At 39.9% G+C, this 576,716-nt stretch overlaps 6 protein-coding genes, 1 long non-coding RNA gene and 1 other non-coding gene across 17 annotated transcripts; 4 read left to right on the plus strand and 4 right to left on the minus strand.

Annotated features, from left to right (window-relative positions):
- Nucleotides 1–34,953: 34,953 nt before the first annotated feature.
- On the minus strand, nucleotides 34,954–35,030 carry LOC115932306 (small nucleolar RNA SNORD81). The gene has a single exon (XR_004068597.1). It is a non-coding gene; the product is annotated as a small nucleolar RNA SNORD81 (small nucleolar RNA).
- Nucleotides 35,031–43,586: 8,556 nt separating this feature from the next.
- CCN1 (cellular communication network factor 1) lies at nucleotides 43,587–47,043 on the minus strand. Its single transcript, XM_004026066.5, has 5 exons — nucleotides 46,245–47,043; nucleotides 45,714–45,927; nucleotides 45,008–45,364; nucleotides 44,668–44,876; nucleotides 43,587–44,552 (listed from the first exon to the last, which is right to left on the minus strand). The coding sequence occupies exons 1-5, from the start codon at nucleotides 46,305–46,307 to the stop codon at nucleotides 44,250–44,252; spliced, it is 1,146 nt and encodes a 381-aa protein (XP_004026115.1). The 5' UTR covers nucleotides 46,308–47,043; the 3' UTR covers nucleotides 43,587–44,249.
- A 1,756-nt stretch (nucleotides 47,044–48,799) lies between these two features.
- DDAH1 (dimethylarginine dimethylaminohydrolase 1) lies at nucleotides 48,800–310,682 on the plus strand. Of its 6 annotated transcripts, XM_063702573.1 has the most exons (7): nucleotides 50,158–50,638; nucleotides 51,384–51,456; nucleotides 270,296–270,395; nucleotides 277,554–277,627; nucleotides 278,600–278,719; nucleotides 304,273–304,416; nucleotides 307,601–310,682. In XM_063702573.1, the coding sequence occupies exons 2-7, from the start codon at nucleotides 51,397–51,399 to the stop codon at nucleotides 307,715–307,717; spliced, it is 615 nt and encodes a 204-aa protein (XP_063558643.1). In that variant the 5' UTR covers nucleotides 50,158–50,638; nucleotides 51,384–51,396; the 3' UTR covers nucleotides 307,718–310,682. The 6 variants fall into 6 exon arrangements, with proteins under 6 accessions (XP_055207576.1, XP_063558643.1, XP_030866095.1 ...); XM_055351601.2 differs by lacking the exons at nucleotides 50,158–50,638; nucleotides 51,384–51,456 and adding an exon at nucleotides 48,800–49,304; XM_031010235.3 differs by lacking the exons at nucleotides 50,158–50,638; nucleotides 51,384–51,456 and adding an exon at nucleotides 162,480–163,255.
- On the minus strand, nucleotides 305,505–352,172 carry LOC129524745 (uncharacterized). The gene is made up of 3 exons (XR_008668644.2): nucleotides 352,032–352,172; nucleotides 351,067–351,164; nucleotides 305,505–305,864 (listed from the first exon to the last, which is right to left on the minus strand). It is a non-coding gene; the product is annotated as an uncharacterized lncRNA (long non-coding RNA).
- On the plus strand, nucleotides 351,890–362,624 carry BCL10 (BCL10 immune signaling adaptor). The gene is made up of 3 exons (XM_004026065.5): nucleotides 351,890–352,533; nucleotides 357,960–358,248; nucleotides 360,889–362,624. The coding sequence occupies exons 1-3, from the start codon at nucleotides 352,477–352,479 to the stop codon at nucleotides 361,242–361,244; spliced, it is 702 nt and encodes a 233-aa protein (XP_004026114.1). The 5' UTR covers nucleotides 351,890–352,476; the 3' UTR covers nucleotides 361,245–362,624.
- A 6,546-nt stretch (nucleotides 362,625–369,170) lies between these two features.
- C1H1orf52 (chromosome 1 C1orf52 homolog) lies at nucleotides 369,171–378,934 on the plus strand. The gene is made up of 3 exons (XM_004026063.5): nucleotides 369,171–369,509; nucleotides 370,145–370,343; nucleotides 376,192–378,934. Exons 1-3 carry the CDS (start codon nucleotides 369,234–369,236, stop codon nucleotides 376,263–376,265), a joined length of 549 nt encoding a protein of 182 aa, XP_004026112.1. The 5' UTR covers nucleotides 369,171–369,233; the 3' UTR covers nucleotides 376,266–378,934.
- Nucleotides 378,935–427,140: 48,206 nt separating this feature from the next.
- SYDE2 (synapse defective Rho GTPase homolog 2) lies at nucleotides 427,141–473,726 on the plus strand. 3 transcript variants are annotated; one of them, XM_063697343.1, is made up of 8 exons: nucleotides 427,141–428,624; nucleotides 438,118–438,813; nucleotides 445,679–446,781; nucleotides 450,604–450,730; nucleotides 459,609–459,790; nucleotides 464,079–464,310; nucleotides 469,354–469,397; nucleotides 469,971–470,042. In XM_063697343.1, the coding sequence occupies exons 1-7, from the start codon at nucleotides 427,289–427,291 to the stop codon at nucleotides 469,362–469,364; spliced, it is 3,687 nt and encodes a 1,228-aa protein (XP_063553413.1). In that variant the 5' UTR covers nucleotides 427,141–427,288; the 3' UTR covers nucleotides 469,365–469,397; nucleotides 469,971–470,042. The 3 variants fall into 3 exon arrangements, with proteins under 3 accessions (XP_063553413.1, XP_063553407.1, XP_004026111.5); XM_063697337.1 differs by lacking the exon at nucleotides 469,354–469,397 and having other exon boundaries at nucleotides 469,976–470,170; XM_004026062.5 differs by lacking the exon at nucleotides 469,354–469,397 and having other exon boundaries at nucleotides 427,142–428,624; nucleotides 469,971–473,726.
- Nucleotides 473,727–496,641: 22,915 nt separating this feature from the next.
- DNAI3 (dynein axonemal intermediate chain 3) lies at nucleotides 496,642–569,679 on the minus strand. Of its 3 annotated transcripts, none has more exons than XM_031004327.3 (23): nucleotides 569,497–569,679; nucleotides 559,997–560,074; nucleotides 558,908–558,946; nucleotides 550,560–550,741; nucleotides 549,571–549,675; nucleotides 547,298–547,447; nucleotides 545,950–546,149; nucleotides 541,759–541,875; nucleotides 538,327–538,517; nucleotides 537,435–537,559; nucleotides 535,972–536,061; nucleotides 534,362–534,448; nucleotides 533,360–533,488; nucleotides 527,439–527,512; nucleotides 523,872–524,016; nucleotides 521,966–522,053; nucleotides 514,238–514,368; nucleotides 510,282–510,345; nucleotides 505,501–505,631; nucleotides 503,044–503,248; nucleotides 500,962–501,053; nucleotides 499,649–499,771; nucleotides 496,642–496,924 (listed from the first exon to the last, which is right to left on the minus strand). In XM_031004327.3, the coding sequence occupies exons 2-23, from the start codon at nucleotides 560,058–560,060 to the stop codon at nucleotides 496,781–496,783; spliced, it is 2,676 nt and encodes an 891-aa protein (XP_030860187.3). In that variant the 5' UTR covers nucleotides 560,061–560,074; nucleotides 569,497–569,679; the 3' UTR covers nucleotides 496,642–496,780. The 3 variants fall into 3 exon arrangements, 2 of the variants coding, with proteins under 2 accessions (XP_030860187.3, XP_055207540.2); XR_008668629.2 differs by lacking the exon at nucleotides 496,642–496,924 and adding an exon at nucleotides 501,157–501,374 and having other exon boundaries at nucleotides 499,678–499,771; nucleotides 569,497–569,654; XM_055351565.2 differs by lacking the exon at nucleotides 558,908–558,946 and having other exon boundaries at nucleotides 569,497–569,654.
- Nucleotides 569,680–576,716: the final 7,037 nt, after the last annotated feature.

Here is a 576,716-nt window from a genome sequence, read left to right on the forward strand (position 1 = left end):
TAATTCATCCTTTACTCTGCTTGCCCTCTAGCCAAGGCCTCTTGGGTTACCCGTTGTAGTCACCATTTACTTGGTCACTCATGCCAGAAAAATCAGTTATCTTTGACTCTTTTCTTTCCTATACTACCACCACTCCCCCTACCCCACCCCATTCATTTTACCTCAGAAATATCTCTTCATTCTGTCCACATCTCTTTATCTCTTTGGCCACCAAACTAGTCCAGGCTACCATCTTTTTTTTCATCTAGCTACTACACTGGTCCTCTGACTGGCCTCTTGGCCTGGTTCATTTCTCCTTGCAGTCCATTCTCTATATACCAGTTTGCATAATGTGTCTAAAATATGATCTGATCATGTTTCTTGCCTGCCCAAAAGCTTTGAGTGGCTTCCTATTGCATTTCAGATAAGATCTAAAGTCCAGCTCCAGCCTTGCTTGCTCCTTCCAGCCTCACCAGGGCAGATATGTCTTTCCACTTCACTGCTGTTTCTTCAGCACCTAGAACAATGTCTAGCACAGGGTTGCCCTCCATAAATAGTGGTTGCATAGAAGAATGAAGGAACACATGAAACACAGGATTTCTATGCATTTGAGGAGAATTAAGGAGAATGGAGAATGAGTGAAAGTCAATATGAAAACCTCTCAGTTCTTGTTCTAAGACTAAAATGTTTTGATTCCAGGACTGGCAGAGTTCAATATACTTGAGCAAGCATTACACAAACTGTAAGGAATGGGATGGTCTCCATTATTCTGCCCCATGGGCTCCTATTCTAGGTGTGGGCAGCATGTTGCCGGTGAGGTTGTCTACAGTGACTGGGCACTGACAGGTTTACGAGGTAAAGAGAAGAAAAGGCAATTGGTAAGTTTAGTGTAGGGATAATTTGGTTTGGTTTGTTTTGTTTTTTCTGACCAGCATCCATTTCACGTCCTAACAATACCCCAATTTCCTTTTGAAGGAAGATCTCTTTCCCGTTGGATTTAGTCTTTGGGGGCTGTCATTAAAAGCCTTCCTTCCCTTGAGGCCCACATTAGGCCAATCAAATGCTTTCCCCCTAGAATTAAAGTCTTGAGCACAGAGACCAAGAAACTTAAAACATTTGCTGTGTTGAGGTGACCTACCAGCCATACCATGCCTGCTATGAGACTGCGGTAGTGGTTCCTGGTGACCAGTCACCCATTAATTAGCACAACAATGGACTCCAAATAGTCTCCTAATAAATTTCTTTTTCCATAGTTTGGTCACAGTTCTTTCTGTTACTTGCAACTCCTAGTGTGATAAATTTGGTACAAAATCAACAGAATATAGTTCTGGCCAACACATACCAGGGCCTGTATGGGGGTGGGGAGTCAGGGGAGGGAACTTAGAGGACGGGTCAATAGGTGTGGCAAACCACCATGGCACACATATACCTATGTAACAAACCTACCTGTTCTGCGCATGTATCCTAAGTTTGTTTTTTGGTTTTTTTAGAAGAAATAAAGGAAACAAAAGTAAAAAAAGAATATAGTTCTGGCATCTTTCAATACTTTTGGCCAAAAACTATTATATGAATCCCAGAATAAGCATCAGATGTAATTTGACTTTGGGAGTTCAATTATGACTGATTTTCCTAATATGGAGATATGTAACATTCCAATGTGAATCTTCTTAGAAATTAGTAGTTCAAAATATCACTATTTGGATTGGTCATTTATATCTAAAAGAAATAAATCAAAAACCACACTTTCAGCTCTTTTATTGTAGCCATAGTAAAAGGAGAGACTGAAAATGAGCTCAGTCTTACTACTGATCAAGTAACTATAAATCAAAATAAGTAGCATGCTCTTGCCAATCAGTTCTGTCAAAATTAAAAACACAGTGTCCACTGTTGGTGAGAATGTGAACAAAGGACAATCTTTGTTGGTAGAACGGTAATTGGTCAATCTTTCTGGAAGGCAGTGTGGCAGTGCCTATCAAAATTCAACATGTATACTCTTTAACTCAGCTGTTCTACTGTTAGAAATAAGAGCCAAAGGACACAGGCATAAGAATCTGATGCAGTATTAATTTATTCTATCAAAATATTAGAAACAATGTAAATGCTACTTACTAGGCTGAATACATTAATGTATATTTTTACTATGATTTCATGATTCACTCTACAGCCATTAAAAAGTGTGGTTGGTCTGTATATAAGTAGAATCTACAATATATTAGTTACAAAAGCCAGTTACAGAATAATGTGAGTAGAAAAATTCTTTTTTAAAAAACAAAGCTATACACAGACTTTTTATGGTATGTGTATGTGTAAATACGTCTAAATGTGCATAGGAAAGATCCAGAAGGATTCATACTGAACAACTGCCAGTGGTTACTCGTGAGGAATGGGAGAGGAGCAATGGAATGGGAGAATAGAGGGAAAGAAAGGGAAGCTTGATTTTATATTTTATGTATTTTGATATTATTTGAATTGCTATTGCCTTTATATTACTGCTGTAGTTTTATTTTTTACTTTTGTAATTGTAAAAAAAAATAAATAAATAATGAAGACTACGAAATGTAAATAAATGATCAGAAAGTAGGCAAAGTAACCTTTCCAGAGATCAGAGGTGGTTTTTAACCCACTCATCTAGACAAGAGTTTGGCTATTCTCCATGGGTAAAAGCTGACAGACCAGCCATGCCCAAGATACAGCTGAGTTTCTATAAGAGGTAACCACCCAGGCAGGCCAAAGGAGGTTGTCCTGGAAGGCTTCCCTGGCCCACATGGAAATCAACCCATACAGGAGTTAGAATTACGCATTTGATTGTTTTTGTTGGTTCTGCACATCTTACCTTGAATGCCTCCTCCTTTTGTCCATGTATATTTAATTTGCTGTCCTGTCACAGCTGAATCCAGATTCCTCTCTGTCTAATGAACTTAATAATTGTGCCGTGGGTGTCTACAGACAGTAATCAGAGCCTCTTTGGTTCATTGAAACGTCATACCACCACCAAGTTCCTGCTTTTCATGCTGTCTTGTTTGGACAGAAAGTCGACTTATTTATTTATTTGTATTCTACTTTGTTTCAAAACACATGATATGTCCAATACACTATTTTTTAAGAAAAGAAAATGGGGATAAGAGAAAAATAGGGTATAGAAATAAGATTAAGCCAGTAGTGAGGTTGACACACAAGATATATGCTACCTAAAGTTTTATGTACTTAGTACATTAAGGGTAGTCCATAAATTTGGTTCTGAGTTTCCTAGTGACCAATGCAAAGTGCATTATTAGGTACAAGTGTAAAGTAACATTCTTAGTTTTTTGGGTTTTGTGTTTTGTTTTTGAGACAGACTCTCACTTCGTCACCCAGGCTGGAGTACAGTGGCGTGATCTTGGCTCACTGCAACCTCCACCTCCCAGGTTCAAGCGATTCTTGTGCCTCAGCCTCCCAGGTAGCGGGAACTACTACTATTGCTACTAATTTTTTGTATTTTTAGTAGAGACAGGGTTTCGCCATGTTGGCCAGGCTGGTCTCGAACTCCTGGACTCAAGTGATCCACCCACAGCCTCCTAAAGTAGGAATTACAGTCATGAACAACCATGCCTGGCCACATTCTTGGTTTTCTTGAGGAATGAAAGGAGAGAAATTGCAGTGGGTCTGAATATATATATTCAGCTGAGAAAACAACAACAACAACAACTATCCTACTGTAAACTAATGGACTTGAGAGCTGAATCCTGACTAATATCAGGTGTCAGACAACTTTCCAATACATTCCAAAGACAGTAGTTTCCTTCATTCACATGAACTCCCTTGAGCCACTTGGTCCCCTATGGACTGTTGTTCTTCTCTCCAGAGGGGTGCTTGTCCCTTCTCAAAGCCATAAGCCCAGGGAAGAATGCTACTTTGTTCAAGTTATTTTTGATTCTTTTGGAACTTCCTAAAACTCCTGTCATGTGGTTCCAAGTTTAACCATAGTCATTTTGGACATGATTTTGTTTCCACAATGATGTATGTCAGCAACCACAGAGTGAGCTTCTTGTATTTTTACATCAATCTGATACCCTTTGTTTATTTGTTCCTCAGGTTTCACTTTCACTTATGTAATGGGTTATGGCATTTTTTGGTCATTACCTCATCTGGGATCTCCTTTTTCTTTGTACCTCCTGATGCGTCATCTTCTTGACTCTACTCCCTTGGATCTCTTGGATACAATGCCCTCAGCTGGTGGGTGGGAATGGGTGGGAGCCAGATTGCATGAGGACTCCTCCACCCTTCCCCACAGAAGAGCTGCCTGGGTTTGTCACCGAGTCATTTTCCGTACTCATTCTTTTGGCATCCCTCAGAAAGCACATTGGCTTAAAACTACATCAGCTACCAAAAGCATCACGATTAGGCAGGCCTGGAAGAACCTAAGCTCCACTTCTAAGTTGGACAGGGGTACAGGCAGCGTTTCTTGAACTCAAGAGCTACACTGGCCCTTTTCCCAGAGAATCTGTAGCTGGAAGTGCTCAGTCCCCTACACATACCCCTGTTCAAGCCTATGACACAGGTAGATCTTGAAGGAAACACATGTCTCAAAATATGAGCATTCCTTGGTTTAGGGCTCATTTTCCTGAGGTCATCCATATTGTCATATACAGCTGTCTACTTGAACATCTAATGGGCATCTTGAGCTTAACATGTCCAGAACAGGACTCCTATTTCATGTTCCCATCCCACCCCTACCCAAGCGTTACTCTTCTATTCTTCATCTTGGAAAATGGCACCACTGTTTGCCCAGCCGCTCAATCCAGAAAACAGGAATGATACTTGATCCCTCCTTCCCTTTCCTTCATCTTTTCTGTTGTCTGCATCAAATACAATGTTCCTATTTTCAAAACATATCTAAATCCATACACTTCTCTCCATACTCATGGCTATCACCCTAGCCCAAGCTGCTGTTGTCTCTTGCATGGACAACTGAAGTTACTAACTGGACTCCCTGCTTCCATTCTTGCCCCCACTACATTCTATTTCCAGAGTAGCCAGGGTGACAGAGCACATCACTCCTGTGCCTGAAACTCTCCAATGACTTCCTGTTGCTCTCAAATTTATTTAAAAATAAAAATAAAAATCCCATTGTTCTTTCCTACCTCTCAAACCACATCTTATACCACTCTCCAACCACATCTTATACCACTCTCCATGTCACTCACTCAGCCCAGACCCATTGACTTCTTTTTCTCAAAAACACCAAGTGATTTCTCACTCAGGGCCTTGGTATGTGCTGTATCTTCACTTGGAATACTTTCACTTCACTTCTTACTGAGGTCTCACTTCTTCAGTGAAATCCTATTCCCAATGTTGCTATTAAGTAGCCCTTTTGTTTCCTTCATAGCACTTCTTATAATTCAAAAGTATCTCATTTTAATTTGTAAATTTGTTTATTATTTGTCATTTTTGTCCAGAACACAAACTCAAAGAAGAACTTTGTTTTGTTCACCTCTGTATTTCTACTGAATATTTTTTAAAACAAATAAATATATGAAGTAAAGGACAAGCAAATGCTAGAGGACTTGTGTCAATCCAACTCAAAGAACATTTATTAGGTATCTAACAGGCACTTGCCAGGTGCTGTAGTTTCAAAGATCAAACTAATCAGCTTCTTATCCTTAATTCTGGAAACATTATCTCTAAATATTGCCTTTTTCACATTGGGTTTTTTCTTCCTGTCCCCTTAACATCTCATGTTTCTCATTTATTTGTGCCTCTGCCCTTTTGCTGGGTAATTTCTTCACATTTATCTTCCATTTCCTTAATTCTCTCTTTACCTGTGTCTTCTCTACTTACACTCATTCGCTGTGTTTCTAACTTTGATGATTGTATATTTTGATTTCTGTAAGTAGTATTTGGTTCTTTCTTCATTCTCCTTGGTCTTTTTGTATGTTATTTATTCCTTTTCCATATTCGTATTTCTCTTATATTTCTTTTAAATTTAAAACAATTTATACAGAATAACTGTTATGTAAAGTCTAATTCTGTTCATTATGGTTTCTGCTGGCTCTCACTCATAGTAGCTTGTTTCCTAGTATGGTTTGTAATTTCAAATTGTGATCTCGTATTCAGTGGGGCTTTGTTTGTTACACTCCTATGAGGCCTGGGTGGCTGTCCCTCCGATAAGATCTGCTTCTGCCAGGTACCCTGCGGTGGTATCAACCTGAGGCCAATTTAAACTAATTTTTTCAACTGAGACTTCCAAGATCATGTAGGTAGTATAAATTCAAACCCCAAACCTGTGGTTAGGGAGGTGTATCTGTGATTTTAACATCTTATGAGCCCAGGGCGAGGCCAACATATTTCCCTGCTTTTCTTTATTGCAGATAAGCAGGTTTCCTTTTTTCTTTTTTTTTTTTTCCTAGTCTACCCTTTCACTGAGTACATATTTCTTTGTGAGTCTCACTTTTATGCAGGGGTCTCAGTTCCAACTCTCCATTTTTTGAAGGTACTAAGCCTTGGCTCCTGTTCTCCATAATGCCCTTTAAACTGAGCCTCAAAGTTAATAAGATAGACTTTCCAGAGCAGCAGTAGCTTTAGTGCCTGTTTACCGTGCTGGATTCCAATCCCTCGTGTGTGTGTGTGTGTGTGTGTGTGTGTGTGTGTGTGTGTGTGTGTCCCCTTGGGGGTTTCTCCAATTTACATGAGAGTTGACTAGGCATTTGAAAGTATATTTTATCTATAATATCCAGGCATTTTGTCTGCCTTATAGCTAGAAACACAATACTTCCTTCCTTCTATGAGCATGTGATATCATTCTGGGAGACATTCATCTAATCACCTGCATTTATTATTTTTTCTGTGCTAAGCAGTAATAATCAGGTACACATATGAACATGATGAGAAGCATGCCTATAGTAATGTGAAGATACAGAGGTAAAAGAGACTAATTTCGATAGGAGATCTGGGAAGACTGCAGATAAAAAGGAGTTGGAGCTGGATAGTAATAATAATATCTTAACTTTTATCTAGTGCTTACTCTGGACCAGCCACTGTGGCAAATACGTCAACATATATGGTCACCTTATCCTTACAACAAAGCATACAATTGGTACTATTCTTATCTTCCCGATTTTATAACTGAGGTGCAGAAAATTTGAGCAATTTCCTCAGAGTATACAGAAAGTAATTGGCAGTGCCTGGATACAAATTCAGTTTGAGCCCTGATCCAAGGCTTTTTGGCTATTACGCCATGTTGTGCTCGAACAGAGAGGCATTGGGGGAGGGCATTCTATCGAAACATTCTATCCAAACATTGAAGAAAATAATGACTACCTCCTAGAATGTTGTGAGGATTATTGTGAGATAATATAAGGAAAAGCAGATAGCACTGTGCATACTGCATGATAGGCACTCAATAAATGCCTACTTTCTTTCTTCTTTAACTTTTTACCACCAACTCATCCATAAATTCCTTTAGGGATGGGGCCATGCTGTATATGAAGACATGCCTCATCTCCCACAGAACCTAGTATTGATTTGTGATTGATATTTTGACTGATTCATTAATTAAATTAATATGTTAATTAGATTGTGGTTTTGGGACTTAGGTTTGTGTTGCAGTGTACTTCTTAAAGTACTTTTACATTGATTAGCTCAATTTATCAGCACATCAATCCTTAGAGGGAGGTAGGGCAGATGCCTGGCTTTAGTGATAAATGTGAATTCTACTGAGGTAGGAATAGATCAGTGCTAGGAAAAGAGTGAGTATGAACTACGTGCAACTGGATAGAAAGAACAAGAGGAGAAGCCCCCAAACGTGGGAGTCTGGGAAGTCTCAAGGAGGTAGTGGCAGAAGACCAGGCTTTTGTTCTGACTGATCTCTTCAGTTCCAACCCTGTCATCAGCCAACTGAGAGAACTTGGAAAAAGTCTTCAGTTTCTCTGAGTCTTAGCTGCCTCGTCATTCAGGCATCACTTCATGCTTGGATGTGGGTCTCCATGTCCATCACACTTTATCATCAGTTTTCCACATTAGACTATGACCTCCCTGAGAGCAAACGTTCCGTATTTACTTGTTGTAACTCCAGCGTTTAGCACATGCTTGAGTTATAGAAGGAGCACAATATCTATTGCATAAATGATGAATGAATAATTTGGATAAAAAGAGAAAAGAGCCGGGCGTGGTGGCTCACGCCTGTAATCCCAGCGCTTTGGGAGGCTAAGGCAGGTAGATCACGAGGTCAGGAGATCGAGACCATACTGGCTAACATGGTGAAACCCTGTCTCTACTAAAAATACAAAAAAAAATTAGCCGGGTGTGGTGGCAGGCACCTGTAGTCCCAGCTACTCGGGAGGCTGAGGCAGGAGAATGGTGTGAACCTGGGAGGTGGATCTTGCAGTGAGCTGAGATAGCGCCACTGCACTCCAGCCTGGGTGACTGAGCAAGACTCTGTCTCAAAAAAAAAAAAAAAAAAAAAAAAAAAGAGAGAAAAGAGGAGAGGAGAAACAAGGTCAATGTCATAGATGCAGACCTAAGGTACCACGAGAGGAAGCAAATAGGAAACAAGCTGAGCCAGAGAGATGGTCCTGCCCATAATGGGGCATTTAATGAGCTGGATACTATCATGTCTGATTATGAACTTAAAGAGTCACGGGCTTCCCCAGTGACTTTAATAGCAGCCTGTCCTTTCTATTTGTTTACCCCAACTTCATTTTTGGAGATAGCACAAAAGTGAATTTTAGCCCTGGCTTTACCCAAAAGGCCACATATTCCAGAGAGTTGAGAAGGCTGAATTAGTGGGGTATGTATTAGTGAGATTTTACACTGTTGAGGTGTTGCAGGGTACTTTGTGAACATGGCCATAATCAGTATTCATCTGCACAATAAGCCTCCATTCCTTTGGGATCCCTTTTTTCTCACTCTTCAAGGTCCTTGTTCAAAGGCCAGCTTCTATACTTGCTTGTAAAATTCTGGGCTCATGTCTAGGGGCAGCTTACGCTTCCTCCCCTCTATAACTTCCCTTTTTTTTTCCTTGCCCAGGGTCCATTTCAGCAGAACTTCATGGACCAAGAAGCCACAAGCAACTGGGAAACAGTCCTTTCTTTTGTTTGGAGCTTAACAATATGGGGTTAGGCCCAAGGAACAATTGATCAGCAAATCAACCCAAAACTTACAAGATGTCTCTTACCTACCATTACAAGGGGATGCTGTAGTTCTTTCCACTCATTAGATGACTTAGATTAAAATTTTCAGGTCCTGGGTACAGGTGGTCTTTGGGACCAACAAGAAAGGGATCTAAGTACACATCCCAGGAGAGAGCCAGCTAGCAGCTGTAGCTCATCTCACTTCTGAAGTGTGTCCTCACCCAACTGTGAAAATGACCTAATTGTGTACAGACAACAGCAATTGTACAGGGAAAATAATACAGTAATGCAAATATCCAAACCAAATTGGAAAAGCAAAGCAAGAAGAAGCCAGAAAATATTAGGTCATTCGAATTGCAACCTGGCCAAGACAGCATCTGGGCGTGCATCCTCTGTCCTGCTTTTGTTCACATACCATCTCTAATGCCTCTCTGCATTTCTAGAATAAACCCTCTGGGTGACTGTACTCTAAGGAATAAGGTTTCTTTCAGTGTTCCTTCAGAAGCGGCAGGGACTTCCCCACTAGAATATTTCAGTAGAATACTTCCCCAGTAGAATACTTCAGTAGGCTTCCAGGGCAAAAAGGGCCTTTCTCACTTTGAAGGGGTGGGTGGAAGAGTGGTGTACCTTTAGCAGCATATGTATTTTAATTGTGTGACCAAGGCAGATCATGCTTATCCTGTGCTTATTTTCCTTCCTCACTGGGTCATTTCCACTTTAGTTCTGAAAACAGAAAACAATTGACTAAATGAAGAGCCTTCCTGACTGAGCCTTGGATCTCGCTGTGGGTTTGGACAAAGAGATAGGGGTGTTTCCACTCTTCTCCCTCTACCTATCGTAAAGCTGTGCAAATCGGCCTTTGAGTCTGAGGAATAATGCGATCTCTCCTGGCACAATCTTATTTCTGTTTCTCTGCTGAGCAGCCCCCTTTCCCTTCTATGGGGAAATCACTCCTGGACAGGCTCTAGAGTCGGAAGTGGGATCTAGACAGGATAGGTGACCTCTTCAAGCTTTGGATCCCTCACGTGGTAAGCAAGAATAAATTTATTATTAATAGTATCATATTCATATTAATATTATGACTATATAATAATATAATAATCCTGCCTTTGGGGTTTGTGAGGAGGCAGTGTCATAGAGAGCTGCTCAGAGCACCTGGCACCGAGTGAGTACTACCGAAATGGTAGGTTTTCTTATCACCACTTGGCTGTCCAACCTCCTATCCACTACCTCAGTGGGCCATCAGATACCTCAGCACAATTTCAGCGAGGAAGCAGCCAAGGAGCATTTCTGGTGATAATAAGTTTCACTGGGAAACAAAGAATGACATTTCCCCAATGAAATTCCTCCTCACCTTCAGCTAGTGAGGGCTGGACCTTTTACTATAGGATCAGGGGCAAGCCCCTGCACAATCCCAGTTGCCTAGTTGCTTGAGAATTTCTTCATGTCAGTGGATCTCCATTTGTCAGGAATATGAAGCCTTTAAAAGCTGGGGCTCTGGGAAGAGGGAGAATCAGAGGGGAGAACCAGGGACCACAGACAGACAAACCCACCTTCCTGCATCAGCCAGGGGAGGGAATGCCTCCCAAGGTAGCCCGTCCGGAAGCTGCACCCAGGGACTGCCCGGGAAGGAAGCATAACACCGGCTTCAGATAAGTGATCCTGGGCAGAGATAGTTCCACAGTGCCCTTGGGGCGAGGAGCCACGGGAAGTAGAGTGAAACAAAATCTTTAAAAAGTGCTGGATTCTAATCCCTGCACTCTCCTTTCCCAGCCTGTGGGCGTGGGCCAGGTGCTGGCCTTCGTTAGGCTGGAGGGTTGCATTTGTAAAATGTGTCTGACAGCAATACCGCCTCGGAGGGTCGCCGGGAGGGTAACCTGGGGCAGGCACGCCCCGCGGCCGGGCGTGCCCAGGAGGCCCGCGGCGATGGCAGGGGTGGGACTTACCAGCGTCCCCTCGCTGGAGCGACCGGGCCGAGAGGGGCACCCCATGCCCCCGCAGCCACACGCCGTCGGTCCTGAGGGACGGGTCGCGCCTGTCCTCCCGCGGGGACCGACCTGACCCGAGCCGCCCTCAGGTTCCACAAAGCTGGGGCACGGCCCCCGGGTCTCCGCGTGCGTCAAGTGCCAGCGGCGTGACTCCCGGGCTGGGGCTGGCGCTCTCGCGCGTCAGGTCGTGGCCATTGTCTTGCAGGAGGCCCGCGCCAGGCTGGCGGCGCAGCGGTCACCGAATTGGGGCCCTGCTTAATCGCAAATGGTGCAACCCAGTTTTTGATGTTCTAAACTATTACCATACAAGAGAAAAGAATAAAAAGATTTAGAGAAAGGAAAGGAAAGGAAAAGAACCCAAGTTTATACCTGTTATTTGTTGCCATGGGATCTAGGTCAGCTGTATACATATGCAGCTCCTTTTTATTTAAAACAAAACAACAAAACAAAACAAAAAAACCTTTCAAGCTATGTACTGCAGTGGACAAAGATTACACCGTGTTTGTGTTGCAATGTTGCTATGGAAATGCATATGGTGGAAATTTGCAGAGAAGTCGAAGGAAGTCATATGTATGCATGACAAACATGAAGTTCGAGAGTGCCTGAGTGCCTCTCAGCCTGGCTGGGTGTGCCTGCGCCCTAAGGAGGGAGGCAAGGGTGTTAGAGTCAAAAAGTGGAGGGTTTAATTCAGTTCTGCCACCCAGTAGCTGTGTGGCCTTGGGCAAGTTACTGGACCACGGCTGACCTTTACTCTTCTCTGAAACAGGGAATGACAACCCCTACTGTGCATCATTGTTGTCAAGATGGAAACAAGATGGCAGGTCTTGAGCACTGTACACAGTAAGTGCTTAATAAATGTTTCTGGCGTGATGGCAGCAGTCCCAATTATGCGCCAAGAATTTAGGGTCATTCATCGAATGGTCTAAAAATGTTCAGAAAGGTCCTTCAGAAAGGTGCTCTGGCCTGACCAGAGGACAACACTGCCAAGATTTGGCTGCAGTTTGGGCTTTGAGACTTGGAGCACTGTGGGGAAGCTGAGTGTGTTCAGTGCTGGCCAGACTTGGTTGTGTAGACAGTTGTCATCACACTGGACGATACAGAAAAATACAGACTCTCAGTTGTCAAGGGAACTGCAGGTGATCCACTCCAAAAAATGGGAATGCGGAGTCAATGAGATGAAGTTGCATGGCAAGTTGGTAATATATGTCAGGTGCAGTGCTGTGGCCTCTCAGCTTCAGGCTCCGTGATCCTCCCACTCCATGTGGCTGGCAGCGGGCTAGCCTTCCCATGCTCCAGCACCTTTAGGAGAACAGAAGATCATGTTTAAAGTGCTTACACTCCAGATGAATACTTTTGGAAGACTGGATAATTATTATAATTGTAACAATTTAATTTTCAAGTTAATTTATGAAACCAACCAGGGAGGTACTCTGCACACACCTTTGTGCATTTTGGCTTGCATTTTGAAAGATCTACAGACCTGTTGGAGTGCTGTCTGTGCACCCCACCCCCCAGCCCCAATATACCCACTAGAGGTTGGCAAAACACACTCTGAGAGCTTGTGGCCACCTTAATCAAGTTGCTAGATGTATCTGCACCCCATTTTTTGATCTGGAAAATGAAGATGTCAGACTAGGTGACTTATGAGGTCCTTCTAGCTCTAACTGGCTGTGACTGTACTGTCATTCATCTATCTTGAATAGAATACAAAAGATCTTTTTCAGTGTTCTAGACCATCAGTGTTCTAACCTACATTAGGAAACAATGAGGGAAAAAGTCTGCATCCTCCCTCAACAGGACATTCTAGTTTCTCTTAGTTCCTTGATGGGCCTTCAGAAATAAGCATAGAAACTATCCCAGCTCACCCGTGCTTTTCCTGGGCATGCCTTCCCTCCTTGCCCCAGCCTGGAGACTTCACAATTGGGCCAACTGTTCCTCACCTGCAAGGGCATATGTAGTCCTGATTGAATGGGCTTCTGTCTTTGCTTCTGCTTTTTCTCCACCTTCACTGTGACTCAAGCCACTCTTTAAAAACTAATAGAGAGTGAAAAGGCAAGGTGGAGGGACCCAAGCAATTTTGTTTTTAAACTGTCTTTTTTTTTTTTTTTGAGACTGTGTTTTGCTCTTGTTGCCCAAGCTGGAGTGCAGTGGTGCGATCTCAGCTCACTGCAACCTCTGCCTTCTGGGTTCAAGTGATTCTCCTGCCTCAGTCTCCCGAGTAGCTGGGATTACAGGCGTGTGCCACCACGCCCAGCTGATTTTGTATTTTTAGTAGAGACAGGGTTTCTCCATGTTGGTCAAGCTGGTCTCAAACTCCCAACCTCAGGTGATCCACCCACCTTGGCCTCCCAAAGTGCTGGGATTACAGGCCTGAGCCACCGCACACAGCCTAAACTTTCTTTTTAAACTATAAGCCACGTAACTTTGTCATCATTCTTTGTATACCTCAATGGAAGTTGTTTGGTTATTTTCCTGGCAAAATGGTCAAGGTGTGTGTTTAGATGGGAAATATATATGTAAATCAACTCTATCTTTCTCTCTCCATATATATATGTGTATGCTAAAGTCTTAAATTTGAAAAAATATATCTGCCATAAATGGCCATGGTACCAGTCACCTCATTAGTGCAATAGACATTGCCTCTCACATTTAAGACATTAGTATGTTTACTTGTCAAATGATATTAATTATGTGTCTAATGATAGGATTACTAATGACTTTCAAAGACCATAACTTTTCCCCTTTCTTCTGCCCCCCAATTATTTCGATTTGGGTTACACATTGGTAGAGATGTAGGAATACAACTTAGCTCAATGTGGCTCTACTCCCAGCTCCGTCATTAACCAGCTATGTGACCTTAGACAGCCCTTTCTGGACCTTTTCCTCATTTGAAAAGCAAAGGACGGCCTTGGGCCATCTCTCAGATGCCTTCTGCACTAGCCATCTTGGGTTCTGCCACCCTTCAGCCTGAAGAGGTTGTCTGCTGCCAGCTACTGTTGACTCTTGGAACTTCTGTTCACAAGAGGCTTGTCCTCGGGCTCTAACAAACTCTCAAAATCTTTTGCATTCAAAATCTTTTGCACTCTAAACTTCATCTCAGGAATGAAGACTGAGGCTTTTGCTCAGTCTTGGTTTCAAAACCCGAGTCAGGAAGAACCTTCCATTTAAAGGCTAATTCAAGAGCTCTAGCCATTCCCAGGGTAGGCAGGTCATATTTCCGGGGTGTTTGCTCTGTCAGCTGATGTTTTCTTATCTCCTGTTCACTCATTCGAGGTTAACATTCCATTGCTTTGCCTTCTTCAGATTCCTGCCAGTTCAGCTTGTGTGCCCCAGTGAAAGCTTTCTCTATGAGTGTTTCTCATCTCTGCTCTCTTTTTGGAGAAGTTTCCAGGAAGGAATGTGATATAATTGCATGCAATACAGCTGAACAGTGTGTAGTTATCCAGGAGTAGCCTCCACAGGTTCCTGGGCCAGAGAAACAGCAGCCCCTGGTGACAGGGGCTTTCTATCCCTGCCTTGCTAGGAGAGTATGTGATCTCCCCTGCACCCTCTCCTCTTGGCTGCAGTGGGTATAAAACACCTTTCAATAGATGCCAGATTGAAAAGTCACTAAAAAGTAACATGTCTTATTCAGCATTCTACTACTCATCAGAGAAAATTGTTATAAAGCATTTAAATGGAAAATTCTTTCTGGACTTGGTAAGGTTTGTTTTCAATTTGCCCCATAAGCTCTTACTTTTCTTTTCCTATGCTTATTCTTCCTACCTTTTCTTGCCTGCCACAAGAAAGGTGAAAGCCAGGGGATGATTTTCTTTTTTTAATATTATCTTGGGTTTTCTGTAACTTTTTTGCTGCTAGAATAACCGAATGAGATCATGACCAATTTGAAGGGATATCTGGCAGCCACTATAATTATCTGTTACAGGTTGGCAGGTAAATAGAGAAGTGGTCTTTTAGGGTCCACGTGAGGAAAAGGCCCATGTGGGGAGAACGGATGCAGTGGGCCAAAGAACAGTATTATTCTGTTAAAACAGAGCCTGTGGTGCCATGAGACACATCATTTGCCTCCCCCCTCCTGCTGGACCCAGCACAGGCAGCATGTGGTGTTGGGAAAGGCCCTTCTGGAAGGGTGAACCACAGGAATGCAGCCCTGCATGTTGGCTAATGAGCCAATCAGAGCACTGACGATTGGCCCCACATGGATGTACAGATTGGTTCTGCTATGTAACAGCTCATATCTGGAAATAGATATTCCTGTCTGTGCCAGGCTAGGGATGGGGTGAGGCTGGGGACTCATGTGAAGGCCTGGGATTTCAAATTCATAAGCAGGCCACCAGGTTGGACAGCGTGTGCAACTTCGCTCTGTTGGTATTTTGTTCCTGCCCCATGTGTTATGACTTCTTTCCCAAACTGATATTTTCTCCTGAGTCTTAGGGCACAAGAAAGCAAACAAACAGACGGAATACATTAGCCACATCTTTTTTCTTAGACCCTTTGCTGATATTGGTTAAAGCTGCTTTGCTCTTTACTTGGAAGTAGTTTTGACTCTACTTTTAAAGTAACATTTGCCAAGAGAATGCAAACCAGTGCTTTGTCATGATTCCTCATGTTTGGGGAATTTGAGATTTGAGTTCTGGGCTGAGTGGATGAGGCCTCAAAAAGCTAGTCTTATTGAGCTGTGGCCGCAGAGACACTGATCAGAATGGGAAGGCTGTGCTCCTTCCCCCCCCCTCACTCTGATGTAACTTCCTACACAAACCTCAGCTCGGGGCTGCTGGTTTTCATCATTAGATACATCTGGAGATGAATTTTGGATACATGTGGACCTTTAAGGCATTTACAAAGCACTTTATAGAAATTCAAAGGTTGTGAGGGCAAGACTGAGAGAAGGTGGGTATGACATGTAAGACCTCATGCCAGCTGGGCTCTTCGACAGCTGCAAGGGCCTTCACCTATCCAAAGATGTTGTTAAGGATCAACTGAAGGTCAGTGACGTGGGTGAATCTCATAGGCGTAAGGATGAGTGAAACGTGCCAGACATAAGAGTGTATACAGCAGGATTATTTTCATAAAAACTACATGAACAGGGCTTGGTGCAGTGTCTCACACCTTTAATGCCAGCAGTTTGGGAGGCCGAGGCAGAAGGATCACTTAAGCCCAGGAGTCCCAGGAGTTGGAGGTTATAGTGAGCTATGATTGTGCCACTACAGCCTGGGCAACAGAGCAAGATCCTGTCTCTAAAAAACAAACAAACAGACAAACAAACCACCACAACAACAAAACTACAGGAATATGCAAAACTAATCTATTCTGTTAAGTCAGGAGAGTAGTTACCATTGGTGATGGTGAGTAACGTCTGGAATAAAAAATGAGAGACTTGGGAAACTAGTAATGCTGGTAATGTTTCATCTTCAGGGTACTGTTTATAGGAGTATGTTCAGTTTGTGAAAATGTATCCAGCTGTTCACTTTCTGTATGTATATTTCAAGAAAAACAAAATTTATGTTTCGAACTGTAAATTATGTTTCTGTTGAAACATACATACAAAGTGAATATACTATAAGTGTACAGCTGGATACATTATGTAAATTATGTTTACTGAAGGGCAGTTCCATGTACACTGACATGTAACTATCTCCAAGGTATAGAGTTAAATGGGAAATGCAAGAAACAAAACAGTATGTATAGTATGCTATACATATATTATACATATATGACTCATACAAATAATGTAATTGTACATGCATAGAACATCTTTGGAAGGACACTAGGAAGAGTGGTTGCCCCTGGGGTACCTAGAGACAGAGGTAGGAGGAGAACTTGCTTTTTTATTCTATGCCTTTTGAATTTTGTATCATGTGCTCAAATATTTTACTCAATAAAATTATTCATTAGCTATTAATTAATTAATAAGGAAGACATGCTAAGTGCAACAAACCCATCACCAATCCCAAAAGCACAAATACTATATTATTCTATTTCTATGAGGGACCTACAGTGCTCAAATTTATAGAGACAGGAAATAACATAGTGATTGCCAGGGGCTGGAGGGCGGGGAGCATGGAGAGTTAATGTTTAATGGGTACTGAGTTTCAGTTTGGGATGATGAGAAAGTTCTGGAGATGGATGGTGGTGATGGTTGCACAACAATGTGAATATACTTGATGCCACTAAGCTGTACACTTAAAAATTATTAAAAAGATAAATTTTATGTTGAGTATATTTTGCCACAAAATATTTTAATATGTGAATTAAGGCTAAACAGCCATTTTACAATTAGTGTAAATTTATGTATTGGCTCTACCACTTGCAAGCTGTGTTTTAACCTCCCCATGTATCCATTTATTTGTTTCCTTATCTGGCAAGTCGGGTAGTATTAGTACCACCTTAAGGGGCTGTTGTAAGAATTAAATGAAAGAATACATGTAAAATGCTTAGAATAGTCCTTGGAACATAAGTGCTTAAGAAATATTATCATTATTGTTTTTTATTATATGTTGTGAAGTAGAAAAGCAAATTACAGAATTATCTCTGTAATACCATCCCCTTTATACTTTGTGGGGAGAATACATGCATATGTGTGCATGCGCACCTACCTAATGTACTCACGCATCCGTCATGTATTGATCAAATACTGTGTGCTGGACATTGTGCTAAGGGTTGGGCAGGCACTGGTGGTGTCAGGGTGGACAATGGTGATGGTGGTGGGGTTGTTTAAATAGAGAAGTCACAGGAGACCTCTCTGAGTAGTTGACAATTCCGAGAAGGTTGTAGCAGCCATGAGGGAGCCATGCAAAGAGGAGAAGAGCTTCCCAGACAGAGGCGGTATCATGATGTGAGATGACAAGTTGGAAGGCCTCTTGTGGGTGAGTAAAAAAGAGGATTGTCAGAGGAGGTTGGAATATACATAGGCAATTCTAGGAAGATGGAGAAGAAACTGTTAATAGTGGTTTCCACAGGGAAGTGGTATTCAGGGAGGTGTGGGAAGGAGGGTGTGGAGTGGAGAAAAGGAATTTTACTTTTTACCTTATTCCCTTCTTTACAGTTTGAATTATGTACCATAAGGATGTATTTTGTCATTAGAAAAAAAGGCTGGTTAATAAAAAATTGAGGGACCTTAATCATTAATAGTAAGGAATCTAATAGCCTTTCCTTCTTTCAAGAATCACCTCATCTCAACTCTCCAGTTACTTTTCATGAAGTGAGAGTGTAATGTCATTTATATCTACTCATTGGTCTGAAAGTAGGGCAGAGGTTACCTTCTCCTATCTATTCAGTAATCTTTTTCTTTGAGTCAGTAATGGCTTCTTCTAATTCCCTTCTGTGAAACTCCTGAACCATCTTTTCCACTAGGACTATTTTTACTCTTTTTTTAAGGGCTTTCAAATTCATTTAAGATTCTTACTTTGGGTCACTGCAATAACAGACATATGCAGGAGCAGCTACTCAGCCTTTCCAGTTGGACTAGAATGGGGACAAGGAATGACCAAGAGAGACTGAGGTCAAAGGAAGAACTAAAGCACTGTCCCTCAAAATGCATTCTGGAAGCTCCATTGGGCTGGGTGCTTTAGTTCTCTGGATCTCCCCTGGGGTCCCCAGAGCCTTACTAAAGTTAGGGTTTCTCTGTAGAGTGTTCTGAGAAGCAGAGAAAGCTTTTCCTTGTCCAAATGGAATCCCAGCAGTGGTTAAGATTGCTTAGACTCATACCCATGAATCAAGGCAATGGATGATGTCTTCTAGGACAGATGTCAAAACCAGCTCTGAGGCAAGGTGCGGTGTGAGCGGGGAGAGGGTAGGTTAGATGTCTCCTAGCATTTTCAATCCTCTAAACTGAGCTGCAGTCAGAAAGGAGGAAAACAGAGCATCTGATCTGTCTGTGGCCTGCCTCACTGAGAATTTCATTGCCTACACGGCAGCAGGAGAAATAAGGTGAATAACACCAATTTGAAACCCCATGCTGGGCTATGTATATGCCCATCCCATACTCCAAATATCTCTCCTGCATCCCCTTTGTTAATTCCCTGGACATTTTTATAACTGTTTCCAACCGGAAGAAGTGCATGAATTGAAACTTTGACATCAGGCCAGATGTGCCACTGGGGTTTCTTCTCTCCCAAGCTGCCCCTCCTGCTGTGTGTGTGTGATGTCTAAAGGCCTCCCCATCTGGACACTCACCCACGGCACTGGACATTTTCCTTTCAGGTTTATCCCACGCAGTCCTATTCCAGGAAGGCCTCCTCTTCCCCACACCACTTAGTGTGTAGACAACTCACTCTGCCAACAATAAGCAATAGTATGAACAATAAACTAGTATTTATTGAGCACTTATTATGTGCCAGGCTGTATTCTAACTACTTTATGTGGATTAACTCACTCCCCATCCAGTTCTCTGAAGAAGGTGTGGTTATTGTCTCTGTTTACAGTTGAGGAAACTGAGGCACAGAGTGGATGCTTTCATGGCATTTCTCTTCTGCCAGTGATCTCCGCTCTGTGAGCGAGCCAGCCAGTCTCTGTGTTTAGCCAGCCCCTGCCACAGGGGTCTGGCTCTTAGTGAATGATTGCTCCTGGATCTCCCAAACTCTTCATATACTTTCACATCCTGAGCAAAAAAATGCTTCCGAAGATTCCTCCTGCCAGCTCCATCTGTGAAACTTGTGGGCCGGTGTTTGAATAAGAATGACTAAAGGGGGAAGAGGTTTTATGAACTTCAGACTGTGAACTCAAGGAAGAGAGTGAGTCAGGCCTCCACATTCCTGAAATACTTTCAGGAGGCTCAGTGACCTCAGACAATAAGAACCTGAGGCAGAATGTCCTTGGGAGGCCCCCCACCAGGAAGAACGTGAGGGCAGATGCTCTGCTGTGCTGCTTTCTGTGGGTTCCATGCGCAGCGTGTGGGTTGAAGGAAACCACTAGCCAGAGGCCCAGGCCTACCAAGAGCACTGCCTTGGTTTTGCCCAGGCTGACTCCTCTCCCTGGAATGCTTGACCCCAAATGCTTGTGAGCTTGTCATCCCAGACTCAGCTCATGTGTCACCTCCTCTGTGTGCTACAGGTAGAAGAGGCTTTGTGATTGGGACACCACAGGGAATTGCGCTTGCTTCTCTTGCTCCTAAACGCCCTAGAAAAACATTGCTTTCAACATGTGTGCCCAATACATTCTTCATACCTACTGAGGTTGGCAACAGCTCCAAGGTTGAGAAGTGAGCCCTGTGCCGGGGGTGGCAGATGTGGGTGCTAGTTCCATCTCAGGCCTGGGCCTTGTAACCTCCCACACCTCAAGTCTTCCTGATTAAAATGATATGTTTTGATCTACCTCTCCTGCAGATGGTGACGTTCTGAGGTACAGAGACTTTTAACCCAGGCACTATTTTCAGAGCAGAGCAGGCATATAGCTATTCAATAAGTTTAAATAATTACAAATCTTTCTCCCCAGCTTCTATCTCTGTCCACCTCTTTCCTCACCAAGCTTAAACCCATGATTGGTATGAGGTGCAACCATCCACAAAGGGAAAGTATCATCCGTTAATTTTTTTTAAAGGTGCTTTCTTGTGTTTCTCATGTGTGCGTGTGTATGTGCATACATGCATGACTGTGTGTGTGTGTGTGTGTGTGTGTGAACAGAGCAAACGAGAGGCTGCACTAGGCTGAGCTCACCACAGGGGTGAATTGTAAAGAATGAGTCTCACCCAAGATGAACATGTTACCTCAGGAATTCTTCCATGATCTTTGAGCAGGGAAGGAGTGAAAGGGTGTAGTTGGGGCCCATTCTATGGATTGAAAAGCTGAGGGAGCACATTCAGTCAAGCAAATCCTCTAATAGCTGCACCACTTTCCAACAGAAACAAGGGAAGGGTGGCTGAAGAAGTAGAACTAACTAGGCTGTGGGTTACTGCCCTAAAGGCCAAGATGTAAAGCCATAGAGAAAAGTGCTTTCAATTGTAGGCTCGTGAAAGCTACTGAGATTGGTGACTGCACCAGTGCCAAGGAAAAAGCCCTGCCTGGGGGTGGCAGGTGTGGGTTCTAGTGCCATCTAGTGCCATCTCTGGTGCTAAGGAAGTTGGTGGGCTTGGCCGTGTCATGTAACCTCCCATGTCACTTCATGTGGATAGTGAAGATGTTGGGTTGACAACGGGTTTAACTGAGGTTTTGTCACTCCTGCTCACCTCCCCTGCTCTCCTGTGTCATCCACACAAGTGTTGTTTCTGCATTGGCCAATCTGGGACTCGTCCTTGCCTCCACTTTCACCCTCCAAGAGAGGAAGGAGGGAATGTGGGTAAATGCAGGTGCACACGGCACACATTCCATCAGGCAAATGGGAGTTGAATGACATAAAGAGTTGGAAGTCCACTTTCAGGCTGGACAGGGAGGTCCTCTTCCTCCATCCTGTCTTTACCTCTATTCTTGCCCACCAGCCCAATCCCTGCAGCCCTGCCCAGGGGTGGTCTTTCCCTCATTCTGGCTGAGCAGTGGAAGTTGCCTGAGGAATCTCAGTCCTGCCATCCCAACCAGAGCTGCCCTGGTTCACTTTGCTGCACCTGCCAGACCTCCCAGGTAGTTAATGATCTCCCCCTGGGCAGAAGAGCCCTTTAATAATTTACCAGAGTAGATAAAGAAAAAAGCATAGTTCTCTACTTGGAGGCCAATTACACTGGCAATCCAGACAGTATAGATGGAGTTAAGACTAACTTCAAGTTCAAACTCAATTTTTTTTGTATGGGAACCCTGCCTTATAGCTATTTATATGAAGTCTTATCAGAACCTTCATCCAGATATTTAAACATCCCAGCCCTACTGTATGATCAGCACTTTCGGGCTCCTTCACTAGTCAGGAGAACTCACTATATAAAGCAAAAGAAACCAAAATGCCCTAGAACAAAATGAAATTTAAACACTTAAAGAACTCCAGAGAAAGAAAAGTGATTTTGCATTGTCTAACTATTTGAGTTCCTTATTAGAATTTGAAAAACACTCTTCTGCAGGGAATTATATGTTTCCTTGGGTCAAAAGTAGACTCAGAGCCAGTATGATACAGTGGAAAAAAACACCTCCTTTGGAATTAAAGAGACCTAGGTTGAAATCTTGCCTTCAGCTAAGATTGAGACTAAGAAACTTATTGAGGCTCTGTGAATCTCATTTTTCTTATCTCTTCAGTGGGAGCAATAATTCTGTCCTTGGGATTTTTATATAAATTTTAAACATGCAAAGAACAACCTAGGATACTGTAGACAGTAAATGATGTATCCTTGTCATCACCGTCATCATGGAGCCCATATCCTGAAAAATTTGAATTTTTATAAAGATGTGAGCAAAAAACTTCCCTCTCAAAAGTATAACAATGACATCTAATAAGGATAAATGTGGTAGACTGTGACATTGGCAGTCCCCAGTGAACTACCTCCCAGTGTCTATGGCTTTATATAGTTCCCTTCCACCTTGATGCTGGGCTTGATCATGTGACTTGTTTTGACCAACAAGGTGTTAGTAAGTTTGGAGCAATCAGAGGCTTAATAGGTTCTTGTACATCGAGGCTTGTCTTCTTGTGACACTCCCTCTTAGAAGCCAGCCCCTTGGCTGTAAAGAAACTCAGGGTAGAATACTGAGGGATGAAAAGCCACAGGAAGAGAGACCCCAGAGGATGAGGAGTCATTTGGAACATTCCAGCCCCAGCCAAGCTCCCACCTGCATGAGTGACCGCATGAGTAACTTCCCAGCTGAACTTCATCAACCAACAAAATTGTGACAATTATAAATTGTTGTTGTTTTAAGCCACCCAATTTTGGAAGGGTTTGTTACATAAATGTCAGGTCCTAAATTTACATTAAGGAAAGTCAACACTACAAGTAGAACTGACAGATTCTTCTTATAGAAGGTCACATGAAATAGACCATGAGATTGCAGTTAACCATAAACATTGACATACTGCAAAGAAACTACATGCAAGCTTACCGTACTTACATTAAACAAATGTACTGGTTGATTGACCATACAGTTATTGAGTGCCTGCTGGCTCCTAGGTTTTGTGCTTGGAGCTAGTAATACCAAGAAAGTTAAAACAATTCTCCTATACTGTGTTGTCTCTTGGATTCTGAAATCTACATCTGCCCTTTAATTCAGCTTGGGGATTGGGGGTTGGGGGTGTGAGGACCAAGAGACCAAGAAAGTAAGTGCTCATGGTTCGGTAGGGAGGGTGGATTTGTAAACAGAAGTCCACTTCAGGATCCTATAGGAACTAATAGACTTGCTGCAGTTGGCACTCAGGGAAGACCTGGAGGGTTCTGTTACCCTATCAATATCTCATTTTTAGAGCGACCTTAACAGACTGAGGTGTATTTGAAAGCAAGCAACCAGGGAAATGAAAGTCCTGAAGACAGATCACGTGAGGAATAATTGTAGCTGCTGTGTTTATCCTAGAAAGAAATAAAAGGTTGAGAGTGCACGTGGGGAAGAAGCACATAATTTAGAGGTCTTAAATATGGCAATATGAAAGAGGATTAAATTCATTCTGAGGAATGCTGGAAGGAAAAACCTAAACAGTTACTGAAAGCTATAAGGAGATGGATGTCAAGCTAATAGTCAGAAGAGTGGCTAACACTTCTGGAGTATGAGTTGTGGAAAGAGGCAGAGCAGGCACCAACTCCATCAGTGACAGAGGCCTGGACCACCTCTGGCCAAGGAGGTGGGAAAGGGGTCTGGCAGTCGGTGGAGCCAGGGACCTCCAAGTCACTTCCAAGTGTAAGGTCTCACAGTTCACCCCATGAATTATAGCATCCTTATCCCGATGCTATAATTAGTGTTAAGAATAGTGTGTTAAGTATAGTGTTAAGAAGTAAAACAGGTAGCCCCACCTGCCTATCGTGAGTGGGAGAATTGTCCACAGATGATGACTGGACTCAGCTCTAGCCCTAAGGAGTTAGCCCAGGAGATTACGGATTAAGGAGTTAGCCCTGATATCTGAACCCAGGAGACTGAGCTCAGAGATTAGGGATAAGATGACTGAAGCCTCAAAGAGACACATGGGCACTGCCTCTAATGTCTCTCACCACTTTGAAGGGGTCATGACAGCTTGTGTATTCCAGGGATTATCATACCCTGGGGGCAGATGCAGAGAAACAGGCCAGGCACATATGGACATCCAGGTTTCTCAAGCATATGACAATTTAGGAAGGACCAGGAAAGGGGACTAAGCAAGTATCAGGACATCATTGGTCATTTCTAAGTGGGTATCACAGCCCTGTGCTGGGACCATGCTCAGTGCTCCTAACTGGCCGTCTCCTGCTTCTCTCGCCTTCTAGCCTGCAAAACTACAGGAGCAAAGATCTTTTCAGGGGCCCCATTTCCTGTCAGTGGGTGCTGCAATGCCAGCAGCACCAGGACAAAAGAGAGGAGTGCAGGCTCAGAGGTTTGTGGGAAACAGGAGATCTGGGAGATCAAGTTTAGGTTTCTCTGGAGACTTGCAATTATGAGCCCAGGCAAGGGAAGGTTTCAGCCTCCCCGTAAGGGTAGGAGTAAAGAGGGAGGCTGCAGAGCGCCCTCTGACCGTTCCCTGGTCCCCGTGGTCTCACACACCTGTGCCTTTGCACATGTTGCCTCACTACCTGGTGACTCTTTGCCCTTTCCTTTTCTCCCAACACCCAACTTTCAGATTCTACCCCAGGTAAAACCTTCCCCAACTCTCTCAGGAAGGAGCAGCCTCTGACCTGCATGGTATCATGCAGCAGAGCTTACTATAACTAGACTGAGTTTCTCAAGGCCAGAGGCTGAGTCTTGGGTATCTCTGCAGTCCCCAAAAGAGTTGGTACAGAACCTGGGATGCCTCAGTTGCTCAGTACACAGGGGTTGAATGTGTGAAGCATGTGTGAAGCACACTCCTTGCCCCTGCACACATGTGGCATGCCCACTGATGCCCTGTTGTGTGCAGCGTGCATCTCTCTGTGGTCCATCTCTCAAAAGTTGGAATGAAACTGGTCAGAAGTAACTTTATTCTAAAATAAAGTGAAATAAAGCAACACGTGGTTTCCATTTACTACTTTCACAGCAGGGAAGCCCTGGCACCTGGGGAAGAGGTTTAGTCTAACTGGGGCCTGAGCAGAACAGGAACCCTCAAGGGAGAGAGGCAAAAACCCTTCAAGCCACTTACCCAGCACAAATACTCTACTGTGGTGAAACCCAATATAAGGGTGTGCCTTGTTCTAAGGGAACAGGATACACAAAAATCCAAAGTTATAAAATAGATAAATCAGGGAGTGGTTATTGACGTTACCAGAGAATTCACCAGAAGGTTCCCCGAAATAGCCAGCTCCCACAGTCCACTTAAACTGTGATTTTATTTTCAGAAGTTTGATATTACATACTGGTTTTCAGGAGAAACATAAATAGGTTCCCAGGGAGCCCGGCATTGCAGTGTGTCTGGCCAGCAGCTGGTTGACCAGGCCTTAAGGTGAGCGGCCTCGAGCTGCTCCAAGTGCTGGAGAAGCTGTGGTTCGGAAGCTCCCTCCCCGCCTGCTCCAGGGCACATCAGACTCAGCGAGTCTGGCTGTTTCCAATGTTAGGCCCAGTAGGAAGAACAAGGCCCAATCGGGACCTTCCTGCCTCTACTTGAGTGGGCTGGTTGATTACTCAGTGCACTTTTCTGTTGAGAGAACATAGGATTTATATTAACTATTCACTTTTCTTTCATTCATTAGAGTGTTTTACAGTGTATTTTCTATGTGTATGACACTGTGCTAGGCACAGCAAAGTACAGAAAATTATAAGTATGTTCCCTGCCCTCTAGGAACTCAAAGTCTAGTTGGAGAGGAAAGCCTTTGGATTTTGTTGATTCTAGAAAGTGCTTTTCAAAAAATCCTTTAACAGTTCTGAAATCAGAATCCATCTTACTGCAGATGGCATGCCATAGTCTAGTTGGCTGGTTTTTCTTAGTGGTATGTAAAATGATAGCATATCTTGGAATCGTCAGGGTCTTATGCAGATGAAACAGGGTGTATGAAAATGCTAAATACACTTGTCCCTTGGTATCTGTGGGGAATTGGTTCCAGGACCTCCATGGATACCAAAACCCATAGAGGAAATGCTCAAATAACTTATATAAAATGGCATACTATTTGCATATAACCTATGCACATCCTCCTTTATACTTTAAATCACCTCTAGATTACTTATATATACCTAATACAATCTACATGCTATGTAAATAGTTGTTATACTGTATTGTTTAGGGAAAAATGACCAAAAAAGGTCTGAACATGTTCAGCACAGATACTACCATCAACTTTTTTTTTCTGGATATTTTTTATTCATGGGTGGTTGAATCCATGGATGCAGAACCTAGGGATATGGAGGGCTGACTGTAATGGTTTAATGACACAAGACTCCAAGTGGGATTTGATGTTCTCTTTGTGAATACACCTCATGGGTTTGCCTTTCAGAGAATATGTGTCATAAGCTTAAATTAAGTTATCCAGGGAAGCTGGGATGGAGAGGCCTCACCCATCCTCCAATCTGGGAGCACAAAATGATGGTAGCCCAACCCTGGTTCCCTTCCATACAGGCCATGGGAAAACCAGAGCGAAGCAGCAGGAACAGGTCTAGGTGGCAGCTCTTCAGCTATGACATGACAAGATTTGTGCTGATTCTCTGACTCCTAGATGGCAAGTCCTCATTCATCTGTGCCTCCCAGTGCTTAACCTGTAACAGAAATATAAAAGACATTTCTGTGTGTATATGAGCATAGATATAGACATACAGATATATAAATATGGATATAGATATAGATAGATATTATATTAGTCTGTTCTCACACTGCTATACAGAGCTACCTGAGACTGGGTAATTTATGAAAAAAGAGGTTTAGTTGACTCATAGCTCCACAGGCTATACAGGAAGCATGGCTGGGGAGGCCTCAGGAAACTTACAATCATGGCAGAAGGGCAAAGGGGAAGCAAGCACATCTTCACATGGTGGCAGGAGAGAGAGAGCAAAGGAAGAATTGCTACACACTTTCAAACAACCAGATCTCAGGATAACTCACAAGAACAGCAAGGGAGAAATCCACCCCCCATGACCCAATTGCCTCCCACCAGGTCCCTTCGCCAACAGTGGGGATTACAATTCGACATGAGATTTGGGTGTGGACACAGAGCCAAACCATATCCGATATATAGATGTATGTCAAATGAATGAATTTCTGTGACTGAGGCCAAAAGTTTATTATAAAAAGGGTGCAAAATGACTTCTAATCTTAGCTTCTTGGCCAAAATTCAGAAAAATTCCTTACAATCTGTATAATGTTACAGGGGATTTCTTCCTTTTCTTTTTTTGGCTTCACCATTCCTCACCCAAAAAAGCAGTGGCTCCTGTTGCTGGTGCTGAACCGTGGCCATGTTCTATTTATTTAAATGGCTGTGTTTACATAGCATGCCAAGGGACCTGGCTTCAAACTTATGAGAGCAGAAGGAGAATGTACAGCTTCTAGCAGACACTGAGAGCAACCACAGGAATTAAATACGTTCTTAGGATATGCAAACACCTGAAATGGTTTAGACCAAGTGTATTGACATAATAATATAATCCAAATTCTTTAATTCAGTTATCATTATTAATATGGCACATAGAGACTATGAACTGCTTTATCATTCTTGCCCATACAGAATGTTAAGACACTTGCTGTTTATACCTTTTTTGACATGCACTTCATTTGCAAGTGTAGCAATAATAGTTCTTTTGCACCTGGGGAATAGGTGAGGTTTAAGGAGCCAGAATGGAGCTGCTTCTGTGGCACTTTGTTTACCTATCACATTGCTGCAGGCTTTAAAATCCTGGACGAGAGAGCTGTGCACAGCTAGTGGTAAGTAGGAACACTACTCCAGGAGGAACCGGAAGCTGTTAAAGAGCTGGCCTCCTGTGGGAATCTGACCTGTGGCACAGACGCAAGAGCATCAGGTGGCAGTAACCAAGTCATCCAGGCTTCCTCTCTCTGGTTGTTTTGCCTTTGCTGTTGGGTCCAAGGAGTCAACTGGGGCTGTCCTGGGTGACTCACCAGTGGGTCAGGCCCAGGCTGGGTCCTGTTGGCCTGAGACCAACCTGTCATAGCAGTCTGCTCTCTTGTCCCAGATGATGTGGTGTCCTGTCTGCACTCAGCTGTGTCCAGCTTGTATCTGATGGTGCCAGTGCTAATTCACCCTCTGCCGGCTGGCAGCTCTTATTACCGTGGAGATGGGGGATTTCCAAAGATACCTCCCACGGAAGGGACGGGCCTGTCCCCATCACCGGGGCACATCTCCCATCTCCTATAGGTCCCTGTTTTTGCTTTTTCTCTTATTAGCCATAAAAACAAGATGCAAAATGGCTGTTACTACTCAGATCTTGCATGAGGCTATAAATTTGCTGACTTTGAGAGTACCCCAAGGCTTCCAATATGGTGGTGTTTTCCACTTCGGGAGTTAACCCCAAATAGTAAACTCTTATTCATCCTTCCAGACCCACTCCAAATGTTTTGTCTTCTGTGAAGCTTTCTCTGACTACCCTCTATGCTCTCATATTACTAGGTTCTCTCGCACTGTTACAGTGTACCAGGATTATTTTTATACATGGACATTTCTGCTAGGTGTGACATCCTTGAGGCTCTGACAATGTCTTATTATTTCTTTGTTTGGCCACCTTGTCTGGCTGGCCTGTGGCCTGTCATGCACTATACACTCAGCAAATGATAGGTAAATGAATGAAAGAATTATACTCCTGCCAAATATTTGTTTGTTTGTTCATTCATTCACATCTCAGAAAGTACTTTCTTCTCCTTTGGAAGTAGCCATTGTTGTATTATTTATGAAGTCAATAGGCAAAAAAAGACCCAAGTATATCAGTTAGGATAGTTTTGGCTGCAAGTAACAGCTTAACAAAAAAAGTTTAAACAGTGGGGAGATTATTATCCACCAAACAAGAGGTCTGCATGGCAGCTGGGTCCATGGCCAGGTAATCCAGCAGCTCAAGGATCTCTTTAGGGACCCGGAGGCTTTTCCCTTGCTGCTCCACTATCTCCAGTGTGTCAGTCACGTCTCCTTCCTGGCTCAGGAAAGGTGATGTTCAGCAAAGAAGAAGGAATTTCTTCTACTGATCTCTTTTTATTATCAAGGATTTCCTTTCTCAGAAGTTTCTCTCCCCACAGAAGATTTCTCCTTCAGTATCATTGATCAATAATGAGTTACAACCCGTCATTGAAAACGAAAGGAGATCATCATGCAAGTCCTGATATTATCCTTTGGTTGATGGTGGAGACAGGGGATTGCCTTCCCAGAACTTATGGGAGGAAGAACACCCAGACAGATCTGAGGCTTTGCTGACGAGGAGTCAAGGAGATGGGGTATGGCCTTTCGGTGGGCACACCAGGTACAGCATTTAAATAACTATGGGACTTCAATAATGGAATGAAAGTCTATGAAACCATTACAAAGACTGAGGGAAAACTACATGGATCAACATTAAATGCTTTCAAGGTATAATAAATGCAAAGCTATATGTGTATTCTAATGTTATTTATTTATTAATTAATTATTAGTTAATGGCAAGTGGACACACCCCACAAATCTGTAAGAATATACACTATATGCTTAAAAGTGGCTCTCCGTGCTGTGTGTGTATGTGTGTGTGTGTGTGTTTGTGTGTGTGAGAGAGAGAGAGAGAGACGGGGGGCTTACTAGGAAGCTTCATGTTTGACATTCTGTATTTCTTGTAATACTGAATCTGTATAAGTATGCCTGCTTTTAAAGGGAAACCAACAACAACAGAACTGAAACATTAAAGAGAACATCTTAAATGGCCAAGTCTCATCTTAAATGAAAGAGGTCAACTCAAGACATGGGCTCTTTTCCAAGAACAAACTAATTTGGAGGATAAGGGAGACCTGTCTGAAAGTTTCCCTTAGGAGCCCAGAATGTAAACTCCCACTGTGGATGAGCTCCTTTATTTTAACCAGCAAATGCTCTTAACAGAAGAGCTGAGTTTTTACCACTCGGATCAATCTCCGTTTGCTAGAGAAAGGTGTTACCTCTGTTATGGGAAGTTGGTGGTGCTGATTCACCTCTAGGAAATCCATGGGCGGAAATCTTCCCAGGAGCCCCGTTGACACCAAGAACCTGTCTCCTAGACAGACCTCCCTGTGACCCAAGTGCCTTCCTGTGCCCCAAATGCCTTTGTCAGGGAGACAGTCAGAGAATAAATCCTCTGGGGTCTACCTTTTACTTCATAAGTGGCTAACTAACTATAACTACTTGGACAAGTCTTCTATCTCTCGGAGTTCATTGAATGCTTCTGCAAATATAAGTATTCTTTATTTGATAGCACTGGAAATAAGGACTTTGAGTCATTAAAAAAATTTTAGAGCCAACCCCCTGGCTATCTGCAGCAATGCCCCTGGGAAGTCTCTTTGGTTACCATAAAAATAGATGGTTAAATTCAGCAGACGTTCAGGATGCAGTGTATATCTTTGATTAACTTATCCGGTGTCGGTTGGAAAATATGACATGGTATTATAAATGGAATAGGTACACTTCCCCACAAAAATACACAGACTGGAATTGTAGAAGGAAGCGGGGCTGGGCGGTGGGGCATGTTTACAGCAGCATGGTGATTTGAGATGGTCTCTATTCTTTCCTGAATTTATAACAGCATTTCCATGCCTAAAATTATTTTTCTAAGTACTTCCACAGTAAAAGGGGTGGTCCAGGTTGTGCTTTCTTTAGAAAGAATCTGAATTTTTAAAGACCATCTCTTCCTGCCCTTTAAATCCCCTGACCATGTGTGTGCATGTGCACGCGTGGGCACACACACACACACCTGTTCTCCATCAATCTCTCTCTCTCTCTGACAGAGTCTTGCTCTGTCACCTGGACTGGAGTGCAGTGGTGCGATCTCTGCTCACTGCAACCTTCGCCTCTCAAATTCAAGGGATTCTCCTGCCTCAGCCTCCCGAGTAGCTGAGATTACAGGTGCCCGCCACCACCCCCAGTTAATTTTTTTGTATTTTTAGTAGACGGGGTTTCACCATGTTGCCCAGGCTGTTTTTGAACTCCTGACCTCAAGTGACCCACCCCCCTCAGCCTCCCAAAGTGCTGGGATTGCAGGCATGAGCCACCACGCCCAGCCTGTTCTCCATCAGTCTCTATGCTGGTGAACTGCAGAGCACCCACTCTCAGGAGAGAGCTGCAACTCAGCTCCCACCATGTAGAAATTGCTCATATGTATAAATTTTTCAAAGGAAGCTATAAATTTTACTTTAAAAAAAAAACCTCCCAGTTTTCAAACATTGGCGGCAAGCCAGTTTGTGTGTGTGTGTGTGTGTCTGTGTGTCTGTGTGTCTGTGTGTGTCAGAGTCTCACTCTGTCACCCAGGCTGGAGTATACTAGTATGAATCTGTTTCACTACAGCCTTCACCTTCTGGGCTCAAGTCATTCTCCTGCCTCAGCCTCCCATGTAGCTGGGACCACAGGCATCCACCACAATGCCTGGCTATTTTTTTAAATTTTTTATAGAGACAGAGTCTCACTTTGTTGCCCAGGCTGCTCTTGAACTCCTGGGCTCAAGAGATCCTCCTGCCTTGGCCTCCTAAAGTGCTAGGATTACAGGCATGAGCCACTGTGCCCAGCCCAATCCAGTTTTATAAATGCCATGTATGCTGAACAAAACATGTCTATTTGTCAGATTCTAGTGGGACCACGAGCCTTGGACCTCTGCCCTGGGGCAATGTAGAACCAACTTGCTCTCTCTTCTCCAAAGGAGATCTGGAGGTGCTGTAAGATAGCTCTCAAATTCCTTTCAATCTATTCTTACTTGGTACTCACTCATTGACAAAACTTCAGGGAGTTTAAAATCTGGTGGGGAAACAGTTAAACAGACAATCACAGTGGGGTGATATCATTGCTACAATGGAGATTTGTACGAAAGGACAGAGAAAGGTTCACTAATTGTGCAAGTGCTGGGCTGTGGCCTGCCATGTCCATGCAGATTTGGAGAGGGCCCTTCTCTAGAGCTCTTAGGAGGCTCTCCCTACAGTCTTCCGCCCCATAGCCATCCTGACTGAGAGGTGGCTAGATCTTGCTGTTCTGCATGAAGCTTGAGGTCAGTGGCCCAGGAGCCTTTTTGAGTATCCCCTGAATCTAGTTAATGCAAAATATATGCTGGAGCCCTTCCCCACACTTCTGTGGGCACAATGACAAGGCTGGGGAACACTAGGTATAATTCAGCAAAACTTCTGCTTTTCTGACTCTGCTTAAATTCATTCTAGTTTAGAGAATGGGCAAGAATTTCTGCCTCTGAAAATGTTCCACTAGATGGGTACTTTGATGGTTAATTTTATATGTCAACTTGACTAGGCTATGGTGCCCATTTGTTTGGCCAAACACCAGTCTAGATATTGTTGTGATAGTATTTTTCACATGTAATTAACATTTGAATCAGTAGACTTTGAATAAAGCAAAGCATCCTGCCATAGTAGGGTGGCCATCATGTATTCAATTGAAGGCATTAAAAGCAAAGACTGAGGTTTTCCAAAGAAGAAGGAATCTGACTTCAAGATTACACCATAGAAACCATGCCTGAGTTTCCAGTCCACCTGGCCTGATCTGCAGATTTAACTCCAACCTGAATTCCAGCCTGCTGGCTTACCCCAAGGATTTTGGACTTGCCAGCCCCCACAACTGCATAAGCCAATTCCTTAAAATCTCTCTCTTCTGTTTCTCCAGAGAACCCTAATACAGGTACACTTTTCATGATATTTCTAAACCCAAAGCAAAAACACAAACTATTTCAAATACAAATGGCCTTTCAGACTCCAAACCCAGGTGGCACAGCTGTCTTTGATTTCTCTTTATGGCTGAAATGGGGAAAGTATCACTGGTTATTTCAGAAATTTTCAACCTGTTAACCAAAGCTTTTGAATAGTTTCCAATCTATTTATCTTTAAAAAGCAGCTGAAGTGACAACTCCTCCAGGAAGCTCTCTTTGATCCCAGAACCAGGCAGTTGGTAACTCTCCTCCAGCCTCCTCTGTGCTCATTAGATTTGTTACAGCATATTTTTGGCTATGTAGTATAGACTGCTAGGTGTCCCCCAATACCTGTTCTCCCTTCTGTAGTAGCAGGATCTCTAATTTTCACCTAAGTACATAGCAACCTAGAGTAAAAACTACATTTCCTACCCTTCCCTGCAGCTAAGTGAGGCCATGTGCCATGCGGCAAACTAGGAAACAGAGGCCGTGCATGGTGAAGCAACAAAATAGCAGAGGCTATTTTGACCTCAAACAATCCTCCTGCCTCAGCCTCCCAAATTGTTGGGATTACAGTCATAAGCCACCATGCCCACCTCTTAAGCCATTATGATTTGGATTTTCTGTTACTTATAGCTGAACCTAATCTTAACTCAATTTTGCTTACACATATGCCTCCCTTACCACGAAGTAAAGGAACTGTGCTTCTTTAACTACTGCATAGCACTATGCCTGGAATATAGAGGTACCAGATAAGTGTCTAGTGACTGGATGTATGAAAGCAAGAAAAAAATGAAAGAATGGTTAGCAGTTGGCTAGAAAAAAGTCCAAGGTGAAGTAGAAGGAAGACATTGTGCCCGTGAGTGGGTGCCTTCTAATTTAGCTTCAGCATAAGACAACATATGTTCTATAAATTAGTGAGCATCTACTTTATGCTAGTGAGCATCTACTTTATGCTGGGCACAGTGTAAAGCAATTTTTCTTTTCTTTTCTTTTTTCTTTTTTTTTTTTGAGGCAGAGTCTTGCTCTGTCACCAGGCTGGAGTGCAGTGGTGCGATCTTGGCTCACTGCAACCTCCACCTGCTGGGTTCAAGCAATTCTCGTACCTCAGCCTCCCAAGTAGCTGGGATTACAGGAACGTGCCACCATACTCAGCTAATTTTTGTATTTTTAGTAGGGACGGGGTTTCACCATGTTGTCCAGGGAAACTTCTGCTCCCATTCTTGAAGGGAGAGATGTAATAAATAAACAAGAAAATATCAGATAGTGCTAAATGCTACGAGGAACATAAAACTTTTTAAATTTATTTTCAATTTTTGTGGGTACATGGAAGGTATATATATTTATGGATTACATGAGATATTTTGATACAGGCATGCAATGCATAATAGTCATATCAGGGTAAATTAAGTATTCATTACCTCAAGCATTTATCCTTTGTGTTACAAATAATCCAATTATACTCTTAGTTATTTTTAAATGTATAATTAAATTATTTTTTACTATAGTCACCGTGTTGTGCTAGCAAATACTAGGTCTTATTTGTTCTATTTTTTCGTACCTGTTAACCATCCCCACTTCCTCCTCGACCCTCCAATACCCTTTCCAAACTCTGGTAACCATCCTTCTACTCTCTATCTCCATGAGCTCAATTGCTTTAAATTTTAGCTTCCAGAAATAAGCAAGAACATGCAAAGTTTGACTTCCTGTGCCTGGCTTATTTTGCTTAACATAATAACCTTCAGTTCCATCCATGTTGTTGCAAATGACAGAATCTCATTCTTTCTTATGACTGAATAGAACTTCATTGTGTATATGTACCACTTTTTTCCTTGATACATTCATCTGTTGATGGACACTTAGGTTGCTTCCAAATCTTGGCTATTGTGAACAGTGCTGTAATAAACATGGAAATGAATATATGATTTCCTTTCTTTGGGGTATAAATATTTATTAGGTCCATTTGGTCTGTAGTGGAGAAAGTCCAATGTTTCTTTGTTGATTTTGTCTCTGGGAGATCTGTTCAATGCTGAAAGTGGAGTGTTGAAGTCTCTAAAATTTATTGTATTAAGATCTATTTCATTCTTTTTTTTGTTTGTTTTGTTTTTGTTTTTTGTTTGTTTTTTGCAGAATATCAGATATTTTATTGTTATCAAGTAATCAGTGAGAGAGTTCCAGTTGGAGTGAGATCATCATGTATTTTCATTCTTTAGCCCTAATAATATTGGCTTTATATATCTGGGTGGTCCAGTGTTGGGTGCATATATGTTGACAATTGTTATAATATATTCTCTTGCTGAATTCACCCCTTTATTATTATTGAATGACCTTCTTTGTCTCTTCTTATAGTTTTTGTCTTGAAATCTATTTTGTCTGATATAAGTATAGGTATTCTTTTTTGGTTTCCATTGGCATTAAATAACTTTTTCCATTCCTTTATTTTCAGTCTACTTGTGTCTTTATAGGTGAAGTGTGTTTCTTGTAGGCAACAGCTCCTTGGGTCTTGGTTTTTTTATTCATTTAGTCACTTTATGTCTTTTTATTGAATAATTTAGTCCATTTATATTCACTGTTATTATTGATAAGTAAGCCCTTACTCTTGCTATTTTGTAATTTGTTTTTTGGTTGTTTTGTCATCTTCTATTCCTTCTTTCCTTTTAGTGAAGATAATTTTGTCTGATGGTATGATTTAATTTCTTGCTTCTTATTTTATGTGTATCTGTTACATGTTTTTTGACCTCCGATTACCATGAGGTCTGCAAATACTATCCTATAACCCATTATTTTAAGCTGATAACAACTTAGCACTGCTTATATAAACAAACAAGCAAAAATAAAACTAATAAAAACGCTACACTTCAAGGCTTTTTGTTGTTTCCATTTATATTTTATTGTACTGTGTCTTGAAAAGTTGTTGTAGTTATTATTTATTTATTTATTTATTTATTTATTTATTTGAGATGGAATCTCGCTCTGTTACCCAGGCTGCAGTGCACTGGTGTGATCTTGGCTCACTGCAACCTTCACCTCCCAGATTCAAGCAATTCTCCTGTCTCAGCCTCTCGAGTACCTGGGGCTACAGGCATGAGCAATCCCGCCTGGCTAATTTTTGTATTTTTAGTAGAGACAGGGTGTCACCATGTTGATCAGGCTGGTCTTGAACTCCTGACGTCAGGTGATCCACCTGCCTCAGCCTCCCAAAGTGCTGGGATTACAGGCATGAGCCATCATGCGTGGCCTAGTTATTATTTTTGATTGGCTCATCTTTTATTCTTTCTACTTAACATAAGAGTAGTTTACACACCACAGTTAAACCGTTATAATAGTCTGTGTTTTTCCATGTACTTACTATTCTCAGTGAGTTTTGTACCTTCAGATGATGTCTTATTACTCATTAACATCCTTTTTTTTCTGATTGAAGTACTCCCTTTAACGTTTCTTGTAGGATAGGTCTGTTGTGATGAAATCCCTCAGCTTTTAATTGTCTGGGAAAGTATTTTTACTTCATGTTTGAAGAATATTTTCACCAGATATACTATTCTAGGGTAAAAGTTTTTTCTCTTCAGCACTTGAAATATGTCATGCCAGTCTCTCCTGACCTGTAAGGTTTGCACTGAAAAGTCTGTTGCCCAGCATATTGGAACTCCATTTTATGTTATTTATTTCTTTTCTCTTGCTACCTTTAGGATTCTTTCTTTATCCTTGACGTTTGGGAGTTTGATTCTTAAATGCCTTGAGGTAATCTTTGGGTTAAATCTGCTTGTCATTCTATAACCTTCTTGTACTTGGATATTGATATCTTTCTCTAGGATTAGGAAGTTCTCTGTTATTATCCCTTTGAATAAACTTTCTAGCCTATCTCTTTCCATACTTCCTCTTTAAGGCTGATAACTCTTAGGTTTGCCCTTTTGGTGCTATTTTCTAGATCTTGTAGGCATGCTCCATTCTTTTTTATTCTTTTTTCTTTGTCTTCTCTGACGGTGTATTTTCAAATAGCATATTGTATTAGCCTGTTTTCATGCTGCTGATAAAGACATACCCGAGACTGGGCAATTTGCAAAAGAAAGAGGTTTAATGGACTTACAGTTCCACATGGCTGGGGAGGCCTCAATCATGGTGGAAGGTGAAAGTCATGTCTCACATGGTGGCAGACAAGAGAAGAGAGTTTGTGCAGGGAAACTCCCATTTTTAAAACCATTAGATCTCATGAAACTTACTATCACAAGAACAGCATGGGAAAGACCCACCCCCCTGATTCAGTTAACTCCCACCAAGTCCCTCCCACAACACATGGGAATTATGGGAGCTACAAGATGAGATTTAGGTGGGGACACAGACCCAAACCATATCACATATCTTCAAACTCACTAATTCTTTCTTCTGCTTGATCAATTCTGCTATTAAGAGACTCTGACACATTCTTTAGTAAACCAATTGCATTTTTCAACTCCAGAATTTCTGCTTGATTCTTTTTAATTATTTCAATCTCTTTGCTAAATTTACCTAATAGAATTCTGAATTTCTTTTTTGTGTTATTTTGAATTTCCTCAAAACAGCTATTTTGAATTTTCTGTCTGAAAGGTCACATATCTCTGTTTCTCCAGCATTGGTCCCTGGTGACTTATTTAGTTTGTTTGGTGAGGTCATATTTTCCTGGATGGTCTTGATGCTTGTGGATGTTCAGCTTTGTCTGAGCATTGAAGAGTTGGGTATTTGTTGTACTCTTCACAGTCTGTGCTTGTTTGCACCTATCCTTCTTGGGAAGGCTTTCCGGGTATTCAAAAGGACTTGGGTGTTGTGATCTAAGCCATATCTGTATTAGGGGGCACCCCAAACCCAAGAATGCTGTGGTTCTTGCAGGCTCATAGAGGTATCACCTTGTTGGTCTTGGATAAGATCCAGATAATTCTCTGGGTTACTAAGCAGAGACTTTTGTTATCTTCCCTTACTTTCTCCCAAACAAATGGAGTCTCTCTCTGTGTGTGCTGAGCCACCTGGGGCTTGGGGGGATAGGGCGACACAAACACCCCTGCAGCCACCACCTCTGGAGCTGTGCCAGGTCAGACTTGAAGACAGCACAGCACTGGGTTTCACCCAAGGCCCCCTGTAACCACTACCTAGTACCATCTGTGTTGACTCAAAGCCCTAGGGCTCTACGATCAGCAGGTGGTAAAGCAGCCAGGTTTGTGTCCTTCCCTTCAGGGCAGAAAGTTCCCCCAGGCCCTGGGAAGGTCCAGAGATGCCATCCAGGATCTAGGGACTCGAGTCAACAACCTTAGAAGTCTATCTGGTGCTTTACACTACTGTGCCTAAGCTAGCACTCAAACCATGAGACACAGTCCTTCCCACTCTTCCATCCCCTTTTCAGAGGAAGAGGAGCCTCACCCTGTAGCCACCACCACAGACCCAAGAGGAGTACTGCCAGGCTACCACTGATATTCTTCTCAGGCCTAAGGGCTCTTCAGTCAGCTAGCGGCGAATGGTGCCAGGCCTGGGATTCACCTTTCAGGCCAGTGGGCTCTTCTCTGGCCCAGGGCAGGTCCAGAAGTGCCATTCAAGACCCAAGGCCTGGAATTGGGGCCCCAAGACCCCTCTTGGTATTATACTCCACTGTGGCTGAGCTGGTACCTGTGATGCAATACAAGGTCCCCTTTGCTTTTTCGTCTGCTTTTCTCAAGCAGAAGGAGTCTCTCATCATAGTCACAATAGCTGGAAATGTGCTGAGTCTCACCTGAAGTCATCACATCTCAAAGTCTCACCCAAGGCCCACAGCATACTATCTGGGTATCACTGCTGGTTATTCAGGGCCCGGGGGCTCTTTAGTCAGCACGTAACAGGTCTTGCCAGCTCCGAGTCCTTATCTTGAAGGTAGCAGGTTCCCTTCTGGCCCAACATGTGTCTAGAAATGTGGTTGGCAAGCTAGGACTTGGAATGGGGGCCTCACAACTGTGACCTGTGCCCTATCCCACTGTGGCTGAGCTGGTATCCAAGATGCAAGACAAAGTCCTCCTTATTCTTCCCTCTCTTCTCCTCAAGTGGGAGATAGGGGTCTCTTTTGGAGCCGTAAGCTGTGCTGCCTGGGTTTGGGGGAAGGGTGATGCAAGCTCTCCCTTAGCTGCCCCAACTGGTATCTCAGTAAGTCACATGCCCTTAAAATCCACCTGCTCTGAGCCCAGCTCAGTGCCAGGACTTGCAGTCCTTACAGCCGAGACTGCCTTTTAAGTTTATTTACGTCCCCAAGGCACTTCAGCCCGTGGTGGTAAGGCTTCCCAGAACTCCAGCTCTTACCACTGGGATGAGTGATTCTCCTCTGGCTAGGACAGGTCTGAATGCTACCTCCATGGGTGGGCATCTCTGCTGTGACAGGGCAGCACTGCATTCCAGGCAGTCTCCCAGTTGCTGTACTCTCCCTCTCCCAAGAGCACAGATTCTCTGCACCATGTGGCTGCTGCCAGAGAATGGGGGAGGGGCGGTGGCAGTGACTCAAGACTGTCTTTCCTACACTCTTCAGTGCCTCTTTCAATGATATGAAGTTAGAAACTGGTACTGAGTGCTCATCTGAATTCTGGTTCTTGTAAAGGTTCTTTTTTGTGTAGGTAGTTGTTAAATTTGGTGTTCCTGCAGAGGGGATGATTGTTGGGGATTTTTATTCCACCTTTTTGCTCTGCCCCTTAAAAAACTTCTTGGTGTAAGGAACTATTAATAATTTAGACTGGGTGGTGAAGAAAGGTTGCTAAGAAGGTAGCATTTGTGCTGAGACCTACATGCCAAGAAGAAGCCTAGGTCAGGGGAAGGGGCATTTGAGGCAGAGGAACGCTAGTGCAAAGGACCTGCAGGGGAACTTGCTTGGCTTTTTCAAAGAAGAAGAAAAGGCAAGTGGAAGTATAGTGAATGAGGGTGAATGGTAAGAAGTAGGCAGGGTCCAGGACCTGGGTGCCAAGTAAGAAGCTAAATCTCTACTTTGACAGCAGTGGGACACCATTGGAGCCTTTAACCCAAGGGTCCATATAGTCCGATTTACATTTTTAAAGAGTCAGTTTAAAAATGTAAAAGGAGAAGAATGGAAACCAATGATATTTTGGTTATCTATTGCTATGTAACAAACAAACCCAAAACTTATTTCTTTATAATTACCATATTGGTTTGCCCACTATTTCGTGGGTCAGGAACTATGGGAAGGACTCAGCTGGGCAGCTCATCTCTGATTCACAAGACATCAGCTGGGGTGGCTGAGGCTGGAGGATTCACTTCCAAGATGGTTTCTTCATGGACAGGTGTAATGCCCAAGTGCTCCTGGTCCTTTGTCTTTCTCCACATGGCAACTCATTCTCTAAGGCCTATCCATGTGGCTTCAGCTTCTCACAGTCTGCTGGTCTCAGAGTAGTTGTACTTCTTACATGGAAACTCATTTCTAAGAGAAAGGATGGAGGAACTCCTAGCCAGTACTGCATGTGGAACTTGTACCACATTGCATTGCTTCCTCCACATTCACAGGTCAAGAGCTCACCCAGATCCAAGAGGGTGGAGAAATAGATCCCCCCTATTAATGGGGGAGCAACAGAGGCACATTGCAGAAGGGCACATGGAGTGGGAGATATTGTTGCAGCCACCTTTGGAAAATACAGTATGCTATAAATGAGGAGGCCATTCTGGTAATTCAGACAAGGGATGATGGTGGTCTCATCTAGAGGTTTGCTCTGGAGATGAGAAAGGGGTAGATTCAGAATATATGAACAGAATATATGGAAACAGCAAAGCAGTAACAAATGCATCTGAGTATTTATTAATTGTAGTTTATAAGATTACATGGATGAATATTGCCCACCACCAATGGAGTAAGTCACAGCTATATCTAGTCTATTTGTAGGACAAATGGATCATTGTCATGTTTCAGAATATGCTTTGTTTTAAAGAATCAGTTGTGTAGGGCAGGGAGTTAATGAGGCCTAGATAGGGCTATACAGTGAGGTTAAAGTATGGACCTGTAGACTCTGAGATCCAGGAATTGCTGTGTCCTCTAACCAAGGGTGATTTAGAAAATAAAGGGGGGGAAGGGGTCTAGCCACAATACATTTTCAAACGCTTCATGGAAACAAGTGCATTTGATGACAGAAAGCCTTGAGCAGTTTTCAGTTCACACATGTGGTTACTTGAGGAGATAAAAGTTTTAAGGTATGAGAGCCAATGTACCGAAGTGGGTGTATGAGAAAGGGTTTTTGGGGTGACAAAAATGCCGAAAGCTATTTTCCTACTTTAACATGAGGGAGTGAAACAGAAACTTGCCCAGAGTCACCTAGTGAATTCATGGCAGAGCTGGTGCTAAAAGACATGATTCTATGGGATTCTTTCCACTGTATCACCTGCCGTTCTGCCCAGAGCATAGCTTTGCTCTGTACTGTGGTCATACTGAACCACTGCTATTGCTCAACTGACTTTCAAGTAGTGCCAGAAGGCTGCAAGAAGAGGTTGTGAACAAACCAAGTCTGTTCCCTCTGTTGGAAAACATAACTCTAAAATATGCTTTGCTAATTTTGACTCAGTTGCATCTCTTTGTGGAGCAGACAACACATATGTTCATATGAAAAAATAGTCATAGTGAGACTACTTGCTGTGCTGCTCAATGTCCCATAGAGTATTTCTTAAAATTCGTGGAATGCCTAAGATTCTGAGATCACTCTCTCAGTTCTAAAATCTCTACCAAAAAATAGCTCAAGACCACCAGGATCTTTTGGATTGAAAAGCAAGAACAACCCAAGGTCTTTACTGTGCATGGGAAGGTACATATATATTATAATGAATATTTCTATATGTAACTTCTATTTCATATATGCAGATGCATAATTTTTGGTTTGTTTTCTCAGTATTTAAAGTGGGCAGAGCTCCATTCTGGATGTAGGTAAAACTTACATGTTCTAAATATCATAATTTTATTCTCCACTACTTTTAATTTCTTCAGTTTTTTCTATAGCTAAACAAAAGACATAATTTGCTTGTATTCATCTTCTTTATTAATTGAACACACTTATTGTAAATGGAATTGGCACTTTCAATCACCCTCATTGTATTTACTAGGATGAAATTAATAACCCAAAGATTCAGTGTTTTCCCATACTAGGTTCTGTTTCACATTTGAGCTTATTTGGACAAATACTACTTCCCTGCACACTGAAAGGATCTATAAAATATTGCTCCTTGATCTCTGCATAAGAAGCAATTTGTTGGACTCCAGTGTTGGAGGGCAATACTTCAGGGTTGATGCTTGGGAATGTGTAAATCTTGCCTATGGATTTAGATGTCTGTTCAACAAGATTGCACCACAGAAGCCTCACACCTTTATTATGTTTCACATGTTACATTGCACTGACAAGTTTAACTGCATCCATGACTGGGCCAGGTGATGTTTAAATTCTCAAATACCTTAACATTTGAATGTCTCAGGCAAGAAATCTGACTATTCAGAAGGCACAAGCTTCTGACTTGTAATATTTCAGGCAAGTCAAAATCAGAAGTGAAGGCTTTTGGCCATAGATTTTACTAGTGCATTTATATTAACCTTTATGCATTTCCATAAGGCTTTAAAACCATTTCTTAGGCAGTATTTTTCTGTGGGTCTTCATTAAAGTATGGATATTATTTAATCTACTTGGAAAAATCCCTTCAGGATCCCAGGAGCTGTCCTCCTCCATTCCTTTTAAAAGCACTTTCTCTTCTGCCTAAAAACTCAAGTACTCTCTTAACTAAGTGCGGACTGAAATATTTCACTATGGATTTGAACAGGAGCCAACAGTGATGATGAAAGGAAAACTTCTCCCTATAAAAGGTTTATTGTCAGCGCTTTCTAAAGATGAAGATGCTTCTGAAACAGGCTACCGACATTTTCACAAACATTGACACCGCCTTCTCAACCTCTCCTAGACCTATGATTTGGGTCCCTTTCTTTTAGGAATGCTCTGGACCTTTGACCTTCTGAATAGCCAACTCTATATAACTGCTCCCTCCCCCATCAATATAACGTATATTATAAAAAGGAAAGGGGGATGGGGTAGCTTGGCCCTCACGCTATTGGAAAAGTACTTGAAATTCCTTGCATTCCTTTGCATTTAACAGCATGTTTACCTAATCACCGGCTTATTAGGATTAACACAAGTCATGCTTCAAGCTCATTTAGTGAAAACAAACTGACTCCTATAGACTCAGATTTTTCCTGATAACAGCCAAGGGTAAATTTCTAAGTAGTTCTCCTAATTTTTAGGAATGGTATTGGGAAAATATAAAGTTATAAACAAGCAAGTCTTTAGAATACATTAATTATATTCAATCTTGCCCATGGATCTGGATGTGGGCAGCCTGAGTTATGGACTACCCCTTTTCATTAAAGGGTTTCTCTACTCTACTAAAGTGACATGCCCACTAACCTGGTGATTAAAATAATAAATTATTATAGCCATCTCACAGAGTGACGGAGACCCTTAGGCTTTACATTCTGATGAACATGAAGCGCTGTTTTCTTAAATCACAAATTTAGCTTCAGAATCTTTCTTGTGCTTCATACAATGTCGTGTTCAATACATGTTTTTTAAACATTACTTTATATGCAAAGACTTTTCTCTACTGAAGTTATAAAAGCAATCATTATTTTAATAGCTTAATTCACTGCTGTATCCCAATAAGTCCTGTTTGAATAATTGAGTACGTGAGCTAGGTTGTTCCTAATGACTTTGGAGCACCTCTAAAAATACCGAATGGCATACACTCAGATATTAGGTAAATATTTCTTTATTAAATGGTTAATTCCATAAATAAAATCTTTTCACTGAATATAAAATTAAAATCATTTACAAATTATTCCAGTATTACATTTCCCCTCCCTCCCCAAAAGCTACATTTTGATAAATAAAACATTCAGTCTTAAAACACCTGATTTCTGTTTGCAGTTTAGAGTGCAGATAGCTGCCTCTCACAGACACTCATGGAGTGTCCCCCTTCAGGAAGGGATGGAATGCCCTCCCATTTACTTTTGTCAAAGGACGAATAAAAGCTTTAAACTGTCCAACTAATCTTATTATCTCTTTTACGACTGTAGAACCCCAAAAGGAAAAAAGCCTAGAGAAAATATGCTTAGCAAATAATTTACAAACAGAAAACAGAAAGTCATCAACACCACAAGCTCCAAAATGAAGCAGTAACATGTGCTCCAATACTATGAAGCAAAGTATTCTCCAATCGTGGCTGCATTAGTGTCCATCTGCACCAGCACCCTTGGCAGTTTCGAAATACCTTAATGCTCCTCAAGAATGAGCAAGGCTTCCTTTCTACAATGAGTCCCATCACCCACACCACCCCCGCCCATTTTCTCCATGATTCTGACTCTGACACTCTTCTCCCTTGTTTGTCTAGGTGTGCCCTGGAAACCCAGGTAGCATTTAGTCCCTAAATTTGTGAATGTCATTGAACAGCCTGTAGAAGGGAAACGCTGCTTCATTGGCATGCGGGCAGTTGTAGTTGCATTTGCAGGACTGGATCATCATGACGTTCTTGGAAAATGTCTCCCCATCTTCGCAGCGGAACCGCATCTTCACAGTCCTGGTCAGCTGGGGCGTGCAGCATCGGCCGTCCACGCAGGAACCGCAGTACTTGGGCCGGTATTTCTTCACACTCAAACATCCAGCGTAAGTAAACCTGACTGGTTCGGGGGATTTCTTGGTCTTGCTGCATTTCTTGCCCTTCTGTAAGAGAAAGGAGAGAAGGAAAGTTAGGGGTGATATTTCTCTTTCTTCAAAAAGATGTTCACATCCCACCCACCTGCCAGGCAACAGTCTACACGTCCCTGAAGGAACTTACTTTCAGGCTGCTGTACACTGGCTGTCCACAAGGCCGCACCTCACAAATCCGGGTTTCTTTCACAAGGCGGCACTCAGGGTTGTCATTGGTAACTCGTGTGGAGATACCAGTTCCACAGGTCTTTGAGCACTGGGACCATGAAGTTGTTTGAACAATACATTTCTGGCCTTGTAAAGGGTTGTATAGGATGCGAGGCTCCATTCCAAAAACTAGAGACAAATAAGAGGGAAGACTTCTCAGAGGCATACCGACACAAACAGGCTCAAGTACTCATTTCTACAAAGATTTAGACCAGAAATGCATCTCAGTACAGTGTCTGAAGTGCTCAGTCTCCACTTACCAGGGAGCCGCTTCAGTGAGCTGCCTTTTCCAACTGCAATCAATTCATTGTTTCTCGTCAACTCCACCTCGGAGGCATCGAATCCCAGCTCCTTGCCAAGGAGGCCGTCCTGGTCCTCCATGGGGTCCTTGATACTATCCTCGTCACAGATCCACTCCTCGCAGCACTGCCCGGTAACTTTGACCAGCCGAGGGTTGGGACAGCCCAAGTTGGGGAGAGATAGTTCTTGGGGACACAGAGGAATGCAGCCCACGGCGCCATCAATACATGTGCACTGATGTTTACAGTTGGGCTGGAAACTTTCACCGTTTTGGTAGATTCTGGAGTTATATTCACAGGGTCTGCCCTCTGACTGAGCTGCAAAGATCACCAAAAGAGAAAGGTAGAGGGGATAAAGTTAAGATTCCAAACCACCGCCTGAAACTCATACATATTTTCTGCTGTTAAATTCAATTTATGGTGAAGTTCCCTACAATTCCCCGGAGACTCCAGACCAGAACAATAAGTTAGTCAGGAATCACTTTTCCGTATGCGCTTTCGTTGGGCCCAGACACACTGAATTGCATTCCAGACTGCTGAAATCATGTGCCTTTCTGCCAAGCTACCAACAACAAAGCATCACCATACATGGTCTCAAAATTACTAAACTTCTGGACTATGGGGACTAGTATTTTTTTTTAAAGGGGCCAAACCACAAGCATCTTACCTCTGCAGATCCCCTTCAGAGCGGTGGAGCTGGCGCCGAAGTTGCATTCCAGCCCCTTGGTGTGGTCGCAGGGCTGCGTTTTGCTGCAGTCCTCGTTGAGCTGCTTGGCGCAGACCTTACAGCAGCCGCAGCCGTCCCGGACCAGCCCGACTCCCGGCGCGCACTTGGGCGCCTCCAGGGGGCAGTGGCAGGCAGCGGGGCAGGTGGAGAGCGCCTGGAAGGGGGAGAAGATACGCGTGAGACTCGGCGCGGTGCGCAGGAGGGGCGCCGCGGCTGCAGCAGGGAGGGACGGGGGTCTCCGACCCTGTCGACGGGGAGCCTCTGATCTCGTCCAGCCCGGCCACCTCGGAAGGCTGCTCCCACCAAGAGGTCCCGACACGTCTTCGGGGGGAGGGGGAGAGTGCTTAAAGAAACGGCTACCCGCAAACGATCGCGAACTTTTTAACTTTTCCTGCCGTGGGCAATCTGGGACCAGGGGAAGGGGCTGGAGAGCGGACGGGGAATAGGTGGCAAAAGGAGAGTCCAACTCACCAGCCTGGTCAAGTGGAGAAGGGTGACGACTAAGGCGAGCGCCCTGGCGATGCGGGAGCTCATTGTGGCGCGCAGGAGTAGCCCGGGGCGAGCGCGGCGACGAAGACGCCAACAAGCTGGTGTGCAGCGGACAGGCCGTGCGCAGCGGGGTCGGGGTGGCGGGGCGGTGGGCCCGGTGGGCAGGGAGGCGAGGGCTGGGCGGCGGGCGGGCGTCTTTCACTCGAGGTCTCGGCGGAGAAGGCGCGGAGGGCGCGGGCGCTGCTCGGGGGCGCTCTCGCTCGCGGTCTGCCCAGGCGCCCCGGAGCCCGCCTTTTATACGGGCCGGCGGAGGCGCCGCGTGTTGCAGTGACGTCGGCTCTGTCTGCGCGTTCCAGAATTCTCAAACATCTCAGGAATGCTGGTTGGCGCGGGCTGCTGCCAAGCGCCTCCCCTGGCTCCATTGCACCTTTGTGTGTGTGTGTGTGTGTGTGTGTGTGTGTGTGTGTGTGTGTGTGTGTGTGTCTCCCAGACCCGTCAAGAAAACAGTTCGTTGTGTGTGTGTGTGTGTGTGTGTGTGTGTGTGTGTGTGTCCCAGACCCGTCAAGAAAACAGTTCGTTTTTTCCACCTTAAATTACGACTTATGTTGGGAAGGGTTCTTTGGGGCGTGATGGTGGTGATGGTAGTTGGAGGGTCGTGAGGGGCGAGGGGGGCCAGTTCAGAACTTTGCCTGGACTGGATGGGTGGGAGGACCTGAGAAGGAGGAACAAAAGTCGTTTTGTTTGGTGATGCGAGTTGACCGGGCAGCCACTGAAGCCCTCACCCGGGAAGGCAGTGAGCTGTTTGCTTGTTTACAGCGAAGGTGAGAGGCAAGTTATCTGTTGAAAGAGTAGAACGGGGAAGAGGAGTGTGTCTCTGAGCCAGGAATATTTGTGGACTTCAAAGAGGCGTGTTCGGAACAAGTCCCAAAGCTTTGGCATGATGTTTATTAGCAAAGTTCAGTGAATTGCAAATTAATACCCACAGTGGCATTTATGAATGAAAAGGCGGGGGGGGGGGGTGCGGGGGGAAACTTCCCCATCGTCTGGCAAATTCCCAGGCAGAGGTCTCCCCCACTCCTCCAGCCCTTCCCTCTTTTGGGCATGTTGTACTTGTTTGTTTTTGGAGGTTCCCACTTTAGTTCCAGCCCACTGCCTGGGTTGGAAGTCCGAGAGGAAACGAACGCGGGGAGTTCTCCGGGAGGCTGACTTATACTTCCTCACGGATGCAGGAGACGGGGTAAGCCCTTCCCGCCTCCCTCCGCGGGCAGGAGGCTATGCTAACCAAGCAGCCAGCCAGAAGTGCAGGGGACCACCGTGGAGTGGCCTGAAATCATCACCTGCAAAGACCGCAAGACCAAACCAGATTCCAGGACCATTGTGCCCTATGAATCTCTGGGAAAAGCAGACTCCTTCAAGCTGGACGTTTTGTGGGGTTTTTAACTCCTTTCCTAGGGACCACTGGAAGCCTCCCATTTTAAATGAATTGCAATGCCCTTCTCTCCAAGTACAGCAAAGAGATTTAGGATGTAATATTTTGCAGTAAAAATGTCAGCAGATTTTAAGATCCTGTTCTACCTGCAACACACTCAGTAAAAGACTCCACCACAAGACAATTTACTTGAACATCACCAATACCATTAGTGTGATTGATAAACTTTCCCTGCAAGTTTCAAAAACTTTTTGCATAATTTTAATAAAAATTATCATGTGAGACTCATATGCTCTAGGATAACTACTTATCCTTTTTAATGTTTAAGGCTGTTCAGACTTCATAATTTAGCAGTCTTGCTTGAAAAGGCCCTTAGTGCTAATGCTGACTTTCCTGGTAAGCACAATGAGAATCTGTCAGGATGAAAACACACTCCAGTGAAGAGAACTCTTGCAGGAAGGAGTTCAGTTTCATTCATTCCAAAGTGCCCTTTCATAAATGGAAGCAGCATTTGCTAGAGGGAGTGGGATCTCTAAAGCTCTCTTGGAGGGTTAGAGGTGGGAGACTTTTCAAGACAATGGATTGTCAGGTGTTATGCAAATACAGTGAGGAAAGTGTGGGCCCAACACGTACACAGGTTAATACATCAATTATTATTTACAAAACACTGTTTTTCCTGCCTTATCATTTCATTATTGTTTCCTTCTTAATGAAGTGACTGGGGGGCGGGAGGGGGGAGGAGGGGTGTAGGGACAGAACTGGGTGAACAGAGGGAAATGGTAGAGAGAGAATGGAGAGGAGGGTTCCTGGCTTCTGTTGTGGCGTCTTTTCTATTTGACTTCATGGTTGTAAGTATTTCCAGATGGTGAATCAGACACCAGACGTAACAATATTTCCATATTTGGGTATAGCAGTAGCCTGCGTTTTTAACATTTTTCTGCCTCTGTTATCCAACCACAAAGCATTCTTGACAGCTTCAAATGTTGTTAAATATAGATTTAACTTCTCTTCCCAGAGCAGGAAATTCTTTGGAATTCCTTGTTTTTCACGCAATCTGTCCATCATGATTTAAAATAAAAGCACAGTGGATCATCCAACTGGCCGTATATACCTTAATTGGAGGTTGGGGATGGGGGACGGCAGAGATCCAGTCTGCCGCACTGCGTTCAAACACACGCCATTCCAGAGATTCCTTTAAAATCACATTAAAGTTTTTTTAACAAGGGTGTGTGGGTTTGTTTCTGGACTTCAAGTGGGGAATCTTGAGGATGAGTTTGCCCCAAAGGAGAAATTTAGAGAACCTTACCGTCAGCTGCCCATTTAAAGCAGGGGGTGTGTTGTGGGATGGGGGTGGGAAGCTGGAGCAACAGGGCCAGGAGGTGTGGGAGCGGGAGACACTAGAGTAACCTATGTGCACAGCCTCTCCATATACCATGTGCTGTTGCGCCTGCTAGTAATCGACGACATTAGGCAAGAGAAACAGCGGCTCCTCAAGTCCTGCCCAAAGACGGTCCAGAAACCCCAGCCTCCGGTCGCCTTCTCGCCGCCTCCGCTGGGAGCTGCAGATCAGTCCAAGTTGACGGACAGGAGGCGAAATGTGCAAATGTTTATGGGTAAGTGTTGCTTCGGGTGCTAATTCTGTATGGCTCTTTTGCTAGTTTCTCCTTCACCCTCCCCATACGGGTGCCCCAGGAGGAAATAACGGACTGCCTTGTTTCCTTGGGCTGCCTTGGATTGCAATCCATGGAGAAGGAGCTACTTGTCTTCTGCAGCTCCTGACTTCGGGCTGAGAGATGGGGACGTCTCTCAACCGCTGCTGCCAGGGAATTTTAGGTTACCTAATGAAGGGCTCACTGTCTGGCGGCAACCGAGAATAATAACGGTAAATCTGGCGACTCCAGTTTCCTAGCCCTAGGAAGGCTCTCAGACTAGCGTGCATCCGAGTCGCCTGGAGGGCTAGTTAATGAATGGTTCTCTGGGTTCCCACCCCAGAGTTTCTGATTAGTTACATTTCTAACAAGTCCCTAGGTGATGGTGATGCTGCTGGTCCGGAGATCACACCCTGAGAACCACTGCCCTGGACGACTGGAGTGCCTGTAGTAGGGGTGTGTGTGTGTGTGTCTTCATAGATCCTCGCCTGCACACCCAATCTCACAACTCCACTCTTCAAAGCCACCTTAATGAACAGAACTTAATGGTGTCTGCAAAAGACCGGCTTTAAGGTGGCGCCCCCGTACCATCCCATTTCTCTCCTCTACCATTTCCCCGCCCCCATCCCCTTGGCTTGACAGCCAGGAGAGCCCCAGGAAGCCAGGATCCTGGTGGCTGTGGCAGGAGCTGGGTGGCCGACGCGCGGAGAGGGCGGTCGGCTCCGGGACCCCTGCGGAGGGAGCGGAGAGGGTCCGCACCGCCGGAGGGTGCGGGACGCGAGGCATCCGGACGCGCCTGCCCGGCTGCTACCGCCGCCCCCTGCCGGCCACCCCGCCCGCGCGCCCACAGTCACCGCGGTTGCCAAGACTCGAGGTTTCCGGCGGCGCGCGGCGCAGGACGTTTCCAGCCCCGGCCCATATTTGGTGAAAGTCTTTCAAGACTCCGTCATCTAGCTTCGGGGGGCGGTGGCGGGGGCGGTGGCGGTGGCGGCGGCGGCGGCTGTCCTGCGACCGGGCCTGGCAGCCTTGCGGCCGCCGCGTTCCTGAAAAGTGCGCCGCGGCCGCCCGCGCCCAGGCCTCCCTCCGCGCGGGACCCCGGAGCGTTGCGGGCGGCAGCGTAGACCCGGGCAGTTCGGCCCCAGTCCTCACCCCTCTGAGGGCCGAAGTCCGCCCTGCGCTGCGTGGGAGGCTGGCGCGGAGGGCGCCGCGGCCCAGTTGTGTCACTTTTCCCGTCCGCCCCCCGTTGACTAGTCCTCCCAGCGGGGCAGCGAGTTGCCGTGCTGTGCCAGACGTAAAGGGTGCGTCCGGCGCAAGGGTGTGGGGCTGTGTGTGTATGTGTGTGTGTGGGCGGGGGGGATGTTCGGAGGATGGCGTTTGCGTGGTCACCAAGCGCACCCGAGAGCGGGACGTGGAGCCAACTCTGGGGAAAAGACCCGAAGGGCCTGGATTCCATTATCCCCAGAAGGGACACATGGTAAAGCTGGCTCTCGGTTTCTCCTGGCCTCCCACGACCCCTTCCCCTCTTCCTCCTCGAGAAGTTCCGCGTGTGGGGAGCCCTGGATAGGAAGTCCTGGCTCTGCCATCAGTAGCCTGTGGCCTTGGGGACGCTGCTCATCCTCTCGGGACCTTGCCTGCTTCTCAGTAAATTGGGAAAGGAGGCAGCAAGTAGTAAAGCCAGAGCAGCTCGTTGCAGGGCCAAATCTCATGTCATCCCCTCTAATAATGTCAGAAATTAACACATTATATAGGGTTCACATAGGTTGGGCATCACTTTAAATGCCTTCTATATATTGATTTGTTTAATTCTCAGATGCCCCATTGAAGCAGGTCATCTTGGTAACACCATTTTCTTTTTTTTTTCTTTTTTTTAATTTTATTTATTTTTTTATTATACTTTAAGTTTTAGGGTACATGTGCACAACGTGCAGGTTTGTTACATATGTATACATGTGCCATGTTAGTGTGCTGCACCCATTAACTCATCATTTAACATTAGGTATATCTCCTAATGCTATCCCTCCCCTCTCCCTGACCCCACAACAGGCCCCAGTGTGTGATGTTCCCCTTCCTGAGTAACACCATTTTCTATCTAAATGAAGAAATGGAGGCATGGAAGGTAAGTGACTAGCCAAGGTCACTCACCTAGCCAGCAGCGAAACTGGATTTGGGCCCAGATCATAAGGTCTCACACTTAACTACTGTGCTATACTGCCTACTCTCCATCTCTTACCTCAGACATTCAAGGCCCATCCTCTTCTCCTGGAAATTTACCTTTATTTAACTCTATCACAGCTTACCCAAATAGTCTAGGTGAAATGCATCAGATATAAAAAATAGTTGATAAATTACCTGAAGCTGTGCTAACCCCTGAGAATTGCCTAATGTACTGGCTCTTAGGAAGGAGGGAGAAAAGGAGTGTTGTATTTTAACAGAAAAGGTCTTAATGCAGATACATTTATAGAGTGGTCTTTAAGCACCTTGGCAGGCAGGTGGGGAAGATATTTAGGACCTCTGGGGTTCTTTTGACACCTCATAAGCCACATTGTTCAGGCAATCCCTACTTCTGGAATAAGGCTTGGCCTGGTAGGAATTGAATTTGTCATCGAGATGAAGGTTTCAGCATCACTTACTTGATGGTTCATCAGTCTGGGTGTTCACGGTGGGCCCAGTCTGTTTTTGTTGTTGGTTTTTTTTTTTGTTTTGTTTTTTGTTTTTTGTAACATGGTCTGGTTCTGTCACCCAGGCTACAGTGTAGTGGCATGATCTAGGCTCACCATAGCCTTGACCTCCTGGGCTCAAGCCATCCACCCATCTTAGCCTCCTGAGTAGCTGGGACTACAGGCTCATGCCACCACACCCAGCTAATTTTTGTAGAGCTGGGGTCTCCCCATGTTGCTCAGGCTGGTTTTAAACTCCTGGGCTCAAGCGATCTGCCCATCTCGGCCTCCCCAAGTGCTGAGATTGCAGGTGTGAGCCACTGCACCAGGCTCCCCGTCTGTTTTTAACCCGTTTTCTCCCCAACTATGTTATAATTAATTACATATATAGAGAGAGAGAGAGAGATGGTTTTTCACCATGTTGGCCAGGCTGGTCTCGAATTTCTGGCCTCAAGTGATCCACCTGCCTCGGCCTCCCAAAGTGCTGGGATTACAGGCATGAGCCATAGCTCCTGGACTAATTACCCATATATTTGAGGACAATGTATTTACCCTTCCCTGAATCCCAGATTTATTCAGAGCTTGTGATGTGTCATGGCATAGTGCTAGGTACTGGTGACATGAGAAAGAGGATTTTAATATTGAACGTCCCCCGCAGGACTGTAAGGCGTATTGCAGAAGTGGGTACATAAATGCTGTGTCGATACTTCACTGCCTGAGAGGAGTTAGGGGGAACAACTAATCTGGGGCTGAAAGGATGAACAGGAGTTTGATAGCAGGGCAGGACATTTGAGAGGAAGGGAACAAGGCCTTGACTGGGCATAACAATCAGTCTGATGCACTGGACCATAGGATTCCATCTGAAAACTGGCAAGAGATGTCAGTTGGGACCATCTGCGAATGGCCTTGCTGTCATGGCGTTGGAACTTTGCAGAGTGAGCCATGTGAGTTTTTGCCTAGGTTTCCTTGTCTATAAGATAACAGGGTTCTCCTAGCTCAGAGGACACACACTCAAGTGCCTGCAGGATTCAGCCAGGTAACACCATGCCATGACTCAGGATTAGTGCTGGCTGATATTTGGCCTCGGCCTTGGGAACCATGGGGACACTGGGACCATCTATGAGAGGCTGAATGGTTACTAGGTGAAAATGTAGGTTCACTGTTTGCATATTTTCTCATTTTAAAAAGAGATACTAGAGATCTGAATTTTTATGTGAAGTCTTCAAAATTTTAAAATGTTGGCAATTAATTACAATGTTAAAATGCCATCTAGACTAATCCTTGGAAAACCCAAGAAGACAATGTCTGTGGGTGCCAGTTGTGATCTCTGGACTGAATATCTCTAAGAATCTGTCTTGCTCCAGCATTCTGTAACTCCCAGCCACCTGTGAAATTGTAGGGAACAGCACCCTGGGCTCCATTTAATTGTCAAGTTGACTAGACTTTATTTTGTTTAAGAATCAGGGCTGCTACTTACCTCTTGGTTGTAGGAATTTATAACCTATTAACAAAATTGGAATTGGCTTTTTACAAATTTTCTACTTCATCCACTCTCCAGCCACTACTCTGTCTCCCTCCTTCCTGTCCCCCTGAATTGATGTTGTAAGCAGCTGGCATCGCCTTGGCAATATGATAGGAAACACTTTTTTAGGGCATCCGTATCCCGTGGGAACTCTTATCTGTTTATTTTCTCCACTTGGCATCTATCCACAGGAAGCCAGCATTCCTAACTCCCTTACCTTACAGAACTTCTTGTTTTGTGATAACACAGAAACATTTTATTGGAAAGGACTGGAAGGCACCTCTCCCACCACACCCTGCAATCCGTCTTCTAGAGATGATTGAGCAATATGAAATATAATAATTGTAAGTCATTATCAAATGGCTTGGCTCCAGATTGAGAGAATCAGCAATTAACCTCTGCCTTTCGTGTTTTATTTCTGGAGATACCTGTCTCTTAACCGACAACTAACATCACACGTAGCACATCCAGAATTTAGAAAGGATTTGCTCTGGGCACAGTAGATGAGCACACAGATTCTACAGAGAGATTGAAGTGATTTATTTGTGACAAATTTTTGCAAGTCTTGGGGATTGAGTGTAAGGGAGTATTCAAGCAGTTGGACTTACTATGTGAAAGAAGACATAAGACATATTTACTGCTCAGCCTGATGCCTGGCACATAGTAAGTGCTTAATTACAATTATTCCTACTGCCAAGCACCACCATTATCTTTACTTTCACTGCAATTAACATAGAATGAGCTAGTCTTATTCTCTAGAGAATACTTTCTATTCTTTAGAACTCTAGTTATAAAATCAATAAAATTCTTTGGTATATGGTATATAGATGATATGATTAAAAGGATCCATCCAGCCAGGTATTCTGGCTGCATGAGACACCAGTGACTATCTAAAAAACCACTCAAATGGGCTTACCTCTCATGGCACTGGGACTTTGCCTACAGGCAGTGGTGAGCCATGTGAGGTTTTACTTTGGTTTCCTCATCTATGAGATGATAGGATTGCACCAGCTCAGGAGTGGTACACTCAAGTGCCCCAGGAATCAGAGAGGTAAAAAATGCCATGCCTGAGCGTTAGTGCCAGCTGACACTTGGCCTTAGCACTTGGGAGACATAGGAATAGTTGGAAGCATCTATGGGGCCTGGGCTTTGCCTCCCATTGGCTAAATGGTTAGTATACACAATCTCATCTGATCTTTATAAACAACTCTGTAGGATGAATATTTTATTTCCATTAAAAAGATGAGAAAATTGAAGCTTTGCTAGATGTCAGTAATTGGTGCAAGGGGGCAGGGTTGTTAAGGTAGAGCAGAATACCTGTTTCAAAGACCATTCCTTTCAGGGAGAGCATGGTATTTGTCCTTCATGAAATCTGCCTTAAAGTTCAGGAAGTTGCCTGCAACTTCTTGACTTCCCCTCAACAACTGACTGTGAGTCTGTCACTTAAATATTGTTCTAAATGTGTCTTTAGCTTGTGTTTTCAGTAATTGTGGCCCACAGTGTCTTAATGAGAGTCTGGTAATAAACAAGTTAAACAATGAAAAAGGGTTCTCTCCTTAGGGCCCTTGCCTGAGCTTGTTTCTATTTCCTCTGGGAGGAAAAAAGAAAGAGATGTGTCAGAACAGAGGTGGAACTTCTCAGAGATTGAGAGATCCGTCTACTGTAACTTAGTCATCACCATCAATTTTGCTACCTGAGGCAGGCAGAGCTGCTACCTCCCACAGCCTGTGGTTATCCTCACAACAGAGTTACTAAGCACGGAGCCCTCCAGGCCCCTGCCAAGCACACCCTGCATGTGCCTTACGCAAGGTGTCCCTGAGCATTGAATGTTGGGTGGGGTGGGGGTTGCCCAAGGTTATGGCAATAAAGAAAAAACATAGTGCCAGGTGCTTCTCTGAAATCATTTACCCCTTCTTTTGTAGTTAGGTTTTGGCTTTCAAAAGACAAAAAAAAAAAAAAAGCTTATAAACAGTTCATTCTAAAAGGACAAAGGCAATATGTATTGTATGCTTAAAATTTCCAAGGCTCTGGAAAATGTCTTTGGGAGAATTAGAAAGTGTAGACTATATGCTAAAGCATTGCAGACCCAGAAGATAGATGATTCAGTTCATTCTAATAAACATGACATGTATGGCATGCTGCATGCTAGGCAGCAATGCAAAGAGGAATAATATATGGACTTTGCTTCATGGTTCTAGCTGCCTAGGGGAGATGCAGATGCTTAAACAGATAATACAATACTGTGGATTAAAGCTCTAGAAGCCGTGCAGCTTTGGGAGTACAGACAAGGGATGTCCAACTCTGAGTCTCACCCTTTAAAGATGTGTGGTCTTGTTAGTGTGTATATTTTTATGGATGAGAGGGATTGGGCACAGTTATTCCCTAACATACACACTCCCTTTGAAGCTGGGGACTGCAAGGAATGTGCACGTTCCTGAGAGATTAGAAAACATCTAAAAGTGAGAACTTTCAGGTGAGCCTCTTAAAATGCATTGATTACAGATGGGACCAACCGTTTGGGTGCCATTGAAAATTCTTATCATTATGGATCCTTCTTTCAGAAGGGGAAAGAGAAGGGAAGTGACATTTACAGGGCACCGCCATGGGCCAAACGCCTTACAGGTTCATGTTCAGGAGAGCCCTCTGAGATGAGCTTTTTGACATCTTTCTAAGCTTAGGGAATGAAGGCTCAGAGAAGTTAAGCAACTTGTCCAGGATCAGACAGTTAGAATGTGACCAAACAAGGATTCTAATCCAGGCCTGTCTGACTCCAAGTTCCGTCCTCTTTCTACATTTCTGCTACACAGTCCTAATTCCTTGAGTTTTCACTCCCTGTATGAGTGTTTGCCATTTTTCTCTTTTTTTTTTTTATTGTTACCACCACTTCGCCTTTATAGAGCCAGCCCTTTACACTTTCCTTAGCACTTTCAGGTGCACTGATTTGAAGTCTTTGAGCCACTGATGACTCTAGCTTTTAAAAGGAGGTACAGATTAAAGTGAATGGGATCATTGCCATCACGTGAACATTCCTGTCACCATCAGTTTGATCAGAGAAAAGGCATGGTGATAGCCTGCACTTATCTTTGCTTCTTTGCTAGGCACTGGGTAGAATGATTTAGACATATGGAATCTCTGTTTTCCAGAGACAGATGACAGATTCCAGAGGAAATGGTGCAGTATAATTAAAAATAACGAAGTATGATTTTCTTATTTTGTGTTTGAAAAATGGATGGGAGTTGCCACGGGCAGTCTGAGGCTGCACTAGAGTACTCTGCTGTAACCTGGAAGACTGCTTTGAGAAAGAAGTTAGATGACTATATGAAGAAGGTGTTAGATAAGTGCACTGAGATGTGTGTGTGTATGTGTGTGTGTAACAGTGTGTGTGCTGGAGAGGGGAGGTTAAGGATCAAAGGTATGGAATAAGCAAGGGAGAGAAGGCTCAGAAACAAAAATAGAAAATATCAGGCATCAGGAGAAGAAAGGCTGAACTCTTTGTAGAGGCTTTGAGGCCACGTGGTAGCAAGAAAGAATGCAGGGGTCAGAGGGTACACTTGCTATGGTGCGACTCAGGTTAACCACCTAATCTCACGGGGCCTCAGTCTCGTCGGTGGTAAAACAGAAATAATAATATCTCAAGAATTATTGGGAGGATTGAATGAAGTCTTGTTTCAGCTCTCCAGAAACTGAGATGTGCCCTACAAACGTTTGTGATCAGCGTCAGCTTGGTTTAAATCTGAAGCTCATGGAGAGCCTTTGGGAGGGGAGGGTCACATTCTGTGGTGAATAGGGAAAGTCAGCAGTCACTGTGAGCATGGGGTATAGCAAGTGATAAGGAAGAACTGACTTAGCAAGACTAGGTTGTGGAAACAAGAGAAGCTGAAGAGCAACCGTGAATTAGGACATTCTCGTGGATTCATTTCTTGTTATCACCACTGATCCAGACTCCCTCCACCTTTCTTTCCTCTGGGCTTCCTGCACTTTCATTGCTCTGCTATTTTGAATAGAGGAGAAGTCCTTGAGTCCCATTTCAGGAGAAGCAACTAGAAAGGGCCAGCGTGCATAGCTGGGCCATCCTGCAAATGCTTTTTCCAAGAGCTGCAACCCTGAAAGCTGGGGCCAGAGAAGGAGGTGGAGGACGAAGATGGGGTTGGAAACAAACTCAGGGAAAACTTCTGAAGTGACAGAAAGTGAGAATTGAGACAATTTCTGCCTGAAATCACCTCTCCAGCTATTAGTCATTAACCCACCTGGAACCAAATGCAGTTAATTTAGCACCATGTTGGAAAGCTTAGAACATGAACCACATCCTAGGGCCAGGTTTTGATCCTTTGTAAAGGCTTCTCTTTTGGAACACAATTTGGTGTCAGTACATAGGAACTAACAAGTGTGCTGAGTTGTGAGTCATCAGCAGTCTGCTTTCCTCCAGAACATCATGGGAAAAGAATGGGCAGACTGCTTCAGATAAAACCTGGACCCACTCAAACTCTTACTGTAGACTGGAAACAAAACAAATCGACTTTAAAAAGAATGTTTTAAAAATCTAATTGAGCTCAGAAAGGAGACATAAGCCTCTGTTCTTTGGTTTCAATGTGGATCTGAAGTCTTGTTTTGTTTACTGTTCAGTCTTCAGGCAATCGCATCACGTGTTATTTACAACTCAGTAGATTCTTGGGGAGTTCACACAGGCCTTTTAAAGCACATTTGTGAAATGATTGTACCACACTAGGGTCTGGGGATACAAAGATGACAGATGTGGTCCCTGACTTTGAGGACGACACAGTCTAGAGGAGAGCTTGCATAAATAGTGTGTATATAATGAGTGACTTCATAAAGATACGGTATACATGAGCTGCTTTAGGAGCTCTGCCTGAACACTGCCCCACACTGGGGTGAAGTCTTCTTGTCACACTGGATGATGCTGCTCTTGAGACTTCCAGAGCTTCCTCCATAAAGCTTGGAAGAGCAAGCTGTGTTTTTCTCTGCTTGGATATAATTTATTATGCTTTGGACATAGTATCAGCAAAGACTTGAAGATCCTTTAATAAGGATCCTTTAATTATGAACTCTCATTCATAAGGAATTGCATATTTTTATTTTAAATGTCTTTGCACTTCCCTTTGGTAAGCAATCTAGGGTTCCTAATGTGCGTAGCCTTTTGGGTAAACGTGTGTCTTCTGGTGTTCTAATGATAGCTAGTGAATGTGTGAATTATATTCTAGGCCTTACTTGAAATGATGCGAGGTTTCTGTTGTATAGTGTTAAAGGTGAGCCTGATTATTTGAAGCCTTTCCCTAGGCAGTGGGCACAGTGGATAAGAAGGGAGAGCATATTGGGTAAAATGACAGTGCTCCAGGATTCCATTACATTTAGTGGCATTTTGGGATATTGTTTTATTTCATTCCACTGTTGTTCATGATATGCCATCTGTCTTTATTTCCTTTCCTTTGTTTGCTTTGGGTTTAATTTTCTCTTATTTGTCTAGTTTCTTAATATGGAAGCTGAGGTCACTGGTTGAAAAGACTTTCTCTCTATTATAAGCACTTAATGCTATAAATTTCCCTCTACTCCTGCTTCAGCTGCATCCCACATATTTTGACATGTTTTTATTTTTAATCTGTTTAAAAGACTTTCTAATTTCCTTTTTGATTTTTTTTTGACTCAGGTTATTTAGAAGTGTGTTATTTAGGATATTTGGATATTTTCCAGGTATGATTCTGTTATTTATTTCTAGCTTCATTTTATTGTGGTCAGAAAATAAACTGTATTTAACTTGAATTCTTTTATACTTCTTGAGACTGGTTTTATGACCCAGAATATAGTCCATCTTGAAAGAATGTCTAGTCTGCTATTGTGGGTGGAGTGATCCATACATGTCAGTTAGGCAAAATTGTTTGATAGTGTTGATTTTTTTGTCTACCTATTCTTTGGATAATTGAGAGAGGAATATTGAAATTTCCAACTACAATTATGAATATGTCTATTTTTCTTTTTAGTTCTGTTAGGTTTTGCTTGATGTATTTTGAACTTCTGTTGTTAGATGGATAAACATTTAGAATTGCTATATCCTCTGGATAAATTGACTCATCTGTGATTATGAAATGACTCTTTCATTTCATAATTAGTCTCTTTTCACGCTGCTGATAAAGACATACCTGAGACTGGGCAATTTAAAAAAGAAAGAAGTTTATTGGACTTACAGTCCCACATGGCTAAAGAGGCCTCACAATCACAGTGGAAGGCAAAAAGGAGCAAGTCACATCTTACATGGATGGCACCAAGCAAAAAGAGAGCTTGTGCAGAGAAACTCTCATTTTTAAAACCATTGGATCTTGTGAGACCCATCACTATCACGAGAATAGCACGGGAAATACCCACCCCCATGATTCAATCATCTCTTACCAGGTCCCTCCCACAACACTTGGGAATTATGGAAGCTACAAGATGAGATTTGGGTGGGGACACAGAGCCACACCATATCATTGATGGTTAATTTTATGTGTTAAATTTGACAGGGCTACAGGGTCCCAGATGTTTGGTTGAACATTCTGAGTGTGTCTGTGTGGGTGTTTTTGGATGAGGTTAACATTTGAATCAGTAGACTGAGTAAAGCAGATGGTGCTCTCTGATGTGGGTGGGCCTCATCCAATCAGCTGAAGGCCTGAATAGAACAATAAGACTGACTCTTCTGTATGAGGTAATTCTTCCTGCCTGATTACCTTTGAGCTGAGATGTGAGGTTTCTTCTGCCTTCAGTCTCAATCTGACACATTGATTCTTCGTAGGTTTCAAGCCTGCTGGCCTTCAGGCTGGAACTACACCATCAGCTCTCCTAGGTCTCCAGCATGCCAACTACAGATCCTGGGGCTTGTCAGCCTCCATACTCACATAAGCCAATTCCTTATAATAAATCTCTCTCTACTTCTACACATACACACACATACACACATGTACACACACACACACATATATACATACATACATTTTTCTGGTTCTGTTTCTTTTGGAGAACCATAACTAATCTAATACAATTTCTTTATCCCTAGTAATATTCTTTGTTCTGAAATCTAATCCCTATTCTAGTTTTCTTTTGATTAGTATTTATATGCTATTTGAAAAATCCTTTTGCTTTTAACCTACTTGTGTCTTTATATTTAAATTAGGTTTCTTATAGTTTGGGTTTTGCCTTCTTATTCAATGTGACATTCTCTACTACTTTATTTTTCTTTCTTTTTTTTTTGAGATGGGGTCTCGCTCTGTCACCCAGGCTGGAGTGCAGTGGTGCGATCTTGGCTCACTGCAACTGTCACCTCCCAGGCTCAAGCCATCCTCCCACATCAGTCTCCTGAGTAGCTGGGACTACAGGTGTGCACCACCACACCCAGATAATTTTTTGTAGAAATGAGCTCTCACTATATTGCCCAGGCTGAACTCCTGGGCTGGAGCAATCCACCCATCTTGACCTCCCAAAGTGCTAGGATTACAGGCATGTGCCACCTCACATGGCCCATTCTCTACTTTTTAATACTGTCTACCTTTTCTTCCTTTTGGGGATTGAATTGTTTTATTCTGTTGTATTTCCTTTTTTATTGGCTGATGAACTATAACTCTTTGTTGTTGGTTTTTTGTTTTTTGGTTTTTTTTTTTTTTTGAGACAGAGTTTTGCTCTTGTTGCCCAGGCTGGAGTGCAATGGTGTGATCTTGGCTCACTGCAACCTCCGCCTACTGGGTTCAAGTGATTCTCCTGTCTCAGCCTCCCGAGTAGCTGGGATAACAGGCGCGTGCCACCACACCCAGCTAATTTTTGTATTTTTAGTAGTCACAGGGTTTTGCCATGTTGGCCAGCCTGGTCTCGAACTCTTGACCTCAGGTGATCCACCCACCTTGGCCTCCCAAAGTGCTGGGATTACAGGCATGAGCCACCTCACCCAGCCAATATTTTGGCCTTAAACATCCAATTTTAGAAAGATATACAAAATGAGACAAAAGTCTTTTATATTTACCATTTCTGGTGCTCCTTATTCCTTTGTTTAGGTATTATTTTTGCTTCTGCCTGAAGCACTTCTTTTAATGTTTCTTGAGCAGGTGTGCTGGCAATGGATTCTTTTAGCTTTTGAATATCTGAAAAACTTTTTTTTATTTTCTTTTTTTCAACTTTTTATTTTGAAATAATATAGGCTCATAGGAAGTCGCAAAAATAGTTCATAGAGTCAATCTAATGAGCCCTTCACCGAGCTTCCTCCAAGAGTGGCATCTTATCACTAGTACAATATCAAACCAGGAAATTGACATGAGAGCAATACTAATAACTAGACTACAGACCTTAATAAGGTTTTAACCAGTTGTTTTATGTACTCATTTGTATATTCACCTTAATTTTTGGAAGATATTTTTACTGGATATTGGACTTCTAGGTTGGCAGTATTTTCTTTCATTGCATTATAGCCCTGCTGCTTCTGGCTTATGTTGTTTCTGATGAGAAATCAGCTGACATTCAAAAATTTGTTCTTCTTTATGCATTTTTTTTTTTAACGGAGTCTCGTTCCATTGCCTAGGCTGGAGTACAGTGGCACAATCTCGGCTCACTGCGAACTCTGCCTCCTGGGTACAAGTGATTCTCCTGTCTCAGCCTCCTGAGTAGCTGGGACTATAAGTGTGTGCCACCACACTCAACTAATCTTTTTTTTTTGTATTTTCAGTAGAAATGGGGTTTCACCATGTTGGCCAGGCTGGTCTCAAACTACTGACCTCGTGATCCGCCTGCCTTGGCCTCCCAAAGTGCTGGAATTACAGGCGTGAGCCACTGCGCCTGGCCACAATGTATCTTTTCTTTGGCTGCTTTTAAGAATTTCCCCTTTTTTTTTTTTTTTTTTTCGACATAGTCTTGCTCTGTTACCCAGGGTGGAGTGCAGTGGCACAATCTCGGCTCACTGCAACCTCTGCCTCCTGGGTGATTCTCATGCCTCAGCGTCCTGAGTAGCTGGGATTACAGGCACCCGCCACCATGCCTGGCTCATTTGTTTGTATTTTTAGTAGAGATGGGGTTTCACCATGTTGACCAGGCTGGTTTCGAACTCCTAACGTCAAGTGATCTGCCTTCTTGGGCCTCCCAAAGTGCTAGGATTACAGGCATGAACCACTGCACCTGGCTTTATTACCATTTTTAAGCAATTTGTGATGTGCCTTGGGTGTAGTTTTCTTCATGTTTCTTGCACTTGGTGTTCTTGGATCTGTGAGTTTAAATTTTTCACGAAATTTAAACAAAAATTTCAGCTATTATTTTTTCAAATGTGTTTTGGCCTCACCACTGCCCCTCTCTGCACTTCAAAGACTCCAATTACATATGTATTAGGTCATTCAAAGTTTTCAGCAACTCACTGGAACTCTCTTTGTTTTTTACTTTTAGTCTTTTTCCCTGTTTTCACTATGGAAAATTTCTAATGCTATATCTCAAGTTCATTAATCTTTTATGGGAGGTATATAATCTGCTGTTAATCACATTTATTATATATATTTTTTTATCTCAGACATTGTAGTTTTGTTTTGTTTTGTTTTGTTTTTTGAGATGGAGTCTTGCTCTGTTGCCAGGCTGGAGCTCAATGGTGCAATCTCAGCTCACTGCAACTTCCGCCTCCCAGGTTCAAGCGGTTCCCCTGCCTCAGCCTCCCGAGTAGCTGGGACCACAGGTGCATACCACCATGCCCAGCTAATTTTTGGTATTTTAGTAGAGACGGGGTTTCACCATGTTGACCAGGATGGTTTCGATCTCCTGACCTTTTGATCTGCCCAACTTGGCCTCCCAAAGTGCTGGGATTACAGGCGTGAGCCATCACGCCCAGCTCTAGACATTGTAGTTTTAACTCTAGAAGCTTGACTTGGGTCTTTTAAAACATTTTCCATGTTGCTACTTAGCATGCTTAATCTTTCCTTGACCTTTTTCAATATATGGAATATAGTTAAAATAATAACTCTTAATCTCTTTATCTACTAATTCTATCATGTGTGTCATTTCTGAGTCTGTTTACATTGATTAATTTTTCTCCTAATTTTAGATCATATTTTTCTGCTTATTTGCATGCTAGTAAGTTTTGAGTGGATGTCATACATTGTGAATTCTACCTTGTCGGGTGCTAGATATTATATTCCTTAAAATATTCTTGAATTTTGTTCTGGAACACAGTTACTTGGAAACTGTTTAATGCTTTCAAGTCTTACTTTTAAGTTTTGTAGAGACCAAAGTGGCATTTAATTTAGGGCTGATTTGTCCCCAGGACTGAGGCAAAACCTTTCTGAATATCCCACTTGCTGCCCCATAATTTGTGAAGTTTTCCACTCTGGCTGCTGAGAACACAAAATATTCCCGGCTCTTTGTATGTCGCAAGAACTGTTTCTTCTGCTCCTTTTAGGCAGTTCTTTCCCCAGCCTGGGATAATTTCTTCATCTGAATGTACTGAACAGAACTTACTTGAAGACATAAGGGGTGCCCTTTTCAGATCTCTGGAGCTCTCTTTGTGTAGCTCTTTCCTGTCCAGCACTCTGCCCATTATCTCTAGGCATACTTGCTTCACCAAAAAACTAGCTCTCATCAACCCAGGGAGACTGCTAGACTGCCTGGGTTCCCCCTGCCTGTGCTACAGCTTAGATCTTCTTTTCAAGCAGTAAGCTGGGATAATTGTAGGTCTTGTCTTATTTCCCCACTCTAAGCAATCACTATGCTGTGCAGTTTGATGTCCTGTGCATGAAAAATGTTGTTTTATATAATTTGTCCAGTTTTATTATTTGTTTCAGGCAGGAAAATCATTGTTCCTCCATTTTGGCTTGAAAGTAGAGGTCCTGCCATTGGAATTTTGCTGGAGAAACTGTATTAATCCCTGAGGGCTGCCGTACCAAAGTACTGTAAACTGGGTGGCTTAAAACAACAGAAATTTATTCTTTCACAGTTCTGGAGGCTGAGAGTCTGAAATCAAGGTGTTAGCAGGGCCATGCTACCTTCAATGGTTATAGAAAATAATTATTTCTTCTAGCTTCTGGTGGCTTCCAGCAGTTCTCAGTGTTCCTTTGTTTGTGTATGCGTCGCTCCAATATCTGCTTCCATCTTTCCATGGCCTTCTCTTCCATGTGCCTGTGTCTCTGTGATCAAATTTCCTCTTTTTATGGAAGGGCACCGGTCATTGGATTAGGTCCATCCCAATTCAGTATGACCTCATCTTAACTTTGTTACATCTGTAAACAGCCTATTTCCAAACAAGGCCACATTCCCAGGTACTAGGCCTTAGGATTTCAACCTATCTTTTTGGGGGACACAACTCAACCCGTAACAGAAACTTTTATTCTTCTTTTTGATTAAATCATATTTTAAAGGGAACAAACATGACTGGTCTTTGTGGTAAACTATTAAAAATGCCCTGCATTATTAGTTTATCTTTAAATATCCTCAAGTATTTATGATAGTCATAATAATTTCTAAATCAACTTCATATCTATCTTTTCTTAAATATGATTTGTTAATACAGTGAGATTGTTGCATTAAAATTTCTCGTATTTTCTGTTTTTTTTTTAAATAAAGCCATTGTATATTTTTTGGCCTTTTGTTCTACCTTGGATTATTAGGGATTAGAAGGGGTTCAAACTTAAAATTGTAGTAATTAGCTGCTATATGCTATCTTAAAAGTAGCTTCTTACCTAAGAATAAAAATGTGTAGTCAATTCTGGCTTCATTATTTGGAGGGATTAGAAGCAACTCTGTCAAACAGGGTGACCCTTGATGCCATTTGCAAATTCTTCTTAGAAAGAAGCTGCAAAAGGAATCCTTCACCTACTAATCCAACATCCAGTAAAGTTTAGTTCCATGAGCTAGTATCATCAATGGCAGAAGCACGGTCAAAATTAGAACAGTAGCCATAGAAGTATACGTCCTAAGTTGACCTTCCTTTGGATGACAAGAGTTTAGTAATGCCCATGGATTCACTGGCTTTCTGTAGTGGCAGGCAGTTCTCTGGTCTCCATCATTACACCTAACATGTTGTACCATTTTAATTGTGACTTTAATTTTAATTTTAAACATGACTTTAATTTTAAATGTGACTTTCTCCCCAGTAAGAACCTTGAGAGACTATCTTGGTACTTAACACAATATAATACACTAGATTCTTAATATTATGTAAGAGATCACAGTAGGATATGAGGGAGAAGAGAACACATGAGTAAATGAGGCCCAGAGACATTTAGCATCATGTCTGTGGCCACACAGCTAGTTAGTGATAGGGTGGAACTAAAGTAGCTCTTCTGTTAGGTTGGTGCAATTACTTTTGCACCAACCTAATAGTTCTTAAGTAGTTTTTTCTTTTTACAACATCTGTATTTTTTATCTCTTTGGATCTCAGTTCTCTAGCCATAGTATAGTAATTTTTATAAATTATAGTTAACACTCTTATAGTACTTGCTATTTTCCTGGTATGTTTTTAAATGCTTTCAATATATTAATTCATTTGATCCTCCTAATAACTCTTTGAGGTAGGCACTATTTTCCCTACATTACAGGAAACTACAATACAAAGGTATTAAGTAACATGCTCACAGTCATATGTCTGGTAAATAGTCAAGCTAAGGTTGGAACCCAGATAGTCAGATACTAAAGTCTATATGTAAACCACTAGGATACACTCCCTGAAATGGAATGACATTATCTTTTTGTTAAAATCGTATGAGGAAAAGTAAACAAATATTTAATGATGTAGAATAACATAATATAGATTTTATTACACAAAGAACATACATTTTTAAAAATTTCAGTTAATTTTGTGTTAAAGATGCTCATTAATTTGTTTACTTTCCATCGAAAAATGTAGAATCAATAGGAAAAAAACCTTAATGTTTATATATTAATATTAATTAGAGACACATTAAAGATTCTCATTAGATAACATAGACTTTTTCAAAATAGGTTGCCAGTTTCTTATAAGCAATAATCAGTTCAGTCAGAATTGATACTTAGTTTCTCCAAAGGATTTAAGCCTTATTCTTTTTATTATTTTCTATATACTTCCAATGTAAAAATCATTCTAATGCTACTGATTTTTTTAATTGATTGCTCTGGGGTTTGCAATATGCATTGTTAAACTTACTGTTCTCTCTTCAAATAGTATTAGACTACTTCATATATAATGTAAGAACCTTACAATAATATATTTTCATTTTCCCCCAAGAGTCTTTGTGCTATTGCATCATACATCGTACTTCTATATATGTTACAAACTCCATACTTCATTGTAAATATTTTTGCTTCAATTATCTTTTAAAGAAAGTATTTCATATTTTCTCACGTTTATCATTTCTGACATTCATTATTCCTTTGTATAGATCCAAATTTCTCTCATATGATTTTTCTTTTACTAGAGGAACTTCTTTAAACATTTCTTATAGTTCAGGTCTGCCAACAATAAGTTGTTTGCTTTTATTTTTCTAAAACAGTTTTTATTTTGCCTTCATTTAGGCAGAATATTTTTTCTGGGTTCGGAATTGTAGATTGACAGGCTTTCCCTTCCCCTGCCTCTTTTAGCATGTTAAAGATGTTGTTCCATTGTATTTTTGCTTACATGTTTCTGACAAAAAGTCTGCTGTTTATTTCATCTTGATTACTCGTAGGTAATTAGTCTTTTTTTCTCTGGCTGCTTTTGGTATTTTCTCCTTATCACTGGTTTTCAATGATTTGTCTTGGTGTCATTCATTTTTATCCTGCATGGGATTTAATTCGATTCCTGGATCTGTGGGTTTATTCTTTTTATCAAATTGGGAAATTTTCTCACCATAATTTATACTCGTTCTGTCCTCCTACTTCTCTCCATGTGGACAAGTTTGCATGTGTTAGACTGCTTGCTATTATTCCACAAGACGAAAAGCTCTGTTCATTTTTTTTTTTTCAGTCTTTTTCTGTGTGCTTCATTTTGGGTATATTCTAATTTGCTATGCCCTCATGTTCACTGGTCTTTTCTTCTGCAGAGTCATATCTGCTTCTACACTCATCCAGTGAAATCTTTATTTTAGATGTTATACTCTTCATCCCTAGAAGTTCTATTTGATTCTTTAAAAAAAGATTTTCACTTCTCATCACATTATGTTTTACTTTAAATACTAGTACATAGCTATAATAGTTGTTTTAATGGTATTACCTTCTAATTTCATTATCTCCATCATTTCTAAGTTTGCTTCTATTGATCGATTTTTTTCCTCTTTTGGATCACATTTTCTTGCTTCTTGGTATGTCCAGTAATTTTTAACTGAAAGCTGAGTATTATGGCTATTATGTTGTTCAGTTGGGGATTTGTTGTCATTCTTTAAATAGTATTGAGCTTTGTCTTGGGGAATAAATTACATGTAGATCAGTTTGACCCATTCGAGGCCTATTTTAATATATTTCTAGGGCAGGTCTAGAATAACTTTCACTCAAGAGATAGTTCAGTCCTACTACTAAGATGTGACTCTGCTGGTGTCTCTACTGAATGACCTAGGATGACACTGAGGGCTCTCTACTAGTCAAAGTGAAAAGTCAGGTGTGCAATTTCAAATGCAATGGTCAGAGATGACTTCACTGAGAAAGTGATGGCTTGCACATTAATACCTTTCTTATACCTTTCATTACTGAGTCAGGGGTATGAATTCTTTTAATAATGATATATAATGTCAAACTGCTTTCCAGTTTATACTTCCACTACCAGTTTAGAAAAGTGCCTGCTTCATAATAACCTTGTTAGTATTGAATTTAATAAATTATAGTATGTCCTTTGGGAGGAATTATGCAGCCATTAAGAAGCATGATTTTTGAAGACTATTTAATGACTTGAGAAAAGGCTCTCAAACCAATGTTAATTAAACAAAAGCAGAGCAAAAAATTCTATGTACATCAAGATCCCATTTTTACATAAAGATAATATGTATTCTTTGGTAATAGCATTTATCTCCAGATGATGAGATTATGAATGATTTTCATATTCTTATTTTATTTTAGTATAACTTATATACTACTTTTAGCATTATTACTTTTCAAACTTTTATTTTAAAAACATGAGGCACCTGATAAGTGAGTATATAGAAAAGAAAGAGGCTTTACTCAGAACATGAAAATACCTGAGGGCAATAAAATCAAAAAACATAGAGACCCATCACAAACTAGAACTGGAGTCACTTTTTTGTTTCCGTATTCATTTTATGACAATGGAGTTGTCTGGGCCATCAAAAAGAATGTCCTGATAGGCATCCCACCTAATGGAACTTGCAAAAGTTGTGTAACTGGTCAATTTATATCCATGGAACAGAAACAACTATATGTCTTAAATTGACTTTGGTTTTTGTTTGTTTGTTTTGTGACAGAGTCTTGCTCCGTCGCCCAGGCTGGAGTGCAGTCGTGCGATCTTGGCTCACTGCAACCTCTGCCTCCTGGGTTCACCCGGTTCTCCTGTCTCAGCCTCCCAAGTAGCTGGGACTACAGGTGCCCGCCATCAGGCCCAGCTAATTTTTGTATTTTAAGTAGAGACGAGGTTTCATCATGTTGGCCAGTCTTGAACTCCTGAACTCAAGTGACCCACCTGCCTTGGCCTCTTAAAGTGCTGGGATTACAGGCATGAGCCACTGCACCCAACCAGATTGACGTTTTTTTTTACTGGTTTGGACCAAGTGCATTTTCTTTGGCTCCTGTTTTACATCTTAACACTGAATGTATTCATTTGCTAGGGCCGCCATAACAGAGTCTCACAGATTGGGTGGCTTAAACAACATAAACTAGTTTTCTCATGATTCTGGAGGCTAGAAGTCTGAGATCAAGGTACCAGCAGAGTTGGTTTCTTCTGAGGCCTCTCTTCTTGGCTTGCAGATGACCACCTTCTGTTTGTGTCTTCAGATACTCTTTCCACTATTCATGTCTGTGTCCAAATTTACTCATCCTGTAAGAATGCCAGTCATATTGGAATAGGGCCCCCTGAATGATCTCACTTAACCTAATTACCTCTTTAAAGACCCTGTCTCCAAATACAATCACATTCTGAGATACTGGGGGTTAGGACTCTAATATATGAATTTGGGGCCGGGGAGACACAATTTAGCCCATTACACCAAGTTCAGTTCTTCTCTTTAAATGTTTCATGCATGTTACAGTGAAAAAAAGCTAATTTCTTTACTTTCCAAGTGTAGGTTTTGAATCCAAAAGTGTCTGTTGTTGAATTTTGGCTCTCTCACTTAAGAGCTGTCCAACTTTGAACAAGGTATCTGGCCTTTCTACACTTCAGTATTCTCATCTCTCAAATGAGGATGGCACAAGCACATATCTTATAACATTGTTGTAAGCATTCGATTATTTAATTGATGCAGAACTCACAGAATAGTGCAAGTCACACAGCCATACACTAAGTGCTCAATAAAGATTAGCTGTTACTGTTATATCAAATTATCTCATCTGTGTAGCTATTTAACACTGTACTTAACACGGGAGATATAGTGGTAAATGCAAAAGACAGTTCCTGTCTTCACTGAAGAGAGATATTCCCCTGAATCTAGACGTTGCTCTTATTTCTGGTGAGGAAGCTTTTATTCTTTTCTTTTCTTTTTTATTTCTTTTGAGACAGAGTCTCTCTCTGTCACCCAGGCTGGAGTACAGTGGTATGATCTCAGCTCACTGCAGCCTCTGCCTCCTGGGTTCAAGTGATTCTCCTGTCTCAGCCTCCTGATTAGCTGGTATTACGGGTGCCCACCACTACGCCTGGCTAATTTTTGTGTTTTCAGTAGAGACGGGATTTCACCATGTTGGCCAGCCTGTTCTAGAACTCCTGACCTCAGGTAATCAGCCCGCCTCAGCCTCCCAAAGTGCTTGGATTATAGGCGTGAGCCACTATGCCCAGCCACTTTTATTCTACTTTAAAAAATTCTGTATAGAAATACTTTTCTAAGGGATACTGAACAGTCAAAGCATGTTTGATCTCTCTGACTTTCCCTCATTGAAAGCATTGATTCTTGTTATACGTGGTTTGTAGATTTAGGGAGATGTAAACTCTGAAAGAAACTTGAAAGTAATAAATCCTATATCTCCTTTATGATTATGTCTCCTTTTTTTCTACCCCTTAAACAACACACACACGCACCCCTTTAGCTGTGCTGGACACATTATCTAATTCCACGTGCCCAAATTCTGCATCTAGATAATGTTGTCTTGTGACAGTGTGGTATCTACCTCATTAAGCAGTCCTTCTAGAATGCTTTGATGACTAAAAATACAGATGACGTGTCCTTCGTACAGCCGCTTTCTCACCCGCATGTAGGAACATGTGCTTTGGGTACATTTTCAAGCAAGGACTTGTGGTGATCTACCTCATACATTAATCCTAGCTGTAGTAATACTTTGGGAAAGGAATATGATCCCAAAATAACCACCAGGAGAAGAGAAGCATGTCATGAAAGGTCATGGCAATGGGGCAGAGGATGTTGGACAGGAGTGTTCTAAAAATAGAGAGTAAGAGATCAAAGAACCAGCAGTAATGAGGAACATTTTTTGGCTTTGGTTCCCAGGAGAAGGAGGAGAAGGAGGAAGGGGAAAGGAGAAGGAGGGTGAGGAGTAGGAGGAGAAGGAGGAGGAGGAGGAGGAGAAGGAGGCGGCGGCGGTGGTGGCGGCGGTGGCCGCACTCCCCAGCCTGTTCATGCCTTCTGTTCTACCCGCCACTCATACCTGTGTTGCGGAAATGTAGGGTAGGGAGGATGGTTAGCACATTTTCCTGTCCTGGGTGCTGACTGTCTTTAAATTATTTTGATAGAAAGTGTATTTATATAATGCTTAAAAACATGTCAAAATAAGAAGCATGGAGAATCTTACCTTACTGCCATATTGCTACTATTGCAAGGAAGACCTAAACATTTTGGATCAAGAATCCTTAATTTCAGCTTTTTTCTGGACCAGACCTTTAGGTTTTACCAGTTCAAATTGACTTTTTGTCATCTTCCTAAACTATACCTGATGATTAATTGTGAGTGTTTGCACAGCCAAGCACTGAGTTTTTGTGCATTCATGAGAAGTTGGGTCGATCAGCCACTCTGAATATTCTGTAGGCATGGGTGTGGGCATATCTGGCTGCAAGTGAAGAAATTTATATCTTAGATATGCTGTTCAATCCCTCCCCTGCAAATATAGCTTTGACAATAATGAAGTGAGTAGATGAGGAACTGTTAAAAGCACAGGCCTCTTGAAGGAATTTTTGGCAGATGATTGTGTGTATGTGTTTGTGTTCTTGTATGCACACAATATAGTAATTCCATACAGTAGGGAATTAAAAAATCTGGGATGAATCCCATAACCTTCCTAAAGTCAATTTACTCAATAGTGAACTAAACTTATTGACACTTGGCTGACAGACAATAAATGTATGGAAGTGCTTGCCAACTATACAATGCTGTAAAATGTTCCTTAAATCCTGTGGTTGTCAGAGAACCAGTCTATATGTTCAAGCCAAATCCACTGTCTCCTATGCAAGGAGGTTTCATTCTTTTTGTTCATTCCAAAACTATTTACTGTGCCACTCCAGTGTGCAAGGCACTATGCCAGGCACCAAGAAGCATTTAAAGATGAATCATACCCAGATCCTGCCCTCAAAGAACTTAGGATATAAGGAGGCAGATAAACTACTGAAAAATGCTCTGCTTGGTTTCTCTAGTTTAGCTTCAAATGATGTCGTAACTGAGCATAATATGACATTTAAAAAGGGACTTAGCACTCCCTCTTAAATATTTAAATAATAATGTACATGTTAATTAGTATGCATTTGCCTGTTAATAGACTTATTAACATGTATGCTGGTAGTCAAGAATACTGAGAAATGCCTGTGCAGGCAAAGGTGTCTTGATTCAGGACAGGCAATGTGAGGTACTGTAGTGATTAGCAATGATTGACAGTGCACTAATCACAGCCCTTGTTGAGCAATCAGTCTTCATTAGGCTCCCCGAACCAAAACTGACCCAAAAACAATTGATTCTTTCTGGCTTTAAAGCCAATTTCTCCATTTGTTTTGATTTGAGGCTTTTTAACGCTGAATCTGTGTGTGAAAGGCCCTTCTGTTTAATATTTTAGTTGCAGTGCAGTTAATAAATCCTTGACTTTATTCTAAAAGTAGAGACAAAGTTAAGACTTCTCCAGGAGACTAAGGAATCTTAATATTTACATGAGGGAAATATACACAGTTATAATCCTGAAAATTATGCAATTTCCAGTCATTTAAAAATCACCACAAAATCTTATTCTTGTAAAAATCTAGCTTAAAGCACATTCTTAGTCAGAATTCTGGCTTTAAAAATATTCATTGAATAAGAATACTAGAGGTCTTTGGAAAGTACAGGACATGATACTGATCTCTTCTCCCAGTAAAAGAAAGCTGCTTTAGAGATTAAAAAAAAAAAAAAAAAAAAAAAAAAAAAAAAAAAAAACTCTTACAATTTCCTTTTTAGGAAAACTACGAGGGCCTGTACATTGGTCTTGAGCTGGCCTCTCTTTCAGGCGTGAATAGATCTAAATCACTATGAGAGATCTTAAAGATGGGCCTTAGGAAAAAGAAGCTATTGTGAACTCAGAAAAGAGGAATGTTCCATTTAGTGCTCAAAAGAATGGTTGAAAACTAGTGGAGGACATGTTGGTGCTAACATTTAACAAATGAGTTCCATGGAATGCTGCGAAGTGAGATGTAACATTGTGTGAGCAGCAAGTGTAATCTTCAAGCCAAGATGTCCAGGGCAGGCACAGAGGCCTGGGCTTCCTTATGAACCAAGACAGACAACCCCCAGCCAGAATCCCCAGAAAGTCCCTCCATGGAGAGTCTGGCAGACTAGCTCCAACTCTGCAGCCTTTGAGCTCTCTCACTACAATGTTTCAGAAGGAAGGAGAGTCCAGATCACATATCCAGTTATTTTGCACCTGTGACCCCTTAGTGGCCCATTGCCTCACAGTAAACACTACCACCAATATTGCTGACAGTCCCCAGATGCAGTGGATTCATACAACAAATATCAGACCTCTAGACTGTACTGTCTATCAGAAATGAAGAATCTGTTCATGCCTCTGACCTCCAATTTGTGCTTCTGCAAAGTGCAGTGAGCATCTGCAGGCCTGTGTCTGTCTGCCTGCTGTCTACGGTTAGGTCAGCAATAGTGCCCTTTGCTGGTAACCAACCTCTGGGCCTCCAGTTTCTTCTGGCCTCATCTTCATAGTTAGGACCCAAGTCACTCCCTGTTTCTCACCAAGCAACTACATGATTTCTAGAGATCCCAAAAGTTTTAATCTTGAACAGTGATTTTGACTCTTTCAGAAGACTGGTTAGCTTTAGGAATAAAAAGCAGAGTAAAAAATTCACTCTCTGGCTTTTCCAGTATTTACTGCTGTGTAATAAACTACCCCCAAACTTAGTAACTTAAAACATGGATTTTGTGGGCCAGCAGTTTGGCAAGCCTCCTCTGAGTGATTCTACTGTTCCTCCTGGAGATGACTAAGGTCACTTATTGGTACCCAGCTGCTAGCTTGGCTGGCTGAGCGGTTCTAAGGTGACTTTACTCACACATCTGGTACCTTGGTAGGGGTGGCTGGAAGTGTGAGCTCACCTGGGACTATCTATTGGAATACATAATGTGGTCTCTCCAGCACCTTAGTCTCAGGGTGGTTGGATATCTTACATGGCAGCTGCCTCCCCTCAGAGCAAGAATTTCAAGAGAACAAGGAGGAAGCCCTCTTTTTTTCTCATCTAGCCTCAAAAGTCCTGCTGCATTCTGTTGGTTTCAAGCAGTCATAAGGCCATCCCGGATTCAACAGGAGGGAAGTTAGGCTCCATTTCTTGACGCGAGGCTACCTATAGAAGAGCTTAGGAAATTTTGTTGAGGTCATCTTTGGAAAATATAATCTACTTTGGCCTTCAACCTTGTTTTACTTACTTACTGTTCAACTGACTCTGAATACCTGATTCTTGTCCAAGAGTCAGTTATTTTGTCTACTCAAAAGCAAGCTTCTTCCTCCCTTCTGGTCTCCCTTCTTTCCTTTCCACCTAATTAAGAGGCCTGCGTCTAAGAAGCTTCCCACAGATCATCTAAAAGACAAGGCAGAGTTCATGGGTCTTAGCTGGAACCAGCAAGATGATATGGGTCAGAGGAAGATATAATCATGATGAGAAGAATTAAGGGAGCTTCCTTGAGGAAGTGGCCATTATGCTAGACTTCGATGGGCAAGTAGAATATGATACATTGAGAACAGGGGAGAAAGGCATGTCATTCCTACATGAGCAAAGGCACAGCAATGTAGAAATGAAAGGTATATTGTACGAGGAAAAGCTAAGAGAAATAAAGAATTGGGGATTCAGATTCTATAGCCGTTGAGAAACCAGGTTTTTAAGTTGTGTTTTAAGATGAAACTCTGATAGCAGTGTGGAAGATGCACTGGAGAAGTGAGATTGTAGAGAAAAAAAGATGACCAGAGTATGTAGAGGGCTAGTGTATCCAGGTGAATGGAAAGGAGAGGGCTTTCTTTCTTTTCTGGTCTATAAGAGAAACAGTAGCCATGACTTTTTCCAGAGATAATGGCTGAAACCAGTACTATTCATCACTAGATTTGGGCCTTCTTTCAGCAAAGATTTGTCCAGTTGTATTTGGATTGGATATTGGGTAGGACCAGTTATCCCCTTGGGATTTCATCCCACCTCTCGCACCCCTTTCCCAGTGAATCTATGCCTCAGCCTCCCTGGAAACCTTCAATTTCCCAAGTCCACTTCAAACTCTTGCCCTAGCTAAGAGGGCCCAGACCCTCAGCTGTTTCTTCCCCAATCCTCTAAACTCTCTTTTTTGCCACCCCATAGCCACTCCCTGAGCATGCCATGCTCTATCTCACTGCCACATGTTTGCATATGATCATCTCTCTACCTTCCTAGCCATCAGTTAACACCCAACTGAAATGTCACCTCTGTGAAGCACGATGCATAGGCTACTGCCTTCTGATCTCCCAAGATGTTCTCTCTTCTATCGTAACATCTGTCCCATTTTAGCATCATGTGTATTTCATGTTTATTTTTGTGGATTAGACTGAGCCCCTTGAAGGAGCAGAACGCTCCTTATCATCTTTTATCACTAATGTCTCTCATAGGCCCTAGCACGGAGTAGGTGATCAGTAAATGTTACAAGAAGGAGTGAAAGTTGAAACTTCACTTAACTCATATTGGTCTGTGTTTCTGATCTAGAAATCCTAACACTCTGAATGAGCAAGGGGTTGGTTCCATTCTGTGCAAACAGTGGTGGTTAAGTATGCTCAGAAGAAGCTGGGTTTCTGTTGACATACAGTTACCGAAGTAATCTGGGAAATTAGCCAGTGAAAACCAGCAGATCCCAGAGTAGTAGAGCTCTGTTCACAAACCTTGTTTATTTCTAACAAACCATTTCCCAGAGGTATCATGAGCAGCCCAATTGCCATGTCTCTCACACCCCAGCAACTATTAAAACCAGCAATTCCCTGCCTGGTTTCAGAGTGCAGAGCAGCCCCGTGTAGTACCCTGGATTGTCAGTAACATTCTCTTTTCTGAAAGCCTGACATTCATGAGTAGTTTAGGTCATTGTCAACTTCTGTGGTCACCTTTTAAAGGCTAAGGTCATACATTCATAAAATCCTTCCTGACATTTTGTGGATAATAGCAGGTAACTCAGCTTATACATAGACTAAGCCCTGAAGAATGCTCCGTGGGCAGAGCTCAGCTTACTTGAGAGAACTTTGTTTGCACAAGGTTTCAGAGCTTGGGTAGAGAAGATGTTTTCCTTTTTACCAAGAACTCTGCCATGAACAGCTTTATGTAATCAAGTCAGTGCTAGCAAGTTGTTGCTGCTTTCAAATGGCTAGAGCAGATAGATGACACGTCTGCCTTCTGAAGCCTCAAGTTAATACATATGTGCTCAGGGAGAGCCTCTAAATTGTGTGTGTGTGTGTGTGTGTGTGTGTGGTTTTTATTATTATTACTTACTTGGGTTATTCACTGGGCTTATTAAACAATGATCTGTAAAGATGTAACATTTTGCATCTTCCTGACTAAAATGTTTGACTTAATTTTACCCCCTAACACCCATGCTGCCTCTCTCACTTAATTTCAGTTTCAGATGTTTTCACCTCTAAGGAGACACATTTATGAAAATGACAATTTTTAAAACATACCGATTATGGGCAATTCATCACAACACCAAATAATTCTCCCCTTTAAGGGGAGCTCTTAATTATCCTTTAAGGACGGAGCTCCCTATTTTAAGAATCACCAAGAACTTGGAGCAGAGTAGTTCATGAGGTGGGGTGAAGGGAGAGGGGCCTTTGGAGTGGGCACACTTGGCAGCCTCATGCTACCGCTGCTCCATTGACCAGAACCTCTGGGCCTCAGCTTTTCTTTGGATGAAACCCTCATCACAGATTTGGTATAGATTGAATAATGTAACCCTTAGAAGAGTCTCAGCAAAGATTAATTTCTGTCCTTGTTTCCTAGACAGGTCAGTAGGTCTTGGGAGGGGTGAAAGGAGCAGAAACTTTAAACTAAAGAGTTAGGAAACAGTGGTAGTTGGGCATATCTAAAATTGGAATATGTAAATATGTAAATAGAATCCAACTGACGGTAATTTGACTTGCAATTTCCCGGGAACACATCTACTATACCAGACATGCTGAGGATTTTATGACTCTGTAGCTACATTTAGTCACCATTTTAGAGAGGCCCTTGGCAGTATAGATTCTCTAGCATCATAGAATATTCTATTATAGAAATTAAAGGTCTGGAAGAGCTCTGGGTTCCAGTGAATGGATCCCCAGTTGAAGTGTCAATGATATAAAACTTGTCCACTTATATTTACAAATGATTACTTAATCACTCTTCCAAGGTGGGAAGAATAAACTCATTCTACTGAAATTTAATTTATATGATTGAATGAGAAATAAGAGATTAACTCACATAAATTAATGCTGAATATTTTTGGAATATCTTCTTCTCTTAAAGCTCAAAGACACTCTTTTTTCTCTTAACTCCTTTCTTCATCACTGATGGAAGTTTTTAAAATGTTTGTAATTTAAAAATGCAAAGCACAAAGACCATAAATATTTGGCAGGATATCCAAGATTCAGGCTTAACAGAAAGCAAGAGAAAAGATAACAGCCCTTGATGATGGAAGCAGAGATGAACCAGGTGCCTTCCGTGTCCACTTCATGGTCTGCATCTAACACAAGAGGTCTACATCTAACACAAGAGTGGTATGGTCCCTGAGCAGCAGCATTAGCATTCCCTGGGAACTGTGAATAATGTAAAATCCCAGGCCTCTTTCCAGATCTATTGAATGAGAAACTGTGGGAGAGGGGTTCAGCAACTCTTGTTTAAACAAGCACTCCAGGTGGTTCTGAGAATGCTAAAATTTGAGAACCTTTAGTCTAGAAGGAATTTTGAAGAATAGAAGGACATAACATTTAGAGTGGTGTAGTGTAATAAAAATTTTATTCCATGCTGAAAGAGAGACAAAAATACTTAGCAGTCTGTACAGTGCTTAGATAATATGGCTTTTGACTAAAAACCTTTATGAAAACCCATACTTTCATACAGAGTGACAGTTTTAGGAAAAATCTCAAAAGTTCACTTTTCGTAGCTTGCCACATAATACAAAAATGTTTCAACTGCCCAATTTGAGTTCTAGCCTAAGTCTTTTCTGTGGAACCAGTTCCATGAAATATTTAAAATATTTATGTAGAACAGGAGTTCAATGCCCAGATATTTTCAGGGTACCCCAGGCTATGCAAAATGAAAAAGGTTTTCTTGCTAAGTCTTATAATAAGGAGACCCGTTTCATTTTGTGTGATCCAGTGCTCTGGAGGACTTCTCAGAGCTTACACTATGTGAATGTAATTATGAATCTCCAAAAGAGGATATTCACTTTTGTGTACGGTGGCTCTTTTAGTTTATGGTGTTCCTCAAACTTCTGTGAAGCATCTCTTAAGACCAGAATTCTGCAGAATCCATTTTGGGAAATGCAAATCTAAATTATAGAATGATAGAATTTCTGGCTTGGAGCTATTCCTAGGGATCAACCAGTTGAATCCCTTACTTCTGAGCACCTGGCTTGCTGAAAGTCAAAGTGAATTATTCTGAAGCTACTCTTTATCTATAGTTTGTGTTGTTATTAACCCTTGCAGATATGAGAATCTTCTTTAAACATAAAATTTTATGGATAAACATCCACCCCTTACACATGTGTACATGGATGAAAATAGGTAAAATGTTTTACACTGGTTAATTAAAAAGTGACCTAATGCTGGGTAATTATAGTACAAACTTTGGAGTCAGATGCCAGCTCCATTATTTATACCAGTAAAACTAAAGGGTGAGTTAGTTAAACTCTTCAAATATCAGTTTCTTATCTCTGAAATGTGGATGACAATTATACCTACCTCCTGGGTGCTAATGAGAGTTAAACAAAATGATCTCTGTAAATGTTCAATAATGTTAGCCACTGTTTTTATTGCTTGATTAAAATATACATAATGAACAAAAGTTACAACAAAATTCATAATGCTTTTAAAGAATTTGTATTTTATTAAGTCAAATTAAATATATTTTGCCACATGGATTTGAAAAAAGGTATTGCATATAAGTGTAAGACATTATTCATTCTACAGTGTTTGGTATGCAAATCAATTTGCAGATCCTTAGCAATAACAGCTATATTTGGGGTTTACAGACTATAGGTTAAGAACGAATGGCCTGTGTCAACTTATTTTGTCTACAAATAGACTGTCTATTTTTAAAACATTCACTTCAGGAGAGAGCCCTCAGCTTTCTTTGTTCTGTTATTCCTGTGTTTAAACTCCTTTGCAGTTAATTTTTTATAGGTCTCTCGGGGCACGTTCAAAATCCATTTCCTCTGGTCTTGTCTTCTGCAGACCTGGATGGCCAGTCAGCATCTTCCTCACAGGAATATTTTATTCAGAGTAAAAGCTCTTCCTAAAGAAACCTCTCTATCAATCAATTGCTATCAATCACTCTTGTGCCCAGTATTTGAGTAGACATCTTTAGATAGACAGAAGTGTTAAACCACTTTTGTCACTTCGAGGAACTTATAATGTAGTTGATGGAATGCAGTCATAGAGAGTATTCAAATGCTATCCTGATGGTACTGGTTGAAAATGTGCTTGATGTTCGGCAAAGGACAAAATCAATGTGGGAGAGTATTTGTGAAGCCCTGTGAAGGCAAAAGCATGTTTAGTGCAAAAACACTGAATGAGGAATCAGGACTAAGGTTCTAATTTACATTTCCAGACTTTGAAACAAACTCACTGTGTGACCCTGGGATGGTCTCAACTTCTCTAGATCTTAGTTTTCTTATCTGTAAAATGGATGATTGAATTAGGTTCTGCCTGGTGCCAACCTCTGGTAGAAAACCTTTATCTACAATGTGCATTCTCATGTTGAATGCTTACACAGCCCTCTGACGTAGGTACTATTACTAGCCCCGTTTTCGAAATGAGGACATTGAGGCTCAGTGAAGTTGCTAACCTGCTAACACATAGCCAGTGAGTGGTGGTTCCAGTACTCCTACCAGGGTGTTCTCCACTCCAGCCTCTTTCGCTCTTAACCACAAGGCCAAATTTCTCCTCTGAGAGGATGGGAAAAAGGTTTGAGCTGGACTTTTTGAGATGGATGAGGGCAGAGATTGAGTTACACTGTGGGTCTAACTCAATCCCCAGAGTACAGGGTAATTTATAGTGCAGCTCCCTCCCTGAATCCCAGAAAGCCTATAATATGAAGTTATTTCTGTCCCCAAACACCAGTATCATTTTGGAGATCAGCTGAACATGAGGTTAGTTTATTGCTTATTCATTAACATTTTCTTCTTTGTTTATTTATTTCTTCTTTTTTTAATCCTTCAGTAGTTTTTTTAGTTGCTTTTTTCTAAGTTCTCCTTAATTTCTCAAATAAAGCTCTGCCTATTGTCATGTATACAGAAAGGCCATTTTCTCCCCACCTCTTACAAATCATAAGCCTATAAGTAATTACCAGTTTAATATCATATTTAGATTTTTAATAAATGAGTAACTGTATTTACTTCCATTTGCTTCTGGTCTAGTAAGGATTTAGAGCTCTTCTGTATGTGACTTTTATCTCTAGTTAGTGTTGTTTGCCTTCTGTTCTTGCATGATCTGCCTTGAATCTGACAGTTTAGAGATGGAGGAGCCAACAATAATGTCTTAGTTCATTCTGTGCTGCTGTAACAATACCACAAGCTGGGGAATTTATAATGAACAGAAATTTACTAGCTCACAGTTCTGAAGGCCGAGAATTTCAATATCAATACTGAAGTCACATCTGGCCAGTGACTTTTTGCTGTATCATCCCATGGTAGAAGGTGAGAGGGCTAGAGAGACAAAAGGAGGCCATGCTTGTCCTTTTATAAGGAACCCACTCCCAAGATAACTCCTGAGAAAACGGCATTAATCCATTCATGAGGGCAGAGCTGCCATGGCCTAATCACCTCTTAAAGGTCCCACTTCTTAATACTTCTGCAACGGCAATTAAGTTTCCAACACACGTTTTTTTTTTGGAGACACATTCAAATCATAGCAAATAGTAGTCATAAACTTGTACTCAGCATTTACTTTGTTTTAGATATTATTCAAGGTGTGTTATGTTCAATCTTCACAACCACCGCAGAAGTTGGGGACTATTGTTGCTCCCATTTTACGAGCAGGAACATTGATACAAATAAGAAAGTTGAGATGCCAGTGCTTTATCCAAAGTCACATAGTCATTTGGCAGAATCCAAGTCAAACTCAGGGAGTTTGGCACCAAAACCTACACACTTGAGGTTAGACTTTTGCCTCCTCAGAAGGAAAGAAGTAGGCAATACATGGGAAGATCAGTTTCTTCTTCTCCCTCCTCCTCCCTCTGCATCTCCTCCTCCCACCTTCTCCACCATTTCTGCCTCTTCTTCTCCTTTAGAACGAACTAATTTAAATGGAATTTATTTGACTAACACAAGAAGATTAATTATTTAGGCCAGGAGAAAATTAGGAGGAGGGGAAGGAAATTAAGAAAGGGAACATTTTGGATATATATTTGCCTCTCATATACACCTCTTTCCAAATGGAGAGCTGTTTCCTGTACAGTTTTCCTAGTGAAAGAGGTCATTCACAGCGAGAGAAAGCAGACCCCACTGCTGCCAGGATGGGCCTGCCACTGCAATTGCAAAATTAATAGCTTATTGCCATTTCTATCATGTTTTAATAGTTGAAAGAATAAGAATTGATCCTTATCTTTAAAAAAGCAAGAAGGGCTTCAGGAAATTACTCCCTTCATCTTATCACCTCTGCTGTGCCTTATTGTCATGATACAATCATGTGTCTGATATTTTCTTTTCCTCTGCTAGTAGCAGAGCTTTAAATTATTAAAGGAGAAGAATGTTGACCCTCTGCTTTGCTGCTTCTCCCTCTCTGCTTTGAGAGTTGGTTGACTCTTTCAGCTTCTTTCCCTCTGCCTTAGAAAGGCTCATTCTCTGTTGGGAGTCACGTCCTGGCTCTGCTTCATGCCTGTGAGTATGGAGGGCAGAGTTTGGGTTGCTGAATGAAGCTGAGGAATGTCTGAGAGGCAGGGCAAGGGGGTTGTTGACTTTACTCAAAATATTTCTTGAAAATATCTCATATAATGTTAGATTTTGCAGCTCCCCTAGCTCTTCTCCAACCCCCCACTTTTAAATAAACATGTTGAGTTATAATTGTGTACAGAAGGAGTTAGAAAATGAACCCCACTGTTGCTATCTTCACAGGCATCTGTGCGGGTGTGACAGGGTGAATAGGCCCTTTGGGAATTTTAAGGGGACTCCTCTAGATCCAAATTCCTCAACCAGGGCAAACTTCCATCAGCTGTGTAAATAGTGTGGCAATGTGTGGAGGCCACGAGCAGTTTCCTGATAGTCAGCTACTGTGCCCAGATAGTTAAAAGGAGTCGTGTTCCATCCTGAGGCTTGCAGGATGTGAGTTGGGTCTTATAGTCTCTGATGAGTGGGTGGGTAGAAATTTCCTCTCCACTTTATTTAGTACTGGGGAAGGCAGTCTGATTAAGATAGGTAGGGCTGGCTGGATGAAACCACACCTAAGAGAAGCCTTCTGGGTGTCTGAGTGAAGAGAAAAACTGTGACTGTAAACTGAGGACAGAGTTAGGCATTCACTGGCAGGCATTCTTCCCAGCTCAAGAAATTCCTGGGGATGGGAATAGACATTGTGCTCTGGGAGTTTTTATTTAGCTGTTCTTTAAAATATAGAGTTAAATGCAATTCAATTCATGTATCTAGTGCCTTTAACTATTCCCCACAACATCTGAAAGAATTTGGAAACCCTGGAAAAGCTTCCTGTCTGTCAAGCAGTGCCACGTGCATGCGCCTAGTTTTTTGCAGCTGCATTAACCTCAGCTCTTCCCTGTACAGAGATCTGGACGCTTGCCCCAGCTCCTGAACCTAAAGTTGTTTTGTTTTTCATTTGCTTATTCTACAGTGTTCATCACTCTGACATCCAATTTGTTTGTTTAGCTTAAATGAGTAAGGATAGAGACAAAACAACTAGGTACAGGCAGTTTTCTATGTACATCAGTGCATAATGCATTCTTGAAAATATGAACAAACCTGCAAGAACAAAATAATTGTAAATGGAGTTCTAGTACCAATGAACCAAAAATACTATAAAATCCCTAAATACATCATGTTTTAGAGGTAGTCTTTAATCGTGTATTTCCAGCATCGTGTTTGTTCCTTAATGCTTTCCTTTCACCACTAGACCCATGAAATACTGGCTGACATCCAACCATCATCCAATTGAGGTAAAAGTTTATCTGCTTTTGGCTTGCCCGCTGTTTTCCATGTTCATCTTAATTGTGTTAAGTTTATGAAACTAACCCTTCTCATCAACAGTATCAGAATTTATTTTCAGCCCTGCTTTTATAGATATATATGGATAAAACCCATCAAATTATTCTAATAATTACTTAAACAAGTATTCTAGTACAAAGATGGTGCCATGCTGCCCAGACAGAATAGCTATGCCTGCCATTGTCCAGTTTTATCATGACCAATTTAAGTGCTTGTGTTTCTCCTTTCTTTAAGTGTTCTCCTTTCTTTAACCTGTCTAAACCATTGCGGAAATTACCAGATATCAAAATTGCATGCTGCTGTGGAAATGTTTCCTTGAAGTGATCAACTTTTGTCATTGGTCCAGAGCCACAGGAATTGATGGAAAACAGGGTTGGAGGCAGTTGCTTGTTTCCTGTGTGCACTGTGAGCAAGTCTGCCTCTTACCAGTCTAGGTGAAGCCTACGTGGATCCCAGCATTCCCCGTGCATATTGTATAGCAGTTGTTGTTCTCTTCAAAACAACAAAATGTTTGAAATTTTAAAAATTTCAATGTGTTGAACATGTATATAGATAGTTGTGACTGAGAATTTAACTAACAGTAATTCTTGTGGTGAGAGAGGAAATAGAAACCAATGGAAGGGTTGAATGATTTTTGTCTTTTGTTATATCTCCTGGATCCTTGTGAACATAACCTGGGGATACATAATATTGGACTTCATCTGCATGTTAATATCATATAAAATAAGATCTGAGAAGCAGTATAGTAGAATCATTAAAAGCATTGACTTTGAAGGAAAACAGACTTTGGATTCCACTTTCTGGCTATGTGATCTTGGGTGAGTTACTTCACCTTACTGAACCTCAGTCTCCTCATTCATGAAACTGAGATAATGATGTCCATCTCTGCAGGTCATTATAAAAAGGAAACATAATATTGTACAAATTTTTGTGAAATCGCCCAGTGTTAGCCAACCAACATAGGTTTGTTTCAAAGATTTCCTTGATGTGGTTTAAAAACCTGTGTTTCTCCTTTTCATCTTTGACATTATGGGCCAATAGCAATACTAACCATAGTGGAAAGAGAATGGAAAATGGCAGGAGGTCATATGTATGAAAGTGTATTTGGGTTGGACAAGGTGGATCTGAATATTGGTGCCATCACTTTCTCCCTGTTTGTGGGTAGCTTTTTATAAACCAATACATAGGTTAAGGGTCTGAATAGACAGAAGGCTCTTTCCTTAAAAAGACTGGAAAACCTTCCAAGTAGCTCTTGAACCCTCACATTTTATCACCATTTATGGTGTTGGGAAATTTTTAGAAATTGAGATATGAGGTGATACAAACCTCGTTTTCTTGTGACAGAAATTCCTAGCCAGATATCTGGAAATACGAGAAGTTGGAGAAGAGGTTTGAGGGGCTAGAGAATACTGATTTCCTTAGAATCTAATCAGTAACAGGCTGAGGAAACATTTTAAAATCACATAGATTCTATGCATGTCTGAGCTGCCGCCTTTCAGGAATATTCACTCTTGGTGTCTTTTCAAAGATCATGACACAACAGCAGTTTGTCAGACTCTTCTACGAATGGCCCCATACTTGAAAACACCAGCTTCTTATAGGCATTCCCGTGTTGTATTATAGACAGTGTTCAGGCCCTGAAGTAAGAAAATCTGGATTAAAATCCAACCTCTGCCATTTATTAGCTATATGACCTTAGGTGAAAGGATTTTTCAATAATTCTCAGCCTCAGTTTATTCATTTGCAAAGTTTACGTATTAATATCCACATCAAGAAGTTGTTTTGAGGACTAAATGAGAAAACATATGTTTTAGTCCATTCAGGCTGCTATAACAAAAATATCATAGACTGGGTGCTATTAACAACATACATTTACTTCTCACAGTCCTGAAAGCTGGGAAGTCCAAGATCAAGATGCCAGAAGATTCAATATGTGGTGATGCCCTGCTTCCTGGTTCATAGATGGCCATCTTCTCACTTTGTCCTTGCGTGGCTGAAGGAGCAAAGGAGCTCTCTGAGGTCTCTTTTACCAGGACTCTAATCTGATTTATGAGGGCTCCAACTTCATGATCTAATCACCTCCCAAAGGTCCCACCTCCATATACCATCCCATTGGGAATTAGGTTTCTACAAATGAATTCTACGGGGACACAATATTCAGTCTGTAGCAAAGTGTTTAAAAATTTCTGTGAACTCTACCACCCAAATGAAGGGTTTTAGTGATAGATCACCACAGGATTTTGCTATAACCCATAAAACATAAACACATGAACAAGCAAAAACCCAACACAGCATCATTTACTAATGTCTGAAGTTGCAATACCTGATAAATACTTTCTTAAAAAAATAACAGTTTCCTATGAAATACTAGGGCCAGGGCCAAGACATATTTAGGGTTCCAGCAACTCCTTCTCTTCCAGGCAGTAGCAAGAACAAAATGACAAAACAATTTCCATTTTAGCACACGGGACATTGCTTCCATTTGTTGTTTTGAAGGATTTTATATTTTTTAAAGCAAGGTGTGCTTAGCCTAAGTGCTTACAGAGAATCCTTCAAAAAAGTTTTGGTTCTAAAGAAATATAAAGGCTATCACTTAGAAAAGTGCTACTATGCAGGCCCATCAGTTGTGACTGGATCATGGCAGGAGAATGAACATCTCTTGAAACACGACATCTCAATTCTTGGCTGAGTAGTGGTAACATGCTTGGTGACGTGACAATAGCCGGTATTCATTTGGTCACAATGAATAATAGAGAAAAACCATTCAATGTGTTCTGATTAGTCATCCAAATGATAGATATAGATACAGATATAGATATAGATATACATTTTTTTTTTTTTTTTAGATACGGAGTCTCGCTCTTTCACCCAGGCTGGAGTGCAGTAGCACGATCTTGGCTCACTGCAACCTCTGCCTCCCAGGCTTAAGCAATTCTCCCGCCTCAGCCTCCCAAGTAGCTGGGATTACAGGCATGCACCACCACGCCCAGCTAATTTTTGTATTTTTTTAGTAGAGACGGGGCTTCACCATGTTGGCCAGGCTAGTCTTGAACTCCTGACCTCAAGTGATCCACCCACCTCAGCCTCCCAAAGTGCTGGGATTACAGGCGTGAGCCACTGCACCTGGCCAAATGATAAATATTTTTAAAGAGCCTGTTACATGCAAGAAGTTGCTGGGCTTTATGGTGGGGATAGGAGGAAAGCATTGGAGGTAGTTGTACAAAGATGTGTGAATTATAGTCTAGGTCTTGAAGAAGCATACTCTAATGGAGAGAAAGCGTATACATAACCCTAGCACAAGATACAAAGAGTAGTTTCATACAAGAGTGCAAAATGTATGGTAGTTCAGAGGAATAAGAGGTCATTTTAATTTGGGGAATCAGGAAAGAGTTAACAAAGGAGTGGGTGTTGTGCTGGGCTTTGAAACCTGGTTGTCTTTGGGCATGTAGAGTAAGGAGGAATTCATAGTCCAGGCACAGCAGAAATCAACGCCAAGGCCCAGGGCTGGGTAAATGTAAGGAAGATAAAGAGGAAGATAGGGAAATAAGACTAAAAGGTGTAACCCCAGGTCAAAGGAAAAGGGAATATAGTATATTGGAAAGATCGTTGACTTAGTTTAAAATGGGGATGATACTCTATTTACTAGTTTCTAAGATTCACATTTTTTTTTCTCATTTTAGTGTTTTTTAAATCAAGAAAAATCTTAGTATGTATATTTAATGTAATAATTTTTTATTAAAAAGAGATTATTGAATCAATGGAATATTCATGATTGATAGAAATATTTTAATATTTCATAGTTATAAAATTGATTTCATTTTCAAGGATATGGTATAATACCTACTTTATAAGTTTTTGGAGAAATAAGTAAAATTATATATGTAAAGCACTGGTCACATAGTGGGCTCAATAAAGTTATTATTTTTATAGAAAGAGAGTTGAATTAAGTTTGACAGGCAATGGAGAACTATTGAAGGATTTCAAAAAGAAGAAAGGCAAATCAAACTGGGTCATTAAAATCACCTGCCAGTAATATAAAGAATTCATCGAGGGATGGAACCTCTCTGGGACACTATTACAATAGTCTGGAAAAGAGTTAATGAGGGGTAATTGAGGGGGAGAACTTATGAAAGTGAATGGCCCAGCTTTCCCTTAGGGGTGCTTTGACAGGGCCTGCCAGCTGATACGGTACAGAAAAGGGAGAAGTGGATATGGTTGAGAGAACTGTGCTATTAACAGAAGTCGAAGGTACGGGAGAAGAAACAAATGTGGAAGGAAATGGATATGTTTGATCTGGGAAACACTGAATCCAACTCCAGATGGAGATTATCCAGGAGGCATTTAGAAATCTGTAACTTTGGCAAGGCGCGGTGGCTCCCGCCTGTAATCCACTTTGGGAGGCCGAGACAGGCGGATCACCAGAGCTCAGGAGTTTGAGGCCAGCCTGGCCAACATGGTGAGACCCCATCTCTACTAAAAATACAGAAATTAGCTGAGCATGGTGGCGGGAGCCTGTCATCCCAGCTACATGGGAGGCTGAGGCAGGAGAATCGTTTGAACCCTGGAGGTGGAGGGTGCAGTGAGCCAAGACTGTGCCGTTGCACTGCAGCCTGGGTGACAAGAGCAAAACTCTGTTTCAAAAAAAAAAAGAAAAGAAAAGAAAAGAAAAGAAATGAAAGAAAAAGAAATCTGTAACTTCATTCTAAGAAAGAGATGGAACTAAACATGTAATATTAGAGTCATTTTCATTTAGATGGTAATTGAAGCCTTGGCTGCAGATAAGATTTTTAAAGGAAGGGAATAGTGGGGGAAAAGACAAGAGGTTGAAGAATGGAAACTCTAGAGGAAAACAACATGCTGTAGATAACTCATTGAAAAGAAGTAGGGGGACCAGAAAAAGAAGGATTTGAACGTTTGGAACGTTTCTCCAAAGAGAAAAGAAAAGCTGGCCAACAGTGCAGAGTATAATTGATCCCGCAGGCACACATTTGTGAGCATAAACACAAATTGGTAGGAACAGAAACCTCTTTCTTTACACACCTGAGTTGCCCTTGAATCTCTCTTGGCATTTGACTGCCATCTTTTTGCTGCTTTCACTTGTTTCCTTTCTCAGCAATTTCAGAGCCTTTTCATTTTGACCTGCATTTCTGTGGTTGCTTTAGCAGCTTTGAGTTGTTCTTTTTTTTTTTTTTTCCCTCTCTTGCCTGTGAACTTGTGGGAAAATGCACAGCACAGGCGATCTGAGGAAGCCCCTTAGGGTAATCCAGCACTGATGCTTAAGAATGTCAGAGAAAGAAATGAAACTGAGCCCACCTGGGCAAATCATTGAGGTAGGCCCCCAGGTGTTCCCCTTTTAGGGCAATCCAACACTAATAATAATGATACCATATGGTTTAGGATCTGAGTACAGACTTAGCCTGATTCACCTTGAAGTTTCTTGGAAAAGGTGCTGCCACCTCTCACATAGAACTTTCCCACTTCTCAGCTTTTGGTACTATCCTGATGTTTCTCTTTTCATGTTATTTCATGCAGTAATTATTTCTTTCCATACCATACCATTCAGGGTCCTTGAATGAGCTCATGTCCACTAAAACCAGCTTAAATTTTGAGAAAGTTCCTGCATAACTTATGTTGAATGCATTATATACTTGCAGACAGTGGTAGTCTTGTATTTGTCGTAATCACATTTTCATGTGATAATGTATTATACATCAATAGCCTGTTGGCAGTGCATTTAGTTCTAGTGTGGGAAACTTGTAGGAACAGATCAGGTATGGTTTTTATTTTCCTGCTGATGGGGATTGTGATGTCTACATTCAGTACACCCTGAATGCCTGACTGTTAATGTGTCAGTTTTAAGTGTAAAAGCAGAATTGGCTTTACCAAGGACAAAGAGAACACTTATCTGCTTAGTGGGTTTTTTTGTTTTTTGGTTTTTTGTTTCTGTTTTTATAATGATTTTAATAACTTTTAAAGTGCACTTATTAACCAAATAGAATTAATACTTGTAAATGAGAACAATTAAAATATGCCAGGGTCCTAAAGATTATAATTTACTGAGTCTGGGTCAAAACTTGGGCATCTTATTTTTAAGAACCTTCCCTAATTCTCTGATGTACTTTAAAGTTTAATGATTACTGTTTGTTTGAAATTAGTTAGAAAACTTAGTATAAGTAGGGAACTTATTGCTATTACTAGTAACTATTGCACATAGTTATTCCTACCCTGCAATAGAACACCAGAACTTATTCTTCCTGTCTAATTGTAATTTTGTGACTGTTGACCCATCTCCCCTCCCCAGTGTCTGATAACCACTGTTCTACTCTCTGCTTCTGTGATAGCAACCTTTTTTTTTTTTCAGATTCCACATGTGAGTGAGATCACACAGTATTTGTTTTTCTGTGTCTGGCTTATTTCACTTAATTTGATGTCCTTCAGGTTCATTCATGTTGTTGCATATTACAGGATTATTTTATTATTATTATTATTATTATTATTATTATTTTTGAGACAGGTCCTCACTCTGTCACCTAGGCTGGAGTGCAGTGGTGCAATCTCAGCTCACTGCAACCTCCACCTCACAGGCTCAAGTGATCCTCCAACCTCAACCTCCTGAGTAACCGGGACTACACGTGCATGTCACCATGCCCAGCTAATTTTTTGTATTTTTTTGTAGAGATGAGGTTTTGCCAGGTTGGTCACGAACTCCTGAGCTCAAGCAATATGCCCACCTCAGCCTCCCAAAGTGTTGAGATTACAGGCATGAGCCACTGCACTCGGCTATTCTTGCTTATGACTGAATAGTATTCCACTGTGTATATATATACATACACATTGTGTGTGTATATATACATATATATATATATACCACATTTTCTTTATCCATTCATCTGTTGTTTGACATAGGTTGATTTCATAACTTGACTATTGTAAATAGTGTTGCCATAAACACGGGAGTACAGATATCTCTTCATCATAACTGATTTCATTTCCTTTGAATAATACCCAGTAGTGGGATTTCTGGATCATATGGTAATTGTATTTTTAATTTTCAGAGGAACTTCCATATTGTTTTCCTATAATGACTGTACTAGTTTAGGATCCCACCAAGTGTGTAAATGTTCCCTTTTCTCCACATCCTCACCAACACTGTTTTCTTTTGTCTTTCTGGTAATAGCCATTTTAACTGGAATGAGTAGTATCTCATTGTGTGTGTGATTTTTTGTTCATTTGTTTGTTTGTTTTGCTTTGTTTGTTTGTTTTGAGAAGGAGTCTCGCTCTGTTGCCAGGCTGGAGTGCAGTGGCGTGATCTCGGCTCACTGCAACCTTCACCCCCCGGGTTCAAGCGATTCGCCTGCCTCAGCCTCCCAAGTAGCTGGGATTACAGGCATATGCCCCCACACCCAGCTAATTTTTGTATTTTTAGTAGAGACGGGGTTTCACCATGTTGGCCAGGATGGTCTCGATCTCCTGACTTTGTGATCCACCCACCTCCGCCTCCAAAAGTGCTGGGATTACAGGTGTGAGCCACCGCACCCAGCAGGCTTTTTAATTTTTATTTTTTTTTATTTTTATTTGAGACAGAGTTTTACTTTGTCGCCCAGTCTGAAGTACAGTGATGCAATCTCCATTCGCTGCAACCTCTGCCTCCTGGGTTCAAGCAATTCTCATCCCTCAGCCTTCCAAGTAGCTGGGATTACAGGCACGTGCCACCATGCCTAGCTAAGGTTTCGCCATGTTGCCCAGACTGGTCCCAAACTCCTGAGCTCAGGTGATCCGCCCAACTTAGCCTCCCAAAGTGATGGGATTACAAGCACAAGCCACCACACGCGGCCTCGTGGTTTTGATTTGGACTTCCCTGATGATTACTGATGCTGAGCATTTCTTCATTCACCTGTTGTCCGTTTGTATGTCTTCTTTCGCGAAATGTTTATTAATGCCTTTTGCCCATCTTAAAAATTGGGTTATTTGGACTTTTTTGCTGTTGAGCTAAGTTCTTACATATCTGAATATTAACATCTTGCCAGATGTGGAGTTTGCAAACGTTTTCTTCCCTTCTATAGGTAGTGTCTTTACTTTGTTAATAATTTCCTTTGCTGTGCTTTGCTTTTTAGTTTGATGTAATCCCATTTTCTACTTTTGCTTTTGTTGCCTGGAGAAATGCTTTAAAAGATGGGCAGATTTCTCTGAAAATTTGCAGAAGAATGGAGAACTTTCAGAAAACTGAAAAAGAGCCAATATCATATCTATATATTTTTGAAGGAATAGAAGAGATCCAGGCAACTGTGGGCTATGTGTTTAATTTCCATTGCTGAAACATATATACAGCACTGGGGATAGTCTCATAACGTTGGTTTGGTAAGTGAGCAACTGTTCTCCAATCATACTTAGGCAGAGCAAAGGGAAATGGGCTGAAACTAGAACGTGTGGGATTTAGGTTAGAATGTAAGAGTTTTATGACTGGGAGGAATATTGGAACAACTTCCTAAGAAGCATTGTGCAACTTCTTTCTCTAGAGATCTTTAAAAATATGATAGATTTTCATGTCTGGTTTAAATCTGGTGCTGCCCAAAGGTGAAAGAAAGCCAAAGTGTTTTATTTTATGCCCCACATATATTTTGAAGAACTTTTAACATCGATTTTCTCATTTCAAATGTTGTAAACCAAGGATTTGAATTATGTAATGGTATCACTAATTTTTAAAATATCCTTTCACCTTAAGTGAATTTTGCTTTACAAAGCAGTGTATATTCGTTTGCCTTAAGACTTTCATCTCATTTCCACGGGAAAAAAAAAAGAATTGCTAAGCACATCCACTCCCACGCCACCTCCTTTTCTTCTTTTTCTTTGGTACACTGTGTTTTTGGTCACATGTATACACAACAAAGTTCAAATAAGTAGTCACAGGAACCTTTACTGGGAGGCTTTGGCAAATCAAATATATGCTATGTAATATATAATAATTATACGTGGAGAAAAGAGGCAGAGGGCCCAGAAGCTCTTGGCAGCTGTGCTGTCTGGTTAGAAAAGGAAGCAAGTTACAGAGTTTGGACATTCAGTTCTGAGATGTTATTCCTGAGTCAACAGGATTTTAATTATGTATGTGGCCTAGAAGAGACATTTATGCAAGAGGAACATATTGTTGTTGAACGTGTTTGTGATTTTACTCATGATTCAGAATTGGAAAGAAGCTGAAAGTAATTTCTGAAGGTACATAACTGAATTGAAGGAACATAGAATAATGATACCTCTCCTAGTGGCAGAAAAATAACTAATATCTTGGCTTCTCATTTCAACTTCCTCACTCAACACACTCTCTTTTCTTTTATAGTTATATTTTTCAAAAACGTATGTGTGTGTATATATATGTACATTTTTTTCACACAACACTCAGACATTTCAAATCACACTATTTAGGCAGAAATAAGGGATGTGTGAAATATTACTTCATCTTTAAACATCTTTTTCTCCTATCCTCATGTTGAGGTCACTTCAAGTTAAAGTTCTTGTTTATAAGTTCATGGTGTCTTTGTGTATATTTTAGGGTAGTTTTTGCAAGAAGTTACAAATTTACTGCACTGATGTGAGATGCTACATGAGACATGGAGAGGCTATTCTGAATTGTGGCAGATAACTTCTGTCTTATGGATAGATTAGGGGAGATTATGGAGCCTGTAGAATGCGAAGAATTGAGCTTTTCTAAGAGTAAGTTTTTCTTCCTGTGACTCCTTTCATTGATTCATTCACTGATTGATTGATTGACTGATTCATTCACTCATTCAATATTTACTAAGCACCTACAAGGTGTCAGTTCTAGTATTAATGCCTCAGCAGACCTATCATTGCCCACATTTTGTTTTAACTTACCTTTGTTTAATTTACCTTCTCCACCGCCATCCAAATATGCAGCCATAATGACATTTTCTGCTTTTAATAGCTAACAGTTATTGAACACTTACCAGACATTGTCCTAAGGGCTTTTTGCACATTGTCTTATTTAATTTTCACAGCAAGCAACCTTATGAGGTAGGTCTTATTAGCAAGCTCATTTAAATAGGAAGGAGCCAAGTAGGGCAGAATAGGTATCTTGCACTAGGTCACATATCTAATTAGTGAGCCCATGCTGTGGGACTCTAAGGCTTTGTTCTTGTACAGCCTCCCAGGATTATTTATTCTGTTTTTTTTTAAGCTTTTCTTTAGGTGCAAATTCTCAAGTTCACCTCTTTGCCTCATTAAATTATCATTTTTACCTTCTGTTTTCATCTCTTTTACCTCCTTGAAAATCCATCTGTACTTGTATTTCTAAGAAAACAGTAAACTAATTGAAGCTCCAGTTACTTTAGATTTTACAATACTTTCTTGGCTGGGTGTGGTGGCTCATGCTTGTAATCACACTTTAGGAGGCCAGGGTGGGAGGATAGTTTGAGGCCACCCTGGACAATATAGTGAGACCCCATCTCAATTGAAAAAAGAAAAGAAGAGAAAAAAAAATACTTTCTTAATGCAATTTTGATTTTCTCTTAAAGCCTTTTAATATAACCAAATCAATGTAGCAATTTGTAAAGGTTAATGTAAAATAAATTATTCTAGAATATAAAGAGCTTTTCCCTCTAATGTCTACATGGTGAAAATTAATACTTGGTGTCTTGAGTAACTTAAAAATATTTAAGACCCTATGAGGTTCTTTGGTGAAGGGACAAAAAGTGCAGAATGTACCTAAGTGAGTTTTCTCCAGTTTAGTAAAAGATTATAAAACCAAGTCTTCAGCAAACCTAGAAATGACAACTATGATTTTGTAAGTATGAGAACAAGAATCATGTTTCTTTAATGCTAGTTATACCTTCCAAAAAAAACTTCCTTTTAAGATGAGCCAGATCTGCCAAACCAGCGTATCATCTTGGAGCAATTAAAGGTTTTAGGGTTTCCCCTCTAGAATCTTATTTCCAGTTGACAGATTTTGAAGCTTCCCCAAGGATGCCCATTTGGTAGATGTCATACACTTTCTAATGAAGGGTTGCAAAAAGCAAATGATCACTTTGTTAAAACCTGGGGGCTCATTTTGGCTTTGCTCTGTGAACCCCAGAGTTAGCATCTAAAGTGGCAGAAGACACTTAAAAGAGGGATTCTCCCCTTCATATGCTGCTCCACCATTTGCTAGATAGCTGTGTGGTCTTGGGCAAGTTACTTAAAATCCTAGTGCCTTCTATAAGATGGGAGTAATAACAGCATCCAACTCATAAGTTGTTGTGAAATAAGATAATCTAGGTAAAGCACATGGCAGAGTGCCTGGTCCATAATAAACATGCAATAAATATTAGATTTTATTCATCCCAAACGTGGTGAAACTGAAGGTGACTTGTGTTGAACGCAATTCTTTTAGAAAACCTTCATAGAATTTGATACTCACATTGTAATTCATAGCTTTATAATACTAGAGACTTCTAGGTTTTTTAGTTACTGAAAGCACAAAAGATTGTTTTTCTTTATAGGGATGTTAGAGGAAAAATTCACTTTATATTCTGAAATAATTTACATTAACCTTTACAAATGTGTTATGTTGATTTGGTCACATTATAAGGCACTTAGAGAGAATCAAGAGTGCAGATGGACAGGTCTTGACACGTAGCCTCTGCAACCAGGAGACAGGCAGAAAACAGACTATGGGGTCTCTAAGACAGCAGGTAGAATGAAAAGGCATGAACTCTGGATTGGGAGCTGGAGGTGCCTGGATCAACGGGAGGAAGTTGGTTTGGTGATTGCCAAACTGCATTCTCCAAAATTGTTAGCTGTGGTAATAGGCATGCCCTACAAATAATGATTACCTAGTCAAATAGGCTTGGAAAGTCCTGGTTTAAACATGGTTAACTGCCTTAATTTATTGTAGAACGACTCACTATTCAGTAGTAGTCTAAATTCCAGCCCTGCCTTTTTCTAGCTGTGTGTGACTTTAAGCAGATTGGTTAACTTCTTCAGCCTCTGTTTCCCCAGTTGAAAATGGGAATACTAATAGTACCTACATTGTTTTATTATGAGCCAAATGAGTTAGAATTTGGTGCCTGGTTCACAGTAAGCATTATACACGTATCGGCCTTTATTAATGTGGTGGAAGAAGCATAGGAACTGGTATCATTTAATCCCTCTATGGACTTTGGGTCACAGACTTGACATCTTAGGGGCACTAATAATTGTCTGTACAATAGGGAAAAAAATACCCACTTCCCAGGCTCATTGTGAGGAATGTAATACACATGAGAGATATTCAAAATGTTAAGACACAGTGCAGTGTGAAAAGCATATGGTAAATGTATAATAAACGGTAGGTCTTGTTATTCCCCAAATTATCCCCGCTATTATTCACTAAAATACAGGAACACTGGGCTGATAGCAGTGTGAGATATGCACAAACTGAATACTGTATCTATAGAATGCAACCTGTGTATTGACACGTGGAGTAGCCTGAGATTCTACCCTTTTTACATTATGAGGAAACAGCAAGAAAGAGTAGAAATGGACCTCTGTCAAGGGCCTCTATGTCTCAGATGGGGTTAAATGTGTAGTATGTTTAGGCCTAAGAAGTCAGGATTGAGAGGGGTAGAGGCACTTGGATCATGGGGCAGAAGTAGGTCCTGGTAGTCCCAAACTGTTAACTGTGAGAGTAGGCATTATCTTCAAATAAGGTTTCACTAGTCAAATAAATTTAGAATGCCCTGGATTAAATATCATTAAATGACTTTCTTTATTGTATATACACTCAGATTCTTTGATACGCTAATGTATACTTCAATTTCAATTCACTTTTTTTTTTTTTTTTTTTTTTGAGACAGAGTCTCACTCTATCACCCAGGCTGGAGTGCAAAGGCACGATCTCGGCTCACTGCAATCTCCGCCTCCCAGGTTCAAGTGATTCTCCTGGCTCAGCCTCCCAAGTAGCTGGGATTACAGACATGTGCCACCATGCCCAGCTAATTTTTTGTTTCTTTTTTTAGTAGAGACAGAGTTTCACCATGTTGGCCAGGCTGGCTTTGAACTCCTGACCTCAGGTGATCCGACCACCTCAGCCTCCCAATGTGCTGGGATTACAGGTGTGAGCCACCATGCCCAGCCTTTAATTCACATTTTGAAACTCTAGGAAAAAGATGTGGTTTACAGCATTTCCCAAATGAGTCCTTTTCTTTTTTCCTCATCAAATGGCTTGGAATGCACTTTACGAAGAACTGACCGAGGGCAATTGTGTATCCTTCATGTTTGCTTTGGTCCTTTGTTCTCCCAAAAGGCTGCTAATGGCCTGCTTTACGATTCGGACTTTTTATTATCAGCAGGATTCAGCCTTGACTTGTTTCTAGTGATGAGGCAGCACATTTCAACCTGTAACATTTTGAACTGTATGAAATTGCTGATATTTGAACATTTTTGACCTACTAAAATGACAATTTCATGTGGTTCAAACTAATACTTAGGACAGTGACTGCAAGTGCCATTTGCATCCACCTGGTTCAGGTACTCCTTCCAAATACCTGAAGGAGGATGATTAGTATGTGGGGACTGGATTCTCCCAGTTTGTATCTCCACTGAGCAAATATTTATGGAACGCTTACTATATACTTTGGACCATGCTGTCCATAGCAATTTACCTGTAAAATATTACCTCCCTCCCTCACATTTTATCAGTGAAATACTTGTTGCAAAAGGTTTGGAGGAAGACAAGCCAAAAAATGACATCTGAATATTTTTTTCAGACCCTGGGTACCACCAGCTCTGCTATTTCTGGGTTTTCCAAATGCGTGGGTCAGCAGTTTCCAACCCCTCCGAGATGCCCAGGGTCCTTCCCACGGAGCTGTAACTGTCATCAGACACTGGCGGGAGGGCCCGGGAAGTAAGCTCCCTGAAGAGTACTTGGCACCTGCTTCACACTGGGCGAGGTGTAAGGAGAAAGCTGACTCTGGGATGGGTCTACTAGTTAAAGTGGTGATTAATTTAACATTCATTTACTTATCTATTCCTTCCCTCAACACATTGTTATGGAGTGACCAGAAAATGTGCCCAGTAACTGTGCTAGGGCAGGGACGCAACATCGAACAGGATAGCACCCTGCCTGGCCTCTGCCACCCACGATCTACCACAGGAGGCAGAAGTCAGCAGGCACTTACAACTGAGTATGGTGGGCAATTCAGGCGAGGCAATATGAGGAAAGCCAGGTGGGAATGGGGGTGAAACGGCATATTGAGAATCGTGTACTCAGAATTCCCTGCTCTTGGTTGGGGAGAAGTTTGTGCAGTGTTTCTACCCCACCTGCCACTGAGGAAGGGGCCAGTCCAAAAAGGAGATTCTCAAAGGGTCGTTCTTATTAGAACAGTCTGTTTTGCTGTCCAGGGAATCTATATTGTCATGTGTGGAGTCTGAAATATATATTTCTCAGTCTCAATTTGTAAACTCTGCAGGCAGCATCAAGAAAAGGTATGGATAGGCCCCTATTTTAATCCAGCTCAGTATGCAAAAATTTATACTTATAAACCATACGTGTTAAGTTGGAATACATGGGATCTACTGGGTTCTGACCAGTCCGTCAGTTTTAATTAATGAGTGAAGGACCTCTGAATTAGAGTCAGGATTCACATTACAGAATGATTCTTCATTTTCACAGATGTAATCACCACAAAGTTTCTTTAAATAATTACCTTTTTTTTGGTAATTAATATCCGACCCTATCTTAAATGTTAAATTTACACATCCATTGTAAGGAACCATCAAGTGTCCAGAGCCTGAATCTGCATTCATCCTCCTGCTGCATATGGCCTTCTTAGAATAGTCTCAAGTGAGCTTGTTCTAAAACCAGACTTTTAATTCTGTGCTCTGTTGCCCAGGCCGGAGTCCAGTGGTGCAATCTCGGCTCACTGCAACCTCCCTCTCCGGGGTTCAAGCGATTCTCCTGCCTTGGCCTCTTGAGTAGCTGGAATTACAGGCGTGTGCCACCATGCCCAGCTAATTTTTGTATTTTTAGTAGAGACGGGGTTTCACCATATTGGTCAGGCTAGTCTCAAACTCCTGACCTTGTGATCCGCCCGTCTCAGCCTCCAAAAGTGCTGAGATTACAGGCATGAGCCTCATTATCTTTTCTTTAAAAAAAATTGGATGGGGTATAGGAAGCTTAAAGGAAGGAAGTAGCTTAATTTTTAAGTTTGAAAAGTTGCAAAAAATGTTCTTTAAAAAGCAAAGAAGGGATTGCATGTCTGTCTTCCTCTTTAAAAAGTTAATATTCTTCAGAATATGATAATATAACAACAGTTATCATAACTAATGTAAGTAAAATATAGAGTCCTTTTATTAGCACCCTTTTATTTCCTTGAATCATTTAAAATCATACCCATATTATTGCCCTATAATATTTTATTTACTTTAATACAATTATGAAATTTTGCAAAGGGCTTGGTAAAGCAGTATTTTCCAAACTCCAGGTCATGACCCATTGGTGAGTCTGGAAATTAATATAAATTTTATACAAATGAGGTAATAGAATGGAATAGAAATACCAGAATGCATCACACTTGGTAAGGGTAGATTTTGTTTTGTGAAATTTTGTTTTATATACATTTACACACATATACATGCATATACACATATATATTCACACATATTTATATGTGTATACAAATAACATATAAACATATACATGTGAGTGTACTAACTCACTGTGGAATGCAGACAAAAAATTTAAGAAATCCTAAAATGAAGAGTTCAAAATAAAGGTAAAATGTAAATAACCATATTACACAATAAATATGATTTTAAACACTAAATAGCATTTGTTAAAACAATGCCTTCAGCTTTAACAAATTTACAAATTTGTTTAATAAACAAAACAGGCATGGAGGCAAAATGTACTCCCATATGTGTATACGTACATGCATACAGACATCTACCCATAAATAGAATTTTTAAAACCTTCAAATATATTTAAAACCTTTAAAATGTAATTCAAAATAGAACTTCTGATTCCATGAATAGCATTTGTTAATAATATAAAGTAAAAGATGCAATTATGCTGATATTTTCAGTGTTCATTCATTCATCTACTCTAAGCTAAAGACCAATATGAAAAAAAAATTGCAGGGAGTTGCTTTTTTATTTTAAAGTTTATAACCTACTTATATAGTACCTACCCTCTCATTAGCCTGGGATGAGAGTAGACAGTCTGTGTGATGCACAGAATCCAGAAGGAAATTCTGAAACTGCATCTAATTGTTGCAAAGAGACAATCCTATCCTTCATTTTAATGATTTCTTCCTCCATCTCTCTCTGGTCCGAACCAGTCTTGCCTAACATTATAATACTGCTTTTCCCATTCTTCATCATGAACCATAAAGGCTTCTTGCAAACTCTCAAGGCTAAACACATTCCAGACATTCCTTTACACAACGTTCCTGAAAAGGTTGGTTTCTTAGGATCCTGCAGCAACACTGCCTGCATGGTTCACAGAGACCAGACCGCGGCACAAGCCTTTCACTGGCAGACAGCCAATGGTGCTGCCTCTCCTCTCCTCTGAAAGACTTGCTTTACTCACCCAGAGTCCATCAAACTCGCTTTTCAAGGGGTAGATGAGGACAGCAGGATCCTCAGTAAAGAAGAATCACCTAGTGAGGCAGAGTTTCCAGCAGCACAGTGAAGCTACACATAGGTTGTATATCTTGGTATGATGTGTATTTGCTTTGGAAAGAGGCATTTAAACAAAATTCTCCTTAGCAAAGTCTTGCCTCCACCGCCACCAATCCAGGAGTCTCAAAATTATTTTTAATGAATTCAAGAAACAGAAATTCTACCCTGGAACACTTATTAGCTGCCTTTCTTATATAAGTAATTACAGGACACACCATTTTCTTCCTTTTTCCTATTAACATTTCCGATTCTGCCTCTCTTTTCTCCCTCCCTCCTTCTCTTCTCACTTTGTGTCACATACACTTCATTTGAAATTCTCTAATTCTCTTTTTAGACCAGGGAAAATCGATATCAAACATTCCAGGGCCAGAGGTTTCCAAGAAAGACAAGACAAAAACCACAGAACTTCTTTCACATATGACTGAATCCCTTCACACTCTTTCTGGCCTATGGGATACTCGTTGCTGAGAGGTTTAATTTGCCTAGAATTCTCTTTACCCCCTTCTTCCCAACTCAGCCCTTTCTCTTGGTATCCACATTCCTTGATAAATACAGCCAAACCCAGCATCTTTCTCAGAATCACAAAACCCTAGTGCAAGGTCTCACAATTCTCACTCCATGAAATATGAGTTCCTGGTCAAGTGTTAAAGGCTGTGATCACACACCTAGATCCGGGCGCTCTGACCAGTGGAGTTTGTCATAAGGCCCTATTCTTTCTCAGTGATCCATGAGACACTGAACAAATTAGAGGTGCTCTATATTCAGCATGTGACTGACTGCCAATGAAATGAAACTCAGAACCCGGGGGTACATCACAGAATGAGGAGATGATTCAGAAGCTGAGGGATCATTTGTCACTGCAAACGTATAGTATTAGAGAGAGAAGGAAAGCTATTAGCTTCAGGAATAAGCGTTTTTCTCGCCTCATCTCTCTTTCCATGAGCTGGGGCTCACTGAAAGTGTTGCTGAAATGAGGGAAAGATGGGCAGCACTTTTTCCTGTAGCACATACAGGACACTTATATTTCCATGTCCTTTGTCACCATATCTGTTAGTAATTTTTCTGGATCCATTTAACCAGACAGCCTTCTGACTTCAAAGTCTGTGGCAGAATTTTCACATGGCCATTCTGAAACAGAGGAGCTCACCTAAACAAATCCTGTAAGACACAGTCACCTAAAAATAACCCTAGCAAATTATTGGGAGTAGGAAATGAAGCAGAGATAGCAAGTTCCCACTGACTTTTTAAAGAATCACTATGAAGTGTTTACAAGGATACCACAGAGGACTAAAATTAGTTTATTCTGCACAGCATTATCCACTGCTGACTCAAGATGGTGATACAAGCTGTGTTAAGCTGTGAGCTCACCCAGAAGCTCATTCTCTAAAATTACTCTCTTGCAGGGATAGACCCCTAGTTCACATTGGTGAATGGAAGATGGGGTATAAATAGCAACTTGTTACGCCATCACTCAGAAGCTATGTGTCCTGCTAGTCTCCAGTTTTGTTTCTTGCAGATGTAAGAGCCTCCTGATCAGTCTATTGTCTCTCAAGTGTTCAAGGGTATGGAGTGTGTGTGTGTGTGTGTGTGTGTGTGTGTGTGTGTGTGAATATCATTCTTTCAGTTGTACAATACAATAATTAGAAAACTTAGAAGTTAAGTGATGTGGTAAAGATCATACAGCAATTCCCTGACACTTAAAACTGAGTTTTTGTTCCCATAATCTTCAAAGACTTAAATATACTGAACCTTTGCTGTTTCTCCTATGAGCCAGAGGACATGTCCTATCAACTGAGTTAAGTGTCAACAGTCAACTTGCTAGAAACATGTTCAGATATGTGTAGGGAGAGAAGAATATGTAGATACATATGCTGTACAAGTGGATTCTTATGAAAGAAAGGTTTTCTTTATATTTAAGGGCAAGTTTATTAGAACTAAGCTGCATCCACACTCTACTCCAAGTTATTATTTTGGTTGCTTCACTCAAATAGTCAATTCAATAAAGAAAACAAAGTCAGCATCTCCAGCATTTCTACATCAGCCCATAGCCTGTGATGTTCTCTCTTGGTGGCCGATTTTGCATTTGTTTTCATACCTACTATATTTTCTATATTTCATACCTACTATATTTTCTATAGCATTCATTTCAAGACACAAACAGATATTCTTTAATGTGTGCCAGTCAGTCATTTTGGTTCTAAATAATTCTGTTTCTCCATAGGTGCCCATTCTTTGCTGCTGACAACTTTCCCCCATCTGCTTAATCCATTTTCTGGCTTATTAAGTACTGGGATGATTTCTTCAGTGACAGAAGAAACTATGCATCACTGATTTCCTATTTTTGAAGCCGTGGCATTTTTCTTGTTGGGACACTGCGTGCTTCATTTCTAATTAGGCTTTTCTTCTTACTCATATTTGGCTTTGCTTTATCAATACATTACGCAACCAGTAACTGGAAACAGGATCCCAGAGAGTGCCACAAGCAAGCTTCCCAGTGACCTAGGGGAAAGAAGGAGTATTAAGGGGTGAGATGGAATTGGAGTTGCAGGCAAGATGATTATCAGGCTTGATGATGTAATGGGAAGTTGTTAATTTTAAAGCAACAGCTGGATTCTTTCTCAGGTTGATAGTAGTTCTGTTTTGTAGCCAGATGAGTCTTCAGTAGAAACAATCCCATTTTATCAGATACAGTATTTCCTTTAAGATAGGCTTATACCAAACATCTTTAGAGAAAGCCATTGGGCCTATTCTGTTGTACAACCAGGGTTAAGCAAAATGCTCCAGAAGTAGTGTTTTTTTTAAGGTCCTATTCAAACGCCTCCACTTCCATGAAGTTTTTCCAGATCACCCCAGCTGAGAGCCATCTCTCCATCCTCTCAACTCCCACAGCACCCTGGGATAATCCAAGTAAGGCACTTGGCATGGAGCCTGTGTAAAGAAGTGTTCATTATTATTGTCCCTACCTCTTTGTAGTACGTATCATCTTCCTCCTTGTGTCTCCATTGTGTACACACCACTTATCTCCCCCATTAACCTGTAAGCTACTGAAGGGTCTGATGCATCATTTTTTTTTTCCCAGCAGTGACTTGCTGGGGAAAAAAAAGTACTTGGTAAATGTGTGTCGAATGATAATAGATGGTTGGCCTTCTCAGGTATCTTTGCATCCTCATGCCTGACATCAGTAGATACTCAATAAGTGCGAGGATAATGAATGTTCAATGAATGAATATAGGCAAAAAATTCGATTGCTAACTCTTTTGAAAGGCTGCCAAAGTTCAGCCTTTGTGTTCATAGAGTTAACTTTCCTAATATCCTTAATGTTAATGCCAAAGACAACCAACAATAGCAGCTTTACTCCTGAACCCAGTTCCTATAAATGACATGCTTGTTATTTAAATAACTAGGCAACTAGTTTCACCGACACTTCCCACATGAGGAGTAAAATTATTATGGCTGATACTTTTTGGGCATTTGCTTTATGCCAGTCTCTGTTCTGTGCTCTTTCACACACTCACTCACTTAATTCTTGCTGCAATCTATTTTAAAGATGAGGCTCTGAAGTATAAGAAGGTTAAATCCCTTGCTCCAGGCCAGGCTCTTGCTGAATACCATACTGTAGCCCGAGCTGGGCTGGAGTTGCAGACAAGTTATGGTTTGATGGCACCATTTCTCCATGTTTCATACAAAATGCTAAAATAAGCAAATACCAGAATTGGTCCAGCCAAGATGCTAATGCATAGAGACTTTAATGTCTGTCTCAAATATACTTGAGCTCTCAACTGTTCTCTGTATTGTAGGTGCCCCAGGTAGAGAAGGGGAGGAGGGCTGCAGTAGCTGTTACTTGGTTGTGAGCACAGAAAACAGTCACCTAGAGACTCAGACTTACTTCTATTTGTAAATATCTGCTCTGCTGCATCAGTAGGCGTCACCTTGCCTCATCTACTTCCACTTTCCGTTTCATACTCTGATCTCTTCCAGGTATTCCCTCAGCTTTGAATTTTCCACTTTCCTACCCTCCTTCAACTGCCTGAGCCCTACAGGCCATTCAAGAAGCAACTTAAATGGCCTCTGACCATCTCAGACAGGTGTTGGTATCCCTGCAACTCCTCATGCATCCCACCCCCAACAGCTGTTAGTGTTTTATTTTGTAATTGTTGGTTTAATTGTCTCTACTGCTAGATTACAGTCTCATCAAGGATAGGGACCCTCTCTTATTCATGGGTATCCTGAGAGCCCAGCACAATTCTGGGCACATAGAAAATGTCTCATAATGTTTGCTGAATGAATAAATGACAGTGTTGTTTGCATGTCCACACCACTCTGAAAGTATTACATAAACCAACTTCAGGAACTGTGCACCTCCACATTTAGATGCCCAAGATTTGGCAGGAAGGACACAGCCAAGAATAACTGATTAGAGATGTTGTTTCTCTGTCCCTATATAACAGAGAGAAAATATCCCACTGTTATCCAATATAAGACCATAAAAATGAATAATCTTTGATGAGGAAAAAAAAGTAAGCCTGAAAAATGTGTGGCTGGAAAAAAAATGTTTCAAACAGCATTTTATTTTTCCCCTCTGTGGACTTGTATAAATTATGTGTAAGGCAAATATGTGATAGAGAGATGCAATGGTAATTACTTGTTCTCAAATGTTTGGTTAACTATGCCTCTTAATCCCACATACAGTAGCTTAGCACAGAATTAAATTCTGCCCCTTAGGCAGAATTAGCATTTGGAATTTCTTATTTCTGTAGTTTAAATGTTTTTATCCCAATATTTGTACTTTTCCATTTAGAATAAATAAATGTACTGAGTGTGTGTGGAGAAATATAAATAGCATGGAATTTTTATGATTCAACTCATTGTTCTTATTGGTTTGTGGTCAATTTTTATGGGTACCAATTTTTTAAAAATTACTCACCCATAATTAGTTACAGGAACATAGAAAGAATCGCTAGACCACTCTTTCTTCCAATGAATGTAGTATCATCTTATTGCCAATAATTAAAGTCTTTAATTCTATGAGGGAAAAAATAACTGCCTTCAGGCTTTGCTCTCAAAATGCAGATATTTCATGATACAGTGTTACATGAAATAATTAGGAAGAAAGGTTTTCTTTGCTGCCACATATAGTAGGAATGGGAAAAAATTGTTGCTCTGATTAACTGGGGAGTCTACTCCACGTGAGTGGTAGTACTAATTTACTAATTCATCCATTAACATCTGCTGTATGCCTAAAATGTGCCACAAACTGCTATTTACTGGAGATGTAAGAAGAGCTAAGACTTGGCCTCTGTCCTTAAGGAGCTTACAAAGAAATGGGAGACGTTTGTATAAACAATTGCAATGAAACAAGACAATTCTTAAATGGAAGTCTATGCAAAGCACAGCAAGCCTGTAGGAGAAGGGCGTGAGCCGGATGGGGTAGGAGTGGGCACTGAAGATTATGGATTCACAGAGAGAGCATCTGAGCCGAGACCTGCGGGAGGAGAAGGAATTTGCCAGGCAGCACAGCTGGTGACTCAGCGACGGGGGAAGGCATCTAGATACAGGAGTGAGTCTATGGAGTCTTTGGGGTTTTATTATTAGTAGCAAATGGCCTGTGACCCACCTCACAACTCACAGAAACACATCAGTGAGGCAGTCCGTGGTAAGGCTCTCTTACGAAGGTTTTCAGCATAGCAGGGATCTTTCAGATTGGCCATTAAAGACAGCATGAGTTCACTCTGGCGGCTGTATGGTGGAGACAGCATCTAGAAGCTGCCACAGTGTTGGGGCAAAATGGGATGAGCCCAGATCTGAAACAACACTGGTAAGAATCAGGGTGTGGAGGGCAATAATGAGGCCAAAGCAGTGGGACCCGGTGATGAACCAGGCAGGTCACAGGTGCCTTGGGCTGTAAGCCACGAGATCTGGACGGACTCAAGTTTCCAATCAGTGGTTGTGGCTGTCTGCATCACCCAAAATAGAACATAGGTTGAGTCTTGCACTCAACCTAACTTGAAGGCAGAATGATGAATAGCCGGACATTAAAGTACTGTGATGACATGAAGTGGGATATTTTCAAAATAGATGATCCTTTCTGGGGGAGGATATTTGTCTGTGTCGATCTATTAAATAACTGTATCTGGCCCTGGAGAGGTAACTTAACACTTTCAGCAGGGAAGGAGCTGAGGCTGACTCACAGCTCTCCATCGGCATTTCCCATTTTTCTTTCAAAGCAGTTCATAAATACCTTCTTTATGCTTTACATTTTTACTGTGGAGCCAGCGAATGTATAAGGAAGAAGTTGATTAGCGTGGTTAATCTACCTCTTCTATTTAATTGCATATTGACATATTCCTGTGTTTATGCCCATAAAATTCCTGTATCTGCTTTCACAGCTCTTCAGAATTTCAGAAGGAAATCTGTTCCAATCACACTGAACTCCTATTGTCCCCTGCGTTCAGTAATGAGGTCCCTTCTTTGTGCCTCGGCACAGTCCATTTTCCTATCTGAATTGTTCCCTCTTAGAAATCCATGAACTTCTTCATATTCTGGCTCAAAATTAAACTTCTCTGAGACACTTAGTCACTATTCCAATTGCTGCTTTGTTTTTTGACATTTCTGAACTGTATTAACTTTGCATATAAGTGTCTACTTAAGTCTTCTTAAACATTTCATGTACATATTTTGGGCATTTTCAAACAGTATCATCCTTAACCTAGTGCAACTGTTCGATAGATGACAACCTTAACCAATTGACAAGTAGTAGAAATACATTTCCCTGTCTGCCCTAGTTCCATGTCTACCTTTAAAAGTTTAGAACTTTTTCTAGAACCCAAAATATATGTGCCATTAGGTCAGCATCTCTATTTCTGACTTCTAAGTACAGTTCTTTGAACAAATATTCAAAATATTTTATATGCACAGAAAAGTACAGGATGTAACACAGCAGAATTTAAAAAGGTAAATATCTTGTACCATGTTTCAGATATTTTATTTTTATGAAAAAGATTAGGAGCTAAGCTATGAGGATGCAAAGGCATAAGAATGATACAGTGGACTTTGGGGATTCAGGGGAAAGTGTGGGAGGGGAGTGAAGGATATAAGACTACACATTGGGTACTGCTTGGGTGATGGGTGCACCAAAACTTCCAAAATCACCACTAAAGAACTTATTCATGTCCAATAAATAAATAAATAAATAAATGGAAAAAAAAGAATGAAACATTACAAATATAGTTGATATCCTTTTTGTAGTCTTCCCCCATGCCGTTTACCTCCTTTTATTCCTAGAGGCAACCACAAGCCTGAAATTGATGCATTTATTTCCTTTCTCTGTTCCTTTAATTTTACTAAATATGTATCTTTCTGTGATCAATATATTAATTAATGTTTGTGTTTTAAAATTTTACCCAAGTAATATCTTTACACATATGGATTTTGTTATTTTCTCCAACTTCAGAATCTCTGTATTTCGATAAGCAGATGTGATCTTTTATATTTATTGTGATTATTGATAAGTTTGTTTTTAGCATTTTTCTTAGAATTTTTTATTTATTGAAATTTTTCATGCTTTTCTTCTTCTTTTTTGTCCGTGTAAGTAATCATTTTAAAATTCCTTTTTGTTTCCACACTGGTTTGGAAAATAAACATTCTATTTGTCTTTTTAGTGGGGCTGCCACTTTAAATATGAAAATAAAACTTATGCATTATTTTTAAAACTCCAAGCCTGTATTTATCTTCTCAGTCTCAATCTGTTGATATTCATCCGTTTTTTCCCTAAGCCAATGCAATGATCCTTGGCCGGGCACGGTGGCTCACGCCACGGCGGGCGGATCACGAGGTCAGGAGTTCGAGACCATCCTGGCTAACACGGTGAAACCCTGTCTCTACTAAAAATACAAAAAAAAAATTACCCCGGCCTGGTGGCGGGCGCCTGTAGTCCCAGCTACTGGGGAGGCTGAGGCAGGAGAATGGCATGAACCCTGGAGGTGGAGCTTGCAGTGAGCCAAGATCATGCCACTGCACTCCAGCCTGGGTGACAGAGCAAGACTCCGTCTCAAAAAAAAAAAAAAAAGATCCATCTTTCCTCGTTTCTTCTTGTTTTATAGAAAAATGGTTATACTCTATGCAGTCTTCCATAGCTTACTTTGCAGTTATAACTTTTGAATATCCTTCTATGTCAGTAACACAGTTCTATCTCATTCTTTCTAATGGCTACATAGCAATGATGATGATAGCTAACATTTTCTGAGTAATTGCTATGTGCTAAGAAGTTTGTCTCATCTAAAAGTCACAACAATTATATGTCAAAAGAAGCCCCATTTTAGAGATGAGGGGCCTGAGGCTTAGAGAGGAGTGGCAGATAGAATAATGGTCCCCCAAGATGTCTGTGTCCAAATCCCTGGAACCTGTGAGTATGTTATCTTACATGGCAAAAGGGACTTTGCAGATGTGATTAATAGTAAGAACCTAAAAATGGAGAGATCATGCTGGACTATCTAGGTGGACCCAATCTAATCACTTGAGTCCTTAAAGGTGGAGCCTTTTCCAGCTGGGTTAGGGAGAGATGTGATGGTAGAAGCAGGGTGAGAGAGACAGCAGCCTGAGAAGGATTCACCACCCTGTCGCTGTTTTTGAGAGGTCGACATTTATGTGCAGGGACAAGCAAGAGGCCTCTAGGAGCTAAGGGCAGCCCTCAGCTAATAGTCAGCAAGGAAAGAGAGATCTCAGTCTTTCAACCACATGGAACTGAATTCTGCCAACATCTGAACGAGCAGGGAAAGGGATTTTCTCTTAGACTGTACAGGAAGGAGTGCAACCCTGCCCACCCACTGATTTTAGTTCATACCAGACTTCTGACCTGCTGAACTGTAAAATAATAAGTCTGTGTTGTTTAATGCCCAAAAAATTGTGGTGATTTGTTAAGGCAGCAATGGAAATGAATACAAGCAGCCACAACTAATAAGTTGTAGTGAAATGGGAGCTCAGGTAGTCTGATTCCAAGGTGCATATATATAGCTAAATCAGAGTTTATTTAGCCAGTCCATTACTGGTGGGCATTAGGTGGCTTTCAATTTATAGTATTTCAGACAATGGGACAGATTTCCTCATAGCTCTCTCTTTATACACTTTAGAATTTAGAATTTCTATGGGGAAATTCCTAAAAATGAAATTATTAGGTCAAAGGATATGCACTTTAAGCATTTTTTAAATAAATACTGTCAAATCGCCTTACAAAGGGTTCCCAATGCAGTTCATAGACAAGAACTGAAATCAGTAGAAATAAAATTAACAAAGAGTATTAATGGCTCTGACTCATTGGTGACCATTTCAGAAAAGCAAAGAACTGAAATGACCACAAAACTGAAAGTCCCTTTCTCCTTCAATTTAGATGGAAAGCCTACAGATGTCTGTTCTGAAAGAATCCCTCTGGCTCTGTCTTCTTTATGTGCTGTGTAAATTCATTACTTTGTGCTTTTACTTCTGGGTCTTGCTCTTTGGCCCTTGAAGCAATAAAGACTAACAAAATTAATAGTTCTTAAGTATCACTTGTGCCACACATCTGTTCTAAAAATGCTATATTTCTTCAACGGAGGCTAGAGTTTCCCATGTGCACAATTAGATACTTTATGAATAGCATCTCATTAATTTTGAACGGTAGGCTGTCCAACAGGGCCCTGGAACCCAACTGTTGAAAGAAATCACTGATTTTTAAAAATTAATGTAGCAGCCAGCTCAAACATGAGGGCCCAGTGAGTAGCCAGCATTTTATGGGAGTCACTGATGAAGGGTCTCATCAGGATGTAATGGCAAATTCCTCATGTGACCCTACATCGGAAGAAACCTCTTCACGTTAGCAAAGCCCAGGCTCTGAAAGACAAGTAGTGTTTCTTGTTGGAAATAATTTTATTTTCTTTGGGCATCTTACCTTCATTTTTTAGATATAGAAATTGGTTTCTTTCTTTTCTTTTTTTTTTTTTGTGGTGATAAAAATGTGTATTTAGAATTAGCCAGCTAGGCTCAGTTTAGATGATCTCAATTTTATTGGCAACATCCAAAGCATCATAGTTTGGAACCTGTTGAGCATATGTTGCCTTCCCTCCATCAGGCCTGCTCAGAGTGTTGACATTGGTCATGTCAACATCAAAGCTTCTTCATAGCCTGTTTGACCTGGTGCTTGTTGGCTTTGCCATCCACAGTGAACACAATGGGTTGTTGTTGTCCATCTTCATGGCCGACTCAGTAGTCTGGAGAACTTGATTGTGGCATACAGCTCAAGCTTGTTTCTCCGAGGGCGCTATTCTGTCTTTGTTTCTCCTGGGGGCTTGGGCTGCCTTTGGGAGCCTTAGTGTCTTGGGACTCTAGAAGGTGGGTGATGTGTAGATATTTATTTGTGATGCTGTGATGCCTTTCAGCACTGTCTACTTGGCCTTCAAAACCTTTGCTTTAGCTTCTGCTTTGGAAGGGGAAAGGACTTCCTTTGCTTTAGGGACTATCTTGAGGAAAAAGCTAGAAAGTGGCTTTTTTTACCCCTGGCTTGCACCAATATTTTGGTGAGCTTGCAGATCTGGTAGCATCCTTTCTTTTTTCCCATGCTCTTTCCTTTGTTTCAGAACTTCCTTTTATTCTACTGCCTTGGAAATTTTTGTTTTCTCCTTCAGCTGTGATGTTAAATAATTAGAGTTGTGAAACCCTTTGACTCAATTATTAGGCTTGTTTTTTGTCCTTGCGCTCAACTGCTTGATCCTAGCACATTGCAGTAAACATCCTCTTGGTTGTGAATTGGAAAGATGTCAAGTTAAAGAGGTTTGTCTGTTGTTACTTTATTTTTGCTTCATTTTACCTAAGAAACAAGAATGGAAATTTGAATTCTGATAAATTTTGGAGTGTTATGATGAATAATAGCACCTCCTATTTATTGAACACTTACTATGTACCTAACACTATTAATTTTTCAGAATGCTTTCACTTATTTAAGTCCTCAGGGCTGTTCTGTGGTAGGTGCTCTGTTATCCCAATTTCACTGTTGAGGAATATGAAGTTTTAAGAAATTAGACAACCTGCTCAAGGCTATATAGTAGTAGAATGATAAAGCTGAGATGCAAACACAGGCTTGTTTGGCCAGTCTGCACTCTTAACCACTGTACTATAATGTTCCTTGGCATTTCAAGTTATTTGTAAGCAATACTTCCAGGAACATTTTTTAACCAGAAAAAACTAAACACAGAACTACTTAGTTGTGTAGAAGCAGAAAGAACACTGGGATAAGAGTCAGGAGATGGAGCCCTAGCTGTGTGCCTAACTAGCCAAGCAAGTCCCTGAACCAATCACTTCACTAGCCCCAGCCCTGTGCTTTTCTCATCTGTAAAAGTGCCAAACTTCTAGCATCCTGAACAAAACTTGATTTCCTCTTCTTTAGTTTTTCCTGTACTAAGGTAGATGAAACCCACCATTCCCATATCATTTATGACAACTAAGGCTGGTATCAGATGAGGCCATTGGCACAGGGCTACTTGTCCAGAAAAAAGAGGGAAAATGCAATGATTAAATGCCACCCACCCCGGGCAGAAAGCAAACTAAGCGTAATGACTCAAATCCAAAGCCTAGAAAATCTTGGTGGAAACAGAGTGGATATATTCTTCTATCTTCAATTTTCTCTGTGTGTATTTATTGTTGACCATAGAAATGTGGATAAACATGTGGCTCACCATTAACCATCATCTCCAACTTGCTAAAGCTATTGTGGATTAATAATGCCACCAGACTTTGTCCAGCTAGAAATGAGACCCAACCATAGAGAAGACTTCCTGAGTTTCTCAAGCATGTATCTGTTCTACCACATAGCTTTTTTCTATCCCATGTGTTATGGGCTGAACTGTATTCTCCCTAGCAAATTCATATGTTGAAATTCTAACCCCCAGTACCTCAGAATGTGACTGTTTGGGTATAGGGCATTTAAGGAGGTAGTTAAGGTAGAATGAGGCCATACAGGTGGTCCCTAATTCACTATGACTGTTGTGCTTAGAAGAAAAGTGGATTAGGACACAAACAACACAGAAACAAAAGGGCGACCATATGAGGACACAGCACTAAGGCAGATATCCATAAGTCAAGAAGAAAGATCTCAGAAGAAAACCATCCTGTCGACATCAACTTGATCTTAGCCTTCTATTCTCTAGAACTGTGAGAAAACACATTTCTGTTGTTTAAACTACCCAGCCTGTGGTATTTTGTAATGGCAGCCCTAGCAAACTCATCCACTATGTTTTAAATCCAGGTTTTTTTTTTTAAGTTTCTCTTTTTTTTCAGAAGTTTCTAACCTTAATTTTAAATTTGTTTTTCTTTCCTCCTTTGCTTGAGCTAGATTTCTACACCCTAAGAAGTCATACTCAGGTTTCTAACTTCATCCACATACTGGAGTACAAAGATTCCACAAATTTTAACAGTATTCGAAGAGTGCTCAGTCTTTGAGATGAGTCTTGACTGGATATAACTTGACTTTGGATATAACTTACATTTTATACCTCTGTAAATTCCTTTTCTTATTGCTCACCTGTGTCAGTTCTCAAATAGATTATTTAATTTTATAACAAAGCAACAAATAAAACAAAGCACTGAACTATGTATAACTGACTTCTCATCCCCTACCCCTGCCCTATGAATTTTTCTCTTTTTCTTACTCCTTACCTTGGGTAAAATGGCAGCAGCAACACCATGAACCCAAGTTCAGGTTCTCAAACTGGGAACTTAGGGACTCATTCTTCATTCTTTCTTTGTCCTTGCCTCTTACATTTAACTCATTATTCAAAGTCTGTTCATGCTTCTTTTAAAATGTCTAATAAAAACACTTGTAATTTTTTTTTTTTTTTAAGAGACAAGGTTTCACCATGTTGGCCAGGCTGGTCTTGAAGTCCTGACCTCAAGTAATCTGCCCGCCTTGGCCTCCCAAAGTGCTGGGATTACAGGTGTGAGCCACCGTGCCCAGCCAGCACTTATAATTTTAAACTATATTAAATTTGAATTGGCAATATCAATATGGACTCATGAATTAAAAACATATATATGTGTGTGTGTGTATTCTAGCTCTGTACACTGAAAGAACATAGAAGCAATGATATTCCTCTAGCAATGAGCAATACCTAGAACCCAGATCTTGGTTTCTACTAATCTTTGTTTACTGAAACACAGTAAACAATGTTCCTGTTTACAGGAGAAATAGCTGATTCTAGGTGTTGAGCATGGAAACTACAAGGTAAGTTTAGGACATTTTGATATACCAAGGAAGTGCTCAGCGATTTATGGGGGCATGATACAAGGACACAGAGGCTATTGTGAAAGGGCTCCCACTAGCCAAAGTTTGGACAGTTTGAATATGGCTATATTGATTGCAAAACATTGAATACATAAAAATTCATTAGTCCATAGTAATACGCAAAAAAGTGAAAGAAAAGGAAAAAAAACTAATTTGCCATCATTGGAAGTGATCATTCAATAAATCCTTACTCTGACATTGATAGTAAAGGGGAAAGAACTAAACATTTACCTTGCCTTTTTTTTTTTTAATGCTTTAAATTCTAGGGTACATGTGCACAATGTGCAGGTTTGATACATAGGTATACATGTGCCATGTTGGTGTGCTGCACCCATCAATTCATCATTTACATTAGGTATTTCTCCTAATGCTATCCCCCAGCCCCCAAGCCCCTGACAGGCCCCAGTATGTGACGTTCCCCGCCCTGTGTCCAAGTGATCTCATTGTTCAAGTCCCACCTATGAGAGAGAACATGCAGTGTCTGGTTTTCTGTCCTTGTGATAGTTTGCTCAGAATGATGGTTTCCAGTTTCATCCATGTCCCTGCAAAGGACATGAACCCATCCTTTTTTATGGCTGCATAGTATTCCATGGTGTATGTGTGCCACATTTTCTTAATCCATGGTGTATATGTGCCACATATTCTTAATCCAGTCTGTTACTGATGGACATTTGGGTTGGTTCCAAGTCTTTGCTATTGTGAATAGTGCCACGATAAACATACGTGTGCATGTGTCTTTATAGTAGCATGCTTTATAATCCTTTGGGTATATACCCAGCAATGGGATTGCTGGGTCAAATAGTAATTCTAATTCTAGATCCTTGAGGAATCGCCACACTGTCTTCCACAATGGTTGGACTACTTTACACTCCCACCAACACTGTAAAAGCATTCCTATTTCTCCACATCCTCTCCAGCATCTGTTGTTTCCTGACTTTTTAATGATTGCCATTCTAACTGGCGTGAGATGGTATCTTATTGTGGTTTTGATTTGCATTTTTCTGATGACCAGTGATGATGAGCATTTTTTCATGTGTCTGTTGGCTGCATAAATGTCTTCTTTTGAGAAGTGTCTGTTCATATCCTTTGCCCACTTTTTGATGGGGTTGTTTGTTTTTTTTCTTGTAAATTTGTTTGAGTTCATCGTAGATTCTGGATATTAGCCCTTTGTCAGATGAGTAGATTGCAAACTTTTTCTCCCACTCTGTAGGTTGCCTGTTCACTCTGATGGTAGTTTCTTTTGTCGTGCAGAAGCTCTTTAGTTTAATTAGATCCCATTTGTCAATTTTGGCTTTTGTTGCCATTGCTTTTGGTGTTTTAGTCATGAAGTCTTTGCCCATGCCTATGTCCTGAATGGTATTGCCTAGGTTTTCTTCTAGGGTTTTTATGGTTTTAGGTCTAACATTTAAGTCTTTAATCCATCTTGAGTTAATTTTTGTATAAGGTATAAGGAAGGGATCCAGTTTCAGTTTTCTACATATGGCTAGCCAGTTTCCCCAGCACCATTTATTAAATAGGGAATCCTTTCCCCATTTCTTCTTTTTGTCAGGTTTGTCAAATATCAGATGGTTGTGGATGTGTGGTGTTATTTCTGAGGCCTCTGTTCTGTTCCATTGGTCTATATATCTGTTTTGGTACCAGTATCATGCTGTTTTGGTTACTGTAGCCTTGTAGTATAGTTTGAAGTCAGGTAGCATGATGCCTCCAGCTTTGTTCTTTCTGCTTAGGATTGTCTTGGCAGTGCAGGCTCTTTGTTGGTTCCATATGAACTTTAAATTAGATTTTTCCAATTCTGTGAAGAAAGTCATTGGTAGCTTGATGGGGTGGCATTGAATCTGTAAATTACCTTGGGCTGTATGGCCATTTTCACAATATTGATTCTTCCTATCCATGATCATGGAATACTCTTCCATTTGTTTGTGTCCTCTTTTATTTCATTGAGCAGTGGTTTGTAGTTCTTCTTGAAGAGGTCCTTCACATCCCTTGTAAGTTGGATCCCTAGGTATTTTATTCTCTTTGTAGCAGTTGTGAATGGGAGTTCACTCATGGTTTGGCTCTCTGTTTGTCTGCTAATGGTGTATAGGAATGCTAGTGATTTTTGCACATTGATTTTGTATCCTGAGAGTTTGCTGAAGTTGCTTATCAGCTTAAGGAGATTTTGGGCTGAGACGATGGGGTTTTCTAAATATACAATCATGTCCTCTGCAAACAGGGACAATATGACTTCCTCTTTTCCTAATTGAATACCCTTTATTTCTTTCTCTTGACTGATTGCCCTGGCCAGAACTTCCAACACTATGTTGAATAGGAGTGGTGAGAGAGGGCATCCCTGTCTTGTGCCAGTTTTCAAAGGGAATGCTTCCAGTTTTTGCCCATTCAGTATGATATTGGTTGTGGGTTTGTCATAGATAGCTCTTATTATTTTGAGATACATTCCATGAATGCCTAGTTTATTGAGAGTTATTAGCATGAAGGGCTGTTGAATTTTGTCAAAGGCCTTTCCTGCATCTATTGAGATAATCATGTGGTTTTCGTCTTTTGTTCTGTTTATGTGATGGATTATGTTTATTGATTTGCATATGTTGAACCAGCCTTGCATCCCAGGGATGAAGCTGACTTGATCGTGATGGATAAGCTTTTTGATGTGCTGCTGGATTCGGTTTGCCAGTGTTTTATTGAGGATTTTCGCATCGATGTTTATCAGAGATATTGGTCTAAAGTTCTCTTTTTTTTTGTTGTGTCTCTGCCAGGCTTTGGTATCAGGATGATGCTGGCCTCGTAAAATGAGTTAGGGAGGATTCCCTCTTTTTCTATTGATTGGAATAGTTTCAGAAGGAATGGTGCTAGCTCCTCTTTGTACCTCTGGTAGAATTCGGCTGTGAATCCATCTGGTCCTGGACTTTTTTTGGTTGATAGGCTATTGATTATTGCCTCAATTTCAGAACCTGTTATTGGTCTATTCAGGGATTCAACTTCTTCCTGGTTTAGTCTTGGGAGAGTGTATGTGTCCAGGAATTTATCTATTTCTTTTAGATTTTCTAGTTTATTTGCATAGAGGTGTTTATAGTGTTTTCTGATGGTAGTTTGTATTTCTGTGGGATCGGTGGTGATATCCCCTTTATCATTTTTTATTGCATCTATTGATTCTTCTCTCTTTTCTTCTTTATTAGTCTTGCTAGTGGTCTATCAATTTTGTTGATCTTTTCAAAAAACCAGCTCCTGGATTCATTGATTTTTTGAAGGGTTTTTTGTGTCTCTATCTCTTTCATTTCTACTCTGATCTTAGTTATTTCTTGCCTTTGCTAGCTTTTGAATGTGCTTGCTTTTCTTTCTCTAGTTCTTTTAATTGTGATGTTATGGTGTCGATTTTAGATCTTTCTTGCTTTCTCTAGTGGACATTTAGTGCTGTAAATTTCCCTCTGCACACTGCTTTAAATGTGTCCCAGAGATTCTGGTACATTGTGTCTTTGTTCTCATTGGTTTCAAAGAACATCTTTATTTCTGCCTGAATTTCGTTATTTACCCAGTAGTCATTCAGAAGCAGGTTGTTCAGTTTCCAGGTAGTTGTGAAGTTTTGAGTGAGTTTCTTAATCCTGAGGTCTAATTTGATTGCAGTGTGGTCTGAGAGACAGTTTGTTGTGATTTCTGTCCTTTCATATTTGCTGAGGAGCGCTTTACTTCCAACTATGTGCTCAATTTTAGAGTAAGTGTGATATGGTGCTGAGAAGAATGTATATTCTGTTGATTTGGGGTGGAGAGCTCTGTAGATGTCTGTTGGATCTGCTTGTTGCAGAGCTGAGTTCAATTCCTGGATATCCTTGTTAACCTTCTGTCTCTTTGATCTGTCTAATATTGACAGTGGGGTGTTAAAGTCTCCCATTATTGTTGTGTGGGAATCTGAGCCTCTTTTTAGGTCTCTAAGGACTTGCCTTATGAATCTGGGTCCTCCTGCATTGGGTGCATATATATTTAGGATAGTTAGCTCTTCTTGTGGAATTGATCCCTTTACCATTATGTAATGGCCTTCTTTGTCTCTTTTGATCTTTGTTGGTTTAAAGTCTGTTTTATCAGTGACTAGGATTGCAACCCCTGCTTTTTTTTGCTTTCCATTTGCTTGGTAGATCTTCCTCCATCCCTTTATTTCGAGCCTATGTGCATCTTTGCAGGTGAGATGGGTCTCCTGAATACAGCACCCTGATGGGTCTTGACTCTTTATCCAGTTTGCTGGTCTGTGTCTTTTAATTGGGGCATTTAGTCCATTTACATTTAAGGTTAATATGGTTATGTGTGAATTTGATCCTGTCATTATGATGTTTGCTGGTTATTTTGCCCATTAATTGATGCAATTTCTTCATAGCATCGATGGTCTTTACAAATTGGCATGTTTTTGCAGCAGCTGGTTCCGGCTCTTTCTTTCCATGTTTAGTGCTTCCTTCAGGAGCTCTTGTAAGGCAGGCCTGGTTGTGACAAATTCTCTCAGCATTTGCTTGTCTGTAAAGGATTTTATTTCTCCTTCACTTATGAAGCTTAGTTTGACTGGATATGAAATTCTGGGTTGAAAATTCTTTTCTTTAAGAATGTTGAATATTGGCCCCCACTTTCTTCTGGCTTGTGGGGTTTCTGCTGAGTGATCTGCTATTAGTCTGATGGGCTTCCCTTTGTGGGTAACTTGACCTTTCTCTTCGGCTGCCCTTAACACTTTTTCCTTCATTTCAACCTTGGTAAATCTGACAATTATGTGTCTTGGGGTTGTCGAGAAAGATACTTCTCGAGGAGTATCTTTGTGGTGTTTTCTCTATTTCCTGAATTTGAATGTTGGCCTGCCTTGCTAGGTTGGGGAAGTTCTCCTGGTTAATATCCTGAAGAGTGTTTTCCAACTTGGTTCCATTCTCCCCATCACTTGCAGGTACACCAATCAAACATAGATTTGGTCTTTTCACATAGTCACATATTTCTTGGAGGCTTTATTTGTTTCTTTTTACTCTTTTTTCTCTAACCTTGTCGTCTCACTTTATTTCATTAATTTGATTTGCAATCACTGATACCCTTTCTTCCACTTGATTGAATTGGCTGTTGAAGGTTGTGCATATGTGACAAAGTTCTCGTGCCATGGTTTTCAGCTCCATCAGGTCATTTAAGGTCTTCTCTACATTGTTTATTCTAGTTAGCCATTCGTCTCATCTTTTTTCAAGGTTTTTAGCTTCCTTGTGATGGGTTTGAACATCCTCCTTTAGCTCAGAGAAGTTTGTTATTACTGGCCTTCTGAAGCCTACTTCTGTCAACTCATCAAAGTCATTCTCCGTCCAGCTTTGTTCCACTGCTGGCAAGGAGCTGCAGTCCTTTGGAGGAGAATAGGTACTCTGATTTTTAGAATTTTCTGTTCTGGTTTTTCCCCATCTTTGTGGTTTTATCTACCTTTGGTGTTTGATGTTGGTGACCTACAGATGGGGTTTTCGTGTAGATGACCTTTTTGTTGATGTTGATGCTATTCCTTTCTGTTTGTTAGTTTCCCATCTAAGAGTCAGGTCCCTCAGCTGCAGGTCTGTTGGAGTTTGCTGGAGTTCCACTCCAGACCCTCTTTGCCTGGGTATCACCAGCATAGGCTGCAGAACAGCAAATATTGCAGAACAGCAAATATTGCTGCCTGATACTTCCTCTGGAAGCTTCATCCCAGAGGGGCACCTGCCTATATGAGGTGTCTGTCAGCCCCTACTGGGAGATGTCTCCCAGTTAGGCTACACGGGGGTCAGGGACCCACTTGAGGAGTCAGTCTGTCTGTTCTCAGAGCTCAAACGCCTGGCTGGGAGAACCACTGCTCTCTTCAGAGCTGTCAGACAGGGATGTTTAAGTCTGCAGAAGTTGTCTGCTGCCTTTTGTTCAGCTATGCCCTGCCGGCAGAGGTGGAGTCCAGAGGCAGTAGGCCTTGTTGAGCTGCAGTGGGCTCCACCCAGTTTGAGCTTCTTGGCCACTTTGTTTACCTACTCAAGCCTCAGCAATGGTGGACACCCCTCCACCAGCCAGGCTGCCACCTCACAGATTGATCTCAGAGTGCAGCCCTAGCAGTGAGCAAGGATCCATGGGTGTGGGACCTGCGGAGCCAGGCACAGGAGAGAATCATGTTGTCTGCCGGTTGCTAAGACCTTGGGGAAAGCCCAGTATTTGGGCAGAAGTGTCCTGTTTTTTCAGGTACAGTCTATCAGGGCTTCCCTTGGCTAGGAAATGGAAATATCCCAGGCCCTTGCACTTCTCAGGTGAGGCAACACCCCGCCCTGCTTCAGCTTGCCCTCCATGGGCTGCACCCACTGTCCAACCCAGTCCCAATGAGATGAACCAGGTACTGCAGTTGGAAATGCGGAAATCACCTGTCTTCAGCGTCAATCACACTGGAAGCTGCAGACCAGGGCTGTTCCTATTTGGCCATCTTGGCCTATCTTACCTTGCCTTTTTAAAAGGAATTTTATATCATCTACTTGATGAGGGAAAATTTATCTTTAGAGAAGAATGCCAATGAAGGAGTGATAATATTTGAAATTTACTAATTTGCAACTCCCAATGAAATAATTGATTCAGGCAAGGATCTTTAATAGTAAAAGATTATTGCAGAACAGGTTATTCACACAGTTACAAAGCATCACAGAACATGTCACTTCCTAAATGTAAAAAGTACAAAGGAGAAGATCTGGCAGTCACCACTTTAACCAAGTGATCGACCTTAGAACCACTAATACGGGACAGATTTGTATTATGTTCCTCCTGATGGGGTACAGATGAAATTCATGAAATCATTTATTAAGTATTCTTGCCAAAAGGGCTTAATCTGAATCGAAGTAAGCTTTTAGGCAGGCCTAACCTCAAATAAATAGGAGTTACAGGGAATCAAAGAAAAATCAAATTACAGAGAATCCTGCAGAAGAATCTGAATTTGAGATATTCTACAAAACAACTATTTTTTTTTTTATTCCTCCAAAAGTCATTTTTATGTGGGGAGAAGGACTGGGGGAGCTGTCCCAGGTTAAAAGAGACTAAAAGGCCATAACAACCCAATACGAGAACTTCAAAGGACTCTTAGCTTGATAAAAACAGATAAAACTTTTAGAAACATTTAGGGAAAACCTGAATATGAGCATATATTAAATAACATGGGTATTATATGATATTAAGGAGCTAATATTAATTTTGTTAGAAATGATAATGACATTGCGGTTATGTATAAGAAAATTCTTATTTTTAGGAGATGCTGTTTATTTATTTATTTATTTATTGTGAAGCAGGGTCTCACTTTTTCACCCAGGCTGGAGTACAGTGGCACAAACATGGCTCACTCCAGCCTCAACCTCCTGGACTCAAGCAGTCCTTCTACCTCAGCCTCCCAAGTAGCTGGGATTACAGGTGCATGTCAGCACACCTGGCTAATTTTTGTATTTTCTGTAGAGACAGGGTTTCACCATGTTGCCTAGACTGGTCTCAAGCTCCTGGGCTGAAGCAATCTGCTTATCGGCCTTCCAAGGTGCTGGGATTACAGGCATGAGCCACTGCGTCCGTCCTATAGAAGATGTATATTTAGGTGTTCATGTTTAGGTGTGAGGTGTAATGATTTCAACAACTTTCAAAATATATATACACACACATACATATATATATATATTTGTGTGTGTATGGAAAGATAAAGCAAATATGGCAAAATAGTAACAATTGTTGCATCTACATTGAAGAGATTGTAGAGATATTTATTTTACTGTTCTTTCCAATTTTCTAGATGTTTCATGTTAAACAATTTAGAAAAGAATTTATGCCTCTACCCCCTCTTCTTTTGTGTCTCTGGCACTCCTTTCTATCCCCATGGTCACTCTCTGACTACTGCTCTTCGTCTCCTCTTACCTGAACCTTTGTGGTGGCCTCCTATGTTTCTGTCTTCAGTCTAAATGCCTCCAAGCCATCTATCCGAGGCAGCTTCCTAAAAATCAGCTGTCACCATTTCTCTACCTTGCTTCACTTTATCAGTAGTCATTCCCTTCCTCATCACCCACATGGTAAAGTCTGAATAAGCTTAGCAAGCAAGGCCATTCACACTTTTGCTTCAAGCTACGCTGACATCACATCCTTGTTCAAGGTGTTCTCCTACCGCCTCATAGCCTAAGCTCTACCTAGGTCACAAACTCAAATGCCCGCATAGAGGGCTGGGAATAAAAGAGTTTACGTTGTGGGTCTAGGGTGGACTGGGGATCAGGAGCCCTGTCTGAAGGCGGCAGCTATTACTTGGGACCAGGTGAGTGTTGCTGTGAGAGGATGTGGGCCAAGTGTTGTGAAATCTTTGTTTCCATTAAGTCAGAAATAAAGATTTGTATACTAATACTGCCCTATTTTAAATGCTAATGGTAATTTATTTTTTTAAAAAACTGCTGCAGAATGAAAAAATTGTGACTGCAGAGTATGATTCTGTGATAACCCATGGGACTTAATGCTCACTCTTTCACACTGACCTCTTTGTCATTCTTCCTTCTCTCTCCATGGTGGGAAGACTTTCTGCATCCTTTTCCTGGTGAAATCTGGTGAATACTTCAAAACCCAGCAGGCAAGACCATTCATGTTGCCCTGTCAGGCCCGGGCAGACTGAGGGGCTCTCTCTTTAGTGCACCCCAGCCATTCATTTGTACAACCTTCCTTCTAGAACTTGTCACGGAATTACATATCTGGTTGTTTGTCTTCTCCCACTGGATTCTGAATCCTCATGATTAATAGCCACATTTTATACATCTTTGTCTCCCCTGAGCTGCTCACAGTGTCTGGTGTAAAGTCAGCATTCAATGAACATCTGTTGGTTAAGTTGCAGGCTGTTAAAGGTAATGCTATAGAAGAATTTAGGACATGGCTTCTATGACATCCAGTTTAAAATGTATTAAAAAATGTCTATAAATCAATTAAAGAAAATTTTCTATAATTATAATATTCCAAGTAAGTTTCTCTTTTGAGATCATTTGTCTATTGTAGGAAGTCAGGTAAATAAGTTTAGTTTTAAAAAACAAAGATTTCTCAAATCAGGATTCTTTCTGACCCTTTAATCTCACATAATGATAATACAGTATTATTGCAAGGATTCCCCTTCTAGCACAATCTTGGTCAAGATCAGGCCAAGAATATAGACAGGTTCAGTAAACCACAAGTGCTCTAAACCTGCTTGAACCTATGTAAGAACTGAGCAGTGGGGTGTGCACTGAATCAAATCACCTTCTTTCCTTGGGACACCAATTCCTATCAGTACTGTATGCACCTGATTCTCTTATTCTTGTCTCTTTCATGCCTTTCTTTAATGAAATACTTTTTCCCTCTTAGCAGGCCTTCCAAAATTCAGCTCAAAACTTACTTCTTCCTAGAAGTGTCTGCTATCACCTGCCTTGATTGTTCCTCTGTATTATATTCTCCATTTATCTGTGTTTCTTTTTTGTTAGGTGTGGCCTACTCTGGTGTAAGACATACAATAAGAATAATTATGATATTAAGAAAAAGATAATATGGTTATCATAATATTTGGCTTTGGGAGGCCAAGGCAGGTAGATCACCTGAGGTCAGGAGACCAGCCTGACCAACATGGTGCAACTCTGTCTCTACTAAAAATAAAAAAAATCAGCTGGGCATGGTGGTGTGTGCCTATAATCTCAGCTACTCAGGAGGCTGAGGGAGGAGAATCGCTTTAATCCAGGAAACAGAGGTTGCAGTGAGCCGAGATCACACCATTGCACCCCAGCCTGGGCAACAAGAGTGCAACTCCGTCTCAAAAAAAAAAAAAAAAAAAAAGAATCATTGAGGGCCATTGTTAAAAGAAATAGCTTACCAGACCCCTCCCTGGAAATTCTGATTCAGTGGGTCTGGCATGGGGTAGGGAATGAGGATAAGTATTTGTATTTTTAACAAGTGCCACAGATAGTTCTTATTATCAGGCAACCCTGGGAAACACTGCCATCATCCTTATAAGCTTGGGTTTGGGAGCAGACTAGTCTGAGTTTGAGGATGGGTTCTCATGCTTTTTAGCGTATGTAACAGTGGGCAAGTCACCATGTCCTAAGCTGTGATTTTTTTCATCTAGAAGAGGGGGATGATAATCACTGTCTCAGTGTTGTTCTGGGGACTAAATGACTCATTTAGAGCATGAGCACTTAGAAAGTTCCAGACATTCTAAGTGCTCAGCAAATATGTGACAATCATATTCATATTTTGCTTGTAGTTTGCTTGGTTATGTTACTGTGATTCAAAATCTGAATGATGGTTTTCTTGGTTCTTCTATAGCACTATGGTGATTCAGAAGAGTGACCCAGGACATTTTATCACAGCCAAAGACTATTGTTGAGAGCCTGATCATCTCTGCCAACTTTTTATTGACTCAATAAGTTATCACCCTTTGTTCTCTTTAATTTTACCTGTCATCTCCATTGAATTACAGAAAGGTCTTTGAGGCCAATGACCCTGTCATCTAGTTTTGTTATACAGTAGATCCAGTATCCTGTACAGTGGGCTATCAACAGAGGGCATGATCTAATAAAACACACATTTATTTCGTGGAGTTATAGAGCCATCATCTCTTACTTAGGTTATGACAGCTCCTAATGGGTCTTGGAGTCTTGAGGTCTTATGCTCTTGCTTCCCTACAATGCAGCCTACACTGCAGCCAAAGCGATCTTTGAGCAATATCATCACAGCATGCCAGTCTGTTTGAAATCTTCCAATCCTTTCCCTGTATTTATAATAAAATCCAAACTCTTTACTGTGGACTTGTAAGCCCTACCAGATCTGGGCTAGTCTGTCTGTCTGACCGCATCCCCTGTGATTCACCTCCTGGATCGTTACATTGCAGCAATACTGAAGTTCTCCCTCCCTAGACTGCCCTTTCCCCCCCATCATCACCTGCCACTTAGCCCAGAGGTCACCTCAGAGATCTTCCCTCATCTCCCTATCTCATGTTTTCCTGCCACTATTTCCTATCCCATCTTCCTGCTTTATTTTCTTCTCATCACTTACCACTGTCCAATATTGTACTTATCAGTAGGTGATGTTAGTTTGTGTGTTTATTGGAAGCTCCATGATAGCAGGCATCTTGTCTATCTTGTATTCCAAGTACTAGGAACAGAACCTGGTACTTTCATGGGCTTAGTAGATAGATAGATAGATAGATAGATAGATAGATAGATAGATAGATAGATAGATGAACTTTAAAGAACATCAGCCGGGTGCAGTGGCTTATGCCTGTATTCTCAGCACTTTGGGAGGCCCGAGGTGGGTGGATCACCTGAGGTCAGGAGTTCGAGACCAGCCTGGCTAACATGGTGAAAACCCGTTTCTACTAAAAATACAAAAAATTAGGCTGGTGGCGCATACCTGTAATCTCAGCAACTCAGGAAGCTGAGGCAGGAACATCGCTTGAACCCAGGAGGCGGAGGTTGCAGTGAGCTGAGACCACACCATTGCACTCCAGCTTGGGCAACAAGAGTGAAACTCCATTTCAAACAAATGAACAAACAAAAAGATAAAGAACATCTATATAGTCTAATGTATTTCAACTTTTTTAAAGCAAGGAACTCTTATCAAACAAAATGTTTGTTTTTAAATTATTAATTTGGTTGTTGGTTTTTTTTTAACTTATTTCTTGACAATTAATAGGATTCCATACACATAAAAAGTTCTTAGCAAACACTTAACAATTTACTGAGTCCTTGTTCAATGAGATCCACCACCAGGGGGACATCAATCCACTGACTGGTAGCTATGGATAGTGAGAAAATCTGGCTGAAGGAGAAGCAGATCTGACTCCAGGAGACAAAGGCAGGCAGAGGCACCTGAGTGTTCTGGTAGTGTGACTCCTCCAGGGCTTCCCCATGGCTCTGCAGACAGAGGTGGTAGGAGGCAGGAGAGGCAGGGCTATTTCTGGAGAACCCAGAAGAGAAGCAGCAAAAGAGGACTCTTTAATGCAGGCCAGGCTTCAGTGAGAAACTGCCTGGCCTGGAGCAGCCCTGTACCAGTGGCTGCAGCACTGCAGAAACAATGGCAGTGGTGGTGGCGGCGGGGATAGGTGGAAGCAGCAGTGGTGGTGATGCCACAAGAAAAACTTCTTAGGGAGGTACTAACATGGGAAGCAGCCTCTTACCAGGCTGAAGCCAGAGGGACCTGAGAAGGGGGCAATGATGGCAGTGACAAGCAAGGGGAAGCAAGGAGGTCCTCAAAAGTGTCACATTTTCCCAGGAGAAAGGAAGAGATTCAAAGAACTGAAATTCCAGCAGTTGAGCATGTGTGATCTCAGTCAGAGCCACTGGCTTTGTTGTCATTTGGTTGTGTTTACTTTTCAGTATCATTCTCAAGAATTAAGCAAGATAACATATGCAAAGCATCTAGCAGAGTGTGTGGGGTGTAGTCAGCAAATGTTGTTTCCTCTCGTTGTTGGGCAACCACCAGTAGCACCATATCAGAATTAAAGGTGAAGAGAGGAATACTGTGTTAAGCTCTGAGGAAGAAACAATGATAAATTAGACATTGTCCATGTCTTCAAAGAGTTTACAATATGGAAGTGACATGATCGTTCAAAAGGCAGAAAGTGCAAAGTGCTGTCTGAAGCAGTGCCAATAAAGTGTTAAGTATGTTCATATATACTTATACCTGGCATAAATTCCAGTGTAGGGGACTGGATAAGCTTTATGGAGAAACTTTGGGTTTTAAAGAATGAATATAATTTAGGCATGGGAAGCATGGTTAAAGGATAAAGAGGAGGAGAAGGTAGTGAAGGAATAATAAGAAATTTAGGAGGAAAATCAAGATTAGAGTACTAAAAACCAGGGAGAATTTCAAACAGGAGATGATGAGCAAAAGTATCCAGTGTGAAGGACTTCTGCTTCTGGCTTTGATGAAGTTACTAGTACCAGCCCTCTTGCCATAAATAGCTGTAAAACTGGACAAAATATATGGAGCAACTGTTTTCAGACATTGGAATTCACCCAGTGTTGAACTTTGATCCCTGGGAAAAGGGAAACACATGAGATGAAACCCTTGGTCACCTTGTCTTTTTTCCTGGAGGCGCAGCAAAATGGAGCCCAAGTTGATAATGGTTGCTTTACTGTTCTGAGGAGGCAGAGATCACAGTTCAGGGCTGTTGAGGTGGTTGGAATTTGTAGGTCAGGCTAATGAAGAGAAAGCTGCACAGAGAAACAGGTCCAGAAATCTGCATATGGGTACTATAAAGTCTTTGGACAAATGCTAAGCTTCTCACTTTCTGGGTGAGACTCTACAAAGTCTGGTGGCAAATAGCTACTGGGGAGCTGTAAACTGGGTGGAGATTCCAGAAGGTGCACAAAACTGGAGATGTAGATGTTCTGAGTGGAGATGTTCTCAGTGATTCCCTGGGGTTTTCAGTGAAGAACCCAGAAAGGCCAGGCAGTAGGAGGAGGGCTACTCTAGCCCTGGACTCAAGGCTATACTAAGTTCATCCAAATAAAGTTTAAAAACAGCTTTGTAAAAATTAAGCTTCTCCACTAGTAAATTAACGTAACAAAACTTAACACTCTTTAAATCCAGACCTGATAATGTAGCGTTTAATGTCTAGCATACAATTCAAAAATTACTAGATACGTGAAGAGGCATGACCACAACAGATTTTTTTAAGTCAATAGAAACATACTCAGAGATAGCAGATACGTTAAAATTAGCAAGCAAAGGCTTTAAAACAACTCTTATAAATATGTTTAAAATTTTAAAGAAAATATGGACTCCAGTAAATAGAAATTCTCACTAGAAAAATGGAAAGTATAAAACAAAACCAGCTAGAAATTCTAGAACTGAAAAATGTAATACCTAAAATGAAAAAAAAAATCCCTAAATGAGCTTAACAGCAAAATAGATTCCATAGAAGAAAAAAAAATAGTGACATTGAAGACAGGGCAATATAAACGATCTCAGCTGAAGCACATAGAGAAAAAAGCACTGAAAAAAATGAACAGAGCCTCACTGACTTGTGGAATAGTATGAGGTGGCCTAACATCTGTGAAACTGGAGTTCCAGAAAAAGATGAAAGAGAAATTGGGGCAGAAAATATATTTGAAGAAGTGATAGCTGAAAAAATTCCCAATTTGATGAAAAATATTAACCCATAAACTAAGAATCTCAATAAACTCCATGCAGGATAAAAAACAAAGAAAACCACTCCTGGGTACATTATAACCAAGTTTATGAAAGCCAAGGATCAAAGAAAAAAGTCTTCATAGCAGTATGAGGAAAAGACTCATTCTGCGCAAGACCCAGGGGAAAAATAATGCTGATTTATCAATAAGCCAAAAGAGAATTGAATAACACCTTTAAGGTGCTAAAAGAAATAAAACCTGTCAACCTGGAATGAGAAACCTAGTGAAAGATAAAGATCCCTTAAAAAATGAAAGAAAGAAAAGAAGAGAAAATGGGAAGGGAAGGGAAGAAGGGAGAGAGACAGGAAAAAAGGAAGGAAAGAAGGAAGGAAGGAAAGAAGGAAGGAAGGAAAAAAGAAAGGAAGGAAGGAAAGATGAAGGAAGGAAGAAAGAAAGAGAGAAAGAAAGAAAAGAAAAGAAAGAAAGAGGAAGGAGGGAAGGAAGGAAGGAAAGAAAAGAAAAGAAAAGAGAGAGAAAGAAAGGGGAAGGGGAAGAAGAAAAACACTGCCAAGCAAAAACCAAATGTATCAATGGTACACATAAACTGTAAGAAATATTAAAGGAAGTTCTTCAGGCTAAAGGAAATGATACCAGATAGAAACTCAGATCAACATAAAAAAATGACTAGTGCTAGAAGTGGTAAATATGTGGGTAAATAGAAATTACTTTTTTCCTTGCCTATTATTGAATGAGTAAAACTTAATTATAAAGCTGAGTTTTTGGTAGACATTGCAATAGTCTGGGAATCAGGAAATCTGGGATCTGGTCCACTTCTGTAACCTTAGGTAAGTGGCTTAATCAGTACTTGATATTCCTCTCTAAATGGTAACAATTCAAGAAGTTTCTTTTTTTTTTTTTTTTTGAGATGGAGTCTCACTGTTGCTGGAGTGCAGTGGTGCGATCTTGGCTCACTGCAACCTCCGCCTCCCGGGTTCAAGCAATTCTCCTGCCTCAGCCTCCCAAGTAGTTGGGATTACAGGCATGTGCCACCACGCCCAGCTAATTTTTTTGTATTTTTAGTAGAGATGGAGTTTCAACATATTGGCCAGGCTGGTCTCGAACTCCTGATCTTGTGAGCCACCCACCTTGGCCTCCCAAAGTGCTGGGATTACAGGCGTGAGCCACTGCACCCAGCCTCAAGAAGTTTCTTTTTATCATTGCTAAATACCTCAAAAGGGCTATCTACTTATTATTTCTTAAATTTAATGTATATATGAATTACCTAGGGATCTTGTTAAATTCAAGATACATTAATAAAGTTATTGTGGTATAGTAAAAAGACAGACAAGTAGATCAATTAAATTAAAAATATATATATTCTTTTTTATCCCTTTTACTTCTAACTTGTTTATACTTATGCTTTATACATAAAGCATCTCTTTTATAAACTCTATAGCATTAGTTCTTGTTTTTTTATTCAGTTTGATAATCTCTGCCTGTTAATTGGAGTGTTTTGTTCGATGTTGAGGTTACAGCTACTATTTTGCTATTTATTTTCTCCCATCTATTTGTTTTGTTTTGTCTCCTGTTGTTGTTCCTTTGTTTCTCCTTTTCTTCCTTCTTTTAAATTTGTTGAGAATTTTTTTTATTATTTTTATTTTTTTGAGACAGGGTCTCACTTTGTCGCCCAGGCTGGAAGGCAGTGGCGTGATCTCTGTTCACTGCAACCTCCACCTCCTGGGTTCAAGCGGTTCTCCTACCTCAGCTTCCCAAGTAACTGGGACTACAGGCGTATGCCACTACCTCCGGCTAATTTTTGTATTTTTTTGGTAGAGACAGGGTTTCACCACATTGTCCAGGCTAGTCTCAAACTCCTGACCTCAAGTGATCTGCCCACCTCATCCTCTCAAAGTGCTGGGATTATAGGCATGAGCCACCACACAGGGCTCGAAAATGTTTTAATATTTCATTTTATTTCCTCTATTGGCTTGAAAACTATATGTTGCTGTTTTATTTTGGGCGATCTAGGGACTGAAATGTGCATCCTTAGCTTAGCAGAATCTACTATGATTTCACATCACTACATGTGTAGTATAAAAAACCTACAAAAGCAAATTTTCTGTTTTCCAATATGTTCTTTGCACTATTGTCATACTTCTACATAAGTTAACAGCTCCACGATAAGTTTTATTATTTTTGCTTTAAATAATCAATTGTCTTTAAAAGAAACGAAATAAAGGTTGATATTAGAGCAATTCTGGAAAACTTCCTTGGTTTACTCTGATTACTGTATTTTCCAAGTGTCGTATGTGAAGTCCTTTACAGGCCCTACCTGCTGGGTTGGATGCAGCAATCCTTGAGGGAAGTCACCGCTATAGTCCTGTTGGCTATCCCTCAGAATCTCTTCAAAATTCACCCTGGAGAAGGAGAAGAGAAGGATGCTTAGAGAGGAAGGGAAATACTGGCAAGGAGATGGGGAGAATGAAACCACTTTAAGACTGTGTTTTAAAGGCTCGTTAAGCTTCACTATTAATGAAGTATAATTTGAAGAGATATATTTCCTTCTGGAAGGCAAGTTTTAAGACACTAGGGGGTTAGTTCACCCAGAGAGATGCTGGTAATTATATTTGAATTGTCAGTAATTCTAGTTCCATCACCAGAAAGCAAAATGCAAGTAGTAAGGGATGACTCTACTTGAAATCTCAGGGGGAAGAAAGAACTTTGCTTCTCTCAAGGTCATCTGGTGTTTAAAGAAAATGTGTCATTGATGATTTAATAATATATAACATGAGAAATTGCATTAGTATAATTGTGTTACATTTTATAATCTTATTTTTTATGTAGAGAACAGATTGCCTTAAATCTGCAAGTATCGTATTTGAGTTAAAATTGCATTCAACATACCATAAATATGTACTTCCTAATCATTTAAATGTTTGCAATCATTGTGTATCTCAGTTAAAATATATGTTCACATTATACTTTAAATTTCTATTTCCTTTGGACATTATTGTATTTTGCAAGATCAGAAAGATTATCTAAAAATTTTCTGTAATGATAATGGAAACCATGTTAACATCTGAATCATGTTCAATGTGAAAAAGATAGTTGGGGCCAATTTAACAGTTAGTACTCTTTCTTGGCAGAGAATGACAGAACACTGCTGTAAAAAGGACTGCTGTCTTTTCTTTTTAAATCTGCAAAGTGTTGCTAAGTACTGTAGTCCCTAGCCTTTGGAAATACCATGGCTTTTTGGGTCACCAGCTGTGTGTTATATACCAATAGAGAGTACAACTCACAGCCATTTTTTGCATTCTTAGTGCTATTTGTGGCTGTTTCTTTACCTCATGAGCTGTATGACACCTTTTATTTAAATAAATCCTTATGTTTGTGATCACTGTGCATCAGGTTATTGGGCCTGTGGCTGGCCTTCCAGTTGTTCATCAGTCTGAGCTCACAAGAAGCAGACACAATTGTCAGTCATTGTGCTGTTCTTTTAGGTTAAGTCATCCTGGTGGTATCCAAAACATTTCTGGTATAAGAATTATTTTTTTCTGTTTTGAATTAATGAAGCAGAAACACAAACTGTGAGCATTGTCTGTAAATAGCCTTTGTTCTTTTTGCAGAATGTCCTCAGTGTTAAGGCCTGCAAGAAGATAGTACATATTAGTTTTATAGTATTAGTGTTCATGCTGAATGATGGCAGGAAAACCAGCTAGGTTTTATTTCTTACTGGTTATTATTGGTTGATGAATTCCTCTGAAGGTTTATGATATTAGGTTAAATTATATGAAATTGCTATTTGTGTAGACAGTTTCATATGACTCAACCAAACAGGAAACAAAGCAGCTTCAGTTCTAGGATACAAGATATAATTCAATTAATTTGCTGTACATCATTGTGAGTCTGCTACAAATATCTTAAAAATACATATAACTTAAAAATTGGAACTGGAAAGGAAAGATTTGTTTTCCTCTTATTCCTACTTTGTTTTTACTCTGTGTCATTGCTCTCTTGCTTTCAAGGAAAATACCGACTCTATATACAGAACATCTCCTGACATTTGCCATTCTGTAGGTCTTGAGGGGTAAACAAGTAAGAACACAAATATTACTTACTCAGTTGTGAGTTAAAGTCATCTTTCTATTATTCTAACAATAACAAACTTGCAGCTCTTCCTTAGTGAATTTTCATGAATTCTCTTCTCTCTAGAGAAGACTATTTCATCACAGAAATATATTAGAGGTATTAAAATGCCTTTCGCCTCTCTCTGCTTCCATATTTCTCCATTTGCAGTTTCATCTGTGTGGAAAAGGAGCTCTGGTAACTTTGGCCAAGACTTTTCAGTAGGAAATGCTTCAAAATACAAAGCAAGAGCTATTTTCAAGAAAGACCCTCTAAATTTATATTAGGTAAGTTAAAGTTTAGATGTCCTCCTTTACAGCTAAAAGTAAACACATTTGATTTAATTATATTAATCAAAATGTACTTGCATTCAAGTGTTCTTATATGTCAATACTCCTGGATAGATTTAAATTACATTGACAGAAAACATCCATTTCCTCACATTTTCAAATACCAAGCAAGTAGCAGAACCCGGTCTTTAGCGTGGTTGTATTTTAAAAAAATGTAATCCAGCCAAGGCTGATCTTGTTTTTCCTTTATTCTTTAAGCCAGAAGCAATTACTTTTCATTTCAGGATTAAGCGTCTATAACGTTGCCACTCGTCACTGAGGCTCCTGGTTTCAGCATGTCTCCTTGGTTCCCAGCCAGCTCTGGGTGTTCAGGTAGCAGCTGTGGCTGGGAGTGTCTCTCCAGTCCACATTCCTTGGCCATGAATTTTGCAGCCGTGTTTATCTGATGAAGACCTCCCAGTAGTGAATTGCTCATGACATTGTCACACAGCCCTTAATGAATGATATGGAAAGATACTGAATATTTTTCCTCCCGGAATGCCAACCAATCTTCAGTGTCCCAGCCCCTTCACTCCAGCTGATCATGGCAAAGGCTTGGTACTGAGATCCAGTGAGACCTTTGTCCTACAAAAACCACATTCTCGCTGGATGCCTACAAGTCCTTTCTATGGGACTGTTACCCAAGCCTGTTTACAGAATTTTCAACAATTACATCTGCCCATTTGCTGAGTCTCACTTCTCTGCATTAATTGTTGGCTTCAATTTATATTTTTAATGTACAAATGCTATCACCAACTTCAGTGCACGAAGACCTCTCTTCCTTCTCTTCAAACGCATGACTTTGCTTGGAATAACAGGAATGGCTTTATGGCATGGCTTTCTCATTATTTCATGTGTCTTCATTTTGCTTTCCCAAGCCAGATTGTAAATTCCTTGAGAGAGGAGACCCTGAAAACTAGAAATACCTATACAGACAGATAGACAGTTAAAAAAAAAATTGGACAGAAAGACATCTGTTGTTCTAAGTAATCCAGAAAATTTGCCTTAACACGTTCAGAAGACATATTTGGCTATAATATCCAACTCCTCTCCTTTCCCCCGCCTGCCCTCTGCTGGAACTGCTAATGAGCAGTAAGATGGCAAAAGCAAGACATTGTATGGGAAATGTGGGAAAACAGGGGCTAGTCTGACTAGAAGGTGAGTTGAGTAACTGTGATTTGTGAGTCCACAATGGGAATCTTTGAAGTCTTTCATGATGTGCCTTTGTATGACTAGCAACCTCCTCACAAGACTCTATGGTTCACTGTGCACAAAGATATGATTCTGCCTGCCTGCCTGAGATAGACCAAGTGACCTTGTGTGTTCTCTTCCTCCTCTGTGCTTGTTTCATCTGCAGAACCATATGATGGATGGCAGACAGCTGAACCAGGTACTGCCCCTTCCCAAACTCAAATGCCCTCCCCATTCACCATTCCCGAGAGCGTTCACTTCCTTCATCTATGAAAGGCAATTACTAGGGTCTAGCAAGACTGCCAATTTGGTAATGCAAAGCAGGAGATAAGTGTGAAACTCTAGACTGGTTTTCTGTTTCAAAGGGCAGCAGGATGTGACAGCTGCTGAGGCAGCCCTTTGCCCTTGGAGAGGAGAAGCAGGAGTGTGATCACTAGATGACCTCTCCCTCCTGCTGTCTCCTGGGTGGTAGGGACAGTCTCTCTCCGAACCCTACTCTTGGTCAGGTGGCTACATATTATGAAAAAGAGGAGGAAAAACATGTTTTTGCTTTTAAAATTATTATTAAGAGAGAGTACTCTTTGGGGAAGCAGAATCCATTAGCTGAATTCATTTCAGTATCTATGTTTAATTAAGTTAGGCAGCCTTAATGCAATTTTATTATGTAGCCTTTAAGAGCTGTTCTGGTAAGTGCCCATCCTATAAATACTAGCACTACTTTATATGTGTGATATCCTTTTTGGAAGGGCAGATCTGAATTATTATCCAGATATTAATCTGCACACAACCCTATCCAGACAATGCAAAGATGCTTCCTCATATTCTGGACATTGTTCAGTACATTCAGAAGGGGGAAAAAGCTGCTCAGATATGACCTTCTACATTTTAAGTCAGTGGATAAGCCAGCCTGGTTGCATCCCAAAACATACTTTTGAACATCAATTTCACCTTACTACTGACCAAGTAATTGATTTCTGCATTTCATTATGTAAATTAAACACTAGACTTTGAATTACTAGAAATACACAGTTAGCCAATAAACCTTTCTTATAAAATGACAGTATTTTAATTTATTAGATGCGTTAGCATGTATTCATGCCTAAGATTTCATCAATCAATTTTCCATTTTAAAAAGCTGTCTCTGGAAGCAACAGTGGAGAGATGCTGAGTTCCAAAAGCAATGTTGTGAAAGGCAGTAGGTCTAGCATTCCAGGCACATGCTTAACTAAATTCTAGTCAATAACCATGTGGCTCCAAGTATAAGCCCACATTTTTAAAAGTATCTACCTTCTGAACTGACTCTTTTGGAATGTCAGAATTTTAAAAAGAAAATATTTAAATTTCTCTATTTAAGAGGTGTGCAATGTTTGTTCAATATTGGAGCAACCTCTGATATTATTTTAAAATATTTATTTTGCCACTTTGACAGACTTCTACACTGCCCTTGGGTTTTAATTTTGTTTACAGTACTAAACTTCAATAGTTGGCTTCAGATTAAATGATTATTAGTATGTTGTGGTGATTTTATTAATTATTTGCTTTTGAAAAAATTTTTAAGCTGAAAGTCACTCCAAAATAGAAGCTCTAAGAATCACTACCACCAACTTAACTTTAAGTCATTTATTCATTTCATTCAGTCAACAAAAATATATTTAACACATAGGATTTGACTGACTTATCCCTAAGCAAGGTAGGCATAGCACCTGGGGCCCACAATACTTCTAGAGGCCTATAAAAACAGTCTTTTAAAATCAGAAGAAAACATTTTTTTTATTTTAAAATCAGAAGAAAAAGATAAAATTTTAGGTCAAAGAAAGTATATATAATATTAATATATTCATTTTCATACCAGGATGATCATAAAATATAATTTTAAATATTTTTTAATGAAGGAAGGGGCCCATGAAGGCAAAAGTTTCCAGGACCCATAAAGTGATAATGCAACCCTTCGTGACATATGCCAAGTTTTATCTATGCTAGATTCTAGGGGTAAGAAGATATGTAGGGCACAGTTTCTGTACCCAAAGCACTCATAGTCTAATGAAGAAAATGGACATAAAACAGGCAGTTCATAATGTGGTTGGTTCCCTTGACATTGTTTGAGAGTAATTACAAGCTGAAAAACATAAGAGTTTTACTACAAAATGTCATTTAACACATAGACTTGGCCTTACGTTTCTTTCCGTTAAACTTATACAAAAATTAGGTTTATATATATCTTAATGCTACATAGACAGTGTAAGTATATATGTTTGTTCATTTTAAACATTACTGATATTGCCATTCAGATCTGTAAATCAGAATGTTCATCATTTTATAAATGCTGTCCATCAACAGGACCACAAAGGAAATTCCACGTGCTGATATCAACGGTCCAATGAGGAAAATGAGAAGTGAGATCTAGTTCTCCCTAGCTTAGCAATGCTTATCTATGTCCTTTCAAGTTTTACTGAGATTTCAGAAATGGAACAGAATCTTGGCTGCACTTTCCCTCTTCATAAAATTTCACATTTATATGAGATTCTGCATTTATTTTTTTCTATTACTGTTTCTAATGCCACAATTTGGGTAGTCACAATGTTCCCCTTAACCTAAGTCTTCCTTGTTAATATTTGAGTCCATTTTTGCATTTTTTTATTGTTAATTAGAGAATGATTTCTAAACATTTTCTATTTTTAGAGCCATTTTACCTGCATTATCTTATTACACACACAAAAGCTTTTTGAATAAGTAGGACATCATAGGACATTCAAAAGAACACAGACTCAGACAAGCCTGGGTATGAATCTGAATTCTGCCAGTCAAGCTGTATTACTTTGGTCACTTCATTTAACCTCATTTGCATCTCAGCTTCCTCATCCATAAAATGAGGATCATTATACATGTCTCATAAAGTTGCCATAAGAATTAGGATAATGTATGTTAAGTGTTAGACCAGCACCTGAAATTTAGTAGATACTAAATAAGTAGCTGCTATTATTATTTGCCATATTTTATAAATCAGGAAACTGAAACACAGACATATTCCTCATGCCAGTATAGGGGGTTAGGGCACCTAGTTATTACAGGCAAACTGCAGACTTTGTTTTGAACAAGCCTTATTGAGAATGAGGGTATAGAGTACAAAGTACACAAGCAAAAGATACAGAAAAAACACTAACATCAAACCAACCAGATAACCAATGTATGTTTATTGGGCACCTTGTAAGTATAAGACATTCTATGTACAAGTTGGGCTACTTTGCAAATGATGGAATTCCAACTTGATCACACAAAAAAGAGAATTTGCTGGCTGATGTCACCCAAACACAGAATGTGGACAGCTGGTCCTATGGATGTCTGGACTCAGTGGCAAGTACACTTTTAGGGCTTATACTCTCTATTTCTGATGTATGTTTCCAGTTCTCTTTGCAGATGAGCTTTCTCCATGCCATGGGGAACATGAATCCTAGCAACTATGATCTCTCATCTCATCCTAACAGCAGTTCTACCAGCAAAGAAAGAGGATTCCTTTGTCTTTGTCTGCAGTTTGAAAACAATCCTAAGAATCACTTGCATTGAATCAGTTTAGGTCATATACTCTTCCCTGAGCGAATCACCAAGCCAGGAAGATGGAGTAATATAATTGGCCCAATTAAGAGCACACGACATGTTAGGAGCTCGAGACCAGCCTGGCTAACTTAGTGAAACCTCATCTCTACAGAAATACAAAAAAAGCTAGCTGGGCATGATGGCACACACTTGTAGTCCCAGCTACTTGGGAGGCTGAGGTGGGAGGCTCATTTGAGCCTGGGAGGCAGAAGTTGCAGTGAGTGGAGATTACACCACTGCACTCCAGCCTAGGCAACAGAGCAAGACTGTCTCAAAAAAAAAAAAAAGAGTACATGTTACTGTTGTCATTAGAATAGAGGGAAGTGTATTGGGCAAGCAAAAATCATAACCTTTACCTTCAATGAGTTATAATAGAGAAATTAATATTTTAATGGTAGAGTTGGCTCAAGGAGCCAAGAGGCCAGAATCTCAGAATGTCTGGCTGAGATGCCATGAGCCCTGAGCAGACATGTCACATGGACTGCTCAGCCAGGAAGGGAGGCCTATCATAATTTTGTCCCCCACTTGTGCTATCTCATAGACTACAGACTTAAATTTATTTCTTAATATGCACACTATTTAAAGAAGGAAGTTATAAACATTTGGGCATTATCTTAGAGAAAGCAGAACTTTCTAAAGAGAGTGTCTAGAGGCTGGACCACAGACTAACATCCCTGTTGGTTGAAAAATTGCAGGCTGTCTTGTCCCATTGGAAAGCATTATTTTAACAGATTGCTTAATGCTTTTCCTTCCTGTAGCATGGGCTTGGGGGAGTGGTACTCAAAGCAGACTTATAAATTGGATTGTATAGTGAATGAACTTTGCTTAATGGCTTTGCTGGGTTTATTTAAGACATTGAACTGTTTGCCCTTGTCTCCAGTGGTTCAATGACCACTCATCATTACATTAGTGGGAGAACTATTATACTGTGTTAGAGATACGGAGAGCTTGTGACTGGGTGAAGAGTCAGTGTTTTGACTTTTTATGCCAACATCATTATTTTCCCACTCATTTCACATTTCTCCTGTCAGTTCAGCCCTCAATTCAAGGTTACCTTGATTACTTTCTGGTCTTTTAGTCATGAATCTTTCTAAACTATTTTTACCTCAAATTGTTCCTATATTTTCATGAACTCACTTTTTCTTCTTTTCTGTCTCAAAATTAGAGGTGTTCCTAGTCTTTTCCAGCACTAAATTCTTCCCTCATCTACCTCCTTAGAAAACTAACTTCATTCATTCCTTCATCTTCTATTTGCATTTTCAACTATCTCTCTTCATTGCATCTTTCTCCACTTATCCACCACAAGCCTACCTCTTGAAACAGTATCAAATGAGATCATATTTGGGAAAGTGCTCTGTTACTCTGAAGTAGAATATAAATATGGAATAATAACATAATCCTGTCTTTCTTCTTCCCTCCATGATCATTTCAAAAAACCATCAATATAAAATATTTTTTAATTTTACTATATCACTGTTCAACTCATTACCTAATGTCTTAAAATCTGATTCTGTCTCCTAAAATACTATGTTAGGGGTTCATAACTTTATCTTCCAGTATTTGACACAGTTAACTACATCCTCCTTCCTTGGTTTTTGTAACCTCATTACCTTGGTTTGCCTCCTCTCGCTTTAACCATTCCTCTTTCCTTCAATGTCCATCTTTTCCCTTCTATCTCTAAATGTGAGTGGTCTCTATCATTCTGTCCTTCCTTCTCTCCCTCTCTCTCTGATTCTCATAAATACTCCTTGAAACCACCAACAAATTCTTTTCTTCAACCTCTGTTAATTGCCTGCTGATAATTTTAACCTAGATGTCCCACTAGCCCCCAAAGAAAATGTATAGTAAAATAAACTCTTACCCCACTCCAAATATCTTCCACCTTATCTCAGCCAACAGTGTTACTCTTTTACTGAGTCACCTAGGCTTGAAACCCTAATTCCATGATTGATTTTTCCCTCCTTATCCCTGAATCTAATTTCAGCCATATTTTACAGACATTTACTCTGTCTCTGCCTTCTCTTCCTTCAGGTAGTGATAGTTCAGGCTGCTGGAATAGCACACACCCTATTATTTTTGCTTTCAGTAGGGTTGTCCAAACGTATTTTGTGGTCATACTGTTTTTCCCTTCTTTGTTCCTTAGTTCTTTCCCTTTTCTGGTCTGAATAACCATTTTAACTTTATTCACAAAGACCACTAAATCTTCTGTGCTAACATTTTCTCAGAACTTCCACTAAACATGTTTAGAATGGCTAGAATGGCCTGTATAACATGCCTGGTAAGTAACAGCTGGGTGCAAGTTGACTATTGTTTATAAGTAGTGACATGACAAAAATACATTTCATAGTGTATGTCTATTAATTTGCATTTTCAAATGCAGTCACCATCTTCATATTAGCAAATTCAACCATATTTGATTCAGAATGCTGAAATTTTGAGGATCTAAAGACATGCTAATGAATATACACTGAACATGTTGCCTGACTTTTAATACTTTTTCACCAGTCATCAGAATATAATTCCAGTTTATGTCTAACCTCATCAGAAACATCACTTTTCAGTCTCTAGGACTCTAGCTCTCTAACTTTGTTTCTGCAGATCCTATTAGCAAAAAAATGATTAAGGACAGCTTCAGTTTTCCCAGTTTTGACATTAAGGGTATTTGATGCCACAGTAGTATACTGTGCAACTGTAAAAAAGAATAGGGAAGCTCTTTATGTGTCTATATGGAAAGATCTCTATTAAGAAATGAATGTTCATGTCTCCCTCAAAACTCATGTGTTTAAGTCCTAACCCTCAATATGATGATGATATTTGGAGATGAGGCCTTTGGGATGTAACTGGGGTTAGATGAGGTTATGAGGGTGGGACTCTCATGATGTGATTAGTGCCTTTATAAGATTGGATGCCAGAAAGCTTGCTGGTTCTCTATCTGCATGTTAGGACATAGTGAGAAGAAAGCCATCTGAAAACCAGGAAGAGAGTCCTCACCAGAATCTGACCATGCTGGTGCCCTGATCTTGGACGTTCAGCCTCCAGAACTGTAAGAAAATTGATTTCCATTGTTTAAGCCACCCAATCTATAGTATTTTGTTATGGCAGTCTGAGTTGACTAATACAATCTCCAATATTTATTATTATTATTATTTTGAGACAGAGTCTTGTTCTGTCACCCAGGCTGGAGTCCAGTGGTGCGATCTCAGCTCACTGCAACCTCTGCCTCTGGGTTCAAGTGATTTGCCTGCCTCAGCCTCCTGAGTAGCTGGGATTACAGGTGTGCACCACCACACCTGGCTAATTTTTTGTATTTTTAGTAGAGACGGGGTTTCACCATGTTGGTCAGGCTGGTCTCGAACTCCTGACCTCCAGTGATCTGCTTGCCTCAGCTTCCCAAAGTGCTGGGATCATAGGTGTAAACCACCGCATCTAGCCTCCAAGATTTATTTTTAAGTAGGGGAGAAAAGAGTGCCAATGTGTACTGCAAAGTGCCAATGTGTACTGCAATGGGAGTAAAAAAAAGAAGAGAAAATATACTTGGACTGGCTTGCATATATGTTTTTTAAATCTTGGAAAGTGTAAATGAGAAACTGATAATGTTGGTTACCTGTTTTGTGGAGATAGGCAGATAGAGAATAAGGGAGGAAAGGAGACATTGCTGTATATCTTTTTATACTTTTTGATGCTTGAACTATGTGAATGTGCTACCAGTTCAAGGAATTAAATAAATAAAATTTACTTTTTTAAAGTAATAAAACAAAAACATTTAATAACAAAAACATTTCATTTGGAAAAATAAGATTATATTCAAAGAAGAAAAATACTGATTATGTTGAAAGAAGATGGCTGACTAGCAGAATAACTAAAGCAGAAGTTTACATTTGATGCAGGCACAATTTGAACAAGGTGAAAGAATAAGAGCAGATGTATTAAATAACTTTCCCAGTCAGCTCTTTAATAACTCCCATGACAGTGTAGGCAATTCTTATTGTTACTGCCCTTTTCTTGGATCTGCGTTGGCTACTGCCAGCAGAGCTGGAAGTGCCCCCATGACATGTATTCAATTGAAAGGTGATAACCACAAGTTCTCAAGTACTCTCAATAATGCTCAGATGGTGCCTGAGAGTAACACCTTCTCCTTCAACTTCCCTTGGTTGGAGGTCCTAAGTACAAGGAGAGCAACTACTGAGAAAAGGATCCAGTCATCCATTTGAAGAAGGTTAATTTCTCTTCCAAGAACACAAATGTAACTTTTCTCACAACCTGCTTTGGCGAATTAAACATCCAATTGTTTTACGGACACTATATCATACTGCCCCAGAGCATTGTCCTTCTGTAGTTCTGATCATTTTATTTCTATTTAATATCTATCAAAGAATTCTTCTCTATTAGTTTCAGGGTAAAATCCAAAATTCAAAATATGATATTCAAAGACTCTGATCATCAGGCTTCAGCCTATCTCTCTACCCACATCTGCTCATTTTGAGCTGTTTTGCCATGACCCCAAAGTGCTTTCCTTTCTCTACCTCCATGCCTTTTTAAATGCCATTTTCATTGCCTGGACTACCCTTCTATTTCTTCCTTTTGATGATGCTTTTCCAAATTAAAGTGAGTGTTCTTTTTCTAATATCACCCTGTATTTATTGCACACCATTGAGATTCTCTATGTGCTTGTCCTTTCTATCAGACTCGAGAAGTTCAGGGGCCATAGCATATTCATTTTGCATCTCCAATGCTGGCATCCAGTAAGCGTTTGATGGCTGAATGACTGAATAAATATGTAGTCTAGCTGAAGTTTTAAAGACAGAACATTGTAGTACCCTAGAATAAAATCCTACCCAAGGCTTAGGAAAAGTGCCTTGCAGGAGGATTCTAACTCTGCATTTTAAGAGTATAATTCAGCCTCAGATTGACTTGTAAGAGCTGAATTCTGTCAGAACAATTCTCCCTGAGCCTTTTGATTTTTTGGAAGGCTTTCACTTTTGCAGATTTGTGTGTGTGTGGTTTGAAAACTCTGGTGAGCATTCCCATACTAAGGTAGCTCTTTGACGATCTCCTCTGTTTAACAGCATTTTACTTCTCATATTCTAAAGCATAGATGACAGCTTGCAATCCAGTGGATTTTCATCCTTATCTCCTGAAAACCACATTTCTTAGGCATTGTGATAGTAAGTTCCATATCTATGAAAATCACCCCACAGAAGTGAGTCTTCAGCTCAAACCTCAGATACACATTTGCTTGCAAGAGAGCAAGAGTGACAGCAGGGCAAACTCAACCACTTTGTAGTTAGATGTCTTTCTCATGTGTCTTTCTCAAAGATTTTCTTTTAAAGTGTGAAATTTCCAGAAAAATCGAACAGTTTCTAGCCAAAATAGTTCACTTCCCAAGCTAAAGGGGTTGATTTTGGTGGGCTTCAGTTGCGTCAATAGGCCACTAGTGAGGCAGACTTCAGAGATAAGCCCATATTTTGTTAATTCAGTTCACTCTGAACAAAACAGACAAAATAAATGCTTGAACCCCACCTGTTTAGACATGCTTGCATAAACATGGCTTCATAATAGTTTGCTTTCAGGGTCCATTGACTTTAATTGTCCTACGGATGCTGTTTAAATGCGTCCATTGATATAATGTGTTAGTGCTCATTTTCTATAGTAATGAGCATAGTCACAAGCCTGAGTTCAGTATACATTTGAGCAAAATCCTGGCACTAATCACAATATAAATAGCACATCTGATCTTACTGACATGTGGCTGAAGGCAAAACGTAAATCCAACAAAATTTGCAGGACTTTAGTTCTGATGCCATTTCTTGTAAAGTTTGGGGATAAAAATGATAGGAGTCCTGGAATATTTTTCCCATGCTAGGATTTTAGTTATTCTGCAGTTACCAAATCTGCAAAATTTCTGGATTTGTCCTCCTCCAGGAAACACTGTCTTAATTAAATAATTAATTAAGCTCATTTAAAAGCCAGTGATTCTCCTGTGGTTTGCTTCTATAATTGCCTCTTTACTCATTTAAAAAAAACTACCTAAGCTAACTCTTTTATTTGTTCTTAATATGATGCTTTACCTAGTTCATGCAATTGTTTATCATATGACTTATGTGTCTCTCTGTGTTGTCATTGTCGTTATCTGTAGAAAATTGTTAGGTCCCAAAAGGCAGGACCTGAGTATTCTTATTTTCTGTGGCACCCACACAGCATTATATGATATTAAACAGGTAATAATTATTTTAGTGTGATGAAGATGGGAATCTATAGCATGCTGATGTAATGTGAGTTTAACATCAAAAAATAAAGTTACTGAAGCTCAGGTATGCTATCCATAGCACACAGTAACCTGTATTAGTTACTAAGAAGGGTTTAGTATTATGTGAAAGCAGTTGATGAAATGTTCAAAATAGCCAACTTCCAATGACTCAGAGTACATGTGTCCCTTAAATTGCTCACCTGCTTTTGCTCTAGAGCTATGTTTCAGCCTTTATGTTTCCAGAAAGAGGCTGAAAAGGCATACAGGAGGTCAAATCAGCCAACTTCTACATTTTGGTGGTTCTGGTGATAGGGTTACTGAGTGAGATGGTGATAATGATTGTTAAACCATTATTTTTAGGGATTAATGTGGAATTTACATTTACAGTTTACATCATTAAATCGACATGCATTATCAATTGCACTGTTTGTAGAACTGTGGAGAAATTCCTTTTTCTATCAAAAGCTCTACATGGTTAGTCTGACTAGATCTTGTATCCACATGCTAGTCTTGATGGACTAGCAGAGCTCAGAGGACCAAGCCTTAAACACAGAGCACAGTTTCCTAGAAGTAAAGAATTTAACCTTTGTTCTAGTCCTTCCATCAGCCTCATCAGCAGGAAAACTGTCAAGGTTGATTTCAAATGAATCATCCTTGGCAGCATTTTTCCCCCTAAAACCGCTTATCTGTCACTTTATGGAAATTGCTACTTGCCCTCAGTGGTATGCAATATGAGCTCAGACATTACACATAATTCATTATACCACAAAGTTGAAAAAAATATATAATACATATAAATATATTATATATTAAACATAAATAAATAGGTAGATAGATAAAATTTATCCTGAACCAGCTATCTATCAATAAACTCAGCAGTTTTACAGTTAAGTTCTGAAACCACAGCCTTTTGGTCACTTGCCGCCAGTATTCTTCCAAGAGAGATTAAGAAATGTTTGGCCTAGAGGCAACCTTTAAAATGTACTGAGAAGTGCATTTTTGCCAGCTCTATTGATATTACTTCTACCTAGATGACCCACATACTTCTTGATATTCTTTAAATCTTTGCAAACTGGGTTTATAACATTTCCTCCTCCTTCAAAACAACCCCAGCCCCTTAGGCACCATGTCTTTAAGACATAGCATTAGAGAACTTTCACTCCTGGAGTGTGTATCTGCGATCAAATATGATCATATGCTCTATTCTGAATTGAAATTAGCTTTATGACTTCTACAATCAGAGCGAGTGTTGGGCTTAATGAGTTGAGACTAGATAACAGAAGATGCGTCTTTCACAGGCTGTAGCACTGAGTCCCCACTTTTCTCATACAGGTCCGCGATCCATGGTCTGCAATTCAGAAATCCAAAGGGCTCTGAAAAGCAAAAGTTTTAGTAACAAAATTTGGTGGCCAAAATTGATGTGAAGCTTTATAGTCCCCCATTCATCTCACTTAATGGAAATATTAGTACATTTGATTATGGGTTGCTGCCCAGGACCCACTGGGGGTGTTACATAAACAGATATACTCACCACATTATCTTCCTAAAATCCAAAAAATGTCACATCTAGCATCAAATATTTTGGGTAAGAAATTGTTAACTGTACCTTTCCTTAAAATACTAAAGATTTTTTACTGGGGAGAGCGAGCCAATCAGGTTTTGAAGTTCACGAAAGGCAAATCTGTAGATGAGGGTCTTGATGAGGGCAGAAGTTTAGGGTAGGTCCTAAGACTTTACAACGTAACATCCTCTCTGGTTCTTTTCTGTGTTCCTAGTTTTGTACAGATTTATTTTTGAGTGTTGGTCAAAATAAGGGGACAAAATAAGGGGAATGTTATTTTTTAAGAGAATTCTTTTTTTTTTTTTTTTTTTTTTTTTTGAGATAGTCTCGCTCTATTGCCCAGGCTGGAATGCAGTGGCACGATCTTGGCTCACTGTAATCTCTCCCTCCCAGGTTCAAGTGGTTTTCCTGCCTAAGCCTTCCGAGTAGCTGGGACTATAGGCATGTGCCACCACGCACAGTTTTTTTAGTAGAGATGGGGTTTGACCATGTTGGCCAGGCTGGCCTCGAACTCCTGACCTCAGGTGATCTGCCTGCCTCAGCCTCCCAAAGTGTTGGGATTACAGGCGTGAGCCACCATGCCCGGCCAAAAATTCATTTTTATTGTTGTCCCCTTCTTCCTTTTCTGTGAAAGTCCTCATCCTAAGAAATTTATATATTTTATATTAATTAAATCATTTCCTATTGATTTTTGTTGTGATTTTCAAAGGTGGATTCCCACAGGTAAAATCTTAGCTATTGCCCAAGACATAGTAAAGGGTCACATGTATGAATTTTTATAATTGGAAGAAAATTCTGCCTTTGTGAGTGCACATGTCCATCCACATTTCATCCCTCCATCCCTCAAAACCCTAGTGAGGGGCATTAAAGAATGGTTGATGTATACGCAATGTCTGTTAAGCATGCACTATGTATTTCATCCTCTTTTATTGGGTCTGGGATGGAAGTTTCTAGGCAGCATGAACCTAACCTACTTTTTGAGACAAAATTCACTGTTTCGTTACAGGCAAAATTCTGGTGTGGTGTGAATGCTGTGGCTCAGTCCGAATATGTTTTTTTCTGTAATTTTATAATTATTACACGATTGCAATACCAGTTTTGTTTTTTAATTGGAAAGCAACGTTTTCTACTGTTGAAAGACGTTTTTTGACAAATTGACCCTTCCTAGTATTGAGTACTAAGTTGAGGACTGCATCTTCTTGTTTTTTACATTATAGAGAATAAAATACTATTGATTTGAAAAATACATATCACTTGGTATCTCTGTCTTGGTTGCAGTGGTGATACAGAATTGGTTTCATTAACTCCTACATGGTTGGTAATCACTGATCAAGAAAGTGGGAAAACAAAACCTTAAAACCTCAATCCTCAGTAGGAAGTAGGTTACATTAGGTCAATTTATAGGTAATCTATGCACATGCTAACAGGGTTGGAAAGAACCTTACGAAGCATATTACCTGATAAACTTGAGTGGGTTTGGGAGAACAAACTAACAGGATTATTGTGTCTCCTAGTTGGTACATGGGAGCAACTGACGTACCCCCTTCAGAACCTTAACTGTTAGTAACAGTGGCAGTAACAACACAAACCAGTGAGCAGAGATACAGCTCTTAGGCCAAGCTGGCCAGACTGTATGGCTACAGGAAGTGACTGACCAGTGACAGTGCTCAGCCAGACCAAGATGAGGAGAGAAGAGTCAATAAGCTTTCTGGAGGCTAAGGTGTTCCCGTGGTGGGAGTGTGCCCCCAGCCTTCATGGATGAGTTATAGGTCTTAAAGTTAGTCTCCTCTTGTTGGGATTTCACACTCATTAAATAACCTGATAATAACCTGGTTTTCCATGTAACTGCCTCTAGGAAGAAAAGTACTGTTCATGAAGACATAGGTATTTCAGTCTGCATGGTAAAAGATCTATATCTTACTACAAAATAATAAACTAGCTGGTTTATAATGTGTAAAAAAGATTTTTGAGAAATCATTGGTGGTGGTATAATATTAAGTGATATCATCCATATGGGTAGTTATTCTCATAACATCTTGTATGTAACTATAACACTTATAATGTATTAATAATTTGTTTTCAATCTTTTAATTTGGACTAGACATAACTCTTACAGAGAGAAATTGTCTTTAGGCTGGGTAGGTGACTCACATCTGTAGTCCCAACACTGTGGGAGGCTGAGGCAGGCGGATCACCTGAGGCCAGGAGTTCGAGACCAGCCTGGTCAACATGGTGAAACCCTGTCTGTACTAAAAATACAAAAAGTAGCTGGGTGTGGTGGCACACACCTGTCATCTCAGCTACTTGGGAGGCTGGGGCAGCAGAATCACTTCAACCTGGGAGGCGGAGGCTGCAGTGAGCTGAGATTGCACCACTACACTCCAGCTTGGGCAACAAAGCAAGACTCCATCTCAAAAAAAAAAAAAAAAAAAAAACCAAAAACCCAAAGAAATGATTTTTATTATTTTATAAAGTATATGCTTCTTAAAGAAAAATTGGAAAACACATAAAATTTTAAAGAAAATAAAAATCACCTATAATTCCACTTCTTAAAGATAGCAAAAGTTACTATTATATTTTATTAAGCATTTTCTCCTATATATGTCATTAAAGTAAAACTGTGATCATACTAAAACATTATTTTCAAAAGCATTATTTTTAATGACTACAGCATATCCCACAGGTATGGATATACCTTGATTTATTTAACTACTCTTTTATTATAGGGCTTTCCAATTGTTTCTGATTTTAAATTTTAATTTAATTAATTAATTAATTAATTTATTTATTTATTTATTTTTGAGACAGAGTCTTGCTCTATCGCCCAGGTTGGAGTGCTGTGGCACGATCTTGGGTCATTCAACTTCCATCTCCCCAATTCAAGTGATTCTCATCCCTTAGTCCCCTGAGTAGCTGGGATTACAAGTGCTTGCCATCACACCCAGCTACTTTTTGTATTTTTAGTAGAGATGGGGTTTCACCATGTTGGTCAGGCTGATCTCAAACTCCTGTCCTCAGGTGATCCGCCAGCTTCGGCCTCCCAAAGTGCTGGGATTATAGATGTGAGCCACCGCACCTGCCTGTTCCTGATTTTTAAAATGATGAATAGAGAAACCATTTCTTAATCAGATCGTTAGCCACAGTATCTAGCACACTTAGTCACTTAATATAAAAGTATTGAATTGAAAAGTTATTTTCATCTGAGATCCTATCCTGAATAGGTTTATTAGGTTTTATTAGAAGCTTAGGAGGAATCTGACGAAATGAACTCCAGAGCACATATATTTTGGTGTGGAAGGGAGCAGTTTAAGCCTGTGCTCAGAGAGGCAACCCAGGGATAGGGAACTGCTAACAGTGTGTGGGGTGGAGCAGGGGCACATAGAAGAATTTCTAAGGTGAATGTTGACTCTGTCACAGTTTTACCTACTGTGTTGAACCATCCACAGTGGGTTACTTCTCCCGCTCTTCTGAAGAAGGAGCTGTTTTGTCACTTGTTCTGTTTCTCTTTTAATTGCTCATAGTTGTTCCTATGAGAGCAGACATGTGCTCTTTGAATTTAATTGAAAGTCTGCTTCAGAAAAACGTGACAAGGAAATATTATCTTCTTAGATTTCAGTATGTGTAAGATGGGTATAGTCGTTTACAAAAATTCCCAAATCAGAATTTTGTGACCTCTTCTAGAACATGTGATTAGCCTGGCCCAGCATGACTCTTTCCCAAGCAGGGCCAAACAGATGGAAGCTGGAAGCACCATTTTCACCCTAAAGGGATCAAGACAAGGCCAAGCAAACTGAACTAGCAATATCTAATTGTCTGGTGTTCTGGTGACGCTCACATTGACCCCACCTCCAGAGTGCCTGTTACCATAACATCTGGAACTATTATAACACTGCCTGTTTTGATATGTGGCCAAAATCACTCTACTTTCAGACTGTGTGAACACTGTTGTAATACTCAATAAGCAATTAGTGGTGCAAACCCCGATTGTGGTAATATTAGTGCCTGATTTGTTTAATTTAATTAAGCATTTAATTTCCTTCTGGTGTCTTTATAAAAGAAAAACAGAAGGGAGGAAAAATAATCTCAGATTATTAACTACTTTAAGCTTTTCACCTACTACCTCTTGGGCTATAGCAAATCATTAATCTTGTAAAAGCAAAATGCAAAATAAAGTAAAATAAAAATTAAATGTAAACTTTCAAAAGGCAATAAAAATATAATTTCTTTTAAAGCATGTATTAGTTTCACCATATTTCTAGAATATTGTAAAGTAATATACAATTATATAGAATACAGCATTAGACAGTAATGTAATATGCTTTAGACTATCCCCCATAATATTAACAACCCATTCTTTATCAATTGATATTCATTAGTCTTGTCTGACAACGCCAAACCTATTCCCTGATCTCCAACTTGCCCGTCAATGACCACTTCTGATGAGGATCTGAACACTATTGCAATAAGGCAGACAATATTATAAAATTCAAGAAACATTAAGTCACAATAGGAAGGATACAACTGAAAGGATAATGATATGGTTTGGTTGTGTCCCCACCCGAATATCATCTTGAATTGTAGTTCCCATAATCCCCACATGTTGTGAGAAGAACCCAATGGGAAGTTATTGAATCATGGGGGTGGGTTTTCCTATTCTGTTAGTGAATAAGTCTCATGAGATCTGGTGGTTTCATAAATGGGAGTTCCCCTGCACAAGCTCTCTTGCCTGCCATCATGTAAGATATAACTTTGCTCCTCCTTCACCTTCCGCCATGATTGTGAGGCCTCCTCAGCCATGTGGAACTGTGAGTCTATCAAACTTCTTTCCTGTATAAACTACCCTGTCTTAGGTATATCTTCATTAGCAATGTGAGAGCAGACTAATACAGATAATTCCTAAAATTAATTAAAATGTCAGAAAGTGTTCTTGGCAAAAAGCAAGTTAGAGTGGAAACTTCTCTTTTCTTTTTAAAGATGTATCCTATGATATGGTCTTTAGTGGAAACCCATGTTTTCTATAAAAATGAAACTGATTTTTCTATATAATATTCTTGCCCATTTCTCTCCAAAATGGTTTATCTGTCAGCATTCTCACAGAAGAAAAATTTGCTTTCCAAGGCAATTTCCTTTCCCTTTTTTCCCTATATTTTTGAAAAATACTTTCTTTAAAGGCTTTTCTAATTTTTTTTTAGAAGGAAAGTTGGAGAAACTGAGATTAGGAGATTTCGAGTTGGCAGATGGCATAGATCATTAATTTTTTGCAATTATGTTTAATATATTAAAATAACAAAAACTGAATAGAGAATAGAAGCCCATATACTAGGGAATAAAAGCATAAAATTTCCTGTACAATAAATTATAGACAATTTGTACAGCATTTTTTTTATTGATGCATATGCTAGTTTGATGGTTGAGATGTTTAAATAAATTCCCTGAAAAATTTAGTAAGTAGCTACATATGTGACCTGTATGAACACAAATTACCATTTTCTTCTAGCTTTCACATCAAAATTTCACATCATAATATACTATATATATTTCTATATATAGTAGAGATAGTATATGCATATACACATACATATACTATCTCTGCTATATATAGTATAGCAGAGACAGTAGTGTGAGTCATATATCATCTCTAAAGAGCAGGATAATCTTGGTGTGAGTTAATCTTGATTTACATTTTAACTCCACTCTATAATAACCACCAGGATGTGTTATATTTTTGGTAGATAATGTTTTCTTCGGGTGGTTTTCAATGCTGACTTCTCTGAATCTGCATGGTTCTCACGTAAGATGCCATGAGGTTGTAGGGGACACTCTTCTAGTTGTAAAGGCTGTAGAAAAGGCCTGAGGGCGGATGCATATTATTGACAGGCCCCCCGTCATTGGGGAGGCACGTATTTATGGAGCCCTTACCTGTGTCAGGGCTCTCAGCCAGGAGCTGACCCTCAGCTTTAAAACAAGGTTAACAATATCACTGACATTCCAGCTGTAGCACATAGATTTTTCTCTTCCTTCCTCCAACATGCTAAATTCCCTCCCACCTTGTGTCTTTGCTCATATGGTCAGCTCAGTTTGGTAATTTCTCTCCACTCCTAATTAATACCTACTCATCTTTCAATTCTCAGGTCAGAAGTCACCTCTCCAGGGAAGTCTTCCTTTATTCCCCCAGACATATGGGATTTACGTTATTATACATGCTCATGGTACCCAGTCCTTTTCCTTTACAGCACTTAGTTTGTGAGTATTTAGTGATGGTTTGATTCATAGCTGTCTCTCTGCTAGACAGTATTAGCACCTACTACTAGTCAGTGACTAGTGCTAGTTGTGTAAATAAATCTGTATTATGGACACTGTTTTTAATTCAGAAAAAAGTTAGCAAAACTTCAGAAAATGAAAGAAATTTTTCTGAAAATATTATTGAAATACTATCTTGGAAGAATAACAGAACTTGATACTAAGAGTGTGACTGGTTAATGATACACTCTCCTTCCATCAAGAGAAAGTGTCTGTTCCCCTCCCTTTGATGGGCAGGCCTGTGACTGCTTTGACCAGTACAGGATAGTAGAAATCATGCCATGCTAGCTATGTGCATAGCCCCTAAAGAGCATGGCAGCTTCCACTTCTCACCTGTAGGAAGCCAACCACCAAGAAATGAGACTATTCTGGGACCACTATTCTGTGAGAATCCTGAGCCACATGAAGAAGCTCTGGAAGAAGGGACCTGTGTGGAGGGGGTGAGCTGGGGGTCAGGCTGAACAACACTGAGGCACTAGAGATGTGAGTGAGAAAGTCAGCTGGAAAGTGGTTCCCAGCTTCAGCTGCCCCAATGGACTCCATGTGGATCAGAGACACAAGCCTTTCCCCAATTCCTAATCCACAAATCATGGTCCAAACAAAATGACTGTTTTATAAAGCCACTAGGTTTCAGGGTAGTTTTTTGTGCATCAACAATAACTGAAACAAAGAGTAAGAAAAGTAAATGCATGAGAAGAAGGAGCTGAGGAAAGATAATTCAGAGGAGAAAGTAGGTGAAGGGCAAAATAAAGAAGCGTGTAACAACTATCTTGAGGCTGGACATGGTGGCTCACGCCTGTAATCCCAGCACTTTGGGAGGTTGAGGCAGACAGATCATTTGAGTTCACGAGTTTGAGACCAGCCTGGGCAATAAGGCCAAAACTTGTCTGTATAAAAACACAAAAACAAAACCAAAAATTACCCGGGTGTGGTGGCGTGCGCCTCTAGTCCCAGCTACTCAGGAGACTAAGGTGGGAGAATCACTTGAGCCTGGGAGGTAGAGGTTGCAGTGAGCCGAGATTGTGCCATTGCACTCCAGCCTGGGTTACAGAGTGATACCATGTCTCGAAAAAACCAAAACCAAAAACAAACAAACAAACAAAACCCAACCACCTCAGAGGTAAGAGTTCAGGTAATAGGGACCGTGAGGCTTTCTCCATAAAACCACTAGAAGTTTGGAACCTCTACTCCCACTCCACCCCAACCATTTTTGCATGATGCAGGCCCCGATATATGGAACCCCTCTATAATTTTATAATGGTGCTGGCAAGAAAAAGAAAGTGTGGGGAAATAATCTGACAGTGTTTACATGATCTATTTTTCTAAGAGTTATGCCTATACATTGTCAAACATATTGAATTAAGTAACCGAATTATTTAAAATGTAGGAAATTCTTACCAAAATTTAATATAAGAAGGTTCCCATTCAGCAGGGGAAGTTGGGCAATAATTTTATTGTAATGGGATTTGACCCTAGAATGGGTAAATGAAGCTTTCCCCAACCAATAATGGAATAGGAAAGAGGAAAGGGAGTAACCTTTGTTGAAAGTCAACTATTGCTATGCTTTGCATATCTTCTTCTTTTTCCCTCCTCCTCCCCCTTCTCCTCCTCCATCATCATGGAAGTGGCTAACGTTTGTTGAGCACTTGCTATATCTACATGCTGCAAAGCTTTACATGGATCATCTCATTAATCTTCATTACATCATAATATATGTGTAATCTTTGTTTTACAAATGGAAAAATACTGAAGCTCTGTATGTGAAGTTAATTGACCAGGATTGTACAGATAGTAAGTAGTGGAGCCAGCATTTGAGCAAAGGGCTCCTTTGAACAAAGGGCTCCCTCAGCAGAAGGGAGAGGAAGAACATATTTCATATGTTGTCTAAGTTAATTTAATTTAGTCCTCATAATAACTATGTAAGATTGATATTACTACCCTCATTTTTCAAATGAGGGTCTTATGCTCAGAAAGGTCAAGCAAGTTGTACAAGATCACACAGCTGTGACAAAGCCAGGGTTCAAACCCTGACCATGAACTCTCCACTCTCCCATAGCAATTTATAAGCATTGGGAGCAACAGAATCATAGATTCTTAATGCTGGAAGGGGCCTAGTATAATTTTCTTATTTTATAGGAACTGAAACCCATTCTTATGAAAGTGGGCTGATGAGAGTGGGGAGAAAGGAATGCCATCTATTGCTTTAATTCAGCCATTCTCTACACACCTGAATTGAGGATCCAGTAATAACAAGATGTGCCTGTTTGCCAAGAGCTCCTTGGATTAGCAAGTAAAACAGTGCTTTGTCACAGGAGTCAAAACAGAGATACAGATGCATTTTATCCCACCTGGGGACCCAGGGAAGTCTTCTTGAATGGAGTGATGACTTCAATGAGTCTAAAGAAGATTAGGAATTACCCAAGCAGGGATGGGGCCACACACATTCCAGGAAATAGGAAACCATGCACAGAAGCCCAAGTAAGAGAGAATAGGGATGAGATCAGAATGAGGATGGCAAGTAGGCAGAGGCCACATCATGGGGGTGGGGTGTTGGGTGGGCCATGGTAAAACATGTGGACTTCATTCTGAGGATACTGGGAAGCTACTGGAGGATTTAGACAAGACAATGACAGTTAGATTTGCAGTTCAGAAAGACTGCCTTGGATAAGATGGCTGTTGCAGTAATCTAGGAAACCAATAATTATTTTCTGGACTAAGTGGTAGCAGAGTGGATGAAGAGACATGGGTGGATTTGAATCATTTTAAGGGGATTGATTGGTCAAAACATGGTGATTGATTAAATGTGGAGGTAAAGGAGAACGTGAGCCAAAGGATAACACTCAGATTACTGGCTTAAGCCACTACCAGTATGAATGGAATAGGGATTGGAAGGAGCAATCCTGGGCAGGATATGATGAGCTGTGCTTTGGGATGTCAACTTTGGAGTGCCTTTGGAGCAGCCAAATAGGGATGTCTTTTAGGCAGTTCTGAAGCTGGGCAGGAAAAGACCAGAAATGAAAGTTTGAGCCATGTTGGCACTGGGGTGTATTTGAAGTCATGGGCCTAGATTCGCTCATCCAAAGCAGGAAGCATGTAAAGTTGGAAGAAAAGAGATGGAGGCTAGAGAACTCTGGGAAATACCAACATTTAAAGAACGAGGAAAAGCAATGGAGTAGAAGCAGAGGGAGAGAGACAGACTGGCAGAAGAAAAGAAGTCATGAGAGAGAAGCATCACTGAAGCAAAGGATTCTTTGGACATGTGTATACTAATGCTATGTTAAAACCATTGTGCGTTAATACCACAAAAGCGAATACAGTGATTCCCTGACATTGCGAAACTGGCATTTCTCTGTGCTTCATAAGAAAATGAAGCAACTTCATTTCACAAGGAAATGAAGGGGGTTATCAGAGCCCTGTGCGCGTGCATGTGTATGTGTACACATACATATACATATATAACAATTTTAAATGTAATGTTTTTCTTTTCTTCTACATTTAGATTTCCTAGAATTTGAAAGATCTTTCCCCTCAAACTATTTCTTCCCCATAAATATATATTGAATATCAAATGGTCATAAACATACTTCTGGAAAAATAATGTTGCAAAAAGCTCTGAAAAACTGAAAAAATAGCTAATATAAAAGTTTGGGGAACTACCATTTGACCCAGCAATCCCCTTCTACCCAAAGGAAAAGAAATAGTTCTACCAAACAGACACTGTCACTCATATATTTATCATAGCACTACTCACAAGAGCAAAGTAATGGAATCAACCTAGGTGTCCATCAGTGATGTATTGGATAAAGAAAATGTGGTACATACACACTATGGAATATTACACAGCCATAAAAATAATGCAGTCATTTCCTTTGCAACAACATGGATGCAGCTGGAGGTCATTATCCTAAGTGAATTAAAGCAGAAACAGAAAATCAAATACTGCAATACTGTTCTCACTTAAAAGTGGGAGCTAAACAATGAATACACCTGGACATAAAGACGAAAACAACAGAAACTGCGGACTCCAAAAAGAGGCAGGAGGGGAGGTGGGAAGGGCTGAAAAACTTGCTATTGGGTACTATGTTCACTACTTGGATGATGGGTTCAATAGAAGCCCAAATCTCAGCATTATGCAACATATCCATGTCACAAACCTGCATATGTACCCGCTGAATCTAAAAAAAGGTTTGGAGCAACACTCACCTCTGCTTATTACCATAATACATCACAAACTTGTTAAAACTCAACATATTTATATAGTACTTTGAACTTTACAGGATATTTTGGTTATCTCATTAGCCCCTAATGTGGTTGTAATGAGGCAGATGACTCTGGCATCCGTGGGTTATTACACTGTGCTAGGAGAAAGTAATAAGCAGCATAAGAGTGGTGTGGGGACCAAGGGCCCTTTGAAGTTTCACTGAAAAATCAACTCTCAAAAGGAAGATTAATAAGAGAAAAGGCATATAAATTTATTTAGCATGTACACATGGGAGCCTTCAGAATGAAGACCCAAAGACACAGGAGAAATTGACCTATTTTATGCTTGGGTTTAACAAAGTATGGACAGCCATGTAGAAATATGATTGCACCAGAAAGGTATGATCTGCTGCTAATAAACTGAGCAAGGAAGCCCAGGCAGGTCTGTCTGCCTAGATTCTCCTTCGCCTCTCTGAGCAGCATTCCTTCTAGGGATGGGACAGGACCTTCTCTGGAATGGGGGTCTTATGATCTACAAACAAGGTATGTCAGATAATTTCTTTATGGCCTGTTTTCACAGAAATAGGACAGAAGGAAAGTTGGAGTAATATTTTTAGGTTTTATGTCTGGCTTTGGAGAAAAAGGCATTTTGGTTTCTATGACCCGCCCTGGGGAAGAGGGATTCTAGTTTCTGAGGCTAGCCTCAGTGGGGCATGGGACTGAGGGACAGGAGGGCAGGAGAAGGTCAGAGAACAAATTTACACCTCTGAGGCTGCTTCTGAGGCCTTCATTTTGGGGCATTGTTTTCTGAGCCCCAACAGAGGAACACAGAAAGAGCTACAGAAATTCAGAAAAGGGATGTGTTGCTTGCACAGGAGGAGGTGGGGACCAGAGAAGGTTGAGCTTTGAAGTGCAGAAAGCACTGAGTGCTTGCAGTGTCCCTATCACTGTCGTGGGCACTTTATGTTATCTCATTTGAAGAACTTGGGTATTTTAAGTAGTGAAAATAGGCACTTTATACATAGGCAGATGGATACTCCATAATGAATATAATGCCTGGCACAAGAGCACAATAACTGTTAATATTAGTGGCTGTCACAATTGAGTATTTACTGTGTCCTAGAAGCAATGCTCAGATCCTTTGTATATGCTGTCACATTTCAGCCTCAAAACTCTGAAAACAAGGTATTATAACTCCCACTTTACACATCAATTCAAGACAATGTGTGTGCACACATATACACATATATGTATGTAACAATGAGTTATAAGTGAGGGCCCTGGTAAAAAACAAATGGCATACTTAAAGAATTCTGAAGAGCATGTTTAATAAAAGGAATGTTTTTAGAGGTGTGGGCAGGTAAAGAGAACCAACGAGGAACCAAGGGACTAGCAAAAACGAGAAGCCAATACTACCCCTAGATGGAATAATGGAAGGCAACAGCATTATCAGAACCCAGCCGAGAGCTGGAACCATGGAATAGGGGCCGCCAGCAGAAGCTATGATTGTAGAAGGATGGAGCTGTTGCTACAACCATGAAAAAGCAGGAAGGGAGCCAGAGAAATAAATACCCCAGTCTCTCTCCCCTCTTGTCCTCCAGCCTCCTGTAAGTATATCCCATTCACCAAAACCAACAAAAATGGGATCGCAGGTGATGAAGTCCATGAAGATCAGTCCTCCACAGCTTCAAGCAAGACAGAAAATGGTGAAACACGGGTCTTGGGTACACTAAGGTGATACAGCCAGAATGTAGGAGGGCCAGGAATCAAATTCAGGCTTGTCTGAATCTAAAACCCATGCCTTATCCACTGCTTTTATGTATTCCTCTACCATGCATACTGTAGATGCTTAGTAAATGTTTCTTCAATGAACGAAACCCCAGATGAAAGTTGGAGAAACTGAGATTAGGAGGCTATGTGTCTTGACTTTAGGAACCAGAGTCCTGGTTACCGTGGAACCATCTCTGGGTCTGTAACTCACTGCCTGCCCATTCAACCAAACACCACTCACTCCTTGTATATAACAGGCAATCTGCAGCAATGGGTTTCTTTCATGGTAAACATTTATGTAATAATTATGTTAAAACACTCAGGACTTAGTGTCAAATTGCAGATTTATGGTACTTACTTTATCCAATATTTCTAGCACTTAGGTTGGAAAAGGACATCCTTGAGCCCTCCTTCTCTTTGAGAATTCCCACCCTGATATGGTTTGGTTCTGTCCCCACCCAAATCTCATCTTGAATTGTAGCTCCCATAATTCCCACATGTTGTGGGAGGGACCCAGTGGGAGATAATTGAATCATGTGGGGCAGTTTCCCTCATATTGTTCTCGTGGTACTGAATAAGTCTTACAAGGTCTGAGGGTTTTATAAGGGGAAACCCCTTTCACTTGATTCTCATTTTCTCTCTTGCCTTGTGGCCATGTAAGACGTGCATTTTTGCCTTCCACCATGATTGTAAGGCCTCCCCAGTCACATGGAACTGTGAGTCCATAAAATCTCTTTTTCTTTATAAATTACCCAGTCTCGGGTATGTCTTTATCAGCAGTGTGAAAACAGACTAATACACACCCCCATCTCAAAACACCTGTCTCCTATGAAAGTAAATCGTGTATCTGCTAAAATGGAGTAAGAAAAGAGTAAGACAGGAATGCCTGTTTTAATCTTCAGATACTTGCTATCTAAAATTGACTTCAAATAAGGCAAGATACCAGCAATATTATCAACGGAAAAGAAAACTTGCCCCTGTGTTAATCAACATCCAATCAGAACAGAAATAGCTTTAGGTATGTCAAACAGAGGGAATTTAAAGGAAATTGCTTATAAAGGTCTTGAAATGTCCAGAAGAGGAAAAGGAACAATTTGACCATAAGTCATAATTATCATTCATAATTACATCCCCATTTCCTAGCACAATACCTGGCATATAGCAAGGGTTCAATAAATATTTATTGAATCTATGATTACACTTGTGGGTGAGATTTGGTCTGTCAACCTAGGAAGGCCACAGGTTCTGCTGGAAAGCATACCTTCAAGCAGCTATATGACTCTGGTAATTCAGTGAATGTGTACGTGTGTTTTGGCGTTCGGTAGGAAATCATGTGCAAAGCCTTCTGTTCAAAACCTCTTAATGGATAATATTTACTGAGCATCTATTAGGCTCTAGTTACTTTCTATGCACTTTTTTTTTTTTTTTTTTTTTGAGACGGAGTCTCGCTCTGTCACCCAGGCTGGACTGCAGTGGCGCAATCTCGGCTCACTGCAAGCTCCGCCTCCCGGGTTCACGCCATTCTCCTGCCTCAGCCTCCCGAGTAGCTGGGACTACAGGCGCCCGCCACTATGCCCGGCTAACTTTTTGTATTTTTAGTAGAGACGGGGTTTCACCTTGGTCTCGATCTCCTGACCTCGTGATCCGCCCGCCTCGGCCTCCCAAAGTGCTGGGATTACAGGCGTGAGCCACCGCGCCCGGCCTTCTATGCACTTTTTAAAGCACTTTGCAATATTAACATTTATAATAACTCTGTGATAACGTGTTCATTGCTCCTCATTTATAGATGACGATGAAACTGAGGAAAAGAGTTTTTAAGTAACATGTCTAAAATCATAAAACAAGGAAATAGTGGAGCCAAGCTTTCATTACACAGTCTGGCTCTAGAAGCTATGCTCTTAATTTCCACACCATATGCCTCCCCACAGCTGATGTGATGAAGGCTTAGCCCACTTTTCCACCTTTGTTTTCCATTTTCCCCACTGTTCTCTGGAGGCAGACACCAGCTAGCTGTTTCCCCAACCTCGTGTTTTCTTTTCTTTCTGGGCCCACAGCAGAATGTATTTTCCAGCCCTTGCTCATGGTTATTGTAGCTGGGTGGCAGAATTTTAGCCAGAAGAATGGGAGCAGAGGTGATATGCATCCCTTCTAGGCCTGACCCATTAAGCCTTTCACATGTGGTGGCTGTATGTTCTTTCTTGTTCTTTCAGTTTGAGGAAGGTGAGTGATATGGTTTGACTGTGTCCCCACCCAAATCTCATCTTGAACTGTAGCTCCGATAATTCCCATGTATTGTAGGAGGGACCAGGTGGGAGGTAATTGAATCATGGTAACGAGTCTTTCCTGTACTGTTCTCATGGTAGTGAATAAGTATCATGAGATCTGATGGTTTAATAAAGGAGAGTTCCCGGCTAGGCGCGGTTGCTCACGCCTGTAATCCCAGCACTTTGGGAGGCCGAGGCGGGTGGATCACAAGGTCAGGAGATCGAGACTTTCCTGGCTAACACAGTGAAACCCCGTCTCTACTAAAAATACAAAAATTAGCCGGGTGTGGTGGCGGGTGCCTGTAGTCCCAGCTACTCGGGAGGCTGAGGCAGGAGAATGGCGTGAACGCGGGAGGCAGAGCTTGCAGTGAGCCGAGATTGCACCACTGCACTCCAGCCTGGGCAACAGAGCGAGACTCCGTCTCAAAAAAAAAAAAAAAAGGAGAGTTCCCCTACACAAGCTGTCTTGCCTGCCGCCATGTAAGACATCCCTTTGCTCTTCTTTCGTCTTCTGCCATAATTATGAGGCCTCCCCAGCTATGTGGAATTGTAAGTCCATTAAACCTCTTTCCTTTATAAATTACCCAGGCTTGGGTGTGTCTTTATTAACAGCATGAGAACTGACTAATACAGTGAGCATGGAAAACTTGGATGCCACATGTAGAAGAGTTGGAGCCACAAAATAGAAGAAGGCTGGATCCCTGAATATTGCTTGGAAAAAAGAGTTGAGAACCAATCAGGAACATCTGTGCTAGACTTTAAGTGAACAAGAGATAAGCTTCTGTCAACTTTGTGCCATTATATGTGTTGGAGTTGTTTTGTTACAGCAGCTGTAGATATGTAAATAGATCTACCTACTGTCCTTTGAAAATGCCTTTCCCTTAGAATTCTCATTCTCTCCTTCAGTTACTCACATCCAAAAATTATTCAAGGCCTAAACCAAGTCCAATCACCTTCAAGCAGCTTTCTTCCACTCCCACCCACCATAGAGATCTCTCTTTCCCTTACCTTCCTGTAGCACTTTGTTATCCATACCTCTCATGTGCACTTACCCCAGCTCCAATTCTGGATGTCTTGTTTTCCTAGTGAGATTGTGAGCTCTTCAAGGTAAGGATCATGTCTTTGTGCTTCCTTCTTTTGTGACTCTGAAGTGCATAACATGGTGATGTGCCTTGGGAATTTTCAATAAATATTCATGGGAAAAATGAACATATCAATGTATTAAGCTCAATAAAGTCCATTTTCCTAAAAACAGTCCTTCATTGCTGAAGTGTGAAAGCATGTAAACTATAATCTACTGGATTTGGTATTTTTATTATTCTTTTTTACTAATATATACATTCTAACACTTTTTGACCACTGCTTAGAGAAAATAGAAGGCATGCTTATCAAATTTCAGATGGCACAAATTAGAAGTAATAAGTAATGCACGAGATAACGGAATCAAAACTAGACAAATTAGAAATAAGTAAATAACATTTAACAGGGATAACTACAAAATTAGATTTTAAAAGAACAGCTACCCAATTTCAGTATGGAAGGACATGGCTAACATCAGGTTTTAATTGGCTGCTAGATTGACATGAGCCCAGAGTGGTACACAGAGCCCTGTTCATAGTTAGACTCAGGGCACTGAGTGGTAGGTGAAATATTCAGGCTCCAACAAGGCACAGGCATGAATGAAGATTGCTAGATGGTGGCCAGCTAGAGACAGATGGAGCCTCAATGTCTGGTAAAGTCTGCAGTAAAGAGCAGAATGAAGTCCTATACTTTATTTAACCCGGGAGCTAAACAAATAAACAATATATAATAAGAATAAATAGGCTGGGTGCAGTGGCTCACGCCTGTAATCCCAGCACTTTGGGAGGCCGAGGCGGGCGGATCACCTGAGTTGAGGAGTTCGAGACTAGCCTGACCAACATGGAGAAACTCCGTCTCTACTAAAAATACAAAATTAGGCAGGCGTGGTGGCACATGCCTGTAATCCCAGCTACTTGGGAGGCCGAGGCAGGAGAATCACTTGAACCCCGGTTGCAGAGGTTGCAGTGAGCTGAGATCGTGCCATTGCACTCCAGCCTGGGAAACAAGAGCGAAACTCCATCTCAAAAAAAAAAAAAAAAAAAGAATAAATAATGAACTAATTTAAAAATAAATAAATTTTATATTTAACCAGGGCAAGCTTAAGGTGAAAGATCAACTTTCACCTGTAACTTTGATGGGAATCCTCCATCTGAGGACACCATTAAGTGATTTCTGACGCTAAACTGGGGCTAATGGGGCTGGCTGGATCCCCTAAGAATTTTGCTTTAGAAGTACTACCTAGTAGGTCTTAAAGGTTTGTTATTTTACTTTTGGTCCCACTTCCCAATGTCAGTGTCAGAGCTGTCCTTGAGACTCCTCAAATTTGGGCAGGGCGTGGTAGCTCACGCCTGTAATCCCAGCACTTTGGGAGGTGGAGGCGGGTGGATCACCTGAGGTCAGGAGTTCGAGACCAGCCTAGCCAACATGGTGAAACCCTGTCTCTGCTAAAAATACAAATTAGCCGCGAGTGGTGGCGTGCACCTGTAGTCCCAGCTACTCAGGAGGCTGAGGCAGGAGAATTGCTTGAACTGGGGAGGCAGCAGTTGAAGTGAGCCGAGATCGTGCCACTGCACTCCAGCCTGGGCAACAAGAGTGAAACTCCGTCAAAACAAAACAACAACAAAAAACAAAAAAACTCCTCAAATGTGAAGCTGAGAATTTTGAAGCTCATTTATAAATTCACACCACCCTTGTGGGAGCGGAGAGAAGGCAGATCACATCTCTGGGCTCAATTGGGGCAACCATTCTAGGATGCTCAGAGAGACCTGCTCCTAGAAATCCAGAGTTTCCTAAAAGCTGGGATCAGAGTTCCGGCAAGAAGGCTGTAGCCTGGGCCTTGGCCCTAGACCACCAAAAAAGTGAATACAGGCTTAGGCAGTGTTCATAGAGGCCCAGCATCTGGAACAAGGGTGCTGCTGTAGTCTGTGCTGGTCAGACCACACAGGAAGAATTGTTTATTTTCCGGATACTATGATTTTAAAAGGATACAAGCAAATTGGTGTGTATCAAAAGGAAGCTTACCAGAATGTTGAAGGGACTTGGAAACCAAATCACTAGTTACTTTTCAGTGGTTTGGGCTCCAGGACTGGAGGGGGTTTAGGGTGGGGGGTAGAGGATGGTGTTAGGCAGCATAGATAATTAGAACTGTTTTCAGATATGCAAATGCTGTTTTGTGAAAACACACACACAAAACAAGAAAAACTTGTACTTTAGGTAAGGCCAGAAAACAGACTGGGACCCGTGGGATTTAAGCTCAACATGAAGAATCTGTAAACCATTATAGCTCTTCAAAAGTGGGCTAGACTTTGTAAGCACGCAAGGTTTAAACTGTTCAGGTAAAGACCAGGAAGCCCTCCAGCTGCTCTGTCAAGACCGAGGCCGGCTCTCCAAGTCCGCGCTGGGGACGATGGGAGGTGTGCACCTGCGACAGAACACAGGTACCGCCAGGTCCAGGTAGGGGTGGCTTTTCGCCGAGGTCCCCCGCCTCCGCATACTTCTTGCCCTCGCTGCTTCCCCGGCCGCCTCTCCCGGCCCCACTCCTCGCCCGGCGCTCGCCGCTACAACTCCCGCCTGGGCTGGCGCGAGACCCGCGAGCGCCGGAGTGGGCGCGCGGGATGCGCGCGGGCCGGAGCCCGGAGCTCTGGGCATGCTCAGTCGCGCGGGCAGGGCTCCGGGCGCGAGCTGGGCTCCTTCTGCACCACATTCAGCGGCTGCCAAGAGGAGCCGCCGGGCGCTCGCAGGCTCAGCGCGCGCTGCCCGCGGCAGGACCCGGCCGCCTCCGCCGCCGCCGCCGCCCCTAAGCCTCCCGAAGCCATGGCCGGGCTCGGCCACCCCGCCGCCTTCGGCCGGGCCACCCACGCCGTGGTGCGGGCGCTACCCGAGTCGCTCGGCCAGCACGCGCTGAGAAGCGCCAAGGGCGAGGAGGTGGACGTCCCCCGCGCGGAACGGCAGCACCAGCTCTACGTGGGCGTGCTGGGCAGCAAGCTGGGGCTGCAGGTGGTGGAGCTGCCGGCCGACGAGAGCCTTCCGGACTGCGTCTTCGTGGAGGACGTGGCCGTGGTGTGCGAGGAGACGGCCCTCATCACCCGACCCGGGGCGCCGAGCCGGAGGAAGGAGGTAACTGCCGACTCGAGGGGCGCGGCCGGGGCGCGCGCCAGGCCCTCCCCCGCCGCCGGCCGCCGTGTTGCCTGGGGAGTCGCGCCACTGGCCCCCGGGCTAGTTGACAACTTCCCGTCGGGGGGCGAGTGTGTGTGTGTCTGTGTGTGTGTGTGTGTGTGTGTGTGTGTGTGTGTGTGTGTGTCAGAGAGTCAGAGAGAAGTTCATTATTCACACCTCCCGGCTGCCGGCAGCCTTCTGGAGGATCCGATTCAGTGTGGTTGTACGGTCTCGGGCAGGTGGGTGGGCGGGGGAGTCCGTCTCACGGGCATTTTTATTTGTGAAAATTAAACGGCAGCGACGACAATGCAACTCTTGAGTGTTTCCCAGGGAGCGAGGGCCGCGAGGGGTGCCGCTCCGGTAGGGCGGGTGGAGGCTGGGCGTCCCTCCAGGGGGGCAGCGCCAGTCGTGACACCGAAGCCCCCAAGTCCTGCCTGGCGCTCGGAGCAGGACAAGCTGGATGAATTAACGGGGTGTCGGTGCCCACAGACCTGGGGCTTCTCAAGTTAGTTTTCAGTGGTGGCGAGTGAGTCCCAAAGAACGGGACTAGTAAGTGAATGATTGGAAGGGAAAGTGTTGTGTTGGTGAGCTGTGCTAAATGTGTGCATGAATGGGCTAGGTTTGAAAAGCTGTACTCTGTGCGGTGTTGGGTATGTGTGCTAGCGAGCGTGTTTAATTAGAGATGGTTCTTTCACAAATTCCATAATTTTTATTCTCTATATTTTTAAGCTCACAGCAATTAAGAGAGCTTTTCTGTTCTCAAGGGTTGTAACTACTTTGAAATACTGCAGCTTGTGAAATGGCTGATTGCTTTAAGTGCAATGTAGGTTAGTGGGGAGAGACAAATAGAGTGAGATTGGATTTTAAAATGCCATCTGGCCTGGGATTCTTCTCATTGCCAGTTAAGAGCCCAGGCTCAAGACTCCGTTGCTATTGGCATCCAGTGGCATTGCAAGAAGCTAGTGGTTTCTTTCATTTCTGGAGATTTAAGAATTTTTTTTCTATTTTGTCTGTATTCACTTCACATTGGAAATGCCTTATAGAGCTTATGATAAAATATGCTTATTCCTCACCTGCTCCACTACTTGGTTGATGGAATGCCACATGGTCTGAGAAAATAAGCATATTCTACTAATTTCTCATCGAGATAATCAGCTTTTATTTCACCCTCCATTAACAGAAAACCAAAAGAGTAACAGATCTTTGCTAGCCCTTTGATGTCTTTGCCACACCTCTCCATCTTTGAGTCTGTGAGATGTCCCACTCTTTTAAACTGATAAGGAATGTAATCCCATTTGAATACTTCCTAATGTGTTCTAGGCCAAATGGCAGAGCTATGGTTTGAACTTAAAAGAGCAAAATCGATTTCAAAACCCTTTCAAAATGGTACTCTTTTGATGAGAGTAGTCCAATTTCTTCTCAAGAGACTGTCACCATATTTATTCACCCATTTCATTTTATTCCTATAATAAAAGCTTCCAAGCTTTGGCCTCCCTGATACCTAAGTGAGCAGTGATCTTTTTCCCCTGCCTAGATTTTGAAGCATACATTTTAAATTGGTTTAATTCTGATATCAGCCTGGTGGCCCACTGCCAGAAGTCACATGGTGTAGTGGATAAAAACATTAGACTGAATCTCAGCTCTACCACTTTCTAATTCTGTGATCTTTAGGGAGTGTCTCTTGCCTCAGTTTTCGCATCTATACGGTGGACATAATAATACCTATTTCACAAAGTTGTTGTAATAAATGTATTAATCTACCTGAAATTCATAGGACAGGACATTTGATGAATGTTGACTGTTATTATTCACTTAACAATGGGTCATGGAAGATTTACTCCTTTAATAAGAAGTCAGCTATACACTGATGTAGTTAGTAACATCTCTCTACTATGTGATACTGCCTCTGGGTTTGGGTCTCCTGCTGGTGCCTGCCTTTTCATTGCACATGATCTGGGTCACCAGGGTAACAGGCCTCCCAGGCAGGGAGAGGAATATGGGCAGTGTTGGATGGGATGCTTCTGGAGGGCAGAGTCATGTAGGGCAATGCTTGTAGAAATCTCTCACAGCACCAGCTCACTGCCTTGGTAGGTGTTAATGCTTGTTGAGTGAGTGGATGAATGAATGAATGAATGAATGAATGAATGAAATGCTAATACAAGAAGATAGTTACTTCAAGACCGTCTATGGATTGCTGTATATTTTTTTCATGTGATGTCTGCATTCCCAACTGTGAAAATCCACAGTAGCCAAGGAATTATTTTAAAATTATTGTCACTGATCTCTGCCTCTAGTCTTGTCAATTTTCCATTCCATTCCCACACTGTAGCCAAGCTGTTCTTTTAAAAACTCAGATCTGATCCTGTCCCTTCTCTGACTAAAATTCTCAAGGGGCCCCCACTGAGCTTAGATAAACCCATTGAGCTGGGCTGTGCTTGCCTTTCCAGCTTCAGCTTCACCTCTGATCCCACCCCAAGCATCCCCTGATCCATGGATCGAGCGAGGTTCTTTCACTGAAGCTCACCAGACTGTTGCTTTTATTTTGTCCGGGTACTCTTCCTCTTTCCTCTCCTCCCTTTTATCTGTCTTAAGTTCTCAGCTTACTGTTATCACTAATATTAGTAGCTAATATTTATTGGGTACTTGCCACTTGCCATACACCATACCAGATTTATGATGTGCATTTCATTAATACTCACATCAACTCTTTGAACTCAATACTATCATAATTCCTATTTTAAAGTTGGTGAAACTGAGGCCTGGAGAGGTTAAATAAATTGGCCAGGGTTATAGAGTGTAACCTGTAAAACCAGGATTTGAACTCGGGTTTAGAGAACTCCAAAGCTCTAGTCCCACTTAGACATCACTTTTCCAAGCATGGAATTGGTTCTCCTTTTATGAGCTCGTAAAACTCTATAAACTTCCTTTTATATATATCATACCACATGATAATTGCCTGTTTACCGTTCTGTATCTCCCACTATTATGTAACCTGTGAGGGCTAGGATCATGTCTGTATTGGTCAACATTTTGTCACCAAGGCCTTGCATGCAGTAGGCATGTAGCAAATATTTTGTTGAACAAGTGTTCTCATTATTTTAGATTAACCTTAATTCTCCCTCCTTATGACATATTTGGTGTTTCACAAGCATTCCCAATCAGTAAGGTCCCAAAAGTTCTATTATGAACGTAGGTGGTTTATAGCTGTTTCTTCTTCTCCCTTTCCCTGTCCCTGCCTCTTTCTATTGTTATTGTTGTTTTGTTTGCTTTTATAAAAATCTTGAGAAATTCCTTCTTAATCAAAACATCGTGTTTCATTTAATGACTTTTCTTCCTTGGAATTCAAGAAAGTATTCCTGTGAAAGCCCAGTGTTTGCCTGAATGGGGCCTCAAAGATTAATAAAACACAGGCCCTGTGTGCAGGAAGCCTAAGTTTTAGTGAAGGAAACTGTATTTACAGAAAGTCAGTAAATAATGTTAATTGTCTAATAATGTTGTATCTTTAGATTTTGAGTATTTTTTATGTTTAATACTTTAAAGAAAAATCAGCTGTTAGAGGCCTATCAAATTTTACATGACTCCAACTTACTTTTTAGGGAAAAAATGCAACTTCTCTGTTTGTTTGTTTTTAGAGACAGGGTCTCACTCTGCCACCTAGGCTGAAGTGCAGTGGCATGATCATAGCTCACTGCAGCCTTGAACTTCTGGGCTCAACAATCCTGCTTCAGCCTCCCAAAGGGCTGGGATTACAGGCATGAGCCACTGTGCCCGGCCAAAAGTCAATGTTTAAATGTCAAATAATGTAAACAAATAATCTAAAAGATGATGTAGGAGAAATAACAGGGTGTGAGGATTGAATTTTTTAAATTAAAACTTTTGTGTAGATAATTAATGCCTACAGTGCCAAAATCAAAAGGTACAAAAGGATATGCAGTGAAAGTGGGTGTTGCCCTTCTACTCCCACTCTTGCACCTGCCTAACCAGTTCTCCTTAGAGGCAACTACTAATGCCAGTTTCTTGAGTTTCTGTCCAAAGGTTCTTAGTACCTAATGAATGATTAACTGACAAAACTTAACTTAAGCAAAATTGCAAAATATATCCTGTGCCCTTTTGCCCCTTTACTTTTTTTTAAATTTATTTGTCATGTACCCTGTTGACTAGGATTGCTCCTTTTTAACAGCTATTTTATCCTTTCCCAGGTACCAAGTGTTAGTATGTGGGGTAATTTTGTCTTGGAGAAAACCACACAAATGCATTCTTACAAAGTGATAATAGCTTTAATTATTGTTTCCTTGAGCTTTTGCATTTGTAGGGGCCTCTTCAGGAAGAAGTCAATGCTTAGCACCAGGTAATAAATCCCAAAAGTGGAATTAGGCATCAAATGGGGGAATGGGGACATAAATGGAAGGGATGGGGAATATAATTTGGATAGATGTTCCCCTTTTATTAGGGTACTTAGTAGGACCTATATATTTTGGTTCTGGGTTTATTCTCTGGTTAGGAAAAAGCCTAAATATGTTCATCCTGGAGGCAAGTGAACATCAAGATAATGTCTAATAGCCATAGCTAACAAATGCCAAGTTTTTGAATGTGCGTGAATCCTAAAAGGTGGTATTATTAACCCTATTCAAAAGATAAGGAAACTGAGGCTCAGGTAACTGAGGTTAAGTGACTTGTCCAAAGTCATACACAGTAATAAGTTGCAGAAATTAGGTTTTTATGAAAATCTGAAGGTCATTTTTTGCATGAAGTGCTTGTTGCCAGTTGCAGTTAATCCTAACATAACATTAAATCTATGTAGAATAACTACTTAAATCCCATTTTACACATTAGTGATATGCAATCTAACTCGAACACTAAGTGAATCATTTTACTTCCCTTCTCTCGTAAATGAGAATATGTTGTTTTCACTTTAGTTTAAAAATAACAATTCAGTCATTTATATAACCCCCTAAATGGCCTAGGCACAGTTTGTGCGTAATTGTATCTTATTTACCAGCATAGTGGATGATTGCATTTTTAAATGCATAAATTTCCTCAAACTTCTGTTTAGTTTCAAGTGAGAAAACTGCCCCAAACCATAACTAGAAATTATTCTGACACCAAGATGGAAAGTGAATGTGCTGGAGGCTCTTCACATGGCAGCAGATTAACAGTTCTTGATAAATCATCACCGCCAACTAGTTAGAACAACTGCTCCTTTTCAGGATTTTTTTTTTATTGTTTTGACTCTTCTACATGGCCTTGGCAGTAACGTTTGGAAATTGATGTGTCCCAGAGACTGGGATGCATCCAATAATGTAGTCTCTTCCTGTACAGCTGATCTTGAAAGCCTTGAAAATAAGGAACAAAATGAGTAGGGAGTGACTTCTATTAGATACTATTAGCTGAAAATGAGCTTTCCGCAGAGATTCTTAGACTCATTAGAGAACCATTATAAGACTAAGAAGGCAGGGCTAGATCCCTTGTAATTCAGATATGCTGGAAAATTGCCTTTGCATGTATTTGAATTCTTATTAAGCTCAGATTTCTTCAAAATTAGTTTTTATTATAATAATGGTAGGTATCCATCCATTAATATAAACCACAAACACAGAAAAATCTACTTACGACTTTTCAACAAACAGATTTACCTTCCACTGCCTTTGTGTCATAAGTAAATTGTTCGTGGCATCTTATGATTCTCAATATAAATTTGGAGGTGCATGTTTTAAAAATGAGTGCTAGTTATTAATTTTATGGGCTTTTGCTATTAAAATCTGTAACCATTTCAGAAAGCCTCATTTTTTGACTAGAGATCTGGATATGTGTAGTGTTCCTTCCTTCTTATCAAGGGAGTACCATAATTAAAGAGAAAATGACTAAAACCTTAATAAGAGAGAAAAAAGTTTCATTTATATCTTATACAGAACATAGTGCAGTATTTATTTCAGGTTGTCCATAAATATTTACTTACATAACTGAATCCTCTGAAGTTCCATCAAAATATTCCCCTGACCTTTGAAGTTAGCTTCCATCACTTCCCCTAAACTGATATTAGATATTAAATCTGTCAGACATCTCAGGCTCATTTCATAAGCAGGGACTTTTCATCTGAATGGACAAGCAGGCATAATCTCAAGCAACAAATCCCATTTTAAAATGTGTGTATGGTGCCTGTTGTCCCAGCTACTCAGGAGGCTGAGGCAGGAGAATCACTTGAACCCAGGAGGTGGAGGTTGCAGTGAGATGAGATAGCGCCACTGCACTCCAGCCTGGCAACAGAGCAAGACTCTGTCTAAAAAAAAAAAAAAAAAAAGTGTGTGTGTAATGTCATCCTAGTTCACTTTGTCATTATCAAGTAATTTAATAATGTACATCATTTTCCTGAAGCTGATGCTGCTGAAGGAGCAGTAGCATCACATAGAAAGGAATAAATCACCAGACTTTAGACTTTTGTTGCTAAATGTTTAGATTATCCAAGCAACTATGACAAGAGGAATCAGCATGAAAAAGTACAAAGAAAAGTACAAACTAATACAGGGTTGGTTTAATTTTGTCCAACAAATCAGTGTGGACAAGAACCCAACTTAGTTTAGGTTAGCAAATTAAAAGGACTGTATCATTTAAGCTGCTTTTGCAGCTGGATGGGCTTATAGGGGTAAGTTACCATTCCAGTGAAGATACATACATCAGCATTTTCCTCTGTTTGAATATGTGTAAGTAAACCTTTGCCTTTATTAAAAGACGTTTTGGGCTGGGTGTGGTGGCTCACGCCTGTAATCCCAGCACTTTGGGAGGCCAAGGTGGGCGGATCATGAGGTCAGGAGTTCAAAACCAGCCTGGCCAACATGGTGAAACCCCATCTCTACTAAAAATACAAAAATTAGCTGGGCGTGCTGGCAGGCGCCTGTAGTCCCAGCTGCTTGGGAGGCTGAGGCAGGACACTCACTTGAAACGAGAAGGCAGAGGTTGCAGTGAGCCGAGATCACGCCACAGCACTCCAGCCTGGGCAACAAGAGCGAAACTCCGTCTCCATCCTTTTGCCTTGATTCTGTCATCATTATTTTGCTTAAGAAATATTAAAGTTTTCCAGTTTTTGTGTGGCATTAATTATGAGTGCCATGATTGCATGAAAAATGACTGCTTTTGATAGTAAAGGGATAATAGTTGTGTTACTCATATCTGTTAGTACATTCAATAACTGTCTATTATGTCCAGGCCGAATGTTTGGTGCTGGGGAGATACAGATGAATTAGACACTTCCACTGCCCCTGAGGATGTCACAGTCCAGAGAGGGAGGCAGATCAGTGACAGACACTTGCAGAACACGGGGGCAGATTTTATGACAGACCTCAGCCCAGTGCCATGGAAGCTCAAGAAGATGTGTCTCACCCACACCAAGGCTTCCCAGAAGGAGCGATTATTGAGTGAGAATTAACCAGGGGAAGGCAGAGAAGAGCAACCTTCCAGATACAGAGAACAGGATGAGATAAGATGGGGGGTAATAGTCCAGTGAAGATTAATTTTATTAATGTTGAAAAGATGTAGAATTGAGAAAAACCCACCCGTGCCCTCTCAGATCTTTTGAAATTTCAGATCCAATTCCAAGTTCACCAAAAGAAACAGGTACAGAACTGTATTTCTTTGTTTTGGGTCTAGAGGGATTTGGCCACTTTGCACACCTCATTTCTAAGTGTACTTCCCTCTTACTCTTATCCACGTGCTCCATAATGGTCTGGAACCCCTTCTAGGATTCCTAACTAGCACAGTTTGGGAACAATGTAGCCCACTCTGGAGTTGACTAAAGTCTACTTTAAGTCTGAAACTTAAACATTTCCTGAGTTTGCCATTTAGATTCTGGTAAGGCACTTTTTTGGTGGTGGAGGGTGGGGGGGTCCTGTAAGTTATCAGTATATTCTTTGCTGGGGGTTTTCCCCCTTGACCCATAATTTGTTACATGAGGGTGTATCAGGAAAACCTGTCATCTTGTAGTATGTAGTTATATACAGATGCTCCTCAACTTATAATGGAATTACATCTGGATAAACGTATCTTAAGTTGGCAATATCATAAATTGAAAATACACTTAATACTTGTAACCTACCGCACGTTGTAGCTCACGCTACACTACCTTAAACATGCTCAGAACATTTACATTAGCCTATAATTAGACAAAATCATCTAACACAAAGCCTACTTTAAAATAAAGTATTGAATATCTCATGTAATTTATTGAATACTGTACTGAAAGTGAAAAACAGAATGGTTGTATGAGTACTCAAAGTATGGTTTCTACTGGATTCATATCACTTTTGCACCATTGTAAAGTCAAAAAATTGAAAGTTGAACCATCATAAATCAGGGACCATCTGTACATTACCCATGTCAATGACAAATAAGACAAAACTAATTTCTATTTGCTGTTGAAATGTATTTTTATTCACAAATCTCTCCATCTTGACATTAGTCACCGTTGAATCTCAAGTGCAGCGTAAACTGAGAATGCATCTATAATTATGGGTTGAATTTTGCATGAGCTACAGGAGGCAGCCAGGTGGGGATACCCACTGTCCTGGGGGCAGGAGACACTGGTTTTGATTTTTGCAGTGATGTTAAGATCAAATAGCTGAGGGATTTTTTTTTTTCTTTTTGGAGCCCAGGTTGTAGGGGAGAGAAAGTGTAGGGTGGGAAAGAGATAAGAAGATGGGTGAAAGTGGATGGGGAGCTGATGATAACTTACATTTGTGAAATGGAATTGGAGTTTGATAAATAAAAAATACTGGATTTTACTCAACTGAAGACATTATACTTGTTCTGCTTAATTAACTAATCATATGAACTCATGCCTTGTTAATGATAATCCATTATGAGATGCAGTTGAATTTGCTAAATCTATTTCAAAAACTCTGCTTACTCAACCATTTATAGCACATTTGACAAGTAATTTTTTCTACAGAAGACTTTAAATAAAAACCATTGAAATAGTGTAAGATCCTAGACCCACATACTGTCTGCCATCACACATCACTTTCCTCAGTGTCTGTCAGTTGATGTTTTTGTGTGGTGAATGTGAACCAGTGGCCTGAAGAAATGGAGAGTAAATGGTGATGAGGTATTGCTGTAAGTTGTGTTTTCTGTTATAACTAAGTCTTGACTTACCCATGGTAATTCTTTCTTATAAACCTTCCATATATGTGTGCTGGTTTCTATTCCTGATGCTGAACTGTTAGTTTTCTAATATTTAACTTTTGGCTTCCAAAACTACATGAAATTATTTTTCTAAAGAAAGACAAAAAAAAAGATACCTACTTAAAAGTAGCCTTCCTATAATTAGCTGTGTACACATGTTAGCCAAATAAGGTATAGATGTAGTCATTTTTAGCCTGAAATGATTGAAAAAGGTGAAATTAATGAATTAATCTTGGTGCAGTTTCAAAATAGTAATAGAAGAAAAACATAGCCATTTTATTCCTTTAATTATTTTTTCAGTCATAAGGGAACCATCATTTCAGGAAGAAAGATTATTATTACTACAGTTTGGCTTTAGGTCATATTTTAGGCCATTTATGATGTAATCATATTTTCCAGCTCAAGAGTTTTGTGTGAAGAGATTTAGATCTAGTACTTTATTTTGAAATACCCAAACCATTTTTTAAATCTTGTTTTTGGAATTTTCTAACTTTCTGCATGCCATCCTAGTTCTCTATCAGGGACCCTGGTTTTCCAGCTCCCTTTTCTCTGAAAAATACACAGTTGGGATGTTGAAGGGCCCTAGTCAAAAGGTTATTGATTTCTTCATTTTCGTCTTTTGTTACTCTCAAACTAAACATCATTAAGGCTTCGGCCTCCCTAATCTCTGAGCCTTCCCAAGTCACCCCAAATGTAGAAACAGTCCAATTATGACTAGAGCACAGCTTCAAGACAAGGTTTTTGTACCATTTTTCCCCCAATTGCTGCTCTCTACCCACTAGTGGGTCATGAAATCAATTTAGTGGGTCATGACCAGATCTTTCATTTTTATTGTAATAGAATCAGTAGAAAATGTCAGAGTGTACCGCAACATAGCATCATAAGGGTAAGTATTGTTTCATAAAACTTGTTTCATTTTTACACACTATGTTTGTGTATACTGATTAGGTAAATAAATTTCTTACACTAGGTCATGGTAAAAAATAAATGTGAAAAATCGACCGCATCCCCTTTCAACTGGATTGCACCATTCAGCCTCTTTATAGAAATTCTGCAGGGCCATTCCTGTTGGCCAGTTGGGTCCTGGGAATCATGGCCAAAATCTCAGCATTACTTTCTATCAAGTCATGTTTTATTTCCTGTCACTTGTGTTGACTCCTTACAGTGATGGTTTCCTGACTGTTTGGACCCCTGCCCATTCAGCAAACTAGTGTTGAGTCCTTAGTTCTGTGTGGCCTGGTAGGTGTGATCGGGGAACATGAAGAGGGGGAGATTGTCAACTTCACCATTTGCTAGAAGCTGATTCTACCTTTCCTTCTTTGGTGACAAATTTTAACCTGGTTAAGGGAAGGTTATGTTAAGACAGGAAAGCATAGTTTTCCTTCTGAACTTGCATCTTTTGCATTTTTCAGAGGCGGGGAGGGGGAAATTTGGTGGCAGCAGCATTCCCTGAATCCCTTGCCCGGGGTTGTACCTGGTAGGAAGCAGTAGCATCCAGGTGGGGGCTGAGACCTACACAGACACTGGGAGGCATCAGGATCCAACATCAGGATTTGACCACAGACACTCTTGGGGTAGGGACCGAAACTCAGCACACTTACTTTAACCCCAGCATGTGTTCAAATGCAGAATGTGCTAAAATGTGATTATAATGTGCATGTCATTCTCAGATCACTGGCTAAAGGCCTAAAAGAGATCTTGGAAATAACTAGTTTCACTCTCTTTCTTTCACACTTATGCAACACTAGATAGGTGGAAATCCTGCCTTATGTAAGAATCCAAAGAAAATTTAGTTTTCTCTGCCAAGTAATCCATTTCAGCAATATTTGTTGGTAATGGTGCCTATTAAGTATGAGACATCTGGACTGGCATATAAATTGGGGTTCATTCTCACAAAGTATATATGGATGTTTAGTAATGGGTCAATCTGGGATTGCAGGGAAATGAAGCACCCAGTTTTCAGTGGTGATCCCTTTCTCCTAGCTGAGCAGCCTAGTACTAAGAGTGGAATGTATTCCCTTATACATGCTCTTCTATGCCCCAAAAATGAGTGCTTTGAAGATTCTGATGAGAGACATTAATGATAGAGGCAAACAGTGTGTGGCTGTGACTGGAAAAATTGTGTGTTTGTAGGAAAAGGGCTTGGAATTGTGAGACTTGGAGCTGTAATTACATGAGAAAAAATGGGGAGTGCAGTTGTCATGTCCATGTCTGCATTTTTCTTTGTGAGCACTGAGCTGGATAACTGAAGCCTCTGAGTGGTTTGCAGGAAAGCAGGATTAATACTGCTTCTAAACTGTCCAGTCCTCAGAAGGAAGTTTCTTGGTGAGTGGATGGGATAATAGGGATTTAAGTTAGAACATTTTCTTGAAAGTAAATGCCAAAAAACACACAAGATATAGCTTGTTGGCCTCAATACAGCTGAGGGCTCAATTATGATTTAGAACACGCACCCTGAAACACTCGCCTGCCCTGAGGTCAACCTAATGACTGGAAATTCTGCAAATGTAACAGCTACTATCACTTGGTCTGTTTTTATAACATACACACACACACACATACACAGGTTTGGATAAAATCAGTTTTCTAACAGTGCTCTGCTTGTGAATGCTTGGTGGTATTGTGGATTATCAAAAATGTTTACAGGGATTCTTGAGTTACATTATTTCAGTGGTCGTTTAGCCAGGAGAAAGTTTTTGTTGTTGTTGGTTTGCTTTAATGAATTGTGCCTTTTTTACTGGGCTCTTTCAGCCTGTGATCACCTCCATGCAGGTCGTCTTGATTTCACCATTGGGATGGGCTTTTATGGTGCTATCTGTGGAGGGGAAAGCATATATGCAGTTCCTAGAACTTCCCTACCCTTCTTTACCTTCCTTTTTTAGGGGAGCTCCTATAACACTATGAGTTTGTTCTTACACTCTAGGTCTAGATGGTGATTTTCAAATTTTAAGTTCAACTCGTAAGTGGATCGTAAAGTTACTCTAGTAGGTCACTCCAGTTTTTTTTTGCTGTTTGTAAAGGAACTGAAATAGAATAGAAAATATCAGAGTGTATTCGCAACCCATAATATAGCTAGGTAATGTTTCATGTAACCTTTGTTTCATTTATACACATACACGCATCTACGTGTTCCCTCTTATGCTGTAGGTTGCAACATAAAGTGTACTTCTTAGTGTAGGTCATTGTCAAGAGGCTTTATTTATTTATTTATTTATTTATTTATTTATGTCATTGTTGTTGTTAACAGGTTTTAAATCTACTTATCTAGGAGACCAAAAAGTACCTTAAATAAATGCTGTCATTTTAGCTTTTGTTGCCATTCTTTGTTGTTTGCAGCAACAGAATTTTGGCATGTGTCAAAGGCACTTGACTTCCATTGAGCAAATGGGCTGTTTGATCTCAGGGCACTGGGTTTTTCATTACCTAGTAGGAAGGTAAAGCCATTCATCCAAAGGCAGCAAAATGCAGGGGATGGAGAGGAAGAGAAGGAAAACAAACAGTGTAGGTGGAAAGTCTCAGGCTCTTCCCAGTAAACAGGCATTTTCAAATATCAAAGACTCCCCTCCATTAATGCTACAGAGTATTTCTGTGCACTTTGAAGTGATACACTCATTTGTAAACCAAATTATAATGTGATATTATAGCCCAGGATGGCAGGTGTTCAGAAAGCATACCACTTATTAAAATGGCCATATGAAAGCCTAGTACATTTTCTGTTCTATTGATTCCAGTCTCATTTCTACTGCTTCTACTTCCCTCTGCTCCTCACTGAACTGCCCACCTGCTCCCAGACCCACAATCACTCGAGATATCAAATCAGCACAAGATTCAGTCTTCATCACCCCTCTAGCATGCATACCTCTTCACTCAACCCAGGTATCTAGAGACACATTGCTTCTAAGCTGACTCAGGAGGCAGACTTGCTTGACTCCTGGGGCACTTTTGAGAGGGGGCATTCTCTTCCTTTCCATTTGCCCTGAGGACTGGCAGGGGACAGCTATAAATTCAAATTGTGGCTCCAGTGCTTATTAGCTGTGTGGCCTTGAGCAAGTACAGCATCACTTTCATCATCTGTAGTGTTGAGGTGGTTTTGACTACCCTATAGCGTTGTTATGGTGAATACATGCAATAATACAGGTAAGGTAATGAGCAGTACCATGCACAGAGTAGCTCTTCCATCAGTGATCAGTCCCTCTTCTTTCTGCCTTTATATGCTTTTTGTCTTTCTAAAGGGCTGCTATTCAAGCCCCTAAGGATTGAGGCTGTGCCCTTCTCTTGCTATCTTCTCTTCCTGGAAACTGGAGACCTCCATCCATTGGGCTGTGGCCAGACCACCTGTGGCCTGCCCAGACTGAGATTCTGTCCAGCAGTTGGCATTCATTGCTCTTGTATGTTGGACCCCTATGCTGACTCCACCTGAAACATGCCAGGAGGATGGTAAGACCATTAGAGGTATGCACTTGATCCTCAGCTGGCAGCCGGGCCAGTCACCCAGCGCCTGTGCCACTCTACAGGCAGGTCTCTTGTGGGCACTGGCCTCCTCTCCAGCTCATGGTTTTAGGAGTAGGTCATCAGACTCAACTGAGTCAAAAGGTACTACTCTTTTTATAATTTCTCTTCATCCTCTGATCTTCTAAGTGAATGAATACTTAGAGATATTTCTGCCGTTAAGCTTATCATCTGATCTTGAACTAGTCATATATTAGCATTTGAATTCACATTTTAAGTATCTTTACACATTCGATATATTTTCCATTTTAAGTACTTAAGAAAATTCCTCTTACATTGCAGGTGAAATTCCACCTGGAATTGAGTCTCAGTTCCACTTCTCAGTTACATCATCTCGGGCAACTCAAAAGTTTCAGTTTCCTATAAAATATCTTTATGCCTTCTTCCCAAGGATGCTGAAGATCAAAGTTTTCTGAATGCTGTGATGCTTTATACAACAGTGATTACAGTGGCAATGTTATGATGAGTGATGGATTGTACGTATGGTAATAGTAACATTATTATTTATGGACTGGTGATAACTAGCCTATTCTTGATGATATATCGGATTGACTAGATTTGACCAATATCCTTTGAACAATAACTGTGACACCAAGCTGTGACAACCTTAGAGAGAGGTCCTGATAGAAAGAGACTACTCTTAGAAAGCTTCAGTCACCTGTAAAGACCCAGACCTACCACTTACTAGCAAGGTGAACTTGGCCAAAAAAACTTTTGATACAGGTTTGTCACCTGTAAGAAGGGGTGACACTACTTTTATTTATTCAACAGGCAATTGTTGTTTAGTGCCTACTACATGCAAAACATAAAGTAAACAAATATGATGCCTGCCCTCATGGAGCCTGTAGTTTAATTGGAGAGATAAGCATGAAATAAATAATCGCAAATATATGTGTAATTAAAAATACCAGTAAGTGTCCTAAAGGAAAAGCACAACTTGTCTCATAAAGTTGTAAAATGTCAATAAGAGACCTTACTTGCAAAAGACCTGAGTATCGGCTTTTAGATGAGACCGGTGTTACCTGTGTTGCAGAGGAATTAGTGGATTACCCATGCTATTGCTCCTGTTTGTACACCTGTGATTTTATTCTTAGTAATATTCCCTCTCTCTGCTGGAAGGGACAAGAATCCTGCCCCTGTACTCCAGCACCATGGGCACCTGCTTCTGGCCAGCTCTGACTTCTTGACCCTGTGGTCTACCTCTCTCTCCAGTACAAACACACCTCTTCTCCACCTCCCAACTTCATCTGCCACCTGTTCCTGCTGCCATGCTTTCCAGAGATCCAGCCCCACCTGCTTGGACTTTCACCCACCACACAAGCATCTCCGTTGTGCTTCATGTAGTTTTCAGGTTCAGAGACCCCTTCCAGTGTTATACACCTTCTCCCAGCTAATCCTTTCACCCGCAATAAACAACAGCAGTATCGTTTATCATGTATTTACCGGGTGCCAGCACTTTAAATCCATCATTCTCTCTAGCTGTCTTGGCCCCCTTCCAAGCCCTGGAAGCCATCTGGCTATTAGAAGAAATAAAGTGTCCCTTGTTCAATAGGTCTGTTGGTCAGCCTCATCATTCTGCTGATGGCCCTACCCCACCATGACCCTTATTCATTTAATATGCTCAGGTAGTGCCTTGGTTCCATTAACTGGGTTTACATCTTGACCCCTTTTGTTGGTTTCCTGCCTAGATTCCCTGCAAAAGACCCCAAGGCTGACCTCTAGTCCTCATATGAGAGAATCTCTCAAATGTACTGCTATGTCCTCTTGGTGCCATGTTCTGCCAACCTTCTCATATGTCTGCATTGGGCCAGACACCAACCTGCCTTATGCTGGGCTGTGCCCTCAGCCTAGCCCCTTCTGTGGGGGCCCCTGATGCCAGCTGCCATTCTGAGTCTTCTTTCTTTTGCCCAGAGTCGGAACCATCCCTGGTCACTGGCCTTGTGCTAGTGGGCCATTTTACTGACGGGACTCAGAACCAATGTGTGCTTTTATATTTTAAAGTATTTACTAGATTTAGCCTCTTAGGAAGTTTGAGGTACGATAACTTGACTGAGGCACACCCTTAACTTTCTGTCTCTTTCCCCTTCTCCTGTAGTAACTAGCTATATAGCTTATCAATTAAATGCTACTTTTCTGTCTCAGTTTAACAAACTTGTTCTTGGAATGCTCACTAAACTGAATCTAGTCCAATTTTGTAAAATTTGTAAAATTCTTTGCTGGCAGAAAAGAAATTTCACTGTGTTTAATTAAACAGTGATTTTCTCAATTGAAATAAATGAGAAAATAAAATGTGATTTTCTCAATTATCAAAACTGTTTTTGATAGATTTCCTGTGTTTCTTGGGGTTTTTTTTATAAAAGAAAAATTATTCACATTATTGTAATTCCATATTGTGCAGAACAGGAACAAAGGAAGTGATGCAGATCCTTTGGCAGAAAGGTCATTTGAGTCACTGGAGTGTCCTGAACCATAGGGGAATTAGAGCTCCTATTGATGGGATGCAGAGCACATTTCTTCAGATTAAGACACCGCTCATTTATGTGGATGTTTTTCATCTGAATATTTGTGCCAAAGGAGAGCAACAGAGGGATACTCACTTGTAAACAAAGGGGGGTGGTGCAAGGAGGAAATGAATACTTCGTAGAACTCTAAAATAAACCAACCAGATTTTCAGAACCTCTCACTCTTAATAATTCCTGCCATTCTTTATCTCTTAGAGCAGAGATGATTGAGAGAATTAAAGAGTAGGCCTAGTAATGGTGAAAACACAAATTCTGATTGGTAATCCAGGATAACAACTTCAAAGTAATAGACTTTGGTGTTCTAACATAGGGGTGTCCGATCTTTCGGCTTCCCTGGGCCACATTGGAAGAAGAATTGTCTTGGGCCACACATAAAATACTCTAACACAATAGCTGATGAGCTTTAAAAAATCACAAAAAAATCTCCTAATGTTTTAAGAAACTTTACAAATTTGTGTTGGGCCGCATTCAAAGCCGTCCTAGGCCACATGTGGCCCGTGGGCCATGGGTTGGACAAGCTTGTTCTAACAAGAAAGGATGATGACGATGCTGGCTCCTGACTACAATGGGTGGATATTTACTGCTGAACACACAGCACTGTATAAGGTCTCCAAGGCCTCCATGTCATCCTTGGGTTAATTAAAATAAGGGGTGAATTTAGGGATGCAGCCGGGTCCTCTTTCTGATGATTCAGCGTGAAGGAAGAGGGTAGTTTTGCAGAGAAGAAATCCTTCCAGTGTTTCTGTCAAGGATTAGCCTGTTGATGAGGAAATTCAGACATCAAAGGTCAGTGTAGCTTTTGGTTAACATTTTGCATAATTCAGACTGACTAAACTTACAATTCCTGGTAACTCCACTTGAATCTTTGGCAAGCCTTGGAAGTAAACTGGAGCTACCTCCAGGCTCAGACTAGCAATCATATTACTAGGTCAATGATTTTACATTCTAGTCAGATTCCTTTAGGTTGCAAATAACTGAAACATATTCCTGCAAGAAGGAGGAGGAAGACTGTAAGGATAGACTCAAATCGAAACCACAGAATCATTAGGGACATGAAGTCTCTCTTTCTACTCATGCCATCTCTTCTCACTGTCCACTTGCTTCATTCGATTCTCTGGTTTATCTTAAGCTTCCTTGTGGCCCACCAGAGTTTACTTCATATTCCTGTAACTTAGCTGCTGTGGCTTTCTGACTCAGATTTCCAGTTTCTCAACTTAAAATGTTTAAATGGAGAGCCTCATGGGCCCATGCTAATTTTTTGATGCAGGCAACCAAGTGATAGATAGCTGGCCAGCCTATAAATAGACTGAATTCAGTTCAGGTGCCCAGCTCTGGTTCAACCAGATGTAGCTTCAGAGGCCAAGATCAGAGTGGGTTTGCTTAGAGCAGCAGGCATATTTTTGCATATAAATAGGCAGGCAGTGATTGGGTGTCTCTTGTGTAGCTGACCTCCTCATGCTAATAAATGAATCCAAACACTGACCTGTCATGAAAGAAAGAGTGCTTTGTGTGGGGAAGCCACATTCTGATCTTTTATTCCATTGAGTTTTAAAATTCAATGATGACCACCTTTCTTTCTTCCTGTTGAAAGGTGGCCTGTCCTATATCCTTTCAGTGAGACACACGTCTCTCCTATCCTAGGTTAAATTTAAGTGTAATGTAAAATGCTATTGCTGCAGGAAGAGTGGACATCAGGAAGAAAAGGGGCAAATAGGAAGAGAGAAGGAGAAGAAGAAAGGAGGAAGAACTAACTGGAAATGAAATCCTCAGTTTCTACCCAGAAACTTGGTACATCTCCATGACACTAAGCCATATGCTAGAGGATTGGGGGAGGGGTGGCAGGAGAATTGAGGGAGAGGGAGAGGAAGGGAGGTGGGATTGAAACAAGGGGGCAAATAACAGGAAGGAAAGGATTTTGGATATTAGGCCTCAGAAGGTAGAAATTCCACCTTGATGTCTTTGGCGTGATGTTGCCAAAGGATAGGACTTGGAATGGACATGATCAAGTGGGCCAGGTGGGTTTTCCATTTTCCTTTTTCCTGAAAGCCCACCAGTAGATAATTGATATGGTTAGGCCTTATGTCCCTACCAAAATCTCATCTTAAATTGTAATCCTCATAATCCCCACATGGCAAGGGAGAGACCAGGTAGAGGTAATTGAATCACGGGGGTGGTTTTCCCCATGCTGTTCTCATGATAGTCAGTGAGTTCTCATGAGATCTGATGGTTTATAAGGGGCTCTTCCCCCTTTGCTCGGCACTTTTCCTGCCTTCTTGTGAAGAAGTTGCCTGGCTTCCCTTTCACCTTCTGCCATGATCGTAAGTTTCCTGAGGCCTCCCTAGCCATGTTGAACAGTGAGTCAATTAAACCTCTTACTTTTATAAATTACCCAATCTCAGGCAATTCATAGCAGTATGAAAGCAGACTAATACAACAAGTCCATGAGCAATTGCTGGGGCAGTACAGCTCACAGCATGAATGTCTCAACTTCTGACATGCCACAGTCAGACATGCACGAGAAAATAAGTGTCTGGCTGTTCCTGATGTCCTTACTGGACTGTAATATTTTGAATTTGCCATTCTAACAAGTGGTCAGAATTGCAGATGGCATTTAACTATTGGGATCACTTCATTTGGCTTTAAAATGTAACATGAAGTCAGGTGTGATGGCTTATGTCTATAATCCCAGTATTTTGGGAGGCCAAGGAGGGAGAATAGCTTGAGGCCAGGGGATTGAGACCAGCCTAGGCAACATGAAGAGACCCTGTCTCTTAAAAAAAAATTATCTGGGAATTGTGGTACACACTTTTGGTCCCAGCTATTCAGGAGGCTGAGGCAGGATGATTGGGCTCAGGAGATCAAGGCTTCAATGAGCCATGTTTGCACCACTGCACTCCAGCCTGGGCAACAGAGCAAGACCCTGTCTCAAAAATAAATAAGTAGGTAGGTAAATTAATCCAATGTAACGTGATATTTTCATTGAGCATATACCCTTTAGGAAGGACAGAAGGACCTCATTATTCTTTCACATATCTTCACTTGCTTTTTACATTAACCGTCTGTCCTAAATTGATGCCATATAGTCTGGCGTGCAGATTCACATTTGTCAAGATTTCTAAATATTTGATCTTAAGGCACTGTCTAGTATTGCACAAATCACTAATCTTTTATGCTTTTTTCTTGATAATTAAAAAAGAGTATGCTTAAAACTCCTGAATTCATCCTCGTAACCTAGTTCAGATGCCCCTCCTCCTTGAAGCACCCCACACTCCTAGAGCTGTCATGTCTTCCTGTGATGCTTAATACTGAGTGTCAACTTGCTTGGATTGAAGGATACAAAGTATTGATCCTGGGTGTTTCTATGAGGGTGTTGTCAAAGGAGATTAACATTTAAGTCAGTGGGCTGGGGAAGACAGATTCACCCTTAATCTGGGTGGGCACAGTCTAATCAGCTGCCAGCATGGCTAGAATATAAACAGGCTGAAAAATGTGAAAAGAGAGACTGGCCTAGCCTCCCAGCCTACATCTTTCTCCTGTGCGCGATGCTTCCTGCCCTAGAACATTGGACTCCAAGTTCTTCAGTTTTGGAACTTGGACAGGATCTCCTTGCTCCTCAGCCTACCAATGGCCTATTGTGGGACCCGGTGATTGTGTGAGTTAATACTTAATAAACTCCTTTTTATTTATATATCTATTCCATTGGTTCTGTTCCTCTAGAGAACCCTGACTAATCCCCCTACTTTGGTCAGCACATAGCGCTCCATATTGTCCTTACTTATTTGCATGGTTACTCACACATCTATGAACTCCTTTCCCACAGCACCTGTGACCTTTTCACTTCTGAGCCTCCAGCACAGAACACAGTGAGGAGCACACAGCAGGTGCTCAGTGAATGTCTTGAATTGAGTAGACTATATTCAATACAGTTTAGCACTCACAATATTCTCAGGACCTACCCTGTGGGGCCACATTGTAGGTGGAACTTTGACACAGGACTTGAGGTCAGGATGCCTGTGGTTAAGCCTAGCCTTGTTCTTAAGAGTATGTGGCTTTGCTTGGGAGAGACACAACAAAAAAAGAGAATTTTAGACCAATATCCCGGATGAACATCAATGCAAAAATCCTCAATAAAATGCTGGCAAACCAAATCCAGCAGCACATCAAAAAAGCTTATCCACCATGACCAAGTGGGCTTCATCACTGGGATGTAAGGCTGGTTCTACAAATGCAAATCAATAAACGTAATCCATCCTGTAAACAGAACCAAAGACAAAAGCCACATGATTATCTCAATAGATGCAGAAAAGACCTTCGACAAAATTCAACAGCCCTTCATGCTAAAAACTCTCAATAAATTAGGTATTGATGGGATGTATCTCAAAATAATAAGAGGTATTTATGACAAAACCACAGCCAATATCATACCGAATGGGCAAAAACTGGAAGCATTCCCTTTGAAAACTGGCACAAGGCAGGGATGCTCTCTCTCACTACTCCTATTCAACATAGTGTTGGAAGTTCTGGCCAGGACAATCAGGCAGGAGAAAGAAATAAAGGGTATTCAATTAGGAAAAGAGGAAGTCAAATTGTGCCTGTTTGCAGATGACATGATTCTGTATTTAGAAAACCCCGTTGTCTCAGCCCAAAATCTCCTTAAGCTGATAGGCAACTTCAGCAAAGTCTCAGGATACAAAATCAATGTGCAAAAATCACAAGCATTCTTATACACCAATAACAGACAAACAGAGAGTCAAATAATGAGTGAACTCCCCTTCACAACTGCTTCAAAGAGAATAAAATACCTAGGAATCCAACTTACAAGGGATGTGAAGGACCTCTTCAAGGAGAACTACAAATCACTGCTCAATGAATAAAAGAGGACACAAACAAATGGAAGAACATTCCATGCTCATGGATAGGAAGAATCAGTATTGTGAAAATGACTATACTGCCCAAGGTAATTTATAGATTCAATGCCATCCCCATCAAGCTACCAATGACTTTCTTCAGAGAATTGGAAAAAACTACTTTAAAGTTCATATGGAACCAACAAAGAGCCCCCATTGCCAAGACAGTCCTAAGCCAAAAGAACAAAGCTGGAGGCATCATGCTACCTGACTTCAAACTATACTACAAGGCTACAGTAACCAAAACAGCATGGTACTGGTACCAAAACAGAGATATAGACCAATGGAACAGAACAGAGCCCTCAGAAATAATACCACACATCTACAACCATCTGATCTTTGACAAACCTAACAAACATAAGAAATGGGGAAAGGATTCCCTATTTAATAAATGGTGCTGGGGAAACTGGCTAGCCATATGTAGAAAGCTGAAACTGGATCCCTTCCTTACACCTCATACAAAAATTAATTCAAGATGGATTAAAGACTTAAATGTTAGACCTAAAACCATAAAAATCCTAGAGAAAAACCCAGACAATGCCATTCAGGACATAGGCATGGGCAAGGACTTCATGTCTAAAACACCAAAAGCAATGGCAACAAAAGAAAAAATTGACAAATGGGATCTAATTAAACTAAAGAGCTTCTGCACAGCAAAAGAAACTACCATCACAGTGAACAGGCAACCTACAGAATGGGAGAAAATTTTTGCAATCTACCCATCTGACAAAGGGCTAATATCCAGAATCTACAAAGAACTTAAACAAATTTACAAGAAAAAAATCAACCCCATCAAAAAGTGGGCAAAGGATATGAACAGATTCTTCTCAAAAGAAGACATTTATGCAGCCAACAGACACATGAAAAAATGCTCATCATCACTGGCCATCAGAGAAATGCAAATCAAAACCACAATGAGATACCATCTCACACCAGTTAGAATGGCAATCATTAAAAAGTCAGGAAACAACAGGTGCTGGAGAGGATATGGAGAAATAGGAACACTTTTACACTGTTGGTGGGACTATAAACTAATTCAATCATTGTGGAAGACAGTGTGGTGATTCCTCAAGGATCTAGAACTAGAAATACCATTTGACCCAGTCATCCCTTTACTGGGTGTATACCCATAGGATTATAAATCATGCTGCTATAAAGACATTTGCACACTTATGTTTATTGCAGCACTATTCACAATAGCAAAGACTTGGAACCAACCCAGATGTCCATCAATGATAGACTGGATTAAGAAAATGTGGCACATATATGCCATGGAATACTATGCAGCCATAAAAAAGGATGAGTTCATGTCCTTTGTAGGGACATGGGTGAAGCTGGAAACCATCATTCTCAGCAAACTATCACAAGGACAGAAAACCAAACACTGCATGTTCTCACTCATAGGTGGGAATTGAACAGTGAGAACACTTGGACACAGGATGGAGAACATCACACACTGGGGCCTGTCGTGGGGTGGCGGGAGGAGGGAGGGATAGTATTAGGAGATATACCTAATGTAAATGATGAGTTAATGGGTGCAGCACACCAACATGGCACATGTATACATATGTAACAAACCTGCACGTTGTGCACATGTACCCTAGAACTTAAAGCATTAAAAAAAAAAAAAAAAGTATATGGCTTTGGTCACCATCTTTCTGGGCCTAGTTTTCTCATAGATGAAATATGGGTAATGATTCCTACCACTCAAGACTTTCACGGCGATGAAATGAAAAAATATATATGAAAAGTCTTTATAAAGTGCAGTTTATAAGGAAGATATCGTCAAAACTATTCGGAATTTCTGAAACTAATCTTCTTTAGATGTGATATAAGACAGATCTTTCTTCTGCTGAATCCTGCTGTATGGCAAACATAAAGTTGAAAGGTATACTGTTGTGAGAATAATAAATATGAAACATTGTGGTGTAGTGCCTAGCACATAGTAGTCACTCGCTGATAGCTGTCATTACTATTATTACTACTGCTATTATTAGGATAAAGTAGTGTTTATTCAGCTGGCTTGGAGTAAAGCAATTGGGTGATCTGAGAGGGGTAACAAATTTTCAATCCTTGTGTAGTCTGCCACTTTCTATCCCTGAACAAGCAACTGATTTCTTTTTTCTTTTTCTTTTTTTTTTTTTTTTTTGAGATGGGGTCTTACTCTGTCGCCAGGCTGGAGTGCAGTGGCATGATCTCGGCTCACTGCAACCTCCACCTCCTGGGTTCAGGTGATTCTCCTACCTCAGCCTCCCGAGTAGCTGAGACTACAGGCGCATGCCACCATGCCCAGCTAAGTTTTTGTATTTTAGTAGAGACGGGGTTTCACCATGTTAGCCAGGATGGTCTCGACCTCCTGACCTCGTGACCTGCCTGCCTCGGCCTCCGGAAGTGCTGGGATTACAGGCGTGAGCCACCGCACCCAGCCAGCAACTGATTTCTTACCTCCTTTCTCAATACTGTATGTAATCTTTCCTTCCTTGTGTGCTGTGAGGATGACTTTGAGCTCAGAGAAGTGCTGTAAAAATCCAGGCGAGTGTTGCTATCCTATTGAGCGTGTGCTTTAATTCTGTTATTATCTGCATCTGACAGACATGGAGCCTTCACCGAGGATAGTGAGGCTCTAAAAATTTCAGCATTTATCTGCAGGGCTGACATGCCACTTTATTTAGAAGTTGGAGTGGAGATGGAAACTTTCCAAGTACTTGATGCCATTGAGCCTTGTTAATTTGTGAGTTTTGTACTTGCCCTCTTTCTTTCTTTTTAACCATTCTTAATTTTCCAATCCTGCTTTTTGTTGGCTTCACATGTGCTCACCAGAATCCTGCCAGCTTTAGTTGGAAGAAATATATTTCCGAGCTTAGTTGGACATCAGTTTTTTTTGGGCACTGCCCAGATTTTTGACAGAGAAGGTAGTGTTAAGGGGGTTGATGGTGTCTAGACAGTAAAATCAGAAACTTTGTAATTTATGTTGTATTACAGACGTCCACTTCCCGGATTGGAAAAAGGAAACTGACTTTTATCTAAGGAAGTTACATTAAAAACCAAAGCCCCTGGGTATTTCTGACCCATGAAAAGTTAAAGCTTGAGTAATTTTACATAACATTCTCCAGCCCCTTCAAAGACTGGAATTATTGAGAGTAGTCCTGTATAGGGTCAGGGATAAAAAATAAACTTCCAAGTCTCAGAAGATAATTCATAGACCCATGTAGCAGTCTTTCCCGGCTACTCACCTCTGGTTAGACCCCTGTGAGCTCACAATGCAAGTGGGTCTTGCACATCAGTTTCAGAGGGATTTTGGAAAGTTGTAGAGGAGAGAGGCTAATAGCAAAAGAGCATGGAGGTGTTTGGAATTCCAAAGAATATTGAAGATCTGACTCAGGGCTCACCCCGCTAAAAAAATCAGACTTTTCCTTAAGGGAAAAAGCATGTTGTTGATTTGGAAAAAGTATAGCAAAAATTAAAAGTACCTTAATTATGCAATGATATTTTGTGTTTCTTTTTATGCTGTTTAATGCTCATAAATATCAGATACATCCTCAATATTCATTATTGTGGAAAATAATAGAAAAAATCTTAATAAGCTAGGCAAAATTTATGTAAAACTAAAGGCTTTTAAAGCCCATGTCAGCTTTTGTTTTGTTTTGACCTGGATCATCATCCAGGTTCCCAAGTAGAATTCTGAGTTCCTTTCAGAAAAGTATGAACTTCTTTATGTAGAACTATGACACATCATATCAAAGGCTACTATCTGAACTGTTTTAGAACACATGTATTTAAAATGCTGTAGTCTTATTAGCATTATGAATTAATTATTTGCTTTTCTATCAGTCTGAAAAAATTTAAATGTCTTAAAGTAGGAAAATTAGTAAAAACTCCGTTCATTACAGAAAAATTGTCTTGTTATTCTTACAAGATGCTAGGTCACTCTCCCTGAGTTAAATTTCACTTTGACAGCTTCCAGCTGATTGTGCCTGGGTTCTAATAGACACACAATAAGTGTTAGCTGAACTGTATGTTGAATTCTTTCTAAATTTTACATCAAAAGCACTTTTCAATGTGTAGTAACTAGATGATTAAAATTTGTCTTGAAGAGCAGATGGTTTAAGAAAACAGATATAAGAAACAAGAGATACTTAACCTTTTTCTGGCTCAGTTTTTTCATTTGTAAAGTGGGGATGATAATAGTATTGGGCTCAGGGGATTATTGTGAGGATTAAATGAATTACTATATACTATATATGTAATAACACTTAGAATAGTGTTTGAAGTGTGATATGTAGTAATTGAAAATCAGCTTTAAAATATTATCAAGGGAAGTTGTGCCCAGGTAGACTATAGAAATTGAAGGAGTTTCTTAGGGTCATTGCAATCTCTATCCAAAAGTGGCCTCTGTGGATGAATGGTGCTTCCTAGCATTAGGTTACTCAGAAACACTATAAGTCCCATCAGGCCTATCCCCAGAGTCTACCCAGTGCTGTAGAAATCTGTGTTCAGAGACTGCACATCAATATCCAGGAGTTGGGGTAGTACCATTTTATCAAAGAGCTTGCTTGGGTCAAACCAGAGAATGTCAACCAACACTCCTTCATGAGTAGCAGGGGGAATCATTGGAGGGTCTTTATGAACTTGGTCTGCATAAAGGAAAAGCAAACTCTCTTTCTCTATATTCAATATTACCCTCAATACTTCACTTCTGACACCAGATGTGGTGGTGTGGGTCTGGTTTCCCACCCTGACCAATTCTCTGACACCAGTTGGGTGTCCTACAATTTAATTCAATTCTCATACTATCCACCTGGAGTTAGTGTCAGATCCCAGAAGTTAAGAGCTCAGTCCCACAAGACTGCCCCCACTTCAGATGTTGATATAGTTTGGATATTTGTCCCCACCCACATCTCATACAGAATTTTAATCCCTAATGCTGGAGGTGGGGCCTGGTGGGAGGTGACACTCTTGTTTCTTTTTTTTTTTTTTTAATAAGAAAAGGGATTTAATTGGCTCATGGTTCTACAGTCTGCATAGGCTGGCATCTGCTCCTGAGGAGGCCTCAGGAAGCTTTTATGGATGGTGAAAAGGGAAGCAGGAGCAGGCACATCACATGGTGAAAGCAGGAGCCAAAAAAAGTTGGGGAGAAGGGGAAGTGTCACAAACTTTTAAATGAATAGATCTTGCAAGAACTCACTATCACAAAGAGCAAGTCATGAGGGATTCACCCCCATGATCCCCCTGGCAGAGAGCTGAGAGATCAGAACTGTGTCAGACACTTGGGAAGCTGCAGTGCTACGACATTTACTCACATGTTACTCAGTTGAGGATGTTTAAGTTGTTGGCTTCCCAGGGTGATATTTGATGTTTTTCTTTAGCTTCCACAGTTCTAGCAGAATGCAGAAAAGGTAAAGGGTACAGTGGGAAATTCCTGATTAATTGGCGAATTGTCTGTACAGAAGGATGCTTGGTAATCAGCCTAAGCTGGAACATTCGTATTCCACCCCTGCTAATTATGGCAGAATGCAAAGATAGTAAAACTGCAGAAATAACAATGACTGATTATAATAGTCACCATTAATTAAGCATTTTTATCAGCTCACTTAATTTTTACAACTCTATGAATTTGATATTATCACAGTTTTCAAATGAGCTAGTTGGAGTTCAAAGAAGTTAAATACCATGACTAAGATCACAGACTTAGTGAAGACGAGTTATTTCAAATCAGATTTGGTCTGTTTTGAGTTCAATACCCATCCTTTTAATTGCCATCCTGTTATAAAGCTTTTTATTCACCTTCACTACTAATTTCTCATAAGAAGTTATATTTTGGCTTACCCTAGTCTGCTCAACAAAAGTATCTAGGTATCAGTATATCATACCTAAAAATCTAAGAGCCCTTTAAAAATAGATCTTCCTCCAGGATCATCTTGATCCCTGTTCTGGTTATTTAATGCTGCACAACAAATTATTCCAAAACGTAGTGGGTTAAAGCAATGGCAGCATTTAATTCGCTCATGAATTTGCAATTTAAGCAGGACTTGGTGGTATAACATGTCTCTGCTTTGCTTGTGTCAGCTGGGGTTGCTCAAAGAGGACTAGAATACAGTTGACCCTTGAACAGCACAGGGGTCAGTGCATCAACTTTCACACAGTCAGAAGTCTGCAGTCGTTTCCTGTCATTAGGCTCATCTTCCAAAAAGTGGAAGAACTACAGAATGTTCTCAGATGGCAAATAGATTTTAAACCTCTACTACATTCTTGAGCAAATTTCACCCTTAAATAGAAATTCAGCCAATTATTTTAATCTCATAAAGAGCCATTTTAAGGAGCCCTAAAATTTTTTTCTTCTAGTTTTTATTTTAGGTTCAGGGGGTCCATGTTCAGGTTGGTTACATGGGTAAATTGCATGTTGCTGTGGTTTGGTGTACAAATGAGTTCATCATCCAGGTACTGAGCATAAAGTTAGTTGTTTGATCCTCATCCTTCTCCCCCAACCCTCCACCCTCTAGTAAGCCCCAGTGTCTGTTGTTGCCCTTTTTGCATCCCTGTGCACACAATGTTTAGCTCCCACATATAAGTGAGAAGATGCTGGTATTTGGTTTTCTGTTTCTACATTAATTCACTTAGGATAATGGCCTCCAGCTGCATCCATGTTGCTGCGAAGGACATGATTTCATTCTTTTTTATGGCTGCATAGTAGTACATAGTGTATATGTACCACATTTTCTTTATCCAGTCCACCGTTGATGGGCATTTGGGTTGATTCCATGTCTTTGCTATTGTGAGAAGTTCCAAATTGCCGTCTGTTAGATTTGTTGTGAGACATAAGGAGTTAATGAGAACAAATTACATGAAACAAATAGAAGTCCTAACATTAACGGTTAATCTGTATTTAGTGGTAAACTATGCTTATGTGTTTATTAAAATTTTATAACTTTACATTGAACATTTAAGAGATTAAATACATTGGCATAAAAAAACTGCATATAACTTTTGACTCCCCCAAAACTTAACTACAAATAGCCTACTGTTGCCTGGAAGCCTTACCAATAACATAAAGTGCATTAACACATATTTTGTATTGTATGTCTTATCTATTTTAATCTTATAATAAAGTAAGTTAGAGAAAGAAAATGTTATTAAGCAAATCATAAGGAAAATATATTTACTGTTCATTAAGTGGAAGTGGATTATCATAAAGATCTTATCCATGTCTTCAGATTGGGTAGGCTGAGGAGGAGAAGGAAGAGGAGGGGTCGATCTTGCTGTCTCAGGGGTGGCAGAGGCAGAAGAAGATCTGCATATAAATGGACCCCCCTCAGTTCAAACCCATGTTGTTCAAGTGTCAACTATAATTATTTAAATATCCGGCAGTTGATACTGGGAAGACTCTGATAACTAACTAGAGGCTGGCACAGTGAGGCTCCACAGGCCTCTCTCTTCATCACTGTGTGGACATGCCATGTGGTCTCTCCAGTACGGCGGAATCAGAGTTGCCAGGCTTCCTCCATGTCCATGTTGGCTCAGGTTGCCCAGTGTGTGTGGAGGGGCTGGTGGCAGGCAGCGAGAGAGGGAGAACCAGGTGGAAGCTGCATTGTCTTTTTCAAGCTAGCCTCGAAGTCACTCAGCATCACTTCCATCACAGGTTTTTTTTTGGTTAGAAGTGAGCCACTAAAACTGGCCCATATTCAAGGGAAAGGAAGTTAGTCTTTATCTTTTGTGGGAAGAATGTCTAAGAATTTGTGAACTTGTTTTAAAACCATGGAGGCACCTGTGAACCTTGCTTGAGTAGTGTCTCCCATGACACCTGTTTCAACTTAAAGTGATAGGGTTGGCCCTGGACAGAAACGTGCAAGAACTGAGAGTTGTCAAAAATGTCTACCGCTTCACAACTGTGATCCTCACCTCCCTTCAGGGCCTCCCTTCCCACCAGTAATGGCCTGTGTGGCCATAAAGCTGCTCTCTTCTCCCACTTCACACCTCTTCTCACCCCCACCATAATACTCATCTGATTGATTAGTTAGCCCAGGATACTGAAGCCCAGAGATAAGCTGAGCACCGTTACCAGCATAGCCAGCAGAGCTCCTGCAGCATCAGCAACACTTTGTGCCTGAGCCAGCTCTGACTGAGGTTCATAGTGTCCCAGATTGCTATAGCATATATGTTTTCACATCAGCAGTACATGCTTTCTCATCTCTTCTAACACATTCGTATTAATGATATGCAACAGCTTTCCCTGGGGTTTTGGTCAAAAGCTTTATTGTCCATTTTAGTATATTTTATGCCCATGTTCTCTTTGTCTTGTTAATGTGAATTCACATATAGCTTTAAATATGATAAATATTAATCAATGATCAATACAAAAGCATGAAAGTATTTCTATTAAAAATCATCACAAGTTTCTTCCAGAGGTTAAAAATAAAGTTAAAATAAAAGGAAAAAAAATTTTTTTTAAATTATCACAAGAATATTAGCCACCATGCCTGGCCTAATATTCTGTTAAGGAGACCTTTTTTCACCTTTATTTTTAGTATTGTTCTTGAATTTATGGCCAATGCAATAAAATATAAAACAGATATAAGTGGCTGGGCGCGGTGGCTCGAGCCTGCAATTCCTGTACTTTGGGAGGCCGATGTGGGCAGATCACTTGAGGTCAGGAGTTCGAGACCAGTCTGGACAACATAGTGAAACTCCATCTCTACACACACACACACAAAAAAGAAAATTAGCCGGGCATTGTGGCACACGCCAGTAGTCCCAGCTACTCAGGAGGCTGAGGCACGAGAATTGCTTGAACCCAGGAGGCAGAGGTTGCAGTGAGATGAGATTGTGCCACTGTATTCCAGCCTGGGCAACAGAGAGAGAGAAAGAGAGACTGTCTCAAAAAAATAAAAATAAAAAAGATATAAGTGGTCCAGCACAATCATATGTCCCTTTTATTTCACTTACTCTTCTGTTCTAGGCTCACTCCCATTTAGCCACTTGGCTCTCTCACTTCCTTCAAGCCTTTGTTTAGGGAGGCCTATGCAGACCACTTTATTATTTAAAATTGCACAACTCTCCACCTCCTGCATTTCTGTTCCCCTTACTCTTCACTACTTTTCCATAGGACTTACTACCTTCTCACATACTACATTTACTTGTTGTACTTATTTATTTTTTATCCCCCACTAGCATGTAAGCTCCACTAGGATGGGGATTTTGTATGTATTGCTCACCCATTTATTTTCATTATTTAGTAGTATGCCCAACATATAGTAGATGCTCAATGAATATTTAGTGAATGAAAGAATAACTGTTGGAAAAGAAGAGAACAAAATCATGTTATTTGCCTTATTAAATCATTTAATTAGAAATCTCAAGGCAATCAAATAGAATAATATTGAAACTAATGGGCAGGCTAGTCCAAAGGTACTGAGTTTTCTCAGTTGATCACAGTCAGTTACAGGTCGAACTCTTTGTTCTACCCTTCCCCTGCCTTCTCACTATTGCACTTGACTAGTCTTTAATAATACAACAACTAATGGGCAAATTAAGTGGAAAAATCCATTTTTATTTTATATAGCAGCAATACTCTGTTAGCAAATATATTTTTTAAATCTTATGCAAATATAAAATGCCTTGGAAAAATTTTTATTAAAACACTTATAGGAACAACACAAGGAAAATAGTGAAACTTAGAGACATAAAACAAGATAAAAGGGTATGTAATCTGGGTAATCATTACTTATCATTATATACTGTCAAGATTTCTATTTTTTCTAAATTTATATATTTAATACTCTTTAATATTATATACTAATTATTAATTTCAATATCCTGTATTTAATATTGTTCCAATCAAATTCTAAAAGGATTTTTTGCTTAGGAAGTAAGTTAAAGTTTGCCTAGATTCAAGAATATGTAGATGAAAATAGCCAAGAACACTTTGAAAAAGAAGGGATAGTGTTTGGTCAGAGAATGTCACTTATTGTAACATTAAAACAGAATATTAGGCCAGGCATGGTGGCTAATTCCTATAATCCCACCACTTTGGGAGGCTGAGGCAGGAGGATTACTTGAGGTCAGGAGTTCAAGACCAGCCTGGGCAGCATAGCAAAACCCTGACTCTACTAAAAATATAAAACTTAGCTGGGCATGGTGGCACATGCCTGTAGTCCCAGCTACCCTGGACCTGGGAGGCAGAGGTTGCAGTGAGCCAAGATCATGCCACTGCACTCCAGCCTAGGTGACAGAGAGAGACACCCCATCTCAAAAAAAAAAACAACACACACACACAATATGATACTTTAATAATTAAAGTGGTACTAGTGTAAGAATAGACATAAAAATTAAAGAAATATCATAGTCTTGGAACAGACTCAAGTATACATAAAAATCTGGTAAGAAGGCATCACAAGTCAATGGGGCTAGGCAACTGATTAATCATTTTTAAAAATTGGGGCATCATATGACACATCAAAATTCAAGATGGATCAAAATGTTAAATGTAATAACTAAAATATAATAACTATAAAGTAATAAACAATAAAACAATGAGAAACAGGTGATTTTAAGATGTGCTGTTAGGATGGGGGTGAGGGAAACAGTGTAAGTAGAACAAGGAAATCACAATAGGAAAAATCAATCACTTTGATTACATTTTACATCCTGATATGGTATCTTAAATGTATTTTAATTTTTAATTAATAAATACTGTACAAAAAAGTTAAATTATTTTTTTGAATCCTACATTTGATCTAAGTAACATAAATAATTACCTGAAGATTTAAATGTGTTTCTTTTCTACAAAATCAAATATCAAGAACATTTAACATACGTAGATTTTGAATGAGCTAAATCAGAAATAATACAATATTTTATTTGTATCTTAAGTTTAAAGTTTCCTTAGTATTACTCTTCATAGTTAACATAGCTTAGGCTACAAATAACATAACTAGATTATGTTGCATGGCTGTTAGCTTGTCATTGACATTGTTGTTTTTATGAAAGAACATGAATATTTTAATGATGTTCTTATGAAGGAATAGAAGAATACAGAAGCTTGAGATTTTGAAAAAGTTGCTCAATTTTTTTCCAGCTTAAGAATTTAGTACAAGTTTTATGCGTGTTGTTTGCCTAGTTGTTGGATTGACAGTAATACCTGTAAAATTCCTTACAATTTAGTGTATTAATTAGCCTTCCTCAGAAAATCCTGAGGATGTTCCCAGACTGCGTGCTGCTTGTACATTATTGCAGTTGTCATTGTTGTTTTGCATTAAGGACAGGAATCTCTACAGATGGCAACCAAATACTTGATGCATTTTCCAGAAATCACTGAAGAGAGGTAGATTTCATGTGTGAAGGTGGAGAAGAAAGCCCTGTCTCCTCGCCCCTGCCAAGCTCAAACCCCTGCTGCTCCTCTGCTGCCCTCTTCCTAGGTCTGCCAGCCTGAGTCCCTTGCCAGGTCCTGGGTGTTTTACCTCCTAATTACAACTCTGCTTGGCACCTCAGCCTTTCTTTCCATGAAAAATCACTAGTGGTACATAGAGGACCTTAAAAACAAAAACAACAAAAAAAGATTAAATTATATGTGTATGTATGTATATGTATGCATGTACGTATACATATATATGTATAGTCTGGCCAAAAACCAGTTTTGTTACATGGATTGGTATCACACAGTGTAAATATCATGGTCATAGAGTAGATTCCACCATCTGTAGTTACCTTCTCTGAACTAATATATTTAAGCCAAAACTAAAATGGAGAATTATAAGGTCTAGAGTATTGTTTTGTTTATTTTGTTTTGTGGGAGTTAGTCCAGGTCTTGATCAGTTCATGCCCCTAATTTGCTTTCACCATGCTATGCCTTCAAGATGCTGAAATACCAGAATTAAAAGTAGAAAGTTCCTGTTGATTTTTAGATGCCTTAAATATTAAACATTTAAATTAACTAATGGAAGGTGAAGTAGATAAACCAAATCATCAAGTAAACTGAGATTCATTTCTGTTTCGTTCTGCAGTAAGTCATGTGGTATTTTCCTGGGAAAATTCATATTCTTAATTATCTTTGGTTTGCAATAATATTAAAATAACTGCATTTCCTGAGTACAATTCAATTGTGCCATTAAGGGATGTGGTGTTCTTTCATCATTCCAGGCACGATGGAATCTACTGAAAAAAGCTGACCATTCCAGGAAAGGTGGAATCTACTGGAAATTGGTCAGAAACAATACACACAAAAATAAAATAGATTTGATGATATTTAGAAGCATGCATAATGACAGAAGTTGCATTATCTCTGTTCTAGTGTTGCTTAGACATCTCAGAATCATAGCTTTGGGAGGGATGGGTGGAAGTTGTCTCACTGATTTATCACTAGCTAGCTGAGGGCCTGCTTAACCATGTACCTGTTAGCCTGTGGAAAAAGAAAAATGGGAGATGAAGAGGCCACACTTTCAAGGAGTTCCGGTGTGGTGATGTTCAATCTTGCTATCTTGAGCCTTTATTCATTTCTTCATGCTCTAGGACTGCCAAACAGGAGGTCACAGTCTAGGGAGAGGCACAGAAGGACATGGGCCTAAAGAGGGAGTACATTCTACATAGCCCTTTCACAACTTTCTAACTCTGCAAAGTTACCACGTGTTTCCTGAGGTTCTTTTAGAAATCCCTTTTATTGTATTTAGGAGTTAACAAAATATTTAACTGTAAAGCTCATCATGTTTGTGTTAACACAGACTGTACTCATTTGGGATGTTAGCATAGATCAGGTGCCTGAGGTTGTGGGAAATTATCATGCTCTGAGATCCTGCCTCTTGTATTAATTTCAAAGCAACTTCATGTGTGAGAAATGGTGGGACACTTTAAGATCATTCACCTCACCTAGCTTGACCCTTCCGCCTATTTTATGAAGCTGTAAATAAATATATGTAAGGAATATTGCTTATATCTCCAAGCATTAGCATTGTCAGGATGGAGGTGCTGATTACTGAGTAACAGATCAAGAGGCTCCTAATAGGGTCAAATGCATTACTGCACAAGGGAAGGCATGTGGAAGTGTTTCTAACACTATCGTAGAGCTTTCTGAGAGGAAGGAAAGAAGGGAGGGAAGGAGAGAGGGAGAGAGGAGGGGGTAGAGCTGAGGAAGGAGGGAAGAAGGAAAGAAGGAGAGAGGGACGATGGGTTTTCTGGTTATTAGACAAAGGAGGAGGATTCTAGCTTAAGGAACAGCCTAGTCCCCTTCAGTCCCTGAAACTTTTGTTTTCTCACTGTCAGACAAAGAAGGTGAAGCATTTGTCAGGTGCCCTGCACAACGTCCTAGCTATCCTTAGCAGGACTAAAATGCCTCCTATTAATTTCAGGCCAATACCCCTGATGAACATCAATGCGAAAATCCTCAATAAAATACTGGCAAACCGAATCCAGCAGCACATCAAAAAGCTTATCCACCACAATCAAGTCGGCTTCATCCCTGGGATGCAAGGCTGGTTCAACATACACAAATCAGTAAACATAATCCATCACATAAACAGAACCAATGACAAAAACCACATGATTATCTCAATACATGCAGAAAAGGCCTTGGATAAAATTCAACACCCCTTCATGCTAAAAACTCTCGATAAACTAGGTATTGATGGAACATACCTCAAAATAATAAGAACTATTTATGACAGATCCACAGTCAATATCACACTGAATGGGTAAAAGCTGGAAGCATTCCCTTTGAAAATCGGCAGAGGACAAGGATGCCCTCTGTCACCACTCCTATTCAACATAGTATTGGTAGTTCTGGCCAGGGAAATCAGGCAAGAGAAAGAAATAAAGGGTATTCAAATAGGAAGAGAGGAAGTCAAATTGTCTCTGTTTGCAGATGACATGATTGTATATTTAGAAAACCCCATCATCTCAGCCCAAAATCTCCCTAAGCTGATAAGCAACTTCAGCAAAGTCTCAGGATACAAAATCAACATGCAAAAATCACAAGCACTCCTGTACACCAATAATAGCCAAATCATGAGTGAATTCCCATTCACAATTGCTACAAAGAGAATAAAATACGTAGGAATCCAACTTATAAGGGATGTGAAGAACCTCTTCAAGGAGAACTACAAACCACTGCTCAAGGAAATAAGAGAGGACACAAACAAATGGAAAAACATTCCATGATCATGAATAGGAAGAATCGATATCGTCAAAATGGCCATACTGCCCATAGTAATTTATAGATTCAATGCTATCCGCATCTAGCTACCAATGACTTTCTTCACAGAATTAGAAAAAACTACTTAAAATTTCATGTGGAACCAAAACAGAGCCCATATAGCCAAGACAATTCTAAGCAAAAAGAACAAAGCTGGAGGCATCACACTACCTGACTTCAAACTATACCATAAGGCTACAGTAACCAAAACAGCATGGTACTGGTACCAAAACAGAGAGATAGACCAATGGAACAGAACAGAGGCCTCAGAAATGACACCACACATCTACAACCATCTGATCTTTGACAAACCTGACAAAAACAAGCAATGAGGAAAGGATTCCCTATTTAATAAATGGTGTTGGGAAAACTGGCTAGCCATATGCAGAAAACTGAAACTGGGTCCCTTCCTTACACCTTATACAAAAATTAACTCAAGATAGATTAAAGACTTAAACGTGACAAATTTGCCAAAATTGACAAATGAGATATATTTAACTAAAGAGCTCTGCACAGCAAAAGAAACTACCATCAAAGTGAACAGGCAACCTACAGGATGGGAGAAAATTTTTGCAATCTATCCATCTGACAAAGGGCTAATATCCAGAATCTACAAGGAACTTAAACAGATTTACAGGAAAAAAACAAACCCATCAAAAAGTGGGTAAAAGATATGAACAGACAGTTCTCAAAATAAGACATTTATGTGACCAACACACATGAAAAATTCATCACTGGTCATTAGAGAAATGCAAATCAAAACCACAGTGAGATACCATCTCACACCAGTTAGAATGGCAATCACTAAAAAGTCAAGAAACAACAGTGCTGGAGAGGATGTGGAGAAACACGAACACTTTTACACTGTTGGTGTGACTGTAAACTAGTTCAACCATTGTGGAAGTCAGTGTGGCGATTCCTCAAGGATCTAGAACCAGAAATACCATTTGACCCAGCAATCCCATTACTGGGTATATACCCAAAGGATTATAAATCATTCTACTATAAAGACACATGCACACATATGTTTATTGCAGCACTATTCACAATAGCAAAGACTTGGAACCAACCCAAATGCCCATGAATGATAGACTGGATAAAGAAAATATGGCACATATACACCACGGAATACTATGCAACCATAAGAAAGGATGAATTCATGTCCTTTGCAGGGACATGGATAAAGCTGGAAACCCTCATTCTCAGCAAACTAACACAGGAACAGAAAACCAGACACTGCATGTTCTCATTCATAAGTGGGAGTTGAACAATGAGCACACATGGACACAGGGAGGGGAACATCACACACAGGGGCCTGTTGGGGGGTGGGAGGCTAGGGGAGGGATAGCATTAGGAGAAATACCTAATGTAGATGACGGGTTGATGGGTGCAGCAAACCACCATGGCATGTGTATACCGATGTAACAAACCTGCACATTCTAAACATGTATCCCAGAACTTAAAGTATATAATAAAAAAATAAAAAATAAATAAAAGCCTCCTATCCCCACAGCTATCCCCAGTTTCCTAGCCTTCCGGTCTATAGCTCTAGACTTCCAACAGTTGCCACCTTGGCTTGTTTCACTTCCTCATGTTGCTCCCTCTGGCCATGTGGCCACAGATTCTTATCTTTTATCATACGTATTCAATAGAAGAAGGCTGCACCAGAAAATTTTAATCCAGCAGCGTTCTGATCCTCTAGCTAAAATGCTTGATCTTCCTGAATAAAGCACAGCATTCTTTGTCTTCCAAGCAAGCAGGAGTAAACAGGCATGCTGCTGGCTATTTATGTTGTCTGGAGTTACTTCTCTTGAGTCTTTGCTGCATGAAGTTGATGAGGAACAAAACCATTTCCACTGCCTTCTCAGATATCAGTTCTCTGACCTTGGCAACAACCTTACCCTTGTTAAGTAGTGTTTGTCTCTGATATGGTTTGGCTGTGTCCCCACCCAAATCTCATCTTGAATTTGTAGCTCCCATAATTCCCACGTGCCATGGGAGGGACCAGGTGGGAGGTAAGTGAATCATGGGGGCGAATCTTTCCCATGCTGTTCTCATGATAATGAATAAGTCTTATGAGTTCTGATGGTTTTATAAAAGGCAGTTCCCCTACACACACACTCTTGCCTGCCACCATGTGAGACATGACTTTGCTTTTTCTTTGCCTTCTGCCATGATTGTGAGGCCTCCCCAGCCATGTGGAACTGTGAGTCCATTAAACCTCTTTCCTTTGTAAATTACCCAGTCTCAAGTATGTCTTTATTAGCAGCATGAGAGAAGACTAATGCCATCTCCAATCAAACCTCTACACATACAATAATATCCTTCTCCTGAGTCTTGGTTCTGAGAAGTCTGAAAAGGCAGATGGATAACTGGAAGGATCTTGGGTCACACAAACTACTTGGGTTCTTACTTAGGTAGACCACTTCATGGCAGTTAGCTGTGACTCGGCTGGTTAACACCACAGCTTCCTCTTGCCTTCTATAACCAATAAGACTGGGATGTGGGTGCCATGAATGTAAGGGTTGGGTCTCCCTATCTTGGATTATACTTCTCTCACCTGTGTTCAGCCACACTATTAGAGGAGACATTTGACACCTGACAGACTGGAGCCTTTCCTATCCCCTCCCTCACCTGTGATATTTGCAGAGCTAGTTCATTAGGAAACACATACATGTTTATGAGGTGGGAGGGGTACAAAAAGAAAAAAAAATGTATGCTCAAATATCAGGGGCTCCTAATGCAAGTTTTTCTATCCCTCTATCTTTCTCTCTTTCTTTGTTACATCCTTAGAGAGAAACAAAATATTTACACTGTGTTTGTTTGTTTTCCCAGAGCAATTGACAACAGACAGTCATGTAAACATACCCAGTTTAATGATCATGTAAGAAGATGATGACTATTTCAGTCTGTCCCTTTGAGCTGGCTCTGCATGGACTGGCAAGACACAAGCGTTTTGTACTTGCTATTTCAAGATAAATATCTCACTGCTGTAAAAGTCTTGCTTGAATCCAAGTTACCATATGAACCAGTTGGAATAAAAATCCTAAACAAAGTTCCTTAACTAGCTGCTTCCTTCTGAGTAGGCTTTTTGACAGTTAGAGATCTGATGCTTTGCATTAAAAAATTTCAGAAAATGAACAGATTTTCAGACATGCTGTAGTACAGAATGTCCTCTTCTCCAGTTTGTTTTCCATTGTCTCTTCCACGTTTTTTTTTTTTTTTAGCTCACTTGGAAAAAAACAAAAACAAAAACAGAGCCACAAGCATGATGAGTTCTTAACACATTGTGGAACTTAGTAGCGTTTAAATGAGAATCAGAGACCTGTATTCTCTTTTATATGCACCTAATGTGTGCTTGTCTTGGTTTAAAGGTGAAATGGAAATTGGCACTAACTATGATCCTGTGGAAGTCACTTAACTTTTCTGAGACTTATTTGCCTTCGTATAAAATAAGGAAATTGAACTAACATCATCCTTAAGATAATGAGGTTTAGAAGTTTTAGCCCAAGTGGGTAGTCAAGGAAAATGTAATTTTTTTTCTTTTTCCTTTTTTTTTTTTTTTTTGTTTTTTTTAAGAATCAGAGTCTCACTCTGTTGCCCAGGCTGGAATGCAGTGGCACATTATGGCTCACTGCAGCCTCAAACTCCTGGGGTTAAGCAATGCTCCTGCCTCAGCCTCCCAAGTAGCTAGGACTACAGGTGCACACCACCATGCCTAGCTAAGTTTTTTAAAACTTTCTGTAGAGATGGGGTCTCACTATGTTGCCCAGGCTGGTCTCGAACTCTTGGACTCAAGCCATCCTCCCCCCTCGACCTCCCAAACTGTTCGGATTACAGGCATGAGCCTCCACACTGGGCTTGTTTTTCAACTCCTTTGAGATGTCAGGTAATTTATTGATAGGCAATATTAAATTAGCAGAAGTTGTTTTGAGTAGCTTGTTACCTACTTATAATAGGTTAGTGTCTTGGGTCTCAAGTATTTCAGAACTGCTCAAATAGTAGCTATGCAATTGCTTAGGCCATAAATTAATTCAATTAACGTGTATTGAAGGACTTCTGAGTGCAAGGACTTAAGCCAAGGCACTTGCTACATAATGACATATTTAGTCTGTGGAGCACTTGATAGTTTACAAAGCACTTTCATTTAAATTGTTTCATTTTATTTTTATACCAACACTGTAGAGGGGGATATCACCATTTTATAGGTAAGGAAATTGAGGCCTAGTGATGCTACATTAACACTATTATTTTATAACTTAAATCTATTATTTCTAAGTTCCAAGGAAACAAGGAATGGGAAAACATAAAGGAAAACTTTTTATGAAAATTAAATATTTGATTATGGTGATGATGGCTTTTACTGAGCTCTCATTGTGTGACACTGTTATAAGTGTTACGTATGTATTCATCAGTTTAATTCTTGCAACAATCCTATGAGAGAGGCACTGAAATTATCCCTATTAGTAATGAACGTAATGTGAGGTCCACCAGGACAGGATATTTTAAAATCTGTTTTGTAAATGTATATCCCCGGTAGCTAGACTAGTGCTTATCACAAAATGAATACTTCATAAATATTATTTTAGTGAATGAATCTGTTTTTCAAAGAGAGAAACTGAGGCCCAGGATAATTAAGTAACTGTCCTTAACCAAAGTCACTCAGCTAATACAAGGTGGGTACAAGATTTGAACTCAGACAGCTTATTCAAGAATTATTTTAAGACCACAAGCTATCCTTGTTTTAAAAATGAAACAAAATAACCTACCAGCCAAAACTAAATATGTGTGTTTTGGAGGGAAATTTTAAACTACCTTGGGAAAACGTAATAACTTCTCTTATCCTCGGATTTAAGTTCTTGCAAAGAAACATTTACTTGATGTAAAACTTCAGACTGGAGATATAATCGTTATGTATTGATGGTGATCAGACTTGGAAAACATTTGTTAAGTATTCTGGTGTTTCTGCTTAAGAATGCATTCTCTAAGTGTGTTTGATATTTTGTGTTTGTATTGGCAAAAGTATTCCTTATAGATGAGGAAAGTCTAGCTCTGATTTATCCATCAAAGAAATATAAATGTCTGAGAGATGGCATGGCTAGCTCTAGAAGCAGGGAGTGGGAGTTGTGGGGAAAGGAATACAAATTCGGATCAATAAAAAAAAATTTGAAGAAAACTGAGTAAAATTACTAGCTTGCAGAGATGGACAAGTGAAAATCTAGAAAGAAAAATAAAAAAAGAAGTGATGGATTATCTTTGAAAAGTGCAAGTCTAAAACTACAGTCCTGAAGTGAGATTTTGGTTTCAACATGAAAGAACTGCAGTGTGAAATGTAATGCCTAACTTCATCTGGTAGTTAATGTGACATGACAGCTCACATGAAAATGAACTGCAAATAAATGCTTGATTTTAAAAGATACTGTATGATCTCAATAATTGAAATATTGAAGGCTTCTTAACAGAGCATAAGTAAATGTTTCAATAAAAAAAAAGGGATACTCTTTTCTACAGACAGCCAACGACAATAGACTGGATGACTGTGATCATTCTCATTATTGTTTATATAACTAATTCTTATCTCTTCCTATGTGTTTATATTTGCTTCCTTTTTTTACACTGATACATTAGACAGGAAAGCCAAAGGTCATTTTCTCTTTATTGTATAACATTTTTATGATTATAGAACTAATAAATACATACTCATTGGAGAGAATTTGGAAAATTTTAAAAAATTAAATTTAATAACACAGCACTTAGAAATTTCATTAAGGTGGTATATATGCCTATGATAAATCCTTAGGGAACTCAGGAAAATTGACTGGTGGTTTTCTAATTATATAGCCCTGTGAACTAAAGAGGAAGGAGATAATGGTATCTATTTTTACATTTGAGAAAATGGAGATACTGGTTAAGGGGGAAAAATAGTTTTTTCAAAAGCATGCTCACCAGACTATCTCTGTATCTACAAAGATCTTCTTTTCTGTACTTATATAGTGTGTGGACAGATATCACCTTAGTTCATATTTGTGCTGAAAAATATAGGTATTTGAAGATAATCAGGTTGTATAATTCATTCTGTATGTTAGTCTCACATTCCCTATACTGTCTTGATCTCAGTGCAATTAATAACTTAAAAAGAGAAGAATACCAGGCTCAAGTTTACCTTATTGCTAAATTATACCAAAGACTTAAGAAATAACACCAATTCTCCTTAATCTCTTCCAGAAAACAGAAGCAGAGAGAGCACTTCCTAACTCATTTTGTGTGGCCAGTATTATCTTAACACCAAAGCCAGATAAAGATATTACAAGAAAGGCCTATAGGCCAATAGTTCTCATGGACATAGATACAAAATCTTCAATGAAATATTAGGAAATTGAATCTAATAATATATAAAAAAATTATACACAATGAACAAGTGACATTTATGCCAGGTATGCAAGGCGGATTCGGCATTTGAAAACCAGTGTAATCCACCACATCAACAGGCTAAAGAAGAAAAGATATATGATGATATTAATGTATAGAGAAAAAACATTTGACAGAATCTAACACCCATTCATGATAAAAATCGCAACACATACTTAAGGGTGACAAACTCAACGCTTGCCCTGTAATATTGGGAACAAAGCAATATCTCTGACCACTGCTGTTCAAAACTACAGAAAGTCCTAGCTAGTGTAATAAGAAAAGAAAAGTAAATAAAAGGAGCACAGGCTGAGAAGAAAGAAATTAAGCTATTTTTTGCATGATTGTCTCCATAAGAAAATCCCAAAGAATTGACAAAAAAGAAAACACAACTTCTAGAACTAATAAGGAAGTATAGCAAGATTTCAGGGCACAATGTTAATATACAAAAGTTGATTGCTTTCTTACATACCAGCAATGAACAATTGGAATTTAAAATTTAAAAACAATACATTTACAGTAGCACCAAAAAAGCAAGAAGGGAGGGAGGGAGGAAGCAAGGGGGGAAAAGGAAGGGAAGGAGGAAAAATGCCTACATATAAATCTGACAAAATAAGTACAAGATCTATGTGGAAAACCATAAAACTTGGATGAAAGAAATCCAGTTCCTTGTTCATGAATTGGAAGACTCAAATTGTTAAGATGTTAATTATTCTCTTCTTCACCTATAGATTTGATTTATTCCCAATTAAAATTCTAGCAAGCCATCCTGTAGATAATGGCAAACTGATTCTAAAGCATATATGAAAAGGTGAGAAACCTAGAATAGCTAACATAATACTGAAGAAGAATGAGTGGAAGACTCATGCTACCTGATCTCAAGATTTCCTATAAAGTCACAGTAAGCAGTACAATGTATATTGGTGATAGAATAGGCACATAGATCAATGAAACAGAATAGAGAGCCCAGAAATAGACCCACACAAGTATAGGCAATTTATCTTTGACAAGGATTAAAAGCCATTTCTCCTAATCTGCTCAGCCTGCCATAACAAAATGCCATAGATTGGGTGGCTTAAACAACAGAAATTTTTATTTTCTCATAGGTCTGGAGGCTGGACGTCTTGAGATTAGGGTGGCAGCATGATTGGATTCTCTCTTCCTAGCTTTCAGACAGCTGCCTTCTTGCTGCGTGCTCATATGGCCTTTCCTTGCTTTGTGCACATAGACAGGGAGAACAAGCAAGCCGTTTGGAGTCTCTTCACTAATCTCATCATGAGGGCCCCACCTTCGTTACCTCATCTAACCTTAATTATCTCCCAAAGACGCCATTTCTAAATATCACCACACTGGGGTTAGGGCATCAACATTTTAGGGGGACTCAATTCAGTCCATAGCACCACTCAGTGGCAAAAGGATCTTTTCAACAATTGTTGCTGGAACAATAGGATGTCCATAAGAAAAAAGTGAATCTAGGCACAGACCTTATACCTTTTCATAAGTATTAATGCAAAATGGATCATACACCAAAACGTAAAATGCAAAACTAAAATTTCTTGAAGAAAACAGGATAAAATATAGGTGGCCTTGGGTTTGGCAATAAATTTTTATATACAACACCAAAAGTATGATTTATGACAGAAAAATTTTATAATCTACACTTTATTAAAATTAAAAACTTCTGCTCTATGAAAGAAACTGTTAAATTAATAAAAGACAAGCCACAGGCTGGGAGAAAATACTTGCAAAACACATATCTGATAGAGGAGTTGTATCCAAAATACACAAAGAACTCTTAAAACTCAGCAATAAGAAAACAAGCTAATTAAAAAGTAGGAAAAAGGCCTGAACAGACTCTTCACCAAAGAAGATATGCAGAAGGAAAAAAATTTGAAAAGATGCTTAACATAATTTGTTGTTAAGGAGTTGCAAATTAAAATGAGATATCACTACCCACCTATTCAAATGGCTAAAATTTAAAAAAACTGACAATATCAATCGCTTGGCAAGGATACAGAACAATAGGTACTCTTTTTATTGCTAGTAAGAACAGCCATTTTGGTAGTTTCTTTCAAAGCTAAACATGATCTTACCATACAATCCAGCAATCATGCTCGTAAGTATTTACCCAAATGCATTGAAAAAGCATGTCCACACAAAAACCTGCATGTGAATGTTTATAGCAGCTTTATTCATAATCACCAAAAATTGAAAGTAACCAAGATGTCCTTCTATATGTGAATGGATAAACAAACTATGGTACATGCATATAAAGGAATATTTTTCATCATAAGAAATAAGTAATCTTTAAAAGACACAGATGAATCTTAAATGCATATTGCTAAATGAAAGCAGCCAATCCAAAAAGGCTACATACTGTATGATTCCAATTATATGACATCTAGAAAAGACAAAACTTCAGCAATAGTGAAAAGATCAGGGGCTCAGGGAGAGAGAAGGAGGGTTAAACAGGTAAAGCACAGGGGATTTTGTGGGCAGCAAAACTATTCTGTATGATACTATAATTACAGATATGTAATTTGTCAAAACCCATTAACTTCACAGCACAAAGAATAAACCTCAATGTATGCAAACTTAAAAAAAAAAATCATTCAGGAGGTTGGGAGTCCCAGAATGGAAAGCAGAATGTGATAAAACCAATCTAACTGTGTTACAATGTGTGAAGCAACCTCACTGAAGCGGGTGGAGGAGAAAGCTGCTGACCTCAGTAACTTTGGAAATGAGTGGAATTTGTAAGATTAAAAACAAAAGATACAACACAAAAAGAATGTACAGTATTCTCATTGATAAAGTTATTTCTTTTGTGATATGGTTTGGATCTGTGTCCCCATTCAAGTCTCATGTTGAATTATAATCCCCAGTGTTGGAGGTGGGGCCTGATGGGAGGTGATTGGATCATGGGGTCAATTTTCCCATGAATGGTTTAGCACCATCTCCTTGGTGCTGTCCTCACAATAGTGAGTTCGTTCTCACAAGATATGGTTGTTTAAAAATGTGTAGCACCTCCCCCTCCCTCTCTTTTAGCTCCCTCTCTCTTGTGAAGCGCGAGTTCCCACTTCACCTTCCGCCATGGTTGGAAGCTTCCCAAGGCCTCCCTAGAAGCAGATGCTACTGTGCTTTCTGTACAGCCTGCAGAACCCTGAGCCAATTAAACCTCTTTTCTTTAAAAATTACCCAGTCTCAGATATTTCTTTATAGCAATGTGGGAATGGCCTAACACAGAAAATCAGTACTGAGGAGTGGGACATTGCTATAAAGACACCTGAAAATGTGGAATTAGGTAACAGGCAGAGATTGGAAGAGTGTGGAAGGCTGAGAAGAAGACAGGAAGATAAGGGAAAGTTTGGAACTTCTTAGAGACTGGTTAAATGACTGTGACCAAAATGCTGACAGTGATGTGCACAGTGAAGTCCAGGCTACCAAGGTCTCAGATGGAAATGAGCTTATTGGGAACTGGAGTAAAGGTCACTTTTGTTATACCTTAGCAAAGACCTTGGCTGCATTGTGTCCATGCCCTAGGGATCTATGGAAGTTTGAACTTTAGAGTGATGACCTAGGGTATCTATCTGGCAGAAGAAATTTCTAAGCAGCAAAGTGCTCCAGATGTGCCCTGGTTGCTTCTAACAGCCTATGCTCATATGCAGGAGCAAATAAATGACTTAAAGCTGGAACTTATATTTAAAAGGGAAGCAGAGTGTAAGAGTTTGGAAAATTTGCAACCTGGCCATGTGGCTGCTGAGCAACCACTTGCTAGAGAAATTTGCATAACTAAAAATAAGGCAAGTGCTGGTAGCCAAGACAGTGGGGAAAAGTCCTCAAAGGCATTTCAGAGACCTTCATGGCAGCCCCTCCCATCACAGGCCCTGAGGCCTAGGAGGGAAGAATGGTTTCCTGGGACAGACCCAGGGAGTGTGCTGCCCTGCACAGCCTCGGGACACTGCTCCCTGCATCCCAGTCGAACCCCATCTAGCCATAGCTCAGAGTAGCCCAGGTCGAACCCCAGCTCAGACCACAGCTCCAGAGGGTTGATAGTTTGCAACCTTGATAAAATGTGATGAAAATGGCACTTTACCCCGTGATTCTCTCCAAAAAATGATAAGCCCAGACTAATTGTTATTTTAAAAACATCAAGGAAATGCAACTTGAGGGACATTCTACAAAAATAAAATAAAATAAAATCAGCTCTCCTGAAAACTCTCAAGGTCTTAAAAAATAAGTCTGAAAAATTGTTATAGCCAAGAGAAGCCTAGGGAGGCATGAGGATTCAAATGCAATGTTGTATCCTAGATGGGATCCCAATATAGGAAAAGGACATTAGGTGAACCAATATATGGTAACAAATGCATCATACTAACGTAAGAAGGCAATAATAGGGGAATGCATTTGCAGGTCCATATAGGAACTTTTTGTACTAGTTTCACAATTTTTCTTTAAATCTAAAACTGTCCCAAAGAGAAAGTTTATTTTTAAAATATGTTACCCAGACTTTCTTTCTTTTTTTTTTTTTTTTTTTAAGATGGAGTTTCACTCTTGTCGTCCAGGCTGGAATGCAATGGTGCGATCTTGGCTCACTGCAACCTCTGTCTCCCGGTTTCAAGTGATTCTCCTGTCTCAGCCTCCCGAATAGCTGGGGTTACAGGCACATGCCGCCATGCCTGGCTAATTTTTTGTGTTTTTAGTAGAGACAGGGCTTCATCATATTGGTCAGGGTGGTCTCAAACTCCTGACCTCAGGTGATCTGTCCACCTCGGCCTCCCAAAGTGCTGCGATTACAGACGTGAGCCACACTTCTGGCCACATTACCCGAACTTTCTTATTGCTACTGTTTGAAGGAGCACTTCATCGCACAATTCCAGGAGACACCATTTATATAATGGTGTCTCCTGGAGTTGTTCAAGGCTTTAACACTTTTACAATTTTAATGGCTTTTTCCTAGGAAAAGCAATCACATCTGTCATGCATCAACTTGTTTTTCCTGCAAAACTTAGCATATGTTGATTACAGATCCTACTTAACTGATTTGTCCAGCTAGGAAAAGTTGGGCAGAACCAGTCTTCTATAGGCAAAGGCATGGAAGGCTCTTTCCCTCTTGTAATGCAGACATCAACCCAACTACGATATGAGCAGAGGGCATAGAGGGAGCCAAGTTGGAGAGATGACTGGCTTCTCCTGTCCTGACCTATAATCTGTACTCCACTCCTTTATCCACCACTAACATTGGTTATGGGATAGGACGCATAGCATGGCAAGATAGCGTTCCTGTTGCACCAGGAACCAATTCAAATGGATGGGAAAGCAGGGATATGGGTACTGTGTTAAAAGGAGAAGTGACAGCATTCCTGAACACTGAAAAGGACATTTCCAACATCCGAAGAGATGCTACATTTTCCAGCTTGCTAGAGAGAAAGGCTGAAAGATAAAAACTTTTGTTGACTTCCTCTGCAAACGAGCATTTAACTGAAAAATGTAAATGAAATTTTAAATACCGATGAAATGTGATGCCTTCTCCTGGTATTTGGTCCATAAATTATGTTGCACCAGAGTTTAGATCACAGTTCGCCCATTTCAGACCAAATTAATGGTCTTTTACTTTCTGTTCCTATAAATTATAAACCCCAGATGTGTCAAATTGTGTAATAAACAAATAAAAAGAAATTTGTTTTTTAAGGAATTTCATAAATTTCTTGTTTTACCGAGTTTTATTGGTCTCATTTTAGTGGGACAAAAAACAAATTAACCTTTCATGTTTTCACTTGTTACACTGTAGAGAGACCCTGAATTGTTGGGACGAAAAAGGGAAATGCTTTTCTTGGACCAATTTTTTGATTGGTCCACTTGCTGAGATAAGCCTCCTGCTGAATCAAATGTATGTTTTTGTGTTTGGTCTTGGATCTTATCTGCCTGCAGCAGCAGCAAGCTTAATAGCAAATGAGGTTCAAAAAGATGAAGCAGCTATTTCACCCTCTTATCCTAATGTTTTCAAAGAGCTCTGTAGATTTGGTCATTATGCCCATCCTAATCAAACTGTCTGAAAGCTTATCTTCTGCCACCATTTCCTACAGACTTTCCGCAAAGCAACTATGATTTGTAATCGTTAGTAGAATGGTATGTGGTATGTAAATATATGTAATAATTATATTTCTAAAACAGTCTTTGTGACCATCTTTTAAAGGATCTCAGCTTGACAATGAATTGCCTATTTTCAGTTTTCAAATCAGGGTATTTTTCAATTATCTTGCAGTTGATTTTCTAAATTCACTCTTCAATTCATGAGAGAAATGGCTTTTATAGGGCAAATAAATACATACTATTTGGGCATTAGAGAGGACAGAGATTATTTTATTCTTTTTGTATTGAATAATTTTGCAGGAAGCTGCTGCTGATTACAAGGAGAGTTATATGTATTAAGACTGATAAAGAGAAATATTTTTAAGGCTTTTAGATTTCCCTATAAGGAGATAGGATTTACATTCCAACTTTGATTTTCTTCAAAGGGATCCTGTTTGCTTAAATTCTCAGAAAATATGATTGGACTTCTCAGTCAACTGAGCTGTAAGAGTGGTGAAGAACCTGCCCTCAGGAAGGGACCTGTCAACATTTAGAGGGTGTGGGGGTGGTGATATTGGGGATGGAGACTGGCATGATGGAAGGGATGAGGCCTAGAACACAAGCATATCGAACCCACTTGCCTCTCTGTGAATGGGGCTCTTGCACACAGCCAGGCCTGACTTCCCTCCCCGCTGTTCCCACTCGCCCAGCACAGTAGACTGATCCAGCCCTGCCAGGAGGTGGCTGTCCTTCGCCAGCACCAACTCCTGGCTGCACGCTGTGCTCCACAGAGCCTTCCAGCCCAGCCAGCTTGGCTGTTGGGGTCTCAGATTTCAACTCAAGGTGCCAGCAGAGTCCCTTCACTAAAATCATATTTTTTCACCTGATAATTTGATCATTTTACAGTTGGTGGGTTTCATCCACAAAAAATGGTCTTCTAAAAAGTAAAATCTAGTGTTGTCTTCGTGATGTTATATGTAGGACCACTACCCGGTAAAAGCCACTGAGAGAACCTTGGTTAGAAAAAACACTAGTTCATCCAGGTGCTATAGTGGCTCATGCTTGTAATCCCACCTATTTGGGAGGCCAATGCAGACAGATTGCTTGAGCCTGGGAGTTCGAGACCAGCCTGGGCAACATGACGAAACCCCGTCTCTACAAAAAAAACAAAAATTAGCTGGATGTAGTGGTGTGCACCTGTGGTCACAGCTACTCAAAAGACTGAGATGAGAGGATTGCTTGAGCCCACAGGGCAAAGGTTACAGTGAGCCATGATCATGCAGCTACACTCCAGCCTGGGCAACAGAGCAAGACCCTGTTTCAAGAAAAGAAAAAAAGAAAAGAAGGCACCAGTTCAGTTGTCTGATCCACTCCAGGTCTGACCACACTATTCTAAATTCTTTCTTTTCCAGAAACTAGAGACAACTGTTTTTAAAATAACTATCTTTGGGAATATTATGAACTTTATGAACATTTCCCTGCAGATAATCAAACTAGTCAAATACTGTTTTTAGGATGGGCATGGTGGCTCATGCCTGTAATCCCAACACTTTGGGAGGCCAAGGTGGCTGGATCATCTGAGGTCAGAAGTTTGAGACCAGCCTGGCCAACATGTTGAAACCCTGTCTCTACTAAAAATACAAAATTTAGCCGGAGTCATGGTGGATGCCTGTAGTCCCAGCTACTCAGGAGGCTGAGCCAGGAGAATCGCTTGAACCCGGGAGTGAGACTCCGTCTCAAAAAAAAACCCAAAAAAACAAAAACCAAATACTATATATAGAAGGAAACCAAAATCACAGTCACACAAAGACTGTCATAAGACTTTGTTAGAGTGCAAGATTCAAAAAATTTATATTCTTTTTTTATACCTCGAAGTAAATTATATGCAAATATGTCCTAACATAAGCAAACTCAAAACGAAAAGTATGAACATCAGTATTAATAAATTAAGGGGTTATTTTATTTGCTTTTCCTTCTTTAATATTATTTGCTTTTCTAAAGCTTTCATGATATAATTTATATAAGTAGATAATTCCTATGGTAGGATTCAGGAAGAATTTGATTCATTTTAAAATGTAGCTGATATATAATTTTTTAATTATTGAAAAGTATACATTCAGAACAGTGTTTTAAAACAACTGAAAAGTTTAAAGAAAATAAAATGAATACCTGTATACTTAATACACAGATTTAAAAAATCAAAATTTAGAAGGCATCTGTGAACCTCTCCTCAATCACAATCCTCCCCACAGAGGTAACTACTTGTCTGAGTTTTATGTCAACCTATTCCCTTGTTTTTCTTCATAATTTCATTACTTGTCTATTTCCCCCCAAATAATGTAGTGTTTCATTTTTTTCTGTTTTTGAACTTTGCATAAATAGAATCATACTTTATATGTTTTTGTGTGACTTCTTTTACTTAACATTACTGTATGATGTATTCCAGTGTATGAATATATTCAGTTTTTTCTGCTGATTTATATTTGGATTGTTTCTTGCTATTAATACTATGAGCAACCCTGCAATTAATAAACTGAAATGTATCTCCTAGGTTACACGTGCTAGAAATTCTCTCAGATTTCTAGAAGTAGAGCTGGCTTGTAAAGTGTACAAGATTTTAAGCTATAGTAAGTACTGCTGAAATAGCTTTCAAGCATTTATGTTCTCACAAGCAATGGGTAAAAGTGCCGCTTGGCCGCGTGCGGTGGTTCACGCCTGTAATCCCAACACTTTGGGAGGCTGAGGTGGGTGGATCACGAGGTCAGGAGTTTGAGACCATTCTGGCCAACATAGTGAAACCCTGTCTCTACTAAAATTACAAAAAATTAGCCGGGCGTGGTGTCAGGCACCTGTAATCCCAGCTACTCAGGAGGCTGAGGCAGGAGAATCACGTGAACTTGGGAGGCGGAGGTTGCAGTGAGCCGAGATAGCGCCATTGCACTCCAGCCTGGGTGACAGTGCGAGACTCCATCTCAAAAAAAAAAAAAAAAGCAACACTTGAAATATTTGATTTTCGTTAAAGTCACAGGGGCCTTCCAAATTTTGATTTTAAAATCTTCCTTCTATTTTTTTAAAAAAAAACCATTGTGGTTTTCATTTTTCTTTCCCTGATTACCAATGAGCTTGGGTATCTTTTCATATGTTTATGGGCCATTTGTGTTTTTGTTCATTCATCAAATGTTGTTTGAGTACATCCCATGTGCCAGGCAGTCTGTGAGTCTCTCCTCCACTTTCAAAGAACAATAAAATAGAAGGAATAACCCAGAAACAACTCCACACATATATACAGGGCCATAACTCAGACAAAGAGAGCATTGTAGGTTAGTGGGTAAAGGAGAATCTCTCTCCTCCATTTCTTAGAAAGTGGAGGAGAAACACTGTACCTATCGATCAATTGTCCATTTTTCTATTGAGTTGTTTCTCTTTTTCAGAGGAATTCTTTATATGTTCTGGAAACATCCTTTGTTGATTGTGTGTGTTGCAAAGATTGTCTCCAAGTTTGTGGCTTGCCTTTTTACTCTGTGGTACTTTTTGATGATGAACCAGAGCTCTTAATTTTAATGTGGTCAGATCCTTTCCTTATATTGTCTTCTAAAAGCTTTAGCATTTTGCCTTTCATGTTTAAGACCTTACTTCCATTTGGAATGTATTCTTATATATTGTGTGAGGATGGGATCCAATTTCCTTCTTTTTCTTGTTACCCACACCGTGTATGGAGAACTAACTCTCCTGGCACCATTATTGAATGGTCTGTCCTTTTCCTGCTGATCTACAGTGCTCTCTTTGTTGTGAGCTATAGCCCTATATATATGTGGATCTGTTTCTGGGTTCTAATCCTTCTATTTTACTGTTCTATTTGTCTCTCTCTATGCCAGTTCTACCATACCACTGTATTAATTACTCGTCACAAGAAGAAAAGGATAACAATTATTTTGAAAGTTAAATGTACAGTGCCTGACCTGATACATGTTAAGCATACAATAAATGTCACCTGTTATTATTTTAGTAGGAAACACATTTTCATATGTTGTTTTAAACAATATCTAAAATCTGTAGAGAATTAGTCAACATTCAATAGATATAACCACTTCTGTTTTTGCATTTGATATGAGTTACTGTAGCTACCCAAAGACTTAAGAAATTCATACATTCAGTTACTGTTTTTGTCTTCTTCTGAAGTATGTTGGAAAAGATGAAAGATGAACTCTATAATTTCTTTACTCATCCTCACTCTGCAGTCTCTTAGAAAGGTTAAATGAAGAAGTCTTGACTTCGATTGTTTTTCGGATTTGAATTTTGGAAAAGAAAATGATGCTGGAAGAATAAAGCAGCATATTTAGGAAAGACTTTCAGTGATAAATATCTGGAGTATCCTGTTTTCTATACCTTGCTTCTATGCCATATTTTACTTATTATAAACTACCTCAGGATCTTTGTTAAATAAACCCATTTATTTGATGAAGGAGAAGGAAGTACCACATTTTAACTGTTACTGAAAGAAATGTTCTTTGCCCTGTTGGTCTTGGACTTCCACAAAATACTTGATTCCAGATGTTAAATTGTTTTTTCAGAAGCCTTGTTAAAGGGCCAGAGCATTAGATTTTTGAAGGCATTTCCAAACCCCAGCTGATTATCACAACACACAGGAATCCAAACTTTCAAAGCTTAGCTTTGGCTCTTAAGTGTATCAGCAGCTGCAAAAAATATGTGCTAAGGCACAGGTTCATAGGACTGGGATCCAGTGTCCTTAAATGGTAAAACTTTAAGTAAATTTCCTTTACTTTCCACTTATCATAGATGCAGTTCAGTTGTTTAAAGTGCACTAAATTTCCTTGATTCCACCAAAAGTAGTGAGAACTTGATAATGGTAATAGTCATGTAGCAGCCTGGTGTGTAGGTATTCATGGTAATGAATTTATTTTACGTTTTTCTCTGGCTATATATTTCTAGAATATATTAACAAAGTAATCCTTCCTCAAAAAAATTTATTTTTTGAGAGAGGGTCTTGCTCTGTCACCCAGGCTGGAGTACAGTGGCACGATCACAGCTCACTGATACCTTGACCTGCTAGGCTCAATCAATCCTCCCACCTCAGTCTCCCAAGTAGATGGGTCTAAAGGTGTGTACCACCATGCCCAGCTAATTTTTTAGTTTTCTGCAGAGACAAGGTCTTGCCATGTTACTCAGGCTGGTCTCGAACTCCTGGGCTCAAGCAATGTGCCTGTCTTGGCCTCTGTAAGTGCTGGGATTACAGGTGCAAGCCACCATGCCTGGCCCTCAAAATATTTTATACATGCCATTTGCACTGTTCTTTAGACCAGTTCTCATCATTCTCTAGGTACCTACCTTGATGCTTTTCCAAGGATGAGGGGTACAAATGTCCTCTCAACAGATGCCTTCAACATGATGAAGCCAAAAAGAGGTGGGATTAAGGGGAAATAAAGGGGAAGTTTTGGGCCGTACTACACCGATTGGTAGTAAAGAAGAGGGGAAGATGTTCTCAGTGAAGGAAATAACCGAGCAAAGGCTTAGAGCCAGTAATGACCAAGAGACTTCAGTCACAGGAAGATCGTCTTGTGTTGAGTGAAGGGGTCATTGTGGTTTGCCATGAGGGACTAGCTAGAAGAGGCAGATAAACAATTGTTAGAAGACCCTGAAAGATGAAATTCAGTGTGTTCCAACAGTAGACTGATTATTTCTGTGTTCATTTGTGTCACTTAACAAATAGTGTTAGAGCATCTAGCATGACGTAGTAGACTCCGACTCAAGAAATTCCTGTAGTCACATGGAGTTGAATTATAAAGACAGTTTATAGTAAACAAGAGACTATTGCAGGCCTTAAAACCTTTCACATGTTTTAAGTTAATTTTTTAAAAAAATATTCTTTTCTCTGCCATTGGCACTATGCCTGGAATTTGGTACATGTAGGAATTTTAAAAATCAGTCCAATGCCTCTCTTAAATTCCACAAGTACATTCTGTATCAGTGGGATAATTTAGACAGAAGTTCTAATGATATCAGTGGAGAAAATTCCTGCAGGCCTTGGTAGATTGGAGGTTCTGCTTTTATTCCTTTCTATACCCTCTTCCAGCTATTGATTGACCTCCACAGTGCTGAGGCTGAGGTGTCGGCTGACCTTTCTCTGGTTTGTCAAGATTCCTCCCTTTCAGAGCAGAAGCCAGCATGATCAGAATACTTCTAAGGAGTCTGCAGCAGCAGCAGTCCCCATGGGGAGCCTCAGAATCATAGTGAAACACAGCGTTTACCTTCAAATGGCTCAGCAGTTGCCATCATGGCAGCTATCAGGAACTGCAGATGTCTCTTTCACAGTCTTTATATTTAGGACCCAATAGAATTAATTGTCTGTTGTCCTGATCTATATCTAGACAGATGTATACAGGACAGCCATTTTGCTAAGAGCTAGGGTGTCTAGAAATGAAAGACACAGTCCCTGCCCCCAGATGAGCTCATGCAGTTTGGTGTAGAAGACAGAAGGACAGCACAGCGTGGTAGTGAACACAGCATCAGTCCCCTCATCAGGGTCAAAATTTACTTTGTCAAGCAAATGAGCATCCTAATTAAGGCAGGCCTGTTACCTTTCTAATTGTTTCTCTAGTTATGTGAATTCCTCTGTTTGACCTACTTGACCTTAACACCTGTCGTTTGTTTTTCAAATATTACTCTAAGCTACTTACTGCAATTGTTCCAAATGTTTAATTTATTAATTCCAGGCAATTCATAACAATTTATTGCTATTTCTTAGATTCCTGCCTCACTGTCAACTGTTATTGGTCTGTTTCATGGATGACAGTGGTTAAATGTTTTCATATGCACTGCAGTGTTTTTTGTGATGCTGTGATAACTTGTGGGCTAGACTAAGATGGCTGGTCAGGATCCCTGCCAAGACACTCAGTCAGTGGACCTATGAAGAATATGCTTGGGTAGAGTTGGGTCTCAAGACATCATCTCAGCTCCATGGATGAACAGTGCTATCTACAACAGCCTACGACTTCTTTGATGGTTGACTCTACCCTTTTATACTGTCTCCCTCCCTCTTTCCCACACCTGTCATCAGAATGCCTGCTTCTTATAGGTTCATATTCCACCAGAAGCAAGGGGATATTTCTCATTGGCTTGTATACTTTGGCATTCTAGCAGGGAAGCAAAGAATTATTTATGAGACAAACTTAAGTAAAATTGAGAATCAAAATATTCTTAGGACTAGGTCAAGCCAACTACTACAAAGTCATCTTTAAAAATTTATTCAAATTATGTGTTTTAAACTCAATTATACTCAGTACCTGAACCCCAGAATATTCAATGTTAACCTCATTTCCATTTTTTTTTTTTTTTTTTTTTTTTTTTTTTTGAGGCAGAGCTTCGCTCTTATTGCAGGCTGGAGTGCAATGGTGCCATCTCGGCTCACCACAACCTCCACCTCCCAGGTTCAAGTGATTCTCCTGCCTCAGCCTCCCGAATAGCTGGGATTACAGGCATGTGCCACCATGCCCAGATAATTTTGTATTTTTAGTAGAGATGGGGTTTCTTCATGTTGGTCAGGCTGGTCTCAAACTCCCAAACTCAAGTGATCCACCTGCCTCAGCCTCCCAAAGTGCTGGGATTACAGGCATGGGCCACCATGCCCGGCCTCATTTCCTTTTTCTCAAAAAGAGATAAACATTATTACATTTTAAGGAAATTTCTGTAGATCTATTTTTTTTCCCTTGAGAAAGGGTCTCACTCTGTTGCTGAGGCTGGAGTATAGGGGCATGATCACAGCTCACTGCAGTCTCCACCTCCCGGGCTCAGGCGATTATCCCACCTCGGCCTCCCGTGTAGCTGGGACTACAGGTGTTTGCCAGTGTGCCTGGCTAATTTTTGTATTTTTTGTAGAGATGGGGTTGTGCCATGTTGCCCAGGCTGGTCTTGAACTCCTGGGCTCAAGTGATCCTCCCGCCTCAGCCTCCCAAGGTGCTGGGATTACAGGCCTGAGCCACTGTGCTCAGCTAATCTATAATTTCATAATCTCTGTTGATATGTACATAAGGAGAATTGTTATGATTACAATTGGCTTTGGATCTTCCCAATTAACTTGCAGTCCAACAACTCAAGTAGGGCTGAGGACTAGTATGGCAATGAGTTATGACTGATAACTTAAGATTTGACAAAAACTTTAGCATAGGTAGGTGCTTCACAATTGATTTTTAACTAATATGTACAATTTCTTATAAATAAAGTTGAAAACTTATATATGCATTACAAATAATGCTGAAACAGCATGAAATGCTATTATAGAGGTGAATGCAACCTGCTTTGGGAGCACAGAAGAAGTAAATCCCTGCTGTGGAAGTCAGGTAGCCCTTTACCAAAGAGGCAATGTTGAAGCCGGTGTAGAGCAACAAGCAGGAGATCCAGGTGGAAAAGGTAAAGGACGTTTTAGGCAGTATGTGAAAAAGCATAGAAGTGTGACATAGAATCTCCACAGACCAGTAGGAAGTTTGATGTGACTAGAACTTAAAGTAACAGGAGAAAAATTGGGAAGTTAGACTGTGAATGTCAGGTTGAGATGATTACACTTTGTCCTGTATTGTCATTTAAGGGAAAATAATGAAGGTGTTTCATTTGGGCAGTGACATGATCAGATCTTTCTCTTTGGGAATATCTCTGCTGTGGATTAGCAGTTCAAGACACTAGACTCAAGAAAACCACGTAGGGGTTCCTGCAATAGTTCACACCAGAAATGTGGAAAGTCTAGACCAGGGGTGTCCAATCTTTTGGCTTCCCTGGGGCACATTGGAAGAAGAAAAATTGTCTTGGGCCACACATGTAATGTACCAAGACTAACAATAGCTGGTGAGCTAAAAAAAAAATCATCAAAAAAAATCTCATAATGTTTTAAGAAAGTTTGTGAATTTGTGTTCAGCTGCATTCAAAGCCATCCTGGGCTGCATGTGGCATGCAGGTTGTGGGTTGGACAAGTTTGGTCTAGACTATCAGTTACTGTGGGAATGGAAAGGAGGGGTGAAGTTGGAAGGTCTTTAAGAGTTAGACTGTTACCCCCATGAGGGCAGGAACCGTGTGTGTTCTATTCAGCTTTGACCCATAAAGCTCTACTCCTCTGCTCCAAGTGACAAGGCCCCTTTCTGGCAAGATCCCCATCATATTCGTCTTACTACTTGGATTTTAGCATCCAGTGTAACAAGCCCATTCACTGCCTCTGGTGCTATTGGATACATATAATTGTCAAGAGTGAAGTAAGTTAAAAAAAATAGGCTAAATTTCTTCACTCATTTGTACTTTTCCATATGCTGTTTTGTTCTATATGACCATCTGGGTTATTCTGGAAGAACAGCTGTATTTTTAGTGGATGTGTATAACTTGCCCCATTTCAGAAAGTAAGCTAACACTGTGACATACTTTTTAGCAATTTTAAAAATGAAATGGATTCAAATGTACAGGTATGAAAAGATTTCCAAGAAGTACTTTTTTTGTAAAGTAAGTTATAGAACAATATGTGATAATATATTAAACAGGGAAAACATGTAAATCAAAATGATAGACTTTTATGTGTTCATTTAATCATGGAAATGCTCCACAAAACAATATGAAAAGGAGTACTTCAAATTGATAAACATGGTTACCTCTGGGGTGGAGCAGAGAATTATTCAGTTAATCCTGAATATTTTACCACAAAAAGATAAAAAAAAAAAAAAAGGAAGAAGGAGAAAAAGGTAAGGGGAAAGATGAGGAAGAAGAAGTAAAGCAGACAAAAGCACAGCTCTTTCAAGGCAGAACGTTCCATGCTCTATGCTTACATTTGTGAAGGGCAAAAGAAACTAGGAAGTATATCTTTGTTCACCACTGGGAAACAAGGATTTGGTTTCATGGATTATTTTTATTATAGCTGCTGAAGTTGTGAGTGATAAAGTAGTGCAATGCGTCTAATACTCAATTTTAAACTAGAATATCCATTTGTAAACCCGGGCCTGCACTTGATTTGAATACCTATGAATGCAAGCCAACAATTTAAAATTCCACATGCGTGGTCTTCCAGTTCTAAAGCAGGAGAAATAATACTTGCCCCTAAAAAGGATGTTGAGGAGACAAATGATAGATGTAACCAAAAGAGCCGAGCTCTTTTGAATTTTATATAAACATAAGCTAGGATTTCCTGGTATATATAATCTTTACATATATGCATAAACTTAGAGACATGGGGTATCTGTTACATAATGTTTACCAATTTTAAGTGCACAAATTATTGTTTAGGGTAATGTTTCATAACCCTTGGGTCAATATTACCAAAAGCCAACAATCAGTTCTTTCAGTTTGGGATTTCAAAAAGCCTCCTTTCAGATTTAAATTGAATAGGAAACCATTATTTTTAGTGCTTAAAAGCACGGTGGTGTCCCCTTAGAAACCTCCAATTAGTAGCAGCCATTGTCTAATTAGGTGAAAATAATAATCTATCGATTGTTATAAAAGCAAGATATTATAATTCAAGTGTGTTTCCAGATGCCAGTGAATTGCTGGAAAGCTGCAAGTTTAACTTTCCGCTCTGATAGAGTTTTAAAAGAGGTCAGGGTACATTTTACCATAGTGTCTAGCAATGTGAGTTTATTCAGACCTTTTGGCAGACATTCCTGCACACTCAAGCTAAATCAATGAATCATCCATTGTTGGCCAGCTCCGCTCTCAGTTGCTAAGAGATTTTTTCAAGCATACTGAGGCTTTATTCTACATGGTCTGTAAAAAGGGCAAACTGTATTAAATTTTAAAATGTCTCATCTTTCCTAAATTAGTAATTAAAATTTTACCCAGAACTTTAATACTGGGGCAATGGGAAAGTCTGTGTGCAGCTGGAGGCCTTTCTACTTGGGAAAATACGTGAGAAAACTTCCTGCTCATAACTCTTCAGAAATATGTGTGTGGAGGAAATGGAAACATTTAAAAAGTGGACACATGAAAAACAAAAACTCAAGGAGGAAGGTCTAAACTCTCTTAAAGAAATATAATGTGTTTTTGTTCTTATATATTTCAAATAAACGAGGTTTCCTTTAAATTTTATTAAATATACTCTAATTTTCCTTGTTTCTTTTTGAGTCATAAAGACCCTTGTAATATAGCATTTTATTTTAAAGCTTTAATATAATAGTTTTTTAATATAAAAATTTAAAACTACCATGAAATAAAGGAATGTAATTTTTTCAGCTTGCCCTTTATGAATGTTTATAGTATATTCTGTTCTCTATATGTAATAACAGTGCTTTGTATACTCAAAAACTAAAGGAGTATATTTTTACGTGTTCTCACCACAAATAAATGATCAGTATATGAGATAAGCCATATGCCTGATTCAGCCATTCCACAATGTATACATATTTCAAAGCGTAATGCTGTATGCCATAAACATACACAATTTTTGTTAATTAAAAAATTAATTTTTTAAAAACGTATATTCTATATGTATCCTTCTTGAATATTTCAAGTTTTAAAACATAATAGTTGTTTCATTTCTTTTCTCTTTGGACTTAATGATGATTTCACATTATAGAGAATCTCATAATTTATCATAGAGGTTACTATTTCATTTTGCTGAGAGGATGGGGATAATTTGGACTACAAATTTAAAAAGAGAAAGAAACCAAATGTAATGTATCTTAAAAAAATATTTTTAAGTTTATTGGATCCAGATGTAGTGATGAGGAAAGCTTCTCTTCTGTGTTTCTTAGTTTCTCAAGATAAAATTCTATTTCATAAATCTCTATGAGGACTGTATCAAATATTCTAAAAGAAGCTTTTGAGATAGAACGTGGCTTTTGGAATTGGACAGGCCTGGTTGCTCCATGTTCTAGACAGTGTGGCCTTGAACAAATTACTCCTCATCTTTGGGCTCCAACTTTCACATTTATAAAGTAAACATAATAATGCACACCACCATGGGTGGTTATGGAATTCAAATGAGGAAACATGGTAGGTAGCCCTGGCACATAGTGGGTCCTGGATAAATGTCAGTTCTTAGCTTCTTTAAAACTGTTGGAGGCTAATATCCGTGTGCTCTTAAATACAATCAAACCTCTTTAAGTTGGCAACATAAGTGTTTGGTTTTACTTCTAATTTCAAAAGAAATGTATTCGAGTGAGTGGCTGAGAGCATTCATTACATGAGGGCAGCTTGGAATAAGAGAACAAGGGATAGTCTTGCACCTTGGCCTTCTTTCTTGCAGAGAAACAAAACATTTGTGATTCTTGGGTTCTTGTCTCCCCTCTCTGAGGCTCTCTCTTTTTCATAGAGGACTCCACCTTCTCTCAAGACTTGTATTCCAACATGCTATCTCCAGTTTACTATTCACTGCTATAAAGTAGGGCTTTTTTTTTTTAGGGCACTTTTTAGATCCAGCCAAGGACCAAGTCTTTCCCAGCCAAATGCAAAGCAGGGAATGGACCATGCCTTGATACCGCCCCTGCTCCTGTTGATCCAGACCACGACTTTTTAAGACTTTAAGCTTACAGAGAAAATAAGGTGTGACCTCCATTTACATGCTTAAGCGTCCTGACACCTGTGTTTATTTAAAGGAACCAACTCCGTGTCTATACTCACAGCCTGATGATGCATGCCGTCTATAGAACCACATACAGTGTTTTTTACAGTAAGTTTTTTAATAGCAGGGAAAAACAAGATCTTTTCCTCAGATGCTTGACTATTTCCCTCTGTAATCTTAGGTATAGTTTCAACCCTATTTCTTTTAGGTAATATTTGTTACATTAGATGTTGGAGGCCAATATCAGCTAATAAATAGACCCATGTGGCCTATTTATTGAATTAAACTGAAGAGAATTGCTAGCATGTCTGCTGTTAGGATACAGTAGTATGAAGTGGCAGCTACATAAAACTGATTACTCTAGTGGCCCCTGCATAAAGGGAGAAGGCCTCATACAACTCAACAGTGGTATCAGCAAAATAACATGTCTATCCTTGTCAAGAGAGAAAACAGGGTTGAAAATGACAGAATGAAGATGTAATACTCAGGCTTTCTAGGGCGGATTGTAGAGTCTGGCAAAAATGAAGCAAAACAAAACCCAAAGGAAAGAAGTTTAGATTTAATGCCTAAAGAAATGGCGTTCCCTCAAAGAAAGTCCACATGAACTGACTTAAGTTGCAGTGATGGGTCAGTGAGAACAGTACATATAGCAACTCCTGTGGCCTTCTGTTAGAGCTTCACCTTGCAATTGTAATTTTTATATAACTCAACTTGAGAGAGAGAGAGAAAGACAGAGAATTTCCCTCACTTTCTGAATCATGGCTCAGAAGTGTGTTATAAAACACCAAGAACGGAAAAGCTATTACGTGGAATATAAAGAAATACTTGAGTCTACAGTATCATTGAACTCTTGGATTCGGTTTCAGCAGACATGCTCTGTATTCCCACAAGAGTCTGGAAAATGAACTCCTATTTTTTTTTCTGTCTGGAGCTGCAGTTAGTGTTATTATTTGCTCCATGGCTCAATCCGGGTCAGACTGTTCTTCAGTAACACAGGTGGATGTTAAAACAGGGAATCTGTTGAAAAGATTGCGGAGGAACTGCTTCCCAAAAGCAGTTCTGGATGGCAATTTGATGGCAGTCAGCTATGGTAAGGACAAATGAAGCTTAGCAGTACCTTCTAGAATGTGGTCTTTCAGGCTTTGTCAACTGCAATCCTACAGGCAGAAGTTTCTTGTATAATGGGTCAATATGAACTGGTGGCATCTTCTAAGAAGTGGATTCTAGAAATGGAGGTCATTAAATGCTCAATACTTGCGAATTGTAATGTTGATCTGCATTTTTCTGTTTAGCTTTATTTGTGAAATATAATATGTAGTTCTTAAAGAAAAATTCCCTAAGCCTTTTTTTTCTTTCATATGGGTTTAAAAATATTTTAGAAACTTGTTAAAAACTAGTTATAGAAATATTCATTATCCTACTAAAAGTGGCAGGAGGAATATAGTTGTGATTTAAGATATAGAAATTGTTTTGTACTAATGTGTTTTATTGTCAGCAATTACATTGTTAAAATGTAACAAGTAAATTTTGCCAAGAGTACAACATCTATCCATTTGTAAGTAAGCACACAGGGAAAACAATATTTTAAATGTTCTACCCATCGAATTATTTTTCTAGTAAACAACTTGACATAAAATAGACTGAAACATCCATTTATTTTAACAACTATGTTAAATTACAGATTAATGGTCCAAAATAAAATTTGAACTGATTTAATACATAATTCAGTTTTGGGGGAAAATAGATCTTTCTCCAACTGAGAATAGACTATATATTTTTTCTTTTGTGAATAACTTATTTTACCCTTAATAAGTTTAGGACTTGCCTGAACCACAGCCAGCCTTAAGAATCCTTTGTTCAGAAATGTTCAGCATTATATTGACTAAGGAGCAACTTGGGGGTTGAAAAATAGATCACTATTTCAGTTTCTGACTTTAGACTATTTTTAAAGTAAAGTGCTGAGAGTTCCAATTGAAAAATTGCAAATGCTCCAGGACACTGTGCCTGGAAATAAGATTCCTGAAGAGTAGAGCCTAGGGATGTTTAGGCAACCCTTACAGAAACAAGCCTTCAAGTACATTTTAAGTACAATGTGTCTCGCACGTTTTGAATGATTCTTTTCAGATTTTTTTTTCTTTGGATATAACTATTCTGTTTTACTTTACATACATATATATACATACACATATATGTATATGTATATATGTGTACATGCATGCGTGTGTGCATATATATACACATATATTCACATACATATTCATATATATTCATATTATATATATATATGTATATGTATATGTATATGTATATGTATATATGTGGTAAATCTAGGAGTTTACATATCCAAGGGAAAATTTCCCTCAAACTTGTGATTGTTACTCACCAGATCAAACATTAGCGGTCCCTAAGGGACAGTCCCAGTCCACAGCCAGCACACACAGATCCCTTCTTATCACTTGGAACAGACACTCCTCCATGGGTACATACCCAGCATTCTTAAGAAAACAGGTATCTGTTGAGGTTAAACTAATATTTTTGGAGCAAAAAATGAGAATTGTCAGAAGATTTTTTTTTTTTTTTTGAGATGGAGTCTCACTCTGTCACCCAGGCTGGAGTGCAGTGGCACTATCTCGGCTCACTGCAAGCTCTGCCTCCCGGGTTCACGCCATTCTCCTGTCTCAGCCTCCCGAGTAGCTGGGACTACAGGTGCCCACCACCGTGTCTGGCTAATTTTTTGTATTTTTAGTGGAGACGGGGTTTCACCATGTTGGCCAGGATCATCTCGATCTCCTGACCTCGTGATCCACCGCCTCGGCCTCCCAAAGTGCTGGGATTACAGGCGTGAACCACTGCGTCCGGCCAGAAGATTTTTATTAATTGTGTTTTCTAGAAATGTAATCTTAGTTCAGCTATATTTACCAGAAAAATATGCAAAGCATTTTTATATCTTAGTATTTGTAACTGAAATTGTACATTTCTGAAGAAAATATCAAATCCGAGATAAAAACAGCATGGTAAGTTAATTTGTACTGAAAATATTTTTGAAAATATTTTGTCTATAAAAATAGTTTGACAAGTAGCCTTATTTGCTATAGTTGAAAGACTCTGCTTGAAGAAAAGCATTCACACTTAGACCCTGGCTAGAAGAAAGAAATTGGAGGCAGATTTTTTAAAAGACTGTACTTTCAGGCCTGGGCACAGTGGCTCACACCTGTAATCCCAGCACTTTCAGAGGCCAAGGCAGGAGGATCACTGAGGCTAAAAGTTCAAGATAAGCCTGGGCTACGTAGTGAGACCCTGTCTGTACCAAAAAAAAAATAATAATAAATAAAAAATAAAAAAATAGAAGTATTAGCTGGGAGTGGTGTACCTGTAGTCTTAGCCATTTGAGGGGCTGAGGGGCTGAGGCAGGAGGATTGCTTGAGCCCAAGAGTTTGAGGCTGTAGTGAGCTGTGATTGCAGCACTGCACTCTAGCCTGGGTGACATAGCAAGACCCTGTCTCTAAAAAAATTAATTAAAGTAAAATAAAATACATTGCCTTCAGAACACATTAAAAAGGAACAAGATGCAAAATAGTTTTGAAAATGTTTTCTTTTAAGTAAGATAGTAATTGTGCTTCTTTTTAAAACAAAATTACATATAACTGAAAATCTAATTCTACAGTTCAATAATAGGAATTTTAAAAGAGCCCAAAAGCTGCTTCTTAGTCAGGTGCAGTGGCTCATGCCTATAATCCCAGCACTTTGGGAGGCCGAGGTGGGTGGATCACTTGAGTGCAGGAGTTTGAGACCAGCCTGGACAACGTGGTGAAACCCCATCTCTACAAAAAAATTGTTAAAAATTAGCTGGGCATGGTAGTGTGCGCCTATAGTCCCAGCTACTTGGGAGGCTGAGATGGCAGGATTGCTTGGGCCCAGGAGATCAAGGTGACAGTGAACCTTGGTCATGCGACTGTACTCCAGCATGGGCAATAGAGTGAAACCCTCCTCAAAAAAAAAAAAAAAAAAGAAAAAGAAAAGAAAAAAGAAAAGCTGCGTCTCTTAAAATCCAAGGTAAAATTATATTTCATCCTCATTACAACTCTTTTTCCTAAAAGTAAATATAAACCATGCTCTTCTTTATGTGCTATTTAGACTATCTTTATCTGATGTATTTAGTCATTCTCTACTGCTCAAAGGAAGTGAATAAATCCAGGTAAAAAGAAGATACCAATAATGAAAGATTTCACTTTTCATGAATGTTTTCATAGTAGGCCCTCTTCATTTTAGAACTGTAACCTGTTGGAAAAAAGGATCGATTCCTGTAATTTTATTGCTAGACTGTGTCAAGGCAGTGTATTATGAAAGCTACATTTGAGCAGCACCAATATCGCCTTTTAATGATGAGAGATAGTGTTAGCCTGCTGTACTCAAAAGTGTTCACTCTTTAGCCCAATGTTCTGGCATTATATAAAGCTTTAGAAACCCTGGACATTTGCCTACAATGTCTTTGAAGAAAGCAATCACATTGTGGGCATGGATCATATCTCTCTGCTTACATTTTTATGGTTTTCATTTATGTACCATTGTACTGCAGAAGGGATAGAAGGCAGCTTGGAAGGATATATATAATAAAGGTAGAACCAATCAAAAGATGGATATAGGAATAAGATAAAATGATTACCATTAGTTGGCCAGGAACACAATATGTGGTCTACACACTGTTATAGATGGGTCACAAATTCCACTGAAAGCTTTCTAACCACCAGCATAAAGAAGTGAACCTGGTGGGTATTTTAGTCTATGAGGGCCTAAAGATACAGGCAGGTCAGATTCTGAGAAGTGAAAATGTGATTATTACTAAGCTCAGAGAAAAATTTCTTCCTGGGGATCCCATGTGGACAGTGCGTAATGATATAAATAGCATCATCTACCACATTTTTACCAGTAGGTACAGTTCAGTTAATTCAATATTATAGAAAGTAAACTGTCTAATTAGATGTACATTTTAGAATTTCTGCAAGAGTAGGCCAGGCACAGTGGCTCACGTCGTAATCCCAGCACTTTGGGAAGCCCAGGTAGGCAGATCACCCGAGATCAGGAAGTCAAGACCAGCTTGGCCACCATGGCAAAACCCTCTCTCTACTAAAAATACAAAAAACAACAACAAAAAAGCTGGACATAGTGGCACACACCTGTAATCCCAGCTACTCTGGAGATTGAGGCAGGAGAATTGCTTGAACTCAGGAGGTGGAGGTTGCAGTGAGTCGAGATTGCACCACTGTACTTCCAGCCTGGGCAACAGATTGAGACTCCGTCTCAAAAAAAAAAAAAAAGAAAAGAAAAGAAAGGAATTCCTGCAAGAGTAGTCTATGTGTCCTTCAGGCAGTCCTCGCTGATTGTTTTTGATAAATAATGCCAGTGAGCTCAAGGTTTTTTTGCTAAACAGTTGGCTGGGATGCAGCAAAACAAGGCCAAGATTCTCCAAAGAAAAAAATATTTGAGTCCACTTGGGAATTTCAAGAACAAAATTACAATAGATTTAGTTTTAAAGATCACGGTTGGCTTTATTGCAATTCTAGAATCAGGCAACATTTTATGCCATAAAATACAATAAATTTGCCAGTGAGTTGAACAGAAGGGGTTGGTTTTATAGACAGAAAGGGCTAAGGAAAGCAAAAATGAAGAACAAAAAACAGATTGATTATTTCAAAGTTACTTTCCTTGAAAGGCAGGGACAGGGAGGCAGAAAAATAGAAAGATTGGTTAGCAGCAGGTTACTTTTAAGGATTAAAACAGAGGAAACTATTATGCTACTGATTGAAGATTGAAATTGGCCTATTTGGGAAATTGGCTGCTATCTCTCTCTCCTGCTTTCTTGGAATGTTATATAACAACTTAGTTTCAGTTTGGTGATGTGGAACTTCAGCGTGGATAACTCCATTTTGATTTTTAGTCAAATCTGTTGGGGCCTAATGCAGGAGCTGTGAGGCCTAGTGCAGAAGCTTAGTCCAAAACAATGGCCTCCTATATTTTTTATTTAACAATTTTCCCCTTTCAGTCATGCTTTCACCTGGGTGAGTGCATGACCAAAACTAAGGGCATTAATGCTACTCTTATTATCATGTTTGGTTTCTGGTCTCTACAAGTCATTCATAGGTTATGGTGTACTCATCATCATGCATTTCTTTGAGTTTTTGTCATACCAGCAGAAAAGAGACTCTTTGGTGTTTGATGAATGGCGTGTGCAACCTTTAAAACTTTTCGAGAGGATATAGTGTACCAGAGAAACTACTATTATGACTATCAAAAGGATAATGCCAGGAGTTTGGAGTATGCTCCTTTATCTAGGATCCCCATAAACTAAACCAACTGAAATTAAATAGATCAAAGAATGAGCCAGGCCGGATACTCATTATATCTATGGGTAACAAGAAGTATTAGCAATTGCACAGATTTCTCCCTATTCATTTAGTTGGTAGCAATTCTATCATATAGCATTCCAGGAATGGGTTAAATTAAAGCAGACAGTACTAACTCTCTAAAAGAGATCACTAGTACAATTTGAATAAACAGTTGCATTAGGGATATTAGGGATGTTGCTGAAGTTACCCACTAGGTGGACTAAAGGATCTCAGGTTTTTTAAAGATTCAGATTTGACATAACAGATTCAACATGCTGTCAGATTACTCACAAAAACTAAGGATTGTGAAACTTTAACCATAGCCTTATTCTGCCAAGTGAAAGAAGTAGGCATAAGCAAGGAAAAATTAAGAGGGGTAAGAATATCATAAGAAGTCTTCGTCTGATGGCCTTGGGAAAAGCTGTCCACGGCATGCAGTTAGCAAATTCTCATCCTGGTTTGCAGTTTGAATGTCCCTGGTTGTGGCGTTAGATATTCTGGTGAACTCTCTGTATGGCACACACATCACACACGAGACTTGTCCCTTGAAATTTATATCAAGTTGTCCAGCTTAGCACTTTTGCTCTTAGTTGAAGAGTTGAAGCTAGATACTGGAGGTAGTGCACTAAAAGAATTCAGGATCCAGTCCAGTCTAGGGAAAAAGTGAACAAGGCTACAATCTACTAAAAGGTGTACTATAGTTTTTCTTTTGCAACATAATTTTTCTGTCTATAATCACCCCCATTTCTACCAAAGATAATCAGAGTAAGACTAATTTGTTTGCAAAATAAGTTTCGTCTCATTAAGCTTCACCTGATTATTTGTATATAAGTACAGCAAGAATAACCACACAGTTCTTTTTAAATTTGATTTGCTGGAAATTTTGACAAAGAATCTCAGATTAGACTTCTAAAAACCTCTCATCACTAGGAAGCCAAACCAAGGCCGACATCAGACTTTGTCTATGGTTATCTAGTGTCTTGAGGTTCCTAGGCCTGCCAGGAAGTGACAACTTTTTATTCACTCACTGTAATGCTGTGTGTAAGTCCACTTTGTGTTGCTATAAAGGAATATGTGAGACTGGGTAATTTATGAAAAAAAAAAAGAGATTTATTTGGCTTACAGCTCTGCAGGCTATATAAGAAGCATGGCACCAGCATCTCCTCAACTTCCGGTGAGGGGCTTAGAAAGCTTTTACTTATGGTAGGAGGCTAGGGGAGTCAGTAGAGTCACATAGCGAGAGAGGCCTCCCACCAAGGCCCTACCTTCAACACTGGGGATCAGATTTCAGCATGAGATTTAGAGGGGATAAACATCCAAACTGTATCACACTGGGAATCCTTGAAGCGAGGCATTCTATTAATTCTCAAATATTACATTTCAGTCAAAGCCTTGGTAATTAAACCAGTGTTTCCAATTATATTGTGTAATACAGAGAGCAAATTCTTATTGAGCTTATGAAAATAATCATATTAAGGAGAAAGATGGAATGTTTCAATTTTTGTTTATAAAAGTATACTCTACCAAACCGTTGTGAGCTAGAGATAGCTTTAAAAAATCGTTTTCTTAAATCTAGAAAATAGAACATTAAGAGAACCAGCAATGTTTTAAATAAAAAAGCAATAAAAACCCATACTTTTTCCTTATCAGTTTTTCAGTCTAATGTAATTAATTCTTGCTCTGTTTGATCTTAGTTGATAGTTTCACTAATCTACCAGTTTCTTAGAGTTCTACAAATTCTTACCCAATCCAGTGCTATCTCAAAGTTGTCACAAACCTGTACTTGTCAGAATTTTTTCCATTCTTTCCATGAACTTCTTTGAAGATTATGGTTCTTGCAAAAAGCTTTCAGAACAGCATCAGAATAAAGCAATTAACTGAGGGACAGTAAGACTTAAAATAGCCATCATTGAAAACCTGATGAGAGCCCATAATGATGCAGCTGACAAATTGTGTTATTTCTGTGGCATACAACATTTTAACATAATAACCAAAATTATGATTGATTTCTAGAAATTTAATGCAATTTTGAAAAACCTTTTTTTTTTTTTTAAGACAGGGTCTCACACTGTCACCCAGCCTGGAGTGCAGTGGTGTGATCATGGCTCACTGCAGCCTCTGCCTCCTGGGCTCAGGCGATCCTCCCACCTCTCAGCCTCCCGAGTAGCTAGGACTACACCTGTGTGCCACCATGCCTGGTTATTCTTTGTATTTCTTATAGCAATAGGGTTTTACCATGTTGCCCAGGGTGGTCTTGAACTCCCGGACTCAAGCAATCTGCCCACTTCAGCCTCCCAAAGTGCAGGAATTGCAGGTGTGAGCCACCACACCTGGCCTGAATAAATATTTTAATATCATATCTATACAAATGTAAGGAAAAGACGGTTAAACGTTATCTCTTATTGACAATATTTCCTATATAATTTAACATATCAGATAAACCTAATTGGTTTAATATCTCTCTTTTGGACTTCCAGGTGGCTGTGGTTTGGATGTTTGTCCCCCAAATCTCATGTTGAAATTTGATCCCCAATGCTGGAGGTGGGGCTTAATGGGAGGTGTTTGGGTCATGGGGATGGATCCCTCATGAATGGCTTGGTGTCTTCTTTGCGATGAGTGAGTTTCCATTCTATTAGTTCCTGTGAGAGCTGGTTGTTTAAAAGAGCCTGTCACCTCCCCACTCCTCTCTTGCTCCCTCTGTGGCCATGTGATCTCTGTACTGTGACTCCCTTTTGCTTTCTGCCATAAGTGGAAGCTTCCTGAGGCTTTTGTCAGATGCCCAGTCTTCCAGCCAGCAAAACTGTGAGTCAAGTAAACCTCTTTTCTTCATAAATTATCCAGCCTTAGGTATTCCTTTATAGCAACTCTAAAGGGACTAAGACAAGGAGACTTAGAATTTCATTTTGGGAAGTTTGTCAAAAAGATTCAAACACTTGATCAAAAATAGGATCACATTTTTGATCAAGTGTTTGAATATAATACTCATTTAGCCACAATGATAATTAAAATACTTCAAAAGAAGTTACATAGCTGTAGAAAATCTTAACTCTTATAATAAAGAGGAGACTCAGTTTTCCTAAGTAATTAATGACCTAAGAAAGAAAACATGAAGCACGGAAATTATTTTGACAAAATACAGAATCTTTCTTTTCTAGGCCACATACCTAAAAAGTCTCACAATTTTTTAATAAGAAAAGATCAGTACACGTCAAGAAAACCTTGTTTTAAAATTTTAAAAATAAAGCTTAATTTTTAGAAAAACCTAAAAACAATTCTTTTTTAATTTTAGCCAACTTGATCACACTCAAAATTCCTTTCATAAGATTCATCTTCCATAAATCTTCTAAAACTTGCAAAGACCTCGTGCAGCTTGCTCAAACCTTCACTTCTTTTTCTTTTTTCTTTTTTTTTTTTTTTTTTTTTTTTTTGAGATGGAGTCTCACTCTTGTTGCCTAGGCTGGAGTGCAATGGTGCGATCTCAGCTCACCGCAATCTCTGCCTCCCAGATTCAAGCGATTCTCCTCCTTCAGCCTTCCGAGTAGCTGAGATTACAGGCATGCACCACCACGCCCAGCTGATTTTGTATTTTTAGTAGAGACAGGGTTTCTCCATGTTGGTCAGGCTGGTCTTGAACTCCCTCCCTCAGATGATCCACCCACCTTGGCCTCCCAAAGTGCTGGGACTACAGGCATGAGCCACTGCGCCCAATCTCCTCGTTTTCATATTGAAACAACCAGTCATTCTACCTTAGGGCAAAAATTTACTTTTCTTTTTCCCTCATCTTTCTGACCACACAGAATTGTCATTCAAAAAAATTAGTCTGTTTTCAACTTTCTTTACCAAAAATATATTCTCAGACTTACAACTTTTTTGTATCTCTTTTTCCTACTTAATAGTTCCTTCCTGCCTTGTTTCCATTTTCTTCATAAATCTATATTGTGAAAAGCCTTTAACCTTTGAATTAGCTGAAATAACTCTTTTCTACAAAAATATATTCTCATGACTTTTTATAAATTTTTTCACCCAAAACACATTTTACTTTCTCTTGGTATACTTTGCATATAGAATTACATATATTAATTACAATTTTTAACTTTTAGTAACCTTAATTTCTAGTGAAACCTAGGAAGTAAGCAATTTTGAACTATCATATGCCAACATTTTATAACAACACAAGATGACAAAGTATCTATACTTTAATCATTTTTAGCAATTAATGGGTCAGTATTCTAACTTGGAAATGGCTGACATTTCAGGAATGTTACTTAATCATATGACTTTAAGATTATGTTACTTTAAGATTTTTGAAACTATGAAGAGTTTATTTAAAACCTTTAACTCATTTACTTTCACCTAATTTACTTGTTCTTAAAAATTATGCTTCAATTGGTCGTTAAAACAAAGCTAGCCACTATCTCAAGTTATTTCCTTGTTAACCATTTTTACAGTATGCCAATGTTAGTTGCCACCTAAACAAGAGCCCTAAAGTTAAATATGAGGTTATTTTGTTGGTCAGAAGACACAGTGTTTTATTGAACTAGCCTTATTTACCAAAGATTTACCTGTCACGTGAACTGAAAGGTATTTGAGTTAGTCTCTTAGCCTGTTTTCTTTTGCTATAACAAAATACCAAAGACTTGGTAATTTGTAAAGAAAAGTGGTTTATTTAGCTTATTATTCTAGAGGCTGGAAAGTCCAAGACGGGGCAGCCCATCTGGTCAGCTTCTGGTGAGTGTCTCATGTTGCATCATAACATGGTGGAGAAACAGAAGGGAAAGCAGGCATGGAAAGGGGATAAAACACAGGCGTGACCTCACCTTATAACAACCTGTTTTCCTTTGAGAACTAATCCAGTCTTGTGGAATTAACCCAGTCTCATGAGAAAGACATTAATCTATGTGATTGACCTAATCATCTCTTAAAGGCTTTACCTCCCCACGTTGTTATATTGGCAGTTAAATTTCAACACGAATTTTGGTGCAGACACACAGCAAACCATAGCATTTAGTGCAGTTTTTCTGATGAAATATTATATTTTGTCACTTACTTTTTCTTTAAGCCAATTAATTAAAGCTTTTTCATATATTTTGGTAGCAAAATATCACGTACATATAACACATGTAGACATACAGACACACAGCCAGAAGCAGGTCTTAGAGCTTTTATAAGATTCTCTATTTGCCAGTTTTTCAATAGTTTCTCTTTCTTCTTTAGATTATCAATCTCCTGATTTACCTGTTCTGCTGTTTTAAATTATTGTTAGCTAGGCAACCCTAAATTTGTCATTCCAAAGGCATGACTCTTAGGTGAGACAATGTAGAAAATTTACATCTCAAAGCACACAACTGAGATCTAAACACCATTATTTGCTGAGACAAGGGCAAAGATTAAGACCCCATAAGACAAGATGGGCAGGAAAAGTACTATAAACACAGTTAAGGTTTGTTATGTGAATTTTAAGCCAATGTCTTTCTCACTGTAAAAATTTCTAATGGTTTTAGGTGCAAAGAAAGAGCAGCCCTTAGAAATGGAGATTTTCTTTATAGATGTAAATTTCTTTTACAAGGGGTTTTTAAATAGCCAGCTAAATGTTAGAAAGTTGTATTTTAGAGACCAATTTAGTACAATAGGTGGTCATTTTAGATTGTTTATTAATTGGATCACTGTCTTCAGGGTAGAGCCCTCTAATGGATAGGACAAAGAAGGCATTTTCTTTGCCTGGACTCATGGATAGAACTGGATTTGATATTCCTCACAACTGACATTTTGTTTTTTATTTTGAGGGAGAGACTGTCCCCACAAGTGGAGTTTAAACTGTGTGACTTATGCCTCAGTCTCCTGATCTGTACACTAGAGGTAATAATATCTCCTTCAGAGGGGTATTTTAAGAAGTAAAGATGATACATAGTGTATAGAACAATGCTATAAGTATTAGTTGTTGATGTTGTTATTGCTATTAAGGAGTGTCTTGTGCAAAATAAATATTTCGTTTGAGGGAATAAAACAATTAAAAGAATGGGCAAGTGAATTATTGTTATAGAGCAAAATGACCTAGGAGAGACCAAATACTAGGAATCAGCCATGTATGTCAGATGCTTAGAGTGTCCATGTCAAAGACCTTTGGAAACTGCAGGACTTTTATTCTTACATCAGTCCCCATGAAGTCAGGATCTGTGAAGGGTCTGAGATTTTACTCCCTTTCCTTGTAGTTGCATCGTAGTTGACCCACCTCAAAATGGGGAATGTCAGGCCTGAGAGTCATCAGGGGTTCATTTTCTTTCTTTTTTCTTTTTTTTTAGACAGAGTCTTGCTCTGTTGCCAGGCTGGAGTGCAGTGGCGCGATCTCGGCTCAGTGCAACCTCTGACTCCCTGGTTCAAGCCGTTCTCCTGCCTCAGCCTCCCGAGTAGCTGGGATTACAGGCACATGCCACCACGCCCAGCTAATTTTTGTATTTTTAGTACAGACAGGGTTTCACTATGTTGGCCAGACTGGTCTCGAACTCCTGACCTCATGATCTGCCCGCCTCAACCTCCCAAAGCACTGGGATTACAGGTGTGAGCCATCACACCCAGCCCACGGGTTCATTTTCTAACAAGAGCTCAGCAGCACTTATGTAATGAGTTGAATTGATATCCTCTCAGAATTCGTATGTTGAAGTCCTAACCCCTAGTACCTCAGAATGTGATCTTATCTAGAGATAGAGTCTTACAGTGATAATCAAATTAAAATGAGGTAATTAGAGTAGGCCCTAATTCAGTATAACTGTGGCTTTATAAGAAGAGGAAATTTGGACATATAGACATGCATACCAAGATAATACAATGTGAATATGAAGACAGCTATCTATAAGCCAAGGAACAAGGCTTAGAACAGATGCTTTCCTCATAGCCTTAGCAAGGAACCAACCCTGCAGATACCTTGATTTCAAGTTGCTAGGCTCCAGAACTGAGACAATACATTTTTGTTACTTAAGCCAAAAACAAAAACAAAAATGGGGTTTAATGTAGAATCTCAGAAATCACCACTAAAGAACTTATTCATGTAACCAAACACCACCTGTTCCCCAAAACCTATTGAAAAAAAAAATTAAAAAAATAAATAGATAAAGTAGAAATCACAGTTCTGGTGTCTACCTACAGGATAACAACTGGAGCTTCCCCCAAAGGCCTGTCAATCCTGGTGGTCAATGTGGAGATTATCAGAGGGTACACAGCCTGTTTATAATGTTTTCCCTGGAAATATTTGGGGCAGTCTCTTTTCCAATGTCCTACTTGTTTGCACCAATACCAACAGTTTTTTGGAAACTGTTTTTTCAGTCATTTATTAAAGAAATGCCCCAGAGCAGGCCAAAAGGCCAGCCTAGGTTGTTGGTTGCCATCCAACTGAAACACTTTACTTTGGTAATGGCTTTCAAAAAGTTATTTGCAGTTTTTCCCTGCTTTCCATAATGGACCAGGCAGGGCTTGTCAGGTAATACCATTCTGCATCTTTCACCCATTTTGGGGCTTCTCTGATTCTCACCAATATGTGTATTAGTTGGTTGAGCTCAGATATCCTGGGGATATGTTTCAGTGAAGACCCTAAATTTTTCCTACATTTTTCTATATTTATTTATTTATTTATTTATTTATTTAGAGATGGGGTCTCACTCTGTCGCCCAGGCTGGAGTGCAGTGACATAATCGTAACTCACTGCAGCCTCAAACTCGTGGGCTGAAGTGATCCTCCCACCTCAGCCTGCCAAGTAGCTGGGGTTATAGGCATGTGCCACTACACCTGGCTTCTCTTCAGAAAATATTTGGAGGTCTTCTGTAGGTTTAGGAACTTTTTAAACTATGGCCCTTGGCTCTGTTTTTTTCCGAAGAGTATAAGTCACTCAGGGATTGCTTCCTGAATTTGGGGTGGTTTTTCTTATAAAGAAAGCATTTAATTGTGTTTTCAGAAAAGGGAGGCATTTAAGACAGAGTTAGTAGACTGACTATTCAGGCAAAGACAGAGGGGAGCAGAATAAGTCAGGTTAATGTTACTGTCCTTGGTATGGATGATATCTCACATTTGTTAACTTTTTATTAGCTCTTTGCAATGAATTTTTTTAAAAAGCAATTTTAGAATCCTGTTGTCTGCTTGAGGCTTCTGAATGCCAATTAGAATAACAATCCCATTCTCTCTGCCTAATTATAGAAACTTGGGATTCAAGTACACTTATATGAATGGTCTTGTTCATCTGGAACATTCTGCATAGTAGCCATTGTAATTCTATATTATCTGTAGTAAGATTTGATATTTGCAGCTTCCTGAGCCATAATTCTGTACGTGAAAAAGGCAGGCATACTGGAAGGCAGAGTTGTCAGATGTTTAGAAATTAGGGATCCCATTTTTATGTTGGATTTTGGGTCTCTCAGAGCTAGGATGGCGTTGGCTTTAAGATCTCAGTGCTCAAGAAGAGAACAAATAAAGAGGCCCCTGCAGTAATAACCACTTACTGTGACTACCGTCTAAGAAGCTGGCACTGTGGTATGGGGGTGGGTGTGGCACCCCCATGCCCTCTTTGGGTACATTACATCCCAGCACATCCATGTGTTCACCAACCCCAAAGCTTATCAAATCTTGTTATTCAGAAGTTTTTATGGAGTCTAATCTCCAGTCCTTCCCCCTTCCCTTTCCTGGAGGTCAGTAGGTGACATGGTTTGGCTGTGTCCCTACCCAAATCTCATCTTGTAGTTCCTATAATCCCCACATACGCTGTAGAATGTCTTGGGACAGGTGTGTGGAGTAGAGGGTGGTGCAGTTGGGTTTTAAATCAAATTCACTCTAATTGCAGATCAGGCTGTGTTCAGTTCTAACTAGAAGGTAGGAGATCTTGCCAGTTCTCCAATTTGGCCATTACCAAGGGACCCCGGATAAAGCTGATATATGATCCCTATTTGTCATTTGTCTCTTCCTAATTAGCCATAAGATAGAGAAGAGGTGGGAGGTGGTGATTGACACCCCTAACCACCAGCAAATAGGGTGAGGACACTGAGGCAGGACTGGGCTTTACTTAACATAGAAAGATATGCAACCACATATTTCTTTCTATCTTTTGACTTCACATATAAAAACGACTAGAATTTATTTTCCTATGATAAGTAGTAAAAAAGATGCTTCTGTTTTTCGTTAGAAGTTAAGAGGTCTTCTAGAATCATCAGCTTTGATTACACATTCTTTTGCTCTTATCACTGAATTATATTAGCATAACTGTAACAGAAATTGTTGATATTTTACTAATGGTCAGCCCACTAGCATGGTGGGCTCTAAAATTCCCTCCCTGACACTTTTTGCTTCCATTGTCTTTTAGGGAGCTAATTCCAACTCCAGCTAGAACATGAGTTCCCCCAGGTCAAGGAGTTAATCTTCCTTGTGTCATATTCATTCATCCTTTGCTCATTTATTCATTCCATAAAACTTGTTAGCATCTCCTGTTTGGTAGGCACTGTGCCAGGCCCCGTACATTACATGGTTATATAGCCATCAACATCAGAGTAGAGACTTTAGCCTCACAGAGCTCACAATCTCTTACAAAGCCCATCATGATGAGAGGATTTCAACTAAGTGAGTAAAGCATTGAGCACAGGGTCTGAGACAGCATCAGCCACTCAACACACATCTGTTCAGTGAATGGATAACTCAGCAGTGCTGGAAGTAGCACATAGTTGGTATTCTGAGACTTCTGTATGGGATTGTCTAGACTCCCAGACTAAAATTTAATAGTTAGTAAATAATATTTATTGAACATTTACTGAGTAGGTCACCACGCTAAGAGCTTTATAAACATCATTTTATTCATCACAACGCTTTGAGATAAAAACAACTTTTATTTTTATTTTTTCCAGTTTGTTTTTGTTTGTTTGTTTGTTTGTTTTGAGACAGGATCTCACTCTGTTTCCCAGGCTGGAGTGCATTTAATTTTCATTTTTAGTAGAGACAGGGTCTCACTTTATTGTCCAGGCTGGTCTCGAACTCCTGGGCTCAAGGTATCCTCCTGCCTCAGCCTCCCAAAGTGCTGAGATTACAGTTGTGAGCCACCACACCTGGCCTAAAAACAACTGTTAATGATCATTTTATGGGTGAGGAAACTGAGGCTCAGAGTGTAGTGTCTTTCCCAATCAACTGGCAACTATCAGAAAAAGGATTTGAACCAAGTTGTTTAATTTCAAAACCTGTGAATGTAATCATTTTGCTACATAGCCTCTTAGGGGTCGTCTATTTGAATTCCTTTAAGTGAATCCTGGGCCAGTGAACTTTAAACAGACTGTCAGTCAGGATGCCAAATACTCCACACTGAAAGTAGATAGAAATAGCTTCATCAGGATCACAGTGAAGGTGACATTTTTCAGAGAGCCATTGGTGGTCCTAGAGTATTACTATCTACTAGGATTTACTGGGTGCTACATCCAGATAAGCCAAAGAGGAGATGGCTCTGGGTTGTTATAATGACATTTTCATGATTTTTTCATGTAACATGTCATTTTACACTTTATTAAGTATTCTAATGATTCTGGACAACAGATTTTGAAATGGTACTCAGAAAAATGAGGCAAATTTAGTGTGTTGTTTCCTTTTATGATTCCAATTGCATTTTTTCATGGGTCACTGTGAACAAGGCTTACAATTATTTTTATATAATGACTTTTTCATTCACATTATTTCTGTCATCTCATAGTTTAATGACAATTACTGTCTATTTATATGACTTGTATTTATAAGACTGGTGTTCAAGAGAAAGTTTATTTTTTCTTAACAATAGTAGTAATGGTACATAACTAAGATTGAGGGATCACTTTGTGTCAGGCTTTTCATTAAGGCTGTTTATATGTATTATTTCATTTAATCATCGTATCAACCCTATGAGATAGTCACGATTGTGATCTCCAATTTACAGACAAGGAACCAAAAGTTGTAGAAGTTGAGTGATATAGTTTGGATGTTTGTCTCTCCAGATCTCATGTTGAAATTTGACCCCCAGTGTTGGAGGTGAAGCCTAGTGGGAGGTGTTTGGGTCATGGGGGCAGATCTTTCATGAAAGGCTTGGTGCCATCCTCAGAGTAATGAGTGAGTGCTCACTCTATTAGTTCCCCTGGAACTGATTGTTAAAAAGAACTTGGCACCTCCCCAAGTTCCATTTCTCCCTCTCTCTCACCATGTGATGTCTGCACACAATGACTCCTCTTTCCCTTCTGCCATGAGTGGAAGCAGCCTGAGGCCCTTGTCAGAAGTAGATGCTGGTGCAACGCTTCTTGTACAGCCTGCAGAACTGTGAGCCAAATAAACCTTTTTTCTTTATAAATTACCCAGCCTCCAGTATCCTTTATAGCATCATAGACAGAAAATTGGTACTGAGGAGTGGAGCATTGCAATAAAAATACCTGAAAATGGGGAAGCAGCCTTAGAACTGGATAATGGACAGAGTTTGGAAGAGTTTGGAGGGCTCAAAAGACAAAAAGACAAGGGAAAGTTTGGAACTTCTTAGAGACTGGCTAATTGGTTGTGACCAGACTCCTGATAGAAATATGGATAGTGAAGCCCAGCTGACAAGGTCTCAAATGGAAGTGAGGAACTTAGTGGGAACTGGAGCAAAGGTCACTTTTGTTATGCCTTAACAAATATCTTGGCAGCATTGTGTCCATGTCCTAGGGATTTGTGGAAGGCTGAATTTAATAGTGATGATGATGAAGGTTATCTGGTGGAAGAAATTTCTAAGCAGCAAAGCACTCAAGAAGTGGTGTAGCTGCTTCTAACAGCCTATAATCAGATATGGGAGCAAAGGAATGAGCTTAAGTTGGAATTTATATTTAAAAGGGAAACAGAGCAGAAAATTTTGGAAAGTTCTCAGCCTGCCTATGTAGTAGGAAGGAAAGAGCACTTTTAGATGAAATCCAAGGATGTGGCTGATCTATTGCTTGCTAGAGAGATTAACATGGATAAAAGGGAGCCAGGTGCTAATAGTCAAGACAATGGGAAAAAGGTCCTGAAGGTGTTTCAGAAACCTTCAAGACCACCTTTCCCATCACAGACCCAGAGACCTAGGAGGTCAGAGTGGTTTCGGGGGAATGGCCCAGGGCACCACTGCCCTATACCACCTCAGGACACTACCCCCCAGTCCCTGCTGCTTTTAGCTCCGGCCAGTTATTTCTCCAATTGTCTGTCTGGAGGGTATAAGCCTTAATAAGCCTTAGTAATTTCCATATGGGTTAAGTCTTCAGGCATGCAGAATGCAAGGGTGATGGAGGCTTGGCAGCTTCCACCTAGATTTCAGAGGATATATCAGAAAGCTTCAGTGCCCAGGCAGAAGCTTGCTGCAGGGTGGAGCCCCCACAGAGAACCTCTACTAGGGCAGTGTGGCAGGGAAATGTAGGGTAAAAGCCCCCTACACAGAGTCCCCACTGGGGTATTGCTTAATGAGGCTGTGGGAATGGGGCTGCCATCCTCAAGATCCCAGAATTGTAGACCCACCAGCAGCATGTACCCTCAGCTTGGAAAAGCTGCAGGCATTGGACTCCAACTCACGAGATCAACCATGTGTGCTGCCCAGCAAAGCTGTGAGGACAGCACTGCCTAAGGCCTTAGGAGCCCACCCCTTGCACCGGTGTGCTCTGGATGTGGGACATAGAGTCAAGGATTGTTTTGGAGCTTTAAGGTTTAACATCTGCCCTACTGAGTTTTGGACTTGCATGGGGCTTGTTACCCCATTCTTTTGTCCAATTCCTCCCTTTTGGAATCGGACTGTTAACCCAGTGCCTGTACAAACATTGTATCTTGGAAATAAATAATTTGTCTTTGATGGTACAGGCTCCCAGCTGTAAGTAACTTCCCTTGAGTATAAGATGAGACTTTGGCCTTCTGAGTTGATGCTGGAACAAGCTAAAATTTTAGGTGACTGTTGGGATAGAATGATTACATTTTGCAATATGAAAAGGACATGAGATTTGGGGAACCAGGGAAAGGATTACATACTTTGGATATCATGTTGAAATTTTATTCCCAATGTTAAGAGGTGGGCCTAGTGGGAAGTGTTTGTGTCATGGGGGTAGATCCCTCATGCTTGGTGCCATCCTCCTGGTAATGAGTGAGTTCTCACTCTATTAGTTCCTGCAAGAGCTGCTTGTTAAAAAGAGCCTGGCATCTTCCTTCCCTCTCTCTCCTCCTTCATCTCTCTCACCATGTGATCTCTGCTCATACCTGCTCCCATTGGCTTCCACCATGAGTAGAAGTGATTTGAAGCCCTTCCCAGATGCATATGCTGGCACCATTCTTCTTGTGCAACCTGTAGAACCTTGAGCCAAATACACATCTTTTCTTTATAAATTACCCAGCCTCAGGTATTCCTTTATAACAATGCAAATGCACTAAGGCATGGAGTAATAGCCCAAGGTCACACAACTAGTAAGTAAGTGGTAGATCCTATATTCAAAATGAGGCCTCATTTGTTCCAATATCCATGAGCTCAACTGCTCTCCTATACCATCTTCCTGCCAGGCCACTCTAACTGCAGAGTAAACTTGCATCAGATAAGAGGTTATGCCTTGATTAAGGCCTTGTAGTCCAAACTTATGGGTTTTCCAGTGGGCAAAATTATTTGAGGAAAAGATTTCACATTTTCCAACTTTTCTTCTTTTGAAATATGTGTTAAAATGAGGTTGCTTTCTTAAAAGCAAACTGTTAAAGAATACAGTCAGTAAGCTATAATTAGTATGTATTTTACTAATGCTTTATTTATTTCTAAGATGATCCTGGTCTTCTTCACCAGCCTTCAGTGGATTGTTTCTCTCCAAGCCATTCTGAATTTGTTTTTGATTCAAGTTAGAAAAGCTCCCTGGCTATAGCTATGGTTCTGTGTTTCCAACTGCTTTGCTCTGTGCCAGTGGCTTTGAGTTCTTCAGCAAAGGTACTCTGGCAAACCACGTCTGTCTTACTCAGAAGCTTAAATAGATATTGCAGAGGAGAAGAGGAAAAGAATCAGCAGTGATTATTACTTGTACTTCTGAGACTCTGTTAATTGTAATGTCATGGTTAAATTTGCTTATTAACCACTTTGATTCAGACTCATCTTCCAAATACAGTCCAGAGACAGACTGCTATACAGTTATAAAAGGTCTCCTTAATTAGCTTCCAAGTTCCATTAGAGTTAAGGTTGTATCAGAGCTTAGCATTTTAAGTAACATGTAAATAAATCCTAAAGAAGTTTTATCACACTCACTGTCTGCTCCCTTTCATGCCAATGTCACCAAGATCATCAAGAATCACTAAATTTGTTCTTAGAGAAGCAATTTCTAGACCTCCCTTCTGTTAATTTGTTAAGGGGAGAAATGTTGTTCCTCATTGTTTAAATGAGAAAAAAATTGTCATTTGAGTTATGGGACATTATATAATGTTGTCACAGAGGTGGTCAGGAAAGAAAAGTAACAACGTTTAGGTGTATAGTCTTGAAGCTTTGACTTCCATCATGAAAGATTAACTGCTACAGGAATTTTTCTTTTGCTGTAAGTAATTAGAAAACTGGACCAACTATGTGAAACAGCTTTTCAGACAGTGCACGCAGGAAGTGTAGGACTGATCCCTGAGGGAAGGGAAACAAATGAATTGAGATTACAATTTTCCCAGCTTATTGTCTGGAGGCAGTTTTCAGGCCACAGAGGTGGAGGAGGGGATGCAGAACAGAACCTACTGGTCTTATCAAATTGAGGGGACAAAAAATCAGAGTTTGGGAGAACTAAAATGGTAGAATTTGCAGGGCAGAGTACTGGAGATGAGGGGCTGCTCAAATACAGCATTCCAGAGATATGCAGGATTGTTACTTGAGTCTTTGGGTAGGTATGTATTTGTCTGTGCATGCATAAGAGGAACTACCCAAAGCTAGAGAAAGAACCAGCAGAAAATAAGCCAGACAATTCCCAGAACTCATGCAGAAATGAGATTATATTCCTAAAAGCCAGAAAGGAGAGACCTCACAATACACAGGGCTTTGAGTAGAGCCTCAGAAGAGCCTTGCCTTAGCAGTGAGGGGAAATCACTACTTAATACCAGAAACTTTACACATCATGATCAAATACAGGAATACCTCAGAGATAGTACAGGTTCCATTCAGATTATTACAATAAAAGCAAATACCACAATAAAGGGAGTCACAATTTTTTTTGCTTCCCAGTCCATATAAAAGTTATGTTTCCATTTTAATGTAGTCTATTAATTGCGGAATGGCATCATGTCTTAAAAATATATATGTATCTCAGTTAAAGAATATTTTATGGCTAAAAAATGCTGACAATCATCTGAGCCTTTAGCAAGTCATAATCTTTTTCTTGGGGAGGGTCTCGTCTCAATGTCGATGGCTGCCGACCTATCAGGGTTGTGGTTGTTGAAGGTTGAGGTGACTGTGGCAATTTTAAAAAATAAGACAACAGTGAAGTTTGCTGTGTTGATTGACTCTTCCTTTCATGAAACATTTCTCTGTAAGAAGCAATGCTGTTTGATAGCATTTTACTCACAGTAGATCTTCTTTCAAGATTGTAGTCCTCTCAAACTACCATTGCTCTGTCAATCAACCAAGTTTTTGGACTATTCTAAATATTTTATTATCATTTCAACAATGTTTCACAGCATCTTCACCAGGAGCAGTTTCCATCTTGAGAAACCACTTTCTTTGCCCATCCATAAGAAGCAACTCCTCATCCATTCAAGTTTTATCATGAGATTGCAGCAATTCAGTCATATCTTCAGGCTGCACTTCTAATTCTAGTTCTCTTGCTATTTCTACCACATCTGCAGTTACTTTCTCTACTGAAGTCTTAAACCATTCAAAGTTGGAATCAACTTCTTCCAAACTTCTGTTAATGTTGATACTTTGACCTCCTCCCATGAATCACAAATGTTCTTAATGACATCTAGAATGATGAATCCTTTCCAAAAGGTTTCCAACTTATTTTGCCCAGATTCATCAGAGGAATCACTGTTTTGGCAGCAATAGCCCTGTGAAATGTATTTCTTCAATAATAAGACTTGAAAGTTGAAATTACTCCTTGATTTATGGGTGGCAGAATGAATCTTGTGTCAGCAGGTGTAAAAACAGCATTAATCCCCTTGAACATTTCTATCAGAACTCTTGGGTGACCAGGTGCATTGTCAATGAGCAGTAATATTTTGAAAGCAATCTTTTTTTTCTGAGCAGTAGGTCTCAACAGTGGGCTTAAAATATTCAGCAAACCATGCTGTAAACAGATGTGCTGTTAAGCAAGTTTTGTTGTTCCATGTGTAGAGCACAGTCAGAGTCAATTTAGCATTATTCTTAAGAGCCCAAGGATTTTCAGAATGGTAAATGAGCATTGGCTTTAATTTAAGGTAACCAGCTCCATTAACCTCTAACAAGAGAGTCAGCCTGTGTTTTGAAGCTTTGAAGCCAGAATTAACTCCTCCTTAACAGCTAGAGAAGTCCTAGATGACATTTTCTTCCAATATAAGGCTATTGGATTTAATTTGAAAACTTTTGTTTAGTATAACCATCTTCATCAACCATATTCATAACATACAATGCTGTGTGTTAGCTGTAATAGATCTTCTGAATAACTTGTTGCAGCTTCTACATCAGCACTTGCTGCTTCACCTTGTACTTTTATGTTATAAAGATGGCTTCTTTCCTCATAAGCCAGCCTCTGCTACCTTTAAACTTCCAGCCTCTGCTACCTTTAAACTTCTGCAGCTTCCTCACCTCACCTCTTCTCAGATCTCATAGAATTTAAGAGAGTTGGGGCCTTCCTCTGGATTAGGCTTTGGCTTAAGAGAATATTGGGGCTGGTTTGATCTTCCATCCAGACCACTAAAACTTTCTCCATATCATCAATAAGGCTGTTTTACTTTCTTATTAGTCGTGTGTTCACTAGAGTGGCACTTTTAATTTCCTTCAACAACTTCCTTTACAATCACAACTTGGCTAACTGGCATGAGAGGCCTAGCTTTTGGCCTGTCTCAGCTTTTAACATACCTTCCTCACTAAGCTTCATAATTTCTAGCTTCTGATTTAAAGTGAGAAATGTACAATTCCTCCTTTCACTTGAACACTTGGAGGCCATGGTAGGATATTAATTGGCCTAATTTCAATATTGCTATGTCTCCAGGAATAGGTAGACCCCCAGGAGAGGGAGTGACAGGGAAACAAACCAGTCAATGGAGTAGTCAGAACACACACACATTTATTGATTAAGTTTGCTGTCTTATGTGGACATAGTAAGTTTGAAATACTGCAGGAATTAACAAAAATGTGACACAGAGATACAAGCAAGCACATGCTGTTGAAAGAATGGCATCAATAGACTTGCTTGATGCAGGTTTGCCACAAACCTTCAATTTGTAAAAAAAACAGTGTCTGCAAATCACAATAAAGCAAAGTGCAATAAAACAAGGTATGCTTGTAACTGAAAACCAGTAGTGAAGAGATAATCTGAAAAGCAGTCAGAGGAAAAATACTCATTGTGTATAAAGGAACAAAGACTAGGATGACAGCGGAATTCCCATTAGAAACAATGCAGGCGTAAAGGCATAAGAATGATATAATGGACTTGGGGACTCTGGGGGAAGGGTGGGAGGGGGGTGAAGGATAAAAGACTACACATTGGGTAACGTGTATACTTCTCGGTGACAGGTGCACCAAAATCTCAGAAATAACCACTGAAGAACTTATCCATATAACCAAAAATCACCTGTTCCCCCAAAACTATTGAAATAAAGAAAAGAAACAATGCAGGCTGAAAACATTGTAATGACAATCTTTGTAAGTGCAAAAAAACGAAAAACAAAAAACACTTGCCAACCTAGAATTCTGTATCCAAAGAATATATCTTTTTTTTTTTTTTTTTTTTTTTTTTTTAGATGGAGTTTTGCTCTTGTCACACAGGCTGGAGTGCAGTGATCTCGGCTCACTGCAGCCTCCACCTCCCAGGTTCAAGCAGTTCTCCTGTCTCACCCGAGTAGCTGGGATTACAGGCGCCCACCACCACGCCCAGCTAATTTTTGTATTTTTTAGTAGAGATGAGGTTTCACCATATTGGCCAGGCTGGTCCTGAACTCCTGACCTCAGGTAATCCACCTGTCTTGGCCTCCCAAAGTGCTGGGATTACAGGTGTGAGCCACCACGCCCGGCTAGAATATATCTTTCAGATCTATAGTTTCTTCTCTGAAACCCAGAGCGCCAGATGTGTTTTAAAATTTATAATTTTTCATATTTTGAAAGTAAACGGAGTATGTCAACCATATTTCATAACACACACACAAGTCTAAGATAGCACCCTTTAATCAACCACATTAATATATGTGCAGCAAAACCTAGGAATGTTCATTCTAGATGAGATAAAGTCTAAAACTTTCATATCAAATCAGGTTTTACTGCCAAATTAGTTCAGGCACTAAATTAAAAAAGAATACCCTTGGTTTTCAGAACTTTGGGCTTTCAGAATTGTAAATAAGAGACCTTGTGCTAGTCAGTTTTCTACGTTATGCCTGCCTTACCTCTGATCCTTACCAATCCTTACCTTGTTTGTTATCACAAATAATATGTGACTACAGAAGGCAGCATGGATCATGTAACCAGAGGCCAGTGGGAATATGACCATTTCAGCTCTGCCAGTGCCAGGGACCAAGAATCTGAGACTATGTTGGGATGATTGTACATCCTGGAAGATGCCAGCACAAAATGCTGGGTAAATGCTCATTGTGAATGTCACCCAGGAAGAAAGCAGTGGAGAGGAGGGGATGGACCTGAATTTAACTGAGTTGGAATTTAAAATAATTGAGAAATTACTGGACTTGACTGTGTTTACCCGGATTATCTACTTATAAGAAAATGAAGTTACATTTTTACATAACAGAATTTATAAGTTTTTAAATTATCTACTAAACATTACTTAATGTCATACGGCCTGGTTCATCATCTGTTAAATAGGAAGAATAATACCAACTTCACAAAATTGTATAAGGCTTCAAGGAGAAGATTGAGAAAGAAAAAGAAAACTTCATACACTTAAAAGAAAAATGTAACAGAGAATGTTAGGTAAGCTTGGGTTTTTAAACCAATGAGCTCTCTGTTGTTTTGGCAGAATTACTCTGGCTCCAGTGTGTGAGATGAATTTGAGAAGGGACAGCTGTTAGAAGGAGACCAGTTAGGAGGCTTTGCAATCATTCAGGCAACAGGGAATGAGGCCTTTTGTTAGGAAATTGCAGTGCACATGGGTTCAAGATCCTTTCCAGTGGTAGAAACATAGAAAAGAGTGAGGAACTCAGAAGGAGTCAGAGATGACCTAAGATTCCAAGGTTGGTGATTAAAGAGGACAGTGATGACATTAACTGAGTTGGAAAGTAAGGATGCCAGCAGGTTTGGGAAATAGATAAGTTCAGTTTAGAGTACAGTGAATATAAGGTCAGCAAATGCCTTGGAAAAGAAGAGAACAGTGAACAGTAGTATAATGGTGAAGAGTGGTGTGTGGTGTGGCTCTGCAGGCTGACTCTTTCACAAGTTATGTAAGTGTTCCGTGCCTCAGTTTCCTTTCTGTAGAAATGGTAAAGGTAAAAAGCTTTTTGAAATTTGCCTTTGGAAATATTTTTAATTTAGAATTTTAGCTGTGCCTCATTATCTCTACCTGTCACTATAAATTTTCTGTAGACTAGTGGTTCAAATATTACGTAATTCATGGACTTGTTATGAAGCTTAAATATTAGGTCATCCAGGAAGAGAGCATAGTAGGGCACCATTATTGACTATAGCTATTGCAACCATTTAGTGGGAGGCCGATGCTGTGAATGTGATGGAAAGAGCACTGCTCCCTGCCCTGGGAGACAGAAGACACAGCTCTGAAATATAACTAGCTGGTGGCTTTTAACAAGAGGTTCAGCTGGGCCTCAGTTTGTTCATCTGTGAAAACAAGGGACTGGATAATTCTCTATAAGGCCACTTACATCCCTTAATATTATACGGTTCCCTTGAGGTTAAAAACAAAATTTGCTACAGATAAACCATAATGGAAATAATGTATTCACTTGTAATGGAGCAATAGATTAAGTGCTATTTTAGTATCTGTGTGCCTGGCCTAAGACATATTTTTGCATTTAAAGCACATTAGGAAATTTAGAAATGGTAAAGGTAAAAAGCTTTTTGAAATTTGCCTTTGGAAATATTTTTAATTTAGAATTTTAGCTGTGCCTCATTATCTCTACCTGTCACTATAAGTTTTCTGTAGAGTTTCAGATAAATGTACGGTGTCTTCTCTGCCTTTTCCTGTTATACTTGCTTAGTGATGTCACAAAACAGCTGTCTGGATGCTTACTTCATTTGCAAGAATAGAATAGGGCATTTCATTTGCTAGGATTTCCACTTGTTATAAAGAATCCCAGAGGGCCAGCCATGGTGGCTCATCCCTATAATCCCAGCACATTGGGAGGCCAAGGTGGGTAGACCACTTGAGCTCAGGAATTCTAGACCAGCCTGGGCAACATGGTGAAAACCTGTCTCTACAAAAAATACAAAAATTAGCTGGATGTGGTGGCACATGCTTATGGTCCCAGCTACTAGGGAGGCTGAGGTGGGAAGATCTCTTGAATCCCAGAGGTCAAGGCTGCAGTGTGCTGTGATTGTGCCATTGCACTCCAGCCTGGGTGGCAAAGCAAGACCCTGTCTCAAAAAAACAATAAAAATAAAAATTAAAAATCCCAGTTTCCATAGAGAGGGTACTCCTTTACTATTACTTTTTCTGCCTTCTATAGCAGAGCACAATCCTCTTTCCATTACATTACCAGAAATTTTTATTAATGAAGACATGCTAAGCACATAACCAAAGCTAAGATTTTCATTTTGGCATATTTAGGGAGAAACTATGAGGAGGAGGAGATACAAAATGGCCTCCTCATAATAGCTTACACCTGCTCTATCACTTTACCTTTAATAGGGGTGATTCCATTCACCCTCATTAACTTCTTTTAGCCCTTTTTGGTTTTCCAAATTTGATACCATTTGTATTGAACAGAATAGTCTTTTACTTATGTCCTTCATAAAATGGCAGTATGCAAAATATGATTGAAATAAGGAATGAAGTCCAATAAGTCACTTATAAAAATTAGTCTAATTACGTTATTACCTCATATTCATGCTGAAAACTTTATTCATATGACATGTTTTATGCTCACGTTATATATACATTTGCCAAGTGTTCAGCTGTCAGAAATTAGAGATCAAATACAAAAATTTTGTTACAGTTTGTACTATATATTTTCCAATTCTTTAGGTGGGCAGCCTTCAAATATTAATGAAGAAGAAGAGAGGTTATCAATTTAGTTAGGAAGCCAAATCTTCAGTCATCAAATGGATTACTCAAAAATTTTACTGAATGTGTGTGTGTGTCTACTTGTATGGGGGTGGGGGGATGAGGGGGAGAAGGGAAGAGAAAGATGTTTTGCTTCCTAAAAGAATCTGTGAAGGAAAATCTGGCAGACATTGTAAATCACTTTGATTTTTACATTTTCCTTATCAATACCAATTGAAAAACACCTAGACCATTAACTTTGAATTGTATGGAAACCTCTAAAAATGTACCTGCCTGCCTAATATCACAGAGTACCGTGGTCCTCACTCCTGTTTTTCAGTGCTAGGCCACATTTATTCTGTGGCCTTTGGGTTTGGTTAGATGGCAGATGGCTCCTCATTTGATGCCATGAAATGATGAAATCCCAGCCAATATGAAAACTTTAAATGAAATCTGTTAATTTATGCTTGGAGTCTAGAAGACAATTTAAATATATATGTATATATAATTAATAATGTATTAATGATTCTAAAACTTTAAAAGTAGAAACAGCTTTCTATTCATAGTCTTAACATTGGCTTTTCATATCAAAACCATTTTTAGTTTATCAGGAATCTTGTTAAACCGTAAACAAGGGGACTTGGGTTCTAATCCTGCTTCTGCCTCTGTGGCAGGGGAGAGTCATGCCAACCTAGTGGGAGTTGGTCACCTGAGCTGTATGACCACAGATGGCTCTTGTGAGTTTTACATTTCATGATTCTGTGAACTAAATATCCTGTGCTAGTTTCTTTTCATTTAATTCTCCAGTCCAGAAATTTACCACACATATATCTGCATGTAGCTTTGACATACATTAGGTGATCACTTAATATTTGGTAAAGTAACAATGTGTTTTGCTACTTCAGATGGATTGTAAAATTACTGTAATTTTGCAGCTTTTTATATTGGGGCTATTACTTATTTGTGTTGAATCACATTATTGTTGCTTTAACATTTACTTACTCTCGGTGGCTTTGTGCATCATTTAGAGTTGGTTTTTATGCATTCTCACTAAGGTATTTCAGCAGGGAAGCTGCAGGGAAAAAAAAAACTTTATTTTGCCTAATCTTGGGAACTCTAAAAAAATAGACACAAATATTTTCATAATCATAAGGTAATCCAGGGAGTGAATTTCACTTTTCTCCAGCTTGATTTTGCTAAAAAAAAAAAAAAAAAAAAAAAGACCATTCTGGATACACAGGCAGCTTATTCCAAACAAGTTACCCTGTGAAAAGAAAAGCTTCTCCAACTCTGCTCACTGGAAAACTGCCTGGATGGAGGCAAGCATTTAGTACCCTGAATTTGGAGAGACCTAGACTTTCTTCTAAAGCTCTAAGATGGATATAGAATTTAAAAATTATAAGAAAATAACTTTGCTGTTTGATGAAAGAATTTTAAAGTTAAGACATCTGTTTCCTTTATTTGTTTTCCATTACATATTTTCAGTTAATATCTAAATGGGGGATAAACTACTCATCAGGCAGGTAGTGTAAATAGTGCACTAGTTATTTTTAAATGCCTAATTCCATATGGTATCTATTCAGCTTTACATATTTTCAGTAGTTAACACCCTAATAGGAGTGGCTTAATAAGCCATTTACAATAGAGGCAGTTAATTAGTTATGCTATTAAAAAGCAAACTTTAAAGCATTTAATCCATTGTACATTATTGTTTGCTTTGAGAGGCAAACTTAAGATTTATAAGGTTCCAATTTGAACCCCAGAATAAATGAAGGTAAGGGAAGCCAAAACTTCCCTGGTGTTGAGGAAAAACCTTTGCTTTTTCACTTCGTATGAATAGCAGTATTGTCCACCACCATTAGTACAGGGGCACCAGGGCCTTGCCATTCCATGCTTGGGCTTGTTTTTATTTTTAAGGAATGTTGGAAAATTGTGGAAATGAATGTTTTTTCTTCCCTTTTTTCCTTAATACCTCATGGATCGTGACCTTTTTCTTTAAACTGGTTTAATACGTGTTTCCCTTAAGGTTGGTCATTGACCCAAAAATAAGTTTGAGTTTCTTTTTCCATGATCTCCTCTAAAGAATTCTGTTAATAGCATACTAAACTGGATTACAAACTTACTGAATAAGTGCTTTGAATTCTGGGCAACCTTGGAATAAAGGGCACAGAAAGAGTAATACTGCATAGAATAAAACTGGGCAAGTTGGTATAAAGGAAAGGAATGCAACTGTATGGCTGATGTGATCAACATCATCTAGTAGGTTTATTAGCAATTTAATGGAATATGGCTATTCAAGCACAATAATGGCTTCAGTTGAAATGTCTGTTCTGCTCTTTTTCCCATACACTTTGGAATGAGTAGAATGTGACAGTTGAGCTTTCAACAAGCTTCATGAATTTAAAATCCTTTTTAGTTATAAAATGGGGTACATGGCATGTAGTCAGTGTGGACAAGGAGCTGGCAGCCTCATCTAGTCTTATGGAATATCAGGTGTCTTCAAGATAATGAGGGCTCGAGTTGACCAGGTGCATTCTGGGTTTGCTCTGTATATCCACAGAGAACAGAGGGACCTCTCTCTGTGCAACATCCAATGATTATTTTGCAGTTGTAAAGTTACTTTCTCAACATTTGCTGCAAGACCTAAAAACTTGATATCATCACAGAAGAAAACCTGTACTGATGTCTCAGAACAACTTCTTTTTGGCAGCTAAATATTTTTATTTTGTTCTATCTCTGGTTGATTCATGCATATTTAGAGAAGAAACACTCTGTGAATTGTGATGGAGCTTTTTATCCTCAAATTTTAACACCTATCCTAATTGATCCTTGAGTATTTCTTTAAATATTTAAATGTTTTATAAAGTTCTCAAATTCTATTACCACCATAAAAGTCTGTATCTCTGCTTTGGGTTAGGTCTTGAAGTACTCTAAAATTCAATACAAGGAGCTTTACTTATTTTATTTGCAGTTACCTAACAACAAAAGACTGTTTTCAGAAGATAATTTTTTTCAGAAAATCTAATTTAAAGCAATCTCAATTTAAATAGTATGAATTTATTTTTAAATTGGTTTATAATAGTACCCTGTGTTTTATTTAACTATGTTTGTGCTTATAGTATAATTTTATAACAGTATGAGCAAAAAAAAAATTATCATAAAAATACTTAATAGGAATGTGTTGAAGTTTGTGTGATAGATTATTAACAGTAAGTGTTATCTATGCATGGATGTTGGGATTACAAAGATTTTTAATGGTTCTATTTGACTTATCTATACTTTCTAATTTCTCTACATTAAATTTGTGGGATGGGATATGTTACCTTTTCCACTTCAAGTCCAGAGAGAGTGGGCTTTAAATAAACCTCTCAGAGAGATTAAATATATTTTTGCAGTTTGGAAACACCAAGGATAGGTGTCTGGGAGATACAGAGGATTAGCAGCTGGTGACTAACAGGTTAGGTAGGAAGCCAAGAAAGTGCTACTGTGTTGGTCATAGCTGCACTGCCAGAGTTTGTAAACAAAGGATGTGCAAGTGTTTGCATGGACTAGAAATGGGTCATGTAGGAGAAAAAGTTGGTCTGGGGCTGTTTTGAGTTCAGTCTAAAATAATAGCCCAGGGAAGTATGGGGACTCCAACAGTGAGAGCCTGGATGGAGTAGACCACAGGTGAACCAGGGGTGGATAACCCAAGCAAAAAAGACTCTGGTAATACAGCTTCCAGTGGTCCAGTCTCCCGTATCTAGAGTCACGTTAGTATTTGGATGTTTAGAGTAATGGAAAGTATGCACTGACAAGCTGTGCCCCCTGCCTTGTGAACCAGAATGAGCAATGGTTACTGGAATTGTAGGCAGTAGATGAAATTTTAAATATTCAGGCTTTGGGGTCCCAAGTATCTCTTAACTTCTTCCACCAGTGTCACATCAACCATTTTCCGCCAACCAACCACAGCTCTTTGCATTTTTGCATATTTCCTTTAAGTCTTAAGAGGTATACTTAACAGGCATACTTAAAAAAAAAATTGTTGCAATCTTAGTTTTTTGTGTCTTTTAACTGCTAAATTTATCCACATTCTTTTTGTTCTTAGAGCTGTCTCTTAGTTTCTCCCTGGGTATTTATAAGGATACCGTATTAGTTTATTTTCACACTGCTATAAAGATACTACCCAAGACTGGGTAATTTATACAGGAAAGAGATTTATTTGACTCACAGTTCCGCATGACTGGGGAGGTCTCAGGCAATTTAAAATCATGGCAGAAGGCTAAGGAGAAGCAAGTATCTTCTTCACAAGGTAACAGGAAAGAGAGAGAGCGTGTGAAGGAGGAACTGTTAAACACTTATAAAACCATCAGATCTCGTGAGAACTCACTCATTGTCACGAGAAAAGCATGGGGGAAACCACCCCCATGATCCAGTCATCTCCCTCCCTCAATGCTTGGAGATAACAGGTCCCTCCTTTGATACGTGGGACATGGAGATGACAATTTGAGATGAGATTTGGTTGGAAACACAGAGCCAAACCATATCAGATACTCTTTAGTTCACTGCACAGATTCTAAATGACATTGAGCACTAAAGTATGTTACATTGTGCCCTGAAGACCTGAAAGAGTTAATCTACTTTTCAAAGCTCCTGTGGTACTATCCAGGAGGAAGCGAAGCAACAAGAAAAATCTAGCTAACTATATAACGTCAATAAGAAATACTTCACTTATATATTTGCATAATACTGAAATGCATTTAGTTTTGACAGCATAAACAGAACTGTGTTCACTAGGGACTTATTTCAAGATTTGAATATCAACTTATGTAATATTAAATTTAGTTAAGATACATCAGAAAAATTTTACAAACTATACCCACTATTAAACTAAGTGGTTTTTTGCCGACAGATTGTGTGCTTTGTTCAACTGTAAGCTTTGTACATTTCATAACAAGCACATTCCTGTTCTGAAATGGAATGCACCCGATCTATAATAAATCTGCTTGAGAGACAATGGATCCTAGCCAGCTCTGCCTTGGTTCAAGGAAAAAGACAATAAATAGGGGGCAATGACATTTATGAGAATCTAATTTCATTATACTCTGCCTCATAGGAAGAGAATCTAGGTGGTGTTGAGGTTATTGTACTTCGAGTATTACTCAAAACCAGATATGAAGTACCTTCTGTGTTATATTCCTAATGGTTATTCCTCCAATGAGTGTTTTACTTAAAAATTACTTAATATTTATTGATAAATTAGAAGTAAAAAATAACTTTTTTAAAAGGAGAAAAAAACTATAATGGCAAGAAAAATATGGCTTACCATATTTTTCAAAGTAATTTAGGAAAGGCAAAACTCATTAGCTAGATGATAATTAGTTTTCCTTGGTAGAATATTGACCGGAATGTTTCTATTAGGAAAATACTATTGAACTATTCCAGTCTTTTCCAGCTAAGGATGCCCAGATTTGATAATAGTGAAGAAAAATTCTTCACTATTTTTTAACACAATGTTAGAACACGGACAGTTATCGAAACCAAGGACAATTTCTTGAAACTAGCCATTTTGTACAACGATGGTTGGAAATGAGCCTTTACTTAATATTTATAAGCATCCAAATACTCAGCTGGTGTTTTTTCACTAACATATTTTAAACAAGTTCCCAGAGAAGCAAATGTATGAACATATGACAAAGGATGAATATTTACAAAATCATTTTCCATGCTTCAGCCTGGAATCAGAAGGCAGCTTCTCAGAATTAATTACTATGCACTCTGCTTATCCTGACTAGGGCCTTTCACAACCATCTCTAATGAAGGCTTTAATAACACACAAAAAAGCTAAGGACTAGGAAGGAAAAAAAAAGCAGCAAAATTCCCCCCAGAAATCATCCCAGTGTTCCAAAAACCATCTTGCATATCATGCTCAAACCCAGGGCAATGTAGAACAGTCAAAAAAGCACCAACTTGTACCAGTTGTTGAGAAAGCTCCACAATTGGTGAAAAATTAGCAAATACAATATTTTTAAAAGAAATGCAGCCTTACTTATGCAGCAATCATTGAGGATATACTAATGAAGTGTGTCTCAGTTCAGATATTTAGGGGACCTACTTGAATAAGTGAGTATGAATGTGTTTTAATTAGCACAGCAAACTTTCATTTAGTCCTATGGTGCTATATAGTGTGAATGTATTTTGGACTGACTGAAATGTGTTTGAAAGTTGTTCTTGCTATATAGCCTTGCCTACACTATTGATTTGCTTAATGCACTTCACCTTGTCTCCAATTCAAGTGATCATAATTTCAAAATTGATTTCTGAAATAATAAAATCTTATGCTACTGGTATGGTTGTTTTTTGTTGTTGTTTGAGACAGAATATTACTGTGTTGCCCAGGCTGGAGTGCAGTGGCTATTCACAGGTGTGAACATAGTGCACTGCAGCCTCAAACTCCTGGCCTCAAAGGCTCTCCCTACCTCAGCCTCCGAAGTAGTGAGGCTTCAGACATGTGCCGCTGTGCCCAGCTTTACTGCTATGTTTTATAGCATCTACAAAACTGAATTTAACAAGAAAATGTACAAGCAAGTGGCAAGAAGTAGCACTTGATGACTTCACTACCTGTTACCTCTGGAAAGTTCATTACAATCCATTTATTTGTTTCCAGACCTTTTATCTAGATGGCATTGGTGCAATCATAATGAATGTACATTAAGTAGCTCTTCCTGCCAAAGGGGGATTTTTGCATCCATTGCTGCAAACAGCTACCAGACTTCACAACAGTAATGAATGAGCAATGTCTCCTGGAGTCTTTTTGTTAGAATAGTATTGTTAATATTAATGGACAAGGCAAGTTTCCTCACATCACTTCCTGCGGATCATGGTTTGAGTTAGTTCTTCTGATATCTCTTAGATTTAAGTACCTTTTTGGTACCTTAAGTACCTTTTTGGGAGTCAATAAAAATTGACTCCCAATTTTTATTTCTGGTTCTGACTACTCCCCTTGATCTCTCCATCTGAATATCTAGAAGTCATTTCAAACTCAGCATGGCCACACAGTTCTTCAATTTTTTTCTCTCCAGCCTTGCTCCTCTCCCTGGAATTTTTCATATTAGAAATCAGTACACCTATCCACTCAATTGCTCACGACAAAAATCTAAAAGTCACCCTGGGCCCTTCCTTTCCTTCACCCCCACATCCAATCCACCAACTTCCGTCAACCCTCCAAAACACATTCCAAATTCAGCACTTTCTTTGTCTCCACTATCACCACACTTGTGCTCACCACCATTTTCTTTCACCTGGACTACTGCAGTTGCTTTTTAACTAAGTTCCCTGTTTCCATTTGTGCCTTCCAATCCATTTTCCACAAAGCAGCTATCCAGAATTTGTAAATTAAATTATATCACTCCCTTCCTGCAGACTCTCCAGTGACTTCCAATAATACTTAAAATTCCAATTCTTTATGTGAGTTTACCAAGTTCAGCTAACCCGATCTGGCAACCCCAGCTTTATCTGGTAACATGCCATATTAGTTTGCTAGTACCACTGACTGGACATCTTAAATAACAGAGATATATTTTCTCACAATGCTGGAGGCTAGCAGTCTGATATCAAGGTATTGGAAGGGTTGGTTTCTTCTGAGGCCTCTGCCTGGCTTGCAGATGGCCATCTGTGTCTTCACATGGCCTTTCATCTATGTCTCTTTATCCTAGTCTGCTCTTTTTATAAGGACACCAGTCATAATGGATTAGGGCCCATCCTAATGACCTCATTTTAACCTGATTATCTCTCTAAAGACCCTATCTCTAAAGGCAGTCACATTCTTAAGCCCTGGGAGTTTTCAACATATGAATCTTGAGGAGACACATAGCCCATAACACTTGCCCTCTTCATTTTAGCACTGTGCTAGCTGTCTTCCTGTTCCTTGAACAAGTTAAGCTTGTTCCCACCTTAGGGCCTTTGCACTGGCTCTTGTTGGAACATTCTTCCTATGGGCAACAGAGTTGGTCCTTTTGGTCACTCAGATATCAGCACAAATGTCACACTTTCAGAAAGGCTGTTCCTGACCTTCCAAACTACAGTAACTACCCTAGCCATTTTATATCACATCTCCTGAATTAAATAACTGCATAGCACTTACCACTAATGTTTTTAATGTTTATTATTTATTGCCTATCTCTCCATATCCTCACCAGAATATACACAGGGCTCTTCTCTCTTCGCTGATGTATTCTCGGAACCTAGAATAGTGCCAAGTATATTGAAAATGCTGAATAAATGTTTGTTGAATGACTAAGCAAATGAACAGAATTACTGGAGATGAGTGGCGGTTAGTGATTATTGGGACAAATAGGCCAACGGTAGTTTTCTCACCTGCGGGTTTTTAGAAATAAAGATGAATCTTCCCACCCTTGAAATGTCGTTAAGAGTTGTTTAAAAGAGGTCACAGAGGTTGTATGGCTCTTGCCGTGGCTATGCCTTGTCTAAACAAGGTGGATATTTTTGCCGTATACTTGTTTATAACATTTCCAGAAATTCTGTCTGACTTACAAAGTTGTTCAGCTGTTCATTCAGTAAACATATACAGAGAGTCAACTAGGGGCCAGAACTTGTTAATAGAATGCCCCGAGCCTGGGCAGCATAAGGAGACCCCATCTCTACAAAAAAAAAAAAAAAAAAAAAAATTGGCCATTGGGCACACACCTGTAGTCCCAGCTACTCAGGAGGCTGAGGTGGGAGGATTGCTTGAGCCAGGGAGGTTGAGGCTGCAGTGAGCCATGATGGCACCACTGCACTCCAGCCTGGAGGACAGAGTGAGACCCTGTCTCAAAAAAAAAAAAAAAAAAAGAATCCCCTGGGAGCCATGGGAGCACACAGAAGGAATCTCTGACCCAGCCAGGACCTACATTTGGGCTGGGAGCAGGGATATGCTGGAAGGCTTTTAGGGCAGCTTAATGCCTACAATGTATAAATTGTATACTGAACATACAAAATATTTCCCATACATTAATCTGTTTGTGTCTGGCAGCATGCGATTCCTCTGAATTCACAGAAAATTATGAACACTTCGAGTACTATTTCTGGTGCTTATTTTGGATCATGTGCACAGCAAATTTTTATGCTTCTCAACATTCAGGAAAATTAGTTAGAATTTTATAAACTTGTCAGTTCCCTGGTTTTTAGCCTACTAAATTTTGCAGGTCTTTTGGCAGCTGACACTTATTTTAATTTGGTATTTGGTGATAAATCATATTTTTATTTGCCCCCTGCAGACAGAACGTCAGTGGCTTTTAAGTACTCAATACATGTATTGTATCATTATTGTCAACAAGGAATTGAACCGCTTGAATTAGTACATTATATATCAAGAGAGCTGACAAGACCAGCAGAGCTCCTGCCTTGTTTTTCATTTAGAAAGCTAAATGTCACTTCCAGCCTTCTTCCGGGAAACTGTCTTGTAGTGACATCGTTATGGAGGGACCTTTGAACCTCTGGAACTTTCTCAATGTATTCTTCAGATAATGAAAAGGGTCTTTCCCAGTTTTGTCCAGAGTGCTTTTTATTTCTCCTGGCTCTGTGGGTTTGCCTTCCACATTTCTGTTTAATCTTCCTAGATGCTATATGCCCTTTGGATCTGAGCACTGGTTCGGAGATGAAGAGTGTTGAAATATTAATTCAGCTCTGATATACAGAGCTGCAACAATTGCGCTTTATAAACTAACATAATCCTGGGATGCTTTTAGTTTGACAATCTACTGTCTTCTATAGGCAGGATGGTCTTAGTGTTGTAAGTGGTTATAAATAGCATGGTGCATTCCTATAAACAGAAAAAAATCCTCCATTAATAGTTGTTTCTGTATCAGAATTTAATCAGTTTGATAAAGTGGCCTGTTATTACTGACTCTTTGGATACTACTTGTCAATTTTGTTGTATACCTAAATGAGTTACTTTTAGCTGCAGCTAACAGAAAACTCAAATTGGTTAATAAAATGAAAAATCTCATATATTAAGAACTCCAGGGCTCTAGGGTTGGATTTGGCAGCTCAAAATGTCAGCAAAGGCTCAAATTGCTTCCCTCTGTCTGCCCTGCCATATTTGATGATGGATGTGTTCTCACCAGTTCCAGGTACAACATCTATACAGAACAATGTCCAAGGGAAGGAGAGGAATTATGTTTCTTTGTATGGCTCCAGGAACCTCTCAACAGACACCCCCTCAGTGGCCAATATTGGGTCACTTGCACCAGACCCTGGCATAAGAGACAGAACTGCCATGCCTGATTTAGACTGGGAGGTACCTTAAGGAATATGGTGATAATTAAATGACATAATCCATGCAAAATCACTTAGCACAATGCTTGGCACTTAGAAAGAGCTTAATAAATTGTATTTATTATTAATGATAGTGTTATGAGTGGTTAAGAGGTTCCTCAAACCTTGTTGATACTGTGTGTTGAGGAGATAAAGATAACAGGGATCACCTGGGGAAGCCCATCTACTCAAATCCTCAGAGCGCATAGCAGGACCCTACTCATAGGAAGGGAATGGGATAGGTAACTAGAACAGGACTTCAGGGAAAAGAACCAAAGCAGCACCCAGGTATATGGTCAGGGGTAGGACAAAGCAGAAAGAATGACTTGACCCGGTGTCTCAGAGCATCGGCCTGGAGCTTGTTAGATCCTTCTTTTTCAGGTTAAGATCGATCATGGGAATAAATGAGTTATTTTTAGGTGCATCTAACAGAGAACTCAACTCAGATTGGTTAGGGAAATGAAAAATCTCATATATCAAGAACTCCAGGGCTCTAGGGTTGGATTTAACAGCTCAGTCCAACTTAGGGAATGAACCCAAAGTTGATGAAATCTACTATACTGCATGTGAATATAAATAAGAAAACACACAAAGGTTGGCAAATAAGCAGAGCCTGACATCTCTCTTATAGGAAAAGCATTGTAGATTCTCTGTGTCATATACTTATCTCACTACTGGCAAGTAATTAGCATCCTTGGAGAAACTGTGTGATGGGTTCTTCCAAAAAAATAAAATATAAGTATCATAAGTTAGTGTTGAGTTGACACTCACACTCTTTGTTTCCCACTGCATTGGAATCTTCTGTTTGCCTCTGAGGACTCCCATCTTTCTGGAGTTTTTTTAATCCACTTTTAGGTTTGTCCTATCTTGTCTGCATTCATATATCCAGCCTCTTGCCTCTGATTGGATTTGGTTAAACACCAGAATACTTTACTCATGAGTAACCATCTGGGGTATTTTCAGTAAATTCTATGGGAGGAAAATAGGATTACAGTTAGAGTCACATTTATGAATGCCAAAATTTTTTCTGAGACTGCAACTTTTAGAAGCCTAGAGCTGGAAATGACCTCATTTTTAAGCTTTGTGCCCTCCGTTTACTAATATGGAAACCAAAATGCTAAATATCTTGGTTAATTTTTAGCAGTTTCCACTAGAAATAAACCCATATGTTTGGAAATCCAAGAAATCAATGGGAAAAAATGAAATGGGTATGTAACAGTCTGTGGGAAATGTTTCAAGAGATCTTATTCATGTAAAAGTTAAAAGTTCAATAAGAGGGAAAATGAGCTAAGTGGTTATAAAACTTTAACACGTGTTGACCATTTGATAAAATCATGAGTTCTCTGAATAATCACAGGGTTAATATTTATTTGACTTTGATAACTTTTAAAGATTTTCGTGATTAAATAATTTCCAGTTCTGTTGACCATTTTTGTAGGACTAAGGCTCCCATTTGATTTGTTGGTTGTTTTTTTTTTTTTTTTACCAGCTATCAGCCGAGAATTGCTCTCAGTTCCCAGAGGCCACCCTGTAGGCTCTCTTCAGGCAGTTCACAACATGGATGTTTACATTCTTCAAAACGGAAGATCAGAACATCTCTCTGACTTCTTTTTCTCTAACCTTTAAACCCACTTTTAAGGGTTCTCCTTAGGTCAAGCCCACCCAGGGTAATCTCCCTTTGATTAACTCAAGTCATCTAAGTAGATACTTTACACCTGCAAAATTTCTTTACTTGTGCTATGTAAAGTAACCAATCACAGATACGATATCTTCATCATATTTACAGGTCCTACTCACACTCAAAGGGGGAGAGATTTATACAGGACATGTACATCAAGGGGGCAGCAATCATGGGCACCATTTTAGAATTCCACCATTTTATACTTCGTAGTGTGGTAGAAACCCTTCTCATCTCTCTAAATTCATCACTTTTGTTTGGAGTGTATATAATGTCTTGGTTTGGAGTGTGTCTGCATATCCATATGCTTTGGTAACCTCACTATTTAAAATACACTGTTGACTACCTAAAGATTTTTACACAAATAACTCCTCCTCATACTCTGATGAGAAAGTAGTGGCTCCCAAAATTTATTAGCCTTAGTTTCTGTATGCTTAGAAAGGCAAAATTTAGACTGTTTAGAAACCAAATGCAAGTTCAGACTGCTGCAATTTGTAGCCTCTATCCTTCCATTTCTCCAGAATGTCTGAGTCCACATTTTTGTTCAATAAATAAATAATAGTGAACATAATCTGTTTTGGAGAGTACTGTAGCTCCTCACAGTCACTCGATTTCATTGTAGATACCTAAATTTGTTTGTTAGTAACAATATTGTGTAGGAAAGAATAACAGAAACTTCAGAGCAAAGCTAAGTTGAAATCTCAGCTCTCTACTTACTTGCTATGAGACTTTGATCAAATTTACTTACTCTGTCCCAGTTTTCTCATCTGTAAAACAAATCATTCTTGTACTTGCTTCATCAGGTTGTAAAAGTTAAATAAGGTTAATATGAGTTCATAGTAGAGTGCCTGGCACATAGGAAGACTATACAAATGTTTGCTGTTACCATTGCTAACTAAATTCCTTCTGAGAGCTTTGTCCTAAAATTAGAATATAGAAGAGGATCCCAATACGTTTTTATTTAGAAATTTTTAAGACCGGATCATTGAGTATACAAAATGTCTGTTCAATCCTTTTTTGTTGGTAGTTTTGGCTACTTTTAGTAGTCAACACATACAGCCAGGCACGGTGGCTCATGCCTGTAATCCCAGCACTTTGGGAGGCTGAGACAGGCGGAACACCTAAGGTCAGGAGTTCGAGACCAGCCTGGCCAACAGGGCGAAACCCCATCTCTACTAAAAATACAAAATTAGCCAGGTGTGGTGGCACAAGCCTGTAATCCAAGCTATTCGGGAGTCTGAGGCAGGAGAATTGCTTGAACCTGGGAGGCGAAGGTTGCAGTGAGCCAAAATCATGCCATTGCACTCCAGCCTGGGCAAAAAGAGTGAAACTCTGTCTCAAAAAAAAAAGAAAGTAATCAGCACATATGGACAAATTTAGGAATGAACCACTGAACAAACCTAAGGCATCTCCAAATCAAAGGGTAGTAATGAATATGCAGGTTTTTCTTGGTGAAACAGGTTGGTGTGGTTTATATATTCTGTTCATATTACTTAGTGTTCTTAATCACTCTATAACTTAACATCATAAGGCCCTAATATACAGAAATTTCATTTATCTCTGATATGAAGAGATCATGGAATACAAAGTCACCTTGGCACAGGATCTTACAATATCCAGTGGACTTAAATGTACAGAATTGGAAGGCAGAAGGCATGGGCTCCAATTCTGATGTGGGCTGCACTCTATGATGAGACCTCAGGAGAATCTTAATCATACAGTGAAGTGAAAATGAGGATGGGCTCCGGAGGCTTGACTCGGCAAGTCAGTCAACCTCCCTTAGCCTCAGTTTACTCATATATAAAATGGGTATACTAATATCTACCCTTTCTTCTTTTTGGAGTTATTGTGAGCATCACAACAAATATTCCATTTTATTGTCACTATATATTCAGAAGGTGTATCTGTTCCACTAGATTAATTTCACAGAGGCAAGCAAGGGCTGTGGCTTAAAAAAAAAGAATTGTGGCCTGATTTGAAAAAAAAAAAAAAAGTTGACATCCACCAAATATTTGTTGAACTGAGATGTTATTCACATGACAAAATATATGTGAAAGTGTGATACAACATTAAGCAATGTCATAAAATCAGCCAAGTGTACTAGCAAGTGGCCACAGTGACCAAAGATGTGCTGATTAACCAAGAAGTTTAAAGTAGCATAAAGAAATAAAATGTGGCCTTTTGAATATGACTTCAGACAATATAGTGATTTTGATGCATCAGCAAGTTCCAAGCTTCTGTGCCTTGATGTGCCAAGACAGCTTCTTGAGCAGCTTCCTCAGCATTATCTACATGTCACACTCAACATTAAAAGGCAAAACAAAATCAGCAAAAAGTTGGGAGGTGAAACCATCTCACTACCAACAAAGCTATGTTGCTGCTGTTCAACTCTCTGGAGCTAGAGAAGTGTAGGGATAGAATGATTCTATAATTTTAAAGCTCCTGTAATGTGATGAGTTACAAAGAAACCAGGACAACTTAAGCAGGCATTGAAAACAGTGGTGACATTGGTGATAGCACAGCTTCTAGCACATGGCAGAACTGTAGTTGACTGAGACATGTCAACCACAGACAGGCCAACTTTGAGGGCCACGTTTATTTCATAGTATCTAGCAGCAGAAACAGCTGAAGGAAAGCAGCTTGGCTAACAGATTGGTGCATATTCTTTAAGGAGCCATAGCTCAGAACTGTTCACCAGGCCCCACAAGCAGATTCACAACATTTAGAATGAAGATGTGAAACATTCAAAAGGGGCATTACTGAAAATAAACAGCAAAAGTCAATTTTGGAAAGGGTCAACTGGAAAATATTGCCCTGAAATAAAGAGTATTAAACTAACAGTGCTATAACAAGTTATTATGAATATAGCTTCCTAGTAAAACTATATAAGGCTTTATTTTTGTTTTGTTTTATATTAGGGAGAGTTTTGGGTTTTTTGGGAGTTTTTTTAGTATTTTAGGTTTGAGGGAGATTTTGCAAGAACAAAAGGAAAACTGAACTTAAAAGATGTTTTATTTAATACAGAAAATTGTATTTTTTATCTTTTACTTGTTTTTGAAAGGTAGCCAAAATCCAAACAAAGGACTGAGTTAATTTAGGGCAAAATAATAATATCATCATGGCATATGCCAGGCACTGAGCTAGGTGTTTTACATGTATTATCTTATTTGTTACATAATCCCTGTTAGAGAGAAAGCACTATTCCCATTTGCAGGTCAAGAAACTGAGACTCAGAGAGGTGAATTTATCCAAGTCACATTGCTAATAAGTGATAAAGACTTTATTCTAATCCCTGGTTCTTGCCACTCACCATGAAGGTCTAAAGGGAGTGAAAAGAGAAGACAGGATAATCATGAAAACATGATAGGATGGAAATGAGAGCAGTAAAAGAAGGAAAGAAGAGAGTAGAAAAGGGAAGGGTAAGGAAGGAGACCAGGCATTGAGAAAGAGAAAGAATTCTTTAGACTGATTGGGTCCCTTAGAGTGGTAATATTCTCAGTGACCATGATCATTCCATATCATCTTAGCTGATGCTCTTTTGAGTCCTGTGGAACATCTTACCAGACAGGCCCACTTCCCACCTTATGTAGTACTTTCCAAGGGCTATTTCAAAGCAGAGGTTACACAAGAAATTTGCCACATGTCTTGACAGCTTCCAGGAGCTGGAAGGAAATCAGATTTGGATTATCTAAATTTAAATTTAAATGTATCCTCAATGTATGTTCTCTAACTGTATACTGGCTTTGCAAAAAAAAAATCTATAATTTTAATTCACAGGAAAGCAGATGGGATCTGTCATGGAGGGATAAAACACAAGAAACATGTCCAAATATAAGAAAAAACAAGTTTTTTTCTTGTGCACTAATTTTATAGTACAAGTATCTGTCACTGTGTATACACAAGCTGTTATTCATAAAAAATACAATATTTATTCAGCAAATACTGTGTGACTTGTATGTATTTAATGACCAGAAGGAGCCTAAAAAGTTGATACTATAACGAATAAATACCCACTTTAAAGGTGAGAAAACTGAGGCTCAGAATACTAAATAACCTGAGGACACTGGCTAATAAGTAGCAGAACTGGAAGCAGCAGAGGTGATCTGTAGCAGCTGTGACCAGAGAAGAAATCTATGCTGTGATAAATAGTACGAGGAGAAAAATGGGGCAAAAAATGCAAGTATAACATTGTTTTAAAATGAAATGCAAAGTGCATGTAGCATGAAAAGGGAGGGAAGAAAGGTCTTGTAAATCTTTTGAGTAAAGAATGAAAATTACTGTATATACTTTATACTCTAAGGCTTAAATTAAGTAGGTTGTTTTTCTAATTTTCCCTTTTTATTTCTAATTTTGTGGGCTAAAATGACCCATTCAGCTCAGCCGTTGGAATTAATACTGTTTGTCCTGATGGTTTCTCTGAGTAATGCTAAGTTCCACACTGCAGGGTTACTGTCTCAATGAAAGGTGGGTGTGTTATTTGGTCATTTTTTTTCCTCCTGGAAGTTAATAAAGTCAACATTAACCATGGCCATGTAACCACAGAATGGGCAGTTTCTTAAAGGCTCATGGTTTGGATCTTTTCCTGCAAAAACTCCCACTTCTATAGTTATATTTAGTGTTCTAACTGCCTGAATAGCTGGCTTGCTATGGACCCATGTGTCAGGCCTGTTTGCAGCTGAGTTTGTCTGCTTCAACGGAACCTCAATGCCAAGAGTGTGTGGTTCCCAATGGACAGCCTGCCGAGTTCAGCCTCTCATTTCTTCTCCAGAAATCTCCCTCAGTTTAGCATTGCCGATTTGATGCCATATGGCCCTGCAGTTCTCAAAACTGTTTACTTGATGTTTACAATTTTTAAAAAATCTTGTCCATGTGCTTAACTCTGAAAGTAATGTAGTATCATCAACATGTGTGGTATGGACCTATCCTGATGACTGTTTGTATAGATGTGATTGAATTTTTTTAAGGACTGCCCCTGCACAAGAGCTAGTTTTTTTAATGTCAGTGCCGCTGTTTTAACTTAAAAAGAAAAGAAAACCACAAACATTTTATCCTCTAAAACTTTTTAATTTTCAAAGACATAGGACATTTAAAGAGATGTAATGTTTCTGAAACTGGTATATAGTAGACTCCCTACTTCTATTCTCCTCTACCTGTTAAGAATTGAATACAGTTCCTGAGTTGAGATGTTGCATAGTTACATACAAACTTTTCAAACCAAAATTTGTGTTATTGCTCAACTGCTCCTAATCTTTGAAATGTTAAATTATAACAGAAGCAGTAGCATTAGTAATAGAAACAAAAAGTAACTGTACATCTGTTCTCATGATCTCTCCCTAAGCTCAGTGAATTTTCCATGGACAAAGAGGCAGAGATGTCAAAAGGAAACAGTTGTGTTTTCCTGGGTTCATAGTAGCCCAACAAGTCATGGTAAATATTGTGTTTGCTCGTTATTTTATGCTGTAGCAACAATTCCACTTCCTATCACATAGGAAAACCTATTCTGCTGTTAAAAGAGGTCACTGAATGTATTTACTACAACATTAAGACCATTTTGTCCATGGAAATATTTTTTATTGTTCTGAGTCACTCTGGTTTGTGGAATTTTTACATGAGTTCCAGGACAAGGATGAGATGATATATTTATTTTACTTTGTATCCTCTTTAAATGTTTTTTGAATGCATGAATGTCAGGCTTGTTGTCAAAGTATTTCCATATTTTTGTTACTTTAGAAGTAACTCTGCTCTATTTGTGTCTCTTAAACTCTTCACTGACAATTCACACTGTGTACTCAGCATGTTGTATTTTTGGCAGAACTACCTGCTTTGCCCAGTGTGATGTGATCTCTTGTTCCCTTGTCCCCTATTCGAGTCATCTCATTGTATGTCTTTACTATCCTAAAGGTTTTGCAGACCTTTGAAAATATTTAAATTGTTTTGTTGAGCTACTGGAAGGACTTGAATTAAATTGTGAGCTTCAATTTGTTATGCTTCACATTCATTTCTTATATTAAAGTAAGCCTCAACAGAAGTGTTCCTTAATTCAACCCAGAATATCTCTGTGCTTTAGACATGCCCTGAAATCATAGAAATTCCTGAAATCTATTTTCAAATATTCATTGGTTTGATTGTAATTGTTGAACTTGTTAATCACCTCTAAGGAACTAGGTTTTAAAAGATGGGTAATCATATTAACTGTGTGAATATAACTAACACAGTTTACATTTACAGAGAAGCAAAGGATGTTTTGACATTTTACAAAATATTTGAATAGAAAACAGTGATTGTCCTATGGGTTGAGATTTCAAGTTACGAGTTATTGATATTCCTTTCATGTATTATACTGTGTGTGTGTGCAATTCTGACTAAATGACTGACCTAAGATTTAAAATGGAATCTTGTATTTCCTGGCAAGGGTAGGATAATTGGGTGCTTTGCCTCCCACCATCCTTTACTCATGTGCCCTAACTAGTCAGCCTCCAATAGTGTGCTAACTGGTCAGAATTGGGTGCTTTGCCTCCCACCTTCCTTTACTCATGTGCCCTAACTAGTCAGCCTCCAACAATGCCCTAACTGGTTAGCCTCCAATAGTGTGCTAACTGGTCAGACTCCAGCAATATCCTAACTAGTCAACCTCTAACAAATGCCCTAACTTGTCAGCCTCCAACAGTGGCCGAACTGGTCAGCCTCCAGTGGTGCATTAACTGGTCGTACTCCAACAGTGTCTTAACTAGTCGGCCTCCAACAGTATTGTAACTACTCAGCCTTTCTACAGAAAAAAATGACACTGTATTGACTCAATCTTACACTAGAAGGGAACAAAATAAACAATTTTTAACAGATCATTTCTTCTCTTACAAATGATCATGACTGGTCATACATTATATATTCACAAGGATGGGTGTGTATATGAGTGTGGATGTGTGTGGGTGTGTGCACGAGAGCTTGATTTAGTGTTTAGATGTTTTGGATGGTTTTTTCTTGTTAGGAAATTGTAGCATAGTAATCTGAATCATTTTATTTTCAACAGGTTGACATGATGAAAGAAGCATTAGAAAAACTTCAGCTCAATATAGTAGAGATGAAAGATGAAAATGCAACTTTAGATGGCGGAGATGTTTTATTCACAGGTATAGTTGTATTTATTTTTTCTATCCTAGAATATTTTTAATACTTGGCTTGTATTTACTTGTTTTATTATAGTTTTTTGTGGTTTTTTTTGTTTGTTTTTGAGACAGAGTCTCGCTGTCACCTAGGCCAGAGTGCAGTGGCGCCATCTTGGCTTGCTGCAACCTCCGCCTCCTGGGTTCAAGCGATTCTCCTGCCTCAGCCTCCTGAGTAGTTGGGATTACAGGTGTGTGCCACCATGCCCAGCTAATTTTTGTATTTCAGTAGAGATGGGATTTCACTATGTTGGCCAGGCTGGTCTCAAACTCCTGACCTCAGGTGATCTGCACACCTCGGCCTCCCAAAATACTGGGATTACTATCATAAGCCACCATGCCCAGCCTATTGTAGCAGTTTTAGTTACCAAAGTAACAGATGCTAAATGGAGGGAAATTGGAAAATACAGGAAAACACAATAAGAAAAAAAATGACCTTCTATTCAAATATAATCACTTTAGTATTTAGTATATATGTCCTTTTAGTACTTCATATATATACATTTGCATATTTTTACAAGAACATTATTGATATGTACATCACCACTTTGTATCTTGCTTCTACTTTATTCTTCTACAGCATGAATTTATAAGTTGCATAGTTTTCCATTGTGTTACTGTATATCTGGTTTGTATTTAAAGGATTCATAATTCAAGATTAGTGTCATTTACAAATAACTTTCTTTCCAGATGGCAAGGTGGATTTAAATAATTTCTATGCAAATTGACTTGGCTTAATGCCAGATGGATAATAGCAGAACTCAACAAAATATGAACAGCTAATATTATTATTGATCTAACTGGAGTCAGTTTTTACAGTGTGTAATGTGGCTACTAAAGAAACAGTAATTTTAGCATTTAACCTTTTCAACTCATTTATTGTATAATTAGTGTTGTATAAAATCATGTGTAAAATCTGGGTCCCCAAATTCATTCTGGTTATACTGATGAGCAAGATAATCAATAGTAATTTTAATTTATAGTAAGAATTTATTTTCCCAGACATGTCAGAGAATACATTTCACCAATGTAGCCCTGACAGTAAAGGCTGGTCCTCAGGGACTTGGGAATGTGGCCCCAAGTGGCCCACTGAAAGCATGAAGCTTCTTGGAAGTCTAATATTTTGGCTGATGTGAATTTTATATTGAATCTCATATATATGTATAGTCAAGATATAGCCATTTTTGTTTTAATATCAAAATAATGTTTTGCATTACTTACTTTGGACATAATTAATGTTCCTGAAGAAGGAATAGTGTTTATTCTGTGACATTTAAGTAGTTCTTTGCTAAGTGTCACATACTGTCGCTATGGGTGGGGCCACCACGTTGCCAGCTCTGGGGGCGCCATTCTTGTTAGGGATTGTGTGAATAGTATGCCCTGGAGTTGTGTACTGCACCTGTGCTGCCACTGTCACATGCAGTGGTCCATCTCTGGGGTTTGGTTTGCATGCCCACTGAACCCTAAGAACACAGAACAAGGAGTCAAGAACACCTACGCTGCATTCTTAGCTCTGGGTGTGCCCAAGCAGACTCAGGCATTCTTTGAATCTGCCTAGTAAGTTCCCCTTAGAATATTCTTTGTGTCTCCCATTGATGGCACTTTCATTCTTTTTGACAGTACAGAACAACAGTCTGTTTATCTAACAAAATAGGCTTTTGTGAAAAATTAGATGTGTAAATCACACTTCCTTACAATATAACTCTTTTTTATCAGAACATAGCCATGCAATGAATAACTTATTGTAAGCAGGTACTGTTAACATTTGAAATATGGCTTAACCAAGCTATGTTCACAACCATTTATTTTAGCAGCTGAGCCAGAAAGACCCCCTAAAATCTCCTCAGTGTGAAAGTGCAGCTTACACTAGGAGTCTCTTCTTTTGGTCAAAGGTCTTTCCCTAGCATCTCAAGCCTAGTAGTTTTGACCTATTTTCAAAGTAGGTACTAAGCATTTAGGCTTGCCTTTGATACTACCTGTAGACTTTTTTTATTTGTTATATTCAATACTTAAGTTAATGTGTTAATAGTTACTTTGTTCAAAACTGAGATGATGTTGGGATATCTTTACCTCCTTGGCACTCCATTCACACCTAATGGGTGTTCCTGCCTTCTGTTTCCTACTTGTCACTTTTCTTCATCTCTTTTATTTTATTGTGGTTAAACACACATAACATCTGCAATTTTAACCATTATTAAGTGTACAATTCAAGTGACATTAATTACATTCATAATGTTATACAACTATTACCACTCAATTTTTGGATTAGGAAGAGTTAGATAAGAAATAAGGTCTGTAACATTTTCTATGTGCTCTATGTCCTCTTTTCTCTGTAATTCAAAGCCTCATTAATAATTTATCAGGAAATGGACAGAAGGAAAGCTGCTTTCCAAATCCTGTTCCTGCTGGGAAATCTGTCAGTCAGGCAAGCAGCTACTGGCAAAAATTGTTTCAATCCCATTTCTCTTAAATAGATAGCAACTTACCTCTAATTTTATTTATTTTTGTGAAATATAGAGTACATTAAAAAAGAGTTATAAAATGTTTATGTACAGTTTAAAGATCAATAATAAAATGAACACCTGGGTGTCCACCTCCTGACTTAAGAAGTAGAACATTGCCAGGACCATAGACACCCCTGTGGGGTCCCCAGTCAAAACCAGCCTCTCCCCCGGCCTCAAGTAACCACTGTCTTGAATTTTGTGTTAATTATTGCTTTGTTGTTCTTTGAGTTTTGCCTCCATGCATGTATTCCTAAAGTGTATGTTGTTTTAGTTTTGTCTTGTAGTTTTATAAAGCTACAAGATGCCTTTATTAGAGTCACATTATATGAACTCTTAGGTGATTTTTCTACTTTTGATCTAAGTTGATGTGTGTAGCTGTAGTTCATTTTCAATGTTGTGTAGTTCTCTGTGATAAGAATACACCGTAATGTATGTATTAATTTTACTACTGATGTGTTTTTGGATGTTTTCTAGTTTTTGTGGATTATCTTCTGTGTTTCTATGTACATTCTTGTGTGTGTCTCCTGGGAACATATACAAGAGTTTCTCTAAAGTAAACACCTGGAAATGAATTTCAGGTGATAGAGTAAACTCTTTTTCGTGTCACTGAAATGATTATATGATTTTCTTTAATCTGTTGATGTAGTTAATTTCATTAATTCATTTTCTGATATTTGACCAGTCTTGCAACCCCGGCATGAAATCAAATTTGATCATGATGTATTTTCTTTTTAACACAGTGTTGAATTTAGTTCGATAACATTTTGTTATGACTATTATTTTTGTGGCCTATAATTTATGTTTCTTGTTATCCTTGTCTGGTTTTGATAAAAGAGTTACATTAGCCTCGTAGAATGTATTAGGGAATATTTCCTCTTTTTCTATTCTCTGGAATCAATACTATTTGAATTATATATTCCTTAAACTTTGGAAACAGGCTCTTGTGCCTTCTTTATGGAGAAATTTAAAACTGATTTAGTTGATTAATGATTATGTGACAATTTAGATTTTCCTGAGTCAGTTTTGATGCGTTCCATTTTCTAAGATTTTATCTATTTTAAGTTTTCAATATGTTGGGTATAAAGTTACTTATATTTCCTAATATCTGTTTAAGCTTCACAGCAACTATAGCTATATTATCTTTTCATTGGTAATGTTAATTTATGCCTTCTTTCTTTCTTTGCCAGAGGTTTGTTAATTTTATTAATCTTTCCTAAGGACCAACTATTGGCTTGGTTGAACTCTTTCTCTTGAATGTTTCTTTTCTGTTTCTGTATTTCCTTCCTTCACATTTCTTTCTTTTTACTCTGTTCTCTTTTTTTCTACATCTCAAGTTGGAATTTTATCTCATTAATTTTAGCCTTTCATCTTCTCTAATGTAAGCTTTTAAGGCTATGTAACTTGGCCTCCAAGTACTACTTTAGCAGACTCCTTCTTATTTTGATGTGGATATTTTTGTTATCATTTAGTTTTTTTAAATGTTTTGTAATTTCCACGGTGATTTAATCTTTGATTCATTCAAAGGTAATGAGGTTTTTTTAAAAAAACTTATTGGTTATTATTGCAAGTTGGTGGAACACTAACTCATAACTCTAATAATTTATATGTAAAAGAAAGACTCAAGCATTTAGCTTTTCTTTCCTTTATGAATTTCATTTCAAGTAGACCAAATACTTGAGGAGAGATTTTCTTTTTAGGGTTGCAGCGAGTAAATGCAGATTCCTAATAAAAAATAATGGATCTGTGCAATGATCAACAAATGATACTAAAACTGCTATATGAAAGCTTGACAGGAAACTTTATAATGAGGGAATCAGGCTGATGCCACTTGAACCCACAGTAGTCCTATTAAAAAATATATGAATGAGCATCTAATTAACCATCTACATGAAACTGCCTGCTTACTGAAAATACAAAGGATAAAGGAAAAAATTTAAATGCTAAGTTATAAGAGGAAGCAACCAGTCAAAGCAAGAATGTAGGACAGTCAGTAGGAAAAATGGCCTGGTTTCTCCTATAAATGACTGAGACAGGAAGGGGAAAAACAAAAATGTGAATTGGCATAGAAGAAAATGACACAAAAGACATCAAAAAAATGTAGATGTCCATTTCAGTATTTTAGTTGTTTCCATCAGGAAGATTATTTAGGAGATCTCATCCAATGTACTGCCAGAGACAGAAGTCCAACCTACTTTGAAGAGATAAGCAGCATCCTTCTCTTTGTACTTTCCCATCACATCTTAGCCTTTTTTTTCTTTTTTTCAATCAGCCCACATCACGCTCCGAACACCTTAGTCTTTTAAAATGGAAATGGTATGCATGCCACCCTATAAATCTGTTATATACATAAATGTGGAAATTTTCATCCTCCCTTTGTTTCTTGGAAAAGAATTCCACATGAAATGTGAGAAAACATATTCAGAGAGAAATCAGTATTTTTTTTGCCTCAGAGTATTATGTTTTTCTTAAAAGATTTTCTTAAAAGTTACAAATAAATTAATTTATAAACCTATTTTTATCTTGAAAGAATTAAGGAAACTTGGTATTTTTTCATTGTAGCTGACTATTTAATAAAGTGCATAATACTTTTTTCAAGTAAAATACCTCTCCTTGAGTTAAATTTTGATCTTTATATAGTGAGTTTTCTTAAAGGACAACACAATCATACCATTACCCAAAAAACTGTCAGTGTGCCACAAAAGATTCCTGTGTCTGCCAACAACATAAGCCCTTGGATATTGTCATAACATCACCTGACCTATGTCATTTGCCCCTTTAATAAGGACATTATGAAGATTAAAGTTATAATATTTATAAAATCTATCAAGCACTTCCTTCTGCATGGCTACTCTTCTTATACTTCACCATAATACTCTGAGGCAAAAAGATACTAATTTCTCTTTGAATATCTTTTCCACATATTATGTGGAATTTCAATAAATAAAGGGAAGATGAGAATTCCCACATTTATGTATTGCCTAACTCCATACTATAATTATTTGCCTATAACTAAGAGACCATTTTTATCTAGTGTTTTGCCTTCTGAGTAGAAAAACTGCTGAATTTCAGAAAAGTCAAATAAGAAGGAAGTTTCATCCTGCAGAAATTTTGTACTTTGTACATAGGTATCTTTTGATGTTTTGATTTCAAATATATGGATGTGTAGATTCAAAGACACGGCTCTTAGAGGTCAGACCTGAAGACCAGTCAGCACTTAACTCACTTTCCCCAGATTGTTTCCTCAGGCCTCACGTGATCATTTTATAAGAAAAGAATCCGAATTTATCAACAATGTCTAGTACTGTTCTTTTAGTGAAAAAAAAAAGGTAGTATAATAAATTCTCACTTAACAATGTTGATAGGTTCGTGGAAACTGTGACTTTTAAGCGAAGTGACATGTAACAAAACCATTTTTACCATAGGCTAATATAAACAAGAGTTAAGTTCCTCTGGCATATTTCTAGTCACAAAAATATCACCCAGCTTCTAAATCAAAACCCAAAACACTTATAATATTAAGCATTGAAATAAATGTCAGCCATATGCACATTTTTTTAAATTAATAAAAACAAGATAATTGCCCAATTTTTGGCCAATTACTGAGTGACAGCAGTTGTGGTGGTGGGTTAAATCAGGGAATAAATATTTGCAAAGATAAAACTGTAAGGAGCCCCTCCTCCCACCATACAGCTCAAAACAATCACAAATATGGTGGGCTCATTGAGCACTTTCCTACAACATCGTTTATTGTTGTACATTTGTATGATTATTCGATACTTTATTACAATCATTTGTATCCATTCATTTTCTAACGCACTTCTTCCAGTTCAGGGTCATCAAGGGTGGCTGGAGGCTATCCTGGAAGCTCAGGGTGCAAGGCGGCAACCCGCCCTGGACAGGACACCGTCCCATCACAGCACACTCACCCACACACACCCACACTTGCTCAGACTGGGACCCTGTAAACATGAAAATTCACCTGCTGTGCACAGCTCTGGGATGTGGGAGGAAACCCATGCAGGCCTAGAGAGAATGTACAAACTCCCTACAGACCATGGCCCCAGCTCAGAATCAATTTTTTCTTTTTCCTCATCAAAGTTGAGCAAAATGATGTTATTTGAGGAACTGTTTTACTGTTAAATTGTCATTGCTATTACTTAATTTCTGATCAGAGATTATCAATGTGTTTATTGCCTAAATAAAAATTTCATTCCTATTGTAGTAAAATATACATAACATAAAATTTACCATTTTAACCATTTTTAAGTGTACAGTTCAGAGGCATGAACATTCACAGTGTTAGGCAACCATCACCACCAGGCATCTCCAGAACTTTTTCATCTTCCCAAACTGAAACTTCCTATCCATTAAACAATAACTCCCCATTTACCCTTCCCCATGGCTCCTGGAAACCACCACTCTGCTTTCTGCCCTTTTGAATTTGAAAAAGTTTATTCTTAAGGGCAGTAGTTTGAAATCATTTTTTGTAGTCTCTTTAGTGAAGCTGTTCTCTGTGGTAAGAGAGAACTGTGTGATGCTTTAAGGTCATTATTTATAGATAAAAGAAATGATGTAGTCACTGGTGCCACCTGCTCACTATGTTCCATGACATCTATTATAGGCAGAGAATTTTTTGTGGGCCTTTCCAAAAGGACAAATCAACGAGGTGCTGAAATCTTGGCTGATACTTTTAAGGTAGGTAAAAGGTAGTTTATGCCTAGCACAAAGCAATTACTTAATAAATAATCATAGAACCATTGAATCAATGTCATGAGTAATGGTGTTTATGCTTCACTGGCTTTGTACAATAATTCATAATGTTTGTACATTTACTAGAAGTTTTAGAAGCTATAAAATTCAAATTCCTCAATAATTCAGCTTCACTGGGCTACCACAAGAACAACTAAGTTAGCATGGGCATCTGTCTTCTCCCAGTGTATAATTATACAACCACCTGGCAGATGTTCCTGGAACAATCAACAACTTAAAAAAAAATCTGGAAGGCCGGGCGTGATGGCTCACACCTGTAATCCCAGCACTTTGGGAGGCCAAGGCAGGAGGATTGCATGAGCCCAGGAGTTCCAAATGAGCCTGGGCAACATGGTGAGACCCTGTTTCTAAAAAAAAAAAAAAAAAAAAATCTTGGAAACCCAATTGACTCTGTTATGAAATACAGATTTTTTTTAGATTGGAATCAGGGGTCACCTGTGCTCGAGTGCCTTCTGTGTGCTGGAAACTGTGCTAGGTGTTGCACGTACATCCTCTTAAGGTCCCTTTATTCTATTGATTATTAATAGATCGGCTCTCTACACTGCATAGGAAGGGATATAACTCTCAAGATGCTCTGTTCCCCATGAGGATGTGAGTCTCCAGCTGAGCCACTGTTTACACAGGATATTCAAATACACCCTCCCAGAGTAGCCCACTCCATAGATCAAACAGCCAGCAAAGATGTTGCAGCAGTCACACATCTGTTGACTCTGCTGTCTTCTTAGAAGCAGTCTTCGTTTAACTAGCAATATCCAAACCTGTGGGTCCCAGTTTTTCTTCCAAATATTCAAGGTCCCTGTCAGCCTTCAAGAAGTAGGTGTATTTCAGGGAGGTTTTTAATCAGTTTTAGAATTATTCTGCAATACTAAACTGCTTGTTTTTCTATTGTCCACATAGGACTATGCAGTCTCCACAGTGCCAGTGGCAGATGGGTTGCATTTGAAGAGTTTCTGCAGCATGGCTGGGCCTAACCTGATCGCAATTGGGTCTAGTGAATCTGCACAGAAGGCCCTTAAGGTAAATACAAAACTGTGCTCCTTCTAAATGTAGTGGGGGTGCCTGCCACAGGGTTTTTCACATTCTCTCTGCTGGGGGAGTAACAAGCAGGGTTGGCAGGGAGAGAACAGGCAGGTATTTGAGCTTCTGTGATGTGCACTGTTGTGACCTCACATTCATTAGAAGCCAGGAACACCTAAGTGTAGGAAGAACTCTTCACTGGTGAACTGTTTTTAGTTACACACCAGATTTCCTAAAAAAGGCCATGATTCAAAATAATAAACACCAAACTCATCAACATTATCCCTCAGGGGAAAGGAGGGCATGCCACCAGATTGAGCTCCTTGTAGTGTTTTCTCACTTAAGTTGGAGAGTTGGTACACAGGGTTTGTTATATTATTCTTATCCTTTTGTTGCATCTGGACTATTTCAAAATAATCCTTTAGAAAGCCATGGTTCAGAAGTACCTAAAAAGTTTAACTTCTTCATTTGCATTTGGAATAATAACATTTTAAGACCGGAAATTTCCTCATTTTATAGATAGTAGACTTGCCAGAAGAAAATTAGACTTGCCCAGGTCACACGGCTAAATCAAGAGTGGAAGTCATTGATAAAGAAGATGACCTTCTGTTGTTACAATGCAGTGCTTTCCCTTTCCTTCTCTGTAACTTCAACCCCGTGAGATGATCTGGACACCCAATAAGGATAAAGACTGTGTCTGTTTTGCTCACCATTATGCTCCTTTGCACTTGGCCCACAGTGGGCCCTTCATAAATGTCTGATGAAGGGATGAATAAATGAATGAGAGAGGTGGTATTATCTCCATTTTGCAGATGAGAAAACTAGATCAAGTGACTCACCCCAGGTCATAGTGCTAATAATAAATGGTGGGTCAGGACTGCAGCCCCTTCCTCTTAGCTGGTCCTGCACACAAGCATGCATGACTTATTAAAGGGCCAAAGCCAGAAGTTCCTCTTAGTCATAGACAGCAAATCTGTGGGCCCTGAGGCTCTTTCAGGTCTTTTTTCTACCTCAGTGCCAAGTGTGGTGGTTTGGCTGGGAAGCAATCGTTTCCTTGAGCTAAATTTCCCCTCTGTATTATCTGCCACTCTTTGAGCTAGCTCACCTGGCCTTTCTTCCGCCTCTTCCCAAACGGTATCTTTGATTCTGTTTCTAAGGCTTTTATTAATTGTTGCTGAACAATCTATCTCAGAATTTGATTTGTATCATGGTGGCTTTTGTTCGTTTACTTTAGAGAATGTCTTTTGTTCTGCTCCATCTGGAAGTTCATGTCAACTTCTTGCATATAAAAAAAGCTGGTGTCTTGAAAGAAAACATTTGATAAATGGTGTCACTCAGGAGGTCTAGGAAGATTATTTTTCTCCTTAGGGACTGTGGTATCTATCCGTGGTACCTAGGCTGGTCTGCATATGTCTGAGATCGATTATAAGATGAGAGGGTTTAAGCTGGTCTATACCATGCATTTGTGTGTATTAGCAGAAAGAACTTCTTCTGGGTGGACCAACTAGAAAAAGTGACCCCTTCTGCCATTCTGGGTAGACTAGGTCCCTAACTCAAATCATTTGGTCCCTACCTCAATAGGTCTGTAACTCAAATAGTCTAGAGAGACTAACACATAACAAAATAAAAGGTAATCAAATATGACTAATTAGCACTACGTTATATGATATAGGCCCTAACTGCTCTTCAAAGTTCAGAGGAAAAGGGGGCGTTCCCTGAGGCCTAGATATTCAGAGAAACCTTTGTAGAGAAAATGAGACTAGGTGTGAGTCTTGAAGGATGGATGGCATTTGACAGGGTAGAATTCAATGAGAGAAAAGTACAGGTGGGGACATGGCATAAGCAGACTGAGCAAAGTACATTCATGAGATGTGAGCAAACCAGCTCAACTCCTAGAGTTTCTAGTGGGTTTCCAGGGGTACAGGTGGAAGAGGCAGGTGAGATCTGAAGAAGTAGGAACTTAACAGTGAGGAAGACAAGATTATCACCGTGAGGGAGCAATCTAGGTACCAGCAGGTCTTTGAGGAGAAAGCGCTGCATTGTTTCAGAGATGGTGGACCAACATTGGAAAAGGAAGACCCTGCAGTCAGAAAAGAGGACCACTGATGACCTAGGAAAAAAACCCCAAGCCCTAAGTCCTATTGCATGGCTTGGCAACTCACCCCTATTTCTCTCTTCATCTTTCCCTTCCCATGGTCAAATTCTCTCAGACCACATCTGTTAAGGGCATCCTATGAAGACTTTATAGTCCTCCTCCCTGTAGAGTTCATTCGAGTCAGTGTTAATAATGATGTTCCTTTTCTACTTGTCAGAACCTATAAATAATCCTCACTAGCTAGAAAGGCATTCGTTGGAGATTGCATTTTCCATCAGCAAATGTACTGCCTAAACCACAGGCCTGTGGATTTGGTGAATGCCCACCTGCCATGTTTCTAGCATCAAAAAATGTCATGTTACCTTGTAGTGAAAATAAGAGGACAAACTGATCTGGGGAATAATGAGCTCTCCTAAGGAAATAGTCACAGGTTCGAAATGGGTTGGTGAAACTCAGGTTTGCATGAACTCAGCTGCTTTATTTATTTGAGAGCAGTTTGGTTTCTATATTACAACCATCAATAAAATTAATAATGGGGCAATTATTTTTTTCTTTTTTTATTATACTTTAAGTTCTAGGGTACATGTGCACAGTATGCAGGTTTGTTATATATGTATACATGTGCCATGTTGGTATGCTGCACCTATTAACTCGTTATTTACATTAGGTATATCTCCCAATGCTATCCCTCCCCCCTCCCCCATCCCACGACAGGCCCTGGTGTGTGATGTTCCGCATCCTGTGTCCAAGTGTTCTCATTGTTCAATTCCCACCTATGAGTGAGAACATGCAGTGTTTGGTTTTTTGTTCTTGTGACAGTTTGTTGAGAATGATGGTTTCCAGCTTCATCCATGTCCCTACAAAGGACATGAACTCATCCTTTTTTATGGCTGCATAGTATTCCATGGTGTATATGTGCCACATTTTCTTAATCCAGTCTATCATTGATGGACATTTGGGTTGGTTCCAAGTCTTTGCTATTGCAAATAGTGCCACAGTAAACATACGTATGCATGTGTCTTTATAGCAGCATGATTTATAATCCTTTGGGTATATACCCAGTAATGGGATGGCTGGGTCAAATGGTATTTCTAGTTCTAGATCCTTGAGGAATCGCCACACTGTCTTCCACAATGGTTGAACTAGTTGACAGTCCCACCAACAGTGTAAAAGTGTTCCTATTTCTCCACATCCTCTCCAGCACCTGTTGTTTCCTGACTTTTTAATGATTGCCATTCTAACTGGTGTGAGATGGTATCTCATTGTGGCTTTGATTTGCATTTTTCTGATGGCCAGTGATGATGAGCATTTTTTCATGTGTCTGTTGGCTGCATAAATGTCTTCTTTTGAGAAGTGTCTGTTCATATCCTTTGCCCACTTTTTGATGGGGTTGTTTTTTTCTTATAAGTTTGTTTGAGTTCTTTGTAGATTCTGGATATTAACCCTTTGTCAGATGAGGAGATTGCAAAAATTTTCTCCCATTCTGTAGGTTGCCTGTTCACTCCGATGATAGTTTCTTTTGCTGTGCAGAAGCTCTTTCGTTTAATTAGATCTAATGGGGCAATTATTAATTGCTAACTACTAACATAGAAATATAAATACTCCATGTTATTATAGACAGGCAGGAAGACAGATGAATAGAGACCAATGTATCACTTACAAGTGATAAAAGTGTTATTGGTTTTGTTTTTTCCATTTTACAGTTCAAAATACTGAGACCTGATGAAATAATCATTTTGAGTGGGATCTTACAGTTCCAGAAACAAGTTTCCTGGGCCCTGATTCCCCTGGCCCCAGTTGCCCACCCTACTCCATACTGAATCTTCTTTTTTAATTAGAAAACCTTTTCTAATTATTTTGCCATAGATTGGTTCTAGCCGAGCTTGTCTGCTCCTTCCGTGTCTCTCCACCTACCTCCTGACTTTCCATTTTTTACTGGTATCCAGGATCTGAGCAGTCTCAGGAAAGGTGTGAGTTTGGTACCAGATATTTATTTTTTCCCTTGTAAACCTTGATGTCTTAGTTCTTTCCTCTGTAGAGAAGTCCCTGGCCACTTGGGCATCTCTTTAAAGGGCATATTACTTAAACAGAGGTGAATTGTGCCTTCCTGTGCTACACACTGAAAGCTTGATTACTTCTCACCTCTGTCACTGCTCTCTGAGTACTTGGTTCCTTCAGAATCTACTTCTTACATGTTTAGGTAAAGCTGAGAGCCCCAAGGGTTTCTGGGTAGTTTTATTGCATTTGAAATACTTTGTAATGGGTTGCAATCTACTCTTGGTTAATGAAGTGGATTCTTATGGAGATCATCATCTTGCCATTTGAGATTATAGTAGAGTTAATAGTGTGTGCATTGTATATTTAAATGAAATCATCCATCTAGGAAGAGTTTAGCAATTCTCAGCTAAAAAGCCCAGAACACATAAATTCATTCATTCATTCATTATTCATTCATTCATTTAAGATGGAGTCTCACTCTGTTGCCCAGGCTGGAGAGCAGTGGCTTGATCTTGGCTCATTGCAATACTGCAATCTCCGCCTCCCACTTTCAAGAGATTCTCCTGCCTCAGCCTCCTGAGTAACTGGGATTATAGGCACCCGCCACCACGCCCAGCTAATTTTTGTATTTTTAGTAGAGATGGGGTTTCACCATGTTGGCCAGGCTGGTCTCGAACTCCTGACCTCAAGTGATCTGCCTGCCTCGGCCTCCCAAAGTGCTGGGATTACAGGCCTGGCCACCACAACACATTTAATACAGGGTGCCAATCTAGGGAAAGAAGAAAGGAAGACATTGTTACTGCATTTTACCATCCATATGGCAAAGGTACTAGAAGTTAGGTTGGTTTGAACAAATGCTAGATATTTAACAGCAAGTCTGATCCTAGAAATACTATTATTTAGGCCAAATTAGTTTTTAGAGCAACCTGCATTTCCTATAGTTTTTCTCCCAACTTTGCATCTCACCTTCATACCCCTCTACCTGTAAAAAAAAATAATGTAAGACAAATTAATTAGCACACAGGCATTAGACCTGTTTGTACTCTTCCAGAAGGAATGTTTGCCTTCTCTAAAAAGATGAGTACTCCAGTTACTCCAAAGTTTGAACAAAAGAAGCCAACCCCCCAAAGAATAAATATTCTTTTCTTTCATGCACATAGTTAAACAAGAGGCAAAGCTACTCTCCACTGTTACCTGTCAGAATAATAGTTATTTTAAGATGAAGGGAGGCAGTCATGGTCCAGAGGGCCACTTTGTGTGTTATACTTTATATATTACACTTTGTATACTTTAATTTTTTAAAGTTTAGGAAAAATATATATGTTACATTGTTGGAAGTAGGCTATGATTGACTTACAGAAATAATTCTCCAATAACTAAGTGTGCCTAACTCCTAACCCCCTGCTTTACCATTCTACATGATGACTGTCTTTTCCACAGACTACCCTGTTTTTAATTTTTTTAATTAAGGGGGAAAAAGACATAAGAAAAAGTAAATCTATACCACATCTCACCTTGTTCTTTTTCTAGATCCATCCCTGAAATTGCCTTCTTTTCCAAAAACCTGGATTAATTACATGCTATCGTCACAGGAGGACAGATAGTAATATCTGCCTCAGGAGGGACTCACAGTAATTCTCAGTAATGATTTTTAACTTGACCTCATTGGTAGCATTCACTCTTCCAGTCAATTGGAGAAAAAAATTTTTTCTTAAGGAAGGAAAGATGAAGGGAGGGAGGGAAGGATGAAGGGAAGGAAGCGAGGGAGGGAGGGAGGTCAGGGGAGGTGGTACCTTTAGCTAAAACTTTCCTGAAACTATTCAGAGGAGGAAGCTGCTGACCCCACCTGGGAGGGACTGAAGCACTGACCGGCTGTGGGACTGTGCCATCTGCTGGCCGGGCAGCAGGAGGAGCATCCTCACCTTCTCACCTTCCTAACCCCGTGGGAGAGGAATTTTTTGTTGTTTTGTCTTGTTTTGTTTTTGTTTTCATTTTTTTCATATATTACATTTGTGTATATTTATGGGATACAGCTATAGTTTTCTTTGGTGGACTTTTTTAAAATTAGTAATTCTGTTCTTTTGTATCACAATAAATTATTACCTAAAAATACTTTTAATAAAAATACTACAAGGACGTGGTAAGAAAAGAATTATGAGATCACCACTCCATTTTTTGTGCCTTTGTCATGTAAATGGAGCTTAAATACAGTATGTGGTTTTTCAATAGACTTGTAATTTTAAATTAAAATGCTCACAATGCATCTCAATGGAAATGTCTTTTAGGTTTCTTATCTACTTCCTGAAATAACTAACTGAATTTCTAACATTCCTTGAATGAACACAAGAGCTGCTTTGTACCTCATTTAAATTGCATAGCACACAGCCTGTTTTTCTTTTGAATGACTAACTATATAATAGAGATCACTCAGACTGTATTTCCTCTTGTTTTGACTCAGCTGCAGCATTGCTTTTATGTCCAAAAATGTCCATGTTATTTTATAGATGGTCATATAAAAAATGAAGATGGAAAAACCCTTAATGTGTTTGGATTTTATATGTTTTTTATTGCCTGGAATTTCCTTTAATGACAACTAGCAAAACCCAAAAGACAGAATGAGAACTAACTAGCTCATATCAACAGGGTGATTGAAATGGAAAAAATAAAGACTTTGCATTTTTAGTTATTGTTGTCACAGGGAATTATAGTGTGTAGCCACAAGATTTTCCACTTTGAGTCTCTGCTATGAAAGGCATACTGACAATCCCATTGTAGGTTTAATTTTGTCTTATTATCTGGCTGTTGTATTCACCAGCTCCACAAAACAATGATTTTTTAAATCTGCCATGCGTGTATTAAGAAATTAAAACACAAAACCAAATAGCCTCTGAATTTGTAACAACTGTTTATGCTCCTTTTCCTGGCAGCAGTTGCCTCATCTGACAATATTCCCAGAGCTGTATGCCAACAAGGCTAGGGTGGCCAAAATAAAATGTTTTGGCATAATAAGCCAATAAATAATTTGAAGCTATGACACCAGAACAGCCATGCTGAATTTTAGCATTAGTCCCAAGGCAGGAAGAAGTCAAAATTGGCCAAGTAGGAGAAAGGGAATAATGTGCTTTTTTTTCCTTTTGGGCTTTCAAGAAAATGTCAAAGGGAAAAAGGAATAAATTATATTTAAAAGTGCTGTTCATCCTGTCCAGTATATACTAGACCATCAAAAAGTATTAAACTGACTCTATAGGATATTGTAGGGGTAATCATCTGTTGGATGGTTGGCCACATAGCCTTATAAGGGGCCTTTCAACCCAAGACTAACTTCTGAAAGAAAAAGTCTATAAGTGACCTTAAATTAGTGGTTCCTAGTGAGAGAGTGGTTTAAAGTCATCTGAGTAGCTTTCTGAAAACATACTACCCTGGGTTTATCTCAGAAAATTCTGATATTCTGGGTCTGGAATGGAACCCAGGCATCTGCATTTTTTAAAAGCTCTGCAGGTGATTCTAATGCACAGGCCAAGGTTGAGAGCCACTGCTTTCAAGGATATCTGCAACTTCCAAAAGTGCCCAGCTTACAATCCCGAATAATGTGCACCTGAAGAAGCCAACTTTTTTGTCTTACAGGTGCAAAATAACATATCCCGATTACATTAGCAGTAAAAGTAAAGAAAGTATTCAAATTAAAGCCATAGAAAACTAGAAACTTCTTAGGTTTTTCCTGCCTAGAATTAAACATTGTATAAACTTGAAATATAATACCTAACTGGGTAATAATTTGGATGCCATGATTTAATCCATTTGACATGCTAAAATTCCTCATTAAAATATTCCAAGTTACCAAAATCACTAATGTTATCATTTTCTGAGAACAGGAAGCTTGCATTTGACTCATATTCCCATACCTCCTCCTCCAACACACACACACACACACACACACGCACGCACTCATAGAAAAACCTAACAACAGGACCTGATCTTACTGTGTGAAGATATATGCCAAAAAGGGGGGAAAAAGTTAAACTTCACACTATTACTCATATTAGAGAATACCTTACTTTACTTTTTAAAATAATCATATGTTGATTCTACTAAAGAAGCATAATTGCCTACAGGGCCAAAATGCCCATGAGGACAAAGCAGAGAACTTAGAATCCATTTCATGGATTGTCATTCTGGCTCTGCCTCCAGCTCTCCCTATGTGACCCCTATCTCCTATACTCGTTCTCTTCTTGAAAAAACAAAGTTGAATTAGCCTCAGTAGGAATCGAGAGTGTTGTTCCTTCCCATTGGAAATTTTATAACGCCAGTCAAGGTGAAATGCCGTGTTTTAAACCTAGGATGGAGCAAACAACTACTTGGCAAAAAGTAGCAACCATATAATTATAAAGCACTAGTGGTAAGGATTACTTCAGAGTGGGCTCACTGTAGAATCTTAATGTGATATTCTCCTTTCAGTGCCTGTAAGTGATGGAACATCTGGGGTTTTTTTTGTTTTTGTTTTTCTCTTTGTTTTTGTTTTTGAGACAGAGTCTTGCTCTGTCACCCAGGCTGGAGTGCAGTGGCGTGATCTCGGCTCACTGCAAGCTCCACCTCCCGGGTTCACGCCATTCTTCTGCCTCAGCCTCCCGAGTAGCTGGGACTACAGGCACCCGCCACCTCCCCGGCTGATTTTTTGTATTTTTAGTAGAGACGGGGTTTTACCATGTTAGCCAGGATGGTCTCAATCTCCTGACCTCGTGATCCACCGCCTCGGCCTCCCAAAGTGCTGGGATTACAGGTGTGAGCCACCTCGCCCAGCCGGAACATCTTTATATCTGTTTGTGCTTAGCAATGTTTTTATGCCTGTTTGAGGAAAACCACAGAAAGATTCCAACTTCATTCCATTTTCTTAGAAGAAGCTTCAATTACATATATAACTATTCAGTTGGATATCTAACAAACATGATTTTCTAATTCATACATAAAACTCTGATAGGAAAAGCAGCTAAGATTTTCAAAACCTCTTATTACTGTCTCTTCTGCAAAAAGACTTTTAAAACAGCAATTGAAAAGACATCACAGTGGTAAGATTTACTGAGCAGCAACTATTAATATATGAAAGATACTATCCCAAGCACAGGGATACTGAGTCGGATGAGAAATGATCTCTGCCTTCAAGGCTGCTCCCATTTAGCTGGAGAAACAAGAGAGAACATTAAAAGATAAAAACTGTCACCGTGCAACACAACATAAGTGGCTAATAAATGATTCAGGGTCCTAGGAAAGGTGGTAGGAGTTCTGGAGAGGGATTGATCAACCAGAAGCAGGACTCAAAGTCTGAGTGCACCTGAATGAACGTCAGGCATAGCTGGCACAGAAGAGTGGTGGTTATTACAAACAGGACAGCCTGGGGAAGTGTCAGTAGTACCATCAAGAGACAATGGCTGGAATGGGGGCTGGATGCAGGGAAACAGAGAGAGAGGTGAAAGATACAAGTTGGGGCTGCTTCAAATTATCTTGGCCAATGAAATCGGGGTTTTCTTATCTGTGGGCTGTGGGGGACAACACAGATTTTTTTTTAGCAGAGGAGTAGAAGCTGAAGGTGTTTTTTCAGAAAGATCTGTCTGGCACGGTTCCCATAATGATTTAACAGGAATAAGGATTAGGAGTAATAAGACTAGCTGATGCCACTGCACAGCACAGTCTATGAATAAATGAGTGGAGGATCTGGACTAGGAAAGTAGCTGTGAAAGTGGAAAGGGCAGTGCGGAAAGTGAGGCCCACTTAGAGAAGTAACAGAACATCGTGACTGATGGACTTTAAAGGGAGAAAAAGGGACCAGATCAACACTTTGGAAGATAATTACAGAACTCCTGTTCTGTGCCCCTGGGGACAATGATGAACAAAATGACTTCAGAAATAACTACCACAATGGCGTGCCTTTGGTAGAATTTTTGGAAAAGAGTTTAAACTCTCCCTGTCACCATGAATTCAGCATTCCTCATCCACAAAGGAACAAACCATCAAAAATTGGTGGGCAAATGTTGCTGGATTTCACTGACCTAGATTCACATTTTAGGAATAGATCAGTACTCAGATATGACAGCAGCTCTGGTAGGCATCCGATGCCTAAGCTTGTAAGACACTAACGGGGTTGGCTTCCATTTCAGTTTCCATTGGCAGCAGTGGAATCAGTGCTCACTCAAGTCTGGAGTCTCTGTCCTTTACCCTTTTCCATTTATTTTCATCTGTTACTCTCTCTCAAGGCCCACCAAAAAAATCATCTTAAAAACATTTGCATGCCTTCCATCTCTAGCAGTGTCAGATTGTTTCTTGGCTGAATTGATTTGGCAAAAGATTAAAAAAAAAAACGATGATTTCTGTCTCATGGGCTGAGATCGTACATCACAGCATGACCTATGTGATACTCTCAGCCATGCCAACACCAGTACCTTCGGTCTTGAAGGGATTAGGAAACGTGTCAGTTGAGCTGGAAGGAGAAGGGTTTTGAGTTTTGGGTTACTGTTTCTCTGTGGAAATCACATGTATTAAATGCCGTAGGTGTTGATAAGTATCCTATTGCTTGGCTGAAGGTTAGTAAAGCATAGGGTGAAACATAGACACTAAATTAGAAGTGACATTTTGACCGTGAATTATTCTGCAGCCTCTGGGGAAAATTTCCCCACTACATGACACAATACTAGAGTTTGGATCATCCTTAGAAATACTGACATGCAAAAGAAACACATTAAATTTTCTACCACCCTCCTGCAAAACCATCCCACTACCATTGCCCTGCTCTTAATCACTTACTATTTTTCCTTGTTTTCATCTTTCAAAATGTTGTATTTGTCCAATAATCTTTAAGAATATTTCTAAATCTCATTTTCTCAGTTATGGTTCTGTTGCTGCTGTTGGGTCCCCATATTACTCATCACACTATCTGTTTGCAAATGTTAAAGGTAGCTTTGGAGATAGATTACAACAGCCATTCCCTTTATCTCTTCCCGAAGTGGGACCAAGTTTAAACCTGTGACCACATACTCAGAGGTGACTCACCGTTATAGGGTTCCAAAAACAACAACAATGAAAAACAATTAGGAGCTAAATGAAAAGCGCTGAATCTATTAGAGTTTTTGTATGTTTTCTAATCACTTATTTCTTTTTTACCCACACCCTGGAAAACGATAAGAACTCCATAAAGTTCGGCTACTACCAGTCATATTATCAATAGCAGTAACAATACCTGTTAGGTGTGAAGATCATATATATATATATATATATATATATATATATATATATTTTTTTTTTTTTTTTTTTTTTTTTTTTTTTTTTTGAGACGGAGTCTTGCTCTGTCGCCCAGGCTGGAGTACAATGGCACGATCTTAGCTCACTGCAACCTCCGCCTCCCAGGTTCAAGCAATTCTCCTTCTTCAGCCTCCTGAGTAGCTGGGATTATAGGCATATACAACCACGCCCAGCTAATTTTTGTATTTTTTTTTTTTTTAGTAGAGATGGGGTTTACCATGTTGGCCAGGCTGTTCTTGAACTCCTGACCTCAAATGATCCCCCATCTCTGCCTCCCAAAGTGCTGGAATTACAGGCATGAGCCATCACACCCAGCCAGATCATATTAATTTGAATAGTGTAAGTTAGTGGTCCTCAAACTTTAATGTACCCAAGAATCACACACAGTACACATTTAAAATGTACATCCCATTCCTGGGGTTCACCGCTAGAAATTCTGATTCAGCAAGACTGGGAACCATGGCGTGATTCTGATGCAGGTAATCCATACGCTGTGAGAACACTGGCTGTGTCTGGAGTTCACCAGATGTCAGTTCCTACATGAAGGCAGGGAGAGAAAATCTATTCCTAAAGTAAATTGTTATGTCCTTGAACAGAAAATGTCACCTAAAATCATTCAGAATAATGTCATATTGAGTAAAATACCTGGCACTTTAGAGAAATAGCTCTCATATGAAGGAAAATCAGGCATAACTCCCCTAGATTACTGAAATACAGGTGCTTATGAAATGCTAACTTTTCTCTAAAATGCTGTCTTTTTAGAAAGAAATGCCTACAGAATGAAAGATTTTCATTTATCACATTTTCCATATAGTGCCTTTCTCTCTGTTGATAACATATGTATATTAAAATACAATGTATCTGCAGTGAGTTTTTATTATGCTCATTCTCATTAGGCACACAGTCCCTCAGACACAGAGAAAAGTCTGCCTTCCTTCCTAGCTAAGAAGTCCTGTGGTATGATACTAAATACATGATACTAAATTCTACAAGAAGGAATAGTGGCAGGAGGAAGGAAACCCAGATCTCTGTTTGGGGGAGAAGTTTGTCTGGTCCCATCCCTGAAGCTTGTTAGAGAGAATTTGAGAAAGATCTCTGGAGAGCAACCAAAGCTGATGAAAGATGGAAGCTCGGTGACTGGTGTGGATTGCACAGAAGGATAATGCAAAAGTGTGGACTGGCAGCTCTTTTCTCTTCATTGAAAGCAGAGCTCTGAGTGAGTGTGTCTTTTAAAGGAAATTGCATGAGGAGACTTTAGGAGGGTTTTCAGAGTTATTAAAATGGATAGACTATGGAGGAAAGGGGACTTTAACTTTTTGAAAAAATTAATTTTATTGGCCGGGTGTGGTGGTTCATGCCAGGACTTTGGGAGGCCAAGGCGGGTGGATCACGAGGTCAGGAGTTTGAGACCAGCCTGGCCAATATGGTGAAACCCCATCTTTACTAAAAATACAAAAATTAGCTGGTCATGGTGGTGTGTGCCTGTAGTCCCAGCTACTCGGGAGGCTGAGGCAGGAGAATTGCTTGAACCCAGGAGGCAGAAGTTGCAGTGAGCCAAGATAGTGCCACTGCACTCCAGCCTGGGTGACAGAGCGAGACTACATCTCAAAAAAAAAAAAAAAAAATTAGTTTTATTGTGACATAATTTCCTTACAATAAAATTACAGTTTTAAATGGATAATTCAATGAGTTTTGACAAGTGTATGCAGTTGTGTTAAGTCCAATAGAGCTTTAACTTTTCATATTTGAATCTTTTACAAGATGCACTTGTAATAGTGTGATAATTTAAAAACATGTTTTTAGAAGAACTGTTTGACATTGTATAATCACACCTCACCTCATAAAAGCAGCTTACAAAGACACATAAGTACAGCAAAATAACATAACTAAAAATAGAAGGGAAAGATGATATAAAACAAGAAACAAGAATGAGGATTTTAATTGGAGCTGAGTTAGAGAATACACACCATCTATTGATCATATGGTTTTTGTCCTTCATTCTGTTGATGCAATATATCATGTTTATTAATTTATGTATGTTGAACCATCCCTTGCATCCTTGCACCTTTGGGATAAATCCCACTTGATCATGGTGTAATATCTTTTTGATTTGCTGTTGGATTTTGTTTGCTAGTATTTTGTTGAGGAGTTTTGTGTCTGTATTCATCAGGGATATTGACCTGTAGTTTTCTTTTTTTGTTGTGTCCTTGTCTAGTTTTGGTATCAGGGTAATCCTGGCCTCATAAAATGAGTTAGGAAGAATTCCCTCCTCTTATTTGGATCCATTCTCTTTTCTTCTTGGTTAGTCTAGCAGTTTATCAATTTTCTTTATTTTTTCAAAAAAAACAACTTTTAGTTTCATTGATCCTTAGTATTATTTTTTAACTCTATTTCATTTAATTCTGTTTTGATCCTTATTATTTCTTTCCTTCTACTAGTTTTGTGTTTGGTTCTTGCTTTTCTAGTTCCTTGAGGTGCAACATCAGGTTGTTTTTTTGAAATCTTTCTACTTTTTTAATGTTGGCATTTGTTGGTATAAATTTCCCTTGTAACAATGCTTTTTCTTTATCCCACAGGTTTTGGTAAGTTGTTTCCATTTTCACTTGTTTCTGGAATTTTTTTTTCTTTCTTTCTTTCTTAATTTCTTCATTGACCTTGTAATCATTCAGGAGCATGTTGTTTAATTTCCATGTATTTGTAGTTTTCAACATTTCTCTTATTGCTGATTTCTTGTTTTATTCCATTATGGTCTATGAAGAGAATTGTCATGATTTTGATTTTTTAATATTTGTTGATACTTGTTTGGGGCCTAATTTTGATTTTTTAACATTTGTTGATACTTGTTTGGGGCCTAATATCTATCCTGAAGAATGTTCTTGATGTGCTAATAAGAAGAATGTGTATTCTGCAGCTATTGGATGAAATGTTCCATATATTTTTGGTACATTTGGTCTAAAGTGCAGTTTAAATCTAACGTGTTTTTGTTCACTTTCTGTCTTTTGCTGAGAGTGGAGTGTTGAAGTCCCTAGCTATTATTGTATTGGAGTCTGTCTCTCCCTTTAGATCTAATGACATTTGTTTTTTATTTTATTTTATTTTATTTTTGAGACAGGGTCTCGCTTTGTCACCCAGGCTGGAGTACAGTGATACAATCTTGGTGCACTGCAACCTCTGCCTCCCAGGCTTAAGCCATCCTCCCACCTCAGCCTTCCAAGCAGCTGAGACTACAGGCATGCACCACCATGCCCAGCTAATTTTTGTATTTTTTATAGAGACAGGGTTTCACCATGTTGCCTAGGCTGGTCTTGAACTACTGAGCTCAAGTGATCCACCCACCTCAACCTCCCAAAGTGCTGGCTGGGATTACAGATGTGAGCCACCATGCCCAGCCAACATTTGCTTTTTATATCTGGGTGCTTCAGTGTTGGGTGCATATGTATTTAGAACTGTTATATTCTCTTGCTTAATTGATCCATTTATCATTACATAATAACCTTCTTTGTTTCTTTTTACTGTTTTTCATTAAAAATCTGTTTTATCTGATATAAATATATCTACTCCTGCTTGCTTTTGGTTTGTTTGTGTGGAATATTTTTTCTGTCCCTTTACTTTCAGCCCATATTTGTCTTTTTATAGGTGAAGTGAGTTTCACTAGGCAGCATATAGTTAGGTCATGGGTTTTAAAAAAATATTTTTTAATAACCTTCATTACTTTGGATAGGTCACAGGTTTTTTAATCCACTCAGCCACTCTATATCTTTAAGTTAAAAATTTAAGCCATTTACATTCAAGGTTATTATTGATATGTGAGGACTTATTCCTGTTATTTAGTGGTTTTCTGGATGCTTTATATATCCTTTGTTCTTTTCTCTCTCTTACTGTTTATCATTGTGGTTTGGTGGTTTTCTGTAGTGGTAACATCTGAATGCTTTCTCTTCCTCATTCGTGTGTTTGCTCTTCCAGTAAGTTTTATACTTTTGTGTGTTTTCATGATGGAAGGTATTGTTCTTTCACTTCCAGGCATAGGACTTCCTCAAGCATTTCTTGGAGGGCTGGTCTCTTGGTGATGAATTCCCTCAGTTTTTGGTTGTTTGGGAAACTCTGAATTTGTCCTTCATTTATGAAGGATAATTTTACTGGATGGATATAGTACCCTTAATTGGCAGTTTTTTTCTTTCAGCACTTTGAATATATCATCCCATTTTCTTCTGGATTGTAAAGTTTCAGATTAGAAATGTGCTGTTAGTCTGATGGAGACTTCTTTGTGTCTAGATGCTATAGTAATCCATTCTCACTTTGCTATAAAGAACTACCTGAGAGTAGGTAGTTTATAAAGAAAAGAGGTTTAATTGACTCACAGTTCTGCAGGTTGTACAAGAGGCATGGCTGGGAGGCCTCAGGAAACATAATCATGGTGGAAGGGTAAGGAAGCACCTTCTTCACATGGTGGAGCAAGAGGAAAAGAGAGTGAAGGGGGAAATGCCACACACTTTTAAACCATCAGATCTTGTGAGAAATCACTATCATGAGAACAGTAAGGGGGAAATCTGCCCCCATGACCAATCATCTCCCTCCGGGTCCCTCCCCCAACATTGGGAATTACAATTCAACATGAGATTTGGGTGGGGACACAGAGCCAAACCATATCAGATGTTTTTCTCTTGCTGTTTTTAGAATTATTTGTCTTTGACTTTTTACACTGTATTAGTCCGTTTTCATACTGCTTTAAAGAACTGTCTAAGACTGGGTAATTTATAAAGGAAAGAGGTTTAATTGACTTACAGTCCTGCAAGGCTGGGGAGGCCTCAGGAAACTTAGAATCATGGTGGAAGGCAAAGGGGAAGCAAAGCACCTTCTTCACAAGGCAGCAGGAAGGAGAATGAATGCAGGAGGAACTACCAAACACTTATCAAACCATCAGATCTCATGAGAACTCACTCACTATCATGAGAACAGCATGTGAGGAATCGTCCCCGTGATCCACTTACTTCCCCCTGGTCTCTCCCTAGACACCTGGGGGTTATGGGGATTATAATTCACGATGAGAATTGGGTGGGGACATAAAGACTATATTAGACTGTTTGATTATAATATGCTGGGGGAAAGATTTTTTTGGGGTTGTATCTATTTGGGAATCTTGGAGCTTCCTGCTTCTAAATCTCTTGCTAGACTTAGGGAGTTTTAAGGTATTATTTTGTTAAATTGTTTTTCTATGCCATTAAACTTCTGTCACCCTTTGGAACACCCAAAATTCAAATATTTTGTTGCTTTATGGTGGCCCATAGGTCACATTGGCTTTCTTCTTTCTTTTTTTCTTCTTTTTAAAGTTCTGAAATTCTTCTTGATTTAGTATCCTGTTGAAGTTCTCATTGCATTTTTTATTTCATTCATTGAATTCTTCAGTTTCAGGATTTCTCTTTGGTTCTTTTTTATATGTCTATCTCCTTGGTGAATTTCTCATTCATATCCTGAGTTGTTTTTTTAATTTCTTTTTATTGTTTATCTGTCTTCTCTTGTATATCATGGAACTTCCTTAATGTTGTTATTTTGAATTCTTTTTCAGGCACTTCATAAATTTAGTTTTTATTGGAATCTGTCTCTGGAGAATTATTATGTTCCTTTGGAAGTGTCATATTTCCTTGCTTTTTCGTATTTTTGTGTCCTTTCATTGATATCTGTGCATCTGGTGTAACAGTCACTTCCTCCAATTTTTTAGATTGGTTTTCATAGGGGAAGACATTTTCCTGTAGATGGATCTATGGTGTTGGTTGGTTAGGGTACTTTTCTTTTATTCTGGGCATATATAGTGGTGTAGTCTCCATAGGATTTCTTTGGCTATACACCATCAGTGGTGTCTGTGATTTCCTCAGTGGCGTAGGCTGCAGTTGTTAGTGGAGATTATGCTGAGGTTTTCCTGGGGATAGGACGCCAGGTGGGCCAGTCCTCAGGCCCTGCTGTTGGCAGCGGCAGACCAAGCATGCCTGTTCTTGGGTCCCAGGGTGGCATATGTGGGCGCCAGTGTTAGCAAGTCCAGACGGGCTGATTTTGGGGCCTCCAGGCAGCTTTCTTGGGTGCTGGTTATGGCAGCAGTGTGCCAGATGACTGGATGAGTCCTCAGGCTCCCCATGGGCACTCACTGATATTAGCGGTGGCTGCAATGGGCTGGGCAGCCCAGTCCCCAGTCCTCCAGGTAGTGCATGCAGAAGATTGCCAGCAGTGGTGGTGGTGGCAGGCTGGGCAGGCCTATTCTCAGGTTCCGGGAGGATTGCCCAGATGCCAGCTGTTGTAGACAAGGTGAGGCAATCCCCCAGCCTCCAGACAGCATGCTTGGGTTTCAGCAGTAGGTTTTCTGGTCCTGTTAGGCCCCCTGATGGCATGCATATGCACCTGGGTCAACCAATGGGGAGGGGCAATCCCTAGGCCCCCAGGCAATGTGCTTGGGCACTGATGGAGGACAGGGGTGGTGCCAGGCCAGGCAGGCCTATTCTCAGGCCCCCCATGGGGCCCATGGGCCCAGGCTGTGGTGAACAAGGCAGAGCAATTTCCAAGCCCCAGACGGTATGCTCAGGTGGCTATGACAATGGTGGCAGCCTGACCTCAGGACACATGCTAGTGTGAAGCAGCCCTTCTACTGTGGGAACAGGGTTTTCTCTCATTGACAGTGGCCCCAGGAAGTCGGGTTTCATGCTCTGGGAAACACATGCTTCAGCTCCCTTTGTCCCAGGATCACCCTCCCCAGTGTGCAGTACAATGTGTGGGCTAGAGTTCTGGAGACCCTGCCACTCTACTGTGTCCAACCTGCATTGCACCCTGCAGCCCTCTGTTAGTGGGGCTCCAGGGATGTGAAGATACAGGGGTTGCTGGGTCCCAGGGCACAATGCAGTCTGGTGGGAAATGGGCTTTCTAACTGGCTCTCTATCTGTCCAGAACTAAGTGGGTACATGGGACCCGAGTGGGCTCCATCTCTGGAGCAATGCTGCCACACGGACCCCGGGAATACCAGTTTCAGGGTCCTTGGGGTTTGAGAGACTCTTATGACTAGGATTTCAGGAGTCAGCATGGGAACATGTACCACTGGGAATCTCTCACTTACCCTTTCCTCTCACTAGGGACCCTCTCTGGGCTCCCAGCTGATTCCAGCCAGGCTGTCTACTTTGCCTCCCTCTCCTTCAGTATCTCAGGTGTTTTCTGTCACTTCTCTGCTGAATTCCAGCATTCTCTCTTAGATGTCTATTCAAAGTATGATTATCTACTTGCTATTTTGGCTTTTCTTTGCTGGGGAAACAGGTGTCCAGTGCCTCTAGTCAGTCATCTTAAAGCCCCTCTCAGGCAGTGTTCCTTTTGAACTAGTCTGTGGAAAGACTATAAAACATGAAAATATGCTATCAGTTTTAGAATGTTATCCATAGCTGTATTGGCTCAGCCTTAAAAAGACCTCCAGGGCTTGATGCTGGTATGTTGTCAGGCTTTCAATACACTCTTGATGGATGGATAAATAAATAAATGATTTTAGATATGCAGTAGCAATGAAGAGTGTACTTGGGCATCATATATTGTATCAATAGACCATAGTCAGTTGTTTTTAATACTGGTTTAGCTTTGATATGTTAAGATGGGTACATTATGTTATATATATATATACATATATGAATATAAAGATCAATTATGAGTGACCCAAAAATGTGCTTTGAATATTCCCTAAACATCTCTAACTACCTTTTATATACCTTTGCTTCAGAGTTTGACCAATAAGTTCTAAATTGTTCCATGAAACAACATAGCCCAGGATTTTTTAAAACATAATTACCATTATACAAAGAAAGCATGAGTAAGAAGCAAGAGAATGGAGTGGGCTTTCAGTCGTTTGGATGAGAAAATTCCCAGAAATGTTGGGAACTGCCGGAAATGCCTGGTTGTTAATGCAACTTGCCATGCAGATTCTCTTGGGCTGAAAGCCAGACAGTTCCCACTCTATTTTGTGACAGCTCCACCCTGGGGAGCAAGGCCAATTCCTCCAACCAGCAGCTGCATAACAGACCATGACAGTGTGGCCACAATGATTCTCAGAGCTATTTCCTCCCTACAGCTGCGTGCCTTCTTCGTTAAGGAGTTGCCTATGATAAAAGTGAGGTTGACTGTCTTTTTACTGCTAGCATACTCTTCATGTGCTTGTCCTGCCTTAAATGATAGATTTTCATCTCCTGAAGGCATCTCTTTCCCTTTCCCACCTCACACTGCCATTGTGCTGAGCCCGAAGGGGGCGTACCATAAAAGATTGTTGAACAGAGCTGACCACCAATTGATCTAATCCCCATAATAATCACTCAAATTAGTTTCCATAAAGTGGAATCATTCCTTTGGCAAAATTCAGAAAGGGCATTCGGAACAGCAACTTGACTTCTCAGATCTTTCCCCCAAATCCTGTAGAACTCATTTGTATCATTCAGAGTTGAGTCTGGGGCCTCTCAGGATATCGAGTAATCTGCTCTTAGGGAAAGGAATTTGTGGTGACGTGTGGAGGGTTTAGGTGTGTCTCCTTTCCATTCTGGCTTGAGACACAGTGAGAAGCAGGAAGTACAGTCCCTGGGGTTGGAAAAACACTACATACAGCACTGGAGCAGTACCACCTCCTCCATGCTTTTTTAGGAAAAAATGTTGGAACAGAACTAAACGGCCCAACAGCTGCATTCTCGGGATATTTGAAATGGTGCTCGTCTTTTAACAAAGCCTCTGTGCATCCACAAAGGGGAAACAGAACCTGTTCCTTGGCCTCACTGTTGCTCAGTCCTCAGGAGTCTGAGCTCTTTGAGGTAATGCCCTACCAGACAGGATGTGTGAACGCATCCTCACAGTGCCCATTAGGGTGTAAAAAGGGAAAGATGTTCAAGAGCAACACAGCCTTCCTGCGTCTTTCTCTGCATGTTCCCTGCTGAATGGCCAGCACCCTGTCTTGTGTACATGCATGTGTCTCCTGAACCCAGCTACAAATAAATGGTAAGCTTATTCAGACAATAACAACATACAAGAGAAAGGAAAATAATTACTCCAACAGGAAAGGAGAAATCTTTTCTTTGTCCCAAAAGACAAAATCTCTTTGTGTTTATAATAAGCACCTTTAGCATTTTCAAGGGGGAAAAGCATATTTCTTGTTTGTTATCTACAGTTACCACTTCATACATACCTTTCATTTAGAAAGGCTACACCTGACATAACTTTTGTAATTTTTTTCAGTTAAGCAGAACTACTCACTGCTCCAAATGGGGCCTGTTCATTATTAAAAGTCATTTCTTTGGGCATATTCTTAAATCTGTCTTAAAATGATAACCGTGGAGTCTTGATAAATTAATTGAAAAGCTTCTCGTAAGGTAGCTTTGTTGGGGTTTTGTTAAGACATTTATTTTAAGAGTAACTCTCAGTAGAATTTATCAGTGAATTACTTCATATATTCTCAGCATTAAATTATTTCCCCACTAAAGATATTATAATTCCTTTCCTCCCAGTAATGAAAAATTGAAACTGTCCTCAAATAATTCTAAAGTAGGTACTGGCCTTTATGTTAGTAAGTATAGGAATGTCCCCACCAGAAGCTTTAAATGATAAAAAATAAGGCTCAGAAAAGGAAGAAGCATTAAAGAGTGAAGAGTGATTACAGTTTCAAATACATGCCAGTAACTGAAGAACAATTCAAATAGGAACCAAGTAGGGGAGAGGATTGTTCACTCAAGGAGGTGAGGTTAGGGCAGAGCATGGAAACAGCTGAAGTCAACTGGACAGGCCCTGTCACTTCAGTGACACGTGGTACTTTCTGAGATGGGCACAACCTTGGAGATTTTAGTTTGTTTCCTCACTGGTAAACAAGAAGTCAGCACTGATAACAATCCCTGAGAACACTTCCTCTGGAATGTATGACATTCCATGCTTCTGCTTTGTAGTCACCACCGGACATGCATGAGTCACGCTGAGAGGTGGGGAATTTGCCCAGACCGCTAGATCCAGTGAATAAAGTCAGGCCTAAGAGATGTAGTCTTGCCATGTTTCTTTCTCTTTAAATTCATCTGGTACTAAGAGACATGGGTGATTTATTTATCTGTGGGTAAAGAGTACAATGAAGCATCTGCAGATCACAAATTAAAATGGAAAGCCAACTGGCAGTTATCTGGTGATTGTGAGTGGTGGGAGCACTTAGCCTGAATGTGTGGGCCAAAATATGCCACACACAGTTCTCCCAATTGCTTAGAAAAGTAAGTCAATGGGAGTAATAGATTTTCTAGATTTTGTTTTGTTTGTGTCTAGGTTGACCAGGTAGCAGTGGTTGTGTATACATGTTGTAAGGATCTCTCTGAGGTCCTCAAACCACTGGGGTCCTACTTAGTAAACCTCTGGCTCAGAGAACTGCCTCCCCAGTTGTCTGGAAGAAATTCTGAACTTCTTGGGTAAACTAGGTCCAATTCGTGTGACAGGATGACCGTCCAGTTCTGACTGCAAACATGAGCAGACTGGCCATCTTGGTCCACCCTCAACAGCACATAATAAGCAGAGATTTAGACATAGTGGAATCCCATTCCCTGCACCTGGAAAAAAGCACATTTGTGAGACTGACCAAAAGCTATTGTCTAGAAGCTTCACAAATCCTAACTGCCACCTTGCATATCGAGGCAGCCCCACTCTACTATGAAGAAGTCAATCTGCCCATTGGGTTTATGGACTATTTTACTAAATTGGGGTCACAACCTGACAGAGGCTTATGTGTTCAGTTTGACATACACAAAAGTTTTTCTTTTCTTTCTTTCTGTGAATGCCCTTAGGTGCCACATACTCTGCAGGTAATTCCAGATCCAACCCCCTGTTGTCTTACTTTGTCATCCAGAGTCATTTGAGTTAGGACCACAGAGTATAGTGCCCTTCTGTATGGCTTTGAAAAACAGACAAACCTTGGCCTCGTTGATTTTAGCCATGTTTTTTCACATTAAAAATAATGAATTGTATTTCTATTTCTGGACATAGACCATACCTTGTTTCTCTGAGGGAATTCAATTGTTTACCCATGTGATTGACCACACAGTTCATCACAGTGCCCTCCTGAGGTTCTCTGTAGCTTTTAAAAAGGTGAAAGGAATGAAGAAATGAACCAGTTAGTGCAAACATATTTTGGTCACCTGCTATATGTCAAGTGACTTGCAAGAAACAAAGAGGGAAGTGAACCGACTTTTATTACACATTTAATATCTGCTAGAAGCTTGTGCTAAGCATTTTATGTACATTATCTGTTTTGGGGTTTTTTTTAAATAATCTTCAGAGTTACCCTGTGGAGGATAGGTATAGCATTCCCATCCCATTTTACTGCTGAGGGAATTGAGGCTCACAGGGCATATGTGACTTTCCCAAAGTCACACAATTAGTGTGTGGCTGAGCAAGGCTTCAGACCCAGACCTTTCTGACTCTGAAGCCCATGCTCTGTCCACCTCATTATGCCTGGACCTGCATTCAAGGAGGTAGCAGTCTGGTTGAAGAGAGCAAAACTGCACAAAAACTCATAGTAAAATTTGTCCTTATTCCGAAAACTTTGGGAACTTTGTAGCAATTATCTCTCTAGGGGATCTAGGTAGAAGGGATGCTAAGCCTGCAACACTACTAGATTACATGTTAACGTAGGCCTTAGAAAGAAGGAAGCTGAAGAAGTAATTGTGAGAATATGGTAGGTCTAGTCTTTTATGGTTTTTAAGACTAAGGATTAGACTGCAAGACAGATTATCTGTGGCTCAGGCTGGAGTGCAGTGGCACTATCTCGGCTGGTGGCAACCTCTATGATCTTCCCACCTCAGCCTCCTGAGGAGGTGACTACAGGTGTGTGCCACCACACCCAGCTAATTTTTTTGTAGAGACAGGGTTTCGCCATGTTGCCCAGGCTGGTCTCAAACTCCCAGGCTCAGGCGGTCTTCATTTGTTCCCTCACACACAATAATAAATGGAAGCTGCTATTATTGTGTTTTGGAAGCAGCCAAAAAGAAAATCTGCATAAGAAGAACTAAATTGCAGTTCGTAACAAAAGAGCTACTTGGGTCTGTTTTTTATTCTCTCAAGCTTCTTCATATTATTTCTGGGCATATCCATTTTATAAAGAGGGCTAAATTGAATATGTTGTTAATTTTCTTAGAAAAGTTAATCTTTAGGAGTGTCTTTAACTTCTTAATTGCCCACATGTTGGATTAGATCTAAGGTTTCTAATCAGGACTGTAAAGAAAGACACACTCCATAGGTGATCCCCTCTATGGGTCTATCCCTTCAAGAACAATTTAAATTCAAAAGTGCAAGAGAGATGTCCAGTTAAGTCCTTTACCTATACCAGACGGTAGCAGGTCATAACAGGATTACATACAAGAAAAGAATTAATGGTACTGCCAGAGAATGAATAGTACGTATCAAGTGAATGTGAAAAAGTAGGTGTTATGTAGTTTGTAGGAGGTAGTTTCCTGCTGCAGAAGTTGAGAAAGAGCAAAGTGAGATGATTAAGAAAAGTTTTGAGTTGCACAGATCTGGGTTTTAATCTACCTATGTGACCTAAAGCAAGTTATTTGACCTCTCTCAGTGCAGTTTCTTCATCTGTAAAATAGAATTTTGAGATTAGATAATAAATGTAAAATGTTTGGCATGGTGCCCTGCTAGTTCTTATTGTAATATAATTATCTATTTTTCTCTCAGTTTCCTCCACTAAACTGTAATCTTGGAAAACTGGGTCTGTGACCTGTTCATCTGTATGTCTCAGCCTTTCATACAGTGCATAAGCTCATCCCCATTCCTGATGTTTCATTCCATGTGAAGGGTATTCCATTATGGGATTGCTCTTGGCCTCTCTCCACCCTTGACATATTCCACACTAGAAGTGAATGATTTACCTGACTGGTGAGTCAGGAAGGGCTTACTATGTGCCACTCTTAGGAATGAATTTTCTACAGGAAGCATGCTGTCTCTCTTCTGCTTTTCGTACCATAAATCTTACTATCCAGTGCCCCCATGACTGAGTGGGCATGTCTGCCTAGTAATATGAAGCACATATCCATACAAACACTGAAAAGTAAAAGTAGATGGGACCATAAAGGTAGATTAGAACCAGATTGTGGAAAAGATCATGTTATACCTTCCTAGCATGATATTTCAGCAGATTCCTTAAAACTGTATGGATATTGATAAAGAGTAGAAAGAGTCTACATGACTAAACCCCAAATAATATTTGTTTTTGTGGGTTTTTAATTTGGATATTCTTGTTGTTAGGGGGAGGAGTGTTGTTTTTTGATAGTTTTGATTATGTTGAGGAGGTAAGGATGAGGTATCAATATTTTAAATTTTGTGCAGAGTTCATTTTTGTGTTGTTTTTAAAGTTATTTTATGCTAGGATACTAATAAGTTCATCATTTGAAGAATAGACCTGCCAAGTAGGTTTTTTTTTTTTTTCCTCTCCAGTTGTGGTCCAGGGAACCTCTGCCTCAAAATTATCTGTAGGGCTTCAAAATGCAAAATTGCTATGCCTCACCCAAAATCTGCCAAACCAGCTTTCCCTAAGGGTGAGGCCTGGGAATATGATTTTCTTATTCTCCCCAGGTGGCTTTTATGCTCATTGTATTAAGGCCATCATCTGCCAATGAACAGGTGAATTCAGTTTAAAAGTATATGGAAGAGCAAAGCGTGTGTGTGTGTGCGCGCGCGCACGCACGTGCATGCACACACGTGTGGTGTTACTGATTAATCAGATTCACATTATTGACTATTCTGATTACTGGTATGGCCCTTCTTTCCTATAGAGGAGGCAGCCCTGCTTACTCAGCCAAAGATATCAAAACCCCTGCTGGGCCTTACATGTGGCCATTTTGCATCTTACTGATAGGTCTTACAAACAAAGACTAGAAAAATAATAGACGGTTTTAAAACCTTAAAAGAAAAGAGAGACAAACACATACTTTTAAAGAGCAACAAAAACCCTTGCAATTCTTCCAAAGACTCATAGCTTAATCAAGTTTTCCATGTCTGGTTCTAAGTGACTGGAGGTAATAGATGGGAATTTGAACAGAGGAACAGCCTAAAGTGTCAGTTCCAAGCTTGTATCCTACCGCACTGCCTTCCTTCTGTTTGAAAGTGTGGGGAGTTACTCTTCTTAGGCCTGCTTTGTTTCTCTTTATAGATCATGCAACAGATGAGTGACCACCGCTACGACAAACTCACTGTGCCTGATGACATAGCAGCAAACTGTATATATCTAAATATCCCCAACAAAGGGCACGTCTTGCTGCACCGAACCCCGGAAGAGTATCCAGAAAGTGCAAAGGTAAAAAAATATCCCTTCTGGCCACGGCAGCTGGGTCAGCCTCCCTGGGGATTTTTTCATAAAGGAGTGACCAGTAGGAGCCTCCTTTTCCTGTATACATATCAAACAATTAAGAAAAGAAAGGATAATACAATTTAGGGCACAAGGAAAATGTGTTTCACTTTTCTCATTCATGTCATTGTTCACTAATGCATGCATAGTAATTGAGATGATCATGCAAGGTATTCAAAGCTTTTCAAATAAATACTCAGATTTTCAAATAAGTAGTCACCCAAGTCTATGCCCCAGCTCTGATTAAATGTACTTTCCCACCCTCAGATACTCATTAAGCATAAAGACCTACAATTAGATGGTCAACGGTATCATTGTTTTCTGACAGATCTGAGCTGTCCCTCAGAAAAGGGCAGCTTTTCTTTTTATTTATTTTTTATTTATTATTATTATTATTATTATTATTATTATTATTATTATTATTATTATTATTATTTTTGAGACAGGGTCTCACTCTCTTACCCAGGCTGTAGTGCTGTGGCACGATCTTGGCTCACTGCAGCCCCACCTCCCGGGCTCAAGAGATCCTCCCACCTCAGCCTCCTGAGTAGCTGAGACTACATGCATACACCACCACAACCTGGCTAATTTTTGTATTTTTAATAGAGATGGGGTTTTGTTATATTTCCCAGGCCGGTATCAAATTCGTGAGCTCAAGCAGTCTGCCCGCCTGGGCCTCCTAAAGTGCTGGAATGACAGGCATGAGCCACCATGCCCAGTCCTTTTTTTTTTTTTTTTGAGACAGGATCTTGCTCTGTTGCCAAGGCTGGAGTGCAGTGGCATAATCATGGCTCACTGCAGCCTCAAATTCCTGGGCTGAGCAATCCTCCTACCTCAGCCTCCCGAGTAGCTGGGACTACAAGCATGCACCATTATACCTGGCTAATTTTTTATTTTTTGTAGAGACGAGGTCTCCTTATGTTGCCTGAGCTAGTCTCAAACTCCTGGGCTTAAACGATCCTCCCACTTCAGCCTCCCAAAGTGCACAGGCATGAGCCACCACACCTGGCCATTTGTTTCTTTAGGTAGAGGAGTATGAATGACCCAGAGTGGTGGGTGTTCATTGTCAGGGCTGCAGAAAGAAGAAACTGCCCGTGCTAGGTAGCAAAAAGCTCTTCATTGAAAAGATAGAGCAGGTAGTAGTATGGTACACTCGAAATCAGCCAACTGGTCGCTCCAGGAGTCTCTGTGTTTGTGTTCCAATAAGGGAGCTCTCTCTGGATCTGGAATGCTTTTCCTGGTCTAAGAAAATCTCCCTTATTTTTCAGCGAACTCTGCCAGTCTCATCTATATACTTTAGTAATTTCGATTTTACCCTACCAAGCAAACATAACAGTGCTTGTCCATAGATTCTTCAAGTGTCCATATCTTCTAAGCACTCAGCATCTTATCTCTGCCTGGAGGAACAAGATATTTATACTGTGCATTACAGAAGAGCCTTTAGTAATCATTGATCTTTTTTTTTTTTTGTCTTAAGCTTCGCAAATATTAGAAAATATTTTATACTACCTTTTAAATATGCAATATTATATAATTACTAGGTTCACTCTCTAATCACAGCCTCTTTCTGAGCAGATAAAAAGAAAAAGGTGAGGGAATACATAGATAATTTTTTCTATTTCCATGGCTGAAAGTGTGAACCTGAGGAAAATAGAGTACTCCTGACCCAGAACTGGGGCTTACCCAGCTCTTAGATGCGTAATGGATCTCATACTTTAATGCACATCAGGGTTGCTAAAAATGCAAGTTCCTGGACCCCCACCCTAGAATCTGCAATATCAACAAGCACCCAGTCACAGAACTCACTTTGAGAAATACAGGTCTGAATCATTCATCCTTCTTTAGCCACATTGATCATCTGACCTACCAGATGATTATTCACTGCCCCCCTGATTCAGCCGTGTGTCTCTCAAAAATAACAATAGTATTAATAATATCCCTGTTTACTGAGGGCTTCCCCGGTGCCAGGCAGGGTGCCAGGCATCCCAGGTATATTATCTTATTCAGTCCTGGTAACAGCCCTATGGGGGCAACATTACTATTCCAGTATTACAGAGAAGTAAACCGAGGCTCAGAGGGAATGTCACTTCACTGAAATAATTCTTTAGTAGGTTGACAGAACTGGGTTTGGGACCCTACTCTGGCTCCAACACTCTTAATTAACCACTGTGCTGAATTTTAAGAAACGCAGTGCTTCCTAAAGAAGCACAGGAGATTGTTATTAGGCAGTACACTTTCAAGTGATTCTGTTTTTAAAAATATGCTTTGTTTGATCATCACAGAAAAATCTATGAACTGTTAATTGAAGTTTTGACCTATGCTTTCTATTAGTGTCAAAAGATGCTAATAAAATCCATACCTGTAATTTAAAAGCAGTTTAACCTGAAATACTTAAGTTATATCTTGTCAAATTTTTCCAGTGGTGTTGGTAAGAAAATAAACCTAAAGTATAGTTGAGAGGGTTTTAAACTGTGAAGAGAAGGCCTAGTGTGGTGGCTTATGCATGTTTAATACCAGCACTTTGGAAGGCCAAGGCAGGATGATCACCTGAGCCCAGGAACCCAAGACCAGCCCTGGCAACATAGTGAGACCCCGTCTCCACAGAAAATAAAAAATAAAAATTAGCCAGGCATAGTGGTGTGTATCTGTTGTTTGTCCCAGGTACTTAGGAGGCTGAGGTGGGAGGATCACTTGAGCCTGGGAAGTCGAGGCTGCAGTGAGCCATGGTCGCGCCACTGTACACCAACCTGGACGACAGAGCAAGACCCTGTCTCCAAAAATATATAAATAAAAATAAAGTGTGAAGAGAAAGTAATATTCAGACTGACACATGGTCACCAACTTCCACTTACCACTTAATCTAGCAATGACAATGGCAGAGTAAAGGCATTTCTAGCAAAACCACATTTCTGACACATCTTTGGCCTTGAGGTTAAAGCACAGAGCTAGTGGTTAACCAGTTCCCACCAGCTCTATAGGGATGACTGTGGGCATGTGTGTGGTTGAGACTGCCTGTGTGTCTTGGGATTAAATGAATGAAAAGCCTAGATGTACAAATCAAATTGATTCTCCACTTCTGAGGATGGTAAAACATAATCCTTCTTTTCTTCCTTTTCCTTGATTCCCACTGTAGGTTTATGAGAAACTGAAGGACCATATGCTGATCCCCGTGAGCATGTCTGAACTGGAAAAGGTGGATGGGCTGCTCACCTGCTGCTCAGTTTTAATTAACAAGAAAGTAGACTCCTGAGCTGCAGAGTCCCCCCCGGTAGCCGGCAAGACTGCACAGGCAAGGCCGATGACTCTGTGCCCACTCCTGTTGTTTTCCTTGACAATCTACTGTGCCACTGTGCTACTAACTCTTGTTTACAAAATTTGATTCTAAGTTGAATTGCTTCATTCAACACCCCCACCCTCCCTCCCCTCGCGGTGGTACCTAAGCTGTGGATTTGCTAAATGAATTAAGCAACCTAGAAGATACAGAGCTAATGAATTATCAAAATGTGATTAATCCTAGTAAGGAAACACTCATTTAGTGTCTGTATTTTTGGTGTGAAAATTATTTAGTTGCCAGTATATTCTGAAGAATGTCTTCTTGATCAGTCAGATAAGCTTGCTTTTTTTTTTTTTTTCCATGAATCATGTTTGGTTCCTGTGAAAGTCCCTGGTCCAGGGATCCTCCTCCTTTCTCTTTTACTTCTGAATTCTGAAATTCAGTTAGTTACTTTTGCCTTTTGCTCTTCTATCACAGCCACCTTGACTTTGGGTAAAACCCAAGGTCTTTCCTTCTGGCTACCTTCCTGCAGGTCCACCCTGTCTGCCATTGGTCTCCTCTGCCTCTGACTACATCTGCCACCAACAACCCTCCCCTCACCCCTGCCAGGGGCAGACAGGCTTCTCAGCAGAACCGTGACTGAAATCAGAGCTGCTGTCTGGGGCAGTGTTAACTACACAGAGGCACATCCTGACAGGGTTTGCCCCAGAGATCTAAATTCCAGAAGGAGGGCACCACACCTAGGAAGGTAAATCCAGTATCAGAAGGTTGCTAAAAGATTAAAGATCAAGAAGCTTGGAAACATCCCATGGGTACAATGTCTTAGAAAGTCTTTAAGTCACATACCATGAATTTTTGCTTCATTACTGACCATATATGACCTTGGAGGAACTCTTTTTTTTTTTTCCTTCAACTCATTTCTGTTTCCACCTACCCTGACTCACCCTATTTCCAGTCTTCTACCCCTTGCAGTTATCCTAGTCCAGCAAAGTCATTTCTTTCAAAAGAGACATCATGTCTGAAAATGATTACTGGTAGTCTAATATGAGCCAGAGTAAACAGCTCCTCATGGTCAATGAACATGTTCAGGAAGCGATCACCTTGATGCTTGAACCCAACCCCAGACAGTGGACAATTCTACTTTGAAATATCTGTGAATATTTACTGTGGAATCCAATTTAAATTTCTTTCTTCTCTAGCCTTTAAATTACACAACTTTCAACTGACACGGGTCTCTTACAAAGAACAATGCGGCACTGAAGGAAGAGATGATTCCTTTACTCAAACCTGCAGGAATCAGCCTATTAACAGGCAGGGGAAACGGTACTTTCCAATGAATGGTAACTGATCCAGGCACATTATCACACTTCCTAGTCATCTCCACCTTTCCTGTATTGCCTGTGGCTTGTTGTTTAAGATTAAGAATCAAAGAGATTAAGAAGTATCACTTCAGGTCTTGCTCTGCTCACTTCTGTGTTTGCAGTCAAATTACTCCTTATGTTGGTGACCTAAAGAGAATTACTTTCATTCATTTCATTTCCCGCGTAGCAGATGGAAGTGAGAAACCTCTGAGAAAATGAAAACATCCTTAACCACTATCTTTCCCTTTTATTTGATTATTTTATGTCAGAAATTTGCAGAAGTTTTTTTCTCCTCCTTCTCTTCCTTGTTGCTTAACTTTTTAATTCATGCCATATGCAGATATCCAATTATGTGCATCCTGTGAATAAACCATGTCTTGGTCACTGTCATATTTTGAACCATCTCATCAGAGATGAATAATATATTTTTACCAGAGAGAGAATGAATGTTAGCCACATGCCCGAGTTAACAAAGAAAAAATGTTCTCAAGGTTGTCCTTTTGGGTTAAATCTGGCCCTTCCTTGGCAAAAGCAAAAATTCTCCCTGTGAGAGCTTAACATCTCAAATACAACTACAGGAAAAATGGCCCAATCTGCCAGTTTAGGCTTATCAGCATATAATTTTTAATATCTTTACTTCTATCATCCCAAATCAAAGAACTCTTCTCTATTATGTTTAATCAATTGCAAGCAAATAGATTTTTCTTTGTAACAATTTGTTCTGCAGAAGGCCGTTTTTCACTTTTCCTTTCTTTTACTTCTTTCTGTCTTTCCTTCTCTTTGTCTGGAGAAATCACTTAGACTCTGTGTGCCTCTTCTACATTGCATTCTGCTCTGCTATGTTACCTGCTAGGCTGGCTTCTTTGGACTCCCTATGTGATTGATGATGTGAAAACCTAAATTACTTGCAGCATAGTATTACTTCTTTGATGTTCTCATTAGCATAATGTTATTTTTGAAAAGGAAAGATACTATCGCATAAGTTTTCCTTGTCTGTTGTGATATACACCGATGGATAAACTAATGGAAACTGCTTTTTGACATTAAAAGACATGAGAAATTATATTTAACTAAGTAAAAGTTAAGTCAGAATTACTTGGGTGATGTGATTCAATTTAGTTAAAGGATGATATAGAGAAAATACATTATTTAGCATTATTTCTTCAGCTATAATGAATTGCTATAGAAATCAGGCAGATCTTTCTAATGTGTATTGATTGGTCTTTTCAGCTACTCTGAACAGATTACTAAGGCCATCTCCTCATCTCTACGGGAGAAAAATAGTCTGTAGATGAATAATGTAAGGTAAAGAGTTGCATGTCAGTCTTTGTAATTATTTACACTTTAACTTTCTCCAGAACTCAGACATGATTTCAACATGGTGTTAGATTTGTGCATTTTATTTTCCTGACCACCTCATTCCAGCCAATGTATGGTTATCCACTCTGTGTGCCAAAACCAATCATGCCTTTCACGGCCCTTTAGTTCAGAGAAGTTCTGCACTGATTTTTAGTCTCTTGATGTCTCAATCTTACATGTATACCAATCACAATGGAATAAAGTGTTGAGTTGTACTGTGATCAACAGTGTATGTCTCTTTTCTTTGCAACAGAAACTGCCATGGGGAATGAAGTCATCATTTCTTTGCTGTCAGTCATGGGATATTTTCTCTCTTGTCCTTTAGGCTATGAACTTAGAAAAATACCATACCTGTAAATCAACTGCCATCAAAGCTTGGGTTAAAATAATATTTGAAGTGATACTTCATACTTCAGGCACTTAAAAAGTGTGCATATTATGTACACTAGGTCAGGAGAGCTTGAGTTCCCCTGTGCCTCTCCTCAAACGGCGTCCCTTCATCCCTTTCACTGTTAACCATATTCAGCACATAGTCAGTTATGTGGTTCAGTTATGGAGGCAGGTAAATGATTTTTTTATTTGCTCATTCATACAAGAGTTTGTCTTTGTTTTATAGTAAGCATCTTTTAGGAAATTTGAAGGTTTTTTTAAATGAGGCTTTTTTCAACAAGTTTTTTCAATCTGTATTGTTTTCTTTCAATGATTGTAAAAATAACTGCTTACTGTTAAAATCAAAACACAACACAAAAAACTAAATAAATTTAAAAACTACCCCACAATTTTATCACCCAGAGATAACTATTATTAACATTTCAGAGAATAATCACAGATCTGTAAATAGATAGCAGTATAAATATGCAATAATTTTACATAATCATGCTGTTCTGTAGTCTGCTTCCTTCGACTTAGCAATATTGTTGGCCGCTTTCCATCTCAACAAATGTAGATCTACATCATCAGTTTTAACAGCCCTGAATATTCTACAACACGGTTATTCAAGCAGCTCGTTCTAAATTATACATAGTGTTATGTCACAGATAGTCAATATGCCCACATTGCTATTAGCCAGGGGTCTTCAGTCTATCAAAAATGCACCGCTTCTAAGCTTTCACCAAGCCCCAGAGCTAGTTCATGTGGCATATTTTTATCATAACTGAATGGGCTGTGCGAATGCTCCTCAGATGCAAAGACCAGTTCTAAAATTCCTTGGGGATGTCATTGATTTAATCACACCTTCTCAGTTGGTGTTGCATTGATTATCTCTGCATTATTTAGATTGTCACTGGCAGTGATGCTAAAAAATGCCAAATGCCACCTTGCAAACCTACTGTGGGTCCCAGTCGGAAATGGAGCCCTCCACCTCAGTGCCAGATATACTGCTCCTCCAGAGGAGAAAAGGAGATACTTCTTAAAGGAAGAGTTGGCAGGGGTTCCCTGACTGACCTTCCTCGCCACCTCTGAAAGAATAAGGGGAGAGGAAACAGAAAAATACCCTCCGTAGCAAGCTATAGATTCTGGAAGTGGGAATTTTGCTCACTGAAGAATGCTGGTCATCAACGATTTTAGACAAGTGAGCACATATTTAACAAGTGCCCATACTCTGCCAGGCTCTGGAGTACAGCTCCTATCTTTCAAGAACTGATGGTTTGGGAGAGGCAGGGAAGGATGACTACACAATTACACAAATGATTATGATACAGCAGAATGTACGAACTACAAAAGAACAATGCCGTGTCTGTTCCCAAATCAGGGAGACCAGACATAGGAATTGGGGTTTAATCTGGGCTTGGAAGGACAGCTCTGGCTTCAATAGGTTGAGATGGGACTACAGGTTGTCTAGGCTGAGGGAGCCGCAGAAGCAAAGGCATGGAGGTGGGAGAGCATCGTGTTCACTTCAGAAGCAAGTATTTGAGCCCCTGTTATGTGCCAGTTAACTTTGCTAGGCCCTGAGGATACAGTGGTGACAGTCCCTACCCTCCTGGAATGTACATGCAACAGGGAAGACTGACATTGAACAAGTTAGGGCAAGGGGAATGAACATTATTAAAGGAGAATAGGGTGCTTAGAGCAGGCCATAGGGGCAAGCAAGCGGATTTATTTGGCTGAAACACAGGGTAAGTATAAGAGCATGGTGAGACAACATTGGTTGGAACATTGAGGGCCTTGCCTGCTGAGTTAGGATATTTGGACTGAAATTGGCAGTCTGCCAGGATCCCCTGAAGACTTTTCAGTCAAGAAGTGATATTATTGGAGCTTGATCTGGCAGCATTATATAGGATGACTGGGAACTGAGAAAGACTGGTGTTTCGCCAAGCTTAATTTCTCCAAGTTTAATTTGTTATTTAAATATCTCTTCTTACCACCAAAATGGAGCCTGAAAGCCTGGCAATTAAGTCTCTTTATATTTGCTTTCCTGAAGAACAGATTAATAATACCTTCCCCTCCCAACTCCGAAGGGACATTTTCAAGGCAAATGCGATAAAAGAACTGAAGGGTTCTTTGAATGAAAGAGATAATGTAAATATCATTATCATCATCATTATACTTATTAACTCCGATCACAGCAAGCTTAGATCCCATCAAAATGTCATCTTCTATTTGAAACGTCAATCACCTACTCCAGAAATAACTCGGGATTTTCATCACGGATGCCTCTAAGCTGGCCTGACAGCTTCCGTGGTGAACTCACAGGTTTCCCTGGTAGCTGACATGGCTGTGCCACAGACATACTTGCATTAGGAAACTGGTGGCTAATCGGAATGTTCCCTGTCTCCCTTCCCCCTCCAAACCCTCATTTCTAAGTTAGTGAAAGCTAGGCCACTTATAGCACAAGATAACTGGGGTTATCAGGCTTTTAGGAGGATGGATAAGTGCCAAATATATTACTGTCACCATAAATAAATAAAAGATTCAAACAAGTATGAACTTGGTAAAATATTGCCTGAGCTGGCGTGTGACATGAATGCCTAAAAGCAATGATGGGTCTCTAGGTCTTGGGAGGCCCCCTCTATTTATAAATGGAAAGTTTAGTCATTTTGGCTATGAATACTGAGAAAGAGCTTGAGTGAATTGACACAGGCCTAAGGAGGTAGCTTGCTGCCCCAACTTTATTGAAGTCTAATTGACAAATAAAAATGGTATATATTTAAGGTATACAACTTGATGCTTAGAAAGACATTGTGAAATAATCACAGTCAAGTCAATTAACATAGCCATCACCTAACAGAGTTATCACTTTCTTTTTTTTTCTTTTTTTTGTGATATTTAAAATCTTTCCTTTTAGCAAATTTCAAGTATGCAATAGAATATTGTTAACTATAATCACATTGCAATACATTTGATCTCCAGCATTTATCTATCTTGAAAACTGAAACTTTCTGCCCTTTAGCATCTCCCCATTTCTCACTTTAAAAGCACTTTAAAAGCAGGAACTTTAAATTCCTGCTCATGGACAAGAAAGCTTATTTATTAGCTAAGGCTTTGAGGTAAGAACTCAGAGGATGACCATTCAAAATTAAACTAGGACCCTATATGCTATAGGTTGAAGGTGCCTCTATCCCACCAGGGTACAAAGACTGCATATTTCACATTGATGGAGGAAAAGCTCAGGAACCAAACAAGTTCTGATTTCAAGCAACAGTCTAGCTGTGTAAAAGGAGCTAGTGGAATAAATACTGATTCACAGGGCCACAGAGGCTTAAAATTCCAGGGAAGGATGTGAGCAAAGTCATCATTTTGTTTACAGGGGACCCGGATGAGGGTATGAGGTCCCCTAGAGTTAATGCTAAGACAGTAACATGGGGTTTGCTTCTTTCCAGGCTTGATAATAATTGGGAGAGACAGAAGGAATGTTGTTAGCAGGGCAAGATATAATAGTATCAAGGAGTCTGTTAGGAAATAGAATTCATTCCCACTTGGTTCAAATAAAGAGATGACCTTAATGAAGGTCTGTTTCAGAAGTATGGGTGTTAAGGGTAAAAACAAGGGGTGGTAAGACACCCGGAAAACAGATGTCAGCAGCACTCCTAGGCCCAGCAGGACAAGGACAGAAAATTGTGCTGCAAAATATAGGACAGAGAAGGCAGGGCCACAGACCCAGCCAGAGAGCAGAGAAGAAGTACCTTAACCTCTTTCTCTCCTAACTCTGATCTGCTGGTGCTCCCCATTGGCTGAACACAACCGCAAGATGCAGCTGGGGGCTCAGGGGATGCCTCCAGCCTAGGAGGTCAGCGTTCTAAGGCAGAGAACTGGCAGAGAAGGGCAGAGGATGGATCTGGAGAGTCAGAGGATATCAGCACAAGGCCACTGTGAAAATGAGCTCTTAGCCTATCAGACAGTGGCCATAACCAACTCTGTAAATTTACAACTCTCTGTAAATTTAAAAATTTATTATTTCAGTTATCATTTAATAACTTGGCAGATTCCTTAGGCACATGCCAGTTCTGTGGTCTGGTCCTCCCTCCCTCAACATCAGAAAATAATTGGAGCAGAATCAACACCAGAACATGAGTATGCACGGCCTGAGGGTGAAAGAACGTTGCATTCCAGACCCATGAGTCCCGGACCTCTTTAGTAAGCACTGTGTTATTTCTAAAATTAGAGCAATCTCTTGGGCACCTGGTATCCCAAAACAGCTAGTTGCCTTTTTGTAGCATGCCCATGACCTTCTGGTAACATAAAGTTGTTTAGGATCCTGAAGTACCTCTTTTCTGTTTCCTTTTGTCTGTACATCCTGCTCATCTTGGCAGGCACAGCTGTTTTGGTTTTACTTGGTCATATTGCTTATGGGGATAATAGTCAGTCTAAACTAATAGTAGTGAATTCCCCTTTCCTGGGGTGTTCAAGTAGCGTTTGAAGGACCATGTGCAGGTGTGGTCCTTCTATCCACTAACATCTGATATACTTAACATCCATACCAAGGTATTCCTTTCCCACCCTGGAATCTTTCAGTAGGCCTTTGTACTATATTCTGATTCTGGGTGACTTTCGTTTCCCCTCTACTACCCCTAGTCTCCCAAATAGATGAACATTGCCCTCATCTAGTGTTTTAGTTCATTTTCTGTGGCTTATAACAGAATACCACACACTGGGTAAATGATAAACAATAGAAGTTTATTTGGCTCATGGTTCTGGAGCTGGGAAGTCCTAGAGCATGGCACCAGCATCTAACAAGGTTCATCCCATGGTGGAAGGCGGAAGCAAGTGCACAAGACAGAGGCACTAGGGATCAGGCTTACCTTATAACTACCCACTCCCATGATAACTAACCCACTCCCATGACAATGACATTAATGCATTTGTGAAGGCACCACCCTCATGACCCAATCACTTCTTCTTAGGCCTCACTTCCAAACACTGTTGTTTTAATGATTAAGTTTCCAATGCTTGAACCTTTGGGGAACACATTCAAATCACAGCATCTACTAAATGACAGTAGTAAGGGTTACAGCTTCAATATGGTAGCATGAAGAGCTCTATGGATTCACTCCCAAGTGAAACTGGCAATTCCTCAAGGATCTAGAACTAGAAATACCATTTGACCCAGCCATCCCATTACTGGGTATATACCCAAAGAATTATAAATCATTCTACGATAAAGACACATGCACACGTATGTTTATTGCGGCACTATTCACAATAGCAAAGACTTGGAACCAACCCAAATGCCCACCAATGATAGACTAGATAAAGAAAATGTGGCACATACACACCATGGAATACTATGTGGCCATAAAACAGGATGAATTCATGTCCTTTGCAGGGACATGGATGAAGCTGGAAACCATCTTTCTCAACAAACTAACATAAAAACAGAAAACCAAACACCACATGTTCTCACACATAAGTGGAAGTTGAACAATGAAAACACATGGACACAGGGAGGGGAACATCACATACCAAGGCCTGTTGGGTCAGGGCGTGGGGGGAAGGACAGCATTAGGAGAAAGACCCAATGTAGATGACAGGTTGATGGATGCAGCAAACCACCATGGCACACGTATACCTATGTAACAAACCTGCACATTCTGCACATGTACCCCAGAACTTAAAGTATAATAATAAAAATAAATAAATATTTAAAGTCTCTGGAAATGGTCATAAATGTACATAGCAAATGAAGAAACATTTATTCAAGAAAATCTATTAAAACTTGGTAAGATCAGTGAATCAGTGATATTTGACCCAAGACCCACACCCTTCCTCCCCGCTCACAGCTCAGTGAGGCAGAAGCTCCACACCTTAGGGTAGAGCTAGGAACACAAGGCTCCTTTTCCCCACAGATCCTAATTGAAAGTCAGTCTTCCTGGGGAGAGACAGGATGTCAGCATTGCTTATCCTGCCATTCCCACTCATGACCTAATGCTGAGACTAAGTTCTGGGTGAGTGTTGCCAGGAGGGTCTCTTTTCTTCCTCCAAGCCCAAACTCTCAGGGGACAGAGGCTCCACTCTGAGAGCATGGTACCAATATGATACAGGGAGCCTGAATGTCCTTGTCTTGGCTCATGGGGCAGGAGTTCTAGCCCAGAGAAGCAAACCAAAAAGACCTGAGTCTGTTGCCTCCTCTCTACCTGGCACTGAGAAACAAAAACAAGGTTGTCATTCAGAGAGAAGTGAACCATATTTTCCCTGCCCTCAATCCCGCAGAGGATGGCTCAGAGATTTTCCCCAGGGGGACAATCAGGCTGTGGAAGGAAGAGCTCTGAATCCCTCCCTAGAGAACTGACTTCATTTGCAACAGAGTGTGAAGTTCAAGTCTAAGTGTGCTCTCAAAAACAGTTGTGGTTGTGGTGAAAGGCAATAGAGAGGAAATTGGTAGATTCCTTGGAGGTAAAGGCTAAATTGTAGGCATCCAGATCAGAGAGGAAGAGGTAAAACTATCTCTATTTAACATGCTTGTCTATATGGAAAATCCTAAGAAATCCACTAAAAATATATTAAAATTAATAAATGAGGCTGGGCACAGTGGCTCACACCTGTAATCCCAGCACTTTGGGAGGCCGAGGTGAGCGGATCATCTGAGCTCAGGTTTCGAGACCAGCCTGGGCAACATGGTGAAACCCCATCTCTACTAAAAATACAAAAAATTAGCCTGGCATGATGGCACACGCCTGTGGTCCAAGCTATTTGGGGGGCTGAGGTGGGAGGATGGCTTGAGCCCAAGAGGCAGAAGTTGCAGTGAGCTGAGATCACACCACTGCACTCCAATCTGGGTGACAGAGTGAGACCCCATCTCAAAAAAAAAAAAAAGAATTCAGCAAGATTTTAAGATAAAAGATCAATATATTAAAAATTGTGTTTCTACACATTTGCAGTGAACAAATCCAAAAATAAGATTAAGAAAACAATTCCATTGATAATTGCATCCGAAAGAATAAAACACTTAGCAATAAATTTAGTAAAAGTCCAAAACTTATTCTCCGATAATTACAAAACATTGTTGAAAGAAGTTAAATATCTAAATAGATGGAAAAACTGCTTATGTTCATGTATTAGAAGGCTTAATATTGTTAGGATGACAACACTCCTCAAGCTGATAAACAGATTAAATGCAAGCCCAATTAGAATCCCAGCTGGCTGCTTTGTAGAAACTGACAGGCTGATTCTAAATTTCACATGGAATTACAAGGGGCCTCAAATAGCCAAAACAATACTGAAAAGAAGAATAAGCTTGGGGGACTCGCACTCCCAATTTCAAAACTTTAAAAGCAACAGTAATCAAGACAATGCAGTACTGGTGTAAAGATAAACATATAGATGAATGGAATAGAATTGAAAGTCCAGAAATAAGTCCATGTCTCTATGGTCAACTGATTTTCAACAAGGGTACCACGACTATTCAGAGGGGAAAGGACAGTCTTCTCAACTGCTGCTGGGACAACTGGATACCCACATATCCAGCAAAAGAATGAATGAAGTTGGATCCTTTCTTCACACCATATACAAAAAGTAACTCAAAATGAATCAAAGACCTAAATATAAGAGCTAAAATATAAAACTCAGAAGAAAACTTAGTGATAAATTTTCATAACCTCAGAATTGCCACTTACATATGACACCAAAAGCACAAGCAACAAAAGAAAAACTAAATTGAACAACATCAAAATTTAAAACTTGTGCTTCAAAAGACACTGTCAAGAAAAGGAAAGACAGGCACAGTAGTGCACACCTATAGTCTCAGCTTCTCGGGAGGGTGAGGCAGGAGGATCCCTTGAGCCCAGGAGTTCGAGGCTGCAGTAAGCTATGATCTCACCATTGCACTCCAGCCTGGGTGACAAAGTGAGACCCCATCTCTTAAAAAACAAACAACTGAAAAGATAACCCACTGAACCAGAGAAAACATTTGCAAATTATATATCTGATAAGGGACTTCTATCTAAAATACATAAAGAACTCTTACAGCTTGATAATAGAAAAGACAGTTTGAAAACAGGCAAAGGATCAGAGACATTTTTCCAAAGAAGATATACAAATGGCCAACAGCCACATGAAAAAGATGTTTGACATCATCAGTCATCAGAGATGTGCACATCAAAATCACAATGAGATATCACGTCATACCCACTAGAATGGCTAGAATCAAAGTCAGGTAATAGCAAACATTGGTAAGGAGGTGGAGAAATCATACCCTCCTGATGAGAATGTCAAATGCAGCCACTGTGGAAAACACTCTGGCAGTTCCTCAAACACCTACACATTGAGTTACCATATGATCCAGCAATTCCACTGCCTGGAATATACCTAAGAGAAATGAAAGCATATGCCCCCACCAAGGCTTGTACATGAATGTTTACAGCAATTATTTAAAATAACCAAAGGGTGCAAACAACCCGTGTATACCAACTAATGAATGGATAAATGAAATGGATGCCAACTGATGAACAGATGAACAAAAATATCCATACAACGGGATATTATTCAGGTGTAAAAAGGAATGAAGTACTGAACATGCTTCAACATGAATAAACCTTGAAAACATTATGCTAAGTGAAAGAAGCCAGTCACAAAAGACGACATATTATATGAAATGTCCAGGATAAGTAAATCTGTAGAGACAGAAAATAGAATAGTGATTGCTTTGGAGGGGAGGGTGCAAGGAGGGAGGAGAGGGAGGATAAGGGACTGATAACTAAGGGTAGAGGGTTCTTTTTGTGGTGATGAAAATTGATGTGGTTATCGTTGCATATATCTGTGAACATGCATAAAATCATTGAATTGCACATTTTAAATGGGTGAAGTGTTTGGTATATGAATTATATCTCAATAAAGCTGGTTTTTAAAATGACAGCAATAATCCTCTTTGTCCTCTTCATATCTCAAAGGGTGGTTGGGAACATCAAATGAGAGGATTTATATAAAAGTACTTGGTACTCTATGCAGTGCTATACAAATGTAGCCTATTATAGTACTGAATGGGATTAATCAGCTTTTCACCAGCACCTGTCAGTACAAAACTCCGAAGCTGCCATTCCTAAAACTACCTTCGCCCCCAATTAGAATTCCTTTTCTTTAGTGGTTAAAACTCATTGACAGAGCCCAACCCTTGAAATAGTGCTGCATAATAATTGCTTATGGAATGCTTCTTACCTTCATAGCCTTTAGAAAAAAAGAAAATAACGTTTCTTTTATATGTTTTCCTAAGACTCAACTCAAGTGTGTGTAATTACCACACATACCAAGCTCCTCATTATGTCAGCCCTGGAGCCCACGTGGCCATTATAATAATTTGCTAACTGGCAATTGTTCCTTTCTTTTCACAGTCCCAACCCCAGTCTTACATTTTGGCCATTGCTCTGCCCTTCTGAACTGGGGTGAATAGCAGTGTGAAGGCAAAGCGGATGAGAATGAAATATGCTCCAAGTGGCAAGTTTGAGAGTAGTATAGACAGAAGCTGGTCCTTGGCCAGGTGAGCCTATGAGTGCAACACCAACGCGGCATTTACACCTAGGACAAGGAGGGGCGGAACAAGTCCCCTATGCAAAACTGAGGCCCAGAGAGACTCAGTCACCAGGAAAAGTCACACCGCTAGTGGCTGTGGCACTAGGGCTCAAACTCTGTGTTTGGCAGCATTACTCTACACCGCCCATTGAAAAACAGGTGCCCTACGAAAGTTTCAAAATTACTGCACATCAAAGTATCTTCAAAATGTATAAAATGTTTCCTACCTCTGCTTTTCCATATGAATGCCGATCCGACAGTGCATGTTGCCCCTTTTCCCCAGAGGCATCTTTTGATTTAGCCTCAAAAACAAAGGAAATCCGAATATCCATGTTTGCCGACCTTAGCTTTTGCAGAAAAATTGTGGAGTAACAGCGCCCTCGGGTAGTCACTGGCGTTTTCTCAGCAGGCCTTTGAGCGCGGAGAAGTGAGGCTAAGAATGCCGCCGCTGCCCCCTGGTGGGCTTTGGACGCCTGGGCCCTCCTTACTGAGTAAAGGGCGTCTTCCCAGCACCTGCCTGCCTATGGGCCCGCGGAGTCACCTGGGAGACCCATTCCCAGTCCTGGCCTAGGCAGATCCTGAGGCGGGGCCTCTCCCACCTCAGCTGAAACCAATTAGCTGAAACCAAATTTGGAATCAAAGCCCTTGGCAGGGGGTGTTTTAAGATCCACACACGCTGGGACTTGGGAAGGCCTGAAGGCTTCGTGGTCAGAAACCCCTGCTGCCACCTATCTCTGGGCCCAAGCCTACGTTTCCTCCCCTGGAGCAGCGGCTCTTTAGCTAAGGGATTGTTCCCTTTTTGGAAAAAAAAAAATCACCAAGCTCTAGGGTTGAGGTATGAGTAGCAACACTCTAATTAGTTATTTATATCTTAGTGTGAAATACGTTCATCTGACCCTTACCTGCTAGCAGGTGTTTCAGGGGAAAAGAAAGAATCTAAGAATAATGAGAGCCTACAGTAGGCATGGAAGGCAAGGGGAGAGAAAGGGAGAAGAAAGGGAGGAAGGGCAATGGGGAGGGGAGGACAAGGGAAGGGAAGCGAGGGGAAGTGAGGGGAGAGGAGGGAAGGAGAAAGGAAGGGAGGGAAGCAGAGGACAGAGGAGGAGAGAGGAGAGGGGTGAGGAGGAGCCCAGCTAGACCCTTCTGCAGTCTCACTCAGTCCTCATTGCCCTAGTCTAGGCTTCAAATGCGTAAAGAATTTGCAAGTGCACTCTTGTTCAATTCGCAAGACATTTCAGGGCTCCCACGGACTCCCACCATTGCTTAGTGTATTACTCTGAGTTCTCCAGAGAAACAGAACCAGAACCAATAGAAAAAATATATATCTCATATATATGAATTACTATATATGCAATATATATGACTTACTATAAGGAATTGGCTCATGGGATTATAGAGGTTGACAAGTCCCAGATCTGCCGTCAACACACTGCAGATCCAGGAGAGATGATGGTGTAAGTTCCAGTTCAAATCTGAATGCAGAGGAAGACCAATGTCTCAGCCCAAAGGCAGCCAGGCAGAGAAAGAAAATCCATCCTTACTCAGCCTCTCAGTCTATTCAGGCCTTCAACAGACAATAAAGTCCACTCACACTGGGAGTGGGAGGGCTCTGTTTTCCTCAGTCCACTCATTCACAGGTGATCTTAACCAGAAACACCCTCATAGACACACACAGAAATCACCTTAATCAAGTATCTGGGCACCCCATGGCCCAGTCAAGTGCACACATGCAATTACCCTCCCATTTGGCAGTAGCAGCACCTGTCGGCCACGCTACCTTCTGGTTGCTTGTGCCAGGCTGCTCTCCCACTAGACAGTAGAGGCTGAGGGCAGAAACAGCCTTTTCTAGCACAAGATCCCGGTATCTAGCACAAGAACTAACATAGGAAATGGTAAGTGCTCAGGATGTTTTAAAAGTGCAAAAATGGACAAATGAACAAATGCACATACCTAGGTCCAATATAAAGAAAATATAGGCCAGGCACAGTGGCTCATGCCTGTAATCTCAGCACTTTGGGAGGCCAACGCAGGTGGATCACTTGAGGTCAGGAGTTCGAGACCAGCCTAGCAACATGGCAAAACCCTGTCTCTACTAAAAATGCAAAAAGCAGCCGGCCATGGTGGTGCATACTTGTAATCTCAGTTAGTTGGGAGGCTGAGGCAGGTGGATCACTTGAATCCGGGAGGCGGAGGTTGCAGTGAGCCGAGATTGCGCCAAGCCATATAGTAGTTGTCTCATTATACATCTATGTCCTTTATAGAGGACAGTGAGCTCCTTGAGTTAGGAGCCAAGTAGGTCACTGCATCCCCAGTGCTAAGTATGATGTTTGACACATAGTTGGTGCTCAGTAAATATTTGGTGACCCAGAGATGAATAGACCTGTCAGTGAGGGAGAGAATGAAGCCAGCCAGCTGTCTCACCAGAGATGGGGCGGGCTCAGATTCTCATTTGGAGCTAACTGAGAGTTACTCTTACCTGTGGTCAGGATCAGAGACAGGCTTTTACAAACTGGTATCACTGGTATCCTGATATTCTCTTCAAACAGATTTGAGAAACCTTTGTAAAATTCCAATCTTGCTGCCTGTCACCACAGTTATCCAGAAACTGTCAAAACCAATAGGACTCCTTGGGGGGAAAGCCAGGAAGGCTGTACAATTACTGCTGTCTGTCAGGAGACTATGACAGCACCTTGGGCCCTTCCAGGGCAGGATGAAAGTTCTGATTTCTTCCTACTGAAGGTAAAAACAAGAAAAAAAAAAAGTTCTGATTAGGTGGACTCTGTCACACCTAGCAAGCCTGCTGGGCTGACTGGAGAGCTGCCCTAATGCTGGGAGACAGGTTTCCAGAACAATCTGGAGCAGAGTGAAGAGATCCGGCTCGACTTCATTGTACTTACCTACTAAAAAGTCTCTGCTGCTCAGAAAATGCAAGAAAGAGAAATCTACCTTTTGGGTTTCTGTGCCTCAGTTTTGCTTGTAAAAATATTAACAATGGGCCAGGCGCGGTAGTTCATGCCTGTAATGCCAGCACTTTGGGAGGCTGAGGTGGGCAGATCATATGGTCAGAAGAGCAAGACCATCCTGGCCAGCATGGTGAAACCCCGTCTCTACTAAAATACAAAAAATTAGCCAGGCGTGGTGGTGCGTGCCTGTAGTCCCAGCTACTTGGGAGGCTGAGGTAGAGGAATCGCTTGAACCCTGGAGGCAGACGTTGCAGTAAGCCAAGATCGCGCCACTGCACTCCAGCCTGGGCGACAGAGCGAGATTCTGTCTCAAAAAAATAAAATAAAATAACGAAGGCCCCAGGGAGAGTCACAGGTGAGTGAAGAGAAGCTGTTGGGTAGGTACAGAGCTTTCACAGAAGCTTAGGGAGCACAGCAACCCCCAGCTCCTCAGGTGGGAGAGAAAAGCAAACCTCTGGTTAGCCAAGTTTTCTGCCAGCTCACAGAGACCGTACTGGGTAGCAATGAAGATGTGGGACCTAGAATCAGAGCTGCTCTCAAATCCTGGCTCTGTCATTTACTTGCTTGGCCCATTACTGTGGTAGCACCAAAGGGAAGCTTGGAGGGATGTTAAACAGCTGTGACCTCCATGAGTTCCCAAGCTGTCCCAAGTGATGATAATAATCATCATCGTGATGGACAGTTCTCACACTTTATGTAAAGTATAAATATAACCATATGAGAATTTTTTGGTATTTTTTATCACAATCTAAGTTAATATGTGTGCTTTTCATGCAAACACAGCATCAAGGCAATTCCCTGAGCAGTGCCCCCACCACCCCATCACCACGATAAACCCCTCCTCTATGTGAATTCTGGAGCCAACACTGGCAAATCTCCATTCCTCTCTAAACCTTGGTTTTCTTCTCTGTTACAGCAATAAAGGCTAATATAGTTATTGAGTACTTTCTGTTTGCCAGGCACTGAGCCAGATGTTTTTATGTGAATTATCCCATTTAATCCTTACAACAACAGTATGAAGTAGGTCCTTACCATTCTGTGCTTCAGTTTCTCAAAAGATAGAGACAATAATACCTACCTCCTGGGATTGGAGTGGGGGCTAAAAACAGAAGATGCATGTGGGATATCTGGCCCTGGTGGTGCTCAATGGTACAGTTCTAACAGTTGTAATGATTACAATGATGTTGGAGAGGCTGCAGGTGAGGAAGTGAAGCAGGAAGAGGAAGAAGATGAGGAAGATGAAATCATGGTTCCTGGTGGGCAGAGATGCCAGCGTATACTTAGACCCTCCCTCAAGTGCTCATCCACAGATGCTGTCCCTCCTGACCATGAGACCTGAAGTGTCTCAGCAGCGTCACCATGCTTGGTTTTATTCATCCACACTCAGCTGAAGTAAAGAGGGGGCCTGCACAGATCTATAGAGTAAGTGGGTCTGGCCTTGATGTCCCTGGCCTTGGCTGTCAACATCTTATTTCTCTTTTGGTGACACCCCCTCCCCTCAGAAGGGCCCCTCCCTAAGCAAGTTACTTACAAAGAGTTAGAGGGAGAGGGAAAAAAAGGAACAATCCAAAGTAGCCCAGGTCTAAGACTCCAGAGAGAGCCACCAGGTCAGGGAACATGGGAATGAGGTATGAGGTCTGAAGGCCAATAATGTAAGGACACAACAGTCTGGGCCATGTGAAAAGGGGCTAAAGGAGTGTGTGATCGAAATTGGTCATTGTCCAGCTATATCCACTCTCCCCTTCTTCCTTTTAGTAATAGGTTCTTGAAATTTTACCGTGCACTTGGCCACTCAGCTGAAGACTACATTTCCCAGCCTCCCTTAAGGCTAATTTATAGTCACAGGAGTAAGTTCTAGCCAATGAGATGTGAACGGAAATGACATGAACAGTTTATAGGACACATCCTTAAAACAGAAGCCACATGCCCTTCCTCTCATTTCCTACCTCCCAATATGCAGAAACCCAGACCTGGTCCTGGTAAAGCAGCTTCAGCCAGGAAGACAAAGGCAATCCCATGGGGTTGGCGAAACCACAAGGAACCAGGCTTCCCAGTTCCCCTCACCCTGGGATGCTCACATATCTTGGAGTTTTTCCTTTAGGATTTTATAAACATCGACATTGTTTGCTCTTTGCATTAAAGCAGCATAACACGTGCTCATTTGCCAATTGTCCAAAGTGAGTCTAAAATCCAGGTCCAAGAATGAGAATCCTCTGGCTAGAATCCCAGTCAGCATGTTACCAAATCCAGAGAAACCTTGAGGGCTTCTCTGAGGGGACATGGGACTGGTTTTCAGGGTTTCAGGGGAAAAAAACATAAAATTCTGAGGCTCAGATGCAATTTCTGAGCTGAGGTGCAAGGGGAGGTGAGCCACTCCCATGAGAAAGGGCAGAGAGACCCTCTCTCATCCCCAGATTGCTGGGATCAAGTTCAGGCCAATGCAGAGGACTGGCCTGAACTTGATCCGGCCAAAGATCCAGTGTGCAACCGTGGGACAGCTCATTCCTGGGAAAAACAAGACCCAGCTTTCTCACCGTTGTATCCTGGCTTGCTCACCATCACATGGCCTGGCACACAGAAGGAGCTCAATAAATATTGATTTGAATATTGACTGAATGAAGAATAAGAATTGTACATTTTGAGGTCTTCAAAACAACAACAGTTCTGGCAGCAAACACCAAGAGTTAGACACTCTAAAGGAAAGACAAGGGTTGGCCCTGCTTGGCCAGCTTCTTCATGGAACATCCCTCTGAAAACCCAGGGACTGCAAAGGCTCTTTAAAAAACAGACCTCTCTTTCTCTCTTTCTCTCTTTCTCCCTCTCCCTCTCCCTCTCTCTCTCTCTCTCTCTCTCTCTCTCTCTCTCTCTCTCTCTCTCTCTCTCTCTCGGCATCCCTGGGCCACTTCCCAAACTGTAGCAAACGGGGAGTTTGAGTACATCAAAAAGCCCATGGATTTGGAAAAACTGATTTAGGAAGACTGACTAAATGGAACTGCCTTCTTTCACCACTCATTCATTCACGCAACAAAACTTTATTGAGAAAAGATTATAGTCTCTCTCCCCATCCTGAATGAGCTCATGTACTGTCCCAGGCTTTTCTCACAATCACAGCCTCTGCCTACCTCCTAGCCTCCCCCTCAAAGAGTGGGTAGGCCATGGGGAGCACAGCCAGGATGCCAACAGCTAGGAGCTACTTGAAGATGGAAGCAGAGACACAGTAATACCACAATCCAGGGTTGGAATGAAAATGGATTTCCCCCTGCCAGAATTGTCCTCAGCTACAAACCAACCTTGCCCCTTAGGCCTCCACTCCCCTCCTTCCCATCTGCTGAAGGATGAGTGGGGCTGCCCTTACTCTGAGGTGGCACAATTCAGAGTCCAGGCTGCTGCAAACCCCTGCACATGCTGCTGGCTGGAAAGTGGATGCAGAGATCAGATCAGAAGGCTTTCCTTGTTGGAGCCTGGACACAGGTGCTCATACTACCCACTGCCATTTGGAGTGCAGTGGTTGCTGTCTCCCAAACCCTCCTTGACCTTGGGCAGATTGGAACTGGGCAGTGAGTGACCTGGGGACCCGGGAAAGGGAAAGACTGGAAGGCAGGGGAACCAGCCCTGTGCCTGGGGGTTGGGAGAGGAGTGATAGAAGGGGTAGGAATGGGACGTAAAATACCTAGGAAACCCTGCCTATTAGGGAACTGTGTCTGAAAGCTTTTTATCAGAAAACCAGTGTGTATGACAATGACGACGGTGACCATGAGCGTGATGTAGGGCCATGCGTGGTATCAGGAGAAAGTGATCATGATCCATCCCTCAGGACAGCCAGCAATGAGGAAAGATGAACTAAAACCCTCACTGGTTGTTTAAAGAAAATACAGATTTAGTTCTTGCTGGAGGAGCTGCTTATTTGTGGTTGACCTTATATTTGCAAAAACCAGGATGCATATTAAAAGAACACGTCAGGCTTTTGTAAAAAAATTTTATTTTGAACTTGTCTGAGACTTGCAGAAGAGCTGCAAAAATAGTACAAAGAGTTATCTATATCCCTCATCACGTTCCACTAATGAAAACATCTTACATGACCATAGGATAATGATCAAGAATGAGAAGCTAACATTGATACAGTATTATTGACTACACCACAGGCCTTATTTGAATTCCACCACTTTTTCTGCTAATGTCCTTTTTCTGTTCCAGAATCCTAACCAGGACCCCACATTACATTTAGTTGTCATGTCTTCTCATCCACTCCAGTCTGGAACAGTTCCTCAGTCTTTCATGAACTTGACACCCTCGAAGAGTACTGGTCAATTCTTTTGCAGATTGTCTCTTCATTTTGTAGGATGTTTTCTTATGATTGGAATCATGTTATGCATTTTTGGCAAGAATATCACAAAATTGATATTGTGTTCTTCTCATCACATCAAAGTATTCATAATGTTGATGTGTCATTACTGGAGATGTTTACATTCATCACTTGGTTAAGCTGGTGTCTGCTGAGTTCTCCACTGTAAACCTAACTATCTTTCCATTTGTAGTTAGTAAGTAGTTTGGGTGCAATATTTAGATTTTTAACAATCCATTATTTTCTATTGATCATCCTTCTTAACCTCCGCAGGTGTCTGATTCTCCAGTGTAGTATTCTGGTTAGCTTGAGTAGGTCACAGCCCCTTGACCCCAGATTGTCTTGAGGTCAATGGTTTTAGCAATGCCCAATAAATATTCAATGGGTATAGGTGGAAAGTTCCACATGAGACATAACCATAAATGCAATGTACAAGCCTTGTCTGGATCTTGGTTCAAACAAACCAATTGTAAAAAGACATGTATAGCAAATTTTAATATAGACAGGATATTGAATGATACTAAGAAATTATTGTTATTTGCGTTAGTGTGATCATGGCATTATGATTATATTAAAAATATCTTTTTCTCATAGAAATATATAGTGAAGTATTTACAGTAAAAGTGATATGATAACAGGGATTTGTTTAAAATAATCCAGGGAAAAAATATGTGGAGAGACACATGATGTGAGAGTGGCAAATGCTGATCACTATTGAGGCAAATAATTGGCACATGGGGTTCCGTTATATTTTTCTAGTTCTGTGTATTTTTTTAATTCCCAAGGTAAAAAGTAGAGGTTTAGATGAATTAAAAAGTGATTTATCTCAGCTAATCTGCCTCAGAAAATACCACACTCATATATTAGTGTAATTTTATTCTGCATTCTGTGAAAACTGGACACTTCCCATACTACAACAAAAGCAAAAAATGATCCCATTCTCAGGATCTGGGTGATTGCTTGCTTTGGGTTCCCAGCCCGGATGACACTCCCCTTTTGGTGGCTTTTTCTCAGGGGCACTCTTTCATCCTTGTCTTCAGTAAGTATTCACCTTTCTTGCTGCTAACTCCTTTCTTTTTTACCTTTTTCTTTTTTTATAGAGAGATAAGGTCTTGCTGTGTCACCCAGGCTAGAGTGCAGTGGCGCAGTTACAGCTCCCTGCAGTCTCAATCTCCTGGGCTCAAGTGATCTTCCCACCTCAGCCTTCTGAGTAGCTGAGACTACAGGCACATGCCACCACACCCAGTGAATTTTTTTTCGGTACAGATAGTATCCTCCTACATTGCCCAGGCTGGTCTTGAACTCCTGGCCTCAAGGAATCCTCTCACCTCAGCCTCCCAAATTGCTGGGATTGCAGGCATGAGCCACTGCGACCATCCACCAACTCCTTTAATTCATCTTAATGTCTGTCCTGTTCCTTCTAGAGATTTCAGAGGCCATTTGACCCCAGAGTTGGACTGGGTAGGAAAGTTAGCCTCTTTGAGGCTCAAATTCTTTATTTATAAAATGAGGCTAGCATAGACCTACCACACGGGTCATGAAGAGAACTGCAGAGGATAACATGCATGCTCCTATTCTGTGCAGGTGTGGTACATTGGGGGTGCTCAAGAAATAGAACTTTTCTTTCGCTGTGGTCATGCCTGCCCCAGAAAACCCTAGAAAAGGCCCCAGTCCTGGCACAGCAAGACACTTAGGACCCAAAACCTGGACATGAGACCTGGACAGTGTGACTTTGCTGAGTGGCAGAATTGTTGCCTCACTCGGTAGCATAAGTTGTTTTGGAATTTGATGTGGTTAGAGATATAAACGGCAATAATCTGACAATTCTATGCTCTTTCTGACCTGGCAGATATCTCTGAGACCACCGTAGATGATTGTGCAGTACATATACCTGTGATACACAGCTGCACATGGTGGTCCCAGACATCTGCCCCCCCAGATGTAACTCACTTCCTGCCTTCCTCTCTCTATCCCCCTCTATTCTTTCCCATCCTTTTTCCTCTTTTCACCCTTTCATGTAAATGGAAATCACAGTAACACTCTGAGATTGTAACGTAGGTCAAAGTAGATGTGTCTAAAAGTGCTTTAACTCTAAAATGCTATATAGAAAGTTATGCTTTATTGTTTCATTTTTCAGAGCAAGAACTATTAAATATGTGTTAGATGCCATCAGTTAAAGTGCTGGGTTGGTTTATTTGGCGGGTTTTGGTTCCGGTTGCTGTGCACATTCCAGTCCCTAAGGCAATCAGTGGTATTTTGAGAACCTAGCTGGCATCCCTGCATGACTGGGATAGAGACATACTCTCCCGAGTGGTGACCCTCCTCCTGGAGCATGCTAGCTAGATCTGCACAGGTGAGAAGTGGCTCAACTACAAATTAACACCTGGCATTCAGTGTGTCTGCCCTTGTAATTCTTGCTGTGGGGATTGTATCAGAAACCACGCGTGTTTCCTTTGTCCTGACATACAAGACTTGTCTCTCCAGATTGGCAGGTACACAGGCCTCTGGCTGAACCTCAATTTCAACAACTCTGGAAGACCCTTTGAGGTGCTCCCCAGGACGCTGTTGGAGTCTCAGTAATAGGGTTTCACTTCCCACCCTGATTTCTGAACCTATTGAGGAATAAGATAAAAGACCAAGTGGTTAGAGGCCAAAATATCACATTCACCTTGATAAAGTTTAGGTTGGAAGGCCCAGCTTGTATCTCTTGGCAAATGGAACCTGAGTTTTAGGTGCAACCCTTTCATGGGAGTGCTGGGCCAGGGAAAGCTTCCACCCTGGCCAGAGCCTGCCTGGAGGAGCTGAGCAGAGCCTGTGCTCACAGCACATGAGTGCTCCCAGGAGGAGGACATAAGGTTTTGAGCCACGCTCCCAGTTTTTCCTCCCAAATTCACCAGGTACAGAAGGAACTCTGACAGGGACCAGTGCTAGCCAAGAACTCTTCCTCTCCCACAAAGTCTTCTCAGGGCAAAATGTTTATAGAGTGACAAGTTCCCTCAAGAGGAACATCTGGTCACCCTCTAATCTATGCTATTCTGACAGAATAACTAAAACATGCTCTTCCATGCCCTGTCTGGTGTTTACCACAAACCAAAGCTATGTGCTGGCATTCACACCTCCCACCACTGCAGTCACTTCTTCCGTTTACCTAGCATCCAGCACCCACTCACCACCCGCTCTAGTCTGACAGCCCACAGGGTATTGTGGCTGGAGCCTAGCATTTCCTTTTCAACTGTTTAAGGGATGCAACCTGCTTCTCTTTTGTTCTTACACAGACGCATTCTGTGGGCAGCTTCCATATCTTTGGACCTCAGTGTCATTAAGTATCACATGGCCTCACAACAACAAATGGAAAACCTAATCCTCGTGTGTGTGTTTTTAAAAGTCCGTTCCATTTAAATGAGTCATACCATTAAGTCAACATACAGTTTCGCTTTAAACCCTAAGTCACTTACATAAATCCCCAGGGGTTCACTGTGACCCTGTGTAAGGCTTCTTCCTTTTCTGTAAACTTTCGTTCTTGGATTACACATTTCCAGGGATGACTGCCAACTCCGTCTTTTGCCTTCAGTCCTCTGAGAGTGTGTGTGTGTGTGTGTGTGTGTATTTTATGTCTGCATCCTCGTCCTGCAAATAAAAGCCACCTTTCCTGTTTTCTCAGCGACTTGAATCAATTCCAGTTTTCCATTTTCCCATTAGTGTTTGGTGTGTGTGCTTTGCTGGATTGGTCAAAGAAGCTCCCCACTCTGCAGAATTTTTGAAGGCTCCTAAGGTAGAGAGCATTACATTGGAAAGAAATGGGGCTTTCTGATTCTTCAGAGACTCAGCCTTCTCCTTTGAGGACCCAGCTGCTGGTCAGGTGTTTAGGAGAACCCAGCAGGCAGTCTATGCTTCCATGGTCTTCCCAATAACACTTTATGCTTCCTTCTACTAAGTACAACCATCTATATTTTAATGACTTGTTTCTCTTTCTCCTTCCCTGCTCTGTGAATTTCTCCAAGGCAAAAACTCTGTCCTAGCCAGTTATGATGGCTCACGCCTATAATCCGAGCTACTCAAGAGGCCAATCACTTGAGGCCAGGTGTTCAAAACCAGCCTTGGCAACATAGTGGGGCCCTCATCTCAAAAAAAGAAAAGAGAAAAAAAGGCCTGTGTTCTATTCTTCTTTTGATCCATTTCAGTTAGCTCCTGACTCTTAGTGCCAGCTCAGTTAATATTTGAGAAAAGGTAAAGGAAAAGAAAGAAGCAAGGGAGGCCAGAAGGGAGAGAGGTTCCAGCACCCTCGAATATGCTGGCACTCCCTCTAGAAAGCTGCTCCTACATGTTTCCCTGTGGCCGGCTCCTCCTCTCTCTCTCTCATTCCTATGTCCATTCAGCATCACCCCCTCAGAATGTCCTTTCCTGACATCCTTCTTAAAGAAGCCACCACACAGTCACTCTCTATTTTACTTTCCTGTTTTATTTACTTCATAGCTGTTTGTGATCTGAAATTATTTAACTGTATGTTTATTTATTGTCTGACTCCCTCCACTATGATGTAAGCTCCATGAGGTACAATAGTTTTAGGATCTTAAATAGTGCCTAGCACATGATAAGTGTCTAACAAGAGTCAATTGAGGCTGGGCGCAGTGGCTCACTCCTGTAATCCCAGCACTTTGGGAGACCAAGGCCAGTGGATCACCTGAGAACAGGAGTTTGAGACGAGCCTGACCAACATGGTGAAACCCCATCTCTACTAAAAATACAAAATTAGCCAGGCATGGTGTTGGGTGCCTGTAATCCCAGCTACTTGGGAGGCTGAGGCGGGAGAATCGCTTGAATCCAGGAGGTGGAGGTTGCAGTGAGCTGAGATCATGCCATTGCACTGCAGCCTGGGCAACAAGAGTGAAACTCAGTCTCCAAAATAAAAGGCCGGGCACGATGGCTTATGCCTGTAATCCCAGCACTTTGGGAGGCTGAGGCAGGTGGATCACCTGAGGTCGAGAGTTCAAGACCAGCCTGACCAACATGGAGAAACCCTGTCTCTACTAAAAATACAAAATTAGCTGGGCATGGTGGTGCATGCCTGTAATCCCAGCTACTCGGGAGGCTGAGGCAGGAGAATTGCTTGAACCCGGGAGGTGGAGGTTGCAGTGAGCTGAGATCACACCATTGCACTCCAGCCTGGGCAACAAGAGTGAAACTCCATCTCAAAAAAAAAAAAAAAAAAAAAGAGTCCATTGAATGAATAAACAGATAAAGAGAGAAAGGTAGGCAGGCTCTCCTCTCCCTTTTGCCCACTTGAATTGACACCTTAAAATGTAGACCACCACAGACAAAAAAGAAGCTGTTCTTCTGTCCTTTGCTGACCTGTCTACCTGGCTCTTTAACATGGACTGCAGGGCCCAGAAGACATCTTTACTGGGAGAACAGTTCAAGATGCAAAAGAACACTGTCAGGAAAGTGGTGATGCTCACGTGCAGAGCCCTTCTAGAAATGGTTCCAGCCACACCACCTGTGTTCACTGTACAGACTGAGCTTCTGAAAGGATGGCAGGGAACATAGGTTTCACAGACACCCACAGGTATTTAAGCACAGGTGAGGGCTACTGTTGATATGTCATGGCACCTGGAAACATGTGGCACTACAAGACCTCAGGAGAGAGCCAGACTTGGCCAGCCAGGGGCCAGGGGCTGCCGCGCTGCTGCTCTGCCAGCTGCACTGTCCTCATCTCTCCTCTGTGCATCCATTTCCTGCTCTCTCACTGCAGACCTGTGCACAGGAGCCAAACACGCTGCTCGAGAACCTCAGAGGCCCATTTCCCAATTCCACAGGGGGAAACCTGGTGAGTCCAGCTTGGGTCCAGTGTCTACATCTTGTCCACTCAACTATGAAGGGAAGAGGGTCACACTGTATAGGTGTGGCAGCTGATACAGGGTTCAGAAAAAGGGGTATGTAGTTGGGGATCACCCAAAAAACATTTACCATCTTTACCTTAGTCAACAGATGGTGTGCTCAGACTCCAATATCTGAGAAGCAGTTTATTATCATTGCCCTTTAAATGTCCAGATGTTTTCCATTTGTCTTTTCTGTCATTAGCCCACAATCACCTGGCAGTGGAAGCGTAAAATATAAGAGGCTGCCCTCTGAAATATTTGCTGGGTCACTAAGGGCATTAAACACTTGTTTCCAGTGTTAGGGAAGCTAAAACAGAGGTCGTGGGTCAATGACAGAGCAATGTTTTAATGTCTACATTGGCCTAAGGAAGCCAAATGCTGCAGAAATCCTGTGGGCAGTTTTCCATCTTCCTCCTCTTTCATCAATGTCAGGGCCTGAGAAAACTCTTGGCATGTATCCACTTAAGTCCAACCACTTTAACAAAACAAGATAGAGTATATTCTGAATGCAACCCAAACATACCTCTCTGTGGGTAATTATGAAGCCAGCTCAAGCAGCTTTATGCCTCCTGCGATGACTATTTCTGACTCATTCCATTGCTTTTCTGACTTTATAGCCCAGGTGTATGTGTTATAAGGTGACACTAGGTGAGATCATACCCTGTTTTTTTTAATACTTGGTAATTTTCAACCAAATTTATGTTTAAGAAACTGTTCCTTTGGGAGGCCAAGGCGGGCGGATCATGAGGTCAGGAGATCGAGACCATCCTGGCTAACACGGTGAAACCCCATCTCTACTAAAAATACAAAAAATTAGCCAGGCTTGGTGGCAGGCGCCTGTAGTCCCAGCTACTGGGGAGGCTGAGGCAGGAAAATGGCGTGAACCCGGGAGGCGGAGCTTGCAGTGAGCCGAGATCGCGCCACTGCACTCCAGCCTGGGCGACAGAGCTTGACTCCGTCTCAAAAAAAAAGAAACTGTTCCTCTGTTGAGGGAATCCTGTTGATGGACTGGAAGAGAGATGGGAGGAAGAGGGGCATAAAATAATGTGGCTTCAAAGAGAGATGTGGCTCTGCACATTAAAGTAAGAAACTGGTTTAACTATGGACAGAGACACATTTCCAAAGATGATGTCTCCTTCGGAGACATATTCCTACCTGAAGAATATGAGAATATGTAACCCAGTGTGTCCACCACTGCCTTGACTTATTGAGAGGTTTGGGGCCAGTTCTGTCTGGTCCCATCTTGCCCGGGTACTATTCCATGAAGACCCTCTAGGAGACCAAGTCTTCAATCCTGGGGCTTCTAAGTGCCCCGGACCGTTGGAAGCAGGGACTTTTCACATGGTGTGTGAGGGGCAGAGGGCTGAACAAAGCCCTAGGGAACAGGTGGTTGTCTTTGGGCCTTGCTAGTCATCACTGTGACTGCAGGCCATGAGCAATGTTCACCACAGGCAAATGGGACATCTAATCTAGGTCCTCAGGACCAGTGGGGGTCTCCAGGAGTGTGGAGCTGATGGGCTACAGTCCATAGAGGACAACTATCTCTCCTTCTGCCCTTGGGGTCCTTAGCATCTCCCTATCCCCCAGTCTGTGGACTCCTTAGTCTGGAGAGCAAAGCTTTCTTTGCAATTTTGCAGTTATGCAGCAGGCTGTTTCTGTCTTATACCTGCACGGTGACTTTTGAACTTAAACACTATAAATTTGGCTAATTCTCTGCTTCAAGAGCGACATCCTTCCCCTAAAGCAATGATAACTCATATCTAGTCTTCTGGGCTGGGAGGAAGATCATTAGAGTGCAAGTGAAGAAAATCAGAGAGCACAAAGCTGGAAGAGGTGTGCAGGCTGGGGGTGGGTAAGAACACAGAGTGAATTATTGAAAACATTAACCCACTTCATATATAGGATCAGGTATTGCGCCTGTATATAAGCCTTGTTATTGTGGAGTTGTGTGTTCTCGTTCACATGATTTCTTGCTGGGCTACAGGACAGACATGTGGACTTCACATGGAGGAGAAAGCAGGAAAAGTAGCTGGACTTGGCTTGGTTCAGCAGAGTCTGGGCTGAACTGTGGACGTCCTGCTGCAGAGTTGAGTGGGGAACCTGGATCTTGGGATATGTACCAGGGTGGGACAATTCTGAGGATGTTCTATACCAGCTCTGTCCAATAAGAATATGCTGAGAGTCACATATGTAATTTCACATTTTCTAGTAGCCACAGTTTTAAAAAGCAAAATGAAACAGGTGAAATTAATTTTAATACATTTGTTGAACCTTGTCTACCTAAAATATTATATCAATGTGGTAATCAATATAAAAATAATCAATGATGTTTTACATTATATATATAATTTCTAACAGTACATATATATATATATATATATATATATATATATGTACTGTTAGAAATCCAATGTGTATTTTACATTTGGAGTGCAACTCAATTCTTACTAGCTACATTTCAAATGCTCAGGGGTCACAAGTGGCTAGTGGCTACCATCTTATAGGTCAGGGAAGCTCTATACTATTTCTCACAGGTTCCCAGTGGGATTGAGCCCCAGTTGCCCACAGTGGTAATCTTCTGATTGACGTCCCCTATCTAGATTTCCTTTCCTTCCCTGAAGGCCTCCATTCCCTTGCCAATGCTTCCTGGGATCATCCTTCAAGTGAACTACTTGCTGTCCACTCCTTCCCTCCAAGTCAGCTTCTGGGAAATCCAACCTAAGATATGATGTTCTAAGCCCATAAGCACTAAGGATAGCCACATCTTCTGTTAGTTAACTTCTTGTCACTGTTGAACTTTCTATTATTTTTACATGGAGTAAATACTTGCTAAAAGTTACAGCAGGGTGTATTCTGCGTTATGACAACCTAGGGGGTCTTCCCATTCTGGGGCCTGAATAGCAAAGAAGAGAACAATGTCCACTTCCCTCAGGCCAAAGTGGTGGGAGCAGTAGCAGCGCCCAAGGAGATAGCTGTGCTTAGCAGCGGGGTGACCTCTCAAGTGTCACCAACAGCAATGTGCCTGGGCATCAAGGAGCCTGGGGCAGCAGAACACAAAGGACTCATCTTGCTTTCACTTAAGATGGCCCTGGGGACCCTCGGATAGGCCAGAGGATAGTTTCCAATCACCAGACCAAGAGGAGGAAGTACCAGCTACCACAATTTTATATTTAAAAGGAAATTTAAATTTTTGTAGGTATAGATGGTAAGGTCGGGACACCCTGGTCACAAGTGAATTAATTCTCTTTTTTGTTTTGTTTTGTTTTTTGAGACAGAGTCTCGCTCTGTTGCCCAGGCTGGAGTGCAGTGGTGCAATCTCCACTCACTGCAATCTTTGCATCCTGGGTTCAAGTGAGTCTCGTGCCTCAGCCTCCCGAGTAGCTGGGACTACAGGTGCACACCATCACACCTGGCTAATTTTTTTGTATTTTTTTGTTGAGACAGAGTTTCACCATGTTGGCCAGGCTGGTCTCGAACTCCTGGCCTCAAGCGATCCATCCACCCGCCTCGACCTCCCAAAGTGCTGGGATTACAGGCGTGAGCCACTCTGCCCAGCCACAAGTGAATTAATTCTCAATCTGCTGTTTCAGTCAGGATGACTTCAGAGAATCCTCTGTCCATGCCTCTGAGAACAACAAAGAAAAACAATGACCAGTTGAGATGCAGATCAGCTCTGGCACTGTTCATAAATTCTCCTAGAAGAAGCGCTTTCCAAGGAGTGGGAACATGACTTACAGTGATGCCAAACAACACCTGACACATAACACAGCCCTGTGGGGGTGTGGAGCAAAGAAGAAAGAGCAGTTTCATGTCAGCAAGCACTAAAATATTTCTAGAAGAAACCTGACCCCTAAATGTCTACGTCTACATATATTAACAAAATATTCTGTGATTTATTTATCCAATGAAACTGGAAATTTCCTTCCTGCTCATTTGTACTTTGTCTCCATTTCTCTTATGCAAAATGGAATACCCTTTTGAGAATCTGGATGATTATTGCCGGGCACATTTTCACTGGAGCCAACATCTCACCAAATAAAGGCCAATATATTTCAACCTCCATCAGCCAACATAATAAATGAACAAAATATTATACAGAAGATGAGTCTAACCTTGTGGCCTTATTTCCTTACCTCCCAAAACCATATGCCTCATCATCTTTTCCAAAAAGTGAATTTATAATAACAATAATAATAACATTTCATTTTGGCTTCCTTCCACAACACACTCTACTGAAATCACTCTCTCTAAAGTCACCAGCAACTCCCTATGCTAATATCAGGGGTCTTCTCTCAGTTCTCTTCCTACTTGAATTTTCTGCAGCATGCAACATATTGAACAATCTTTTTTTTTGTTCACTCCATTGCAATAAATATTTATTAGTACCTACTGTAAGCCAAGCACTGTTGTAAACATCTTCAGTATATTAGAAAATAAAACAAAGACCTCTGCCCTTCTGGAGCTTACACTGTAGCATAAGAAGACATCATAAACCATAACCCTAAGGAAATGATAGCGTATGTTAGAAGGTGGAGACCAAACTGCCCTTTTGGTGTAGAAAGGAATGTCTTGGGCTTTGGAGGCAGGAGAGCATGATTCAGAGACTGGAGATGACAGAAAGCTGTGGGGTGATATGAGATTTTCTCCAAAAATATCCCCAAACAGTCTGTGGCTTCCTAAGCATCACAAAATGCCAATGTGACTAGACGTCTTATAGAAAACAGAGTTGGGGTGTTGCTTCCTGGCTGGCTCTGGCAAGTTCTGTGGATTCCCTCAAATCCACCTCTCCGCGCTCTCTCACTCCTGCCACTGCACTGAGTTCGGGTCCTGAGTTCTGCCTGGATGACCACCTCAGCTTTCAAGCTGCAGTCCTTTCTGGAGCCCCAGTCTTAAACTATCATCCACTTCACTCCCCATAGTGCTGCCTGGTGGATTGATTGTCCCCTAAAATACAAATCAAATCCTGGCACTAGCTTTTTCCTGAAGTAGACATCCTAAATTGGCAATATGCTTTCCAAAGAGCCCCTAATAATATACACACTGAGAGACACACGCTTATCTGCTGAGAGAAGCATACCTAGAAAAAGCACAATGGAATCCATTTTTCTCATGAAACCAGAGCAAAATGCTACTCCTATTAAAGAGGGTTGACATGCTTTTCATTGCTTTAGGAATTACCCGTAGTTGAAATAAACAGCAAAGATTCTAAGGAACTGTAGGTCATTGACAGAGGTAAACTAATTTTAACAGCAATCCAGATAATCACGAGTGGTTGGTTTGGGGGCTTTAGAGCTGTCACCAAGCAGTTTAAAGCACAGGAAGCAAGCTCACTGCCTGGAAGTTGAGCTGCAAATGAATCCCTAAATTTGGCATCTTGATATGGGTGAAAGCAAACTAGGTACAAGATTGCCCAATCAGAAACACAGAATCAACTCACTTAGCAATAGCGAGTTATGTTTCTGCTCTGAAGGTAGGTCAGCAGTGTACAGGCATTGCCCAGAGGAAACTCACCCAGGGAGGCAGTCTGGGCCTGGGTTTCCTCAAGGAAGCATGGTTGAAGGAAGAAACTGCAGTGTAGCTGAAATAAATCAAGGTTATCATCAAGAAGATGGTGCTGACAAGTTTCAGATCTGAAGGATGAATTAATAATGATACTAAGTCTCAAGAGTAGTGAAATCGTGATCACTGCTCACATCTCCTGCCTGCATGGTATATGCAGAAACTAAGCACTCTCCAGCCTTTACATGAATCAATGAAATAAGATGTTGCTATTTCTTTTTCTTTAAATGTCAGTGTTTCCCAATATTCCACCTTTACCCCTCTTCTCCTATTTAAGCTTTTTCCTGGGTGGATGAGGAACCTGGGGCATGAAGCATTTAGGTAACTTGCCTGAACCCGAACAGTGAGTAACAGGACTACAGGGAGTGACTCAAGCCCAGGTAAAGTAAGGCTGAAAACCAGTGAATGAGGCGTGAGTCAGAAACCACAAAGACGGAGGTCAGGACGGAGGATGGGGCAACGAATGGGTTGGTGCAGGTGGATTAGAACTAAGGCAAGGAGGAACTACAGAACACTGAATTTTCCTTTGGCTGTTTCCTGGTGTATTCCAGAAGTAAGAATGGTTGTTGAGAGGAACCACAAAAGTAATAGAAAAAGTATGCTGACATAAAAGGGGTTAAGAATGACCTCCAATTGAGGCCAGGCGCGGTGGCTCCTGCCTGTAATCCCAGGATTTTGGGAGGCCAAGGGGGGCGGATCACCTGAGGTCAGTTAGAGACCAGTCTGGCTGACATGGCGAAACCCTGTCTCTACCAAAAATACAAAAAAATTAGTCAGGCATGGTGGTGGGCACCTGTAATCCCAGCTACTTGGGAGGCTGAAGCAGGAGAATCACTTGAACCCGGGAGGCAGAGGTTGCAGTGAACCAAGATCGCACCACTGCACTCCAGCCTGGGTGACAAGAGCAAAACTCCATCTTGAGGAAAAAAAAAAAAAAAAAAGAATGACCTCTGATTCAGTCACTCATTCAATATGTATTTACTGAACACCTACCATATGTCAGGCTCTGTTCTAGGAGCAGCACTGAAAAAGTAGATAAAATACTGGCCTCACTGGAGTTACACCCTAGTTGAATAATAATAGATTAAATATTAAACAATAAAAATAATAGATTGCATATGCCCTGTTGTCATAGGCAGCCCTTTCCAAGGCAAAACCCCAGTAAAACCAGACTAGGAAATTAGAGGAAGAATAAAGGACAAAAATAACAACTTCTGACCCTTCAGGCCAAGCTCTTCCCCTGTCTAGCAGAGATGCCCAAGATACAAGTGGCTCTGGCAGTGTGAATACAGAGGCTTAGAGCTGGGCACACTCAAAATCACTAGGCCAAGCCAAGCACCATGGCTCATGCCTATAATCCCAGCACTTTGGAAAGTCAAGGCAGAAGGATCGCTCGAGCCCAGGAGTTCAAGACCAGCCGAGGCAACAAAGTGAGACCCCCATCTCTACAAAAAATCAAAAAATTACCTGGGCATGGTGGTGTGCACCTGTGGTCCCAGCTACATGGGAGGCTAAGGCGGGAGAATCACTGGAGCCCAGGAAGTCAAGGCTGCAGTGAGCCTTATTCACACCACTGCACTCCAGCCTGGGTGACGGAGTGAGACCTCGTCTCAAAGAAAAATAAAAATCACTAGACCAATCACATCACCTTCTGGTTTTTGAGGGGTTTTTTAAGAGACAGAGTCTTGCCCTGTCGCCCAGGCAGGAGTGCAGTGGCGCAATCATAATCACGGTAGCCTTTAACTCCTGGGCTCAAGGAACCTTCCCGCTTCAGCCTCCCAAGTAGCTAGGACTACAGGTGCAGACAGGGTCTCATTATGTTGCCCAGGCTGGTCTCAAACTCCTGGCCTCAGGTGATTCTCCTGCCTTGGCCTCCCAAAGCACTGGGATTACAGGCATGAGCCACCATGCCCAGCCACCTTCTCATTTTTTAATTACCTTCTATGACTCCCTCACCACAAAACACACACACACACACACACACACACATATATAGTTTGGGTTGTGCTTGCTTGAATACCTTGCAGGAAAGAAAACATTACTTCCCAATGCAGCTCACTCTAAAGAAGTTTAGGTTTTGTTTTGTTTTGTTTACCTTATATTGACTCTGACATTAAAATTTTTTAATAACCTAGGTGATAGGTCAATAGGTGCAGCAAACCACCATGGCACATGTCTACCTATGTGACAAACCTACACATCTGGCACATGTATCCTGGAACTTAAAATAAAATAAAATTAATTTTTTAAAAATCATTTTAAAAATCATTTTATATTTTCAGTTTGGGGTTATCCACAAATTAATAAAAATACTTTCTGGATAAGTGGCTTTCAAACAATGCTCTATAAAGCCCTTGGTGCTTTGAGGAAGGACTCAGAAGTAGTGGGGCAGGGTGGGTGGGCAAGACAGAAAACTTCTACAGACCCGGTAGACAGAGCCTTGAGTTTCGTTTCCACAGAGAATTTTATTGGAAGAAAGGGTTGCACAGTTAGAAAAACATTTGAAAACCCCTGTTCCAGATATTCATCCCACAAGTCATTATTACAAATGTTGAATCAAATAGAGGTGAGAGCAGAGCATTAAGATACATTTCCCTGCATACTGATGGCAATCACTGTGTCTTCGGTATGGCAGGAAAGCCAGTTGCGAACCAATCTCATTGTTCCACATGGACCCCCAAGGCTTAAGAAAGACCCTGTAAATGTCTCCCTGAAGCTGTCAAGAGTGTGTGTTTCTGAGTTTCACCATTCGTTGCGATCACTGCTTTTCAGCCCTGGATCTGCATTAGAATCAACTGGGAAGTTTTAAAACTACCACTGCTCCTCGAGAAATTAAATATCGTTACCACGCGACCCAGTCATTTCACTCCTAGGTATATACCCAAGAGAAATGAAGACCCAAGTTCAAATGCCTGAAGGCCACATCCCTATATACCAGCTGGCGAATACTGGGGGAGGAACTAGATGTCCCAATTTGCACATGAATTTTTATAATATTATTCATAACAGCCATATAGCCATATGAATAGCATTATTCATAATGGCCAAAAATATGTGGAATTAATCCAAATCTCTCTCAATTGATGATTGCATAAACAAAATGTGACATATTTATACAATGGAATATTATTCAGCCATAAAAAGAAATGAAGTACTGATTTGTGCTACAGCATGGATGAACCTCGAAAACACTGTTAAGTGAAAGAAGCCAGACACAAAAGGCCATATATTGTATCATTCCATTTATATTAAATGTTCAGTATGGCAAATCTATAGCAATAGAAAGTAGACTAATGGTTGTCTAGGGATAAGAAAGATGAGAGGATTGGGGTGGTGGCTACAGATACAACTATCTTTTTGGAGTGATGAAATATTCTGAAATTGATTGCGGTGATGGTTGCAGAACTCTGTGAATATACTTAAAACCACTGAATTGTATACTTTAAATTGTATATGTATAAACATACACTTAAATTGTATGGTATGTATATTATATCTCAATAAAACTGTTACCACAAAGATAATAACTACCACTGCTTTGGCTTCCACAGAATTTTTGTTGGTAAAATATTTTATTAAAGAACAATTTAAATATATATAAAACAAGTGTTATGGTTTGAATGGGTATCTTCAAAATTCAGGTGTTGCCAATATGACAGTATTAAGAGGTGGGGCTTTTAAAAAGTGATTAGGCCATGAGGGCCCCTCCCTTAGGAATAGAATTAGTGCTTTTATAAAATGGCTTCACGTAACGAATTCATTCCTCTTGCTCTTTTTCTACCTTCCACCATATGAAAACTTAGCATTTCTCCTCTCTGAAGAATGCAGCAATAAGGCATCATCTTGGAAGCAGAGCGCAGCCCTCACCAGACACCAAATGCTGGTGCTTTGATCTTGGACTTTCAGCCTCCAGAACTGCTTGAAGAAATTTCCTCTGACCTCACACCCTTGGGGCTAGTCTGGAATACAGGCCTTTCCTTCATATTTCCAAGACAAAGCTCTGTTTGCTTCTGTGATCTTTGAGAGTGAAGGCACCTCTTCTTATTCATATTCCATTCTTGGTCTTTCTATATACAGTGTCCCCTTAGCAGCAAATACCTCCTTTAAATGGAGGAAATTCTCTAGCACATACACTAAAACCATGGCTTCTCCCTAGTGAGAGGGCTGGGCCTTGGAAAGCAATAGAGATGATGGTGGAAGTAACAGCTCAGTACTTATAGCTAGCAGGCACACATCCTCCTCCCTTCACTGTGGATTTTTCCAAAGAATTTTTTAAATTGATCTAGGTGGGACTTGGATGTCCATTCCCAAGTGATTCTATTAAATAGCCTAGACTGAGAACCACTGACTCCAGTCATGGGAATGGGAAGGGAAATGATTGATTTTGAGGGATGTCACCCTCAAAGAATATTAAAGGAGTAGCTCTTGAAAGCCTAGATGTTCCCACTCTAGGCTTTCAAGAGCTACTCCTTTAATATTCTTTTCTGAGGCTGGGCACAGTGGCTCATGCCTGTAATCCCAGCACTTTGGGGGACCAAGGCAGGTGGATCACTTGAGCCCAGGAGTTCAAGACTAGCCTGGGCAATATGGTGAAACCCCATCTCTACAAAAAAATACAAAAATTAGCTGGGCATGGTGGTGCATGCCTGTAGTCCCAGCACCTTGGGAGGCTGAGGCGGGAGGATCACTTGAGTCCAGGAGGTTGAGGCTGCAGTGAGCTGATGTCATGGGATCCTGTGGGTGTCACTTCACCAGCCGGAAACCTGTGTGGCCAGTGGCGCTTTTGCCTGAGTTTTTACTTGGGCCCGCTGGGCTTGTTCCACCCAATCAGCCTGGCAGGCTGTGCTCAGCTTGCACTACTGGCCTGAATCTCATGCCTGCCAAGGGAGAGCCAGGCACAGAGCAGCAAGGGGTGTGTGAGTGAGCAAGCATGGTGCCCGGCCACTGAGCACAGCCAGGCACACTGGCTGTGGTGGGGCAGGCAGTTCCAAGCACCAGCACAGGCGCCAGCTCCCTGTGAGGCTGTGGCTGGACCAGGTGGACCACAAGCAGCTTCCATGGCTGGCACTGAGGAATGCGGTGGAACTTGGAAGCTTGGAGATGCCAGGAACCACAGAGCCCTAGAGAGGGTGTTACAGCCCTGGCTTGGGGAGCTCCTAGGTCTGGGCTCCCAGAAGGGCTGCAGCTCTTCTCTCCTTCTTGTTGCCCACAACGTGGTAAGCAAGAGGCGTATTTCAGACCCATTTGTGTTATAGCTCTTTTAGCCCAGGCATTCAGCGCATCCTGAGTTCTTGTCCTGTGTCTAGGAAGAATGAGGTATGCAGACAAGTGGAGGGTGAGCAAGTCAAAGAGGAGTTTGATTGAGTGACAGAACAGCTTAGAGGAAACCACAGTGGGTAGCTCCTCTCCACAGGCAGGTTGTCCCAACAGTGTTCAGCTCTCAGCAGAGGAGACCCTAGAGTGGGCAGCTCCTCTCTGCAGCTGGTAGTCCCAACTTATGCCCAGCTCTCAGCAGAGAGGAGATCCTGGAACAGGTAGCTCCTCTCCAAAGGCAGGTCATCTGGTCATCGGAGCCTGGCTGAGTCCAGGGGTTTTTATGGGCTTCAGAGGGGAGGAAGTACATGCTGATTGGTTCACAGGTGGCAATGGGTGGGCCTGAAAATAGCACCATAAGTTCCCATTCTGGCCCATCAGCCCCACCACCAGGCTTTAGGCCATCCCTGGCTTGAAGGTGAGGCTTCACCAGGGACCTGCCCCTTTCTGCCCAGGAGCTTGTCTGCCTCCTGCCACTGCCCAAGCTATTTGTGTTGAGGGGCTCCTGCAGGCCCATGCTGAGCCACCCTCAGTGCTCCCTCAGCCTCCCTCCTGTGCTCGTCAGTGCCCAAAGCCTGGAGGGGAGCCAAGGCGGCAGGGGTCTGGCATGTCAGTGCTGCTCTGAGCATGCATACACCTGGCTGGGCTGCAACAGGGCCTGGGCTTGGCCTCAACTTTGCTCCAAAATCAGAGTGGGCACCGGGAGTGGGGAGAGACCAGGCAACAGGAGCAGGTACTTCTGAGCCTGCAGGGGCAGGGGGGCTTCCCTGGCCCCCAAGAGATGCCCGGGTCCACAGCCATGGCTGGATGGCTGCAGCTGTGCCTGAGAGGGCAGGGCTCCTGCCTGATTCTGGCCCCCAAGAGCACAGGGATGTCCAGGTCTGGAGCTGTGCCTGGGCAGCTGCAGCTGCACCCAGGGAGCACAAGGCTCCTGCCCTGCCAACTTGGAAGTGGGCAGGGCTTCCACAGTTCCCGGCTCCTCCCAGCCCTGTAGAGCTCGCAGCCCTGGCCACGCCTCCCCCACTGCAGCCAGTGTCATGATAGCAGCCACTCCATAAGGGCCACCCACGCCATCACCAAGATTGCAACACTGAACTCCAGCCTGGGCAACAGAGCAAGACCCTGTCTCAAAAAAAAAAGTTATTTTCTGGAATTATGCTTGCCATCAAACCCCACCTGGAGTTTGCAAATATCATCTTCCTCTTTCTGAGACTTGCATTAGTTAACATTGCCAGTCTTCAGCTACTCTCATTGTTGCACAGTGCCCCTCATGGATCCTAAGCTGGAGCAGATACACCCATTTGTGAGGCTCAGGATATAATGATTCAGAGAATGCTCAAGCATCCTAGCTTCTCTGAATCATTATGTCCTGAAGCACTTAGCTCAGTCTACAGCTAGTAATTAAGAACACTGGCCTTATTATCAAGGCTGAACTGGAATCCTGGTTCTGCTACTTGGTGGGAGAATGACCTTGAGCAAATCATGTTTCTAAGCCTTGGATTTCTCATCTCTAAAGTGAGGATAATAAAGCCTACCTGTAAGGACTGTTATAGGCATTAAATTCCCACCACAGATGTAAAGTGCTTGGCTCAGAGTGAATGTGAAATAAACTGCTAGTGATTATTTCTTCCCAGGGAGTTGTAAGACTGGGAGATCTAGCCCCTCCTCCAATATCCCCCTGCTGGTATATAGGTATGCAACCTCCAAACATTCAGGACTCATAGCAGGTGCCTGCCTGCACTCTTCAAACCAGTCCTCTAGGGGGAAGGCAAAGGGAATGATCCCTTATCTCTGGTTCCCTCATCAGCCCCAGCAATGTCCTAGTCTTGGGGTACACTAGCAAATATTGTCAGAGCATTTTCTCAGGTCCACGCCCACCACCCTACACTTTCCTGGTCTTTCCTTCCTAAGCCAAGAGCCATTCCTAGAGACAGGACCCCCAGGAGTCTTCACAAAGTCCCTGTGCTGAAACATCTGAATTTCACCACATAGTATCTTGTCATTAAAACCTAAGAGTGTCTGTCTCAGAATTGGCCAGTTTTTTCTTCCAACCATTTACAGAAAATGTATAATCCACAATTTATAATTCCACAACCAACTGGAATAGTATTTGTTGCTCAATACACATCTGACATCTGACAGGAAGTATGGAATAAATAATCAAGAAGCAGTTAAAGCTCCCCCTGTTAAAATCCTCCCACCCAGCTTAAATACTGGGTGAACTCCTCTTTCATGTTGTTTTATCGATCAGAATGGTTTCCTCTTCCCTACCTCTGAATTCTTATTATCACTATCTTTATTGCATACTTACTAATTGATCCAAGATCCTACAGCTAATAATTGGCAAATCTAGAATTCAGCTGTACTGACTTGAATAGCATCTCCCCAAAATTCACATCTACTGGAACTTGGAATGTGAACTTATTTCAAAATAGTGTCTTTGGCTGGCATGGTGGCTTATGCCTGTAATCCCAGTAATTTGGGAGGCTGAGGCAGGAGGATCATTTGAGCCCAGGAGTTGGAAACCAGCCTGGTCAACATAACAAGACACTGTCTCTACAAAAGTAAAAAATAAAATAAAAAAAAAAATAGCTGAGCGTGGTGGCACATGTCTGTATTCTCAGCTACTTGGGAGGCTAAGGAGGAAAATTGCTTGAGCCCACGAATTTGAGGCTGCCATAAGCCATGACTGTGCCATTGTACTCCAGCCTGGGTGACAGAGAAAGACCCTGTCTCAAAAGAAAAAAAAAAATGTGTCTTTACAGATGTAATCAAGTTAAGATAAGGTCATACTGAATTAGGGTGGGCCCTAAATCCAGTGACTGGTGTCCTTAAAAAGAAGGAAATGTGGACACAGAAACACAGGAGGAGACACAGAGAGGAAGGTCATGTGAAGATGGAGGCTGGGGTGGGAGTGATGCCGCCACAAGCTGAGGAATGCCAAGGATTGCCAGAAGTCACCAGAACCGAGGAAGAGGCAATGAAAGAATCCTCCCTCGGGGCTTCAGAGAGAGCATGGCACTGCCAATTTTGGACTTCTAGCCTCCAGAACCGTGAGAGACTAAATATCTGTTAAGCCACCTTGTTTTTGGTAATTTGGTATGATGGCCCTAGGAAACTAATACACTGTCAGATATCAGACATCCTCATTCTTAATGATATCTCATCTGTACCATGATGTTATGCAGCCTTATGATTGCAGCACCTAAACCGTATCCCTCATGGCACATTTCTCAGGTGCCTTCTATTTCACAGTAGGAGGCAGATGGAGCACCTGGAAGTTGAGGGGGGTATGGAGGCTGTGTTAAGGGATGAGGAAGAAGTAGGATTATTGCAAGGTAGTGGATGGGTGGGGCTGTTTTCTTGAAACTATGCCCAAACTTCATTGTTAGCCAGACCCTGTGATTTAGCAGAAAGAGGAAAATTAGTTACTAATGAAAGAATTATGATGCATTAGAAAGCAAGAAGGACTGGGAGTTGCAAAGCCTGCCACAAACGAGCTCTGTGATTAAGCACATGGTATTCAGATGTGGCTTTTTAAGCTAGGCAATTCATCTTGGGAACATAGACACATGGTCTGAAAAGCAAAATATTACTCTTTCAGCTATAAAAAAACTCTCGGAATCCTCATTCAGTCCCGCCCAATCCCTGATCCTTATTCTGTAACTCCCAATTCTAACACAGGGCAGACACTTAACTTTTTAGTTGACTAAATAAATAAGGGAATGAATACTGAGGATAGAAAAGGGTTGGAGGTGTCAGAAATGAAATGATGGTCAAGGAAAGAGAAAGACTCAGATGTATAGGGCATGGAAGAATGTTCAAGAATCAAAGATGTCTGCCACTATCATTTGGTAATCAAAAGCCATAACAAGCAAATGTGGCAATATATCAGTATCTGTTCTATCTTGGTAGTGAGCGTAGGGTGTTTGTAATATTCTTTATAGTTTGGTGGGTTTAAAATGTTTCCTTTAAAAAGAACAACAGTGCAGTAGCAATCTCAAAATGGCCAAATCAAAATGAGTGCATTAAATTGGCAGCATTCAATTCACTTGCTTTGATGGGTGAATCCTCCCCTTCATCAGCAGAACTGATTTGACTGTGGTAAAAACAGTTCATTCCCACATCCAGATAGACCAATACAGCCCTTTTGGAGAGCACCCATATATACGAAAAGCCATAAAATATTCATTTCCTTGGGCTTTGGACTCCTGGTTCTGGGAATTTATGCAAAGGCAATGATAATTTGAAAGGAAAAAGGATGAAAATATGTAAATTCTATGACAATTTTTTAATAACAATGAACACTTGGGAAGGATTTAAGGTGTCAGTGGGGAGTGCTCACCACTGCCCCCACCCTGGTCAAGCCATCCTAAGCTGTGTCTGGATGGCTGTGTGTAAGGAACATGGCTGTGCTTTGGTCAAGGATAGGACGAGGTAAACATGCACAGGGACTCAGCGAGTTTAGAGCGCAGGCATATAACTCCACTTGTTATCACAGCTATGTAGCCATAACATGGGAAGGCCATCCTTTGGCTCTAAGCCACTATTGTCTGTAAAAGGTATAATTGCCCTGTTGACATCGTGCAGGCATGCTGACACCCAGAGAGAGAGAGAGAGAGAGCCAGAGCTGTCCCTCTTGGAGACTGACAGTGGGGAGCCAGGACACAGCTCGGCTTGCTCATGCCCAGAGAGAGGAAGAGTTAAGCTGCTGACCCCGAAGGCAAGGGAGAGTCGGCCATGCAGCTGTGTGGGGGAGCCGCCAGACTAAGCACCTGAGACAGGGCAGACAGTGTAGAGAGCTAGTGTAAGAAAGCTGTTGATGAGAGCTGCTGCTGAGTAAAATCATCTTTCACCTGCCTACGGTCCCCTGAGTGTTCTTTCTGCTCATCCACCCACTCCCCTTGGACCTCAGCATGGGCTAGAACCTGACCCCAAGCATGACATTTGGCTCAGTCGTGAAGCTGACATTGTGGTAGCCTCCACGTAGTCTCTGCTTCTTGCCCTTGCCCCTGCCATCTACTCTCCACTTAGCAGCCAGAGTGATCCTTTCAAAATGAAATCAAACTGCTTCCTTGCTTCATTTCAAAATGCTCCCACCACCCTCACTGCTCCACCCTGGTCTGAACCACAACCTCCTGGGGCCTGGATATAGCAATACCTCCCTAAATGGTTTTCCCTCTTCCATCTTCTTTCCCCTTAGCACAGAAGTGAAAGTGCTTCTTTTCAAATCACAAATCAGATCATGTCACTCTGCTCAGAACCTTCCAGTGGCTTCCCGTCTGACTCAGCACACCCATATGACTCAACACACAAGGAGTTCATCTCCTTCCAGTTACACTGAGCATTTTTGTTGGTTGCTGGCTGTACTCATAATGCTCTCTCCTTATATCCACACGGTTCACTCCCTCACTTCCTTTAAGCATAAATCAAATCCCTTATCTTGGTATTGACAAGCCAAGAACAGACTCCTCCAAAGTGAGCAGTGAGGTCATGACCACCCTAGTTTAAATTTTACCAATCCATACAGCCTCGTCCTACTTCCCTGTTTTATTTTTTCCTCTTAGCATTTATCATCTTCTAATAAATTAAATAACTTAGATATAGCCAGGCGTGGGGGATCACGCCTGTAATCCCAGCACTTTGGGAGGTTGAGGTGGGCAGATCACCTGAGGTCAGGAGTTCGAAACCAACCTGGCCAATGTGGTGAAACCTTGACTCTACTAAAAGTACAAAAATTAGCTGGGCGTGGTGGCATGTGCCTGTAGTCCCAGCTACTCAGGAGGCTGAAGCAGGAGAATCGCTCGAACCCGGGAGGCAGAAGTTGCAGTAAGCTGAGATGGTGCCATTGCACTCCAGCCTGGGCAACAGAGTGAGGCTCCGTCTCGAAAAAATAAATTAATTAATTATTCTTTTAAAATAACTTAGATATAGCCGGGTGTGGTGGCATGCGCCTGTAATCCCAGCTACTGGGGAGGCTGAGGCAGGAGAATCACTTGAACCTGGGAGGAGGAGGTTGCAGTGAGCAGAGATCGTGCCACTGCACTCCAGCCTGCGTGACAGAGCAAGATTCTGTCTCCAAATAAATAAATAAATAAACTTAGATAAAATTTTTCAAGTGCCTACCTCGTCTACCCCAAACACACATAAACTAGAATATAAATTCCATGAGGAAAGAGATTTGTATTGGTTTTGTTCACAGCTGTTTTCCTAGCACCTAGAACAGTGTCTGGCACATAGTGGACATTCAAAAAACATTTGTTAAATGAAAGGATTCATCCTTAAGTTAAGGATGGTTAAGTAAATCGGATGGAAGATGATGAAAAATTAAGCAATTAGAAAAAAACTGTCCTCGTATAATGTGTCAACATGGAAACAGGACATAATGTAAACATCAGAATCCCTGCGCTGTGATTCTGGTTTTTGTGGCTCTGGTTACATTGCTTTTGTGTGTGTGTGTGTGTTTTTTGCTTTCCCGTTTCTTAAACATTGGCGTTCCCAAGTTTCTCCTTGGTCCTCCTGTCATTTTTATCTACTCTCGTAGCTTCAAATACCATCTAGTTTATAGTTTATTTAGCATGTTTTCCAAGCGACCGTCTTGGGCCCAGGGCTCTACCTGTAGATTTTCATCCACATTTCTCAGGTTGCTTCTTACACAGCGCCATAGTAGTTACAATACGGTCTGGGGATAGTCGTCTCTTCACCAGTCTCCCCCTATAAAATGGAGGACTCATAGTATAAGTTGCCTAGAACATATTAGTAAGGACTCAATAAATGTTTGAGTAGGATGAGCTGGGTGGCTCATGCCTGTAGTCCCTGCACTTTGGGAGGCCGAGGCGGGTGGATGGCTTGAGCCCAGGAGTTTGAGACCAGCCTGGGCAACATGGCGAAACTCCATCTCTATAAAAAATACAAAAAAATTAGCTGGACTCCCAGCTGCTTGGTGGCTGAGGTGGAAGGATCGCCTGAGCCCTGGAGGTGGAAGCTGCAGTGAGCCGAGATCGCACCACTGCACTCCAGCCTGGGCGACAGAGTGAGATCTGTCTCAATAAATAAATAAATAAATAAATAAATAAATAAATAAATAAATAATCAGTTGAGTGCATACTGTGTGCCAACTACCTTTAAGAACTTTACATATGATCCCGGCAGCCCTAAAAGGTAAGCATATCTATCTCCATTACACAGATTAACTAATGAGGAAAAACTATGTTTATAATGAACAGTGACCAAAAAGTATGCAAACGTTAAATTAGGTGTTAAAGTGGTGGGATTGTAGGTGGTTTCTTTTTTTCTTTCAAAAATTTGTTTAGTATTGTAGTTAGGCTGTTTGTGTGTATGCATGTGTATGTGTGTATGAGTGCGTTTGTGTGTGACCAAAACAGTAACTGGCAAACATAACAACAGGAAATTGTAGGGCAGGGTCTGGGAAAAGGGGAGGAACCCAAGGTACTGACAAGCCCAGACCGGACTCCCCCGAAGTGAGCAGGCAGCAAAGGCTGAGAGTGCCAGCTGCCTGGGCACTGACGGACCCCACCCACGGAAACGATGCCTTATGAGGAAGCTAACCCGGGCACTTACCGACGACCTGCGCAGGCGTGGCTCGAGGAAACGCCCGCTGTGGGCGGAGCCACCCGAAAGGCTCCGGTCGGGGGCGGGAACAGGATCGGCCCACGGGCTGGCGTCGATAGGCTGCCGCAGAGACAGGGCGGGCTCTGCTAAGGGATGCGCCTCGTCGGGGGGCGGTGCCTGCGCCTGAGCCTCTACGAGAGGAAAGGAACGCTGCTCCGAGCTCCGCGTCGCGTCGCGTAGATTTGCGACGCCGTCGACCTCAGAGGCGGGGCCGGAAGCGCTACGGTTTGACCCCCGAGTCCCTCTGTTCCCGAAGGGGCGGCCGTCTTTCTCCCGACCCGCTCCGCCTCCTCTCCTTCTTCCCCATTACCCGGAGGCCGAAGCCCTCAGACAGGGCGGGGCGGCGCAGCCCGAGCTCCCGGACCCGGAAGAAGCGCCATCTCCCGCCTCCACCATGGAGCCCACCGCACCGTCCCTCACCGAGGAGGACCTCACTGAAGTGAAGAAGGACGTGAGTAACGCAGCTGTGCCCAGGGCGGGCGGGGGCGGGCTGCAGCCCAGCGGGAGAGGAAAGCGGAAGCCTGGAGTCCGAGGACAAGGAGGATCCTCCAGGTCGGAGGAGCGGAAAGTCCTAGCACAGGAGGACTGTGGCGAGCCCTGCATCCGAGGGACCTTGGTGGCAGTGATCCTCCAGTGATCTGTCAATCCAGGTTTTACATCGCTAAACGCAGAGCTTGGGCTTTGTTGCCCAGTGGAGTTTTGATTCTTGCCCACTCCTCACCCATCTCCTCATGCTTTCCCCCCAACTGGGTTCTTGGAGATGCTTCGTTAGGGACTGGCGGCTCAGATTCATCCTTAAGTCAGGCTGCTTAGGCTGCTCACTCAGCCTAGAGCGAAGGCTGTACCAGGTGAAGGATCCCAAGCAGTGGACCAAAAATGTGAAGCTCTTTTGCATAGGGGGCTTGAGGAAGCTCAACAGCTGAAAGCACAACCTGGAATTCCCCTAGTAAGCAGACGCCCACATATTTAAATTGGGGTTGGGGGAGTGAATACACGTAGCTGAGAATTAATGTACAGGTAAACGTCGAAAATATTCAGTAGCTAAATTATGCGCTTCTCGGATGGTGCAGAACCACATAAACCTTCATATTTATTTGTAACGAATGGCTTTGTTGAGATATGACATTCTTTTTCCTTTGCGTTTACTTGTTTTGTCAGATGAGACCTATATGAGTATCACTAAAATACTTTATCAGAAGTCAAATGAAAAACAGAAACTCAACATGAAACGTGTTCTTATTGAACACTGCAGTACTTTTACAAAGTCATTTTGATGAACTGGACAGGATGGCAACTTTTTAAATGTTCATCCACTTCAAATCCCTTCCTCTTCCCTGTAAGGTTTATTACACTGTACTCACAATTGGTGTGACTCACCAGCAGAAGGAAACTGGATATGACTGGGAGTTGTGCTTAGTTTCCTCATTCAAAAGAGATTTATGGAGCACTTGCTATATGGAAAGCACTGGCCTTGGGTCTGGAAGGATACAAAAAAATGAAGATCAGTTTCCTGCTTTACATTCTAGTTGAGATAAGAATGGAACATAAATAACTACTGTAGAATAAATGTTGTCTTATTCATGGTGAGTGCCAGTAAAACCTTGAACTTCCAAGAGCTAGGCCTCCTATGTTCCAGATGCTGTGTCACACAGTTTACAGTGTTCCCACTTAACCTTCGCAACAACCTCTAAAGAAGATAATTACCATTCCCATTTTACAGCTAATAAAACAGGAGCTGAGAAATTACAAGTGGAAGGAAATAAGATCTGTATACAAGTACAGATGTGAAGAGTGGCTTCCAGGTCTTTGTTTTTCTCTGTCAATTCATTGATGTTATCTGTCTTCAGGATTTCATTTTACGCCTATATCAGAAATAAATAACCTTGAGGAAACCATGGATGGGTTTCAAAAGGTCTATGAAAAAAAACTATGTGCATGCTTTTTTGTTAGAGATTTTTTTCATGATATTTTCAAAATGTCTTCTGATCTTAGAAAGTTTTAAAATTGTCCACATATTTGGACTTTTCTCTCCACTCTAGGTCCTGATTTCCAGATGTCTACTGGAAATCTACTTTTATATCCTACAGATTGCTCACCTTGTCAAAAAATTGAACTTTTACCATCCTTTTCCCAAAGTTGCTTACTGTTGCTGCTGTATTGCCTTTCTTGATGAATGGTGTGCTACCACCCTTTGTCTTGGGACCTCCCACTTCTTTAGTGTCTCCCCCTCCTATCTAGTTATTTGCCTCATTGTGTTAGTTGGATTTAGTACAGTTTAATAAATATGGATTACATGCTACTGTGAGGCTGATACTGTGGTTGGTTCTAACAGTTCAAAAATTAAAAATGAAAACACAATCCTAACTTGAAAAGAGCTCAATTTCTTGAGGGGGATTGTTTTAAATCACAAAATAAGTGCAGTGAGTTTTGCACTCACCTGAAACATTAACTACTTGGTGCCCTAGTAAGTGCAGGATATACAGTGTTGGCTAAAACATACCTCGTAGCTGCCTGCTTCAGACAGAGATGTTACAGTTTAAAACAAATAAATAAATTTTGTTTTCATTATTGCAATTACTATGAAGGAATCAAACAGTGCCAAGACAATAATAGGGGACATCGACTTGAGATAGGATGGTCAGGAGAGGTTACATTTAAACTGATTCCTGAAAGATTTGACAGAACTGAGGGAAGAGCATTCTGGGCAGAATAGAATTTGTCAAGGACCTAAAATAGGCAAGACCCTGGTGACTTGGGGAAATCGAAGGAAGGCAGAGGGTAATCTGAAGTGAAGTTAGGAAGGTGGGCTAGAGCCATTTTCATGAAGAGCCTTTTAGTAAAGTATCTGGGGTTCCCCCCCCCCCCCCAAGTATAGTAGGGACTTGTTGAAGAATTGTATAGTTTAAAGATCCCTCTGCCTGTTTCATGGACTGAGGAGAACAAGAATAAGAACAGGGAAGCCAGTGATCAGGCTCTTGGAATCTATAGAGATGAATGAGGATGGTGATTTGGATCAGGGTGAAGGCAGTGGAGATGGATGGAGCAGGAGAATTCCAGATGCAGTTTTTGAAATAGAAATGATATGACCTGGTGATGGATTGAACATGGGAGTTGAGGAAGAGGATGTAATTAGATTAGTACATGGAAATGTCAGGTCAGCAATTACATCTGCAAAGTCAAAGATCAGAACAGAGATCTGAGCTAGAAATGTAAGTGTGGAATTGAATGATTTTACCTAGAAAGCTGCGAGCTAGAAGAGAAAAATGGTGTAAAACCCTTTAAAGAGAAGAATTTTAAAAAGTGAATTGTTAGCTTGAAAGTAGGGTAACAACAACAACAAGAAAATGATTGAAAAGTTGTATCCACAGAGGTGGGAAGAAAACCAGGAGAGTGTGGTATTCATGTAACAATTTTCTTGTTTCAGGGAGGGAGTAGTCAACTGTGTTTATGCAGCTGAAAAATGAAATGAAGACTGAAAAGATTTGGCAATAAGGGGGTCATTGGTGACTTCGAGAAGAATACTGGGGCAGGATGGAAATGTCTGGGAATGAATTGGGAAATGAGGTGAAAGAAGTGGAGTCCTGGTGTATAGAAAGATGAAGTGTATACACAAGGTGCTACAAGGACAGAGGAGGGGGTGCCTAACTCATTCTGGGGAGTTAGGTAAACCTTTCCAAAGAAGATGACCACTGACCTAAATCTTAAAGGACGAATAGGGGCTTTAGGGTCTGATAAAAGAAGACAAAAAATACGTAAGGAAATGTAGAGAGACAGATAGTTTTAGGTAGAGCATAAATTTTCAGGACAAAGGTAGTGATAGATTAAGCTGGAGAGGTAGGTAGAAGCCATATTATCAATGAACCTTGTCTTCCATAATTAGTTATTATTGAGTACTTACTGTGTACAGAGACTATGCGTGGCCTTCATATATAGTATTCCCATTTAGTCCTCCTTGATGTCCTGTGAGTTAAGTTTTTAATCCTTATTTTATCAATAACATACCTGAAGCTTGGAGTGGTGAAGTAACTTGGCCCAGCTCTCACAAGGGTGAGTACTAGATTCAAGATTTGCACTGAGGTTGGTCCAACTTTAGAGCCATGCCCTTAACTTTTCTACTCTTTTGCCATGTAAAGGAACTTTATCCTTTAAGACAGGGCAGAACATTGTTTTTAATTTTTTTTCTAAATTAACAAAATTTCAATATTAGAATTTGCTGGGCACAGTGGCCCACACCTATAATCCCAACAACTCAGGAGGATAAGGTGGGAGGATCACTTAAGGCCAGGAGTTCAAGACCAGCCTAGGTAATGTAGCAAAGATACCTTCTCTACAAAAAAAAAAAAAAAATTAAAAATTAGCCGGGCATGGTGGCTCACACCTGTAGTCCTAGCTACTCAAGAGGCTAAGATGGGGATCACTTGAGTCTAGGGATTCCAGGCTGTAGTGAGCTATGATCAAGCCACTGCACTCCAGCCTAGGCGACAGAGTGAGATCCTTAAAAAAAATTTAGTAAAATTCGTATAATACTCCAGATTTCCATTTTCTCCTGAAGGAGAAATGTTGAGGAGGGGGAAGGAAGTAGTAAGTGCAGCTAGGTTTCTATTGTTAGTAGTCCATGCCAGATATGATAAGGACCAGGTCCTGGACATAGTTATTTGCTCACTCTGCGCTTTTCCTGTATTTGACCTATAATCTTTTTTGTCTGGGCCCGATCACATTGTTTTATAATTATTGCCTGTGATATGTATTCCCAGCTAGACCATGAGCCCTTTGCATGTAGGATTCAAATCTTGTTCATCTTTGTATACTCAGTGCTCAGCACTCGGCATATTAGGAATTTAGATTTGTAAAATACTTGTCATGTGAATAAACAAGTAAATGTGGAACTTCGTAGACCAAGAACCACAGGAACCCTTCACCTAGCCTACTTTCCTGCCATCATATACTAGGGTACTTGAAGACGTTCCATTACCTTTGTCATTATTACTAACATATATTGATCACTTACTATGTACCAAGCACTTTTCTAAGCACTTTGCATATCTTTATTCCTCATATAACAGTCAGCTGAGGAAACAAGCACAGAGGAGTTAATTACTTGCCCAAGATCATATATCTAGTCAATAGAGGAGCTAAAATACAGTCACCGGTATCAAATTATTGCCATTTATTGAGATCAACATGGATTTTCTACTGATTAAGCTCTCAGGCACTTCTCAAATCTAGGTTTGCTTTTTTGTGGTGTCCTTTTTCTTTATTTCTTTCATTTTTCCAACACTCCCTATTCCCCACACATCTTTCCATCTCCCTTCCACCAAGACTGATTCACTGAGTTAGAGTGTAGTCTTTCCAGCTGACCCCAAAGACAGATACGTTATGGGCTCTTTCAGTTTAGGGTTTTGTTTTTTGTTTTTAACAGTTTACTCTAAGGAAATGGAGTAATTAATAACAAACATGAGAAAGTTACAGACTGTCAGACCTCTCACTAAGTTATTGGTCCTGACTAATTCAGCATTCCTTGCCAACTGATAGCTAAAATGTACAGTAGTCTTTGCCCTCATCTTTACTCCCGAAGATGGCCCTCAACAGACCTCCCTGTTTCCAAGGACCCAGGCCCTCTAGATTCAGCTGGTCCCTCTTCACAACAGCCTGGTCTTGGTTTTTAGGTTTGAAGGTGAGATCAAAGCAGTGAGGAATGTCTAGGACCTACTTGTGTCTACTTGGACCTTCATCTTAATTAGCATGCATTTTAGAAGGCCTGAGCCTCCTGACTTTAGAACATTGTCTCACACCAGCTAAGACTGCCAACTAATAGTCACGTATGTGATTTTCTTAGATGTTACAAAATAACATTGAACCATATTTTATGTCTTTTAGGCCTTAGAAAATTTACGTGTATACCTGTGTGAGAAAATCATAGCTGAGAGACATTTTGATCATCTACGTGCAAAAAAAATACTCAGTAGAGAAGACACTGAAGAAATTTCTTGTCGAACATCAAGTAGAAAAAGGGCTGGAAAATTGTTAGACTACTTACAGGAAAACCCAAAAGGTCTGGACACCCTTGTTGAATCTATTCGGCGAGAAAAAACACAGAACTTCCTGATACAGAAGATTACAGATGAAGTGCTGAAACTTAGAAATATAAAACTAGAACATCTGAAAGGTAAGATATCTTAATTATCTAAGAGCTAATTTAAATGTAATAATGCTTTTAAAAAATGCAGAGCAGGCCAGATGCCTGCACTTTAGGAGGCCAAGGCAGGAGGATTGCTTGAGGTCAGGAGTTTTGAGACCAGCCTGGGCAACATAGCGAGACTTTGTCTCTACAAAAAATTAAAAAATTAGCCAGGCATGATGGTGCATACCTGTGTTTCCAGCTACTCAGGAGGCTGAGGTGGGAGGATCACTTGAGTCTGGGACATTGAGGCTATAGTGAGCCATGATTGTGCTACTGCACTCCAGTCTGGGCAACAGAGCAAGACCCTGTCTCAAAAAAGCAAAACAAAAACAGAAATGATCATTTTGCTTTCAAAAAGTTTAAACTTCAAAATTATATTCAATTTGCACTTATTTTACCTTATATGACACTATTACATTGAAAAAGTGGAATATCTCTCAATATCCTGTATTTGTATTCATTTAATACCATTTATAGAAAACTGTTATGAAATCCCTGCATACGTAAGGATTTGTTTCTAAAGTCAATAGAATGTAAAGTTAATCTATTCAAGAGTAAGCTCTGAAAATACTGTACATCACACATAAAGAACAGTATTTAGGCAAAGTATTGTAAAAGTCCAACTCTGCTAGTTTTTCTTGTGATCACCAGTTGATCACAAGATGAAGTAATTGGCATATGTTTATAGGAATCACGTTGCATAAAATATTCATGACTTTAAACTAGTCTGGCAAGATGTGAAAGCATGGAAACAGATTAAGAGAATAGCAGATTCACTTGTCCCATTTCACTCTCACTCCAGAATATACACTCACTGATTGGAATATTGTGTGGAATTGCCTACACAATTTAAATCCCCAACCCCCTCCTGCCTCTGTTCCTCACTGTCTCTCTCCAGAGCACATAAATGTGCATGTGATGTTCTACAGCTCTTCTAGGCATTAGGGATACAGAAAAGAATAATTTAGGGCTCTGCCCTTAAGGAACTCATAGTCTATAAGTGTCCCCTTGCTGGGACACATTACAAGTTTTCCCTTTTGAGCCATATCTAAGAAAGTAGTTTGTATAGCATGAAATAGACATGCTGACTGTATTGTGAGGTTGAAAAACTAGTGGAAGAAGTGACATGTAAGTGCCCTTTATAGACTATGCAGGTTTTGCCTAAAAATTGTCAACTCAGGGTTTCTGTGCCTGTAGGTTGAATATTTGCTAAGCCTAACAGAAGGGTAAATTGTATTTGTTTTATTCTTTCAATCCTCTGGATAATGGTTAACTGTACCCTTTGGATATCATAAAATTCTTTGATGGTATCTAAGTTGTTTTCTGCTGTAGCAATACCTGAGACTGGGTAACTTTTAAAGAAAAGAAATGTATTCATTTCTTACAGTTCTGGAGGCTGGTTAAGTCCAAGACCATGGCGCCAGCATCTGGCAAGGGTCATGCATGGTGGAAGGGCAGAAGATGGAAGAGCAAGGAAGGGCAAGAGTGTGAAAGAGAAGAAAAAGGAGTCGAACTCCCAAAATAACTAACCCATTCCCGTGATAATGGCATTAGTCCAGGGCAGAGCCCTCATGACCCTGTTGCCTCCCAAAGGCCTCAGCTCCTTACACTGCTGCAGTGGCAACCAAGTTTCCAACATGTGAACTTTTGGCGGATACATTCGTACCACAGCTGATGGGAACAACCACTGTCATTTGAGTAAACTGTGAGGTTGAGAAACAGGACATTATCTATTGAATTGTAGTTCTCACTTTCCCACAAAGTAGTCCTGGAATGTTGGACATGACTTAACTGTCCTGTGCCTTTTTCTCTCTCTTTTTTTTTTTTTTTTTTTTTTGAGACGGAGTCTTGCTCTTGTCGCGCAGGCTGGAGTGCAATGGCATGATCTCAGCTCACTGCAACCTCTGCCTCCCAGGTTCAAGCGATTCTCCTACTTCAGCCTCCTGAGTAGCTGCGATTGCAGGCACCTGCCACCACGCCTGGCTAATTTCTGTATTTTTAGTAGAGATGGGGTTTCGCCATGTTGGCCAGGCTGATCTCAAACTCCTGACCTCATGATCTGCCCACTTCGGCCTCCCAAAGTGCTGGGATTACAGGCGTGAGCCACCATGCCCCGCCCTTTTTTCTCATCTTTAATAATAAGAGACTATCCTAGGTGACCTCTAAAATTCCTTTTAGTTCTAATATCCTATTATTCAAGAATTAGCCATTGTCATTGATCAACAGATAGAATTTTAGCATCTGCCCTGTTTACTTTTTTTTATTAGCTAATATTTTTTGTACCAGAATACTAAAGAATATTTATTGTGAAAGCTATTTCTTATTTTATAAAAAATTTTAGGTGGTTAAGTTTATATGTACACTGTACCTTAAATGAGAATTACAGCATGTCATTTAACTTCCACGAGACTATTTTGTTATATAGAAAATGCAAATAATAGTATACTTCATGGTTGTTGAGAAAAGCAAATTAGATTTGAAATAGATTATGACGGAAATTACAAGTTGCTATTTAAATTTTGATTGTGGGGTAACTAGCTTGTAATCTTTAACAAGTCACAAGATGGACAGTGACTCCATTTTTTTAGTTACTTTTTCATTTACATCTGAATAATTTTATTGTAGGACTAAAATGTAGCAGCTGTGAACCTTTTCCAGATGGAGCCACGAACAACCTCTCCAGATCAAATTCAGATGAGAGTAATTTCTCTGAAAAACTGAGGGCATCCACTGTCATGTACCATCCAGAAGGAGAATCCAGCACGACGCCCTTTTTTTCTACTAATTCTTCTCTGAATTTGCCTGTTCTAGAAGTAGGCAGAACTGAAAATACCATCTTCTCTTCAACTACACTTCCCAGACCTGGGGACCCAGGGGCTCCTCCTTTGCCACCAGATCTACAGTTAGAAGAAGAAGGAACTTGTGCAAACTCTAGTGAGATGTTTCTTCCCTTAAGATCACGTACTGTTTCACGACAATGACACTTTATTGCCTTTTAATTTTTAATGATGACAAAAAATGTTTTAAAGAATATGACTTTTTATAAAACGGCTGTAATCATTTGTTTACATTTGATGCATGTCTTTTAAAATGCAATGTAAGCATACTTTGTAAATAGGATTTTTAGAATTAAAAAAGCATACTTCTAGGATAGCTAACTGTAAATCATGTTGATTATGTACTTTTTAGTAATTTCTTTTTTTCCTTTTTAAGGTCTTTCAGTATTTTTTTAAATATTTTCTATTTTAAGACTGATTTTAATACGGAATATATCTCTATTTGAGAATAGACCCTTACTGGGAAGAACGTTTTTTCCTCAGTGCATTTGTGCTAGAAATTTTCAAGAGTCTAATAGTCTTTGCCAGTCATTCAGCAGCAAATTTTCAGCATTAAGCTGTTCCTGTTCAGTAATAAAACCAATCACTGATGGGAAAACTGCCAATATAGAAAAATAAAAATCTCTTTTCCACTCCATTGTCGTATAGGCACTTAAACAGCCTCTTTTTGATACTGGAGGAACACTTGATGGAGTGTGAGCCACCTAAGATCTCAGTTTGCCAAAATTCATTTCTAATTAACCTTACTAATTATACTACTTTGTTAGGATTTTCACATTCTTGGCTTAATCATTTTCATTCCTAAAGAAAAATATCTTGGCCTAAACCTCAGTTATTACATGTAATTTGATGAGGTATTTTTTCCTTTTTTCTTCTTCTTTTTTTTTTTTTTTTTTTTTGAAACAGTCTTGCTCTATCGCCCAGGCTGGAGTGCAGTGGCGCATTCTAGGCTCACTGCAACTTCTGCCTCCCATGCTTACGTGATCCTCCCACCTCAGCCTCTCAAGTAATATAGCTGGGACTACAAGTGTGTGCCACCATGCCTCACTAGTTTTTGTATTATTTTTGTAGAGACGGGGTTTTGCCATGTTGGCCAGGCTGGTCTTGAACTCCTGGACTCAAGCAACCTACCCAGCATGGCCTCCCAAAGTGCTGGGATTACAGACATGAGCCACCTCACCTAGCCTGATGAGATTTTTTAAAAATATTTTTTCTGTACTTTTCATTCTCTTTTAATGAGGACCAATGTACAGTTGAAATAACTGGAACAAATTATTTTTGGTGTGTGTGACAATTCTGTTTTTAATGCTATTTGAATAAGTGGGCCATTAGCCAGATTTGTCTTTTTGTTGTAAAACAAAATTTGACTAATTTTACATGTTTATAAATCTTATGCTCTGTTTGTTTTTATTTAAATTACAATTTTATCTGTTTCCTGACATTGTCTCCTATATATTTCTATTATTAATTGCAAAAACGTAGAAATGGAAATTTTGCTATCAACAATAAAATTTTTTTAAAGTAGTGAGTGCTATTTTGGAGTTCCAAATTTTCAATAGGAAGTATCTAAAACTTTTTTTAATACGTGCCATTATCTATAGAAAACATTACTTCAGGTTGTGAGATTGAGTTGCATTTCTGGATGGACTGATGAATTTATCCGACATGAAGAAGATTGGCATATTAGCTTTAAAAATTTTTAAAGATTGGATTTTTTTTAGTATAAGCGTTTTCTAAGGATTATAGAGAAATGTTTCACCTCCAATGCATAGCAAAAATGGTGTTAGAAAGAAAATAGGTTACATTTAAGGAAGGTGCTTTAAAAAGCAGAAGCAGACTTTAAATTTGTGGACACCTTTTTAAAAATTGAATCAAAGATTATAATTTAGATATACAATAACACCTATATATAGATTAGTTTTAACTCTGAGTTTTCTTTCAGACTGTTTTCTAACTACATAGACAATAAAATTAAGCTTTGCATAAAGCTAGGTTTGTGGGTTTTTGACTTCTACAAAGTCATTTTTTTTCCTTTTAGCCCTGAAAACTAGCCATTGCCAAAAGTGTGTAATTTAGGATGACTGACAGGATGCAATTTTTTAACTAAGTTCATTAATGCAGCAGTGAAAAAGTTACTTTTCAGGGATACCATATTATCATAATACAAAAACACGTTAGTTCATTTTTATGTATATGTATATATTTATTTTTAATACTTTATTTTTGGAGCAGTTGTAGGTTTACAAAAAAGCAGAAAATACAGAGTGTTTCCAAATACCCCCTTCTCCCTCAGTTTCCCATATTATCTTGCACTGATGTGGCACATTTGTTATAATTGAGTCAATGTTTTGTTTGGTTTGGGGTTTTTGTTTTTTGTTTTTTGTTTTGTTTGTTTGTTTTTTGAGACAGAGTCTCGCTCTGTCACCCAGGCTGGAGTGCAGTGGCATGATCTCAGCTCACTGCAAGCTCTGCCTCCCAGGTTCATGCCGTTCTCCTGCCTCAGCCTCCCGAGTAGCTGAGATTACAGGCGCCTGCCACCACGCCCGGCTAATTTTTTGTATTTTTAGTGGAGACGGGGTTTCACTGTGTTAGCCAGGATGGTCTGAATCTCCTGACCTAGTGATCTGCCCACCTTGGCCTCCCAAAGTGCTGGGATTACAGGCATGAGCCACCACACCCGGCCAATCTTTTTTTTTTTTTTTTTTTGAGATGGAGTCTGGCTCTGTCACCCAGGCTGGAGTGCAGTGGTGCAATGTCGGCTCACTGCAACCTCCACCTCCCAGGTACAAGTGATTCTCCTGCCTCAGCCTCCAAAGTAGCTGGGATTATAGGCACGTGCCCCCACGCCTGGCTAATTTTTGTATTTTTAGTGGAGACAGGGTTTCACCATGTTGGCCAGGCTGGTCTTGAAATCCAGACCTCAGGTGATCCACCTGCCTCAGCCTCCCAAAGTGCTAGGATTACAGGTGTGTTTCACCACACCCAGCCTGATGAGTGAATCTTGATACTATTATTAATCCAAAGTCCGTTGTTCACATTAGGGTTCACTTTTTGTGTTACACAGTCCAGTGGGTTTTGACAAATGTGTAATGTCATGTATCTGCCATTATGCAGAATAATTTCACTGCCTTCAAAAGCTCATGTGCTCTACCTATTCATACCTTCCTCCCTCTCATCTCACTCCCAACCCTGGCAACCACTTATCTTTTTATTGTCTCTGTAGTTTCATCTTTCCCAGAATGTTATACAGTTGGAATCATAGTATGTAGCTTTTTTCAGACTGGCTTCTTTCTCTTATCAATATGCATCAGAATTCTTCCAGGTCTTTTCATGATGAGTTCACTTTATTTGTTTGTTTACTTTTAAAAACTTGCCAAGTTCACTAGTGAGAGGGGGAGAAAGAGTAGAGCAAGGAGTTCTGTCTGTGACTGAACAATCAATTGACATAATTCACTACTTGCAGGAGAGCGAGAGTTCACTTTTGAAGAGGTGATTCGTCTTTAGTCAGCATGTCACTCATTGTGTGCAATGTCAAACACTGGTAAAATAGGGGCAGGCCAGGATAATGGCAGTTTTTTGTTTATTTGTTTTCATAAATAGTTTTTTATTTTAAATCCAATTTATCACATTTTTTCTCATGGCTAGTGATTTTTGTCTCTTGTTTAAGAAATTTTTCCCATCTCAACATCCTGATGATATTCTATGCTTTCTTCTAGAAGTTGTTTTAGTTCCTCATTTAGCTCTATGAACCATTTCAAAGTAATTTTTGTGTATGGTATGAGGTAGAAATCAAGTCTTACAGCTACCATCTTTTTACCTAAGCAATGTAAAAAGGAGGTGGAAGTTTCACACTCTAGTCTTATATTGTATCATTGGATAAATATGTCCACTGTTGACTTTGGAGAAAAAGCAAACCAAGAAGCAAACTGATTTACAGTTTTTAAATGTAATCTTATGAGGGCTTTCTGAAAGGAGAGCTGAACTTAAGGATAGATAATATATAAAAAAACTTGAGTGCTGCTGCTAAAATCATGCTGAATTTGCCATACTGTTTAATTACCAGAAATAGTTCTTTATTGCAATGGTTCCCAAATTTTGCTGTCCATTTTACAATCAACTGGGGAGCGCTTAAAGATCCCTATCTCCAGGCTGTACCCCATACCCAATAAATCACAATGTTTGGTTGTGGAAGCCAGGCATCAGATTTCCAGGTGATTTTCAGTGGGCAACAAAATTTGGAATCCACAGCCTTACTAGATGCCAAATAATGAGTTTAGTGTTTCCGCATGTGTGATCTTGTTTCTTGTTTTTTAATCCTAATAACCCTGCAAGGAAGGTTTTATTGTCACTTTTTTTTTTTTACAGTTGAGAAACAAACTCAAAATAAAGTCAATGATTTAAAATCACACAGCTCTTTAGGATTAAAATCCAGGGCTGTTTGACTCTTAAGCCTGTGTTCTCATACAACTCATGTTTTCATTGTGGGAGAGAGTCCAAAAATAAAGAAAACTAAGATAATTCTAGTTACCATGGAGACAAAATAAGGCATGAGTTAAAAAGTAACTTGAAAGATACTTGATAGTATTATTGTAGAAGGCTTCTCAGAGCAGGTGAGGCTTTGAGCAGAGACCTAACTCATAAAAAAGGAGCCAGCCATGGGAAGTTCTAGAGGGAAGAGTTCCAGGCAGAAGTAACATTGAGATCAGAAGCCCTGAGGTGGGAATGAATTAGTGAGAGAACCTGGAAACATTAACACCTTATTAGCAATGAGCTCACCTAGCACCCAGACCTTGGCTTCTAAATACCCATTCTCCATTAAAAGGAATCAAAGTTCCTTGGAAATGGCTAATTCCAAGGCAAAGTATAAGATGAGCCTGAAACATCTTGTTCCAGGAAGCAGACAAGTGATCAAAGAATCTTGAGGAGGACATGTCCAAAGGACACAGAAGCCTGCTTGAAGGGGCTCCCATTGGCCAAATCAGAGACAATTTCAACATCAAAATAAATAATAATGGATTATAACTCATTTGATAAACCATGGGTCAATGCTAATATAAATAAATGAACAGTCTAGGCATGATGGCTCACGCATGTAATCCCAACACTTTGGGAGGCCAAGGTGGGCAGATCACTTGAGCCCAGGAGTTCCAGACCAGCTTGGCCAACATGGGGAAACCCTGTCTCTACTAAAAATACAAAAATTAGCCAGGCACGGTGGCAGGTGCCTTAATCTCAGCTACTCAAGAGGCTGAGGCACAAGAATCATTTGAACCTGGGAAGTGGAGGTTGCAGTGAGCTGAGATGACTCCAGCTGAGTGATGGAGCGAGACTCTGTCTCAAGCAAAATGAATAAATAAACAAATAATTTGAAGCAGAATGTGATGTTGACATAGTCTTTAAATACCTCCTTACAAAAATACTTATTTACAAAGGAGGAAAAAAGTAACTACAGTGGAGAAGCCTGGCAGATACAACCTTAAACAAGAAATCAAAGGTAAAATCATCAGTGCCACGACAAACTGAAATCATGTGCCTTCTGATAGAAGGCAATGAGAAGACCGTAATACCACTTTCATAATATTCTTGCCAAAGATTCATAACCTGACTCAAATCATTAGGAAACATGAGACAAGAAGAATTGTTGGCAGCTATCTTTGTAGACAATCTGCTACAAAAATGCTAAGTTTGAGGAGCTTCTGAGACATTGAAGTAGGAAATTGCATGCAGGAGTTTGGTGTTCAGGAAGACTTGTGGACCAGTTATGTAAATGTGGGAGTTATTAGCATAAACTAATATTTAAAACCTTGGAACTTGGTGAGTTTGCCTTGAAATGGAGGGTAGACAAAAAAGAGAGGAAGGCTCAGAACTGAGCCTGAGGTGCTTCTGCATCTAGAGGTGATACAGAGAAGACAACAGAGAAAACTGAAAAGGGCCCTGTGAAATAGGAAGAGAACTAAAGTGTATGATCTAGTGAAAGGCAAGATAAAAGCATTTCAAGAAGGCACCTATCTTGTTGAAAGGTCAAGTAAGAAGTGGTCTTTGGACCAAGTCTCACAGAGACCCCTGATGGTTTGATAACAAGAACTCATGTTGCTCAAACTGAGTACCTCAATCTCTGAGGCATTCAACAGTGAGCCCATTTTAAAAGTCACTCAGAGTGTCAGTTTTACTCAGTAATAAGTAAGTCTAAATATTTTTGTCTATTAAAATAAAAGAGCTTTATTAAACACAACCATGCAAAAGTTCCATACATTTTCAAGATCTTATATTAAGAAAAATAAATATGTATGCCCATGGGACTTTGGGTCACAATGTATCAGCTCAGCTTCTGGAGGAACTGGAGACCGAGGTCACTCGTGGGCGATTAACTGTGTCTATATGGCCAAGCCCCAATAAAAACTCTGGACAACAAGGCTCAGGTGAGTTTCTCTGGATGGCAGTATTCCATGCATACTGTCACGTGTCTCTGCCACGAGAAGTTCATACTGTTCACAATTCCACTAGGAGACGACAACTGGAAGCTTTGAATGTGGAACTCTGCACCGTGTGCCTCTTCCCTTGGCTGTTTGGTTTTTTCCCCCTGCCTGTATTATTTTGCTGTAATAAACTGTAACCATGAGTATAATGGCTTGCAGTGAGTTCTGTGAGTCCTTCTAGTAAATTATCAAACCACCCTGAAGGCAGTCTGAACTTTGCAAAACCTGAAATTGGTGTCAGGAGTGAGGATGGTTTTGGGGACTCCCAAACTTTGCACTTTGAGACCATCACTTTCCTCTGCCAACATAGGAACCTGGATGGGAAAACTCGAGAAACACTTATCTAGACCCACACCATCATAAATTACTATAATCCAAAAATATTTATTAACCATCTGCTCTGTGACAAGCACTGCGCTGGGTAGTAGGAATCTAAAAATGAGCAAAGCACAGTCCAGCTCCTCCCCTCAAGGAGCTCATAGACATCGTACCACAGCAAAGAGGGAGTGAACAAGATAGTTATATAACTCTGCCCTGGAGCCTACTTCCAGGGAGGAATGGCAAGTTATGTGTGAGTGTGAGTATCATCTAAACGAGCAGGCATCCTTAAGTGAAATCTAAATACACTGATAACAACTTCATTTGGGTGTCATTCCCATCTAGTTCACCAGAAGGAGTCAAAGAGTTCTAGTTTCCCTGAATACTAGGCATATGGTTACACCATTTACCAAAAGAAGGAACAAAAATGCAGAGAAAAATTATATGAAAAGACAGATTACGGTTCCAATAGGTGGGTATTTGAGGCCCCAGAAGGATACCATATGGAAAATATAAGATCCAGGTGGTGGTCGGGTCTAGAGTTTGGGTGGAAAGATTGGGATTAGACACCCAGATTTGGGAATCGTAGCATAAAGTAGTTAATGAGGTGGAAAGGGATGGGCTGACTTGCAACTTTGTAATGCCCTTTAAAATGTTAGAAGCATCACTGAAAGATAGCACAATATGTTGGGAAACATCAACATTTAAGGGCCATATGGAGCAAAGCAGGCGGAGAAGAGGCTGACAATGAGAAGCCAGAGAGTTTGGACGACCCGAGTGGTAGGCTATGATCCAAGAGGAGTTTTATCAAAGCTATTCAGAGCGCACCTGAATGAGGTCAAGCAGGAAATGATTTGGTTCTTGGCTTGGGAAGTCCACCACCCCTAGAGGTCTTCCATGACAACCTAGGGAAACACACTGAGAGTAATTTTTATTTGGAAGACGAGATGCAGTGGATCAGGAAAAAATCCTACCCTCTCTGGGCAAGGGCTAAAGTGGAGTGACAGCGAAAAGACAAAATTCTTAGGTCTTCTATGCCTTTGGTAAATGCTATCGAATGCAGGAAGTTTGGCTAGGATCCCTGGCTCAGAACTTCGTCCCTTCTCAGAGCTCCTCAGAAATGAGTAAAAGCAGCCCCTGCCCCTGCTTGGGAACGTGCCGGGCCCGCCTCCAGCCTCAGCCCCTCCGAGGGGGAGCAGGAGCGTGGCGCAACCGCCAGGGGGCGCAGACTGCAGGCATATTTGTAAGAGTTGGGGCGGGGCCACGCGCGGGGCGGGCCCTGGGGTGGCTTCCGGTTTCCGGCTTCCGGCGGAGTGCTGGGTTGTTGCTCGCAGCCGTCATGGCAGCGGAGGAGAAGGACCCTCTGAGCTATTTCGCGGCATACGGGAGCAGCAGCTCAGGCTCCTCGGACGAGGAGGATAACATCGAGCCGGAGGAGACGAGTCGCAGAACCCCGGATCCGGCGAAGTCGGCGGGCGGCTGTAGGAACAAGGCGGAGAAGCGGCTCCCGGGACCTGACGAGCTGTTTAGGAGCGTGACTCGCCCGGCCTTTCTCTACAATCCGCTCAACAAACAGATAGACTGGGAGAGGCACGTCGTCAAGGCGCCTGAGGAGGTGAGGTCCCCGACCCCGTTTCTAGGTCTCGGCCCCGGCCTGCGCCCCCTTTCTCCTGAGCCCCCTGCTGGGGACCTGCTGTCCATTCCCCCACACGCAGTCACCCCCGCGGGATGCCGCACCACCCCCTCCCACCTCAAGCCCTGGGAAACCTGGCCCCCTCCCCCCGCCTGGTGGGTGTTAGACCGGACCCGCAGCCCCGCCCCTTGTGAGGAGACCCAAACCTCCGCGCTCGGTGCCCCGACCCCGCGCGGCGAGGACTAACAGTGGTGACTCCCCCGCCCCCCCCGCTGCAGCTTCTCCCTGAGACCCCTTCCCTTTGACGCCGAAGTGCCTGCGGTGCTGCCTCCAAGACAGTGTCTGCTGCAGCCTCCTGAAGGGGTCAGCCTTGGCGTAGTATCTCTGAGACTGGATTCTTCTTTGGTAACTAAAAGTTATTAGCTTTATTCATATAGGGAACCCTTTGGCTTTTCACTTAACAGTATTGTGATTTTGATGGAAAAATGTGTCTTTCAACCTTAAAGAAAAAAAAAGTCAGCCTGAACGATAAGCGAACGGCAGGGAGTTGCATGTGCCCACGTCCATCGTAGGAACCTCGGTTCGTCACAGTGCTTCTTAATGTGCTTGCTTAACAGCCTCCAAAGGAATTCAAAATATGGAAGTCAAATTATGTACCACCTCCTGAGACCTACATCACTGAGAAGAAGCCTCCGCCTCCAGAGCTTGACATGGCAATAAAATGGTCTAACATATATGAGGACAATGGTGATGATGCTCCACAGAATGCTAAGAAAGCTAGGCTTCTACCAGAAGGGGAGGAGACGTTGGAATCAGGTAAGGAAAGTCAGAATCCGATGGTGGTCTATTTTGATCCCCGTGATGGGCTTAAAAAGAATGAGATATTTAATGAATGAAAATTAAATCTAGCGAATTGGCAAACTAATTTGATGGTCTTTGGATACTTACTGCTCTGCTTTTGAGAAAGATCATATATATTTGGCTTTAACATGAAGTCTCTGATAGCTCAGCTAGTAGTAGTTGCTGTATTTTAGTGAAAGATCATAAATTATTCAGGCTTTAAAGTAAAATATCTGATATCCAGTGGTCTGATTTATGATGCCTTATTAGAACAACACAAATCAATTCATGGTTTCTTGTGACTGTAGCTACAAAGTACTGAAGGCTTAATTTTCTTTTTTTTTTCTTTTTCTTTTTTTCTTTTCTTTTCTTTTTTTTTTTTTTTTGAGACAGCATTTCGCTCTTGTTGCCCAGGCTGGAGTGCAATGGCGTCATCTCAGCTCACTGCGACCTCCACCTCCCAGGTTCAAGCGATTATCCTGCCTCAGCCTCCAAGTAGCTGGGATTACAGGCGCCTGCCACCACGCCGGGCTAGTTTTGTTTTTTTTTGTTTTTTTTTTTTGTTTTTTTCTTTTGTAGAGGTGGGGTTTCACCATGTTGGTCAGGCTGGTCTTGAACTCCTGACCTCAGGTGATCCACCTGCCTCGGCCTCCCAAAGTGTTGGGATTTACAGGCGTAAGCCACCGCTTCCGGCCGAAGGCTTCATTTTCTATTAAAGCAGTTGTGCTTCAGAGCTAAAATTAGTATGACAAAATGAATTTAACTGAGCATTACTACACAGTAATAGGAAGATAATGACTGAGTTGTTTTACTTTAGTTCATAATAGCATGATTTCGTCTCTTACTTGGACTGTCACAGTAATCTTTGCCTACACACTCTTATCCAATCTGTACCATCCTTCACTGCAGCTAGTGTTGAGTTTCTAAAAGTCGTATCTGATTATATAACTTGCCTGCTTAAAACCCTTCAACGGGATAAAGTCAAGGCCTTGTATTAATAGGCCCTTTCTCCCTGTCCACAGTCATTTTTAATGGCCCCTTTCTAGCACTTGAAGATCTTGAAATCCAGAACTGAATTGTATGGTTCCCTGCCTTTCAGTATACGTTGCACCTTATTCTTTAGTGTTCTTTCTTATCTCTGGCTAGTAAACTAATTCATCCTTCAAAATCCAAATCAAAAGAAAAAATCTCAGGTATCACCTCTAATAATTATTTGCTCCTTTGTACCTTGTTTATGCTAATGCTGTTGATTGCCCTCATCACTTGTATGTGATTTTTTTAAAAGTCTGTCTGCTTTATGATGAGTTCCTCAAACAGCAGGATTTGAAGTGTTTGTTTGTATCGAGTACATTGTAAGTATTCAGTAATTGTTGAATTTAACTAATGTTTTGGACCATTATTTTTAAGAAAGCATGCCATTTTTGTTAAACAGATTTCTGATCTTCCCACAAAACAAGGGCTACTTAGCCCGTTTTTAACAGTCATGCAGGGAGTGATGTTTTAAGAGAAAGGAGAACTGACTGGCAGTTCTTTCTTTAGTTTTGATTCTACCTAGCTTTTCCATTACTTTTGCTGACTTCCAATATGTATTAGTCACTAATGAAGGAGCATCTTCAGTAAGTAGCATCTTTTTGCAGACCTTAAATGATGTAAATATTTATAATATCTCATATTGTACAATCTTTTTGTTTTCTTTTTTTTTTTTTTTTTGAGACGGAGTCTCCCTCAGTCGCCCAGGCTGGAGTGCAGTGGCTCCATCTCGGCTCACTGCAAGCTCCGCCTCCCGGGTTCACGCCATTCTCCCGCCTCAGCCTCCCGAGTAGCTGGGACTACAGGCGTCCCACGCCCGGCTAATTTTTTTGTATTTTTAGTAGAGACGGGGTTTCACCGTGTTAGCCAGGATGGTCTGGATCTCCTGACCTCGTCCGCCTTGGCCTCCCAAAGTGCTGGGATTACAGGCGTGAGCCACCGTGCCCGGCCATTCCTTTTCATAATTAGTAAAAATATATTTGCTTAAATAATCTTTATTACAACACCTTGTGAAATGAGATAGAGAAATGTGGAAATGATAGCTTACATAACTTGTCCAAGGTCACAAACTAGAAAATGCCAAATTCTAAAATAGGCACTTTCACAGTTTTATAATTTATTACTCCGAGCAACCTGATACAGAAGTGCTACATGACTCATTATTACTGTTTTACAGATGATAAAACAATCTGAGATTAGGGACTTTACCCAAATTCATTCACGCAGCTAAAGAAGAGGCAGAGTAGTAGGCATTCAAATCCAGACCTTTAAATAGAAATTATGCCTTATTAAACTGAGATTTGGTCTCCTGATGAATAGCCATTTCTCAACAGTGAGATATAGCTATTCTTCTGTAGGGCGAATGGCAGTAAAGATACTAGGGTTGATACTCAAACTAGATTTCCATAGGCTGGTGCTCTCACATCTTTGTAGTTATATGGAAAAAACCAGGATTATACACCAGGGCAAGCAAGCAAGAAAGAATTATCTTTTTCTAGCTTAGCTTTTGAGTTAAGTTAGAAGGAGTTCCAAATATGTTGCAAGTAACACTGCTATTCACAGAGATAATTTCTGTCTTTTTGATCACATGATGGTCCTTTATTGGAAAACAAATACAGGCAAAATCAAATAACAGACCCATTTTTTAGAAGTGATTTTCAGATTCCTATATCATAAACCCACTGTAAAATCAATTTATGTCATAATGTTTTAGCCTTTCTTTTTCATTCATAAAATATATATCAGAAACTCTACACTCTTATCCAAATTTTAGATTAGCGAGTGACTTTTTTATTTTGCTTCCCTATTCTGCCCTTTGGCCTTTTATTGCCGGTTAACGTCTTCCAGTTACTTTAGAGGAAGAGCTGGGAAAGGTTCAGAACTCATCATTGGGTCTTGCTGCTTATCAGCACTTCGGGTTTGTTTTTTTTTTGAGATGGAGTCTCGCTCTGTCGCCCAGGCTGGAGTGCAATGGTGTGATCTCGGCTCACTGCAACCTCCGCCTCCCGGGTTCAAGCGATTCTCCTGCCTCAGCCTGCCAAGTAGCTGGGACTACAGGCACACGCCACCACGCCCAGCTAATTTTTGTATTTTTAGTGGAGACGGGGTTTCAGCATGTTGGCCAGGGTGGTCTCGATCTCCTGACCTCGTGATCCGCCCGCTTCAGCCTCCCAAAGTGCCGGGATTACAGGCGTGAGCCACCGCACCCTGCCACTTCTGGTTTTAGTGGTTGCAAAATGTAGGTAAGCAAAGCTTAGTTATTAGTTGTAGCTTTATTGACATGTATAATAATTAATTGTAAAAGCATAATTAATATAGTGATTTTTAGTTTACACTTTTTAGAATTTAGAAAGCTTGTATATTGATAAGTTAAACTTACTTAACTTGAGTGATTTGAGTTCCATAATAAAAAAATTGTTTCCTTACCAGTACATCTATGCTATATGAGACCAAGTAAAAAAGCTCAATAAAGTTGATAAACGAACATTGCTCAGATTTTTTCCCCTACTCTAGTTTATAAAGCAATGCCTTGTCATGACACTAGATGGCATAGCACTTCTGCTGAAATCACTGATAGCCAGTTACTTTTTAACTTCAGTAGTTTGTGGTTTTGTTATTCAGTTAATTTACTTGTAATAAGTGGCAAATTAAAAGCAAAAATATCTCAGTATCATCTTCTAAATGTATGTTAATGCATAGTGAATATTATAGTAAACTTAGTACTTTCCATTTTTATATTATCACTACTGAAAATCTCAAAAGAGGAGCTTAGTGATAATTAACTCATTAAAAAGCAAAAGGTGCCGGGTGCGGTGGCTCATGCCTGTAATCCCAGCACTTTGGGAGGCCGAGGTGGGTGGATCACGAGGTCAGGAGATAGAGACCATCCTGGTTAACACCGTGAAACCCCGTCTCTACTAAAAATACAAAAAATTAGCTGGGTGTGATGGCGGGCACCTGTAGTCCCAGCTGCTTGGGAGGCTGAGGCAGGAGAATGGCGTGAACCCGGGAGGTGGAGCTTACAATGAGCTGAGATGGTGCCACTGCCTTCCAGCCTGGGCAACAGAGCAAGACTCCATCTCAAAAAAAAAAAAAAAAGCAAAAGGTTTGTCTTGTTTTGGTGGTATACCATGTTATTTGGTTTGTGGAGCCAGTGTTTTTGTGTGAACATGATGAACTACTGATTAAAACTTTGATTTGTAAATTCCTGGGGTGAGTTGATCTGAATTGTATTTTATTCCACTGCCTACATAAATCCATAGTGCTCTGTGAAGCATGTGAATAACATCACCGTGCTGTGCTTGAAGGGGAGTGAAGATGAATGGTATTGATTGTTATCTGCATCAATAAATGAGATATTCTGATTATGGTACAGTTAGCAGAAGGGAATTGAAGGCTTAAGATTTTAATATTTCCTTCAAGGAATTTATGATTTGATGTCAGTAGTTCCTCACATTTTTTAATAATGAAGGCTCCTTTCAATATCAAGATATTTTATAGATCTCCACATGATAACCTGTTGAACTTTTTGAGTATCTGTTAATCAAGAAAATAAAGTCAAACGCTACAATTAATTAGTAATGTGCTCCAAATAAATTTGTATTTTATAAATCATAACATCTTTTCCATGTTACTCTGTCTATATGGAGTTCTTAATACCACACATTTGCTTAGGGAGATGGAATTAGCAACTAGTCTGTGCTACCCTGTATTTTTTTTTTTAACGATGTAGTTGGATTTTTTAAAATAGAATAAAAGAGTTCACTTTTCCAGGTTTGACAGCATTTTTATGAATTGGAAATTTTCTGTGGCTACAGATACTATTAACATTTTGGAAAGGTGTAAAGAACATTGTTTTAATGTAAGGCTCTTCTCTAACCTCCCTCCCCTCTCCAAATTCTCCATAATATGAAGTAGGAAGATATGTATTTTTCTGTTGCCATTAAAATGTTCTGGCCATCCTAGGAGTGGGGATGGAGAGGGCGGGGATGGGAATTAGAACTTACTAGAATAAAATTCCAAATAGAGGTTTGGGGAAACCTACTTGTGAGTGCATTTTAACCTCAAAATAAGGATTTGGGGTGGGTGGAGAAGGTGATGGGGCAGAAGAAGTTGTTTTTGGAGGAGAGAAAGCAGATTGAAAGGAAAAGGACAGCTGATAGCCACTTAAATAATGTCATCGTTAGAGTGATACCTATTTTTTGTAAAAAGAAAACAATATGCTCCATTCTTACAAAGCATTGATTGTATTTTAATATATACAATGTAAATACTATCATGCAGTGGTGTCCAAGGGAGAGAATACAGTCATGAGTTCTTAGTTTCTGTTATTGGTTGGGCCAATAAAGCCCCTTCATCATCCTTCTTTTCTGCTTATCACTAGAGACAGAAACTAAAAACCATGGCTTCAGGCTGCTAAAAGCCTAAAACAAAACAGAACAACAACAACAAATAAGGCAGGTTGGACAAGCTTGCTGAGTATTTGGGAGCCTTTTTCAAAAGTCTGATTTGGGGGAAGTAAAGTCACTTATTTTAAGCTACCTTAGTATAGCACCTAAAGAGTTACTTTGTGAATTTTGTATGGCTGCAATTGAAAAAAAAAAAATTGCTCACTTTCACTTGCATTTAAAAATCAGAGCTCTAAAAGTTAATTCTTGTTTTTTATTGGGAAACTCTGAGATAAACATTAGTTGATGAGGGTAATAATTTTGGTATAAAGCCAGTGAAATTTTAATGCTTAACATGTTGGGTTTTTTAAAATTACTGATTGAAACTCTTCCTTTTCTATTTAAAGATGATGAAAAAGATGAGCATACTTCTAAAAAGCGCAAAGTAGAGCCAGGAGAACCAGCAAAGAAGAAAAAGTAGAAACAAATGACCAGAATTTCTGTACTGCTAAACTTGTTGAAATGTTTCTTTGGACAGATTAAGTTGATATTGTGGGTTATTATGCCACATCTCCATGAAAGTGCATACGTTAATGAACTAATAAGTATTGCCTCAAGAACTTTCCACTATAGAATTCTTTTTTTATTTAAAACATGTATGTATTTAAAACTCAACTGGTGACTTGCGATTGTGAAATTGATAACACTTGGATGCATTCTTGCTCTCACAGAATTGGTGACATGCTTTGAGAGTTTTGTCACATGTTGACATGCCAATGTTCTGTAAACCTTTTATAAAGGAATATATTTTTAAAGTAAATATATTGTAATGTACTGTGAACTTGTAGGGTGCTTTTCAACAGTCTTTGTACAGTGTAAATAGATCATGGAAATAAAATTACTTATTCAATATTACTATTACTGTATAACATTAACATTTGAATGTTTGTCTGTGACAAGTACCCTATTTGTCGTGTGACATTTTAAGTTGTAATAAGAAGTATTACCATTTAAAGAGTGCCTCCTGTGTTCCAGGTGCTTTGTGCATATATTTTCTCTGATCCTTAAGCAACCTAGCAAGGTATTATTAGTATTCTCATTTTATAATAAAGAGTGCTTGAGTAGCTTGTCTAATGTTACACAGCTAGTGAGTGATTCATTTGGAATTTCACTTGGGACACTTGAACCTCAAAATCATCACATTAAACCACCTGTCCACCAGTCAAAATTTAGTCATCTTTCAGGAATGACATCAATTGTCATCTCTTCCAGGTACTTTTCTGTTGTACCTGGAGATCTGTTAGTGGAGATCTTTTCCTCTCCTGATTGGATGACTGTACTTGTCATCTGTGCTTTATGGTTATTCATTAATTTCTTTATTAAATTGTAAGTTTACAGGACATTCAGTTAAATTTGAATTTCAGATAAATAATGTTTTAGTATATTTAATATTCAGGACATATACAAAAAATGTGTTTATCTGAAATTCAAATTTAACTGGACATCTTTTATCTGGTAACCCTACTTCTACATGTTTTCTCTACCCAGCTTCTGTTTTAATGCTTTGCGTATAGTAATACTAAAATGAACAAGAAGTAGTTGGGAAGGTGTGATCTTTGAGTTCCAAAATGCAGTTATTTGTAGCATTTTGAACAATAAAAAGGTTACACTCTGCATCAATCTTTCCATGAATCTGAAGCCCTTAAGAGATAAGAATTACAGAACAGTGCACATTCAGTGTATAAGAACAAGACAGCCAAGCATGGTGGCTTATGCTTGTAATCCCAGCACTTTGGGAGGCCAAGGTGGGAGGATAGCTTGAGGCCAAGAGTTGGAGACCAGCCTAGACAACATGATAAGACCTCATCTTTACAAAAAATAATTTAGAAAAAGACATAATCTGAGTATTTTTTTTAATCTGTTTTTCCCCATTGTGGAAGATAAAATTTGAACAATTACGCAAGATTTGTTTACTTAGGCATGTGTATCAAGTAGATTAAAATTCATAAAAGTCATTAAGAGTGATTGCACCTGCCATGGTGCTTTGTGGAATGAAGGTCCATAACAGCATGATGGCTTCCAGTATATCTCGAGTTTAGAAAAACCAATTCTATAGCTGCCCATCCTCTAGGTTTGCAAATATATGAATCCCAAAATTGAAGTAATTGCTAAAGCAAGAATATGTTTTTTTAAGATCGTAGTCTTTGTAATGAATTTGGAAATCTGTGGTATCATATACTAAGGAGTGGCATCAAGTGATAAAGCAAGACCATAGTATGTACATGACACCAAACACAACCAAATCAAGTTATATTTGTGAAGTTGTGATTCCCAAGCTCTGGAGAAATCTAAAATTTGGATGCATGTGTTGGTGGAGCAAATATCTCAGAAGTTACTGAAATATTGCAAGGTTCTTAAGTTAGCATGAAAGCAAACTTTTTTCTCTTTTTCCTGGGAGATGTGCAGAGTATGTTGTATGAGGAGGAAGACAGGACTTAGGGAAGAGGCTAAATATTTTGGAGCAAGTCTGACTCAGCCATTTGTATCTCCTGGTTGGAAAATGGACTGTCATATCACTCTACATTCATCATCACATTAGAGAATAGATTATTTTCCCCTTTAGAGATGTCCTGGGAACATGTTTGCACAAGTGTTCATGTGGGTACTGAGGTGAAGTTTGGTTGAGCTAGTGGAAACCTAGTGGGGAAAAGTCTTAAAAATCCATATACGTAAGAAAAATCATCTGTCCAAGTATCTTTCATTTTAGAGAATCGAGTCACTTGATAACTTCTGATTGTTTCCTCCACTTTAAGTTAAGCCTGGGCAACATGTTGAGATCCTGATCTGGTTTGGCTGTGTCCCCAACCAAATCTCACTTGAATTGTAATTCCCACAATTCCCACGTGTCATGGGTGGTGACTGAATTATGGGGGTGGGTCTTTCCGGTGCTGTTCTTATGATAGTGAATGAGTCTTAACGAGATCTGATGGTTTTAAAAACCATCAGTGCAGGGAGTTGCCCTGCACAAGCTCTCTGCCTGCTGCCCTCCACATAAGATGTGTCTTGCTCCTCCTTGCCTTCTGCCATGATTGTGAGGCTTCCTCAGCCATGTGGAACTGTAAGTCCAATTAAACCTGTTTCTTTTGCAAATTGCCCAGTCTCTGGTATGTCTTTATCAGCAGCATGAAAATGGACTAATACAGTTAATTGGTACCAGTAGAGTGGGGTACTGCTGAAAAGATACCCAAAAATGTGAAAACGACTTTGGAACTGAGTACAAGGCAGAGCTTGGAATGTTTGGAGGGCTCAGAAGAAGACAGGAAAATGTGGGAAAGTTTGGAACTCCCTAGAGACTTGTTGAATGGCTTTGACCAAAATGCTGATAATGATATGAACAATGAAATCCAGGCTGAGGTGGTCTCAGATGGAGATGAGGAACTTGTTGAGAACTAGAGCAAAGGTCACTCTTGATATGTTTTAGCAAAGAGACTACTGGCATTTTGCCCCGTCCTAGAGATTTGTGGAACTTTGAACTTGAGAGAGATAATTTAGGGTATTTGGTGGAAGAAATTTTTAAGCAGCAAAGCATTCAAGAGGTTACTTGGATGCCATTAAAGGCATTCAGTTTTATAAGGGCAGCAGAGCTTGAAAGTTCAGAAAATTTGCAGCCTGACAATGCGATAGAAAAGAAAATCCCATTTTCTGAGAAGAAATTTAACCTGGCTGCAGAAATTTGCTTAAGTAATGAAGAGCCAAATGTTAATCCCCAAGACAACGGGGAAAATGTCTCCAGGGCAGGTTAGAGGTCTTCACAGCAGCCTCTCCCATCACAGGCCCAGAGGCCTAGGAGGAAAAAGTGGTTTTGTGGGCTGGACCCAGGATTCCTGTGCTGTGTGCAGCCTAGGGACTTGGTGCCCTGTATCCCAGCCACTCCAGCCATGGCTGAAAGGAGCCAACGTAGAGCTCAGGCCATGGCTTCGGAGCATGCAAGCCCCAAGCCTTGGCAGCTTCCATGTGGTGTTGAGCCTGCAGGTACACAGAAGTCAAGAATTGGGCTTTGGGAACCTCTGCCTAGATTTCAGAAGATGTATGGAAACAACTGGATTCCCAGGCAGAAGTTTGTTGCAGGGATGGGGCCCTCATGGAGAACCTCTGCTAGGGCAGTGCAGAAGGGAAATGTGGGTTTGAAACCCCCAGAGTCCCTGCTGTGGCACCACCTAGTGGAGCTGTAAGAAAAGGGCCACCATCCTCCAGACCCCAGAATGGTAGATCTAGTTACAGCTTGCACCATGCACCTGAAAAAGTCACTGACAGTGCCAGCCCATGAAGGCAGCGGGGAGGGAGGCTGTACCCTGCAAAGCCATAGAGGCAGAGCTTCCCAAGACCATGGGAACCCACCTCTTGCATTAGCATGACCCAGATGAGAGACATGGAGTCAAAGGAGATCATTTTGGAGCTTCAAGATTTGACTGCCTTGCTGGATTTCAGACCTGCATGGGGCCTGTAGCCCCTTTGTTTTGGTCAGTTCTCCCATTTGGAATGGCTGTATTTACCCAATGCCTTTACCCCCATTGTATCTAGGAAGTAACTAACTTGCTTTTGGTTTTACAGGCTCACAGGCAGAAGGGACTTGCCTTGTCTCAGATGAGACATGGGACTGTGGACTTTTGGGTTAATGCTGAAATGAGTTAAGACTTTGGGGGACTATTGGGAAGACATGACTGGTTTTGAAATGTGAGGACCTGAGATTTGGGAGGGGCTGGAGTGGAATGATATGGTTTGGCTGTGTCCCCACCCAAATCTCATCTTGAATTGTAACTCCCACAATTCCCAGATGTCATGGGAGGAACACATTGGGAGGTGACTGAATTATGAGGGCAGATCTTTCCTGTGCTGTTCTCATGATAGTGAATGGGTCTCACGAGACCTGATGATTTTAAAAATGGGAGTTGCCCTGCACAAGCTCTTTTTGCCTGCTGCCATCCAGGTAAGATGTGACTTGCTCTTTCTTGCCTTATGCCATGATTGTGAGGCTTCCCCAGCCACATGGAAGTGTATGGCCAATTCAACCTCTTTCTTTTGTAAATTGCCCAGTTTTGGGTACGTCTTTATCAGCAGCATGAAAATGGACTAATACAGACCTCATCTCTACAAAAAAATTTAAAAATTAGCCAGGCGTGGTGGTGCACGATAGTGGTCCTAGCTATTGGGAAAGGCTGAAGCAGGAGGATCACTTGAGCTCAGGAGTTAAAGGCTGCAGTGAGCTATGATGCACCACTGTACCCTGGCATGGGTGACAGAGCAAGATCCAGTCTCTAAAAAAAAGAAATAAACCATATCAGGCATGAATGGCTTTTTGTACAGGGTAATTTGAGAAAATAACTAAGCATATGTGGGCCATGTTTTAAAATTTGAAGTGTAAATAGCTTCATAGAGTTTTATGGGAAACATTCTAACTGGAATCAGAAAAATATTACTGATTCAACTGCTTTGGCCAAAAAAAAATTACTGAGAAAATTGGCAATGCGTTTTCACCATTAAAACACTAAGATCTGGACTCAGTTGTAAACTTGCAACTTTCTAATCTTAAAATTTAATGCTGTGTAGTGCTTTTGAATTCACAAAGTTTAGTCACATAATATTTTAGTTTCCAAAAATCCAATTAGGTAGGTTTCATCATTTTCAAATTGTGGAATGGAAAATAGGCCCAGTGAGCTGACATAGTGTACCCATGGATGTACAGTGTGTTAGCTTCAGAGAAGAGAGGGATGGAGAAACTGGTAGTGCTTAGTTGGATATAATAGCTGAGCATGAGGCTTTCTTTTATTGCTAATTATATTTTTAAATGTAAAATATGAATGGATTAATGCAGGTTTGAACATAATCTACATATAAAATATGTCACACAAGTTAGGTACAAAGCTCTACCAGAGACATTTGAAACCTCTAAGTATTTTTACAGGTCTATATAATCCGAATAAATGCAGCAACTCAATTTGATTAAGTCAAAAACTGACTAATCTGAATTCATAACTGGACTTTAAAACATGGGTGGTATTTTGGAGTTTTAGAATTTTTATCCATACTGTACTGCTTCCCTATGTCACCCCTCCATTTCATAATAGTACAGAAGTTTCACATATTCCTACAAAATCGTGTTAAAATTCCCAGCAAATGTTTTGGAATTTGCATTACATTCTAAAGTTTTCTCTCTTCATCTTCCTCCACATAGATAATTTTTCCAATTTTTTGAAGCATTGCCTTTCAATGAAAAGAGAGTGTGGGGAGATACCAAGAGGCATTTGTGTGCTCTGTCCACAGACAAGGAACTTTTTGCCTGTTTTGTTCATTGACTAGAACAATGCCTGGCACATAGTAGGCACTCAATATGACTGCTAAATGTTGCAAATAAGCTGAATTCCTCACCCCTGGCTTAGGGTTGATTCTCATTTGTCTTGGTATAATGCTATCCCCCCATCCAGAGGCTTGTGTTTTCAGTTATATGGGCCAATATGTCTTATTAACAATGTAAACAAGTTTGAATTGGGTTTTCTGTCATTTTTCCACTAAAACCATCAATTAGTGCAAAACTGATTTACTCCTTTGGTTTCTTCCAGGGCTCCATGCTATTCTGGTTCTATTTTCTCTGGTTCCTTCTCTTCCAACTGCCCCTGGTTGCCAGTGTAGTCTACATTGTTATTCTTCTCATTCTCTACCCTTGTTCTTGAAGATTTCAACCAAGTTCATGGCTACCACAATCAGTAACACTTTGATGATCCCCTATACTGTATGGCTTGCCAGAGTGCTCTTATAAAGCCTAGATTTGTGTATCCAATTGTACATCGCCACTTGGTTCTTAAAGGTCCCTCCCATACTGTATGTCCAAACACATTGTGTCAAAGGTGACACCATGTACCATATTTTGTTTCTGATTAATGGCATCACCATAAACCCAGAAACCTGCCCTACCTCACTTCCTATCACATAGGTTTGGTCAGTAAATCCTGTGGTTTCTACTCCCTCATTCCCATGTGCCTCTATTTTTTCTCCCTCTTTTTTAAAATATTTGCTTTTGGATGGAGGCAGCATATGTCACATGCCTCTTAATCTAGCTCTAATGAATCATTTACAATTCCCCAGATACGCTATTTAGTTTCATAGTTCTGTGCCTTCACTCACACCGTTTGCTTGACCTGGCCCTTTTTTGTCTTCCTTGTGAACTCCGTATTTTCTCCAAGAACCAGTTCAAATATTCCCTCTTTACTGCACTTTGTTTTATTTATCTCCACATCCACCTCTACATTGCTTTCCCTCATACTGGGCACAAAATGAATAGCCAACATTTATTGAATGCTTGCTATGTGCCAGGCATTTTTCTAGGTGCTTTACATGTATTGAGTCATTTAGTTTGATGAGGTAGATGCTATTACTAACCCTACTTTTCAGGGGAGAGAACTGGTACAGAGAGGTTATGTAATTTGTTCAAGGCACTGGAGCTGGGAAACCCAGGCATTCTGGCTCCGGGGCCAGTACATTAAGCTGGAGGAGGGAGGAATGACTGCATTAACCATTAGATTGGCTTAGTTCTTTGTGTGTGTTTGATTCAAAGAATGTCTTATCCTTAGAAGGCACTCAGAATACAAATATTTGGAGAATTAATGGATCCAAAACCATTTCACTAAACAGATGAGCAGCATTGGTTAAATACACCAGAAACATCATTTACATGAATTAAAGTCAATATGCAAATGTTTTAGGAAGATTAATACATATTTTAAGGACTTAGTAACTTATTACATGTTTGCAGTATCTGTAATTGAAAGCCTTAAAAGATAATAATAGGGCTGAGAATATTACTCCCTCCCCCAAAAAAATATTTTTTAGCTTTTCAGTTTCTTTAAAGTTGCTTGTAAAGAACAGTTTTTCAAAGTCTACATTTTTTAAAGCAAAATGAGCTTTAAGCCACAAGTTCTGCCTCAAATTTCATTGGCTTTCCTCTAACATTTCATTTTATGACTTGAGTTTAGAATCATAGCACCTGGCATGGAAAGGCCTCCAGAGGTCCTCCAGTACAGCCAGCCCCAAACAGTAATGTCTTCGGTGTGATCTTTGTCTCGCTTTTCTAGGCCCACAGACAAGCCCACGAAATGACAGGTTTACAGCCTGGATTTGAAGAGTCATTTCCTGTGTGTCTGTAATATTTTGGTATGCAGGGTCTGGAACTCCTCTTTCTTTCCCTTGTTTACCATTTTCTGAAAGGAAGCAACAGAGGATTTGGTGCATGGCATTGAGGTAAAAGTGTAGCCCTTTTCCTGGTATAATTACCTGTCTCTGTTTCTAAATGGGACCCAGATCCTAGCAACCTTCCCTGGCATGGCATGCTAGAAAGTTTGCATTCACATTTTAAATTTAGAATTCCTGAGGAAAACTGCAGTGAACTAACAGAGCAATCACTTCCAACTGAGGAGGTGGCTTATCTGCCAGCAAAGCTCCAAACAAGCCAACTCAGAAATCACTCCTCCAAGGCCTTCCCCCAACACCCCCAGTCTAGGGGCATTTTAAGACCCTGCTGCTAGTTTTCAGTTTGGAGATATATACCGGTACACATACATACACCCTGAGGTGTTCGGTAACGATCAGTAGGATCTTTCCCTCCTTTTTCAGGCTGTTCTGCCTTGAGGCCTTCCCTTCCAATCCTGTCCTTAACCACAAAAAAGTGGCCTAAAAGCCTTAGCAGTGAAATGTCTTCCATAACATCTGGAATCCATGTGTCAAATCTGTAAGGCATAAGCTCTTTTTTCTTTTCTATTTTGCCTTAATTATTTGAGCTCCAAATCCCCCACCCCAGCCTCTTTTCATGCCAAACTAATTAGGGCAATTATCTGAGCCATCCGTGGCTACAGATCAGTTAAACCCTGTTATTGAGGGTAACAAATGAGAGGGTTAATTTTTCTTGACTGCTCCATAGTTGGGGAAGAAAGATAATAAGCCCTTATATTTGTCGGGTGCTTTTGAGTTTTCAAACTCTCTATTCTCTACACCAAGCTGCCACCTGGGAAAAGGGCTTACTTTGGGGTTCCAGACTGTCTGGAACCCTGAGGTAAACGATTTAATTCTGAATGAAGCACTGGAATTTGCTGCTATACATGAAAGAGGCCCCTCCAGCTTTGCTGCTCAATATGTAAAAAATATTTTGATGCTGTTTTAAAGAAACAGGTTTGCCATTTCTTTAATGCCTCTGGCACCAACTTGGAAATGTTTACTTAAAATCTTAAGACAGTAAAGTGGCTTTTTCTGGATAATAGGACAATGTCTTGTGTGTTTCTAACTGACATAGAAGTTGCTGAATTCATCCAATTGCTCTGGCTAATCATGAACTGCTTAGGTTTTTCTATTCCTTTTCCACTTTTGTTTCATTGCAACAGTAGGAAGACTATCCTATGTCAGGCTTGCTGGACAGCAAACCAGTCCCTAATTTAATCTTTTGCCCTGGAGGTTTATTTTAGATCATGCAGCCTAGCATTGAATGTTTTTTTAAGCCCAGGAGAGTAGGTGGAGGAGGATTAGGGTTTCTTAGCATTACCATGATTTCAACGAGTTTTTCCAAGAAGGATTTGTGAAAATTTGGTAAACAATGATGGAGAACAGCTTTTCAATTGCCTCACAGAAATACTAACAGTAAGCCATATGTCATAGAAGCACAGGAAAAAAAAAAAACTCTACATGGTTTTATTACTACAAATATACTTAGCCTTTTCAAGGACAGGAACAATGTTTACAACAAAAACACAATAACAATTCGTTCTACTTAAGCTACATTGTTTTAATTCTCATAACATTAATGTTATATAGTTAGATATAAATTATTTGTAAAAGTAATATTAAAATTTTTTCTGATTATGAAGATGAGATACATTCTTACTATAGAAGTTCTGGAAGAAAAAGAAATTTAAAAATAGAAATCATTATTAGTAGAGAAATCCACTGTTAACATATTAATAGTATTTTCTTACAGTGTTTTTTTCTATGCACATATATATATATTCTAAACAATATAGATAAGAATTAAGAATTCCTGGCCAGGAGCAGTGGCTTATGCCTGCAATCCTGGCACTCTGGGAGGCAGAGGTGGGTGGATCACGAGGTCAGGAAATCAAGACCATCCTGGCCAACATGGTGAAACCCTGTCTCTATTAAAATACAAAAAATTAGCCGGGCATGGTGGTGCCCGCTTGTAGTCCTAGCTACTTGGGAGGCTGAGGCAGGGGAATTGCTTGAACCCAGGGGGCGGAGATTGCAGTGAGCCGAGATTGCACCACTGCACTCCAGCCTGGCGACAGAGTGAGACTCCGTCTCAAAAAGAAAAAAAAGAGAATTCTTGGCCGGGCGTGGCAGCTCACGCCTGTAATCCCAGCACTTTAGGAGGCCCAGGCCGGCGGATCACCAGAGGTCAGGAGTTCGAGACCAGCCTGGCCAACATGGTGAAACCCCGTCTCCACAAAAGTACAAAAATTAGCCGGGCATGATGGCAGGTGCCTGTAATCCCAACTAGGCGGGAGGCTGAGGCAGAAGAATCACTTGAACCTGGGAGACGGAGGTTGCAGTGAGCCGAGATTGTGCCATTTCACTGCAGCCTGGGCAAGAGAGTGAGACTCCACCTCAAAAAAAAAAAAAAAAAAGAGAATTCTTTAAAAACCCAATTTTTGGCCAGCCACGATGGCTCACACCTGTAATCCTAGTACTTGGGAGATTGAGGCAAGAAGATCCCTTGAGGCCAGGAGTTCAAGACCAGCCTGGGCAACATAGTGACAGTCCATCTCTACAAAAAAATGAAAAAATCAGCCAGGTGTTGGCCAACATGGTGAAACCCCGTCACTACTGAAAATACAAAAAATTAGCCGGCCGTGGTGGCGCATGCCTGTAATCCCAGCTACTAGGGAGGCTGAGACAGAAGAGCTTGAATCAGGGAGTCGGAGGTTGCAGCGAGCCGAGATCACGCCACCGCACTCCAGCCTGGCAACAGAGCGAGACTCCGTCACACACACACACAAAATTAGCCAGGTGTTATAGTGCATGCCTGTAGTCCCAGCTACTTAGGAGGCCAATGTGAGAGAATCACTTGAGCCTAGGACTTCGAGGGTACAGTGAGCTATGACTGTACCGTTGCACTCCAGCTGGGTGACTGTGTTAGGCCTTTTTTTGTTGCTATAAAGAAATACCTGGCCGGGCACGGTGGCTCACGCCTGTAATCCCAGCACTGTGGGAGGCCGAGGCGAGTGGATCACGAGGTCAGGAGATCGAGACCATCCTGGCTAACATGGTGAAACCCGGTCTCTACTGAAAAATACAAAAAATTAGCCGGGCATGGTGGCACATGCCTGTAGTCCCAGCTACTCGGGAGGCTGAGGCAGGAGAACGGCGTGAACCCGGGAGGCGGAGCTTGCAGTGAGCCGAGATCGCGCCACTGCACTCCAGTCTGGGCGACAGAGCGAGACTCCGTCTCAAAAAAAAAAGAAAAAAAGAAATACCTGAGATTGGGTAATTTACAAAGAAGAGGTTTAATTGGTTCACGGTTCTCTAGGCTTTACAGGAAGCATGGTGCTGGCATCTGCCTGGCTTTTGGGGAGGCCTGGGGAAGCCCATAATCATGGCAGAAGGCAAAGTGGGAGCGGGCATGTCACATGGCAAGAGCAGGAGCAAGAGAGAGGAGTGGGGGAAGGTACCGCACACTTTTAAACAACTAGATCTCACAATAACTCATTCACTATCATGAGGACAGCACCAAGGGGATGGTGCTAAACGATTCATGAAAAATTCCCCTTCATGATCCAATCACCTCCCATCAGGCCCCACCTCCAGCACGGGGGATTATATTTCAATATGAGATTTGGGGGGATAAATATCCAAACTATATCAGTGACAGAATGAGACTTTGTTTTTCATAATTTTTATGCCTGTTTGACTTTATTTAATCAACCATTTATCCACTGGACATTGAAATGGTTTTCAAATTTTTCACCACTATAAATAATGTTGAGACAAACATCTTCGTAAATAAGCATTTGGCCACAGTATTTTATTATAAAACTACTTTTTGTGAGTAAGATTTCAAGATGAAGTCGTATGCATTTAAAGTTTATCTAGTTGGCTTGACTTCCTGCTTCTAACTTCCTGAGATCATATTTAAACAAGAACTTTTAAAACATGTCTACATATCCTTGAAGTCTGAATTGTTCAGTCCCTTGCCAGAAGCCGGTTCTTTATAACAGCAATTTGGCTTTTCTAATATGTCCTCTTTTTAGCTGCCGTCAAAAACCACATTTCTTTTTAGACTGCTCCAAGAAACTACTCATCAGTGCTCAAATTGAGAACCTACTTATTTTACCTTCTGCCAAAGGAATTTGTGGCCACAATGCACTAAAGACAAATTTGGAGGTGAAAAGAGAACTGGGACAAAAAAATAAAGTAGACTAGGCCTTTTCTCCCTCATTTGTATATTATTGACAAGATTATTGCCATTAGCAGAGATACACCTTAGGTGGAGCTAAAGGCTACAGAAGCATTACCCATGGTGGCCCAGCAGGCAGCCCTCTCTGATGCCCAAAAGCAGCTGGCCGGCCTCACTGTGGGAGTCATCCAGAACCAACTACAAGAGAACACCTGCTCACCAAAAAAGAAAAGAAGGAAAATACCTCCTTATCTTGGCTTGTGGAATTTAGGAAATTCCACAACTAGAGCTCCCAATAAAGCATTAACCAGAGGGTTAAAAAGCAGACTTCCAAGAGAGGAGCTACCCGGGAGAAGTAACATTATCCTAAGTCTCATCTTGTCACTTAATCACACTTACATTGTTAGCTCACTGCTGGGCATATTTTACCCTCCTAAGGAGATCAGGGCCTGCTGGAGAGTGCACTGGAGCCTTACATTTCTTCTGGGACTACCTCAGGGACCCAGCACAAAGCAATAAATTTAGAAATTGTTCAATAAGTAACAATTTGTTCAATTGAGCAAATGAACAAACACCATCTTAGAGCAAATGAGTTTTCAGATCTTTCCCTGCCAGCTTGTTTGTGATGGGGGCACTAAGCAAACCAGCCAAGGAGTAAAGAGGCCTAAGACACAGCAGTTTGCCAATGTCTTCATTTCCTTGGGCTGGCCCTGAGGGACGCTAACCAAGGCTGGGTTCTGACTCCTGTACCTCAGGTAATCCAACTAATAAAAACCTTCCATTAACCAAGAGCCTCCCCTTTTCTCTATTATTAGAAAAAAATAAGTTATGAGAAAACAGTAGGGATTTTATCTTAAATAAAATGACTTCTCAGGGTTGGCCTTTAACTGGGTATAAATTCAACTCAACCTCCTAAACCTTCTCCATCAATGTTTCCCAAAATGTGTTCCAAGGAAACTATGGAAGATTCTCTGAGAAAAGGGATCCACTAAAGTCCAAAATTCTCCCCTCCTAACGATCCATTAAAAAAAAAAAAAAGAAAAGTTTTAAAGGCTTTGAGGAGTCATTAAATAAAGAAGCCTCTTTAGCTTCTTGGTAAAGTGTCCCAGTGTCTCAAACTTGGTAAAATTTGCAGAACGAACTCTGAGACACGCTGCTGTCCACCGTGATAATACTCTTTCCTGTGGCATGGCAGTGCTCACTTGGGCTTGCACTGGTGGGGATGAGAAACTGATCATTGATTATTCAAAGGGTTAGTGTCTTCTGTAGAGTGTATTTTCTTTCTTTCTCTCTTTTTTTTAGAGACGATGTGTTACTCTGTTTCTCTGTCACCCAGCCTGGAGTTCAGTGGCACGGTCATGGCTCACTACAGCCTCGAATTTCTGGGCTTAAGCGATCCTACTACCTCAGTCTCCAGAGTAGCTGGGACTATAGGTGCATCACTACACCTGCCTAATTGTTTTTGTTTTTGTTTTTGTTTTTGTACTGACAGAGTCTTGCTATGTTGCCCAGGCTGGTCTTGAACTCCTGGCCTCAAGAGATCCTCCTGTCTTGGTACTCTGGGAAGCCAAGACAGGAGGATCCCCTGAGGGATCTCTTATAGGCATGAGCCACTGCACCTGGCTAGTTTCTAAGTTATTTTTCACAATAGTTGAATCAAATATATATTTTTATGAGAAGTGCAAATTAAAACTACTTGTAAATGGTATTTCTTAACAACTGGGGATTAGAAAAATTCCACTTAACAACACACTCTGTTGGTAAGGCAACGGGAACACAGCACACCCTTACAATGCAGGTAGGAAGACAAAATAGTCCAACCCATATAGAGAGCAATTTGACAATATTTACAGAAATTACAAATATATTGACTCTTTGACCCACCAATCTCACTTCTGGGAATGTATCCTGGAGCTATGCCTGTCCATGTATGATATATGTACTAGTTATTAACTGAAACATTGTTTATAATAGCAAAATGTTAGAAGTAATTCAAGTGTCATAGGGAACTGGTTAAATAACTGGGGTACAATGGAACATTACGCAGTGGGGAAAATGAGGAAAATAAAAAACTCTCCATATGATTGTGGAAAGATATCCAGGATATACAATAAAATGAAATAAGAAAGTTGGAGAAGATATATTTACTTATACTACTCTTTGTGGAAGAAAGGGGAAGATAAGAATATATATTCATACTTACTTGCATTTGTATTAGGAAATACTGTCACCATGTAAGAAACCAATAAAAATATTCATATATAGAGGGCAGGAGGAGTTTGGGGTAGACACTAACAATGTCAAACTTTAAGCCCTGTGCTTCCAGAAAACAGTGAAGGTTAAGAAATTCCCAACCCACTGGGCAAGGTGGCTTACACCTGTAATCCCAACACTTTGGGAGACTGAGGCAGGCAGATCACCTGAGGTCAGGAGTTCGAGACGAGCCTGGCCAATATGGTGAAACCCCATCTCTACTAAAAATCCAAAAATTAGCCAGGTGTAGTGGTGGGCGCCTGTAGTTTCAGCTACTCGGGAGGCTGAGGCAGGAGAATTGCTTGAACCTGGGAGGTGGAGGTTGCAGTGAGCCGAGATTGCACCACTGCACTCCAGCCTGGGTGACAGAGAGAGACTCCATCTAAAATAATAATTTTAAAAAAAGAAATACCCAATTCTTTGTGTGCCAGGAACCAGCAAAGAGCACCTGCTGTCTGAGGTAAGATCCAACTCTGTCCTTCTCGGGAATCCCATGAGACCCATGCATGGTGACACCCTTGCTTATCTGCCCCTTGCCTTCTCTTAGAAACATTCCTTGTTGATAAACATTCTTACTATTACAGTAGCCAGAATAAAATAATCTCCTTAATTGACCAGTGCATTTTCACAACAGGATTGGGAACAGGGGTGTGTTCCTCTGATACTCATCTCTGTGTATATCTTTTAATATCATTTTAATTTCTAAACTATGTGACTGCATCACTTACTTTTAAAAATTTACTTAAAGATACAAAACAAGCAAAATAATTTTCTGATTAATGGCTTAATTGAAATTTCCATTAACCAGAAAAACCTCAGTCCCAGCATCCCTGTTAACCATTTCAGGATAAAAGCACGTCCCACTTTTCAGTGCTCCTTTTCTTTGGAGGGATGAGGTGCTGGCTCACTGACATGCACCAGCCTTTCCCTTCCTCGTAAGTACACTTGTAATAAGAGGAGGTGGACAGAAAGAAAAAAGAGGGAAAAGACATGAAGCAGTTTTGTTCTCTGGTGTATATTTTTTAACCTCTGGCTGATAAAATTCTCTACTTTCAGCCCATTATATCACCTCCTACCACAAAAACAAAGGAATGTCATGTTCTCTTTTCACCATTTATTCCTGCCCTCTGGGGCTTCTTTCTCCTTTCCCCTTCTGTTTTCATTAAGGTTTTGGAAGGCTGAGCCTAGATGTACCTCGTGCATGCTCTCTTCCCGCTTCTTGCTGGCTGGAACTTGGACATGGTGGCCTCGCTTTGATGACAAAGCCCTATGAGAGGGCACAGCAATTTCCTAAAAGGAATCTCAGTCCTTGAGTGATCATGAGGAGCAAATTTACCCTGAAGACCTAGACCATTCACACTAAAACTGAGATATAGAGGAAAAAGAAACTTCTTTTCCAGGTGGTATGACTTAACTTCATCCTAACATAATTTCTTTTGAAGAAAATAGAAAGAGTTGTACTAGATGATCTCTAAGAAGCTTTCTAGTACCAACTTATGTGAATCAAAGCATGATATTGTCACTGTAAAGGGTTAGAGAGGCTTCGAATCATAGCTTGTTTATACAGCATGTCACTGGTCACAGCTGTGATACATTTGCTACTCTGTGCCATAGTGGGTAAGACCTGGATCTTGGGTTCAGCCCTCTTGAATTCAATTCCTGCCCCTGTTCCTTACCACCTGTGACCTTGGGCCAATTGCTTAAGCTATCTGAACCTCATTTCCTTATCTATAACATTCAAATAATACTAGGAATAATTTCTCAGCATGAGATAATCCAGGAAAAGTCTTTGACTAACAATAAGTTCTCAATAAATTATAGTTATTTTTATAACTGTCATTGTTATTGTTGATACGACCTTTGTCAAAAATGTCATCCCCAACCGTAATACTCTTTGTATGGACAACTTTTGTCCAATTCTGATTATATGCTTTATATCATCATTTTGGAGAATGACTGGATAAAAAACATCACAACAGATTGAAATCACCGTGAAGAGTGAGGTGAATAGATGTGACAGATATGTCACTCCTTGCATATATCTGGTTCTCCTCTCTTTCCTGGGAATACAGGAAAACCATACTTCCCAGCCCCTTTGCAATAAGCTAAGGCCTCATGACCAGTTCTCATCAAGGGACAGTAAGTCAAAGAAACATAGATGACATCTGGTGCAAAGCACTTCAGAATGGATGTGAATTCTCCCTGATTTTTCTCCCCTTGAAGCCACTGGGAGCCCCCATTCACCTGGGTCCTTGAATGACTAACTGGAGCAGGTCCACCTCCCAAACCCCAGTAATTTAAACTGGACATGTGGAATGAGAAATAAACCTTTGTTGTATTGACATTCAATATACGATCACATTACCTGTCATTTTCTAATACAATGAGTAATGACTAAGTTACCATAATTTCAGAATATGTAAGCCTTTGAACTGACTTGAAGGACAAAGTACTCACCATCTGTCTATTATGATGGGCCCTTGCTAGAAATTTTCATGACAAAAATCATAATAATAGCTAATGTTATATAGGACTTACTATGTGTCAGGTATGTTCTAAGAGCTTTATATGTATAAATTCACTTAATCCTTTTTAAAAAATAAATTTAATTGGGAGACCATTAGGTTGAGATGACTCCAGTACCCTGGGTTGCTACATAAGCAAACCAAAGCCCATGCAAACAGTATAAAAAACCTAAGCTTTGAGGTGGGTGGATTACTTGCAGTCAGGAGTTCGAGATTAGCCTGGCCAACATGGTGAAAACCCGTTTCTACTAAAAATACAAAAATTAGCTGAGCATGGTGGTGCATGCCTGTAATCCCAGCTGCTTCTCAGGCTGAGGCAGGAGAATCGCTTGAACCTGGGAGGCAGAGGTTGGAGCGAGCTGAGATCGTTCCACTGCATATCAGTCTAGGTGACAGAGTGAGACTCCATCTCTAAAACAAAAAGCAAAAAATCAAAACAACAACCTAAGCTTGACTAATCAGAAACCCCTAACTAACCTCTAACCAGAGACATTCTATTTTAACCAAATACATATATACACATACATATATACATATATGTCTATTTTTATGTTTGTATAGTTTTTGTTGTTGTTGCTGTTGTTGTTGTTGTTGTTGTTTTTGTTGAGACAAGGTCTTCTTATGTTGCCCAGGCTGCTCTTGAACTCCTGGGCTTAAACAATCCTCCCACCTCGGCCTCCCAGAGGGCTGGGATTACAAGTGTGAGCCACTGTGCACAGCCCCAAATACATTTTGTTTTGCTTTCATGAACACCTTATAAAAGTTTCCTTTCTCACCACCCCCCACCCAGTGGAGTGCTAAACTGCCTGTGCTGCCCAATTCGTGAATCATTGAATGCTCAAACAAGTGCTTTATATTTTTAATGTATCTAAGTTTATCTTTTTAACACCTTGTGACAACTCTATTAGTGAGGTACATCAAACCATTTTGCAAATGAGGAAACTGAGGGGCAGAGAAATTAAGAAACTCACCCAAAGTAAGAAGTGAAGTCAGGATTCAAACCTAGGCAGTCGGACTGTAGAGTCAGAGTTAGAGTAGTCTTTAACCACTATGCAATAAATATGAATTTAAAAATTGGCTGGATGTGGTGGCTCATGCCTGTAATCCCAGCACTTTGGAAGGCTGAGACAGGTGGATCACTTGAGGGCAGGAGTCAAGACCAGCCTGACCAACATGGCAAAACCCTGTCTCTACTAAAAATACAAAAATTAGCTGGGCATGGTGGTGCACACCTGTAATCCCAGCTACTCAGGAGGCCAAAGCAGGAGAATTGCTTGAATCCAGAAGTGGAGTGAGCCGAGGTTGCACCACTCCAGCCTGGAGTGACAGACCGAGACTCTATCTCAAAAAAAAAGTCATCTTGTCAGGCACAGTGGCACATGCCTATAGTCCCAGCTACTCAGGGAGGCTGAGGCGAGAGCGTTGTTTGAGCCCATGAGCTGAAGGCTGCAGTGTGCTATGATCCTGCCTGTGAATAGCCACCGCACTGCAGCCTGGACAACATAGGGAGACTCTGTCCCTTAAAAAAAAAAGAAAGAAAAACAAATCATCTCAGTACACTCTGTAAAGAACTATAATTTCTAAAGGAAACCAGGCTAATATCCCTGATGAACACAGATGCAAAAATCTTTAACAAAATACTAGCAAACCAAATCCAGCAGCCCATCAAAAAGTTAATACAGGCCAGAAATGGTGGCTTATGCCAGTAATCCCAGACTTTTGGAGGATTGCTTGAGTCCAGGAGTTCAAGACCAGTCTGGGCAATATAATAAGACCTCATCTCTACAACAGATTTAAAAATTAGCCAAGCATGGTGGCATGTGCCTGTAGTCCCAGCTACTCGGATGCTTAGGTGAGAGAATCACTTGAGCCTGGGAGGTGGAGGTTGTAGTGAGTTGAAATTGCACCCCTGAACTACAGAGCAAGATCTCGTCTCGAAAAAAAAAAATAATAATACAGGACAATCAAATAGGCTTTATTTCTGGGATTCAAGGCTGGTTCAACATATGTGAATCAATAAATGTGATTCATCGCATAAATATAATTAAAAACAAAAACCATACAGTCATCTCAATAGATGCAGAAAAAGCTTTCAATAAAATTCTACATCTCTTCATGACAAAAACCATCAACAAACTAGGCCTCAAAGGAACATACCTCAAAATAATAAGAGCCATGGTTGACAAACCCATAGCCAACATCATACAAAATGGGCAAAAGCTGGAACGCTTCCCTGTGAGAACTGGAACAAGACAAAAATGCCCATTCTCACCATTCCTATTCAACATAGTACTGGAAGTCCTAGCAAGAGCAGTCAAGCAAGAGAAAGAAAGAAAAGGCATCCACATAGGAAAAGAAGTCAAACTATCTCTCTTTGCTGATGATATGATTCTATACCTAGAAAACCTTAAGCACTCCACCAAAAGGCTACTAGAACTGATAAATGATTTTAGTAAGATTTTAGGATATAAAATCAATATGAAAAAATCAGTAGTATTTCTATACACCAATAATGTCCAGGTTGAGTCAAATAAAAAACACAATCCCATTTACAATAGCCACAAAGAAAATGAAATATCTACGAACCGGGATAACCTAGTAGGTAAAATATGTTGTCTAGAAGAAGAACTACAAAACACTTCTGAAAGAAATCAGAGATGACACAAATAAATGGAAAAACATTCCATGCTCATGTATTGGAAGAATCAGTATCATGAAAATGACCATACTGCCCAAAGCAATTTACAGATTCAGTGCTACTCTTATCAAACTACCAATGTTATTCTTCACTAAATTAGAAATATCTATTCTAAAATTCACATGGAAAAAACAGAGCCTGAATAGCCAAAGTAACCCTAAGCAAAAAGAACAAAGCCAGAGGCATCACACTACCTGACTTCGAACTATATACTACAAGGATATAGTAACTAAAACAGCGTTGTACTGGTACAAAAACAGACACATAGACCACTAGAACAGAATAGAGAGTCCAGAAATAGAGCTGCACACCTACAATCATCTGATCTTTGACAATGTCTACAAAAACAAGCAATGGGGAAAGGACACTCTATTTAATAAATAGCACTGGGCTAACTGGCTAGCCATACGTCAAATGAAACCGGACCCTTACCTTTCACCATATACAAAAATTAACTCAAGATGGATTAAAGATTTAAATGTAAGACTTTAAACTATAAAATCCCTAAAAGAAAACCTAGGAAATACCCTTCTTGACATCAGCCTGGGCAAACAATTTTTGGCTAAGTCCCCAGAAGCAATTGAGACAAAATCAAAAATTGACAGTGGGAACTAATGAAACTAAAGAGCTTATGCACAGCAAAAGAAACTAACAAGTAAACAGACAATCCACAGAATGGGAGAAAATATTTGCAAACTATGCATGTGACAAAGGTCCAACATCCAGAATCTATAAGGAACTTAAATCAACAAGCAAAAAACAGCCCTATTAAAAAATAGGCAAAGGACATGAACACTTTTCAGTAGAAGACATACATGTGGTTAACAAGCATATGAATAAATGTTCATCATCATTAATCATCAGAGAAATGCAAATCAAAGCCACAGTGAGATATCACCTCGCACCACTCAGAATGGCCATTATTAAAAAGTCAAAAAAACAGGTCAGGTGCAGTGGCTCACCCTGTAATCCCAGCACTTTGGGAGGCCAAGGTGGGCAGATCAGTTGAGGTCAGGAGTTTGAGACCAGCCTGACCAACATGGTGAAACTCCATCTTTACTAAAAATACAAAAAAAAATTAGCTGGTCATGTTGGCACATGCCTGTAGTCCCAGCTACTCAGGAGGCTGAGGCAGAAGAATAGCTTGAAACCCGGAGATGGAGGTTGCCATGAGCTGAGATCGCGCCACTGCACTCCAACCTGGGTGACAGAGTGAGACTGTCTCAAAACGAACAAACAAACAAAAACAAAAAACAATGGATGCTGGCAAGGCTGCAGAGAAAAGGGAATTCTTAACACTGTTGGGATGTAAATTAGTTCAGCCACTGTGAAAAGCAGTTTGGAGATTTCTCAAAGAACTTTAAACAGAGATCCATTTGACCCAGCAATCCCATTACTGGGTATATACCCAAAGGGAAATAGATCATTTTACCAAAAAGACACGTACGCTCATATGTTCATTGCTGCACTATTCAAAATATCAAAGACATGGAATCAACGTAGGTGCCCATCAGTGATGGACTGGATAAAGAAAATGTGGAACATATACACCATGGAATACTATGCAGTCATAAGAAAGAAGGAAATGATGTCCTTTGCAGCGGCATGGATGGAGCTGGTGGCCATACTCCTAAGAGAATTAACACAGAAACAGAAAACCAAATACTGCATTGTTCTTTCTTATAAGTGGGAGCTAAACATCGAGCATCCATGGACATAAACATGGGAACAAAAGATAAGGGTCTGAATTGAAAAACTACCTATTGGGTACTATGCTCACTACTTGAGTGCAATATACCCATGCAACACATTTCCAGATGTACTCCCTGTATCTAAAATAAAAACTGAAGCAAAAAGTAAAAACAAGTAAACCACTATAATTTCTTTTCGCTATACTGAAAACAACCATGAGCTCTGATCATGCCGCTGCACTCAGCTTGGGTGACAGAGCAAGACCCTGTCTCAAGAAAATAAAAACAAAAATAAGAAGTAAAAACAATCACTAAGTAGTGATTATTTGCAGTAGTGAAATAATTATAAATTATTTCTAAATAAATTTAACATGAACAGTATGAGACCCATATGAAGAAAATGATAAGATTTTTTTGAGAGGTACAAAAAAAGATCTCAACATGTTCTAGGATGGGAGAATTTAATATCACAAAAAAAGTTAATTATTGTATATTAGGGCATATTCATACTAACAGTGGTTTAAACAACCTAGAAGCTTATTTTTTCTATGTAAAAGTCTGGGTAGGCTCTTCAAGGGCTGGTAAGGTGCTCCGCAATGCCAGAGCCTCAGGCTTGTTTTCCCTTGATGCTCTGCCATGTCTTCACCCAGCCAGCAGGAGGAGAGAGCATGCCCTTTCCCTTTGAGGACACATCTAAGGTGGGTTCCAGGCGAATAGACTCTGAGCCAGAGATTGACAGCAGGAAGTTTACTGCGAAGTGATCTTGGGATAAATATCTGGGGGAAGAGTTATTGGGCAAAGAGCTACCACAAAATTTGCAACAAAGGCCTCAGCCAGTTCCTCGAGGAGTTCTGGAAGTGTCGTAGCTCTTTAGCATTGATTTCCCTTAAAGCAAGGGGACTGGACCGACCAGTCATTGGAGGTGGGTTGATGGGCAGCCCTGGGAAGAGGAAGCAATGTTAGGCGAGGTGGCTCCCTGCAGCAGTTCTTGAAGCAGGATGCAGCTGAGAGCCAACAGCTGAGGGAATGAGTTCAGCAGCTCTGAAGTGGTGTCTGGGCAGTGCCCTAAAGCAGCAGTTCCCAACCTTTTTGACATCAGGGACTGGTTTTGTGGAAGAAACCAGTCACTGGTGCCAAAAGCACCTCGGTTTTTCCACGAACCAAGGTGGGGGTACGGTTTCGGAATAATTCAACTACATTACATTTATTGTGCACTTTATTTCTATTATTATTATTATTACATTGTAATATATAATGAAATAATTATACAAACCACCATAATGTAGAATCAGTGGGAGCCCTGAGCTTGTTTTCTTGCAACTAGATGGCCGCATCCAGGGGTGATGGGAGATAGTGACAGATCATCAGGCATTGGATTCTCATAAGCAGCCGCACCTAGGTCCCTTGCATGCACAGTTCACATTAGGGTTCACACTCCTACAAAAATCTAATGCCACTGCTGATCTGACAGGAGGTGGAGCTCAGGTGGCAATGTGAGTGATGGGGAGCGGCTGTAAAAACAAATGAAGCTTTGTTCGCTCACTGCTCCCCTCCTGCTGTGTGGCCCTGCCCTAAAGTATTACTATAAAGCACTTCCTGAAAGTTACATATATTAATTCTGCTAACATCTCATTGGCTAGAACTTAGTCACATGCATACTGGTACCTGCAAAGAAGGCTAGGAAATGGAGCCTTTATTCTAGTGGACTATGTGCCCAGCCTAAATTTTTTTTTTTTTTTAAGTGACAGGATCTCACTCTGTCATCCAGGCTGGAGTTCAGCGGTGCAATTATAACTCATTGCAGCCTTGAACTCCTGGGCTCAAGCAATCTTTCTGCCTCGGCCTCTTGAAAAGCTTGTACTAGAGGCATGTACCACCATGCCCAGCTATTTTTGAAATCTTTTGTCGAGATGGGAACTCACTATGTTACCCAGTCTGGTCTCAAACTCCTGGCCTCAAGTGATCTTCCTGCCTCAGTCTCTCAAAGTGTTGAGATTACAGGCATGAGCCACTGCAACTGGCCAAAACATTTACTGGGAAGGAAGAAGAGGAGAATAGTAAAAGAGAAATTGTAGTTTCTGTAACATCTTCCAAAACTGATATAACTTTATCACAGTTTATTTACACAAGAATAGTTTATTTTTGGGAGCTGGATAAACATAACTTATAATTCATGTGTACAAATAAATGTCCAAGAACAGCCAGAGAAATTATGAAATAAAATAATGTGTGGGACATGCTTGCTCAAATGTTAAAATACTTCAAAAGTGACTGAAATTAGAACAATATGATCCTGGCATAGGAATAGACAAGTATATCATTGAAACAGAATAGAGAACCCAGAAATAGATTCAAGGCAGGACTGCTATCCTCTTGGTTTGCATGATATCCCTGTTGCAGTGGTTTACAGACAGCATCTGTTCTGACTGGTCTGTGCCCATACTGTTTTAATTGTTTATATTTTGGATGTACCCGTGGTCCCAGGACATACGGTAACTTAGTAAACGCAAAATGTTATACTTCGATTCAGTGGTTAAGAATGATTTGCTTCACATATTTAGCTGATAAATGCCTCTCTCTATAGGTTAGACTAAAAAGTGAGACTCTTACCTTATACTATATAAACAAATTTCAGATGGACTTGAGTTATAAATGTTAAAAATGTAACAATGGGGCCAGGTGTGGTGGCTCATACCTGTAATCCCAGCACTTTGGGAGGCTTAGGTGGGAGGACTGCTTGAGACCAGGAATTCGAGACCAGCCTGGGCAACGTAGTGAGACCGCATTTCTACAAAAATACAATTTAAAAATTAGCTGGGTGTGGTGGTGCATAACTATAGTTCCAGCTACTCAGGAGGCTGAGATGAGAAGATTACTTGAGCCCAGGAGCTCGAGTCTACAGTGAGCTACAATCACACCACTGCACTCCTGGGTGGCATAATGAGACTCTGTCTCTTAAAAAAAAAAAAAAAAAAGGTAATAATGAAAATTTAGCCCTATAAAATTTCAGTTAGATAGGAGGAATAAGTTCAATAAATTTATTGTGCAATATGGTAACTATAGTAAATAACTGCATTATTTTCTTGAGAATCACTAAGACAGTAGATTTTAAATATTCTGACCACAAAAAATAAAAAATATGTGAGATAATGTATATGTCAATTAGCTCAATTGAGCCATTCCACAATGTATACATATTTCAAAACATCATGTCATATGTGATAAATATACACCATTTTTATCTGTCAATATAAGAAAATATAAAAAAGACATTTTGCCCTAGATGTTGGAGGGATTTTATTTTTTAGATGGAGTTTCATTCTTGTCACCCAGCTGGAGTGCAATGGTGCTATCTCGGCTCACTGCAACCTCCACCTCCCAGGTTCAAGTGATTCTCCTGCCTCAGCCTCCTGAGTAGCTGGGATTACAGGCGTGAGCGACTGCGCCCAGCTGATGTTGGAGGGATTTTTTAGCAGGAAACCCAGAAGCTGTAAAAGTAAAAGGAGAGAACTACTCAAATATAAGAAATATTATAGTGCGGAAAAAAATACCACAGACAAATTAAAAAGACAAATAATAAATTAGGAAAAATATTTCCAGTGCATGTGAAAAATAAAAGGTTAAGAGTTTTACTGCACAAAAGGCTAAGAAGGTCACATAATTAAAAAAACAGTCAAAGGACGTAAACAGGCAATTCACGTAAGAGCAAGTCCAAGATGGCCTCTAAACATAGAAAAAGATGCCAAAACGATTAATCTCACGAGGAGTCAGGGAACTGCAAATTGAAGAAACAAGTGAGCTTTCTCTCTACAGACATCATATTGGCAAAAATGAAAAAGGGATAACAGCTACTGCTTTCAGGAATATGTGGAAAAGGCTATTTTCACACATTGCTAATAGAAATGTGAATTGTTATAGTATTTTGGAAAGTGAAATTAAAATTAAAAAGATATATACTCTTTTTCTCAGCAATCTATTCATAGGAAGAATTTTCCTACTTACGTAAAAGCATTAGTATGAAAAGCTATACACAGAAAGATATTTACTGCATCCTGGTGTGCCATTGGGATAAAAAAAGTTAAAAATTAAGTGTTAGGTAGAAAAACGATTAAATAAATTATGCTTCATGCATACAATAGAAAAATTATGCAGCTATTAAAAAGAATGATTTAGAACTATCCAGGGTTTTTGGAGGGGATTCCATGACAGTTCAGATGAGAGAGGCAAAATGCATAGAATGCCTATTACCCACAGACACATAGGGTATATATGTATCTGATTTCATAAGCATAGGGAAGGAAAAGAACATATGTATACCATATTTTGATATTGATTCCCAAAGATGAAGAAAACAACCAACCAAGCAATATTTTAAAAATTAAGGGCCATAATAAGAATAGCACGCATGTTACTCTCTTTATATAAATGTGTATACGGAGATGTGTGATGTGTGAAAGGACAGTTGCCAAAATGTTAACGTGGTTATCACAGGGTGATGAGGTTTCAGGACATTTTTACTTTCTTTCTGTCTATAACTTGTTTTTGAATTTTTAAAAAATTCATTACTTATATAGTCAGAAAAGCATAAAGCCGTTTTCATTATTGGGGAAATAAATAAGTGAATGAAAATCCTCAATAAACTTCTTGTTAAATTAGATATTAATTTAGGAAGAAACTTGAAATGTCATGAAAATACTTAGGCAATATTGAATCATCTCTTCCTTTATTTAAACTTGATTTAAAACAATAAAAATATTTAAGTACTTTTAAGTGTTTCTTTCCAGTTTGCTACCTTAGCTAATAAAACGTAGCAAACTTAGTCAGTTACGTCTGACTAAGATTTTGTTATTGAGAGAGAAACTTTTCACTGTGATTCAAAAGAACAAAATTTGTTAAAAGGTTTATTTTCTTTTAATGCTTTTTATGAACTCCTTTAATTTTTTTTCTTCAATGGCCCACAACCTCATATTCTGAGACCTGCTATTTCATGGTTTATTCCCTCACTCTGCTTCTTTAAATCTGATTGAACTTTGTGGTTATCAACTTACTATAACAAACTTATTATTAGAGCACTTTGGCTTTCTACAGCCTCAACACAGAATTTATAGTGTTTCTCATTATTTCCTTGTGAGTCCATTCATATGTATGTACAACTTCTTTTAAATAAGTGAAAAGCTGTTTACAAAAGAAAAGCTAAGTCATAACTGTGAAAGGAACTCTACCTGTTACACTATGAAGTGGTATTAAAGGGAAAAGACAGCAGTGAAAGCTCTATCAGCATAAACTGTGACTGATTAGACACGGAGAGATAGGGCACTGTTTCAAACAGCTTCGCCAGACACATAAACACATTTTTCTCTTTTCTGACTCCCCTGGGCTTCTACATTCCAGCCCTCTTGTCGTTGTCTACCCACGCAGTCTTTTTCTTCTTTCTCTGACTGAAACATCTTCATGGTCTTTTTGAGTATTGTGTTCCAGCAACTTTTATTTCACAATGAGAGGTTTATTGGTATCTAGATTTAATAAATATATTCTCTGTTCAGTGACCAGGTTTTTGAAAAGCAAAAAGGATAGACCCAGCAGAATTTCAGGAACATTCCATATTCCCTGAGTGAGACGCCTTAGTATGTAGCCCTGGATCCAGAGTGCTAAACAGCTTCATTCCTCCTCTGGCTAAAAGCCTCACTTTGTTATGGGTTGTAGGTAGGGCACTCATTTGCCCGTTAACCTAGACCAGTTCTGCTTTTCTAGAGGCAATAAAATTCATGATCATGTAAAAAATGAGATCTTGTAATACCTACCCAATAGGGAAATTATGAAACAGCCATGTTTTAATAGCACTTTCCAGCCCACTGCCGAAAGAGCTGTCAAAATCCAATGTTAGTCTTGTTTTTGTGGCTAGTATGACTTATTTTGCTTCAGTGATGCAACAGGTAAGCAAACAATGGTTGCTTATGATCAAGGTAAGATTTGAGATTTACATATGACACCTTTAAAGAAGCAGACATCTATCTTTCCTTAACAAAAATCTTACTCAACTGGCTCTCTGTAATGATTGGGTATCAGCAAAAATCAGATAATGTGTTTTGATGTTTTAGAAAATTCCAGTTGCTCTTGAGGCTTCATTATTGACAAGGGCTATCAGGCTTTCCAAGAGGGTCTTATCTGCAAGCTGCAGCAGTTACTGCATGAGCTGCCAAACAGGTTCAGTGGGATTACACAGCTGCCTTGGAGCTGGAGGCCAGGCGGGGTGAACTCCCTGCTTTCTCTTTTCAAGGCCTGCAGGCTTTGACCTGTAAATAGGTGCCTAAACAGGGTCTAATCTGTCACACAAATATGCCTTAGCAAAAGTGGTAATGTCCCTTATTACCTGGTTTAGCAACGATTCCAAGACATATATTTAGAGAGGTACTTGTATAAATTGCTATACTTGAAGCTATGCCTGGTGTTTCTATAAAACTCTCTTAAGAGATGATATAATGGTTCACATTTTATTTATAGCAGCCAATGGAAACAAGGCCTTTCCTATAACCCCAGCTCTCAAGAGCAGTTCTAAAATAACAAACCAACATGTGCAATTTGAAGATATGCCCTTTAGGCTGAGCTCAAGTGTTCTGTTCTTAGGGGATTGCATTTTACCCTTTTGAGATGACTTTTCCCCTCTGCCTGCCATGATTTATGATCTTAATGCTTCTATTAAGAAACAGATTTCAATTTTTAGTTTTTTCTTGATAGTTCAGAGAACTGTTTTCAATTTGTAAAAGTTAAAAAAAAAACCTCCTTAAAATTGGTGTAATCTTTGACATTCACAGTTGAAAAGTAAATTCCTAGCTAAGATTTGCTGTTTTATTCCTAAAAATTGGGACAGATCGGGTAAAAAAAATGCAAAGAGCTCTTTAAAAGTAAGTTGTTTTGAAGGCTGTTTGGCAGGATGCTTGCAGAAAAATGTAATTAGAAGAGAGATTAGGACTTCCACTCACCAAATAATGTAAATATTTAAAATATCTCAGGCAGTTAGCACTTAATAATAACTAAAATCCTTATCAGAATAGCATTCTTCTTTTGAAGTGGGGAAGAATAACAACTGGTCATTCTGTTCTACAGTAGCAAGTCAAAGCTTGTTATTGGGAATGATATAGACTATTAAAACATTATCTTCCTTAATATGCATTTCATTAATTAACTTTTCAATGTTAGTATTCTATAAAGCAAAACGGAAGCTATATATACCAATTATTTAAATCATATTCATAACTACCAGTTATTTAAAGCATATTTAGCATTTAATATATATGGCAAGGTACTCTTTTCTTGAGAGATATACTTTAATAGAACTGGCTCCATGGTGGTAGACAATAGTTAAATAGCCAATGTTAAACAATGACTTATTTTACCCTTCCTTTTTTAGTTAGGACAGTCATTTTGAAGGTATCATTTTGTAGCATATATTCAAGTCTGAAGAACTTTTCAACTTTATTTGCTTCCATAATTAGCTCTGTGATATGAAAGTGACAAGAATTGCCAGGTTTTCCAATTTAAAATATTGCCACAATTTTGATATTAAATGAACAACTTTGAGGCAATTTATTTTGTAACAACCTGAACTAATGTGAGACAGAAATAATACAGAGGTGGCTGCAGGAGAGTAGAAAATTCCAGGCAGCAGTTTCACATGACTAGCAAAAGGAAACTGTTGAAATACCCACAGAAGCTAGGGGCTTATAAGATCCCCAAAACCAGGATGTAGATCACGCTGGCTAAGACCCAACTGGACCCAACATGGTGCTAGATTTGATCTAAGTTTCACCTAGGACCTTATTATATACTCATTAACATGCTAAATCACCCACCAGTGCCATGACAGTTCCAGGGACACCCATAGTTAATGGTTGACACAACAGTTCTGAGAAATCTCTACCTTTTTCTAGGAATCTTCATGAATATTCCACCCCTTAGTTAAAGAAAACCCTACAGGTAGCCACCTCAAACCCCCATGCATGTGACTCTCTCTTATGTACGCCTGCACTCCCTTTTCTTGAGTGTGTATTTTTTGCTTTGCAGTAAATCTTCGTACTTTCACTACTTTCTGACTCATTGTTGAATTCCTTCTTACCATGTTGTCAAGAACCTGGACACTGGCCAGGGTCGAGGTCCCACCAGCGTTTCAGGACCTCACCTATCCTGCTAGTATCAAATTGACACTGTTTATTTAACCTAAAACAAATAATTACAAGGTCTATAAATGATACTATATTATTGACACCATGGATTTTGTGGAGTATCTCAGTTTCAGAAATACTTTTTTGCACAACCTCAGTCTGATTTATATGTCTGTTTTAAGGCCGCTGCCTTTTGCCTCACTCCTTTTCCATTCATTCATTCATTCATTCATCTATCCACCAACTACTATGTGCCAGGCCCTACGTATACGAAGAACAATATTTGAGCTGACACTTGAAGGATAAGTTGGGTTGTACCTGTGCTTGTTCTCTGCCCTCATGGAGTTTACATCCTAGTGGGAGAGACAGACAGTAAATAAGTAAAACATATCAACAAAGAAGATAATTACAGTTTGTAATATATGTTATGACCAGAAACTCTTTGTTACAAGGACATTTAAGCTTAGACCAGAAGGCTGAACAAGAGCCATAAATTCTCTGCAAAAAGGAACTATTGTGCAAAGTCCCTGAGCAGGAAATCTTTGGCAGGTTTGGGAAACAAAAAGGTGACCAGCGTAGTGGGAGCGGGAGGGGGAGAGTGGTATGAAGTGAATACTATGATTTGAATATTTGTGTCCACTGCCAACCCGCCATATGTTGAAATCCTAACTCCCAAAGTGATGGTATTAAGAGATGAGACCTTTGAATGGGATTAGTGCCCTTATAAAGGAGGCCCAAGAGAGGTCTCTTGCCCCATCTACCATGTGAGGACACAGTGAGAAGGTGCCATCTATGAACCACAAAGTGGGCCTTCACCAGACACCAAATCTACCACCACCTTGATGTTGGACTGCCCAGCCTCCAGAACTGTAATAAATAAATTTCTGTTGTTTATATGCCACCAGTTTATGGTATTTTGTTGTAGCAGCTGGAACAGACTAAGACACTGAAGATACAAAGGCAGGTAGAAGCCACATTGTGCAGGCCCTTGTAGGCTGAGGAAGGGGGTTTGGAATGTATTCTATAAGCAATAAGGCCCTGAAGGGCTTAAGCAGCAGAGAGTTGGGGATGTGAAGGGGACAAGTGTTCAGGATCAAGTGTGTCACATGCAAAAATGTGGAGATATGAAAAAGCATGGCTGGGAGTGGTGGCTCACACCTGTAATCCCAGCACTTTGGAAGACCAAGGCAGGAGGATCGCTTGAGCCCAGAAGTTTGAGACCAGCCTGGGCAATATAGTGAGACCTCACTGTTAAAAAAATAGGAGAATATTTAGTCACACATGGTGGCACACACCTGTAGTCTCAGCTACTCGTGAGGCTGAGGCAGGAGTATTGCTTGAGCCCGAGGTTAAGGCTGCAGTGAGCCAAGATCACACCACTGCACTCCAGCCTGGGTGACAGAGCAAGACCCTATCTCTAAAAAGAGAAAGAAATAAAAACTATGGTAAAATTGTTAAAATTTAGGAAAGAGCTCCTTGTTTAGAATTTTGAATGGAAATGGATATGATAACTAACTTGAGCAGTTTTCTGCACTAAAATTTTGTCAGTAGTCAAAAGTTAAATGACAGCCCATAAAGTCCAAAGCTTTAGAACATTTCACTATGCCAGTGAAATTAAGCATGTTTTCTAAATGGATTTATCATGCTCTGAGGACACATTAAATGAACTAAGTGAGCAACTTTGACCCACTGGTTGTCTTTCAAAGGACACAGAACAGTATCATTTTCTCCTTCCTTTTCTCTGGCCATAGGTAATCAGAAATCATTGGTGATTCTTATTTTTATTGGTTCAGAAATCACTGCCTCTCTAAAGGGTGCAGGGAGATCATTTATGGTGAAAGTGTCTATTTCCATGAATAAGAATTACATTAACAGGATGGAATTTTATATTAATAGGATGTTTGTGTTTGGGCAGAAATCCATTATGAGTTTCTAAAAAACCTTTCATTAAATTATGAATTCAATTTCAGCCTTTGCATTTCTTGCTTATACTGATGGCCATCTTCTCCGTGTCTTCCCAAAGGGAGATTTCTGGCAGGCTCTTCCATTGATAAGCTTTCCAGTTATAACTAATCTTTCTGATCTCTCTTTGCCTTTCTGTCTTGGCCTGTAATTGACCTCATTCACGCGTTTTCTTTAGCATACCAAATACTCTGTGTTTCTCCAGCAGTAGTTCTGGAATGTTTACATGGAGAATTAGTTTATAGTTTGGCTTATTCGTTTGTTAACATAATGCTATGGAATGAAATCCTTGCTTTCCTTCAGCCTTGACAGGTCTTGGCAGTAACTGCTACTTCATTGTGATTTCCTTTTGGGGAAAAGCACTCACTCCTCTTTCACACACAACCTCACCGCAGTCATTTCCCCGAATGGGATGTTAAACCTCTCCCTCTTCCAAGTCTTACTTAGGAGTTGATCTCACGTTCTTGTTGAAGCAGACCCCTTGCTATTCCCAAGTACACGGTGTACTTTCCCACCTCTCTGCCTTTGTTCATGCTGTTCCACAAGGGTGGATACCTTCCCACTCATCTCTACCAGCCAACATTTGGGTCGTGCCTCCTTCACTGAATCTTTTTGGAACCCTTTAATCAAAAGTCTTTGTTTGATTTCTCAATGAGCATTTTTCCTAAGACTATGAAATGACCTGATCAGATTTTCCGAAGACAACAGCTAGAACTCAAGATTCAGTAAACAAAGGGATAAGCCTGTGGCTAGAGTGGGGGTTAAAAGAACTAGGTATTTGGGGAATTAGTAAGATATAGAAGGAAAGCTTTAGCTTTCAAATCAGATTTTTTTTTTCATGTGAATTCTAAAAGTCAGTTACCACTTCTGTGACCCTGGATGACTTACTTTCCCTCCCTGAGCCTGTGAAGTTGAGATAGCAAGTCCTATTTCTCAGAGTTATGAGGATAAATGAGATGATATATGACTTAGTGCTTGGCACGGGTTTGGATCTCCAGAAATGTTAGTTTTGCATCACTAGATTCTATATGGGAAGAGATCAGGGAGGGACCCCAGTCTGCAGCTATCCAAAGAAATGGGATGCCAGGTAGTATCAAATATAAATAGTAGGTTTGAAGAAGACTAAAGTCAGCCCATAGGAACTAGTTAGAAATTCAAAGCACAGGGATTAGAAAAGTTGAATATGTGTATCCTTAGCCTTGGTATTGTGGCTTTCATTGGCCAATAGAATGCAGCAGAAATGACATGTCAGTTCCAAGCCTAAGCCTTTAGAGGCATACCACAGGTAGCCACTGCTCCTTCAGCCAGGCAGCAGAGTGAGGCATGTGTAGCCAAGCTGACCTGTAGTCTGGTAACAGAGCTGCCCCAACTGATCTGCAGACCCATCAGCCAAAAGTAAATATTCATTTTTGTATGCCCCTTATATTTTGTGGTTGTTTTTATTATACCGTTATTATTGCACCAATAGCGAATTCACCTCTCTTCTTATCTGTTAGTTCAATGGCATGAGGAGCCCAAAATTACCAGGTGATAGTTTACACCTGAATTACACCTGAATTACAATTCAATGAGATATTTTTGTGTCCCTTGATGGATGCGTTCCTTTCACAGGGACTAAGGCCTCTAAGCCAACAGAGCACAAAGTTTCAAGGACAGGAAGCAGAAATTCTGTGAGAGAGTTGAGACATAATAGTGAGAAGAACCTCTACCCTCTGCTGCTACACTTTGATTCTGGGACTCCCATATTGTTACTATGGTATAAACAATATCCTATATTGGTTGCTGATACAAAGCACATACTCCATTTTGTAAAATAGAAAGAACATCACCCTTTCACAGGAGGTTGTCTCCCAGTTGGCACCAAAACTAAGCCTTCAGGAGGTCATTCAACCATTTCTTTCTTTCTCTTTTTTTCTTTTGAGACAAGGTCTTGCGCTGTTACCCAGGCTGGAGTGCAGTGGAGCAATCTTGGCTCACTGCAGCCTCTGCCTCCCAGGCTTAAGTGATCCTTCCTTCCCAGCCTCCCGAGTAGCTGGGACCACAGGCGCACACCACTGCACCCAGGTACTTTCCACCATTTCTAGTAGGTTATCTGCTTCTGGGTGATGGGATAAGTGTTAAGACCATGAAATCTGAGCACATATCCTATGCTATCTGTCTCTTATTGAACTCCTTGAACAGAATCAAAGTTATGACAGAGAATAAGGCATTCTGTAAAGTCCACAGATGATGGTACTGGCAGATGTTTTGTAGGAAGGAAATGCAAATTTATATTATGAATATGTTTCTAGTCCAGGGAGAACAAATTCCCTCCATGCTGGAAGGGATCCAGCACCATCAGCCTGCTACCAAGGTACTAGGCTCCTCCAGATGAAGGTTGCTGTTCTACAGACTCTGTGTGGACTAGGCTGATGGCAGATTAGACTCTCAGCAGTTGTTAACCAGGTCAGTCTTGTTAAGAAGAAAAACATGCACTTCATTCTACCAAATAATTTCATTGAAGAAATGAAGGAGGAGCAATGGAAGTGGTAAATATTTAGATTAACATAGTAGACTAGTATTTACCTTTTAAGTTCTTCAAAATACATTTGATGGTTGAAAGGAAAACTTTTGAGGCTGGGTGTGGTGGCTCATGCCTGTAATCCCAGCACTTTGGGAGGCCGAGGCGGGCAGATCACCTGAAGTCAGGAGTTCGAGACCTGCCTGGCCAACATGGTGAAACCCAATCTCTACTAAAAATACAAAAATTAGCTGGGGTGATGGTGGGCGCCTGTAATCCCAGGTCCTCGGGAGGCTGAGGCAGGAGAATCACTTGAACCCACGAGGTGGAGGTTGCAGTGAGCTGAGAATGCGCCATTGCACTCCAGCCTGGGCAGCAAGAGAGAAGCTCCACCTCAAAAAATAAAAAAAAAAAATAAAAATAAAGCAAAATTTTAACATTCTCTGATGGGGTTTCAACATACGTAGATATGAGAGATAAGACTATTATAAAGCGGGGAGGGCAAGAGGACCTGTATGTTGGGAGGTTTCTATATTCCACTTGAAGTGGTAAAATATTGATTTTAAGTGGACTGTGGAAAGTTAAGTGTGTATATTATTCCCCAGATGAACTAATTAAAAAAAAACTATACAAAGAGATAGAGTCCAAATTGCCATACATCAAAATGGAGTATGAAAAATTATTCAAACACCCCAAAGAATAGAGAAAATGGGAAACAATAACAGAGAGAACACACAGAAAACAAATAATAAAAGGGTAGACCTAAATCCAAACATATGAATAATTTTCTTTTTTTTTTTTCTTTTTTTTTTTTTGAGACAGAATCTTGCTCTGCTGCCCAGGCTGGAGTGCAGTGGCATGATCACAGCCTCTGCAGCCTCTGCCTCCTGGGCTGAAGTGATCCTCCCACCTCAGCCTCCTGAGTAACTGGGGCAACAGGCACATGCCACAACACCCAGCTAAGTTTTGTATTTTTTGTAGAGACAGAGTTTCACCATGTTGCCCACGCTGGTCTCAAACTCCTGGGCTCAAGTGATCCACCTGCCTCTGTCTCTCAAAGTGTTGGAATTACAGGCGTGAGCCACTACCCCAGCTGAAACATATCAATAATTTTACTAAATTTTTGCAGATTGAACACTCCAATCAAATTTATTTCTAGTGTCATTTCTCTTTTATCTGAAGAACTTTATTTAAAATTATTTTAGAGCTGGTCTACTGGCAATGAATTATCTTAGTTTTCCTTCCTCTGAGATTATTTTTATTTCACTTTATTCCTGAAAGAGTGCTATGGGGGTATATAATTCTGAGTTTCTAGCTCTTTTCTTTCAACATTTCCTGCTGATCTGCAAGGCTCAAATCTGCAGTCATTGAAATCACTGTCCCTCTTGTAGGTATGCATCATTTTTCTCTAGCTGCTTTTAAGATCATTTTTCTTTGTCTTTAGTTTTTAGGAGGTTGATTATAATTTCTGGGCATGGATTTCTTTGGCTTTATTTTCTTCAGAGTTCACTGAATTTTTAAAAATCTCTATGTTTATGTCTTTTGCTACACTTGTGAAGTTTTCAGTCATTACATCTTCAAATATTTTTCCAGCACCATACTCTTTTTCCTTCTGGAACTCTAATTATATAAGTTAGCCTTTGTTTTTTGTTTTGTTGTTGTTGCTGTTGTTGTTTTTTGAGACAGGTTCTCATTCTGTCACTCAGGCTGGAGTTCGGTGGTATGATCACAGCTCACTGCAGCCTCAACCTCCCAGGCTCAAGTGATCCTCCTGCCTCCTGAACAGCTGGGACTACAGGCATACACCACCATATCTAGCAAATATTTGTAATTTTTCTAGAGATGAGGTTTTTCCATGTTGCCCAGGCTGGGAAAGTTATACTTTTTGTTAGTAACTCACAGGCCCCTAACGCTGCATTCATTTTTTAAAAGGAATTTTTTTTCTCTGTTTTTCAGATTAAAAGCTTTCTTTCTTTTCTTTTTCTTTCTCTTTCTTTCTTTCTCTCTTTCTTTTCCTTTCTTTTCTCATTCTTTTTTTTTTTTGACAAAGTTCTCATTATGTTGCCCAGGATGGTCTCAAGCTCCTGAGCTTAAATGAGCCTCCCACTTCAGTCTTCCAAAGTGCTGGAATTACAGATGTGAGCTACTGTGCCTGGCCCAGATTGGAAAATTTATATTGACATATCTTTAAGTTCATTGATTCTTTCCTCTGTCATCTCCATCTTTTTTTTGAGCCTATTGAGTAAAGGTGGCTTTTTTTTTGGCCATTGTATTTTTCAATTCTAATATTTTCATTCGGTTCTTCTTCATATCTTCTTTTTTTCTGAGACTTTTTATTTTTCCGTTTGTTTTAAGAGTGTTCACTAGTGTTTGGTAAAGCATTTATATAATAGCTGTTTTAAAGTCTTTGTCAGATAATTCCAACATCTGTGTTAAGTTTGTATTAGTGTCTATTATCATTTCCCAGGCAAGCTAAGATTTTCCTGGTTCCTTGTACACCAAGTAATTTTTAAATTACTATTATTTGTAGAGATGAGGTCTTGCTACGGTGCCCAGGCTGGTCTTGAACTCCTGACCTCAAGTGATCCTCCCACTTAAGTCTTCCAAAGTGCTGGGATTACAGGCATAAGCCATCATGCCTGACTACCTCCAAGTAATTCTGGATTGTCTCTTGGACATATTGAATATCATATTCTGAAACTCTGGGTCTTATTTACATTCTATAGTGAATGTTGATTTTTTTGGTTTGTTTTTTCAGCAGACAATTGACCCGGTTAGGTTAAGGCTGCAAGTTTCAACCCACTTTCTGTGAGCTGTGGTTCTAACGTCAGCTCAGCTTTTTAAGCCTCTGTTGTGCTATTCAGATCTGTCCTACATATAGGTCATCTGGTGGCCATTTTGGGCCCTGGATGGTGGCACATTTGTTAGTATGGTTTTCAAAGTCTTTGGTGTGCTGATTAGAATCAGATTCACGTCTGCAGAGCTCACTGATGAGTTCAGGAGTTCATAATCCATCTCCCCAGTTTCTATAGTTATTTCCAGTCCCCTGGTGCTCCCTGTTTTTGTTCTTTGGCTACCAAGCTGAGGCTTTAGTTACCCATCTCTGCTGCACCCTTCTATAACTGTGCTTGCATACAAGGCCAAGTAGCAGAAGGATGGATAGAGAGAGAAAAAGGCAATGGGGGCTTGCCCCACTCTCTTGGGGCCACAGTTCCACCATTCAGAGAGAAAGGTTCCTTCTCATAGAGTGTTGGCTCCTGCAGGCTCCTATTATGGTCCCCACCATCACCCCTACAAGATTGCTTGAGAGTTGGAATCCAAGACAGCAGAGAGAAGAAAAAACTCCGAGGACTTCTGTACTTTCTCTGAGCATTAGGAGTTCCTACCCAGCTCTGTAACAGAAACCTAGAGGGTTTCTCCTGGAGCTCTCCCTTTTTGGGCCCCAGTGCCCACTTCCAGGTTTAAGGCTGCATTGCATTCAGGTCAAGAGATACTGGAAGAAAAAGAAAAAAAAAGTAAACTCATCATGATTTTGGTCATCCATTGAATGCTGATCTTCCACAATCCACCTTCTACTATTCACTTTCAGAGTCTTCAAACAGGTGTGGTGCTGCATGTGCATTCTGTCCACATTTTATAATTAGAAATGTAACACTCGAAACCCAAAACCAGAACACCCAAAACGCTGGTTTGCTTTTCGGCTTTGCAGTTATTTTATATTGTATTTGTTATGACTGCATTCTGGGGAGAAGTATCCAGACTCGTGGGTGTATGTTCGCTTTTTATTAAGAAATTTTATCTGAAAAAGAATTCTCTTGTTTCTCCTTGTCTATAATATGTGAACCAAATATAACTGTGATTCATATATTAAATACGCATTTATTTAATTTACTTCTAGGGCAAACAGAGACATAAAAATTCTCATGCCTCAGGGCAGTCTTGACTTAGGTATTGAACTCTGTTGCGAGCTTTGTTCCCTTTTTATTTGAACAATCTTCAGGCACTTAATTATGAGGTTGCTGACTGGCATGCATGGTGAAAAAAAAAGTTTTCAGGTTAGTGAACCTCTTCTACGTTTAAAGAAAAACATTTACCACCAAAGTAATTTCACAGAGATCCTGGTAGAAATGACATTCCTACTGGGTAATTTGATGTTCTCATCGTAAAATAAGTTTTTAACTTTTTCCTTCCTCACACATGTTGCATCCAATACACTAGCAAGTACCAATGCTGTTTACAATAAAATATCACACTCTAAGATAATTGTTCTGTATTACCAGAATATTACTTTAGTACTACTTATGAGGTTGAAATATTGAAAAACACGGTTTCCAGCAACTACTCTTCACGTGAAGTTGAAAACTGAATTCCATTTTAAAAATTATGACTGTGGGAGTGGTTACATGAGATTTTTCTTTTTGTTTATCTTTGCTTTTCCATGTTTTTAAGCTATCTATGATTTTAAAGAAATCATAGATTTCTTTAAAGAAAGCATCACTTTCATCAGATTAAACATGCTTTACAAATGAGGAGACTTGTACTAGAAGCTTGGAAAACTAGGGATGCATCATCCTCAAACCTGAATAAGTGTGATTAAATGGCTTGTCCCTTCTGGGTCTCAGCTATCTCATCTGAATGTGGTTACGATCATCTCTGTTCTGCTTATTTATTCCCAAAGGTTTTTAGTGAGAATCAGACTAAGAGGTAAAGTAAAAACAGTTTACTACTCATAAATTCTGTGCAATTATGAGGCTCCTGCTGATACTGAGATTATAATGATGAAAAATAAGGCAAGAGAGGGAAGTTTTATCATTACCATAGACCTTAACCCTTTCAGTCATGAGGCTAATGGTAAATTATTTAAAATTATGATATTATGCATTCCTTTCTTCTGGAAAAAATTTTTGTGTGTTGTTCCCTGAAGATCAGAGGTCAAAAACTGGCAAATAGCACATGTATTTGGTTGACCCACCCAGAGTTAGCCTATGTAGTATATTTTAAAATGTGAAACTCACTTCCTTAGCCAAAGGGTGGAAGAAAGGAACATGGGAAAAGGGTGAGGGAATGATTCTTTGTAGTTCTCCATTCTTTCAGCTGAGAAAGTACTTACTCTTTTTTACTAAGTCCTCTGGTTATGTTTGGACTTGAACACTCATTGACAGGACCTGCCTGGCCCCAGTAGGCACTGAGTTTAGAATGCTGTTGTAGATGTGTAAAATCAAGTTGTCTTTGCATGAATTCTACGTTAGGTTTTTATTTTCAGAGCAATTACTGAGCTTCCATAGGGTACTGACCTCTCCAGTGACCATCACAGTGTTGCTGATGACTCTGTAGTCTCCTCTTGTCTTTTAATTAAGAAGCCACTGTGTTTTATTTATTTGTGGCAGGGCACGGTGGCTCACGCCTGTAATCCCAGCACTTTGGGAGGCCGAAGCCGGCGGATCACAAGGTCAGGAGATCAAGACCATCCTGGCTAACATGGTGAAATCCCATCTCTACTAAAAATACAAAAAATTAGCCAGGCATGGTGGCGGGTGCCTGTAGTCCCAGCTACTTGGGAGGCTGAGGCAGGAGAATGGCGTGAACGTGGGAGGCAGAGCTTGCAGTGAGCCGAGATGCACCACTGCACTCCAGCCTGGGCGACAGAGTGAGACTCCGTCTCAAAAAAAAAAAAAAAAAAAAAAAAAAAAGAAGAAGCCACTGTATTTATTTGTTTAATATGTAGACTTCAGGACTCTATCAAAAAACTAGAATATAGTATGTGAAAGCATTTCTGACAGTGATTATGCAATGAAACACAGCTTTCAAGCTGCTCTTCTCTTGGAAAATTGTCATGTTTCTTTCTTTCTTTTTTTTTCCTTGAGACAGAGTCTTGCTCTGTTGCCCAGGCTGGAGTGCAGTGGTGCCAGTGCATCCAAGAACACCTGGGCTCAAGTAGTGATCCTCCAGCTGCAGCCTCCCAAGTAGCTGGGACTGCAGGTGCACACCACAATGCCCGGCTAATATATATATATATATATATATTTTTTAATGTTGTGTAAAGACAGAGTCTTGCCATGTTGCCCAGGCTGGTCTTGAACTCCTGGTCTCAAGCTGTCCTGCCTTGGCCTCCCAAAGTGCTGGGATTACAGGCATAAGCCACTGTACCTGGACTGTGCTTCATCTTAAATGAGTCAGAGATGGTGATTTTGTCTACTCTGATGACAAAATAGATAGTTCTATTCTTCATCTTGGGTTCAGTGTTAGTGTGTAAAATAACTTTGTTAACTCTTGGATGACTTGTATAGTCAAAATGCTGAGAAGGTGACAGGAATGTGACTTGAGACTGATGTCCAGACTTCAGAAGATAGGTAGAGGCATGCAGTGCTGGGCCCAATGGATTAGATGAATAACATATGATCTCAGCCTTCAAGGAAAGTATAATAATGCAGAAAAGAATTTCTTTGACAATTACTATCTTGTCTTGTGATGAGTAATTGGAGAGAGAACTCTTCAGAGCAAAGAAACTATCCTAAATTCCTGATGTGATTTATCAGTATTTATCTCAAATATACAAAAAAGCAAAATCTTTCACTGCTTTCATAACCTTTTAAAAACATGTTACTTTAAAAACTTTCTTGTTTTGAAAGAATATACTTTCCTTTTTTTTTTTTTTTTTTTTTTTTTGAGACAGAGTCTCGCTCTGTCACCCAGGCTGGAGTGCAATGGCACAATTCTGGCTCACTTCAAACTCTGCCTCCTGGGTTCAAGTGATTCTCTTGCCTCAGCCTCCCGAGTAGCTGGGATTACAGGTGCCTGCCACCAGCCCAGCTAATTTTTTTGTATTTTTAATAGAGACGGGGTTTCACCAGGTTAGCCAGGCTGGTCTTGAACTCCTGACCTAAGAATTCACTTGAAATATGTTTCTTGGAACGTATCATTTCTACACTGAATGGACATATCTGGCCTTATATATACTACGTCTCACTTTCTTGTGTGTGCCATAATTGCATGCATGCACCACCCTTTAAAACAGCAACTGAGGGCCGGACGCGGTGGCTCACACCTGTGACCCCAGCACTTTGGGAGGCCGAGGCGGGCCGATCACGAGGTCAGGAGGTCAAGACCATCCTGCCTAATACGGTGAAACCCTGTCTCTACTAAAAATACAAAAAATTAGCTGGGTGTGGTGGCGGGCGCCCGTAGTCCCAGCTACTTGGGAGGCTGAGGCAGGAGAATGGTGTGAACCAGCTTGCAGTGAGCCGAGATTGAGCCACTGCACACCAGCCTGGGCTACAGAGCGAGACTCCATCTGAAAACAAAAACAAAAACAAAAACAAAAACAAAAACACAAAAAACAGCAACTGAGATAAAATTGAGGTGTTTCTAAACACCTCAATTAAACAGTAAAATTAAACAGTAAAATTAAAATTGAACAGTAAAATTAAAGAGTCATTAATAGTTGTATGTGCGCTTATGAAAATGAGGCTGGGAGGAAAATAACTGATTTTTATTATTTATTTATTTTTGAGACGGAGTCTTGCTTTGTCGCCCAGGCTGGAGTGCAGTGGCTCAATCTCGGCTTACTGCAAGCTCCACCTCCCGGGTTCACGCCATTCTCCTGCCTCAGCCTCCCGAGTAGCTGGGACTACAGGCGCCCGCCATCACGCCCGGCGAATTTTTTTGTATTTTTAGAAGACACGGGGTTTCACCATGTTAGCCAGGATGGTCTCCATCTCCTGACCTCGTGATCCACCTGCCTCGGCCTCCCAAAGTGCTGGGATTATAGGCTTGAGCCACTGCGCCCGGCTGAAAATAACTGATTTTTTTATGGTAAAAATAATCCAGCTTCCTCTGGACCGCCAGAAACAGTTAATAAATACGTGTGTAGCCACGGTTCCCTCTTTACATATAATTGAATTGTTGGAAGATAATTTTAATCAGGAAAGAAGTTATCGGGTAGTTTTGGTTTGTGTTCTTCCCCCTAATTGGTTTTCTGCTATTTCTAAAATGTTACATAATATATAGCTCCTCACCCTCTACCTTAGAGAAAATTATCCAGTAAAAGAATACAAAAGGCTAAAGATATGTTTACTTACCTATCTTTTTCAGTGTAATTATGGTTTTTCCAGGTAGTTTTTTGCTATAAGGGTAATGTCCTTTGGTTTTGTTTACATGAAAGAACCATGACTTTCCAGCAGGAAATGAAAGTAGGCTGTTATTTCTAAATGCTGGAAAATGTTTTTGTTTTCTTGGTGAAAGTGAGAGATTGAGGGGGCCAGAAGTCTTGTTTAATTTTGTAGTTCTGTATTTGAGTTCTTTGGTAGTTGATAGAGAAAAGTGAACTTTAAGAAGCCATTTGTATTTATTTTTTGAGTAGATAATTGGTCTTCTATGTCTGTGGGTTCTGCATCCATGAATTCAACCAACCTCAGATTAAAAATATTTTGAAAAAAAATTCCACAAAGTTCCAAAAAGCAAAACTTGATTTTGCCATCCACTGAGTACTGTGTTGAATCCACTTGAATGAAATGATATGTAGGCATTGTATTAGGTATTATAAGGAATCTGGAAATGATTTACAGTAGACAGGAGGATGTGCCTAGGTTACATGCAATTGCTATGCCATTTTATATAAGGGACTTGAGCATCTGTGAATTTTGGTATCTGAGCGGGATTCTAGAACCAATCCACTGACGGTACTGAACGAAAACTCTATAGAATCAAAGGTTTTATTGAAAAACTAGCATTTGGGAATGTGACGGTATTTCTGACAACAATTACCCAATGAAGTAGCTTTCAAGCTATTTGTATCTCCAATCCTTTCTTAAAAGTTCCAATAAAACATTTTCTTTTAAGATTTTCCATGAATATTAGTTGGGAGGATAGCTAATGATAAAAAGGCAGGGAGTTCGAGACCAGCCTGGCCAATGTGGCGAAACCCCATCTCTACTAGAAAAATACAAAAATTGGCTGGGCATGGTGGCAGGCGCCTGTAGTCTCAGCTACGCAAGAGGTTGAAGCAGGGGAATTTCTTGAACCCCAGAGGCAGAGGTTGCAGTGAGCTGACATCGTGCCACTGCACTGCAGCTTGGGTAAGAGAGCGAGACTCCACCTCATAATAATAATAATAATAATAATAATAATAATAATAAGGCAAGAAAAGAGTCATCTTTTTAAAAATTGAGATAAAATTTGCATACTATAAAATTCACCATGTTAAAGTCTAGTATATTGACAAGTTTGTGCAATCATTATCACAATGTAGTTCCAGAACATTTTCATCATGCTAGGAAGAAAACCTATGTCCTTTAGAAATCATTCATTTATTTCCTTCTTCCCCCAGCCTCGAGCAGCTACTAATCTACTTTCTGCCTCTATGGATGTGCCTATCTGGACAGTTCATATAAATGGGATCATACTATGTGATCTTTTGTGTCTGGCCTCTTTCACTTAGTGTAATGTTGTTTTTTGTTTTTTATTTTTTTGAGACAGGGTCTTGCTCTGTCATCCAGGCTGGAGTGCAGTGGCGCAATCTAGCCTCACTGCAGCCTCAACCACCGGGACTCAAGTGATCCTCCCACCTCAGCCTCCCGAGTAGCTGGGACTACAGGCACAGGCCATTATCTCTAGCTAATTCTTTGTATTTTTTATAGAGACAGAATCTCACTGTGTTGCCAAGGCTGGTCTCGAACTTCACTTGCCTTGGCCTCGAAAAATGCTGAGATTACAGGCGTGAGCCACCAGGCTCGGCTGGAACATAATGTTTTCAAGGTTCATCTACCTTGACTGTTACTCTTTTAATTCTCTTAACAACACCCTGTGAAACAATGGCAAACCAATTTTACCATGGAGGAAATGGAAACATATATTAACTTGCTCTTGGGCACAACAATCACACTTTCATTCAACAAACATGTATGGGGCACCTATGCCTTACAGAAATATTCTGCAAAGTGAGGTTCTGGCATTTAGAAGATGGTGATACCACAAATAAATGGACATCCAATATAATGGTAAATAGTACTAAGTATAATAAAGAAAAATAAAGCAAAATGAAGTGGATAGGAAATGCAGAGGGTATTATTTTAGATGGTGGGGGAGTCAGGGAAGGTCTCTCTGAGGAGATAACATTTGAAGTGAGACCTGAATGGAAGGAGGGAGTAGGTCATGAAGAAATCATTTCAGGCAGAGGAAACAGCAGACGCAAAGGTCCTGAGGCAGGAGTGCATTTAGTGTGCAACGAGGTAGCCAGCATGAATGGATGGTAGTGAGAGGAGAGGGGTGAGGAGAGAGGTAGAGGAAGCCAGAGATTTGGCCTCAGTTAGGGGCAGGGGCAACCCTATTGTAACAGGGCAGCGGGCACATGGCAGAGTATCAGAGTACAGATAAAACAGGCTGGTAGAGCCGGTGGTGGAAGTATGAGGAAACTCCTGAGTGTTTGTTATCTCAGTGTAGCAAGAAGAAAAGTGATAAGTGAGAGTGAGGAGAGGGTGATGGTGTCAGAAAGTGGAGAAGAGAGCGAATGGACCAGGGATATTTGGTGAAGTTATCTAGCAACACCTGGGGACTGTCTGTGATGTGATTTTCTCCAGCCACATTAAGCCTTCCAAGTGCCAATGCAGAGTATGAAGGAAAATCAGTTTCAACCAGGGCTGAGGTTTTGCCAAGTAAGGAGGACAATGGGAAAGAGAGACAATAGGCTGGGTGCAGTGGCTCACGCCTGTAATTCCAGCACTTTGGGAGGCAGAAGAGGATCACTTGAGGCCAGAAGTTCGAGACCAACCTGGGATATATAGTGAGACCCCATCTCTACAAAAAAGACAAAACAAAGACTTATATCAAGAGGGACAGCAGAGCATGGTGATATATGCAAGGGAGTGATTCCACAAGGACCATACAATCTCAACAGAGAAAGCAGGGAGGAAAGGACAGAAGGGGAATGATAGAGACTGTAGGTTAGTGGGATGGAGTTAATGGAGTCTGACTGCCAGAGGGAGTGAGCTGGAAAATAGGAAGTGATATTTTGAGAGTTTGTAGTTATTGGTTATGACAAAGTCTAATGTAAGACTCTAGGACTGTGTGGCTGAGGTGGGTGGAGGTTAAGATTATTAGAGAAGAGAAACTCAAGAAAATAAGAGACCAGGGTATTGGATGGACCCTTTTTGTGAATAATGAAATCACCAAGAGGATGACAAGAAAAATGGTGAAGAAAAGGAAATAATGAGGGAGACACTAGAATGAATGGAGGGAAGTTAGTGGATAACTACAAAAAGCAGATGACTATAAATGGCAAAAAGCAGTAGTATCATTTAATGTCATATATTTCAAAAGAGCGCAGATTTTTAGAAAGGGGGAATAATGGTCTGGAATTAGCAAAGATGAACAAGAGTTCACTTCCATGATCAGTGGTTTTGGGGTATATGACTGATAAAGTTAGGTTTTAAACTAGTTCTGTCTGATTTCCAGTCATTTCCATTATACCACCTCAGGTCTGGATTGGAATTATAGTTCTTGGACCTAGATTTCAATATTCTCTTACCACCTCTGCATTTGGCTGCCCTCAAAGTTGTGTTGCTTTAAACAGTTGCCAGGATCTATTATAAAAGTCTGATTCATGTTAAGATTTTAAAAATATATTCTGGAAAATTTCAAACATGTACAGAAACAGAGATACTAGTCTAACAATCCCCCATGTAGCCATCACCCAATTTCAACACTTACCAGCCCAAAACTCATCCTCATTCTTCCACATCCTCAGTCTCTTTCCTCTGCAATTACTTTGAGAAAAATCCCTGGCTTTACATCTCGTCATCCATATTTCAATATTTACCTCTAAGAGATAAAGCGCTATTTGTCAAAAAATCGCATCTAAAATTATAATAATTCTTCAATATCATCAAATATCTAGTCAGTGTTCAAATCTTCCTGATTAGCTCATAATTTTTTTTAAACAGATGTTTGTTCAGATAAGACTCCAAATAAAGTCCATTCACTACAATTGGCTAATATGTTGAAGAAACTGGGGCCTTTGTCCTGTAGCTTCCCACAGTCTGGATTTTGTTGATTGCATCCCCATGGTGTTATTTAACATGCTTCTTTGTTTTCTGTAATTCCTGGAAATTGGCAATCAAATCTTGAGGCTGGTCAGACATAGGTTTTATTTTTCTAAGAACTCTAACATGAATAAAATCATAGGTGGTGGTGTATACTTGATCAGAGGCTGTAGGTCAGTTTGTCTGTCTCTGATGTTAGAAGCCACTGGTGATTTTTGCCTAGATCCATTATTTCAAAATGGCAACATTGTATCAATTTTTCTTCATTTATTAGGTTGACAACTTTGAAACAGAGCAAGTTCCCTTCATGAACTAATTTGTTACCCTGAAGTCCAATGATGTGGTTTAGGAAAGGCAGCCTACACTTTCCCTTTTCTCACTGCCTATTTACTTTTGAAACAGGCTTATCTGAGTGTATATTTTGTCTTTTATGTATTTAAAGCTTGTCCTACGTTTAAAACCAGAGTACATTTCAGGATGCACTTTTGCATTGTGGTGTAATATGAATAGATTTATCACTAAATGGAAATATAGGATTTAGTTCTAACACCCTTGAGTTGGACTGTACTGAGAAGCATTCAAGTGTTTAACAAGCAGCTTCCCAACGTTCAGATGCATTTCACAAAAGTTCATAAACTATTAAACTCTTTTCTGAAAGGTGATCAACTAAATAATTTATAAAAACAAAGGTTCAAGCCAGTGCAAGGATTATTACATCAACTGTCTAGTCTCTTTTTCTATTCAAAGAAATAACACAGGAGTGTAGTGTCTATGGAATCAGACAGATGGGATTTGAATTCTTTACTTATTACAGTGAGCTTGGGCAAGTTGTTCTATATATCCCAAGTATATTAATATAATAAGAGATTCTGAAATATCAGTGACTATTCTAAAGCATACATTTCTAAAACATCACAAAATACACATGCATTTAACAAAAGTCTCTTTTTTACTACTTTGTTTTTGTTTCCTTTTTTTTTTTTTTTTTTGTTGAGACAGAGTCTCGCTCTGTCACCCAGGCTGGAGTGCAGTGGCACGATCTCAGCTGCAAACTCTGCCTCCCAGGTTCACACCATTCTCCTGCCTCAGCCTCCCAGCTAGCTGGGACTACAGGCACCCGCCACCATGCTCAGCTAATTGTTTTTGTATTTTTAGTAAAGACAGGGTTTCACCGTATTAACCAGGATGGTCTCGATCACCTGACCTCGTAATAAGCCCGCCTGGGCCTCCCAAAGTGCTGGAATTACAGGCGTGAGCCGCTGCACCCAGCCTTTGTTTGCATTTTGAGACAGAGTGTTGTTCTGTCACCCAGGCTGCAGTGCAGTGGCACCATCTAGGCTCACTGCAACCTCTACTTCCTGGGCTTAAGTGAGTCTCATGCCTCAGCCTCCCAAGTAGCTGGGATTACAGGCGTGAGCCATCACGCCCAGCTAATTTTTGTATTTGTAGTAGAGATACAGTTTCTATGTTGGCCCGGCTGGTCTTGAACCCCCAGCTTCAAGTGATCTGCCCGCCTTAGCCTCCCAAAGTGCTGGGATTACAGGCGTGAGTCACCAGGCCCAGCCTATCTTTTTTATTACTTTGATGGGGGTGGGGATGGGTTAAGCAATATTGCAAATTGCCAGATATTAATTATGAAACAGTACAAATTGCTGTACTGAGAACATGCCATCTTTGATTCTCAGTGCAGTGTTAGCGTGGTCAGCTTTAGGCTGAAGTATATTTTACTCCATACTAACAGAGTTGCATGGCAGATGAGGGAGGTCTACTCCAGGACATCCCTGTAAGGCAGTTTAGGGAGACAGTACTGGACAAATGGTAGAGCTAAATTTGCCTTTGGTTCCACTAAGAGTATAATGGAAGACTGAACATCAGTGAGACAGAAATGCACTCTAAATTGACTAGAAAATAACCATAACATACCTAAACACTTCCCTTCTATTACTGTTAAACCTAGCCCTCTGCCTCAACTTGCCCTGCTTTTCTCCCCCTCCTCCCAGATTGAGTCAGTGCTACTCCATCCCTAGTTTTGATCCCTGCCTTACTGGAGCCCTGTTATCCCATAGTTGTTATATCTTTTGTGACAGTGCCAACACATAGTAATTCATGGGGCATCAAAATTATTTCCCAGTCACTGAGAAACAAGTATAAACACTGAAAAATGATTCCCATCCCCTAATTTTCATGGGAATCTATGGATTAGAAAGATATGAAAATTGAGATAAGTGAGGGAATAGGATACAAATTGTAAAAAAAGATTTTACAAAGTATAGTTTATGTTCATATCTTGTCATTATCTTAATTATATTAGGCATAATATAAGTTTTGTGGGCATCGTCTCTTTAGAATTACATTTTTACCAACTTTTTATTGATGTGTAATGCACATACAGAAAAGTGGAATTTACATTATTAAGGTCTTTAAACAGTGTCATATGGCCATGACTGCCTTATTAATTTCTGTTGTGACACAAAATGATTAAAATTGTGAATTCATGAGTTAGAACATTCTCAACTTTAGAGAAGCATTAAGTTCAGTCGTGGTATGCTGCATCAAACTTAGTTCTGAGTAACGCCTAGAACAATGCATAGTATTTTATATTGGCCAATAACCAATGTTTTATAACTCCTGAATAAGTGGATAAACTGAATTTGGGATGAAGTTCAATCTAGATCTTCAAGGTTATATTTTTCTACTCATATATATCTATCTGCATATAGATATATATGCAGCTTATAGCGTTCTTAACAGCTATGTTAACTACAAAGCATAAAAAGATTTTGCAACAGAGTTGGAATGGAAACAATTTCTGAGATAGAGATCAAATTGTGTTTATAGAACCATTATTGGCAACTTTGCTATCAGTCATTTCCTGTGGGAATATTTCACTGGGACATAGTTTTACGCCTTGACTATTCATTAAATAGCCTGGGGCCCATGGAATGAAAATATTGTAGAACTATAAATATCAATATATGCAAATTATAGTGTAATATTTCATCACATTTCATTGCATTTTCTTAGATACGAATTAAATTATTTAACAAACTGTGTCTCTTACTCATCGCAGAAAGAATTTTAAAACAACACTAATATAACATGGTCTAGTGGAGAGTTAGGCAATAGACTGGAATTAAAGCCACTTGTTCTCTCTAAATTAAAATTGATACTAATTCAAAAATGTTTATTCATCATGCACAATATATAAGATGCTAAAGTTATACTCCTGTGGAGAATATAAAGGTCAATTATAAACAGTTTCTGCCCTTATGGAGTTTATGAATTTTCTTGTAAAGGAGAAAGGACATGTATACAAACTGTATAAAACAAAAAACAGTAACTATACTATGAGTGGGTGGGAATAAAGTAATATTGAAGTTTAGAACTTGAGTTCCTGTCTGGGAGATCAGAGATGACTTCATAAACAAGAAGGCAGTTGAGCTGAGTTTTATTATTTTATTCTTATTATTTTGAGACAGAGTCTCCCTCAGTCATCCAGCTTGGAATGAAGTGTCATGATCTCGGTTCATTGCAGCTTCAGCCTCACAGGCTCAAGTGATCCTCCCACCGCGGCCTCTAGAGTAGCTAGGACTACAGGTGCACACCACCACATCTAGCCAATTTTTTTTGTGTTTTTTTGTTTTTGTTTTTGTTCCTCGTAGAGACCAGGTTGTGCCATGTTGTCCAGGCTGGTCTTGAACTCCTGGGCTCAAGCAATCTGCCCATCTCAGCCTCTCAAAGTGCTAAGATTACAGGCATGAGCCACCCCGCCTGGCCTAGAGCAGAGTTTTAGAGAGTGGGTAAGATTTCTGCAAATCTCAGATGCAGATAACAATTATTCCAGAAAGCAGAGACTAGGTACTAATAAAGGTAGTATAGTCAAAGCACATTCAGAGATTGGAGCCATTGGACAACAAGAAAACAACTGACATAGGAAAATATACTGCAGTTGCAAATAAGGTAAATTAGGGCAAAATTATTTCATTTTATTCAGTAATGCAAACATTTATTTATTCAACAAATATTTTCTTAAGTATTTGAGTATCTACTAAGTGCATGCACTGTGCTAGGTGTCAGTATATTTATGAGTAACTCAGAAAAAGGCCCTTTCTACTATGTAAACACTAAAAAAAGTAACTCAAATCAGGGATGATAGCACGACTGATTCTTATCAGTCACTGAATCAATTAATCTCTGGCAACGAGGGGTACTTGAGTTTGCAACTGCTGCCCAGAACCTGGAATTTAACGTTTTTGGGAGACAGCCGGTATTTCTAGATTACACTGTCTCAATTTCAATTCAATTGCTTCTCAACTCACTATTTAAATTAAAATGAAGTGTTAACTTTTTTATATTAGAAAGCTGCAAACCTGCATGATAATCTTGTAGGTAGGGTGATGAGGGACATAATATTTGTGGCTCCATTTTACAAGTTTTGGCAGATGTAATAATTAATTTTGTTAGCGTGCATTAACTGAAATGAAGGAAAAACAGACCTAAAAGAGACATCGGTGGGTGGGTGTTGTTTTGTTTTTGATAAAAGAACTCTTATAGAAAAGGAATCGCTGCAAATTTCTTTTAGCTAGCTAGCTCTCTGGGCGATTAAAATGATTGAAACATTTCTAGAACACATGCACCGAGATACACCTGCACTCGTACTTTGTCCGTCAAAACAATCTTTGTTTTCTCTCAAGCTAGGACTTGCTGTGCCTAAGACACACCTCGTGCAGCGGTGGCGGTGAAGGTGCTGGGGTGACAGCCAGGAGGGCACTTTCCCTTTCTCGGGCTCCCTAACCAAAACTTTGCAGCCACCAGCCCAAACTCACGTTCCTGCTCGTTCTTCTTTCCTCTGCCTCAACTCTCCCCGCACCCTTCGCGCTCTGTGCGCCCACCCCTGCTTCCGTCGGTCAGCTTCAGCCGACCTACTACTCTACCTACCGGCCCGCGCCCTCCGCCTCCACCTGCACCACTCGCCCACCCCGAGAACCCACCTCTGCCGCCCCCGGCCCGCGCGCCCCGTCGCGGCCCGGGGCTCCGGGGCATGCGCGTTGCGGCGCCACCGCCCTCCCCCACGCCTTCCCGCGGCAGAGTTATGCCAAGTATGTGAGGAGCCGGCGAGGGCCAGCGCCGGTCATGGGGAGCCGCCACCGCCTCCGCGAGCGCGGTTTTCTCCCCAGCGGGGCTCCGACCTCTCCCCCCGGCGGGGGTGAGCCTCGCGGCTAAGGCAGAGGGGATGGCGGACCCTCTGAGGAGGACGCTGTCCAGGCTCCGGGGAAGGCGGGGTCCCCGCGGCACCGGGGGGCTAGGGCTCCGGGCGGCAGCCGCAGCTGCGGTGGCGGCCTCTTCGGCAGCCGCGGGAGACGCCTGGGGTGCCGCAGACACCCCCCCACGTGAGCACGCCGGGGGACACGGGCGGAGCCTACAGCAGCCCTCGCCGTCACCTGAGGCGTGGGGTCCCGGGGCGCGGGTCCCCGGAGGGCACCCGGAGCAGTTGGGGGCGCTCGGGCCTCGGCCGCGCGGCGGGCAGGAGGCCGCCCCCCGGAGCCATGGGCTCGCTCACGCCCCTCCGCACTCCCCGGAGGGCTCCGAGGGCAGCGGAGAGGAGGAGGAAGACGACGAAGACGAAGACGAAGACGACGCCGACTACTACGAAAACCTGCCCGGCGGCTCGCAGTCTGCGCCCGAGCCTGAGGGGGCGGAGGCGGAACGGCGTCCCCCGCCTCCCCCAGCGGCGGACTCCTCCCTGGGGGCGGAGGGCGGCCGCCTGGAGACAGGCAGGCTGCGGACCCAGTTGCGAGAGGCCTATTATCTGCTGATCCAGGCCATGCACGACCTGCCCCCTGACTCGGGCGCGCGGCGGGGCGGCGGGGGCTTGGCGGATCACAGCTTCCCCGCGGGAGCCCGGGCTCCGGGCCAGCCGCCTTCCCGCGGCGCCGCGTACCGCCGAGCCTGCCCCCGAGACGGGGAGCGGGGAGGCGGCGGACGCCCTCGGCAGCAGGTGTCCCCGCCCCGGTCGCCTCAGAGGGAGCCGCGGGGAGGCCAGCTGCGGACTCCTCGGATGCGGCCGTCCTGCAGCAGAAGCCTCGAGAGCCTCCGGGTGGGTGCCAAGCCGCCTCCCTTCCAGCGGTGGCCGAGCGACAGCTGGATCAGGTGCGGCGCGCACGGGGACTGGGACAAGCCCCCGCCACGTGGAGGCAGGATGGACGGCTGGAGTGGGGACCGCGCCCGGGCGGCTGCACCCACCGGCCTCCAGCCTCCAGGCTCCAAGGACCACGGCTGCTCCTCGGGAAGCCCTTTCAGGGATCCAGCGGGGTCCTCTGTGATACGCAGTGGCAAAGGAGACCGCCAGGAAGGCCCCTCCTTCCTCAGGCCGCCGGCAGTGACAGTCAAGAAGCTGCAGAAGTGGATGTACAAAGGGCGTCTGCTGTCCCTGGGAATGAAGGGTCGTGCCCGTGGGACGGCCCCCAAAGTCACAGGAACGCAGGCAGCCTCCCCAAATGTGGGCGCTTTGAAAGTGCGTGAAAACCGTGTCCTGTCGGTGCCTCCAGACCAAAGAATTACGCTGACAGGTAGGATACTTTGCGATGAAAATGCTGGCACCGCGAGTCTTACTGTTTACCGACTGGGCTTCTGTCTTAAGAGCCAAGAAAAAGGTATGTTTTTGCAGACAGGTACGTTACCGGGCGAAAGTAAGTGTCATGTAAGTGGCAGCTTAAAGTAATTTCGGGGTTACTTAATGTAATGCATTTACTCGTTTTGCTTTTTTTTTTCTTTTTAATCAGACAATGGCATGAAGAATTGAGGTTGTGATTTCTTCTCGAAAAACCAGTGTGTCTATTCCCTAAGTATTACCTAAAGGAGTAAAGGTTAAGTATAACACACTTTTAGTAGGTTTACAGATGGGCCGCACTGTCTTGATTTTTATTCTTTGTAGCTCTAGGGAAATCCGTAGACTTTTGTGGAGTTTGTAAATTTGAATTTGATTCAAGGTAGATTTTATAGGCTTCATAAACTGTCATTTTACTCATTACAACTTTTTTTTTTTTGCCTCTCCCAGGCACGCACACACATGCATACATACACACAACCAAAAACCCAAACAAATCAAACAAAAAAAACCCTACCATAAGTAGAATTTTTTAGTCAGGTAGTATTTCACATACACCATCTCTCCACCTGCCTCCCCCCAACAAAGAAACCTCAACAAAGTAATCTTTTTATTGTGAAAAATCAAGGACACTAACATTTTAATCAAAAGAAAAATGTTCCTCAGGTAGTTTTTTTTTTAAAGCAGTCATTTGCAAACTTAAATCCTATTTATATGAGAAGTAAATTAGTTTTTAAAAAAGTATATTGATCCTTATAATAGGATTATGCTCCCTATTTTGTATGTGCATGATTTTTAACTATCACTGAAGGTTTAGGTTATCAATTCTAGAAACCAGTCAATTATGTTGTAAATATCAAAATATCTTTCCTGAAAGGAGTATAATATCTTCAAAGTGAGCCAAAACAACATGGTCTTTTGAATACTCTTACATATAAAAATTTTTAGTGATCATAAAGACTTATAAGTCAGGAATAATTTGGAAAACATTAAATCCTGAAATGTAAAAGGTATTCACAGTACTTGGCGGTTTCTCTGGTAGTAATTATAAATCCTACAGGACTGGATTTATACACATTAACTTTGTTTAACCAATAAACACACAACAGTGGGGAGAAACAAAGTTCACAAAACTTCTTATCAAACAATGAAGACAAATCAAATGATTCATTCAAAGTGTGTGCCAACTTGCAAAGTTTTTTCCTGTCTATACGGCTCTAATACATACCTGTCAAATTTTATTCTCAAGGTTAAATATTCCATTTCACTTGAACAAAAGGATAATAGAATGTAAATTCTTTGTTGAGAGGTGTACTTTATACTAAGTTCATATTAAACATGCATTTCCAGGAGTAATTTGTAATCATTTATTATATTTTATTGCCACAATATTTTTACCTCCCCCCCTTTGGCTTAGTTTTAACTCTTGGTACCATAGTTGAATTTCAGCCATAACAAAAAATAGTCAAATATTTTTCACCCTTTTGTCACAGAGCTAAAACATTTACTATGTGATGGCTTTTAATGCCCTCAGTAGTAAACATTCAAGGATTTTTAAAGTAATAAATATAGTTCCTTTAAGAATGAATTTGATTTTTGCATTAAGCAACTAATTAAATGAAACTGCTAACTTAGAAATTAACATGAAACAATTATTATGTGATAATATTTTAGATATTTTATGAGAAATCTAAGCCAAAGCTACCATAATCTCTGGTTTAAACAACTCTCAGATGTTACTTCCTTTTAAATCACTAATTCATTTTTCAGGAGAGATGAAAATAATTTGTGCAGTGTTTACATATCTAGTATAGATTTGGAGAGCTTTTTAAAAAAATTATTTTTCATGAAGTTTAGTTGGTCTAAGTCCATTCTGGATACATTAGGTGGTTCTCATACAATTTTTATAGCCCCCAAAATGGAGATATGCTGTCATTTAACAACAGCTACAAGAAAAAGAACAGAGGGATTAAGCAGTTTGCCCAAGATCACTCAGTTGGTACCTGTGTATGGATTCAAACTACTATGTGGATTCAAACCCAAGGCGTCATGAGTTTGAAAAAAGCCCCAGTTTGTATAAGATCAGAGACTCTAGAGTTCTTTAAAGGTCTGATCCAATTAATTCTATTAAATTGCTTGGATTGAGGATATGGGTGAATTTCAACAAGGCATAGCGGGGTAAGTAACTTCCTCAAAGTTGCAAAGAAGATGGGAGAATCTTAGGCCGGGTTTAAAGACATTTTAAAAAGTAATTGCTGGGCCGGGCGCGGTGGCTCATGCCTGTAATCCCAGCACTTTGGAAGGCCGAGGCGGGCGGATCACGAGGTCAGGAGATCGAGACCATCCTGGCTAATACGGTGAAACCCCGTCTCTACTAAGAATACAAAAAATTAGCCGGGCGTGGTGTGGTGGATGCCTGTAGTCCCAGCTACTCGGGAGGCTGAGGCAGGAGGATGGTGTGAACCTGGGAGGCGGAGCTTGCAGTGAGCCAAGATCGCGTCACTGCACTCTAGCCTGGGAGACAGAGTGAGACTCCGTCTCAAAAAAAAAAATAAATAAATAAATAAATAAATAAAATTTAAAAAAGCATTTGCTGTATTCATTTTAAACTTTTACCTTTAAATATTTACTTACTTGAAATTGATGTCACTTGACTTCTACTTTTAAATCATGTTTTCTGCAAAACTTATTTGGAGCGGTCTAGATGAACCAGTACATTCTTGTTTATGTAAAGATGTTAAATATCCTAAAAGGTTTATAGCACATTTTTCTGTACAGTATTATTCATAAGATATTTTGTCAAAATTATATTTAGAATTTGTAATACAGAATAATTATTCAGTGGAATGGAGATACTTTATATAGGTATTGTGAAAATTTTTGAGACTATATGACAAATGGAAACACAAATGATTTTCTATTTTGATTTCTGGCTCCTACTAAGAACTTTTGATAGTATTATAATGCCAAATGATTTGATGCAGTTAAGTATGTAGTGTTCACAGATTGGCCGAATTGTTCCTAATTAAGATGATTATTTAAGAAATCTAAAGTCATTACACATAATAAAAATTGTCAAGTTTCTGCAAGCCTTAAGATTACAAAGGAATCTTAATGTGTTTGCCAACTATGCATCATTATAAATCTTTATAAATAAGTTTTAATTAGCATATAGTTTTCAGAAACAAATTCAAAAGCACCTTTTGTTGCTTTAAAAAATAATTAGCCTACTTTGACTCCACTTTTCCTGCTACATGGTCTGTGAAAGAAAAAACTTTAGACTGTATAACTTAGTATTTTGTTTAAAATTTTTAGACAATTATTTTAAGGTAGTATTAATTAGTTTGGTATGATCTTTAACCATCTTAAAGTGAAGTTGACACTATGACTTGATTCCCATCTACTTTTCTCAAGTATTTGTAACTCTGATTTTTTATCTTTATGAATTGCATAATCTTTATGAATTTTTCCAACAATTTTCTTCTGTATTTGCCCTCTTCAAGGTGAGTAGCAATAGTTATATAGTTTTTGACAGTCTTCTAATTTTAAATCTCTTCCTGAGAGATTCTGCTATTGTGGTGCTAGAAAGCAAGTGCAGTTGCTTTTTTTTTTCTTTTTCTTTTTCTGGAAGAGTGCCATGGAACATTGGAGTTGCTGGTGGCTGGAAAACTTCAAGAATTACAAATTCAGCAGAAAACAGTGTTGTGTTGATTTGAAAGTCCTGCATTTCTAGACCAGTGGCTCCCAAGAAATGTTGTGTTTAAGAAGGCTGTTTGCTAGACCTTTGCCACTCAAAATGTGGTTCAATGTTTTAGAGCAGTGCTTTTCAAACTTAATGTCCATATGAATTCCCTGGAAATTTTGTTGAAATGCAGATTCTATAGGTGTGGGGTGGGACCTGAGATTCTGCTCCCAGTGTAGATGCTGCTGTCTGGTGTACCGTACTTTTGAATAGTAAGCTTCTAGAGCTCTCACATCCCCGAAGTTTAAAAAAAAATTCTACCTTATTCTGATACTTGGTACTTAAACTACCCCTATTAGAGCAAAGCACTTGGGCTCTTTTTGCTTCAGTTTTATGTATATGAATTAATATACTTACTACTTATATATTACACATTTGAGCAGTTCCCTCTATTTTGGGCTCATCTTGCACTAACAAGTATTAGTGAGATTTTGGAAATGCAAGAGAGGAGGCCATATAGGACAATGGTTAACAGAATAGAGATTCTGGGTTTCTGGTCAGACTCTACCACTTACCAGGCTTGTGACCTTGGATAAGTTACTCAACCTTGTGTAGCCTCAGTCCTCAGGTTGCTGTGAGGATGAAAAGAGATAATCCATTTGGTACTGTGCCTAGCACTTACTTGTTATTATCAAGGGGAAGGCAAGCAGGCTTTGTGAGAATACTGCTTTGCCTCAGATCATTAGGATTCTAGATGGAGAGTGAAAAGATCGAAGTTGAGGAATACTGCCTTGAGGAGCACTGGGAATTGAGCTAGAGGACACCTTTTTGGGGTATTTATTTATTCTGCTCATCTTTTGTGCTCCTTTCTTTTGCTGCTCCCTGTTACTTTTGTGGAACTGAAAACGGTCTCAGAGTTTTCTCTACTTTCCCGTGTCAAAAGCTAACACACAGCTTTTTTTTTTCTTTAGGGTTTTTATTGCTAGCCACAAGGGAATGAAAATAAAAAAGGTGCTTCTTTCCTTTTCATTCCATCCCTCTCCCCCTTTTAGATTTGTCTAGGAAAGATAAAGATACACACACACACATACACACACAGAAACTTAAGACTTAAGTTTATTCTAGTAATTTCATCTGGACTGCCAAGTTTGACTCTAAGCAGGGGATACTTGTACTTATTTAGAAACAGGATTTTAATAAATATTAAAATGTTTAATGCTTTTAAAACAGATTTAAACATCTAATACAGTGTTCATAAGATATTTTTATTTGGGATTTTTAAAGAGAAGTAAGGAAAAGCAGGAGAGTTTATTTCTGCAGAATTTTTAAAATGATGAAAAGATGTCTCTCTAGATACTACACATTTTTTTTTTTTTTAGACGGAGTCTAGCTCTGTCACCCAGCCTGGAGTGCAGTGGCGTGATCTCGGCTCAATGCAAGCTCTGCCTCGCGGGTTCACGCCATTCTCCTGCCTCAGCCTTCCGAGTGGCTGGGACTACAGGCGCCCGCCACCATGCTCGGCTAATTTTTTGTATTTTTAGTAGAGACAGGGTTTCACCGTGTTAGCCAGGATGGTCTCGATCTCCTGACCTCGTGATCCGCCCGCCTTGGCCTCCCAAAGTGCTGGGATTATAGGCGTGAGCCACCGCGCCCAGCCAGTACTACAGATTTTCAATGAGGGTTGAAATATATAATTTCTTGGAAAATTTGCTGATGGCATTTGAGCTGGGGGCACTAGTTAAATGTTCAGTAAGTAATCTAGATTTATTATGAAATAATAGTTGAGAAAACAGAATTGACTTGGGTAGTTCACCACTGTGTGGAATATTTTTCTGAGTGAAAAACTTTTAATTGCCATTTCTTTCTTCTCTTACAGATTCAAAGTAAAATTACTTTAATTAGAATCTGAAAATTATCCCATAACATGTATAGTTGCAAGAGACTAAGGACTTTTTTTGCCTTGTAACTTTGCATACTTATTTTTATATTTTTAGTTGGACCTTCTTTCAATATGTGTGTGTGTATATATAACATATTTTTATATTATATATGAAATATATTTTATTATATATTGTATGTATTTTTATATATAATATATAATTTAATATATAGGCAACAGTGAGACCCTGTCTCTACAAAAAAATTTATAATTTATAAGCAATATATAGGCAACAATGAGACCCTTTCTCTACAAAAAGATTTATAATTTATGAATAACATATTTTATATATATGAAGCTAAAACTCTTAAATTTATGCTAATATGGTTAAACATTGTTGCATTAAATGGGAGGGCAGATTGCAAATAGCTTTCCATATCTATGAATTTACATTCATGTGGATCCATTTAAGTGAGATAAAAATGTTTTAATTATAAATAATTGCTCAAGTTTATTATCTTGAATAATGTGTTGATTAATTCAGATTAATAAATAAATTTGGCCTTTGTAATATTATATATTTATAATACACAATATAAATTATAATAATGTGCCATTTATAAGTTTAAAGTTCAGCATCATTTATTTTAAAATATTTGGCAATAGCAATCAGAGTGAATGGATTCAAGCTTTTGTAGTTTGTAATTTCATTGAAAATAGTGGCTAGACATGGTGGCTCACACCGTAATTCCAGCACTTTGGGAGGGGGAAACAGGAAGATCACTTGAGCCTGGGAGTTCCAGACCAGCCTAGGCAACACAGTGAGACCCTGTCTCTACCAAAAGAAAAAAAAGAAATTAGCCAGGTGTGGTGGTGCAAGCCTGTAGTCCTAGCTTCTTGGGAGACTGAGACGGGAGGATCACTTGCGCCTGGGAGGTTGAGGTTGCCGTGAGCCATAATGGTGCCACTGTGCTCCAGCCTGGGTGACAAGAGTGAGACCCTATCTAGTAAAAAAAAATTCCTTTTAATATTATACTTTCATTAAATGATTATATCAATGGAAGTATCAACTTGCTTAAATGTGGGATACTGGTAGCTTTATTTTTCTCACTGCAGTTCCTTGCAGTGTAGTAGAAACATGTTCAAAGACTCATTTATAGTGTATGTCAGAAAACTCCAAAAAGATTTAAAATAATGAATGTGTCTAGCTATATAAAAATTTGGAATTTCTAAGAGATGTCTGAGAAAAAGATAAAATAAGATGTGGCTCATAGCCACCATGAGTAATGTAATTTTATACTGTTTGCTTCAAATTTAAATTGGGTCAAACTATAATATCCTGTGAAGGTCTGAAATACTGTTAAGTAATACTGGATTTGAACTTAAATGTGAAATAGATTTAGACTTCAGTGCACCTGGCAAAATCATGTGATCACTGAAAACCCAGAAACCCCAGTGATTGCTGAGTATGTTTTGATTTTCAGTTGTTAATTTTAAGTGTAATGGAGATAGAACCAGAGAAAGACTTTTGAATTTCCCTTATAGTAGCCTAGATATATCACCACAAACTTTGGAGTCAGAATAAGTTTGAGTGCTGCCTTTTCCATTTACCAACAAGGTACTCTTGAACAAGTTACTTGACGTTTTTGAGTAGAACTTTATAGTTTTTCAAGTATTTTGAACATTATTTCACTTAGTTCTTACCAGCAGCCACTTTAATTTATAAGATAAATTGGGATGAATATCCCCATGTTCAGAGAGGGTTGCCTACTTCTGTACTGTTTGTGAGTAGCATGGTATGGGTAGCGTCATGTGGTTTGTGGGTAGCATGGTGAGTGGAGCATGGGTTTTAAGGTTAGACAGGCTTAAATTTGAATCCTAGGGCTAGCGACTTGACCATATTTCTCATACTCTTTGAGGCTCATGATGGTAATCATACCTGTTTCATAGGATTGTTCTAGAGGTTAAATGAGGTTGGGGGCCTCCTTACTTCTTTATCTCTCATGCCTGCCACATAATAGTCACTCATTTGTGGAGTAAATAAATGCCTGGCATAGTAGGTATTCATGGGAGCTTCCTTGCCTTCTGATTTCTAGTCTAATTCCTGCATCTGGAATTGAATGTGACTTGCAATTTGTGTTTAAGGTTTGTTTATTTATTTATTTATTATTAATCTGCTTGGTTGGGTACATGTTTAGGATTTTGTAAAAGGAAAAATATATTTATTCATTTATTTTTAAGAGACAGTGTCTCACTCTGTTGCCCAGGCTAGAGTGCAGTGGCACAATCATAGCTCACTGCAGCCTCACATTCCTGGGCTCAGGCAATCTTCCCAGCTTAGCCTACAAAGTAGCTAGGATGACAGGTGTGTGCCACCACACCTGGCTAATTTTTAAATTTTTTGTAGAGATAGGGTCTTGCCATGTTGCCCAGGCTGGACATTTGGATTTTTTAAAGGATTTTCTTTTCAGTAGAAAGGAGGTTACTGAAAACCTTGATTCTGCATAAATCTGATTTTTTGGTTGTTTTAAGCTCCTTGTAGCTTAGTATGTTTTATCACTCTATTTTTAGACCATTATTTTTTACTTGCTGTGCCAATAAGATGAGTTGACCATATAATTCCATAATTTAGAAACCTGAGATGATCTTAGATTTTTAAAATGTGGTTTTAATTATGTACGGTGAATTTTTATTATAATGATAGTTATATACTTAGCTTATGGACTGTCATTGAAGCCTGCTTTACAACTCTGGAAACACAAAATATTTTCCTCTTTAGATGAAATTAATGTTATGTATACATTTGTAGAGTCTTACTTATATTAAGATATGCATATATCTAAGCATTTGAGGTCTCCCATTGGACTATTAATTTTTTTTTTTTTTTTTGAGATGGAGTCTCGCTCTGTTACCCAGGCTGGAGTGCAGTGGCGCGATCTCGGCTCACCACAACTTCCACCTCCTGGGTTCAAGCTATTCACCTGCCTCAGCCTCCTGAATAGCTGGGACTGCAGGCACGCGCCACCATGCCCGGCTAATTTTTGTATTTTTAATAGAGACGGGGTTTCACTATGTTGGCCAGGCTGGTCTCAAACTCCTGACCTCGTGATCCTTCCTCCTCGGCCTCCCAAAGTGCTGGGATTACAGGCATGAGCCACTGCGCAGGGCCTGGACTATGAATTTCTTAAGGGAAGGGATTGTTTTGTTCATTCTTATTTCTCTGCTGCTTAAGTTTGTGCCTGGCCAAAAAAAATAATAGCTGTGTAGTGCATACTGTGAGACAGCATACCTGCTTCTAATCTGGGGCCTTCTGAAGGGATTTTTGTTTTTAGTTCTGCCCTAGATATTTAGAACTTAAACCCTACATAAGGTGCCATTGTGTTATATGGATAGGAAGCCAATGTTATGTTGACATTTTAATATTAGTAAGGCATACTTTCTTGTTAGGTTTGAAAGTTAATCTTTGTGTGAAAAGGGTAGGAGGAATATTATATTTCTAAGGACTTCTGGTCCTTGTAATAATGAATTGAAACTTATTCAAATATTGATTAGAGGTATACTATGAATAAACCATTCTAGATAAACTTTTTATAAGGTATGTTTTGCTTAGGGTAAGGCTTTGTTAGCACTATAGTTTTTATAAAGGCAGTCTCAGAGTTTGTATATCCTTTTTCTTAGAATTCTTTGACACTTATACTAGCAGTTTGATTTCTAAATAATATAAATCGTATTTATATGTAAAATTCAAATTTTTTCTAGTTCAATTTTAGTCTCTAAATGTGATTGTTGTTACTTTTTGTTTAAAAAAATTTTTTTAAATAACTGGTCTGAAGTGACATGTCTTTCTGATATACCAGACATTATATTCTACCTTCTGTTCTATCTTTGCAACAGATTTATTTGAAAATGCCTATGGGTCTTCAATGAAGAGAAGAGAACTTGAAGATCTGAAGGATAATATTGAATTCAGAGGTCATAAGCCACTTAACAGCATCACTGTTTCAAAGAAACGCAATTGGCTATATCAGAGTACTCTGAGGCCTCTTAATCTGGAAGAAGAAAATAAGAAATGCCAAGATAGAAGTCATTTATCCATCTCACCTGTGTCTCTACCTAAACATCAGCTATCACAGTCTTTCCTCAAATCATCTAAAGAGTACTGTACATATGTGGTTTGTAACGCTACAAACTCTTCATTATCGAAAAACTGTGCTTTAGATTTTAATGAGGAAAATGATGCAGATGATGAAGGAGAAATATGGTACAATCCCATTCCTGAGGATGATGACCTTGGTATATCAAGTGCCTTGAGTTTTGGTGAGGCAGACTCTGCTGTTCTGAAGCTCCCTGCTGTCAGTTTGAGCATGTTGTCTGGCAGTGACCTGATGAAAGCAGAGCAGCATACTGAAGACTCACTGTGCTCTTCCGAACATTCAGGTGATATTCAGACCACATGGTCAAATGGAATGAATCCTATAGATCCTGCCCATTCCACAGAATTTGTGCAGCAGTACAAGCAAAAGCTAGGACACAAGACACAAGAAGGTATAATGGTGGAGGACAGTCCCATGTTGAAATCTCCTTTTGCAGGTAAAAATGATCATATATCTGTCTTTTCTTTCTTCTTCCATTTTTCAATTATTTGATAATAGCTAAAACTAAATATAAAAGATGTTTGTTATATTCATGTACTTTTTCTTGTGAATATATTTTCATGAAAATAAAACTCAAAAAGTTTTATAAACATTTTAACATACACGCTGGTTTAATTATTATTATCACAGACTTGATTTTTATTTTATTTTTTTGAGAAAGGGTCTCACTCTGTCACCCAGGCTAGAGTGCAGTGGCACAATCATGGCGCACCGCAGCCTTGACCTCCAGGCTTAGGTGATCCTCCCACCATAGCTTCCTGAGTAGCTAGGACTACAGGTGCGTGCCACCATGCCCAGCCAATTTTTGTATTTTTTGTAGAGACAGGGTTTTGCTTTGTTGACCAGGCTGGTCTCGAACTCCTGACCTCAAACCATCTGCCTACTTTGGCCTCCCAAAGTGCTGGGATTATAAGTGTGAGCCATTCTGCCTGGCCACAGACTTGACTTTATAATCTGGTGTGCTTTAATATATCAATCCTTTGAGACGGTAATTGCTTGCCTATTAGTTGGAAGCAAGAAATCAGAGGGAGTTGAAGAAAAAGTAAGTCTTATTTTGCTTTATTCATTCATTCATTCACACCTGGCCTGGCCACAGCTGAAAAGTTTTGTTTTTAGTGTACCAGTGGTCATTAGTTTGTGTTTTTTATGCGTAAGTTTCCTCATGAGCAAAAGAAAGAAGAGAGAAAGAAATGAGAAGTAGAAGTAAGTCCCTTGCAAATAGGTGCTACAGTAGTTATGGAACTGAAAAATGAAGTAATTGAAGATTTATGTAGATTAGGTTGACCCATTTGAAAATAAGTGCTACAGTAGTTATGGAACTGAAAAATGAAATAATTGAAGTTTTATGTATATTAGGTTGACCCATTTGAAACTGTGAATATTCAAAAGTTTTTGATGTACAAAAATTGCCTTTAATTTTCTGATATGCTTCTTTTAGTCCCAGACACACTACCCAGGAAACAGAACATAAGGCACATTTGCTTGCAAATATCAAATGTAGAATAGAAAGCAGTTCTGTTTTATATCAAGTCATTTTAATTTACAGAATTTCAAATGATGCAGAATATTTAAAGATGTGGGGTATAGGAGATGCTGTCAGTGCTTTGTCTTATATCCCCTGGGTTTTATTACTATTTAAATGGGAGAAGCCTATTTCCAGCCACCAACATCTTCACCTCTGCTTAAGGACTTTCTCTGAAGTCTTAGAGAATCTCTGCAGGGCAGCCTCAGCGTGCCTCTCAACCAGTGACTCACAAGAGCTGGTATAGAACTACGTCAGCTCCCTCAACCCTTGGGCAGAATAATTCTTGAGTTTATATTCTGTGTTGTTTCCCAGAGTTTTCTCATGAGGTCAAGCTCCAGTTGCCCATAGTGATAGCAGGCTTGATAATTCAGCTTGAATTTTCCCCTGAATTTTCTCAGCTCCCTCACTGATGTTTCTATACTTTGCAAATAAACTACTTACATTTAAAACCTTTTCTCAGGGACAAACCTTTTCTCAGGGACATAGGAAGGTGGAGTAAATGTATATTAAGAGAAAAAGCAAGTTCCAAAACAATGTGTACTGTATGATGGCAATTTTGAAAGAAAAGCTGAAAGATGTCCTGGAAATGTTGTGTTTTTTTATTTGTTTTTATTTTTTTCTGGGTGTTGAGATTGAAGGTAATTAAATTTTTTTCCTTGTGCATTTCTAATTATAGGCTAATTCTCCAGAGCAAATGTGTGCTGCTTTTGTAATCTGAATGAGGAAAGAAATAAATACTGTATAGAATAGTAATTTGGAATGCAGATTGTGATCAGGGTGGAGTGATAGGGAAGGCTATAGTATCACAGATAGCAATGGATATGGAATAGTTCAGAGAAGGCAAGAGAGTGTAAGGATAAGAGCAAAGATAGAAAGTTGGTGTTCATGAAGTGACACACACCTTGATTTAAGTGACTATCCTTAAACTTTTTTTTAAATGTAATTTAATTATTATTATACTTTAAGTTTTAGGGTACATGTGCACAATGTACAGGTTACATATGTATACTTGTGCCATGCTGGTGTGCTGCACCCATTAACTCGTCATTTAGCATTAGCTATATCTCCTAATGCTATCCCTCCCCCCTCCCCCCACCCCACAACAGTCCCCAGAGTGTGATGTTCCCCTTCCTGTGTCCATGTGTTCTCATTGTTCAATTCCCACCTATGAGTGAGAACATGCGGTGTTTGGTTTTTTGTCCTTGAGATAGTTTACTGAGAATGATGATTTCCAATTTCATCCATGTCCCTACAAAGGAAATGAACTCATCCTTTTTTATGGCTGCATAGTATTCCATGGTGTATATGTGCCACATTTTATCCATTCTATCATTGTTGGACATTTGGGTTGGTTCCAAGTCTTTGCTATTGTGAATAGTGCCGCAGTAAACATACATGTGCATGTGTCTTTATAGCAGCATGATTTATAGTCCTTTCGGTATATACCCAGTAATGGGATGGCTGGGTCAAATGGTAATTCTAGTTCTAGATCCCTGAGGAATCGCCACACTGACTTCCACAATAGTTGAACTAGTTTACAGTCCCACCAACAGTGTAAGTGTTCCTATTTCTCCACATCCTCTCCAGCACCTGTTGTTTCCTGACTTTTTAATGATTGCCATTCTAACTGGTATGAGATGGTATCTCATTGTGGTTTTGATTTGCATTTCTCTGATGGCCAGTGATGGTGAGGATGGTGAGCATTTTTTCATGTGTTTTTTGGCTGTATAAATGTCTTCTTTTGAGAAGTGTCTGTTCATATCCTTCGCCCACTTTTTGATGGGGTTGTTTGTTTTTTTCTTGTAAATTTGTTTGAGTTCATTGTAGATTCTGGATATTAGCCCTTTGTCAGATGAGTAGGTTGCGAAAATTTTCTCCCATTTTGTAGGTTGCCTGTTCACTCTGATGGTAGTTTCTTTTGCTGTGCAGAAGCTCTTGAGTTTAATTAGATCCCATTTGTCAATTTTGGCTTTTGTTGACATTGCTTTTGGTGTTTTAGGCATGAAGTCCTTGCCCATGCCTATGTCCTGAATGGTAATGCCTAGGTTTTCTTCTAGGGTTTTTATGGTTTTAGGTCTAACGTTTAAGTCTTTAATCCATCTTGAATTAATTTTTGTAGAAGGTATAAGGAAGGGATCCAGTTTCAGCTTTCTACATATGGCTAGCCAGTTTTCCCAGCACCATTTATTAAATAGGGAATCCTTTCCCCATTGCTTGTTTTTCTCAGGTTTGTCAAAGATCAGATAGTTGTAGATATGTGGCATTATTTCTGAGGGCTCTGTTCTGTTCCATTGATCTATATCTCTGTTTTGGTACCAGTACCATGCTGTTTTGGTTACTGTAGACTTGTAGTATAGTTTGAAGTCAGGTAGCGTGATGCCTCCAGCTTTGTTCTTTTGGCTTAGGATTAACTTGGTGATGCGGGCTCTTTTTTGGTTCCATATGAACTTTAAAGTAGTTTTTTCCAATTCCGTGAAGAAAGTCATTGGTAGCTTGATGGGGATGGCATTGAATCTATTAATTACCTTGGGCAGTATGGCCATTTTCACGACGGATTCACAGCCAAATTCTACCAGAGGTACAAGGAGGAACTGGTACCATTCCTTCTGAAACTATTCCAATCAATAGAAAAAGAGGGAATCCTCCCTAACTCATTTTATGAGGCCAGAATCATCCTGATACCAAAGCCAGGCAGAGACCCAACCAAAAAAGAGAATTTTAGACCAATATCCTTGATGAACATTGATGCAAAAATCCTCAATAAAATACTGGCAAACCGAATCCAGCAGCACATCAAAAAGCTTATCCACCAAGATCAAGTGGGCTTCATCCCTGGGATGCAAGGCTGGTTCAATATACACAAATCAATAAATGTAATCCAGCATATAAACAGAACCAAAGACAAAAACCACATGATTATCTCAATAGATGCAGAAAAGGCCTTTGACAAAATTCAACAACCCTTCATGCTAAAAACTCTCAATAAATTAGGTATTGATGGGACGTATCTCAAAATAATAAGAGCTCTATGACAAACCCACAGCCAATATCATACTGAATGGGCAAAAACTGGAAGCATTCCCTTTGAAAACTGGCACAAGACAGGGATGCCCTCTCTCACCACTCCTATTCAACAGTGTTGGAAGTTCTGGCCAGGGCAATTAGGCAGGAGAAGGAAATAAAGGGTATTCAATTAGGAAAAGAGGAAGTCAAATTGTCCCTGTTTGCAGACGACATGATTGTTTATCTAGAAAACCCCATTGTCTCAGCCCAAAATCTCCTTAAGCTGATAAGCAACTTCAGCAAAGTCTCAGGATACAAAATCAATGTACAAAATCACAAGCGTTCTTATACACCAATAACAGACAAACAGCTAAATCATGAGTGAACTCCCATTCACAATTGCTTCAAAGAGAATAAAATACCTAGGAATCCAACTTACAAGGGATGTGAAGGACCTCTTCAAGGAGAACTACAAACCACTGCTCAATGAAATAAAAGAGGATACAAAGAAATGGAAGAACATTCCATGCTCATGGGTAGGAAGAATCAATATCATAAACTTTTTTTTTTAATGTTTGTGGCAAATTGTGAACCTGGAAAGACTAACAGACATTTTTTTAAAAACACAACTTAAAAGTATGGTATATCTGCTTTTTTTACTATCTCCTTTTTTACTGTCATTCTTCTCATAAATATATAATTAAAATATATTTATAATTATAAAATATTTATAAATATATTTTATAAATATTAAATATTTACATTTAATATTGTAAAATATATGATTATAATATATAATTAAAATATTTTTTGGTCAAAAATCCTAAATTGACCAAAGGAAATATTTAGACAGTTTATTTATAAGTCATCTTTTTTTGTTGTTTTATTTTGGTGGAAAAACCGTTACCTAAAGTGATCTATTTCTTAGCAGTATTGGCAGAAAGCTGTTGAGAAATTGGCAGAGAAAATGGTTGAATTTCAAAATAATTTTTGATCAGAGAATTGGAAAGCTAATTCATCCTAATACAATTATGACTTGTTTTTTCCTCATTAACTCCCAGATACATATGTATCTTTTTTTTTTTTTTTTAAGACGGGGTATCTCTATGTTTCCCAGGGTGGAGTGCAAGTGGCACAATCACGGCTCACTGTAGCCTCCCAGCCTGAGAAACACTCAACCTTCCCAGCTCAAGCAGTCTTCCCACCTCGGTTTCCCTAGTAGCTGGGACTATAGCACACCACCACACCTGCTAATTTTTTTGTATCTTTTGTAGACATGGGGTTTTGCCATGTTGTCCAGGCTGGTCTTGAACTCCTATCTGCCTCAGCCTCCCAAAGTAATGGGATAACAGTGAGCCACCATGATATATATGTATCTTTTATCTAGTTGTAATTATAGTGGACTTTATTTTTGATTTTTGCTGTTTTTACTTGGTATCTTCATCTTGCATTGTTACATGTAGGGTAGTATTGTTTCTCAAGCATTGTAGTACAGTATTTAACTGCGTTGATGTGCCCTAATCTATTTGACTGTTTCCTTAATGTTAGGTGTTGATAGATTGTTTCCAGTGCTATTGCAGTGATCTTCATAATGTTTTTTACTTCACTCAGATCAATTACCAGTATCATTACTTGGTGTTTAAGCCTGGTAATTATTATTGTTAATTTCTATGTTGCATGTTCTACAAAGTTTGCCAGTTTACAAGGCAACTAACAATTGGTTATTCATTTATTCACTAAATATTGAGTTCCTGCTATGTACCAGTTACTGTTCTAGGTGCTGAAGGAGTGTGCCAGTTTCACTCGACTCTAGCCTAGTTCATAAATTTATATTTAAAGATTTTTATTTTGTACCTTCTTTTTAAAGATAGTATGTGATTTGATTAGTATAGTTGTAGTTTAATTTTAAGCAACTGTGGAATTTGGTAATATTTTGACTCTTGGGTTTTATAAAAACAAAGCATTTTGGTTTTAATAAATTCAGTTTTATCTGCAGTAGAAGTTGCTATCATGTACAGTATTTCATTTTAATAATTAGTTAAGGACTTCAGTAGAAATTATTTACTTACAATATGTAAAAAGAGTCAGTTTTTTAATGTGATAATGTATTTAATCTAAAGCAATTTAATATACTGGATAGCTTTTCTAGGCTGTGATATAAAATAGACAGATTGATGTTTATAGACTAAAGCAGGACCCCGATTAACTCCAGAATGTTTCAAACTAGTAAGCCAGTAGAATTGTACTATAATTTTAGTACAAGGGGATGCTTTATCCAGTTTATCAAACACTCCATTTTCTATTATCTTCTTAATAGAAAAGCCCTGTAGGCATACTTAAAATAGTTTTTTTCTCTATAAAGAAACTACTTATTTGTCATTAGGACACATAGGGGTGGAGGGAGAATATTAATACTTTTTAAAGAAAGGTCATTTGTTGATTTTTAAAATGAATAAACACTTTTTCTCATTTTAATTGTGAAATGTTGTGTTACATACATTAGCTTTTGATGTGAGGTTATTAGATCTTTCTCTATAAGGAATAAAGTATGAAAAATTAAATTAAATTTTAAATAATTGGGATAATGCAGTATTCTGCTTGAATATCATAATGGAAGTTGACCTGAACTTCTAATGAAATCTCCCCATTGAGATGAAATAAGAGAAGAATTTCTGCCTATGTGGGAGCCTGTTTAGTTGATGGTTTATAAAATAAGAATAAAAGAAATCAAAACATATTGCTTTATAACGTATTTTTCTTTCTTTCTTTTAAGGTTCTGGGATCCTGGCTGCTACAAATAGTATTGAATTGGGAATTATAGAACCATCTTCTCCAAATCCTAGCCCTGTGAAAAAAGGCAGTTCAATTAATTGGTCATTGCCAGATAAAATAAAATCACCACGAACTGTGAGGAAACTTTCCATGAAAATGAAAAAGTTGCCAGAATTTAGCCGAAAGCTAAGCGTTAAGGGAACATTGAATTATATAAACAGTCCAGATAATACTCCTTCTTTGTCTAAATATAACTGCCGAGAAATTCATCATACTGATATTCTGCCCTCTGGGAACACAACCACTGCTGCTAAGAGGAATGTTATAAGCCGATACCATCTTGATACCAGTGTATCCTCCCAGCAGAGCTACCAGAAGAAAAACTCTATGAGTTCTAAGTATTCCTGCAAAGGTGGTTACCTTAGTGATGGAGACTCACCTGAACTTACAACTAAAGCTAGCAAACATGGATCTGAAAGCAAATTTGGAAAAGGAAAAGAAATAATTTCAAATAGTTGTAGCAAGAATGAAATAGACATTGATGCTTTTAGGCATTATAGCTTTTCTGATCAACCTAAGTGTTCACAGTACATATCTGGGCTCATGAGTGTACATTTCTATGGTGCTGAGGATTTAAAACCACCTCGGATAGATTCAAAAGACGTCTTTTGTGCAATTCAGGTAGATTCAGTAAACAAAGCAAGAACAGCTTTGCTCACATGTCGAACAACATTTTTAGACATGGATCACACTTTCAACATAGAAATTGAAAATGCACAACATTTGAAACTAGTAGTATTCAGTTGGGAACCCACTCCAAGAAAAAATCGAGTTTGTTGTCATGGAACTGTTGTTCTTCCCACCTTATTTAGAGTGACAAAGACTCATCAATTGGCTGTCAAACTTGAACCTAGAGGTCTTATTTATGTGAAAGTGACTCTTATGGAACAGTGGGAGAATTCTCTTCATGGACTAGATATAAACCAAGAACCAATAATATTTGGAGTTGATATTCAAAAAGTTGTAGAGAAAGAAAATATAGGACTGATGGTGCCCCTTCTGATACAGAAATGTATTATGGAAATTGAAAAGAGAGGCTGTCAGGTATTATCTTACTATGGTTCCCTACTACTTCCTTTATTGATTGATTAATTGTAAGTCTTGGGGGAAGGAATTCAAGGTAATGTAAAAAAATCAAATTTAGATATTTTACCATTCCTATTCTTTATTTTTATTCCATTACTGTTTAGGGTATAATTTTTAACTTGACTCATGTTGTCCATTATTGAGAGCATGCTAGATGATTCCACAAATTTATATTGCAACACAGAGCTTCATGGGTCTTATAATTAGAAATCAGGATTGCTTCAAAATGGCATTAAAAGGAAAAGTCAGAGCTGATAACATAGGCAAAGGATATTGATTCTTTATACTAATTTTTGTGATACATATTAAGACTAAAAATTACGTTGAGTTATTTCTGCTTTAGTACTATCTGAATTTATAATATTGGTTGAAAAGTTAAGTTAAAAGACAATGAGTAAATATTATAAAATCTGAAATATTTATTTAATAAACTTAAGCTTAACATGGAAACTATAGAAACAGCATAAGTTAATGGAATTTTGCATTAAGATGCAGAATACCTGGATTCTGGTTTCTCCTCCATTATTACTTAGCTGTGTCATGTTGGGCAAGTCACTTAATCTCTGTGGGTCTTACTTGCTTGTATCTATAAAAATAGATGGAGTGGCTGGGCATGGGTGCTCACACCTGTAATCCCAGCACTTTGGGAGGCCAAGACGGGCAGATCACCTGAGGTCAGGAGTTCAAGACCAGCCTGGCCAACATGGTGAAAACTGTCTCTACTAAAAATACAAAAATTAGCCCGACATGGTGGCGCATGCCTGTAATCCCAGCTACTTAGGAGGCTGATGCAGGAGAATTGTTTGAAGCCAGGAGGTGGACATTACAGTGAGCCCAGATTGTGCCACTGCATTCTAGCCTGGGCTATAGAGTGAGACTCCGTTGCAAAAAAAGAAAAAAAAAAATGGAGTAGCTTCCTGAAGCTAAGAGGTAACACATCTCAACTATTGAAACTTCCCCTCTTCAGGCCCCCCAGTGGGGTTGGATGAAACTTCTAACTCAGATACATCATTCTGTGTCCAGTTTGTGTTGTCTTTGTGTGAGGAGGCCTTTACTTTTCCAATCCAACTTTTGGTTAATTATTTTTCTTTCTTAAGATTCTGTTTTTTTCTTTTATCTTTTTTCAGGCAGTGAGGGTAGAGTTCAGAAATTATGCAGACTTAAAAGCTAATTATTAAACAAACTTTTATAGTTGGATATTAAGTAACTCAAATGGCACTATATTTTTACAGTCTATTTTCTGAAATATTTAGAAAGAGCAGGTATATATAGACTGTTACCACTTTAAGTGCCAAGAAAACATTTTTAGCAATGCTTTTCATTTTTATTTAGAACTGTATTTTTTTTTTTTTTTTGAGACGGATTCTTGCTCTGTCGCCCAGGCTGGAGTGCAATGGCGCAGTCTCAGCTCACTGCAGCCTCCGCCTCCTGGGTTCAAGCAGTTCTGCCTCAGCCTCCCAATTAGCTGGGATTACAGGTGCACGCCATCATGCCTGGCAAATTTTTGTATTTTTTTTAGTAGAGACAGGGTTTCACCATGTTAGCCAGGCTAGTCTCCAGCTCCTGACCTTGTGATCCGCCTGCCTCGGCCTCCCAAAGTGCTGGGATTACAGGTGTGAGCCACCGCGTCCGGCCTAGAACTGTACTTTTTAAAGACATTTTTGTTTTGTTTCCCCTGCTTCTTTCTCCCTCACTTGCCCTCCCCTCTCCCCCACCCCCAATAGAGAGAGGCTTATTGTGCTTGTATTTTACAGACTGGCATACTGCTTAAATTTTGTTTACCCTTTTAGTCAGGAATTATTCTTGTATTATTGGGTTTTTATTGTAAACATGAAAATAGGCTTTGATAGTCATATACAAAGAGTTTGTGGCATGGGTCTTTGCATCTTCCAAATGCTTTGAATGCTACTACCACCCATCTCCTGCTTAAAACGGGAAAAATTGCTATGGAGATCATACTTATGGTCTGTCTTTCATAGAGGCATCGAGCAAGTATTTCAAGGGTTTGATTCAAGATATCATCATCAGAAAGTAGGGATATATCCTAAAATATCTTTTCCTTGAAGTACCTGTAGTAGATCTTCCTTCCTTTATTCATCTTTTAAAAAATTATATTTGTAATTTCAACTTTTGGGGGTAAAATATCCCATTAATTTATTGTGTACTAGTTAAGTAGTACTTCCTTTAAGTTGTTCTAGGCTCATCTTCTTCTCAAGTTTAAGGGGATACATCGTTTGTATGGTACTTTATGACACTTAAATGTGCTCACACCAGCAGGGCTATAATCAAGTTCGTTTCTTCTGTTGTGGTAGCATTTCCTTTGATCCTGTTTAATATTTTAGTTTCATTTTCTGAACTGTCTACATTTCTACTGTGTCTTTCTTGAGATGATGTGATCAGCATAACTCATTCCATTCTCAATGTGAATGCATCATGAATGTGGATAAGGGTAGGAAATTTGAATTTTTTTTTTCTATTGTATTTCTTGGTTTCCCATATTATCTTGATCCTTTTGAATGTAGCAGCACCTTGCATTATCACCTCTTGGAAATAATTTTAGGTTCTTTACTATCTTTCAATTAATACCTATAGCTTATCATCTCAAATATTTTAGATAATATTTCCCTGTATCTATTGACACTTTCTCATATTGAGACCCACCTTATAGTGTGTTCTATCAGTTTTTTAATGAGTCAGAAGAGATTAGTATCATAAGTAACCCTGGAAATTTCATTTGTATACTTCTTCCTCTAGATCATTTATTGCATTTTACAGTGATTCCTAATTCAAATCCTGGAAGATTACTTTTACTTTATTTCTCTCTTTAAATAGTTTCTTTCTCCATAATTTTTCCTTCAGTTCAAAGTGACTGAGCTTTCTAAATAGTCTTAGATGTGGAAGTATGGCTGACAATCACTTATTCTCTCCTCAAGTTTTTTTGAAGGTTTATTCTTTCAAAGAACTTTGATAGCTTAATCAGGCGTGTTTTCTCTTTACAGAGATCATGTTTATTTCTTCTAAGTAAATTTATAGTGAATAATTTAAGACTTAATATTTTAGAACCTGTATGACAGTGTTTAAAGACAAATCTTTTCAATGTAGGTTGGTGGGATGGGTAGTGTCTGTGCATCTTATATAAATTTTGAAGTAGAGGTTTTATTTTACCTTTAATATATTATTTTAAATTTCCTCCATCACTTTATAATCAATTAATTTGACAACTTAAAAAAAAACCCCTAGGTTTGCTTCTGTGTCTTCCTGAGAATCTTTTTTCTTAAAAAGTTTTATATAGTATACTAGAACCTTATTTCAACTATATACTTATTTTAAGGATAAAAGAAACTGAGTTTTAAAGAGATTAAATAACTTGCCCAAATTCATGAAGCAAGCAGTGGGGCTTTATGACTCCAAAACCCTTGTTCAGTGTCTGTGCTGTACTACTTCAGTCTAGAACAAAAGATGTGAAAGGGCGCACATTCCTGGGGCATGGAGATCTTTATTGAGCATATAAAACTGAAAAGAAGGGATTGTGGTTTGCTTAAGATAGGTAGCCAGCATTACCGAACTGATAGTGTATTGTTTGAATTTAAATGAAAGAATAGGATATTTTTATTAAACTAATCAACATAGTATATAATGAGACTTCAAAAGCTATATTTGAGGTATTTTAAATTAAATGACATCAGAACATATTTGATTGCAAAGTTCATGTGATCTATAATGTAATTATATTTTCCCTTTATCAAATTTACCGTAATGTGGCCATAATTTTATTCCTAGGTAGTAGGCCTGTATCGATTATGTGGTTCGGCAGCAGTCAAGAAAGAACTGCGAGAGGCTTTTGAGAGAGATAGCAAAGCTGTTGGTCTGTGTGAAAACCAGTACCCAGATATAAATGTAATAACAGGTAATAAATAGATTTTATTTTATGTACTCTTTCTGGAAAGACTACATCTGCAAGAAAGATAACTGAAATATGTTTGTAGCTGAAATTTAATTTGTTTTTATTCTGAAGTCTTTTCTTCCTTCTCAAACATTACTTACTGTGTTATTTTCTACGGGAAGGTATTAAGCTATGGTCCCTTGCCCGCAAACAGCTGACATGATGAAGGGAAGTAAGACCTACTTTAAGTTAGCTATAGTAGCTAGCAGAAAGAAAAAGGTACCTTCATAGAGGGATAAATAAAATGCTTTGGAAGTTGAGTTTGACTGGTACTTAGGTGATATAGAGGGTATTGACTATCTGGTTAGAGAATTTAAATTTATTTACTAGCCAGAGGGTATCCATTAAGATTTTTTGAGTGGGGGAGTGATATCATAGAGATTATTTTCAGGAATATTAATCTGACAACTCTATGTGATGGATTGAAATTAGAAGAGACCAGAGGAAGGAAAACCAATTAGAAAGCCTTGGCCGTAGTCCAAGCAAAGAGGTAGTAAGAGCTAAAGGGGCTTGTAGCAGTAGAAATAGGAAGAAGTAGAATTGAAAGGAGGTGGAGAAAGAAGGAGCCCAGACAGATATGACTTTGAGACATGGTTGATTGGGTACCATTAGCAGAAAAAGAGAGCTTCAGGGAGAGCTACTGCTTTTGGTGGGGAAGTGTCAAGAAAGATTATGAATTGGGCTTTGGATATATAGAATTTGAAGTGCTAGTAGGAGATCTAAATGGGTAGATCAAGCAAAGTTGAAACTGCTCATCTGCAGCTAAGAAGAGGATGCAGTAGAATTTGAGGGATCTCTTATTTACCCAAGTGGTGACTGTAATTCAATGTATGGCATTGGAAATATACTTCTATTACCCCTGAAAGATAAGAGTGGAAAGAGAGTCATTGGCATATATGTGTAGTAAAGTGTTGCAATTGTCCATAAAGTTTGAAAAGAAAGAACTTTGGGGGTCTCCAAACTTTGGAGGCTGGCAAAGAAAGAAGAAACACCTAAAGAGATTGAGAGGAAAGGAGTCAGAAAGTTTGGGAAATAAGAGACAACAGAGATTAAGCAAAGGTGTGATACAGTCATTCTATGGAGAGATTATATGAGAAAAGAAAAGGGCCTTTGAATTTGGCCATTAAGAAATGGCTCATAACCTTATTGGTAACCTTCAGGAGCTACTGGTTTATAATAATTCCATATTTGTTTTTGTTGTTTTAATTTTTTAATTATTGAAATTTTCAAGCATATGCGAAAGTAGAGAGAATACTATGAAAAATCCTCTCTGTTTGTCACCTGGTTTCCATAATATCAACACATGAACAGACTTGTCTCGTTCATCCCCCCATTTGCTTCTTCTCAACCCTTGATTATTTTGAGAAAATCTCAGATGTATCCTTTCATTTATAGATGCTTCAGTGTGTATCTCCAGATCTTCTGTGTATTTTGGTAGTTCTTTCTCCACTCTACTGACAGCTGCCATTTTTTTCTTGCTGTAATGCATTAATTTTTCTCTTATAACTTGCTTTCTTATTTTTACTCAAAATTAATTGTTTGGGTTAAAATTTGAGGAAGGTTCATCTTGTATGTATTTAAGAGAATTTTGTTGGTAAAAATCCTTAAAGCTTACTTTTAGGATTGAGGCTTTCTGAATAATTGAGCTTCCCACCCTTTGAGTGCTGAATGACTGTATTTTCATCAAGTATTTAATATATAACTCTTGGATAATCAAAACTTTGATTCCAAGCATTTTAATAAGATAAAACAAACTGTCACTTTTTTTCTTACATATTTTAACAAATCAGAAATAATGGTTCCTTTTAATTTTTATATAGGAAGAGGCATATTTCTACAAAAAATTGAGATACCTGAAGAATGTTCTTTCCTTGTTAATGTATAATTAACAAAATCAGCAAGACTCATTTTATGAATCCATGAAAGAGAAGTTTTATAAATACAAATTTCCAGCAAGTACACTCTATAAATAAAAATAGATTTTGTCTTGGTGAAGCTTTGTCTTATAAATAAAAATTATGTTAAACATGTATAATTTTAAAATATGAAGTGAAGAAAGGGTTCCTAGTTTTGGAAATTGGCAGCATATGCAGAAGATATGAACAATAGGTCAATGAATATTGGATTTACAGCATTCTTTCCTAAAATTGAGAGTTTCTGTAATTTATAAATTGGATATTTCTTGGCTCAATTCTTTGTACTATTCCATTTGGGTAAAGCTGTTTTTCAGAAGAATTTAGAACTATTTTTTTCTTGATAAAAAGGCAATGAAATGATTTAAGATTTGTCTGCAAAATAATTGCATGACACAAGGTTTTCATGGCTAAAAATAAAGGGTATTGTTGATTTGAGGAGTTAGCCAGTGACAGTGTTGCTTAATGTGTTTGTTCCTCATGAACTCACATTTCTGAGTAAACTTTGAAATATGATTAATAGTTCAGTAGGTCTAAAAAATGAGGAATTAATGAAGTGAGTGACAGATTTTGTTCACAGTTTAATGTGTTTTTAGTAGTTGGTTTGTCTGGAGCATGGAATGAAATACTCCAGATGAACCAGTTTTTTTTTAAATCAAGCACAAAATTTTAGGTATAAAATCCATTCGTAATTCTTTTTTGTTTGCTTGCTTTTTGAGAGAGTCTCACTCAGTAGCCCAAGCTGGAGTGCAGTGGCGCAACCTCCGCCTCTGGGGCTCAAGCAATTCTTGTGCCTCAGCCTCCCAAATAGCTGGGGCTACAGGCACATGCCACTACGCCCAGCTAGTTTTTTGTATTTTAGTAGAAACAGGGTTTCACCGTGTTGCCCAGGGTGGTCTTGAACTCCTGAACTCAGGAGATCCTCCCGTCTCAGCCTCCCAAAGTGCTGGGATTACAGGCGTGAGCCACTGCGCCCAGCCTATTCATAATTCTTTATAGGGCTTATTACCAAAGAACAGAAGGCTTTTTAAAAGTCATTTATTGTTTAGTGATTATTAAAAATAAGTCTTCTGAGGAGGATTACATGTATCTAACTACTGTAAAATAGATTTCATGTCAGTGCTACATAATCAGTATCTAGGTTCAGTACCTGAAAGTTCATTTGACCATGCCTTTTTATGATTTTAATCCTACCATAGTCATTTTTGTCCTATTTGCCGTTCACGGAAAACTTTATCAGAATATAAGTAAATGATCTTGAAAACATTAATATTTATCTTTTTTATACATACTATACATTTTCTTACCATACATATTATATGTTCTCTGACCTCTGGAACATTAACTTACAAATTGTTTCCGTTTTCCTTTACCTAGATTGCATATAGATGTCAAAACTGTACAAGCACCAAGGAATGCTAAATGTTGAGGAATGGTCATAGATTTAGCAACCCACATATACTGAGATTGTTTATGAGAGCCATTTGGTCTGAGTAACATGTATAGGGTATGACTAAAGTAGGTGGTAAGGCCAAAAAGAGTAAGCGAGGTAAGGTTGGGGGGGGGGGTTAGTGGATTTAAAAAAGTAATTTGTAGCTCTACCTTCAGGAAATGTCAGTGATTCAACATTCAAATCTACTTAATCAACTGTATCTTTACTACCTATATAAGTTTTGTATGTGAGAGAATGATTCTCATGTTTGTATATGTGCATATTCAGTCTTCTGGTTCATAGGTCCTAAAATGCTTTTGTATTTATTTAGGCTTATTTTGAAGCCCAGAATATGGTCTTTTGTGGTAAATGTTCCATTTGAGCTCTTGAAAAGAATGTATATTCTGGTGGTTTTGGACAGATTGTGCTGTAACTATCAATAAAGTCAAGTTAATTAATAATGTCCCCGTCTTCTACATCTTTGTTTTCTTTCTACTCACTGAGAGGAGTGTTGAAATCTTCAACTATAATTGTAGTTTTTCTCTATTTTTTCTTCAAACTGTTTTTGTTTCCACCCCACCTACCCACTGCCACTACTTTGCCTTTGAAGACTACAATTAAGCATGTCTTAGGCCATTTTACGTTATGTGACAGCTCATTGATAATGTATTTTTTTCAGCTTTTTCCATACTTTGTTTCATTTTAGATTGTTTCTATTGCTGTATCTTCAAGTTATATGAGTCTTGTCTTCTGATATTAATTTCATTCATTGCATTTTTAGTTTCAGACATCCTAATTTTCACTACTAGAAGTTCGATATGGGTTTTTCATTATTTTCCATGTCTCTACTTAATATGTTCAGTCTTTATTCTAGCTTCTTGAACATATGAAATACAGTTATAATAAGTGTTTTCATGTTCTTGTCTACTAATTCTATTGTGTATGTCTTTTCTGGGTTGGTTTCCATTGATTTTACTCCTCATTATAGGTTATATTTGCCTCCTCCTTTATATGCCTCGTAATTTTTTACTGGACATCAAATGTAAATTTTACCTTCTTGGGTGCTGGATATTTCTGTTGTTTGGTATGCAAGTACGTTACTTGCAAAGAGTTTTTTTAGTCTTGCTTTTAAGCTTTATTAGGCAGAATGTGAACTGCTTTTAAATAAGGCTCTTCTTTGTCTATTTCTTTGATTCTCTACTGAAGCAAAATTCTGCTATATACTGTGTACTTATATTAGCTTTCTATGGCTGCCATAACAAAGTACCACAAACTTGGTGGCTAAAACAACCGAAATGTATTTTCTCACAGTTCTGGAGGCTGGAAGTTCAGAATCAAAGCATTAGCAGGGCCCTGCTCCCCCTGATACCTGCAGGGGAATCCTTCCTTGCATCTTCCTAGTTCTGGTGGTTTGCTGGCAACCTTTGACAGCCCTTTCTTTGCCTGTAGATGCATAACTCCAATACTCCATCTTCACATGGCATTCTCCCTGTGTTTCTTCATATCATCTGCTCTCTCTCTGTGTCCCCCATTTTATAAGAACATGTCATATTGGAGTAGGGCCCACCCTAGTGACCTCATTTAACTTGATTACCTCTGTAAAGACTCTTTCCAAATAAGGTCCTATTCTGAGGTACTAGGAGTTCAGACTTCAACATGTTTTATTTTTGGTTGGGGGTGGGGGCCACAATTCAACATAGTGCTGTACCCATATCCCATGAATTACGAAGTTTTCCACTCTGGCTGCATGGAACGAGAGTGATTGCCCGCACTATGAAAACTCCAAGAATTGTTCTCTCTAATCTGTTTGGCTGGTTCTTTCTCCAGCCTTGGGGAGTTGCCCCACCTGCGTGTGCTGATTAGTACTCAGATGAACACTTGGGACTCCTTGCTGATTTCCTGAGTCATGTCTAGGCAGCCCTTTACTCTCAAGTGCTCTGTCCTGCAAGGTCTAGCAGCTTTAGCCTCCTTGAATTTCTAGCTCCCCTTCAACTGTCGGGCTTTACCTGGGTTTTCATTTCCTTACTGCGACCTGCAAAGTCTCTCCAGGCAATAAGCTGTGGTTGTTGTGGGCACACTTCATTTGGTTCCCATCTCTCAGGGATCCTTGTCCTTTGCCTGATGTCCAATGTCTTGGACATAGTATTGTCAGATATTTTGTCTGGCATTTTCAGTTGTTGCAAGCAGGAAGGTAAATCTAGTCCCTATTGCTCCATCTTGCCTAGAAACACTGGTCTGCCTTTCTAGCCTGTATCTGGGTTACTGATTGCAATGAGAAAAAAAAATCAATATTATTTGGTATCAGTATTAATCCATGTAATTCAAAGTCATTAGAAGGCTGTGAATGGTGCCTAATCATTGTATGTTTTCTTATCAGCTCTCTTATACTCTGGAGTGTCTATTTAATATCTTCTCACTCCCCTCAAACCTCATTTCACCCATGTCACTCTTAGCAGACGACCTTGCCTCCTAACTTCACAGAGAAAACAGAAGCCATCAGATGGGAACTTGCTCTACTTCTTGTGACCCAGCCTATCAATGTGCCTTCTTTGGCATACATTCTTTCCACTTCCTTTCTGTAATAATAGAGAAATGATCTTCCTTACATCTTGGACAAATTCTAATTCCTTCATGTGTTCTCAGAAGTTTCTTCTTTCTTCTTAGGGCTTTGCTCAATTGATCATATTTCCTCTCTCCTGAACCTTGAAAACCTTTTTTACTATCTCCTTTACATTACCATTGAAATGTTTAGGTGTCTCCTGTCTTTAAAGAAAAATCTCCACTTTGATCTTGTTTCTCCCCTGCCCTCCCCTCTCCTCTGTGGTTATCAACTTTTCTCAAAGCCAGATTTCTTGAATAGGTTGTGTGCATTTCTTTGTCTATTTCTTTAATGCCCATTTACTTCCTAACCAACTGCAACTTGACTTCAGTGTCCTTTATTTTCCTGAAACTGTGCTTGCCAAGGTTGCTGACTTCCTTTTCTGGTGGACATTTTTGGGTTCTTAAATTGTCTCTAGATCATTATTTTCTATGCCTGGTTACAAAACCCCATTGTCTAAACATAAGACAAATTTGTTAAAAATACTGGGACAGGAGCTCTGACCTCTTGCATTATGATTTAGTATGGCTGGCATGGGGCTGCAGAATCTAATTTTTTTTAAAGCCTCAGTGTGCAGCCAATTTTGAAAAAACACTGTTCTCTGCAATATTTAACACTATTCTTATCTAACCCAACTATTGTTTGGGTATCATTAGATATCATAGACTCTTTCTTGAAACATTTTTCCTCGACTTGGCCTCACTTTTGCCACTCTCCTCTCGCCCCATCCCCACCTCCTCTCACCATACATACATCTTTTGCCATTCTTCCTTAGTCACAACTGGAAGATCCTCTTCCCTGATGACCCCTGGAAAGTTGATGTTCTTCAGGGTTATTTTCTGAGCCTTCTCTTAATCACTCTGTATGTCTCCCTGATAATCATTCCCAAGATCCAGTTATCTTTAAGTTGATCATTCTTAAATCTGTGTCTCCAGTCATCTCTTTCATCTCAGATTTTTATATCCAGCAGCCTTGAATGCCCCATAGATACCTTAAGCTCCATATGTTCAAAATGAAACTCTTCTCTTTACCCCCTAAAACATGATTTTCCTCCTGTGTTCTCTATTTGAAATAATGTCACTAGTATCCACCTAGATACTCAAGTTCCAAGCCTAGGAAAGAAACATTCTTATTCCTCTTTTTTCCTCAAAATTGCAAATGCATTTTTTACTTAGCAGTCCTGTTTTAAGAATTTATCCTACAGACATACCTGCATATATACAAAGTGATTGTGTGCAAGGTTATTAATTGTAGCATGTTTTGGAAAAACAAAAGATAAGAAACAATTCTAGTATCCATCTGTAAGAGACTGAATAGATAAGACTATGGGGACATCCTTACATTGAACTACTATAATGTGGCTATAAAAGTGATTAAGGAAGCTCTCAATGGCCTGAAAAGATCTCAAGGATATGATGTTAAATGAAAAAGCAAGAAACAGCATATCCAGGTTTCTTATTTCTGATTTCTTTGGGTTTTGGAATATTTGCATTATGTGTACCAGTTTAGCATCCCTAATCCAAAAATCAAAAATCCAGAATGCTCTAATGAGCATTCCTTTGAGCATCATGTTGGCATTTTAAAAGTTTTGGATTTTAGAGCATTTTGGATTTTTAAACTAAGGATACTCAACTCTCAATGAGGGAGACAAATCATATTTATATTTGCATAAACATTAGAAGGATGCATAAGAAACTAATGAATCATGTTACTATTAAATATTTAAAACTTGGGGCCAGGCACAGTGTCTCATGCCAAGTACTCTGGGAGAATAAGGTGGGAGGATCACTTGAGGCCAGCAATTCAAGTCTAACCTGGGAAGTATAGTGAGACCCTGATCTACAAAAAAATAAGAAAATTAGCCAGGTGTGGGGGCAACCACCTGTAGTCCTAGCTGCTTAAGAGGCTGAGGTGGGAGGATTGCTTGAGCCTAGGAGTTTGAGGTTACCAGTGTACTCCAGCCTGGGTGATGGAGCAAGACCCTGTCACAATTAAAAAAAAAAAAAAAAGAGATGGGAAGCTTCGTATAGAATCATATTTAAGTTCAAACTAAGCAAGGCTGAGAGCATGTTCTGAATCAATATTGTATATATTTAGGTTTTGGTGTTAGGAATATCTCCTGTTTTCCCTTGTGATCACATGCCAGCCTTTAGCTTGTATCTTACCTACCTTACTTATATATAACAACCACTATTCTTTCCAGTTTCCTCTACTATAAGTAATATTTCTTAGTTCAAAACTACGTGTGGAATGTTTGCAATTGACTTTCCTCATTCCCATTATAGTGACACGTCTGATGTTTTCTGTTCTTAGCTTTTGGTTTTATTTGTTTGGTTTTAGGAATGATTTTTTCTTGCATATGATAGTGTAGCATTAGCAGTTATCCAGCCATCCAATATATCAGTTTAAGACACTTCTCCAGTGTTAAAGAGGAAATGTATTTATTTCCAAGGGTTTCAGACAATTGGTACTCTTTCATTATCAATTTAAAGTCTAGAAACTCAAAATTTGTGTAATTGGAATAATTTATAATTAACATAAATATGCCTTGCTTTCTTAATTTCTGTTTCACATGCATTTAGAGAAGCTTTTTATAGGGGGCAGAATCAATAAGGGTATATGTATCAAGAATAGCTTACTTTATGATTAACAAACCTAACGTGTGGTAACTGAAAATTATGTGTACATTTTTAGCATGCTTGCAAAACAAGTCAATTACCAAGGCAACTTAAAAGAATACAAAATGCTAGTATTTTATAATTCTTTTTATGTTGTTGCTTTTATTGTTTTCAAAATGTTGAAAGTTGGCTATAATACTTAAATTTTAAAAAGTTGACCATAGTTCTTTATTTCACTCTGCAGTCCAATCACCAACTGTCTGCGGTTTGTTTTTTAAAGGTGTTCTTAAGGATTATTTAAGAGAACTCCCTTCTCCTCTGATAACAAAGCAGCTTTATGAGGCTGTATTAGATGCAATGGCAAAAAGTCCTTTGAAAATGTCATCAAATGGTTGTGAGAATGACCCAAGTGACTCTAAGTACACAGTTGACCTGCTGGATTGTCTGCCAGAGATTGAGAAGGTAAGCATTACCAGTATACATTTTTCCCGAAAGCCAGTTAATGAACTGTATACCTACCTCCAGAGCTACAAATAATTTTAGATATTTGACATCTGTGGCACTCATGGATTTAAAAGCTCTGCCGTTACTGCCTTTAAACAGCCTAAGTCTGTAAAAGCTTCTTAAACAGAATAAATCTAGAAAACAGTTTTATCTTTTCTATATGTGATTTTAGCCCAAGCATGAATACTCACTGAAGTTTTTTTAATTGTATTGTTAAAATATTATTACAATAATATTTGTTCATTATAGAAATATTGAAAAGATACAGAAAAGAAGAATATAAAATTGCAATCATCAATATCCAGAGGCAGCTATAATTAACATTTTGGTGTGTCTCCTTTTAGTATTTTTTAGATACGACAACTGTGTTGGTGTACATGGCTTAACTTTAAGACAAACAAAAGCCCCACCCCTCGTTTTTTCCTCCTTATCCTTTCCATTCACCCCATCTCCAAAATCTTCAGACCAGCATCCTCAGCTATGCCTGTAGGAGAGAGAGAGAAGGATAGGTAGGTCTTCAGAACCAGCCTTAGCCTAACTTTATCTGTTGTTCCTTAGAATAGAAGGGAAAATAGGAGAAATGTATGACTGGGCTTGTCTAGATGAGGCTAAAAAATTTGCCTACATTTTTTATCATGTTGGGGCAGAAAGAGCAAGAATTAGTGGGTAGAAACTGTAAGTCCAGTAACTTTACTTGCGAGTTTACTGTGGTCCCCTGAATGTCCTGTGCTCTGTCCAGTTGGATTAACAGTTACTCCTCCTTTGGATTAGGGGAAGGGAACAGCTAAAGAGTGCAGAAGCAGAAGGGTGGGGTGAAGTTTAAGGGGGTGGGTGGAAAAAGTAGAGATACTGGTTTCCCAACACTAGGTAAAATTTTTTTTTTTTTTTTTGAAGATGGAGTCTCACTCTGTTGCCCGGGCTGGAGTGCAGTGGTGCGATCTCAGCTCACTGCAACCTCCGCCTTTACAGGTTCAAGCAATTCTCCTACCTCAGCCTCCTGAGTAGCTGGGACTACAGGTGGGCGCCACCATGCCCGACTTATTTTTGTATTTTCAGTAGAGACGGGGTTTCACCATGTTGGCCAGGCTGGTCTCAAACTCCTGACCTCCGGTGATCTGCCCACCTTGGCCTCTCAAAGTACTGTGATTACAGGTGTGAGCCACCATGCCCAGCACTAGGTAAAATTATAAGTGCCACTTATAAGTGAAGAACTGCGTGTTAGGGAATTTAAATCACTTGCTGAAAGTTATATACTTCTGTGAATATTAAATAGTCTATCACACTATAAGTCTTTCTGACTCTAAGGCCCATTCTATTACCATCCTTTCTAAAAAGACTGAGTAAGCCTGGGCTGTATGGCGAAACCGTCTCTACAAAAATTACAAAAATTAGCCGGGCATGGTGGCACATGCCTAGGGTCCCAGCTACTTGGGAGGCTGAGGTAAAAGGATAGCTTGAGCCCAGGGAAGGCTACAGTGAGCCGAGATCATGCCACTGCATTCCAGCCTGGGCTATAGAGCCAGACTTTGTCTCAGTCAGTCAGTCAGTCAATAACTGTGTGATATACCATTGAGTGGAGTTGACAACATAATTTATCAGTATTCCCTTTTGTATATTTAGATTTTGAGTGATTTGTAAATATTTGTACACAGATTTATTTTTAATTTAGAATTATTTAGTATAGAGTCTCAGAAGTGGAATTGCTTATTTAAATAATATGAACATTTTAAGGCCCTTATATGTTTGCATACTAATTTTCTTCTTTTTTTTTTCTGTTTTTTTTTTTTTTTTTTTTTTGAGACAGGGTCTCACTTTGTCTCTCAGGCTGGAGTGCGGTGGTGCAAACACAGCTCACTGCAGCCTCAACCTCCCCGGCTCACACCATCTTCCTGCCTCAGCCCCCCAAGTAGCTGGGACTACAGGCATGTGCCGTCACCCTCAACTAATTTTTTTTGTATGTTTTGTAGAGACTGGGTTTCACCGTGTTGCCCAGGCTAGTCTCGAACTCCTGAGCTCAAGCAATCTACCCGCCTCGACCTCCCAAAGTGCTGGGATTATAGGCATGAACCACCACACCCAGCCAGACTAATTTTCAAAAGGAACATGACAATTACATTTTTTGGCTTATCTTATTTAGTAGTCAAAAAAAATTTGCATTCCTTTGCTTGCTATTGAGATTGAACATATATTTAACCAGGTGTAGTGTGTTGTTTGTGTCTGTGTATGATCACAATTATTGCTGGAAATACCCTTAAGAGGCCAATGTATATGGAGTTGTGTTAGGAAATAATTATGAATTTAAAAAAGAAATATGATTCATATATTTGACTTGTTTTGATTTAAAATGCCATATTCTTCTCTAGTTTTCATTCTCTCTTCATTCCTTCCCTTCATAGCCAAACATTGAAGGGCCGTTTATTCCAGCTGTTATCACTTCTTCATCACTTATTTACTACTCAGCACATTGTAATCTGGCTTCCTACCTCATCTTGCTGGACTTGTTCTTGCCACAGCTATTAAATGGCCTTCTGACCAGCAAATCCATTTGTCACTTTTGGCTCCAGAAATAATGTTATTTTGATTTTTCTTTAAATAAGATTTTTACCAGCTTAGACAACATAGCAAGACCCTGTCTCTACAAAAAAAAAATTTTTTTTTTTTTTTTTTAAGACGGAGTCTTGCTCTGTCACCCAGGCTGGAGTACAGTGGCACAATCTTGGCTCACTGAAACCTCTGCCTCCCGGAATAAGTGATCCTCCTGCCTCAGCTTCCTGAGTAGCTGGGATTACAGGTGTGCACCACCACACCAGCTATTTTTTTGTATTTTCAGTAGAGTCGGGGTTTCCCATGTTGACCAGGCTGCTCTTGAACTTCTGACCTCAGATGATTCACCTGCCTCGGCCTCCCAAAGTGCTGGGATTACAGGCAAGAGCCACATGCCTGGCCTACAAAAAATTTTTAAAAAATTAGTGGGTATGGTGTCGCATGCCTGTAGCCCGAGCTACTTGGGAGGCTGGGGTGGAAAGATTGCTTGAGCCAGGAAGGTCGGTGCTGCAGTGAGCTGTGATCATGCTACTGTACTCCAGCCTTGGCAACAGAGTGAGACCCTGTCTCAAAAAAAAAAAAAAAAAAATTAAAGTTTTTAATTGGCATCAATGTCTTCAATACAATTTTGAAGAAAAAATTACTCATTTTGTTAAATGATTGATCCTATGCCACTACATCAAAAAACATCATTTCTTTCCATAATTGTTGAAAACTAAATAACCATTCCACTTTTTGAGCCAACTCCCCTTACTAGTTTCTTTAAGGATTAAAAAAATTTTTTTTTGGTAATTTTTTTCTTTCATTTCTAACTGTACTATTCTTCTTTTTAAGGTTTATTTACCACATATATATATATATTTATTTATTTATTTATATTTATGTTAGTTAAGAAGCATATTGGCCTTTTAAACATGTCTTTCATAATCCAAATCATTATAGAACCTGGCCATGTTCCGGAATGGTTAGCTTCCTAGATTTAAGCATGATAGTGATTACAACTTACAACTACAGGACTTATCTGTACTTAAAAATGAACATTCTTACCCTAATCCCCTTTTCATCACAGCCTTTGCTGTTGCCATGTTAGAAGAGAAAGAGGTAATGGATGCATTTTCCCAGGGATTCCAGCTGAAATTTGGAATGCATTCATAAGTATTTTATAAAGAATGTATATTTTAACCATTTAATGGATTAAATTGTGTTGTTGGAACATAATTTTTTTTTTGACAGGGTCTCGTTCAGCCACCCAGGCTGGAGTGCAGGGGTGTAGTCTCGGCTGACTGCAACCACCATCTCCTGGGTTCCAGCGATTCTCCCATCTCAGCCTCCCGAGTAGCTGGGATCGTAGGCACCCGCCATCATGCCCGGCTAATTTTTCTATTTTAGTAGAGATGAGGTTTCACCATGTTGGCCAGGCTGGTCTTGAATTCCTGACCTCAGGTGATCCTCCTGCCTCAGCCTCCCAAAGTGCTAGGATTACAGGCATGAGCCACTGTGCCCGGCTGGAACATAATTTAGGCCCCATATAATGTTTCTATTAGAAACTATGTTCTAGGTTCCAAACATCCAATTTATACGCAAATCTTTTTTAAAAATCCTTTTAAAAGTGACAAGATGCTTATCTGTATTTCCTGCTATAAATTGTGTCCTTGAATTTGCCTCTTTATTACTATATTAATTGAAATTTAATTTAATTTAGGCAACCCTAAAGATGTTGTTGGATCATTTGAAATTGGTGGCTTCCTATCATGAAGTGAATAAGATGACGTGCCAGAATTTGGCTGTGTGCTTTGGACCAGTATTATTAAGTCAGAGGCAAGAGCCTTCCACCTATAACAACAGAGTCTTTACTGATTCAGAAGAACTTGCAAGTGCTTTGGATTTTAAAAAACACATTGAAGTTCTTCATTACTTACTCCAACTCTGGCCAGGTAAATGATTCTATGGAAATATTTTTCACTTTCAATGATAGGGTATTTGAATTAACTAATCATTAAATATGCTCATATATGATTGAAGAAACTTCTAGATTTTGCTTTTTCAAAATGTTGTGAATTGATACCTGCCCTTTAGATTTTTTTCATTTAAATGTTTTCTGCCTTTGCTGATGACATTGTAGGCACATAGATTAATGTGCACATTTTAGACTTGGTCAGATCTAGATTTAAATCCTGGTTGTGCTACTTATTAGCAATCTGACCTTGGGTTGGTTTCTTAACGTCTTAGAGCCTTGTATCATCTTTTGTCATATGGATTTAATAATATGTTTATAGATTTTTATTAGGATTTTTAAAAATTGTGTATGTAATGTGCTCAGTGTAGCTCTTGACATGTAATAGAGACTCAATAAACACTAATTTATTTACTCTTCTCATTTTTAGTTCAACTGGTATAAAGCAGAATTCATTTTTCTCCTTAAATCAATTCTTCTTTATGTCTTTAACTGCATTCATGGTCATTAGTCAAATTATCTCAGCTTAAATTAGGAATTACCCTTGACCTCTCCATCTTTCTTATCCAATCCTTATTTCAATCAATAACTAAAGACTGACAATTATTTTCCTAATTATCTCTGATGTAATTTCAGAGTTAAAAGAAATATGTGTTTAATTTGACATTCTATAAAGGACCCTGCATTTAAATTTCAAAATTTTCTTAGCTTTTAGTAACCCCTGCTACTCTCACCCCACACTGCATGGGACCAAGTGTGAGGTACTTTGGTGTTTAGTGTAGAGCACACTAGTAACCGTGCTTGGCCCTGGGGTCAGGTTTGGGTTCAGATCTGGATGGTGGCACTTGCCAGCAGGATGGGCTACGACAAAAACTTTAACCTCTTCAACTCCCAGTTTGCTTCTCTCTAAATCATGCCTGCCTCAGGGTTGTTGTAAAGATTGAGATAAAGCATCTAAGGCAATGAGCAAAATGTTTAGCACAAAGTGAGCACTCAATGTCTTTGGTTACTCTTTTGTTATATATATATATATATATATATATATATATATAAAGATTAAAGTACAAGAGAATGCTTGATTTCATTGTTTAAAGTGAATTAAAAATTAAGTTAATAAAAATTTTCCAGCACTTTGGGAGACCGAGGCAGGTGGATCACAAGGTCAGGAGTTTGAGACCAGCCTGGCCAACATAGTGAAACCCTGCCTCCATTAAAAATACAAAAAAATTAGCTGGGCATGGTGGCGGGCACCTGTAGTCCCAGCTACTTGGGAGGCTGAGGCAAGAGAATCGCTTGAACCAGGGAGGCGGAGGTTGCAGTGAGCCGAGATTGCGGAAGTGCACTCTAGCCTGGGGGACAGAGTGAGACTCCGTCTCAAAAAAAAAAAAAAAAAAAATTCAACTTTAAAATTTGGAAAGTTAAAGCTTTTACTTTCTTTTAAATGCTGGCTTAAAAATTATTCTAATTCATGTTTTAACTGAACTAGAATGTTATTTTAACTATTTTAAAACCCTGAATCAAGATTCTCAGGGTAATTGAGCTAATTTCAGCATTTGATGCCCAACATAAGGGATCTTTCAGAGTGTCAACTGTGTCTCCTTTTTCTAGAACAGCTTTAATTCTAATAAACACCAAGAATTTGGGAGAAAGCCATCTTGTCATTACCACAAATGAAAACTTGCTTCCCTGGAGATACCATTAAGTTTACTGTCAGTGCCTGAGTTCGTTATGATTAATTATTAATTATTCTGTGCCAGAGGTTAAGGTCATTTTATTATTTTGTAATAGTAGCCACCTTAGTTTTGGGTTTGAGAGAAGAAACTTAATGTATATCTTGTGTTATAGAAAAAGCAGGTTCAGATTTCAAATTCACTGTATTCTAAAGACAGCCTTAAACAGCTGTTCCTAGTGTACAGCACCTTATTCCAAAGATTTGTGTTGGTGGTTTTAAAAATAACTGCTCCTTTTTCTATAACCTGTTATTTTTCTTTAGTTGTAGTAGTACCTCAGACAAAAAACAGGGCAGAAAGTTGAGAAGAAACAACAGTTTTACCCTGTCAATCACCTGCTGTTGAATTCAAGAAAAGGCAGAAATCAAGTAGACGAGGTGCATTTACTTCGCCTGAGAAAGTTGATGGTGACATAGAGAATGTGGCAAAGACTAGTAGGCCACAGCATATTAACTCAGTGAATGCCTATCCTATCTCCATGCATTCAATAGAAGGTTTTAGCTTTCCTTGATATACATATCTTATTTTTCCATTTGGAAATTCTCCAACTCCAGAGTTAAAAAGAGTCACCCCCTTATTTTTTTCTAAACTTTTTGTTTTGTTTCATGTTATTTTTTGTTTTTTATTTTTGGGCAAGAAGATAATTTGCTTTGAAATTTATATTTGAAAAACCCTATCTTCAAAGTAATTGGTTAGAACTTCAGCGTATCAGCATTAGAAGGTAAAAGTCGTCCTGCCAATAGTTTTTCAGATTGTCTTCTACTAAGCTCTAGGGTTCTTTGGAAGCAGCTTAGAAGCCACATCAGCAAGGGGTGGGGGAACAAAATGGAAACACACTTCCCGTTGACCAGAACAGCCTTCTTTTTTATCTGTTTTATGTATTGAGTTTTCACAAAAATGTTTCTTTTAGATATTCATTTTCTGTTTTAAGAATACTGAAAATAATACTCCTGGCCGCCCTATCACTTTAAAGATGGAGAAATCAATTTAGAGAGAGTATAATTCCTAGATCCTTGCTATACCACATTTTCTTTCTTTTTTTTTTTTTTTTGAGATGGAGTCTCACTGTGTCGCCCAGGTTGGAGTGCACTGGCGCAATCTTGACTTACTGCAACCTTTGCCTCTCAGGTTCAAGCAGTTCTCCTACCTCAGCCTCTTGAGTGGCTGGGATTACAGGCGTGTACCACTGCGCCCGGCTAATTTTTGTATTTTTAGTAGAGATGGGGTTTCACCATATTGGCCAGGCCAATCTCGAACTCCTGACTTCAAGTGATCTGCCTGCCTTGGCCTCCCAAAGTGCTGGGATTACAGGTGTGAGCCACCACCTGGCCGCTATACCACATTTTCTATGATAAATATATTTGGGGCAAGTTTTTTGGAAAAGGTATCAGTTTTTCTCTTATTTCTTTTTATTTCATCTTTCTTACAAGATTTTAAGTTTGGTGACGTTGGGGATTCTTTTTAACTTTATATTCCCAGGTCCTAGCAGAGTATTTGGCACTAACTAGACAGTCAGTATATTTTTGTTAAATAAGGTTAATTATAGATAAAAGGATAATAAAGTACTAATTAGAAACAAATCTACTGGTAGAAAACAAGATAAGGAAAAATTAAGTTTCTTAGTACTTATTACATTTTGAATTCTTTTTCAGCAACCTTATAGACTGCATTTTTAATTTTGTTCTACTGAAGGTGGGTAGTCAACAGTGATGGGAAAACCAGAACTTTTGAGGTTAAAATTAGCCATTTTCACCGTATATTTAGTTGTAAACCACTCTGACATCAGTAGTCTAAAAAGTCAGTGATGTTGGTTTTTCAGAAATTGAAATTTTTAGTCTAAAAGATGTAAAATATCAGTTTAATTGGTTTCTTAATATTTTCCAAGATAATATACAGAAACAATGTTTCAATAGGGTCTTAGGTGAGTAACTAAGCAACTGGCAACAAAATGAATCTGGATTTTGCAGGCAAATGTCTGAAAATGCAGGCACAATAGGACAATTTTAAGACATAAAGCAAAAATACATGGTTAGATCAGACCAGATAACCTCAAGGCTAGCAGAATATTGTAATTGGTTGGTGAAAACAACAGGCATGACAGTTAAGCACTAAAAAGAAAAGGAATAGCACAAAGAATGAGGGGGGAAAAGCAAGGAGATAGTGGTGATAAGCAGCTAGAGGAAGAAAAAGAATATGAATAATTACACAGTGGAAAAATCAGTTATCCATTCTGCACTTACATCAGTTGATGGTATGGACCATTCTATATTAATACTAACATTAAAGATAAATTTAAAGTAAATAACTTTTATTTTTTATTTTCTAGAAAATTTTAGATCAAGAAATTTTGGCTATCTATAGTGATACATAATAACCATCTTAAAAATGCAATAGAAATGTTAAAAACATACCTGTGTACAGTTATCAAATATTTCAATAAAATCTAAATTTAAAAAAGTGTGAGATCTATGAAAAATGTTATGAATATCACTTTAAGTCTGGAAAACTAGAACCATATATATGTTTTTTTTTTTTTTTTTTTTTTTTTTTTTTTTTTTTTTTTTTTTTTTTTTTTTTTTTTTGAGACGGAGTCTCGCTCTGTCGCCCAGGCTGGAGTGCAGTGGCGCCATCTCGGCTCACTGCAAGCTCCGCCTCCCGGGTTCACGCCATTCTCCTGCCTCAGCCTCCCGAGTAGCTGGGACTACAGGCGCCCGCCACTGCGCCCGGCTAATTTTTTGTATTTTTAGTAGAGATGGGGTTTCACCGTGGTCTCGATCTCCTGACCTCGTGATCCGCCCACCTCGGCCTCCCAAAGTGCTGGGATTACAGGCGTGAGCCACCGCGCCCGGCCCATATATATGTTTTTATAGTTTTTCAGTTGTCTTATTTTATACAACGGCAAACAAGCATTCATTATATATTGGAGAGTATAAAGTTTGTGTGTTATGACTGATTTATGTTGCTTTATCTTAGTGAAGGGAAATAGGAAGGGGCACTTATTCATGGAGAATAAACAAGCAGAAAGAGAAAGATATTATGGGTAATCTTTAATAGCTATGTGTCAGCATTTTAAATTGTCTATTTTATATACAGAATAGCCTTAAATATTTTGTTCAACACACAAGAGTAAACCTTGGTCTGTAATGAAGTAATGTGTGTCTCTGTGGTAATCGTCTATATGGCTAGCACAATGCATACTCTCAGAATAAACTAGTCTTAATGTGGAAAATGTTATTTGGGATTGTTAAATACCTAACCAGAATGAGAAAATAAAATATCTGTACTATTTCCAGGCAATAAATGAAGATAGTAGATAATGCTGTATAATCAAACTCAGGTAACAAGTGGTCAAATCTAGTATTTGTACATTTTATCAAAGTGAAATTTGATCTGCTTAGTAAACTATGACTCTGATGCTAATAGAATTGCAGAAAAGCCTACAAGGGTCAGAACTTACTAGGCTGATCACTTTAGATGCCTTTGCCTCATTTAGATGTTTGCAGACAAAGGAACTTCTTGTTATATTTTGTTTGTACACCAATATGCCTTGCCTGCTTTTTGCTGTAGCTTTTAATTTAGGAGAAGCTACCAGCTTAGCTATTGTTTGAATTATAGCTAGATAATAATAAAGTTGCATAGAAAATTAATCGACATTGGAAATGTGATTTGTTTGGGGACATTATGATGTAGCATGAATTAGCACCATGGAATGTTATACTGCTTCTATCCTTAATCTAGATTATGTCTGGTAATAAAAAATAATTATGGAATGCTTTCTTTTGACAGAGTGCATGTTTTTGTTTTAATGCATGTTTGTAGTTGATGATTAAATGGCTTATCTTTAGCTCTGTTTTTTTTTTAAGTTCAGTTGGATTACTGTCACTAAAGCAAAATTATTGTTTGTTTCTAGAGCAGCGTTTAACTGTCAAAAAATCAACAGACAATTTATTCCCAGAGCAGAAGTCTTCTCTGAATTATTTGAGGCAGAAGAAAGAACGACCTCATATGTTAAATTTGAGTGGTACTGATTCATCAGGAGTACTTAGGCCAAGGCAAAACCGATTAGACAGTCCACTTAGCAATCGTTATGCAGGAGACTGGAGCAGCTGTGGGGAAAACTACTTTTTAAATACAAAAGAAAATTTAAATGATGTGGATTATGATGATGTCCCTTCAGAAGATAGAGAAATCGGAGAAAATTATAGCAAAATGGATGGGCCAGAAGTAATGATTGAACAGCCAATTCCCATGTCCAAAGAGTGTACATTTCAGACATATTTGACAATGCAGACAATTGAGTCTACAGTGGATCGAAAAAACAATCTCAAAGATCTACAAGAAAGTATTGATACTTTGATTGGAAATCTGGAACGTGAGCTCAACAAAAACAAGCTTAATATGAGTTTTTGAGATTGAGGGGTTTTTTTTGTAATGTCTTAAAGTTTCAAATCTGTTTTTGTTTTATTTTCTTATACCACCCACAGCGATGTTTTCATTTTTTTACTCTTGAAATCTTTAATTAATTTTTAATAAGTTTATATGATTCAATTAAAAACACTATTCATTAATACAATTTTTACTTATCTCACTAGAAAACTTTTCTGGGGATCAATAAAACTTGAACTTCTTGGGATATTTTACTAAATCTTGCCAACTCTATGGAGATAACTTTCAAATGCACTTAAGAAGGTTCACATAAGTTATTAGCCCCTCAAGGTTTTTCTGCTTTATGGGAACCACTCTTCTGTAGCTGAGACAGATGTCCTTTTTTTGTTTGTTTTTTGAGACAGAGTCTCACTCTGTCGCCCAGGCTGGAGTGCACTGGTGCTATCTCAGCTCACTGCAACCTCCACCTCCCTGGTTCAAGTGATTCTCCTGCCACAGCCTCCCGAGTAGCTGTGATGACGGCGCCCACCACCATGCCCAGCTAATTATTGTATTTTTAGTAAAGACGGGGTTTCACCATGTTGGCCAGGCTGGTCTCGAACTCCTGATCTCAGATGATCCGCCCACCTTGGCCTCCCAAAATGCTGGGATTACAGGTGCGAGCCACTGCGCCTGGCCTCTAGATGTTCTTTTAGAGGAACATCACAGCTGCTCAGTCTGATTTGCAGTACTGGTCCTGGTACACTGCAACATCCTTTGGTCAAATTTTATTTGTAATGCAAATGCTGCTATAAGAAAATCTTTTTATAAATAAAAGTGAAATTATACAAGTATTAATGTTTTCTGTATTAACAGTAATTATTTAAGCTTATAAAAATTAAATATTTTTATAATCCTGAAACTGTATATATTTATAAATGCATATATGTATAGATATCAGGATGGGGGAGGGGTTATTGTAGAATCACATGTATTTTTAAAGTATATATGTCATGAGGCCAAAATTATTATCTTAAAGTATTTTTTTCAGGGAAAGAACATTTAAATTAAAGGAGGAATTACATAAAAACACTTGAACAATAATACTCTAGAAGCATCTGAATAGAAATAATAGACTTTCTTTCCTTTATTCACAGAAAGTCACAATGTCCCCTGGGAAAAGTCATCTTTTAAATTTGAAATCCTCTAACTCCTTAAGGGATTAAGTACCCAGATTTCTGCACTGGTGACTTAGATTTAATAAATCTGCCCCTGTTCTATGCATTTTTATATTCTGCTTTGTTTTAATTATTTATTTGTAGTAGTACATTTATAACATTGACTTTATAATTACCCCCATTTGTTTCTAAATAGTCTTGCCAGCATATTACGTTACTGATTTTTAAAAATTAACTTATTTTGGCTAAGTATATATACAATGTTATAGAATCACAGTAATGTTTGAAAATGTAAATTTAGAAGGCTTTTGTATTAAATCAAAATGTATTTTTTTAAACTTTTACAGAATATGTAATTTTAAAATTATAAATAGACTTTAAGTTACCAACTTTTAAGATATGGCAGCCATTGAAAAACTGGCTTCCTGATGTTTTTCTAAATATTAAAGTACTTAAAATATTTCTATGCAATAAATATTGATAAACAGACATTATTTAATTTGAAAACCCACTGTTAAAAAAGATAAATATTTTTATATGAAATTTTCATTTTTTAAAACTTTGTGTTAACAGTTCAGAAGAATACCAAGAGAACATATATATTGAGTAAACAGTCAAAGGAAAGTACTCTTGAATGTTTTATAGGAAAGCTGTCTCAGTTTCCTTCCTTTTGTTGCTATATCATGTATGAATTGAATAAATTGCTCTAGAAATGTAAAAATTTTATTAAAATATTATAATCTTCGTGTTATGCTATTAATTATAATGGTTTTAAGGATCACTTATTTTAATATTCTTTTTAAACAAAGGTGTTAAAATTTTGGACCATCATGTATTATCCATCAATATATGTAAATAACATTTATTTGTCAAAAATTTTCCAGAATCTGAAATACTTTTAAGGGCCATGCTTGTATTACTATATTACTATATTATTTTGGATGAGAATAGTTTTAAAGTTGATCTCTGCCCTCTTAGAGAATTCTATCATTTTTTTGTTGTCTAATCACCGAGTTATAGCTATAAACTGCTTTTATTGACTCTGCTGTACCAGAAGTGTTGGATAAGTTTAGATGTCTTTACTTTAAATGGCATTTTACTTCAAATGTTTTTTGCGAGTTTTTATACCTGCTTTTTATAATTTCCTAGGATCTTTCTGTAGTGTCAACTGTTGCTCCTTTCTGAGGCTGCCAGCTTTAATTTTTCTTTTTCTTTTCTTTTTTCCTTTTTAATAGAGACAAGATCTCAGTATATTGCCCAGGCTGGTCTCAAATTCCTGGGCTCAAGCGATCCACCCGCCTCAGCCTCCCAAAGTGCAAGGATTACAGGCGTGAGCCACTATGCCCAGCCCCTAATGTTTTTTAGGATTAAAAACAATTTTAATTTTAGAGCATGTACCTGAATAAAAATTCTAAACAATTCAGATGGATAGAAAATAAAAGTACAAGTGTTTCTGTCTGCCATCCACACCAATTTCACCTCTTAGAGGTTAACAGCACGTTTCTTGCTGCTGTTTCTTATCATTTAAGCCAAATTTGTCATTCTATGAATGATAAACAATTTATCTCACTTCATTCCTTCTCACCATTTTTGTTATGTTTTTAGTTCATTTGTTCTCCTTTATAACTGTAGTTAATAATTTTTTTGATCCATTGATTTTAAATATATTTCCATAACATTGAGGAAATGACCAACCTTGTACTTCCCTTCCATTACTGTCCTTTACCTCCTAACTTCTCTTAAGTTATACTATTAGTTTATATAATCAGTTTTAATGATGTATAATGTTTTCCCTCTATACTGTATATTTATTTGTATATTATATATACTATATACTGTATATTTATTCTAAACACTGCAAATCAGTAACTAGCAGTCACACTATGCAAAAGTATGCACAGGTAAACCAGGTGATTTATCTCCTCCTATGTATCTATCTTATATCCTTAAGTCTGTACTGATTTAAGCAGAATGTTTCACGCATAAAGGCCAAATGGATTCTTTTATAGCCAGTCATCAACTTCCCCAAATCATGCTATGTGTCATTTGCTACGTAATTGGGTCATGGCTTTTGCATACTTTAATGGTTCCTGGAGTAAGTAATTGCTTTTATTTCTTTTTTTTTTAAAAAAAAATCTTTCAATAGAGACGGGGTATTGTTATGTTGCCAGGACTGGTCTCAAATTTGTAGGCTCAAGCGATCCTTTCCGCCTCAGTCTCCCAAAGTGCTGGGATTACAGTATGAGCCACTGCTTCCAGCCTGCTTTTATTTCTCGACAGAAGAAAAACACTTGCTTTACTGTAGCTCTTCTTTTAATCATACTATTGAATTACCAAATTTGTTCAGAGTGCTTTTAGCTCTCATCTTGGGATTCTGGAACTATATTCTTGTCTTTATTTTTCTTTGACAGAATTGACAGGAAGGAAGGAAGTATGTTCTTCACTCTAACCCCGAGATCATTTTATGCTTCTTAATCAGCTTCATCGAATTTGGACAAAGTGATTTTAAGCTATCATCTTGGGATGTATTTTCTTTGTACTCCTATTTTTTTTTCTTTCTTTTTTTTCTTTTTCTTTCTTTTTTTTTTTTTTTTTTTTTTGCTGCATTCTTTCTTGAATTTGTCTTTTCTGTTTGCTGAAGTATATTTACAGGTGCCTTTTTTTCCCCCAGAAAGGGTGCACGGGAGAGAAACTAGGAGTCCTTGTGTGTTTGACAAGGCCTTTATTTTTTCCTCACACTTTATTTTTATTGGGCCTGCAGTTCTATGTTCAAACTCATTTTTCTTTAGACTTTTGAAGACATTTCACTATCACCTTCAAGCATCCAGTTTTGCAGTAGTCCAGGCTAGAAAGATTCGGACCAGGATAGAAACAATAGAGATGGTGAGATATGGTTGGATTCTGGATATATTTTGAAGCAGGAGCTAAAAGAATCTGCCAGTGGACTGTGAAAGGAGTAGGGCCTGAGCAGCTGAATGATGGAGCGCCATCAAATGAGATTGAAATGACTCCATGTTTTTTCAGTGAGGTCCTTCTATTGGACGTTGGTGTTGTTAATATAGTAGTTATTAAAATGTCTTATAATGTCCTGTTAACGATTAGTACTAATGCCTCTGTACTTGGTGATGGTGCTCATAGAGTTACTACTAGAATAAGAAGGCCAGAAGACTTCATCTATATCTTTTGATTTTTTTTTTTTTTTTTTTTTTTGAGACGGAGTCTCGCTCTGTCGCCCAGGCTGTAGTGCAGTGGCGCGATCCCGGCTCCTGCAAGCTCCGCCTCCCGGGTTCACGCCATTCGCCTGCCTCAGCCTCCCGAGTAGCTGGGACTACAGGCGCCTGCCAACATGCCCGGCTCATTTTTTGTGTTTTTTGTTTGTTTGTTTTGTTTTTTGTTTTTTAGTAGAGACGGGGGTTTCACTGTGTTAGCCAGGATGGTCTCGATCTCCTGACCTCGTGATCTGCCTGCCTTGGCCCCCCTAAGTGCTGGGATTACAGGCGTGAGCCACCGCGCCCAGCAAGACTTCATATATATTTAAAGTCCCACATAATAACTGTCTGGATCCCGTCTCTACTAAAAATACAAAAAATTAGCCAGGTGTGGTGGCGGGCGCCTGTAGTCCCAGCTACTCGGGAGACTGAGGCAGGAGAATGGCGTGAACCCGGGCGGCAGAGGTTGCAGTGAGCCGAGATTGCGCCACTGCACTCCAGCCTGGGCGACAGAGCGAGACTCTTGTCTCAAAAAATAAAAAATAAATAACTGTCTGGAAAATTCCAGATTATGTAGCTTTACATGTTAGGGACCCTAAAGAAACAAGGTTGAGTACTGGTGGGGTCCCTGAAAAGAATTTAGTTTCCAGACCACAGATTGACTTTGATGGTTAAGATTTTATAAATTAAATATATCAATTTTTAGGTACTTTGGTATGATAAAGTTGTATTATGATTAATAATAACAAGTCTTAATTTGAGGCTTACTCACTTGAGGACTTTGGTACAAAAATGCTCTTTTGCTGTTTTTCCTGACCAATTTTCATTCTGAATGCAAAAGGGTCATATTTGATAAACACTGAAGTGCCACAAGTCAGATTTCTTGATTGCATTCTGCCTCAGCCTGAAATGGACTTGCTAACTCAGGCAGAAATTGAATTTATTGAGAAAATAGTGTATCAAAGGGAAGACTTTGAGGGTGCTGAAAGTCTTTTATATTTTGGTCTAGGTGGTGGTTTCATAGGTGTTTACATATCAGGTTGCATACTTAAGATTTGTGCCCTTTATATGTCATACCTCTATTTTTAAATTTTTTTTTAATGGGCAAGCTTGAGAAATAGACTTGGAAAAGAAACAGAAACTAAGAGAGGCTAGGTCGTCAGAATGACAGCAATCAAGGCCATACCTGGTTATGACACTGCTGTTGCTGTCACTGTCACTAAGCAGCCTCATGTACTCCCCACTGGAGTTAGTTAGAAAACATCCTCATTCTCCATTACTCCTGATTCACAGTCCCAGACAGAAGCATGAGATTGTACTCCAGCTTCCAGGAGGCAGAGAGGAATTAGCTTGCATCCTTTCTTAGAATTTACATAGTAAGTAGATTTATGATCACAGAAGGAGATTTGGATGCTGAGCAGGCAAAACAGTGGCAAATATACACAACACTTTCCTAATCATCTGAACCCTGTTGCTCCAAAATTGGAGTCTTTCTTACCCTGTCCCCCCTGTATATCCCAGCCATCAACAGGTCTAAGTGCTGTGTGTCTTAAACTGCATTGGAGTTTGTCACTGCTAATACCCTAGTCCAAGCCACCATCATCCCTCAATCTCATATTTCCTCTCTGCTGTCACTCTCCCCTCTCTACACCCACGATCCAGTCTATTCATGGAAGCTACTGTGAAAAAGATATACTGCATCATTTCCTAGGCCTTCTCCCTTGCTCCCCGGCTCTAGCAACACTGGGGACCCTCATTGCTGTCTGAGGCTCTCTGCTCTTGCCATTGCCCCTGTCTGGAAAGCTCTTTATCCAGATGTTACTTAAGCAGTTCCTTTTTGTCATTCGCTTCTCTGCTCAAATGTCACTTCAAAGAGCCTGCTTCTGAACAGCCTGCTCTGAGAATAAGGGGAAGAAGCAGATGGAGATTTCTGGGTTTTTTTGTAATAAATGCTATTAATAAATACTTATGGTACTATCTGACTAAACTGCAGATATTTATCACTTTGGTAAATGTTTACATTTAAACCAAATTTAAGAAGAAAAATGTTTTAAAAACTACACCCACATCCATTGTCACTTTTTGTCATATCACCTGGGCTTATCTTCAAGGCTTTATCATTATCTGAAATTATCTCATTTATTTATTTGTTTATTCATTTATTGTCTATGTCCACTCCTCTAGAATGTAATCTCCATGGCAGCAGGGACTTTGTATAACAATCTAGTTCATTGCCATATGCCTAGGGACTATAACATAGAAGCTGTTCAATTAATTGTTAATCAATGAATAACTGTAATAAGATACTTGAGAATGGTTGTCTTTTTGTTAGGAAAAGACTAAGTACTATAATCGCAATGTCTACATAATTTTAAAAATATTCACTCCTGAGTAATAAATTATTTGTGGTTAAGAGAGTAATGTTATCTCTTTTTTAAAAATGACTTGTCTTTTTTATAGTTAAAGTGGTCTTGGGAAAATTAATGACTACAAGTCGGTGGGTAAATTTGGGGTGATTTTTTGTAGCATTTCTTTGCTGCAGAACACAGTAGAAACAGTTATTTATGTGATATGTGTATGAAAATGCACATCTCACCATGACAAAGAAACATCTTTAAGAAATATTTTGTTAAAATGCATCATTTCTTTATAGAAATCATAAAGAGCAAAATATATCCTCTTAATTTTGACCTAATTTACTTCATATGCACTTTCTCTAGAACTGGAAAAAACTATTTTTCATTTTGTTAAAAGAAAACATTTTCATAAACTTGAATGAACCCTATAAGTAGAACTCTTCCTTATTAGAAAAAATAGCAGAGAAACCACTTTGAGGGACAGGCACTACATTTAATGTTTTTATTTTCCTCAATGTCAAGTGTTTGTTTTAAGCAATGAGAAAATGCGTAAACATTGCCCTTGGGTTGGGTTAACTTCATTCTTATTTGTTTCATAAGGCCACTTGACATGCTTTTAAGTTATTTGGGTTAATCTGGCTTTCTTGCTTAATGGAGGTATAGATGTAGTAGAAACTTGGTGTTGCCCTCTATATTCTATATACTTTGGAAATTCCACTCTTCAAAATAATTTTCCAAAGAGAGTTTAAAATTTCAACTTTAGAAAAGTGCAATACACATTAAATGAAGAAACAGGAAAGCCCCTCACATTCAAGACTTTTTTGTGTGAAAATTATGAAACAGCATGCCTGCAGCTCACATTTTTTTCACAGCTGCAGATATTGAACAGTGACCCCTTGTTCTTGACCTTTGTTCAAGAAACGAGATGCAGGTTGCCAGCCTGTTTGCGTCTGTTCTTGCCTTTTTTCCCCCTGTGGCCATTGTAAAACCCACTCTTTAACCTAAGAGCAAGTTTGAATCGTTAAGTAAGTGAAAACTACTTGTCTAGGCTGGTAGATAAGAAATGTCAGAGCATAAAGTGCCATCTGTCCAAGGTTATAAATCTACATTTGATCTGTACTGTATATCAAATTCACCTATAAAGCCAAGGAAATATACATAAAAGAAGCCATACCGGTGTCTTTTCCCTCAACGTTTATGAGCACTTTCAACTTTATAGAAAAGTTGAAAATTTTATGGTGAATACCCATATATCTAGCATCCAGATTCTATAATTTATAAGCTTTTTGTTATATTTGCTCAATCACATATCTATCCATTATTTGTCTTTTTTTTGTGCATTTCAAAGTAAGTTGCAGGCATCAGGACATTAGGAAAAGACTAAGTACTATAATGGCAATGTCTACCTAATTTTAAAAATATTCACTCCTGAGTAATTATTTGTGGTTAAGAGAGTAATGTTTTATCTCTTTTTAAAAAACGACTTGTCTTTTTTTTTATAGTTAAAGTGGTCTTGGGAAAATTAGTGACTACAAGTCAGTGGGTGGGTAAATCAGGACATTTCACAGTAAGTGTTATTTTGGAAGCCAAAAAAAAAGATTCAATTGTTGGTGAACTTTGTGTGATTATAATTAACCTCTAAAAGATTTGTGGTATTAATTCATCACAAATCTTAGAATTCATCACTGTTAGAAAGAACCAACATTGCTATTAATAGCTTCTAAAAAGTAATGAATATTTTGTATTCATTTGTATACAAGTAATGAATATCTTGTAATTATTATTATTATTATTATTATTTTTTTTTTTTTTTGAGATGGAGTCCTGTTCTGTCACCCAGGCTGGAGTGTAGTGGTGTGATCTCGGCTCACTGCAACCTCTGCTTCCCGGGTTCAAGCAATTCTCTCAGCCTCCTGAGTAGCTGGGATTACAGGCACGTGCCACCACACCCAGCTAATTTTTGTATTTGTAGTAGAGCTGGGGTTTCACCATGTCAGCCAGACTGGTCGTGAACTCCTGACCTTAGGTATATCTTGTAATTCTTACCAAATTACTTTTAGCTATCCTAGACTCCCATCATTCACAGACAACCTGCACAATTTCTACCATATTTAAATACTGTGTGTAATATTACTTTATTTTATCTAAAATTATTTTTTCAATTGAAAAAAATTGAAATGTAAAACTTCACACTGCTGCCATATATGGAAAACCAGTATCACTTGTCATTAACGAGTTAAAGTTTTTTCTATACACTAAAATGAATTCATAACTATTGAGATAATTAAGGTGTGAGCTCTATGTACAGTTATGTACACCTTAACATGCATACCACACTTTGGGAAATACTGAGTTTAGTCTCTGCTATGGTCTGGATATGGTTTGTTTGTCTCCACCAAATCTCTTGTCAAAATTTAATCCTCAGTGCGGTGTCTTGGGAGGTGAAAGTTGTTTGGGTCATGGAGGCAGATTCCTCATGAATAGATTAATGCCCTCCCTGGGAGGTGGAGTAAGGAGTGAATTCTCACTGTATTCGTTCCAATAGAGCCAGTTGTTAAAAATAGCCTAGCACTTCCTTGCACACTCTCCCTCTACCACCACCCCTTCCTCGCCACGTGACCTGTGCATACACTGTCTCTCCTTCACCTTCTCCTGTGAAGGGAAGCAGCCAGCAGCCCTCACCCAATCTTGAACTTTCTGGCCACCAGAATCATGAGTCAAATAAACCTTTTTCCTTTATAAATTGCTTAGCCTCAGGTTTTCCTTTATAGCAACACAAAGTGGACTAAGACAATCTCCATCTTTTCTATCACAAATGTTGGGACACAAGAAAAGTCAAAGCTGCATTGAAAGTTGAACACACAGATAACACCAGTCTGTTTTCTTTTTAAGGGACAAAAGCACCATGTCTAGGTAAGACACTTGACTAATTCCCACCCGGAGCTGGCGATAGAGAGAGTGAAAGGTCTCCTATAGCAGGGTTGGGGAGGGTCTCTCTGCAGTCTGAGATTGTGTCCCAAATGGGGCTCTTTCTTCATGAACCCTGTAGGCTCCACACTGGCAGGAACAGAGCCAAAGCCCAATTCTTACAGCCTGCATTTCTGCCTTGAGGACTTCTCAGTGCTGTTTCCCTGACCACATTTTTTTTTTTCATTTTGTTTCCTCTCACACTTTTAACCCTTTCCTACCAGCATATTTTCCCCTGAACTACCAACATAGGGTTGGTAGGAAATGACCAGAAATGTATCTTTCCTTCCTAAGATTAGAACCAGGGCATAGGAGCCAGACATAGAGATCAAAATACCAAATTTACTTTTGACAAAGGTAAGCTGGAGAATATGACTTGGGTCTATGGCCAAGTGGGCTTCTTCATATATCCTCTGTGATCTGATCATCCCCACCTAGTCACTGGTGGAGTTAATGAAAAAAGACCTCTCCTGGCATGGGCAGAGCCTGTCAGCACCATAAAAGTATGTATTACCAACAGGCTGGTGTGTGGTGAGAGAATGCAGAAGGCCCCTAGCCAAGCATGCTCAAGTTCTTCTCAATTCACTACTCAGATGAGTCATTCTTTGTGACTTGGGGAACAGTAAATTAGGGGTTTAAAGAGAAGCTGGAAGTGATTCTCTCATACTCTTTTCTCTTGAGAAGTAGCTAAATCCCCTCCCTTTTATGGAAATGGTAAAAGCACAGGATGTTATCCTCTAAAAATGACCACCTATTGCTTCCTCTTAATAAAGGACCAAATGTCACAAGATAAACTTTGGGACCCTTTTGTAAATGGAGCAGGAAGTGGAAATGCTGAACTGCACATAGGCAGTCAAAAAAAAAAAAAAAAACACACACATAAAGATTTTCCAGGTAATCACTAGGCAATTGCTGCCATGGGGCACCCAGTTAATTTGCAAAGTGGTCAAAGCAGCATATTCTCACCTCTTTTGGTAAATCCTTTCCCCTCAGGCCCCAGTGGCCATGTGCCACCTCTGGCTGCCTTGGGCCTCAGATATCCCAAGCAGTCTTGCCTTTCCTTCCTGTGCCCAACAGAATCTGTGTCTCCTCCTTCTCTACCTCCAGGGAAATCTTGCCTTCCATTTGGTTTTACAGTCTTGCCTGGAAGAATGTGCTCTCATCACCTGATTCAAATGCTAAAGTGTTAATGATGGATAGGGTTTATTTGTACTTTATTTTAAAATGGGAGCATATTAAACTATGCCTAAGAAAGTACTGGAAGTATTCTTTAGGTTCTGTTGGTTCTTTTTGCTAACTGTGGGGTCCCTCGATGCTCCTGCTACAGTTCCATGTTATGTTCACTTCTGAAAGACTGTTGGCTTTTGTATTAGCCATCTCAACTTCTCAGGTCTACTTTCAGCCTCAGCCAGTAGGGAACAGTACTTAAACCATTATCAGCCATATCCTTAATGCATTTAAACAGGGCCTAGGTCACAAGGGGGTTGTTGGGCTTCTAACAAATCACCTAGTGGAAATTTTATGAAAGTCAGAATTGCATATGTAAATTTTTAAAATATACATACACATACGAAGAACTAACCAAAACAACTTTGAAAAAGAACAGAGTTGGAGGACCAACATTATCTGATTTTAAGGTGACTTATAAAGTGACAGTAATCAAGATGGTATAGTAATGGCATCAAAATAGACAAATCAATAGAATAAAAGTTCAGAAATAGATTCATATATATATGGACAACTGATTTTTGACGAGACAATTCAGTGAAGAAAGAATAGTCTTTTCAACAAATGGTGCTGCAACAATAAAATATTTGCATGAAAAAAGTGCTTTGATCCACATCTCATACCATATGTAAAAATGAACTCAAAATACATCATAGACCTAAACGTAAAGCCTAAAAGTATAAAACTTCTAGAAGAAAACCTTGGATTATGCACAGATTTCTCAGATTGGTCACCAAAAACATGATACATAAAAAAAATTTTTTTGATAAACTGAACTTCATCAAATTTACAAACTTCTGCACTTTGAAAGACCCTGTTGAGAGAATAAGATGAACCACATTGGGAGTATATATTTGCATATATCTGATAATGGCTGGCATCCGGGATGTATACAAAATTCCAAAACCTCAATAATAATTAAAAAAACACTCCCCTTGCTCCCTGCAATGAGCAAAATACATGAACAAACACTTCATGAAAGAGTATATATGAATGGCAAATAAAGACATGAAAATTAACCACTATCATTAGTCATTAGGAAATGCAAATTAAAACCACAAAAAGATACCACCACACAGCAGTTAGAATGGCTAAATTTGAAAACAGTGACCCTACTGGCAAGAATGTGGAAGAAATGAGACTCTCATATACTGCAGGTGGGAATGTAAAATGGCACAACCACTTTTATTTAGCATTATCTTTAAAAAGTCAACATATACATACCACAGGATCCAGACATTCCATTCCTAGATATTTATCCAAAAGAAATGAATGCATATGTCTGTAAGGAAAACTTGTACAGAAATTATCATAGCAGACTAATTTGTAATAGCAAGATACTCATCTGACAAAGGTCTAATATCCAGAATCCACAAGGAATTTAAACAATTTTACAAGAAAAAAACAACCCCATCAAAAAGTGGGCAAAGGATATGAACAGACACTCCTCAAAAGAAGACATCTATGCAGCCAACAAACATGAAAAAGAGCTCATCATCATCACTGGTCGTCAGAGAAATGCAAATCAAAACCACAATGAGATACCATCTCACACCAGTTAGAATGGCGATCATTAAAAGGTGAGGAAACAACAGATGCTGGAGAGGATGTGGAGAAATAGGAACACTTTTACACTGTTGGTGGGAATGTAAATTAGTTCAACCATTGTGAAAGACAGTGTAGCAATTCCTCAAGGATCTAGAACCAGAAATACCAGTTGACCCAGCAATTCCATTACTGGGTATATACCCAAAGGATTATAAATCATTCTACTATAAAGACACATGCACACGTATGTTTATTGCAGCACTATTCACAATAGCAAAGACTTGGAACCAACCCAAATGCCCATAGACTGGATAAAGAAAATGTGGCACATATATACCATGGAATACTGCGCAGCCATAAAAAAGGAGGGGTTCATGTCTTTGCAAGGACATGAAGCTGGAAACCATCATTCTCAGCAAACTAACACAGGAACAGAAAACCAAACACTGCCTGTTCTCACTCATAAGTAGGAGTTGAACAATGAGAACACATGGACACAGGGAGGGGAGCATTATACACCAGGGCCTGCCAGGGGCCTGGGGGCTAAGGGGACGGATAGCATTAGCAGAAATACCTAATGTAGATGACGGGTTGATAGGTGCAGCAAACCACCATGACACGCATATACCTATGTAACAAACCTGCATGTTCTGCACATGTATCCCAGAACTTAAAGTATAATAAGAAAAAGAAAAAGAAAGTATATTATCTAGATGCATCTATTTAAATTTAATGGGTATTAAATTTATTAAACATACCTACAAAATCTAAGTAAGACATGAATTTTAAAAAAATAAAAGAACAGTGCCTCACACTGTAATAGGAAATGACAGCTATTGCTATTAGGAGTACGGCATCTATTAACAGTTTCCAGCAGTAAACACAACCATTATCAAATAATAAAGACCTATTATAAAAATATTCAAGCAACAGAGATCTATTAAAATTTTTATCTTTGCTTCAAAATAATATGGAGTGAGGAGTGTAGGTTAAAGATTAGTCATGTACTGATCTTTATAAACGCTGGGGCTGGTAAAAAAGTCCCCTCTTTGCCTTGCACACTTGTCCCTTCTCCCATTCCATCCCTCAGAAGTAAACATAATGAACACATTGATGGCTACACTTCCAGACTTTTCTATACATACAGAGAAATGTGAATGTTAGTACAAATACACATACACAGTTTTACACAAGTGGGGTCATATTGGATATATTGTTTTGCAACTTGATTTTTCCCTTGATAATTTGTAAACTTCCTATCTTGTTGGAATGAAGAATGTTCCTCATCACAGCTGAAGGGTCCTTGTCTGATGAACATATTTTGCTATTTTCCTACTGATGGACATGTAGATCCCTTCCGCACATTACAATTTTGTTCTGGCCAATATTTTCTCTCTCCTTTTTCTATTTCTTTTTTTATCATCTGCTTCATTTTTCATTTATCTATTTTCTCTCTTTAGTACAGAAGTCAACACTTTTGTCAGCTTCTCGGTTAGCACTCCCCACCCACTGCTTCCTTGAATGCTCTGAGGACCAATGAATTCCTTATTCTATGATCCTGACCTTTATAGGCCAAAAAAGAGAGAGAGAAATAACAATGAAAGTGAATTTCGACTACTGTTATGTTTAAGTCACAGTGCAGGCTGCTTTTGCTTTCCTGAGGAAGTATGTCAAGTGTTTTTTAAATTATTTTTTAAAAATTCTTTTCTTTAAAACCTTATTTTTTTCTTGTTCTTTCTTTTCTCTTTTTTTTCTTTTTCCTTGCCAGCAGAAAGTGGAGGCACACTTTCAAGTTTGCTTTTTAATCCACAAACTCAACATTTTTTCTTTTCTGTTTACTAAGTCACACAATTCCCTTGGAGGCAGACTTTTATGTGTCCCTTTAGTAATGTTTTGTCCTTTATTTTCCACATAAAGTAATAAACTAATAAGTAAAATCTTTATTAGAATTTCTCTCCAACTTTGGAATCTTTTTATGAGGTTGTAGGAGCCTGAATAATGGTCCCAAAGCCATCCGTGCCCTAATCCTTGGAACCTGTGAATGTTACCTTACGCGGCAAAAAGGATTTGACAGATTAAGTTAAGGATTTTGAGATGGGGAGATTTTCCTGGATTATCTAGATGGGGCCTAAATGTGGTCACAGGAGTTCTTCTGAAAGGGAGGCAAGGGGAGATTTGACTAAAGAAGAGGAGAAGGCAATGTGTAAGTGGAAGCAGAGATTAGAGTGATGCAGCTACGAGCCAGCAAATGCCCACAGTAAGTTGGAGGAGGCAAGGAATGGGTTCTCTCTCCATTGGAGCTTCCAGATGGAACTAGCCCTGCTGGTTTTGCTGGTTTCGAACTTCTGGTCTCTAGAACTGTGAGAGAACAAATTTCTCTTGTTTTAAGGTACAGAGTTCATGGTAGTCTGTCAGGAAATGAATACAGAGCTCTATTCACAATGTTCTGTAATTAATTTTGCTATTTTTTTTTCAATTTGTTGCTTGTTATTGTTCTTTTTAATTGCTTTTCTTCCCAGTAGTTTGCAGACATCAAAACAAAGTTATATATTTAAAACTGGTGATAAACAATGAGTTTATAATAGCCTTTCATGATATAAGTAGGGGCTTGTTTAACTCAACTCACCTGTTTTTTGCCTTCCCCACCGGCACTCTAGCTGCACCAAACTCCTAGGGCCTTGCTTTGATACGGTCCTGAATCTGCAATCCCACTCTCTAGAGGTTTCTGCTATTTATAGGCTTTTTTTTTTTCACCTTTATCAATTTTTAAGACACGTAGCACTTATTTCCTGTTTTCTGTTCTAGGTATTTGAGTACACAGCTTATTGTGTCTACTGGATTGTATGTATTAAAGGCAAGGATACACTATACTTCCTTATCATCTTTCCTGGAACAAAGTAGAAAGAAATAAACCGACTATTTGGGAGGTAATTTCCCAAATAATGGCCCCAAAGAGATTCATGCCCTAATCCCTGGAACCTGTGAATGTTACCTTATAGAGCAAAAAGGATTTGGTAGATTTAATTGAGCTAAGGATATTGAGAGGGGGACATTGTCCCGGATTATCTAGATGAGCCCTAAATTTAGTCACAAGGATTCTGCTGAAAGAGAGGCAAATGGAGATTTGACTATAGAAGAGGAAAAGGCGGTGTGCAGATGGAAGCGGTTATTGACACATTATAGGTATAATAACTAATATTTACTGAGGATCTACTGTTTCAGACGATGTAATGGGCATTTTATATATTCCGTCTCAGTTTATCCTCACAAGAGCCATGTGAAGTGGTTTTTCCAGTTATCCATTGCTACATAATAAACCGTCCCAAAACCTAGTGGCTTAAAATGATGACAGCATTGGCTGGGTGCGGTGGCTCACGCTTATAATCCCAGCACTTTGGGAGGCTGAGGTGGGCAGACAACCTGAGCTCAGGAGTTCGAGACCAGCCTGCCCAACATGGTGAAAGCCTGTCTCTACTAAAAAAAAAAAAAAAAGAAGAATGCAAAAAATACAAAAATTAGCCGGGTGTGGTGGCGGGAGCCTGTAATCCCAGCTACTCAGGAGGCTGAGGCAGGAGAATCACTTGAACCCAGGAGGCAGAGGTTGCAGTGAGCCGAGATCACGCTGCTGCACTCCAGCCTGGGTGACAGAGCAAGGCTCCAGTTCGAAAATAATAATAATAATAATAATAATAATAATAATAATAATAATAATAAATGACAGCATTTGCTTTACTCACCAATGTGCATTTGGACAGGTCAAGGCAGGGAAAGCTCATCTCTGCTCCGCTCTGCGTCAGCTGGGGTAGCTCGAAGGCTCAGGGTTGGAATCATCTGAAGGTTCATTCACTCACATGCCTGGTGGCTGACACTGGCCATGGGCCGAAACCTTATTTGGAGCTGTTGACTGGAACACCTCCATGCTCCCTTTCCGTGAGCTGCCTCACAATGGGTTCCCAGGGTGAGTGCCCAGTGAGAGAGAGCCAGGTGGAAGCTGTCTCACCCTTGATGACCTGGCTTCAGGTGAGATGCAGTGTCATTTCCACAGCATTCTGTTGTTCGAGGCAATCACAAAGTGCTACCCAGTTTCTAGAGGAGGGGAAATGGAGTCTGTCTCTTGATGGGATGTGGCAAGAAACGGTGGAATGGGAAATATTGCTCCACTTTTGAGAATTCCTTCTGCTGCAGCAGAAGCTCATCATGGTTAAAAGATTGAAGCTGTAAGTGGCTGAGTGCTCAAAATTCTGACTCCAAAGCCCAGACTATGATTCAGATATTTCTCTTACTATGTGACTTTTAAAGCTATTAATATCACATGATCAATTCCTTTTATAATCTCTAAACAAATTCTTATAAGCACTCTTTATTATTTTTAAACAAAAATTTCTACTGATGCACATAGATGTACGTAGTTTCAGGGTACATACGATCATTTAATACATTTATGTAGTTTGTAAAGATTAATTAGTACACGTGGAATATCCATCACCTTAAATATTTGTCTTTTCTTTATGCCAGAAACATTATTCTCTTCCAGCTATTTTGAAATCTACAATAGATTTTATTGACTATAGTCACCCCACTAATCTATTGAACACTAGGTCTTATTTTTTCTATCAAACCATATATTTGTACCCATTAATCAACTTCTCTTCACCCATACCACCCCCTCACCTTCCTGGACTCTGGTAACAACCAATCTGTTCTCCATCTTCATGAGATCCACCTTTTTAGCCCCCACAGATGAACTAGTACATGTGATATTTTTCTGTGCTTGTTTTATTTCATTTAACATAACCTCAAGTTCCATCCATGTTGATGCAAGTGGCAAGATTTCATTCTCTTTTATGGCGAAATAATATTCCACTGTGTGTACCACATTTTCTTTATCCAGTCATCTGTCGATAGGCACTTAGGTTGATTCCATGTTTTGGCTGTTGTGAATAGTGCTGCAATAAACATGGGAGTGCAGATGTCTCTTTGATATATTGATTTCCTTCCTTTTCAGTATATACCCAGTAGTGGAATTGCTGGATCATACGGTAGTTCTATTTTTAGTCTTTTGAGAAACCTCCAAACTGTTCTCCACAGTGGTTGTACTAATTTACATTCCCACCAGCATAGTTCTTCTTTCTCTACATCTTTGCCAGCACTCATTATTGCCTGTCTTTTTGATAAAAGCCACATTAACTGGGGTGAAATGCTATTTCATTGTGGTTTTGATTTGCATTACTCTGATGATTAGTGATGTTGATCATTTTTTCATATACCTGTTGGATTTGTCATCTTTTGAGAAATGCCTATTCAGATATTTTGCCCATTTTTTAATCCAATTGTTCTTTTGCTATTCAGTAGTTTGAGCTCCTTATATATTCTGGTTATTAATCTTTTGTCAGATTGGTAATTTGCAAATATTTTCTCCCATTCTGTGGGTTGTCTCTTCACTTTGCTGACTGTTTCCTTTACTTTGTGAAGCTTTTTAGCTTGATGTAATCCCATTTAGTCTATATTTACTTTGGTTGCCTGGAGCACTGTTCATTTTTCCATAGGAGGACTATATATGAATACTTTTTCAAATGTGTATAGATACTGTTGTGCTGCATAACATACTAATTCATAGACCATTTTTGAATTTTTGGTAGCTTTTTATCCAGGGAAAGGGAATATCATTTTCAAGGAAGCAGAGGTGAGAGGATATAGCATGTGTGGAGAACAGCATGGAGTGAAATGGCTAGAGCAGAAGTAGGGGAGAGCAAGGCTGTAAGAGATGAGTTTACAAGCAAGCAGGGCCATGCCACAGGAAGGCAAAGAGATTAGACCCAATCCCCGAGGCAAGGAGGAGCCATTGAAACGTTGTGAGCAGGGAAGTGATGGATTTCAGGCCTGATTTTTAAATGACCACTTCGGCTTCAGTGTTGAGAATTTAAAAGCATAGGATTTGGAGTGATATGTAAATCTCAGTTCACCCACTTACTGCATAATTTGGAATTTGCTTAGAATATTTTATGCTCGTTCAATCTGTAGACGCAGGTATTTTCAATTCAGGAAAGGTTTTTTTCCTTTTGATGTCTTTGGCTTTTTAATTTTCCTGGTGTCTTATTAACAGTGCATAGATTTAAGTTCAAATCCTGGGTTCCAACTGAGAGTTGGGCACACCTGTTCTAGTAAGACGGCGTGCTCTCTAATCTGCCCGGGTTCATCAGGATGGGCTTAGCTAATGGCATAACAAATAAACCCTGAAGTCTCGGTGGTTTAATGTGATAGAGGGTTATCACCTGCTTGTGAAAAGTCTGATACAGAATGAGAAACTTTTCTCTACTTTGTAAATTATGGCCTCTGGAACACATAGCATGGGGAGATGAAGTTGGAAGGTTTCATGAGATGAGTTAAAGTCAGGCCTGGAGTGGCTTCCGTCACTTCCACCCACATCCTGTTGGCTAGGATTCGGTTAAAGGCTCCAATCTGACTGCAAAGGAGGCTGGTAAATGCAGAGGTACACGTGGATATTTGACCAGCACAAGTGGTTTCTGCCATCTTCCTCCCCGTCCACATTTTCTGTTACTCTCAATCAATTAAAATTGAGATTCTCATAATGAACTGATGCAGTTTTTTTATTTCAAATTCTGTCTACAGCATATCATTTCTGAGGACTAGACACCTCACAAGTACTCCCTACTTATAGCCCAGGTGTTTTTCTGGAGTTTGCCCTCTCCCGATGCTAAGGTGCCTGTTAGAGAAATGCAGACAAAATTCCAACAGTCTTAAAAAATAAAATGTATGATTGAGTAATGGCTACATGGTTCCCTACTTGACATGGATGGGTTGAAAGGAACATACAGAATGTCATCCTGCCTTTTGAACAAGTGGCTTTCATACGACCATGTCTAATATTTTTCCGTTTTTCTAAGTTTCAGACTTTAAGATCCATTTGTTTTTATTTTTTATTTTTTTCCTATTCTCATCTGCTGAGAGGACCCACATAATTATTAAACTAATTAGCTACTAATACATGTAAATTATTTATCTAGTAGGGTAAGAGAATGGATATCTTGGTTAGCTGTTTTTTTAGTAGGTACAAGTTTTCACCATGTTGGCCAGGCTAGTGTTGAACTCCTGACTTCAGGTGATCTGCCTGCCTCGGCCACCCAAAGTGCTGGGATTACAGGCATGAGCCACCAAGCCAGGCCAAGCTGTTAATTAAACACTATCAGGAATTACAATGTAATAAAAATATACTACAATAAATATAATTAAACTTCCTTTGATAATTCAAAAGTGACCTCAGAATCCCAAAGGAGTTCAGCATCTATGTAAAATATTTTAATATGTATTTTACATATTTTTTTAAAGCACTTAGACTTTACAAAGTGCTTTCATATGTTTTATCTTATTTAATCTTTGTAATTCCATGCAGTGGGAGTTATTATCCCCATTTGTTGGATGAAGAAATGAATCAGAAAGGTTATTTACCCAACATTACAAAGCTTGAGACGAGCTGTCTTTATACTGATGACCATCAGTAATTATTGTCAGTCCTGCAGACATGAATTCTGACATTTGGACGGACCTTGAATTTGGTTCTATACATGATGATAACTCCTTAATAAAAAGTTGCTTATTTGTCTTTTGTTGTCATAAATGTTCATTGCAGAACTAGAAAATAATGAAGTTCTAGCTATTGGTTGTTAGGATTCTGGATAATTGGGAGTTTATTCTGTTTTGTTTTGTTTTTGAGACAGTCTCACTCTGTCATCCAGGCTGAAGTGCAGTGGCACAATCTCAGCTCACTGCAACCTCTCCTTCTCTGGTTCAAGCGACTCTTGTGCCTCAGCCTCCTGAGTAGATGGGATTACAGGCACACACCACCACGCCCGGCTAATTTTTTTGTATTTTTAGTAGAGATGGGCTTTTGCCAAGTTGCCTGGGCTAGTCTTGGGGTTACAGGAGTGAGCAACCATGACTGGCCTCTGTTTTTTATTTGTTATATTTAGATCCATACAAACTTCACTATAAATGAACAATTGGTATCAATTCAATTGTTAATTTAGCTTTTTTACAAAGGCTGAAATAAAGTAGACACTTTCTTTTCTTTCTTTTCTTTTCTTTTTTTTTTTTTTTTTTTTTGAGACAGAGTTTTGCTCTCATCGCCTAGGCTGGAATGCAGTGGTGCAATCTCGGCCCACTCCAACCTCCGCCTCCCAGGTTCAAGTGATTCTCCTGCCTCAGCTTCCTGAGTAGCTGGGATTACAGGCGCTCATCACCAGGCCCAGCTAATTTTTTGTATTTTTAGTAGAGACGGGGTTTCACCATATTGGGCAGGCTGGTCTTGAACTCCTGACCTCAGGTGATCCACCTGCTTCGGCTTCCCAAAGTGCTGGGATTATAGGTGTGAGCCACCATTCCCAGCCAAAGCAGACACTTTCTATATTTTAGATTTTACTTAGCATTATTTTCTAAAGTTTTTTTTTCTCTAAAGGGAATTATTATTCTTAAAAATATGGTTCCTAAAAAGTACTGGAAAATGCATCTCTAGTTGACAGGGAAGAATGTGAAATCTTCTATTTTACAACTTTCTTCCTTTTCTTAAGAAAAAAAGAATAAAAACATCTCAGAATATCACATATACAGATGAGTTTGGGAAAGCTTATTTTCTGTCTTTTTAAGTTTGGAGCATTGGCATTGTAGAAAAACACAACCTATATTATCTGTCATACTCACCGTCTATGTTTTTTATGTCATATTTGTTAACAAGAAAGCATTTAAAAGCAGTTACACAACTTTTAAAAATCCATCGTTTCCCAATAAGCTCCCAAGGCTGGTTTTGCTGGTGTGCAGGGTTCTGCTCTGACAGTGTGTGCTGTTTCACATGAGCCCGTGCCCACAGAGAGCTGATCAGCCATGGCAGGAGGAAATTGACCACGCAGGGGTTCATCAGCCCTTCACTGAGATATTTAATTTCCGTTGTGAGGACCTTGCTCAGTTGCACAGATCTGCCCTGGCAATGGCAACCTAGCAACCCGGTGGAGCAGCGCCGACCCTGGGCAGCGCTCCGAGGTAGAAGGGTGCAGGGAGATGTTAATTATTTACAGTGCTGGATTAGTGAAGCCGTGAACAGCACCTAGGCCACCATCCAACTGGAGTTAATTGCCTTTTCATCTGAAGTGCACACACACGATGTGCTTATCTGAGGACCTGAAAATATGCTGGTTTAATTACATGTTTCTTGGCGGATAAAAAGCAATTTGTAAAGCTGAATGATCATTAAATTTAATTGAAATTAATCAAATATTAGAATGATCAATTTTCTGAGTAGCATTATCAGTTCTGCAAAAAAGAAAGCTGTTCAAATTTATTTAAATTTTATGTTAAATACTATGTCCAACACTTGTGGTCTCATATTAAGATGATCAAAGGCTAATATTAAACCAGGCATGGACAGTCACTGCTTAAGTTGCATTTGAGTCTGGGAAACATTCGTGTTATTATTAGTAGCAATAAAAAGTTAAAATCAGAGATTATTACATAGAACAAAGAGGAAACACGTTTCTCTGGTGTGTGTGTGTGTGTGTGTGTGTGTGTGTGTGTGCGCGCGCATACACCTGTGACCAAGCAAGAACAGGCAACAACATTCATTAAGCGCCAACTATATTCCAGGTGCTTTATATACATTGTCTTTGTGTGGGGTAGGCTAGGTATTATTATTATTCCCATTTACAGACAAGGCATCTAAGACTTAGGGGATAGTGCAGTTTGCCCGAGGTGATGAAGATGGGATTTGGACTCAGGTCTGCCAGGACCTAAAGACCCCTGTCTTTTCACTACACTGTAGGCCAGACCAAATGACTTAAGGTCAGAAGATCAGATTGACTCACAATGGGTGGTAGGGGAAAGGGTTGGAGCTGTGGGGATTGGAAGGAGGCATACCAGTTAACTCCATTTGCATTCACACCTGATATTCCTACATCTTCAGTACAGGTGGTTAGCATCCTCGCTTGAGCCTCAGCTGTGTTCTTTACTGGGATTCAGCATGCCTGGCCTTGTCTGCCAAATGGAAGTTCTGGGCCAAACAAAAGGACCTTAGCTTAGGGGTTGAAGAGCCTCAGAGAAAACTCATCCCAGAGAAGGAAGAGACATCACTATGAGTTTGTCTGTTTCAAAGTCTTAGTGTCCAAGAGAGGTATCATGAATAATTAAACCACGCTGAGTGGTCTGAGATGAATCCTATCATCTTCTGTCCTTTCCTCTTTTCTTCCATAGGTACCAGACCTGCATGAGCTCTGAAGGCTCTGCCTTGCTTCTTGCACCTCTGCTACTGCCTTGGTGTTTGCTTCTCGCTGAACTTGAACTAACCCAGAAGCATTGTCCCAGCACCTTCCCCCATGTTACAGGCCATTAGGCAGCTCTAGCATTTTGAGAGAAGGGATCCCTGAGTGCCTGGTGGTTGTGGGCTTGAACATATGTGACTCCATCTTCATCCCAGTGGCCACTGGACACACTTGGGGGCACTCTGCAGAAGGCTAGCATACCTGAGAAGCAAGTGGGGCAAGGTCCCATGAAACCTGGGCTATGGCTGTTTATGTGGCCTCTCGGTGGCCACAGGTGATGAGACTCAGGAAAACTGAGGTTATAAACACACAATGAAAATACCACACCAGGTCTGGGAGCAGTAGCTCACGCCTGTAATCCCAGCACTTTGGGAAGCCGAGGCAGGTGGATCACTTGAGGTCAGGAGTTCAAGATCTGCCTGGCCAACATGTGAAACCCTGTCTCTGCTAAAAATACAAAAATTAGCTGGGAATAGTGGCACATGCCTGTAATCCCAGCTACTCAGGAGGCTGAGGAAGGGGAATCACTTGAACCTGGGAGGTGGAGGTTGCAGTGAGCCAACAATGAGCCACTGCACTCCAGCCTGGGCAACAGAGTGAGACTCCATCTCAAAAAAAAAAAAAAAAAAGAAAAAGAAAAAAGACAAAAATCACACTGAACTAATAATAACTGCTATCATAACCATAAGGAGCCCCATGTTTAGTTTCTATAGCAAGAATGTTACAACCATTTTGTATTTGTAGATCAGGCAAAACATATTTACTGCTTGCCATATGCTAGCCACTATACTAAGCTTTATATTTGCTAACCCTAAGGCAGACACTTATTCAATATCCATTACTCCAGTCCTTTATGCTAACAACACCCTGCTTTTATTTGAGACAACAATGTGCTCAGCCTCCAGTCATGGTTTATGACACTCAGTTATGACACACCTGTTCTCTGTAGTCCCAGCTTCTTTTCATTGAAGAGAGGGAGACTGGGTTATGGAACACACTTCTAGAAGACTACAGGTGAAACCCCTCACCCCTTTCAGGCCTTGTTCAAGTGTCACCTTCCCTGACCATCCTGTTTAAAATGGTAGACCCTGGCACATAGAAGGCACTCAATATATTTTTTTAAAGTCAGGTGTGGTGGTATGTGTCTGTAGTCCTAGCTACTCAGGAGCCTGAGGCAAGAGGATTGCTTAAGCCCAACAGCTTGAGGCTGCAGTGAGCTATGATTGCATCACTGCACTCCAGCCTGTGCAACTGAGTGAGGCCCTGTCTCTAAAAACAAACAAACCATTTTTTAGAGTGAACTCGTGAAAATAAAATTAGAAAAATCTCTGGAGAAAGTACTGAACAGCAAGCACAGATGCCCAGGGAGAGGAAGATGCCTGGCATGTTTGGTGAACAGGAGGCCAGCATGACTGGGATGGGTGTGATGGAGGGGAGAGGAAGGAGGGATGGGACCAGGTGACAGTGGAAGGCCTGCCTGCACAAGGGCTTGCAGGGCACAGACAGGCATTGGGAACATACTCTGAGTGATCATACTGTGAGGTTGAGGAAGGATTCTGGGCAGAAGGATGACAGCATCTGACAGCATCCATTTAAAACTACCATCTGGCTGTGGCTGAAAGAGACTGAAAATGACAACATAGAAACAGGGAGAACAGGAGGCTGCTGCAAAATCCAAGCTGGTGATGATGCAGCTTGGACCATGGTGGTAGCAGTGAGGGAGAAGAGAAGCGATCAGGTTTCACATGAATACTGAACATGTAGTCAACAGGACTTGCCGACAGATTGGATGTGGATTGTGAAAGAAAGGAGATGAAGGATGACCATAAGGCTTTTGCCCCAAGCAGCATCATGGCTGGGAGGACTGCTGGAGGAATGGGTTTTGAAGGGAAACATCAAGCACTCAATTTTGGACATGTTTAAGTTTGAGATGCCTATTAAACATCCAAGTGGAGATACAAAAGGTCAAATAGATACACATCTCTTGATTTTAGAGAGAAGGCCAGGTCAGGGACAGAGGTAGTATCTAAAGCCTTGAGAGTGGATGCATGCACCTAGAAAGTGAGTGCAGAAAAAAGAAAGAATAAAAGAAGTTCAAGTGTAAGGATGAGCCCTGGGATATTTCAATCATGATGACAATAATATGTGCCAGGCACAGGCCCCTTATCTGCAGGGGCTTATTTGCCCCTTACATAAATGCTGCAAGTTAAGTTCTCTCAACCTGACTTGATGGAAGGGGAATCTGTTTCACAGAGCTGGGTCATCTGTTCAAGGGCACACAGGTGGTTAAGAGCTAAAACCTATCCGTCAAAGTTTTCTTTCCTCTAGCAATCTAACTTATAAACCTTGGTATTATCCTTTGTCTTCCCCTCCCCATCCAACCAGCCTTTGATTTCTATCTTCACATTAAACTTTAGTACAGGGCATCCTAATCCTTTGCCCTGAACAATTCCTCCTGCCTCCTAATAGGATTTCTTGCCATGAGACTCTCCCCTGCTCTAGTTCATTCCTTGTTTCCTAAAAATAAAGCTGATCGGGTCAACTTCCTGTTTAGTCCTTCCATTCATTCCCCATAAATTCTAATCCAGCTCCTTAGCTTGGTAAACAGGAGCCTTCACAATCTGGCTCCAAGCTCTTTTGTGTCTCAGTTTCACATACTGTTGTTGCTTTTTGGTGCCTATGCTGGGCTTAAACAGCATGGGAACAAAAAGGCAACTGCAGTACATGATGTCAGGCACCTGATGGTGTGCGCTGTGTCTTGTTTCACATCTCAGGGGAAAGCTTTCTGCTTGTCACCATGAAGTACGATGTTTGGTGTAGTATTGTTTTAGACGCCCTTCATCACATTACAGGAATTCTTTCTGTAGATGCTAAGAATGTATCATTATTATCATGAATTGATGTCAACTTTTATGAAATGTTTTTCTGCATCGACTTGGCATCATAATTTCTCTCTTTTGATTAATCACTGATTTATTTTCTACTCTTAAATTAACCTTATCTTCCTTGGATAAACCCAACTTGGTCTTCATGTGTTAACCTCTTTAAAATATATATATATATATATATATATATATATATATATATATATTTCTGGATTTGATTTGCTAATATTTTGTTTAGCACATGGCCCTACAGTTTGTACAGAGGCCAAGGGGAAGCACTTTTTTTGGAAAGGTGGCCAAAAGCAAGCTGATAAGTAGGAGCAGTTTGATTTCCCCTTCTGCCTGGGATGAGGGCCTCTGTGTGGACAGCAAGGATTGGGATGGAAGGGACATCCACAGTTCTCTATTATTATAGGAAAATGCAAATTTTGTTATTGAAAACATTCATTAAAAAAGAACACTTTCATATTCAGTACAAAATTTGGTACATATGTGGTACAAAAACTGAAATAGATCTCATTGCTAAAATTCAAAAGTTTTAATAGCAGGGAAATAAAAGTCTATAAATGAGCCTATATATATATATGTTCAGCTTGCCAGTTCACCTGACATAAAAATAAATAGAGGGAAGAAGTCCCCAAAACACCCCTTCAGGAAGTTTTTTACATCACCTCCATGTATGACCCCTTCTCTGTGACTTTGATTAGGCCAAGGTTGATAAGAACAGTCTTTTCCAGTTCCAGATAACTCTCGTAGTCCATTTTTAATTCAGCCTGCATTTGTTCTTTTGACTTCTGATATGTTTTCTGGGGGGGAAGAAAAACAAGACATCCCTATAAAACACTGATATCTAAAAATACCAAAGGATGAGAAGGGGCTGTTTGTGAATAGTTGACCTGGCTGCTGTTTTCTGGAAAGGGTTGGATGGAGGGCAGGAAGGCAGGAGGGCAGGTGGGCGGGAGGCAGTCAGATGTGCTGGGAAAGGAGGGAGTAGGGGGAAACATGGTCCCAACCACTGTCTTTCAAAAACAAGTCCCTTTTTCCGGCCTTCTTCCCTATAACTCTTGTTTCCCTTATGTAGACTGGAGGGTGACTAATAGCCTAGAGGTTGCAGAATTCTTTTGAAATCCCCCTCTTCTGAGTCCATATGGATGGCATAGCTTGTGGATCACACGGCAATGACTACTCTCCCAGGCTGAGTCTCCAGCTGAAATTCTGGTTAGGAAAATTCCCATTTCATATGCGACTAGAGCAGTGATTATTATTGTCCATTGAGGAGTGAGCTGTTTCCAGATTTTATGTTTGCAAAGAGACAGGTGCATGATTTTCCTGAAATCTGTGTTGAACTGTACAGCCTCATCCTGGCACCTGGTGAGCACTCATACAGGCCAGCCTTGCTGGACGAACATGCGAACACTTTCTATGTGCCAGTTATTGGCTAAGTGCTGTAAATATTTTAACTCATTTAAGCTCCATTGCAATCTTCTGAGGTTGTTACTGTTGCCATTTCCCCCTTTATCAGCCGTTGCTTAGAAGGAGACATTTCTGACTAACATTAGTTGTTTTTCCTTAGTGACTTTTTTTATGTTCTAAATGTAACAGAGGAACCCTTTCAAATTCATTCACATACCCACAATCTATTAATAGTTGCAGAGAAAATTTGAGAAGTGGTGGCTTTACTTAAAAGAGGGCACCATATCTAATGGAAATGAAGTTACAAGAAGTTGGGAACGTTTTGGAAATTGAAAAATATAATACAATTTAAGATATTATTATTATAATATTCAGGTGTTTAAAAAGTATTTCACATGCAAATTATTTTTGGATTATCCACAATTCTACTCGCTCCCACTGATGTAGATAATTAGGAGCTGTTGCTATGGTATTTAAACACTCATAATAATCGTGGATAATTGCTGGGGAAGGGGAAGGGTGGCAGATTATCTCCCACAGTAGAATCTCAACAAATCAACATTTGTTAAGTGCAAAAGAACAAAACTAAGATCAATTTGTTTGTAGCAGTGGAATGCAATGAAAGTTTAATTAATTGGCATTCTTTTACACTTTGTCACCAAACATGTTTTTGAAATGAGATCCTCTGATTTTATTGCACTAATTAGTATTTATCAATAAGTGATAATGTTAATTTATTTGCTAATGCAGCACATTACAGTATTTCCACATGCTAATGCTTTTTTTTTTTTTTTTTTGAGATGGAGTTTCGCTCTTGTTGCCTAGGATGGAGTGCAATGGCACAATCTCGGCTCACCGTAACCTCCGCCTCCCAGGTTCAAGTGATTCTCCTGCCTCAGCCTCCCGAGTAGCTGGGATTACAGGTATGTGCCACCATGCCCGGCTTATTTTGTAGTTTTAGTAGAGACAGGGTTTCTCCATGTGGGTCAAGCTGGTCTCGAACTCCTGACCTCGTGATCTGCCCGCCTCAGCCTCCCAAAGTGCTGGGATTACAGGTGTGAGCCACCGCGCCCAGTGCCACATGCTAATGCTTTTGAGACTGAAGGCCTCATGTGAGTAATTGTGTTTGAGGATGTATGTATTTGGCTATACGGAACCTACAGATGGGATCAATGATGAAATGCTGGTAACTAAAGAGCAAAGGAGAGAGGGAGCAAGAGGGAAACAGAAATTGAGACTGAGGTGATCTCAAGTGAGAAAGAGAGAAAAGCCTAATTCACAAAGTATTTAGAAGCCCAAAATTCCAGTGGGCAAGGGAAGACCATCAGAGTCACAGAATTCGTATCAAACAGGGAGAAGCTGAGAAAGAGGAGCATGGGGTGCTTTAGAGCTTAGGTTCTTTTTTGGCAGAGTTTAAGGTGGATGTGCCCTGTACCAAATTCTCCTCTATTTCAAGTTTCATAGCTTCAGCATATCATATACAGTAAAATTCACCTCTTTCTCTCTACCCCCTCATATCTATCTATCTATCTATCTATCTATCTATCTATCTATCTATCTATCATCTATCTATCTATCATCTATCGTTATAATTATAATAGCACTATTTACTGAAAGTCTATTTGTCACTTTCTTTAACTGACAGCCTTACAGTAATCCTAGTTATTAGTATTCCCATTTTCAAGATAAGAGACCTGAAGCTCAGCAAAGGTGACAGCCTTGCTCCAAATCTCACAGCTAGTCAGTGGCAGAGTTGGGATTTGAGCCCATGTGTCTTCATTCCATATTCAACTCTTTTTGCACCACCTTCTTTAATGCATTATTCACCAGATATTAAAATTCTATAATGAAAGCATTCAAATTTTGAATTAAGGTATCTGTACTAAAGGACTTTGAAATTATAGAAAATTTCAGAAACTTAAATTGGACAGAATCTCACTAGGTGTCTAACTGGCAGTGAGCTAGGAAATCAAAGGAATGCCCTCTTGACTCTCATGAGAACAAGAGAAGAATGTGAAAAAGTATAACTTTTCTATGGAAACTGTGGATTAAGCCAAACAAATATATTTCCACTGGTGTTCGAGGAAAACATCTTTCATTTCTGAAATTTAACTTACAACTTTTTTCTTTGCCATTTCTAGTTCCATTTCTTTCTTTTCTTGCTCACGAATTTTTTTGCGCTGTTCTACGTATTCCAGATGCTTGACTTCTCTTTCAAAGTAGTGGTTGACACTTGCCATCTGTTAGAAACAGAAGTCCATGAGAGGGTGACAGGCAGGAAGCCCCCATGACTTTTACAAGGCTCTGTTAGAATTTCTGCTGCTTGTAATTAGGTAGATGACCTACCTAATCTGCCTCCCTAATCTACTTGATCATTATCTAATGATCATCTACCTAATCATTATGTAGATTATCTATTTGGTGATACTTTAAATCTTTTAGGTGAATATAATTTGGAAATTGTATTCACAGGCCCACTACCAGAGGAGCTGGTACAATTCAGGGGCTACTGTGCTAACATTTAGGGCTCTGTGACTTGGAGGTTTCCAAAGTAGGGTTGGAAGGAGAGAGCTGCAAAAATGTGCAATTTTGTAGTAGAAATATTCAGGGGTTGCTTTTTCCCTGTTTCTTCCTTCTTCCTTCTAAATCTGGGGGAAGTTTCATATCATCAATCAAACTTAGAAAACCCAGATGAGAGTATCAATGTAGATCCTAGAGGGACTGGAAGCAGAGCTGAACTCCTGGTCCCTGGAGGGCTTCGAGTGTAGGCATAGAATAGAAGCAGGAAAGTCAGCAGAGACCTTGGGGAAGGCAACCAGGGCAGAGACAGCCTTTTGCCTGCCAGTAACTAGGCCGATGTTTGGACTTGCAGCAGACTGCAATCTATATGTTTAATGTTCATTGTATATACATTTATATATTTCTATTCATTGATCTTTTTAAAGCCTCATTATTAACATTGTTTGAAACACTTGGGTAGTGGGTACAGTGTGGGGGGTGCAGAATACCGCCAGTTCAGCTGTGCTGCCTGCTATACTCCAAGTTGGGTTGGGAGCCGGAGGGGGTGGGTGATGGAGAGATGCATGAACATGTCAACTGGGCCCTCAGGGAAGGGTATCACTGAAATCAGCACCCCACACTTCGGTTACAATGGGAAAAATGACATTTTCTGATTATGAATCCCCAAGTCATTATTCTCTCAGAATCTGGACTTCATTGACTTGGTTTCCCTCCCATGTCATGTTTGGGGCTTTTTTTTAAAGCTTCAAACTATTTAACTCATACAACAGAAATACATCCTCTTATTTACTGTATGAGTCTTTTGTTCCCTTACAGAGCAAAAATGCTGTCATTTCTAACATTTTTTTAAAGACATATCTCAGCAATATCTGGGCACATTAATTCTCAAAGTCATAAGTTAGTTACTAACCTCATTGGTGGAAGGGCGACTTAATGTCCAAGGAATTTCTAATATATGCAGTGTTCCATAATAATCAGCTGTGGCTATAAATTGCTGTTTAGCTGAAAGATTTAAAATAAATGGGAGGAAAAAATCAGCAAACAGAAAACCATCTTAAGCAGTTAAACATGAAGTATGTTTTTGTTTTGTGTTCTCCCAAAGGACCTGCTGTGGTTCCAGTGATCTTGGCATTTTCATCAGATGTTCATGGCTGGACCATGTAAACATGTACAAGTCATTTTTTCCAGCTGATGAAATGAAAGCTAAGACTGAGCCTTTGTCGGTTCCCCTGCTGCCTCAAAACTTGTATTTCTGGTGACTGTATAAGGAATGTGGCTCCTGGCTGAAGTTGACTCTCTCTGTGGCTGGGCCCACTGGGCATACTTGAGAAGAAAGCAAGGAGAACACATGGAAAGATTTTCAAAGAGAAGTCATGAAGTTCATTTTCACTGAACACAGAAAGGGCTAAAGGGTACCATTATCCAGAAGAATTTCAAAGATGTAGCCAGAATCACAGGTCTTATTGTAAAAACAAGTAGCTTCCTTTGAACATTTAAAATGGGTATAATATGCAAAGTATTTGAGATTTTTAATCTTTTTCTTCTCCTTCTTCTTCTTCTTTTTTTTTTTTTTTTTTTTTTTGAGACAGGGTCTCCCCCTGTGGCCCAGGCTAGAATGCAGGGGTATGATCATGGCTCACTGCAGCCTCAACCTCCCAGGCTGAATCAATCATCCCACCTCAGCTTCCTGAGTAGCTGGGACTACAGGCACATAGCACCATGCCCAGCTAATTTTTGTTTTGTATTTTTTGTAGAGACAGGGTCTTGGCCATGTTGCTCAGGTTGGCCTTGAACTCCTGGACTCAAGTGATCTTCCCACCTCACTCAGCCTCCCAAAGTGCTGGGATTAGAGGTGTGAGCCACCATGCCCGGCCTGAGAATTTTAATTTTCTATCTCACTGTGTGTGTGTTCTTTTCCTTTTTAGTAGGTCTGCTTCAAATTGCAAAATCCTGGATTCATAATCCCTGTAGGCGTACAAAGCAATGTTTTACACCAAAGTGGGAAAAGATACTTGGGTGGCACATATGGCTAAGCAGTAGTCTGACTGTGACACTCAAGATGCTGAAGACTGAGTTTCCAAATCTAATGTTTCTGAGAAATGGATAGAAAGAGAATTTCATGCTGTACACCTTTGGAAACAAAGGGAAACTTCTTCTTTTAAAAAAGGCAGGTGGGTTACAGTGGTTCACCCCTATAATCCCAGAACTTTGGGAGGCTGAAGCAGGAGGATTGATCACACCACTGTACTTCAGCCTGGGCAACAGAGCAAGACATCACTGCAAAAAAATAAAATAAAAAGAGTCAAACATACTGGATTTACATAGAAATTACTACTTGGGCGAAACAGAACAAAAATGGAGACAAAGGACATACATCACGTTTCTATAGACACATCATTGAATTTATGCTTGTTTTGTTATATAGTACTTTTTCCTCATAGTTGGTTCAAAGGTTAAAGCTTAAATACATATATAACCCCAGATAATCATTTTATCTTATGAAGAGAATTGCTTGGTATTAGCCAGAGGAGAACCACAAAAGTGATATAATATTTAAAAATATGATTTGTAATGAAAATTAAAGAAACAAAATTTATTCTATCTGGGAAAAAAAATCAGCAAAAGATAACAAAGATCCGGGTCATCCTGTCTGACCCGGAGAAGAGAAGGATGTTTCCCATCGTGCGGTTCAAAACCAGCCTCTGCCTGACACGTGTCTCAGAAATCATTCTTGATGAGGCAACAGTGAGAAGAGCTCAGGTTGTGTCCAAGGTTTGAGACCAAGAGAGAAGGAAAAGGAAGAGGAAAGATGGGAAGGAAAGGGAAGAGAGAAGAATGAAAAGGAAAGGAAGAGAAGGGAAGGGATAAGAAGGGATGAGCAGGAAGAAAAACAAAAAACTAAGAAATAAACATTGGAGGCTTTTCAGATGAATGTCAAGATGTTCCCGAGTTACCCAAAATGACTTAGCTTATTTAGTTAGAATTAACATACAAGAAAAGATCCAGGGTTTGATGTAGGTGATCATAGTTATGCAAATGTTTTGAGACTGGGCTGGTTCATGGGTTTTCTCCAGAAGGTCCCAGATATCAATGTATCCATCTTCTCGGCCGATGTAGAAAACTCCGGGCCGAGTCAGGGACCAGTGGCCTGAGGTGTACCTTTTTGGTGCACAGCATGAGTGAAGGAGCGGCCCAGTCTTTAAACAAATTTTTAAAAAGACAAATAAAGAAGATTTTGTTATTATCTAAGGGAAATTCACCATGATGTTCGTTAAGTACAACTCAAGCTAGCTATCATCATATAACAACAAAATTATGCCCACAGGAAGTCTTCCTTCTCTTTGTTGTAGGGTTTTTATATAACACCAGCTTTTCTTTCTTGTTTTCATAAGCCATTTTTCATTGCTTTTCAGAAAATATTAAACATTCCAATTAAGTTGTTGAAGTTTCTAATAATCCAACTTCTAAACCCACTACTGCTTCTAACCTTATGACTATTTCTGTGGAAATTGATGGACATTAGACAAGTAAAGATTATAAGGACATTCTGCTTATGCCTTTATTTTGCTATCAGATATCTGCTTCCCACGGAAACAGCTCAGTAAACAGTAGAGAGTAAAACAAATGAAAAGTCTGCCAGTTCCAGCTGTGTACTGCATGTTGAAAATCAACATCAGAATTGGCAAATTCTCATATAAAGTGACTTCAGCTGGAAGCAGTTGATCACCTATAAATACACTAGGAAGAGATTTTAGACCATCGAAGCATCATGCAATCACCTTCTCTTTTCTCTACCATGGGGTAGTCTGCCTTCTTTGGGAGGTTTTCAAAAGTAAGAATAGAATGTGCTTTCTACCCACTTCAGGCTTCATCTACTGACCAGGGGTGCTCCTTCGCCTACTTACATCTGCAGGGACTAAACTAAATCATGGAGCTGTCTCCCACCCTCCAATATACGCATAAGAGATTTTCCTGTGAAGAAAGCATGTCGCAGATTCATGGACTCTGTGGAGGTGACATTTCAAACTTGTTCTCCTTGTCTACTTCTCCCAGCACCTTGAGTTTCTATAACCAAATTCCTGACCCTGGCATTGTCTTTGGACAATCATGCCTGAATTTCCTTTTTCTTTTTCTTTAACTACAAAACTTGCTAACTGTAAAAAAATAAATAAATAAAACATACAGAAGTACATTGGCATAAAGCAGAGTTCTCTGTTGATGACCATTTAAGTAGTTTCTAAATTATTTTCAATGATAAATATACAATTTTTGTGTATGTTAAAGTTTCAGAAGTGGAACTGTTAGGTTAAATATATATACATTTATATATGTATATATGTATACCAACTTTGAAATATATATGTGTGTGTGTATATATATCCACATTATATGCCTATGTACATACACACATGTATTTCAAAGTTGGTATACACATATGCATATATACATATATATTATATGCATATACACATATATATATAGTTTCAGGCTTTGATAATCTCAAATTGCTCACCAAAGAGACATGTCAACTTACAATCCCACCAAAAGTACTGATTCCCCCACACCCTTGCTTCACCGGATTTTATCAATCATTCTAGTTTTTGGCAGTTTAGCTCCTATCTGCCTAGATCCAGCCCCTCTCCTAATCCTGACCACACTCTTGCTGCCTCCCTTTAACCACTGTATGTCCCTGGACAGGCAAGGGTCTGCCTGCTGACATACCCTCAGCTTACTCACTCCCACTTTCTGCACCTGCCAAGATATTCCTGGTGCAGAGGCAAAGATGACAAACCCAGTGTTTCTCCTTGCACTTCAATCAGAATTAGGCATCCCATCTTGTATTTCCAAGGGAGGAAAAATGCAAGTCAAGTTCAGGTGTGGTGTCACACCTGTAATCCCAGCACTTTGGGAGGCCAAGGCAGGTGAATCACTTGAGCCCAGAAGTTTGAGACCAGCCTGGGCAACATGGTGAAATCCCCATTTCTACAAAAAACACACACAAAAAAACTGGGCTTAGTGGCGTACACCTGTTGTCCCAGCTACTCAGGAGGCTGAGATGGGAGAATCACCTGAGCCTGGGAAGTCGAGGCTGCAGTGAGCAGAGATCACGCCACTGCATTCCAGCCTGGGCCACACAGTGAGACCCTGGCCCCCACCCCCAAAAAATGCCAGTGAAGTCAACTGCCCACAGTAGATATTCCAAGACTGTTAAGTTTCAGAGAACAAGGAACTCGTAAACTGTTTTCTCCCCTCAGGAAGGAAAAACAAATGAATGTGTTTTCAAAAGGATTACAGTGGTTCTGCTGACAAGCTGGTGTCCCTGCCATCTGTTCTAATTTCTCTAAAAAGTGTCCCAAAGGCACTATTATGTCAGAACATAACAGTTCCTCTTGTCTTTCTCAATAACAAAAGATCACGCACTCACGCCTCCATTTTGCAGGCAACTTACCATAACACCTTCTTTCCATATGGCCACGTTCCAACCTCCAACCGTGAGAATAATGTCATTGTAGAAAGGTGATCTCTGAATAGTGTGGACAGTTCCGTCATGAATGGTGTGGTGGCTCACTGGCTTCTTTGCTGTTGGAGTGAAAGAAGACCATCTCATCTTTAATAACACTGTTTGCATTCCTGCAGTGAGGAATGGACAGACCTCCAATGGACAGACAGGGCCCCATGAATGGGGTCGGGGAGTGGAGAACCAGAGGCCAGCTGGGATGAATAGATCTGTCAAGGGATGGCTCCTTCTGTTATTATGGAATGTCCAGGGAACATCCCATCAAGGCCATTTTTTCAAGCTCAAATGAATATTTTGTGTTATTCATTTACTCATTCATTAATTCACTCAATTAGTCAATAAACATTTATCGATTGCCAATATGTAATAGCAGGTACTGTAGCTGGCTGGGTAGACAATGGTTAGTAAATAAACATGATTTTGCCCCCAAGGAGCTTACAGTCCAGTGGGAAAGATAAAATTTCAATAAACACATCCCGAAGTATACAATGTAAAAATTGTGAAAAGTGTTGTGAAGGAAAAAATATTACAAGTAAGAATAACAAGGGGATTTGTAATTTAGACTGAAGGGTCAGAAAAGGCTTCTGTGGAGATGCATCATGTAGGCCTGAATAGCAGCTCAACATGGGAAGATTTTGGTGTGAAGGAACATTCCAGACAGTGGAAACAACACACACCGAAGTCCTAAGGAGAGAAGTGTTTAGTGCTTTTACACACTTGAGGAAGGCACCCCCGACAGCAATCTGGTCATTTTAGAGTGAGACATGAAACAAATGGGGACTAGGAGGGTCTAGGCCATGCTGGGCCTTGTAAGAAAGGAGTTCAGATTACACTCTAAGTGTTGTGTGTTGTAATGAGTCCTTTGGGTCTCCAAGTGAGACAATTTGATTGACGTTTCTGAAACAGTCTCTGGCTGTTGTGGGGAGAATGGATTAGGGGAAGGTAAAAGCAGAGGAGGCTGCAGTGGCAGTTCTGGTGAGAGAGGATGGTGGCGTGGTCTAAGATGCAAGGGAGAAGAAGGGATAATCAAGAAATATTTGTGAGCTAGAATTGACAGGACTTGGAGACAACTTGAATAGGAAGACAGAGATGAAATGCTGAGAATGACAGCCAGGTTTCTGACAAGAGCCACAGTCCTTCCATTTGTTGCCAGTGGGAAGCCTTACAGGTTCTAATGTTAAGATCAAGAGTTCACTTTAGCCTCTGCCCCAGGTCCCAGGGTCTTCCTGCTTCTCTGGTCTCTTTACTCAGATAACAGGAGGATTCTGCTTGGGTTTCCTCTCCCTGAGAGTTGGCTGCAGAACTGAATCCTCCTAATTTCTTGTTGCCCACAACCCTATGCCCCAGGCATGACCACAAAAACATATGGCTGTCAAGGCCACACCACAATGTCCAGCCACTTTATACTAATGTTTTCTGAATTTTATCATATTAATTGCTATGTGAGAGATGGGGTTTTCCCCCAGAACACTCGTGGCACATTAAGCAGAAAAAGATGCACTAAATCTTGTAAGAAGCTTATAAAGTAAGGTTTCAAACAGGTACTTCTCCACTCAAGTTCACAGTAGCATTATTTGCAAAAGCCAAAATGTGGAAGGAATCCAAGTGTCCCTTGAGGGATGAATGGATAAACAAAATGTGGTGTATACATACGAAGGAATAGTATTCAGCCTTGAAAGGGAAGGAAATTCTGATCCATTCTACAACATGGATAAAGCTTGAGGACATTATGCTAGATGAAATAAACCAGTAACAAGAAGACAAATACTGCATGATTCCAGGGTAGTCGAATTCATAGAAACAGAAAGTAGAATGGTGTTTGCCAAGGGCTGGGGGACTAGGGACAAATGAGGAGTTAGTATTTAATAGGTATGGAGTTTCCATTTTGCAAGAAGAAAAGAATTCTGGAGGTTGAGTGTACAGCAACATGAATGTACTTAACACCACTGAACTATACTTTTGAAATTGGTTGAGATGGTAAGTTTTATGCTTATGTGTATTTTACCACAGTTAAAACATTTTTTAAGTAAAAATAAATAAAAACTTATATGTAGCTTTTCTGGATTAAAAAAAAAAAAAGGCTAATTTTCCTCCAGCCAAACCCCTTGCTTGAAGAGAGCATAGAAGACATACTTCTGAGGCCATCTTGAAGTGATCTAGAAGATTCCTGGTAAGGCTCAAGACACCTGGAAACCAGCAGCTTTCTTCTTGCTGCTGCTCCTGTTTCTCAGAGCCTGGGTTTGCCCTCCGCATTAGCGAGGCTTCCTTAGACACCACCTCACTCTGGGGAGCAGGGCCCTCTAAGAACTGAAATGATTACCAATGATAGTGATGTTGACAATCGTAAGGTTTGCACTTTAAAACAATATTAGATGCTCTCAGCCCATAAAAACTTTTTCTTTCTTTTGTCCGTTGAAAGACAGTGTCATTCAGCAATGAATGGAGTGGTCCTTAAATTATTAAATGGACTGCCAGAGCCTCCAGGCCAGGTTATTATAAAAAAATGAAAAAGCCATTTTTCAGAGCCATTATCTAATGCTGGAGGCAATATAGAGCAAACTACCTGTGTTCAAATTCTGGTAATGCCACCTACAGCAGCTACCCATAGGGCTGCTGTGAGGACTACACGAGTTATTCACAGAAGCCTGGCACATGACTTGTGCTGATTTGTGAGTACAGCATATGACATGGTTATGTCAACTGCCATCATTCAGCTGGCATTTATCTCGGCTTGTCACTTAGATCATCTGGAAAGTCTGTTTGGGCTTCCTTATCACACACATCTCAGTTAAGGTAATCTGTCTCTTAGAAGTTTCTTCTTAAAAACCTGTTTGTCGGCCAGGCGCGGTGGCTCACACCTGTAATCCCAGCACTTTGGGAGGCCATGGTGGGTGGATCACGAGGTCAGGAGATCGAGACCATCCTGGCTAACATGGTGAAACCCCATCTCTACTAAAAATACAAAAAAAAAAAAATTAGCCAGGCCTGGTGGTGGGCGCCTGTAGTCCCAGCTACTGGGGAGGCTGAGGCAGGAGAATGGCATGAACCCGGGAGGTGGAGCTTGCAGTGAGCCAAGATCGCACCACTGCACTCCAGCATGGGTGACTGAGCAAGACTCCGTCTCAAAAACAAAACAAAACAAAACAAAACAAAACAAACAAACAAACAAAAACCCTGTTTGTCATGGGCCCCCTCCAAAGCAGTTTAGGAAGCTGGCTCTAGGAGAAAGTGGCGCCCAAGAAAATCTCTGAGACCAGGAGGAACCAGTGTCCCCTGTGCACACCCAAGTCATGGCATCCGGTCCTCAGCTTGTGTCCCAGGGGCATGGTAAGACTGCTGTCATGTTCTATAATGCCTGGCTTGCAGTACGTGCACAATGAACACTCATTAAGTGTTGAATAAACAGATATATGAGTAAGCATAAAAGAAGTTGAATGTAATTCATGATATCCAATATCTAATTTTGAGTTCATCTTTAAATCATGAAATTGGGAATGAATGGAAAGTGGAAAATCAGTCTCTGTTCTGTGTGCACTTGTCCCTCCCTAGGATCCATCTAATCCTCTCTCAATGGCCCACTGTTGTCAACAACACACGTTTGAGGTTCCATTCAGGGAAGAAAGTGGGAGTATTTTGGCTGCAAGATTAAATGGCTACCCTGGAGACACGGCTAATAGTCTTCTCAGATCTTACAACAGACTCTGATTTCTGGAACCACACACAGTAGGAGTGAGGCCAGGAGGTTACAGGTGAAGACCTGAGCTCCAATAGCTGTCCCCTATAGGCTGTGGCTCTGACCTCTGGCCCCTGTCAGTCACTCACACTTCCACTCGCATGATTGACTAGATACCCTTCTGCAAAGAATCCAGCTGCTCTACCACACTGCTCCCTCATGGTGTTCTGAAGCCTTCTTGCCAGCCTTTGTGGGCCTAGCAGTCCCAGGAGCTACCTCTTCGTTTGCTTATGGTTATCCCAAACTGTGAAATGCATTAAAATATATTTTCACACTATGACAAAATTCAAAGGTTTAAAATGAGCAGTTATAATTGTAATGAACCCCAAGGCTCTAAGCCTGCTAGAGATAGGGAGCTTTGCTTATTGGGGTGCCTGTATTCCTGACTGCAGTTCCTTCTCCCGCCTGGACGTGACCCACATGCTTCTGCTCAGCTTTCCAGAGGCCCAGGTCCTGGGAGCGGCAGACATAGAGACACAACCTGTCCTAGCCCCAAAGGAGGGTCCTGCAGTCCCTTTTCCCGTACTCTGCTGGGGTCTTCTAGATTATCTTACATTTTGCTTATAATCTCACATTGACTCAGATTTTCCACATAGATGAACTACCAGGTTATTGAATTATTGAAACAGTATTTTATTTTTAAATTAAATCACTCAAGTTTCTCAGTCATTTAAGCAACATATAGGTCAGTGCTCCTCAAATTTTGGTGTGAAAACAAATACCCTGGAAAATGTTATTAAAATCCAGATTCCAATTCAGAAGGCCTGGCGTAGGATCTAAGATTTTTATGTGTATTTTCAGCAAGCTCCCAGGTGATGACTATGCTGCTTATTCAAGGCCTTCACCTTATTAGTCAGTACCTTAGGAGCCCTCCCTCCCATTAGCAAGACCAGGGTGACTCTGTACTGCATGAGATTCCTTTGGGTAGTTTAAATTAAAAGGAACATCTTATTAATAACAGGGCAATCACAAAACTTACACATAAGTCGGCCAGTTTCAGGGTCTTTTTCCATTTTCCAATCTGTGTATATCACTTCGCCTTCCTAAAAATATTACAGGTTCCTGATGAGTACAATGACAACTTAAGAGACAAAAGGCTTCACACTCATGTGCTAAGATTGACTGTTAAGCAAAACAAATGCAAAACAACAAGTCAATTTAATCAAGTAATTTGATCCAGTGGGGGAGAGGGAAAGCCTCAAAATAAGTACTCAATTTTATATTGAAGAAACAATGAGTTTGTTCTGTTTTTATCCACATATAATGATGTGGAGAACATGATAGTTCTGCAGATACTCCATCTGGGACAATAGTCCCAACCGCTGGGCATCCAAAGTTTTTGTTGTTGATCCGTAAAGGGAGGGATCAGCCCATCTTATTCAGTGATTACTTTTCAGCCCATTAGAAAGTCAATTGTTAATAAATATTTGTGGAATAAGCAAGAATGAGGGACTATGAATGCATACATGGTAGTAATTACTACTTTTCAGGTTGAGAACAGGAAACATAAAGTTCAATCTAAATAAAATAGCAAGCGACATGTATTCTTATTCTGTCTTATGGCCGTTTTAAGGAGAGGGGAAGGCAAATGGACCTGATGTAAGAAGAGGAAGAAACAGTCATGCGAAGGGGAAAGACAGAGAGAACCGATGAATTACAGAGGTGGGAGAAGTTTACAGAAAATAATTAGTCCCTTGCTGTCATTGGATGGATCAGAAAACTGAGAGAGGTTAAATGACTTGCTCTAGGTCACCCCATGCGGTCTCCTAATTCCATTGTTTCTTCACTGGATGAGAAGAGAAAAACACAGGAGTTTGTATAAAATGGGGGATGGATTGGGATCTGTAGCCAGGAAGGGGAGATGAGAGCACATTTGATTTATGCAAAGGGAAGGATAAACTCACTGGGGACAAGGTCACTCATTCACCCACCTGAGCTTTTATTCATCTGTGTTAATTCATTTAACAAACAAGGACTGTATTTGGTGCTGGAAATTCCAAATCCAAGGACAAGCCCTCTCTCTACTCACAATCCTCACAGTCTAAGGAAGCAGACAGATGGGTACATGTTTTGCTAATCTATGGCCAGGTTGCACATCACCCTCAGGGATACCACTTCTTGAGCACTCAGTCCTTGCCAGCGTTCTTAGGAGCTTTATGGATGTGACCCTTAGCCCTCACCAAAGTCCTGTAAGAGAGTTATTAATATCTCCTGGGTCTCATAGCCAGCACATGAAACAATGAAATTGAACCAAGTCAACGAGGACTAGTTGGAACCAATCTAATAAATGTGTGTTGAAGGCTCATCATATCATCAGTCACCTAGCTGGAAACCTCTATATCCTTCTCTAGCCACTTCTGTAATTCCATTACCCAACTCCACTTCTCTGACCCCTGTGTTGACATTCTTGGCCCCACTGCTCAGGCCCTTTTCATTTCTGGGCTGGCCCACCTGAAATCACCGCCTGCCTGTCTTCTCTCCCTCCAGGGTTCCACTCCCTTCCCTCAGCCCACGCCAGCCAGTCGAGATCCCAGTGATGCCTCCCTGAACATCTCTATCCAAAGTAGATGGATCAGCTGTGTCACAAGTTGGTAGAACCTTCCAATGGACTGCCAACCCCATGAGGCCAGGGAATTTTGTCTGTTTGTTCAGTGCTATATCTACAGGGCCAAGAGCAATGCCTGTCATATATTAAATGTGCAGTGAGTATCTGTTGAGGGATGAGTAAAGAAATTCCAAGTAGGGCAAGGCCTCCAAAGGCAGGCAAGAGTTTGTATTAGGAGGATGAGAAAAAAGGCCAGGCACAGTGGCTCACGCCTGTAATCCCAGCACTTTGGGAGTCCAAGGCGAGCGGATCACCTGAGGTCAGGAGTTCAATACCAGCCTGGCTAACATGGTGAAACACTGTCTTTACTAAAAATACAAAAAAATTAGCTGGGCGTGGTGGCACATACCTGTAATTCCAGCTACTCAGGAGGCTGAGGCAGGGGAATTGCTTGAACCTGGGCGGTGGAGGTTGCAATGAGCCGAGATCATGCCACTACACTCCAGCCTGGGTGACAGAATGAGATTCCATCGCAAAAAAAAAGAAAAAAGAAAAAAGGAAAAAACAGAGCTGCCAGAGTGAGAGGGAGGTTGGTGCAGATAAGGTAGAGAGATAGGCAGGGGACGAATCTTATAGGCCATGGTGCGAAGAGTCTGGATTTTATTCATGTTGTACTGAGTTGTCACTGAAGAGTTTGAGCAGGGGGTGTCATGCTTTAATTTCTGCTTTAAGATCTTGCAGTCACTGATTTTTCTAAATCTGGTCTGATGGTGTCATTCCCCTGCTTTATAAACTTTGGTGCACAAAAGGACAAATACTGTATAATTCCACTTACATGAGGTATCTAGAATAGTCACATTCATAGATACAGAAAGTAGCTGGTGGTTACAAGTGGGTAGGGAAAGAAAGGAAGAGGGAGTTATTGTTTAGTGCGTACGGATGCCCAGTTTGGGATGAGGAAAAGTTCTGGACATGGATGGTGGTGATGGTTGTACAATATGAATGTACTTTTCCAACAGATTATTGAACTCCTTTGGGAAAGGAGTTTCTTAATACCACTGAATTGTACATTTAAAAATGGCTAAGATGATTAATTTTATGTTACATATATTTTACCACAATTAAAACAATTTTTTAAACTTTGCTGTGAAACCCAAGTTATAAAGCACATATTTATTTGGTAGTGTTGCATTGCTTACTAAATGAAACTCAAATTACCTAACACAGCAGGAAAGGCTCTTCAGTATTGGATTCCAACCAGGCATTCTAGACATACCTTTCCCTCTTACACCAAACTATTTCACTATCTCCAGACAAATACTGGGCTTTCATAACTCCAAATATTGTTCAGGCTGTTACTTCTGCTTGGAATTCTACTCTCAACCTGACCTTTGAGATTCCTTCTCAACTTCCAACATCCAAGCAGCCTGTGGGTCGCCTTCCCCAACCTCCTTCTTCCTATCGGAATGGCCTCTGGACTGGTGTTGGTGTTTATCATGTGTCTGCTCCTTGACTAGGCAGAAAGTGCCTTGAGGAGAGAGGGACCATGCTATTCACTTCTGATCCCAGCACCCAGTGCTGTGCCTGAGACACAGTCATGTTCTCCAGAGCTTGTGGAATTGATTGCTTTCCTCTTCATACCAAAGTGTGGATGAAGATTGCATTCTGGTGAGACTGAGCTATGGCCTCTTCTCATGGTGACTTGGCCTGGGAAAAATACTCTGTATTTCAGGGAATGAGAGTCATGAGTGAAAAGAGCATCTCTGCCTCTGTATTACTGTAGAAAAAGTTCTGAGCCTCATTTATTCATTTATAAAATGGCAATAATAATATCAACCTTACAGGATTACTGGGATTAAATGGGATATAATTTGGAAAATAACTTGGCACAGACACTGATACATAGAAAATGTCCAGTAAATGTGAACTTGCTTTGGTTATTATTATAGTATGTCCTTAGAAAATGGCAGCTATTATCATTATTATATCCAATTGTTATTTATCTTTTGAAATGAGTGAGTTTTTTACTGTCTCTTCTACTAGATTGTGTTAGCCCAACAAAACACTATAGTTTCTTAGTAAATCTCTAACACTTAGTATGGTTTCTTCCAAATGATAAAGGTATTTGATGAATATTTGTAGACTGAACAATATATTATTAGTTAAAAAGTATGCAATTTTACATATTTGTCCACATACGTTCAGGAACATTTTAAAGGTGAATCTACGAGGTATCAGAGTTAAAAATGTTTAATGCAAACAAGCATACTAAAATATGAAAATGGTATAACTATTATGTCTTTACACAGCAAAAATGTACAATACATATTGTAATAACATATTTTAGTATAAATAAGTATTAATTTTAAAAGCAGATAATCCCAATTTACCTCTGTTCCCACAAAGAACTTTGTGCAGAAGTCATCTATTGGCTTGAGAAGATTGGCCATCCCACTTTCCAGATTATGGTACGGGTTCATTTCTTCTGCCTTCTCTGTTTTGCTCTGTGCTAACATTTTGTCTTTCAGAGGAGTGTGGGTAGAAGAAGTACATATTTACAGGGAAACATCTTTTAAAATATAGACAGTATACATTTTCTGCCCCTCGCCACCTGCATTTGCCCCATTCCCTTCCCAATGTAGTGAGCATAAGTCCAAGCATTTTTAGATTTCTAATTTAGCAAAAGAACCCTCTTTTGTTCCAAACCAAACATCAATGACTGTACTATATTATAGCTCTAGCTATACATGCACATAGTGTAAGAGCGTAGCTAATTCGGGGGCTGAAACACAAACATCATCGGCAACCTGTTTCTTTTTAAAAGTATTTGATGTTACCTTGTTTTAAAAGTCTTTTTGTAATCTAAAATTAATAAATGTTATTTATTTAAGCCTTGGAGAATAAAGAAAAGCGTGAGTAAAAGAACAAAAATCATCCATTATCATGTCTCCCAGAGATAATATTAAAATATTGTGACTTTTCTTGTAAATTCACTTTTTTTAAAAAAACTGGATAATATCCTATTTTAGTTTTATGTGCTGCTTTTCTATTCTCTTAAAGCTATGTCCTAAACATTTTTCCAGGTAACTTACTAGATTTTTGAAAATATGATATTCAATTCCTGGGAAAGATGGTAGAGAAATATATGCTCATAAAACCCTCCTCTACCACACTTCCTCAATATGTCCTCTGAGTCATATTACCCAAGAGGAAACAAAAAACCATAAAACCAACCAACAGACAAGTGAAAACTAAAACAGGAGAATAAAACTTCAGCTATGCTAAAAAGACATATTACATTTAAAAAAAACTTTAGCATAATTCTGGACAAAACTTAAAAATGATTATCATGATTTAGTTGGTATAGTCAACCAATACTTTCTTTGTTTTGGATCTACATGTTTTGAGAGGTATCTTTTCCCACTAAGTAAGACATCAAAAATGAGTATCAAAATGAACCAAACATCGAACTAGATCTTTAAATAGCTGTATTACAAAGTGTAAACCAACATTTCAAACATGACTGGGCATATTCAATCACATTATTCTCATTAAAAGATATTATTTATAATACATGTAGGAAGAGCAAAAAGGCATTTTGTACCCATTTAATATATACAATTAAAATCATTAAAATATTTATTTCAAGTTCTTCACTCACATTTCAATGTCTGTTCCTCTCTTTTTAAATCATGTACACAAATATATTAGAGAAGTAGAATATGTATATAATTTATAAATACATATACATACATTGAGAATCTGAACTCAGAAATGTTAAACAAGGGGCTATAAGATTAAAAGTGTGGAGACTTCTGGTCTCACAAGGGGAGACAAGACCCTGATCTATAGGGTTACAACTGATAATGAAAAGGAAGAGGCAAAGGTGAGATAAATGTAAAGGAAAACATGATTAACTTGAGTGAGAGACTGGAAGTGGAGGCCTGAAGAGAGAATCAGGAATGAATCAAGTTATCAATCCTGTTCTGGACACATTGACTTGGATAGGGTAGATTGGGTTTAAACCCAGGAGACAGCAAGAGTCAGATGGAGAATTCTCAGCAGAGATAAAAGTTAGAGCCGTGCAGGTAGACTGTGTTACCAATGAGGAAAGTACACAGCTGAAGCTACAGTTCAAGGTACATTCATGAGTAGATGGCAGCAAGGTGAAATGGAGCCAGGAAAGGAGATAGAGGAGGAATAACGGAAGAAGTAGCAGGATAGGAAAATCACAGATGCTAAGAGAAGTGTGAGCTCCAAGAAAATAGGCTGAGTTAATAGCATTTAATGTGGTAGAGCAGGGGTCTGCAGCCCCTGGGCCACAGATACTGGTCCGTGGCCTGGTAGGAACTGGTCAGCACAGCAGGAGACAAGCAGCAGGTGGGCGAAAGAGCATTACTGCCTGAGCAGTATGTCCTGTCAGACAGCAGCAGCATTACATTCTCACAGAAGCGTGAACACTATTGTGAACTGGACATGCAAGGGATCTAGGTTGCACGCTCCTTATGGGAATCTAATGCCTGCCCCCCCCCCCTGCCCCCACCGCCCCCTACCACCCAGTGGAGAAATTATCTTCCACAAAACTGGTCCCTGGTGCAAAAAAGGTTGGGGAAGGCTATGATAGAGTCAAAGAAGGTGAGGCTAGGGAAAAATGTTATTAACTACGTTTATTCAGAGTTGACGGGAATAACTTTGGATACTTAGATTCAAAATCATCCTCATAGGTCATGGATTTCCCATCCTTTGAGATAGTAATAATAACAGCATCTGACATTTATTGAATGCTTACTACATGCCAGGCACTAAAGTGTGTGCTTTATAGGAACCATTTCATTCAGTCCTCACAAGAACTTCCAGGTGGTTATGCATTCATCCTCCTCCAAGGATGAGTAAACTGAGGCTTAGAGAGATTAAGTAATTTATGCAAGGTCTCACACATGGTAGTTAACATTTGCTGCGTGTTGACTATGTGCTATTCTGAGAGCTTCATGTATAACTCATTTCATCTTCACAACACCCTATGAGGTAGTTCTCTTTATTATTTACTCCCCTCATCTTCCTCACTCTATTTTCAAATGGATTTAAAAGCAAAAAAACAACTAAGGTACAGAGAGGTAAAGTAATTTAACTTGGTCAAATAATACATTGTGGCTTTGGGATTTAAACCCAGACCATCAACTCCAGAATCTACCATCTTAGCTGCTACGCCACATTGCTTAGAAGAATATATGTCAGGCTCTAAAGGCTATTCCAACAGAGGAATTCCAAAAGCATTTAGAGCAAGGGTTTCCTTATCAGAATAAATACAGAATTTCTTAAAGTGACCACTTAGAAGAGCATGGGTTGTCATGGACCGAAAATGGCAGACAAAGGGTGGGTGGTCCCTGGCCACTAGATAGTGACAGAGTACCAGACACTGACACTAAGTCTTAACAGGCCTCAAGAGAAAATGGTGGGATAGCGAGGACTTGTGATACAGTCAAAGGAGAAACCAGTACAGGATCAAGAATCAAAATGTGATCAAGAACCTTATGAGTATATTCTAGTTAACAGGGCCAAATCTGGTCAGAATGGGCAGATAGTTGGCAGTGTGACCAAAGGAAATCTGAAATACCATAGTTGATCTCAAAGTCTTGAAAGCTGGCCATTCACACAGGAGGCAGATCATGGCCATACACTGGCCTTCCTCCAAAGATCAGGAACAAAACAGGGATGTCCACTCTCACACTTCATTTAACATTCTGGAGGCTCTACACAGTGCAATCAGGTAAGAAAAAAATAATCATCCAGATTGGAAAAGAAGTAAAACTGTCTCTATTTGCAAATGACATTATTATCTATATAGAAAACTCAGTATGTCTAAAAGAAGCCACTATAACTAGTAAGAGATTTTAGCAAGATTTCAGGATACAAAATTAATATTCAAAGATAAATTGTAGGCCAGGCGTGGTGGCTCATACCTGTAATCCCCGCACTTTGGGAGGCCAAGGCAGGTGGATTACCTGAGGTCAAGGGTTCGAGACCAGCCTGGCCAACATGGTGAAACCCCATCTCTACTAAAAATACAAAAATTAGCCTGGTGTGGTGGTACATGCCTATGGTCCCAGCTACTCGGGAGGCTGAGGCAGGAGAATCACCTGAACTCAGGAGATGGAAGTGCAGTGAGCCAAGATCATACCACTGCACTCTAGCCTGGGCGACAGAGCAAGACTCCTTCTCAAAAAAAAAAAAGATACAAATTGTATTTTTATACACTGGCAGTGAACAATTGGAAATTAAAAAATTTTAAGTACCATTAACAAGAGCACCAAAAAATATGAAGAATATAGAAATAAACCTGTCAAAAGAGGTGAAAGACCTGTACACTGTAAAATACAAAACATATCTGAGAAATTAATGACCTAAATAAACGAACAGATATACTGTGTTTATGGGTTAAAAGACTCATTTTGTTAGGCGCTAATTCTCATAATACTGACCTACAGATTCAATACAATCTCAGTCAAAATCACAGCTAGCTTTTTATGCATAACAAGCTGTTCCTAAAATTCACATGGAAAAGCAAAAAACTTACAACAGTCAAAAACTACTTTGAAAAAAAAAAGGTTGGAAAACTAACACTATCTAATTTCAAGACTAATTATAAAGCTAGCATAATCAAAACAGTGTCGTATTGCTCTAAAGATAGGTCAATGGAACAGAATAGAGTTTAGAAATAGACTCACATATATATGGACAAGTGTTTTTTGACAAAGGTGCAAAGCAGTTCAGTAGAAAGAGGATGGTGTATTCAACAAATGGTGTGGGAATACCATACACAAAAAAATGAACTTTGATCCATAACAGATACCAATTACAAAAATTAACTCAAAAGAAATCATAGCCCTAAATATAAAACCACAAAACTAGAAAAATTAGGAAAAAACATTGGCAACTGTGGGCTAGGCAAACATTTCTTAAATTCAACACCAAAATCATGATCCACAAAAGAATAAATTGATAAGCTGGACTTCCTCAAAATTAAAAACTTCTGATTTTCAAAAGACTGCTAAGAGATGAGACAACAAATCACAGACTAAGAGAAAATATTTAAAAATCACATATCACTAGTCCTGAGAAAGAACCAGTATATAAGATATATTAAGAACTCTCAGAATTCAATAATAAGAAAACAAACAGGCCAGATGTGGTGGCTCACATCCATAATCCTGGCACTTTGGGAGGCCGATTTGGGCAGATTGCTTGAGGACAGGAGTTCGAGAGCAGCCTGGCCAACATGGCAAAACCCTGTCTCTACTAAAAATATGAAAATTAGCTGGGCTTGGTGGCACACGCCTATAATCCCAGGTACTCGGTTGGCTGAGGCATGAGAATCACTTGAACCCAGAGGCAGAGGTTGCAGTGTGCCGAGACCATGCTACTGCACTCCAATCTGGGCAGCAGAGCGAGACTCTGTCTCAAAAATAAAAACAAAACAAACAACCCAACTGATAAATGGGCAAAAGATTTGAACAGACACTTAACCAGGGAAGATATACAGGTGGCAAAAACATGCGAAAATTTGCTTGACAACTTAAGTCATTAGGTAAGTGTAAATGAGATCTGACTGTATATTTTAGAATGGTTAAATTAAAAGGATTAACCATTATCAACTGTTGGCAAGGATGTGTAGAAAATGGAACTCTCCATACACTGCTAGTGGGAATGTAAACTGGTAAAACTGGAAAATGCTTCGGCAGTTTCTGAAAAAGTAAAACATACACCTGCCATATAATACAACCATTCTATTCCTAGGGATGTACCCAGGAAAATATGAAGGCATATGTCTATACAAAGACTTGTACATGAATGTTCATAGAAGCTTTATTTGTAATAGGTCTAAGCTAAAAATCCAAATGTTTATCAACAGGTGAATGGATAAACAACTGTTGTGTATCCATACAATGAAATGCCACTCTGTAATAAAAAGGATTCATTCAGACAACATGAATTAATTCTAAAATAATTATACTGATTAAAAGAAGCCAGATTGCTGCACGTGGTGGCGCATGCTTGTAGTCCTGGCTACTCAGGAGGCTAAGACAGGAGGATTGCTTGAGCCCAGGAGTTAGACGCTGCAGTGAACTATGATCATGCCCCTCCATGCCAGCCTGGGTGACAGAGTGAGCCCCCATCTCTTAAAAAAAAAAAAGAGAGTATATACTGTATGATTTACATAAAATTCTAGATAATGAAAACTAATGTATAGTGACAGAAAGTAGATCCGTTGTGGCCTGGGAGTGAGGGAGGTGCTGGAGGGAAGTGTCCCAAAGGGAATTCCTCTATGAATAAACTTTTGGGAGTGGTGAATATGTTCATTATCTTGATTATGTTGATGGTTTCATGGGTGTGTACATATGTCAAAGCATATCAAATTGAACACTTTGACAATATGCAGTTCATTGTTATGTCAATTATACCTCAGTGTGGTTGTTAAAAATGAATAAAAACCCCTCACACTTTAAAAGAGATACAGATATCCTTCCTATAAACTGGATAAAGGTAGTCTCATCCTCCTGGCCACCTGTTTTCATTAGGTTAAAAAATAATACTAGGACATTTAAAAAAGTTGCCTTTTTACAAGTTATATTAACCTCTCTCAGCCTTGGTTTTCTTAATTATAAAATGGTAATGGAAATTCCCAGCTTGCAGATTGTTGTGATCATTAGCATCTGTTTTTGCTCACCATCGTACCCCTGGGGCCTAGCACAAAGTAAGCAAATTACAAATATCTGTTAAATGAATGAAAGTATGTGCAATAGTAGCACCGTACCTGAACCATGGCTGGACTGTGATACATTATAACCAATGATCAAATACAAAAGAGGAGGAGAAGAAGGAAGAGGAGGAGAGGTGGAGAAGGAGAAAACTCCAGTTAGATTCCCTCTAGAATGAAGCAGGCCCTAATAGAGAAACAGCATGCAATGTTTTAATAATGCTTTGAAAATGTCTATAAAAGTTTAGTGAATCAGTATTTTTTAGCATGAGGTTTTGGGTTATATCAATAAAACACATGGCTTCAAAGTGAAATTTTGCTCAAGCTGGGTATTAGGTATGTGTTTTTCTTAGATATTCTATCATTTAACATTAAAAAATTTATAAATGGAAATCCTTTTGATAAGGCGAATGTTTGGGAAATATTTCAATTGCTAGTTATTCTCGAACATTTTCATTATGCATTGCTCTCCAGGTGGGATATTCATGCATATCTTTATCTTAATAGTTTTGACAGCTTATATGTGCCCCCTTCAATTATTTCAGCAAAGATGTGTGGGTTGAGTTGAGATAGATTTAAAAGTCAGTTTTCTTTCTTTATTCAGTTTTATCTTGGTGCCGTATAAATATTATTTTTAAAAATTATATTCTAATTGAGAATGGTAATTTGTTTCTTGATACTTCATAACTTATTTTACTAGACTTCAGATGTGTTCCATCCTATAGCATTATTCTTTGAGCATGTAACATTCATTAAGTGGGCTTCATTTTATTTTAATGTAATGAGTTTTTGAAGACACATAAATGTGCTCAATAAATATTTTGAGAAGCTGAAATGAACTGAATCTTTTTTGTGTATAGGCAATTTTAATGCGTTGGCAATAGCTATTATTGCCATTATAAAGTTCCACACTGGAGGGTTTGATTTTCTGTATTCTTTTTACAAATTAGACTATCCTAGTGAGTAACTCACGTTAGTCATAATCAGCTACTAACACTCAAACTAGTAAATCTATTTATTTATTTATTTATTTATTTATTTGAGACGGAGTCTAGCTCTGTTGCCCAGACTGGAGTATAGTGGCACGATCTCGGCTCACTGCAAGCTCCGCCTCCCGGGTTCACGCCATTCTCCTGCCTCAGCCTCCGGGATAGCTGGGACTACAGGCGCCCGCCACCAAGCCCAGCTAATTTTTTGTAGTTTTAGTAGAGACGGGGTTTCACCGTGTTAGCCAGGGTGATCTCGATCTGACCTCGTGATCCGCCCGCCTCAGCCTCCCGAAGTGCTGGGATTACAGGCGTGAGCCACCGCGCCCGGCCTTTTTTTTTTTTTTTTTTTTTTTTAAATAAGCAAAGGCAGTTACCTTGTGTTTTGCAAAGAAGATGGTCTTCATTCAGGCTTATCTTGGTTGGACAGTGGTCTAAACTTGTTTCACCCTTGGACAGCCTTACCTTTTGGGAGAACATATAGCAAAGATTATTTCCACATATCCTGAAATTATCCTTGGGTAATTTATTCTTGCCTTTCCCTTCTGCTCCCATATTGAAGGAAACCCACCTCTTTTTTTTTCTTCCTTCCCTTTCCTCCCTCAAATTTCTAGTTTCTTTTCTCCATGGAAAGCACCTAAACCACATTTCTAAACCCAGCTACAGAAAGGAGCTTGTCTGAGGACACATTTCCACATCTCAAATTCTCATGTGTCATTTTCTTTCTGAAAAATGCCTTGTATTGTATTCCATAATACCTCCTTAAGAGTTTTAATATAAAATAATTACTTGTTACCCTGTTCCCTAAATCTTTCAGTTAAATGAGACCCCAGAAAGTTGTGCAGGGACCTTGCATCTGCTTGGCCACCTCCAAGTCCTCTCAGGAACACATGCACTGGAGTTCCAGAAGGCCCTGGGCCTGCACTGCATCCTGGTGGCTGGAAAGAGAAACTGTCACACTTCACAGTTTCCCTCACAGCTCCCTCAGCCCTTTCTCCTTCAGGATTTTTGTCCACATGCTATGCAATTATTCTTAGATGAGTTTGGGCTTGTTTGTTTGAACTATTCATAGCTCAGCAGATCCTACCCCCAGTCCCCCAAATTTATAATCTTCTCTTTCCAATTCTTTCCCAGTTATCTCAGCAATATTCTTATTCCTCCATGTTCTCTCTTCCATTGGGAGCAAATACAAAATAATATAATTCTTGTGATATTTATAAATCAGAAGAAAAGTATTAAGTTAAACTTAAAACTAGACATTCTAAAGAAAGACAGCCATCAAGTTTGAAGTCCATTTATATTTTCCACACATATCTTGTCCATAGCCATATTTTTCTCAAATTAAAACTGCTTTTCTTCAAGCTCTGCTATGTGAGATAAATACAAACAACTTCTCATTCAGTTAATTTTCAGTTCTGTTTGGTCATAGGTATTATCAAGCTTTCCATGGTCTAATATCCCAAAAAACGTACAGAAGGAACAATACCAGTTCCTTCTATTGATAGGCAAAATTTTGATAGGCAGAATTTTGGCTACAGTAGGGGGGAAAATTAGCTTTTCTGGGCTAACTTGAGCACCAACCAATTTTCAGGCAACTGACATGCTATTGGATAATTATTACACACACCATTTGGAAATTGTGGCTTGTTTATACATGAAATATCAATCTTGAATTCATGATGATTTTGATTTCTACCTGGATCTAAAGAGGCATCAAAATAACTTGTAAGGGGGAAGGAAAGAAGGGAGGCAAAGGTTGAAAAACCGCCTATTGGGTACTGTGTTCACTACTTGGGTGATGGGTTCAGCAGAAGCCCAAACCCCAAAATTATACAATATAACCATGGGACAAACCTGCACATGTACCCCCTGAATCCAAAAATAATAATTAAAAAATAATGAGAGCTTGAAGCTCTCCTAGGAACTCTGAAACTTATCATTGTTATTGGCACAGTTAGAATGACTGAAATGTTTTTCTGCTCCCTTTTTCTGTATATTGCAAACATCAGCTACATCAGCAACCATATACTTCTTCATTGTCAGGTTTTCAAAGTAAATCTGTGTAAATCATTATGCAATATATACAATAACATGTATCAATTAAAAATAAAACTAAAAATCCTCTCAATCAAGGAATTTATTGGTTGAATAAACACAAATTGTACAGTCTTGTGTTAATCTGAGCTGCTCTACTTTTAGAGAGTGTGTGTATATGTATGTCTATGCATGCAAAGTAAATAGTGTATTATGCAAACAGGATGGACTAAACCCCACATTACTTACCTTAGTGAGAGGTTTCCAGGAGAGATCTAGATGCAAAAAAGTAGATGGTACATCAAAAGGAATTTCAATACTTTCCTCCTTCTTTTTCTCTGTTGTTTGGGGGGTTAAAGGTTTCTGTGGTCTAATATCCCAAAAACATATTGTGCTAAAAAAAAGTTTATATATATTTTTTATTAAGTACAAACAAGAGGTGCAGCCTCAGGACTACCATTAATGCTGCTACATATTAGCATTGTGACCATGGCTATATTTTAATGTATCTGAAACTAAGATTTTTATGAAACAAGACAGCTTTGTACTTTATATTTTAGAGAATTAAACTGTTTATTGAGTTAACAGCCTCCCTCATCTTGGGACTAATAACATATGAGAAATGAGTTTGATGCAATCTTTTAAAAATATAAGTTTTATTTAGATATAAATCATATACTACAACATTCATCCAATTAAAGTGTATAACTCAATGGTTTTCAATATAGTCACAGAGTTGGGAAGCCATCACCACAATCAATTTTAGAAGATTTTCATCACACTCTCCCACCTCACCAAAAAACCTCATGCAGATTAGCAGTTGCTTCCTATTAGCAGTTTTCGCCAAGCCATCCCACCAGCCCTAGACAACTACTGATCTGCTTCTTAGCTCTATGGATTTTACTATGCTGGACATTTCATAAAATGAATCATATATGGTCTTTTGTAACTGCCATTTTTCTCTTAGCATGTTTTTAAGGCTCATTTGTGTTGTGGCTGGCACGTATCAGGACTTCGTTACTCCTTAGTGATAAATATTCCATTGTGTGGGTATACTACATTTTATGTATCCACTCATCAGTACATTTGGTAAATAAATTTGAATTCTGCACCTCCCCACCACAGCTTTTTCACTATTATAAATGCTGCCAGTGAACATTTGTGTATGTTTGCATTTCTCTTGGGTGTATCTAGGACTGGAATTGCTGGGTTAAATGGTAACTCTGTGTTTAATCTTTTGAGGAACTGCCAGATTGTTTTCCAAAGCAACTGCACCATTTTTACATTCTATCAGCAATGTGTAATCACTCCAATTTATCCAAATCTCTGCACGTTCACCAACACTTGTTGCTTTTTGTCTTTTGATTATAGCCATTGTAGTGGGTATAAAGTTGTATTTCATCAAAAGTAGTTTTGGGTTGCATTTGTGCTTTTGTTGTAATGTCTAAGAAATCACCCCTCAATTCAAAGTCATGAAGATACGTGACTATGTTTTCTTCTAAGAGTTTTCTAGTTTTAGCTCTTACATTTAGGTCATTATTCCATTTTAAACGTTTGTATATGGGGTGAGATAGGAATCCAACGTTATATTTTGCATGTGGATATCCAGTTGTCCCAGCACCATTTGTTGAAAAGATTATTCTTTATCCATTGAATTGTCTTGGTGTCCTTGTTGAAAATCAGTTGGCCAAAGATGTATGGGTTCATTTCTGGACTTTCAGGTCTATTCCATTGATCTATGTATCTATTGTTATGCTAGTTCTAGTACATCTGTCTCTATTACTATAGCTTTGTAGAAAGTTTAGAAATTTGGAAGTGTGAGTCCTCCAACTTTTTTCTTCCTTGACAAGATTGTTTTGGCTATTCTAGGTCTCATTATTTGCCTTCCCCTGACAGCTAATGATATTGAGCATCTATTTATGTGCTTATTGACCATTTGTGTATCTTCTTTGGGGAAATATCTACTGAGAACCTTTGTTCACTTTTTAATTGGGTCATTTGGGTTTTTATTGTTGCATGGTAAGAGTTCTTTTATATATTCTGGATACAAGTCTTTTATCAGATATATGATTTGTAAATATTTTTTCCTATTCTGTGGTTGTCTTTGCAATTTATTGGTAGTAACTTTGGAAGCTCAAAAAGTTTTAATTTTGATGAAGTCCAATTTATCTATTTTTTTCTTTCATTGCTTGCACTTTTGGTGTTTCACCAGTCACGTAATCTTAAAAGTGATATAGTGAAAATAACATACACAGAGTTGGATATAATATGCTTCGTACACAGTAGGCACCCAACAAGACAAGGAGTACCCAGGCTGGAGTGCAGTGGCACGATCTCGGCTCACTGAAACCTCCGCCTCCTGGGTTCAAGTGATTCTCCTGCCTCAGTCTCCTGAGTAGCTGGGACTGCAGGCATGTGCCACCATGCCCAGCTAATTTTTTGTATTTTTAGTAGAGACGGGGCATTCTAGTGGTTCTTTGGGGAACCACCCCGTTCTCCATTACATGCAGTCAGGTTGGGATCATCACTTAAGGTGCTCTGTCATTTCTTCCCTGGCTAAAGGGATGGGTTCATGATACAGTAGGAGCCAGGCACACCCCTTCCAGTTAATTTGAATCTTGAGCAGCAGGACACAATGACTGGCACTGATTCATTCAGAGAAAAGGGGCTGGCTATTTGTTCCTGCTACCCAAATCTCTGGGGCTCTTTCCAAGGCCCAAGTCAGCTCTTCCTTTGATTCAGGAATGTCATTACTTACTAGCTACAATATAGGAGATTCAGTAGTGTTACATATAACTCACTCTATATTTAGTCAGCTATAGGTGGAATATGAATTTGCCTTCAGAGCCTCATATTTTTTCTTTCTTTCTTTTCTTTTTTTTGAGACAGAGTTTCGCTCTTGTTGCCCAGGCTAGAGTGCAGTGGCGCAATCTTGCACCTCATATTTTCTATCTGTAAATATTTTTCAGGGTTGTTGCAAATATAAAAATAGTTAACCTATTAAAGCACTCAGTAGAGCATTGGCATAAATATCCAATACATTTATTTCCAATAAGCTTATTTCTTTCCCTTAAGTTAGCCACAGTCAATTCTGATTGCCTGTAGTCACAGAATCTTCCCCAACACATGCTCACAGGATTAATCATGTCTCCCTCATCCCTGGCCCATGGCTGCTACTAACATCACTTGTGCCTTCTTCTGTCACTCCACAACTTTTTCTGTGGCGTATGGTGTCATTGTTTCCACTGGGGTCAAAGCTATTTGGAATGGGAAAGTTTGTCCAGCATTTGGATGCTAGATAATGATATTACTCTTCATATTTCCTGTTTCATTACGAATTCTTAGTTCTATAAACTGGGAGATGTAATTTTATTTAAGTAAATCTTCTTCAACGTAGCTACCGAGTTGTTTATAAAAACACTTTTTATAAATATACAATAAAAATGTAAAAACTCTTCTACTTTTAAAAAGAGGCTTTCCCAATTAAATGTTGTAATCTTCAAAATTCTTAGATAAAACTGAATATAAATAACATATATTACAAATTTACAAATATGAGAATGTGAAGAAGAACTATGGATAATGCTATACAACCTTATCAACCACAAAGCTTAGTTAATTCTTCTTTACATAACATATTTAACTCTATAAAACAATTTTTAAGCTAGCAACAATCCATAACATTCTTTCATTTAGTTATATTAGATTTAATTGCTACCATAAATATTAAGGAGGAGAAGACACTGATTTTAGGAGCATCGAAGAAAAAACACCATGTATGAAAACACATTAGGAAATGTTTGAAACAAGACTTACCAATCTGCTGAACATGTGACAAGTTGACAGCATATTCCACTTCGATTCTCAAAGACGGAGCCCATTCTGTTAATCTATTTTTCAAAAATGAAAGAGAAATAAAATTGTTTTTCTCATAGCTATTTACCTTTTAAATTCTTTTCTTCTTTGTTTTAAATGTTAATAAAAGAACATACCGGCCGGGGGCAGTGGCTCACGCCTGTAATCCCAGCATTCTGATAGGCTGAGGCAGGGAGGATCACGAGGTCGAGATAGAGACCATTCTGGCTAACACGGTGAAAGCCTGTCTCTACTAAAAATACAAAAAATTAGCCGGGCGTGGTGGTGGGCGCCTGTAGTCCCAGCTAGTCCAGAGGCTGAGGCGGGAGAATGGCGTGAACCCGGGAGGTGGAGCTTGCAGTGAGACGAGATGGCGCCACCGCACTCCAGCCTGGGCGACAGAGCGAGACTCCAGCCCGAAAAAAAAAAAAAAAAAGGACATACCACTATCTCAGAAGTTTGTGAAACAGAAGGTTTAAAATTAAATACAATTCTGCAACATATTCTTGTCTAGTCTTTTGTCACAGAAACATTTTTACATAGTAGTAATTAGAATGCATATACATTTTTATACTGAGATTTTTCCCTCCACATAATTTGAACATTTACCTATATAATCATAAATTATTATTATTATTATTATTATTATTTTGAGAAGGCATCTCATTCTGTGCCCCAGGTTGGAGTACAGTGGCACAATCTCAGCTCACTGCAACCTCAGCCTCCCAGGTTCAAGTGATTCTCCTGGGTCAGCCTCCTGAGTAGCTGGGATTACAGGCATGTGCCACCGTGCCCAGCCAATTTTTGTATTTTTAGTACAGACGGGGTTTCGCTATGTTGGCCAGGCTAGTTTGGAACTCCTGGCCTCAAGTGATCCACCCACCTCGGCCTCTGAAAGTGCTGGGATTAGAGGCATGAGCCATGCGCCCGGCCTCATAAATTATTTTAATCCTTTTATAATATACGGATGATATACCACCATTTCATTACCCATTATTATTAGAAATGTAGGCTCTGTCAGTTTTTCACTGAATTGTACAGTCGAACATAGATGCTTTTATGAGGTTGCTAAGCAGGTAAGATCAATGGGAAAGAGGCTAAGTGTTAAATGAGACACCAAATAAAAGTGTGCCATGACTGTTGTAAGACCTGACCTTTTTGTAATCACGGGCATAAGTCTGCATGCACACAGAGGATTCACAGGAGGGTTTATGGTTCCTCAGGTCCTAGAAGGTCCAAAATTCCAACCCGCTAGCTCTCAAAGCAGGCAGCAGGCTTTGAGGCAACCTGTGAAGATGCCACTCTGGAACTGAGAGGGAAACACATGACTTTCCTCAATTCTCTAACCTCCTGAAACAACTGATGAGCAAAATAATAAACAGAGGTGGGGCTTCTAGCAGCAAATGAAGTTAGGTGAAAACAGGGGTGGGGAAGGTATAGGTGGCACCTGGGTCATGTCTGCAGGCATCCAGAAGCCAAACAACCACAAACCTGATGGACATCTCTGTGGCCTGAACTACCAACTTCCACTCATTCCAGAACCTGCATGGTGTTACCCCTCTCTCTACTGAGGCTTTTCTGCTATAATGAAGTCAGAGACCCCAGAGATGTGCTTGCTCTGAGGTTTTATGTTTTAATGACTAAAAATCCAAAAACATAACAGTATTATAGAAGTTTGGAAAACAGAATATTTTAGAGTCATATATAATTCTCCCGTATATTCTCTTCCAGTCTTCTTTCATGGAAACACTGTGACATGATTTTTCAAGGTATGCATATAATTTTGTATCTAGAGATACAAATTGGATCATTTCTTAGTATGAATTCTCTAAAATTGGAATTACTGGTCAAACAGTTTGAAAATCTGGATGACTTAAGAACCACCTTGACTAACTGCATTCCAAAAGTTTTATGTTGAAATCAGCAATGTGTTCTGGTTTCACCACTTTATTCTTTTTAACATATTAATCACATTTTTCATTTAAAAATTAAATAAATCCAAAATGGCACATTATTGTTGCCTTACTATTAATTTCTTTGATATTAGAAAGGCTGAATGATTTTCATGTTGATTTACTGTTTTATTTTATATGTCTTTTGCTTATTTATGAAAAATTTTTATATTTACCGTATTTGGTACAAATATTTTCCTCCATTTTGTTATTTCTTCTTTACTTTTTATTTTTTATTGATGCATAGCCGATGGACATATTTGGGGGGTATATGTGATTTACTGATACATTCATATAATGTTTAAAGATGAAATCAGGGTATTTGGGCTATCCATTACCTTAGATAATAATATTTATTTTCTTTATACTAGGAACATTCAAATTATTCTCTTCTAGCTATTTTGTAATATATAGTAGATTATTGTTAATTATAGTCACCCTACTAATCTGTCAAACACTGGGTCTTATTTCTTCTATCTAACTGTATATTTGTACCCATTAATTAACCTCTCTTTATCCCTCTCATTATTTAATTTTTTGTTTGTTTGTTTTTACATAGAGACGGGGTTTCGCCATGTTGCCCAGGCTGGTCTTAAACTCCAAGTCATCCTCCTGCCTCAGCCTCCTAGTGTTGGAATTATAGGTATGAATGAGCCACCATGCCCGGCCTCTCATTATTTTTTAATTTAGAAATTTATATGTGTATATTTTGAATCTGTCAATCATTCCTTTCTGATTTCTTTCAACACTAATCATCTTTGAAAACTATCTTCATTCCAGAGTATGATACTCTATTTCGATTTTATTGTATTTTTGTATGATTTGTTCTTTTCTTTTTTTTTTTTTTTTTTTTTTTTTGAGATGGAGTCTTGCTCTGTCGCCCAGGCTGGAGTGCAGTGGCGCGATCTTGGCTCACTGCAAGCTCCGCCTCCCGGGTTCACACCATTCTCCCGCCTCAGCCTCCGGAGTAGCTGGGACTACAGGCGCCCGCCACCACGCCCGGCTAATTTTGTTTTTGTAATTTTAGTAGAGACGGGCTTTCACCATGTTAGCCAGGCTGGTCTCCATCTCCTGACCTCGTGATCTGCCTGCCTTGGCCTCCCAAAGTGCTGGGATTACAGGCGTGTGAGCCACTGTGCCCAGCCTGTTATTTTCATTTAAATTTAAAATCATCTCAATTAAATTGCATGCATGGTGTGTGTTGAAATGGAAGTGATATGAAGTTCCTTTACTTGTATTACAACTCCCATTATTATATGTAAACTTTTAATATATCACAGAAACTATACGTGGGCTATTTATTTTGGTTCATTATGACTTTTAAAAGTATCATTGCTTTGCATCATCCATTTGAATACCTCTTACAACTGGTATAATGATAATCACCTCTTACAACTCTAATTTCTCAGAATATTCTTTTTTTATGTTCAAGTGCTATTTCTTTTTTTTAATTTTATTATTATTATACTTTAAGTTTTAGGGTACATGGGCACAATGTGCAGGTTTGTTACATATGTATACATGTGCCATGTTGGTGTGCTGCACCCATTCACTCGTCATTTAGCATTAGGTGTATCTCCTTATGCTATCCCCCCTCCTCCCCCCACCCCACAACAGTCCCCAGAGTGTGATGTTCCCCTTCCTGTGTCCATGTGTTCTCATTGTTCAATTCCCACCTATGAGTGAGAACATGCGGTGTTTGGTTTTTTGTCCTTGCAATAGTTTGCTGAGAATGATGGTTTCCAGTTTCATCCATGTCCCTACAAAGGACATGAACTCTTCATTTTTTATGGCTGCATAGTATTCCATGGTGTATATGTGCCACATTTTCTTAATCCAGTTTATCATTGTTGGACATTTGGGTTGGTTCCAAGTCTTTGCTATTGTGAATAGTGCCGCAATAAACATACGTGTGCATGTGTCTTTATAGCAGCATGATTTATAATCCTTTCGGTATATACCCAGTAATGGGATGGCTGGGTCAAATGGTATTTGTAGTTCTAGATCCTTGAGGAATCGCCACACTGACTTCCACAATGGTTGAACTAGTTTACAGTCCCACCAACAGTGTAAAAGTGTTCCTATTTCTCCACATCCTCTCCAGCACCTGTTGTTTCCTGACTTTTTAATGATCGCCATTCTAACTGGTGTGAGATGGTATCTCATTGTGGTTTTGATTTGCATTTTTCTGATGGCCAGTGATGATGAGCATTTTTTCATGTGTTTTTTGGCTGCATAAATGTCTTCTTTTGAGAAGTGTCTGTTCATATCCTTCGCCCACTTTTTGATGAGGTTGTTTGTTTTTTTCTTGTAAATTTGTTTGAGTTCATTGTAGATTCTGGATAGTAGCCCTTTGTCAGATGAGTAGGTTGCAAAAATTTTCTCCCATTTTGTAGGTTGCCTGTTCACTCTGATGGTAGTTTCTTTTGCTGTGCAGAAGCTCTTTAGTTTAATTAGATCTGATTTGTCAATTTTGGCTTTTGTTGACATTGCTTTTGGTGTTTTAGGCATGAAGTCCTTGCCCATGCCTGTCTCCTGAGTGGTATTGCCTAGGTTTTCTTCTAGGGTTTTTATGGTTTTAGGTCTAACATGCAAGTCTTTAATCCATCTTGAATTGATTTTTGTATAAGGTGTAAGGAAGGGATCCAGTTTCAGCTTTCTACATATGGCTAGCCAGTTTTCCCAGCACCATTTATTAAATAGGGAGTCCTTTCCCCATTGCTTGTTTTTCTCAGGTTTGTCAAAGATCAGATGGTTGTAGATATGCGGCATTATTTCTGAGGGCTCTGTTCTGTTCCATTGATCTATATCTCTGTTTTGGCACCAGTACCATGCTGTTTTGGTTACTATAGCCTTGTAGTATAGTTTGAAGTCAGGTAGCATGATGCCTCTGGCTTTGTTCTTTTGGCTTAGGATTGACTTGGCGATGCGGGCTCTATTTTGGTTCCATATGAACTTTAGTTTTTTCCAATTCTGTGAAGAAAGTCATTGGTAGCTTGATGGAGATGGCATTGAATCTATAAATTACCTTGTGCAGTATGGCCATTTTCACGATATTGATTCTTCCTATCCATAAGCATGGAATGTTCTTCCATTTGTTTGTATCCTCTTTTATTTCATTGAGCAGTGGTTTGTAGTTCTCCTTGAAGAGGTCCTTCACTTCCCTTGTAAGTTGGATTCCTAGGTATTTTATTCTCTTTGAAGCAATTGTGAATGGGAGTTCACTCATGATTTGGCTCTCTGTTTGTCTGTTATTGGTGTAAAAGAATGCTTGTGATTTTCTCAGAATATTCTTGATATTTCACCTGTTAATTCTTCAAAGTACATAGTAGATCTTTAATGCCCTTGAGGGAAACATTTGGGGAACTTGCCAATTTCCAAATTTATAGCTCCCATGCTTTGTGAGGTTATAGTCAAGTAAGTATACAACCATAAAGACAAATGCCAGTGCAGAAGCTGGGCAGTCAGCTGGGCTCACGGACTGCACAACTAGTTTTCACCCACCAGCCTCTCAGCACACTCAATTCCGGATTGTGCCCAGCAAAATTACATGGTATGCCACAGATCTTTAGAATTCCCTTCCCCCAGATATCTGAGATCATAAATCTTAAATTCATACATGCTAAGGGTGTAAAATATTTGCAGTTCATTTTTACACATCAAGCCCTCATCTTCTCCACTATTGTATTATACCAGTGTTGACACCACCCACATTTTTTAGTTAGAAACCAACTGAGTTGAAAGATTGGCCTTATTCTTACTCCAACTCAGATACTGGTCTAGCAACAGTAACCCCATTTTTTGATGCTTAGTTCCTGGTTATTTCACAATTTAAGTGTAAATGAATTGTTGACTTGAAACATCTTCTTTGCATAAAATCTGAAAATGTGTAATTCAGCAGGAGAAAAGTATAAGGCCATCAAGTCTCACCTCAAATGTGTCAGACAACCAGTGTATATCTGTAATTACTTTCTTATGTCCATTTTCTATTGAAGAGACTGCACAGTGTCTGATATACATTGCTTCTTTATTACTCTCTGGTTCAAGGAGAAACATAGGCTGAAAAATATTAACAGAAAGTTAAGTGCTAATTTCAGAGGGCTGATGAATGAACTCATACTTTACTCATCATCCCAATTAAAATGAACAATTTAGAGATATACCAGTTCGAGGAAAAACATAAATTAGTGTTTCTCTATATCATATATTTAGGTAATAGGATTATCTGCTTTTCCCTTCAGTTTGGTCTAAGACTATATCTCTAAACTTAGCAAGTATTATTGACCTACTCCATAAAGAATCAATGAAACATCTCATTTTAGAAGGAGTATTTCTTTGTGCCTATAGAAGGCTGCATCTCACCATTCTTTGGTAAGAGACTTGTTGATGTTAAGGCTGAAGAACTGGGCTGGAGTAGATACATAATATGGTGGGTAGGTATGGAGTAATCTTCTCAACCCTCTTAACAGAATCCATAGCCCCACAAAATCATGGTATATTATCATCAAATATGATGTAACCCCTTCATTTTATACATGAGAAAAGCTATCCTGCTGAGGTGAGGTGGCATGTCCAAACTCACAGGACTACAGTCCACAGCCTGGGTATCTGCTCTTCTGTCCAGTGCTCTTTCAATCACCTCACTTTAGGCAAGTCACTTGGTCCCTTCATTTCATTTAACAATAACAACCAGACAGAACTTCATATCCTTGGGTAGATGGTGCAACTTGATTCATTGTGTTTTAATCAAGGGCCCACATAAAAGTGATTCAGAACATGTTCACAAGCACAGGTGAAGGCTTGGGAAATAACATTCTTTTTTTTTTCCTTTTTTCTCTTGAGTTTTTATTAGCCTTGGCAACTATATTATGTACTTTTCCATAAACTCTTAAATGGAAAAAACTTGCAAGTGAAATGTTGTAAAAAACTTACCTTCAGTGTGGCTCTTTTACTTCTACTACCACCTGCCTTAATGTTTTCTATGCGATCTGCATGTGCAGTGATATCCCACATGACAATCTAAAACGGAAATAAATGTTATCATAACCTTTTCAGAAAATATCTAATTGAGTCTTAATTTTCTTTTAACTATTGGTTTGTAGCCTGATAAGTCAATCACCTTAGGGGATAATCAAATGTAGCTTATATCTTAAGTAAGTCAGCAATTTTTAAAGCTAATATAAAAAGAATGTTTTCTTCTCTGTAAAAGTATCTTTAGCACTTTCATTTTTGTGCTTACATTAATAAAGGCCAGTATTTTTAAAAAATCCAAAATAAATGTCATGCAATTCCCTTTGCTTTAGGAAAAGTTCTTCCTGTTTTTGGAGATGTGCTATGATTGTAGGGACAGTTGCTTTGGACCCAGGAAAAAACAGCCCATACTCCAGAATTGAGTACGAATACCCGACTGTCCAAAGAAGGCTGGGAAGTGATTATTTCTATTTAATTGACTATTATTGCCAACTCTGAATTCTTATGTATCTAGAAGGCCATTTTTTAAAAAAAAGTCAGGATAAGGTAGATATGTAACACTAAATTAGGTTTCCAAAGACTAAAAGGTATTTCAGTACACTAAAGTTTTAACAAAATGTCAGGAGTACAGAATTGTATGTGATTTTATTTTCATCATGTGCTTTTCTGAAATATTCTAAAATAAAGTCACATTACCTTTGTAATGAGTGAAAAAGGCATTTCAGGATTTGCAGGGCTTGGAGGATGGGCTTTGAGTCATTATGACCCTCAGTTATTGTTGAACAAAACTGAGGGAGAAAAAATTGTTTTCCTGGTTATTTTGGTTCTGGATAAATGGACACGGAAGCTGCAGACATTTACATTTTAACCACAAGGAAGTTTTTCAAACCACACACACAAAAATCATATACCCTTTTGATGGTCAAACCCACTGAATCACAATGAATTTAAACTTTGACCATAAAACAGCTTTATGATTGTTTTGCTTCACTAGAGAAACAGGATATTGGAGGATAGGATCTAAATTTGATATTAGATAACTTAGAAGATAAAAGCAAATGGTATTGAGATATATATATATATATATATAATCTATATATATAATCTATATATATATAATCTATATATATATATACACATATATCTGCCTATGTATTCAGTTATGTGTGTATGCTTTCTAGTGAATTTCTGTTTAAGTTCTGGATCATCCCCTAACTCCTACTCCCAAGGAAATTTCAGAAGAGGCCTTTTTTTCCAAGAGGTAGTAATGCTTGTAGCTTTTGTTCTTCCATGGAATCTTATAGAATATGTGGTTCAGTCCCAGCAACACAAATAGATTTCACCCAATTCTGTTTCAGTTTTGAAGCTGGGTTACCCCGTGAACACCTCAGGAGCTGATACCATGTGTAACACGTCTCTATACCCTGCTTCCTGGTGTGGTGTCTGGCACACAATTGGCATGCCTTCCTTCTGCTGAATTGAATCCTTAAGTCCAAGGAACTGCCAAGTCAAAACTTATTACCAAAGGTTGTCTACGTTAACACATAGCTGAAAAAAATTCCATTAAGTACCTGCCCATTGATACAGCCTCCAGCAATGATATTAGGATCACTCGGACAGAACTTGAAGCAGAAGATGTCATCTGGGCTCTCCAGCATTAACTAAAGTAAACCCAGCAAATTCATGAAAGAATGAGAAAACAGATTAAGATCATGGCGAGAAAATAATATGAAGACAGTTAAAAGTCTAATTTTATAGCTATCTATAAGCAAGGTGCGTAGAGAGTCTATTCTCAGAGTTCTGCCTCTGGACTAAAAGCTGCTTTTGCTGAATTTTATTGTGCACGTTGGCCATACGAGTGACAGTGAGTATGTTCTCAAGGGGACCCAGGTATTCCCCAACCCACCCCTCAGTGGAAACAAATTGTAGTTATTTTGGGAGCATGTTACAATGTTTATAACGAAAAGACTATGAAATTAGTGTTCCTGAAAACCATGGAAGGGAAGCTCTGTGAGGACAGGATCTGTGTCTGTTTTGTTGCTTGCTGAATACTGAGCCAGGCACTCCTGGAGTGGAGAGGCGATCTACAGGGTAGAAAGGTTAGAAAACTCTAGTGAGAGAGTGGCTCTGTTTTTATGGCTGACAACAAAGGGTAGAGATCTTTCATTTTGATCTCTGGGTCTATAATCATTAAAGTATCTAGAATCTATTACAGTAAAACTACTTTAATTCAAATGAATTGGGGAAAAGGAAGAAGGGGAGGCTAGGGTTTATCAGGGAAAGTCTGAATTATGAATACTTTTTAGAAACAAAATATTATTATATTTAAAACATTGAAATAACTTAATCTAACACTATACATCACCCACCCACTAGGCAGATCTCCTATTGAGCAGACCATGAAAACTAGAACCCTGTGTAGCAAACCCAGCCTTCAGCCTCATTTTATTTGAATTGCTATGTGTTTTGGTTGGTTTGAGTGGGGTTTTTGTGTGTTTTGGCTTGGTTTTAGTTGAGCTATTTAAAATTGGGCGATTTCATACAAAATTCCAAATTTCTCAATTCTCTTGACAATGGGACCACCTGGCAACAAGAGGGCAGCCAGCCTAGAGACGGATAATGCACTCTCCAAGGCCGCAGTCCCTACCACTCCCCAGTGCTCTCCCATTCACCTTTATTTATTACCCAGTGATCCTTGGAATTGAGGAAACTCATGTGAAACTAAAATCTATTTGCATTTGACCAATTAGTATTCAAGTAAAGTCCATAAAAGAGTTTGTTTTAAAAATAGTTTAAACATTCCTCTTACAATCTTTGAAAAAAAAATAGCATGTTGATTTGTTCAATAAACAAATTGTAAACTTTAGTTTTGCTCAAATTGAATGATGACAAGTTCTGCATTGAAGAAAGCCTAACTTTATAAATGTTTACAACATTACGTGATTATAAAGTACTTTGCAATAAAAACTGCTAAAGGTATACATGAAAGTAGTATTTGAAAATTTAGGCTATGTAGGCAACTCTCCCTAATTACCTGAGGATGTATAGGATCAGAGAAGCTCCAGAAAAGAATCAGTGATGGCTGCAGCAATAATTTACCAGAAAAGTGAACTCTGTCTTCAAAAGAAAGTCGCACAGCCACCGACACAGCTATTAGCCCTGATGGAAACACATGTAGAAATTAAAGTTGGCAGCAACTATACATGGAGAGATGTCTCTAGCTTTTGCTTTTCTACACAGCCACTCTTCATTTTCACTTTGTCCACAGGAGAGCAAGAGTTTTCTTAGAGCTCTGCTGGCTAATGTGGTTGCCACTAGTTACATGCTACTTATTTAGCACTTGAAATCTGGCTGGTCCAAACTGACATGTACTGTTAGTATAAAATATACAGGGGACTCAGAAGATTTTGGAAGAAAAGAAAATCTTGTTTTGTTTCTTTTTTGTGAGAAAAGGGCCAGTGTAGGGTGAAAGGAGGAAGAAAGAGGACAAATACCTCTCTCTTTCCATGTTTCCACCTTTGCACATCCCTACCTACCTCCCTTGGCTGCTGAGCTCTTTAAAGGAGGCACATTTCCTCTCTTGTCTAGTAATTAGAGGAAGAAATTTAGCCTTGGGAGAGCAACAGGCCCAAGCCCAACCCAGACTCTGCCTTATGCCATCTGGGTGACCTGGGCGAGTCACTTCCCTGAGTTGAGCTTGGGTCTTTTTGTTGTGAAACAGAGATAATGACAGGTGAGTGTCCTACAGGGTTGTTGGGAGGACACATGACAGTGAAGGCGTGGAAAGCACATGGCAGGTACCTAGCGTGTACAGAGCAAATGGAAGGTGTCTTATTGACATTGAACTAGTTTGCAATTTTACATATGAAAGCAAGAGACAATTTCAATGTTATCACAAAAAGGAATCCCCATCATTTCCATCTCACCATAGATAGTTGGATGCCATGAGACACAGGTAATCATTTTCTCCGTTGGGCTGTGAAGGTCGGTAAAGGACTGGTACTCTTTCAGGTAGGTATCGGTCTTGTCCCCAAAGGTGCCTTCTTCTTCTGCGAGGTATTTCCAGTCATCAATAAATGTGTTCATGATTTCATTTTGCTGCAGGGCTATTTCAACACTAATTTGTAAAAATAAAAAAGCAATTAAGATATTGGTTTTTAGTATCCAATAATGTGACTATCTTAGCAACTCCTCCTCCTTCATTTATACTGAACAAAAAATAATAATTCTCAATTATATTTGGTAATAATGATTAACTTTATGTGAAATAAATGACTTAAGAGAAAAAAACATCATGGTGGCATGTTACTCAGAACCTCGAGCAACTTCATGATCTGCCTCAGTTTCCAAGCCAAGGCTGTACTCTCTCCAGGCCAATGCCTGAGCATGCAGCTGCAGGGATGGCTGGGCCTGGCCAGTCCTCCTTGTGCAGCACTCCCACAGCAGGCATCTTTGCTCTGGAGCTCCTGCTGAGTAGGCTGAGAATTTGTCTGATGCTCTACCTTCCCGGTCCTGTCTCCTCCTCCTTTATTTTTCACAGTGTAATCCTCAGTAAACGTCTGCCTCTAACTTGATGTCATTTGCTTCCTGGAAAGCCCCAACTGTCACAAATGGCAGTTTTCTTAGGCATATTCTGTACTAAATGATCACTTATCCTTAACAGGATAGCCCCAATACATATGTAATTCAAAACAACAAATAAGAGATTCTGAACAAGGGAAGAATTGGAGTTTAGAAGAGTGTGTGTGTGTGTGTGTGTGTGTGTGTGTGTGTGTGTGTGTGTGTGTGTGTAGTTTTAGTTGTCACAATGCCTGGGAGGTGCTACTGTGTTTAATTCCATTACCAAACCTCCTGCAATGCATGAGACAGTCCCCAAAATGAAAAATTATCCTGCTAAAAATACTAACATTGCTCCTTTAAGATACCATCTGAGTGCTAGGATCATTTGCTAATAGTCTAGGGACCTTGGTTTGACAGGCTCCTGTCTTAAAGTAGTTACTATGATAGTTATTGTCCCTTTTTATGCTTAAATCTGAAAGCTCTGCATACTCCCAAAGTTGCTAAGAGCCCTCCCACAATTAGAATGCCACCCAAGGTTTTACCCTACTGATCAAAACTGTAAACTTCTTGGTTTTATATAGGTGTGGTAAGTTGAAAAAGTGGTTCTCAATTATGAATTTCTTAAAATAAGAAAAAATCCTTTAGACAGTTCAATATAAACAGTAAAAATAGATACTCCTAAAATATAAAAAAGGGCACCGTTTGATACCCCTGTCATTGATCATTACACTACCAGTCATTGCCTAATTGAGTCCTCCCTTGGTTAAATTCTTCTTGTATTTCATCTTTCAAAATAGACCCCTTTCCTAAGACCTGGCCACTTAAAGTGTGATCCAGTGACCACCAACATGACCTGGGGCTGTTAGAAATGCAGAGTCACAGGCTCCACCCGACTTACTGAGTCAGAACCTGCATTTTAACAAGAGTCCTCAGGTGATTCATAAGCACACTGAACATTGAATAACCCTGTGTAGAGGACTCTCGAGGCTTAAACAGTTTCCAGTAGAAGCATTAGTAAGCATTTTCTGAATCATATTTCTTTCTGGTTAAGCCCAAATGAGAAGGGAATTCTCAAGAGAAAAGTTAAAGACGTGGCTTTCGCTCTGGTTTCCTGATTCTACCTCCTTAGCCAGAACGGGGAAGTAATTCAAACGGAAGAAGTGAAAACACATCTTTCTTCTGGTTTTCGGTTTCTTGCTTTCCTGGAACCATGTAGCTCCTGAGAGTAACAAATTGGAGGCTAGCAAAACTGTTGTCTAGGAATTTTAACCCCGAAAGGAAGGTTTCTTAGTTGTTTTGTGAATCCCCCTGAAGTTCCTCTCTCTCATCTCATGTCATTGCCTTCTTTTGCAAATAATGCTTCCCTTAAGTTTGTTTTAGATAAAATTCTATGAGAAAGAAATTTCCCATTTCTAAAAGGGCTTTCTTCCAGAACAAAATCAGGCTTACCTTAATTAAAAACTATTGAATAAACCTTAAGCAGTTTTAAAGCTGGAAGTTATGTTTGCAGTGATATAAACATGGGTTTCTTATCCACTCTGGGCCAGTGCTATTATAATTCTTGTGCCAATTTTCCTCTTTCTTCTTATAGATCTGGCTTCTCCTTCCCACATCTCAGGGATGGAATCATAAAGCTGTCCACTATTCTTTTCTTTATAAGCATGGCAATTCAGAGGGAAGAATAAAAGCCCAGGTCTAAAGATAATATACAATGTGGATTTATTTTGAACACTTTTTTATTTCCTCAAGATCTAGTTTTCTCTGGATATTGATTATATGTAAACAAACTTCTCATTTTGAATATTCTTACACGAAAAATTGTAATGACTACTAAATTTTGATAAGGGGAGGGTGAAACTCAGGTTTTCTTGTTTCTACCTCATTGCCCATATAGCAAAAATTATAGCATCCTTCCTGTAAGTGAGTGGCAAATAATGTTCTCTCTGAATCATTAACTGAATTTTTGAGCCAGAGTCTCCCTAGGCATAGGTAACAACTTTGAGAGTTGTTGGAATTTTCAGGATATTTAATCCAGTATGAAAGAACCAATGACATTTCTTAAAAATAAAAAAGTTTAACTTGGGCTATATATGAACTTGACCACCAAGTTTTTAATTTTAGAAAGAAATAGAAACCAGCCTATTGAGTATAACTGGCAGACTTGTCCTCCAGTGGATCCACTTCTCTAAACTCTAGTATCAGCTTGGTGAGAACTTGTCAAGCTGTTTCTCTGGTTTAGAAGCCCCGGAACTCTACCCAGGGTCCTACTAACAGCTTAGGGGGCATTTTGAAGATGCTTCTCTTTCAAAGCCAGTAAGAGTGCAGGAACACAGGAATTGGTGATAAGAGTGAAATGTCCAAAAAGACATTTGAATTAAATTCAGGTTCTCATCTACAAAGATATTTTTGCAAATACTTATCATCATAATAATGGCCACAGCATTCTCCTCATCCTATAAAAAGTTAATGAGGAAGAGGAGTGAGGAGTGGAGAAAAAGAATTACATAAAAGTAACCATGGTAAATACAAGTAAATGTTAATTTGCAATTAGGAAAACATCCTCACACACTCAACTCCTCACACAGTTTGATGTGGCCTTAGCTTGATAGGGCTAAGATGTTGCTTAGAAATAGAAAGGAAATAAATATTGAGAATCTGTAGAATGTGTCACACCTGACAACTGTCTTCATACTTTTTATCTAGATACCCTATATGGAATTGTTTATTTAGACCTGTTATTCTATGTAAACATATACATTTTATGTTTTATTTTTAAAATTTGATATGCAATTTTTTACCTTATGGATGCATTGTTAAGAAAATCAACCAAAGGCTTTGATTGTTTGAGTGTCTCTTTTTCCTCTTCTGAGAATTCTCTTGGATAATATTGCGTAGTAGCATTTTTAGGATATGTCCTAATATATTAAAAGAAAATTCAATACTAAAGATTAGGTCAAAGAAGAGCAAATATGGGCCACAACAGGTCAAAAGTGTGTCTCTGTGACAATGATGTTAGGATATTATTTTATATTTAAATTATATACATTGAATTTTCTTTATCGTAGACAACTGATATTGACCACTATTCAAAGGCTACATGAATTTCTCTCCAACATAATAAAAAAGATCTTATTTTTGTAAAATTTTTACTTAGAAATCATTTCAAACTTATAGAAAAGTTGTAAGAAGGGTATAAGGAATTCCCACACACCCTTCACCCAGATTCATCAATTATTAACATTTTGCCATCTTTATTGTTTTCTCTCTCTCTTCATTTCATTAAGTCAGTGTCCACCTCACCCCCTCATGGGACATTTGGCAATGTCTAGAAACATTTTTGGTTGTCACAACCTAGACATGCTACTGGTGTCTAGTGAATAGATCCCAGGGATGCTGTTAAAAACCCTACAAAGCACAAGACAGCCTTCCCTCAAAGAGAATTATCCAGCCCCAAGTGTCAATTTGTTGAAGTTGAGAAACTCTGCTCTAAACATACAAAACTAGGAATAAGATACATTTCAGCAGTGATGGTGGCAGGAAGTCTTGCTCCATCTAGTATGCTCTTAGTGGCCTCTGTATGTGAACACCTCATATGGCATTGTAGCTCTGGGCTTTATCAATCTCAAGTATTAGACTGGGTGAGCCCTTGATCTTGGCATGTAGAGCTTGGAAAAGTCACAGGGCACAATCATTAAGAGTGTGGACTCTGGTGATTGGCTGCCTGGCTTTGAAGCCTGGTTCTATCATTTACTAGCTATATGACCCCTGAGCTAATTATCTAACCTTCTGTGCCTGTGTTCTCATCTCTAAACGAAATTCTTAAAGTAGCTAGTTCATAGTGTCATTGTAAGGACTGAATGTGTTGATACATGCAAAACTTTAAAAACAGTGCCTAGCACATTTTAAATGATCAACAAAATATTATGTAGTATTTGTGTTTGTTGAGCAAATGTCAGCACAATGCAGAATGTCTCTGTGAGAGGTAATATATTAAATGGAGAGTAATCAGACAAAGGGGTAAAGGGAGTTTTTAGAATAATTCATTTTTCTTCCTTGTTTAGGTCAGTATCCATAGCAGAAGGCAGAGTGATAGAAAGAAATAATATTAGTATTGGAACCAGAGAGACTTGGGTTCAATTCTCAGCTTCACCTTTTAATTTCTGCTCTCTAGACAGGGTTAAGTAAAAAAAAAAAATGATATATTGCTTGGTGGTTTTATCAAACTAGCAACATGCCTAAGAGTCACTCTTACTTTCGAAATATGATTTGTTTTGTTGTTTTTCAGCAAAACCATTCATTATTGCTTCAGGTTTAAATTATGCCCGAAACATTGGGCTTTCATTTTTAACCTCTCTTTGCTTCAGTTTCTCTATTTGTAAAATGGGGATAGTGCCTACCTCAGAGAGCACTTGTGAGGATTGAATTGATGTGTGTAAAGCACTTAGAAGAATGCCTGGTATGTGGTGGGAACACTAGGCATTTGCTTTCACTGTCATTATTCTTTGAACTTCATCTTTGATTTTTCTTGACTCCCTCCAATATAATCACATATCCTACTTTCTCTACCTCATACCAGCTACCCTTCCCAATTTCCTGCTTGTAATGCATGGTACCATCATTCTTCCAGTCACCTATGTTTAAACCATTTGAGTTCCTTTTAATTCTTTGAAAAAATTGTTTTTTCATTTTGTGGGTCAAGACCTGCCCTTATTTCTCATCTGTTTACTCCCTCTATGTAGGAACACTGCCAGTATTATTATTATTAGTCTGTATTCTGAGTCTGTCTACTGAGTCTACCCTGGCTGACTCATTCTTGGTACTTGTCTGTACCCTAGTAGGAACATAAAATAAATCTCTGGCTGGCTTGACTTAGAAATTTGTCTCAAAATTCAAGTTCATTTGGTACTAATATATCACCTCTCTCCTTCCTCTCTTGCCCTCACTTCTTGATATTTATGGATGTCTGATGTCCTCCTTCCCTGCCAGGACTTGACCACCAATTCTTGCCTTTCTCTTTACCACCTCTTGTTTTGGACTGTCTGTTCATCTTCTTCTCTTGTTTCTGACTCATTTCTTGGCCCAACTTTTGGAGTCCGTATATATATATGCCCTGACTTTAACATTGCACTTTCATGGTTTTTAACCTATTAGTTCACATAGATCTGAAAAGTATCTTCTGTATTGCATTCCATGGTGCTGAGCCCTGATTCTCCTGGTCATGACTTGTCTCACTGTGTATTTCATAGCTCTTCACTTAACACTGAATTCAAGTCTGTCATCATTCTGCACATTCTTCCTTACCTACGCCCTTTTCTTCCTGTTTTCCCTCCTCCATTCTTTTTTCCCCTCCATTTAATAAATATATGCCAGGAACTGTCCTAGGAGTTGGGAACATAGCAGTAAACAAAATATACAAAGTTTTTATCTCATAGAGCTTAAATTCCAAGGGCAGAGTGAAGAGAAGAGAGACGATGAAAAACACAAATCAAGTGATTATGGCACAGTGGAGAAAAATAGAGTAAGGGGATAGATGGTAATGGAGTTGTTGCCTTTTTTTTTTCTTTCTTTCTTTTTTTTTTTTTTTTTGAGATGGAGTCTCGCTCTGTCGCCAGGCTGGAGTGCAGTGGCACGATCTTGGCTGACTGCAACCTCTACCTCGCAGGTTCAAGCAATTCTCCTGTCTCAGCCTCCCAAATAGCTGGGATTACAGGCACACATCACCACGCCTGGCTAATTTGTGTATTTTTAGTAGAGACGGGGTTTCACCATGTTGGCCAGAATGGTCTCGATCTCTTGACCTCGTGATCAGCCCACCTCAGCCTCCCAAAGTGTTGGGATTAAAGGCGTGAGTCACGGTGCCCGGCCAAGTTGTTGCTTTTATATAGGAGTGTCAGGGAACGCCTCATTTGAGCAGAGATCTGAATGAAGGAGGGAATAAGCACAAGGGAAGAGCATTCTATGTAAAGGACTCGTAAGCTTAAACACATCAGGTATGAGTATGCGTGGTGAATCAAGGAATGAGGAAGCCAGTGTGGCTGGATGGATGAGCAGGGAGAACTGTGGGAAATTAGGGCAGAGGGGTAAAGGGATCTAGATCATATGAAGCATTGTAGGTTCATTTGGGATGACAGCCATTGGAAGGTTTTGATCAGTGACATGATCTGACTTGCATTTTAATAGGATTACCAGGGCTTCTCTATGGATAACTGAATGCAGGAGAGAAAGGATGGCTAGAGGAAGCCCACTTAGAAGGAATTACAGTAATCCAAGCAGGAGATGATGATGAATGGTCTAAGGTAATAGCAGTGGGTAAATTTTGAAGATAGACCCAACAAAATCCAAGGCTTTTGGTCTGAGTAATTAGAACAATATCATTACCACTTACTGAGAGGAGGAAGATTCAGCATGGGCAATGGCAGGAGGAGGTGGAACCGCAGGTATTCTGGGAACTGGAAGCAACTCATAGGGCTGGCACACAGAGAGCTTGTTTAGGAACAAGGGATGATGGGGCTGGAGAGGCAGACAGTGCCTCGTCATAGAGGAAGGAGAACCTCATATGCCATCCTAAGGGCTCTGGATGGATGTATTTTTTAAGTGATGGAAGCCAGAGAAGAAACCTAGACAATGAAGTAACACCATCTGATTTGATGTTTAAGAATGATGACTTAGGTAGTAGAACAGAGCAATGAGGGGCATGGTAATATGCCAGATGAGAGATGACCAGCACTGTCATGATAAACAGCATCACTCATTTTCCCACTCCAGTCTTTACAATCTTCCATACTTGTATCTCATTTTCCTGTTATGATTTTTAAAGGCATTATTGAATATAATTAGATCTTCCTGAATTGAATTACTCGGTGGAGATCTATGTGTCATCATCATTAATCCATTTCTATTTATTATAAAGAGCTCTCAAAATAATAATGGAAGTTACTAGATTTTACTGTAACTGGCTATAAAATTACATACACCCATCACATACTTACCATTTTGTCTGAGTGCTTATGTCCTTTATTTGGGGGATTACTTGCATGCCAACATCTTTTTCAAGTTGTTTAAGGGTAAAATTTTTATCTGGGTAGGCTGTACATTCAATATAGGCATCTTTTACACTGGAAGCATTCTGGTCACTGAACTTAATTGGTGCACCAAATTCACTTCGTTTTCGAGAAATCATATATGTAATCTGTAACACATGTAAACAGTAAAGGTAACATAATGAAGTCCCTGAAGAAAAACTGATGTGTAGGCAATGTTGGTACTCTGCTCAGATCCACTCAGAACCCTTTGTGCACTTTCTGTGAGCACCTCCAGCTCTGCATGCTTTCCATTCACGTGAGCAGCACCCGCTCCTCCTCTTTGGAGGGCTGCTCTAGGGCTATTGGGACCACTTTGCCAGCAGGTGCAAAGAACAGGAAGTAACTGGCAGTTTCATCTTGACTAATGGTGGACTGGCAGGAGGGATACATAAACCCCTCTCCTTGGCTTCTGTGTGGGACAACTCTGAGGTATAATTTACACTCCAGAGTACCTCTTTTGGTTTGGCTGAAGCCTTCCCTCTGCAGACTTTTGCCTGAGAGTGCAGCCTGGCAGGGCTTCCTCCATATCCCTGTTCAGCTGCTTGTCATGTTCTCTTCTGGGGCACTTTCCTAATAAACCACTCATACACAATTCCCCCTCACAGGAGTTCCTTTGAGAGGGAATGCCACTATATTAGCTTCCTACAGCTGCCATAACCAAGTACTACAAATGGGGTGGCCTAAAACAACAGAAACTTATTCTCTTACAGTTGTGGAGGCTAGAAGTTTGAAATTGATGTGTTTGAGGGTTGTTTCCTTCTGAAGTCTCTGAGGGAGAATCTGTTCCCTGTTTCTGTCCTGACTTCTGGTGACAGCCAGCAATCCTTGTGTTCCTTGGTTTGTGTATCCATCTTTCCAGTCTCTGCCTGCTTCTTTACATGCCATTCTCCCTGTGTCTCTTTGTCATCCCATGGCCATCTTATCACAAGGACACCAGTCGTATTGGATTAGGGACCTACCCTACTCCAGTATGACCTCATCTTAAATAGCTATACCTGCAATGACCCTATTTTCAGATAGAATCACATTCTGAGGTGCTGGAGGTTAGAAGTTCAACATACCATTTTTTGGAGACAAAATTCAACTCATAACACGCACTTAAGACAATGACCATTCTTCTATAAAAGCAAACCAAAACAACACACCGAAAACTATGCCTCCATAGCAAACACAGTAAACCTTATGAATCCCTCAGGAATAAGTGTTGTTCAGCTACAGGGAGGTAATGATTACAGATCATATATAACCCTCTAACCTGCTTTGTAGATTCCGTAACTGATTCTTCCTCAATTTCTTTTTCACTGCCCAAAGAAACCCATGGTTTAGAGACAGGTGGTTTATAAATATACACATCTTCAGGAATATGTTCTTTATATTCTTCTTGTTCTTCTGGTACTTCTGGGGGCTAAAGTAAAATAAATAGCATTCTACAATGTATGCCCAAGTTTAGGTTATAGCTATATGTATACATATATTTTGCAACAAACTTTACTTTTATATAAATTCATTAAGCACCTTTTTACTTTTTTTTGTCAATTCACACTTTTGAATTATGAAAAGGAAACAAAGCAAAAAAAGGAAAAGAAAAAAGAGGTATCAAGAATATAGAAAGAAGAAAAAGACAGTAGACAAGAAGAGATACATATACACATCTCTACATATGGATGTGTATATATATATATATATATATATACACACTGCTGATATATATATACACATATATATACACGTCTCTACATATAGATGTGTATACACACACACATACACACACATATATATATACACACACTGCTGCTTTAATAGTAAAAAAAAATCAACCAAATGAATATCAATAGAGGAATGGATTGATGACAGTGTGGTAAAACCATAAAATAAAATTCCATAGAGCAGTTATAATGAACAAATTTGATCTACATATATATGGTATCTATATGTACTGATATTGATAGATCCTAGAATTTTATAATTTGGTGAAAAATGGAGTTGCAGACTGAGTATAAAAAGACACAATTTTTATGTGAATGTTAAGTTAATAAGACTATAAGATCCATTATTGTAGAACATAAATATATGGTAAAGTGTAAAACCACAGACAAGAACAATATGTAACAATTTAGAATAATGGTTCCTTATAGGGAGGAGTGAAGAAAATGGAATTAGGGAGGATATGAGAGGGAGTGGAATATTGTCTGTAATATTTATTTCTTTTGTTAAAAAAGTTTTAAAGTAAATATAATAAAAATTAATATTTTAAAATTCTGGATAATTAAGTGTAGATATTTGTTATACTACTCTCTAGTTTTTTCTAAACATTTAAAATATTTCATTACAATAAAAAATTAAAAACAGAACAGCAATCATAAAAATAAAATTGAAAATGTTAAGGCTAAATGAAAGATGATTTTTAATTATAAACTGTTAGCTTTTATTTATTTTTTTTCTTTTTGAGACAGTGTCTCACTCTATCACCCAGGCTGGAGTGCAGGGGCATGATCATGGCTCACTGCAACCTCCACCTTTCCAGCCCAAGTGATCCACCCATCTCAGCCTCCCAAGTAGCTGGGACTACAGGCACGTGCTACCATGCCTGGCTAATATTTTTATTTTTTGCGGTGGCAGGGTCTTGCCATGTTACCCAGGCTCGTCTGGAACTCCTGGCCTCAAGTGATTCCGCCTCAGCCTCCCAAAGTGCTGGGATTACAGGCACGAGCCACTGTGCCCAGCCTAGATATTTTTTTAATTATATGGTTTCCCTTTATTCTTATTGCTTATTGGACAGCCACACAAACCTCTCTGTCATCCTCAAACAATTTAAACAAACCTCCCAAATTGCTTCCTTCAATTTGACCAAACAGGAATGGAAGATTGGAAAGAGAGTCTCATACATCTGTCACCTTTCTTACCCACCTTGAACAAAGTGCTTTACCTATATGAATCCTCATGAAAGCCCTGGAAATGTGCAATAATGGTGCCACCATTTTACCAATGAGAGCCTCAGTAACTTACTCAAAGTTGTGGAGATGGCAAGAAGAGAACAAGGAAAGCGGTACTCCAGATTCACTGTTTCCTCTCTCACAAGGTCAACGAAGGGCAAATGGGCTACCCTGAGATACTTGATTTAGTTCATCCCCCATTTACTGCTTACTTATTCTAGGTGCCAGAACCCAATCTGGGTCCCAAAGAAACAGAGCTGAACAAGAATAATCATCACTATGTATAGGGATCCCCCCAGAGGTACCGCTTCTGCTTCCTTCTGCTAATCAACAAATTGCCCAGTCTGGGAAACATATGAGACCTCATCTCTATAAAAAATAAACAAAATTAGCTTGACGTGGTGGTGCACGCCCGTAGTCTCAGCTACTTGGGGGGCTGAGGTGGGAGGATCACTTGGGCCTGGGAGATTGACGTTGCAGTGACCATGATTGTGCCACTGCACTCTAGCCTGGGTGACAGAGCAAGAGCCTATCTCAAAAACAACCACAACCACAACAAAAACAAACAAATTACAAGGGCTTGGGGTTTGCTCACATTTAAATAGTTTTCTTTGCCCTCTTCAGTTCCAATAAGATAAAAGTTAAGGCCATATTTGAAGTCTTTGTCATAAACAAGCAGAAGCTCATTTCCAGGATATTCCTACAAGAATATAATTGAGATAGGAAGTTAATGTTCAACGGTCATTCAGTTTATTTTGATGCCAACATAAAATTCACATTTCTCTAATCAACCAATTATAGAAGATAACCATTGTGCTAATCTATGGCTGATAACACCAAATTGCAAAATTATTTTATTAACTTTAAAAAGCTCTTAAAAACATAATGCATCCAGGGAAATGTACATGCACTTTTACTTCTAACAGGAAAAAAGAAGCAGTTTTTGTTTGGTATTGTGCTCTGTAGCATGCATAGAGATAAATCAGAACCAAAATTATGAATTAAACAATTAAAGCAGAAAATAAGGATAGATTCATATTCTAGTTAAAACTGGGCAAAGGCAGAGCACGGTGGCTCATGCCTGCAATCCCAGCATTTTGGAAGGCCAAGGCGGGAAGATCACTTGAGCTCAGGAGTTTGAGACCAGCCTGGGCAACATGGCAAAACCCTGTCTGAATAAAAACAAAAATCAATTGGGCATGCCTGTGCCTGTGGTCCCAGTTACTCAGGAGGCTGAAACGGGAGGCTTGCTTGAACCTGGGAGGCGGAGGTTGCAGTGAGCCATGATTGCGTCTGTAGCCTGGGAGACAGGAGTGAAACCCTGCCTCAGAAAACAAAACAAAACAAAACAAAAACTGGGCAAGGATGAGCTTTTCTGGGTGTGGGATTAGATAACAAGTCATTGATGGAACTTTGCTTTTCACAGAGGATCATCAAACAGGATTCCCAAGGAGGGGTGGGCAAGCTAGAAATTGCCCAAAGCAATGGGGCCAGATTTGAACCAACAACCTCTCCAACTTTTGTTATTATGTACCAGGAATTTCTTGAGGTAGGACTGAAAATAAAGAGGGATATTGTGCTTACCTGGACAATTTTTTTGACTGGGTGGAAATCAGATACTGCAGCTCTGTTGCGCAGGTCCTCAAAAATGTCTTCTTTATTGATAAGCTTATAAGGTTGTTCATCTGTGACATCTTCATCTATTCGGCAGTTAAATATTTCTTGGGTCTTGGTGGTTAATACTAAAGGATAAATTTCTGGATGACCTAGGAAAGACAAAGTAGAATTTGGACATTAAATATGACCACTTAAAATATTAGCATTAGAAAACATGCAATTGCTTGGTTTTAATAATTATCTTGGTTAAATTTTAAGACTTTAAAATTATTATTCCTGTATTTAAAGTAAATATATCCATTATTTTTTAAATGCCAAAAACATTTTTAAAAAAGAAGAAAATAACAATGGCCCATAATACTACCTCTCAAGAAGAAAAACCTCTATTAATATTTTATTTCCTTGTAGTCATTCCATATATACCTCATATGAACTTCTAAATACTGCTTTTAATATTTACCATTATGTCACAAGTATTTTACAATGACACTAAGTATCTGTCTAAAACATAATTTTAGATGAATTGAATTCTATAGCATAATTTTAAACCATTCTCATGTTGGTAAGCATTCTAATTTCTTTTCTTGCTTGTTTCCAATTATTGTAAATAATCCTACAAACAAATATCTAGTTATAAATTTTTATTGCATTTCAAATTATTTTCTTGGGATAGATTTAAAAAGTGAAATTATTGGTTGGAAGGTATGACCACTTGTTTAGGCTTTCAGCCTGTATTACTTCTCTAAAACACCCCAACCTCACCCTCTCCCCTGCTGCTCTCTCTTACCAGGTGACTGGCTTTTTATTTCACAGAGAAAACAGGGTCTGAATAGCACAGAATCCTGCCAGGTCCTGCAGCCCTGCCCACCTGCTAATCAAAACGGGCACCACCTTTCTGCCCTTATGCACTCAGAGGACCTGCCCTCCTCAGCCACCAGCGTCCATTCAACTATTCCTTTCCTTTCAGCTTTTCTTTCTTCCATGCTGCTTTCCCTCAGCACGCAGATTTGCTCAATGGTCTCTCATTTTAAAGAAACCTTCCCTTAAAGCTGGGCGCGGTGGCTGACACCTGCTCGAGGCAGGCGGATCACGAGGTCAGGAGATCGAGACCATCCTGGCTAACACAGTGAAACCCCATCTCTACTAAAAATACAAAAAATTAGCCAGGCATGGTGGCATGCGCCTGTAGTCCCAGCTACTCGGGAGGCTGAGGCAGGAGAATGGTGTTAACCTGGGAGGTGGAGGTTGCGGTGAGCAGAGATCACACCACTGCACCCCAGCCTGGACAACAGAGGGAGACTGTCTCAAAAAAAAAAAAAAAAAAAAAAAAAAAGAAGGAAAAAGAAAAGAAAAAAAGAAAGGAAACCTTCCCTTGAGCCTATATAGGGATCTCTGCTCTTCAGGGCTTCTCTTTTTCACAGTCAAACTTACTGTTACTCAATTCCTCACGTTTTTCAAATAGTGGCTTCTCAGTTGGTTGTATTAATAAACCCTTGGACACAGGAAAGTGGGTAGGGAATCCCTTTCTTCCCATCTGGCTGCCAGTCCCAGTATTGCTCTCAGAAGAGGAGAGAGGAGAGGTTCAAGAGGCTTCCATCCCTGGTCTTCCCATCCCTTCTTCGCACCTCAGGCCAGTTCTCAGCAGCAGCATGCCCCGGGAGGGTGGACACTAGAGGACAAAGGAGAATTTTGCCTGCTGCCCTCCCCTCTCTCAAGCCTTCTTCCTGTTTTTTTATCCTTCATATCGCTATCATCAGCCACAACAGTCTCAGCTCTGCATCTGTCCCCAGAACTCTCTCCCCAGCTCCCAGGGTCCACTCCTATCTCCTCCAGCACCCACGCCCCTGGATGTCAGGCCATCCTCCCTCCAACTGCTCAATAGATGTGCCAGCAAGGGGGAAAGTGTATGTGGCCTCTCATGTTGGAATTTTGAGCTTATTTTCCAATAGAAATATTTTCCCCCACCCCAGGGGCTCTATGATACAATTATTCAGGTAATTTGGAGGTTTTAAATAACTGTATGCATAACACTGATTATATGCAGAAGCATATTTCAAACTGCAGTCAGTTGGCATAACATTGGGAATTCAAGTTGTTCATGAGTGAAGGACAAATTATACACTTTTATCTCCCTCAAAAGACTAACCATAACACCTGGCACTTATGAGATGCTCAATAAGTAACTGTTGACTTGATTCGAATCAAGTACTCCTCTGCAAACAGACTGCATTTGTAGTGTTGAATGGGTAACAAAAGTTCTGTAGTTTTGTCTGAGAAAACCACTAGGTGGGACTGTGAGACTCACACTGTGCTAGTGCCGAAAAGAAGGCAACTGTCCCTAATAAACAGAGGCATTCAGAAGACCAGAAAGTTTTTTATCATCCTCGACACTGGAAAGACAGCACCAAAGATTGTTTTCTATGTTATCTGCCCCTACTAAACACACACTTCAAATTCTACTGGCTTGATATTTTTCACACACAAAAAATGATCCTTTCACACTAATTGGACTTTTTCAAGGCAACTCTAATATAGGATCTAACATTCCTTTATCTAGAAGTCAGTAAAACTAGTGGACTGTTTCTGCTTCGAGTTGGCAAACAGTGATAACTGCAGATAACTGGCAGCCAACAGATCACACAAAACTGCTATAGTCCAGTACCATCACGCTCCATTGCCATGAGAACCAAACTAACCAGGGCAAGGCCTGATGCTTCTGGCCACCCCAAAGGGTCACCAGCCAAATACTGTAAAACAACTGCTATTGGGTAGGCTTTGAGGCACACGCTGAGAACAGCACCATAGGCTACAGCAATGAGGCCATTGTGATCAGCAATGAGATGGGCTCCCTGGAGCCTCCAGCAGAGTGGGAGGCTGGTTGCTCCAAGGAGTGTGAAACAAGTGTTGGTGCAGAGGAGGAGGTCTTCAGGGCCTTCTGAAGCTGACTGAGGTCAGGAGTGCCAATCACAAGGACAATGTCTGCGAGGGCACTTCCATGGTGCACCTACTGCTCCAGGCACAGTTTTAAGCACTTTATGTGTATTATTAACTCATTTAGTCTTCACAACAACATTCAGAGGTGGTTACTATATTTGTCTCCATTTTTTAGCTGAGAAAACTGAGGACCACAGAGTTCAATAACATGTCCAAGGTCAGCCTCTGGAAGTTGAAAGTGGTGGTACTGGGATCAAAACCAAGATCCCTGAACTCTACTATGCTATGCTTTCTCTCTAATGAGTGGACACAGAAGATCCATGGAGAGGGTCCTGCTTCTGTACACATAGACAAGGAGGGAACAGAGGTGACGTTCCATAGGAACCAGTGAATGGCAGTTATTCACCTAGCAGGAACCAAAGGCAGACTCAAGCTCTACACAATTCATGCCTCAGAATCTTACTATGTGCACACAATAGAAGGCTATGCAATATAAATCATAGGTTACACATATATTATCCTACATAATGAGTGTTGTTTAAAACAACTCTCATACATTTCAATTGTACATTCTTTTTTTTTTTTTTTAACATTTTGGTTGCTATCTAGTTTTTTTAAAAACAGCTTTGCTGAGTTATAATTGACAAACGATAAACTGCATACAATATGTACAATTTGATAAATATATGCACATACCCCATGAAGCCATTACCACAATCAAGATAAAGAACATACCCATAAGACCCAAATGTTTCCTCCTGCCCCTGCCTTCCAATACACCTCCTTCATCCCTAAGTAACCCCAAGTAACCACTAAGCTGTTTTCTTGTCACTATAGATTAGTTTGCTTTTTTCTGGAATATTTATAAATGTACTCTTTTTGTTTATCTTCTTAGCATAACTATTTTGAGATTCATTCATATTGTTGAATGTAGCAATGGTTCATTCCATTGCTGGCAAGTATTCCATAAAAGAAAAAAATCTTTAAGATTTTAAAAAAGAAAATCTTAGGAAAGCTTTAAGATTTCTTGGGATTTTGGCTGTGGGTGTCATATCTGGGAAATCTTTGCCAACTCCAAGGTCAGAAAGATTTTCTCCTGTTTTCTTCTAGAAGTTTTAGAATATTTGGTTTTACCTTTAGGTCTATGATTCCTTTTGAGTTAATTTTTGTGTATGGTGTGAGGTATGGATTGAGTTCACTTTCTTACTTACAGCTATCTAACTGTTCCAGCATCATTTGTTGAAAAGACTATCCCTTCTCCACTGAATTATCTTTGCATCTTTGATGAAAATCAATTGACCATGCACATGTGGTCTATTTTTGGACTCTATTCTCATGCATTGATCTACTTATCTGTCTTTATAGTATCTTTTTATAGTAAAAAGAGTTAACATGAACCTACTTTGTGACAGCCCTATGTAAGGAAATGTGCATGTGCTACTAATTTAATTTCCACATCAATCTTATGAAGTAGATAGCCCATCTTGCTTTTCAGATGAAGAAGCAGAGGCTCAGGAAGGTGAAGTCATCTGTGGCCACACATTCACTAAATGACTTTAAGTCATAAGTTTATGACTTAAACCAGGTCCATCTAATTCCAAAGCCTGTGCTATTAACCACTTCTGGCAAACAGAATAATGTCCCCCTAATATGTTCATGTCCTAATTCCTGAAACTTGTTAATATGGTTTTGCTGTGTCCCCACCCAAATCTCATCTTGAATAACTCCCATGTGTAGTGGGAGGTAATTGAATCATGGGGGCAGGTCTTTCCCGTGCTGTTCTCATGATAGTGAATAAGTCTCATGAGACCTGATGGTTTTATAAAGGGAAGTTTTCCTACACACGCTCTCTTGCCTGCTGCCGTGTAAGATGTGACTTTGCTCCTCATTCACCTTCCACTGTGATTGTGAATCCTCCCCAGCCATGTAGAACTGTGAGTCAATTAAACCTCTTTTTTCAAATAAATTATCCAGTCTCAGGTATGTCTTTATTAGAAGCATGTGAACAGACTAATACACTTCTGTATTGTTACTTTACATAAGAAAAGGGATTTGTGGATATGATTATGTTATGGATCTCTACTTTTTGTTGTTTTTGTTTTTATGTTCTTTTTATTTATTTATTTATTTATTTATTTTTCATTTTTTAAAACATTTATCCCAGATACTGAAGGTTAAGGATTTTGAGGTGGGGAGATGACTGGGCCTTTGACATTGGCCCAGTGTAATCCCAAGGGGCCTTATAAGACAGCGACAGGAGGATCAAAGTCAAGGAAGGAGATGTGACAAGGGAAACAGAGGTCATAGAGAATGATTCAAAGATGCTATGCTGCTGGCTGTGAAGAGGAAGGAAGGGGCCAGGAGTCAATAAATACAGTGGCCTCTAGAAGCTGAAAAAGGCAAGGAAACATATTCACCTCTCAGGGCCTCCAGAGATAATCAGCCCTGCTGACACCTTGACATTAGCCTGGTGAAAGTAATTTCAGACTCCTGATTTCCAGAACTGTTAAATGATACATTTATATTGTTTAAGCAACTAAGTTTGTGGCAATTTGTTACAGCAGCAATAGGCAACTCATATACCACTAACTTGTATTATAATTTGGGTAAATTATTTAACATTCGGGAGTCACAGCACCTTCATGTCTGTAATGGCCTTGATAATGCCTACTTTATAGAGCTAAGGCAATAAGAAGAGTGGGCCTGGCACAAAGTCATTGCTCCACAAATATTAGCTATGTGTAAAAATTATATTTATTCTCCAGAAACCTCTGGGCATCACCTGTTAGGCCCTTAGGACTGACAGTTTTTTAGTTAGCCTATTGATACCTTGGCTCCTTGTTAGAAAAAGGGATCTCAGTTTCTTGAAGCATGACAGCCATCAGCCCTGATTAACAGCTGGCAAGGTCAGGGCCCACCATGAGGAAGTCAGAGGGGTCCTGATGCTACCTGAGGGGAGTCTGGGGGTAGAGAGAGGCTTGAGGAGAAGGGGATGCTAACTCAAAACCTACATTTGTCTCACCATAATGTTCTGAGGTTGGTTTTTTCTTTCCCTTAAGCAAACATATTCCTATTTTTCAGTTCATTTACTTTCAATGAATACATCTCAAACTGTGCCCCTTTATCAGGTTCATAGATTTTCTTACCAGTCAATTCATTTAGTTAAGAAATATTTACTGAGCACCCACTATGTGAACAGCATGGTGCTAGTGCCAGGGTATCCAATCTAGACAGAGAGACAGATAATAAACAATGAAGTACACTCATAGATACAAATTGTGGGCTGGGCATGGTAGCTCACACCTGTAATCCCAGCACTTTGGGAAGCCAAGGCAAGAGGATCCCTTGAGCCCAGGAGTTCAAGACAGCCTGGGCAACATAATGAGAACCCATCTCTACAAAAAAAGAAGAAAATAAATAAAAAACAAAAATAAGTAAATGCAAATTGTGATAAGTGCTATTTGGGAGAAAACAGGATGAGAGATGGAACTAAGAAGAGTAGCTGTGGTGGTCTATTTAGATAGGAACAAGAGGGAACACAACTCATTCACTCATTTATTTATTCAGTAATGAGTTATAGTGCTGTTTGCCATGATTTGGCCATGAGTTCAGTGTTAAGGAATCAACAATATACGTTAAATAAGGAGTCTTTAAACAGAAATACACATAAAACAAGGTTATGTATTGACTAGTTAATGAAAATGTGAACAGAAGCTCACAGGAATCTAACCCCGTGTTTCCCCTAGGAGCAATAGTCCAGTATTGGCTAATTCAGTATTCAAAGGGACTGTATAGAATACAAGAACGAGAATTGACTGTACTTTAACTTCAGGATTTTAAGTGCTATGAAAGCAATTAAACAAGGTAATAGGTGACACAGAGGTCAAGGAAAGTCTCTTGAGGAAGTGAGATGGTAGTCTAGATCTCAATGATAAAAAAGAGAAAGTTGCATAAAGGGAAGATCTATCTATGCATCAGGGACAGCAAAAGCAATGGCCCTGGGGCTGGAATAAATTTGGAACATTCTGTGCTAAGCAAGGCTGATGGGCTGTAGGTTGGCGAAGAGGAGGAGGAAACAAGGTCAGGACCACTTGAGCACAGGAGCCAGGACCACTGCAAGTTGTGCCCAATGGAAAAGAAAGACTATGGGGGAGTTTAAGCAAGAAAGAGGAGTTTAAGCATGGTTGGGCTGCTGTGCGCCAAACGGACAGAAGGAGGCTGAGTGGAAGCAGTGATATCAAATAGGAGCCTTGGGAACTAACCGATGTGAGGAGTGCGGAGGTTTGGACTAAGGTTGCAGGTGGGAAGATAATATGAAGCAGATGGGTTTGAGATATATTTTAAAACAGGTGGAATTCACATAAGTTGGGGTGGTTTGAAAGGGGTAAGGAGGTGTGGAAGGAGAGAAAGAAAAAAATTAAAGATGACTCCCAGGTTTCACTAACTCAATAAATATTTATTGGGCAGCATATCCTGCTGCAGGCACTGTGCTGGGTGCTGATAACAGAGCCACTTACATTAGCTGACATTCTCCCACTTTCTCCCCACCTCCACACTCCACACCTCTGCCCCCTCTACTGCCCTGGACCAGGTCATCACCATCTTTCCCCTGGATTGTTGGAAAAACTTCCTAACTAGTCTCTCTGCTTCAGTCCTTGCTCCTGCAATTTGCTACACAGTAGCCAGGATGACCTGACCCTTTAAAAGCATGTCAGATGGAGTCACCCTTTGCTTAAATACTACCAATATTTCCTCATTCCATATGATTAAAAGACAAAATCTTTACAGTGGCCTACAGGGCTTTTAGGTCTTCCTCCTTGCCCCCCTCATTGTCTCCTTTCTGTTTCTAAAAGTGAAGCATGTCATCTAAGTCAACTCTAAGAGAGAGGGTCCCCCTCCATCCCACCAAAAGAAATCTTGTTATAGGATTATTTAGCCTTTACATGTAGGAACAACATTAGTTTAGTTGTCTAAGTTCTAGTTATTTGCTTAAAAACCAGCCTCTTTCCTTGAAATAGTGGCATCTTAGCGTGAAGTACAGATAAATATTACCTATGAGCAAAAGTTTGAAAAAATACTTATCTGATAAAAGTCATAAGTTGCAGGCTTATAACACTTTATAGTTATAAAAGGCCTTTCAATAATCATATAATGCATTTTTAACTAACTGCTTGGTTGAAGTTTATTTCTCAGTTTGAAATTCTCTACTCTTATTTTTTCTTTTAAAAATTTTTCATTTTATATTCTAAATGGAATGGTATCATTTTAGCCCATGTACATTTTGATTGATCACTTCAGTTTGTAGTATTCCTGCTTGCTTATTGCATTATTAAAATATTATAAAACTGAGGACATAAGTTGTAAATTATATTTCCACTTACCCATGCTCTCCATATTTACTGGTTCCATGTCTTCGCTAGCTAGAATATAATAAAAGGAAGTCAAATTTACATTTTTGAATCAAATACATCTCAATTTATTATAATCTTTTATAATCTTTTATTTCTTCTTTTTTTTTTTGAGACGGAGTCTTGCTCTGTCGCCCAGGCTGGAGGGCAGTGGCGCTATCTCAGCTCACCGCAAGCACCACATCCTGGGTTCACGCCATTCTCCTGCCTCAGCCTCCCGAGTAGCTGGGACTACAGGCGCCCCCCACCATACCCGGCTAATTTTTTGTATTTTTAGTAGAGACGGGGTTTCACCGTGTCAGCCAGGATGGTCTCCATCTCCTGACCTTGTGATCCGTCCACCTTGGCCTCCCAAAGTGCTGGGATTACAGGGGTGAGCCACTGTGCCCGGCCAATCTTTTTTTTATTTTTCTTTTTTTTTTTTTTGAGATGGAGTCTCAGTCTGTTGCCCAGGCTGGAGTGCAGTGGCGTGATCTCTGCTCATTGCAACCTCCGCCTCCCGGGTTCAAGTGATTCTCCTGCCTCAGCCTCCTGAGTAGCTGGGATTACAGGCGCGTGCCACCACGCCCAGCTAATTTGTGTATTTTTAGTAGAAACGGGGTTTCACCATGTTGGTCAGGCTGGTCTCGAACTCCTGACCTCGTGATCCAACCGCCTCGGCCTCCCAAAGTGCTGGGATTACAGGCGTGAACCACCGCGCCCAGCCAGTTTACTATAATCTTTACCAAACCTCAAAACACAAAATATAAGTGCAAATATACAATGAAGACTTAAACTATCTTGTGAATAATTAAACAGAGAAAATCTGAATAATTGTCTTTCACACTGTTATCTCTTAGTGACATGTTTACTACAGCATTCATTATATAGCATTTAATTGGTATCATAATGAAATTAGTCAAAAGTAAGAATGAATCTCCATATATCTTATTCCTCATACATTTGACTTTATGTCACAGAAATATTTTATTTCATTTGATATGTAAAACCATAATCATTTTGCTGCTAATATATATACAAATACTCCACAAAAAATCCCATTCAGTGAAGAAATATTCCTACCAGCTAATACTGGTTTTGGTCTTTTTTTGCCACGTGATGACTTTTTCTTTTGTTTTGGAGCCATGGTTCTGACTTGGGCTGCATAAAGAGATGATATTATTAGTAAATTGTTACAATTTGCAAACAACTTACAATTTCAAATACTAAACATTATCATTTAATAAACATAAGAATATGTTTTCTAAGTTTTACCCTGGGCTAAATCAACCTGTATCTTCATAGAACGGGTGTTCTGTGACAAAGGCTTATTGCAACAACAATCTTACTGATGAGATCTTACTGTTCTGGTGGAGCCATTTAGCTGAAGCGCACCGTGGTGACCTGCCAGAACAAAGTCTCAGCCATAGGTCCTGCCATGGAAGCACGACAGAGGACTTGGCTTCCCTGCTTCTCACTGAAGTTCCCATCCCAGGTAGCTGCTCTGTGCTGCCTTTTGCTGGGCTTCCCAACAGGTAGCCGAGCTACAAAGACAAGATAGGCCACTGGGAGTGACAGGCCCACAGTGTGCATATGCGTATATAATTTTTAAATTAACGTAATTGAGCTCATACTTTTATCTCAGCATGTGAACACATAACCACTAAGGCCTTATTTGGCCTATCAGAGAGAATGCCTCCAAAAGTTTTCCATGGAACTGCTTATCAATTTTGATAGGACAGAACACTGGCCAAGGTCATCACCATGACATCAAATCCTTGTCATCTCCGCCATGCTCACCTTTGTCCCATTCTGTTTAAATGGTTAGGAGTGTGACTGCAGGAGCCTGGCCAGCAGAGTTTTTAAACAGGCTCTACTTCTTCCAGCTGAGTGACCTTGGGCAAATTACTTACCTTCTCTAAGTCTCAGTTTATTCATCTATTTAATGGGGATAATAATAAAATCTACCCCACAAGGTGATTGTGAAGACTTAATGAAATAAAGTGTCATCAATCAACTCAATCATCTCTGACTGGTTTGCGTCACTTTAACAAATCAACACAGACTATTATTTCATAGCCCATGGTCAAAATATCACAAGTTTTATTTTATTCCTAGGTGCTGGATCACAAAATCTTGTCCAAAGTGTGGATGTGAGTGTGTCTGTGTTCCTGTGTAAACATCTTCCCTTTAGATTTTCTCATATGAATTTTTTTAAATGATAAAAATAATAGCTCACATTTGTGAAGTGCTTACTATGTGCCAAGCACAGTTCCAAGTACTTTACTTGCGTTTTTAATTTAATCTTAACCACATTAAAACATTTTTATTGACATATAATAGTTGTGCATATTTGGGGGTACATGTGATACTTTGATACATGTATACAATGTATAATGGTCAAATCAGCATAACTGGGATTATCCATCATCTGAAACATTTATCTTTGTGTTGGGAACATTACAATTCTTCTAGCATTTTGAAATATGCAATGGATTATGGTTAACTATAATTTTCCTACTGTACTATTGAATACTAGATAACCACATTTTATTATTACTATTATCTTCATCTCCATTTTATAATGAGGAAACGAGGCCCCAAGAGGTTCAGGTGACTCTCCTGAAGGGACACAGAGCGCAATAGGCAGTGGAGCCATTTAGCTCAGGCTGTGAGCCCAAGCAGCCTGGCTCCAATAGCCACATTCTTAACCTCTGTACTAGATGATCCCTTGGATTTCAATGATAACTGCTGTGTTTCATTGCAAATGAAACTATTTTAAATCATTGACTTTACCTAGGAAGGCAGGAATTTTTTTTTTTTTTTTTTTTTTTTGAGACAGAGTTTCACTCTGTTGCCCAGGCTGGAGTGCAGTGGCACGGTCTCAGCTCACTGCAACCTCTGCCTCCCAGGTTCAAGTGATTCTCCTGCCTAAGCCTCCCAAGTAGCTGGGACTACAGGTGCACGCCAGCACGCCCGGCTAATTTTTGTATTTTTAGTAGAGACGGGGTTTCACCATATTGGCCAGGCTGGTCTCGAACTCCTGACCTGGTGATCCACCCGCCTCGGCCTCCCAAAGTGCTGGGATTACAGGCATGAGCCACCGCGTCCAGCTAAAAAGCAGGATTTTATTATCTAATCAATATTTTATGATTCTGACAATTTCTATTTTTAAGATATTCTGCAATGAATGGATCTGACTCAACTCTTTAGACTGTCAAATGTCCTCCATATCACTTCCCAGTCTTAGCATAATTTCAAATCTTTCATCTATTCCTTTTTTTCAGAAGATTCCTTATCAATGTACCCCTTCTCCATATGCTATCCCAGCTGCATTTTAGTTTGATGTAAAATACTTGAAAAACTTTCTTTTTTTCCCCAAGACAGAGTCTTGCTCTGTCGCCCAGGCTGGAGTATGTGGCACGCTCATGGCTGTAATCCCAGCATTTTGGGAGGCCGAGGTGGGTGGATCGTGAGGTCAGGAGTTCAAGATCAACCTGGCCAACATGGTGAAAAACTCTTCACACCACTTAGCCTCACCCCACGCACACACCATCACCACCACCACTATTTATTCCACATACATATATTGAGTGACTATGCTGCACCAGATGCTATCCTAGGTGTTAGGGATACAGCAGTGAACAAAATAGGCAAAACCCCTTGTGCAAGCTCACATTCTAGGGGAAGACAGAACAAATAAATAAAGGAGGAAAATATAATTAGTATTTTAAGTGGTGAGAACTACTAAGGAGAAAAATAAGGTAAGAAAAGGAACTGGACATTGGAACAAAGACCTGAAAAAGGAGAAAGCAAGAAACACAGATATCTGGGAGAGGAAGAGTATTTTCAGGTGGAGGGAACAGTATGTTTAAAGGTTCTGGGGCAGGATCATGCCTGGCATATTTAAGAAAACAGCAAGAAGGTCATGATGGCTGGAGCAGAGTCAGGGAAAGACTACAGGCAAAGCTGGTCAGAAAGGTGACAGGGATATATTAGTCAGCTTTGCTGCAGTAACAAATGACCCCTACATCTCAGTGACATATGGTAACAAACATTTATTTCTTCTCATGCTATGCACTGTGGTGTGGATGAGCTGCTGCAAGTCTTATTCCGGGATCCAGGCTGAAGAAGCAGGCCTTATTTCACACATACCACTTTCACAGCAGAGAAAAAAGCAAGAGAGCTAACGGAACTACATAATGCTTCCTAACTTTCTCCTTGGCACTGACATATTGTGCCTCCTGTTCACATTCTATTGGCCCAAGCAAGTAAGTCAATCCTGATAATGGGGGAGGGATTCTCTGCCTGATTGGCAGAAGGTGGGAATGTATGATCCTCTTACAGGTACGGGAGGTAGTGGCTGGGAATGAAATAATTGGAAACAGCTATATAATATACCACAAGCGGGGCTAGGTCATGTATTAGGACCTTGGCTTTCACTCTGAATGAGGTGGAGAGCTACTGGATGGTTTTGAGCTGAGAAGTTACTTTACTCCATCTGTCCCACAGTTTAAGGATCAATATGACTGCTGTGTTGAGAAAAGACTGCAGCAAGGAAAAGGCTGAAGCAGGAAATCCAGTTGCGAGACATTTAAAAATCCATGGGAGAGATGAGGGTGCTTAGATCAGGGAGGTGAAAGTGATATGGGAAAAGTGACTGGATTCTGGGTATTTTTGTTAAGTAGACCCAATAAGATTCACTGGTGACTTGAACATATCGCTTATGAGAAGGATAACATCAATGAATTTTGCCTAAGAAATTGAAAGCATGGAGTTGCTATTTATTGAGATGGAGATCCCATGGGAACAGCAGATTTGAAAGAGAAGTTCAGGAGTTCAACTGAAGGTATATGAAGTTAGACTGCAAACTAGACTATAAACTCTGTGAGCATGGGGATTGTATTTTCTTTCCAATTTTTGTAATCCCTGTAACTAGCACAGTGAACATACTAAAAAAAAAAAAAAAGTTAGATTAATAACTCTTGGTCCTCCTTCCCTTCTGCCATGCTTAGCCTATGAATTTCCAGTCTAAACAAAAGGCTTCTACCTAATGGTCTGTGGAATACTCTATACGCATGCTGTATTAGTTTTCTCTTAATGCTGTAACAAATTACCACAAATTTTGTGACTTAAAACTACACAAATCTATTATCTTACAGCTTTGTAGTTCAGATACCTGACACAGGTCTCACTGGGCTTAAACCAGAGTCAGCGGGGCTGCATTCCTTTCTTTCCAGAGCCTCTAAGAGAGAATCTGCTTTCTTGCCTTTTCCAGTCTCTAGAGCCCACCAGCACTTCTTGGTTTGTGGCCCCATCCTCCAACTTCAAAGTCAGAAGGGAGAGTTAAGTCTCACATAGCATACTCTAACCTCTTATTTGTCTTTCACTTCTAAGGACCCTTGTGACTACACTGGGCCTACCTAGATAATCCAGGATAATCTCCCTATGTTAAGTTCCGCTGATCTTAATTTCATCTGTGACTTTACTTCTTTGCCATATATGGTAACATATCCACAGGTTCCAGGAATTAAGAAGTGCTGCCGTAGAATTAAACTTGAATACAGGTATCAGTTTACAATCATCCCCCAAATAATCAAAGCAAACAAGTGTCCTGTTCTTTTCAAACGCTGCTATTAAATGCTCTGTAGATAATTTGAGTTTCCAGTTTTCAGGGAAAAACAAAGTCAAATTTTCGGCAATAAATTAGGCACCAAAATTGGAATGTGCATTAATGCAAGCTGCCTTACCTGAACAGCTCATTTACTACTTTCACAAACGTTAATTGACTTCTGTCTAAATTACTGACTAGGGACTAAGGGCAGAGTGACTAGTGACCAGGTACTAGTGACCAGGTTGTTCTAAAGGCTTTTAGGGGTCTTAATTCTTCTTCACTAAAAAGCATAATATCTACATTTCTAGGCACCATAGATAGAAACATTCATAAGCTGAAGAGAGCCCGGTGAATATAGTCTAAACTGAAAGGAAAATGATTACTTTGGGAGTAGCCACCTTATATTATATTTCAGTTTTAGGCAAAATTTTGCAGTTTATTTTAGTAATTGTAAATAATGAAAATCCTACCAACATTATGTCTAGAAAATAAATAACTTTTAATTGGGGGTATCGAAACCAAATGAATAATACACTTTTTATAATTTCAATAAACACATGTATTCAAGGTTTATTTTTTACGTAGATCTTTCTTTTTAAAAACAAATCCCCAACAAAGATATTACTTTCAAATTATAGCAGGGCTTACTGAAGTTTTTTTTCATAAAATTAATTGAATATTTCATAAATGTGTTATATTTAACAAACTTTTTTCTATTAAGTTGCATATTAAAAGCTTATGAAAAAATTTTCAATATCCAATCCTACTTTAGTCTAAGTTTACTTTGAAATATGCATAACATTTTTTCTGTTCCCAGCTGAAATCAATTTGTAATTATTAAGAGTAGCAGAAGAGGCCAGGTGCAGTGGCTCACGCCTGTAATCCCAAAACTTTGGGAGGCCGAGGCGGGCGGATCCTGAGGTCAGGAGATCAAGACCATCCTGGCTAACACAGTGAAACCCCCGTCTCTATTAAAAATACAAAAAAATTATCCAGGCGTGGTGGCAGGCGCCTGTAGTCTCAGCTACTCGGGAGGCTGAGACAGGAGAATGGTGTGAACTCAGGAGGCAGACGGAGCTTGCAGTGAGCCGAGGTCATGCCACTGCACTCCAGCCTGGGCAACAGAGCGAGACTCCATCTCAAAAAAAAAAAAAAAAAAAAAGAGTAGCAGAAGAGATAATTCATCTACTCCTAAAATCAATGTTGTGCCTAACCCAGTGGCTTGTGTTTTGACTGGTTTTCAAACCACTAGAGCTGAGTGGATTTCAAAATAGAAATTTTGGAAGGTAATACTTAGAAATGTTTAAGCATTTTTATTAAAAACATTCTTGATATTAAAACTACTTATTTTCTTTGTAAATTAATTTACCCATTTCAGAACACCTTTTGCCATCAATGCACAAAGGTCACATTTTCTAGATTCTGTGTTAACAGCAAGAGACATTAGAGGTTGACAAAAGTGTGTACTGGGTAAGTCCCCTGCATAACAGATCAAAACCTGTGATGGTGCACCACTTGATTATGAGGAACACTGAATTCACAGCTGTCTACGATCTGCTTCCAAACTAACTCTCCAACTTGCCCATGACTATATCCTTTTATGATGCTTCTGTTATTCAGGAGGTTAACTACTATAGATGAAGCCATAAGTAACATAAATTAAATTGTCATAATACAGTGATTTAAACAGCTATTAATCTCCTCTCTTCACTTTATTCATGCAGTGCATTATGAAAGTTGTCGGAATCAGCATGGAGCCACTTGTGTTAAAAACTCAGACAAACAGAGCTAGGGAAGGCCATGAAGGGAGTGTATGTCACAAATGCCTGATAACAAGAACTATCACAAAAGACTATACAGAATCACAACCTTGCATAAAGGCCATTGCCACTCTACACACACACACACAAATACTTCTGCAAGGATATCTGCCCAGGAACTGCCTGTCCAACCTCAGACTGGTGCCACCCTTGTCACTGATTCTGTAGCCAAGGATAACTATCTGAAGACAATGATATAATCCTCCTCATTTTTCCTTTAAAAACGTTTGTGTCCTTTTATCTCCCTGAATATACATATAGTTTACTACCGCATGCATCTTCCCATTGTAATGCCTATTCTCAAATAAACATTTTATTTTAGAGAGTCCCCCTCTCTGCTTGCTATCTAGGTTGATAGCACACACCTGTTTACATGCTCTCATTTGTTGCCTGTGTGTATGTGTGGCTTATTCCCAGCCAAGAGATCTTGATTATGAAAGGACTTGTAGCACTGGCACCTTCTCTTTAACTGGGGTCTTCCTTAAGAAAGTCTTATCTTCCCAGGTCTTCTTCAATTAGCTGACCTTATCTAGGTGGCCATCATCCTCTTTCCTCTTCCCAAATAATTTATAAGCTCATAATGCTTGTTTCCATCTTTCTACATTTATTTATTTATTTTAATTGAGACAGAGTCTCGCTCTGTCACCCAGGCTGGAGTGCAATGGCATAATCTCAGCTCATTGCAACCTCCGCCTCCCGGGTTCAAGCGATTCTCCTGCCTCAGCCTCCGAAGTAGCTGGGATTACAGGTGTCCACCAACACGCCCAGCTAATTTTTTATTTTTTAGTAGAGATGGGGTTTTGCCATGTTGGCCAGGCTGGTCTTGAACTCCTGACCTCAGGTGATCTGCCTGCCTCGGCCTCCCAAAGTGCTGGGATTACAGGCGTGAGTCACTGCACCTGGCTTTTTATTTTATTTTTAAGAGGTAAGGTCTGGCTTCGTTGCCCAGTCTGGTCTAGAACTCCTGGCCTCAAGCAATCCTCCTGCCTCGGCCTCCCAAAATGCTGGAATTACAGGCGTGAGGTACCTCTCCAGGGATATCTTTTTAAAATAAAAAACAAACAAACATTGATTTAGAATAAAACCCAAGACTAACATCTTGGGCCTCTGGTAAATGTGTCTCCAAGAACTATTGATTCTCAGTAAATCTTCACTAACACCCTGATTAAACTTCAAGATTCTCCTGGGCCCTTCAGCCATATTTTGGCAAGTATACAGCATCCACCCCTAGAGACAACTATTCCTACAATGTCTATTAGTCTATACTCTTGTTTCCTTCCTTCCATACCTATTTCCACTTCTTTCCAAGATTGGATATTCACTTATTTGAGTAGATGCTATCCTATTACTTCTCCCTTCCAAATATCTTCTGAATTCCAAGCCCTTCTCTCCCACAGCCTCCTCTGGTTCAGGTCTTTAACATGTCCTCCAAAACTGGAGCTCCAACCCTGTTTTGTGCCATGAACCTTTGGCAGCCTGGTGAAGCCCATGCATCAAATAAAAACATGGGATTACAAAGAAGACAGATTATATGGAAATATAGTTATTAAAATATATTTTTAAATTATGATAAAATAATTTGTACTTCTTTATTAACACGTTAAATAACAAAATCTAGCTGTGGTTCTAATAACTACCTTAATTGTGAGGTAATGATGAGTATAAATAATATATTTACAATCTCTATAATGTAATATGAAAAGAGTTGCTAACAAAGTCACAGGCCTGTGAGTACTACTGTGGTTTGTTACCAATTGAATACATTTCAATTGGTGGTTAGTGAAAATAAATATGTAATTTAAAAAATCCACAGATTCTCCTCCCTGAATCCTCTGCCCTAGATCATGGACACTTAACTGGCCTCTCTGCCTCTGTTCTAACCAGAACAACTACTGAAGAGGCCAACCTCAGAGCTCTCCAAAAATGCATCTCTTATCAAGTCTCTTCCCTGTAAAATGACTTTTGTGGGTCCCTATCATTCACAGTAGCATTCTCTTCCAGACTGTAGAAATGGAGCTCATTTGAAATGCAAATTTCCTGGACATCCTTTGATTTTGCTGGTCTGGGTTGAGCCTGGGACTCTGTATTTTTAAAAGCATTGTGAGACAGTCTTGCACTGGTGGTCTACACACCAGACTTTGCAAAACAAAATAGAGTCCGAACTCACATAAGTACGGCCTTCAATACTTTCACAGTCTGCCTCACTGCGTCAGCCTTTCCAGTTCTATTCCAGCCTCACACGGTTTCCATTCATTCCCAAACAGTCCAGGACTTTCCCACCTCCCTCTCTGGAGAATCCCCTTCCCTCCCACCCCTCCTGCTGCTCCTGGTCCACACCATGCAGGCATCTCTCTGCTTGCTTCAATCTTTCTCATCATTCAAGGCAATTATGAACTTTTCCCCCAAAGCCGGAAGCCTCCCTGACTTCCTCACTCAGGCTGAAACAATCTTGTTCTCCCTGACACTTTCCAATCATACTATGTGTAATTACTTATGTCAGGCCTCTGCAAAGGCAGAGGGCTTCAAACTCAGAGCTTCCTAAATGTTTGCTGTGAATTCATTTAGCATTCACCATACACAAGAAGAAGGAGAAAGTATTGAGCAGCAATTAGGTACTGGGTAAACTAGTCACTAGGGGAATAAGACAATGTCCTTACTTTCAAAGAGTTTGTGTTCCTTGTTCATCTTCCTCACTGTTTATCTACTCCAGCCCTTTCTAAACAGTCCTGAAGTAATCTATTTCAGCCCACATTAATCTTTTATTGTTTGACCCCCGCCCCTAGACGGATAATCAGAATCATGCTGTTTTGGCATTCATTCATTCATTCATTAACTCACTCATTCATGGTTTATTGAGTTCCTAGTATGTACTAGGCAATATGATAGTCACTGGGTATATATAACATGGGAACAAGACAGTACGTGCCCTTAAAGTTCTTAGAGTGTCGTTAACTGCTCTCTCATTGCTATTTTTGTTTCCCTCACGAGGCTGGAAGCTCTTTGAAAGCAGGGAAAGACTTGTGTTTTTTGTAGTCTTCACTGCCACTAGCCTAGCACATTGCCGACACAGCGAGTGTTCAAATACCCTTCAAAGAGTGAGTAAAATACTTGTTTTCCACGCCGCGTTTCCCATTCAGAGCTTCTCTTACCTGATACTGCTGATCTGAAGGAAAAGGAGCCTCTTTGCAGTGCCCTCAGGAAAAGCTCCTTCGAGAGCTGGAGGTGGGAGTTTGACTCTCCTCTCTCAGAAAAACAAATCGCAAGGGCAAAAACCGCAGCAACTCTGCCGACTGTTGCCAGGACGCATCTGTCGCTAAGAGAAAAGAGGCGATTCCTCTGCGAGATTGACAGAGCATCTCTACCAATACAGTGTCCGCTCCCTAACAGTATCTTTCAAAGCAGACTTGTGATTGGTTGCCAATATGTGACGTCACAACGCGAACCGGGTGGGGCCAGCAGCTTTCCACTACCAAGGAAAGAGTTTTGTGGCTTAAGTATATTAATGACAGTGGCCCGGCCTGACCCCAGGTCTAACAGGCTCGGTCCATGCCTCACACCCACCGCAATCTCAGCCAGAGAAGAATCTTTTTGGGGTGTGGACCCTAGGAACCAGGAGAGAAAATGTTAAGGAGGCTGCCCGCTCAGAATCCTTTCGGGCAGCTTTCCTGCCCACCCCCTGCAGCGAGCTGGGCCCTCCTAGGGAGTGGAGAGGAAGCTGCGCCCCACCGGTTGTCGTGGGCGCCACAGAACCCTAATGGGTTACATTTCCTTCTTGCCAGAATAACTTTTGTTTAGAATTTGACTCAAGCTGTAAATATGAGTCTCCGGGGAGAATCCGTGAGTAACCCAAGGTTCATTTTATCTGTGATTAGGAGTCCGGTGGGATTCATGCAGTGACGCTCAACTCTCTGAACACTGTTCTCCTCTTTTCCCTTAAAAAATAATTATAACTGTCTAATTTGTAAAGTGGCAGAATTTAATAAAGTAATGTAATTGACTGCTGTAATTGGTGTAAATAAATTTTTACACCCAATTTAAATAAAATCTTTAATTGAGAAGAGGCTGATCATTTATAACATATGAGACTTCAGGGGGCTGGTGCGGTGGCTCATGCCTGTAATCCCAGCACTTTGGGAGGCTGAGGAAGGCAGATCACGAGGTCAGGAGATCGAGACTATCCTGGCTAACACGGTGAAACCCCGTCTCTACTAAAAATACAAAAAAATTAGCCAGGCGTGGTGGCGCGCACCTGTAAGTCCCAGCTACTCAGAAGGCTGAGGCAGGAGAATCGCTTGAACCTGGGAGCCAAGATCGCACCACTGCACTCCAGCCTGGGCGACAGAGCGAGAGTCCGTCTTAAAAAATAATAATAAATAATAATAACTTCCTAATTTGTAAACTGGCAGAATTTAATAAAACAATGTAATTGACTTCTGTAATTGGTCTAAATTAATTTTTACACCCAATTTAAATAAAATCTTTAATTGAGAAGAGGCTAATCATTTATAACATATGAGACTTTAAGGATCCTGAATGAAGATTTTTACGTTATGTGCAGAAAGATTATATAGATTTCTGAAGAATTTGTGTTCACAAAATTCAAATGAATTTTACAATACAAATTATGAAGAAACAAAAACTAAAAAAGAGGTATTATCTAAACATTCTGACAACTTTTTTCCAGCTTGTCCACTCCCAGGAAGTGGAAGATTCGTTTTCCCCTGGGCTCAGTCTTGAGTCTTCTTTTCTCACTCTTCGCACTCTCCTGGTGGCATCGGCATCATATATTCCCCTTAGCTTCAGCCATCACCACTAAACACACTGGACTTCCATTTCTACATTCTCAGCCTAACATATCTCTTAAATTCCATACTTGAATTTCCTCTAGCTACTGGACATTTCCAACTACCTGTCTAGTTCAGTTCATGTTGTTTAGTAGATGCTAAATAAAGATTAAATGTAGTGAATGAATGAATGACCATAGCACCACAACTTAGCAGAGCCAAAGTCAACTCATTATCTTTCAGAAACTTTTTTTCCTTCTTTATTTTCTACCCTAGGTAATAGTATCATTGTCCATCAGTTGCAAAACGAAATCTGAAAGTCATCTTTGACTCCTCTTCTACTGCCCACAGTCAACATATCATTTAAGTTCTGTCATTTTTCTTTCTTGTCTCTCAAATAATCCATTTTCTCTTAGCCATCCTCTGCCTCTGCCTTATTTCAGATATGCCTTATCTCTCACCTAGACGGTAGCAATAGTCTTTTGACTTGTTCTATCTCTTTCCCTCTAATTTATTTGCCAAGTTGCCACATAATTTTCCATAGTTTGAATCCTGACGTCACCCTGCTTAAATATGCTCAACCTGGCATATGAAACCCTGTATAAACAGGGTTCTGAAAGACACTGGAAATAAATCTGGAAGGTAATTAGTTATTTTTCTAACCTCATTTCCTGCCTCTGTCCCCAGCCCAACCCACATTTTAGTCCAGTGCTTCTTAACGGAAGACCCTTAACAGCCAAGGAGCAGGAAATCACAGGGGCCAGGAGTGAGTAGTAGGTTGATGGAAAAAAGGTTTATAACATGAAATAGACTTCTGCAACTGAGATATATTTGTTTCATATAAAGAATTTATGAAGTTTTTGCATTTGGCTCTGCAATGGATTCGTGTTTGTTTCAATTTTTTAAAAAATGTCTAAAGCCACTATTAACTGAAATTGACAGAAAATTGAATAAACACAAAGAAACCTTAGGCAACTGTGACATGCTCATCCTGTGGTTTTGCACAGCCCCTGACATACTGCTGTGCAGGTCCAGGAGTGTGTGGGTCTCAGGTTGAGAGCCAGAGCTCTGGTTACACAGCTCCTGACTGGTCCCCTGTGCTGTGCTGGGTTACAACTGTGTGTCTGCTCATCCCGCTGCCACCACTTCTACCTCTGCCTCCATCTGTAATGCCTTTCTTCATCCTCATTACTTGGTAAATGACTATTTATTTTTCAAGACCCAACTCAAATGTCACCTTCTCTGTCCAGCCATACAGGCACTCGATAGAATTAGACACTCTTTCCTCTATTTTTCCATTATAGCAAGTATTACATTGTGTTGCAATAGCTTGTTTAGATAGATGTCTCCCCCTCTAGACTTTAAGGCAGGGATGGTGTCTCATTACTTTATATTTCCTTTATATCCTTTATATCACACTGTGATATAATGTCAAACATAGGTTTTGGTTTGTTGTTGTTGTTGTTTAGAGAGGGGATCTCACTATGTTGCCCAGGTTGGTCTTGAACTTCTGGGCCCAAGCCTTGGTGTCCCAAAGTGCTGGGATTACAGATGTGAGCCGCCATGGCCGGCTGGACATAGGTATTTAATAAAACATATATTTAATTATGTAATTGATTTACTATTCTTGGAAGTAAATCTAAAAGAAACTCTCTAACAGAAGCTTCTTTGTATTTTTCCAAATAATTTGCTTTCCTTAAAAAAAATTATAATCCTTCACGGTCAGATTTAAGGAAGTAAGAATTATATAACCTTGTGATCTGGCTGAGACACCAAGCCCTTCTGTCATCTTTTCTTTAGAGACATGCCAAGAGGATGTCCATTTGATGGAATGAGTCATAAGTCACAATACCAAGAAAGTTAAAAGTTAAATTGGAAATGTTTAGAAATTTCTTCATGTTACAAATTCATGATTGATTGACCATCTGTTCTTTCATGGGAGTGGTCAGAAATGAAATATCATCATGGTAGCTGGTGAATATGTCCATGCTCTTCCAGGGGAGGTTGAATTGAATTTCCCTGAAACTTGAAGATATGTAAAAATTAGTTTTAGTTTTATTGATTGAGTGAACATCTAAAGAGTCAAGAAGTCATAATTGAAAATATTTCTCTGATTCTTTAAGGACATCTTGATAAGTTTCAGATTGGGTTTACAAAAGGACAATCTGATAAATTGATATGAGGTAGATTTTTACTAGTTATTTTGGTGAGTGACTCATTCCTTTTATGGATTTTTTTTAAAAGAGTTAGCTCAGAAACTAGGCGTGGAGGACCCTATTTTATGTCTGGAAGGGAGAAATGTTCTTGTCTGAGCCCTAAACTGCTGGGATTACTACATATTTTCCAAGCACTTGGGGAAACTACCACAACCTATTGCATGAGGAAGTGAGAAGCATCTGAAGAGTACTCAGCTTCAGAAAGGAGAAAAAGAGACAAAAAAGCCTGACCCTGGGACAAAGATTTAGCTGTTGGAAGAAAGGGCCAATTTTGGCAATTCTAGAAAAAAAAATGGACTAGAATATCAATGAGAAATTAGGATCTATACAACATTAAAGTCAGGAGAAAGGCATTCTTAACTGCACAGAATAGCTTGAGTCTACTGGGGACTAAGGAGGACACAGGCCCCATGTGGCTCCAGAATTGCTGGCCCTTCCCATAAGAGAAGGCAGGGCTCTAGCACTCATCTGCAGTCTTCAGGCAGTAGATATCTCCAGAAGGGCCAAAGCAAGAGCTGTGGAGGTAAAAACAGGGCCATGTGGTAGCAGAGTGGACTTACTTGTCAGTATGGCTGAGACTTAACTCTCTACACCCAGAAATAGTTGGTGGTGGGAGAGTCATTGTATGGTAGTGACAGTCTACAATATCATAAAGCATTAAAAGCCAGTGAATATCAGTTCTACATATATAATTTTTATTGTCATTAGAGCACTTAAATATTTTTTAAAGTGAAGTCACTCAAATATTGTATTTAAAGTAAGAAAATTATGTTGAAGCCTAAATTTGTCACTTTCTGCATAGGTGGCATTAGACAAGTTATTAAACTCTCTAAATCTCATCTGCAAAATTTGGGATGATAATGCTTTCGTCAGAGCCAGGCCAGATAAAGGGCAAGAGCAACCACATTGAACAACTAAGGGTGAGGGCAACCAATGCTGCCCTAAGGGGCATTCTTCAAAAGATACCAAACTTCCCTGTAGTGAATTGTGAATAGGTTGTCAGTTAGTTTGGGTTTCCATAGGGAAATTTTTACATGCCAGGAGAGACATAAATGTATTCTTCTCTCAACCAAATAGCTTCAGATATGAAATAAAATCTATGTTGAAAAATTTTGCCATGTAAAAGTACCAATCATGAGGGTCAACCAAAAGGCAATACTCCCATTCCTGAGTTCAGCCTGCTTTGATACCTACATTTTGATTTAATTTTTTCAAGATGGAGTCTTGCTTTGTCACCCAGGCTGGAGAGCAGTGGCATGATCTTGGCTCACTGCAACCTCAGCCTCCCAAGTTCAAGCGATTCTTGTGCCTCAGCCTCCTGAGTAGCTGGGATTATAGGTGTGTGCCACCACGTCCAGCTAATTTTTTTGTATTTTTAGTAGAGATGGGGTTTCACCATTTTGGCCAGCCTGGTCTTGAACTCCTGACCTCAAGTGATCTGCCTGGCTTCGCTTCCCAAAGTGATGGGATTATGGGCATGAGCCACTGTGCCTGGCCTGATACCTATATTTTGAATAGTTCAGCACTCTCCCCAAAAGTTGTCTAGTTTGGAAAAGCGTGTTTTTAATAAGTTGTTTCAAATGTAAAGAAAGAATATATATGTTTATTAACAGAAATCAGTTTTTCCCTATTTCCACTAGAAAAACGGTGAACACATTTTTAAGGGGTATTAGTATGAATGGATACCAAATTACTAGCCTGTCCAGATTGCCCACAGATTTTAATCTGTCCCTTCCTCATAGCATTGCCATGAAAAACCAGATAGTGCCTCAAATGTGGCATATTCTCAATGAATAGCTGTGGAACCAGAATTAATCAAAATTCTGTTCAAAATGAATGTATAGATATTACCTCTGTCCTTTGGTGACTATTAAAAGTAGATTTGAGTATCCAACTGTCTACGAGACATTTCCACTTGGATGTTTAATACATAGTTATCTAAAGCCTGGCCTTTCCTTCAATGCCAGCCAGGAAATATTTGCTACTAGACCACTAGTTTATGAAATAATTGTTACCCAGCTGCAATAAAAGTAGTACTGAAATTGGGTGTTTAAAAACTTTTTAGCAAATTGACACAGTAACTTTATGTTATGTATGAACAAAATTGAGGTTCGTATTACAAACGTCCTTATTTCATTCTTTTAGCAATTTATTTATGTTGTAATTTTACAGAATTATTAGTCTGTGAAAGAAATGAAAACAAAACCAAGTCAACTAACCCTTTAACAGATAGTCTATGAAGCACTTTACAGACATCTCAAAAACACACTAAAAACTGAACTGCTGGTTCTCCCCAGATACCTGCTCCTCCTGCCATCTTTTTCATCTTAGCTGATGGCAATTTCATCTTCAGGGTCACTTTGCACAAACTTAAGAGTCATACTTCACACCTCTTCTTCCATCCTTCATACTTTTAGGATATATTTTCAACATTGCAGTCAGAGGGATGCACTTTTAAAACAAGTCATATCATGTCAGTCTTCTGCTCAATACCCTCCAACAGCTCCAATTTCATTCCATTTAAAAGCCAAGGTCCTCACAATGGCCAAGGTCCAGCATAACCTGGTTCCTGTTACAAGCTTCATTTCCTACCATTACTCCCTGCAGCTCACACCACTGCAGACACACTGGTGTCCTTGAGGTTACTCAAACACACTAGGTAGGCATCTCCTCTTTTGCATTGGCTGTTCCCTCTGCCTGGAGAACTTAAACAAGATATCCTTCAAGTTTTTGCTAAGATGTTAACTTCTCAGTGAGGCCTACTCTCCACTCTTTTTAAAATGCCAACTTCTCAGCCTTCCTCATTCTCCTTTCTCCGTTTTATTTTTACTCATAATATTTATCACCTTCTAACACACTATGTACTTATGTTTGACTGTTTTTGTCCACTAAAATGTGAACTCTACAAGGGCAGGGATTTTTGCCATGCTTACTCCTCCTGTCCCAGTGTCTAAGTCTATGTTGGCATATAGAAGGTATGCCACAAATGTTCATTAAAGGATTTGGAACAACCACCTTGGAGAGTAATTTGGCAGTATATATTAACTGAAAATGAATACTTCCTATAATCTAGCAATTCTACTTCTGGATATTTACCCTAGAGAAAATTTTACACACGTGCCTAAGGAAATGATTCGTGGATGTTCACTGCTGAATTTTTTTGTTTTTTGTAATGGCAAAAGATGGCAGAAACCTAAATGTCCATCAGCAGTAAAATGCATAGAATGATATGGTATAATCAATAAAATGGCATACAGCTGCTAAAATAAACTTGGATGGATATAGCTTAAGACAAACTGGTAAGGTAAGTGATAAAGATTAGGTACACAGCAATGCTATCTTTGTAAACAAAAACATGCATGAATGATT

Source organism: Gorilla gorilla, chromosome 1 (assembly GCF_029281585.2).
Source record: "Gorilla gorilla gorilla isolate KB3781 chromosome 1, NHGRI_mGorGor1-v2.1_pri, whole genome shotgun sequence".
NCBI lineage: Eukaryota > Metazoa > Chordata > Mammalia > Primates > Hominidae > Gorilla > Gorilla gorilla.

Excerpts from the sequence above, each read along its gene's own strand:
- C1H1orf52 (XM_004026063.5), top strand. The coding sequence starts at position 369,234 with ATGGCAGCGGAGGAGAAGGACCCTCTGAGCTATTTCGCGGCATACGGG. Across the intron at positions 369,510-370,144 it reads TCGTCAAGGCGCCTGAGGAG|CCTCCAAAGGAATTCAAAAT; the intron begins GTGAGGTCCCCG and ends CTTGCTTAACAG. Across the intron at positions 370,344-376,191 it reads GGAGGAGACGTTGGAATCAG|ATGATGAAAAAGATGAGCAT; the intron begins GTAAGGAAAGTC and ends TTCTATTTAAAG.
- BCL10 (XM_004026065.5), top strand. The coding sequence starts at position 352,477 with ATGGAGCCCACCGCACCGTCCCTCACCGAGGAGGACCTCACTGAAGTG. Across the intron at positions 352,534-357,959 it reads TCACTGAAGTGAAGAAGGAC|GCCTTAGAAAATTTACGTGT; the intron begins GTGAGTAACGCA and ends TATGTCTTTTAG. Across the intron at positions 358,249-360,888 it reads AAAACTAGAACATCTGAAAG|GACTAAAATGTAGCAGCTGT; the intron begins GTAAGATATCTT and ends ATTTTATTGTAG.
- SYDE2 (XM_004026062.5), top strand. The coding sequence starts at position 427,289 with ATGGCGGACCCTCTGAGGAGGACGCTGTCCAGGCTCCGGGGAAGGCGG. Across the intron at positions 428,625-438,117 it reads CCAAAGAATTACGCTGACAG|ATTTATTTGAAAATGCCTAT; the intron begins GTAGGATACTTT and ends TCTTTGCAACAG. Across the intron at positions 438,814-445,678 it reads GTTGAAATCTCCTTTTGCAG|GTTCTGGGATCCTGGCTGCT; the intron begins GTAAAAATGATC and ends CTTTCTTTTAAG.
- CCN1 (XM_004026066.5), bottom strand. The coding sequence starts at position 46,307 with ATGAGCTCCCGCATCGCCAGGGCGCTCGCCTTAGTCGTCACCCTTCTC. Across the intron at positions 45,365-45,713 it reads TCTGAAGGGGATCTGCAGAG|CTCAGTCAGAGGGCAGACCC; the intron begins GTAAGATGCTTG and ends TGATCTTTGCAG. Across the intron at positions 44,553-44,667 it reads CAGTGTACAGCAGCCTGAAA|AAGGGCAAGAAATGCAGCAA; the intron begins GTAAGTTCCTTC and ends TTTCTCTTACAG.
- DNAI3 (XM_031004327.3), bottom strand. The coding sequence starts at position 560,060 with ATGGCTCCAAAACAAAAGAAAAAGTCATCACGTGGCAAAAAAAGACCA. Across the intron at positions 549,676-550,559 it reads CAGTCAAAAAAATTGTCCAG|GAATATCCTGGAAATGAGCT; the intron begins GTAAGCACAATA and ends ATATTCTTGTAG. Across the intron at positions 527,513-533,359 it reads GGTTGTCTGACACATTTGAG|ATTAACAGAATGGGCTCCGT; the intron begins GTGAGACTTGAT and ends TTTGAAAAATAG.
- DDAH1 (XM_031010235.3), top strand. The coding sequence starts at position 162,953 with ATGGCCGGGCTCGGCCACCCCGCCGCCTTCGGCCGGGCCACCCACGCC. Across the intron at positions 278,720-304,272 it reads CTGCACAGAAGGCCCTTAAG|ATCATGCAACAGATGAGTGA; the intron begins GTAAATACAAAA and ends TTCTCTTTATAG. Across the intron at positions 304,417-307,600 it reads AGTATCCAGAAAGTGCAAAG|GTTTATGAGAAACTGAAGGA; the intron begins GTAAAAAAATAT and ends TTCCCACTGTAG.